Genomic DNA, 576,716 nt, shown 5'->3' with positions numbered 1-576,716 from the left:
ATAGTAGATTAACACTGATAAGGCCTCATGGGCTGACTTAGGGAATACCTTACATCCTCTAACGAAAAGTGTTATGAGTGACTGAGCTTTCATTGCTTAGAGACTTCTGGTTTCATCTAATTAATTGCACAAGAAAAGACATGTGCACTGAAGGCATGTATTAAACCAGCAATGGGATTAAAACAACAACAACAACAACAACAAGACCTCTTTCACTATAGGTAATGTAATATGGGAAGTCTATGTAGTACTAATTTTATGAACTCGACATAAATCTTATTGGAACGGGCTGCCCAGGGAAGTGGTGGAGTCACTATCCCTGGAAGTCTTTAAAAGACGTTTAGATGTAGAGCTTAGGGATATGGTTTAGTGGGGACTGTTAGCGTTAGGTCAGAGGTTGGACTCGATGATCTTGAGGTCTCTTCCAACCTAGAAATTCTGTGATTCTGTAAATGTAGAAAAAGTGATACCAATTCATCCTTGAAAAGATCCAATACAGTTTTCCCTCAATATTTTTAATATTATATCCCCTCTTTAACTATCTCAGATGGGCTATGCAGTCCAGTATTAGATGAATTATTAGTGGAAAGGAAGTAAAAGTTTTAAAATCCAATATTAAACTCTCCTTGTTCTCCAACATATCTTCAGCTCCTATTGATTTCAGTGGGACTTACAGACAGTCAGAATATCTGAAAATTAGGGCATTTACTTAATTTACTTAGGTACTTAAGTATATGCTTAGAAGCCTACTATGCTCCCATTCATAACTTTTTTGACCAATCTAATTAGGAAGAATAGATACCTTAAGATACTTGTATCCCTATGTACAGTCTCGAAGAAGCAGAATATGAAACCTTACACCTCTCCTCATTATCTTAAAGCTTGTTTTAAGGACATGTGCCACATGAATACATATATCTGCATTAAATACATCAAGTCACAGAATCATGGAATATCCTGAGTTCGATGGGACTCACAAGGATCAAGTTCAACTCTTGGCTCTGCACAGGACCACACAAAGATCAAACCATATGTCTGAGAGCATTGTTAGACTTGTTCCCATGATTGCTTCTCTAGAGAACCTGTTCCAGTGCCTGACCATCTTCTCAGTGAAGAACCTATTTTATAATATCCAGCCTGAACCTCCCCTGATACAACTTAATGGCATTATACATGCATATATGTGTGACATTATATGCATATACATATATGTATATAATGTATATTTATGAAGTGAAATAGAAATATGGGGCTATTACTGTATATTAGCCCTTCAATCCAGACAAGAAAAAATGTTGGTAGTATATACATTATAGTCAAATGCTGTAATTGGTGGGATCTCTACTGGGACTACAGAATAACTAAGAAATGCCTATGTACTTTTAATTATAATCTCTCTATTTTCTTTATATACATTCCATAAAGTTTTCTACAGTTAGCTTGTATCAATTATAGGATGATTAATAAAATGGTGGAACATAACATACATCAACAGAAATATAATTTTTAATCTTACAATAAGGTAACCAATAATTAGCCTGAGAACAAGTTCCTTTTCTATGTAACTTCAGCCTAAAATTGAAGGTTATATGACTGACCAGAATTTTTTGTTGAGAAGAAATAAAAGTTACTTACATGTAAGGAGCAGGGATGGAATAGACTTTAAGGTAATAAAGACAAGAGGTTAAATGTTTAATTTCCTGTTTTCTTGATGTACCTATTTGGAAGTAATACAAAAGAAGAGAACAGTTGACTTTCAGGCAAGTTTGAGGCATAGGAAATAGCCTTAAGCATGAATAAATAAATAAATAAATAAATAAATAAATAGAGGAAAAAATGCTACTCATCTTTAAATTTGTTTCAGGAAAGCACTTTTATGAATTATTCTGTATAGTGCAGAAATATGTGTATATGGCTACCTCAAAAATTTTGGAGTTATTCAATCTAAACTTACTTTGATTCAAGAATTATTAAAGCAGTGTGTAAGCAAAAAATAACAGAAATCAGATTATTAAAACTCTCGTCTTCATTTTATAACTTAAACCAATGACATCATATCACATCTCGATTCAGTAGTATAAGAGTATTTTAATTTTTGTAGTACTATGAAAAATACCACTCGAGATTTGTATTCATCAGTATCTCTAGAGTAATATGTCAGTGTCAATTTTTTTTTATTTTTATTTTTTTTTAATTTAGAACCACAAAAGTGACAAGAAAAAACTGGTTCTGTGTCATGGCATGAATAAGCACAGTGATACGTACAACAATGTTGAATAGATTTCTCCCCTTTTCTATGCTTCTTCTCTTTTATGCACTGTGGATTATACATTGAAACCAAATAATGATGTCATGGTGTTATATACTCAGAGCTAGTTTAGAATATAATTATTAAAGCCTGGCACCTTTTTATTTGTATTGAGTATATAGTCATAGTGATAATTAATGTCTGAGAATTAAACATTATTCTGACCTGTGTTGAACGAAATAAATTATTAAAGTTTTATTCTAAAGTTCTTCTGTCCTATCAGTATTCTAACCACAGCCATCACAGTGATCTCTAATTCCCTGATATGGATATAGATATAGGCATAAATTTTGTTGCAACAGGTTTACTTGTGACCCTCAAGCTGCTGAAATAGACCATCAAAAAATTCATCCACATATCTAAATATTGAACCATCAAGTTTAAAGGACAATGTTTTTCCTTTAAAGTTATATTATTGCTACATAGTTTTCTGATAAAGGTTTATGACTCTTGGCAAATATAGAAATATGTCATAAATTTTATATCTAAATAAAGCTTGTCAATCTCAGCCTTATTAGGCAGCCAGCTTTGCCGCACCATTTTCCAAACAAGTAATCAGAAGAATTGTCCCAAAGCCAATCAAAAATATACATTCCCCATACACACTCATATATGTACATTCATGCAAGGACAATGATCAGATGAATATCTATTAAATATATTGCATGAATTGAAAAGGTTGCAACATCTATTTTCATCAAGTTTGCAAATGACACTGAATTAGGGAGAAGAGTTGACTCTCCGTGGCAGGGATGCCGTACAGAGGGAGTTGGACAAGATGGAAGAATGTGCCACCAGGAACCTCATAAAGTTCAGTAAGGACAAATGCCAAGTCCTGCTTCTGGGAAGGAAGACCTCCCCTGCATTGATAAAGGCTGGGGCCCGACTGGCTGTGGAACAGCTTTGTTGTTAAGGACTGGGGAATGCTTGTAGCTGGGCATGAGCCAGCAGTATGCCCTGCCAGCAAAGGCCAGCTGTAACCAGGGCTGCACTAACAGGAGGTTCTTGGGAGTGATTATCCCCACTCTCCTCAGCTTGTTAGGCTGTTGTTTTGGGGACCCTCAATATAGGAAAGATATTGATTAACTAGAACAAGATATGGAGGTGCCCGCAAGCTGGCAGCACTTCTGTTTGTTCATCCTGGAGAAGACACGGCTTTGAGGGAGGCTAACAGCAACCTCATTGAAAAGAACATGCAGTCAGATTCATCATAATGATGTGTGGCAAGAGCATGAGAGACAGTGAGCCCACGTGGCAGTGTAGGCTCAGGGAAGAATGGCTGGAAGAATGGCCCATCAGAAAAGGACCCAGGGATGCTGGCCTATAGCAAACTGAACATGAGACAGCAATGTGCCCAGGTGGCAAAGAAGGCCAATGGCATCCTGACCTACATCATGTGGACAGCAGAAGTAAGGAAGTACTTGTTCCCTTGTATGCAGCACTGGTGAGACCGTGCCTTGAATACTGTGTTCAGTTTTGGGTCCCTTGCTATAAGAAGGATATTGAGTTGCTCAAGCTTGTGCAGAGAAGAGCAATGAAGCTGACAAAGGGACTGAAAACCAAGACTTACCAGGAGCAACTGAGGGAATTGGTATTGTTTGGTCTGCAGAAGAGGAGGCCAAGGCGAGACCTCATCTCTATGAGTATCTAAAAGGGGGTTCTATCAAAGAGGGAGAGTCAAGTGCCAAGTGATAGGATGTGAGGAAACAGTCTAATGTTACATCAGGGTACTTTCAGATTGGATTCCTTCATGGAGACTGTGGTCAAGCAATGGAACAGGCTTTTCTCCAGGGAAGTGATAGAATTCCTATCCCTGGAGGTATTTCAGAGACATGTGAACATGGTACAAAGGGACATGGTTTAGTGATGGGGGCTCAGTAAGTTAGGTTGATGATTGGACTTGATGATCTTGAAGGTCTTTTCCAACCTAGAAGATCTTTTCCAACCTAGATGATTCTATGATTCAAATTTTAGCAAGGTACTCTTTGAGAGAACATTTTTCCTTTTGAGGACAGTCAGGCACTAGAACTGGTTTCTTCTGAGAGACTGTGCAGTGTCCATCCCTGGAGGTTTTCAAGACCTGATTGAATCAAACTCTGAGCAACCTGGTTTGATCTTACAGATGAATCTGCTTAAGCAGGAAGTAGGACTAGAGTCCTCCTGAAGTGCCTTCTAAGAATTATTCAAGGATTTCCCTGTTTTAGTGAATGACATCAGATAACTGACATCAGATAACTACAAAAATGATGCAGACAGATTCCATTTAAAAATAAAGAAATAAAAAACAGAGAAACTGAAAACAAATGACATATCACACTTCGTGAAATGTATTTTAATTCCACTTTACTAGAATTGAGATTAGATCAATGTTAATTACTGTGGAAATAATGAGATCTCATATCCTCTTCCAAAAAAAAAAAATCATTATGTTATTTATAATAGGAACAGTTCCTTCTATTTAATATACAACTCTGTTTAGAAAAAATATGTAAACAAATGTTTTATTAATTTTGAGTCCTTTATGTTGTAAATTGCTAGAGTGTCTTTTAGTGACTTCTCTCAACAGCATATGAAATACCTTATACGTACGTATAAGGTACGTTATACGTACGGAACGTTATATTATCATTTATTTTTCTATAGACTTTTATTTTGGAATACAGAAGCTGCAGTTACAATGTGGGTGCACAAATAAATTTTTATATATAATTATGTATATAAGGATGTATAAATGCAAATATGTTTGTGAAAATACACATATATGCACACATAAGCAGTATCTCATCCCTCCATTTTTTTGATGATGCTATTGAAAGTAATAGTGCCACATAAACATAAATTAATACCAGCAGTATTTGACACTATCTTTAACATCTTGTATTTAACTGTTGTAATTAGAACATTAGTTGGTTTACCATCTCATAAAGGAAATTTATTTCATTAACTCACATGCCTATAATGCAATGATTAAGGAAAATTATGATTCTTTTTTTATAAATAGGATGAGTCATTGTTAGTTTTCATTCATGATTCTGATCACTAACATGGGTATGAGTTTGAATTAATTATACAAGACTTTCAGAAGAACCTAATATTAACTGTATTTTGTTTTGATCAAAGTCGATCATTCTGGCACCTGGATTAAAGCTTAGTAGAAACACATAGGGGTGTTTTTTTGTTGTTATTGTTTGTTTGTTTTATGATTTTCCTGTTTATATTAATTATATAACATTCTGTGGTGCAATTACTGATAATCATTACAGCTGAATAGCAATATCTCTTTTATTATGTTAATTAAATGCTTTTTAAGGTACTTCATCTGAAGTCTTGTAAATATTTATTAAACCCCCTTTATCAAAACCTTATTTAAAACTCATGAGAGCAACCTAAGTGTTTATCTCTCAAAGGTAATTGGAGAGCTGGAATAATATTTTCATTATGAATGTCAAGCAAGTGAGAGAAATCAAAAAGGTAATTAAGATGTTGTATAACATAAATGTAACGGTATTAAAAAAAAGAATACCTCTTCTACATGTTGATAAATAAATTAAGCATAAAATTAATTTAAAAATATAAAAATATGCAACAAAAAATTGTAACTGAAATCCTAGCAAATCTATGCATTGTTTTGAAAATCTGATATTTATATATTTGTCAAGTAATTACATTTGCTGGTGACAATTTCAAGTCAACAGCAGAAATCAGCACAGGTGTAAAAAAAGCAGTTATCCCATTCCATGTACTGATTCCTTGCGCTTCATGAGCCATCTGCTAGTAATTTCCTTTAATTCTGATAACTGCTGAGTCTGGTGTTTCTCTGAAGGCTAAGACACTGTTCATAGCAAAGAAACATCTCAGAGACGTTTAAACCTACATGACTAAGTTTATCCACATTTGTAGCTAATACAAATCAACATTTAATCTTAAGCTGTGCTTCTCTGACACTCTGATGTTATTAATATTAAAGAGAGATGAGGATTAATAGGATGATTTACAGTGGATTAAACTATTATATTGAACTATAAATATATTATATTGAATTATTTGAACTATTATTATTTGAATTATTGAAATATTATTATTGAACTACTATAGATAGTTTTCAAGTAATTATCACATTGAAAAGAGCAAACAAAATATATCTATAAATATGTTTGAGTTTATATTAAACTAAATCTTTTAATTCATAATGTGGATTGTGTCATATAATACTGTGGATTTTTTTAGTCATGTGCTGAACATTTATACTGACAGTAAGAAATGCAATTGGTATTTGCACTGTATCTTTAAGAACAGGTATAAGTAGATTCCAGAGAATTTTGCCAAGCATAATCTATGCGTTTAGAAATGTGTGAGTTTGTAATGGTTATGAATGTCAAAGGGATGATAACTGTCAATGAGCTTCCAGACCATATAAGTACAATAGGCCCTAATCAGGTTTGAAAGCCCAGTGTAAGCAGTGAGGTAGTAGAATATTGTCAATGCCAGGTGGAGTATAATTTCCTTTAAACAGCTTGTCAGAATTGCTGTTAATGCAATTGGGCTGAAACTCAGGTCAATTAAATCAATTAAAAACTTTCCTAACCTCTGTTTCCAAACTTTATGATGACAAAACATTTCAAACTTATGAATATTTGGAAAAAATATAATTAGCTAGGCAGTTGTCACTGTGTTAAGCAATCATTGTCTTAGAGTTCCAGGTAAAAAATTCTTGGAATATGGCAAAAGTATTTAATGTTGCCATCTTTCACTCTAAAAAAAAATAAATAACTCTAGGATAAACTTTTTGAAAAGTCAACTGTTCTGCAGAGTTCATAAGTTCTGAACAATTTGGATAAAATAAGGAGTTTCATTCTACAAATCAAAGAAAAAAAAAAAAAAAACACACACAAAAAACTCCATCACCACCACCAAACCTGCCATACTGCCATTTCGAATAATTTCAGTTCAAATAATTACACTTGTTCACCAGAACCCAAAAAGATATTTTCTTGTGGTAATTGTCTCTAAAAGTGGTCATATGATGATGAAGTGGGCATCCTTATGCCAATCCACAAAGATATATATCACCTTGGAAACAAATACTGTAAAGACATTTGTAATTATATTGTCTTGATCAAGGTCATATAATAAACTCTAAGAAAGAACTAGGAATTCCCATCCCAATGTTTTAATCACAGCATAAATAAAAGCATAAATAAGAGGCAGTCAAAGCACAGTATAAATGTGGTAGTCAAATGTTACAAAAACAATATATTAGTGCACTGAGAACATGTCTCTTTAATCTATATTGAAAACTTAAAGAAGAAATATGTAATAAAGCATAGGTATTTCACACTCTTCTTACATTCAGACCTTAGAATTGCTACAACCATTGTGCCTTCTAAAACTTTCTTTTGACTACCCTCAGGGTCAATGTAATTAAATATTTTAAAGGATATTGAAATGTTATTTTCTCTAAAAAGTGTACAATGACTTTTCAAGCAAGATACTTCAAGAAAGATATTTCTAGAGATGATTTTTGAGGGCCAAACAAACCAACTTTTTGTTTTGTTTGTTTTGTCAAATTTGTTTTAAAAAAAAAAAAAAAGTTAAAAATCAGAGTTCAAATAACTTTAACTGACATAGTTACATCTAATGAATGTATCTTTTCCCTCGAGCACTAAAATGGGTTAAAAAAGTGATAAGTTTTATACTGCAAAGTATAAAGATAAGTTATATACTGCAAAGTATTTTACTGAAAAGTAGACAGAATAAAGTCAAAACCAATGTACTACAGGCTTAACAGAAAATATATTTGTTAGCCAATATTGGACTTCTGATATATTTAAAGGAGGAGGTGAGTTTTAATGAAAAATTAATTGGTTGCTGATGTACCTATGTATTGAAATTTAAGTTTTCAATGTTTTTTGTTGTTTTTACATTTGATTGGTTAGTATACAGTGTACAACAGGCTCAAGTGTCATTTAATCTCTGTTAGAGTGGTATGCACAGCATTTCAGACACATGCACACACACAAATGCAATGTACTATGTGCTTTCAGAGAACTGCCTTTGATTTCAGAAATGCTGTAAACATTTCACACTGTGATACAGAATTGGTAGTCTTCTGAAAAGCTCAACAGATATACAGACTAAAATATTAGAGCATCACAAGGCTTCTGTGTTTTGCACCTGATTCATTAAAATTACTTTTTTCCATATATCATAATTTTTCCTATCAATACCACTTCTGTAGGGCATCTTGGAAGTTGAATACATTCTGTATATCATGCACTAGTTTCAAGAATTGCAGTTGGGTCCTTCCTTATTTCCATTCTCAGCCAATATCACCAAAGTTAATAAATTTGATTTGGTATCATGTTCTACAGAAAGTGCATTCCTACTGAAATGTCTGGTATTTTCTGTCATGAGTTAGTGCTGCCCTTTCTGCCTTCCATCCTTCAGCAAGATTTCAAAAACAATAGCCCACTTCTAATCCAACAAACCGTGGATTTGTTGGATCACTGATTAATCCTCACTTTGGTTTGTCTACATAATGAGTGTTTTGATTACAAAGGTGGCTGATTGGTCTATGCTGTGACAGGCAACAGAAGGTATAGCCTCCATCAGATTCTCTTATTGCTGGTGCTTCATCCATTTCTGGAAATTTAGATTAAAACTCCTCTAATAAAAAAGTCAAAATCATACTTGTCTACAGCAAGTCATTTGGCAAAGCTTTCAAAACCAGATGATTATAGTCCCTTTCACTCAGATTAAAATATATATTTTTCCAAAGTCTACTGAAGAATTTCCATTCAGAAAACAAAAAGATGAAATCCCAGAAGAGCACATAGATGGTGACTAAAGAATTCAGCTCCAAGATTAATAGTCTCCTAATTCAGAGCAGGAATATGATTCAGATTCTCTCATATCATGATTACCAGGAACACTTGGTTTTAGTCTTTCCCAAAATCATATACATGATATTAACTGTTACTTAACTAGAATACATGAGCAAATAAGAATGGCAGATGGAGACAGACAGACAGTGTCTATCTTTCCTCTCTGCTTTGTTGAATCTTGGGTCTTTCCCATTCTTAGTTTATTGCCTTCCTACAAAAGGAAATGCAAAAGGTTTTATTAAAGCACAGAAATATCAGTATCAGAATAATAAATAATCAATCTATCAATCAAAATAAAGCAGAAATTAAGAAAATTACAAAAAAAAAAAAAAAAGTTAAAAAAAAAAAAAAGTATTGAATTTAAAATAGCTTAAGTTATTCTTTTGTCTGTCCAGGTTTCTAACCTGTTCAAGGATGTGTTGTTGACATAAAGTAAAAATAATTTTCTTATTTAACTCTTCATCTCAGTTACCCAGCTTATTCTCAATGTGGCTGTAAAGCAATGCTATTGAAGAAATTCTTAAAAGAACACTAATGCAAACAAAGCTGTTACCATTCTTCAGCAAACAAAAAGGAAGAAAATTATTTAAAAGATGAAGACAAATTGTTCTTTTTTTCACCAGATTGTCTAGGGCTATCAATACTAAGCAAGTCCTCTTGTGGCGATTCAATAGGCAGCAACATATCAGGACAGAGCCATTAAGACAGACGTTTGACTTGTGAGTTGCAGTAACACTACAGAAGCAACTGTTACTATCTAACTGCACTGTCTGGGTAGTAGTGGCTGTTCCATAGTAAACTTATAAAATAATATGAAAAAAATTAATCTACCATATTTAAAATGATTGTGTACACACTCACATCAATCACCTGAATGATTCTGAATTGGGTAATATTCACTTTTGGAAAAATAAATAAAATAAAATATAATAAAAAAATAAACTAAGCTTTAACAGCTTTCCAAAAACATTATTTTTATGATCACCTAATTAGTCAAATGTAAACACAAAATGTATTGTTATTGGCAACAATATGTTTTATGCAGCAGTAAATGAAGCAGAATACACTTCAAGCATTTATAGATTTAAAGAAGAAAACCCACATATTTTGTTTAGACAGAAACAAAAGCATTAAAATCACTGAAGAATTTGATGGAATATTCTACTTGCGTACTGTACACAAAGCATCCTTGGTGTATAGTGGGTACACCACAGTACCAGTCATGGTCTTGCTTTCTAAAAGATCTGATCAAAAGTTACTAGGTAAAAAATAAGGGACAGCCCTTCTCAGATGCACAAATAGAACTTAATAGTAATGTCTTGTTTTATAACTCTTAGCGACTTCTTTTAAGCGTGTTGCTCTAGTTGAAGGCCAGAACAGACACCACATCCATGTGATTTAATATATCATTACAAATTAGCATACACAAATAAATAAATAAGTAAATATGCATTAGAGAAAACAAAGGAAAGTGTCTGAATCACTCTTGCATGTAGAAAGAGCAGAGTATCAGGTCACATGCATAATTTTATATTAAATTTAAGGAAGAAGCAGTAGGTTAGATCTCCCATGAAGCATCCTTTCTGTGACTTGTGAACCCAGAAATAAGGAAATTGTACGGGTTTGTGCCTGGCAGGAAGTCTTCAAATTTTGCATCATTATGCTACTTCAAAATAATGAAATCACACAGAAAACTATGATAAACTCGAATAGCATGTAGGATTCATGAGTAGTTTCACACCAACTACAAGCTCTTTTGACTAAACTGTGTGCTCTTTATACCTAAAGTGTACCTGATATGGAAGTACTTGAAGGTAATTCTATTTCAAAGGAAACCATGAACCAGATGGTAAATTATTTTCAAGATACTCTTCAAAATGTTCCTATTATTTTTTAATAATAAAGGAAAAATGCATGTTTAAATTGTTATCTTTCAAATGTAATTTAATAAATTCTGCTTCCAGGATTGAATTATATCTACTCATAATAGTATATTATCCAAATAAAAAACATTCCTAGAAGAGGAACAAAAGAGCAATGCAATGAAGATGTCATTATAATCATTCACATTAAAATGTCCTTGTTTCTAAGAAGTAGGGTTACAACACCATACAGTGCTCTTTCTCGGCAGCTACATTCTAGGATATCAATTTTCAGTTAACATATATAGTGTTGTAAATAATGAGGGCTTTTTCTGTTCTATAATTTCAAATTTTACTTAGAAAACCCCATACACTCTCAAAGAAATTAACACTTCAGAAACAATGCAGTTCATCTTCTGTGTTTTTTTTTTTTCTTTAGATTCAAATGTCCACATCTGAATCTGATATCCATTTACATTTCAAAGTATTATTTTAAAAAGACTACCTTTCTGTTGACAGTGTGCCTCAAATTAATTGAACATATACAATATTGTTCAAGTCATATACAATATGTACAATAACAATATTTCTGTAGCAAAATGAATCTTCTGAAATAAACATTGTTCATTATCACTAATATTAACTATTAATGGCCACTTAGATCTGCTTGTCAATATATATAAGGCTCATTTCTGAACTATCACAGAAGGTTATGCAGTCATCAACCCATGAATTCCATAGAAAAAGGTGTCAAAAAAAGTCAGCCCTCAAAGCCAGAAAACTCACTTCAGTAAAACAGTCTTCTCTGTCTGGTATAGTTTATCTAGTGGTCCTTTAGGTCACAGTAGTTCAGATGGCTTCTTGTACTCACCCCTGATATTGTGGTGAGACTTTTTTTTTTTTTTTTTTTTTAATTTGCCTTCTTAGCCAAATGTCTTAGTAGCAGTTTAGAAATGAGCAGGTATCTGTGCTATGAACCAATCAAGTGATTTGATCCTGGGCTTTTTTCTTTCTGGCCCAATGAAAACTTGTTTAATTATGCAAAGTGGAACCAAAGAAGATGCTGGGAGGACTGTCCTACAACACAGTCAATGGCTCCCTATTGACAGGCAGACAAGACACTAAAACTCATAAACTGAATCAGCAATAACAGGGATTTGAATTTCTGGATAGTGTAGAAGGAGAGAGTCTATATTTTGCTTTAGCCAGGTACTCCACCTGAAAACTGAGAACAAAACTTTTCTTAAGCCTGTCACAAAAAAAGCCATTGCTTCAGAAACTTACTTTTTTGAACTATTTTCTTCTAAAAACTTAAATCTTCATCTTTAACCTGCCACATGGCAGTATTTTTAGCTCAAAACCAGCACTCCAGATTTGCTGACTGTCTAAGAAAGTTTTAAACTCACTGCAGATAGGATAAAACACATTTCTTTAAGAATGTCAAACCAATCATTCAGACATAAAAGCAATACTTTATGTTGCATACTTTAGGTTGCATAACTTATCTTAACCCTATTTTCTCCCACTTGTTTTCTTGTATTCACAAATGTAATAATGCAATTATTTGTCACAGAGAACAAAAATAATCATCTCAAAAGATACCTAGGAACCTAGCATACTGAGAACAATGTATAATTAACAAAGTGTTATATCAATTCATTTTTTTTTTTCCAGCAAACAGTTTAAAACAAATTAATGACTTTGAGTTGAAAAGACAATAACATTTCAAATTTGGAAATCTTGATTCTGTCTATTTGATATTCAAACTGTCTATTTGATTTCAAACTCCTTTCAGCCCAAGACCTAGACCAGAATCAATGTTAGGAGTTACATCTGGACAGAGAGTGCTCTAATACCAGAAGAGATGATTGCAACAGCTGGGGCAGAAGAGCTCATATTGTGTTTTTGTTATTGTGATTTGTGATTACAAACAGCATTTCCAGACTTTCAGTACGCAGTTTGGAAACCATCACATGCTTTGCTCCTGTTTTACATCCTATTTTGAAAGCTCCTCATGCTCCCCAGATTCCAGATAAATTAGGAAGCCAAATACAAGTCTGGTCCCCACCTTCACATTAGTCAGAACTGTTCAGGGAACTCACAGTACCTGTTAGATTCTGGTCATGACTCGCTTAACCTTTATTCATACCAAATTCTCATTGCTGAAAAATATTTTTTTTAAGTTTAAGAATTATTTATTTTAATAATTAACATGTTAACACATTAACTGGCATATTTTACATAATCGATTTATAATGAATTTATAACATGAGTACAAATGACAGTAGCTAGAAAATAAATTAATACATGTATAGTGCTGAAAGTCTGCAAGTTCAATGTTACTCCTTAGACCAGAGATTTTTTCCACAAATTCCCCAGAAAAGGGAATTCTAGATAAAAAGCATGTTCTTTGTTCAGTAATATATTCTGTCATTTGGAAATTATTGATTAATCATATGCTAGCTAGTAGAATAAGGTGTGTCACCTCCTTCTGAAGCTTGTCTATAACTGTGATATGGACAGAAATATTTCCTTAAATGAAATAAAAGATAATCATAAAAATAACAATAATCATCATCAACAACTTCATGAAATAGCAATTCTGTCTAGCTTCAATTATTTCCAAGAGTAACATCGCTTCTAGATTTAAAACACTCCAGTTTTAAAACATGTTGGCACAGAATTCTTTATTTATGTAGCTAGCATACACTTTTTTTTTTTTTTCTGAATTACATATTGGATGTGCATATACAGTTTTTGAGAGTCAGTCCACAGTTATTTTTCCTGTTTCTGTATCTTTCTTCTCTGTTCATTTTTAAAACTGTGTCGTGGTTCTGCTTGAGTGGGCAGCCAAGCTCCACCACAGCCGCTCTCTCACTCCCCCTCCTCAAAGAGGAACGAGGAGAAAATACGATGAAAAGGGCTCAAAGGTTGAGATAAGGACAAGAAGATCACGCAATAATTATTGTAACGGGCAAAACAGACTCGGCATATGGAGATAGTAGGATTTATTGCTTATTACTAACAAGCTAGAGAAATGAGAAAGAAAGGAAAGAAACCAAAAGCACCTTCCCTCACATCCACCCTCTTCTACCTCCTCCCCACGAGTGGTGCAGGGGAACGGGAGAATGGGGGTTATGGTCAGTCTACAGCTCTTCTTCTCTGCCGCTCCTTCTCGGTCACTCTCGTCCCCTGTGCCGTGGGGTCCCTCCCACGGGATGCAGTCCTTGATGAACTGATCCAGCATGGGCTTCCCACAGGCAGCATCTCTTCCAGAACTGCTCCAGATATGGGTCCGTACCATGGGGTCCATCCCTCAGGAGAAAACTGCTCCAACCTGGGTTCCCCACGGGCAGCAGCTCCTGCCAGGTCACCCGCTCCTGCATGGTCTCCTCTCCACGGGCTACAGGTCCTGCCTGGAATCTGCTCTGGCAGGGGTCTTCCACAGGCGGCAGCCTCCAGCGGTGCAGGGCCACCTGCTCCACCGTGGTCTCCTCCACGGGCTGCAGCATGGAACCCTGCTCCACTGTGGTACTCCATGGGCTGCAGGGGGACATCCTGCTTCACCATGGTCCTCACCACAGGATGCAGGGGACTTCTGCTCCGGTGCCTGGAGCACCTCTCCCCCTCCTTCTTCACTGACCTTGGCGCCTGCAAGGCTGTTCCTCACTCCTTGCACTCTCCCAGCTGCTGTGTGGCGCAGCGTTTTTTTCCCTGTCTTAAATATGCTTTCACAGAGGCGCAAAACATCACTTATTGGCTCAGCTTCAGTCAACAGTGGGGCCCTTAGCAAACATGGGGCAGCTTCTAGATCCTTCTCACAGAAACCACCCCTGTGGCCCCCTGCTACCAAAACCTTGCCACGTAAACCCACTACAAACTGAAACCTCCTTTTCATCTTTCTGTTTTGATGGACTGAGCACTTTTCTGGTCTCTAATTTTGTCTCCCTTATCTTCCTTGTTTTTCACTTAAGACTTTCAAGTGACCTATCAGCATCTGTTAGAGTACATTTAAAGCAATCTGTTTTAAATAATATTCCCACACAAATTTTTTTTTTCCAAGTTATTTTAGCTCTATGGCTGGTGATGTTTTGTTTGTTTCTTTCTTTCTTTTTAATGTTATAAACACTCTAATATGTTCTCTCAGGCCATTTTCACTAGTTCAGTCAGTGCAGCAATCTAGGTACTGCAGTCATCTGTTCTTTGCCAAGAATTCTTTATCTGCTCTCTGGAATTGTTAGAAAGATATATCAGTTACCTGGAACTGAATATATCTTAGAAATATATTCAGATGAAAGAACAATTAAAAAAAAACTTTTAGCTACCAATTCAATTGAAATTGTATACACTTTAACCTGTTTCAATAGTATTATCTTCTGAACTGATATCTTATTAAGACTATATCAATATTAGGGAAGTTATAATTATGGAAAAATGTACATCGGGAAAAAAATCAAGTTGTGATTTGGCCCAGAAGGCAGCTATGTACCATACAACCATTCAGGACTCAAGTGTTGAGAGAAAGATGGTTTAATAAATGATGGAAGAAAACAAACAAACAAAAAAATGATGCTCAGTTGCTCACCACACACTGGCAGTTCCAGCCAGCCCCCGAGCAATGGCAGCCCCCCCCGCCCCCACCCCCAACTCCCCCTGGTTTTATTGTTTAGCATTGTTTAGTCATATATTATGGAGTATTTCTTTGGTCATTTTGGGTCAGCTGTCCTGGATGGGTTGCTTTCAGCTTCTTCTGTACACCCAGCTTACTCATTGTCAAGGAAGCATCAGAAGATACTCAACAGCTAAAACATCAGTATTATCAACATTGTTTTCATTCTAAGTCCAAACACAACATCATACAAGCTACAGGGAGGAAAACTAACTCTATTCCAGCCAAAACCAGGACACAAGTGAGTGTTAGTGTATGGCTACATGCATATAAATATAAAATATAAAACTTGCCTTTCTGATTCAAGTAGGATTTTTGTGCATGTGTGTGTGTTTTAACCTTATTAATTCAAGGTTTCTCTCTCCTAGGTAAACATAGTAAGAATTGGAAGCTTACTACTTTGGAACACTACTTTTAGAACATTAAAATGAAAAGGGCTTTAAGAATTGTATGGTCTCAGATTGTATTTAGAGTTGTTTCTTAGTGTAATTTTTTACTGAAAAACTAACAAAGTAAAAAAAAAAAATGACGTATATAATACCTGTTTTATTTTAAGAAAATCAGCTCTCACACTTCTTAATTCTCCACAGGAAGCAAATAGATACAAAAATTGAAAAACAAAATAAACAAAAATTCTATTAGGGGTTAACTTCAAATTTCAGTCTGATTTTAAAGTTGATCTAGATAAAGTTATTACACTGGCTTTTAGATAGAATTACTCTATTTTGAAGCAAAGAGGTGTAAAACTTTTTTTTTTTTTTTTTTTTTTTTTTCGGGTGGAAAACAAAAGAAGTTGTCACCAAAATTCTTCATAAGCAGTCATAAGTAATATAGATGACCACAATCTCTTTCAGTGACAAAGAACATCTCTTCAATATGCTGAAAATAAAGTCTTCTGGTTGTTCAATATGGATTTTGCCAAATATTTGTGTGCATATGTTCAATAAGCATGAAATGTTAAAGCATGTCTGTACCGGTTTTATCATTCAAGGACAACAGACAATATTTCACTGCCTAAGTAAAACAGATTTAATTGCTAAACAAGATTTCAAGGAACTGAACTTCATTTTAATCACAAAGAAGCTGTAAGGCAATTTTCAATTACATCAAGCTTTTTATTTTTATCCAGCTGTGTATCCCTGCTGATTCCAGAAATTACATGTAAATTATCCCAGATTTTGAAGTGTTACACCTACTGAGTTTTTTCTGTTGTCAGCTGATGAAGTATCTGTGATTAGAAACTCACTAAATTGGCATTTTTTAAGATTCATTACTCCACCCTGTATATTTTTGGACTAGATGACTGAATATGAAGAAGGTTTTGTCGTCCCAAAGGACATTATTCTTCCTAATTAGGTTGTTGGTAGAACAAACTGCTCACCTATCCTGCAACAACTTCAAAAGGTAATATAGAAACTAAGCTTTTGAGAAGAGTCTACAGGGTATTGGAGAATCAGGTCAATAACACTCTTGTTCTTAAAAAAGTTTCAGTTCAATGAACACTAGAATGATTTGCATAATAATGCTGTCTTTAAACTTGTACTATTACTCTAATAAGTGTTCATACCTTAAATTTAGGGATACACACCTCTCTATATTTTTAACTCAGCAGATCATATTTATGATGTTTGTGTTTTAATATGAGTAGAGCCTTTGTTTGAGTTCACAAAATTTTCTCTTTGCATATTACCGTTATATATCATGTTATCGGAAAGAGAAGGTCCACTTTTATTCACAGTTAATTCATATGTATATTCTAACACAACATAAATAATTTTGAAATCACATACCTACTGAATATATTATAGGGTAATAGTTCTGCATAGTATGAGTATTCAAATGGGCTTGTAGATTGCATCCATTCAGCAGGCTTTCAGCATCTTATGTACAGCTGTCCTGGTTTCAGTTAGAACAGAGTTAATTTTCTTCCTAGTAGCTGGTAGAATGCTATGTTTTGGCTTAGGATGAGAAGAGTGCTGATAACACCCCGATGTTTTACTTGTTGCAGAGCAGTGCTTACACTAAGCCAAGGACGTCTCAGCTTCTTGCTCTGTCCTGCCAACAGGCAGGCTGGGGGTGCAGTAAGAGCTGGGAGGGGACAGACCCAGGACAGGTGACCCAAACTAGCCAAAGGGGTATTCCATACCACCTGACGTCATGCTAAACATATATAGGGGTGGCTAGCGAGGGGAGGGGGGCTGGACTGCTCGGGGTTAGGCTGGGCATCGGTCAGCGGGTGGTGAGCAATTGCAACAGCATAACAGTCTTGGACACTGACAGTCTGTAGCCTTGCTAACTGGAAATAGGATTTTTCTCCATATTTGATAAATACTATGGAAAGATTGGCAAAGTACTGAGTTAGAGATAGTTATATTTGCCCCTTCAGATATATAACATATTCCTCCTTCTGTTCCATATATGCAGTCTCAGTGCTTAAATGTGACCAAAAAAATAAAAATAAAATTAAAAAATTAAAAGAATGTTTAGAGAGAAAAAAAAAAAAAATGTTTAAACAAAGAGGAGCTCTTTCCAAGGTAGACAAAAACTGAATAACTCAAACTATGGCCTCTCAGGGGCTATTAAAATGACTCAGACATGCTATTATTTCTTAACTGGGAGGTCACTATAAAGCACTTTTTGTTCTGGAGTAAATATACAGGCAGTTGTCTTGGTTATGCCTGGAATAGAGTTGGAAGGAAGCCACAAGGATCGTTGAGCCTAAATCTTAGATGATGCTGTGTTTTGGATTTTTGATTAAAATTGTGGTGATAACACATCTGTGCTTTTAGATGTTGCAGAACAATGCTTACACAGAGCCAAGGAATTTTCTGCTTCTCATGCTGCCCCACCAGAGAGGTGGCTAGAGGTGCACAAGAAGCTGGGAGAAGATACAGCTAGGACCAAATTGACCAAAGACATATTCCATATCATGCTCATCAATAAAATCCGAGGAAAGAAGGAAGAGCAGGGTGTATTTGGAGTGATGTCTTTTGTCTTCTCAAGAAACTGTTATGCATGGTGAGCCTTATTTTAATGAAAATGTCTGAACCTCTGCAAGCTGATAAGAAGCTGTGAATGAATTCCTCGTTTTGCTTTGCTTGCACATGCAGCTTTTGCTTTACCTGTTATCTGCCTTTACCTCAACCCATGAGTTCTCATACTTTTAACTTTCTCATTCACTCCCCCATCCCACCTGGGGGAATGAGCAAGTGACTTGGAGATGCTTAGCTCTGTATTGGAGTTACACCACAAGAAAAATAAATTATTTATTTTTTTGATATCTTCAAATCCAGAAGTGTATGTCTACAGGAGCTAGATGCTACTAAGATTAGCTGCCTTTCAACTGAAGCTTCAATTAAATTAGTAATTAAAGGTATATTAATATTAATTTCAGTTATGAAGTAAAAATACTAATCTAGATGTTATACTCGGTAGGAGTAAGCTACATTTATTTGTAATAATTTCAGGTTTTAAAACAGAATCACAGAATCACAGAATTTTCTAGGTTGGAAGAGACCTCAAGATCATCGAGTCCAACCTCTGACATAATGCTAACAGTCCCCACTAAACCATTTCCCTAAGCTCTACATCTAAATGTCTTTTGAAGACTTCCAGGGGTGGTGACTCCACCACTTCCCTGGGCAGCCTGTTCCAGTGCCTCACAACCCTTTCAGTGAAGAAGTTCTTCCTAACACCTAACCTGAAACTCCCCTGGCTCAACTTAAGCCCATTCCCCCTCGTCCTGTCACCAGGCACGTGGGAGAACAGGCCAACCCCCACCTCGGTACAGCCTCCCTTGAGGTACCCATAGAGAGCGATAAGGTCGCCCCTGAGCCTCCTCTTCTCCAGGCTGAACAAGCCCAGCTCCCTCAGCCGCTCCTCGTAGGACTTGTTCTCCAGGCCCCTCACCAGCTTCGTTGCCCTTCTCTGGACCCGCTCAAGCACCTCGATGTCCTTCTTGTAGCGAGGGGCCCAAAACTGAACACAGTACTCGAGGTGCGGCCTCACCAGAGCTGAGTACAGGGGGACGATCACCTCCCTAGCCCTGCTGGTCACACTGTTCCTGATACAAGCCAGGATGCCGTTGGCCTTCTTGGCCACCTGAGCGCACTGCTGGCTCATATTCAGCTGACTATCCACCATCACTCCCAGGTCCTTCTCTGCCTGGCAGCTCTCCAACCATTCCTCTCCCAGCCTGTAGCTCTGGGAAACATCTACAAAAACTCTGAAATTTCTCCTTTCATAAGGAAAGGAGAATTTATTACTCTAAATTTTCAAAAGGGTGTCACAAAGAATTGATTACTTTAGTCATCTTAATTTGTCTATTAATTGAATTCATCCCAGGAACAAATTTTGAGTACCATAAGAAGAATTCATTTCATAGAACTTAGTATCAGATGATCTTTTAAAATAAAACAACTTACTATCTGACAGGCACCATTTATACCCTTGATGACCAAACATATCATTACAACAGCAATTTTCAGGTTTCTTTTGGAATAGCCATTCTGTGGAGTCATGTCCTGAATGGGCATTAAAATCAGTGTGCAAAACTATACGGTTATATGCTAATATTTAAGTTTGTTTTTTTATTTCCTTATGGTGTTGTAGCATATGCATAGCTAACACAGCTGAAAAAAATATATACTTGTTAGATGTTAGATTTTATTAAAAAAAATAATTATATTTTCAAATTATTTTGTCACAATTTTAAATTTTTATAATTTTATAATTTTTCTTATTATATTGTCTTCTCCTGTCAATATCCATCCACTACTGAACTTGAACACAGAGATTTCTTGTGTTTTTTTTTTTTTTTTCTTTATTGAAGTCCTCTTGAAATGTAATTTAAAAAGGTAGTGTTTTATTCTTCAGCATATGATTCAAAACATATTTTACTACAACAAACCAAACCTCTTGACTATTTTGAAACAAGGTAACTACACTGAAATTGTACATTAAGGAACAAGAACATAATGAAGATGAGTTTATTCACTTTCCACTTGCAAAATACATTTTCCTCCCTCTCACTTTCTTTTTTTTTTCTTTCTTTTTGACTGTATCAAGGCGAAGTTGCTGCCCAGAGAACACTGCAAATGGGAATCAGGAATTCTTTTACAGAAATTCTCTTCAATATTATGATTAAATATAACACAAAAAAAAAAATAATCAATGTTGAGTTCTGTATTCCTTTCTGAACTTAGCTATGTATGACCTACATGTCTCACATTATTCACTAGTGTATTATTTTAACTTTTCTTTGTGTTTGTCAACAGTCACTTCCATTTCAAGGTAACATAAAAAGAGATTAATTTATGCAGGGCAGCAGGCTAATAGTTAATATTAATGTTACATTTGTCATTCTACAATGTGAATTTAAATTATATATGCTAGTTTCTTTTAGTTTCTTTCCAGCCACATCATTTTAGAATGTTGTCAACTAAATCTAATAAGCACTTTAAAATAAATAAATAAATAAATTGAAATATTAGGAAGCTAGAAGTGCACTTCTGGCTTCACAAGAAGCTTGGTTGAATGGAGAAATACATTGAAACAGAACACTAGCAATAAAACATTCACAATCATAGAGTAAAATCTGCACTGAACATTCTATCTGATGACAGTGAAATCTAGAAGATCACTAGTAAACTCTGGAGTTTCCTTTAGAATTGAAAAAAAAAAAAAAAAAAAAAAAAAAGGAATATGTGAAGTGGATTCCCTGTTAAAACAACAACCATAAAAATTTCATAGGACACATCCATTTTGAAAGCTGAAAAGTGTAAGAATGTACACAAATTTATTTTACAGCCGGGGGGTGAGGATGGGGGGGTAGGGGGGAAATTCACCCCCCCCCCCCCCAAAAAAAAAAAAGTAATTAATTAATGACATTGCTTTAAAAATATATATTTTTTATTTAGTCTTTTTCTTTGTAGTGATATTTAAAAATACTGTGATTTGAAGTGTTTTGTTTTGTTTGTTTGTTTGTAAAGGATATTGAATTCTAAATCCTTAAAAAGGAGAGAAGGGAAAAATATTGCTAAGTATTGTTCAGTCATGTTATTTTCACTGGTCCGATTGATAGATTTACATTCTGTTCCAAAACATGATTGACATCCAACATTTCACTGCATGGAAAACATTGGAATTCTGTATTATTTTAATAAGTTCTGAAAAAAATCTATGGGAGTATTTAATGGAATAATATTTAAAATACACAATTTCCCCCACCTAATGAACTAATGATAACTCTATTTGGTTTATTCCCACTAAACACTACTAGGCCCTGGTAATTACAAGCCTGTCAGTCTCACTTCAGTGCCTGGTAAAATTATGGAGAAGATTATTCTGGCTGTTATTAAAAAGCTCTTGAAAGGCAGCACAGTCATTGGTCACAGCCAATACAGATTCACAAGTGGAAAGTCCTGTCAAATGAACTTAATTTCCTTTTATGAGAAGGTTACCCACATAGATGACCAAGGGAAGCCAGTTGATGAAATCTTTTTGGATTTCAGCAAAGAGTTTGATGATGTTTCTCACAGTGTGAGAACACATTCTCAAAATGTCCATCAAAAAACTAGATAAATGCATAATAAAATGGGCAAACAATTGGCTGATGTGTCTAGTTCAAAGGGTTATAGCAAATGAGGTTACATCAGGCTGAAGGCCTAGGGTTCCGAAGGGCTCTCATTTTAGTGCCAGTTCTCTTTAATACTTTCATAAAAAACTTGTATGAAGGACTCGAATATATACTAATGAAGTTTGTAGATGACACTAAATTGAGTTGAGCTGTTGGCTCCCTTGAGTGTGGAAAGGCTTTACGGAGAGATCTTGACAAATTAGAGAGCTGGGCAATCATCAACTGTATCAACTTTAGCTAGAGCAAGTGCCAAATTCTGCACCTGGGATGGGGCAACCCTGGATACAAGCTGGAGAGCTTCTTGCAGAAAGAGAACTGGGAATTCTGGGTGACAGCAAATTGAATATGAGACAACGGTGTGCCCTGGCAGGTAAAAAGGGCCAGATGTACCCTGGGATGTATTAAGCACAGCATGCTAGCTGTCTTGAACAGAGAAAATGAAAAGAGTCTGTTTGTCTCAGTTTTACAATTTGCTATTTGCTTTGGGGACCCAGAAGTTGGACTCAGTGATCCTTGTGAGTCCACTCCAACTCAGGATATTCTATGATCCTGTGACCGTTCTCTATGCATAGTAATACATCTTGAGTCTCCAAAGTCTGTGCCCATTCAGACTGATATACTCCTCTAACCCTTTGTTTCTCATTGATTTTTAGTTTAAAAGTATCTTATTTCACCTTGGAAATACTTTCTTGAAACTCCCAAACTACCCGTAGCACAGTAAACAGCATCTAACCAGGAATCAAATACAGTACAACCTTTCTCGTCTTGATAAATACCAAAAGATGTTCAAAACTGCAGGTGAGTTATTAATGGACATTTAATTAGGATGATATACCTTGTTTTACTTTTCACTGTTTCTGAAATCTAATATAATATTCAAGATAACTATGACATTATGGCCCTAAAACATGTCAGAGACTGGAGCAGAAAGACGTGGACAGGTTACAAATACCTGCTACAGTTTTCTAGTGGAAATAGTAGTAACACCTGAAGGTACCAGGTCTGCTGAACTCTCTTCATAAAATGGTATTGGTACTACATACAGGGTAAGCAGAAGAACTAAGTATAACACCAGAATTGTGAACTATTGGCTGATACATATATATATTTTCCAGCATGTAAATCGCAAATGAAAATTATTATAAGATCCTTCTGATTTGCTTAGAGCTTCAGACATTATTTTTCTTGAAAAAGATTAGTTATTTAAATTACCCAAAATTTACTAATTGCAATCGTAGTCAGCCTCCTGATTAAAATGTTAGAGAACACTTTATATATATCCTCTGTGATTAATCACATTCCACAAATTCTGCATAAAATTCACAAGAATTCTTGTCTATCATAGCTATTTCCACCAGAGTTATTCCCAAAGCTCATCACAACTGCTTGGATAAACCAGTCACAAGCTAGGTCCTTGTGAGAGAGGTGAGAGTGTGGGTATATGCCTCCTAGGCAAACATGAAGGAAAGAAATGTAGACATGAAGTCTGAAAATACAACAAGTGAGTTGACAAAGACTTTAGACAGCAAGAGACAGAATGCTCAAGTGTTTTCAAAAACATAGAGATTTTTTCTGTATGTGTGAATGACCCTGCTGGAAAGAACACAGCTTTAAGCAAGGATTTTTTGTTGTTGCTCTTTATTCCATGGTGTAGTTAGATAAAATGTAAGACTACACAAAAGCCTGAAAGCAATTTAGAGCTCAACTCACAGCTGTCTTTCTGTATCTGTAAGAGTAGCAGTTTAGATTTCCCATTACACTTTGTTTAAAAATGTGACTTCTGCATTTTCTTATAGCATTCTCTAATATTGGGTTATACTGACTGAAGTGTGGAGATTGAAATTAACCAAAGGATCATTAAATAAGTTTGTACTGGTTTAGAAAAGTAGAATGTTGCTAATGTACTCTTGAATGCATAAGGTCGTAGAGGAAACCTCTATTAATTTTCAAGAAATGAAGGGGGTTTTTGACTGACCCAGAAACATTTATTTTGATATCAATAAAGTTACAAAGTTACTCTAAGCTGAGATTAGAAAAGAGTTGTACTAATAAATAAATAAATAAATTAATTAATTAATAAGAACTTTGCCTGGCTTCTACCAATAAATAAATAAATAAATAAATAAAGATTTTAAGAACCTAAAGGGCAAACTTCTAAAGTGGGATATGCAAATGCTATACTTTGCTTTCCTTTGCTTCATACCCTGAAATGGAAAACCTGGGGACTGGCCTTTTGTTACTTAATTTTTCTTCCTGCTTTGTCATGATGGATTAAATGTTTTTGTTCCCCAAAGCTCATCCCTTAGATAGTTCAACACATCTAGTAAAAGCTCAATTTAAGATGTAAATTGTTGGCATAGTAAATCCTGTACTAATTTAGGCCTATTCCAGGTTTCCTTATTTTTGTGAGTAAGTCTTTGTCTTAACAGGAAATAAGTTACATATTCATTTATAGTCATTGTAATAGGTTTTATGTTATCTGTTTACTAGTATAACTTACTCCTCAGGCATGGGCCAGAGCTGTGAGAAATGCCGTCATCAAACAGTGTAAATGCTGGAAGCTCAGGCAGTAGTTTTTCAGCGTTTACAAATTGTGGCTGCTAAAACAATAACAGCTCAGATGAATAATACTATCTGAACCAAATTAATGTTGAGGAGGTAGATGTTAGACTTTATGAACAACATCTGCAAAATAGAGTAAAATTTAGTAACATATAATCAATCTGCAGCAAAAGTTGAGTCCATTATCCAAACATAATGAAATTCTCAGCAGCATATTTGCATCAACAAATAGAAACAACATATTAGAACTGTCTCAAGGAAATGGTTTTGGAAACTTGCAAAAAGAATATTTTTGTTTGTTTGTTTTAGGGCTGGTAATTAAATGCAATTCAGAGATTGCAATGTAGAATAAACCTTAGTAAAACCTTCATTGTCACACAATCTAATTATTTTTTAAAATATTTAAATGAAAGTTATTATGGAAGGTAATGAAGGAAAAACATTTAGATACTTTGATTAGTTGATTAAAAATAGCTTTTGCACAACGTGGTCTGCCGTAAATGTCAAAAACATTGTATTTCTGTTGTTTTCATTAACATTATTTGAGTTGCATTAATTTCAATGCAACTCAAATAGCATCTGTAATAGCTACTTATAACAGTTGGCCTTTTACAAACAGGAGAAAAAAGAGTAAAGGGAATTCATACTCAGTATGCTACCCTAGAGTCAAAACAGCAACAACAACAGCAACAAACTAGCACAAATAACAGAAATACATTAACCATTTTCCAAAATGGAAAGTAAAAGAGTATACAAGGTCTTTTCCACTGCCAAGGCTCTTTGCTAAATGCCCTCTGGAAAAACATTTTCTTCTGAACTGTATTAGGTCAAAAATGAATGTCAGAGAAAATTGAATAGATTTCAAAGTCCTTCTGTTTTGTGTTTGTTTGTTTGTTTGTTTCTTAGATTTTAGCTGGTGAAAGTGTATAGCTGTATCTGCTTGCCTCAGGCTTCGTGATCTGACAGGAAAGTGCTGGGTCTGCCTGGCTTTTACCAAGCTTTTGGGACACATAAGCTGTTAAAAAGATTGATAAAAAATGTGTATGGTTTAAATTCCAAAATTCCCAGCTCGGTTAACAGTTTTTATATGTGTGCATAAAAAGATTAAAATGATTAAAATGGAGATAAAACATCTTACTCTGCTACCTACTGTTTTCTAATGTATTATCAGTTTGCTCAATCTTTTCCCATGCTTGAGATTTTTATTAAGCAATTAAGTTATTTTATTGAGCTACTCACAGGCTTCAATCAGACTATACTTGCTTTAGATATCTCCTTTTCATATTTCAGTCCTAGTTTCCCTGCTACACTTGAAAATGTGTTCTCTTGTTCTTTTTCTCTGAAGAATTTTCTGAAGAATTTCTTCCTTGATAACAATCAGGAACATCCTTGGTTCAAAACAAGAGGCAAACAAATTTCCCACAATATTCATAGGGATTTACTGTCATTTTGGACGCTTTTTGCAAAAATATCCAAAATTATTTTAAACCATTTCTAAAAGAGATACCACAAGTATACTTTAAAACCTGTAGTTTTTTATTTTTTTCTCACTTCAGGGTATAACAGAGCAAATGAGTGCTCAGCTTAATGACAATATGAAATGACAATAAATCTTAAATATCAGAAAAAGGCTTGAAAACATTTCTAACTTATTCATGCCTAAAAGCTAGCAACTTCATTTCTCACTTAACTTCTAGCAACCAATCTTCTATTCATTCAGACGCCTAACATTAAAAAACAAACATATATTTCTTCCATTCCTCTCCATTCTTCTATATTAAAAAAAAAAAAAAAAAAACAAAACAAAACAAAACAAAAAAAACCTTGAAATACAGACAATCCTATAGCCTTTTGAGGCCAGTAAATAAATTGTCTATCATGAAATATCATGAAATGTGAAAATAATCAGAGATTAACCAATATTAAACAATTCACTCCTGTTTACTTTTCAACGTTTTCTGGGACACCAACAGCTAATAAAAATTTTAATGGTAGAGTTCTTTAAAATATAGAATATGACTTTGAGGTTTTCACTGACAACATATGACAGTACCGCTACTGAATTTATGTGTAAAGATTCCTTTAACTTCGAATGATGGTGGAGAACACAATACATTTCATTATTTTATACAATATGGGAATATAGATTCTATTTAGCATTTTTTCTGAATTGCAGAAGAACTTATTGACCAACTGATCTCTCAGCAACTGCCTTGTCCAGAAAATTAAGCTGAAGAAACTTCTCAAATGGGGGTATCAGAAATAGGCAGATATAAAGCAACACTGGATTTTGTGTTGTTTTGAATGAAGACAATAGAAGTTTGCATATATATACTTTACTTGGACCTTATCATTTGTGGTTTTGTTTCTCATCTGGTGTAGTATGTTTTACTTTACTCTTTATTCCAAATGGATTTGTTCTGTACTTACTTTGAAGCTGGGAGCTCACAGATAAATAATCCTTTAAATTCTAATCCTGTCTTCTGGCAAAGTTAAGCTAAAAAAAAAAAAAAAAAAAAAAAAAAAAAAAAAAAAAGACTAGTGATAGCTGACAAAAAAAAAAAATAAATAAAATTTTAAGATTTTTAGGATTATTTTTTTTTTCCAGCTAGTTCAGGCCATTTTCTTTCTGCATTCTGCAGTAACCACTTAGGCTCAATGAGATAATAGCTTGAGTAACTGAGCACCACATATGGTGTGTTTCTTGCTGACAGCATGAATTCTTGGCTTGGAGGCACTGATACATTAAACCACATGTTCTGATCAAAATAGTAGTTTCTTGCAATAATTTTGGAATCTATGTGTACAGTTCCAGCTCTATGCACACATCCAAAATAATTACAGGACTTCAATATCTACAAAAGGTTATCTACAATAGATATTTGATACACTCATAGCTCATTTTGATCTTCAGTAATGGTCTGTCTTTGAGTCACAGACAGGAAGGAGACAGATATATCTTCAGTAACATAGTAGGCTTTTTGAGGCTAGCATTGGAAAACTGCAAAACAGTGATCATTCAGTCTGGATGAGAATCCAAGTTTATGGTTACCATAAGTTTATTTGAATTGTGCTCTCTAGGAATTTGAGAAGTTCAGGGTTATTGTATTCGATTAATCATAATTTTAATTTCCTTATCTGTGAATTTTAGATACACACTTTAGATAATTTCTATCACAGTGAAGTAGTGTCATGAAACCTACAGTGGAAGCTGAGGACTATGTTATTTGATACAGTTTAAAAACACTATTATTTATTATTTGAATATATTTATATTTATTATTTATTATTTAAAAACACTCAATGGGGTTGGTCTTGTCAGCAGGCACCATGTGCCTGGTGTCAAGATGAGGGGGTGGACTAAAGTTGCATGGGGGAAGTTTAGGTTGGATGTTAGGAAGAACTTCTTTATGGAAAGGGTTGTTAGGCATTGGAATAGGCTGCCCAGGGAAATGGTTGAGTCACCATCCCTGGAGGTCTTTAAAAGACGTTTAAATGTAGAGCTTAGTGATATGGTTTAGTGGAGGACTTGTTAGTGTTAGGTCAGAGGTTGGACTTGGATCTTGGAGGTCTCTTCCAACCTAGATGATTCTGTGATTCTGAGAATGCTGTCTTGTAAAAGGAACATAAAATAAGTATCAGAGATTAACAAATGTAGATTGTCAGCTGTTACATCTATTCACCATTTTTGAATTAGTAGAATTATATCAATATAAAGCAAGTGCTGGGGCCGGTCCTCTTTAATATCTTCATCGATGATCAGGACGAGGGCATCGAGTGCACCCTCAGTAAGTTCGCAGATGACACCAAGTTAGGTGCGTGTGTCGATCTGCTTGAGGGTAGGAAAGCTCTGCAGGAGGATCTGGATAGGCTGCACCGATGGGCTGAGGTCAACTGCATGAAGCTCAACAAGGCCAAGTGCCGGGTCCTGCACCTGGGGCGCAATAACCCCAAGCAGAGCTACAGGCTGGGAGAGGAATGGTTGGAGAGCTGCCAGGCAGAGAAGGACCTGGGAGTGATGGTGGATAGTCAGCTGAATATGAGCCAGCAGTGCGCTCAGGTGGCCAAGAAGGCCAATGGCATCCTGGCTTGTATCAGGAACAGTGTGACCAGCAGGGCTAGGGAGGTGATCGTCCCCCTGTACTCAGCTCTGGTGAGGCCGCACCTCGAGTACTGTGTTCAGTTTTGGGCCCCTCGCTACAAGAAGGACATCGAGGTGCTTGAGCGGGTCCAGAGAAGGGCAACGAAGCTGGTGAGGGGCCTGGAGAACAAGTCCTACGAGGAGCGACTGAGGGAGCTGGGCTTGTTCAGCCTGGAGAAGAGGAGGCTCAGGGGCAACCTTATCGCTCTCTATGGGTACCTCAAGGGAGGCTGTACCGAGGTGGGGGTTGGCCTGTTCTCCCACGTGCCTGGTGACAGGATGAGGGGGAATGGGCTTAAGTTGCGCCAGGGGAGTTTTAGGTTAGATGTTAGGAAGAACTTCTTCACTGAAAGGGTTGTGAGGCACTGGAACAGGCTGCCCAGGGAAGTGGTGGAGTCACCATCCCTGGAAGTCTTCAAAAGACGTTTAGATGTAGAGCTTAGGGAAATGGTTTAGTGGGGACTGTTAGCATTATGTCAGAGGTTGGACTCGATGATCTTGAGGTCTCTTCCAACCTAGAAAATTCTGTGATTCTGTGATTCTGTGTGAAGTGGATTTGCAATATATATTTTATCTATGAAAATGAAATGAAAACTTTTTAAATTTACTTCCATGAAGATTGGGCATGAAATACAATCTTTAATATGATGCATACTTTATGACATATAAGGAAGCCACCAACTGTACTGTTGGTGACAATGGTAGTCCAAAACTGAAAAAGACTAAGACCCGTTTTACATATTCTGAGAAACTACTGAAAAATCACATTCATGTCTGACACATTTATCACTTGTATGATTTAATTTCTTTTTGATTGTTTGTTTCTTTTTGTTTCATAAGAAAAAGAATGTACAAGATCAAGTATGTTAAATCTCAAAACTGAGTGCACAACTACAAAGATGTTTGTGACACACATAAATAACAAGACACATTAATTATGTGGTACAAGACAGAATAAGAATTACATCTGTCATCTGTTATCTGTTCATTATAAATGATGTAATTCTACTACATATATGAAAATAATGCTGATTTGCAAGAGAATCCAAAATGTACTTCTTTTTTGCCTTAGGTAAGTTTGAAAATAGCATCAATTATAGTGTAGTGTTGGGAACACACCACTGTCTCTCTGACTCCCTGCAGAATATCTTTTATTTAGAAAATGACAACAATAAAAACATAAAAGTATGCAATGTTAGCACATACATACATACATACATGCATGAAGTGAAGCAAAATTAAAAGGGTTAATTAATATTTCTTATTTGTTTAATCTGACTTTTTATTATTATTATTATTATAATTATTATTAGATGTTGAGGACAGATATTGTTGTGGACCAGAAAAAATGGTTGTGTATGGAGAATATTGTATTGAATAATTGTATTGAATAAAAATAACTTGTGTGCACCTTTTACAGATCAAATGAACAAAACTTTTGGCTTTGATTGCTATGATTTGATAGGGTTATTACAGATTTAATGTGATATGCATTGAGAATCTGAACCAGAACCATTTTCTGTAAGGATAAATAAATACATCAAGGCAGAACCTATTGTTCTCTGCAATAGAGTGAATTAAGTACTTGTAAAGAGCAACCAAAATCTTTACCTAACACCTTTAACTCTCTACATTACATAAAGAATATCCTATTCTTTAGGATAATCCTAAAAAAAATGAATAAATAAAATACTTGTTTTAACCTTCTGCTTTTAAAATTTTATTCACTGATCTCTTTCATAGCACTATGATAACTATTATATAGAATATGACAGAAAAATAGTGTATGAAATATGAAATTATTTTCCTTTAAATTGATATGTCTTTTATCATAAACTTCTACATGTGTCTCTTTCTCAAACTGAAGACTCCTAACCTATTATATTTTTCTTACATATCTCCCTACCTGCTGTGATTCATCTCTAAAGTGTGCTGTTTAATTCTGGTTTTATATAACAAGATTATATCTCCTGATTCCTTCAGCACTGTTTACCTGCTGATTTCCTATATACTCCATGGACTGGATAGGGATGTTAAAGTGAAGTTTTGAATGATCTGTGATGATTTCATGAAAGATGGCTTCTTGAGAAAAAATATCTGATTTCTTGCCAGCAGCTCTACACCTATAGGAAGGAATATTTTCCTGTTTTGTGCTTTACTTTACAATATTGAATTTAATCTTCTGTTTCGCTGAGCAATCAGCAAGACTCTGATGTAAATCTTTGTTTGTTTTACTTTTGTAGAAAAGTAAAAAAAGCAAACACATCAATAATGGCAACTAAGTTTACTATTCACATCTAATATATTTTATGAATTTCAAAAGCAATACTAAGTCCATGGCTGATTTGTGAGAGATTTCACTGGTGACCATCAGCCTCTGTGAAAACTGATCCTGATTGTTACCCTTCACTTACTATATTTAACTGATATTAGTAAACTGCAAATGTATCTTTCCTTCTGCTTCCTGTAACAGGTTAAAGAAATTTACTTACTTCCATTAAAGAGGAACCCACTAACTTGTCTATAACACCTGTATTGCCTAGATCATTGTCTCGCTGACTCCTCTGAAGAGGAGTTAAGAGATCTGTGAGGCACAATATAATTATTTTTTACTTGCTTAAGTGTCCCTTTTTTATTTTGTTGTTACAATTGGGACAGTTCTTTCTGTTACAAAGGTTGATTCTGACACTGTAATACACAGAGCAACTAGTTCAGGAGTTTCATAACAGAATTCTAGCAGCTTATCATTAAACTAGTTATTATTAGTTATATAATAAGTAGTAACATATTAAATCAAGCAATTCTAAAGCTATACTCCTGATAGTTTTTCAGACTGATTTCTTGCAAAGGTTTTGGTGCAGGAATCTCCCTTAGCTTCTCCACAACATCCATCAGTACAAAGAAATAAATTATTTTCTCTGCTATCATTTTTTCCTTTCCAAGAACTACATTGACATGCAAAGAATCTCCATTTATCTTTCTTTCCATTCCTGGTTCTGTAGAAGGCACTTGTTTCATGATGTCTTTGAAATTCTTCTTATAATTTACTGTTATTTATCATTACTTAATGTAACTTTTAGCAATCGATTCCTCCATACTTACATATTCTTGCCTTATTAGGGATATGCATATCATTTTTGAGTGTAAACATAAACAAACAGCTGCATTTTTAACATGTTTACTTTCCCTATATTGCTAAACTAATGTTACATTGGAATATATCATGTACACTGCAGAGGAGAGTTTTCAGATTACTATACCACAGTCAGCCAGAATCACTAGATACTCATTGTTCTTTCACTTATTCCCTATCAACACATTGACATTAAAAAATAAATAAATAAATAAATACAAAAACATACAAAAAATGTCTGATATGCTAAACCAATGCAAGCACTCATAGTAATTAAGAAGTTTAAAGTGATAAAAATTAAGAACTCTACTCACACAAGGGTAGGAAGAAAGTTTCCTTTGACCCCCTGTTGAGTGTTCATTTAACAACAAAATAAGCTATAATATGGAATTAAAATAAAGAAAGTGCATCCCACTGATACGGGTACATTCCTACTGATAATTACTAACCCTTCTGAACTGGGCCAAATTTTAGTTGCCTGTTTATTGCAGCTCTAAGTGCACTTCTTGAGACAAAAGTACATAAGAAACAATCCTCAATGTTATAGCTCTATTAAAGTTAATGGAGTAAAAAGTTAAGGCTATATTTTTTTAAATTCCAGAATAGCTGCACAATTAAAGAAACACTTCAAGACAAAAGATGATGTTAAAACATATACAAAAATATCTGACAAAAATAAATTATTTCCATTAATCTGAAGTGTATAATTGCCTGAGGTTATTCTTTTTTTATGAATGAACTACCATTAGTATAAAAATTCCTTGTGATATTTAGCATAATTACTTAGTTACATGAGTTTCTCTGCTTATTAGCTAGAGATGTAAGCTAGAGATTTGCTTAGGAAAAATATTGCTTTGTAGTAGACCAGTATAAATAATCAGTATAAATAAAATTTAGCTTTTGGCTAAAAATATTGAAGGAAGAAATGAATTGAATAACACATTTGAAAATGTTTATGGTCAAAAAACACTGGCCTGTTTACTGACATATGTTTGCAAATAATAATGATCTTATGACTGCAGAAAGATAATGGGCTTACAAATTAGAATTCCTGTATGTTTTTTCATTACATTTCTGTTTGTTAGCTAATTGTGTGTGAAAAATCAGAGGTCACTGTGGAACAAACCTTTTAAGGCCAACTTACTGAACTCTGAGTCATTACCATATATTTTTTCTTTTCATTTTTGTTCAACAACAATCAATTTGAAGTGCCTGTCTGAAGTGAAGGTTCAGAATTGTGAAACCAGAAATATAAAACATTTTCAAAGGGAAACAATATTTGTTGCCAAGTTTTAACTGAAGTAAATATTATCACACAGTATTTTTATGCCATTACTTGAAATTCATTGCTATCAACAAAGAGACCCACCTTTGATGAAGGAATTTATTTATACGAATAGCTAAAAATATTAAATTATAAATAAATTATTAAATTATAAATAAATAATTATTAAATTTATTTATATGAATAGCTTTCACACCGAGGTAGTATAACCAATGAAGAGCCGTGAGGAAAAAAAAAAAAAAAGAGAGGTAGAAGAGAGAGAGAGAAAGAATACTTTGAAGAAGACAAAATGTTTAGAGTAGTGTAAGTGTCTGGGCAGGTACGCAGGAAAAGGAACATCAGATAAAGGTAAACAAAAGTAAAAAAAGTAATCAACTGCAAGAGACAAGACAACAAACATACTGATTAAAGTAGTAGCTATACTTTTACTAGCAAGTCAATAATGTTGACATTTTAGTAAGTAAAAATATTTGCATATTTAAATATGTTATATGTCCAAATGTATACATATGATACCATAGGATCAGAGAATGGAATGGTTTGGGTTGGAAGGGACCTTACAGATCATCTCATTCTAATCCCCTCGCAATGGACAGGGACACCTTCCATTAGATCAGGTTGCTCAAAGTCCCATCCAGCATGAACTTAAACACTTCCAGGGATGAGGCTTCTCTGGGCAACCATCTCAGTGCCTCACCACCCTCTGAGTGAAGAATTTCTTCCTCATAACAAATCTAAGTCTACCGTTTTTAGATTTAAATCTTGTCCTAATACTACTGAAGTAAAAGTAAAAGTAAAAGTCTCTCTCTTTCTTATGGGCTCCCTTTAAGTATTGAAAGGCTGCAATAAGTTCTCCCTGGAACCTTGTATTCTCCAGTCTAACAAACTCCATTACTCTCAGCCTTTCTTTGTAGGAGAGGTGCTCCAACCCTCTGATCATCTTCATGGCCCTCTAATGGGTCCACAATATTCTTGTGTTGAGGGCCCAAGAGCTGTATGCGGTGCTCCAGAGCTGGATGCAGTACTCCAGATGGAGTTGCATGAGAGTGGAGTAGAGGGGCAGAATCACCTTCCTCAAATTGCTGTCAACAAATGTAGATATGTCAACACATGTATAAATGTATACACACATGCCTGACAAGAAGAATTGGCTTTTATGGGTACTTACAGGTAACAAAAGCATGCTAGAAAAGAAATTCAGACTAAAAATAGTTGCATTAGTTTTGGCTGGAATAAGGTTAATTTTCTTTATAGTAGCTGATTAGGTGCTATGCTTCGGATTGGTGACCAAAACAGTGTTGATAACACAAAAATAAAAAAAATAATAAAAAAAAAATAATTAAAAAAAATAGCTACTGCTGAACAGTTCTGACACAGTTTCATGACCTTCTCTGTTTCTCAAGCTGCCCCATCAGTGAGTGGGTTCCAGGTGCACAATAATTTGGGAGTGCACAGAGACAGAAAAACTGACCCCAAATGACCAGTCTCACTTTCACCTTTTCCAATTCTCTTCCCTATCCTGCTGTGAGGGAGTGAACAAAAAGCTATGTGGAGCTTATCTGCATGCCTGGATTAAACCACAACAATAGACAATGTAGATATAATTATTTAGGCAAGATAGAAATGAGGTAAATGTAGCAATATAAAAATGGCTACTAAGATAATATATTAAAGAAATAATAATATATATCATGGAAATAATTAATCTGCTTTAGAAGATGTCAGATCAAAGTGATATTTCATGATGCCTCTTTATACATACTTTGTCATGCTGTTCAATCTAAATTCCATCCAGTGTTCACAACATATAGATTTGGCTGCTCTTAAATACTCTGAAGAGAAGCAGAGGAATATTTTCTCCATTAAAGTAAATGGCTATGAGTGTAGAAATTCTATTTGCAGAACCAGTATAGAGTTTCTACAACTTCACCTTATTACTTCTTCAGAAGGAACTTTGTAATGGTCAAAGGAAAACGTCTTTAAAAAACCTTACTGTTCTGTCTTAGTCAGCAGCTCCACAGAGCTATAGGACAAGCTGTAATGGAGCTGAACTCTCTCTCCTACAGACAGGGGCCAACACATAAAGGTAAAGGATTTATGTGTCCAAACTGAGACTGAGCTTCCCAAGTTGTGAAACTTATAAGGGCTCACTCCAAAATGGAATGTGTGTGTGACGTTGTGTTCCATTTCTCTCTTGCAAGGAAACCTAGGGAAGGAATTATGAATCTGTTTCCCCTTCCAGTTCCTCCCATTTTTGCTATTTCAGACAGAGAAAATAATACACCCGCTTTTCCAAATGAAACCAAACCATGAAAGGGAATATCACGTACTTTTTTATGTCAAAAATACTGTCAATACACAGACATAACAGATATTTTCAGATGCTCAGAACAGGTGGCTTTTTCTTCCACAGAATGTACCTACACCAAAATTTAGCTACAGTTACTGTGCATACAGAGTTACTGTGCATGAAATGTGTTGTTAGTCTTGCATATTTGGAATCAAACTTATGTAGAATCTCTACATTCATAGAAATCTCGCTGTAGTTCACTGACTTAGTATGAATTACTTCCAATAATGGCTCATCTAAATTCATAGTTCTGTGGCTGCAGGGTATAGAAACATTTTGCTCATTTGCATTAACCTATAAAACAAACAAACAAACAAACAAACAAAAATGAAATTCCAACACTTTATATATTTAAGCCTTTGCTTAGAACAGAAGAAATTTCAGCCTATTTTCACAGATTATTCACAAATCTAATTCCATTATTAATTTATTTTTTCTTGACACTTTTGTCCCCGACAAAAAAACCTGATTTTCCACATCAATTGATAATGCTAATAACATAGCAAAGATTTCTCTTAATGCATTGATTTTTATTTGGAAATTATATTTAGTCAAAGGTTTTAACTTTGTCATTTTAGCAATCCTGGTCTTTTTTCTTGTGTGGGCTTTTCTCTGCATAGGCAATATTTGATGCTGTAAAATTGAGATAGCCCACAGAGTGGGACAGAGAAAAAGCTTTGTTCCTTGAATTAAGTTTCAGTGAGGCATTTCTCCTGATCATCCTGCTGCTTCACTGCAGTTAGCATACCTAAATTCAGATATCTCTGAACTTTTCTAGCCAGCTGTGACAGCACAACTTTTATTCTAGCATAGATATAGGGATAAGTTCAGAGCACTATTAGGGTTAATATATCCACTTATACTAGACCAATTCGGGTCAAAATAGAGAAGGTTATTAACACAAGATTAAATAGAGGCATGCACCTGGAAGCCTGCTGAACAACAGTTAGGGAAGTTACATAATAGCTCCAGGCCATGGCACCTAACATTTGGATCATCTTTATTTTCACTCCTTTTTTTTTTCTTTCTTCCTTTTTTTTTTTTTTTTTAACTCAGCTAAAATGAAAAAAAAAAAAAAAAAAAAAAAAAAAAAAGATGTCTGTTTCATTAAAATGAAATTATTGTATTTACTTTTGTATAAATTTTGTGATTCAAGCATAAATTTACTGTGCTTCACAATCTGCCCGCATCATTTATGACATAATAATTACTCTTTGGTTACATTACAAGCAAAGATTCCAAGGTCCCTTGCTACACGGATGGCTGCAGGGTGCACTGATGACCTCTTTGAAGACACATTTTAAAGGAATACAAAAATTCATGAAATAGAAAAAAATGCCAAGTATCACTGGTCATTACGGGTAAAAATGCTTTGTAAAGTAGATGACCAAAAGGTTTTGCTTCTCTCAGCTGAATACAGAAAAACTATCATTTGTTTGTATCTGGTGCAAATTGACTTCAGAAGTTTAATCCGTATCAGTGCATGCTCTAGAGATAAAAAATTAAACTCTTTTAATGGAAGAAAATACTGATGAACTGCTGAAATCCTCCTGACCACATAGAGGACCCTGCCCTGCATCATGATAATCAGACAAAGAAAAAACAAAACAAAAAAAAAAAAGATATGAAAAAGGGAGGCAGCACATTGTTTTCTTTTGCCAGTGTAAGTTGCCATTTATGGACTTACACTTTTTATCTCATCTCTGCAATCAAACAGAGCTATAGATTCCAATGAGAGCAAATTGGAAAGCCTTTAATAAAACATTTAATAAAAGCCTGTACAGCTACTGCTCCAAGAAGAATCTCTTTGGGTCTTCTCACTTATCTTCACAATGCTAAAGGATCAGTCAGTACTGTATATTTTATGACTTAAATACTGTTTTCTCCTATTATGTGGTCAAATAAGTTTGTTGATATTTCCTTGAGTTATATAGCTGACCAAGCTTTTGTTTCTCTCATTCCTGAGAGAAATTGGGAAACACAATCAGTATGAAAGAAAGTACAGAAATTTTTGTATATCTTGGAAAAAAAATCAAGAATAGAATGCAAATAAAGCAATTTCTTCAAGTTTTAAAGTAAGCATAATGTTTCCAGCTTCCAATACTGATCATAATATGCGGTTTCAAACTAAACTCTTTATTAATATAGATCCAACAGAATAATGAGATCACATTCTACACAGATCATATACAGAAGAATATCTGGTCAAATAAAATTGTAGAACACATTTTTAATTGTAAACTTATTTGATTCTCCTGTATCCTTATTTTTCTTATTATTACATATGACTCATTAGTTTTCATAGCTACCATCTCAAACACATAAAATTCAACCACATATTAATTCACTTAATTTGCATAATTAAGTCAGTGTTAACCTAGCATAGACAATTTTCTTCGCATTTACCTCTTACTAAAAGCTGACATCTTTTCAACAGCAAATTAAAATATATTCAATTACAAGTCTTAATGGGAATCTTATGCATCTTTATTTATAAAACGCTAGGAAAATTTATTGAAAATCATTATTAAGTTGGTAAAGCTGAATAATCAAAATAAAGAATATAATAGGATTAATCATATTGTTATTCATGTGCATTGAAACAGTCTTCTGCATTATATTAGAATCACATTAGAAATAGTTTCCTATTGCATGGAATACATAGAGCACAGAGAGCAGAAAACTTAGTTTATGTTGTTTTCTACTATCAGCATATTTCTACAGTACTCTAGACTTTCTCTGAGTACAAAACGATTATTCACTATCTTCCATAAGGTACACATTACAACATTTACTGATATGTAATGCAGCAACGTGACTGCATTATGACGTCAAATTTTAAGAGAGTGATTAGATGCATCTGTTACCCTTGTATAGATTGCTAATTTAATGAAATTTTATGACAGCATAGAAATGGTCAGTATAGTTTGGTCTGGGCTTTCTCCAGTTTCCTGCTTTCCATTCTTTCTAGCCACTTCCCATTGCTGTTTGCACCTGGCATTAGGTGAAAAGTGTACTCAATAAATAAATAAATAAATAAATCATATGTATCCATCTTCTTAACAGAAAGCCTTGGTAGAAGTAAACTGGCAGATACATGTGACAGGTCATATACCCAAAAACCTGCAGGAGCAGGTGAGAATATTGTGGTGAGAAACCCAATTTTATTTTATTTAGAAGGGAATCCCTCAAATGCAGCTTAAGGGTAGGATAATTAGTATCTGTTGTATTAAAAAATAAAGAGTAAAGAAAGATATGTGAAGAATGCTCTTATACACCTATAATATTTAATTGTATCACAAAATGCATTGCTTTGATATCAGTGATATATGAGATATCAAACAGTATCATCAATAATAGTAGTGACTGGCTGCTTCCTCAAACAAACTGATTCCTGTAACACCATTATATAATGAAGGACATCATCACTATTTATGTCCTATTATCATTTATAAAATGCAGGTTAGGAACAAAGATGCAGAGATAATAAGGTTGAAAAGAGTTACTAAGTTTATGTGCCCAACTTCACATAACCTGAACCTGGTTTTTAGAGAACATAACAATATATTACACTTCATATATTCAAAGCACAACTCTAACTAGCTTATGATGTGGTTACAAGCACCAAGTTGTTCCGAAAATCAAACAATAGAGAATAAATTCAGTCACCCAGACAATAAAGAATACACAATTACTGTGCACCTGTGAAAATGTGCTTTAAGTGACTTACCCAGAATTACATGGGAATGTTGAAGCAGAGACCTGGATCCACATCATTTCCCTGGACATTTCTCAGTTACCTTCTCCCTGACTCTATCCTTTTTCTTACTGCAGGTCTCTGCCTCATTTACTTAATGTCTTCCAATCTTTGCAACGATTGAAGCAGGAGTACTACAGACATCACTCTCCTTTTATTTCTGTTTTTATGTGATAAAACCTTATCTGCCAATCCACAAGAGAGACAATCCCAGAGAGACAATGGCAGGGCAAGGGAGGAGGGCAAATAACCCTGTCTGGTGGCTCTATTGTGCATCCCAGGCATTAGCCCCGCCAAGGCCAGAAGAGCACAAGGGCACAATGACAGGCAAGAACCCACATTGAAGATGCAGGGGAAAGAGAGTCTAATTTTCTTAAAGATATGTTTATGTATTTTTTTTAGTGGTGTGATTTGGTCACATCATCAGATGATTACAATAAAATAATGATATTAGTAAACAAATAAGGGAACCTTTCACATATGTCAGAGTGTATGATCACTTCTTAGCAAAGGATACAGTCTTTAAAGTGATAGAAGTATTATTTGTATGGATAATTTTTGATTACCATACAAACTGTACCACAGTTTCAGATTTTAAGGTATGGAATTTGAAGCACACAGTCCAGCTACGTTAAGGACAATAAAATGGAGACTTTTTTTTTTTTTTTTAGTCTATTAACACAGGAGGAAAAACAAGAAACAGCAGTCTCAGTCTTATTTCGGGAATTGTCTGTTTCTCCAGGCATCTACATACCTAGGAATCTCTTGTATCTTTCAGCAAGATAAGCAATCATGATCATAAGAAACAACCAGCCTGATAGTTCTGGGAGCCATGTAGACAGAAGCACATCAGATCTGTGAGCCAAAAGCAAAGACATTCAGTGCAAGTCTCAATTGCAGTATCAGTTTCAAACAAAATTAACTCCATATTAAGGAAAATGATCATTCATTCACTAAGCATATAACTATATAACATATTAATAGCCAGTATTTTTCATCAACATTTGTATATCCCTCCTATGAACTGTATGCTTGTTTTAAGTTAGCTCATTTCTACTAATTTATCATAACCATGTGTTACATGTGTTACTGAGCCAAAGGATCTGTGAGATAATGACTGACAGTAAATTTATCTATTATTTATTTAGTTTGATTAGTAAGCCAGAGAATAAGATGGAATTTTTCTGAAAGTATTATAGTGACATTTCTTTCAACTGCGTTTGTCATTTTGTTTATTTGATTCATATTTTTTTTATATAGTTTATGATGTAGAAAATGGGAGTTACTCTCCATTTAAGAAAGCCAGCAGCTCTGTATAGTTTATTTTCTCAGCAGAAAATAATGAACTAAGTAGTAGTAAGAGCCAAAAGGATATGAAAAGCTGTAAAGAATGCATCTGCACTGGAAGAGAAAGATTTAAAGAAAACACAAAAACAACTAAAGAAAAAACTTTCTAGGTGTAAATTGCCAGTTTGTCCTGGATATTTCTAGCTCTTTATTGAATGTAAACATAGGATGCTCAATAAAAATAAATAAATAAATAAATAAATAAATAAATAAATATTTTTATAAAACATCTGGAAAAAATCAACTTCTTTTACTTAATAATTTTAAAATACATTGTCAAATATTAAAAGTGTTCTAGAACTTTTTTAACTAGAACTAGAACTGTTCTAGAACTTTTTTAAAAGTGTTCTAGAACACTTTTAAAACATGTTGCTGAGGTAGTTTGCTTTTTATGTGTTCTTCCTCATTACGGAAAGTTTCAGATCTATCTCCACTTCTAAATAATGAACTGTTACGGTGTTTTTTTAGACATAAAAAGTTTTAAATAGATTTGTTATTTCTTCTCATTTTATTTTTCTATATTCAGGTAAAATTTTCTATTGTATATGCAAAACAAACTGTTAAAGGTAATATCTTCTACCAAAAAAACCTGATATAATTGGTGAAAAAGTAAAAATAAATAAGTAGACAAATAAATAAATTGAGACTGATTTATGAATTCTTCAGGGTTGAAATAAAACAGTAATAATTGATTTTGGTTTAAATATATTATGAGATGGTATCTGAGTAGAGGCAGAAAAATCATATACAGCAAATAGAAAAAGCAGCTTGTCATCTTCCTGAATAAACCAGGATGACATAAGCAAATGCTTCATACTTTCAAAGGTATTCTCTTATTGTATTAACTAAAAATCTGTGGGGAAAATGTGTTAGAATCTGCTGTTACAGAAACAACAGTATCTACTTGGTGATTTCTTTTTTTATGACACTTGAAAATGCAGTGAACTGCTATTAACTTTCTTATGCTTGTCTGTTGTAGATTTAGAGAGTTCTGTTCTTATTTTTCTTCCATTTTTTCACTGAGGTTATTTTCTACAAGCTTTCTACTGATATTTTTGATGTGAGAAATTCTTGCTAGTAGTGATACTTTTCACATGTAACAAGAAACCTTTTTTAAGATACTAAAATACCGAAAAATAGACGGTTAACTCAAGTCTCCTGGCCAAATTCATGTCAGAACAGTTATATTTGTTAAATATAACTTAAAATAACTTAAATATAACTTAAAATAACTTAAAATAACTTAAATCCTTCTTCCAGTTTCAGTGGGAGATGGTATTTATCTTTATTTAATGGCCTTTGGTAGCACTGATGTGAATTGTTGAACAATTGTTATATTTCAGCAGTGTAAACTGACTGGACTTCCTCAGAACCCTTAGAAATTCATTCTGAAATATGAGAAAAACTGAGTTCAAAGAACAAACCTGGTTTTCACATAGAGAAATTTGTTTGCAGATAGGGATAATTCTGGTTCAACGGGCTCAGATCCAAGTTCATTGGTTTGCCAACGACAAAAATGGAGCAAGGTCTTGATACAACATGCCTCTATTATCTATGAAAGGCAGAAATAACATATTATAGCCATCAGGCAAGCACAAAGATTAGGAAAGAAAAATACTTTAAAAATTATTAACAAACAAAATTAATTTCTTGACATTACATCAACTATTAGATACACAAGTGAATTCACCAGATCTGGTTTGAATCATGTTATGTTTGGATACAACTAAATCAGCCAGTCAGACCAGAGAAATTCCTTGTGATTAACATATTAGCTGTCCTTGTGCATATTCTTTCAAAAAAAAAAACATGCCTGAACTCAAACTCTTGATAAGTGTTACTGTTACACAAGAAGAGTTACATGACAATTGAAAGCTTATGTTTATGAAAAGTTTGTGATCAGAGAAAAAAAACATTTGAATAACTTGTTTTTTGCTCACAGGTGTGGTTTTATATTTGAGTCATGATTACTGCAAATTGCTTTTATCATCATTGAAAAGGTTTTGTTAGATTCCAGACATGACTTACTTCTTCAAGACCAGATTTAACAGTTACTTCAGTCTAATGCTAACAAAACTACATTAAAAATTATATACAAATTTGGCCTACAGATGCGTATCATTTCACTCTCATCAAATATTTAAAGATTTTCTAAAAAGCAAGATTCTTCTCTATATTCAGAATTAGAAATTTGGATGTCATAGATGCCTTGTCTTAATGACATGATTCCAGAAGCTAGATGCTATGATTCTTGTGGGTCCCTTCCAACTCAGGATATTCTATAATTCTATGGATCAAAAAAAAAAAAAAAAAAAAAAAAAAAAAAAAAAATTTTGGGAAAAAAATAAAAATAAAAAGATGAAGTGAGATGTCATATACAAATAGGTACCACAGGTTTATCCTTTTATGTAAATTTAGCTTTTCCTACCATATTTTTCAGATATTCCTGCCAGCAGCAGCAGTCTGACGTTCATAGATTACTGCTATATGTTTCTATTTACTTGTGTAAGAGAAGTACTCTAGAGTACTAACTATATAGTAGTAACTATAGACATAAATTCCATAGTTATAAGGGCATAATAGATTTTCGCTTCAACAACAATCTAACTAGTGGTGCAGACATAAATATAGCACAAGCTATGATTATTTGTGATGTTAGAATACCACAAGCTATGATTATTTGTGATGTTAGAGAGACCCAACATGGGGGACCACCATATAGAATGACTGACCTACCTATAGCTTTGTATATACAACTCCTGACTGTAAAATTCCTTCTTGCATTATTTCAGTCTTTACCTATTCATTCCTCTACATGAATAAGTGCCTCAGCTAGACTCTAAAGAGACCACACATCCAAAATACAGAGCTGAGGATAAAGAAATGGAATTGAATGTCTTTTGTAGAGTGATAACACTGTAATCTGAAACACCTCCAAATCTCTCCCAGTGGAATAGCACAGCAAAATGACAAGACTGATACACACATTTAAAAACTCTGTAACATAAAGGTGTAAGGGAGACAGAAGAATATATCAAAGAATTTTGCTCAGTGTTTGTCAACAGAATCACTCCTACTTTAAATACCTGTTACCTGATAGCATTACCTGTTGACATCTCATTTACATTGAATAAAAAAATCTTATTCTCCTATATTATCAACTCTTTCATGGTGTAAACTGAATGAGACTTCTAATTTATTTGTAGTAAAATATTTAAAGATGTCTCTCTCTCTTTTCAAGGTTTGTATATTTAGTTCATATTATAAACTTTGCATGATTTGCTTTTGCTATTCTATTTCTAAATGCGATTATTATTTACCCTTTTTGGGGTGGAATGTTTTGGTCATTTAGAATTACATTGACAAAGAATGTAGAATGTAGAAATAATACAAGTTTTTAGCTTCCTGTGACTTACTGAATTTAAAGAGCACTCTTAGTAGCCCACAAAATAAAGTATCCAAAAACTCTGATGACAAAGTAGTGAGGTTTTTTTCTTTCTAATTGTTTGCTTATGTAATCTCTATAGTTCCAAGAACATTAAAGAAACAAGGGAATTATACAAACACACACTGTATGTATGTTAAAGACATCTCATTAGAAACTCAAATTACTGCAAAAGGTAAATAAAACAATAGTAATAGAGTGCACAACGGATCTTAATTCATAACAGCAATGAATTCTATCAGTTCCAAATATCTGAATGTCTTCCAACTGGATATATTCATAATATACCAAGTTAAAAAAAAAAAAAGCAGTCTCATAAGTCTCATGGAAAACATTGTCCACTAATTCAGCAGATGTCTTGCTCTTTAGAAAAACGAATGTCTAAAAGTTCTTTTTAGCCATAGTAGCTTCATTTTTTTTTTAGGTGGGCAAACAACACTTAATATCACACCCTAGCAAAAATTCTGACAGCAATAATGTTGGCAATGCAAAAGGCACTTTTAAGTTGAAGCTCATATAGACAGATATCAAGATAACTTAAGAGATCTAAATTCAAGTTATAATTTGATATTTCCAAACTGTTTCCTCTCAAACCATAAATACTAATTAAAAAAAAATAATAATAACAAATTGGAATAATATATCTATTGAACTTTGTTAAAGCTTGTTCTCATCTAACATTCTGAGGATAAATTATCAGCTACTTCAAATCTCATCATTTTTTACTTCAAGTACAAATAACATTTCTTTTACCTCACCCTCTTAATAAAAAATTCATTTCCTGACCTAAGTATTTTCAGAAGGTAGATGAACATAATGTGTTCATACGAACGTAATGAAAAAATATGTAACTTAAAATTTTGCTTGAAAAGTCTTAACATGATTAACATTGTGGCCTGATAACCTCAAGCAGGCTTAGTATTCCTTGTCAGTCTTTGCTTTCCAGATACCTTTTTATTGGACCAAAGAATTATTTTTTGTAGCTTTTATTTTTGAAATTCTATAAATGAAAAAGGTATTTAATATAAATGTCTGAAATTTTAAAATTACGTATATGACTATTTCTATGTATTGTTAGCAAAATTAAGATAATAAAATACTATTTAAAACAAAATATACAGATACTAATACACGTGGAGTCATATTCTCAGCTTTTATAAATGCTTGGATTTACCTAAAGCCAGTGATGTTATGGTAACTTACAAAAGATTCATATCTTGTCTACAGAAAACAGTTACTTTTATATTTCCTCAACATCATAGCAGAATGAAACTGTCATGTCTAGACTGTGTTTTTGAAACTATGAAATGAGTGATAAGACATAGCAAAGTTAGTTAGTTTTTTTGTTTGTTTAATACAGCATGTAATATGCATATTATTTTTTTTTCATTAAGTTTTCAAATTTTCTCAGAACATTTGGAGACACAGTAATGTTGTTCATCTTCCTCCTTGAAAGCTACTAAGCTATTTTACCTGTGTTTTCTAAAGATTAGACATAAATAGAAAAATTTACATGAAAGTGCAAACAGCAGGTCAATTCAGCTTAATGTTATTGATGTTTACTACAAACGTATACAACATTTACTTCTCTTTCTCCCACTTTATTTTTCTCCTACTTTATTTGTAAAACTATAAAATTAAACATTACTGTTTCAATTACTTTCATCTACATCTTATATTCTTATTTTTGTGAAATGTCAGTGTTTTAGACAATGCTTTTAATCAGTTTAAACAAAAAGAGATCAAACTTGCTGATCTGTTTTCTATTGTACTGTAGAGAACATGCCACATCCTATCAGCATAAAAAAATTCCCAGCATGGTGATGAATAACATTATTCATACTGAATGCTCTAAACTATAAATGTAGGCTGCCTCTTTGGCCTTTAGTAGATTCACTTTGGCCTGAGAACAGAATATGATGTTGAATTCCCAGAGAGTTTTCCATGCCCCTTGATTCCTTGGAACATTTGTGGTATTCCTGCCTATGTCAGGAGGGTTGGAGTTGGAAGGTCTTTAAGGTCCCTTTGAACCCAAGCCATTCTATGATTCTGCGATCTGGTACTCATGTTTCAGTCTTTTCCTTCTGTAAATCTATATCAGTTCCACTCCTGCCTTATGTCCAACAAAACAAGACAATGCAAATGTAGAAAGCAACATATGTAGATCTATGGCATATGAGCAGCTGTGGTCATTTGCCAGCAACATATTAACCTGTAGAGAACTTATGTGTTTGGCTAGGTTTTCTTTTTCCTTCCAAGCTGTTAACCAGCAGTCAGTTGTCTAACAAAGGTCTAAATGAAGGTCTTTCGTCCAGTTAAGTTCTTTCATCCAAAAGCATAAATACTGGCAATTTTTTTTAACCCTTCCTCAGTGAATTAGCTTATTGATCACTGTATCACCACTGTTCCTTGAACAGCTTTTTCCTCTCATCCTTCTGTTCCTTTTGTGTTTATCTTTTCAAATGTTTTCTCTTTATCTTTCACTTTATCTTCAGTCTCCTTCTTTCTAGCTACCAAACGCATTCATTATATTTGAAATGTCAAGAAAAATGCTGAATTGCTTTCACAAGAGCCTCTGTATTATATTTAGTGTTATTCCCAATTATTTTTATTTGAAATTTTGATAAAGTCCATTTTTTCTTAAAGCAAAAAAGCAAGGAAAAAATATTTTTGTTAAAACTGAACAGTCAGATTGTCTCTCATAACAATCCTTTACACATGATTTCTATACCTAATCATCAAAGACAAGATTTTGAAATCTGTGTGCTTAAATTAGGAACATAAATTTATATATAGTTAGTAACATAATGTACTTTAATTTTAAAATTGCTCTGAAATTAATCTCTAAAATAGCTTACTACATATTGATGTCCTCAGATACAAACTTGCTAACTTTTGGCCACAAAATTCTTTCTTGAAAATCCATTCACGTTAATTTCTACTTCTTCGTGAGTCTTACTGTTTTTCCCATTTTTGTCAAATTGGACTAGTTTTCACAGAGCAATTGACTATACCAATACTATCCTTTACAGGCTGTACAATCTGTTGGCTTGCTGGAGGTTTTGTTAGCTACATATGTATTTATCTGCAGGCAAATGCAAAAGACTTATTTCCATCCCAACCTGAATAAACCGCAGTTATATGCTGTAAAAATTACTATACATTCAGTTGAAACTAATAGAGATTTTTCCTTCAAAATTTGTGAATATATGCTGTAAATGCAGTCCTACATTCAGAAATCACTCATAAATTCTTGAATTTAGTCATAAGAAATAGAAGACAGTTGCCACTCTGTATTTTGACACAGCCCTTGAAATATGTCACTTCACATTCTTTTAACACTTGTAAATATTGTTGCTTTCCCTGTCACCTTAACTCTATAATTTTATTTTCAGAAAGATTAATGTTGTTGTAAACAACACAATAATAGTAATTACATATTATGAATTTTTTCATCCATATGGTTACAAAAAAAAAATTTATAGTATATCAGTGAAATGCAGTTTGTACTCCTACTTGGTGAATACTATTTTTGTCTGAATGGGAAAGATGGTCTTTTAGATTATTTTTCCCCTCATATTCTGTCACAAAAGCAGAAGTTACTGCCTTTCTTGCCCAGTTATTGCATTTGTTGAAAATAATAAAGATGTTATTTTCATGCATATTACATGGAAATACAATACCACTGTCAAGTCTTCCATTCTGATTTTTCTAAATTTTATTTTTTAAATTAAAAGTATTACTTTAAACAGGAATTTAACAGATATTAAAGAATAATATAACAGATGTTAAGGAATATCAAAATTCTCAAACCCACTTTTCAACACTTTCATAAGTTTATTTATTAGCTTGTTTATGAATGGTTATGCAGAGTATGATCCAGACTCATGGATTTTCACTCAAGCCAAAAGTCTCTACTGTCTGCTTCTCAGCAAAACCATCTAAATTAGTCTTTTATCTTCTTTCTTTGTCCTGCAGTAAAGATACATAAAGTACAGTACTGACTAGTACTGAGTGTTAAGTTTTGCATAGAGTTTGGAGGTGTCAGGCTTGCTCTGTCTGATGTTTTCTCAACCTTTTTGTACCTCGGCTTAGCTCTAATAGTAATTTCTCAAAGGCACCAGGTAAATTATTCTTGTGTGTGTGTGTGTGTGTTTGTCTGTTTGTCTGTGTGTGGTACAACACAAGTTTTATATAGACAAAAGTAACAAGAAAATATTCTATGCAGAATGAGATATTTACAACTCTAATATGACAATGTAATGTAGGAAAATACAGGTCTCATACAATAGCAGAAGCCTTCAGAAGTGGAGACATAGGATGCAGTGTAGAAGAGTACAGGCAGGGGGTACAGGATGGGACACAGGTCTGGGCACAAGACCCCAGGGTTATAAACTCTGGTTAAACAAACAGGAATCTTGACAATTGCATATAGTAAATGTGAAATGGAGAAAGACAAAAGGTATAAAAAAGTATAGGCAATATCTCAAGTGGATCACAGAGGAAGAAAGAAGAAATCAGCAACAAGAGCATCGTATTCCTCCCAGAATTCCTCTCAGATGCTGATAACTTATTAAAACACCTATTCCCCACCACACCCAGCCAACAACCTTAGGACACAGAAGAGCACAGAAGCACAGAAACATGAGAAATAGCACCAGAAAATAGAAACAAAGGCATTTTTTAACAATTTATACTACATTCTTGTATTTTCCTTTTCTATATAGGTGGGTTGGCCCTGGAGGGCAGGTAAATCCCCACACAGCTGATAACTAACTCTTCGCCATCAGAATAGCAGAGAGAATTAGAAGGCCAAAAGTGAGAAAAAGAGTTATGAATTGAGATAAAGACAGTGTGGTAAGTAAAAGAAAAAAAAGAAAAACAAACAAACAAACAAACAAAAAAAATGCAACTACACAAATAAAAAAAAAATAAAACAAACAAGTGGTACTAAAGCAGTCACTCACCACCAGCAGAATGATGCTCAGCCATTCCTCGAGTACCAGCTACTTTGGAAAATCTGCCCCTCTGTTTTATTGCTTAACATGGCAATATATGGTATGGAATGTCTCTTTGGTCAGCTCAGATCAGCTCTCCTGGTTGTGTCTCCACATTTGCCCACATCCAGCCTATTTTCTGATGGGGCAGAGTGAGAAACAAAGAAGGTCTCGATTCTGGGCAAGCACTATTCTGCAGTAGCTAAAATATCAAGGTGTTATCAACACTGGTTTTGTCGCAAAACACAGGTGATATGGGCATCTGTAATGAAAACTAACCCCACTCCAGCCAAACCTAGCACATTTTCCACCCTCTACTCCATACCATTTACATTATTCTTAGGTCTTACAGTATTCAATACATTTACAACAGCCACTGCCCTATTTTCCCTGTCCTTTGACATATGCATACATAATATTCCCTTAGTCTACAGGACATCCCCATTCAAACATCCATTCAAATTTCCATTCAGTTCATTTAGCCCATTACTTGGTCTCCATCTGTTGCAAAGGCCATTCAGGGCAGTTAATGAAATAAGCTTCATCATATTTGAATATGGCAGCAGAGTACACCAACCTCATATTGCAGTACTCTAGCCTTCCTCCAGGAAGAATACATCAATCAGTTCATTTCAGAAACTGCACCAAAAATATTCTTTATATTGTACTGTGGAGTTAAAGAAGACATATACATTCTAAAAATTATAAATAGACCTTAAGCATATTCCTTACAAAAAATTTAGGAGAAAGCATTGGATTGTCTTTTTGAAAAGTTAAACCACAGTGGAGGCATAATGGATCTCTGCAACTGTAAATATTGGAGAAAGACTGCCACAATTCTAAAGAGTGAAACAGAGTGTAATTTCCTTACTTAATATAACCTCAATTGAAAATTAGATGTGCCACTCACAGTGATATGATTCAGGTTGCTCCTATGGAGAGAAAAAAATTAGAAGCTTAAGTATCGCTCTGGTAAAAGTTTCATTTTGAACTATGTATAATTTTACATCCCATAGTCCCTGAGACCAATAATCCTAGGTAGGTATTTGTTACTTAAAATGAGTGAAGAGAACCCACACCTTGATCACAACATATAATACTGGAGTACACAATATTACAGTCAGGCGTTTTACCTAATTCATTTTTCTAATCTTAATAAACTTTTTTTTTTTTTTTTTTTTCCTAAAATGGATAAGAACCAAAAGAAATGACAAGTTTATTTGTGACTAGTTTTGGTAACGCATTGATATGGGTGATAATTTACCAGAGTATTTCTGCTAAAATAAATTGGAAATTAAGTCATCTTATATGTGTATTTTCCAAATAAGCTGTACCTTAAGCCAGGATCTCTTATCTAGCTTTATTTTACTGTACTTTCTTAGCTGCAGCATGACACTGCTTAGTTTACTCAATTATTTTTGTATGTGGTTTCCTCAGAGTCCATGATAATAAGAATGGCATTCTTCCATAAACGTCTCTGATAGCTTCACTATCTTTTCTTTTGATTGTAGGGCTATTTGAAAATTAGAATTAAATGTTCCATTTTATTGCTCAAAATAAGCATAAACTTACATTAACCACTAGACATTATTCATACACACATACAATCACATACACATGCACATGTGAGATTAAGAAAGAGCGTCTAGAAGCTGTTTATTACAGATTAAGTCCTGGTATCCTTATTCACCTGTTATAATGGTAGGGATTTAGGGATTTCACCCATGTGAGGTCTGCCAAATGGAGACTACATGAAATTAGAAAAATGGTGCTATTTTACATACAACTAAAAAAAAAATATCTTTCTGTCATCTTTCTGTATCTGTCATCCTAGATACAGATTTAGAACAGAAGAAAATCAAATGAAATTTTGCCATTTCTGTGACTTAATAGGGGAATCAAAGAATTATCATCCATAATATTATCCTTTTACAATATAGAATTGATGAAGCATCCTAAACTGGGTACTAATACTGCATTATGGTAACGCAGTATTATGTCAACCACATTGACTATATAGAACACATACATTGTGGTATCTTAAAACTCAGTGTAACTTTTTCTCTTTTTGTATTTACTTGCAGTACCAGGAGTGTGCCCCCTGTTTCTTGCATAATCTTATAATTATTGTTAGGAATAATGACGATGTTTTATATCATTCCAGTTCTTCATGCTTCAGTCGTTTTCAGTGAAGAATTTTTTTTTTTGGAAGACATCTTCCTGGAGGAAAGTGGCATAAATAGCCATACTTTCTTTCTTTCTGAGGAATTCTGCAAAAGCACAGCTAGTGTGCTTTCAAAAATGTATTAATTAACTATATAGGTAGTGGAAGCCAAATTTTGTCAGGAAAACTTTCCTTGTTGCTATAGCATTTTATATAGACAGAGGTTTTGCTTGGTTTGTTGTTTTGTTATTGATTGGTTGGTTGTTATATTTTTTTTTGGTCATTTTGTTTTGTTTTGTTTTAGAGAATCAGTATATACATATAAGGACATCTCATACCACAGGCTGTTTTTCTAAACTTTCATCACCTTGCTCCTCCAGTAAACCCAGCTTATATTTTGAACTAAACATTTCACAACGTATTTTAGCATTTGCTAAGAATTTCACAAGGTTGACATTACTATTAATTTTCGTAATATCTTATTTTGAAACATGTCCTCTTCTGGTCAGCTCTAGATGTCAGTTCATGACTGACATACTACCATCTCCTGACTCAAACAAACAAAAACAGAACCTCTGATAACTGGAAAGGCTGACAGCCTGAGTACTAACAGGAAAATGTCTTTCTATGTCTTATCTTTCTGTAGGGGTGAATTCCAAATTTAGTTGTGATTTCTATGTGTCTATGTGCTATGTGTATATATAGCCATATAGCTATAGTTTCATTAAGGCCATACCACATCCATGATAGAATATTCAGCAGAAGCTCTTCAGCCTTCAAATTTCTGTTTTTCACTAAGAAAACACTGGAGAAGCAAAGAAAGAATCAGACTTGCTGCTGGGGAAGATGCAGAATGACATCTGTAGTCTCTCCAGTAACCTATTTATAATCAAAACCAAATAATTTATCAAGGATGTGGGTTATATGAGGACTTATATTCATGTACCAGTACTTTTACAAAACTGCAAGTTATATATGTGAAACAATTATAATGGTGGAATATACATTTCCTGACCAATATGTGGTCACAGATGACTAAGTAGGAACTAATGACTGGAAGCAGGACTGAGACAAAATGTGCTGTGATAAAATGTATTGCTTCAGGAGATATGGAGCTAGCAAAAGGATTAGATAACATTGGATTAGATAAAGGAAATAAAAACTTAAGAGATCAAAATATTATTATAATTATTAATTTCCAAATTTCCTTTATGTTTCTTGATTTGGGTGCTTGGCTGACTGACTTCTTTTAATGTAAACAAATTAATGAATAAAATATTACTCAATCTTGTCTTTGTATTTGGATACATTGAAACTAAAAAAAATGGATACCAGGGAACTAGCAGTTCACTTTCACAACATATGAATTAGACCGGAGAGAATGTCTCTGTTTTGATCCATGTAAACCATTTAACAACTGAAAAAATAAGATAAAGGAAACTCATACATCATCACCGCATTTTGCAATAGTTCTGTTATTGCAGTCACAGCTTAATTTTGAGTATCATTTTGGCCTTTTTACACTGATGGAGAGTTAGGGCTGTTATTTCAAGACCAGGCTAGATGAGTCCCAGAGCAACCTGATCAGGCGGCATCCAGTGGCCAGGTGTTTGGGACTAGATGATCTTTGAGGTCTCTTCCAACCCAGACCAGCGACGTTATGATTCTGTGATTAATGCAACAGTATCCTGAGGTCCTGGATTATTCACCTCAAAGTGTCAGAGGACTTCTTTTATTTATGCGTTTGCATTCTAGAGCTTAAAATTTAGTTAAAATATTATTTAATATTAAATTGTTCAGTAACATCTGACTTACTGGAAACAAGTGTTTGTACTTAATTATAGAGCATTTATTAAATTGTATTTTGTGCCTTTCTATCACATGCAAAAGTAAAAAGAGAACATGCAAAAGCATGCAAGAAAGAATGCTTTTGATCATGTTATGAACATTTATACTGACAAACAATTATTTAAGATTATTCCTCCACTGCATTATGACCTACTTTCCCTTTCTAAAAGCCCCTGAAGTATTTACAAAAACACTTGAAGTACCACCAAAATATGCATACATAGCTTGTCAGACACACATGAATTAAACCTGACCAGAAGACTTCTATCTAAATCAAATTTCTCTGAAGTGTGCTAGTGCTTCTAAATAAAAATTGTTCATGGTGCTGTACCAGCGTCTGTCGCCAGACACTACTGTAAGTGCAGCTTGAAAGGAAAGATCCCAGTGAGTTCAGTACTTTCCCAGAACATTTTTCTATTCATGGCAGTTGTTACCATAAGGAATGGAACTGAACTAGAAAACTCCAGTGATAAGAAACTGAATGTTCTCTTCTTTTTGTTAATACATAAGTATGACTGTAGTTCTTTCAATTCCAAGTCCCTTTCTGAGAGAGATGGTTTTTTTCTGAGTTGCATTTTAGGAAATTCTGGAATCCAGCATGTATCTGAAGAAAATTTTTTTTTTCTTTCTTTTATCTAGCTTGCTCAAAAAAAGCTAGGCCAACTATAGTTTTTGTGACTCAGTCCTGTAGAACTGCATGATGTCCTCAGTGAACATTAAATTCAATGTGACCAGTTAATGCACTGCAATTTTCCTTGTGTAATGAATGGCATTCGTTGTACTTCCCTAACAGCAGAGCAATGAACAAATTGTCATTTAGAAAGATAGACTTCTTTCAAGCCTTTAGCTTACTAGGAAATGTTCAAATACATGCTACAGTGTGTTCTTCCTGCTTCTTGTTCTTTCCTGCTCAGGTAGCATTAAACAAACATTTTCTGCACTAACCACACAAATGGAAATCACAGCCTGAAACTGCTTAAGCATTTCATTTTGGAGCTATAGAAAAATAATATAAATAAATAATAATTAAAAAATTAAACTATATAGAAATAAAGGAATAAAACAAATGCTGGAAAAATATTTCATGCTATTTGGCCACAGACATTTTTGTCTTGGTATTTTCTAGTTTATTATTCTTGTTACAATATGTTAGTTCTTTAAGTTTGACCTCCATTCTCATCACCCCGACTGTCTATTTAAACAGAGATGTTAAAGTGCTTATATTACATTTGGGTATACGCTTTGAAAGCATTTTATAAGGAAATTCAGAGTATAGCAGTGATGTTTCAATATACTACATCCTTCAGTTTTCATCAATTAAAGGATAAGGCTAACAAACAAACCATGAATTCAGAATCAAGATAAAGTATTGTAATGAACATAGCAATACTAGAAATAAGTGCTTAGAAATAAATTGTAGTAAGAGATATATGTCCTTCTCAGGCTAAAATAAATAAATAAATAAATAAATAAAAATGAATTTGAATTCCATTAAACCTGAGTAAATTTAATAAAACCTAACCTCTAGGTTCTTTCACTGTTATATTGCTAAACATACAAGGAATTAGAAATTACGTTATCTCAGCTCAGTTTTTCAGCAATCCTTCAACTATTGTATATAAATGCAGAAAACAAACAAACAGACAAATAGAAACTGTAGAGTAAAGGCATGTATAATTCAGTTTTAAATCTCAGGTTTCACATTTACACTGTCAGATGAAATATATGTAACTGCTGACACTCAAAAAATAACTGAAGTGTTGCAAAGTCTTACCTCATAATGCATTTCCATCCCTGCGTATACGTATATAAAAGGGTTTCTTTCCTAGCCATCCTATTATTGACATTTTTATGTGATTTAACTCTACAAATAATATCAGAAATAAAGCACAGACTTTCTATTTGAATGTCATAAATGGAGAAAAACTCATAAAACTAATGAATCTTTCTGAAAATAGATTTTAAAATACATTGCAAATAACTTTGTGGATTGTGCAGACATAAAAATGTATGATAAGTAGTTTTTATAACAAATGTTGGTTTATAACAATAAGTTGTTCTACTTCACAGAATATCTGGAAATGTAAGAGGTACTCTCAGTCAGTCACCTAGTGAAAAGGAAAATGGAAAAAGAATAAATTAGTTGAAAACATATGAATATAGGCTTTGATTCAAAGCCTATGAAGGATGAAAGTTTTCTACTCCTTTTTTGTCACTTGACTGTATATTAAGTGAGACATTATTGTTTGTTAATTAAGAAACAGAAATATGGAACAAATACCTTAGATAGTATTTGGAGACATGGATGTCTCTCTGAGATAGGTAAGACTGGGTTTTATTTATGTATTCTTTCAAAATGAAAGGTCTTCTCTTCATAGTCAAAAATTCCATTTACTATCCATAACTTTTTTTCTGTTGTCTTTCAGTGATGAAAAATTCTAAATACAGAGTTGAATTAGTATGAAAAAAATACAAAACACTATGCATTTACTGTTTATTAAATAAAAAATAACTATACACTTTCAATTTCTCACTTTTTGCTGCAACTTTAGAAATATGATATTCTGGGGAAATCTTAATCGTATAGAGATGAACAGTATGTTCTTTTCAATAGCTGAATGTGGAATCTATACTCAAATAAAATTAAAGGCAGACTGCAATATAAGTAACCCAAACAATTTAATTTAAAGTAGTAACATCCACAAGAAGTTATTTCACCATGCAGCTTGTCTCTGTGTATACTGGAATTCAGTATAAGACAAGTTTGACAGTCACATTTTAATAGGCTTCATGGCATTATGAACAGTATGTCCAATGACAAAATTAATTCTTGGATCTTTTATATTTCATATGTAAAACATAAAAAATAGTAACAATAATTTTAAAAAATCATATTACTTTAGACTCAATTGCAGCATGACACGAAATGCACATCTTAAGTATATTACTGTAGTCTCATTAACTGTGGCAAAATATTTTATAGTTCATGAGGGACTTATTGAACTATCAATAAGATATATAATTGGTAAATAATATTTAACTATCAATAAGATAAATAAATTGATAAATAATAGATAAATCACTATCTATTACGGCATCATAATTTTTGGGAAAAAAATAAATCAATCAATCTCCGATCTATAGGATGATTATGTTTTAACAGCAGTTTTGGCCACATAAGCTCTCGTAATAATATGTTAGACCCGAGTTTCTGCTCCCTCAGCCTCAAATTCAAATTTCAACATGTGGTAGGGAAGCATACCCGCAACCTTTTCAAACAATGATACGTGCCTTCATTTGGTCATACGACAAAATGCATTCCTGTCACAAGTTGGAATCATCTGGTCACTCTTTTCTACCTGTGAGACCTAAGACTTTTGATCATGTAAGAGATCATCCTACACAAATGGGAAAACCAGAAGAGATTTGGTAAAATAAATGTAAAAATAAACATAATGCCTGTCAGAACAAATGTGATCTGTCTTTGATCTGACACCTTCTTGGGCTTTGCTTTGGAGGTTCAGCTCTCCTCCATAAGTACCTCATCTTGTTATAGGTAAACCGAAATAAATACAAAGTCTGAGAAAAAGAATTAAACACTTTCTTGGTCTAAAGGTGTGGGAAAAAAAATGTATTTCACATTAAGAAAAAAAAAAAAAAAAAAAAAAAAAAAAAAAAAAAAGTTAAGAATGAAAAATGAAAATATAAAAAATAAAATATTCTTCAGTGAGGAATTACTGTTTCATTATGTTTCTCTACCTTCTGTAAAGTTGTTTTTAGTAGGGCTTTGAGGACACCCATAGGCGTGTCCTGGTATCCTTAAGGCTGCCCTCTACCCTGCCCACACTCCAGGACCCCATTTCAGCCCCTGGAGCCAGCAGCCCCTGCCCCAGCAATGCCACAGCAGGGCCAGGCTCTAGGTCCCCACAGCCCTGCAAGCCCCATGGGCCTTTTCAGGATGCTTTTCACATAAGCATCCTGGGCTGAGGCCTGGTCTTGGCCTGGCCTCAGCCAGGCATCAGCCGGGCCTCAGCCAGCCTCAGCCCCACGGACATGCCCAGTTCCCCAGGCTGGGGCTGTCCTGGCCACTCCCCAGCTGCCTTTTGGTTGAGGGGACAGCTGCCTGGCTGTCCCTGCAGCTTCTAAGCCCTGGCCACAAGCAACCTGGACAAGGAGAGAGGGCAGTCAAATGAGATCAATATCATTGGATTTGTGATATCTAACTTATGAATATGGGAACAACCTCTCACCGTTAGTTTGTAGTTTGTAGGTTCCTCACAACATGGTCTTTGTTGTTTTTTTTGTTTGTTTTGTTCAAATGCTACATGTGAAATAACTATGAAAAGTATTTATTCTCTTAAAAGTACGACTTATTTTCCCAATAATACCTATAGCCATAGCACACATCTAGAAAACAAAACCTACTGTCAACTCAGAAGACTACCCTCATTTCTCTCTTGTCACCTTAATACTTTGAGTAAGCCAAGGACTTATACTAAGCCAAGGACTTTTCAGCTTCTCACACTGTCCTGCAAGTGGGCAGGCTGGGGGTGCAGCAGGAGTTAGCACGGGACAGACCCTGGACAGCTGTCCATAGGAGTTTCCATACCATCCATATTCCATTCCATACCATCTGATATCATGCTGAACAATTAATATGGGTGGGCTAGCCAGGGTGGGGGGCCAGACTGCTTAGGGATAGGCTTGGCATCGGTCCATGGGTGGTGGGCAATTGCATTGTGCATCACTTGTTTGTACATATTATTATTAGTCATTATCATTACTATTATTATTTTCCTTTATTTTCTGTCCTAATAAACTGTCTTTATCTCAACCCAGAAGCTTTCATTTCTTTCTGATTCTGTCCCCCATCCCAGAGAGGGAGGGAGGAGGGTGAGCGAACGGCTGTGTAGTGCTTAGCTGCAGGCCGGGTTAAACCCCAACAGTAGTACATTAAAAAAGATGAGTAGCTCTACCAGATCTGTCACTGTAATGAGAAACATCAAACATTGTACAAGCTAATTTTGTAAATTGCTCTTAAAGAAACAGAATTGAAGTTTTTAACCTTTTTAATACTAATTTTCAAATTCTGCCAATGTGGGAGGTAAGGAAGATTGATCAGTAATTATCAGTCATTTCAACCTGATACTTGCTGATTTAATTTGATCTTTTAAAATCCAGAGTAATTTTTTAATTATTAGTTTCGTAGGTTTTCACAGAAAATATTGGCTGAGAAACAAACAAATAAACATACAAATCTGTTTAAGACCACTTCAAAAATCTACGCAGAAGTTTAGAAACATAGAAGAAAACTAAGTCTAACTTGCTTTCAGCTGATTTGAGTTAATAAAAACCATATTTCTGCTGTTACACAATAAATAGATTAATTTTCAACTACATCTTGAGTGTTTCAAAATTGATTTACAGCAGACTACCAGGCAACCACTACTTCATATAATTGGACTTGATCTTTTGTATTTTGATAGATAACTGCCTCTGGCAGCAGACTGCAGGATCATTAATATTTCTATTATTTCAACAGCCAATAAATCAATGTTTCTCTTTGCACTTAGAACACCTATTACGTTATTGTGTAAACCACATTGTATAATTCAACTTCATAGTATTTGCGTGGTAGAGAATATTATGATACAATTTGAGAAATATGCGTTTGAAAAGAATACAGTTAAATACGACTTAACCACACAAGTGCAAGACCTTAAAGGCAACTTTTCAGATGATACTTAAACATGGAAAAGCATGAATATTTCAAGTTCCTCATATTTTTATCTTAAAGTAGTATAGGTGCCTAAATTCCAACCGCAATTCTTGCAGGTCTCATTCTTAATGAGGTTTAACAGGTTATCTCATTCTGACTAGCCTTTTTCCCTCTGAAGTCTGCCTGATACGTACCAATCAGCATGTGCAGGTGTGTTGCTCAATTGGCACACTGGAATCAATGGACAGAAGACTCAGCATCTCCCTATGCTGAGTCTGTTTAACCTGAGACAATAACTGATGAGTGGCCTCCCTGTACTTATCTTAAATCTTGACCCCTTTCCATCATATTTTCTCCCCCTTTTTGTTTGAGGAGAGGGAGTAAGAGAGCAGTTGTGGTGGAGTTCAGCTGTCCAGCTGGGTAAAATCAATATAGCATGTCCCTCAGGGCTCTGTCGCCCATTCTTAAACTTAATGTTTATCAATGGCACTTACAATGGGATCCAGTGCACCCTCAGCAAGTTTGCAGATGACACCAAGCTGAGTGGTACAGTGGATACAACACTGCCATCCAAAGGGACCTGGACAAGTTTGAGAGGTGGGCCCATGTGAACTGAATGAGATGTTGCACCTGGGTTGGGGCAATCCCAGACATGAGTACAGACTGGGTGAAGAACCTATTGAGTGCAGCCCCGCAGGAAGGACTTGGGGGACAAAAAAAGCTTCACACGTGCCAGCATTGTGTGCATTCAGCCCAGAAGATCAAATGTATCCTGGGCTGCATCACCAGAAGAGTAGCCAGCAGGTCAAGGGAGGTGATTGTCCACCTCTGCTCTGCCCTTGTGAGGTCTCACCTGGAGTACTGCACCCAGCTCTGGGGCCCCCAGCACAAGAATGATGTTGATCTGTTAGAGTGGGTCCAGAGGAGGGATGAAGCACCTCTCCTGTGAAGACAGGCTGAGAGAGCTGGGGATGTTCAGCCTGAAGAAGAGAAGGCTCCGTGAAACCTTCAGTATTTGCAGCTTTTCAGTACTTAAAGAGGGCTTATAAAAAAGATGGAGAACAACTTCTTGTTTGGGCAAACAGTGACAGGACAAGTGGGAATGATTTTAAACTAAAAGAGTGGAGATTTGGATTTGAAGTTAGGAGGTTGAGAGGTTGGTGAGGCACTGGAACATGTTGCCTAGAGATGTTATGGATGCCCTATCCTTGCAGATGTTCAAGACAAGGTTGGACAGGCACCCTGATCTAGTGGGTGGCATACCTGTCCATGGCAGGATGGTTGGAAACAGATGATTTTTAAGGTCCCCTTGCAGCCCACGACATTCTATGATCTAAACTCTGGAGGTTTATTTATGTTATTTAAAAAATCTCATTTATTTCAAAAATGAACTAATTGCAATACTGCAATACCAGGCCACTTCTTAACATTTCTGTAATATCTGTTGCAGCGATTAAATTTAGAATAAATTTAGAATTTAATCTAAATTTTAAATTTAGAATACATTCTTAACAAGTATATAAGAAGTCAAGTTACTGCTGAATACCACTTATAATCTAAGGATATAATAGAGCACATTTTATTTGTTCAAGTGATTCTGTAAATCACTTGATGTACTTGCAGTACTAAGAAATAAATTAGGATTTTCCTAGCAGTAAGGAAAAACAAAGACTACCTCTGATCACAATTAACTATGTATATTTTCATCTCATTCAGCTTTTCTACAGTGTCCCTCGATATACATGTTATGATTCAATTTTTATTTCTGTTATTTTATCTCTTTAGGACATCTGGCTTATGCTCTGAATACACTCTGGGAGTTTCTATTACTATTCTTGTTTCTTCAGTGAGTGATCTTCAGCTTTACTGATTGCACACCATCAAAATCTTGTTTTGAGAACTATTCTTCTCATTTTGGCTTTTCTGTGGTATTCTTCCAGTACCTTAGTGTTTTGTAAACATTACTTGATTTATCTTTATAAGACTTCTGTGAAGTAAGGTATTATCTACCTGCAGAGGAAATGGCAAGTACTCAACAATTCTACAAATTGTTGCATGTGGGTTTTCAAGTTCAGAGTTCAGGGAAAGGAAGACAAATTGACTAGAAATCTTTGTCATACATGATTTGTCATACAAGATTTGTATCATACAAGAACTTTGTCATAAGTGCTAGTACAGCATCCAGTTCTCAGGCTATTTACATCTATGAGGTCAGCCCACAGCTTTATTCATCTTTATTCTTTAACTTCGTCTTTCAAAATCCTGGTATAAATTTGGCTCTGTTCATAAACAAAGAAATGTTTTAGATCACGTGATTAAAAACTGTATTATAGTGCTAATTTAAAGAGGACGTAATTAAAACTTGCCAAGAAACTTAGATGCTGGCATTTCCAAGCCTTTGATTATATGTCTCTATAATCTCCATTTCTTTTGCATATAATCCTCAATTTCATAACCTTTATGCTCATGTCCAAATACTACTTAATTAATTATAAAGTAATATTTCAAAATAAGATGAACCGTTTCTCTTATGACAGAAATAGTCAAAATGTAACATAAATGAAGAGAAATTTTATAGATGTTAACAAACTTCATCAAAGCACAAATAATATGTTTTATTAGAATAAATGAAAAAGATGCAGGCATTGATACTGTGAGGATTGGCATTGTAAGAAGTCATTAGTATTGTAAATATTTTTGATCTATTCCCTCAGCTGATTAAAAAGCAGCACGTTTATAATACTCATCATTGTTGAAACATGTCTCATCTATTTAGGCTGGTATAACTGCTCTATTCAGTTAAACCACCCCTCAGTTTGTACGTATTTATGATTATTATTCAAAGTGAAAAATAGTCACCTCTGCTCCCCAAAGGTCTCTTCTGAAGCAGTGAAATAGGCAAGGTAGGGGAAGGGATGGATGGAGAGTTATGACAGAGATGGCAGCACTGAAGAGAAATAGTATGTGCCACCAATTGCTCATCTTTCTCCTTTATGTATGGCACTATGTATACTGAGGTCTTCTATTTATAAGCTCTAACAAACATAGTTTCAAGTGGTACAAAACTTTACTCAACAAACTGATGGACCATTATTTTAGAAGGAAAAACAAGGTGTATGAGAAACTCTCATCCTTTTATGTACACAGAGGAATGAACTGGAAATTTAAAGTCACTATATATTTTTCATAATTGTTGGTGATTTGCCTGCACTAAAAATTGTGCCAGGCCAGTTCTAAGTTCATGTTCAATGGAATATTTAAAAATTATTTGACCTAACACTTCTCCTTTTTAGGGTCAATGAAGCTTTCACTATTAACTTTAACAGGAACAGGTTTAGGGCTTTAGAAATTCCTGCATGAGAAGTTGCACAGGAAAACTGCCTGAAGAGTTTAAGAACCTACTGTTACAAATGATGCAACACCTGGGACAAAACAATAGGATGAATTTAATGATGTTCATGAAAGTAGAAAGAGGAATGACATAACTTTTTAACTAAGCAAGGCTTTTCCTGAAATATGACTTGATTATGTATTTATTTATGTATACATTTTTAATGTTGTATGTTGCATATAAATCAAATGTAGAATGATGAGTGAAGCAAAGTACTTTTGTTACTCATCTCTTAAAAATGCTGGAGGACACTGCTGGAGACTGCTTGTTTTGACATTTTAATTCAAGAAGTTTTGGAATTGTCAACCATATAGCCAATGAGGTACAAAGACACTTCTTAAAGAAATTGGCATACTCTCGAAAGCTAAGCCATTTCTTTATAAAATGGAACATTTAGGTCTGAACAGTAAGTAAAAACATTTTTCTGGTGAAAAATGTCAGTGTTACATGCATTATATACACGGAAGTATACATGTTAAAAATCATACAATGATTAGATTTTTTTTTTTTGTAGAGTGCTATAAAATCACAAAATGCATTTTGTATGGTTAGAGCACTTGCTAATAATTATATTAAAATATTTTTTGTTCATTAACAAACTGAATCCTTAATAAAACACTGACAAAACAAAACCTAGCTTTGAAACTTGGCCTATATTCAGCGAACAGAATACCCTTTGGCATCTACATGAGATATGTCATGATTAAAGATAAAAATAATTCAAGGCATTGATTTCATTGGTTAAAACTATTGAGTGGAACAGTTTTATTACTGATGGATCACAAGAATATACATTTACAGATGGATTTTTCTGCTGGGTTCAGTCTTTCTTCTTTCTCCCCTAGGGCTCCAGAGGCACCAGCATCCATGCGTAAAGAGATGGACAAGAGTCCATCTCTTTCATGCAAAGATAACAATACACAGTAAAATGCACAGTGTATGTGAACAGATGGTGAAAGACATTAAGTATCCTTGAGTGCTTAATTACTAGGAAGTTCTAAATACCATACTATCTTTGCTTTCTTCAGTTAATCACAAGTTCCCCTGTTTTTTTTTTTCACTGTATCAATTATTTCCTAACAAGGATTTTTATTTTCATCCAATTTTCCTCTTCTGCTTTGTTACCCTGTTTTCCTAGATAATTACCTTAATGATTGATGCTTAATTTATAACTGTTTCTAGTGTTTCTGTAAAAGGATTTGGCAATTAATTTTCCAATTATTAATGACTCCAGATGCACATAACCTTTATAAAAATATATACAATGGCACAGGGAAAGATGCTATCAAAGAATAACAAATCAGAAAATTTAAATGAAGCTGAATAAACTAGGGATGCTTTTTGAGAGGATAACTTCTGTTTAAAGCTCTGGACTTGAAGTCATTCTATAAATTGCTATAAATTATCTTATCCTATTTAAGTTACAGAAGCAACAGAAAAAAATATATTACCATATGCATAAACCAAATTTTCATAAGTAGTAAGTGTATCCCCATAGCTTACTATTCTGTTTTACAGTGATAGAAAGTGAAACAAGTCATTTGAACGTAACTCATACTTGTTTATTAGCCTTTTGGTTTACAAAAGAATTAATATTATATTTAATACACTAATTAATACATTAAAGATATTTTTGTTACCAGAAAAAATGTCTCGATAATGAGGAATATATCAACTGAACACAATAATCTTTACTGTGTTCTTCAAAGTTCATATGTAATAGTTGTTTTTGCTAATAGTTTTGCTTGTTTTTTGTTGGTGGTGTTTTGTTTGTTTGTTTGTTTTTGACATTTCCATGAATGGATTTATGTCATTTACATGTATAAACCATCCAGCAATCACTTATAAAATTTACACTTGTTTCCCAAACAACTTTTTCAGAGTAAAAATTGACATCATAGAGTTAATGCCCACCTCAGGTTTAATTAATGCATCATGCTCCAAGTTTGTATAAAAATATTTTCAGTAATCTACAGAAAGGAGACACCATAACATAAGAACCAACATTGAAACAAATTATTTTGTATCCTATTTGACAACTTGCTGCTGCATAACATTATCTCACATGACCTGTTAGGGCCTCTCAACAGCATAAAACCTACTGATAGAAGTTTTAGTTTTCAGTTATTTTATATTCCTCTATATTCTGAAAATTATACCAGCACAGGAGCATGACAATAAGTAAAGGACAAAATAAATAAATAAATGGATAAATAGATAGAGCATTCATTTTATAAAACAAAACCAACAAACAAAGCATATCTTAAAAGTATTAAAAATATATTAAAAAAAAAAAAAAAGTTTTTTACAAAAAAAAAAAAAAAAGAAAAAGAAAAGAAAACAAAACAACAACAACAACAACATAGTTCAGGAGCCTTAACATTATTCTTCTGAAAGATTAAAAGATTAGCATGTTTAGAAGCAAACATATCAAATTCTTCAAGGTAGAGTCTATGCTTTTATTGGTATCTTCAGTAGTGTTTCAACTATAGCACAAATATGGCAGCAGCATTACAATTGCAATATATATTGCAATATATATTGTATATATATAATTTTACAGGAAATTTAATTCACAATGGTAATAACATGTATAATGCCATTAATATATAAATAAATCTCAAATTGTCAGTTCACTTTCTTTTCAAACAGTTGATATAGAGTTTGGAAACCTAAAAATAAATCCCCAAAATTTTAACTCAAAGTTTGCATATATTTGTATATAATTTGAAGTGTCTGCAGAAAGAAATGATTTTACACTATTTGCAAACACTTCTACTTTTAAGAATACAGTAAGTTTTCGGTTCAACATTTTAAACAAAATTAAAAAGAAAAAAAATTTGCTCCCAAGGAATAGGAAAAATATGTGCAATGAAGTTGCAATTCCAGCATCTGAATTGGAAACACTAGCTTTGCTCATTTTTTTCCACTTTCCAAGCACATAAGCTTTTGTGCAATAGCCATTTATTCCTGGCATTCTAGTTTCGTATATTGTCAGAGAGAGACAGAGGATAGATAGTGGAAGTGGAAGTAACTATAATTGCCCTTATTCATAAAAAGAAATTAAATATCTGCTTTGTTCTAAAGAGGGTCTTATTTCTTCATTAAATATACATGTGAAGATCTTTATACATTTTAGAACAGTCTGAAATGAATTATTATAGTCCTTAAAAAAATTGATGATGATTATTAAAAGATTTGATTTGATGATTGATGTTTATTAAAAGATTTGTGAACAGTTTGGTATGTGAAATGATATGTGCCATGATGAAACTTTATTGTGTTATGTGTCTTTCATAGATTTGAAATACATGATTTGTATTTCTATCAGTATAAGATTTTTCTTTTGTATCCTTTTAATCAATGGATATAAACATTGGGGATGTAATTCCAAAGAGAGGCACTTTTCTGCCAAGGCAAGACCTCAAGGGTGTATCTCATTGTTTTTATGAACACTTGTAGTTTTTAATCAGTAACTTTAACACTAACAGAGTTATGATACAGCTTGTATTTTCTCAGATAAAATTTCACATGCTGTCTTTTTTATTATCTTTTTTATTAAACTACAGCGAAGGGTAAATCTAGTTGTGTTCTCCAAAAAGTATATTAGTCAACAATCAAAGAAGTCCATATACCCTTTGCAACTCTCTACACAGCCATTCATATGCAATAGTAATGGATAAATAAGTAGAACTCCAGATGTAGAGATGTGTCCTGCAAAATGCTCTGTCCTAGGCATCATTCTGATAGACTGAAAGGAAGAATGAAACTGTTCCATTCACAGGACAAAATTGTTAAATAAAGAACTCTGGGATAAATTAATGGTAATAAACATAAAACAGACAAACTTAGAGATTTAATTTGTAGATGTACAGGTGTGAATCATAACCACTACAACTTTTACTAAGAGACATATGTTGTGCTATTTCATACATGAAGGTTTTATTTAATTGAAAGAGAAAACTCTTCATAGCTGTATTTCAGAGAAAGTGCTAGAGGAAAAAAAATAAAATCCTTAGAGAGACTCATATCAACTCTTAAAAGTCTTATCACTTACACAGAAGGTTGACAGGAGATTTCTGTTATACAAAGAAGCCTTTCTACTCAGAGAAATGCATAATATAATCAGGATAGAATTCAGTGTTATTTGATGTTGAATATGTTGAGATAATGAATTTTTAAGAATCTGTGCAAAAAGTCTTGGGTAAATACAATAAGTAAATTCCTTTTATAACTATATTACTTCTTCTGGTCAGGTAGCATCACTTTCAAGGTTAGACACAAGGAAACTCAATTGGTTGAAACAGTTCATCTACAGTTCATCTACATCAGTTCATCATCAGTTACTCAGTTCATCTACATCAACATCATTAAGTAACACAGCATAATACAAGTAGACCATATTGTTTCTCAGGATCTGATGTGCATACTTTGTCTTTTTAATGCGGATTCTTTTGAATTCTTTGAAGAGAAACACACCTTTAATTACATTTAATCTAAAAAGAATCCAGATCCTGTTCTGTGATAGCTCCATGTGGCTAACTAAAGAAGAGTCTATGAAGATAATTGGGAGATTTTCTTTAAAGGCACGTTTCAGATCATTCTGTTCATGTGGGCATAACTGAGTACTTGCACTGTGGAGGCTGATACTGTCCTAACTGATCAGGGTATGGGTGAAGACAGGGAAACTATATAACTATGATCATGCCTAGTAATGCTTTTAAGATACAGTGTATAGTGGTTTGGTCAAATTAACTGTTTTTTTGCAGCTGTTTCCTATAACACTCAGCGACTGCACATCTAGAGCCTTTTCTTTCATGATGAAAAAAAAAAAAAAAAAAAAAAAAAAGAAGAGAAAAAGAAGAGAAGGAGAATTAACTAAAGTACTGAGAGGCAGTAACATCTATTTCTGTGGAGGAAAAGATGAACAAATATGTATATGCAATAGCATACAAAGTGGTTTATCAAGAGTATTGTAATAATTAACAAACTCTTACCACTAAATATAAGGCAATTAAATAGAGACTTAAATACTCTGAAGGTAATGTCATATAACATAAAAGTAACAGGATAATATCAGTCACCACTGATATTGAGTGAGTAATTTTGTTCTATCTAATATTTGTAAACAAATGTGGAGCATGCAATAAGTAAATATGTGATTTGTTACTATGAAAGCATGAAAAGTGCAACATGAAACATCTTTTTTTACCTTCTTGTTCAAGAGTGTTATTTTACAATAGTTCATCTATATTCTTTAATTATAATCTCATAATAATGCATAACCAGAAAGTACAAGTGCTTTATATATAGCAGCAAAACATGCATCTATTTGAAAAACTCACTTTCTTGAGATTCTGAATATCAATACATTATATGTAATGAATGTATGAATGAATAAATGACAGTATAAAAGAATAATGAATTAAAAGAAAACAGCAAGAATATGTCATAGATTGCTATGGGGACTTAATGGGCTATCTCTGCTGTAGGAAAAAAAAAAAAAAAAAAAAAAAAAAAAAAAAAAAAGCATTACCTATTGGATATGCATAAATATAAATATAAATTCTTGAAGAAATGTGAGTAAAATAAATTAAATCTGTCACACAATGATGTTGTTCCCTATTTGTATTTCTCTGGGGCTACAGATTATTACTAGGAGTTCTGTTGTATGGATACTATTCAAGCACAAAAGAAAAACAACTTCTGCCCCTAGGAGTATGAAGTCCAATAAAACAAACAAACAAACAACACCAAAAACAACAATTTATGTGGTTGTAAATGAACAACAAAAGAAAAGAAGAAACAATACTTTTCTTCTGACAGAAGTCACAGAGCATCAATATGAACAGCTGTAAAGCTTGTGAAGACAGCATGTCCAAGAAAAATCTTGAGGAGGATGTTGTAAGAAATGGAGAGGAATTTCTTTTTGATTGTTCCTAGAAAAAGAGGTAGCTTGGGAGAAAAAAAAAAATTAAAAAAAAAAATCTTGTTTGAAATATGTTCAGCTCATCAGTGGCACATGGAAACATAAGCCAAAGATTTACTTAATTCAATTGCTTGGTTTAATCACTTAATCATATTTTGCAAGTGTTTGGCTCTATATCAAAGGCCAGATTTTAATGTCTGAATTTACACAACACCAATATTCCTCAGGAAGAAAATAAATGTCAAAACTCTGGAGACAGTTGTAAAACAACTTGAGAAGAAAAAATATTTAAGATGAATTGGCTCCAGAGAAATTCTAAAAACAACTATGCTTCTGATATGAAAGGGATGCTGAGAAATGTTTCCACTTCAAAAAATCTTTCTTTTCTACAGAACACACATTTTCTACTCTAGAAGAGTTTCTCACTCATAAAAATAAAGGAGAAAAAAAAAAAAAAAAAAAGGTTCAGCCTAAATTTATGTTTCAACTAAAATAAATTAGACATATGGAGCATAAGTAATATTCTATCATGATGGAGATAACTATTAAAAAGTTATGCAAAAAGTTATGACAGATAACATGTTTTGTAGGTTTTCTAGAGAGTTGTTCTTATAGATTTTTGTATATGTATGTGTTTTGTATATGTACAAAACTTAAAAAATTCTTAAACTATTGTCTGCTGTAGGAAAATGGTAAGAATTGTAAGCTTTATTTTCTATTTGCTTATTTGCCTGTTTCATAAGGCTTGTAGAGAGATGAGAGATTCATGTAACTCAAGCAGCAACAGTGTAGTTACAGCATTCACTCAAATATCACAGTAAGACAGGGATATTAACACTATTAATCTTGATAAATTACCTAGGCTAAATATTCAAGACCCATCTTGAATATATTTAATTTTTTACCTACTAAACAAATTATATTACATGTACCATTTTTCACTTCTGTGACATAGTCTCATCCAACAGCAATGAGTGAATTTCTCTTGGAGTGTATATAACACTCATTATATAGTATTGATATATTAGATATATCAATACTATTCACCATCTATTTATAAATATTACTTAAATAAAATTAAAATTAAAAATAAAATGCAAAGGAAAAAAAATACTGAGCCTCTTTCAGAGAGGATTTAAAACAAAACAAAACAAACAAACAAACAAACAAACAAAAAACACACATTCCTGTCAGCCAGAGTATTACTGAGTGATTTTTGTATGGCTCTTTTCCAAATGAGTTTGATCATAGCCATGATCAATTTTGCAGAACAAGCAAAACCACTAAAATATTCATTTACTAGTTTTACTCAAGGCAATCTTTTACCCTGCATATTACAAATGTGAATTCACATGGTTTTCTCCAAGTGAAAAGTTGCTTTTTCCTTCTGGCAAAAACTATTTGCTTAGCAAAATGATTAGCTTTGATGTCCACTTGCTAGCAACTACCAATATTGACTAGGCCATTGGAATACAAAATAAATAATCAGTTAGCTTTTAAGGAAAATTTGGTATTATGGCTGGTAATACTTCCTCTCCTTATTTCCTCCCCAAAAGCAAATAAGCCAAGCATTACAATTGCCCCTGGTCTTTCCTTAAGTAAACTGCACAGTTTGTGACCTATATTTTAATCAAGCCATTTGTCAAAATCTTATTGAATTATGCTTAATGTGCCTTTCTTTTTCTTCATTAAACACAGAACTTATTAAGATCTTGGTCAAAAGACTAAGTTTCATGCTTCCATCTGGAATTTCCAAGAACTCCTCTTTTCTTCAGGTATGGACCTGATTGCACATGTATTTAGCTCTGAAATCAAGACTGTTTAAAATTTTAGAGATAGGCACATCTGCTGAATCACGGCCCCAAATAATTTAATTTATTACAATTTTAATTGTTTCACTTCACTGTCTTAAATCTACTACAAAAATCTTGTTGCCACGCGCTTCAGCACCATAGTTTCTCCTCAAAACTAAGAAAATATGAGTATGTAAAGTGATTTTCAGAATTTTAACTCTAGAATCCTATTGTGTTTGAAAATTTTTATTGTAGTATAAGCTACCTATTGTGTTATACACTATACATGTATAAATCATCCCCAATTGAAAAAGCAAGTGCAGTCAATTTTGCATAACTGCTTTTCAAAGCCAATTCTATTCTATTGATATCCTGGTCCTCCAGGTAGCTGAATACTCAAGGCAGTCTCTATCTTGTTAGGCTTAGCTATACAGTTTTCTATCCTTTGTGCCTTCAAAACTTCTAATCATATTTCAAATACTGTATAAAAACTTCAGAAACTCCATCATTTCATAGAATGTTTAATTTTAGCAAGAACTTCCACTGGCTATGTCCTTGTAAATTTTTCAGGCTATTTTCAATCCCAAACTAGGAAAAAGATTACTGAATCACACAAATATTCAAATGAAGGCACAACTGAAGGACAGAAGACTACATTTAAGAAACAGGATGGAGAAGTAAGGTATAAGAAATTAGGGTACCATGATAGGCAAGGAAGCAATGAGTAATCTGCAATTCATAGATAGGCAGAAGATGATACAAGGGCAAACAATAACATAATATGACAGGTAGGGAATGAACAGAGTGTTACCACATTCAGGAGAAAGAGGAATCAAAAGGATGAAATTGCATGAGTATCTGCTAAGTCATGAATGTGTCAGCACTCTGAAGGCAATAAGCATACCTGAACAAGTTGGGATGTGAAACACAGATGTAAGAAGTTTTTTGTTTGTTCGCTTGCTTGCTTTTATTTGGATTTGATTGTTTGTCTTGATTGAATGACAAAGATGGTGAAAACTAAGAAAGATTCATTTTCTCATTCTAGTGCTGGATTTTTTTCACTTGAGTGAAACTCAGATTTAACTTTTTCTTTCTTTCTTAAGTTTATTATGATTTATGTACTATTTAATTAATAAACCTCCATATTCTTGATCAATGATACATAACTGACACATTCTGGTAATCTTCTTTTCCAATACTACTGTTAAATAGTGCACTAGAAGAATTTAGTTTTATTCAGTACTTTATGCAAGCCTCCTGTGCCTTTTTGATAGATGTAGCTGCAAGGTGTAAGTAGGTCTAAAATTATTTAGATCCAATTACCTGTGCATTGGGAGCCACTTATTTTAAATTAGGAGATTCTGTTTCATCACATCCCTAATATATTGCAAGAATATTACACTAGCAAGATCAAAGACTGTTAGGAAGTTAGGTAAGAAATAACCCAAATAATGAGCAAAGCTTGGAGCTTCTATGTTCCATCCTTCAGTCTTGACTGAAATAAAATTGAGCTTCTCTTTTGATGGTAGGAACAGATTCTCAGCCACCGAGGGAAAAAATAAAAAAATTAAAAAAATAATATTTTTTGAAGGCATGTAAAAGAAATGAGATAATTCAGAAAATAAAGCAAAAACAATAGACTTCTTTCAGGTTAAAGAATATATTTACAGATAACAATATCAGAAGCATAGGTAAGCTCAAACTGTATTACTTTAACAGACACTATACAAAGAAAAATGGAACAGTCTTTGCCCCAGAAATACAACATTTTACAATGTAATGTACTTCGAAATTAGATATATAAAATTATATGGCAGTGACAAGATCATGCAGCAGGCCAAAATTAAGGCCTACTGAATTGAAAAAATAGAAGCACACTAAAAAGAAAAATAAATATTAGCATGTGTTTGACTTAAATCAAAACATTAGTACTTAATAATGTAATAATCACTATATAAGCATTCTGTAACATGATAACCGCTAACCAGTGATAACTCAGTGTTAAGTAATAATAAACTATTATTATATAATACATTGTTTTTGTAGACAATAAAAACTAGAAGTAAACTATAAGTTTATATTATTAAATTTGGAATGTTCTATATGTTAATCTAATGAAAATGAAACAAACAAGAAAAAAAAAAAAAAAAAAAAAAAAATAAAGAAAGAAAAAGAAAAAAGAAACGAGGAGGACCAAGGATAATTAGAGTTAGTTAAAGACTTAGCTCTGCCACTGACTTTTACTTAGGGAACTATGCATCTAGCTCAGAGCTCTCCAAAATCTTCAACAGTACTGCAGAACAACATACAGATAGCACTAATGATGATTACATTGGTTATCTTTCCCACATCATATAACTCAAAGTGTCAGTACTGTTACTGTATGTAACAAATTACTTTAGGAAGTAGTAGTAAAGACAGTAGATTAAATTTCAGTATGATATAGCAACTGGTGGCCCTGTTCACAGAGAGCATGTTATTAGAAGCTAACAAAACAAAACCCAAATCATAGTGACTCATGCTTTTTATTAGCCCAGGTTACATTAAGGTGGCATACTGGTGCAGTCTATCTGCTGTTTTCACCTACAGATTTTGTCTTAACACACTTTGTTAAAGACTTATTGGTGTTATTAGTGTAATAGCTTCATAGATAACTGAATTGAATTCACTATTTACCTATAGGAATTTCAAAAACTGTAGTAGCAGTTCCATCAGTCACCATCTTACATACTCCTTTATTTGTTTGCTCTGTAACAGAATGAAAATTCCCATAGTGAAAGTAGATTCACATAGGATTAAATTTCTACTTGCTCCATGTTAAATTTCTACTTGTTCCTTGATGTTTTCATGTGCATTGCTAATTTTACCTCAGAGATTTCTCTTTCACTTTCAAGTGTTTCTGAAGTCACTGACACCTAAGGCCAGCTAATGAACATGTTCTTTACATTACTGTAGATACTATTACCAACTATATCTGTGAGATTTACATACAATTCAGTCCTGGCATACAAAAGAGTTTCAAAATGACAAACAAACGCATTCAACATTCATTCTTATGTTTAAATTAGATTAGTATTACATACTAATATACACACAGATGTTGATATGATTACATGGATGTACGTATGTAAATACATACGATGCATATGTACACGTCTATTCATGTATTAAAATGCATTTATGTATTAAAATACATGAATAGAGACGTGTTTCTATAATACATTTCAGAAATCTATTAAAAGTCATTATATTGTTACTAGCATATGTTACTAGTGGGCAAATATATATATACATACATGTAAGGAATGTAGGAGAAGATTATACAAGATACATATTTTGTGAAAAATAAAATTGATAAACCAGTATAGCTTAGAGTGATCTATATCAGTCTTCTCTGATGGAGTAGCTGTTTATTATTTGTATGCTTAAATAATGCTTAAATAATGAGATATAAATGTATTTTGTATCTTTTCTTTGACTTCAAGCTATTAATGCTGATACTGCTTCAGTCTTGCTGTGATAGTTTTTTTAATTGCCTTATAAACTATTTAAAAAATAACAAAACAAACAAAACAAGTGGTGTCTTTCTATAGTAGTAGTCATGTTATTTTCTGCTGGCTTGAACTGAAGAAAAAAACATGACTGAAGATGCCTAGAATGAATTTTAAGTATTTGTGCTTCAGAATAAGATAAAAACCGACTTCATGTCCTGCTTTCTCATCAAAAGTCAGAACTAATATTCAGAAGTCAGTGTGAACTTTGTCATGCTTTTTCTGTTTCTTTAATATCTCTTTCTTGTGTACAAAATTAAAAAAAAAAAAAATAAAAATATTACTGGAGTATCGACATGGAGGAAAGACTATATTTTGAAATTAATTAAACTGTCTTTGTAAGATTTTTGTTCCCCAAACTCCAAGGTCCAATAACTTGGGAACCTGTAAGTTTATTCCTTTGTCCTGGGTCTCTGATCAACTACATTATATATATTTCAGTTCATATTTGGGCTGTCCTTCAGAGTGAACCCAACTATCACAAAGATAAAGTTTGCTGAGGTTGAGGGAAGGTTATCGAGGAACGTATTAAATCTGAACAGATTTGTGAATGAGTTTTCATCACTTTTTATGCTTTTTCCCTCAGTTCTGTCCTTCAACCCAAACCAAAAGGCTTTGTAAGCTCAGATATCTCCATATTCACTTGTGATAAACCAGGCTATCTTTTCCTCAATCCTAATACTACATCTCTACATAGTTGTATGGGAAGTGAGCATGAAGCAACAAAAAGTAATAATAACCAGAAATACAATGAATCTGTGGGAACATCAGTTTTGACAGTGATGAGTATCTAAAAACACTATTCTTCAGAAACAGCTTCTGAAAATGTTTACTTGTTATGAAATAGCTAACATTTTGAGCTAAACACAGATATTCACATTTCATAGTTCTGGACACTCTCGTTTGGGTTTTCCAAAATCTTCTAACAAAATTTCAAAAGAGTGATGACAGAGGCAATTACAATGTTAGCTAAGCTGTGAATTCTGCAGGGGAGAGAATATATATATATATGTATTTATATAAATATATATATAATAACATTTCTGGCAATAATTATATGCATCTTATATATATGTTAGATTAAAAAAAATATGAAATCACATTTTGTAATACTTTTATTAATGTTTTAGAAAAAGCTACAATGCTTTTTGAACTTTATGAACATCATGAATTTTACAAGGTATGCTAAAAGTATTATGATTTGGGAGTCTGAAACTGTAATCTTATTGCATCACAGAATACTTTCAAATGGTATATATGAAACTTGATGTGTAAAGTTCATAACTTTGGGCAGAAATATTCCTCAGAAATGACTAAACTTAATAAAATAGAATAATATTATCTAAAAATATGAAAAGGCTCATTATCTCCAAAAAGTCCAGCATTGAAATTCTTAATATAGTATGAAGTAATGAAATCAATTGTATATTATAATATAGATCTCAGAAATGGTTATATAAGCTTGGTTCCCCTATCAAATGATATTATAAACACAGAAATAATTACACTAGTATTCAAAGATTCTAGAGATGACCTAGATACTGATGAATTCGTTTTAGGCCTGTGACAAGGGATTCACATTAACTTTAAAGCATTTCAACACAAAATTGCCTAGCTACAACTGTGCTTTAGCATGTGCTATTCTGTAGCAGGTAACTCAGACTGGGAATATGGACAACATATATCATTTAGGTGAAAAGTTTCTTTTTAAAATTATGCATTATTTTATTCACAACATAGAAATGTATTCTCTAAATAGTTTCAAATGTATTATCCATTGCAAATATTTTATATTTGGGGATATGAATGAACCAGAATTGGAAAGCACTGTGCAGCCAAATAACTTCCTTTTCATTACACTGAAAATTTCAGAAGCACAAATTCTTTCTTTCAAGATGTACTAGCCCAAACTAGCGCAATCTTTTATGCTATGTATCTATATTTGTCTATATATAAATATCTTGTACCAAAAACTTTAAAATATAAGAATTCTGCCTTTTTGTATGCATGAAAGGATGACATTTTGTTGGAGAGAAACATTCAAAATATAAAAACACCATTCTCCATGAGTTGTGGAAGTGGTACATTTCTGTCTGTGCAGGGTGACCCTATGGCAAACAGAATTTGAGAAGGTCTCAGGAATGACACAGAATGCAGACGGAAAACAAACAAACAAGTAAACAAACTAACCAAATACAAACAAACAAAAAACTAATAAGAAAATTCAGACTTGTAATCATATTATATACAGTTCTGGTCATCACGAGAATGATAAGTTAAAACAGGAAGTTAGAAATGATAAAAAATGGATTATGAAATAGGAAGCAGGATGTTGATAGCTATCTAGGAGTTTTCATCTGAAAAGAAAATGGAAAGAGATGAATAAGAAGTAAGTATACACAAACAGAATTAATGAATCTTACAAAATTAGAAAAATAATCCTTCAGAGAAATTTTCAATTACCAGGCTAAAAGAAACAAAATTTATTTCTTTAATATACAATTGTAGAATTCGTTGCTGCTGGATATGAAAGGCCTAGCATATCAATGAATTCCACAGGAATTAGACAGTTTTTACAATGAAAGTCCATTAATAGCTATTCAAACAGAAAGCTATAATCCCTATAGATAAAATTATCACAGAATCACAGAATCACAGAATTTCTAGGTTGGAAGAGACCTCAAGATCATCGAGTCCAACCTCTGACCTAATGCTAACAGTCCCCACTAAACCATATCCCTAAGCTCTACATCTAAACGTCTTTTAAAGATTTCCAGGGATGGTGACTCCACCACTTCCCTGGGCAGCCTGTTCCAATGTCTAACAACCCTTTCGGTAAAGAAGTTCTTCCTAAGATCCAACCTAAAACTACCCTGGCGCAACTTAAGCCCATTCCCCCTCATCCTGTCACCAGGCACATGGGAGAATAGACCAACCCCCACCTCACTACAGCCTCCTTTAAGGTATCTGTAAAGAGCGATAAGGTCACCCCTGAGCCTCCTTTTCTCCAGGCTGAACAAGCCCAGCTTCCTCAGCCGCTCCTCATAGGACTTGTTCTCCAGGCCCCTCACCAGCTTCATCGCCCTTCTCTGGACCCGCTCAAGCACCTCGATGTCCTTCTTGTAGTGAGGAGCCCAAAACTGAACACAGTACTCAAGGTACGGCCTCACCAGAGCTGAGTACAGGGGGACAATCACCTCCCTAGCCCTGCTGGTCACACTGTTTCTTATGCAAGACAGGATGCTGTTGGCCTTCTTGGCCACCCGAGCACACTGCTGGCTCATATTCAGCCAACTATTAACCAATGCTCGCAGGTCTTTCTCCGCCAGGCAGCTCTCCAACCACTCATCTCCCAGCCTGTAGCTCTGCTTGGGTTTATTGTGCCCCAGGTGCAGGACCCGGCACTTGGCCTTGTTAAACTTCATGCAGTTGACCTCAGCCCATCGGTGCAGCCTATCCAGATCCTTCTGCAGAGCCTTCCTACCCTCAAGCAGATTGACACACGCGCATAGCTTGGTGTCATCTGCAAACTTACTGAGGGTGCAGTCAATGCCCTCGTCCAGATCATTGATGAAGATATTAAAGAGGACCGGCCCCAGCACCAAGCCCTGGGGAACGCCACTAGTGACTGGCCTCCAACTGGACTTGACTCCATTTACCACGACTCTTTGGGCCCCATTATTAATATGTAGATTGCAAGAACATAGAAAGATACATTATGGAGAATATGTTTGCCATGAACTTCTACTCTTTTTGTTAAGTGGCAATATTCTCAGGGAAGTAAGATTCTCTAAGTGAGACTCTCTAGCTGAGCTTTCCCTTTCAGCTGAACTATAAGGACACTTACCATTTTAGAATGGCTCTGAAACAATGTTATTTAGTTTTATATTCATGATATATGACACCCAAGGATGACATTATGAGTTTTACTAATATTGTTTTTGGTATGTGACGATGACCATTTTTGGTTTATGAGTTAATATTAAAGAAACATCACACAGACATAACAAAAATAAAAATCTTAAGGTTATTTTAGGACTTAGAAGGACTTACCAGTAAAACCATGATTTAAAAAATACTGGGTTTTGACTCTTAAGCTTCAAAATATCTGTTCTGGTTATCTTTTAATGATCTACAATGACATCCTGTATTGTCTGTTTTACCTAGTTAAGGATGGGCTGCCAATAGCTCTTACAGACACAAATTTGTTTCAGACATTCATTAAGTCATTTAACTTACATTTTCTTTGTTTGTCTTCCTGTCTGGTACCTAGCAACTTTCACAAAGGAGTTCTGAAGTTTAAAGTGACTGTGAAAATTTAATGTTTTTCAATATTACATTGCATACTACTATCACAAATTTGAAGAATGTAAATTAAGATAGAACTTCAGAAAGATATGTCCCCTTTTTTCTTTTTTTTTTCTTTTTTTTTTTCCTTTTTTTTTTTTTCTGTGATGTAGATTGCAAGGCAAAATTTATCTACTTTTGACATATTGCTTTTTATCTGCTTACTGGCATTATATTATTTACTTATATAATGGGTTGAGTTATTCTGTGTTTTTTTATTCCTCTTCCTGATCTGAGTTATGTGATAAATAAGTGTAAGTAATAAATCTTGTAGCTTGTAATGAAATAAGTAGTTTTCTTTCATAAAATTTAGCTGTGGTTTTGCTACATTTTCTGTTGTTTTATTTTTTAAAGTTAGATTTTCCCATTTTGACCTTTTATTTTCCCATTATCTTTTTTAAGGGTATGTGGAAAGTGAGAGCATCTGGCTCATTAAGTTACCTCTTAAAAGACTATTCTGTACAAAAGAAACAACAAAACCAAGGAAATTGATAAATTAAACACATGGACACACAGAAATTAATGATGAGGTGATAATAGAAACAATAAGAACTGAACACTTCAGCCACTGACTGATAGGTTATTAAAGGAACTACTAGACAAAGCCTTGAACAGGACCACTCTGATGTTTTATCTGATAAAAAGTGGGAATTATTATTGAAATATAATGGAATAGATGAGAGTGCTCAGGGAATTGTGAGATTACTGAATATCAGAAAGGGTACACAGGATTAGGTATGGGATGCTTAGGGAAAGGATCTAAGGTGGGGTAGGTCAGGGTGGATTGGGGAGGATAAAGGATAAAGGAAAATGGAGAGAGGACATAAAGCAGCCCTTTGCATGTAAGCAGATGTTGGTCAATACACTTGCTTGACTGAGCCTTGTGTTTGATACCTAGAGACTACCCAATCTTTTTCTTAACTATGTTTTATTTGTTTGTTTGTTTGCTTGTTTGTTTTTCTTTTCATTGCAATCCCTGTGCTGTGCATGAGTCCTGCAAGGTCTAAGTTCGAGCAACTGGAGAAGAGTTTGTGGGTCACAGGGCCTGTGACTCTGAGTCAGGTAGGGTATATTTGGTATATGTATACATTTTAGAGATCTGAATGCCAAAAACTGGAAAGACTTGGACATGTTTATATTTCCTCAGTGACAGTATTTTGTGCATGTATGTGCATCTTTAGCTCACTAGTAAAATTCAGGCTGACCTAACCAGCAAATAGGAGGAAACCTACATACCAGGGAGGGGAGCCCAGGCATCCCTAGTCAAAGTCAAGGGATATGTGAATGCAAGTGTGTTTGAGAAATGAGAATAAGGGTGTATGTTTATAGTAGTCTACTTTGGTCTTGATCCAGGTGGACAGGAACCAGGCTCACATGTTTCATGTGAGTTCTGGTGTTGTGTGGCACCATGTGTGTGTTTTATACTAGACATAAAACACTTGCTAAGTTAATATATCTTACTAAGTTACTGGCCTAAAAAAATACATTTTAGCAAGCTCCATAAACTAAAAATTGTGGGAAGTACAATTTAATGTTTTTTAATGTATTTTCCTTATATTGTCATGCAGAAAACAGAATCCTCTGATATACTGATTATTTTAGCATTCAGTAATTACACTTGTAAAAATAATGTCTTTATTATTTTTTTTTCTACAGGAAATAATCAAAATCTTCTTGTACTTTTCCCCCTAAACATACAGGCATATAAACATATTTACTTCACATTATTTAATCAGTCTTATCACACCTGTCTCTAAGTACGGACATGTATCTGTCTTGAATGACAAAGTTGCATTTCTATGGCCCACCAATTTTCTACAGAACTGCCTGGTCCTTAGAATAAGCAAAGAAAAACAACTTAAAAACAAAAACAAAACAAACAAACAAAAAAAAAACCTGACTGAGCCACTTTCTCAGTATAAATTATTTCAGCACCATTTAAAGTCATTGGCAATAAAATAATTCATCCTAATTGATCTTTTTTTTTCTTTTTTTTTTTTTTACAGACTCTTATTTTATATTAATATAATAAATACATATATATAATGATCCATTGCAACATTTTTTTTCTCCTATTGAACAGTAAAAGGTTGCTAGAGATCACCTCCAAAAGTTTATATATGCATTTCCTCTTAAAAAAATGTGTTTTCATATTATCAGATGAGCTGGAAATGCATTTGTTTTCAAGCAAAATTAGATAAGCTTCCAGCTCTCCAGGCCAGAAATGGAAATTTGGGACAGACCAGATTTTGTCTTTCTTAAAAATTTCATAGCTGGAAAAAAGGGGACAAAAGAGGACGAGAAGGGAAAAAAAAGTCCTGTATAATAAGACAGTTTTGTTCTTTGCAAGTTTTATTATTGTCATTTTATAATGTATTTAGGAGGTTTTTACTAAGTTAGGCAGAAGAGAGGGGGATAGGGGACCTCATCACTGTCTACAGCTTCCTCACAAGGGGGAGTGGAGAGGCAGGTGACCCGTTCTCTGTAAACACCAGTGATAGGACCCGTGGAAATGGTGTTAAGCTGAGGCAGGGGAAGTTTAGGCTGGACATCAGGAAGAGGTTCTTCACTGAGAGGGCTGTTGCACACAGGCTCCCCAGGGATTTAGTCACTGCACCAAGCCTGTCTGAATTTAAAAAGCTATTGGACTGTGCACTTAGTCACATGGTCTAAACTTTTGGGCAGACCTATGTGGTGCCAGGAGTTGGACTTAATGATCCTTATGGGTCCCTTCCAACTCAGGATATTCTATGATTCTATGTAAAGATATTGAAACACTCTCAAGACCGAAGATAGTGAGTCAAAAGTATTATGACAGAAAACACATTTATGGAGGTGAAAAGCAACACACTCTGAAAGAGTGTTTGTTCATGATCTTAGTGCAATCAGATATATGCAACAAAAGCTATCCTAAGTTTTCAATTCTCCTTCTCAGACTTAATTACTTTTAATGACTGACAATTGTTTTCAAATTAGCCTTCAAGAAACTGTGTTAAATGAAATCTTTTTGCCCAAGTAGATACCTTGCATAAATACTATATAATTGAGCTGTTAATTATACTTGTAGTGATTATTATTGAAGAAATTGTAATAATGTGCATGATGGAGTCAAATAAGGATCATTATATTTAAATAAGTCTATTTGACAATAATTAATAATTACAATAAAATAATTGTCTTAAAATTGGCATAATTTCAAACTGATGCTCTTTAATTTAAATGAAAAAAAAAAAGTACTCCTTTTATCCCAAGATATAACCGAATATGCAATTTTTATTGTTATTTAATTAATTACAGGTGTAAAACTGCCAAACACTAAAAACGAAATAAAACAAAACAAAGAAAAAGTAATTTAATTATAATTTTAGAAAGTAAATTCACATTGTGTTACTTACAGCTTCTGCAACCTAATTTAATTGAGGATAGCTTCAGGTCCACAAGCAGGAATGTACTGAGTTCAAAATTATGGTATACAAATCTCAACCAGGAAAAAATACAGGCATTCTTTTCAAACTATTGATGAGAAATTTTATTCAGCTACTCTTAAACTCAGCATCCATATAGGGAAGAATATCCACAAGAAGTTAAAGTAAAAGAACCTTTTTGCCTCTTTGCCTCGTTGTTTCATCATACTATGTATAGCTTCAGTCCTCAAGTGTTCAAATATGACAAAAATTCCAAAAGTTTGCCCTACACTACCCTATGCACACAGAATTTCTGAAGTTTTTTTTCAGTTCCTCAACTCTAGCACATTAATCTGAATTTTGACCCTTCTGTAAACCTTGGAAAAGATTACAGGAAGCTGTGTCAGATTTAATCTCCACACCTTTGCTACAGAAATCTATCTTATATATAATCATGAAAACTAAAACATGAAAAGCTACACATATCAAAATTATTCTAAATCAATCTGCTATGTAATATTTAGCATAGAAGCAAAAAAAAAAAGTGCTATTTCTACACTTTATAAAACATTTTATCCTTTCTTTTCATATAAATTGAAGATAATTTAAAAAATAGAAAAGAAAAAGAAAGAGAGAAGAGAGAAGAAGGTGGTTTGAAATTAAGGAATTATCAGTGAAAATATTCAAACATTTTATTGTGAAAACTTATGTACTTGTAAAATATTTCATCATTCCCCAAAATAAAATAATGAATTTAAATTTGTTGAAATGTTTAAAAATTAAATTATTTTCAATATTTCCCTAATTTTTCTTGAAAGTGTACAGAATAAATACTGATGTTTGCAGTATAAAATCTTGATCCCTTTTTTATTTTCACATTCCTGGCTCAAATATGTATATATGTCTATACATCTGTGTATACATATATATATATGTATACAGAGAGATACACACATAGATTTATACCTACATATATAACTCATATTTATCAACACGAAAACACATGTCATTATGAGTCTCTTTTTCACTAGAAAAACATAGCAGTAGAGAATGGAAAATCAAACCGGAATTATTTGAAGGCACATACTAAAACATAAATGCAATCTAATACCTTACTGACCAGATTCTTTTCATTTATTTATTTATTGAGAGAAATTAGAGAATTTGCATTTGAAACAAAGAAAAAATATTTTCCTATTTATTTTTTTCAGCAACTCTTTGATCTTTGATATGAATTTACAACTTGAGGTTTGCAGAAATTGTTAAACAAGTATACTATCCAGTTTATTTTGGATATCAAAAATACTTACATGTCAGCAGATTTATTTTTTTTTTCCCATGTTAAATGTTAAATGAATAAGGCTGGCAACAATTTATTTTAGCAACAGTGGTTCCAAACACTAATAAATTTTGGATTTTCTATTTAAAAAAAAAAAAAAAAAAAAAAAAAAAAAAAAAAAAAGATTCTTTCACCTTACAGAAAGCTAAATTGTTCTATAGTTTAATTAAATAGGAACAAAGATCAAACCTGATTTTATACCTGTGTATGCTCTGTTTTGCATGTCAGTTTTCTCATAAAAGAAATTGCAGTTGAGGAATGCCACTAAATGATGTGCTTTTCAACTTGCTTGTGAATTGGAATATCTAGACAATTCCACATTTTATTCTCTGCTTTAATATACTGACCTATAGCAAGAAGCATAACTGACTGAGCAGTGTTAGAAGGCAATGTTTCGTATATTACATGCAGTCACATTGCTTCTTATTTCATTATTACCAGTGGAAAAAAAAAATAATAACATATATATATATAGGCAGTTCTAACTTAAAGTCTTTCAACACATAACAGCTTCATTTCTTGAACGAGTTCATAGATTATTCAAAAGTATATCTTGTATTATAGACTTTTATAGGATTACCAAAGGAATAAGCAATATGTTTTTTGAATGTATGTGAATCTAAATTCCTAAATTCCTAATTACCCTAAATTCTACCATTTTTTCATCATCATTATCACTCCCATCTGTCTCATTCTTTGTGTTCTCTTCCCCCACTCTGTGCACACTTAAAGGAAATTCTCTTCAGAATTCTCTCTAAGAGGTACAGCTCTACCTCTTATTAGATTTCCTGGCACTCTTGTAGTAAAGGACATGAACATATTACAAAAAGCATCAACAGACCCCAGTTAGAACATAAGAAATTCTCATGTTCTAACTCTTATGAGTACATATTCAGAGAAACCTTTTCTCCCTGATGGAGATCTAACACTGGAACAAGTTGCTCAAAGAAACTGTGGGAAGTTTGGGGATCTCCTTTTTTGAAGGTGCTCATATCTCACCTATATCTCACCCTGAGCAACCTGTTCCATCTATACCTAGTCTTAGAAGGAGGTTAGGTTATATGATTTCCACATCTCCCTTTTAAACACAAAACATTCTGTGATTCTATGACTAATAATAATAATAATAAATCCTCCTTGGTTTTTGTTCTTGCTATTTCAAGCTTTTGTCTAGATGTTTTCTGCATTCAGTAAAATCAGGGAGTTTGTCACTACTACAAAACAACATTATTTTTTGCTTCTCAGTTATTAGATTATCTTGATTCCAAGTGACTACTGTTTTCTCAGTGTATTTATCCCACACTGTCATATAACAGTATGACTACACAATATACAATAACTTCTCACTGATACATCTCTAGATGTAAACAAAAACTATCCTGTCTGAGCTTATCCTTCAATATTACATTCATTCTTCACTTTCAAACATCTCTTGAAAATCTAGCTCTGTTCCTATTAGATTCCTACCAGCATCGGCAAGCGCAAGGAACAAAGGATTTCAAATTCAGGAACAAAATGAAGGCAAACTGTTTAAAGCAATTTTAAAAAGAGAATGAAAGAAAAAAAAAAGGATATAGTTATACCTTTTAAACAGGATAATGTTGTTGTCAGAGATTTTTCACCCAACTTTTTGGTTATTTAAAAAAATTGGATATTTGAATTCCTGAAGGCTGATCACACCAGAAAAGACTGACTCAAAGAAGGTGTTGAGTTCCTCTCCTATTTCCATGTCCTTTATAGCAGGACAATGTTTTCCTTAGTCTTCCTTTTGCCATTGATGTACTTGTCAAATCCTGTTTGCTTTCTTTCATTTTCCTCACCAAATTCAACACCAGGTGAGATATATCTTTCCTAACACCAACTCTGCAAGATCATACAGCAACTCTATACTCCTTCTATACTCCTTCTGGGTCATCTGACCCTGCTTCCACCCCTTGTATGCTTTGTATGTCTTATTTAAGTCAGAAGCTCCATGCTCATCCCTGCAGGCCTCCTGACGTCTTTGCTTGAATTCAAGTCATATTCTTCAAATGCCTGACAAATTTCATTCACAGCACAAGCTCTAGGAAAACTGAACTATACACTCACACAAAATGATAAACAAACAAACCAAGAAAAAACAAGTGACTGGAAAGTATTACAATCAAAGATTTATCAGATTCAGTTAGCTGTCCATGTAACAAGTAGAACAGTCAGTAATTATAGCTTAGAAATAATGCCTCATTAATTTTCAGGAAACTGGTGAAAAACAAAACAAAACAAAACAAAACAAAAATACTATTCTTAAAATACTAAAATAATAATAATAATAATAATAATAATAATAATAATAATAATAATAATAATAATAATAATAAAGACATAAGCTGACTAGGTAATTCTTTTGATTGCTTTTGTTAAACTAATGTTAGAAGGGTTTCTTTAGCCTTTTTTTTTTTTAATTTTTCATGACATGGAAACATGGACTTGTATATAAAAACTCATTGTCATTGTTCACAAATTTTCTATCACTGCTATATTTTTTTCTCAGCTGTTGATTTCAGACTTGCTTATTTTTATTTTCTACTATGAATTGGCAGTACAAACTCCTTGGCACAAAAGCAGAAGAGCACTTAATGAAATTTATGCTAACAAGGTTTAGATTCGTGTGCAAAATGTTTAACATGTATATGAGGCGGATTCCGTTATTAAAGTAAATATGGTCTCTCAGTTAATTGAGTTAATTGTTCTTTTTTTTCTTTTTCTTTTTTCCAATCTAAGAGTTAGGGACATAGTCAGACTACATAAGGTCAATATTATTGTAGTAAACAGACAGTAGTAATTTAGATTATTAGCCACTTAACTGTAATAGAACTGTTTGTTCTTATTTGGTTACACATTCCACTGGATAAAACACATTGATTTATTATTCTCTCATGAGACTCTTGAATTAGGCATACAGGTACAGAATATGTAAAATTCTTTTAAACTCAGTCATAACATCAAAAAGGCTAGCAAGGCCACATACTAAACAGATGAAACAAGCTCCTGTAATTAATCCACAAAAAAATTTAACTACACACACACATACACACACGTTCACATGCATATACACACCCCCACTCTCGGAGCATTTGATGGTAATTTTCAACTCTCATTCATATCTGTTTTAGCCAACTGTTCTCTCAGTTTTGGATTTCCTTTTCACACAAACTGCACACTCACAATAGTCTCTTATATGCTCTTTTTAGTAAGGTCAGTTTTCCAATCATCAAATGAAGATCATGATTAAAAATGATCTGATTCTTATATCTACTAGCAGTGAAATGGTTATTTTGGATTTAATTAGCTCTTATGTCTTCCATATCATGGCATAACATTTTATGTGAACAATTACTTTACAGGTAGACAAGTGCAGGAGGACTATTCCCTTTTCCTTCTTTTTTCCCCCATGGTTAGACTTCTCTGCATTTTCCCCATATATAAACTTATAGGCCTACCACTGCAGCAATAGCACCGTACATATAGTGCTATGTACATATGGTGCAGCCAAGCCAGTAAAAGGAATGACGGCTGACCTCAGATTTTGGCACTAACAGCCACGATGTGTGACTGTGGGTTTTTGCTCATCTAGACATTCTACCAATAGTCCTTTCACTGCTGTACAATGTAGAAGAAAAAGGAGAAATAGGACAAGCACCAGGTAGAAGGAAGAAACTGGGAAAAGCAAGGAATTCATATTAATATTTACCTTTATTAATAAGAGTTGAGAAAACCTACAAATTATGTTGTAAGATAAGTCAAAAAAAAAAAACAACCAACCAACCACCACCTCCAACAACAACTAAATTGCATTCAGTTATTGATTTCCCTTTCATGAAAAGTCATGTCAGGATGATATTATGCCACTCTGATATAAAGTGATATGACACGAATATGTTATATTTCAGTTTTTTAATTGGCAGAATAAAGACAGAATAAAGTGAAGAAAATTGTCTCAGTGCATTTATTTTGGTAAAATTTTCTAACAATTTATCTTTGAAAAATGTTGGCTTATTATTTTAAAGCAGACAGCTTCAGAATAGTAAGTTTTCTAATAAAATTGATTCACTTTTTCCAGAACAAAATCTCATTATCTTGTTCCCTGATTTGAAAGTATCTTTTTGCAATTGCAGGAAAATAGAAGTTATTGGGGGAATAGAAGTATATTAGGGGAATTGATTGGTAATATTGGTAATAAAATATTGATAATAGTGGGATTGATTGGTAAATAAGATGTTTATACTATTAAATGACATTTGAACGTTTAATTTGTAACCTACACCTCCAAGGGTGGAACAAGTTTTCAGCCATGTTTTCAGAAATGCAAAAAAAATACATTAACTTTGGCTGGAACTAGGTGTCCCTTCTCCTCTGGGAACAAGTACAATGGAATTTTTCCAGAGTTTGTTTCTAAATAAAGCCGACACAATAAATATAAACCTCCTCCTCACATCCAACTCCCATCCCAAATATTTTCCCTTCTGCTTTCAAAAACAGGTTTCTTATGCTAGTACTTACAAACACGTAACTATCCAAGAAGTGGCAAAAAGAATGTTACCGAACATAAACAATATAAACATTTATTAATTTCAAACACTTTTACTCAAGAGTAGCTTCTGAATGACTTCAAACAGAGATTTAAGTACAGAAAAAATCTAGAGGACTAGTAACAATCACTTTTCAAGTATTAGGGAGACAAAGAACATTGGACAAAGGTCAGCATTTCAAAATAGGCTACATTTTTTGTCCTGTAATTCAAAAACCATTTCATAAATTGTCTTCAGACTTTCACCTTCCACTTTCCCTGCTTATAAAATGTTAGGAAAAAGAAAATCAGACTGTGTATTTGGAGGGAGTAGGCTTATAATAACACTGGCTGTATGCAAGCAATTCAAAATTTAAACTGCAGATAATATATCTTTTTAAAACACCTAAGGAATTATACATTGTGTGTTCAGGCTTATGCTTGTACATGTTGAAGAGATTTGTTGTTTTTTTATTTTTTTCACTGCAGTCTTTCTTTATGGGTTGTTAACTGGCATGTAGTTGGTGAATGTTGTTAACAATTCCCACTTTAATGTAAGACTTTACATGCATAGAAGAACGTTAAGTTCCACTCAACCTAGTACAGCAAAAAGCTTTATGATATCTAAATCTTTTTTTTTTTTTTCTATATTAAGCTGATCACTGACTAGTGCAAAGCTGTGTATACGATCAAACTTTAACTTTCCAGAAATTAATTTAAGTTGATATCATTTCTTAAATATTTTTCGTTTCATGGTCTGTCATTGCCATATTAGTATACTGGCAGAAATACTGGTGTGAAGGTGGCACAAGCTGGAAAATGCAAACTAAACAGTTGTCTGTGAATACCCCAAATACAAAACAGTGTGAAGGAATCAGAAACCCACAAAACAAAACAAAACAAAACAAAACAAAACAAAACAAAACAAAACTATCATCTAGTGAAATTAGATCTTAAGGAATATGATTTTCACGTTCTGAAGAGTATGTGGGTATTTATTTCACTCAGGTGAGAAACATCTAAACTTGTCATTCATTGTTCATCATTCTATTTGGAAAAGTCTTTTTCAAATATTGTTCTAATGCATCTTTGCAAACTATAAACATGAAGCTATTTAGAAATTGACAAAATGTTTAAGACATAAAAATTTTCTGAATAAAATAATTCCTGTTTCTGAAGTTTCATAATCCATTTTCTATGAACACAAAACAGTTACAGGGGGGAAAAAATGAAATAAAAAAAAATTGTTCCAAATTCTTATTAGTATATATTTGTTTGTTATTTCTTTTCAGAAAACTGCCTCACAGAATCACAGAAGTCTTTAGGTTGGAAGGGATCTCTGGAGATAATCTATTCCAACCCCCTGCTTAAGCAGGGTCACCTAGAGCATGTTGCACAGGATTACATCCAAGTGGATTTTGAATATCTCTAGATAAGGAGACTTCATAACCTCTCTGGGCAACCTGTTGCAGTGCTCTGTCACCCTCACAGTTGAGTTTTTCCTCACATTCACATGCAACTTGCTGTGTTTCAGTTTGTGACTGTTGCCTCTTGTCCTGTGCCATGCACTGGCCCCATGCTGTTGACACCCTTCTTTAAGATATTTCTGTACATTGATAAGACCCCCTTGCAGCCTTCTCTTCTCCAGCTAAAGAAGCCTCATATGAGCCTGAGTCTTTCCTCATATGAGACACTCCAGTCCCCTAATCATCTTCAAAGCTCTCCACTGGACTTGCTGAAGTATCTCCATGTCCCTCTTACACTGGAAAGCCCAGAACTGGACATAATACTCCAGGTGAGGCCTCACCAGGGCTGAGTAGAGGGGGGCCATCACCTCTCTTGACCTGCTGACAATGCTCTTCCTAATGCACCCCAGGATACCATTGGCCTTCTTGGCCACAAGGGCACATTGCTGACTTGTGGTTAACTTGATCTCCACCAGGACTCTCAGGTCCTTCTCTGCAGAGCTACTTTCCCAGTACCCAACCAGATCAGTACCCAAGCTGTACTGGTGCATGGGGTCCTCCCTAGCTGCAGGATCCTGCACTTGCTTTTGCTGAACTTCATTAGCTTCCTTTCCACCCATATCTCCATCCTGTCTAGGACTTTGAATAACAGCACAGCTTTCTGGAGTATCAGCCACTCCTCCCTGTTTTGTGTCATCAGCAAACTTGCTGAGGGTGCACTCTGTTTCATTAGTCAGGCCATTGATGAATAAGTTGAACAAGACTGGAGTTAGTACTGACCCCTGTAGGACACCGCTAGCTATGGGCCTCAAAGTAGACTGCATTGCTGAGCACAACCCACTGAGCTCTGCCATCTAGCCAGTTCTCAATCCACCTCACTGTCCACTCATCCATCCCATACTTCCTGAGCTTACCTGTGAGGATATTGTGGAAGACAATGTGAAAAGGTTTGCTAAAGGCAAGGTAGACAATATCCAGTGCTCTCCCGTCATCTATCTAACCAATCATTACATCATAAAGGCCATCAGATTGGTTAAGCATAACTTCCCTGTGGTGAATACATGCTGACTACTCCTGATTATCTGCTTTCCATCCACATCCACCTCCAGAATGAGCTGTTCCATCACCTTTCCAGGAATGGAGATGAGGCTAACTGGCCTATAGTTCCCTGGGACCTCCTTCTTGTCCTTTTTGAGGTCTGGAACCTCTCAGTTTCTCCATGACCTTTCAAAGATGTTGGAGAGTGGCTTAACATCTGTTAGTTCCCTCAGAACATGTAGGTGCATCCCATCAGGGCCCATGGATTTGTGGGATCAAGTTTGCCCAAATAATCTCAAACTCAATCCTCCTCAACGAAGGGAAAGTCTTCATTTCTCAATTTGTGTCTCCAGGGTCTGGGATTCATGAGAGCTGGCCTTAGCAGCAATGACTGAAGCAAAGAAGGCATTCAGTAAATCTGTCTTCCCTGCAACCTTCATTAGAAGGGCACCCACCCCATCTAGCAACAGGCCCACATTTTGCCTGGTCTTCTTGCTACTGATATATTTGAAGAAACTCTTCTTGTTGTCCTCAATCACCTCACTACCAGAAGTAGCTGCACTAGTTTAGCATAAGAGTAAGTGGCTGGCTTTCCTGTTTAGGAAAGTCATCTTTGGACACCACAGGGAAATTAATGTACAAATTACTAAAAGAGAATTTAGGAAATTAAAAAAAAAAAAAAAAAGTTACATTTCAAATTTTCAAACTTCAACAACAGATGGAGACTCCACAACCTCTCTGCGTAATGTGTTCTGGTGTTTGACCACCCTCACTGTACAAAAACAACAGCGTTTTCTTATGCTGAGATAGAATTTACTGTTCTAAAGTTGTATCCATTGTCTCATTTCTTGTGTGTGCACAAGTGAGAAGAGTCTAGCTTCTCACTTGTGCATTCTATTCATGCAGTCTACTCTTCATTCCCTCCCATCAAATAGGATCCTCCTGGAGCCTCTTCTCCAAGTTGAACAGTTTTAGCTCTCTTAGCTTCTTACTCAAAAGATACACCAGTCTCCTAATCACCATTGTAGACTGGCACTCACTTTAGTAAATCCATGTCTTTCTTATACCGGGGATTCCAGAAGTAGACACAGAACTCCAGCTGTGCAGAGAAAAGCATTGGGGAATGAACAGAAGTACACTTACATTCAATATTCTGCCCAGCGACTAAAAAACATACATATGAGACTGAGTGAATTGTATTTGCATGTCTCACAGCACTATCCTTTGTGCACTAAATCTTTTTGAGAATCTGTCCTAACAATAAAATCACTGCAATAATTCAGTTTTAAAATAACTCTCCATTAAGAGAGGGGTGATGCAGTACTCACATACTATAGAATATTACTGTGTGGCTTTGCATGTAAGTTGTGCAGAGAGTGCAAAGAGGGAGTGAGACAAACCTCCATGCTAGGTTAGGAATATGTTTTTAGAGGCTGACAACAACTGCATCATTGAAGCTCATTGTGCCTTGGAACAATGCTCTAAGGAAATATTCCTGCCTGGGAAGACTATGCCTGGAGATATAACTTATCTATGTGAGTCCCAATTCTAAAACCATCACAAATAAAATTTTCTTTCAATTGCTTGCCTTGATCAGGCTATATTATCCTATTTGCCTGTATTTCTATTTTCAAATCTGGTAAACAGTTTCTTAACAGTGCTTAAGAGACTAGGTAAAAACTGTTCTCCACTTTTCCGTGATATTATGCCTAGTAGTAAAGACCTTTTAAGGTAAATTTATATGTATTTATGAGGAATGTTAAATAAGGCTACTGAAATAAGGTCTCTAAGGATAGCTCAAACTGAGGAGACTCAAAAGCCGCTCTGCCACTAAGCTGGCAGCTGTAAGAACCATTTTGGCCCTTGACAGATGTTAAAAAGAATTTGTCTGTGACAGAGCATGAGAGGCATCCTAAGCTCACAATTTCAGCTAACTTGAAGGGTGTACCCTAGCAGAGGATATACGAATGCTGAAAAGGATCAATAGGAACCAGGTTCCAATGGAAACTCTACTTCTCTCAATGGAAAGCAGAGGCCTAAACTAGTGTTTTCCAGAACCACTGAAGCAAAATCAGGATTCAGTTACAGTTATCTAGACTGCAGTAGTGTTTATTGCTTTACAGTTACTAAACCAGGAGAATAATTGTTTGCTTATGCAAGGGGAGTCAGAGTTGGGGATAGGAAAAAAAAGGTAGATTTTCCATCAGCTCTTGAATTAATCTTGTTTTGAAAAGAAATGGGATCAGGCTTTAAATAAACAAATGCAAAACAAACAAACAAAAATCCTCCCAGATAAACAAATAAATAAAATAACCTCAGGATATACCTTTTAAGTGTAGCTCTTTCACATATAATGGGACTTTCAACTAAAGACACTAAGGCAAATAAGTAATTCTCCACTGTAGAAACAGATAGTAGGAATGATGGAATTTGTTATAAGATCCATCAAACTCAATTTTTTCAGTTTTACAATTTTTTTAATGTTTTCATTTTCCAAATAGTTCATGATGCAGAAATGTATAACCTTCTTCTCTCCGCCACTCCATTGTGTATAACACAATCAGGCTCTGATGAAAACAAATATATATATTTGTTTTCAAATATATATACCTTTTAATATGCTGGTGTAATTATTACATGAATATGCCATGGAAATTAAAAGGACTGTATAAGAGTAGCATTTCAAACTGTTTCCCTGACCTTTACAGTACATTTCAGAAAGAACCATGGGTCAGCCTAGCAACACAGCTCCTGAGAAGCTATATTCCTCTTTAAATTCCTTGCTTTTTATTGAATTCACACAGTCACATTCAGTTTCTTTTTCATAACTAAAATGTTTGTCAACATTTTGATAGTCCTTAGCTGCCTTTGTGAAGGATGGTCAGAGCATTACTGTGGCTCAATGTATCTTGTATGTTTAAGTTTAAATGTGTCAGGTTGGGCATCTAACCATGACTGAAAGATTATTTTAGATTTTTGCAGTTTGCTATATAGCAAAATGTCAAAACGTCAGTCTCCTCCATGCATTCCTTCTGAAATAGAATCACATACATAAGGTTAATGCTGAATGAAGTCAATGGAAATTTAAGATAAATTAATGAAATATTTAAGATGTCATCAGGTGTGGGAATTTACTATCAAGAATGTTCAATCTTTTGATTTTTGAAAATGTGTTTAAATCAACAAACCAGAGTAATGAAAGTTCTTTATTAAGTTGATGAATAACACTTGCTACCACTCCAATTTAGAAGCACATTTCCTATCATCAGTAGATAAAGAGAAGGTAAAGTATCTAATCTACAACAAAATCTATTTGAATCGAGTTATTACCTGGAAACTTGTTATTGTTATACTATTATTACTATTATTATTATTTTATATTTTCTACATTTCCACAAGAAAAATCAAACAAACAAAAAACATGAAGAACACAATTAGTCAAAACAAACAACCTTGGTCTAACAGAATATACTCATCACAGCTTCATGGAGGACAAGTTTAATCCTGTGATAAGTCATTACTGCAGAGTACCTAGTAAAATCTTTATCAATTGAAGTATCGTATCACTAGTGAGATAGTGCATCATCATGCAAATATATCCCAGATTATTTTATTGTATCAAACTAATATTTGTTAACTAGGGCAACCTCCCTTACCCAAGGCGATTACCACTGAACTGATGGTTATATTATATATATATATTGTAACATTTTGAATTGGGACTGACAGAAAGATTATCATCTGGTACAAATCCACATGGGTCTAATCACATTTGTGGAATATAGATTTTAAATTTGTAACAAAATTTCAGATAATTCACATACATTTTTATGTCATAATCCACTCCACAGTATCAGCCAGAAAATAGTAGCAGTTAAATTAATAGGTAACTTCAGTAGTTACCAGATATCAATGCAAATATCATTGTGTATTTTCATATGCACAAGTATGTGATTTTCTTGCAATAGGCAGTTAGCCAGTTTTTTCTTTGATGAAAAAACATGTGTCTACTGAAACCTACACTATGGTTTACAGCGACTACAAATGAAGCTCTTTTTTTTTTTTTTTTTGGATGACTGAAATTCAAAATTATTATACTTCAAATAATTTTGCATAATTAATACTCAACAGTGTTAATTATTAGTGCTATTTCATTATCTGCATGCTAGATACAGACCCAAATAATGGAAACTCTTCATTAAATGTTTTAATTAGTACCTTGATGTCAATAATAATTACTAGGCTGTTACAGATCCAATGCTTGATAGATAGTCATGGTTTTTTTCTTTTTTTTTTTTTCTTTTTTTTTTTTTCTGATTTAGGTCAGAAGTTACCATCATGAGCTTAATGCAGATGATCTGAAAATGAACCAGTTCAGCATGTTTATGAAAGACTAATTCTATGTACATAAAATGATCTAACATAATTTTCTTTCCTTTGTGTGAAAATAAGCATCACAACCCTTCATATAGCCTTTGCTTCAGACTTGAAAGCAAAGTATTTTTGTAATTCATAGGTACAATTTTATACCAGATGGAAAAATCTACATCTGATTGGCTACTTATTTCAATCACCTACACACTACATCGTATCTAGGAGGTTTTCTTAGCTCTTTGTCATCTCTCATATTTTAAGCTAGACTTTTTTTAAAGTGCTTGGACTATTTCTATTTAGTCACTTGGCTGCTTTTCTGAGTTTCCTACACTTTTTTCTTCTCTTTTTCATGGACTTTGTAAACAACTCTGGCTGCTTCATTTATGATGAATAACAGCTATGTCCCTCCCCCATTCCAAATCTTGTTTCCAAACTCTGTCTTTTCCTGACAGTATTTCTAATCTTCTCTCGTTTGTCAGCTTACTCCAGGTTGTCTTAGAGCTCCCCTTGCTGTTGGATGCTGTTATGAGGCAGTGAAGCTTACAGTAAAATTAATGTATGCTACATGCAGCTTTCACATAACTGTTTACAGTGCTGTGATGTAACGGTGTTACATAAGCCAGAATGATATAGTTAATTGTTTTTAATATGCGGTAACAACTATAATAATGCAAGGCTTGGTTATGCAATCTGCTAATCTTTTGAGAAAACAATTGTTTATAATAAAAATTTTCTTTATCAAAAGATCATGTGTGTGAAAAATATTGCTTTTACTTTCAAAATAACTATTTTTCCTACTAAGGGAAAATATTCTTATTAAAAATATGGAATTAAGATACTGGAATAATAAAAAATATATTTATTGATAAATTGGAAAAATGATAATTGAAAGTACAAATTTATCTGCAGACATAATGAATCAAAAATTAAAAGTCTAGATTATAACTATAATAAGTTCTCTTTAGTTCTTAAAGACTGAAATACTATTTTTCAAACAAAGAAGTGCAATTTTTCAATCATTCAGGCACCATTTTTAATCAAAAAGTTACTAAAATTATAACATTTTAAGCTTTTATAGTACTTTATAGAACTGGAAAACAATTTTATTACACAAAGCCTATTCTTTAGCTTTATAAAGGTATTATAAAAGGCCATTCTTAAATCTTTTTTATTTAAACAATAGGTGTCTAAAAATACCATTAGCAACTGAGTGACTGGATTCAATTTAATATTGCTGTTGGAAGTATGTTGTAAATATGAAGTTAAAAATGTTTTGTATTAAAAGATACAGCTGTTCAAATGCATTACTTTTGAAAGCGTTAGTAATATCTAAAATTATTAAAACATTTTTTTTGATATTTTGATCTGGTTATTTGTTTTGTAACTATTATCATATGCCATTTTTTAAACTATCGAAAGATGTTTTGGTTACTGCTATAATTGCTGCTCTAATACTAATGATTACAGTAGATATGTGAGGAATTTAAATTTGTGTTTCCTTATAAACAATAGTTTACATTCACATTTAGAATATGAAATACTGAGTTTTATTTTTTTAATGGAAACTGTAAGAAGGTCATTGTGATTTGGCAGAGAGAACTGCAATGAACAAAAGCTTTAAGCCTTTCTTTTTTTTTTTTAAAAAAAAAGGTATTTTTTTAAAAAAAGCTTTTAAAAAAGCTTTTTTTTTTTTAACTTAAAGCTTTTTTACCTATCTTTCAGTGTCGAACCATTCAAAATTGTGGATTTTCACATAAAAGAGAAAATGGAATTTTTTCTATCAGAGATGGGAGGGAAAGAAACACAAACCCTAAAACACTGCTAATTCTGTCCATAGAAAATAAAAATCATCTCCATCTGAAGATCTGGGGCATACAGAGACAGAACACAGTACATAGTACAGATCATATAGTATATAGCCAGTAAATTGTTTTATGGTTATGGTTATATTTAAGGAATTTAACTTAATGGATGTTTTAAGCAGTGCTTTCAACCTGCTTGAGCTTTTCTCCTCCACTACTGCATTGGCACTGAACAAAAAGCAATGCAAAGAAGACCTACTCTTTCTATCCATACAAAAAATATATATATATATCCAGTTCTAAAAAGAACCACCAATACAAAACACATGGTAACAGCACTTGTCATATTTCATTCAGATGTCATGGATATAAAAATTTTTATATCCTATTTAATTTTTCTGATCTGCAGTCACATTCAAAAGATGTTTTATTCTTTGTTGTTTTCTGGCAGGACGCTAAAGAATCATAAGTAGAGAGGCCCTGAGGTATGAAATGTCCTGACCTTTCTAGAATGGTGATAAAAGGAGTATCTTCATTAAAGGCTGAAGAACAATGCTATCTCACTGGCACCACCAAGAATTTTGAAATGAATTGTTCTGTATTACTCAGACAAGACCCAAGTTTCATTGTACTTGGAAAACAAAAGTCTTACAACTGTAATGACAACCTCTGCCTGAGTAAATTTATGCAGCTGTATAGTTGTATACAACTATTAAAAAAGTATAAAGTATAAACATAAGTATACATAAATATACTTATGACATTTGTTTCAACATTAAACAGTTTACTTTCCTTTGTAAAGGCCTTTTCTGCACCTCACTGCAAGATGTTTGGCTTTTCTTGCTTGCTTTCTTCTGTATTTTCTTGCCTTTTTTTTTTCTTCTTTTTTTCTTTTCTTTTCTTTATTATTTTGGGCTGTCTTCATAGTCTGAAGATTAACATTTTGAAATATAAAATATTGGTAGATCTTTTGATCTTTTTAGGGAACATGAATTTCACATAGATTCCTAGGACATTGTTATCATCATCCTTATCACTATTCTTAATTTGCTTTCTTGTTGTTGTTAAATTATTTGCATTATCTCACTAGCTGTCTATCATTCTTTCTTTGTTCAAGAAAATTTTCAGTGGTTCAGGCCTATGTAACAATGAAGATTTCCTCAACACTACTTTTTTATGTTCTGGAAAATTTAACAATTAAGCAAATAAAGTTCTACTATTTTGCACAGAAGACTAACTTATGTACAGTAAATTAACAATTCGAGATTCATTCTTGAAATTTCTTCTTGAAAAGTTGCTTTATCTTTTTTGCCTAGTTTGTCTTCTACAGCTGTTTCAACATATGCACCCTAGTTAATCTATAAATCTTCTGGAAAGTTAGACATCGATGTTTATTGCTAAAATACTTAGTTTAAAAAGATGTAGTTTATGCAGTCTTATAAAGGCATATCATGCTATTTTAGTGTAGTATAACCTCATTCCTTCTGTAGGTAATTTCATTTGTCTGGTAACTTCTTCCCACTGGTAAAAAATAAGTAAAATAAAATATGTAGATTGTAGTGTGTAGGATGGACCCATTCCTTATGTTGTGTCTGAACGCTGTCAGAATTCATTGTTCAGCATATGCTGATTCAAAATACAAAGTTAGTCAGGAGGAAGATTCTAGTGTGGGCTTTGGAGATCAGATCAGAGTGCTGAGGTGTACAGGAAACACAGCAATGCCCACACATCTAGTCTTAGTATTGCCTGTTTTAATACACAGGATCTATATCAATGGTACCATGCTAAAAGAACTTTTAGTAGCAGCCACTCCCTTGAATGTGCAGTGTAGGCATATACAGGGTGAAATGAGCAGTGCTTTAAAACTGGGCCTTCAGAAATCTTAATTCTCAGATAAAAATTATTCCAGAGTTACAAAGCTGACTTCATTATCCTAATGAAGGATAATAAGATAAGGAGCAATATTAATCTACTTTAAAGATTAGTGGAACCTAAAAAGATTTTTAGAAAATCTCATGAAAGAATCTTAACCAGCACAATCTCTATATTCAGAACTCCATTAAGACTCTTTCTTTGTCTCTCTGCAAGTCTCATTAATTTATTAGAAAACATGCATCTGTTGTAGTCCAAAACAATTTTGTTGTCTATACAGAATAGTACACCAGTCCTTCTAGGAAAAAAAAATAATTTGTTGTTTGGAGACAAACTCTGAATGTTCATATGAAAAACAAATGCAAAACATTTAAATGATCAGAAATACAATGCAAACAGTCTTCATTCATTGCCAAATGCATGCTATTGAGATTATAACTGTTTTGACCTGAAAATCTAAATTCATTAAGAACTGGAACAGGGGGAAAAAAAAATACCATTTTGTCATTTGTGTGTTAGAAACTTCTCATGCTGATTTATGTTATGTTACAAGGATACATGGGATCCATGAAAGGCATTTTCCAAAATACGTTTTTTTGTTGTTGTTGTTTTTGTTTTTAAGAAAAAAAAAAATAAAAAAGACAACAGTGCTCAGTAAATTAACCCTCCAACTAGAAACAACATTATTAATTGCAGACACTCTTACATTAAACTGTTTCCACCTCCCTGCTGATGAAACCTTTTCAAATGTTTTGTTCTAGGCAGAAAATTCTACATTTGCCCTTTGGTTCAGAGGATATTCAGTTATATTTAAATGTTAGAGATTAATCTGGTTCTGTTTAGTAACTGCACTAGTTTAAAACACACACACAAAATATTAAGCTGAATAGATTAATATATTCAATAGTTAAACAAACATCATATTACTTTTGAATCTCCCTCAGCATATTATTCACTTATCTTGAATGTAATATTTTCAATATAACTCTGAGGAATACAGAAACATCAGACAGAATTTAGCCTGATGTTAGCCCAAAATTATGTTAGTAAAACAAACAAACAAAAATACATAGAATTCTTTAAAAGCCACTGTCAACTCTTTAGAAGTGATTAACAACCACAATTTAATTGAGAAATAGCAAACTGTTCCATTCTTTTAAGCAATAATATTTAAAATAGAACCTAGACAGAGTATCTATGATATTCAGAATACATCACTAAAAACAAAACAAAAACACAAAACCAAATTAGACCTTATACTACAGCAGTATCTCTAGTGACAATATAGTGATACAACACCATTAATGACTCTATGTCTTTAAAACGATTTGATGTTTAAGAAACTCTTTCAAATATATGCAGGCAATTTCACATAGGAGAGGCCACAATTAATAAGTCACACATTCTGTGTAGTATGTCTATTGAGACCATTAACAATTTGGAAGTATGTAAGCAGAGAGTGAGAGCAGGTTTCTTTCCAGTGTTGTCTTTCAAGTCCCCTGGGCATCAGACATGCATGCCAGACATTGAAACTGATGAACCTTTTGCTCCTCTAACACCTACACAAAGTAATAGTCTAAGATACCACGTGAAAAACATGATTTCATCTGCCAAAGATGATCTAAGTTGAGGTATTAATTATTCCTTTGGGAACTGGTTAGAGTAATGCCATTTAAATATATATAGCTCTCTAAATGCTAACATGAATACAACTATGTGAATTTTTCATATTCAAAACTAGCACAATCCACCGTCCTAGTATAAGCAATCTTGAAGCTATGGGCAAAATTATTACTTTCAAGATACATTTTTTATTTTTGTATTTTTTAAACATAACAAAACATGAAATAAAAACTTAAATTGTTTATCATGTTTAGCATACTGTTTAGCATCTTGTGATAGACATCTTTCTTTTTTTTTTTCTGGTGTCTTGTAAAAGTTGAGTTCCTTCTATGCTTTCATAAAGGTATTGTGAACTTCTTTTCTTCCAGTCAAGTATTTATTTTGATGTCAGTTTTTAAATGTTTTTATTTATTTATTTATTTATTTATTTAGGCTTGGGCATCCATATTGAATTTCAGCACAAGTATGTATATTAGGGTTTATGGCAATATGGTGTATAGAGTTATAGAGTTATTTTCTTAGGGGACATGCTAAAAAAGAGAAGACTTTGCCTGAAAAAAAAAAAAAATAAATAAATAAAAATAAAAGTACAACATAGGGAAATAACTGCTGAGTAGGTAGTGGTTTCCTAAGTGCAACTTGAATGAGAAAAATAAAAAGCATTAAATTGAGCAATAAACGTTGCAAATTTATACATATATATAAATCATTTAAATATACTTGCCATTATGGATCAAGCTGGCAACTAGAAGGTTGTTCAAGGTCATGAAGAGAAGTATAACCTGAAGTCTCTATTGATGGTCAAAGATGAAGCTTAGAGCCAAGAAACTACATACTTGTGCTTTATCTAGTACAATTGTCTCCTTTGAGATAAAGTAAACTGATCTGAGAAATATGCAGCGTTCTGATATTAAAATCCTCCACAGAAAATAATTAAACATCACAGAGCATCTTAAAATATTATAAAATACTAAAACAAGGGAACAATTTGTTTACATCTCTGCCTTGTGCTTGGTATTTTGTCATGTTTGATAATACATCACAGAATCACAGAATTGTCTAGGTTGGAAGAGACCTCAAGATCATCAAGGCCAATCTCTGACCTAACACTAACAAGTCTTCCACTTAAACCATATCACTAAGTTCAACATCTAAACATCTTTTATTGACCTCCAGGGATGGTGACTCCACCACTTCCCTGGGCAGCCTGTTCCAATGCCTCACAACCCTCTCAGTAAAGAAGTTCTTCCTAATATCCAACCTAAAACTACCCTGGCGCAACTTTAGCCTATTCCCCCTTGTCCTGTCACCAGCCACATGGGAGAATAGACCAACCGCCACCTCACTACAGCCTCCTTTAAGGTACTTATAAAGAGCGATAAGGTCGCCCCTGAGCCTCCTTTTCTCCAGGCTGAACAAACCCAGCTCCCCAAGCCGCTCCTCACAGGACTTGTTCTCCAGGCCCCTCACCAGCTTCGTCGCCCTTCTCTGGACCCACTCAAACACCTCGATGTCCTTCTTGTAGCGAGGGGCCCAAAACTGAACACAGTACTCAAGGTGTGGCCTCACCAGAGCCGAGTACAGGGGGACGATCACTTCCCTAGCCCTGCTGGTCACACTGTTTCTTATGCAAGACAGGATGCTGTTGGCCTTCTTGGCCACCTGAGCACACTGCTAGCTCATATTCAGCCAACTATTAACCAATGCTCGCAGGTCTTTCTCTGCCAGGCAGCTCTCCAACCACTCATCTCCCAGCCTGTAGCTCTGCTTGGGTTTATTGTGCCCCAGGTGCAGGACCCAGCACTTGGCCTTGTTAAACTTCATGCAGTTGACCTCAGCCTATCGGTGCAGCCTATCCAGATCCTTCTGCAAAGCCTTCCTACCCTCAAGCAGATCAACACACGCACCTAACTTGGTGTTTTCTGCGAACTTACTGAGGGTGCAGTCAATGCCCTCGTCCAGATCATCGATGAAGATATTAAAGAGGACTGGCCCCAGTACCGAGCCCTGGAGGATGCCACTAGTGACCAGCCTCTAACTGGATTTGACTCTGTTCACCACAACTCTTTGGGCCCGGCTATCAAGCCTGTTTTTAACCCAATGAAGCGTACACCAGTCCGAGCCATGAGCAGACAGTTTCTTGAGGAGAATACTGTGGGAAACAGTGTCAAAAGCCTTGCTGAAGACAAGGTAGACCACATCCACAGCCTTTCCCTCATCCACCAAGCGTGTCACTTTGTCATAGAAGGAGATCAGGTTCGTCAAGCAGGACCTGCCTTTCATAAACCCATGCTGACTGGGCCTGATCACCTGGTTGCCCTGTAAGTGCTGCGTGATGACAGTCAAGATAATCTGCTCCATGAATTTCCCTGGCACTGAGGTCAAACTGACAGGCCTATAGTTTCCCAGGTCTACCCTCTGGCCCTTCTTGTAGATGGGTGTCACGTTTGCTAGCCGCCAGTCAACTGGGAAATCCCCCGATAGCCAGGACTGTTGATAAATGATGGCAAGCGGCTTGGCCAGCTCCTCTGCCAGTTCTCTCACTATCCTCGGGTGGATCCCATCTGGCCCCATCAACTTGCTTATATATGTTCTAATATATGCAGAATCAATAAGATATAAACCTACAAAGGAAATAACTGTTGGTAATGCTTCTTCTAAAAGGAAAGCCTCATATTTACATATTAAAATTAATATTGCAAATGTTAGGAGAAAGGTTGTGAAAAAAATATCTACAAACAGCATGGAACTTTGATACAAATTACCATAAAAACAAATATATTTCTTTATAACAACTTAAATAACTTTTAAGACTTTTTTTAAACATTAAACAGTGCTTTGAAAACACCTGAAGAGTGTGTCCATCTTTTTTGACTATATGTCTATATCTATATCTATATACATGTATATATATCTGACCATGCAAACATCATGGTTATTTTAAATATATTAACACCATGTTGAGAGGGTCGAGGGGGTGCATGTATATTGAAAGGGTGTCTTCAATTCACACTGAGAAATGATTGTCAGTACTGTAAAGCTGTAATAGGGACAAGGGAAACACTGATATAGTATTTTAATGTGTGAAATCAAAAGCAACAATGCAAATTGAAAATGATCTGCCCATTCTCAGAAGAAGGGACTGTGTACAAAAGGAAATTAGTGTGAATGAAAACAAAGATATTGGCATAACTTAACCTGATGAATGATCATGTTCATTCTCAACAGACATAGAGGGAAAAAGCAGAGGGTCTATTGTACATAGGGAAAATGTACTTATAACTACATAATTACATATAACTGAAGTCAATCCTTCTGGAATCATGAAATAACAGTATACAAAACAGAATACTGTGTGGTCTTTTTTTTTTTTTTTTTCTCTTTGTGGGGAAGGAGAAAAAGAAGATATAATATTGTTCATCCTCTAGTGCAATGAACTGTATTGAGGTAAATTATATATCTGAAGTTATGATCTACAAGAATACAGAAAGGTAACTTTCTGTATGGGGAACAACACAGAAAAGTGTCATGAAAGTCTCATAACTAGGGAAATTATATGAATGAAAGGGGACTTGTACAGGAAAAGAGAATCTCTTCTAGGGGTTCATGGAGTGAATAAACTATATCAGCACTTTGACATAGTGATTATCTATGTATTTACACTAATGTGCATATTACGGATGTACAAAAATGGCAGATACAATTTTTAAAGCATGTCAAATATAAAAATATTTCCTTTCTGCAAAAAAGAAAATTAAGAGGAAAGTCAGAATAAAAAACTTTGGCACTTAAAAAGGTTATCTATAGAAAGTTGCATCCACTGTTTCCGAGTGTCAAACTCATAAATATTTTCTGAAGTTAGGGAAGGGAAGGGAAGGGAAGGGAAGGGAAGGGAAGGGAAGGGAAGGGAAGGGAAGGGAAGGGAAGGGAAGGGAAGGGAAGGGAAGGGAAGGGAAGGGAAGGGAAGGGAAGGGAAGGGAAGGGAAGGGAAGGGAAGGGAAGGGAAGGGAAGGGAAGGGAAGGGAAGGGAAGGGAAGGGAAGGGAAGGGAAGGGAAGGGAAGGGAAGGGAAGGGAAGGGAAGGGAAGGGAAGGGAAGGGAAGGGACGTACGCAATGAGTATCTGTGATAACAACTTTATGAAAACAGTAAGTCATCAGAGTTTCTGTCTGAAATAAAACTCATGATTGAATTAATTTGGTTAATTTTTACTTGGCAAATTGAAACTTCCTAAGTAGAACATAAATATTAATAGATTTTGGAATAGATTTTGATATAGACTTTGGTTGGTTGGTTTTTTAGTATGAAAAATAATTTAAAGATTAAAGGTGCTCTTGATAGCTGCACATCAGCCAGGTATCAATATAGCCCAAATTGGAAATAAACTGTGACTTTACTGAGAGAGAAATTCTTACAACAAAAACAGACTTTGTAGAGCAATTATCCTAGTCTCCAATCAGCATAAGTTCAAATTTTAAAAGCATATAGATATCATTTTTTAATACTGATGTACATAGCACTCCTGAATACTGCTTTTCTGAATAGTGCATTTTGCATGCAGAACTTAAGCATGTGGATCTTAACAATGAAACTGATAATATGGACTAAGCAATTTAATATTCCCATTTCAGTCAGATTTGAAGTAGATAAATAGTATGTGTGCTAGATACTGTTGTAGACAAAAATACTCAGTTCATGTAGGTTACACCAAATCAGAATTCAAGCAGCTTATTGACTTTTTAATGACATAAAATTAACTGGAAGTCAATGAACATATTGAATACAATGAATGTATTTGCAACCAACATCTGCAATACAGGAAGTAAGCCACAATAATAGATGCTTATGAATTGTTAATAAACACTTACAACCTTCTAAACACTTTTCTATAACTAATCCCTTAAACGTTCTGAAGAAACAAAGAGTTATGTGTGCACAACCATAGTTTTCAAGGATGTCTATGGCTTTAAAAAGAAAGCAGTTCAGCTATCAGCAAGAAGAAGATATTAGCTGAGTAGAACATTTGATACTTGTACTATTTTACAAACATTTTATGGCTTAAAAGTTAGGTGTCAGCAGAATAAGAATTTTCAAGGATATAAATGATTGAGTTCATAAAGGCAGTCAGTCAGTTCTTAAGTCCTTAGTTATGAGGGAGATCTTACTTTGAATAAGGGATGTGTTGGTATCCTTCAGTTGGGAATCTAAATGAACAATGTTAATATGAATGTCATTTGCTAATATGCTTTCTTCTTTCCAGGAGAATAATCTCCTGTTCAGAGCTCAAATTCAGACAACTGTCAACACTGGAACAACTTGGGGAGTGATTCAATTGCCTAACCTAAGCACTTTAGATTTCTTATGTTGTCTGAAACATCTGCATGGGGCAGATCACAGATCACAGAATCACAGAATAGTTGAGGTTGGCAGGGACCTCTGGAGTCCATCTGGTCTAACCCCTTCCTTAAGCAGGGACAGCAAGAGCAGGTTGCGCAGTACCATATTCAGATGGCTTTTGATGATCTTCACAACCTCTCTGGGCAGTGCTCTGTCACTCACACAGTAAAGAAGTGCTTCCCGATGCTTAGACTCGTGTTCCAGCTTGTGTCCACTGCCTCTTCTCTTGGGACTTGGCACCACTGGGCCTTGCTAGTCTTCTTTGCACCCTCCCTTTGGGTATATACATTGATAAGATCCACCTGAGATTCTTTCTTCAGCAGTGGTCAGGAGTCATTTAAAATGGCACTATACACTTCCAATAGCTGCACAAAAAATATTTTAAAAATTATTTTGTTAGGAACAGAAGATCAAAATTATAAGAATCATTACTGAGGAAGCAGTGCAGGTACAACAATCTTTTAGGTGTCAGCCATGTAAATATACACCTGTGGACCTTTGGAAAAATTTTCAAGGGACATAAATCATCAGTTCGTGGATAAAACTGCTGAATGTTTCAAATAAAGGAAAGATAAGAATAAGAGTAATTTCATGTTTGCTTGCCTATTCAGAACATTATCTGTTGCCATATTTCTAATCCCATATCTTGCCAAAACTTTAGATTTTACTAAAAATAATGCACACTTTTCTTAATATTCAGTGTCTTCCTATATAAACAATGTCCCCCTCACCCTACAGTACATGAAGTTAATAGGAGAGTTTTAAATAAATTATTTCACTTGTATGAGAGTATAATTGGATTGCTGTCTACTGAATGATTATGAAGAACAGAAAATTTGGTTTTTTAAATGGAGACTGCATTTTTTTTTATTCTATCACACCAGAATTTCACAACAATTTTCAACTTTTATCTGAGTCCTAAAAATGTACCCCATTGCAAAAGATACCAACATGAAAGATACCCTTTTACTTCATTGTCCTTATGAGAATCAAAATTTTGACTGATTTGTAGTTTCTTTTCTGAAGAAGGGCCACTAGAGAATCCCTGTATTATCTCTTAGCAATTTTTAAGTCCTCCCCCTCATTTTGTTTCACTTTCAGGGACTATATTCCCATTTTTTATATTATATTATGACTAAATCTGCTGTTTACTATTGATTTTATTCATACCTTCTGCATGTAACAGCAATCTAACTTCAAAAAGAATATACATTTTTAATGTCTTCAAAAAAAATAAAAATCAGATCCAATGTTTAAGTATATTTCAAGATATTTTTGCTCATCTTTTAATATTTAAAGGTCAAGTAAGAAATATATTTTGGTACAGCCTCTATATATGGAGAATACTTTTCATTTCTTTAAAGTCTCAGAAAAAGAAAAAGTAATTAAATTAAAGTGAGAAGAGTCAATAGAAAATATTGAAGAGCCTGAGGAGATGTAACTTCAAAGAATAACAAGCAGCTGCAAAGAAAAGAAATGGGCTTAATAAAGGATTCCTAAGAATGAAGTGATATGAGGAATATTCAACACTTCTTAGTTATAGTAAGTACTATAGCTAAACAACAGAAAACAAAACCAGAATCAGAAACATAAAAACAAATGATTGTTCTAGAGTTTCTATTGTATGACAGCTTACTATAAAGAAAGGCCCTTTAAAGATATGTTACTGCTTATTCCCATCAGCTGTTAAATAATTTATTTTTAATCATTTATTATAGCAATGATGAGTACAAAGTTCAGTCTAGTCTCAGCTTCACAAGTAATGTAGATTGTTTTATTTTGTTTTGTTTTGTTTTCTTAAATCTGATGAAAAACACATGCTAGCTAACAGTCATGAACTTGCATCCTGAGGTGATTTTTCCTTACATGACCTTATATATTGCCTGAAGTGGGTGCTACCACTGTTTACACACTTTAGTGATTAAGACACTATAATGCAAGGGGATTAATGCCAATAGCTCACAGATTGCCAAAAAGCCTTTTACAAATTTCTTTGCCTTAGGTTCACACACATATTAACTACTTTCTAATACTCATTGTTTACTGGAAAGTACTTCTGCTGCTTTCAAGTGGCCCTCACAGTTCTGTTGAAACACACCCCGTGGAGAATGTGCTGGGAAATCAGGGCTCTAGGTAACGCACAGCAGTACTCACATTTTATATCTTTTACACTGTTACATTATAATGCCTTGAGATTTGCCAATTATTAAAAATTACCATTGACTTGAACCAAAAGAAGGTAAAATGCATGTTAAAATTTGCTACTTGTGAAACAAACAGCATTATCAGAAGTGGTTTTGAAAGAAAAATGAAAAATGAAAGGAAATCACATACAGCCAAATTTCCTTCCCAATAATTTGATGATTTGCTGTGGATTCTTTCCTTACTTACTTCATCAGACATTCTGTCTTGGTGCAGATCCTGTTTTAGATTACACTATTCAAAGATAACATGCTCGTTAAACACACAATCTTACCATCAGCTTCTTTCAGGGATGATCCAGATCTTATTTTCTAATCCAAATCTTCTCATCCTTCCTCCCAGGCAAGGATTATTTATCTTTAATCTATCTAGGATAGTTTTGATTGTCATCAAACTAAAGTAGATCATTTTAATTCAGTGAGGACTGCTTTGTCAGATCAGATACCATCTTCTGTGTTTGAGTATCAAGTTAATTATATCATTAATGAATAAAGGATAAAATGCCCCAAAACTGTCTTCAGGATTCACTGCAAATCTTCTGTGAATCCTCAAAAAAGGACGAATTGTGTCCAACTAAGGGTCTTTTATTTTTTATCAGGTGGTCTACTGGCACACATACACGTACCAAAATGTGTAAAATGAGTGTTATTTATTACAGCCTCTTAAACCTTTTACAGTAATCAAACTGGTGAGGTACAAAGTCTTTGTCATTTATGAAATGAGGACGTCTGAACTACATGCATTAAAATTCAGTAGTCAGCTGAGTTATAAAACTGTAATACTGTTACAGTGCAGTAATAATCCCCTAGCCTCAGAATCTCTCTCTCAAAAAAAAAAAAAAAAAATTGTAACTGAATCCCTTAAAAAATTATTGTTTCTGTCCCTTCCATCTTCCACAGGCTCAAAAACTCAGTAAATCAAATATTTTGATGTCTGGGAAAAGATAATATGAGAGGAAATACTTGGACAGAATGAGTTCTTAAGAAGCAGATGTGCTGGTGAAATAACTTAGTAGACTTATAGTAACCTAACTTCTTAAGTATTTGTACTATGGGTCCTCATGATGTGCATCAATCTGTAAGTGGTCACATGCAAGCTAATCAGTTTTGAAAAGTCTACAGAATTCTTAACAGAAAAATTTTTTAAAAATGTATTTTTTCTCTTCTTTAACATTATTTTTTGGTATTCATCATATATATTATGCTTTGTATATTACTGAATGAGTGACAAATAAGCAGCAGTAACAAAACAGCAGATGTAAGCAGATTTAAATAGTCAAAATCATGTTTCCTACACATAACTTACTTTCTAAATATGTAAGAATGAAGTTCTTCTACTGACTTAGCCAAAGTTCAAAGGCTAATTCTGAGGACCAAACCAGATAATTTTTAGAACATTTGTATTGACCCTATCTTTACGACATTTAGCCTTATCATTAAAAATACAAAGCTGTATACGAGAAGAGCGAGTGAGAAATCATTAGTTTAAGAAAGGTAAAGCATTCTACAGGCAAGTTCTACAGTTAAAAAAAAAAAAAAAAAAAAAAAAAAAAAAAAGACTTGAACCGCAAGTACAGTCCTTCTTGCCCATAACCTGAGATACATAGGTGTTTCAAGTTTCTGACAAATCTCTGCTTGTCTGTCACTCCTAATTCTATTTAATCGAGGGATGCTTTTTCTTTTTCCCCATTTAATCTTTTTCCCCATTTCAGTAACGTACTTTTGCAATAGTGATTTTAATGTATTGTCTCAGAAGTTAATCCTAAATTATCATTAAAGTGTTCCATCTGCCTAATTTCACACCACTTTCATTAAACTCACAGAAATGATTTGTGTTACTGTGGAGGAGGGATGAAGAACACAGCAATGAGATATTGGTAGAAATCTGGACATTACACTCATAGAGAAAAGTTTTCTTAATCCAAGCTAAAATGTAATTGTTGCCAGCTTGACTAATTTCATTTTGCTTTTTCAATCTTATTCATTGAAATATTAATCTCTCTTAAGATACTTCAATGATGTTGCCCTCTGATGACAAAACTTCTTAAGCTGATCTATATTATTTATTTGAACCTCAAAGTTAATGGTCTAATTTTAACTTTGATCTTAGTTTGATTACTGCCATGTTCCACCTGTAATATATATAAAGCAAGGTTTAACATTGCCTTAAGAATGTATCTGCTAAAGGGAATATTTGCTTGGTTACAATTTGTAATTATATTTTATGTGTTACCTACTCTGTCATTTTGCAATATGGGTCATTAATTCTGATAGAGCTGATAATTTGGAAGTACTTATCAGTGTTTAACAAATAAGCCTTTCATAAACCAAATTGCTTTAGATTCCTCATATACTGTTTTGGATAATCAGTGGCAAAAGTAAGCAATATGTACTTACTTTTATTATAATATTATTTTCAAGCCACTGACACTTCAGTATTTTTTGAGCTGTAAATTTATAACACATTACATCTGCATCTCATCCATATTGCTCATTTGAACAACTGAGTTGTCAATAATTATGGTAAATATGACCTTCTTTCTTTTTAACACATGTGAAATTATAAAGTTGTTTTTTTGTTGTTGTTTTGTTGGGTTTTGTTGTTGTTGTTTTTGTTTGTTTGTTTGTTTTTCCCTTTAAAAAGCATTAGTCTACTTGTAGTTTGGAAAAAAAAAGACTGTATTAACATCACTAGAGGAAGGTCATTGGATCACCTACTTCTACAATGACCAGAGTTGTGGAAAGTATGTTCTTATTTCAGTCAATGCTACAGATAAACTTGCTGAATATTTTGAATATATTCTTTTTTCCCCATCCTTTTCCTCAAGAAAACAGCAAGATAATTTACAAGGCACTTGTAAATCTAAGTCTCCAGTTGCCTACAATGTGGCCACTTCCTGTTCTGTTGTATTTTTCTTTCTTCAAAAATTAAAATGTTTTTCTGCAAACTTTTTGTGTCCTCATGGACAAATTATGAAGTTAAACTTTGATATTGACAATGAGATAGAACAGCTGTGTATGTATTTGAAGGATACATATAGTGTGCTGCAATCTGTAGCATTGACTTTATAGCTGTGTTCTGAACACTGGTATTATCACTGCGCTAGCTTGCATAGCATGTGCTTAATAAGGAAATTTATTTTGAGAAACCAGTTCCTTCACTTTGTATCTGTTTATAGATGGATGAACTCAAATGTACACACATACAATAAGGAACTGCACTTTAAAATCCCAACTGAAATCCAAAACCAAGCAGAAAAATTACTCTTGCATTTATTGTTAAATTAAAAAAGGATGAAAATCTTCCAGTTTATGATGCAAAAATAAAATTCTATTGTAGTTCTACAGTTAATGCAAGTAACTTCATTATGCAAAAATATCTTAACTAATAGGAAAATATTACTTTCTGTAAAATTCTCAAAGATTTCTTTCTTTTGTGAGAATTTTTGATTTCACCCTTTCCCAAGCAAACACCACCGGAGTCTGTTCAGTAAAGGCTAAGGGGAACTTTGGAACAAGGTCCATAGAAAAAATAACCTGGGTGCTTGATTCCTGTGTTGGATTTACGTGACGAGGTTTTGGTAGCAGAGGTGGCCTATGTGAGAAGAGGCTGCCCCTTGTCAGATCAGAGCGAGTTCCAGACAGCTCCAAAGGCCACTGACCAGAGCTGAGCCAGTGAGTGACACTGGTTGGTCCTCTGGGAAAGTGGATTTAAGAAAGGAAAAAAACTGCTGTGCAACAGCAGCTGGGAGACAGATGAGTGAGAAACTGTGAGAGATCCAGCCCTGCAGACCCTAAGAACAGAAGGAGGGCAGGAGGTGCTCCAGGCGCTGGAGCTGAAGTTCCCCTGTGGCCAATGGAGAGGCCCCTGGTGGAGCAGGCTGACCGCCTGCAGCCCATGGGTCCCACATGGAGCAGATCTCCATGCTGCAGCCTGTGGGGGAGCCCCTGGTGGAGCAGGTGGATGTGGCCTGGAGAAGGCTGTGGCCCATGGAGCGCCCCCGCAGGAGCAGGCCCTAGGCTGGAGCTGCAGCCCGTGGAGAGGAACCCACGCAGGAGCAGGGGACTGAGGGGAGCTGCTGCGTGTGGGGGACCGAGGTTGGAGCAGTCTGCCCCAGTGCTTGAAGAGCTGCTGCCTGTGGGAACCCCACACAGGATCAGTTCAGGAAGGATGGAATCCCATGGGAGGGACCCCATGTGGAGCAGAGTCAGAGTGATCATGAAGGAGCAGTGGAGACAAAGTGTTAGGGACAGGCTGCAGCCCTCTTTTCCCCGCTCCCCTGCACCGCTTGGGTGGAGAGCGTAGAAGAGAGTGCTTGGGGGGAAAGTGTTTTTAGTTTGTTTTTAGTTTTAGTTTCTCATTGCTCTAGCTTGTTAGTAATAGGCAATAAATTACATTAAATCTCCCTACACTGAGTCTGTTTTGCCCATGATGATGATTGTAGAGTGATCTCCCTGTCCTTATCTCAAACTTTGAGCCCTTTTCATCGTGTTTTCTCCCTCTTTTCCTTTGAGGAGGGGGAGTGAAACAGAGGTTGTGGTGGCGCTTAGCTGCCCAGCTGAGTAAAACCACCACAGTTCCCAAATGCAAAAGCAAAATGTTGAAGACAATAGTCTTATATTAGTTCTTAATAATGGATAAAGCAGAGAGAGAGAGATTGAAGCAGGGTCGAATCCAATCCTTTCTGTGGAAGTTGTCTAACTATTGACCTACAGAGAGTATTACACTCTCATACTTTTTCTATAACCAAAAAAATCCCCTAATTCTTGTGGGAAATACAGAAGGAATTCAATAATAGCATTTCTCTAATGCCAAAATAATCTTTAATATACTAATTGCTTCAGTGCAGGTGATTTGTAGCAAAGCCCACTTGAAAACAAAATATCATATTTGTTATATTCTTGATCATTTTATATTTGTATTATTTTTATTTATTTAGATATTTCAAAAGAGTAAAAGGAAATTAGAAACATAAGTATAATGACCTTTTTTTTTTAAAAAAAAGTGGATATTTTCTTATGTTTATTATATATATGTATATGTTGTTTGTTTTTTTTTCCTTGAACGTACAGAAACTTAAACCCTCAGAGACTGTAATGGATCTTTTCCTTTCCTCCAGATGACCCTCTAATTTACATAACTGAGAAAGCAGTATACACTTTATTTGCATCACTTTCTTTCTCTCACTTTGATGCTGCTTCCACTTTCCTCCTTAACTGTATTCACACTCACAGGATGAGTGCAGCACTACAGAAGTCTGCTGCTCTTACCTTGTATCAACATTTTGCCATTGGTCACCCCTGAAATAAGGAATTTATCAGAATTCTATTTCTGCATTTTAAAAACTTTTTGTTGTGCTTTGTATCATCCTCCAAAAACCTGTTTAATGACCACATGTGAACTATTATGAATATCCTGACACTATCATGATAAATAATGATTGAAAATGAGAATATTTCTAAAGTAATCAATATCTGCATTCCAAACTAGTAATATTTAATTTTCCCTGTATAATGACTTTAACGTAGTGCTGTCAGAGAAGCTTCCCTGTCAGGATCCTGACAGAATTCAGGATTCCCCGGAGAACCGCAGTTCTAAACATTACATAAGAAAGCTCCTAAATCAATTTAGAACTGATAATATTGGAAAACAACCAACTTACTTACAAAAATCAAAGCTATTTTAAAATGATTGTTTTAAGCAGGCATGGAAAAGAGATTAATATAAAATTGTAATGTGTGGAAGTCAGACTAGACTTCACTTAGGCTGTCTTATACATGCCTGCATAATTATGCACTAGGCCATTAGTTCACTCAAACATAGAGTAAGTTTAGATTCAATAGACTGAAACATTCTGATTCAGGTTATATTTGAGCAAGTAGTTTTCCTATTAGAGCACAATAATTATGTTTTTCAGTTCAGAAAGAACAGTGGAGCAATTCTTACTGTACTGGTGTTTGTTCAATTCTCCGGATTCTAGTTCATAATTTAATTTCAGGCAAAAAATGTCAGATAAACTGTACTGAAGAGCGGATTCAATTACATGATAATTATAGATATGCAGTTAGCCAGGGTAGGAACTAACTTGTAACAGTTCCCACTCTATAGAGTGGGAACTACAGAAATCATAAAAAAAAAAAAATAAAAAAAAAAAAAAAAAAAAAAAGCATATGGAATAGTTTAATAAAATAAAGAACACTAGATGTATTAGGATGAAAATGCATGGAATGATATAAAAGCATTTTTCCTCAAATACATTTCAACATTTTAGACTTTGGCTGCTAATACCATGAAGCAGGTCACGTAGGACTATCTCCAAACTGTTACAGACCTCTGTTGACTTCAGATTGCCACTGTGCAAGCAGAAGTTTCTGCTAACATGCATTACAGTGTCAAGATCGGGACTGTAATTTAGAGACTTGCACTTCTGGAAAGGCCTCAAGAAGACGCAAACCAAAATAATGAAGACGCAAACCAAACTAATGAACACTAGTAGAAAATGATGGCTGTGTTCTGTCCCAGCAGATCAAGTTTATAATCAAGTTCATGTTATACTAGGAAGTTAGAGAAATCATACTTCAGGTCTGCCTCAGACACTCCAAATAATAGTGTTGCCTGAACCTTGTCAGGCTATTTCTGCATCAATTAACTACTTTCATTAAATTAAAACACCAAGGGGGACAACTTAGCTGATATAAAATCTAAGAACCAGAGTAGCTTTTTCCCACAGTGATTTATCTAGTACAACTAAAGTAAGCTGTGTTTGCTATAGCAAGCTCAAGCAAACAGCCATTATAAAAATTACAGCTTTGAAGCTTTCTTCCATTTGCCTAGCAGGCTTGCTGTTCAAAAAAAAGAAAGAAACAAACAATCCTACCCACCCGCTCCTTCCCCACAAAAAAGTGCAAGCAAAGAAAAAACAACAACAAAATAAAAAATATATATATATTTACTGAGCATGCTAAGAAGAACAGGTCAAATAGTTCAAGTGGCTCAAGTGACAAGTAGGTTGATAACAAGTGTTTTGCAATGATAATAATTAAAAATGTATCTGAAAAATGTATCTAAATGTATCTAAAGTTCTGCACTGATTTTACAACCTCATTTAAAGCTTTACATTTTTATTTATAATATGAAATCAGGTCTATTTTTTTTAATATTGAAAAGAACTCATTAAATTAATTAAAATGGCAAAACCTTTGACTTTGGCATGCCTAGATTTTAAAACTACTGAATATTAAATCCATTAATATAAAAACTGCTAAAAATCCATGGGATAACCACAGTACAACAGATAAATGTTCTAAACATAGAGAGAAAATGTTTATGATTCTAATGCTTGTGTTCCTTTTTGTTCATCCTTCCCATTCTCTTCATTTCCTACCAGTTCTTATCCTCCAGTAAATACAAGTCTGAACCTACCATTGCATTTTGGGTTTGATTTGATTGCCCAAATATGAGCATTTTCTACTAGTTTGTATTTACTAATAATTACTACTAGTAATTACTAATTTTTACGAACTAATTATTTACTAATTATTATACTATTGAGAGGGGATCTTATCAACCTTTACAAATACTTGAGAGGACAAAGTAAAGATGATGGGGATAAACTCTTGTCAGTGGTGGCCAAGGTGGTAAGACAAGGGGTAATGGGTATAAATTGAACCACAGGAGGTTTCGCCTCCGTGTGAGGAAAAACTTCTTTACAGTTTAGGTAACAGAGCAACGGAACAGGCTGTCCAGAGAGGCTGTTGAGTCTCCTTCTTTGGAGATATTCAAAACACAGTTATACATACTGACTTAATCAGCTGTTCTGGACAATAAATTGGCTTTTTATTTTATTGCTAAGCATTATTATTTTTATCATATATATTTTATTTATTTATTTATTTATTTATTTATTTATTTATTTATTTTGTACAAACAGATACACAAAATCCACTACTAGATTTTGAAGAACATTTCTGAGTATCTGATATGGCTTAAGTTTTTTTGTGTCATTAAAAAGCTCCTCATTTACGCATGAATATTGAGATGAGAAAGAACCAAAAAGCAATATACTAAAGAGAAGTAATAACTTTTCTCTATATATTAGGAATGAAAATGAGATTATTCCTTTTTATTTTTTTACAATAAAGATCTACATATTCCTGTGCTTACCAAGTATAAAACTTTTTTTTTTTTTTTTTTTTTTTTTGGCCTAGAATGTTGTTCTCACTTATAAGACTGCTTTTGTTACACAAATGAATTACTAAGGAATATTATTTTTTGTTGTGAAATATACCCTAAGAAATATCTATATTATAGATTAAGGGAAAAGACACAGCACTCAAAATCACATATATTTTCCTTTGAAATGATTTCAAGATTGCCAAAAAGTATCAAAAGGTACTTTTTGAAATCCCTGTCTAGAGATTTACTTTAAGTTATACTTGAAATAATGGAAACGGGAAAGGGTAAGTCTTCTATATGCTAGAAGACTAAATTTGAGCAGCTAAAGTGTTACATTTTTAAATTTATTCTTACTCATTCAAATGTTCTAATAGGTAATTCTAATAGAATTGTTCTAATAGACAGGATTCTACAGTGAGAAGATAGTTAACACAGAAAATTAATTGTATAAATACACATTTTCCTGAAAGTCACTTTGCAATTGGCAAGAATCAGCATTTTCTTGTCAGTGTTTCAAATGATTCTACATTTGCTTCGTATTCTTAATACAGGGGAAAAACAGGAATCTTTTTCCAAATGTTGGGAATATGTTAAGGGAAAACGTGGCAATAGGTAAAAATGCTTGCTAGTTTGAGGAAATAGTATTTTTGCAAATTACTGTTGTCAAGTGTCAAATGCTGGAGCTGTCCCTGTGCAAAATTAAGCCTATCCACCAAAACACAGCTTCCAGAAAGGCAGACAGGCAGACTGAAAAATTCTCCTTGGTAGTTCATTAATGGCTGCTACATATCAAGAAAAAAAAAAAAAAAAAAAGTAATTCTGTATTGTGCACTCCATCATTCTAGAGCACATATAGCGACAGTGGCTAACAATGACTGATATTTTTTACTAGTCTTGTCATCTTATGTTGGTAGTTATTCTGATAAATATTAAGGTCATGCAAAAATATATATTTCACTGCAATACCAAGAAAATATGGATTTTAGGAGCAAGTTGACTATTATTTTAAATTAGATAACCAACTAAATTAATTATTATTTTGTTTTGTTTTGTTTTGTTTCTTTGTTTGTTTTCCAGAGGAAAATTTGAAAGGAGCTCACGGAACTTATGTTTTAGAATTAATGTCTTTTTAAAGAAGCAATAGTTATGCAGGTTGTTGCTAAGGAAATAAGTAATGTGCCAGTGTCAAAAAGGGCCTTTTTATTCTATCTTCATAATGCCCATTTTTAAGATGTCAATTTATTTTGATAATAGATTTTCAAGTTATCCAAAGAAGCTGAAGTTCTAATTCTAGATTAACTAAAACACAGTGAACAGAAAATTAAACCAAAAGTCTACTTTACTGACTTAAAAGTAATATACTCAAAAGGAATCCTGGCAGAAAGGGTTATTTTAAAACTCCATCTTCATCAAGTCAGCCTGAAATCAGATGACCTGTAATAGGCTTTAAGACCATATAGGCTTTCAGCTAAGACACTTTTCCATGTTACAGACAGTAAGGACTTCTGTAGATTTAAGTAGAAGGAATAAATTAATTTCATTGCTTTTCAGTGTTGTACCAGTGTTTCTTATGTGTGAATGCTATCTATAAGGAAATTTCATCACTTTTTTCCAGTATCACCTGTAATAGTTAATGATATAACTGTCCTCTGAGATTGCTTATTGAATCACACATTGGGTTGAAGCATAAACATTTTGAGCATTTAATTGTAATACAAAACAGTGTATTGAGAATATGTTCCAGGGTGCTGACAGCAGAGAGGGCTGAAGGGGTGGCCTCAGTGAGAAGAGGCCAGGGGCTACCACATTTCAGACACAGCCAATTCCAGACAGTTCTGGGTGGCTACACAACAGTCATTGCAGAACCAAGGCCATCAACCTACCTGTATGAAAACATGTTTTTAAAAGTTCAGAAAACACCAGATAGAGAGAGGAATTTGGGAACAAAAAGAGTGAGAAACAGCAGACAGAACACCAAGGTGAGAGGTGAGGGAGGTGCCTGGCACCACAGCAGATGTCCACATTGCAGGCTGTGAAGGACCCCACAATGGAGCAGATGGGTATTGGCAAAGGAGCTACAGCCTATAGAGAACCTACGCCTGAGCAGAACAAATGTGTGAGGAAGAAGGAGTGGCAATTGAAACTGGTGTATGCTGACCAAAACCCTCCCAATCCTACATACCTTGCACTGCTTGTGACTGGGAGTAAGGAGTCAAGAGTGAAGTTGAGCTTGGGAAGGGGGGAAGAATGCATTGTTTTGCTGTTTGCCCTTGTGTTTCCTGCTACTTGACTCAGTTATTAAATATCTATTTTAATTGCCAAAAAATTAATATTCCCCATGTCAAGTCTGTTTTAGCCACAGTGGTAATTTGGAATTGATCTTCCAGTCTTTACCACAACCCATGAACTTTTTGTTCCTGTTGTTTCTATCCCCCATTCTACTGAAGAAGTCCGCAAGTGGCTGGGTGGAAGTTTGGCTGTTAGACAAAAAAACACTACAAATGGGAATTAGTAAGCATAAGACATATCCAGATTATGGATATGTAGCTAACCATACACTGAAAAATGGAGGAAAGTAGATGGTATTCATGAAAACTCAAACCTTATATGCTCTATGGCACAATATAATGCCATTTGGAAAAAAAAGAAAAAAAAAAAAAGAAAAAAAAAGTTGTAATTTTTATGAAATGTATGTAAATGTGAATTATCCAGATGGAAATTCTATGAGCATTTTCAACAAAAAATGTAAAAATATGTATTACAACATAAGATGAGCATTTGTACATAAACACATGTATGTCCAGTGAGTAGATGGAGGAAGAAGATCATTAGAACACAATCAACATAGTCTAGATTTTACAGAATTTGACAATATGAATCACCACCAAGATAGATTTGTTAATATATAAGAAAATAAATGTAAGTTTTTGTGTTTATCGACAATTTTTGCTTTCACAGTAATAGGGTAGAAAATATAAATGAGTTTGGTATTTTGTGTCTTCTAATAAACTTCCATCCAGAGACAAAATTTCTGGTTTTAATTGAACCTATAATGATATAGACTCAGAACAATGTCAAGGTCATCAGGCCATTGAAACTTTCAGTTGATTTTGTCCCACTGTAAATTATATCCAACTTTCAGTAGTGCTGTTTTGCTGACTGCATGTTTACACTTTGAGCTGCCATAACAGTCAGGGTCAAGAGTATATTATACAATACCATAAGGTAGTTTACTCTTGAGAAACTGTACAAGCTACAGCTGAGGAAAATGAGCAAAATGTCACATCATTCATTCTCCTACACCATCAAAATTAGTTATCTGCATCAATGCCAAATGTATCATATATTTCAATTACACTTATAGCTGTTTTGTCACATGTCAAGGATACAAATATCCTTCTGGATTGTGCATTGCTGTTCCTTAAGTTGTTCACCTATATGTGTAATTGGAAGGTCAGAACTACAGTGGCAGATAAACTTTATGTACTACATTAATTAAACATTTCAGCTGAATTGGCATTAGTTCTGTATGACATCATAGCCAAATCATCAATATTCTTTTGCCTTTTACACTGCTGGCAAGACAAGCAATCCTAAATTAAAAGCTAACAGCAATGACATGAACTAAATCTATTTCTTAGATTGCTTAAAATCACATGGAAAAAAAGAATCTGCCTAAGCTTTATAGGAAATAGCACTGTTATAATGTAAAAGATTTTGGTTTTATTTCTTTCAAGAATGCATGTATTGAATGGAGATATTTGTACTAAGAAACTTAAGAAAAACTTCAGATCTTTAAAACAAACAGGAATAACAAAGTTTAAGGGATTCGTTTATATAGCTTCTAAATTATCTATATTATGAGATAGCCTTGGGTTTCATTATATATATTTACATTTATAAGTGACTATGAGGAAGCTATTGGAATTGAAAGCTATTGGATATTGGAAGCTATTGTCCTGACCAGAGAACTATTCTGAAAAAAAAATTAATAATAAAAAAAATGGTTCTTTGTCTACTTTGAAAAGTTATTTTATAAAGATCACCAAGAATATATAGGCTTCACTTCAGAAGAGATAGAAATATTTAAGGCCCCCTAAAGCTGGATATTCTAGAGATGATTCCTTTCTAAAGCTCCTCAGTGTCATTGGAAAATATAGAATAGCAATGCCAAGAAGGTTTTAGCTTTGAACTGTGGAAGTGGTTAAACCTTATATTCCTCCAATGTTTTACATATTCCATTGCCCTCTAAGCTGCTATAAATTTGGGGACTGCAAATTTATATAACAAGAAAATAGTTAGGCTTAAGTATTAACAAACAAGACCAAAACCAAACAAAAAGCCGACTTTGATTATTCAAAAATTTATATTATATTTTGTTGCCTGTCAGCAACAAAATGTTTTTTAAGTCTTATATCATTCTGTCTAACAAGGAGTTAATCACCTCTGGCATTAATGGCTAAGTGACATAGTGTGTAAAAGATCTTGATCTGTGGTATAATCACTTGATATTTCATACCCTGCTTTACAGGAATACATGTTAATGCTTGAAGCCCTTCCTTTAATTGAAAATCTTTATTTGAGTCAACAACAGCTATTCTTCATCTTTGCACCTTCACAGAAATGGAAAGCTATTTACTTCTTTGCCAGTAATACTGCTATTCACATAGCAATACTGCTATTCACATGCGGGAAGATTTCATTTTCTACACTTGCTTTTGGCAACTGAAACTTCTGTTCCTCTTTTGTTCTCATGCTCCATGATACTGAATATCTTGCATCATAACCCTTTTAAAATAATTTAGTGACCCAGAAATGGTATGACTTTGACTTGTTGTTAAATGCTGAATGTAATTTTCTAAAGTCACCAACACATACTATATCTAGACAGGTTTCCAGAATCTTAGCTGGAGCACCACATTTGCACCTGTATTAATAAAACGTTCATATTCATATACGCATGGAAGCGTACTTGTTGATGACATTCCATCAGTCTGGTCTAGAGAAGAATATAAAAAAAATATATTACTTTCCATCATTTACATTTTGTTCTCACCTGAAATAATATTTTATTTAGGTCTATAAAAATAATAAACACAAATCCTCTTGCCATGTGTTTGTTGCTCTTGACTTTACTTAAAAAATAAAACATTGGTGAAAATACATCAGTAAAAACAAGTTGTCTTGTTTAGCCAAAAGGCTGCCAAATTCTGTACTAGCCTCAATTTACACATTTTTTTACAGCATTTTAATGTTGAGGTAGTAATAGACAAAAGCAGTAGACTCATATTTCAAGACCATATCATTTGTGAGAGGTAGCCCAAAAAGTCTATTTGTGAACTTTGCTTTTGTGGGTATGACCTTTACATAAGTCTCTGTGTTCAAGAACAAAAAATATTTCTAAACATAAAAACATATTATCAGTTCTTCATTTTAGTAGCGATATCTCCACGCTAGTTCCACAAACTGAGTACTTAACATCAAACCTTTTAAAATGAAACTCATTTTTACTAGGTGTGTTTAAATATTCTTTTTGATTCAGGCAATATTGCCTTCAGAAGGAACTAAATCATTCATGTTCTCACCGTTTCTAATTTGCAAGCCCTAACAACTCTCACTGTGAGAGAGGAATTTTCAGATTTTATGCCCTATTTAGTAACATGTGGAAAATCAGATGCAGGGAGGAAATGGACAGGATTGTTTCCAAACATTTGATACAAATCCAAAACCCCTCAAGCCTGTATTTATTTGGCAGGAGAGACAATAGAAAAATAACATTGCCAAAACCCTGCTGTCTATTCCCTTGTGTGCTGAATTATTTTTGGTTGTTGATTGTTATTGGGATTTTATTTTTATTTTTTTTTAGAGACAATTCACTTAAATTGTCAGTTCATTTTATGGAAAGGTAAGGATTTCTAAGGGTGAAGTTATGCTGGGCAAAAAGACCACCAATGTGTCATTTAGCAATTTCAAGTGTTAGTTTCCTAATCCATGTAAAAATGTCTTACAAAAATACATATATAATTTTTCTCCTTCAGTATTTCAGTGTGGAAAAACTGAGACCTAGATTCTCAGACATCTATTCTCTTCAACTAGGCAGCAGTTGTGGAATACCTTCAGAAACTGTCGTCAGGTGGACTAATAGAAATGGCAATGGAAGATCTTTTATTATTAAGTGACCAGAATTTAGGAAAAGCAATTGAGATTATACTATAATCTCAATGACACACACCTAGAGTTATTGTGAGTCCTTGTAGTAGAAATGCTAGACCCTGAAACAACTCTGTAAAAAACGTGGATTATTAATTGTACTGGACCCTCCGTTCTTTGTGAATGCAAAACCATTTTCAACTATATTCTGAACAATCTAAACAAGAACTGATCGTTGCTAATGTAGTTGCCTTTTGGTATTTTGACCTCTTATAACTGCTAACTTTACATGGAAGAAAAAAAAATCTAGTGCTCAAGTTGGCTCTATTAGCATAGGATTTACTTCGGGTTTGGAGTTTAGGAGGTCTGCATATAAACACTGTGGGCTTTTGCTTTGTTTTGTTTTTTGTTTTTCCTTCTGTGATGGTTGTTATGATGTGGTATCTACACTGAGAGAAGCTGAAGAGATAAGAAAGTACAAAGGCAATGCAGTTTCATCTGAAGAGTGATATAAGAGCAATACTATTAACGAAGAGGCCAACCAACTTTATTGACAAACATGAAGCTAGATGTTCTACGCTATAACATTCTAAAACTTTTCTGGCTGTATTTTAATATTTGTGAAACGGTAAGATTTAGTTATTTCAAATAGTTTTCAGAATAAGATTTATTAGTGAGATGTGTAAATCTCTTAATGTTCATTATTTTCCTTTAGGAAAAAAAAATACACATTTACACATTTTATGAAGAACATCATAGAACATTTCTCCTTAAATCTTACAATTCTTATACTTTCTGGAAATTTAAGATTTCCTGCTGCTTAAAAAATTAGAATGTAGTAATCAGCTAAATTCAATACTCTAGTCATATCTCTTAGACTTTTCTTTATGCTGTGTACAACATTCTAATTTTATCATCAGAAACATAAGTGTGTTGGCAGTGTGTTCTGAAGTAAACAGTTATGAATATGCATTTAACATTTTAGCTTGTGAAACCCAAATTTCATTGTTCCACAAATAGGAGATTGCAATTTCTACAACAAAGATACATTATTCTGATTTAAGTAATTTACCTTGCTAAATAAGATTAGTAGATGACATTGCAATACTGCATTTTTAGAACTATTTAGAAATGGCATAACTTTGACATAAAATGATTTTATCTAATACAAATTTTTACTTCTAAGCTTATAAATTCTTTCTCAGATTTTTTTTACGTACTGTTCTTTTTAGAGATTATCTGTGGCAGCTTTGTATGTGTACGTATAGAAAAATAGGATCCGTTTGTGGAGTTCTTTAATCTTCTGAGAGAAAATAATGACAGAAATATTGAAAATTATTATATAAAAGTTGTATTTCTGTTAATCTTTGAAGTGGTGCAAATAGGAAGCAGTTAAAAAGTAGCTGAAAAAATAAGCTGCCTTATTTAAATGATTATGTTTTCATGGTGATTTTTGACATTTTAATTTCTAGATTGCATAAACTGGTATGTTCAAAGCATTTCATAATACAGCCATAGAAACAAAAAATATACTCAAACAGAAGTTGTGTAAGCCAAACCAGTACTTTTGTAGCTTTTACAAATATACTAATTTATAAAATATTAGATCCACAAATGTAAAAAGACACAGAAACAACCCGAATAAACCATTTATATGAAAGTAATTCATGTTGTGAATAAAAATATGTCTTTTATTTTTTATATCATTTTTTTTCTCTTTTCATATGTAAACAGCCCACAGAATGCTTGCTTCCTTTTGATGGGGGATTGTCTCACACGCTTCTTCTTGAAAAACACAGAGGTATTTCAGAGAAGTAAATGTGAATGAACAGAAGAACAGGGATGTAATCTACAGTTATGTAGAAATTCCTTGTAGAAGACCAGATTCATAATCCCTTGGGCTGCTTTATATAGCTTCAATAGACTGCCCTAAGTGACTGAAATCTGGAAGCCATCTGCACTTAATGCTGGCTGTGATCTTCCCTCCTCTGTGTTACAAGATATGCTACACATTTCGGTGACAGCAGTTTTATCTTATTTCAGTTTTCTTTGGGTGGAACTGGAGTGGGTAAGGCAAATGCTTGCAACCTAAACCAAGAGAAGAAAGGCTGAACACTCTCAGCAGATGCCAATCTATTGCAAGGGCCAGTGAATAATAGGTTATAATTTGTACCTATAACATGACTATATTTTATTCCTTCCAGTTTTATGAAGTGATTTGTACTTAAAATGTACTTAAAATTTTGTACTTAAAAACTGGTTGTTAAAAAACAATTTCAATTCATAAAATGTGTCATACAAAGTTAACCCTAGTAAGTAATTCCACTGTAAAGCAACGGTACCAACACAAAGAAATAAAAGTTATAAATCAAGAAGTTTAAAATGACCGATTTGACATTTATATGTCTAAATGGATGCTAAGACAAAGTTGTTAGTTGACTCCCTGCTTTTTAAGCCATGAGGCACCTACAGACTTCTTTAAATGGCACAACTCTTTTTCAAGCTGAGGTGAATACAGTTGCTGAAAATAATTCACTTTATTGACACGTTTTCAGAATGCATGTTACAACCAACCAGCACTAAACAGATTAAGAAAGCAATAAACTAGGACCATAAAACATTCACTTTATCATGGGTTTACCCACAATTTTCTAGCTCATTAAACTCACTGAAACTAAGATAAAATGTTAGATACAAGGTCCTGCACCTGGGTCAGGCAGTCTGAAGTACAAATATAGGCTGGGTGGAGAACGGATTGAAAGCAGCTCTGAAGAGAAGGATTTGAGGGTGTTGTTGCTTCACAAGAAAATCAGTTAGCCAGCAGTGTGCAGTCCAGAAAGCCAACCTAATCTTGGGCAGCATCCAAAGAAGTATGGCTAGCAGATCGAGGGAGGTGATTCTCCCTCTCTTCTCTGCTTTTGTGAGACCCCACCTGGAGTACTGCATTCAGCTCTAGGGCTGAAAAAGTCTAGAGGATGGCCACAAAGATGATCAAAGTGCTGGAGCACCAATCCTATGAAGAGAGGCTGAGGGAGTTAGGGTTGTTCAGCTTGGAGAAGAGAAGGCTCCTGGAGGAACTTATAGCAGCCTTCCAGTACCTAAACAGGGCCTACAAGAAATACGGAAAGGGATTCTCTCAGGGATTGTAGTGATAGGACAAGGGGGGATGGCTTTAAACTAAAAGATGGTGTATTTAGATTAGATCTAACGAGGAAATTTTTCACTCTGGGGTGGTGGGGCCCTCGCACAGGCTGCCCGGAGAAGCTGTGGATGTCCCATTCTTGGAAGTGTTAAAGACCAGGCTGGATGGGGCTTTGAGCAATCTGGTGTAGTGGAAGGTCTGTGCCCATGGCATGGGCAGGGGGTGGAATTAAATGACCTTTAAGGTCCCTTCCAACCCAAACCATTCTATGATTCTATACCATATGGAGTTGAGAGGCTTTACAAACCACTGAAGAAAAAATATATATAGATAATTAATTGAGAAGGATGGTCAGATAAGCAAATCCCTCTGCCCTCCCCACCCCCCAAAAAACAGCACAAATAGGTTATGTTTGTTTTTCAAAGTAGCTACCTGTATCTTGCTTCTGTCATTTCAGACCCTGGCTCCCACTGATCTAAATCTGCAAGACTTACTGAATTTTTCAAGCTCCTTTTGAACTAACAAACTCACATACTTTTTTTATTTTTTTTTTTTAATTTTAATCTCTCCTTGCAATTGACTGCCCCGGAGATACCTAGTTAGCTGGAGATTACAGTTATAGGCCAAAACACTAATTAATAGTTTAAAAGTGGGTTTCTAATAGTTTTTTTAAGTGATCATTAACTATTACAGTTAATGTAATTCCACAGTAATTCCACAACTGTATAAAACAAAATATTTATTTCCTTTCTCTTTCCCTAGAAATTTCATTTATAAGTACCAAAATTTCATTTTGAAATTTACAGGAATGATTCCATCTACATTAAAAAAAGAACTGTCTTCTAAAGCATGGTTCAAAATAAGTTCCTGCTTACTGAAACTTAAGTTGGACATGCTTTTGAAAAAATGTATACCCAGTATTCCACCATTCTTGTCAATTTTACTTCAGAAAGGTCAGTGTAAATACCTAGAAAACCAAAATTTTAATATGTTACACTATTAGAGGAGACTCATTATACAAATCACAAGGCAGTAGTATATTTTGGAGCAAATTTTTAACATTATTTTTTCATTACAGTTGTTCAATAAACTGTATATACATATATATTGGTAGTGTTTCTGTTTTCACCATTTATATTTTGACTGATTTGCCTGAAACAAAACAAAACAAAACAACAACAACAAAAAAACAACAACAACAATAACAAACAACCTTCAATTTTTTTACAGTATTCGCAGAAGTTGCAGGAAGATTTAAGTGGTAAAATGGTTATGATATTTTAGCCTTTCACATGTATTTCGTTAAGATTGCAGTGCTTTATATTGCATTTTTCATTGCCAGAGGCAATCTAAAATACTTGTCCTTCCTTATCACTGATCATTTACAGACAAATGGAATAGTTTCCTCTAAAGACTCCCTTAAATTATGAATCAGATGGCACTTTTACTTGCAGTAGATTTTTAGATGCATAGGTCAGGTGGCAGGTATATTTAAATTTGAGGTACAGAAACAGCTTCTTGAAAAGATACAGAATTTAACTGGGAAGAAAGGCTGAAAGATGTCTATTATCAAACCCAGTGAAAATTATGAGAAATGATGATTCATCTTGAAACTCCTGTTTGAGTTTTATTTTTAAAGGCTACAGAGATTGTAGAAAGTAAATAAAATAGTCCACTATTAATATGTTGCTCTAATAGCTCTAAAAACCTAGAAGACAAAGTCATTAAAAAGCAAGATGTAAATTTTGTTGTCTCTTTACAAATTTCTAGGCAAAATTAAAAAAAAAAAAAAAAAAGAAGAAGAAGAAATCAAGGCAGTCAGCACAACCTATTTTTAGTAAAATTAATTACTTTCATATAGGCCCTATATGTGGATTTTTTACAAAAAGAAATCTTATGAATTTGCATGGTATACACAAATTTTCTTAATATTGCTCTTTTCAGACCATCAAAAATATTTCTGCACATCATATATGAGAGCAAAATGTCAGCATCCACCATTTGAAGAAAGAATATTCAAGCTTTGTATTTATGGACTTACAGATTGTCGAGCTTAATGATGAATCTTTAACTAATGAGAAGAAGGAAGAAAATACATGAGTATTTTTCATATATATAGAATATTTCACACAACCTTCTAAATATAATTTATGAGCATGTGCCTGCCAAGAACTAAATGAAAAATACACATGAAATAATTAATTTAGTTTATATCTGTGAATTCATCAGAATGAGTTAGAAACTCAAAAAATGTGAGACAAACCACAGTATTCTATGAGATTATTGACAAATAATACTTCTTTCCCCTATGTTTGTTGGCTTATACTCTCAGTTTTCTAATACACCTAGTATGATTTCATTGGCTCTGAGTTTTGCAATAAAAATATGTTTCTGTCATATAACTAGTTAACTAACAGTATCAGAGACTTATAATAGAATCAATTGTGAAAGAAATGTAAAAAATCTGTATACACAAAATATTCCTTTCAGTAGTCCTTTTTGTCTGACCTAAACTATTTTTTCAAAAGACAATACTTGCCAAATGTAATATAAGAATTCAAATATTTACAGTCACTGAAGATACTGTCATGGCTTTTCATTGCATTTATCAGATGTCACTATTGAGTGAAGCCCTCAAAAAATAATTGAACATTACCTAAAGATGCTTGCCCTTCACCCCTTCACCCCCCCCAAAAAAAACACAAACAACAAAACAAACAAACAAACAAACAAACAAACAAACAAAACAACAACAACAACAAACCCTCAGGCTATATGAAAACTGAACTTTTTTACTCATTCTCACACTCCTGTCAGACAGCTGATAGAATTTTAACCAGATGCTTCTGCCAGCACCTTCCACCTTGGTAGGGTGAAGAAGTCATTTGACCAGCAGGCTTTGTGAACTTATATTATTAAATATCTTCAATGAATATGCTATGCTATTTCCTCCAGGATGATTCAGAATATAACTTTTTAGGTTGTTACTGAATATTTAGTAAGTAATAAAAACAAAAAAATGATTTTTAAGTGACATGAAAATATGCAGTATTAATCTTTGCAAAGTACTTTCAGAGAATGGTTATGAAAGGCTTTATGGAAATAGAAGTACTAATTGATCTTAATGGATTCTCACAGAACAGAAAGACAGCATGTACTGTAATTCAACAAATTACCTGCTGTTTTGAAGTCTGTATTGTGCTGGAGTGGATAAGCCTTTAGTGAAAACTGAGTTAAATATCATTCCTTGATTAACTATTGGAAGACAGTATGATGTTTTTTCTTGTTTGTTTGTTTGTTTGTTTGTTTCAGAGGAATATTCTGTGATGGCAAGGATACAGGCTTTCTGAACTTCATAACAATTATTGTCAGAGTATGGCAGGAATACCTATATAATCAATTTATGAATATCACTGATAAACTATAGCTACTGAAGAGACATTTTGAAATAATTTTATTTGGGGAGGACATGTGTCCAATAAACATGCTAAAAATCATTAAACTGAAAAACTTTTCTGAATCTTGTCTGATACATAATTTCTCAGACTTTGTGCTTTTCTCCTTGGAAGAAGTGACTATAGACATTATGGACAAGCTTTTCAGTCTTCTATATGCTGCTACAGTATTCCAAATTCCCATTTCAGGTACTTTATCCAAATGTTCTTCCACATAGTTCACACAGGTTTTAAAGAACAGGAGAGGTATAGATTTTGTAATTTTCAGTCCCACAGGGCAGCAGAAAAGTATAAGCACTTTTCCCAGTTGTAGCCATCTAGAAGCTGCTGCATCCTCTGATTTCTAAGATTTTAGATGTAAGATATGTAGGCCTAGCTTTAAATGGCAGGAACCTTAAAACATTCAGTTATCTTCAGCAAGATAATTTGGATTTAGAAAAGTCGTTCTGCACCTGGGTCCTGCACCTGAGTCAGGCAATCCCAGCACAAATATAGGCTGGGTAGAATATGGATTGAAAGCAGCTCTGAGGAGACTTGTGGGTGTTGCTTCACAAGAAGCTCAACATGAGCCAGCAATGTGCAGCCCAGAAAGCCAACCATATCGTGGGCTGAATCCAAAGAAACATGGTCGAGGGAGGTGATTCTCCCTCTCTTCTCTGCTTTTGTGAGACCCCGCCTGGAGTACTGCTTTCAGCTCTGGAGCTGAACAAGATCTATGATGCTATGATTCAGTAGAAAAAGACAGCTCTGGATAGGACAGGACGAGTTCTAAAATGCCTGACAAGTCTTGTGGCCTCTGTTAGCTTACTGCAGTAGTACATTTACTGGGTTGCTAGGCTACATGTGACCATGGACATATGAGCTATTATATTTTTACTGTTTTTTAAAGTAATATTTTCATACTGAACAAGCTGACATTAAAAGACAAAGGAAAAAGAACTAAGAGCGCTGATGGTCTAACCAGGTGTCAAGATAATTTTTTCTCAAGGACTAAACACTTAACCTGAAAGAACAGAATCATTTCTGAGTGGCAGTAAAGACCACTGCGCTGCTGTTTCACAAAATGTTTTATTTTGATGACTTATTTTTTTTTCTCTGTTTCAGTTTATCTCTGAATTTATCATTCTAAGATCGTCACTTGTGTAAAAAAGTAGCATAGTTTTTTGTTTCCTCTGTAAACAAAGTTTTAGAAACGGTCTTGGATTTACTGAAAAGTCTGATCTACTACAAGAGGAAATGAAATCCCTACTTCAGGAAGCCTGATGTTTGTAATGCTCTTAGCTTTTGTGTGGAATTCATACTTAGCATCTTTGATATATTTGGGAGTTAGATGTCTTTCCTCCATATACAAGTTCTTTTGTTGCAATTAAGCAAAAAGGATATTATTCCAGGCTAGTCTATGGGAACAGGCTCCCCAGGGATGTAGTCATGGCACCAAGCCTGTTGGAATTTAAGAAGCATTTGGACTGTGCTCTCAGTCATATGGTCTGAATTTTTGGGTATACCTGTGTGAAGTCAGGAGCTGGACTTGACCCCTTGTAGGGTCCCTTCTAATTTGGGATATTGTATGATTCTATGATTTTATTAAATTTCAAGGTAGTTACACCTGTGTTTAGCTCATGACAGAAAGTCTTAGATTTGATCTGATTTTTGTTTGACTAATGAGAGAAAGTATTTTCCAGTTTCAATTACCCTTCAAAACCACAAAGATGCAAAGATACTTTAACTCTTCTGATAACATATTTGCTAACAAAATGCCCTGATGGATCTTCTCACTGCTCATCACTGGGAATTTTCTATTGAGTCTTATGGGGAGCAAACAAACTAACAAGAACCCCACCTATGTTTTGCTGAAACTATGGCAAAATCTCAAATGAAAATGAAGAGGTTTGTTTGAAAAAGTAATGACAGATAACATTTTTAAGCAATTTGAGTAACTGGTCAGTATCATAAAACAGAAAAATAATCCTACCATGACACAACACTAAAAAGTTATCAATAATTTGCACATTACCATTATTGTTGCTGTTACTATAACAAATATGACTGGTTTAATGGAACTGTAGTTTATTAAAATTTATAATTTCCAATTCTTTTATTAAAAAATAAGCACATCTGCCTCAAGGGCTACATAGATCTTCTCATTAGTCTTTGTAAGTTCTTCATATGTACAAAGGACTTCCCAAAGGAGCAGAAGTATAGTGTTATAGTTAAATGATCCCATCTGGAGAGAAGGAACATTTTTATTTTTTTTAATTCATAACAAAGAATAATAACACGCAAAAGCAGCTTTTAAGAGCAGTATTATTGCTAAAGAATATGCATTACAGAAGAGGGAATGGGTGAAGTGGTCAGAAGTAGATTGATAATTACAGTGTACTTAAATACAGTGTCCTATACTTAATACCCCAAACCAAAAGAGAACAAATGGAAATATTTCCAAAGAACTGCTTTATGTACAAAAAATAACAGATTTTCAAGTAAAATGTTGATAAGAATCATGCTGATTGTGAAAGAACACGTGTATTGTGGAAAGAATTCAAGGTAGTTTAAAAAAAAAAAAAAAAAGCAAGTGCTCAATACTGTAATTTAAAAAATATATTTTATTTTCCTAGAAATGCCTTCATTCTGAAGTCTACTGTCTCATCTAGAATATTTTAAAACGTGAAAAGAAAAATATTGGCATATATCTATTTTTTATTGATTTTGGAATCAGATATCCCCGAGCAACACAGGGGAATGTGGAATGGGAATTGCAGTCAGTCCTTTCCTTAATGCTTCATCTCTGCTGCTCCTTCACAGTCACTCTCTGCCCCTGCTCCAACACTGGGTCCCACCCATGGGATGCCATCCTTCCTGAACTGATCCTGCGTGGGTTTCCCACAGGCAGAACTGCCCCAATATGTGTCCCTCTCACAGGATCCATCCATCAGGAGCAAACTGCTCCAACACAGGTCTCCCATGGGCAGCAGCTCCTAGATCACCTGCTCCTGTATGAGCTCCTTTCCATGGCCTGGAGCTCCAAACTGTTTCTGCAGGGTCTCTCCATGGGCTCAGCCTCCTCCAGGCCCTGTTCACCTGCTACCCTGTGGGTTCCTGCACAGGCTGCAGCATGGAAATCTGCTCAGCTGTGGGACCCATGGGCTGCGCGTGGACAACCTGCTCCACCAGGGGCCTCTCCACAGGCTGAGGGGGAACTCTCACTCCTCTCTCTCCCAGCTGCTGTTGCACAGCAGTTTTTTCCCTTTCTCAGATATGCTTTCACAGAGGCACAAAGAGCATTTCCAATTGGCGCATCAATGGTGGGTCCCATTTGAAGATGGCTGAAACAGATTGTTATCTAATATAGTGCAACTTCTGGACACTACTCACAGGGCCTACCCCTGCAGTCCCCCTGTTACCAAACCCTTGCCATGTGAACCCAATACAAGAGGATAATAAGAAATCAGGGAAGCCATAAGCAAGAACATAATCAGACACAAACCTGAACAAATGATAAGGAGAAGTAAACCTGGTCAGTCATACTAATTTATGAGGGTATGTAGAATGTAGCAATGCTTATCTCTGTAAGATTATCTGAATAATGAATAAGAACCTTATCAAAATAAGGAGAAGGGGAAAGCAACATACACAGAGTTAACAGACAAATACAGCAGAGACAATAACCAGAAACAAACCTGGTCAGTCTCACTAATTGGTGGTCTATCAGAAAACTGCAGACAAACTGGGACTTTACAACTGATAAGTTTGCAGACTTGAAGGTATATGATGTCTCTCTGAATAATTTATTTCTATTCCACGTGTTTTTGAAGCCCTCTCATTTAAATTTTAGAAAATGTTCCAGCATAACATACAAGTAATGTAAGACATTAAAGGACTTCTCAAAAACTAGAATTTGAACCACAGATGGTTAACCTTTTAAACAGAATTTTTGTTAGGTCAGATATATATTAATCAATTCTTGTCATTTATAATTAGCAATTATATTTAGCTTTTGTGAAATTAAATATATTCCTGCTGTTTATATGAAAATTGTAGGTGGGAAAAAAGCTCACTTGGCATCAGTGAGGAAAATTCATTCCACAACTTATGAAGACAGTTTTGCTGTTTCCTTATTATGTTCTGTTTGAGCTCGGTAAGACACACAATGCAAAGCACAAAATCCTATATTATTTATGACATATATTCTTTCAACACTTACAGTCAATAAATTTATACCTGAAACTCCATTTCCCAGATTTTTCTCGTGTTTATGAATTTTATTTTCTTTTTCTGACTGAGTATATTATTTCAGTTTATAGTACAGCTAAACACCCCAAAAGCACTGCCCCTTTCCCTTACAAACAGAAGCAGGTCTATTTGCATTGTGCATGACCAACTGAAATATGAAATACTTCATCCATGTTCCTAATATCCAAAGTATAGCTTTCTTTCTTAGGTCTTAAACAATGGCACAGGAGTTTCATTAAAATTTTGTGCTTTCAAAGTGACAAAGACTTTTTCCAGTACAAAAAAAAAAAAAAAAAAAAAAAAAAAAGACAGGGATCTCCTGGAAAGAGTCCAGCAGAGGGCCACAAAGATGATACAGGACCTGGAGCACCTTCCCTATGAGGAAAGGCTTGAGAGACCTGGGTCTGTTCAGCTTGGAGAAAAGAAGACTGAGGAGGGATCTTATCAATGTCTACAAATATATTAAGTGTGGGAGACAGAGGGATGTGGCCAACCTCTCTTCAGTGGTTTGTGGGGACAGGACAAGGGGCAATGGCCACAAAATGGAGCACAGGAAGTTCCGCACCAATGTGCAAAAGAACTTCTTCACAATAAGGGTGATGGACCACTGGAGCAGGCTGCCCAGGGAGGTTGTGGAGTCTTCTTCTCTGGAGATATTCAAGATCCGTCTGGACGCCTACCTGGGCAACCTGCTATAGTGAACCTGCTTTGGCAGGGTGCTTGGACCCAATGATCTCTTGAGGTCCCTTCCAACCCCTATAATTCTGTGATACAATTCTGTGATACAAATCCCTCAAGAATACAAAAAGAATAGTTGAACCTAAACTAATGGAGTTTCACTGAAACTATAAGGGATGTTGTTTTAGAAACAATAAAAAATAATATGTATGAAAGTTATATTAAAATACACAGTTTCATCGATAACGAGCAGAACAGTTTTGAACATTTCTTACCAACTGTCCCCTTTTGTGCTGTATTTTTTTCTTCTTTTCAGTTGGCAATTGCATAGATTCCATTTCCCTTTTCCATTGCAATTGATAACTTATGACAGCTGCAAAGACTGCATAATCAGTAAAAATAAAATAGAAATCATTGTAGGAAAGTACTTCAATGTTTGCATTTCTCTACTGAGATATGTACTTTTGTCTTCTGCACAATATATTTATCATTATTCCTACTTTTCTACTGCATTTTTTCTCCATTTCTTCCTTCCCCATACAACTAGGAAAGGAATAATAATAATTAAGAAGAAGAAGAAGAAGAAGAAGAAGAAGAAGAAGAAGAAGAAGAAGAAGAAGAAGAAGAAGAAGAAGAAGAAGAAGAAGAAGAAGAAGAAGAAGAAGAAGAAGAAGAAGAAGAAGATGGGCAGCTGTGTGCAACCACACACCTCACAGGCTATATCTCAGCTTGTGAAATCTGGAGTATTTCCAAGCTTTGGAGCTCCAGTACAGATGCTCCTTCATGGCTTTACATCAACACTGGAACAAAGCCTGCATGCACAGAAGTTGGGAAATAGCCATCTTATGTTTCACAGGTGAACCAAAATCCTGTGACTGTAAGAAGTATTGTCCTCCTAGATTACATCAATTTCAGTGAACTTTCAGCAAAGACATTAAGATTAAGATTAAGACCACAGTTTCAGAAACTCTAACTTAAAATGCTGTGGAGCCTATGAAAGATGAAAAGTTGGAAACATGAGTGAAAAATATAGCTGTACAAGTCTCAAAGTAGAGGAAATATCAAACTTTATGTAGAGGAAGTATCAGACTTTATCCACTAAGAATTTGCTGATTCTGTTTCCTTTGTTGCTGAAAATCTAGTATGCAGTACATTTTATTTGTTTGTTTGTTTGACATCAGTTCTGCTACTCCAGTTCATTTGCTGGCAAGGGCACAGGAATGGGCTTCCATACACATACTGCCAGCTAACTCACTCATGAAAGGGTAAGACCACCAAAGATACTTCAACTTAGCAAGTAAAGGATTGACAAAGTATTTACCGGTGCTAAGGCATGCTAAAGCTGAAAGGTAGTTTGCTTGCTTTTTAGGAGAAGGGTTTTTAAGAAAGAAAGAAAAGAATCTTCGGTGGAACTATTCTAACAGATGTACTTTATCCCCAGAAGTGTTACATTCAGAGCTCCAAATGACTAACATAGTCATAGGGAATTTATAAGAATAATTTTTACTATTAGTAATTTCTGAATTTTGAAAAATTTCAGAGACAAGCAGAATAGCTTTTTTTTCCTTTTTTTTTTTTTTTTTTTTTTTTTTTTTTATTGTACAATTGCTCTTCCCTTCCTTCCAGTTACATATCCAATTACTGCCACTACCCTCTAAAATTCACTGTATCTCACCTATACATTTAGCATTCTGTGTATCCCAGCACAAACTAAGAAAGTTGTGCCAAAGGAAACCTTTCTTTTTTGTTTGTTTTTTGTTTGTTTGTTTGTTTTCTCCACAAAATATGGTTAAACATTTTGTCCAAACTATTTTTTAAATGAAATACTATCACATGAAACTTTCCTTCCAAAATTTTGGGATATTTCTGTCACAAAAATGCACGGATGCAGTAAATTTGGGCAGCATTTCCAAGTTCCACAGATTCAAGAATGATTCAGTCTTTGTAAGATCTGAACAATGATCTGGAAGTGTGCATTTTTGTACTTTTCATCCATTGACAACAGACAGAGTCCAGTGTTTCCTGGTTTAGGTATTGCATCTGAATGTTTTAACTTGAATCTCTGACCTTGCCATCTATGTGTTTTGTGAGAGAAGAAAATGACATATCAAGAAAACCTAGTCTAATATCAAAACTTGATCTACTAAAAAAAAATGCAAACATTAAATAACAGTTTCATTTCTTGTAAGTCTTAAAATAGACTCATGTTAAATGCCTGTATATTTGATGTTCTACTGAAGATTTTTCCATTGTTTCACTTGTCAAATCAGTTTGAAGTTCCTGCAAAACTGATACTCAGCACACATTATAGGATTCCAGAATTAACTTTATTTGTTGTTCTTGTTGTTGTTGTTGTTTTTATGTCTGACGATTAATTAGTTTCCATCTAAATTAAAATTCTCTAACAGTTTTAAAAATACATCCCTTTATTATACAATTTTTGCTTATTCTTATCATTATTACATTTTCATTACCTCAGAGATATGCTAAGATTTCACCAGCTATTTATGAATGTACAGGTATTTTAGTAATGAAATTTCACTTGATAGAATAGGAAAAATAAATAAGCAGTTCTAAGTACAGTATTTTTATTAAAAAGGTAATAAATGCATCACAACTTACAGAAAAAAAAATAAAAGGAACAAAATCTCTATGTCTATATAATAAGCTATTCTGCATAACTGTTACAGTGAATAGATTAATGAAGTGAAAGAAAAACATTTTCCTGTATAGCATTGTAGACTGAACATTGCTGGGAAGGTGTACATGTCACATAAGACAATGCAAAGAAGGAATAATTCATAGCACAAGGCAAAGTGTGTGAAATCAGTGTAAACTGTAAACTGACCTTGGGGAATAATGACTGAGCCACTCTGCATCACTTTGTGAATAAAAGAAAATACTACTTGAAGTTAAATAACTGCAAGGATATTTAACAGAACAGATCCATGAAAGGATGTTAGCAGAGACAAAAAAAGTTTCTTGACCTGGAAAACCGTTGCAGTTCTCTGCATAGAAAAACAAAAACAAATGAAAACAACAATAACAACGGAAGAAGAAAAAACAAACAAACAAACAAACAAAAACCTTATGCTTAGATTTCTGACAGATAGGACAGTATAGTACAGCTCCCTGATTTTTTAGAATCCATTACAGTAACAGTAATAACGTTTTTTTGTGCATTTAATCTTTTATTCTATATGTACTAAGATCTCATCTGTCTTCTGTCAACCTTCCTAGACAGAGACAAAGAAACGTGTAAGGAAAGAGCCTGTCAATCTATGGCATTAACCTTTCTCATCATTTAATCCTCTTCTTAATGTTTCATTTTCTGCCCTCTTTTGCTTTGCTTTCTACCCTCTTCCACACCAGCCTATGAAAAAAAAAAAAAAAAAAAAAAAAAAAAAAAAATCTGACATATTTGGAGGTCAGTAAATAAGCAGACTTTTTTTAAGTCTGTACTTTCCATCACTAAATAAAACTTAAAACTATTTTGGTATATTTCATTTTTCCCTGCATGCTACAGGAAATAAAGACAGAAGATTTAGCTTTCTCTGTAGTTATTAAGAAGGAAGATCATGAAAAGAACAATGACAATTTATCACTAGACCTTAAATTACCTAAATAATCTGTACTCAACCAATAAATCACATCAGTCTTTTCTTGATACAAGTACCTTAAAGTGAGTGTAAAATGTTGATTTCAAAATGTGCTTCAAAATTTCATTGTATATCACACAGATTGACAAGGTTCATCAAAATGCAAAGTTTTTAAGTAATTCTTTTACAGTTTATTTCCACTTTTCTTTCAAGAAATCTGAATTTTAGGATTCAGCTGCTCAAAATAGAAACAGAAGGGCACTATGGACTTACATTATATAGTGTAATTGTAATGTAAGTGTAAGAAGAAAGCTCACCAATTTACTTGATTTATCTCAGGTAAAGGCTTGCCAGAATCAAAACAGAAGTCAGAAGTGGATAACAACTTAATGTTTAAAATACTGTCTGTTCCTAACCATAGTTAAAATGACATGGATTATTACTTTACAGCAAGCTGAAGGCTGAGTTACTGTTACTATGCTACTAAGCATTATGTGGTTCTGAATATAGTGAATTTCTTAGTAAAGAAGTGGTGTTATTTTAGTTGACATTTTTACATAAGAAGAAGAAAGTATACATATCTTAATGTAAATATTATGTAATTTTTTGTTTTCTAAGATTAGCATGGGTCTTGAACTAAAATTCGGATATCCCATATACACAACATAGAGTCAGCTGTAGTAATTGTTCTTAAAGCATGGAACAGAAGAAAACAATGATAGCTCTACGCATGAGAAATCTTTTAGCAATCTTTACAATAGTAAGTTTTATAAAAGAAGGTTCACATGTGGCTTTGTTAAAACTAGATGATGCACCAGCATTTCCATGCCACCATGTCCAAATGCAGTCTATGATTGTTCCTCACCCCACATGCTTTGTTCGTCTTGCTTTCCGCTAACAACAGCTTCCATTCACAAGAATCTAAGGACTAGGTTAGATGAGACCCATATTGCACACTGACCAGGACCTTGGGATACACTAAAGTATGCATTGCAAAATAAGGTTAGAGGAGGTTATGAATATGAAGATTAGAAGACTTTTGTGAATTTCCCAAGTTGTGGAACTATGTGGAACTATGAAACTATGTTTTATGTTTACAATATTTACTCCATACTGAAGAGTGACAAGATGCTTGGTCTCCAGTGTTAATCTTGTTTTACCATAACTTTAACACCTTTGTATGTTTGGCTTCTCTCCAGCTATCCTCATGGAGAAAGAATAATACAGAAAGTCTCTTCTCAGTAAATCACTAGCAAGTTGAGTCCCAGAACACATCTGAATAAAAATACAGTCCATGGGCACTGCAAGCAAGCTTGGAAATCAGAGAAAAATTAGTTGAAAAGAATTGGCTATCTGACAGGACTACCAGGAGTGCTCTTCCGAAGCGCAGGTTATGCTTCATCTTATGTGGAAAGAACTCTTGGAGTACAGGACAACTTGCCATTTCTGACAGAATTGCCCTTCTACTTAGGATGAACATTTCAAAGCCAAAATTAAGATGTTGATTAGTGAATACCCACATAAGCTGCAAAGTCTTTTCAACACATTTTAGTGTAAATATCAATTCATAAAATCCAGATTTACTGAAGTAATGAAGCAATTTATATCACCTTTCTCTAAGAGGTAGAGTTTATTAAATGTAATAGGCCAATGTAAAATTAATATGTTGGGTTTGAGTGATTGTGTAGTCTAGTGCGTAGCATGCAGAATAAGGAAGCATCTGCAGTTGTCCTTGAATTTAGCAATTCATCTTTTTAAATCTCTATTTTGAATAATACTCCCTCTCATCAATATCCTGACTGTTTGTGGCCCCTCTTTGGTGCAAGAAGTTCAATGTTAAGTACATCCTCAAGCCCAGGGATTGCCATGGTCCGGTTTTTATGTTTTGAAATTATAGTCTGCTTCCTTCTCTTTGATGCCCAGCTGAAGTATGAAAGTTTCACAGGATCCTCCCCCAGCCTCAGCTGAAAAAAGGGTGATTGTTTCTTTTGCCATGACTCTTGTTCAGATACTGATTACAGATGGCATTCACAGATCTTCAGCTAAATAAAACAGGGGAGTCAGTGATCACTTGGCCAATCATAAAAGCAAACTAAACTCAGTTCATTTGAAGGTAAGATTAGGCAAGTGCTGAGGTTGTGATTTCATGTCAATCTAATAGTTATGACCATGAAATAGAAATGGCAAAAAAATTAATTCACTGGAATGCCTTAGAAAAGAGAGCGAGTGTATTTTCAATATGTTCAAGTTCTGTATTTCAGAAATCTGGATCTCCAATGAAGAAGAACTATTGGCTAGGAAAAGGCTTGCGGAGTATATATATTATTTATAAATGATCAAATCCAAGCAAATCTAAATGTGGTTCTTGGGAATTATGCTTCTAATATTAGGATATTAGCTTCTAATATTAAGATAGAGTATTAGTACACATATGGTCATGTTCTAAAGGTAGTCACAATGCAATGCCCTGGGTAAAAACATCCTACATAGTTTGTTTAGTAATGGATCTATTTTATGACTACTTCTGCTAGTGTGGCAAATGAACGATCAAACAAATAAACAATCAAATAATTACATAATTGAGATTTGCCAGTTAAGGCAAAAGTATCTCAACTAAAAGTATAAAGAAAAAAACCCATGTCCATTAGCTTAGCAGATGAAACACTAGCTTTTCATTCTTGTGGCTTTTGCTTATTGAATCACCATTGTATTTCTGCTAGATATTTACTTAATTACTTGTATTTCTGCAGGCATCATTGTAAGAGAAAACTAATGCCTCTTTTTCTTTTTATGTCAGAGTAGACTTTTGCATCTTTGAACTCATTGGTTTATATTTCAAATACAATATGGGTATTATCTCCCTATTAAAAAAATAATAATCCATAATTACAGCTAATTAATAATTATATTAATAACATATACTTTCATTTTTCATGAGAACTACACACTCTAAAAATTGAGTATGAATTGAATATATTATACTCAGTCCTACAGGTGCTTTGGAATCAATACGATACCGCATACTTTTTGCATAAATACTCCTAGTCTCTTTCTTCATGTGTCTCCACTTACAGAATCTTCAACTGCCAAAAGATATGGCAAAAGAGAGAAGAAACACTTTATATTCTATGTTCTTCTCTAATATGTGCATTATACCCAATCTACTCTCACTGTCAAAAGAAGTAGATATATGTAAACCGTCTCTGGCACAATTTTGAATAAGAACTGGGAGCTTCAGGCCATGGAGACAAGAGTTTATCCCCAATGCCTAATTATTAGCTTGATGAGATAGCTTCTGGTACACCCAAAAGCATATGAATGTTTAATGCTGTTATGAATAATATGGATAACTGAATACTGTAATAAGCATATACATATATCTTCACATCATAGCATGAGTAACAAATTATATATGAATCATAAATTTGTGTGTGGATTTGTGTAAATTATACAAATTGTGATGTACACATTATGGCACTGAAGATTAAAATTCCTAAAGCTATTTTTAACAACTGAGAGAGCCAGCCTCAAATGTAAAATCTGGGTAAAGTTAATAAAGCACAAAAATGTGGACAATGGATGATAAGAGAATCCATTCAGCACTGGAGCAGGTTCCTTGAAGTTTTGCTACTTTGCTGTAGAGCAACTAAGAGGAAGGAAACTATTAAAAGGTCAAGGCTATTTTTTCCCTACGTAATATGATTACAGGTATATACAGGCCTATAGAATAAACCATGTTAAATTACCATGAATGTATCTAAAAGTAAGATTTTGTAAACATTCATTCAAAATCAGTAACATAACATTTAAAATATTGCAGTGTGTGAATGTTTATCTACACTGTAGAACCAGTCCTTAATAGCTGTAACTTATTTTAAACCATATATAATTTGAAAACATAATAATTTTCTTCTTTGTTCCTCCTGGTAAAGACAATTCAGTTCCTCCACTCAGATATTCCACCTTGACCTCAAAAGTACTAAAGCATATTTCCTTTTCATGTGATGGGAGATATTTTCCATACCTGAAGGATAACCAAAATCCAGCTGGTCCAGGATAAAAGCATCCTGCTGTAAGCTGAACTATGTACTATGAACTACCAGTAAGTAGTTGGACAACATGACTTCAGAGGCCCCTTCTAACTTGTACCATTCTATGGATATCCGTTTTTGTAGGGAATGCCTACAAGAATGTCCATCTATTCTGATGGAGAAAGTCCTAAGGGCATTCTGCTTGCTATGGGAAAAACAAACAAACAAACAGACAAACAAAACTCTGCCAGCACAAAGAAAGCTATATTACTGGACACTAGCAGAAGAACCAAACGTGGTCACTGCTAGAAGTACTAGTGTCCAAAGGACTTTGATATGACACAGTACTGCAATCTTCTATTGGACTGTGTCATTCATGGAACATCATATATATAGTATAATAATATTATATTTCAGTAGGCACTCTTCATTGTCTTTGATGTGGTATCACTTCCTGGAAATACAAATAACTTTCAGAGACCAGATTCATGTCCTGCATTTGACTGATGGTTTGCCTCATCAAAAAGAGAATATTTTGTTACTTACTTTTGCTGACGATGTTTCTTCCATAGAAAACAAACACTCCTTTTCTGAATCTACAGTTATAATAAATTATATATTCTTTATCTTCCTAAATTTACTTAGTATGAACATCTAGTGCAGGGAGCTGATCACTGGCTCTTTACTGAATTCAGTAGTTAGAACACCATTTAACCATGTGGATCATGAATATTTCATAATCAGAAATCAAACTGACAAAATAGTCTGATTTTGAGAAACATCATGTGTAAATTCAGTCCAGCTCAATAATTCGCCTTTAAGATTCCTTAGCATCTTCCTTGCAGGAAGTCAAAACTGTCAAAGTAATTTGAAAAAATTCTGTTTATGATTTATTAGCATAAATATGTATGTAAAGCATCAAAAAAATTCACTCTGTAATGCAAAAGTCTCACCTAGAATACCATGCTTAACTTTGAGCACTGTGTTTCAGAAAAGGTGAGCACTAATTACAGAAATTCAGAATAGAACAGCAAAAGTGATAAGCAAACTATTTACATGTATATTGTATATAATATAATATATATATATTTATTATACATATATTTATATATATATATATATGCTGAAGGTTGTCACAAAATAATAGGTCTCCGTATCTATTGGAAACAGAACAACAACAAACTAACTAAAAAGTAACAAGAAAATATAAATGACCTATAAAGCACTGGAATATACTTTAATGGACTGGAGTATGTTAAGGCAAATACCTACCATAAAATCATACAATCATAGAATCATTAGGGTTGGAAAAGACCTCCAAGATCTTTTGGTCCAACCATCACCGTGCTACCAATGTCACCCGCTAAACCATGTCCCTAAACACCACATCCCACTTTTCCTTAAGCAGCCCCAGGGATGGTGACGCCACCACTTCCCTGGGCAACCTGTTCCAATGCCTTACTACTCTTTCTGAGAAGAAATGTCTCCTAATTTCCAACCTAAACCTCCCCTGGCACAACTTGATGCCATTCCCTCTAGTCCTATCACTAGTTACATGTGAGAAGAGGCTGACCCCCAGTTCCCCACACCTTCCTTTCAGGTAGTTGTAGAGAGCAATAAGGCTGAAGAGGATGCCGTGAGCCTCCTCTTCTCCAGACTAAACTATCCCAGTTCCCTCAGCCACTCCTCATGAGACTTGTGTTCCAGGCCCTTCACCAGCTTCATAGCCCTTCTCCAGACACATTCCAGGGCCTTGATGACCTTCTGGTACTGAGGAGCCCAAAGCTGAACTAGTACTCAAGGTTCGGCCTCACCAGAGCCGAGTACAAGGGGACAATCACCTCCCTGGTCCTGCTGGCTACGCTATTCCTGATACAATCCAGGATGCAGTTGGCCTTCTTGGCCACCTGGTCACACTGCCGGCTCATGTTCAGGTGAGCATCAACCAGCACCACCAGATCCTTTTCCTCTGCACAGCTCTCTAGTCACTCTCCCCCAAGCCTGTAGTGCTTCATGGGATTGTTGTAGCTAAAGTGCAGGACCTGGCACTTAGCCATGTTGAACCTCATCCCATTGGCCTCCGCCCATTAATCCAACCTGTCCAAGTCCCTCTGCAGGGCCTTCCTACCCTCTGGCAGATCAACACTTCCCCCCAGCTTGGTGTTGTCTGCAAACTTACTGAGGGTGCACTCAATTCCCTCATCCAAATCATCAATAAAGATATTCAATGGGATGGGCCCCAGGTCTGACCCCTGGGGAACACCACTGGTGACTGGTCGCCAGCTGTATTTCACTTTGTTCACCACCACTGCCTGGACCCAGCCATCCAGTCAGTTTTTTAACCCAACAAAGAGTGTACCTGTCCAAGCCATAGAGAATACTATGGGAGACCATGTCAAAGGCCTTGCTCAAGTCTAGGTAGATATCAATAGGCTTTCCCTTCTCCACTAAGTGGGTCACCAGGTCAAGGAAGGAGGTTGATCAGGCAGGACTTGCCTTTCATGAAGCCATGCGGACTCGGCCTGATCCCCTGGCTGCCCCGCATAATGCGTGATTGCATTCAAGAGGACCTGTTCCATCACCTTTCCTGGCACCGAGGTCAGACTGACATGCCTGTAGTTTCCCTGGTCCTCCTTGCAATCCTTCTTCTAGATGGGTGTCACATTAGCAAGTCTTGAGTCATCTGTGACCTCTCCAGATGACCATGACTACTGATAGATGATGGAAAGCGGCCCAGCAATCACATCCACCAACTTCCTCAGCACCCTGGGGTGGATCCCATCTGGCCCCATGGATTTGTGAAAATAAAACTACCAGTTTTGGTTTCTATGTTTAGGAGAAGCAAGCTGAGCTAGATAAACCTATGGGGTGTTCCCATTAATTATTTTCTATTTGTTTATGACTTTGGAGGCAATTGTGCCTTCTGCTTTACTAAGATTTAATGCATAAGACTTATAAATATATTAATGTATAAGTATTCAAAAGTACTTAGCAGAAGATTCCAAAGTATGTAAGACAAATTAAATCAATTAATAAATAACATAATGAAATTAAAGATTTAAATGGGTTGAATATTATTTAAAAATCCTTAATAATTTTTAGAAAATGTGGATAATTACTATGCAAGATAAGAAAGCAACTGGTTTATCATCTGGACCTAGTCCATTTATTTCCCTTCAAGTAAAGCTTCCCAGAGAACAGGAATGGTCCACATCAGTGGACAGAATGCCAAGCAAGAACAGAAGGCAAAAACAGATGAACATGGAGCTCCTGACTGAACTCAGACAGAAAAAGGATGTACACAGATGATGGAAACAGGGACATGGGAGGAATGCAAAGATATTGCCCGCTCGTATAGGAATGGAGCGAGGAAAGCAAATGCTCAGCTGCAGCTAATGCTAGTAAAGGAGCTAAATAGCTCCTCTGGCTGTGTGTATCTCTGCAAAGTAGCACCTGAGTGTCCTGCTGAAGGACAAGTTGAATATGAACCAGCAGTGTGCCCTTGCAGCAAAGGCAACCAACTGCATCCTGGGGTGTGTTAACATGAGTGTAGCCATCAGGGACAGTGATTCTTCCCTCCATTTGGCACTTGTGACACCATATATGGAGTACTACAACCAATTTTGGACTCCCCAGTGCAAGAAAAATATTTATCTGCTGCAGTGAGTTCAGGAGAGTCCACCAAGATAGCTGAGGACTGAAGCACAGGGTGAGTGGGGAGAAGCTGGGGAATTCGGTTTGTTCAGCCACAAGGAGTGAAGGCTAAGAGGAGACCTGATTGCTGCCTACAGCCTCTCTATATGATACTTGTTTCAGAGCTTAGTCATTTCCAAGATAAAGATTTTTTTTTTTTCATTTATATCTATTTAGTATTTTCTTTGCTGCAAATCATGACCATTGTCTTTTGTTGTGTGCTTCTGGAAACAGTCCTTTTCATGTCCTTTCTTTAGAGTGGAAGACTGCAGTTAGGTGCCTCTTCTCTCTTTAGTTCTGTAGTCTAAATCTAAGCTCCCTCAGCCTCTTGTACATTGATCCTCCCCCCTCACTGGCTTTAACCCTCTCCTCAGCTTGTTTCAGTGTGTTACTATACCTTTCATAATAGAAGGACCCAAAACTGAGCGTGGTATTCTACATGCAGTTTCACAGGTGTTGAATAGAGAATTAAATCTTTCCTTAACCAGTTGCCTGCATTCCTACATTACAGCCCAAAAACTGGTGAGCTTTCATTACCACAATGGTGCACAGTTATCTCACGTTCATCTTGTTCTCCACCAGAACACCTAGACCCCTTCTTTTTTTTTTTTTGCAGATTTGCTCTATAACTAGTGGTCATCAATACGTGTGAATGCAGGATAAGTTTTTCTTTGCTGAATTTGGAAATGAATTATACATCCTTCCTTGAGTAATTTCAAAATGCCTGGATGTCAACCAACATCTTGGAAGCCAAGAAGAGAGGAAACAACCTCTTACAAAATACTGTCAAATGCATAGTTAAATAAGTAACACTTCCTGAATGTTTATCACTAAATGCCTAAACTTTGCTTACATAAAAGTATATAAAAAAATAGAAATCAGAATTTAGGTTCAAGTACCTAGCACTGTCAGTTCAAATATGGTTCAAATAGATGTTCCCTTTTCTACAGGATTGTTAAGATGCAGTAGCATATGCAAGCTGGGTAAATTGTACCAGCATTTTCCTCAATTAGCAAATTAAATCATATTAAAGTCACTGGCAAACTGCCTTTATAATATTTTTGTTATCTTGTCTTTTTCCCTTTTCTTTGTAAATGTTTTTAGTGTGAAGCTATATTGTTTTGTGCCAGCACAGTAGTTCCCTCAGTCCTCAAAAATCAGACATATGTTGGCATTTATCCATCTCTAATTTTGTCAGAGTACTACACTTTCTCTCACAGTGTTTTTCCTGGCACAGCTCTTCGCCAGAAACTGACAAAAAATATACAAACAACTGGAAATGAAAAAAAAAAAAAAAAAAAAAGACTTTACTTTCAGGGGCAATCCCTGAATCCCTGTCAGCAGCTTTACTATGATCTTTGCCAGAGATTGCTTCTGCTGCCTGACGACAACTACATGGCAAACCTGTTGTTTCTCTTTGATGCTGCTTTTAATATCAAGGCCCCAGTCACCCTTTAAAGTATATCATTTGGAGCCAATTGTCTGTATTAAGTTAAGTTACAAAAAGCAACACTGCTGCAATCAAAATGGTTCTGACTTAATTTTCAAGGTTTTGAGCAGGTATGTGTGCTATTTCAGATGTAGTATAAAGGTTTGTAAAAGATACCATAATTGCAGTAAAAAAAAATACCATGTAAAGTGTCCATGTATACAGCACAAGAGAAATGTTATTCACAAATTATAGCAAAGAAAAAACAACTAAATATCCAATGACTCACCATAATGATGTTCTGCTATAACAATATTAAAGTTATTATCTTCAGAAGAAGATTTTTCCTGCTTTTATTTGAAATAGCTTTGCTTTAAATATTCAGATGGCATTTATGTCAATTTTCTGTTTAACCATTCTTCTGAGTTTGGAGGTGGCTTATGTTGTTACACTAATATTTTAAGAAACAGAAATTAAAGTACATCAAATGGTTCTATTTTCAGTCAGCAGCATACAGTGATACAACAATTTGTTCTGGTCTCTTGATTGAGGTATAGTTGAATAACTATGTGAATAACATCCTTTGGAGTGCAATGAAATGGTCCTGAACTTGGTGAAAGAGATTTCTATATTCAACAAACTGAAGCACTCTAAAAACCACGGGTTTGTTTACACATGTTTGATAATTAAAAATGTATGTGTCTACACTGGCTTTAGTCATTTCTACCTATGTTTTTTCCTAATTTAAAATGAAAATGATGCAAAAGATAAAATACAGATGAAACAGTACATGTATCTGTATTTCAGCCTAAATATGCTGCCTAAATACAAAGTATTATCTATAATTCTAAATAAATATATCTCATAATGACTTTAATTGAAAAAAAAAAAAAAAAAAAAAAAAAAAAAAAATTAAATAGCACCAAATAAATCTTATGAAAAAAGTAATAATGTAAACATTTTTTGGCATGTGGAATGTTTCATCTGTCATGATCTTGCATTAACACATATACTGTTTATATGAGGAGGTAGTATATATATCTACATATATATACGAGTGATGTGTTGTGTTTTATATACAAATTCATTGTAAATTTTCTTTTTCTAAGCTGTTTTTCCCCATTTGTATCTAGGCAATCAGAGAAAACCATAAGTATGTCTTACATGCATAAACAGCAATAACTATATAAGTGTACTTGAAATGTCAATCCAAAAACACCATTGAAAAATAAGATCAATTTGGTCTGGTTCTAAGCCACTGTCTGGAAATAGAATTTCCAGAATTTCCTTTCATAGAATCACAGAATGGCAAGGTTGGAAGGACCTTCTGGAGGTCATCTGGTCAAATCCTCCTGATCAACCCAGAGCATGTCGCCGAGGACCACATCCAGGTAGCTTCTGAAGATCTCCGAGGAGAGATGCTAAAACTTTTCTAGGCAACTTTTACCAGTGCTCCATCACCTGCACAGTGAAAAAGTTTCCTGATGTTCAGATGGAACATCCTATGTTTCAGTTTGTGCTCACTGCTCCTTGACCTGGCACTGAGTACCACTGAGTCTGGCTCTGTCTTCCTTACTCCCTCTTATTATATGTTATCATATATCTTATCATACTTATGTTAAGATCACACATCCCAAGCCATCTCTCTTTGTATGACAAACACTTCAACTCTTTCATCTGCTTTTGGACCCCTCGCTGAACTCACTCCAGTTTGTCTGTGTCTTTCTTGTGTTGGGGAGCCCATGCTTGGACACAGCACTGCATGAGTGTCACTCCAATGCTGCTGGCAATGCTCTGCCTAATGCAGCCCAGATGCCATTGGCCTTCCTTGCCATATGGGCACACTGCTAGCTCATTTTCAGCTTGTCTGTTAGGGTACCCAGGAGCTTCCCTGAAAAGTTGCTTTCCACCCAATTTTCCCCTGTGCTGTAATCTAGTTATTACTCTTGTTAAAGCTGAGTTGTTTACATTTTCTTTAGCATCACTGAGAAGTGACAAATCTTTCTTTATAGCAGGAATGGTATATATACATATACTCTACAACCATTTCTGTTAGACATCTTTAGAATGTCTGATAACTTGAAAACTTCAGCTAAAGGATGAGGCACTGACATTTACTTGAACTACAGCTCTTGTATATGCCAAGTGGTTTTCAAAATAGTGATAAATTATTTTGGGGTATAGATGTTTGGGTATATATGACATCCAAGGCATATTTTATGCTAATATAAACAGCCTACACAGAATCTGGAGGGATAAAAACAAACAAAACAAAACAAAACAAAAAATCAGCTAACCCAATTTGGAGTGTAAAAGGGGATTAATGTGTCATGTTTTGCAAAATCTCCAATTTCTTATTGCAAAAAGACATTTTTACTGACCTATGCTTATCAAAATTAAATTGTATTTTCACCATTAAGAGAGTCTCATGGCACTGAAAGAGCATGCAATTAGCTAGTGTGTTCTTGAATACTTACGAATTTGATTTTATATGTTGTAGGGATTTTTTAATGCAAATTTCAGTACCTGAAAAGTTTGCTTTAGAGAGTATCACTTGCAGTCAGCTGCCTACTTGTTACTTACTATGCAGCTGCCTATCTACTTGTATTAAAAATCTTGTGAGCATACATGTATTTCAGTGCTCACAAAGAAGCAGATGTCAGAGTTCCCCCGAACTATTATTACACTTTCCAAACACACTGAGGAAAAGGAGGAAGGGAGGGAGGCTGATGAAAAATTTAGATATCTGAATGAAAGTATCTGGCACCAAGGAATTAAGAAGTTTAAAAAGCATGTATTTTAGCAAATATTTCAAATCACTACTTACACTATCAGAGAGATTTTCAAATACTTAATTTTGCATTACAGTTGAAGGAAAAAGTCAATATTCTTAAAACTATGATGCACAGATTAGTTAAATAACCTGTTAAATGACCTACTAGAGATCTCTTTCTTTACTCTTGTTTTTCAATAAAGGCTTTGAGTAAATCATACATGTGTTTACATTCAAATTAGAATGAGTGTTATAATTTGCATAATGGTGTTACATAAAATAATATTCTGTGTTTTTTTTCAGTTGCATTTCAGTCAAGGATAAAAACAAAACAACAAAAATACACAAGTATGACAGCTCTATGAGACGTTATACTCCAACTCTCATCAAAAATATCAATGTTGCATGCTGGTATCCTTACTCATAAATAGTCCTTATTTATATGTTGCTGATGCAGGCTTGATCATTTTGCAAACTTTAAAAAGACTTCAGCTCTCTCTTTGTATTCAGAGGTAGTCAGAATGTAGTATATATTATGCAATTGTACAAACACTTTCAATTTCTTCTTTGATAACAGTGCTTTTGAGTTAGACATTTTGGACAATAAGTTCTCAGCAGATATGAAAAACTCTGGTAGACATTGAATTCAGAAATGCTGAAGATATCATCTGTAGCAAATGTCTCCAGAAGCATGTAATTTGTAATGTTCCCAGACAGTTCCTCCCTGTGGGTGTTTTATTACTTTCACGTTTATTTTATCTAAACCTTGTTGATTATAGATCAATGAGACTCCTGAAGCATTTCAAGAAACAGGTACTTTAAGTGTCTCTTTTCCCTCAAGAATATTATTATATTATAATAAACACATCTCTTGCAGTCCTCTTCTTACTAATAGAAAAGGGTCTTTACAAATAAAAGCAAATTACTGTATTCATTGAAAACTGCCAGATAAAGTTAGAATATTTCATGAGACATCAGCAAAGACTAATTTAAAACATTCATGCATCAGTCTAGTGTACTCAGAATGTCTTTTGAGTCTGAGCAGCTTTATTTTATATTTTAAGTATTCAGTCTAGAGACAAAAAACACTACTTTTGATTTTGTATCTGCACAATACATCAGTATGCCCTCAAAAGTCTTTTTACTGTCTTTTTCTAAAAACAGTACATAATTTTTAGAATGTATGTCTTCTTAGAAAATTATTTAACTAATGTAATCAATTTTATAACACAAAATGTAGGGTAAACTTCCATAGCTATAAATATGCATTTGAAAAAATTGTCTTGAAACATGGATAATGTAAGTTAAAAGTACAATCTCCATTTTGCATCAAGTAAGTAATGCAAGAAAATTTAATATGTTACTCTGTTTTGGTTTGTATTGTTTTGGTTTTTGTATCTTTTTATTTTAAATACTGAGTCAAGTCCTCAAAGTCAATGGAATGATTTTACTATCTGAAAATTTGTCTTAAAGTACTATCAGCCCTGTGCCAGCTAGATTTTTGTTTATTTGTTTGATTTTGTAATAATAGATGAAAAGAGAAGCATCCTTAATAGTTAAAGTTTATTTTAAACACTACAACATAAGGCTCCTTCCCTGCAATCAGATAAAGTAAGCAATCCAAGTAAGTAGAACACACAATTAAGTCACTATATTGCATTGTAGGTGCCAAAGGTTACTTTTGTAAAACACTGGACTTTCAAACAAAATATTTAAGGATCAGGGAGGATGAAATACAGCAGAAGGTTTTTTTGTCTATGTTTAAGAAAACCTCCAAGATATAAAATAAACTCCACATTACAGAGTATGGAAGCAGCATTTTAAAAGACTTTTATTTAGAATAAAAGAATTTTAAAAGAAATAAAGAAATCAAAAGCTGGATTATCTAAAACTTTTAAGAGATTAATAACATTTTAGGCATTAATAGGCAATAGGCAATAAATACTTCCTATTAATAGGAAGTCATACATCCAATTTTTAAACTTCTGGACAGATCTCTGTCTAAAATGTTGTATTAGCAGATATAAATATTTTCTGATATTTGTCCTAAAAGCCTTCAGATTTTCAGGACATTCATCATCAGAAGGAATTGCCAACACATCTGAAAAGATGTGTAAGATCCAGTTCTACTGCTAACCTTATGTTAGGGTAATTTAATGCAATAGTCAAGAGAATTATGACAATATTATACTGGAAATGTGAATATCCAGATATGGGAGGAAGAAAACCCCTAAGAACTGCTGAGACCACCACCACTGAGTTACCATGGGAAACCCAAACAGCTCAGCCCCACCACCATTTCCAGCCTATGAACTTTCCTCAGATCCTCTGCCCATAGTGTCAGAAAAAAGCAGCTAGGGTTTTATGGCTCTTGGTTATGTAGATATTTTATTATATTGTTCACTGGGTCCAGAAGTAAAGGCATCTTCGTATTCCAAGACAGATGAATGTGCATGTACTACATCATGAGTTGCCCTCTACCAATTCTAGAGGAATATTTATATTTTTTAAGTACTCAAATATACAAACTTCTAAAAATATAATGTTTACTTTTATACTTTTAGATACTTTTAGGTACTGTCAGTTTGGATAGTCTAGCAATTTCTTGGCAATAGCATTCACAGAAGAAATATAACTACAGATGTTTATTAACTATACTTTTCACAGTATTCTAAACTTGTTATTTTGCTAATACAAAGTAAAAAACAGATTTTGGATTTTCTTTCAATATTCAGTTATGTATCTGCAGTATATACATTAATTGAAAAAAAAAGTATGTTAAGTTTCTGTGATCTTAAATCACTGTAATTCTAACATACTTATCAAAGCGCTATTTCAATGTAATCTTACTTTGCATATGGTACTTTGAGATTGGTAATCCTTTAGCTTTCTTCAAAAAATAATTCTTAAAAGATCTCTCTCATTTTCTGGTATATATAAAATTGGATTATTTTTTTCCCATTTGATATTTGCCATAGATTTCCCTTTTAAATAATTGAACTTTCTCAGATGAACACCAGCTTGTGTCCAAATGTAGTAAGTTATTTTAGAGCCATCTGTGTTCTTTTAATTTAATTTAAAATATCTGAAAGAGCATTCCAAAGTAATCAGACTTAACACCCCAGCTAAGTCACCAACCAACCCCCAAAAGCAGAATTAGCTAATCACATTTTTGCAAAAAGATTAGCTTAAATGCACATTGCACAGTCTTTTTTTTTTTTTTTTTTTTTTTTTCTCTGGAAACTTTTGAGCATATTTTTTTCTTCTTTCATGAACAAAATACCATACATAATGCACCATCTCTCCTTGTCTAAACAGTGAAATGAACCATTTAAAAACTTTTTATCTTATGAAAATTCTAGTTTTCTATTCCTAATAGATTATAAAGTTCACTTTATCTCTTCTGTTACTGTTGATACCTAATGAATAAAGTATGATCTCTCAAGAGAGTATATTATAAAAGCACAAAATATCATTTTTTTTCTGTCTCCAGAGTATAAAAAATACTAACTTCTGGTGATGGCATTATATCTGTTTGTACAGCTCAACCAAAGTAGCAGCAGCTACAGGAGTAAAATAAGCTTCCTCCTAATGTATTTAATTTCCAATAGCTAAAACAAACCCTAAGGACAATCCAGACTGAAAAATAACTCTCTTCTGAGTGGATGGAATTCTATTGTAACAGTGAGAAAGTAGGCAGAATTCATAGTACAAAATATTACAATGAGCTGAACCAAGATCTCTTACAGATGGACCAGACCAGATCACATTCCCCATCTCTTCAAATAAGGTAAGATAACTGTGTAGAAGATTAAATAGTTTAGGTTTAATGCCTTATAAAGGAGTAATAGAATTAAATGGCAGGACTCATAATTTATTTAAAACACTTTGTATCCTAGAACATCTTTTGCCTTATACCTAGATGCAGGTTTCATGCCATTAACCCACAGTCAAAAAGCAATAATTTTCATAAATGCCAGTTAGAGATCATGTTATGGTAAAAGAAAAAAAAAAAAAAAAAGAAAAAAATCACTGTGAAACTTTAGACCAATCTTCCCTATCTAATATTTACTAAACAAAACTACTTTGGGATATGTTTGCAATAGTAGTTTTATCACTTTACAAGATATTATTAGACCCTTGTGAATGTAGAAAATTATGGATGTACCATCCACTGTCTGTACAGAAATATCTGTTACATTTGATAGCAGCATGTTTCTCATTCTTCTAACTGAAACTACATCTGTAGTGTATACAATGATTATCAATCTGTTTGGCATCTAAGAGACATGGAGGTTTAGTAATTTATACTGATGACTATGTGTCCCAAAATCTTTTTAGTAAATGTTATGTAAAGGAAACATGATTATTTGCCTTTGCATGGGATTTTTTTAATTTATTTTTTTGTATTTTGGGGTGATTTGGTCTGTTTTAATTGCAGTTTTAGTTACCCCTGAGCACTGCAGTAGTGTTTGTTTTTATTTTTATTCACTACAGGAATGTAGAAAAATTTTCCTCTCTTTAAAAACATTTTACATTATTTCTGCATGAATCCTATTTGTTTCATTTGAATCTTTCACTGTCAAAAGATTTATTTCAATTTGTTAAATAACAGATGATCATAACATTTGCATATGCAGCAAAAAATGTATCCTTGGAAACTGTAATGAGCATAAATTAAACATAGCTGAAAGCAAAAGACAGCTACTTTGTATAATTCTGGTAGCACTATAAAATGATGGTTTGGTTAATCAATGCTGAGTTACAGTGCAAATCTTATTTTAATACTTGTGACAAATATTAATAACTAATCGGAAACTTGTGATGAATGTTATAACAATAAATACCATGAATTAACAAACAAGACTTTTTTTTTTCCCATTTCTGACCAAATGATTGATTTTATTGATTAAACAATCTGATAATCCTTCAATGTCATGGACTATCAAGCTGAAAGCTGCACTTTGGCCACAACAATCCCATGAAGCACTACAGGCTTGGGGGAGAGTGGCCTGAAAGCTTTGCAGAGGAAAAAGATCTGGGGGTGCTGGTTGATGCTTGCCTGAACGTTAGCCGGCTGTGTGACCAGGTGGCCAAGAAGGCCAACTGCATCCTGGATTGTATCAGGAATAGCGTCAGGTCCCAGCAGGACCAGGGAGGTGACTGTTCCCCCTGTACTATGCTCTGGTGAGGCCGAACTTCGAGTACTGTGTTCAGCTTTGGGCCCCTCAGTACCAGAAGGTCATCAAGGCCCTGGAATGTGTCCGGAGAAGGGCTATGAAGCTGGTGAAGGGCCTGGAACACAAGTCTCATGAGGAGTGGCTGAGGGAACTGGGATAGTTTAGTCTGGAGAAGAGGAGGCTCACGGCCTCCTCTTCAGCCTTATTGCTCTCTACAACTACCTGAAAGGAAGGTGTGGGGTACTGGGGGTCAGCCTCTTCTCACATGTAACTAGTGATAGGACTAGAGGGAATGGCATCAAGTTGTGCCAGGGGAGGTTTAGGTTGGAAATTAGGAGACATTTCTTCTCAGAAAGAGTAGTAAGGCATTGGAACAGGTTGCCCAGGGAAGTGGTGGCGTTACCATCCCTGGGGCTGCTTAAGGAAAAGTTGGATGTGATGTTTAGGGACATGGTTTAGCGGGTGACATTGGTAGTAGAGTGATGGTTGGACCAATTGAACCTGAAGGTCTCTTCCAGCTTTAATGATTCTAATCTATGAATATTTCCAACGTGTAATGTTGGTCTTGACGGAACTGAAACTGAGTTAGCTCCTAAGCATGGACTCTCCAAACTAGAAATTTGGGATAAGTGGATGTTAATCACAATGCCACAGCACAAAGATACAATTCCTGTACAATGAAGTGTGGTAAAAGAATGGCAAGGTTTGTACTGAGCAAGACTTATTTCAAGGAAGTAAGTGTAGTCAGTAACCACACTTTAATTTTATTTTAATCTGATTTAATTGTTTTTAAGCAATTAAATATTGGGCAGTGTTAATCCTTCAGCTAGTTCTTTCTCCCATAGGAAAGGAAAAGAGGAAGGGGAAGAGAAAAGGGCAGGGGGAGGGGAAGAGGAATCACCTTATTTTTCACCTTATTTTTTTCAAAACAACTTCAAAGGAACTTTATTAAAGAACACCGTGGATTTTATTTCCTAAAAAAAATAAGTATAAACTTCTACCAAAATTCTTTTTTTTTTTTTTCTGATATGAATATATTATAAATACACTTCACTCTCTGATTTACACATTCATCTGAGAATGACAGATTGAAATCTTATAAGCAGTACAGTCTGAAACTATTTATATGTAGCAAGGTGGAGAGAGCATCCTAAGAATAAAAGATGGTAACAATAAGGCATGGTCATGAATGATGTGTCCTCAGAATCTCCTCAAAGGACATGTCTGCCAACCCTTTTTTAGTACAGCTGAACATAACATCAGATTACAAAGTTAGGTCTTCCTGCCCCCCTCTACAACTGCCTGAACTGCAGTTCTCACTTTGGTTCAGTTCTGGAGAAAACAACTCAGGCAGGAAAACTCAGGCAATGGAAGGAGAAAATTGGAAAAGACTGGCTCAAACAGAGAGGATGTACAGATCCAACCTCTTCAACCAGATGTTGCACTGGAAATTTATTGTTGTCTGGCATGACTAATAAAAATTAACTAGACATAACTCTATGGATCTCTTTTGTTGTTGCTGTTCAATGAAAAGTTAAAAAAGAAAAGAGCTGTTGTTATTTACACATGTATTTTGTGCATTTTTTTTCCTTTTTGTATATGACAAGATGCTTTAATATAAACCTTCCTGGGAAAATATCCCATCGTCTCTCATAAACCTAATCAAATACCCATAAAAGATTGATAAACAAGATGCTGTCATGTTCCAGCTGTCAGCTCCAGCACATTATTGCTGTGCGACTTGTTAAAGGGTAAAAGAGTTAAATTAACTGAATCACTAGATAGCCAAGAAAAGTGGTGGTGTTTTTGTTTGGATGTTTGTTTTTCCTAGATATTACAAGTAAAGACTTTAAGGACTTCCTCAATCAAACAAAAATTCTTATTGCAACCTGCTAAAGGTCTGAGACTCAATCTTTCCCAAATTCGGAAAATTACAGCCATGCAAGTTTCTATTTTAAAACCAATCAAAAGAAGCAAGTTTCTAGAAAGAATTTCAAAAAGCTGTCAGAAAGCAACACCACTGCAATTGGATATTTTCTCATTTCTTATTCATACTGGATAATTCTCAAAAGAATCACAGGGTGCTGTGCAGCACCCCTATGTTTCTGCTGTTTGCCAAGCTTGTCTTCTTACAAGCTTTTGGCACAATGTAGAATGCAAATAAATCTCTAGAAAATAATAAGAAAAGTTATATATAAATTCAACTTTCTCTAGAAAATAAAGGGAAAAAGTATATAAAAGCTCATGCTTCAAAGACTAAGTCCACATAGACCAATTAATATGTGGGCTATCTTAAATATGTACAAGAGCAACTTGTCTAAAAAGGCTGGGCTAATGATCTCTCCACACTAAACATTAACCTTTTGGAGTGCCTCTCAAAGGGACTTCTTAGTAACAGCCATTAGAGAATTATATACTGAGTCCTTGAAATGCCGTCTAATGATGAGTTATACATATTAATTAGTTAATGCTTGTAAAGTGCTTTGAAAAGGAAAAGAATAATGTATCAGTCAGTGCTAAGTACATTATACTATATTTTTTGCACTATGTGTTCTTAAATAGATCTCTGATGCAATGTAGTTATGGCTTGCTTGTGATCACTGGTATTTTGAATTCCAATGCTGTACTATTCAGCTTTTGCAAATGAATGAACAAATGGAGTCAGGAATAGACCAAGAACCATTCTTTCTGATGTAACACATTTATGTACTTGGCTATCTATAGAAATGCATGGGTCTATTCTTACACTAAGCACATGACACGAACAATAATGACTTCCTAAAAATTGAAATGCCTGTGTATTTGAGGGCATGGCTTTTGAGATTAATTCATTTTGGTACCTAGGCCAAAGATGCCCGAGACATTGGAACTGTTGAAGTCACGGAGAAGTAAGAAATTGAACCTCCACAAAACGATGCTTTTCCCTGACTTGTTTATGGAAACCAAGTTTTTTGCTAGGTCTCTGTCGTGGTTTAACCCGACCGGCAGCTAAACACCACGCAGCCGTTCGCTCACCCTCCCCCCTCCCTCTCTGGGACGGGGGAGAGAAATGGAAAGTGAAGCCCGTGAGTTGAGATAAAGGCAGTTTAATAAGACAGGAAAAAAAAAAAAAAAAAATAACAAAATAATAATAACAATAATAATAATGATGATACAATGGTGATAATACGAAAGTAATAATAGTATGTACAAACAAGTGATGCACAATGCAATTGCTCACCACCCGCTGACCGATGCCCAGCCTAACCCCGAGCAGTCCGGCCCCCTCCCCCCGGCTAGCCACCCCTATATATTGTTTAGCATGACGTCAGATGGTATGGAATACCCCTTTGGCTAGTTTGGGTCACCTGTCCTGGGTCTGTCCCCTCCCAGCTCTTACTGCACCCCCCAGCCTGCCCGTTGGCAGGACAGAGCAAAGGCTGAGATGTCCTTGGCTTAGTATAAGCACTGCTCTGCAACAATTAAAGCATCGGGGTGTTATCAGCACTCTTCTCATTCTAAGCCAAAACACAGCATTCCACCAGCTACTAGGAAGAAAATTAATTCTGTGCTAACTGAAACCAGGACATCTATCCACCCCTTGTTCCATACCATTTATGTCATGCTCAGGTTACACTCTTTTCCATACATTCTAATTAGTCACCTATAGTAATCATGGTAGTGATAACATACAGTATAATATACTATTTAACATGGTGCAATTCAGTTCATGGGCTATTCTCACCCAGTATTAAATCTCCTTGAGGTACACACCGGACCTCTCCGTTCTTTTGCATCACCCACCAAGTATATCCAGGTCCCTGAGCGAAAACAATTCCACGAATAGGTTTGCCTTTTCCTGAGGCAGGAGTAGCCCAGACTGTTTTACCCAGCATATTTTTTACATGCACTACAGGAACTTTATCCCCATCTACAGTACGTAACAGGTTTGATTGGGCAGGTCCAGCTCGGTTGGTAGATCCCCTAGTATTGACTAACCAAGTGGCCTTTGCCAAATGCGTATCCCAGTTTTTGAACGTCCCAGCGCCCATTGCTTTCAAGGTAGTCTTTAACAGGCCATTGTATCGTTCAACTTTCCCGGAGGCTGGTGCATGATAGGGGATGTGATACATCCATTCAATACCATGTTCTTTGGCCCAAGTGTCTATAAGGTTGTTTCGGAAGTGAGTCCCATTGTCTGATTCTATTCTTTCTGGGGTGCCATGTCGCCATAGGACTTGCTTTTCAAGGCCCAGGATGGTGTTCCGGGCGGTAGCATGAGGCACAGGATATGTTTCCAGCCATCCGGTGGTTGCTTCCACCATTGTAAGTACGTGGCGCTTGCCATTGCGAGTTTGAGGGAGTGTGATGTAATCAATCTGCCAGGCCTCTCCATATTTATATTTCAGCCATCGTCCTCCATACCAAAGAGGCTTTGACCGTTTGGCTTGCTTGATTGCAGCACATGTTTCACAGTCATGAATAACCTGTGCTATAGTGTCCATGGTCAAGTCCACCCCTCGATCACGAGCCCATCTGTATGTTGCATCTCTACCTTGATGGCCTGAGGTGTCATGGGCCCATCGGGCTATAAATAATTCACCTTTATGCTGCCAATCCAGGTCCACCTGAGCTACTTCAATCTTAGCAGCCTGATCCACCTGCTGGTTGTTTTGATGTTCTTCAGTAGCCCGATTCTTGGGCACATGAGCATCTACGTGGCGTACTTTCACAGCCAGGTTCTCTACCCGAGCAGCAATATCTTGCCACAATGCAGCAGCCCAGATAGGTTTGCCCCTACGCTGCCAGTTGTTTTGCTTCCATTGCTGTAACCATCCCCACAGGGCATTTGCTACCATCCATGAATCGGTGTAGAGATAGAGAACTGGCCATTTTTCTCGTTCAGCAATGTCTAAAGCCAGCTGAATGGCTTTCACTTCTGCAAACTGACTCGATTCACCTTCTCCCTCAGCAGCTTCTGCAACTCGTCGCGTAGGACTCCATACAGCAGCCTTCCATCTCCGATGCTTCCCCACAATACGACAGGACCCATCAGTGAACAGGGCATATTTCTTTTCATTCTCTGGCAACTGGTTGTACAGTGGGGCTTCTTCAGCACGACCCACCTCCTCCTCTGATGATATCCCAAAGTATTTGCCTTCTGGCCAGTCCATGATCACTTCCAATATTCCTGGGCGACTGGGGTTTCCTATTCGAGCCCGCTGAGTAATCAGTGCAACCCACTTGCTCCATGTAGCATCAGTTGCATGATGCGTAGAGGGGACCCTTCCCTTGAACATCCAGCCTAGTACCGGTAATCGGGGTGCTAGGAGGAGCTGCGCTTCAGTACCGACCACCTCCGAAGCAGATCGAACTCCTTCATATGCTGCCAATATCTCCTTTTCAGTTGGAGTATAGCGGGCCTCAGATCCTCTGTATCCCCGACTCCAAAACCCCAGAGGCCGACCTCGAGTTTCCCCAGGTTCTTTCTGCCAGAGGCTCCAGGTGGGGCCGTTCTCCCCGGCTGCAGTATAGAGCACATTCTTTACATCTGGTCCTGTTCGAACTGGCCCAAGGGCTACTGCATGGACTATTTCCTGCTTGATTTGTTCAAAGGCTTGTCGTTGTTCAGGGCCCCATTCAAACTCATTCTTCTTACGAGTTACTTGGTAGAGTGGGTTTACAATCAGACTGTAATTTGGGATGTGCATTCTCCAAAACCCCACAACACCTAGGAAAGTCTGTGTTTCTTTTTTGTTAGTTGGTGGAGACATAGCTGTTATTTTGTTGATCACATCCATTGGGATTTGACGACGTCCATCTTGCCATTTTATTCCTAAAAACTGGATCTCCCGTGCAGGTCCTTTGACTTTATTTTGTTTTATGGCAAAACCGGCTTTCAGAAGGATTTGGACTATTTTCTTCCCTTTCTCGAAAACTTCCTCTGCTGTGTCACCCCACACAATAATGTCATCGATGTACTGCAGGTGTTCAGGAGCTTCCCCCTGCTCTAGTGCAGACTGGATCAGCCCATGGCAAATGGTAGGGCTGTGTTTCCACCCCTGGGGCAGCCTATTCCAAGTATATTGGACTCCCCTCCAAGTGAAGGCAAATTGTGGCCTGCACTCTGCTGCTAGAGGGATGGAGAAAAATGCATTAGCGATATCAATTGTGGCGTACCACTTGGCTGCCTTCGATTCAAGTTCATACTGAAGTTCCAGCATGTCCGGCACTGCAGCACTCAGTGGTGGCGTGACTTCGTTCAGGCCGCGATAGTCCACTGTTAGTCTCCACTCGCCATTAGACTTTCGCACTGGCCATATGGGACTATTGAAAGGTGAATGAGTCTTGCTGATCACTCCTTGGCTCTCCAATTGACGAATTAGCTTATGGATGGGAATCAGGGAGTCTCGGTTGGTGCGATATTGCCGCCGGTGCACAGTTGTGGTAGCAATTGGCACTTGCTGTTCTTCGACCCTCAGCAACCCCACAACAGAGGGGTCCTCTGAGAGACCAGGCAAGGTAGATAATTGTTTAATGCCCTCTGTCTCTAAGGCAGCAATACCAAAAGCCCACCGGAACCCTTTTGGGTCCTTGCAGTATCCTCTTCTAAGATAGTCTATGCCAAGGATACATGGAGCATCCGGACCAGTCACAATGCGGTGCTTTTCCCACTCATTCCCAGTCAGACTCACTTCAGCCTCCAATACAGTCAACTGCTGAGATCCCCCTGTCACTCCACAAATATAGATGGGCTCTGGTCCTTTATAGCTCGATGGCATTATAGTACATTGTGCACCGGTGTCTACTAAAGCCTTATACTTCTGTGCGCGTGATGTGCCAGGCCATCGAATCCACACAGTCCAATAAACTCGATTGTCCCTTTCCTCCCCCTGGCTGGAGGCAGGGCCCCCCTAATCCTGGTCAGAATCTTCCTCGTTTCTGTGTTTGAAGGACTGTCTGCTGGAAGTTGGAGCAGCAAACTTTTCGGAGAATCCCTTTTTCCTGATTGTTTTCTTTTGCAACTCACGTACCCGTGCCTCTAGGGTCGCGGTAGATTTTCCATCCCACTTTCTCATGTCCTCTCCATGGTCTCGTAAGTAAAACCACAGGGTGGCACGGGGTGAGTACCCACCATATCGTCTTCCTTGTGTGGGTGAACGCCTACCCCTGACAGCTGAGACACTGCTTTGTACAGGTGCGAAGGAGAATAATCTCTCTTCAAGTTGGTGAACCTTTTCAGAAAGTTTCTCCCAAGTGTTCTCCTTTGGTCGGTGGGCACTGGTTGGTTCAGGTGGGGAGGACAATAGATTCTCTTCAAGTTGGTGAACCTTTTCAGAAAGTTTCTCCACAGCTGAGACGCAGGCCTGTAAGGAAGAGGAGAGACTTTCTTCGTACTGCCGGAGTTGTTTAGCCGCTTCACCCACTGTGGGTTCCTCATCCTCTTTCCAGGCCATTATTGCCAATGAGCTGGCATATGATGATGGTGCACTCCGTACAAACTTCCGCCACATGGGTCGTGTACACTTGACTTCATCTGGATCTGTGGATGTTTGTTTGAGGTCTGGATCCTCATAAATCACTTCCCGTACGGCTAATTCCCTCAGGTACTGGATTCCCTTCTCCATAGTGGTCCACTTGCCTGGTAGACATAAAATATCTTCCTTGAAGGGATACCTTTCCCTCACAGCTGAGAGGAGACGCCTCCAGAGGCTGGTGGGTCGTGCTCCATCTGCAATTGCTTTGTCAATGCCGGCGTCTCGAGCAAGGGATCCCAGCCGCTTGGCTTCCCTGCCGTCTAATTCCACACAATTGGCTCCAGAGTCCCAGCACCGGAGCAGCCAGGTGACAAGCTGCTCACCTATACAGCGACCAAAATCTTTTCGCACATCTCGTAGCTCGCGCTCGTTTAGGCTTCGGGTAGTTACTGTTGCTCTTTCGGCATCCTCATCTTCCTCCTCCTGAATCCTTGACGGCCCAGCGTCGTCATCATCTTCGTCATCTCTATACTTAGTTTTGGCAGAAGCCTTACCTGGATTGGCAGAAGACTCTCTGCGTTCTAAACGACTTGAATTTCTATACCATATTTTCACCTTCTCTACAGGGGCAGCTTGCACTGCTACTGCTCGTTTCTCTGACTTTGTTACAGGGTCTGCCACAGGGGTTGGAATGCCCTCTGCAGGGTCAACTTGCACTGCTACAGCTCGTTTCTCTGACACGGCCACAGGAGCTGGAGCGGCTACAGGAGCTGGAGCAGTTGCAGGAACCGGAGCTGTAGCGGCTACAGAAGCTGGAGTTGGAGCTGGAGCAGTTGCAGGAGCTGGGACTGGAGCAGCAGTAGGAGCTGGAGCTGGAGCAGTTGCAGGAGCTGGGACTGGAGCAGCAGTAGGAGCTGGAGCTGGAGCGGCTTCAGGAGCTGGAGCTGGAGCGGCTTCAGGAGCTGGAACTGGAGCGACTGCAGGAACTGGGACTGGAGCAGCTGCAGGAGCTGGAGCTGGAGCAGCTTCAGGAGCTGGGACTGGAGCAGTTGCAGGAGCTGGAGCTGGAGCGGCTGCAGGAGCTGGGACTGGAGCGGCTGCAGGAGCTGGGACTGGAGCGGCTGCAGGAGCTGGGACTGGAGCGGCTGCAGGAGCTGGGACTGGAGCGGCTGCAGGAGCTGGGACTGGAGCAGCTTCAGGAGCTGGGACTGGAGCAGTTGCAGGAGCTGGAGCTGGAGCGGCTGCAGGAGCTGGGACTGGAGCGGCTGCAGGAGCTGGGACTGGAGCGGCTGCAGGAGCTGGGACTGGAGCGGCTGCAGAATCCACCGTAGGGGTCACAGTGGCCGTTGGATCTGTCACAGGGTTTGGAGTGGCCGCAGGGTCTGTCACTAAGTTGACAGCAGTATCAATGGCAGCTCGATAGGCATGAGCCAGGCCCCAGCACGTTACAATGATTTGTGTTACTTTGGAACTGCCAGAATCATTACACCTTTTTTTCAAGCATTCTGCCAGTTTTTGAGGATTTTGCCATTGTTCAGGGGTGAATTTCCAACACACTGGGGGTGCCAACTGCTCTAGATGCCTGCCCATATCCACCCATACTCCCTGCCACCCACAACTATACTGCCTCCGGGCAGATCTCCGGATGAGCTTCATAAGTAGTTGTTTAACTTTAAGCAGAATCTGAAGTGCATTCATGAGGCAGAACAACAAGACTATGGTATTCTGAGTATTCCAGAAATATTCAATATCTTGGAGAGCTATTGTGACAAGCTCAGGGGATAAGAGGGTGGTGAAGGAGGAAGGCAGAGTGACCCAGGAGGATACAGGGGTGGTGAAGGAGAAAGGGAGAGTAAGCAAGTAAGGAAAAATATCCTCCCCTTTCCCCTCCACAGATTGACTCTCTAATGGAGAAAAACAATAGGTATAATTGCTAATAGTTCCCAAGATGCTGTTTCCAAAGTACAGAGTCCACGATGTTACTGAGTATAAATACCAAGTTAGAGTCATGACCAGATATCTTATCGTCTCATAAGCCATTGCTATAACACTTAGTACCATAATGGTCTGAAACCAGGGCCCGGAGAGGAGAAACAACACTACAGAGAGCAAATACGGAAAATAATGTACTATAATACTCAATTTGGAAAACAGGCGCAGCAGAGTTGTGATTAAAGCAATCAGCATCATGACAAGTGACTATTAAGCAGGTCTAATCCTTACACCAATTTTAGTTTAACACACTCTGATCAGATCTGCCGTTATCTCAACCTTTCGGGCCCCACGTTGGGCGCCAAAAAGACTGTCGTGGTTTAACCCGACCGGCAGCTAAACACCACGCAGCCGTTCGCTCACCCTCCCCCCTCCCTCTCTGGGACGGGGGAGAGAAATGGAAAGTGAAGCCCGTGAGTTGAGATAAAGACAGTTTAATAAGACAGGAAAAAAAAAAAAAAATAACAAAATAATAATAACAATAATAATAATGATGATACAATGGTGATAATACGAAAGTAATAATAGTATGTACAAACAAGTGATGCACAATGCAATTGCTCACCACCCGCTGACCGATGCCCAGCCTAACCCCGAGCAGTCCGGCCCCCTCCCCCCGGCTAGCCACCCCTATATATTGTTTAGCATGACGTCAGATGGTATGGAATACCCCTTTGGCTAGTTTGGGTCACCTGTCCTGGGTCTGTCCCCTCCCAGCTCTTACTGCACCCCCCAGCCTGCCCGTTGGCAGGACAGAGCAAAGGCTGAGATGTCCTTGGCTTAGTATAAGCACTGCTCTGCAACAATTAAAGCATCGGGGTGTTATCAGCACTCTTCTCATTCTAAGCCAAAACACAGCATTCCACCAGCTACTAGGAAGAAAATTAATTCTGTGCTAACTGAAACCAGGACAGTCTCCCAAGTCATAGCAAGCAATAGTGGGCAATAATGAGTGTTGGCCAGACATTGTTGAGAATAGCTACAGAAGATTTTTCTGCATTGAACAGCTGATTTTACTAGCATGGTTTTGGTGTTATCTGTGTATGACGCAAAAATGGTCATGTAATCTTCAAACACATGCTAAATACTCCAAACTTTGAAAACATTTAAAAGTTTTGTTTTGTTTTTCCATTTTTGTAACAGAACTCCATACACAAAAAATTGTATTAACATTCTGAGAAGACTGATTTTACTCTTGTAAGATCTCACTTTCTCTGATTTGCTTACAGTTTATTACTTGGCCATTATTATCCAGTTTTTTCAGTCTGGGTTCAATTTTTCCATCTCAGAGATGGAGAAAGAGACTTTAACTCTAGACTTTAACATAGTCTAAATCCTTTGACTCTAATATTCTCTTAGAAACAGTTTTTCACAACTATTCTTTTCCCAATATACTTCTATTCTCCTCAACTCTTTTTTCCTCTTTGTTTCCCTGGACTGCTAACCCATGACCTAATTAAATAGATTTTACACTAATAAAAAAATATGTGTAAGTATCATATATCTGAGTGCATATTACTTTTATGGAAAATTCTAGGGAAGCAGAAACTTGTAGTAAACAGAAGAGAAATGGAAAAAACAAAACAAAACAAAACAAAACAAAAAAAAGCTTATGGTTAATTTATTGCAAATAGTTGCTATTCAAAACCTGCTTACCTTAATAAAAGAGCAAACATAAAATGTACCAGTAGAAAAATATGACTGCAATTAACCATTGTAAAGTACTAAGTACATCTGTCAGTTTTTTACTGAACTATTACAGAATTCCAAGGGGATATTGGCAGTAACTAAGTATATATATATATATATATATATGTATATATATATTTTTTTTTTCCTAAGATTTTATGAAACTAAACACTATGTTCTTCAAAATTATGCAGCTTTTAGAACAATGATTTACAAAAAATATTACAGAAATAATTAAATTTCACAAAAGCTTTAGATTTCAATATCACGTCGTTACTTCTGTAACTTCCTTTTAATTTTTACCTTTCATTTTCTACTCTGGTATAAAAACTACATGCTGAGCTATCATAATAAGTATATTCATGTAACACCATAAGATGCAAATTGCTTTAGAAATAGAGGGTAATAATGGAACTGGACATGGTGAAAATATATTGCAAATTTTGAAAAAATTGGAAAAATTTACAGTCTCCTTTTTCTGGAAGTCCTTGTTCATTATTACTTTTGATTTAGGGTGGATCTCTTTCAGTATTCACATGGAAATTTATCTAAAACTATTTACTGGACTTATGACCAAACAAAAGATGATTCCTACAGGTAAAGGTTTGTGAAATACTTGTACTTTGCACTGGTAACAGTTTCAGTGGCCAAAATCAACGTGAAAATGAAGTTAAACAAACTGTGTTAAAAAGAAAAGAATATCAAATCTAAGGAGAAAAAAAAAAAATGTTGAAAAGATTTATCTTACAGATAAGAACAATATAACACAATAAAGTTTACCAAGAACTTCAGGGACACCAAGACATATGTAACCTGAAAAGGAATCTAATCTTAAACATCATTGTAAGTTTTTAAGCAAATAAGATTTCAGTAAAAGGCAGACTTGCCTGCATGCAGGTATTCAAACAGCCTAAGGACTCATTTACATATCACAGAATCACAGAATATCCTGAGTTGGGAGGGACCCATAAGGATCATTAAGTCGCACTCCTGACTCCACACAAGACCACCTAAAAAGCAAACCCAATGTCTGACAGTGCTGTCTAAATGCTTCTAGAGCTCCAATAGGCTCAGCGCTGTGACCACTGCCCTGGGCAGCCTGTCCCAGTGCCCGACCACCCTCTGGGTGCAGAACCTTTCCCTAACCCCCAGCCTGACCCTCCCCTGTCCAAGCCCCATGCCATTCCCTTGGGTCCTGTCACTGTCCCTAGAGAGCAGAGCTCAGCGCCTGTCCCTCTGCTCCCCTTGTGAGGGAGCTGCAGGCTGCTATGAGGTCTCCTCTTGGCCTGCTCTTCTCTGGGCTGGACAAACTAACGGACTTCAGCTGCTCCTCATACATCTTCCCCTCCAGACCCTTTACCTTCTTTGTAGGCCTCCTTTGAACACTCTCTAATAGTTTTATATTATTCTTACATCATGGCAACCATCACTGCGCACAGTGCTCAAGGTGAGGCAGCAGCAGAGCAGAGCGGGACAATGCCTTCCCTTAGCCCGCTGGCAGTACCATGCCCGATGCACCCCAGGACACGGCGGGCCCTCCTGGCTGCCAGCACAGCTGGAATGGAGTTGGAAGGGGGAGAAATATAGATGCAGCAGAAGCTAGAAGGAGGTAATAACTGAAGTCAATAACGTGCACTAACAGTGTGTAAATCATATACGCATACTTGCTGGCTACCAAGTAGTTACGCAGATCCAAAAGCTTAATGGAAAGATCAGTAACAGAAACCAAAATGGTTTCATACATATGCCAAAGGGAGAAGAAAACAAATATGCCTTTCTATTTCCTGGTCTTAATAAATTCTTCTCTTGAACTCTTGTAGGTTAGATATGTACTTCTTATATGCCAGAAAAAAGGCGGAATTTAGAGCCAGCGCTTCTTCCTTTAAGCCACATTTTTTTCCTTCATCAGTTTCAGTGATAATTGGTTTACTGTTATTTTCTGATGTTTCTTCAAATGATATTTTCAGGAAGCGTCAAAATAAAGAGACTAATTGACACTATCCTACTTACATCTAAATGTTTCTTCTTACCTTTAGTCTGTCTGGATTATTTGCGTAGACATTACCACTCATGTCAGCAAATAATCTAATGCAGTACATAGAGCAAAAGTATTATTTTGCTGTGGCTTGATTTCTGCCAATTAAGAGCTCTGTGGTTTCAGTAGCATTACAAGCTAATGGTGGAAAAATAGGTAGTAAGACATGATTTAGAAAATCTCATCAACCACAGCTCTGTTGAGTGTGACTAGTGAGGTCTCATAAAATGTTATTTTAGTGGTGAACATTTGCTTTAATATGAAACTTGTCAGAAGAAATACATCATACTTATTGTTGTATTTTCTTTATTAGAATTTATTCTTAAGTTTAAAGTTCCATTTATCAGTGTGTGAATCACTGTACACACAGGTATGAGCAGGCCAGCAAGAACAAAAAGTTTGACTAAAACATCATTCCATTAAAAAAGGATTTCAAGACAAATATTCTTCATTTTGGATTTTTCCAAAGGGGGAAAAAAAAAAAAAAAGAAAAAGAAACAAACAAACAAACAAACAAAAACATTTGAAAAGCATTTCAAGAAGAAGTGAGATATGTAAAAAGCTTCTGCTGTTGTATTGGCTGTTCAGATACTCGATGAGAAGATGTGAAATCCCCAAAGTACTTAAAAATGTTAACCAAATGGCCCCACATAGAGCAGAAACAAAGTAGCTGTCTGTCAAAAGACTCCTTAGTCTGGAAATGCAGATATACATAGAAGTTTAGATATTTTCTGCCACTACGATAAACAGAAACCTTTGAGCAAAAAGTCTTGTCTTTACTTTAATACCCATAGGTTTGCACTCAATTGAGTATCACCTTTCAGGAAATAAAGCCCATTTTAAGATTCACTGAAACAGATTTCTTAATAGAGAAAGCAGCATTACAGATGACAGCTGGTTGCTTTAATACTGTTACTAAATCTGGCTCTAATGTCTGTCTTATGTTCTTCCAGAGAACATTATGATAAGCCCTATTGCAAACAGTTACCTGTTCACCTACACTATAATTCATGGCTTTGCATAGACAGGATAGATTTCAATGATGGGTCATATCTGGTAGGATTAATTTAAACTTGTCCTGAAATGTTGGTTTTTCTCTCTGCACAGTTAAAAAAGAATGCAAAAGTGAAGAGAATACTCTTGTTAGATTACTGTTACATTTCTTCCCTTAGCTTTAGATTCCATTTAAAAAAAAAAAAATAATAATACTGAAAGACAAATGCTATAATAAGTTAGGGTGATCTGTATGCAAGACTATTTTTAATTTCATATTGTATTATCCCTTGCCAAAGCAACACTATTTTTTCACGGTCCTTGTAAGCATGATTCAATCTCTTGGGAAGAGAGACTCATTTATTGTAATTCATTCCTTACAGGACTTTTGAATTGCTTGTGGCTTGCTCAGAATGCACTAGCATAGTTGTCAGTGGTTGGAAGAGGCATTGTGCTTGCTGTGCATTCTTTACATTGCTACCTACAGACTGATGGATTGATCTGAAAACGCCGCAGGCAGCTTTAAAATCCCTTACTGGGATTGGCGTGGGACTGGCCTTAGCGAAATGTGAGGCTTACTGACTGAAACTTGTGCTGATGCCTATCAGTGCTCAAACACAACTACTATTTAGTGTTTCCAGTCGCATGCCCAAAGTCAGCAGGCAATCACACTTTTGCTGCATTGGACCATATGGTACAGAAGACTGTGTCCTCTAAAAATCCATTTAATTTGTCCCTCATCCTTTTCTATGGGAATCCAAAATCTTTTCCTCTATTCAAATTGCCATCAGTCCCCTGTTTCCCACTCCCTCCAGCATGGATCAGACTCTTAAAACCATCCTGGTAAGTCCCCTGCTGTCTCCAGTTTCAGATTCTTTCAGTGAGCCCATTTCTGCCAGTATTGCTTTTGTGAACCTTGTTACAGTGTGCAGAAATATCTTCTGTTGCTCCTTCTCTTTGTGTGTTTTTCTCATGTTTTTGAACCAATTGGAATTTCAGATTTCACTGTGTGTAAAAAGAAAAAAAAAAAAAACAAGTACAGCTGCCGACAAGGAAATCTGGTTTAGCATGATTTGGTGGCCACATTTTTCTTATCCTTATTTACTTTTAGTAGTTGATGCTTAAGCATGTCATATGTTGTTAGTGTTTTATTATGGGTATACATATGCACTTGTAATAATGGGCAAGTGCCATTGCTAAGCAAAATGAACAAACAAACAAAAACCACCAAGAATAGAATTATTAACCACAGTTAGTTACTATAACATCTTACATTATCATTCCTCTATTAACAGGAATTTTTACTATGCAGTCTGTATTGATGGGAATCTTACATTCAGGAGAAGAACTTTTTTAGAGCATCTGTATACTTGTTTTTTGATATGAAGATAAGTTTCTGCAAGGATATGTGACTGGTAGGATCTGAGTTTACCTCTAAGTATTAACCTGTCAAGGACCTACTTTTCTGAAGCACTTGCACTAGACCTCAGACCAGATAGGGGTTCCCAAGCAGAAGCGACACTTGTATCAGAAGAGTGGAAGCCAGCAGGGATATCCTGAAGAATAACTCCCACCTCCACTTCATCAGCTGCCACCACCATATGCCACAAGGTCTTTCTCTCTTTCTCTCAGTGTGAGCTACTGGAAGGACTCTGCCAGATGAAGTTATTCATATAGTTTTCTCTTTCAGAGTGCTGTATGCTGTTATTACCAGGGAAAAAAAGAATTTATATTCTAGAAAGTATAATCTGCTTAGAATAGCTAGATCTGATTGAAGACATAACCAGATCAAACAAACAAGGAATTTTTGTTCTTTTTAGTCAATGTCTTGGTTTTAATAACATGGACACTGAGATCAGTTTTATAAACACAACACGCTAAAATATTAACTTACCCACTCTACATTACAACAGGCTTAATAAATCTGAATTCCTGGCAGCTTCATTTCATGGTGCTGCAACGTTTGAGTCCTCAGAGGATGCTGAAGGTAAAACTTTGTAATTTCAACGTGTTCTAAGGTCCAAACACCTAGCTAATTCCAGAAGGCAACAAAATAGCAATCACAACCACCAGTTCTAATATTATACAAATAGTACCAAGAGAAAGAAATGTGTTAAACAAACAGAGAATATGCATAAAACTGTGTTGTATTCTTTTCACACACAGAACAGCTGATAAAGTGTTTACATTCTATTTTATGCTGCAACATGCACATTTCTCACAGGTAATGAAGAATACATGCTTCAGTTTACGTTCTTTATTTTTTTACCCATTTTGAAGTTTCGTCATAGTCACATTGAAATCAGTTGTTAGTCTCTTAACAGTATTTTAGTGTTTGTTTAACTTTGACTATGCAGCAGAGTGACACCAGATAAACAGAGCAAAAGCTTCCTCTAATTTGTTTTGCTGGCTGTTTTTTCCTGATGATTATCCAGTGCCTCACAAAAAAAAAAAAAAAAAAAAAAAAAAAAAAAAAAAAAAAAAAAGCATAAGCTGATTTAAATAGGAAGGCATCTAAAATCATCTTGAAATATATTCAAGGAACAGAAAAGCAGTGGGGTCTGGTATATGTTATTTATCTAGATGCCTTTGTAGATAATAAAATAGACTACTCCAGAGAACAATTCCTCCCATCCTATAGGGGTGAGTGAGTCAGTCCACAGACTGCACTAGTTTCTCTTGTGACTGTAGATTGACTGTAGATTAAAGTGTCTTCCTAATAAAGAAAGTATTTCAGCCTTTACAGTGAAATCTCGATAGTTTAGTGAAATGAAAGTGTTAGCTTGACATTAAATTGTTTACAAATTAAGACACCAAGGTGCATAATGAAGCCACTATAGTTCAGTGATAATGTAAATAGCAAGTAAGTCTCACAAAATTATACTGTTCCATACTGACAATTTGAATACCAAGGAGAAAAATACTAGGAAATGTAAAATAATGTACAATCTCCTGTCCCTGAACTAAAACAACTGCAAAAATGACATTATTCATTATAACAAAGAGAAAAATAATCTTACTAACCAAATAGTAGAAAAGATGCTTGAACTTAAATGATTCCATGATTCTTATACAAATCAGAAAAAAAAAAAAAAAAAAAAAAAAAAAGTATTTAACCAAAGCCAGGAAAGGTTGTTCTGTACTAATCATCAACAAGCTCAATTCATACAATTTCTAAGTCTACTTGTTATGATTTTATTTAAACCTGGCTAAAACATGGAAATAATCAGAGACAGCTGTCCAGAATTTTAGGAAAAAAATATTTAAAAAAATAAATAAAAATAAAAATAAAAATAAAAATAAAAATAAAAATAAAAATAAACCTCTGTAAAAGACTTGCAAAAGCTTTTATTATTATTTTCCCTAGGTACATTTTTTCCCTCTATGTATTCATATAGAGTATTAATATTAAAAGTCTTAAGTATTAAAAGTATTAATATTAAAAGGTAGTAACAATTTATAAGAAAAATTCTATAAATAATTCAGAACCACGACAACCACATACACATCTTAAATGCTATGTTAGTTTTTATCTTTATAATATTTACTTTCTTAGAAGCTGTCACCACTCTCAAGGGTATGCTATGAAATAAAATTAAATTTGCAAAATATTTTGAGGTTCTGTGATGAAAGTTCCACAGTACACACCAAATATGAAGTCTATTATTAAAGATTTAATCTGTACTAAAGGTGAAATTTTCTATTTCTATTTTTGATACCTTCTTCAATAGTGAATACATATGAACAAACAGACTAAAGGTCACAGCTGTAAAGTTTTTAATTTATATGTTTGTCACTGTGTCACTAAAATCAAGAGGTCCATATTTTATTAATGCAGCTTATTTTTGAGTATTCATGTTAGAGGTAAGATTTTGAAGAATGGCATTGTCAGCTAACATGCTGAATATAGGAGCAACTGAAATTCCTCCACTGGGCCCTGACTCAGACATATACTGTAGCTACAGCTATTGTAATATATTGTTGTATAACATTTGAAACAGGACAGAAAACTACTTCACAGGGCATCAAAGCCAATCCTTTGAATAAATTTCACAATCTTTTTTGAAGATATGATGTTTCTTGTCTCACATTGGGTCTAAAATGTTGTTTCTGCTCACATTGATATTCCCCTATGTCTACTACAGGTAGACTAGGTATATTATAGGACAACATCTGTTCTTGTCATGGCTTTATAGCTTTGGTGGGTTATAGTCTGGGTTATAGTCACTTTAATAACTGAATGTCAACTAGATGTTGTTCCCTTTACGCAGCTCTGAAGATTGTGAGGGTGCTGGAAATCATACAGACACCAATTTGTCAGCACTTGCACACTGCCATATGTTTTCACAAGATCTTTCAGTATTCTCTTTTACTTTTCCACTAGCTTTCCTGTAGTTTTTTTTTCATGATGCCATTTCTGTCTAACACCACTACTTAAAAATAAATAAATAAATAAATAATATTTTCTTAATAGGTGTCATCCCTGTCTATGGCAGAGGCACTGGAGTTAGATGACCTTTAAGTTCCCTTCCAAACCAAGCCATTCTATGATTCTATGAAAGGACCATAAAGAACATAAAGGAAGATCAGAAAATGAAAAATTAATCTGCAGGGAATAAAAGTTCTAAGTTCAAACTAAGGAACTAAAAATGTCCTGATAATGCTGAATCAGTAATTTAAGACAGCACCTTCAGCACCTTTTGTTCTTCACACCAGTTTGTTGTTCTCGTTTGTTCGTATTCCTCAACAAAGCTCTACATCTGCTAATAGTCACATTTACATAAACACATTATTCTCTCTGATCTATAGTGATTTTAGAAGAATTATGTTAAAAGGCATTTTCCCATTAAGTTTTTGCATTGATCTTTACCAGGATTTTCATTGGAAAGCACCAGCCCTGCATTCAAAGATTCCGCTTTACTCTTACATTTATGAGTCTACAAAGATTCATACAGTGAAAGTAAACAAAAGCATCTCTTTTGTACATAATCATTATTAATGGTGAATTGTTAATCAGTGTTTGAGTTATAAAAAGTAATATATAATATTTTTGGCACTTTCTGGTTGCAAACGCAAACATTATCTGACCAGCCTAGAATTTTAGTATGTCATCATGAAATCTTGCCGTAAGTCCTTAAGCTTACAAATTTATAAACTAAATTCCAGTGTTCTGATTAGAGATAACCTTCTTCTTGCATGAGATTGGTCCATGGAATTGTCTTATCTGTGTGTAAATTTGTTTGGGATAAGCAGGAAATCTATATTATTTCTGAGTTCTAAGGTCATATGCTTCAATATTTTCTTCACAAATGAGACAACTGCAAGTAGATCAAAAGTAAACTCAAGTTCTATGTAGTCAAATACTGGAAAATCAAGCCAGCATTTCTGGTGATGCTACAAGTCATTAAAGATGTAAATTAAAAATACTAACCAACATAGAGACTTGCTCAACCTTTTACCAGTATGCAAATTCTTAATATGATCCTTATACATGTACAAGGTTGGTTGATTTATTACAAAGTTCAGTAAAGAAGACTCTTGAGGCTTTAAAACTGGAAGTTCACTGTCAGAGGCATTACTTCAGTACCATAGCTTAGGACTAGTTTCAGAGTTGGTTGTAGGAGCATTATCTATTTTACTTCCAAATAGAGATATTGAATATGTTCATAGATGGTTGTGCACAATATTCATAGGTGTTTAATTGTAGAATTTAACTTTGAGGAAAAATCTCTTATAGATACTTCTACTGGTCAAAAACTATGTTCTCTCACTTTTTGGATGCACCTGGTTCTTTCTTGTCTTATAAGATTTAAGAATACACCAAATTTCCAACAGAAATTTCCGAAGAAAACTACTGAGTTTCTTGGTCTGCTAATTCTACCCCAAATCTTATAGTATTTAGATCAATGTTTAAATTTCCATTTTGTTTTCTTCATAGTGATGTCACTTGTAACTGAAAGTATGAATAAAATGTTTAGATTATGTTCATTCTCATATACTCATTTTTTCTGCAATCCATCCTTTAAACAAAAAAATCTATCCTTCATGGTTACAGAAAAAAAAAAAAAAAAAAAAAAAAAAAAAAAAAAAAAAAAATTGAATGTACTAACAAGGAAAACGTCATAGTATATATCTTCCTCGAGTACTGATTAAAAGAATAAGCCAGGGTTGTACAACACAAAATTAGGTATATGATCAGTCTGAGCTATTGTGCATTGGGTGAAAGACTTTACTAATGTAATTAAACACAAAAGCTGAGGGTTAGTATTTAGTGTGTAGAAACTTTTTCAATATTTGTTTATTAGCATAATGCAAAAAGCTGAGCATATGGCTGGCAATAGAAAATATCTCTCTCATATCTTACACTAACATTCTGTTCCAATCTCAGTTTCAAAAGCTGTGAGTAGCAACTGTTGGTCCTAGATTTTCCTTCCAATTTTTACCAGAAATTGTCTAAGTTATAACATTTTCCTGATAGCCTGTGCTTCAGCAGAAGTTGAAAAGATATGTAAAATCCTGTGTTCCAAAGTAAATACTGAATATTAATAAAAAAAAAAAAAAAAAAAAAAAGTTAAAGCTTTATATTCAATTTATCAATTGCTTTACAGATACACTAGTCAGTATGGCAGCAGCATCATATACACAGCAGAACAAAGAGCCCTCTGCACTTCTCTGGGTTTATCTTTACAGCTTCCATTGAAATTCCACTAACACAACACTGTAATTACTCCAGCCTTGCCGCAGTTGAAGTAACTCAGAGAGTACAGTTTGGAATCACTTTGTCACATGCCAAACAGCAGGCAGTAAATCTCTGACAATGTAAATTAGTCACTTACTGAAATAAGGAGTAACAATTAATCGCCTCAGAGAATACCTAGCAGAATTCCGTGCCCCTGGGACTACTATTACTTACTGGCAAACACTACCATAGATCCAGCATATGCTGCATCACCTCACATAGCTGAAGATATAATCCTTATGAACTGAAAGAAAGTAAAGTATCCCTAATGTTCACCCTGTTTGTAACAAGAGAAGAAAAATCCCCTGCCATTGTAGGCCTGTGAAAAGAAAATTTTATTCATGATATACAGTACATATGAGTTGCTTGATCAAGCAATACTAGCTTTTATTTATAAAAATTATTTTATTTTAAATTAATAAAATCATTTGCAAAGTCAAAATTCTCAGCTTTTTTTTTTGCTTTTTTTTTTTTTTACATTTTTCCCCCCAGATACTATATTGTTGTGTTTTACGGTAACAATATTCTTTAATTAAATTTCTATTCCTTACACATAAAAAATTACAGTTTTTTATACCTATGTATTTGCAGAACACTTTATAGTACACAATCAAGATATCCTGCTGTGAAGAATATGACACGTGCTGATGCATCTCGGAATGCCAGGAAGCTGAAATAACCTCAGCTCTAAAAGCTGTTCTGTTAGGAAAAGCACAACTTTGTAAGCATCCATTCAACATAAACAACATTTTTGACCTCCATATTTTACAGGAAAAAAAAGGGATGTAAACCTACTATTATGTGCATTTTAACTGTGCTACTCCCACCAAGCCTGAAACTGCATGTCCAGAAGTTAAAGTGATAGAAGAAAATAATTTAAAATAATGATTTAGCTCAGATCTTGGAATAAGAATAGTGTGTGGATGTGTCCAATCCTGCCTTGATCCTGTATGCAGAATGTGCACAGAATTATAATCTCAGACTCAGTTCCACTCTCTCCAGTTTGTCCTAGAAAACTGTTCCCCTTCATTGATCCACATCCATGAAATGCATGATTTTCCTTAGGTATAAATGCCATAGTTTCTTCACTCTCAACATACTCTTAACTGATAATTAGCATGTTTTGTTCAAATTTCAGCCTGCATTGCATACAATTTCATCATACTTTTTTTTTTTTTTTTTTTAATACAACTTTAACAGAGTATTACCAAGAAATGAGAACATTAATTCTTTGCAATTAAAAATAGCTATGACAATTACAGTGGTGACAAAGTTTCAGATTTGCTTGTTGTGGGGAAAAGTGCTCACTCATCTACCTTACACACATTTTAATGTAAAACATCTCAGTTTTAATTTTATAGAATCCAGTTAGTCATACAATTGGACAAACCACTTAGAGTCTCTAGATGTTATGTGAACAAAATACAGTGTGCAGAAAACAGGCATCTTTCTCATTTGTATTTATTGTGCTGGAGCTAAATCAACAAATAAAGGTACTGAACTTCAGATTTTGCCTCTACCCATCAGGATGGCACCTTCTGATGGTAATGGATTTTTTTTTCTTTGGCCTGCCCAGAAAGAACGTAAAAGAGTTACTTACCATAAGATCTTTCAGTAGTAAAACTGCTTGTAAAACTCAATAATCTATTCTTCTAGGATGTTTAGGTTAGAAATTATATGGTATGTCAAAAGTCTCATCCTATTTTTATCATCTGTGACAACAGAGCACTGGTCCTGTAGGACAGAAATAAATAGGATTTTGATGTCACTTTCCTATAATCCTTATCTTAACAGAGAAAATTATGTATGCAAAAAATGCAAGTACGAGCATATTTGTTTCACCATCACAGACTCTTTACCACCATTAGCAAAAAGACTTGACTAGGGATCATATTTGTTCTTTGACTAGGGATGCATATTTGTTCAATAATTTGAAACTCTGTGTGCTCTGCTGAGTAATGTTACAAAGTCGTTGCTCCAAGACAGGTGCCACTGCCTTTGATGTTAAGTAGTGACCCGTCACTGCTTTCAGCAACTGATCCACATCAGAGTATAATCCAGGTAGAACCGGATTATTTACCTGGAACCATTTGTAGAAAGCTGTGAATGGAAGCAAGTGATTTGCAAGAATATGAAACATTTTGGTTAGGTAACAGACAACTAAAATGCTAAGCATCACCATTCAAATTCACTGGGTTACTGAAAAGCTGGTAATGTGTCATGGTGAGTTAATATTTAATTTATCAAGTAATTTCAATCAGTTGGTAATTCCTGAAATATTTAGAACTTCAGAACTAGTTATTTAATTATAAATTTTGGAATAAAGTGGGTAATTTTTTTCATGTTGTCTTTAGAAGTCTAGTAAATATAAATGCCTTTGAAATAGGTATCAGTATTGTATCAAGAACCCAGAAAGAAAAATATTTGTTTTTTTCTATCATAAATTTAAAAGAAGTAAGAGCTTGTAACTTTTGCCATAGTACTACTTTAATTTCTTTGTAGTTCTATTAACCTCATTAGCTTTTCATCTGTTCAGCAGCTACATCTGGAAGGACATTTCCTTTTTTGTATTTTTTTAAAACCATTTATGTTCAAACATAAATGTTTTTTTCACATTTTTTCCTTATTTTTGTCACTTCACTTGGATGTATAGTCCAATCACTGTTTTGATTTTTAAATCTGAAAACCAATCAGGAAATTAGCATAACTGCAACATATAGGATGTGACAGGGATACATTTTAGAGGTCTCTTGAAAAATCAGTACAAGTAAATGCTTTGTCGAAACACTCACATAATGCAGATCAGTTTGATCAGTTTCTCACACTGTTGTTTGTTAATACTAATCGTTTCCCTGTTCTGTTTACACCTGAAATAAATCTACACCTCTAGCTAATGACTAAGTAAAAATGAAATTTCTCACTATTTTAGCTGTCATAGACATCTCCATCTTACATAACATTGATAGCTTAATTTGTGCTGCAATTTTATCTTCATATATGTCTTCCATGACACTTCTTAACAGGATGACTGACTCTTCACAGGATATGAATTAGACATGTATGGATACTTCAAAAAACATTAAAATGATATAGAATGGAAAGTCTAGTTTAAAGCCACTATATTTTTACACATACTAGAGATATCCACCTATTAAAAATTTTGATTCCCTTAGCAAGCAGCTAATAAAAAATACAAACACAAAAAATATAGAGGCCTTTGTCATTTTCAATAAGGCAAAAGACAATGAGTGATGAATGGACTACACCTTTTTATTTCATGTCGTTGGAGATTCTTTCCTTGCTGCTGCAAAATATTGAGTCTCTCTCTCCATTCCAATGCATTAAATACAAAGCCAAATTTTCATCTAATTTTCAAAAAGGTAAGGACCTTAGTAGGTCCTTTAATTTTACCTGAAATATACCAAAATAAGTACTGGGCATATACACTAAATAAGGACAAAAATTTATGGTCTCATCAGTACAGAATATCCATACTAGTTTTACTTTGAAAACAGAAGCCAATCGAGGCCACTTCGGTGAATGGAACACTGGGTGTTGTGGTTCAATGGTTTCTGAGAAGAGAGTAAATACACTGTTGAAATGCATAATTGGTAGCTGTTCTCAGAATTGTTCTTTTTTTCCACAGTGATACAAGTGATTGTAAATAATGAATGTTTATTTCAATGCATATAGAATTAATAAACCTATTGTGTTTCTATTGATGTATACACTGTTGTAGAAATTCAGTTATCAGGTTACCAGAAAGAAAATTTGAAAAACATGTTGTCTAAGACTAGTTTATACTAAAGAAGAGCACTTCACAATGTACTACATACCCCCATTAACAATTAACACCAGAGGAAGTGAAAATATTTAGCACTTCGCAGATTTAACGTTTTGCTCTGTCAGTTGATGAAATAGCTTTATCTGTTTTGTTTCATGTTACTGCAATTACAATAACGAAAATGTTTTGCATTGGAATTCAGCATAAATAACCTGCACTATCGTATTAATTTTACTTGTTTTCCATCTCATTGGTGATAATCCAGTAGCCAGAACTAGTAGGTAAATATTTGGTAAGCATGGTAAGCAATACTTTTACATTACTGAAATTTATAATTATAGTTCTTTTCCTCTGCAATAATTGAATATATCTAATTGCTCTTCCCTTTAACTTTAATGTTTGGTTTCCAACTGGTGAATGGACAGGAAAGCAACATTAGAGACATTATTCTAGTGTTGCTTTCCCTCCTCTACAATGATTTGAACTCAAGCAATAAAGTTAAATGGAAAAGGCACTATACTAGATTTTCAATTACAGCAGAGGCAGGGAGCCACAATTATCCCTTTCATTACTGAAATACTTCTCATAGCTATACAGGCAGAATCCCTGCTGCTGCTACTTCTGCTATTCCTGTTGCTGTTACTGCTGCTCTTAAATTGAAGTGCCCTTGAAAAGAGATGAGGTTACAGGTCACCAAGTAGAATTTAAAATTGTGAAAAATGTATATTTAAAGGATAATGAAAAAAAATAGAGCAGGAACACAGAGGCATTCAGAGACCTTATCTCTGCTGCAAAGATACGATATTTCTACAGATCTGTAATAAATTACAGTAATAGGAACTGTGCCATCATGTTGTCAATGTGTGAGAAATACGAGCATGAGCCCTGTCTGTCTTAAGAGTGTTTAAATCCAGAGATACTTTGCACCAAGTATTCACTGGCTGTTAACAACCAGGTGCATTCCATCTCCAGTGCACCTTTTTAATGTATTACAAATTACCATAAAAAATATTATTTTTTAAAAATCATTTTGAACATCTTTACATGAAGGATATCATATCTCAGGAGCAGTTCTTTATTTCCCCTGTCTACTTCACTTCACTTTGGAAGTTGATACCTTTTCTCCCAAGGACATAAAACTAACCAAGCACTTTTAAGACTGGAACTGCTAATCACAAATATCTGCATAGCCTTGAAAGCGGTTTACCTTAGCCTTTTGTGAGGTGGACCAGCAATTCACACCTTGCCTATTAGCCTCCTATGTCAGAATGGACTCGTCACCAGATTGTAAGATCTAAGGAGGCAAAAAATAGCAAGATAGGCTCCTATGTCATCTTTTCTTCAGTACAGGATAAAATCATAACCTATGCTACTAATATTGATGAGGATGGCAAACAGTCAAGCTTCTGTTTCATGTTAATGAGCACTGGAGAAGATGCTGCATACAGGAAGCATCTGCCCACCTGAGAAGGCCATTACAACTTTTTTTTTTAAGGAAAAAAAATATCTCCGTATGTTATTGCACTATACTTTTCAAAGTACTTTAAAAATGTTACAGTTTTGTTAGGGGAAAAAAAAAAAAAAAAAAAGAAGAAAGCCTTCTGAAATACCCAAACTCCCTTTTTCTCTTCCTTCTTCTAATATTTGACAAGGAAAGTCGAAGGCTTGTTTTGTTTTGTTTTATTTTGGTGGTGGTTGTGGTGGTTTTTTTATGGACACAATTAAGGCACTCTTAATTATGAGTGAAATAATTTATGTCTTGTCTCACACTGACTGCACAAATAAAATCACATGCAGTTACATGAACAGGCCATATCTTACTCATGCCAGAAATTAACTGCCAGATTTTCATTTTAAAATATCAGAAGGGGGTGGGGTAGGTGGAGGGCTAGCATGTCAAAGACTTTCTTATGATGGTGTCATAATGCCAAACACCACTTTCAGCAGTGTATAAGCCTTTTCTGACTTTTATCATTTAGAGATATTAGAGCCTCAGAATCACTGGCCTCTGTCTCCGTGGAGAATGGTCTTTCTTAGCTCTAAAAATCTTTCTTGATATCCTGGCAATTTACACTCTTTCTGAACTATTACTCTGCAGTGGAGTGCAAGGCACTCTTTCTGTCACTGTGTGATAGTTCCAGTCAGATCTGGAAGAGCAATTGTTATGTTCTTACACTATTTTAACATGCGAAGTATAAGGCTTATTCTTAATCACACCAAAGGGATTAATTTCAGTATCTGCTTAAATACTTTCCTGCCCTCTTATTCTTAAAACAAGCATCAGTAGCCAAAACTAGAGGACACTGACAATCATTTGGGAATCAGAAATGTTTCTAACTCATACAATGGCTTGCTAACTGAGTTCATAATGAATATTCAGAGAAAAAATATTCTAATCCAGGCATTTGATAGTCAAGTTTTCCCATGAAAGGAAAAAGACATTAAAAACATGAAAAAATATGTATTTTATTCATTATTGAAATATTTGCTTCTGGAATTGATGCTGTTTAGCAGATTCTATGCATTTCAGAGCTGAAATAACATCCCTGAAATTATTTCTCTAAAGTATACTAAAGGGACAAGCCATAAATCCAAAAGATAGAAAAAGCATTAATGAAAAAAAAAAAAAACAACAACAAAAAAACAAATAAATAAATAAATAAAAATGGACAAATACTAGACTGCAGTTTAAAAAATACTGCAAATTGCTAGACATGTTAAAATATTTCTTTTTCCTCCCTCAGTATGCATATCTTTAGTGGATTTGCTGTGTAGATGTTAAATATGAATATAAGCTGAAAAATGAGAGCATCAACTTATTGCTTTCATGAATACTAATTAAGGAAGATAACAAATATAAGAAAACACCACCTAAGAATCCTTTCCAAATAAATCCCTTTTCCTTTACCATTTTTGATCTCCCTGTCTTTGGAAGACCTTTGCAGAGAGTAATTGTCCTCCTCTGCAGTTACGAAGAGTCTTTGCACCCCCGAGATTTTCAGAAACATCCTTCTCTTTCGCACCCTCTGTCTTTGATTTCCACCTAGTTACTATTTGCTCTCTCCTTCTTTGCCTTTTCTCCAGGATCTTAACTTATCCTGAGTTTTCTATACATACATTTCCAACATCCATGGCAGTTGCCTACTACATTGAGTCACTGCAGAGCTAGAGAAAGATGCAAAGGAGTCTTTGAGCCAGCTGCCTCTTATCAGCGCAGCCAAAGTACGGCTGAACGCCAGGAAAACAAGAAGCAGGAGGTAGGCAGGATAAAATACTGAAAGTATGGGCAGAATGCTAAATATCTGCAGTCAGGAATGAAAAGCTACTAGAACTACTACTTTCCATGCTACCTTCACTTTTCACATTTCTGCTACTTTCACATTTTCCCATAACAACTTGGCTTTTTTTCCCTAATTTTTATTCCTATCCAATGTAAGGTGATAAGCCAAGAATTGATGTTGTTCTGTAGGACTGCAATTGTAAGACTGAAATTTCCAAAAGAATCACTGCTTTTCTTTCTTTTCCCTTTCCCTTTCCCTTTCCCTTTCCTTTCTTCTACTACCAGAAAAGAAAGTATTACAATTTGTAGCAAAGGGTAAAAAGAAATCTAGCTATGTTACTTGGGAGCAAAATCAACAGTCCACAGTTTAAGAACAGTAATTCAAGAACCTTTGTTTCAAAGCAATGACATAGATATACTTCCATCTTTTTGATGGCTCTTCAGTGTTACACTGCATAATTTGAAAAGCCTGTAAACAGAATCTGATCTTAATTTGAACAAACTGAATTCAGGTTGAATTAAAGCTTGAATGAAACTCAGTATCCCTAGCTTCTGACCTCAGATGCCTGTAATTCATAGAAACAGAGCTCTTAAAACTTTAGATTCTTTATGTTGTTAGTAGGAGCAATGATCCATAACATATGATCACATTGCAAGGATGATGACATTGCAAAGATTCATTCTAACAATTCCATTTTGTCAGAAAATTTATTTTATGGGTTTTCTCCAAGTCTCTTCTCTTTGTCTGCATGGAACTCCTACCTCTGTTATAATAGATCACATCACACACTGCATTCAGGTGTTGAAACAAAATTAAAAAAAAATACTTCAGGTTTATTCCTAAGCCTGTTATAAACTACATAGGGAATATACATCTCCGTAAACAGGACCAGAAGTTATTAAAACTGTTTCTGTATTTTTGAAAGCATATTTAAAAACATAACTCATATGTGTTTTTAGCATTACTTTACAAAGTACAATACAGTGTCCTTCAGTGTCTGCTAAAACATCAGGATTGTCCTGTCATGCATACACACACAAACTTTTCCTCATGGTTTGCTGTGGGGATGCTCTGAAAAAATACTAAGCAAACATATGTGACCAGGTGTACGCTACAGGAAAGAGTTGCAGAGTCAGAATGATAACAATCATGCTTTCATCAACCCTTGTTATTTTAAGGTGTGCTGCCTCCCCTCCCGGTAAGATGTATTTCAACAGAAAATCAGAAACATCTTGGAGGTTTCCCAAAGCAGATAAAAGATTGACTGCAATTCTGTCTAGCTGATATGCAGAAATACAGAGCACTGCTGACTGGACTGAATGGCCTGCCTGGAGAATGCAGAGCTGTATTTGTCATTAAAATTATCCAATAAATCACTTATTAAATGTGAAGTGTGCCTAGGCACTTATAAATATCATCCATACATTTGATCCAAAATGGAAATGTAGTGTCTGTTTTTCCCTGAGCATTTCCTTTCTATACAGAGATTATAGTAAACAACACTCTAAAGACAAGTAAACACATCCTTTTTCACTGTCAGAAATTTAATTTTCATTTAAGTACAGCACATGTAAATCTAGAAAACTGGAGAAAAATGATTAATGTCATATTAGTTGTAGAACTATTTTCTGAAAGAGTAGCTTTCATTCTCTTCCAAAACTATGAACATACATTTTATATGTCCTTAACCAGTTGTTTATCAAATTAAAAGCATGTGTGTGAAAATCTAATTCAGTGACTACCATTTTTTTTTTCCAGCTTAGAAATGATTCATCATCAGGATCTATCAGAGCACAACTTTCAAGTCCCCCAGGGGAGCCCCACTCTTTCCACTGGCAGAATCCAGTTATCATTGTACTGAACTTCTCATTTACAAAAATGTGCAGGATGTGCTTTTTAGGAATAAAAGGATTCGTACCAAGTGTAAATTTGGGGCATAAGGAGTTAACACGTCACTTTCATAAGATGTAATAAAAACTTTAAAGAATAAAATTAGCGCAAAGAAAAGTGTGTAAGGGATGCACAATTGTCATAAAACCTCTGCTTTCACTTTTCCAAAAAGTAAAATACTAAAGAGTGAAATTTTATGACACACCACTGAGAGATACAGAACAGAATCTTTCCATCAATGGCTTTAAATTATTTCTGAAGTTTTCTGAAGATGAAAAGTTACGGATATGGGACCCCAACCTAACTTAATAGACAGTCTGTTTTGATGGAAGATTGGAATGTTTGGAATCAACTGCACTTTTATACAAAGATTGAAATTTTAAAAGGCCCCCTTATCCCCAGCAGCAGTCCCGATATTATCTTTCTGTTCCTAATGCATACCTGACACCTACCTGCATCAGTCATCAACAACTCCTGTAAAGGAAAAATATTCAGTGAAGTAGATAACTAAGCATTTTAGAAATTTCACACCTGTGTGTCTCTCTTATCCAATGTAAGCATAACAGAATAGCACAAGAATTTCACCCGTAAACCTTAGCTTCAATGAATAGCTTAAAAGTATCACTTGAGTGTAGCCTGCCCATCTGCAGACAGCCTACAATAATATTTCTAAAAGGAGAGATTGTTCCAGGACCTCAGTGGAGTACTGGGACGTAGGAATATTCTGGTGGTTCCAGAATTGTAAGGACACAAGTAACAATCTGACAGTAACTAAAAGTTTGGCCCAGGCAACCAAACAGAGCATTTGATTCTTACTGTCTCTGACAGAAATATCGCTATGGGAAGAAAAATGAGCATGTGTCCTGGTTTCAGTTAGAACAGAGTTAATTTTCTTCCTAGTAGCTGGTAGAATGCTATGTTTTGGCTTAGGATGAGAAGAGTGCTGATAACACCCTGATGTTTTACTTGTTGCAGAGTAGTGCTTATACTAAGCCAAGGACGTCTCAGCTTCTTGCTCTGTCCTGCCAATGGGCAGGCTGGGGGTGCAGTAAGAGCTGGGAGGGGACAGACCCAGGACAGGTGACCCAAACTAGCCAAAGGGGTATTCCATACCATCTGACATCATGCTAAACTATATATAGGGGTGGCTAGCCGGGGGAGGGGAACAGACTGCTTGGGGTTAGGCTGGACATTGGTCAGCGGGTGGTGAGCAATTGCATTGTGCATCACTTGTTTGTACATATTATTAGTAGTAGCACTATTATCATCATTGTATTATTATTATTGTTATTGTTATTGTTATTATTATTTTCCTGTCTTATTAAACTGTCTTTATCTCAACTCACGGGCTTCACTTTGCATTTCTCTCCCCCGTCCCAGAGAGGGAGGGGGGAGGTTGAGCAAACGGCTGTGTGGTGTTTAGCTGCTGGCCGGGTTAAACCACGACAATAATAGCTGCTGGCCGGGTTAAACCACGACAATAATTTAAGAGAAACGTGAAACATGAATTTCCTACCTAATGGTGAATGCCATTACCATTTTGCATAATATGTATTTGTTCTTTTTTTTTTTATTTTTTTTTTTTTTTTTTTTTTTTGAAAAGAAACAATTCCATCCTGGCATAAGTATTCCTCTAGTTATACATTGCTGTAAGATGGTCATTTCAATAATTATCCTTTAGCCCAAGGAATCAACATATTGCTTCAGGAATTTATTTCTATAAAACACCTGCAAAGAAAATATTCCCAAAAGATGTCTAACTGTACAGGCTGAATTCTTCTCCCCAACTCAAGATAAAAGAGCATTTTTTTCCCCAAACTCTTTTTTTCTGTTCCTAATCAAGCTGAGTCCTTCAAAGTATTCCTCACTTGATCTCTTAAAATAATTTCTAAGCTTTTCCTCACAACTGATGTTCAAGGTAACATAAATAGCCTACCGCCCATGTAAGACTTATCTGCAGTTAATTCTTTACGCTGGTTTTGTTTGAATCTATAGCACATGTTCCTACCAGTGAATACCTGCAAGAACTCTTTTTAAAACTTTTCCAATATTTCCTTTCATGTATTTCTGTTCAAAATTAGTTTTAAGGAATAAAAAACGTTTTTCACTACACGGTCAATTAGCACTTTTCCTAGCATATAATAAGTAACACAGGGACTTTGAGCCCACACTATGGGTAACCACCCTCACCCTTTCAATACTTTATGGTGTACTCTCTGTCTCCCTCTTCATTTACCTTCATTTTTTTATTCTTCTTCATGACAAAATATCAGTATTTTACAGGTAGAGAAGAAAAATGTCAAAATATTCCAAATATTACTGGCAAAAGAAAACTATTCCTTCCCAGCTCAAACTAAAATACTTGAAAAGCTGTTAATATTTTCTCCTTTGCTACAACCAATCCAATATAGCTTTGAAAGAGTCATTTAGATCCAGAATAAAAACAAGCTACAAGTTAAGTAGGTTCAAGTAAATATTCACACTCTATATACTTGCCTAAATCAAACTTCCAAAGCCTTTCAAGTTTGTTCAACATAGACTTCATTCCAGTTTGTAAACTGTTTCCTAAATAGGTCTGTAAGATTGCCTCAGATCATTTTGGTCATTCAAGACACTTTGTGCTGTGAAACAAAATAATATATATATATATATATATATATATATATATATATATACATATATATATAATACATATATATCATTAAATCTAAGACTGACAGACACAGAAGCTGATTTATTTATTCTGTAATTCTTATTCCAGTCAGCGATTGTCACCATAACTCACATCTGCCAAAAACTATACTTTTGGGCATAGTTTATCAACTTAAATATTTTCATTTCATTTCTCATCTTATATACATTTATGCACTATTCCAGTCTTCCACAAAGTGACTTCAGAGTAATAGCTGTCTTTATAGAACATGCCATTTTCTGACTTCTAACTAAGATAAAAAAAGTCACTTTTTCATCTATATTCACTACCAGTTACAAAAGCCATCCTTAATTTCAGCTCTTTATATTTAAGGATGTTGGAGAGTGGGATTTGGAGCACTAATGATACTTTTCCTCAGTTCTCTCACTTGTGACACCGACACCCATTAACACCACATGAAATATTTATTTTGTTATCATAAGTTTAATAGAAGCCCATGGTGAAGAATATTTACATACCTCAATCTCTACAGAATTAATGCTACTGATTCTGTCTAGGGAGCAAAGAACTCTGGAATAGAAGTTAAAGATTATCTCTTACAGATGAAATTTTACTTGCACTAAAGGTTTGGCAGGGACCAAAGCTGGAAAGCAGCTTTGCAGAAAAGGCCTTGTAGGTCCCAATGGAAACCATGCAGAACATGAGTCAGCAATGTGCCCTTGTGACAATGAATGGTAGTGGTATCCTGGGCTGCATTAGGAAAAGCACTGCCAGCAGCTCAAAAGAAGTGATCCTTAACCTCTACTCAGAATTGGTAAAATACATCTGGAATACTGGGTCCAGTTCTGAGCTCCCCAGTACAAGAGAGGTATGGACATACTGAAGAGAGTCCAATGAAGGGCCACATATATGGTGAAGAGTCTGGAACATTCTTCCTATCAGGAAAAGCTGAGAGAGCTGGGACTATTCAGCCTGGAATTTTGTCAATGTACATAGATACTTGAAGGGAAGGTACACAGAAGATAGAGACAGGCTCCTTTCAGAAAAAAAGGACATGACAAGAGGCAATGGGCACAAACTGAAACAAAGGAGGAAACTTTACTACATGAGCACTGACATAGGCTCCCCAGGGATGTTGTCAAGTCTTCCTCCTTGCAGTTATTCAAAAGCCATCTGGACATGGTCTTGGGCAACCGTCCTGCTTGGTGGTCTTGCTTAAACAGGGGACTCAAAATGAGCTGTCAGTGTGTGTTTGCAGCCCAGAAAGTCAACCGCATCCTGAACTGCATTAAAAGAAGTGTGACCAGCAAATTGTAGGATGTGATTCTCCCCATGTACTCCGCTCTTGTGAGACCCCTTACTTACTTGCTTACTATTTTAGGCAACTTAACATTAATGAGGGAATTGTTTATTGTGAATTCCATCATTAAAGTCCTGACTGTCTCCTGTGTCATGTATTAAGGCTGTTGATTCCACCAGGGGATATACACCAGATCTTTTTGAGGTCTACTCTTCATTTGACGACATTGTTTGCTTTCATTTCTCGCCCCTCTTCCAGTTTTAATCCATTTTAATAATGCAGCCCTTCACCTTGAAATAAAGTGATAATGTCTTTGCAGTAAGTCTCTTTTCTTACACAAGTAACACAGGAACTGAATGATTCACTTTTGTGTTAAACTTGAGAAGTAATGATGAGTACAAGTTGACATATCTATATGCTACTCACAGTATTAATCTGAATATGTATATTAAAGGATTGACTCTGACTATATAGTTACTGTTTCTGAAACCTACATTTGTACATTTTCCATGAAGAACAACCATCATGATACAAATTCTCTCACATCATTTGGAGCTATTATAGTTTTAATAAGATGCATTAATAATTTATGCATTAATATTTTCAAGCATCAGCTCATTTAATAAGTACTGCTGCTCTTTTAAACTCTCAATTTACAATTTGTCACTGAACATCTTGTTCTTTTGACAATATTTCAGACAGTATTTCTTTTTTTTTTTTTTTTTTTGTAAAAGCTTTGAGAAAATATTTGGTAGCATGTACAATAGCCAATTTCTACTATTTATAGTTAGGCTATGAGGAAACCTTATTTTGTGGCATTATAATTTACTGCCTTTTTTTGTTGTAGTTACTGAACAATATTATATTGTTGTATTTCTGTATTTTGTGACAAAATATTTTAAAATATATTTGGCAACATTATTGTCATATCACTAAATTTTTACTTGCATGCATTTTAGAGCAAGACATTCTATTCTTTTGTATCTTAACAAATGTTGCTAAAAGGGGGAGACATAAGGTGAAAAACAGTTGCTGAACTGTGCTTATGCAATACATCTAATTTTATTTATGTAAAAATATTTTCTATTAGAAATAATAAATTTCCATTACTCATGAAAATGAAAAATCTATTTTAAAATAGATTTTACATAAGTTACAGATGGTTTGGCAGATTTTTCCTCTATTGTGTGTTTAAAATCAAAAGGTTGAGTTATCTCAAAATATTTGTTTTAATTGTGCAGCAAAGGATGTTGATAAAAAGGAAAATAAAAGAAACTACTGGCATTTCTGGATACAGAAGGACAACTCTGAGTCGGTGATTCAAGCCATTAATCTGACTAAAGAGAACTCTACCATCAATTTCTGCAGTAAGTCACCTTCCTTGTCACCTCCTCAAGCTTCACCTTTATCCAGATGCTCAATGGGGTAACACTTGAAGTGAAAATATAACCTTAGGAGTGAAAGATGAGCTTTTCACCTTGGTGGTTCTATAACTGTTCCAAAGTAAATGGCCCAAGGCCATTTTCCAAAGAGGCAGTTAATTATATTGAGTTTAAGGTAACTTAATTATCTTATATTTCTTTGTTCAACTGTTCCATTATTTCCTTATGAAAGGACACAATGATTTAAATATAGAAAGATAACTCCTCATTCCTCTTCATAATAATAAAACTCATAGTAAAATAACAAAAGATATTCATATAGGTGGAGGGAAAAGTGCAAAATATTTGTTGTTTTGATTTGGGATTTGGAGTGTAAGACCTATTTTCTCCCGCCACCCCTTCCAATTATAATAATATTTTCACTCTCAGTTTTGATGCCTATCATTATCAATATCACATTAACAGTAACAATGAAACTTATCTGGTAAAAACAGAATAAGGCTACAGAAGAATATTATTATGATCATAAACTTTGTTTCACTATCAACAATAGTAGCTAGAAATATGAGGGGGTATATTCAAAACATTTCTAAGAAAAAAAATAAATAGCAGAGAGTAGCACGAATATTTTCACAAACTGGTCATATGCATTATTTCAATTAATGTTTCAAAATTAAGCATTTTTATTTTCTGTGTGAAACAGCTTCTTAGAACCTCTTTATTTTTATTTTCTTTTAAATGGTTCACTCACTCAGTCATTCCCAGCAAAACATCACATGCAATGGTTTCTTGAGAAGACAAATACCACCATTCCAAACGTCCCCTTCCTCCTCCTTTTCTCCAGCTGCTATTGCTGAGAATGATTTAGTGTGGGTCAGCTGTCCTGGCTGTGTCCCCTCCCAGCTCCTGGTGCACCCCCAGCCTCCTTGCTTTTTCAGCACCAGGAGCTGAAAAGTCATTGTCTCTGTGTGAGCACTGTAAAAACATTGGTGTGTTATCACCATATTTTTGTCAAAAATCCAAAACACAGCTTCTATGAAAAAATTAACTCTGTCCCAGCCAAATGGTCATAACAAATGGAATCAGATTGGAACAAATAATTTATTTGTTTCCTAAATGATTTAAGAGCTACTCAGCAGGTAAGAGAGGAGCTTTTACAAAACTTCATTAACTGTATAGTGACAGTCCTAGATATAGAAAAGATTAATAGAAGGGGTACTACAAAAAATGAAATGAAATGAAATGAAAAAAATAAAATAAAATAAAATAAAATAAAATAAAATAAAATAAAATAAAATAAAATAAAATAAAATAAAATAAAATAAAATAAAATAAAATAAAATAAAATAAAATAAAATAAAATAAAAAACTTAAAGGTTTATAAGCTCTGATTGTTGTTAATGGAGGCCCATTCCTGATCTTTATATTTGCAGAAACACCGTAGAACAATCAATGGGGAAAATATAGAAGATAAGTAGTAGGGGCAGCCTAACATGATCCTTTCGTAACCTACTGGAAGTCAGTGGCATATATGACACACAAGCAAATACAGACATAAAGACATTTTGTTCACCTCCTCTTATCAGTACTGTTGTCACAGAATAACCACTTGCCTGTTCAACTCTGCAGCAGGAATTCATGTGTATCTGAGAACGTAATGCGGTTGTCAAAATGACAACAATCTTGTGTTTGGCGCTTCAACATCTGAACAAAGAGCTAGCGGAAAATGTGTGAAATATGTTTAAAAAAAAGCTCTTTGGATGTTAAAGTAAAATTCCCTCTGGACTTTAAAGAACAGCAGGGGGTCAGTAAAGAAAAAATATTGGTGTTGCAAGGCTTTTGAATAAATATCAGTAACATCAGACGTGATCGGTTGACTTGAATTTGATATTACAGCCTACATGCCAGCCAAATCAGTTCTACTTTGAACTAAAATTAAACGAGGCACCTGCTGCAATGTATCAGTGCATACTGCAAAGAGTTTTCTTATCAAAGATACTGGTCCAAATCCTCAGCAGGCATAAATTGAAAAAGCTAAATTGAAATTGAGACAGTGGAAATATGCCAATAACACCAATATTGCTTGACCACCATCTCTGTTTTGACCTACACTACCTTTTAAAGTAAGCAAAGTACTTAAAAAAAGTTTTTATTTTCTTTTCAATCTTTTTATAGAAAGATTTATAGAAGATTTCTCTGTATCTCCCCCATCAATCCTGTAATTCTGAGAGTTGGGATATATTCCCAGGACAACTCTAAATTGCTTAAACAAATGTCAACTGCAAAAATACCTAACTTAGACACAAGGCATCCAAGTGAAGAAAATCTGTGAAGTAGGGAATATGTGACAGCAGTTTTCTTATTGACACAACATGACTACACTGATGATAGCTTGTTCAAAAGAAGTCTCAATCCACCTGCTGTAGGTCTTCTGCCAAATATGAACTGTAATGGCAGGAAGAGTCATTATAACCTTATTAGCTAAAATGATGATTGCTCTTTTGGGCCAATACAATACCAGCTAACATCAGTTTTTGGCAAGTAGCACTTTGTCAACTGCTAAGCCTGTGTATGATAAAGAGAACTGGAAGGAAATGGGTTTAGAATAATTCTGGCTCTGTGTCTTTTGAAATTTCTTGGTAAGATATGAAAACAGTAGGTGATTACAGCTTCCATATTATTCGTTCAATTCATTAATAACTTCCAGCCCTATGATAAGGGGAAGTCTGTTGTTAAATAACGACTTCCGTTTTCCCTCTTTTGAAATGCCCATGTCTAAGTAGTTAGGGAAGTGTTCTCCAGTCCTGGGCCAAATGTTTCTCTCGTGTAACTTCAGTGATATGGTATAAAATCTCCTTCTCATTGCAGGAGGAATGTCATCCAAGTAATTAAATGCAGCAGTGTACTGGGTCTGGCTGGAATGTTAACTTTCCCGGCAGCAGCCCATACAGTGCCGTACTCTGTACTTGTAGCTGGAACAGCAGTGTTATCACACCAGTGTTGTGTCTACTGCTGAGCAGCAGTGGCACAGCATTGGGCCTTTCTCTAACCCTCCTAGGGGGTGGGCAAAAAAGTGAGGAGAGAAACATCACTAGGGCAGCTGACCTAAACCAATCAAAGGGATATTCCATACCATGTGGTGTCACACTCAGCAATAAAAGGTGGAAACAGGAAGAAGAGGGGAGGGGTGGGCTCTCGTTGAGAAGACGTCGGTCCTCCTCTCGAACACCGGCTGCGTGCGTTGAGGCCTTGCTTCAAGGACGTGGTCAATCATCGCTCATTTGTGGGAAGTAGAGAGTAATTTCTTTCCTCTGCACTTCCATATAGCTTTCATTTATTTTGTTTGTTTGTTTTCCTCCCTTTTTCCCCTTTCCCTTTTATTTCCCCTTAGTTAAATTGTTTAGTTCATGGTAGTCTTTATTTAATTATTATAATTATTTCCCTTTAATTAAATTATCCTTATCTCAACCCGTGAGTTGTTCTTTGCTTTACTTCTCCCCCTCCTTATCTAAAGGAGGGGGAGTGAGAGAGCGGTTGTGGGGTTTAGCTGCCCAGCACGGTAAAACCACCACAAGCAGTTACAAAAGGATAGTAAAATGCAATCTACAACAGTTCCCTTAGTATTGCAGCAGGCTGTATTACTTCTGTCCATTACCATAATGCAGTCATTTTTATATATCTGTTTCTGTGGTCAAAGTGAACCATAACACAAGAGACTTGCTGTTAAAGGTTTTCTGTCCTGCCATAAGATTAGGCTATACCACTTTGATTATACAACACTATGAAGGAAGGGAAGAGAAATAAATTACTTCTTAAGCATAAGGTGAAAAGCACTGAAGGTACTGATATGATATTTTCCAATGGTTAGTTTTTCTTCTATTTCTTTGCTTAGATTGCATTTAGAAACAGATAACATTAGCATACTTTGCTTCAGACATTACCATATGCATTACTAGCACTTTCACTATATCCATGTATTTTTATTTATTTATTTTTGTGTGCCATGCTGCCTATAGAGAACCAAGCTAACCAATTTCTTTCTTTAGTTCTCTTAATAATTTTACTATAAAGAACACTTTAGCTTTTGAATCTGCTAGAAATGTAGCTGCTCTCGTTGTTATTTGAAAGTTCTCATCCTATAAAGAGCACTATCATAAATACGCGGAAAATAGAAAGAAGAATAGAAATAGAGAAATTTATAGAAATAAAAGCAGATGCTGAAGGTGTTATTAGAAGACAAAGTGTTGCTAGCCATTCTTTGGTGAGTTTTGTCAATGAAAACAAATACATTTTCTACATAACAAAGTTTTTGTCTTATCTGTTCCTTTCAGCTTACATTTTTATAGCCTGTATAATATTCTAATGAATTTGAAATTGAGTGATCTACCTTACTGCTAAAATGAAAACTACTCAGTTGTTAGCATAAGCCAACTAGCAGATACGGAGAAATCCAGAAGCACTTGCTAGATCATAAATTCAAGTTTGCCATTTTCTTCCATTTCATTTGGACTAAGAGCTGGGATGAGAGCCACATGTACTACTTAAGTCAGAAGCACAGTGTCTAAACCTGGCCTCTGTACTCTTATTAGAATTGCCTGAATAAAGTTAGACAACTGAGTTCAATGTCAGGCTCTTTTTGCAGCTCCTTTTTTTTTCTATCAGAGCTTGCTGTACATGTGTTTTCTATATTGTAAGAAATATACATTCACCCCAACAGATCCACTTAGCTTTTCCAACTTTAGACATATTTTCTTTCTGGTTCTTCTGAGGCACTCATCCATCCTTTCTCTCACATTATGGTAGAAATAGAGGACAGCTACTATGCTGTTACTTCCCCTGTACCTTTTATTTGGATGAATAGATATGACTCTGTTCTCCAGGGCTGTCAAACCAGAACATTTCAGAAGCTATACGTTCATTCAGGGATTATGTTTGTTTTTAATAAATTCTACCTTCTGAAGAATTTTTCTAGGCTTTGATCTGCTCAGTGTTAGCTCACCAGGACTTAAGAGAACTCTGTTCATTACACAGAACTTCAATGAACTCTGGTGGGTTGATAGTCTAATTCTAAATTTCTTCTCATCCCCAAAAGAGTCTGTCTTTTTCTAGTACATCCGAAAGGTATCACAAAGAAACGAGATGATATTTTGAGTATTGAATTGATTAAAATGTACATTTTTCCCCTTAATGGAAGCTGCAGCTGTTTCCCTGTCCTAGAATTGCACAAAATCTGTTCAACATAGAAAAGCTTCTGAGTTTCTTTTTCATTTGATCCACATACAACAATTAAATAATTGGCCTTCAGGTAAGAAGTCAATTCCCCTTAGAATGCTACTGCACCTCAGATGTTACAGCATTTCTGCACACCAGCAGATCATTAAGATATAGAGAAAAAGAAATGGGAAGTGAGGGTAAATATTTATTTCTGGTTTCACTTAGAAGATCACTGGACAGCTGTTGCATAAATGCATTTTGAAATTGTTTGGTTGCTGGACGCTACCAAAGTTGGAAGCTAGGGACAGTTTGGGATGTTGAAGAATTTGATCTTTCAAGCATCTTATCAAAAGAATTTTAAAGCAAATTAAGAGAGAACTTAAATATTGGCTGTAAACTTTTCCTAAATTCTTTGATAGATAATACTGACTAGGAAGTGGAAAGCTGGTTTTACCCAGCTGGGCAGCTGAACTCCTCTGCAACCACTCTCGCACTACCCGTCCTCAAAGGGAAAGGGCGAGAAAATGTGATAGAAAGGGCTCAAGGGTTGAGATAAGGACATGGAGATCACTTAACAATTATCATCATAAGCAAAACAGACTCAGTGTAGGGACATTATATATAATTTATTGCCTACCACTGACAGACTAGAGCAGTGAGAAACTAAAAGCAAACTAAATACACCTTCCCCTCATCCACTCTCTTCTACGCCCTCTCCCTGAGCAGTGCAGGGGAATGGGGAAGAGGTCCGTAGTACTTTGTCTCCACCACTCCTTCCCAGTCACTCTCCGCCCCTGCCCCAGCGTGGAGTCCCTCCCACAGGATGCCGCCCTTCCCAAACTGATCCTATGTGGGCTTCCCACAGGCAGCAGCTCTTCAAGAACTGCTCCAAATATGGATCTGTACCACAGAGTACATCCATCAGGTGCAAACTCCTCCAACACAGAATCACAGAATCATAGAATATCTGAGTTGAAAGGAACCCACAAAGATTGAATCCAACTCCTGGGTGCCCAGGAAGAACACTGACAATTACTACACAGTCAGTCCTTTGTGCTCTGGAAAACTCTATGAATAAAATGAAGAACAAGCTTCATGAAATTTACCTGCCACAACTTTCAATACTGTAGCATCTGAGGTATCTGCAGACCTAACTGGAAATCCTAGACTCTGCTGATACATTGTCTGTATTCTTGGCCATGTGAGCAAAATCCTGCATAACATACAGCATGTCCCACATTCAGCCATGTAAGCCCACAGAATATATAAAAAGCCTATGAAAATGGTTACTATGGGTCCTCGACAGGCAGCAGCTCCCCCCAGACCCCCTGCTCCTGCGTGGGCTCCTCTCACGGGCTCCAGCTCCAGCCTGAGGCCTGCTCCTGCAGGGGCTCTCCATGGGCTGCAGCCTCCTCCAGGCCACATCCACCTGCTCCACCAGTGGCTCCTCCATGGGTTGCAGTGTGGAGATGTGCTCCATGTGGGACCCATGGGCTGCAGGGGGACAGCAGAATACTAGAATACCATGTATAAAAATAGGATTCTAGCTCCTGATTCCCCACCAAGGGCCTCTCCACAGTCAGCAGGGGAACTTCTGCACTGTGCCTGGAGCACCTCCTGCCCTCCTTCTCCACTGACCTTGGGGGCTGCAGGGCTGTTTCTCACTCCTCACTGTCCCAGCTGCTCTTGTGCATATTTTTTTTTCCCTTTCTTAAATCTGCTCTCACAGAGCCGCAAACAACATCACCTCAGCTCTGGCCAGCAGAGGGTCTCTTTGAAGCCAGCTAGAACTGGCTACTATCTAACATGGGGCAGCTGCTGGGCTCTTCTCACAGAGGCCACCCCTGCAGCCCCCACTACCAAAACCTTGCCATGTAAGCCCAACACAAAAGCCTGTGTATGTTATGTAATGTTAATCAGTCAACATATGTCCAGGAAATATATGAATTATGAACCAGAAGGATTCTTTTAAAAATGAAAATTTTAATTTTGATTAATCAGATGAGGTCTAAATCTGATTAATTTCTGATTAAATTGAATTAATAACATGTTTAAATTCAATGTTAAATAAGTAGCTATTAGCTTTCTCAGAAATAATAAGGATATGAATTTTGTATTCTCCACCAGTTAGGCTGTCTATTAAGAGTTGTTATTTCCATGGGGCATGTAGTCACCTAGTACTCTGAAAAACTGGAGTGAAAACTTGACTTAAAATGAAGCACCCTCAGAATCAACTTGGGAGTGAATCTGTAATCCCTTGCTGTCTGATATGGGGAAACAAACAAACAAACAAGAACCTTCAGGAAAAAAAAAAAAAAAGAGGAAAATTAGCAGTAACCCACATAAAAGCTGAGTATTCTCCATTAAGAGGCATAGAGCCTTCCATCAAGTAGGAATTACTAAAAAAGGGATTATGAACTGCACTAAATAGTAAATTATTGCAAGGGGTTCCCAAAAGAATTACCTTAATGAAACTGCTACCTAATTAAATAGCATCTCTCCCTCTTTGCTTTTTTTCCATGTGACTGCAATAAACATTAATTTTGTACAAGATACTTTTTTTTTTTTTCATAACTTACTAATTCTAATATATCTACAAGCTGGTTTTGTTGTTGTTGTTGTTGTTTTTGTTGTTTTGTTGTTTTGTTTTTTTTTTGCACCTGGTATTTATTTGCATTGAATGCACACATGCAAAGCTGTTACTTCAACTAATCTTTAGAAGTTTTACATTCCCCTGTGATAGGTTATGCTGAATCTCTTTATCCCCTGATAAGGTGAAGGTGTACTTTTGCTCTTGGAGGACAGTATGGTTGTTATGTTTTACATATTGTTTGGTTTTGCTTGTTGCTTAAGAAGATGTGTTTTTTACTAGAATACCATGTATAAAAATAGGATTCTAGCTCCTGATTCCTTTGTGGAATCAGCAAAGTTTAAATATTTCACTATTATGTTCTTTTCCGCAGAATATAAAGCAAGAGAAGTATCTTAATTATACATATATATACATTCTATGAACCAGTCAGAAAGAAAACAGGAAAAATGATAATTCAATTTTGTTTTTAAATGGACTGTTAAGGTCAGAACTAATGTAATGTGATCTATATTTTGTGACCACAGAAGTTCTACCCAAGGAAACTTATTCAAAATTAAGTTTGTATTTTCATAATATTTTTCATGTTTCAGATAAACTACTATAATACCATACTTCTGTGATACTGGGAGTGATTATTATATTCTTCAGTCATTAACATAACTTAAATATCTAGGGGTAAAATTTAGAGTAAATTTTCGTTCATTTGTGTACTGCTCTGCTGTAATAAATGTTTGTATTGTTTTTTTGGCAAGAGGAAATTCTAAAACTCAGCAACCTGGATGTTTAGGGAAGTGTCTTTGTATGAGTTTGTTGTTACTACATTATTCTTTCTAAAATGATTTATGGCCACTATTTTGTAGATAAAATATTGTATTTGTTGGTTCTTCAATACAATACAGCTATTCTTATTTTATGATGTCTCATGGACACATCTATAGTTCAAAGATAAACTGTATCTTTACAAACTATAAAACTTAATGTTGTTCTTCTTAACAGCTTAATAACTCTCTCCTATTTATTTTTTAAAATGGGATTAAAATTTATTTGAAGAATATTTTATTTATGCCGGACAAACCTTACGCTAGTGGACTAATATGTAAAACAACTATGCTATTTTGAAAGCTCTTTGAAGAACCTGAGTTTACAAATAACTTAGCAGAAGACAATTCAAAAATTAAACAATTCATGTCAGGTATGATTTTTAAACATACATTTTCTAAGGATATTTCACCTACTTAAGGCTCTGGATCTTTTCAAACAAAAGCTGCAACTATTTCTTTTACACATTGCATATCTTATCTAACTTTCCAGAGATCCTGAGTAATTATCCAGCACAAGTTAATAGCAATGGCATTTTGCTAAAGCAAAGGAGAACAGTCAGCATTATTTAAAAAAAAAAAAAAAAAGCAACCAACAAAAAATTCAATAACGACCAACAACTCATACTTTATACAATTAAGTCCTTAAAATATAGCTGTGCTAATAGCTGGAGAAAAATGTGTTGTAGGATACTGCTGTCCACCAAAATGTTATATAGTATCTGTGAATATGCAATTAAGGACAAGATTAGCTTGCACACTGTGCATCTACTCAGTGATCGTAACTATCTAATCCTCTAGTATCATGGTAACAAGCAGTTCGTTTTTTAACAGTCTGTGCTTCTTGCTCTTCTTACCATTGCCATGTCTATGCCTAAAGTTGACTCCTCTAGTTATGATCATAAAATAAAAGCAGTATCTTAAGTGTAAATGCTTATAATTGAAATATGGTCTAATGTCTCCACCTACAGACCTGCCTCCCTGGAAAAATAAATTTCTACATAGTTGTTTTTTAATCTTCCCTGGAAAAACAACCAACCAACCAACCAACCAACAACAAAAAACACACACACCAAAACAAAAACAAAAACACACATATTTCTAAATCTATCACAAACTGAGAATAAATCATTGAACATTCACACTTAGACTTACCTGACAGCACCTTTTACATTTGGATTTTCATTATGAACAGAAGAAGCAATACAGGCCACTGCCTCTCTTATATTGCACCTTCCAAGGAAAGAGATCAGAAAGTGCCACAAGAATTACTGTCTCCTGACAGACCTCACAGCAAATAGGTAAGTACTGTCCATATTTCATATATGATAAATTGAAGTGTTTTAAAGATGAGTGACATGAAAAACAAACAAACAAACAAAAAATAGGGAAGTGGAATGTAATGTTTCAGTTCTGGTAATATTTCTTGTGCTTACCTTCATACTTGAATTACAAGTGTAAACTGAATAGCAGTCATCTGAGATGAGGTTATTGTTCCAATTCTTTTTGGAAATAAAGAAAGCAAAGACAATCCTGCTTATTTCTTAGCATTTTTACGTTCCTATTTCATATCTTGTTGTGGTTTTGATTTCTAGCTGAATCAAATACAATCACAGTCAATGAAGAAGGTGACCTCTGTACCACAAAAAGTCAGGGCCAGAATTGCAAGTTATTAAGTAAAGATTTATTGCTTTCTTTAATAAACACCTTTCACCTTCTGTATCATGAAAAAGACTCCTAACAACAATACCTCACTTGGGTGCCAACATAACATGCTGTGTAAGAAATAGGAAAATGCACTCAAGGAAGTGATAACAAAGTGAGTTATAATTACAGTTTAATTTTGTATCTACAGCTACCATAGAATCATAGAACAGCTTGTGTTGGAGGGGACCCTAAAATCACCTAGTTCCAACATCCCTGCCGTGGGCAGGGACACCTCCCACTAGACCAGGTTGCTCAAAGCCCCGTCCAGCCTGGCTTTGGCACTTCCAGGGATGGGGCATTCACAAATTCTCTTGGAAGTGGTTCCAGTGCTTCACCACTCTCTGAGTCAGGGATTTCTTCTGAGTATCTCATCTAAATCTATGCTTTTTGCAGTTTAAAACCATTCCTCCTTGTCCTATCACTGTCTGCCTGAGCAAAAAGTTGCTCTTCATCTTTTTTTATAAGTCCCCTTTAAGTACTGAAAAGCTGCAATTAGGTCTCCCTGGAGCCTCTTCTTCTCCAGGCTGAACATCCCCATCTCTCTCAGCCTTTCTTCACAGCAGAGGTGCTCCAGCCCTCTGAGCATCTTTGCAGCCCACCTCTGGACCTGCTCTAACAGGTCCTCATCCTTCTTGTGCTGGGGACCCCAGACGTGGATGCAGAACTCCAGGTGAGGCCTCACAAGGGCCGAGTAGAGGGGGACAATCACCTCCCTTGACCTGCTGGCCACTCCTCTTTTGATGCAGCCCAGGATGCAGTTGGCCTTCTGGCCTGCAAGCATGCACTGCTGGCTCATGCCAAGCCTTTCATCCACCAGATGAAAGTCCTTCTCTGCAAGGCTGCTGTCAATGAGTCCCACTCTTTACACATGTCTGGGATTGCCTTGACCCAGGTGCAGCACCTTGCACTTGGATTTGTTGAACCTCATTACGTTCATACAGGCCCACTTCTCAAGCTTGTCCAGGTCCCTTTGGATGACATCCCTTCCTTTGTTGTATCAACTGTATTGACTGTAATACAGTTTGTCACCAAAAGGGTAAACTAATGTAAAATTACACTTAAATTTTATTCTATTTTTTTTCTCTTTCATCAGAATTTTTCCAGATATGACATATAAATTGATGAATGAGGACATTAACATATATGTTCTCCTAATGGTAGAACATTGTAGATTAATTATGCTATACAATAATAAAATTAATAAGACTAGAATATATTGTCAAATTAATTTCTTGCTGAACTAACTTCACTTATTTTCTGTTTGTGGAACATTCACCAGACACTTACTGTAAGTAAAAATGATTTGATGCCAGGCTTCCATGCTTCCATTTTTCCCTTCTAGATTTTTAAGGTGTAAAAAAAAAAAAAACAAAAAAAAACAAAAAAAAAAAACACCTAGCTTCCAGGATTATTTAGGTAGTCAGGTGATTCTGTACCCAGATCAAACTGTAAACATTTTTTTTAAAAACAGTAAACAGGTAAAGATACAAAATCACAGTCTAAAGAAAGAATATAGTAAAGCTGTATACCTTTAGCTAGATTTCTGCATGGTGTTTTAAAGATTTGATATTAAAAAGGGCAGTGTGTTCTCTTTTTTTGATTTATTAGGGGATGAAACTAGAGGAGAAGCAGCAGAAAGCCCTCTGTAAACAGTGACTTTAGAAAATGCATGTAGAACCAAGCTTACACATGTGCATGCATGCATACATATACATAAAATAAAGCTATTGTACCTTTGGGAACAGAAATAATTATCTGTAACATACCGAGAATGTTTGTAAAGAGAAAGATTTCTTAAAGTAGTCTCACTCTGGAGAATTAATGAAGATACTACTCAACATCCCAGCTTTCTAAAAGAAAACGTAATAGAAGCTGGGTCTGTGAAACAGCTAGATACTAATGGTATTCTGGGTTAATTGGCATGGGAGTCATATAATCATTGTGGAAGTGTTTATCTTCTGACCGAAGTTGTGGTTGGCTGAAGTCTTTGATTCCTTTCTTCTAATCTGACTCTGTATCAGTAAATTGTTTGGCATCATGAGGTTTTCTTGTATTTTGTTAACCTAATAAAAACAAGTCTTAAAACTCTACCGTGATCTTCTTCACAGTGATATGAGCTTTGACAATGTAAGATACTGAAATATGAACTAACATTTACTATGAAGATTGCATTCACAAAAGCTACCAGAAGACAGCTCTGAAGCTGGTATTCCAAAAAATGAGGTGAAGCACACATCAGTGCTGTAAATGAAAAGCATGTTCCTCCCCCATGTCTCACCGGAGATGAGTCAAAAGCCTTCAGCATTAGATACACTCAGTTTTTGATCACTTAGCCAAGAAAGGAATCAGTCATGTTCATTTTCCCTCCTTATATTTGCCTTACTGCTCCTCAGGATTGGGGGGTAAGGGGAGGTTACCTGCTTTCTATTTTTTTCCTATAAGCTCCATAATCTTTGAAAGTTCTTGTCTCAAACTTTTGCTAAATTTATTTCAATCAAATCTGGATTGACATAAAAACTATAGCATAAAAATTAGAGCTTTAAGTCACATGACCCATGGATGAAAAACCCTGGAAATAAACTGTAGTGAGTAGCGCTAATGTAGTTTTAGGTTATCTGTTAAATGTCCCATTTTTTCCAGACAAATAAAATCATAAAAAATAATATCACTTTTACCATGTTACTATATTTACCAGTCAGTAACAGGCACAGTTTCCAGTGTTATATGTTAATTGGATAATAACTTCAAAATAGGAAAGAAACTTATTGGCAAAATGACATTTCCTCAAACCCAATCATGATATTAAAACAAGCATTGAATACTCTTTCAATCCCCATTTAGATGAGCAGCCAAACTCTCTTTGGTCAAACCAACATTAAGCCAATAATTTAAGAGAAGAATTAGAAAAAACAACATTCGGAATTTTCACTGTCTTACTACTTTTGGCCAGTACTTGAGGCATCTGAAGCTTTCCTTCAATAATTCTCTTTAGTTCTTTCATTTTATTGCTTGGAAGCTAGGAATAATGTCAGTTTTGAAAAAATGTATTCTTATGAACAGTCAGATTTATTCCATAATGTCACAGACCTATTTAGGGTTAACAGGAATCAGGCAAGTTACTTTGTGCACATCTCAATAGCTTTAATTGAAACATTTATCATTCAAAAGCTGAAGCTGGCAGGAAGGAACTGACATTAAGAGAATATGCAGCTTCCCATTGGGATTTTATTATCAAACATCATGGTACACCTGCCACACAGTGGTCACTGTCACCACAAGCATCTCTGAGCAACATAATAACATGTTTGCTAGAGGCAAAGAGTGAAATTTCCTTGTATTATGTGCAGATTTGTTGTTGAGCACAAGTGCTGCACTAAACTTTTTATGAAAGCTTGCCAGAAGAAAAGCTATTGTGAATCATAAAGGTTTTAGACGATACTGAGGCCTCAAATCATAGTTATTACTTTAAGTAAGCATGCTTTTAAGGGAATATATTAAAGAGAATAAGAAAAATAGGGGGAAAAAAAGCTACAGTGGTATTCCATGTACACTGTAAATAAGCTGAAGCTTATTCAGTAGTATTCCATCAAGTGGTAATATAGTATTGTGCTGTTGCTTTACTAGTTTTTATGACCTCAGATAAGGGGAGGCAAGGGGAGTCAGTGAGGTATGTGGGTCACACGCAATTTGTGCAGAAGTTTAAAAAACCTAGAATGAAGCTCAATCCTATAAGTATTGTATTGGTGGGATGAATGGCTTTGCTGGAGCAAGAGAATTATACCTTAGAGATACCAGATCAAAAAAAAAAAAATCTTTATAGCCCTAGGGAATCTGGAACTAATGTCCATACCAAGTGAAAACAGTATGTCTCAACTGAAATTTGTCCATATTATTCTATCTTGATAACAGTCTTTCAATTTTTTGTTGTTGTAGGTTTTTTTGTTTGTTTTTGATTTTTTTGATTTTTTTTTCAGGTTGGTTGGTTGGTTGGTTGGTTGGTTCAGTTCGGTTCAGTTTGGTTTGGTTTGGTTGGTTGGTTGTTTTGAGCATATTTTGTATTCCATCTCTACAGCAAGGCTGTCCACCAAGCCCCAGAGGAAGCACTGCTTTTCCACCAAGACACCAGTTCTGACTTTTGACATACCAGATATTGGTCTGACTAATTAAACACACAGTTTTTCAATAAAAATATTTAGAATAGAAGTGCCAGATTAATCTTGACATGACCATTAAAGAAGTACAAAGGCATATAAAAATATTTCCATTTTGTTGTGTCTGCCTGGCCTACTGATTTTCCTTCTTAGGCTTTTTTTTTTTAATAATGATAACATTATTATTATTTTTAAAGAACCATGGCTTAAAGCATGTGCAGTTTAAATAGGCATTGACTAATTTTTTAAGCTTTAGTTTATGGATAGAATGGGTCACAAAAATTCTGATTTAGGAATATGGAGATCTTTAAATTTTTTCATTGTCCATCAACTATCTTTCAAATTATTACCAAATTGTGGAGTTAGTGGTTTTAATGTTATTTAAAACTAACTCATGGGAGCTCTTAGGAGATAAAAAGAGCAAAACCAAAACAAAAGCTTGATTGTTGAGATCCTTCCTTTCTCTCTTTTTTCCTTTTCAGAGCTCTTTCCCCTGCCTGCATAGAGATTGAGTTAGAAAAATGGAAAACAGAAGAAGTAACAAAAGAAATGAAAATGTTTAAAGTCAAGCATTATGTTAGATCTAGAAAGCTTTAGATTTGATTTATACATTTTTTTTTAATATAAATCTAAATAAAACAAGAGCCATGAGATATTGTCACTATTAAAATCATTCTCATAAATTATAAGTTATCTTTTCCTTATCTTATTTTTGGAAGAATCCATTTTTTCTGAATTTCAGAACACTGATCAAACTGTAATAATCAGGATTTGACATAGATAAGTGAATAAAATCTATGGGGTATGCAATAAAGGCATTTCTTTTGTCTGTTACCAGGTAAAGAGTAGGGTGCAGTGAGCTTTGGTACTGTTTGTGAAGATGATCAGCTTACAGCAGAAAAATATAAACCTTATTTCTCTGCATGCTTCTGATAATACCATCTAAACCTGAAAATAAACAAATAAATAAAAGACTGGATCATCTGACTCTAGGAAATATTTGCATATGGCACAATTATTTCCAGACTAAGTATTCCAAGTATATTGTTCACCAGTTTCCATGCAGCTACTAATTATGCACCATGAACATTTAGCTGCCTAGATGTTTTGTAAATACTTTTTCTGTACAGTACTTGAAAATGTGCAGCACAGAAATGGAAATTGAAAACACTTGCAAGTCTACACTTAATACTTGCATGGTTCTTCAAAGCATGACATTTTTAAAATGCTAAGAGTTACTAAAAAAAAGAGGTGTTTAATCCAATTATTGTTACTGAGATTATAGCATGTGCCTCTCTGCCTTCCACATGATTTAGCACACAGAGAAAAGAATTGCATAGCGAATGAAAAAATGACAGCACAGTGGTTCTGAAGATTATTTGATCAATTCATTTCCAGTGTTTGTAAAAGTCACTGAGCTCAAGACTCTCAAAAGCATTCTGCAGAAAGGAGATGGAATAACTTTTTTTTAATTATGCAGCTAGTGACAGAGTCACACATTACTCAGTAAGCCTACAAATCCTTATGACAGTGTATAATGCATACCCTTAAAACTCTTTATCCAGAACTAGATGTACTTTTTTTCCCCCCAAGAAAATCTGAATTTATGCTAATTTTATTCTATTCAGGTTTTCCAGTATACAGATTATATTTTACAGAATAAAATATAGGCTCCTCCAGCTGCATAGAATTACCAGATTTTTCAAGTATTTTATTGTTTTTGTACGGCATTTTTATTGCTGAAAATGCAGCTCCAATATATTCACAAATGAATGTTGATTATCTTAGACTGCCTTCCAGTGATTTTTAAACATCCAAATTTGCAAATCTGTAGTTAAACATACACAAAATAATTTAGCAAGTTTGCTAAAAAAATTTTTGTATGCTATCAATCTGTACAGACATCACTATGTAATATGCTAAAGGGACAGAATTGTTTTATACTACTTCTAATTATGTGTCTTTACATAACCGATGAACTAGTTTCTTACCCCTATACAAAGAATGACACTTCAGTTCTTTTCAATAACCCTTTTTATCATTTCTAGGTCTCCCACAGTTCTTTACATGGACTCAACCTCATCAGGCTTTCCTATGAAAAATACTGAAGGAATAACAACACTTCCATAGGATGGGTCAAGAACTCTCTATTCTTGCAGCAGAGAGAGAAAAACTGCATCATCCTACTAGAACACTCCAAGAAGAATCATACCTTGCTTTTCTGCACAATACTGACCAATCTTGTGTGGATGCACCAGCTTTCTGACAGCCTGCTAAGGTAGCCCTCCAGCAGTTTTATCCTGCTTTGTATATAATTAGAGTAATTTTGCATTGCTGATAGAACTAAAAGCAAAAGGCATAAAGGTCTGTAAATTAGAGGTATGTCTAGTCTCACAAAATTCAGGGACTATTTTCATCCAGAAGCTTTTAATAATAGGCGAACATTTCAACTTTTCTTATAAAAGAACGAATAGAAGTAGATAGTGAAGATGTATTCTCTTCTACTACCTTTTCCATTCATAGATATATGGGGATTTTCCAGTAAATTTCCCAAACAAAACATATTGTGAAAGTATGATCTAGTCTTTTAGTTTTGGCTGCACATGTCTTTCTTGATATAAATTTTTGTTAAATCAGAAGTTACAGCATTTGAGTAATAGGCAAAATTTCGCTTGAAAGTAACAGTAAGATTTCTTTTTCATTTCTTGTTTTTAAATGGAATACCCTAGGTATTCCAATGACTCAAGCAATTTTTGCTTTCTACCACTCATTTCAATGATAAATAAAATTAAACTTCATTAAAATATGTAATAAAAAATCTTTAAAAACAAAATACCAAGAAGGTGTAGACTATGTAACCCTATGGTTGCATATCCTGTGTACTTGATTTATTTTTGATGCTTACTATTGATTAAAGGCATCATTTATCTTTCTGTTTAAAAAAGTAAGTGGTCTACCACTAATTTTAGAGCACCTTTGATATAAAAATATTGCTTTGAAGAGGAGTAGTTTGGCTTTTTATTCATGATTAAAAAGCACCCATCTTACAGGTCATTTCTATACTAATCCACTTCCTGAAGCTCATTTTAAGGGAAAATTGCCTTCTTAACAAAAATCTCAAGTTATAAACACTGAGGCTGATATCCCTTAGTAGTACTGCTTAATAGAGCAAAAGAAAAATAGTTATTTCTGAAATGGGCAAGCAGTATTATAAAAACATTTATATCATATCCTTAATAGAAGGAGAGAAGGAAAGCAAGCAAGAAAGAAAACTCCAGTCAGTGGTGCTCGTTCAACAGCCACTCTTAGACGACTATATTTACAATACATATATTTTACTTAACTCAAATTAAATGAATACATCTTGTAATCTTGTGAACAAATCTGCAAAGAATTTGGGCTGGCTGGTGTAGTCGCACATGAAATAATACAGTCAATAATGTAGTCAACTGAAATAATACATCATTTATTTTCTCATTTATTTCTTTATTCAAATATCTAGAGAATCTCTTAAATCTCTTTTTTTTTTTTAAAGACAAAAATATAGTCTGTTTTCAGGAACAAAATACAGGCAATCACAACTTCTTTGAAGCTGACTCTTGTATAAATTCCATTGCTCTGAGCACAAAATCATGCATCTTGAAAAAAAACCTTCATCTTCTCTTTTAGAAAGTAGGCTAACAATATATTTTGATATAAATAAAAATACATAAATAAGCATGCACTTTGTTGGACTGAAAAGATGAAATGTATATTCTGCTGTAAATGCTCTTGTGAATGATTAAAATAACTAAATCAGTCTTCATTTTGAGTCTTCTTGATAAGGTAAACAAATTCTTTCTAAGCTAGAGAAACAAACAGCCAATTAGTGATCAAACACTTGTTTTCAGATTTAATGCAAACCTCTTTTGAATAGAATGTTTTTTTTCTCACCATACTTCGATAAAAACATGTCTCATAAGACACATCCCATTTTAGAGACCATGAAGCAAAATATAAAATGATACTTGTGTGCAAAGTATCATATTTTTTCTGGTTCATTTTCAAGATCTGTGGTATTTACATATGACCTTTCCATTTTTATTAACAGTTTATTGGATTTTTGCATTCCAGCCAGCAGAAGAGAAAGGTAATTTACACAGAGATTTGACAGTTATACACACAGCTATAAACTTCAGTCCATTAACTTATTTCTCATGTAACCTTTACCTGATTCTACCCAAATGCCCAAAGGAGCAGTATATCTTGTTTTTCTTTATGTTAAAAAGCTCTTATTGTAAGTCCCTATTTAGAGAACATCAAGTAGAAGAAAAAGCTCTGTATAAGGTTTTATCACAGCTTTCCTTGGCTCTTAGTATGTATAGATCTCAATTTAAATGTTACAATTCAACAACAGAGTTGTTTATATACTGCTAGGATTTGTGTCTCACCTTACAACATGTTAACAACATGGTAACATTTTCTTTTTCTTTTTTTATTTTTTATTTTTAACACCAGACATCAACAGAGCTACCTATTGTACAGATATCTTATCACATGTAATCTAATAGGTATATATTTTGCATGTGAACTTTGTCAGATACTACATAAACATATGTATACATAACATGCAGACAGGAAAGGAAATAGGTTCCCTAGAAAATTCTAGATCGTGCATATAAAAAGGCTTTCTTCTAGATTTTCTGATTTCATCTCCACAACATGGATGTCCCTCAGCAAAGCCATCATATAGCTTAATTACTTCAGATAAAGGATGAGACCTTGTGAGCAAATCTATCAAGAATTTGGGGCGGCTGATCACATAGTGACAGGTAGTCACACAGTGATTTAAGTAAAATAATTCATCATTTATTTTCTCATTTATTTCTTACATTTTTCCTATTTGTATGAAGCTTCCTCACAATGTACTTAAAAATTTCAAGATGGCACCTTCACAAAAGTGCCTCTATTATAAAAGCGTTCTTAGCATTTTACAGCTCCAAATATAAGTATATATACAAAAATCAATGGTAAAATTCTTATTAGACTTCAGTAGGTAGGATTTATCTCTAATTTCTAACATTAAAGTTTTTCTCTTAGCAATTGTAAATTCATAGTATATAAAGTGGCATTGGACCATTACAATCATTTTCTCTGATTCCTGGATAGCAACCCCTGGATATGTATCCAATCATTTGGCACAGCTATACCTAGCAGTTTAAGCTGTGGTTGGCATTTTCTGTAAATAAAAAAATATATATACAAAAAAAAATAGATTAATACTTGAGAATAGTCAAGAATACTTGATTTCCCAAGAAAAATGTATTTTTTTATTTACCTTTTACATAATTAGCATCAATTTATAACCAACATAGGCACTTTATCTTGGTCTCCTCAGTCAAAAATCGAAATATCTCTTCTTGTGGAAATAATTTTAAAATATAACTAACTTACTTTTCTCGGAGTAAGCTAAAAAGGCAAAGCTTTGAAACAAATAGGGCAGAAAAACATACTGGAATTACTAGATCAAAGATCACTCATTTCTGTATCCTTTCAATTTTTTCAGTCTATTGTTCTGTAGAAAAAGAGAGAAGGCTGCATGAGTGCTGATTCTGCAGACTGAATAAAAAGATGCAGCAGAGCAGGATTCAGTTCCTGCATTTGTTATCATGTTCACTTGTTCACTTATTTTTGTTAGTAATTCATTCAGAGTTAGTTTTTCACTGATAATATGAAGCCAGTGGTTTTCTCCTCACCTCTAAGCCTGATTTAGTCTTACCAGTCAGTTTTAAATTTTACAGCACTTAGTGAAGGCACTCCAATCATGATCAAGTACAAATAATGTTATAATATTTTTTAAAAGAATAACTGTGGACATGCTGAGCACCTCTTTTTCTGGCTGCTTAGCTCCTAAATCCAAGAAATTTAAGTTCCTCATAGATTCCTACATAGAGTTGTTTAAAATGTATTGTATTTAATAAAAATGTTTATATAATAAATAATAGCATCTAATTATATACTGTAATATACTATAATTAGTATATAATAGTTGCATATAGTAATTAGTATATAATAATTAGTATATAATAATTAGAATATAATAGTTGTTTTAGTCTATTTGATACTCATTCAGTGAGGAAACACAGATGTTAGTTTCATCATCAGCAAAAACAAAAAAAAATGAATTTTAGGATATATCTAAAACACAGCAATAAGTTTGAATACAAAGTAATATATTTTTGCTTTTGCTTACTCCATCAGTAAAAGATTCATCCTTTTTAACAACATGGAGTCTTCGAAAAAAGACTAAGATTCAAATCTTTTAATGATCAAATGAAACAGTGCATGTACTACCTTCTTGATTTGGCAGATGAAGGTGACAAGTAACAGTTCTTTAATCCTTAGAGAGTATGCTGGGTACAAGAGGGACAGGATGGAGGCAGAACACGTCCTCATTCAGTTTGAAACTCTAAGGGAAATTCACTCTTCTGGAAGTGTCCATCATCCATAAAGTGTAAAATGAAAAGACAGATACCTATAGAGATTACACCACTCTAAATTTTCAGTTTGTCCTTTATGGTAACGTACACTGGATTCACTATCCTCATTAAGTTAAAGTAGCAAAGTCGAAGAGTATTTTACTTGTGTGTATGCATGGCATGGGCATGATTCATTAAGATAAAATTTAGTAGCAGTGACTGTTTCTAGCAGAACAGCAAATGTAAGCAGTAATAAAAGGCCGCCTTTCAAGTGATATAATCTATCATTATATAGAAAAGAGAATTACAGTCAGGACTAAAAATTGTGAGTAATCATTTTTAGATGCTGGCCTTATATTTTATTTTTAATATTAAAGAAAATATGTACACAGTTTGGTCTATCTTGCTATTATTGCTATGATTCTATGAAGGCACAAACCAAACAAAATGGCTCCTATGCTGTGCTTTATCAAAGCCTCAATAAATATGCTTTGTCTTTGGAATAATTATGCCAAATCATCCTTGATAAAGAAAAATGAAGAATAAAAAAATGTAAATTTCTTTTAGACAGAAGGTCCTAGAAAAGATACTTGATTTGTGGGCAGTTCTAGGGCTAGGAAGTGAGATAAATATTCAAAGATGTGAATTAAATTGCTGTCAAGGAGAAATCAGGATTCAGAATACAGTATACTTTAAAACATGAGTCCCTAAATTAGGTGGACAGGTAGACTATCTCATCACTACAACCACTGGAAAATTAAGCTTCTGGTTTACACTACTTAGATAACACCTGTCAACAGTTGAGCATTAACACCTGACAAAGATACACAAGAATGCCTCTAAAACATAACAAATGAATCATACGACTAGCAAAATACATTTTAATCAGAAACCCTCCAGATCAAAAATAAATGAAACTAATGTTTTTGATCCACAAGGTAATATCAATTGTTACCATAAACCTAACAAAAATGTAAGTTATTGGGAATGAGAATAAGAATTAAAATATATATATAAAAAATAAAAGAAAGCATAGTAGTTGAATTTAAGTCTTTCAAGGAAGTGGATACTCATGCTAGTCTCAAATAACCTCATCTAACACCACAGCAAAACGCGTTGCCAGCAGGGATACTAACCCAAGCCCCAGAAACACTTTAGCCATGGCAGCTATTCTATTTCTCCTGACAGCTTATTAAGAGCATTGCACTGGACATTTCTGTAAAGCACCAAATTGAACAAAGGAGACATATGAAAGTTCACACATGAAGTGCTGAATTACAGTTGTAAGCGCATTGCTGGAGTTCTCATGCTCTCCTGTTACATTAACTACTGCTCAGCCACTATGGCATACTGCTCTCACAGAATATTGTCAGATTAGTAAGAAATGGGAAGGATCTCTCATTGTTGCTCTTGAAGGACCATGTCAATTTTGTATCTTTTTTTTCTCCAGTACACTTCTGCTTATTTCTGAAATTATTCCTATTCACGTGTTATTTCCAGTGACAAAAAAAAAAATAAAACAAAATAAAAAAATCAGAATGAGCATGAACTCTGATTTATACTCTCCTATAAATTACCAGTTCCTGGAAATGCAGACACATTTATGTTTATCTATGATAAAGCAAAATTTATATTTATCTATGATAAGGGAACATTTATGTTTATCTATGATAAAGTGCACTAGAGAGCTCCACAATTAACCTTTTACTCAGTGTTAGCTATTGTATTGCTAGAAAAGTCAGGTGGATCAGATATACCAGCATATATGCCTAATGCACTGCAAAACCAGTGTGTCTGGAGAGAAGCATGGTAGATTCACAATGGGAATGCAGGTTCTGAAAAGTAAGCTAAGGCAGCTCAGGTTTGTCCCTCAACTAGGGTGAGACTAAGTTGTATTCTTAAAAGGCAAATACCAGAAAAATGGCTAAGATATGGAGTCTGTCTTGTCACATCTCAAAAGTACAGGAAAACTCTTTTACTCTTTAACTTTGTTATTAGTAGCTAGTAGATAGTTTCTTCATCAACATTCTGACTGTTCAAAATATCATAGAAACACAGAATCATAGGATATCCCAAGCTGGAAGGAACCCACAGGGATCACAGACTACAACTTCTGGCTCCACACAGGACTACTTAAAAATTAAGCCACATGTCTGAGAACACTGTCCAAATGCTTCTTGAGTTTGGACAGGCTCAGTGCTGTGAAACTCTATCCTGGGCACCCTGACCACCCTCTGGGTGCAGAACCTTTCCCCGACACCCAGCCTGACCCTCCCCTGTCCCAGCTCCATGCCGTTCCCTCAGGTCCTGTCGCTGTCCCCAGAGAGCAGAGCTCAGCACCTGCCCCTCCGCTCCCCTCGTGAGGGAGCTGCAGGCCGCCATGAGGCCTCCTCTCAGCCTGCTCTGCTCTGGGCTGAGCAAACCAAGGGGCCTCAGCTGGTACATCTTCCCCTCTAGACCCTTCACCAGATTTGTTGTGTAATATATCTGGTTATTAGTTTCATATGAATTTCATAAAGGCCTTTACACAGCACAACCTAAAAGTTTAGAAGTTTCCATTAGGAAACCCTTCTCAGCAATGATTACTTTTAAGTTTTTTTCCTCACCTTTCTCTGTAGGGAGTGACAACCATGGGAGGGACTTAAATGAGCTCCTGAGCTGTGGTGGCACTTGAGACTCTGACAACTACATTTAACAAATGAGCTCTGATGTCTATAAATTTTTACTATTTTCAAAACAAACAAACAAAAAATAAATGATAGCTATCCAGAATGAGCTACCATTTGCAATTCTAAAATGCCTGGACAATCCAAACTTGGAGTTGTAAATGACAAAGCTTAAAAAGACCAAGCCAGAAGAAATAAGCTAAAATTACTATGTCAAGATGCTAGCTTTTCTGTTAGAGCATAGATTGTTAGACATTTGAATTGCTTGTACAAAAGCAAAATAAATTTGGGAAAACGTCCAAGCTTTGCTAAATTATTACCAGTTACATAGAACTGCTTTGCTGTCAACAGTTAAACAAAAGACCTCCCATCTCGTGACATATGTCACATTTACTGGGGAAAATAATACCATTTCACCTATACAGCCCATGGTCATCTTCCAAACATGTTAATTTCTTAGTTTTCTTAATTCATTATTCTTATTTACAAAAAGTCAGGTGTTCAACTACAACCTTTCTGTATGTATTTCTCTACTTACATGTCACTTCTTGCCTAACATTTCACTTTTAAACCACACTTTTAGTTTTCAAAGGAATGTTTTTTGGAAATGTGACAGCAAATGGCTTTTTCTCTTTAACTGTCTGCCATCACTTGGAGTTATAGGACAGTCCCAAACTTAATGCATGTATAGGGCTAGGCTTTCATGGCTATTCCAAGTCACTAATCAAAGTTGGCTACTCAGAGTAGTAGTAGAATTTCCATTCTTTTGCAGCATTCCTTAAAACTTGAAGAAGCTTCTTGATCTTCACTGTATAACCTGGGCCTCTTGGCAAGAAAAAATTACAGAATCACAGAATCACAGAATCACAGAATTTCTAGGTTGGAAAAGACCTCAAGATCATCAAGTCCAACCTCTACCTAACGCTAACAATCCCCACTAAACCATAATTATTTAATTAATAAATAAATAAATAATAAATAAATAAAAATAAAAAATTTGAGCTAAGGAAAAACTTATGTAGAAATTACGAGTTTTAGAAATCATTGTAAAATGTTAAAAGGACTTCCACCTCCAAAAAATAAAATTAAAAACTTCTGTTGTCTAGTAAGTGTACTGTTACTTACATGACTGTACTGATCTCCATGGAAAGTGTTAGAAGGAAAAGAAATTCTGTCTACAACTGTACTGGGTCTGGCTGGGATGGAGTTAATTTTTCTCTTCAGTGCCCCGTACACTGCTGTGCTCTGCACTTTTAGCTAGACCAGCACTGGTATCACACCAGTGTTGTGACTATTGCTGAGCAGTGCTGGCACAGCACCAAGACTCCTTCCAAACGCCCCCAGAGACAGCAGGCTGGGGATGGGCAACAGGTGGGGAAGCTGACCTAAACTAATGAGAGGGATATTCCATGCCATGTGGTGTCACACTCAGAGATTAAAGGTGGGGAAGGGGAGGGGAGAGACAGGCTTTCGTTATGAAGACATCTGTCCTTCCAAATAACTGCTACATGTATTGACACCCTGCTTCCTCAATATGTGTGATATGGCCTAACATTGCTCATTGATGGGAAGTAGAGAATTTTTTTTTTTCTCTGTGCTTCCACGCAGCCTATGCTTGTTTTTTCCCTCTTCCTTTTTCCTTTAATTAAATTATCCGTATCTCAACCTGTGAGGGTTCGTGGTGGAGTTCAACAGTTCAGCAAGGTAAAACCACCACCACAACAAAATCTAAAGAAAATCTGTGGAGGTGGAGAACGTGGAATAAAACAAAACCAAAAAAAAAAAAGGTTTATGATGTGATAGATACATGTGTGTCTCCATATGCAGAAACTGACCATCATTCCCAATCTTGGGAAAATAAAAACGTAGTTGGTTCCCTTCTGTTTTCAGGTAGACTTCAAAAACAAAACAGGAACAGAAGATCTGAACATTCTTTACCACAGTCTTTAGGGATGCCCTTGGGTAGCAAGGCATCACAAGCACACACAGACATGTATAAATATACTCTGTATACACACACTCAAAAATTGAAGGAAAATTCCAGAAAATCTATATTCAGTCAAATGCATAGGAAACACATTTTGGGGGGATACTTCTTACACACATAGTAGAATAAGAAGAACTATTTCATCTTGAGAATCCAAATATAAAGTTGTTCCCTAAACAAACAAGGGTGTAAAAAGAAAACAATGACATCCTCTTAATGTTCATTCTTATAATAATGAACGAAGAGCCTGCTTTTGGAATTTAAGGTGTAGGCAAGGTAGGCAAAGTAAAACACAACTGGAAGCACCATAATGATGCATTACAGCCCTTGATGTTTGCATAGGAGCCATTTTTCCATCCTTAGAAGCAATTAAGTATTATCAATAATTTCTAAGAAGAATTCTATCTATTAGTTTCTTTAATAAGGGATCTAAAGAGAATCACAAAACAGAGCATTCCTATAATAATAGAAGGCACAGTGAGAAGTAGGAAAGGAGGCGGATAATGGAGAAGTCTGAGGGAGTTAAACCATACACATCAGAATGACTAGAATAGGGCCTTATGAAATTTCAATTAAAAATAAACAAGAAGTGAGATTCTTGCAGAAATGAAAATTAACTTTTGCAGTAATGAATGAATATTAATTCAGGTTTTGCAACCTTTAGGGAAGTTTCAGACTGATCTTCAGCTGAATTGCAGCTTATACTAAAATTTTGAACATTGGATTGTTTTGCATTTTTGTATTTTTTGAGAAATTTGATGTTAATAAATACATCTCTGCTACCTACAATGAGCTTAAAAATTGAGTCCATTTAACTAACTGTCATTTTATTAACTTGGAAAGAGACTGAGAAAAAATATAATTTTCAGAAGCATTTTGTTGTCTATGAACAACTGGACAGGGTTTTTAAGGGAGCAGACAAATTCTGTAAGTTTGAGTCACGTAATAAAACTTTGTATAGTACTGTAGTATCACCTGAAGTTAAGCCAACTAGTAAAGCCTGTCTCAGGTGGAAGTCATTGAGTAAACAAAAAAAAAAGAGGGAAGCGAACACATTGTATGTGAGTTCAAAGGCACTGCACATAAATTCATGGCAAGATACTGTTTCACAGAGCAAATTACACAACACCCCTAGAATGACTGACTGCCTTGGGAAAGCACAAAACAGCACACAATAAAAAGGGGAAAATAACATTGACAACAGCAATGAAAATTAATGTAGGAAAGATAATACAGAACAAGAAACAAAAAAGTAGACTCTGTCCCAATATCATATGCTGATACTCTGAGAAGAAAAAATATTGACTTTGGAAAGGTAGAGGCTTGCTAGTACATGTTTAAAACTAATCATCCTTAAAAAAATAAAGTTGAAAAAATAAGCAGTTAAGAGCATAAAAGACCTCCTGAACTAAAAAAAAGCTACTCACTGCAAGACAACTGCTGAGCAATATTTATCAAATCCCAGGTAGTTCCCGACAAGGACCAGTAAATGGAGATGATTCCATTAAAGCTTTTCAAAATGGAAAATAGTCTTGCGACTGATATTACTTCAAAGCCTCATTTCATTTTATGTTTATTCAAGATCTGTTTCTGCACTGTATGAATGAGCCCAATTGCCAAAATAAACAGCTGTCTTAAAGGTACTAAGCAAAATAGATGTAGCTACTTCTGAAGTCTAGTATGGATAATGAAGAAAATTAAAAATGTAGATAACCAAAGATTAAGCATTACTGAAATAAATTTAATACATACAGCTTGTTAAGCAGCATATGGAAAAGGACTCTGGGATTAATGATTAAGTAATATAAGTTTATCTGTTTTATGATGAATTAGTTATGTCCAACCTGTGCCAACCCAGAGAGAATGGGGAATTCAGGACTAATAAGCAATGAGCAAATAAGTCAGGAAAAGATTTAGGCTGTATAACTTCTCTGGTGAAGCTGAAATCTAGAAAGAGTTATAGCATTTACTCTGAAAAGGCAGAGCATGCAAAAAGAAGCAGATACTATTTTGTAGGTTTCCTACTGTAGTCCAGGTATGTAAAAAAATTGCTGTTATTAGTGAAAGAACACGGATATTGGACTGACATGACATCACAAGACCTTGGGCTGGCCTTGGCCTGTGTTGGCTTTAGTTTGTTTGAGCAACAGGCTAGTGGGCAAGTGACCACTGCCTCACCTGCTTCTGCTGAAGCTCTGTGAACCCATCCATAATGTCAGGATGGAATAAAAAGCCTGAGCAGTGGAGGACATCATGGCACAACAAACAGCCACCCTTTCTGTCAGGATGACTTTATTTTCCTGGAGCTGTGGGAGGCCTTAGTGGAAGGAAGAGCTGTCAGTAATGGGCAGTTTGATAAAAAACTTTTATAAAGCATGGTAATATAAAATAAGAAATTAGCTGATGAGCTGAAACTAAATAAGGGAAACTTTAGGCTAAACTTCAAGACATAGTATTAGTGCAACACAGAAGTTAGTATTTAGTTAGTATTTGCTGAATAATAATCTAATTATCTGTTTTCTTTTCTTGCTATATTCTGCTTCTTTAATCTTGACTCTTTGATCTTCTATTCAAGTCAATATTTTTTGTCAATATGCCTTTTTTCTTGATACCTAAGATAACTACCTAACACTGCAGCGATAATAATAATAATTAATAATAATAATAATAATAATAAGCTCTATTCTTAAACACTTTATAGTCCTTCAGAAGAGATTGTGTTAGAACTGCTAACCCCCTCATAAAAGTAACATCCATTTGTGTAACATCAGCAAATGCTTTTTACTGAATTTGTTTTCCACAGCTTCCATTTCATTTTATTGAGGACAAACTTTGGTGATTTTACATCATTGAGTATATCCTAAAGAATTTGGAACTAGGTCTTTAAAATTCACTTCTCGGATATTTGGGTTTTATACTACAAAACAAGGCTAGTTAACAGTGAAAATAATGTTCAAAGGATTTCTTTCAGTCTGTGTTCCTAGTTTTTTCATTCCTAATAGAATAAACAGCAGTTAATTAATTCATGCTGCAGATGAGAACAATGTATTTTGATGAGGCCATTCCTTGAAACACAGAAGCCAGTTTTCCATCTCAGCATAATACACATTGGTATTGTCTGCTGGACAGTAAATATGTATGGTAAACCTCAAATGCTAGAAACTAGATCTTTCATTTCTTCCAGGTTCATGCACACCTCTAAATTTATGATGGTCTCCAGTCAGGGAAGTTTGGTTGAGGGAGTCACTTCTTCTGCCATAAATTCTCTATAATTGATTCTTTCAGCATGACTTCGCCAGCCTTTCTCCATTACAGTACCTCCATATTAAATGACATGACCCAAACTAATTAACTATAATAAACTGATACTATCCTTAGCCATAATCAATCTCATTTTCTATTAAATATTTTAATTAGTTCTTTCCAGTTTGCTCTAAAGATTATTTTTTTTTAATAATTTCTTTTTCATACATATCTTTTGAATCTCTGTGTCACAAAATATCATCTTTTACAGAAGATCTATGAACTGCTCTGTGACTATTTATTCTCCCTTTCTGGAGGTTCCATTCTTGCTCCAAGTTAAGTTTAAAAATCAGTTCTTCAGCTTCTGAAACATTCTCCAAATACACTGAAAATTATACTGCCTTTTTTTTTTTTTGATAAGTTAAGGGAAGTTATCTGACAGTTCCCTTATATTTCATGTACTTTTACATATTTTTACTGTAGTCTGAATTACGGATAGAGGCATTCATCTTGTTACCTTGAGACAACCGTCTAATAAAGTCAGGAAAATACAGATAATCATTTTTTAAATAGCTTTATCCTGCAATTTGGGATCATAGAACATTGACTTCTGAAGATCATCACAGACTATCAAAAATGCTCTGTGCATCATATGGTCCATTACAGACTTATACTTGTATTCCCAAAGGATAAATCTGTCACAGTGATTCTTATCAGGTATAAAGGTATGGGGACAAAAATACTATCTGCTCAACAAAAAATGAAACATGAAATTAGGAATGAAGAATTGCTTCTACACTACTGCTATTTCTTCTGAAGTAATGTCTCCTAGTATGCAGAACCTTTTCATAATCACATCTATCTCAATAACATTGTGATTTTTGATTTTAGTACCAAGAATCTGTAAGGGGAAAAAATTAAAGTATTAGGAAATATATTTTTTCATATTTTTCCCCACTGAGAACAGCTTAAACTACTGAAGCATACACTAATTCCCTTAGGGAAAAGCAAGGGTCTGTTAATAAACCTACGAAAATGTAGAGAACTGCTTATTTTGCATGCTCCAGTCAATCTTTCCTATTAATTTTTACATCTGCTTAAATTAAATGTGACTAAAGAATGTAACCATTTCTCTCTGTGAAGTTGTCAGCTATATCATAAACAAGCCTAGCTCATTTGAGATATGATGAAGTACAAACGACCAGGAAGGCATCCAACTACATGATAGGAATGGGTCCAGAAAAACTCCAGCTGTTTATGCAAATGCTGATCCTGAGTGGCTGGCACCTTATCAAGGACCAGATGATCAGTGGCACATTTGTGTACTTTTTTAATGTATAATGGATGTTTACCTCATCAAACAGGAAACACCAACACAATTTCCCAGCAACATTTAAAGGATTTGTTGAACTGGGACATGCAATAGTGCCTCATCTACTCTTATTCAATTAAACATGCCCAGAGGTTATATCTCACTATTGCTGTCCTGTATCTCTTCAGAATTTAAGTATTTTATTTCTCTCAAAGCAACTGTTGAAAAATAGCCACTTATGGGATACATACTGCCAACAGATCTCCCACTTTGTTCTCTTTTTTCTTCAGTTTTGCATGTGAATATTTTTCTGTGCATGTACTTTAAGATTTTATTTTGTTACCTCTGAAGAGTATTAGATAAAAGAAAACAAAACAACAACAACAAAAGAAACAAACAAACAAAAAAAAAACAAGGATGAGTTCTCAGTTTAATTCTGTATTTATATAAGTTCAATCACTTCACTGAGTTGCAGAAGTGAATAATAAATGCACCTTAGAATATAAAGATACTGAATATGTAAGCATTAACTGTAATATTACTAATTCAAAGTCTACAGACACAAACATCTACCTGTCTTGAAGCACAAAGGACATGGTCCACAAGAAAGCAATATTGCTGTGCATATACTGGACATTAAAATGTAAGAATAGCTTCACACTGTTGTGAAACCAAAGTTTCCTTACATCTTTGGAAAAATGGAATTTTTATACTGTAAGCTATTTCAGCTTACAGTGAATTTTTGTCTCAGCAGTTTTTGCTGTAGTCTTCCAGATTTTATAAATGTATACCATCAACTTTATCAAAGTGGTCTTTAGCAAGCTGCTACCAGTCCCATATGATACAGCATATATAAATATATTCTTTTACTAACATTGCTTAACAAGTAGTGAAATATCTAGAAGCTGAAAATCTCTGCTCCCTAAAAGAAAAAAAAGTCTGACCTGATCCTGCTGATAATGACCTGTTTTTAATGCAAAACTTAGTTCAGTGCAGAACAGCTATGTTTTGTTGGCTTAGTTTTACAGTGGGAATCATTGCTAAGGCATAAGAAAGTACACAAAGTAAAACCAGGCAATATAGGAAAAGTAAAAATTTTTAATTCTTTAAAGAATGATAGGAGTGTGAGAGAGGGATGGAGAATGCTCAGAAGAACAGATGTATTATAAAACAAATACAAGCATTCTGCAAATGTACAGGGGATTCAGAGCAATGGAAGCCAAACAACACTCCAGCCTGACCTTTCAGCAGCTGACTATTGAATACCTGGCCCGCAAATACTCATCTGGTGGCTCCTTGGGTGTGATGAGTACATTGATGCATAGACTAGTTGCTTGTTAGCGTTAGCTATCTGCTGGATGTATTAGTCAATACATAACTCATCTGTATTTACAAAATCTGTGTATCCTTGCTCATCTCTTTTATGCCTGGCTAAAGATACCTAAACAAAAATCTCCCAGATAAGGATAGTTACAGGGGTGTTTGAGAGGGGGATATGTAAAATCTCTACTGAAAACTTTTAGTGATGAGTCAACATGCATTCTAAAAATGATAAAATCATTATATTTAATCAACTTAAAATTACTTTACTTTGTTTCTGTAATATTATCCATCTTAATTGTAATAACAGAGAAGAACCTCTAAAATAAGCACATGAAAAAAACATCACCTAGCCCTGAAATATTTCTGGCACGAAAGGTATCTCATAAAATACTCAATCATTGGGAAAGTATTTAATGTTTTCCCAAAGGCACCAAAAATAAGACAGCAACACCTGTAGAATGAAAAAGGAAATGTTTTCCAGGTGTCTCAGATGTGCATTGTATAGATATTCCCCAGCAGCAAACAATACTAACTGACTTTATAATAAGAAACGACAAAGAATGCTGCTTTCATTTTGAGACATAGTGGGAAATGAGAAGTGTACAAGCAGATATCATCCTTTTCTGTAGAGATAAAGATGTATGAGGGATTTTATTTGCTGTAGAAATGAGGATCTGATTTCCTTCCAAATGTCTTCTCCCTGTTCATGCCTGGGATATATACCAAGATACACATTCAGATAACTTACTCAACATGAATTTTCAGAACAGCCTTTTGGGCATATATTTAAACTAAACATATCAATGATAGGTATCTAAAAATTCATGAATCTGTAAAGGCCTTAGTATTTTATAAAAAAAAAAAAAAAAAAAAAAAAAAAAAAAAAAAAAGAGCACTAAAATACTAATCTAGCTTTTGAAATAAAATTGAAAATAAAATAAAAAATGATTGAAACTCCTCATCAGCTGTTGCTTGCTCATTTAGACCTCTGTTCTTCACCAAGATTAACGTGCATTCTTTCATCTGGTAGAAAAACAAGGAAGAGAACAGAAGCATTTCTTTTTCATGTCAGTTTAAGACATTCTTGAGTTGGCCTTGTACATGATCAAAATCAAACTTGTAATGTGTTTTTCATCTTCCAGAAGAACCTGACAGCATTTGCTTTCAAAGTTTAATTTTCCAAGAGAAAAATATATTGTAAACATAGTTCTCATGTTCAGTGTTGTTGTTGTTTTGTTTGGTTTTATTTTTCAAAGTTTTTTTAATCCAGTTTTCAGTATGTATTCCTGGCACATTAGATGGGTCAGGAAGTGGCCAACAGGCATGGAAACTGTCATTAGTTGCTAGTCAGTGTTCTTACAAATTGCCACGGAGGCTTCTGGCTTTCTCACAATACCACATCTTAGTGACTGCATCTTGGGCATAAGTAGGCAGTAATGGAAAGGACCGAGTCTGGGTGACAAAAGAGAATGGTTACAAGATTTCACTCATAGCACACCACTCACCTAAGTTCCAAGGGACAAAACTATGTTGTGTGCTTAGCACAACAAAGGCTTTGATTTTTGACTGAGGTATGTATAAATATTGATATGAGGGAATAAAAATAAGTATTTGCCTTGAGACATTCCTATAACACAAAGAAAAAAAATCATTAGTTGCTATAATAATTACTATAATAATATTCTCAGGAAGGGAAAAACACTTTAATATGTGAAAAAAATGAAAGAAATAATTTGTATGCTTCTAAAGCATTTTTCCTTTTTATTCCTACTCACAACTGTATAATCACTGTGTGGGGGACAAACTTGTATAGAACTCGTATTCACATAATACTTACTTGTACACTTTTAGCTACATACAGTTATGTAAAAATATGTATATGGAGGAGTTCTAAGTTATTCCTGACTCCCCCTCAAGAAATAAGTATATATTTTTTTTCAGTCTTAGTAAATTACCTTTGGTCTTTCAAGGCCTTCAGCAAAATCTTGGCTTATCTTTCTGACTTTTTGATTTCATGGGTGACTACCTATGAATTCAAGTTTAATATGAAAAAAAAATAAAAATCTTAATAACCCCCCAACCCCTCTCTGCTCCCTCATTCTCTGATTATTGTGTAGAGCAGTAATCTCTCAGACCCATAATCAGGCTATCATCTTCTGCTAAGACTTTTCAGTCATGTCAAATACCCAAGCTATGCCAATTTCATGATATCCCTATAATACAGCCTTTCCTATCCATTCCGTGGCAAAACCTGTAGCATAAGTTTTTATTCTCTTAGATCTCAATTATGCAGTCAATCTTGTTGACATCATTAACAAATACATTTTTCTGTACATGTCTTTTCAAATTCAGCTGCAGATATCTCCCTAACTGATTTTTACACAAATTACTTCCCTCAGTGACGACCACCAATAGTTCCATAGTTTTCTATTAAATGACATATAAGCTGCTTATCTACAGTTTCAAAGTTTCTCCCCATCTTAATTATCATGCGATATTTATTATCTTGAGGTCAGGTCTTTCTGCAGTTTGGCACAGGAAGCCTGCCTGCTTCTAAATAAATTAATAAATAAATGGAAATCCTTTCATCTTTCCAGGCACAGAAAGAACTTGATAAACATCTGCAAAGCTGCATCATTACCCTTCTTCCAATCCATTGTTAATACCCTATTAAAACTCTCCTGGTTGCCTGTGGAAAAAATCACAATAGCTACACTGCTTATATGCTATGACTACTGTCTATGAAGCATCCATATCTCAAAGTTTTGTTATGTTTCGTATCTATCCACTCTGTTTTCCCTTCATGATAGATTATTTTGTAGCAGGAAGCCATCTTTTTGCTCTGTATTTGTATAGCATTTAGCACCTGCAATTCACCTATTCCTAAAAGAGAATAGAAACTATAAAACTATTAAATCTTCAGATTAATACATATTATAAAAAGCTTTTGTTTACATGTTTACTTTAAATAACTGCCATGAATATCCTTTAAAAATATGTCTCCTTCAGAGGCTTGGGTTCTTAAAAATTGTCAATTGTCATCAAAATATTAAAAACCTGGACCAACACATATATGCTACATTGCAGGACAGTGCTACCTACACAGTGAGGTTGAATAGTCATTTTAGATATATCTTCAGTTGTCAAATTACTTGAGAGTTGAAAACAAGCATGGAGAAATAATAGAGACATGAAAATAAGTAATTATTTACATAAAAAACTTAGCTGTGAGTTCACATAATTTAGGACTACAAATCCCATTTTGAAGTCTATTGCATAAGATCAAATCTTTGAGAGCTGAATAGATAAAAATCAATGAAAACAAAAGCAATAAGAGCCAAGTCTTGTGCTAAGAAGGAGCTTCTCTATTCCTTCTCCTAGTGTAACAGTTGGATTTCATGCCAGTGCAGCTGCCCACCAGACAGTTTACCACTCAGCTGCCTCTAGCCTTTAAATTCCTGAACTGGGTGAAAAGCCCCAGCACCATCTGAAGGTAGGTGACTGTTCCCCTTAGAGGTGTATACCCATGGAGCAACTTCACAGTGGGGGCTCACTTTTGCATAACTCACTGAAGGCACCAGACAGCTGACATCCCATCATCCAAAGGACTTATCTTAGGATTCCACTAGTATAAGATGCCTGGAAAAAGTGTGAGAAAACTGTTTCAGAGAATCACAAACTGTGTTTACACTTGTTTACATTGCCCGTGGGTAAAGAAGAGGCAAGATACATTTTTGTTTAGTTTTAACTCACATTTCTTCTTTCATTTGTGTAGTTGGTTCAGAGGAACCCAGGCATCTAACTTTGGATAAGACTGTGTATTAACAACTTTAGACCACTGCAATGTGTAAAACAAAAGGCTGAATGCTTAATGTCTTAATGCTTTTAGATAATTGGCACGTTTCTGTCTTAATTTTCTACTCTTGAAAACCTGTACCTATAAGAAGATCTGTTCAAACTGTATTTCCAAGGTTTAAACTTTGTTGCAGGTATCATATTTTAGCATTAGAAACTGAAATCCATTACTGACTCAAATAAATATTTAAAGGTTAGCCATGGCTAAGAATTTCAAATCATGATTAGATTAAGCCTGTTAAACTTCTGGCACACTGTTGAATGACACAATCCTATTTAGTAGTTTGTATTAAAGCAACAGAATGGCTTGACCTTTCAGTAGGTAAGATATCGACCTGTGACTGAGCTCCACATGAGTCTTGTGAACTGCCTAAGTTCTATTTAAGTCTTCGACTAAGATTTCTGTCCCTGTCCCAAGAGATAAATTGCATTCTTATTGAATACATAGAAAGCTTTTCCTTAGTTCACTGGAACTGAACAACATGACAAAAGAAAACTTTCTTTACAGAGATTAGAGTCCCTAACATCATTCTCTGATTGTTTGATTTCTTTAGAATAGGATGCTCTTTCTTCTGTGGGTTTAAATGAGAGCAATTAAAGCAAATAATATTTCTTTCTCTCCCTTTCTGTCTTAGTATCTTAATTATTCTGTGATGCTTTGTTTGTATTCCTATGAGGAAACAGCTCAATAAAGGTGATGGAGATCCTGAGCTTTGAAACCTACAGGATGGAAAATAAGAGCATGCAAGAACAGACTTGTAGTGTTTCCCTGGCTACGACACTAAAAAATAAAATAAAAAACAACTGGAGAAGCATTGTTTTCATGTGCCAACCTTTTTGGTTCAGCGGAAATGTAGGTTTAAAAGTGTAGCCTGCAAAAGGATGAGGAAATTTCCAACCAAATTAAACACATGAATGTGTTCCTATTAAACACACAAGTTCCAAATTCCATTAAGAATCAAGCAAACACTTAAGAATTTGTAAGAGGGATATTCATAAATCCACTCACCTACTCTTTCACAAAGATACAACCCATTTCCATCGCCTATGCTTTGTGTTTATTTGCTTGATATGGCTTCCTTTTTTTTAAGGGGCTATTTTAAAGAAAAATGCATGCGTGTACATGTAAGAGTGTTAAAAGCCAGGCATGTATATGTTGCAGTCATAGACATTTAGGAACATCTTTCTGCAAGTGTTGCAGAAAGGCTATTGGGTTTACAGAATCACAGAATCACAGAATTTTCTAGGTTGGAAGAGACCTCAAGGTCATCGAGTCCAACCTCTGACCTAACGCTAACAGTCCCCACTAAACCATTTCCCTAAGCTCTACATCTAAACGTCTTTTAAAGACCTCCAGGGATGGTGACTCCACCACTTCCCTGGGCAGCCTGTTCCAGTGCCTATTTACCAAATACACATCAGGACACAGAATGCATTCCAGAAATTAACATACTGTAGTAAAGAAGGAAAGAAGGGAACTAAGTGCTTCAGCAATACCTACAGCAGCAGGCGACAACAACATCAGTATCAACATCAAAAAATGCTTTTTTTTCTTTTTTCCACTGTTTATAAATGAGTTCAAGCATATGGATAGCTAATTAAGGCTATTTCACTAGATCAGACTAGGACTCTCCAAGCAACCATAAAAACGTTTTCCATGCATAATGGTTTATGTAGGAATCTTAAAACAGACATTAATACATCACAAAGCACATATTCACCCTGAAAGAAAACAGTTTTATACCTGCATATTTTGCACAGGCACCTAGTTGGGGTGATTCCCATTAAACTTTTTCAGTCAAGGGACTCCAAGAAGCCAATTTTAGTCCCTACATGCATTGTAGCCTGTACTATTTTTCTTTTCCTACTTATCTTGCAGGCGATGTCCTCTTTCTCACCCAACCCTTTTCATCGTTCCTTCTATTAACTTCAGTCAGTTTCCCAGGTCCCCAATTCAACCAGTTCCAGTATTCTTTCCCTTTGTTTACACACACTATCCTTCCAAAAAAAAATTTTTCTTCTCCTTACTTTTTGTAATTTTTCTGTTCTAGATTCTCTTTGCAGCTATCTCAGGAGATTCTGAAGTCTACATGTTTCCAAGACCAAGGTGGTAGATTAATAAAAAGAAGTTTAATTGGTTTCCATGTGTAAAGACCACTTCACCTTTCATGTAGGTGCCTAACTTATATCACATGTAGCCTCATATTTTAAATGCTAAGCTGAATTGTATGTCACTACATACAGTCATGTTTCAAAATCAAAATCCCAGATTGAGTGAAATGGAATTCTTCTGAAGACATTTTCTCCCACGTAATTACAACTTCAGAGTACAGACCAAGATTTCTTTCTAAAAGGAGTTCTTTCAAGTTATAAAGAGTGTTTTAATAACTTATATCTTTCTACTGAAATATGGAGAGAAATATTAATTATGGAAGAATATGAGATGCCATGTGTGGAATTATTTGCTTTCATTAATCTCATTATACTTAATGTCATCCAGGAAAAGTGGTGTGTTCTATGTTACAGGTTCCAGATTCATGGTTATTTAATTTCTAAAAGAGATAATGTACATGGAACATGATAAGTAAGTGCAATATTTTTAAAGGGAACTCAGAAATGTGAGCTTTATTTAAAGTACCCATATCTCTAAAATGTGGACATCCTGAAATTGCACACAATAAATTCATCATATCAATTAACCATAAAGACTGAATAAGCAATGAGATGAATATCATTAATACCACAAGATACCAATACAATTGAAAATACAGTTGAGAGAAAGACTAGAGGCACAAGCAGTTAAATTTGTTTTAATAGTAGTTAATTATTTGATAAAAATATAGATAAAACTATGTATTTATAGTATTCCCTAAAAACTCAGGCAAATTATAGAGAAGTATTGAGTTATTAAATCAATCCTTGTATCAATTCCCCCTAAGTACACAGTGTACTTTTTATTCTGACAGCTTGCCATTCAGCTCACTGCAGGAACTAGGGGAAAAAATGTAATGATAAAGGAAAAGTTTGAAATGATGTACAGGCCTCCACTTAAAATAGGGTTTTGCACTTTAATTAGGAATCCTACTAAGATTTGTTCTTTGAATGGCCATGTTTTTTTTTTAAGCACGCTCATTCTCCAAGAGTATCTAGATTTCTGTTCTGAAGAAACATTTATGAATTGACTGATTTCCTCAGATCATGCACAGTGGTACTTTGGAAGGGCAGAACATGGGCTTTGTTGTTACTGTGGCCTACACATCTATATAGCTTATATTCTATACATTCTCTTCTGCAAGATAAGCTATTCTAAAACAATGGCTGTTAATAAAATAAGTGGTATTTGTGTGGATATGGATATATCTGAACTATGGATGCACCTACATGATATATTGTCCACACTGACAAACTGGCTTAAGAAATTTGTGCTTCATTGGCATGTATTTTGTTTCACACATCATTTACCAGCTATGTCAACACATTTGTGTGTATGGTCAATTCTGTAAATTAAATCACTGAAGAGATTTAGGTAGAAAAATAAAAGCAAATTATTTAATTATTATTTTTAATTAAAAATAAAAATTAAAAATATTGTTAAACCACTAATTGTTTTATAAAGTAATTTCTACCTTAGAGTCACTCCCGTATTTGAAGCTATTTTGTGACATCAAAAATAGTTGTCAGTGTACAGCACATGGGAAGAAAGACAAAATGCAGTTTAGATACAGGTTAAGACCTTAAGCTGTCTGGGAAAAAAAAAAAAAAAAAAAAAAAAAAAAAAATTTTAATGTTACTCTTGAAAAAAATGAAATGCAATTGTGGTAAAGGAATAGAGAATCAGAAGTGTCAAAAACACCTGCCTGAAAAAGAATCATCAACAATAAGAATCAAATGTTTACTTTAAGGATTATTTATTAGCTCAAAAAATACAGCTTAAAATAAAAATAGATATTACAGGAGAAAAGCGCATGAAATTCCAACTGAATTTTCTGGATTTTTTTTTACCATTCCAGTCACATTTGGTATTTTTTTTGTCATTGCCTTTAAAAGGATGGGTTACTTACTGACCTTCAGAATTTGTGCAGTTTTGGAGACCAGCTGATTTGTAGCTTTAGTTCAATTAAAAACATTCTGATTTTGTGAAACTACTAACTTTCACCAATTTCTTACCAGAAAAACAAAACAAAACAAAACAACAACAAAAACTTATATGTTCACAAAGAAAGAAAATTTTGAAATGTATTTGAAGTCAAACTTGAGAAGGATTGAAGAGAAAACAAACAAACAAACAAAACCCAACTAATAAATTTCCCTCAAAACACATAAAGAAATTTTGGCTTTGTATCCCTGTAAGAGTTTTTAAAAATCCTGATATCTCAAAGACAGAAAGATGTCCTTGGCCTGGTTTATTCAAGGTAATCAGATACTGAAATTACTCAATCTGATACTAGAAGTGTCCTGTTTTACCAGATCAAGGAATTGTATTTTGTATTGGCACATTTTGTTCTTTTTTGGTCTGGAAAAAAAAAAAAAAAAAAAAAAAGATGTTCAGCAAAAGGGGGTTCTCTCCAAACTCCATAGGGAGCTACAGTAATACAACTAATATACTTCTTGTTATTTTGCTCTTTTCCAGCTATAGTTCTTCTAGCATGCATCACTGAAGAAAGCAAGAACCTTTAAGCTTGCTCTCTCCATCTGCTGCTGAATTATGAAGGCAGGACTAGCAGCTGCCACTAAAAAAGGGAAGACATTTGGAGTCAGGTGAAATCTTGATTTTCCCACTTTCTGCCCTCTGTTCTGTTCTCATTCTGTCATTTCTGAATGGACTGCTGGTCTGGAAAATACGATCATTCATTTCACCACCCAAGATTACGTATTTGCTACATAGATTCTAGACAATGTGAAGGTTTTGCTTTAATAACTTCTTCCTTTAGTGGCTGTTTCCTTTTCATAGATAAGGAAATATGTATAAAAAGATTCTTCGCAACAGCACCAGATGACATGTCAGAGTCTCACAAGAATTAGTCAGAGAACATCTCTGCCTCCGAGGTTGCAGACATTTAATCATTTCTTCACTATTCTGGGCAGCTGCACACTGACCTCCTCACCATCACCTGCTTCTGGGCTGTCAGCCCCAGTACTCTGTGATATAAGGGCTGCTTTGCATGCAGCTTTACCAAGAAGAAATGCCACTAACTGTGACAACAATCCTAATTAGATGCTGAAATACTATTGTAAAGATCTGTCACCAGTGATTACTCATCTCTTTAATGGTTCCTTCACACAGAGCTCTGTTTCAGCTATTTAGAAAATGGCCAATATTACTATCATTCCCTCAGGGGCTTATCTAAGCACTCTGAAGGATTACTGTCCAATTTTACTTATAAGCAAGGTTGCAAAAGTCATGAAATAGACACTTTTCAGTGGGAAAATAAAGCGTCTTTACAGCCAGAATTTCAGCCTCAGGAGGCTGGGAGCGTTTACATACCTCTAGGCAATCTCTAACACAACAATTATAAGGCAAACATCCTCTAAAGGATAGAGAGGGAACAAGATTTTAAGAGAATGAGACCAGTAACGGATAAGGAGTAAGAAAAGGATTAAATTCAAGACTGGTAATAACACTTCTGAATTCCCAATTTTCCTACTTGTATCACAAGATAAAGTTTCAGCACCAGGCAAAAGCGTCATGACCCAATTTCTGCCAACAGGGTAACTGTGTCCTATAACAAACAAACCAACAGACAGCTATTAGTATTCATTAATAATTGCTACCAAATGCAACATTAACGATTTGGTTAAAATTAGAGTAGTCAGGATTAGTTTTACAACATATTTTTATTTGCAATATATCTTCAGTGCTTGAAAAATCTGTTCCAAACTGCTTACAGAAATGATTACTTACCTAAGACAGCTACTCCAGAACTCCTAAACCCATGCAAACCTCAATTCCAGCCAGTACTGTAATGCTTAGGGGACAAAAAAAGTACTAATTTATCATCCATCCTCCTTTACCAACCATTTAACTAGAACACCTGCAGAGCTTTTATTCAGTCATAAGAAGACTTGTTGAATCGTATCAGCCACGTAACAAGCCAAATTTTATTTCGCAGTTGCTGTCTGGGAGCCAATTTTTCTGTGCCATCAACAAATGAATCTAGGAGTACCACCCATTAAAAACATTTTTTTTTTCCCTCTGGGATCCCTGTCTTCAGTTTGTTCTTGAACTGTGAGCTATGGATTTTTGCTTTTAGTCTAGTTGTGTATTTCATCCTGCAGAAGTTGTCAGATAAGCACTGCCTGATGGTGATTTAGAATTCAGCTTTGTAATCTAACAGTGACTATCATCTGACTGAACAAGCACCTCTTTTGAAATAAGTTACAGAAGAAATTATTCAATGTGATCAGTTGATGAGACAAATATATGAAATCTTATTCCCTGTGGATAATGGAATAACTTAGGAATTATTTTTCTAAGTAATGGTGCTAGAAATAACAAGTAACAAATTGCTATACTATATCATCAGAAATTATTACTAGGAAGGAAGGTTGGACAGAAGGAAATTTAGATGATTAAAAAAAAGCTCAAGGTTTGTTGCAGAAATGTCACTTTTTTTTGTTTCTGTGACTGATAAACACATCAGCATGGATACTAACAGTGACCTGCACTGATCAGTAGCAGTTGTTCTAGAGGATGTCATTAACAAATACAGATTAATAAATAAATAAAATCCTGACCAAATTATGGTTAAATCTAACCACACACTAGTGCTTGCTTAACTATAATAATTAATTTATTGACATAAGATAATATTTTTCATACTTCCCAGTTCCTTGAACCTTAAAATTGAAGTTCTGTGTTCAAGGTGTGCAATGAACACACTGATCTTTGGATTCTACTACAAAATACTTTGCTACAGTAATGTAATTTTTATGAAGAGGAATATATAAACTTTGCTGTGCTTCTGAAACATTTGGAGTTATATTCATTCCTCTTGTAATTACTGATGATGAATGGAGCATATGTGAAGCTGTGAAGAATGTGAAGCCAAGCTAGCAAGAGTAGAATCAGATCTATTCCATTGAAAATAACAGCTATATTCAAAAAAGTTCAAATATTTGTTTATTTAGAAGTCAAAGATAATAGTAGATATCTGACAACAAGAGTTGTAATAGCTTTTAAAATTGTATTTAATATCTTAGAATTCTTTCCATCATTTTGAATTATAAAAACAAGTGTAAATTAGCTTCCATGATAAATATTGTTGAATTTTGACATAGTTGGTTTTCTGTATCTATTATTTGTAGTTTAAAATTTCTGCTATTTTAAAGTTGTCTTATCAACTATACAGATTAGGTAGGTAATTTTCTGCTAAATTGTAACTAAAATTACCTCAAAATTAGACTAATAATTGCATTTTTCTGTAAAAGTTATTTTGGAATAAAAAAATCATGAAAAACAGAAAGATAGAAGACTAGAAATTGTAGAAATAAATGCACATGCAACACATGTGCATTCCCCCTTAGCATCCGAGTTATACAGCAAAATGGGAAAACTGACTCCTAAAGCTATGTAATTTTTATGAGCTCAGAATGCGGTTTCTTGTGAAGATGCACAGCATATCTGCTGTAGCTCTGAGCTGAATTCAGACCTCAGGATTCCTTTTGCAAAAACAATTTTGTGTGTAGTTTGCAATATTATATATTTGAAATGTATACTAAATAGATCATCTTATTCTCTTCAGCAATTAATTTCCATGCTTAACCTCATTTGCCCTGTTGTTTATTTTGTCAGACATCACATTACGGCCCTATTCTTCATGCCTCCTGACTCATTTTTGTAACTCGCAAATCCTTCCTACACGTTTCCAGCTCCTGCCTTTACCTACGTGATCTCTCATCTAGTTTTCCATTTGCCCATCTCATTCTCTCTCCTAGTCCACACCACACCAAGTAACCTTCCTGACCTCTCCCAGTCAGCCTCTCTCCTGCTGTCTTTAATTGGCCAACATCAGTTCTTCACACCTTATACTTTCCTCTTCACCTCCATGCTGGGTCTCAGTCCTCTTCCCTAACTAGTCTTTGCTGCTTCAGCTTCCTTATCTTGAAGACTTGCTCTTTTGGTCTTCATCCTCAAACATTCTTCCTCAAGGTACCTCTTTGGACACCCTCCAGTTCTTATTCCTTCTAAAATCACTACTAGAGTTTTCTACATCACAATATATAGGTACCAGCAAAAAGATCATAGAAGACACAGGGTTTCTTGTGTGGTATGCATGGCCTGGGGCACAGAGAAGTTGGAATTGCAGGGCAAGTCCTTCCTGCTTCACCATCAGTATTTAAACCTGCACTAGTGAATGTGTAATGTCACTGAATGGTGTAGTGCAGGTAAGCAACATGGAGGAACTATCAATTTCACCAGATCTAGTCTGATCTTCCTCTCTCAAACCAGGGAAGCTGTACAGTTTTGTAAATGATAACTTGCCCAGTTCATTTAAATTAGGAAAAAAATATGTATTTTCACCATAGCTCCATTTTTACAAGGCACTGCACTATTGTGATTTTATTATTTTTTTTTTTGCCTGAATTTTCTTCACTCATTAGGGAGTATTTGAACATATCTTAATGTATTATCTGAGATAAGAGAACACAGGAAGAGGCTGCCTCACATTGCCATATTATTGCTTACCTTCTTTTTCTGAAAGCTGACAGGCAAAATAATAAGAATCTAAATCATTACTGTAGTTAATCAGGAAAAAAAATAAACAAGCAGACCTAGTAAAATAAACCAGCAGGTTAATTGTAGCTGCTTTCCCAGATTCATTTGAAGAGCTAAGAGATCAAAGATAATCTATCCAGCCATCTGATATCAGCAAAGAACTCTCCAGTTCCAGGCATGCAGTAAGAAAAATAGATAGTGACATGTCAGAAGGCAGCAACTGAGGAATCGAAGACTGTTATCACGTAAGTCTAGCAGTAGGGCAGATTAAGGTATTCTTTTCCAACTATCTAGTATATGAGTGGTATCAACCCCTGCAAATTTATTATATGTGGTAGTAGTTCATGTTATGTGAAAGCATCAGTTTCTGCAATAGTATCATATATGGCAAGGTTGAAATTACTCTTGGAAGAACATTCCAGTGTTACTTGTTTAAAAACAAGGATTTGTTTTTGGTTTTGATTTCCAACAATATTATGCTTCAGCAGCGATTGACTCATGGCTCCTTAATACAATGACACAGCAGTATCATGCCTACTATACAATATTCAGAAAATACCAATAAATGGGAGGTTCTAAGGGAATGCTAGTGCTGAGTTTGATGAGAACATACATTTTTGCACAGTACTCTAACCCAAATAATATAACACCACTTCAGGTAAATCAAATGCAAGCAAAAGCATGAACAAACAAACAAAGTAAAACAAAAAAGAACTAAACACCAGATTTTGTTTCTCAAAACTCAGGCCATAGAGTTTGACCAGAAGTGAAACAATTCCACTTAATTTTGTATTACATAAACAGCTCACCTTACTATTTAAAAAACAAAACAATCATATTTTCAGAACTCCTGCTACCCATAAACTTTCTTCTTTCTCATATTTGTCATATTTGATCTGTATTTATTCATGATTCTCACAGTTCCAAATCCATGCATTTACATAGTCAAAACAGAACATTTTGGTTAACTTGCTAAAATATCTTTCTGTTTTCTCCTTTTTCATTAATTACAAACTGCTCATATAGTGTTCCTTTAGGGAACTTTGCATACTATTAATTTAGTCATAACAAAATACCACTCATTCTAAAGGGGAAAAAAAATCTGAGAGTAAATCCAGGAGAGGTATCTGTAGGGTTGGGATAACATACAGGAGGTGGTCTGATCAGAGTGGCATGGAGTGAAATATCTAAGGATCAGAGGCTTAAATCTAAATGAAAAGAGTCAGGCAGCAGGTTAGAAGTTGTTGGTTTTTTTTTGTTGTTTTTTTTTTTTTTTTAATAGCTGCTTGCCTCATTTCAAGATATCCCAGTCACACAATTTGTAAATCCAGTTGTCAGGGCATGGAAATGTTGAGACTTCTGAAGCAGAAGTTACTCGGCCATCTGGCAGGCAGGAATGAGTGTTGCAGAATCACACTTCTCCATTTCATTTCACTATCATGTTTTATAAAACAAGTAAGCAGGGACGGCTTGGCATGTAAAGCAAAGAGGGTTTTTTTTATTTATTTAAAAAAAGAAAAAGTCATATAATTTAGCAAGCAAATGAAGAACAGCTCACCCAATGACAGCTACAACAAAAGAATAATCCCGTAATGGTTCTTTGACAGTTTATTTTCCGTGCATATGCTTAGACAGTACATACTGTTTATTTTCTAAGCAGCTTAGCAGATGGGAGGTAAGTAGGATGATGATTATAATTCAATATAAAATACATTTAAATAAATTTGGGGGTCTGACTTAAGCCCTTAAAAGTCAAAATATGTAAGTTCAGCAACATCCTTAGTTCAGCTGCTATTCTTATTTTCTGAACGTGGAATAGTCTCTTATCACAGGCTGCCACACCGCTGGACAATGTAGAATTGGTATAAGGGAAGAATTAGTTCCAGCAGCTCCAGAAGAACAAGATTCAACACTGCAGGCAATTTGACAAAACTTTTACCAGGCTGTTTTCCACATACTTTTTTTTTTTTTTTTTTTTTTTTTTGTAGTTGAAACATGTGTTTATACTTTCACTTATTTTTCTAATATTTTTTCTTTCATACCTACCTGATCCAACTTACTACCATGTCTCAATGGGTTGGTATCTCAGAAAAATACTATTATCTCTAATTTAGACAGGTGAGAAACAGAAGGATTACATAGTTTACTCAAGTTTACCCTAAAAAAAGTCAGTGTGACAATATGGAATTTTACAAGTCTCCTGAATCTGAGCTAAATTCTTCCAACAACTTTACGCTTTTCAGTGTTATCAGAAAAATATTGTTTCAGAGAATACACGAAGGAATAAGCCACTGGAGAACTTAAAGGTAAGGTGAAAAGAAACTGGATTGTTAAGATAAAATTGTATTCCAGTTTATTATTCCATTTCCTTTAAATTGTAAGCTAAAAAGGCAAGAAATTGTCAAGGCAAGTGCAGTGTTATATTGGAGTTACAGCAGCTGGAAAGTGGTCCTCAGTGGCAGTGATAAATTATTATACTGGATTGAGTATCTGCCAATGCAAATATTAATTTAGGGAAGAAATGTCTCAGTCAGACATCTAAGGCTTCCACCTGCAGACTACTGTTTATTGCCCACTGCTACAATAGAAAAAAAAGTCGTCAAGTCTAAGGCACCTCATTAATGTTTGGTTTTATTTTTTTGTAGATTTTGAATTGTTTATTTAATTAAGGGTCAGAATGCCTCTAAGTATGGGCCTCAAAGATAAAAGGATTTGGGAAGGCTTAACAATGGGATACAAAATATAGGCATGGGAGAAGACTGAATTTTGTTGGGTATACGTATAGTGTGTAGAATAAATAAGTATTTCCAAGACCGTGGACTACAAATAAAAGTGCTTGAAAAATCAATATCACATCCTCTGCGTGTCCATAGGATGAACATTCATGGAACATTCATTTAGATAAGTTAATGGGAGATTTGATAAATGCATGGAAGAATAATCCATCTTAAACTCAAGAAACTATCTCAGGCTCAGGAAACGTTTGAGCCGTGTGTTCTTAGCACTGAGAATGTATACTGGTGAAATACCTGTGTGCTTGTTCTGCTCTTATCCTGCAGGATACCGGTGCGCACCTATAGGATACTGGTGTGATGTTGGGCATTTGATTTCCAATACACTGCTTTTCACCATAACTTGAGGTATCAGAAAAAGATTAGAAAAAACATGAAATTACAAAACTAAAATTGTGATTAAAAACACAGCCCTTTCAGCTCTCTTCCAAGGACCTTATGTTCAATAAGCTTGTATGATTTGGAATTCTCATATTTTTCCAGACAATACTGATTTTTGAACAGCTTCCATTTTTGTCTCCCTGCCATCTTTTATGGCAATATCTTGACTTGTAAAGATCTGCTTTTTTTCCAAGCTCAAGATTCAGATTGTCATATCACAATGACATTCAGATATGAAACTGAGATATGAACTGTTAATAAAAGACAACGAATGCTATTGAACATGAATAAGTAAGGAATAAATAAAGGAAGTATAGGATATTCTGTACCAGATGTACCTCACTAGTATCTTAATGTCCTTGTAAAATCCACTCACATTACAGAAGTACTACAGAGTATATTGCTCAAATAATATAATGGATAGCATTAAAACAACTTCTTAAGACCAACCACGCTGTTGCCAAAGACTTAACTTACCTTCTTAAACCCAACAACTGGCATTGTTGCTGTTTACTTTATTTTTAATGTTGTTCTGCTAAGTTCTAAGAGTACATGAGCTTACTGTTGCAAAAGGGCACTATAGCATGGAATTCTGCCTTCTCTGCTGGAGACAATTCAATCTGTAAAAAGACAAGTCCTTTATTTCATATTTGATATTCCTAAACACAAAGTAAGTCTCAGGTCTGATATCCCCGATACATAACACGAGGAATTCTTTGAAGAGGTAAGTGGAAAGAAGTTTCTACAGAGAGGCTCCCATCTGACCTCACTGCATTGTTTGGAAATTACATATTTGCAGACATTCTTAATATCTAGTAGTATTTAATCTTTAAAATCAATTATTACTCTTCAATATTTTTACAGTTCTCTCATTCACAAGAGCAAATTCCAATTCCTGGTCGTGGAAAAGCAGGTCTTCCGTTATACCATTAAGTACCGTTACGATTATGATTAACTGCATAATCAAGGTAAAATACATGATCAGGGAGGTATGTTCACTAATGAATCTGCTTTCAGAAGCATATCCTTAGACAAACGTATACTTGCTAAAGAGGGAATACCAGATTCTGTAACAAAACCATCACGAAGCATAACAACACTCTCTTTTTTTAGGCTGTTGAAGGCTTTTTTTCCCCTCTAACTTGTAGTACTAATAAAAGAGTCCAACCAACAGTAGTTACTGAATTGCCTGCGTGCTTCACTATTTTGAACGGTTACTGGAAGTCACACTGAGAAGTGAAAAAGGTAAAAAAAAGAAAACGAAAATACAGATAAAAAATGCTGTAACAACATAGCTACTGATTATGCTTTAATGATAAAGACATTGTTACTGAATGGGTCATCTGAGGTCATTAAGCAACAAGTGAGATTTTTAGCATTCATTAATCAAGAAGTTTTTTTATATCCTGACTCTAAAAAGTCTAATTTTTATTACTTAATATTAGACCATAAGCATGTACTCAGGCTAGTACACCACTCCACTCTGATCTTAATAATTTGGGTTTAGCACCAAAACTTTCCTATATGGCTGGACTGCATTCAGCAAGTGACTCAAAGTATATACCTGGTGGATGCACAGCTTCCTGCTTCTGTCTAAGACATATGCAGTTTCTTGAAACATCAATGTATTGGTTTATTTTCATGATAAAACTCAACTTTGAAATACCCCTATCTTATTGTTATCCTAATATGGGCTGAAAAGATCAAATTAAAGAAGATCAATGAATGAGTTGATTAAAGTATACGTTAATCAACAGGACTGAGCCATAGGTTATCAATACAAAACAAAGATTATGCTAATTCAACCTAACTGATGTTTTGACACATTTATACTCCATTATTTGTTTTAAACAATGGACCAATGTTATATTCATGTCATTAACTGCCTTACAGTTTCTGACATGTTCATATCTCTCTTGGAGCAAAACTTTCCAGAAGTTCATTAAGGCTACTTAATTAAGAAGTTAATTAAGTTTCAGTAGCCAAACCTTTAAGCAGATAGTATTCTTGTGGAGCATCAACAAGATCTTTGTCTCTTATGAAGAGAAAGTAGAATGGTTCCTATTAGTATATCTAACACATACTCCCTCCAAAAATACACAAAAATGCTTACTTGAAGATATTCAACACTATGTGAAAGAGATTATCTAACTAACTTGGCTAAATACTTTCTGATGGACTCTTTGGCCTACACTTTCTGGTAACAACTAGACTGGGTTGACAGCAAACTCCCACGGGGCGGGTGTTGACAGTAACAACACATACAGATATGTGACACAGCCTCTTCCAGAATAAAGTTTAATTTCTTTTGTCAGAAAGCTCAGAGAACTTACAAAATTAACTTAAAATATCAATACACTTCCACTTGACTTCCCTGAGCAGGCATGCTGTGGATGTTGGGAATGCCTGTAATCAGGCTTCCCTGTCACAGTTCAGGACTCTCTGACCATGTTCTTTAACATATTCCACATGAAAAAAGTTTAATATTTAATACCAAATTTGCTCATCCGTAGAAAGCTGATGTTACACAAGACTTTGATTTAGCAGAGCAATACAGCGGGGTACTGAAATTGTAGTACAATTGCTCTTAACAGAAAAGAGAAATTGCAATATATACATATATTATATATTTGCATCACCACATAAACATGACTCATTCCTGGTCTCTGCAACATGCTCACCATCATGATGCTAGGCACCTCTGGCCTCTAAGAAGGAATATACAGGTTGACACCAGCTCAAGCCCATTCCTCTCCTCGCAGCTCTTTTTGGTGGTTACTCAGTTTTTATACTCTACATTGGGCTGAGTCCTGCACAAACCCCACATTCCCACTGCTGGTGTGGCTAACTCAGGAAGACATTCACATACTTCTTTATAAACTCAGGGAAAAAAAAATAAATTAAAAAAAGGAAGAAAGAAAAGAGAAAGAAAAAACATTTACGCAAAGTTGATTCACTCAACTAATATATCCATTCGATCCGCTCAGCTGATACAACCCCTTATCTAAAGCAAAGGTCAGCCTTCAGTCCCTTCTGTTCTGAGATAAATTCAGCTTTCTTTGCAGCTGGAGGGATCAGCCACCTATAACCTCCCCTGAGCTTCCTGAGCTCATGGCCACTGCCTGTCTCCTCGGGGTCATCTTCTACTGGAGAAGTGCATTGATCAGTCACATTCTCCCAGCCCAATTTAAACCTTGCTGATTCAGCCTCTCATATTCCACATTACACTATAATGGCAGCTACTTCTCTAACCCACTCTCCTTTTCACAGCATGCGAACACATATATAGATAAGTGAACATATATATACACACACCTCCCCCCTATATGTGCCATGCATTTATATACATAAATTTGTATATATATATTATATATATATATTTGTATATATTTTTTATATATATATATGTATTTATATACATACATTTTTTGTATTTGCAGCTCTCTATGTCTTTCCAAACAGCTACGTCACCTTAGCAGGTTAGATTTCAATGACCTCTTCTTGTTTACCAGCTTCCCGGTAAAGGTTTCCTGGGCTGTTTCATTCTGCCTGCTTTAGAGCTCATCTTTGGCATTCAGGCAGCATAATGCACTGCAGACACAGGAAGGTTAGGGCTGTGCAGCATAATGAATGAGCTTAAACACAGGTTCAAGCTAAATGGGTTTGCAGGCCAGCCACTACAGTACAGCACTCCAATATGGCCAAACTTGAGCTGTATCTTGTGTGTTCCTGTTTGACACTGCATATTAGAGGTACATAAATTTTCTAGGGATCTACAGGGTTAAATCATTAGATCATAATAATAATGCAGCACAAAAACATGTGCATATGCATTTAATGTTATCTGTTGCTAGATCAAATTCTATCTAGACAACCCTTTAAAGGAGAGATAGATAGCTAATCAACACTTTTGCTGTGCATTTATTCTGAAAGTATGTACATATGTGCCATATGAACTTTTGACTATTTGGAGTGATATGGGCTCATCAGAAATTAGATGGCCTAAAGTTCTACATGGAATTGAAAACAGCTATAGAACTGTGCAGGTACCTATGATGTCCTATTTTAGACCTCTTTTTTCTCCATGATGACTTTTGATGACTTCCTAAGGTTGAGATTCTTCTCCCTCTCTCAGGTAGAGCTACTCTGGAGTCAAGATGATATTTAAGAAGGAACTTAGTTTAAAAGTTGGTATGATTATTGTTGTGATAAGGGACAGTCTTTAACACATGACTACATGTTTTTTTGCTTTGATGTCATAAACTAGCACTACAGTAATATAGACTGCAGTGCAGTTCACAGCCTTGGTTCCAGACTGTGCCCTGCCTCATCACAAGAGGTGGCTGTGCTGCAAGCCTGACTCTCACTCACCCAGATCTCCCCTTGAAGAAACACTGCATATCTCACGATTAAGGCAAAGGCCCTATTTTATACCACAAAACACAAGTACATTAAAGACTGTATCTTTCCCCCAGCCAGGACTCAGCTGCTCACTGCAGAGAAGCAATTGCAAGGAGCAGAGAGGAATGCCCCTTATCTCAAAGGCTGAACCTATAGCACAGAGGAGGGATATACTTTGGCCAAAGAATGCATTACTTTAAAAAAACACACACACATACACAAATGGAGAGCAAGAGGAATTATGAAATCCCACCAACAGTTCAATAGTAAAATAATTAAAGTTTCGGGTACATACTGCAAAAAAAGTTAGTGAATGTACATTACTGGGACAAGTTATGAGGAAGTTCCGTGAGAGGTAGATAGTAGCTTACAGTTTCTTTCACTCTTTCCAATTATTCTATATCTTTTACCCCAGCAACTATGCCTCAGAATAACATGAGCTAGATTTTTCAATTACAGAAATGTTAAGTGAAGCTATCTCGAAGTGTAGGAACTCGAATAGTCATAACTTATGTCAGAAAACATGGCTAAAACCCCTGACAATTTAAGACACTTGAAATTAAATTTGGAATAGGTCAGGTGTACTCTTAGAGTGAAATGATTAGTCTCAGGTAACTCAGACTAGAGAGGCTCACCAACACTCATTCAGCACCCCTTTTGCGTCTCTCCTTGTAGAATCATAGACATATGCAATGCAGATATACCAAAGCGTGTTTATTTCCTGGAACCAGGGTGTAACAAAACATACTGCAGAGACAGTCGAATTGACTGAACATCTGCTAATTGAGCTCTTAAAATGAAGAGTAGCCTTTGAGTAGAAAAATAGAGAAAAAATACAGCCCTGTTGTAGTTTGCCCTTGATCTGATGCTTCGCAACTTCATATTTTTGGTGTAGATGGCACAAGCAGAATTTCTGGAGAAATGTAAGTCTCTGAAATAATAATCTTTTAGGTTGGTCTATTCTAAGTAACTCCATTGTATTAATTTAGCTATGATTCAGACTGAAAGATGTTCTCTGTGAAGAAAACTGATTGAAAGATGCCCTGAATCCCCTATCTTGCATTTCAGCATGAAAGTGGAATAACGGCTGTTCCCTTTGACCCCATCTTTCTTGTTGCACCTGATGCGACCTGACAGCACTGTAATCTGTACTAGACTGCTTTTGGCACATGCTCTTTACTTCCCTTTCACAGAAGTGTACCAGTGTCACTATTTCCTTCACTAGACAATATTCAACCAGAGCCGTGCTCAACTTCAGTTTGTATCTAATACTGTTCTAGGAAAGACTGGAAAGGACTTCCCTCAGAAGTGATTTTTTTTTTCACTATCCTTAAGCACAAAAGGAATATAAAATCGGGGATTGGATTAGATGATCTTTCAAGGTCCCTTCCAATCCCTAGCATTCTGTGATTCTGTGAAAATGTGTAATATATTTTGGAAGGTGTGAAAACTATTTTTTTGGGTATGATTTTTCAGGTAATTATCATTTTTCACATCCATGGCAATGTCTGTTTTCTTTTTCTTCCTGAAATCCTGTCACACTTTTTGAAGTGATTTTCATCCTCACAGTCATAAGATCAAAACAGTATAAAATCCCCAGTATTCATGCAATTTCTTTTGTCTCTAAGGGCTTGTAGCAGGTGCACAAGTGCCTAAGAAAGAAAATCCTCCTTCAGGATTTGTTTATTCATAATAAAAAAATATATTAGTTATACCAGAACACTGTTGGAAACAATTGAATTTTCATTATTATGTTGTCCCCATATGTTCTAGCTTAGTTGTCAAAAAGTTTTTTTTATTAACTAAATAAATAACATACTTTTTATGTTAAAAAATATCACCCTAGAAAGCATAACAGAGAAGTTTTCTAAGATTAGAAGATTTTGCTTAAAAAGTTAAAAGTTTAGTAACACTGTCCTTGTGAATGAATTTTACCTCCCCAGAATAAAAAATTTCCCTCTATGCAAGAGTAACCAGCCACAGAAGTTATTGAACATCATAGGCATTGGTTTAAAAAACACTGCTAATTCAAATAATACCTCAATGTTGAATGAAAATGTCTTACTGAAAACAAAACACCAATGCATGGCTAAATTTCACTTATGAGCTGACCCAATGACCTTACTTCATCTTTCACCTTCAGCAACTTCTGACCAGCACTCCTCAAGGAATGGCACTGTCTGTGAAAGGCACTACCCTGTACTAGAATTGATAACTTCCCTGTTCACAGCCACAGAACCCCCGTGATCACAACTTCTACTAATTAGGAGGCATACTGAATCCAACCAATTAATCTGAAGAAGAAAGACTCTAAAATAAGCCTGTCAGCCCAGAATTTACAACTAGAAGGTGGAGAAATACTGACAAAATAATAATCTGTTCCAGGAAAATAAAACAAGATACTCCCCCAAATCAGAGCAATTATTCTACCAACACATTTGTGAGGGGGTGAGGGAGGAGGGTGGGGGGAGTCTTGGAAAAAAATCTTTTTATTTTTAAAGGAATTATTTTGTATCTTGTAATTGTTGCCCTTACATTAATTTACACACACAAAAATTGGAAGATAAGAAGAGGTGCCTCTAAAGAAAACATTATTTCATGGAACTGTCATTATTTTTCATTTGTTCCCAATCTGAATAAAATTGGACTGCAACATTTCAAGCCTAGACAGACACATGGATCTCTTCACTTCAAGCTTCACTTAACTTTCCCCTAACTTCACCTTAGTTGAAGAGTCTGAAAATATGTTATCAAAACATTACTATCCAGTTACTGGAAAGCTTTATAAAGCCTAGAATATACGAGGTAGAGATATTCAGAGATTTGAAGAAATGTGGCTTGACAGAGTCAGAAGCTATTCAGGAGTATATCTAGCAAGACCAAGGCAGAAGTATAATATTTAGTGGTGAAAAACGTTAACAGTGAGTTCTCAGTTGCCTGTAGTTAAACTACTGGATTATATACTCAATACTGCTGAAAATACAAGCAATTAATTCTCAGCAAACAAATCAGAAGCCTTGATTTTTAAAATCAAGAAACCTTGATTTTTAAAACACCTGCTATGTAAAATCTACAAAGGATAGGACTGCTGTTCTGAAGTGACAGCTGAAGCTTGGAGCTGGTCACAAAACTCAGAATAACCTTACTGGTATTTTATCCCCTCCTATGTTATGTACAATTCGGTATCTTGTTGTTTTTTATTGCATTTAATGATTGGCTCCCATTTAAGAAATTAAATAGGTAGATTGCAGAAGTATTTAGAATTTAACACAAATTATTTTCAAGGGAGTCTATTTTTTTTGGTAAATGTTTTATCGGGAGCAGTAAATTGGAAATTCTGAGTATGCTGTCTATCCCCTTTTTCCCATGAGAGATTTAGTGTGGTGAAACACTCTGCTCAAGTGGTTTGGACAGTGAAATGTCACCAAAAATGTTCAAAATTGATTTCTTTAGCAGGTGAAATAATCTGAATAATACTTACAGTAAAAGTACCCAGTATCATTCACTGTCCCATGCCTCAGTGCTTAAAAATATTAAATTTTCATAAACCACTTTTGAAGAAGAATAAAAACTAATTAGAATAAAGTAAATAAGTTATATATGAACACAGAAATAATGTTTTGGTATCAGTTCTTAGAATCATAGTATGGTTTAGGTTGAAAGTGACCTTAAAGATCACCTCCATGGGCAGGGACACCTCCCGTTAGATCAGGTTGCTCAAAGCCCCATCCAACCTGGCCTTGAACACTGCCAGGGATGAGGCATCCACACCTTCTCTAGGCAACCTGTGCCAGTGCCTCACCACCCTCAGGTGGTGAGGAAGAATTTCTTCCTCACATCTAATCTAAATCTTTCCTCTTTTACTTTAAAGCCATTATTACTTGTTCTATCACTACACTCCCTGACAAAGAGTCCCTCCCCAGATTTCCTGTTGCCCCCATTTAGGTTCTAGAAAGCCACTACAAGGTCTTCCCAGAGCTCCCTCAACATTTCTTCATAGGAGAGGTGTTCCAGCCTCTTATCATCTTGATGGCACTTCTCTGGACTCATTCCAATATGTCCCTGTCCTTCTGGCAGCGGAGACTCAATATATACTAGGGCCCCCAGCACAGTAACCTGGCAATACTCTCACAGCTCAGTACAGTTGTTTGGTCTTATTTCAAAATCATGACAATACTTATTTCTGCACTGCACGTTACCTTCTACATAAAATAATAACAGGAAAGGAAAAATATGTATTTTATTCTTCTCTCAAGACATAAGAACAATTATTTAACAGAAGACTAAATAAACAAAGTTTGAAAAGGAGAAAAACAATGCTTTCAAATTTCTCTTCAGATGACATTCTGTGATAATGTGTACAAGAGTTGCTTCAAATTGAGCAAAAGGATTTATGTAGAAAGAATAAAAAATACCTTCAAATCCTTCTAGATCACAGGATTACATAGCAAAGAGTGGAAATGTTATGACTAACATTGTTGTTCAACAAGCTCCTCAAGCAAGAATGAGACAGAATTTTTAACAGCAGGAGAGGTCTTACCCTTTGCTCCCCCTGCACTGAGCTGTTTTCTCCTACCACTGTGAAGCACCTTCTTCTGAATGCCGTTGCCCAGTGTTTGTGAAGCTGCACAATGAGCTGTAATAGCAAAACAACATATATTGAAAAATAACCTTTTCAAAACAGTTTTAACCCAAATCTGTTCCCAGAGTATTGCACAGCTGTATGAATGCCCGTATCAGCACAAAGGAGATGTTACCTGTGAAATACATGGGTGGAACAGCAAGACCCACAGTAGAACCAACTAACGTCAATTTAGGCTACAGAACTATGGTGTCATCACTCAGCAAACTACTTGAACCCTGAAAGCCTTACTTGATTTTCCACTAGCATCTACGAGAAGTTCTACTTATCTGACCCTGAGATTAAAAAAAAATAAAAATGTATATTCTATAAATCTGATGAAGAATTAAGATTTTATCTAAGGATACTCTTATGAAAAGGCTGTTAAAAAAATTGTATTAAGTGTAATTTAAAAATCCCCTTCACAGTTTTGAAAGCCTGTCCCTAATAATTTGTAGAACTTTATGCAGGGGACAGCTTGTAGTTTCAATGTAATTTCCTTACATTCTCTGTTCCTAGGCTTTACTGTATTTCAGGAATTATGCCAAATTCAACTTGATGTAAGTGAATGCAGCTCCATACTCTGACAGATTTCACCATAGGTGATTATGACCCTTGGGATTTTACTAAACTGACTGCTTTAGATTTCTTTAAAAAAAAAAAAAAAAGAAAAAAAAAGAAAAAAAGATATAACTTCTTTCAACAGCTAAAGAACAGCTATGAGGTAGGTAGAGAAATTCTTAAATGCCTTCACAGCAGGAAGAATTCTCTAGGGAAAGAGAGTCCATTTCAACTACTTGTAATGCATTCAAAACACAAAACAGCTGTCCAGATGAAAGGATTGTACAATAAAGCTACTGACAATAAAGCACAATTCATGCACTTTTGGTAGTGTCACAATAAACTGCAGGTGCAAGGAAAAATTAAAACTAGTTAACTGGAAGCACTGGTCTTTCTGCTGTCTAAAAAAAACCACTTTTCATACTGTTCTTGATTGGCTTCTGTTGGACTATATACACTTAGCATATGGTCATTTTAAATGTAAATATTAGGGAGATGAAAAAGGCACTGTCACATGCTGAATTCTGGATGCCTCCCAGAACTAAAGTGGTTCGATAATAAGACAAAATCATGTTAGTTACCCAAGCATAAATTTGCCTTGTCCATCCAAATATCAATATGCATTTGGCAAAATAACCTGAAACATAAAGAGAGACTTAAGAGTGAAACTGTTGCCATTGTCCCAAGAGGAGGAAAGAGAATGAAGCACAATGGACAAGGTATAATTGATGAACTGAGATTGATATAAGAAAACTACTAATAGTATGTGCCACTGATTATTTCTGAAATCAAAAAAGTATTAGTAATTATCCAGAAAGTTTATCTGGTTATGAATAATGCACACTGACTTGGCTCAATAAAGCATATTACATTTCAACAGAACTGAAAGAAAGGGAAGAAAGTATATACGCCAGAGTTTTTCTGTGGTATTTGATACACAATATTGTCACTGAAATGTGACTTTTAAAAAAGAGAGCTAAAGACTAAAAACGCTAAAATTTAAGTTATGGAAAAACACATTCTTGTGTGCTTTTTCTTTTTGTGGGGGAGGGGAGAGGGGAGCAAAGAGAACGTAAAATGTATGCACTTTGGACAAGATTGTTACAGCTAATTGTGTCAGAACTGAAAACAAAGACATCATACCGTGAATCTCTCAAATAGCCAACCCCCTTGTCCATCTCAGGTTGCCCTCAGGCTGACAGAATTATGCAGCAATACCTGAATTGCTCCCAAGCTCCTGAACCTGTAACTGTTCCTTGTCTGCACCCAGAATAGGTAGTCCTGAAGTCCTTGGGAATGCATGACGCCTCTTTCATCTCGAGCCCTATTTTTGTACAGTAGTTTCCAGAAGAAGAACAGTCTTTTCAGCCTGACAGCAGCAAGACACCTAGGGCACACACATGCCGGGTGGCCTTGGCACAACTACATGACACTGTGCTATCTTTATCACTTCTCTCCATGTTTTTAATTTTGTTTTGGTTGTGGGTTGGTTGTTGGTGGGTTTTGTGTGTGTTTTTTTTTGGAGGGGGAAGAAGTTGTTTTTTTTAATATGCAGTTTTGTTCAAAATGTCCTTTTAGACTGTAACATTTATAAACATATCTCTGTGTCACATGGCTCCCATACTTGGTTTAGAGTTGGTATTTCTTTCCCCCCCCCCTTTTTTTCCTCTTTAGAAAAATCTTCTATATTCCCATTAAGTTTTAATAATTTTGCAATGCTGGAATTATACATAGATGCTAAAAAATGCTACTTTGTATCTTTCATTCTGCATTGCTTTGCTCAATTTTTTCTCTATTTCTTAATGGCTTTATCCTTAAAAAAGGTCTTTTCCAATGAGAATTGCAATTATTTTAATATAACATAGTATTTTCATAAATTATAATGACTGTTAGTTATAAAAAACTAGAAGATTAATCCAAATTTTAAAACACTTATGAGATTTTCTAAATTCTATCTTAATTTAGGCTTTGTTGAAAAAGTAATGTTACACAATGGAGCACCAGGACTTTTACTCTGCTTTTCACAAGACTTGACTCCAATATGCTACGTGTTACATTTCAAAGTAACATGCTACAATTCAAAATAGGATTTTTATTTTTAGCATTTTTGTAGAGTCTGTGACTTTAAATTATTTAAAATCAATTTATAAGCACAAATGTATTGCCCACAGAAAATCACTCATTGATGGTAAGAAGGCTGTTGTAATCCAAAATATTCTAAAATCAAATGAGTACTTTATATATGCATGCACATGCATATATATACACTAACAAAAATAAATGAGATTTCCCTTGGACTTTACACTGTCCATGTTTATAACAGCATGACTTCCATGTGTTTTCAGTTTTTTGAGCTTTTATGATATATTCAAATCATATTATCATGGTTTTCTACATTCATAAACAGAAATTTTCTATCCTTTATCAACTGAAGAGTTTTCAGTTTCAGGAGCTTGAGACCTGTGAAAAGCTGTAATAATGCCAAAATTATTCTAGGATCTCATGAACTATAGTGTTTTCACAGAGACAGAAATAGATGAGAGCAAATTTGTACAGGGGAAGAAGTTATATCTAATTATAAAAACCTTCAAGAGCTCTTACCTACTCTGTATTAAAGAACTTAGGGATTGGGTGTAGGTGATGACCTGGTTATGTTCTAGCATCTGCAATTTTTCTGCAACTCTCAAGTTTTCTTATGATTTCTGATGTTCAGTTCATTCTGACCCCCGCCAATGCCTGTCAGGCTGGCTTCACTTTCTCTCTTTGGTTGTCTTTGATGTAACAGCACAATATGATGTAGACTAATTCTATATATTTGCTTTGAACGGAAATAGTCTGCCATTGATCTGCCCTAAAAAGGAGGGCCACAAGGATGATCAAAGGGCTGGAGCACCTCTCCTATGAAACCAGGCTGAGGAAGATAGGGTTGCTCAGCCTGGGGAAGAGAAGGCTCCAGGGAGACCGTATAGTGGGGGCCTGCAGGAAAACTGAGGAGGGATTCTTTGTCAGGGACTGTAGAGATAGGACAAGTAGTAATGGCTTTAAAGTAAAAGAGGAAATATTTAGATTAGATGTGAGGAAGAAATTCTTTACCCTGAGGGTGGTGAGGCACTGGCACAGGTTGCCCAGAGAAACTGTGGTTACCTCATCCCTGGCAGTGTTCAAGGCCAGGTTGGATGGGGCTTGGGCAACAGGTCTACCTATTCTGATACTTCTAAAATTATTATTTACTTAGGATATGCTTTTTATTACTATGTACTAATTATAATTAGTATGTAACTACTACTATGTCGTATTTACTATGTAAACATATATATATGTGCTGTTTTGTTGGATATGCCTTATTTGCTAACAGAAGTACTATTCAAAGCCACAGAAGTGCTTTTCCCACCAGCAAATCACTAAAACTATGTGTTGTTTTTTGTTTTTTTTTTTTTAGAGTGAGCAATTTGGAAAGGACAAAGGAATGAACATTGAATTTTAGGAGGAACTCAGAAGAGCAGAGGTAAAAGGCCACAGCGAACAGAAAGTAAAACAGGGGAAAGCTAAGGATTCAGGTGCTGCTGGCAGCAGTAATCAGTACTTGACTGAGCTTAGCAGTCTCTCAGACTTCTGTAGCAAAGACATCAGCATTTACTGTTGCTAGAGCTAGCTGTACAAGAGGATTGAGAAAAGCTATAATCTTTGATCAGCTGATTCTTATACCTCACTGTTTACAGCAAGCTTGTCTGAATGAAAGTCCAAAAGAATGCCACAGGAATTCACCCTTCTGTGTCCATTTCATCATCATTCCCACTACAGCTGAAGTCGAAATAGGAAGAGTTTCTCCTCTTATTTCCCTAAGTTTTAAAGGCAGAGATATGTGAAGTATTTATTGCTTTAACTAAAAAATGAATTAACTCATATATTTGCATATTTCAGATAACAATCGAGTCCAAAATATTCAATGCTGGAAGACAATTAAGGTTTTAATTAAGAATAAAACAGGAGAGGAATATAGGATTCACACATTACTGGTATTTTCAAAGCTCAGTTACATTTGCAGGGAGGTCTTTGTTCTACATTAGAAAAAAAAAAAAAAAAAAAAAAAAGAACTATGCTGAAACATTTCTCTCACAGTATGAGCCTTTTGTCAATTTGCTGAAGAAATTGTGCTAAAAAAATACACAAAGGCAAGTTTTTCTTACTCTTCCACTTGTCTGAAAACCAGAACTAGACAGAATTAGATAAAATGAAAGGAAACTTTCACCTGAGAAAATCACTGCCTTCCATTAAGGGCCTCCTCAATGCACATTTTAGCAGATTAAAAAAAATATATATTCTGCTAGCCAGGGGGACAAAGAGACTACATACTAATTATTCCTTTTGATCTTCACTTGCAGGAAGACATCTGACAACTGTCAAAGATAAAGCTTACAATTAGGCAGCTTTTTTAAATAATTAAGTACAGGAACTGAGCTTTCCCTAGACTTGCCTTTTTTTTTTTCTACCTCCGGCTGTACTATTGCGAAGCCAGCTGAGAAGTCACATCCAGTCATTTCTCCCCATTGCCAACAAATGGCAAATTAAAAGTCTGTGAATGGAACAGTACTCCACCTGAATCACTAAGGTGACAAAGTTACCTCCATGCTATGCAGTCATTTAGTGAAAATTAATAATCAGTGACTCTTCTCATGATGCATTAAATGAAAGTCACTTAATTTTTATTTTTAATTCATAAAAATACATGATCCAGCTGTTCAACCATTAAAGTCTCTCCTGAAGATATTTACAGCTAAAAAAAAAAATAAAACCATCATGAGCAAAGGTTGAATGGAAAAAAGCAAAGATGAAAATGCCAAAGGACAACAATGGCCTTGAGAAGGTGTTTTATTGCTCAGTGAACCCCAGCCAGCACATAGAAGCATACTTCTGCCTGCGTTCATTCTGTTTTGCATACACTCCACAATTAATAAAACATTTAGCTTTTATCTTGATAAGAGAAAAAAAAATTAATAAGCACTAGAAGTTAAGTAACACCTATTTCAAGAGCTGTCTAAATGACATAAAGAGGACTTACAGAGGAAAGCCTGGAGAATTTTATTGCAGTGACTTGCAACACTGAAGAGCACTTCCAGCACTGACCTTGGTTTCTGCTCCTCAGACTTACTGATGTCAACAGAAATCAAGAATGATTGGATACAAAAAAATGGTACTAGCTAATACAATATTCCTGTTTTAAATATTTAAAATAAAGTTTAGTTTCCAAAAGAAAGATATACCAGTATACCTGCTTTAAAATATACCTTATTTTTCAAAATATTCACTGTGGTTTTTTTCTACAGAAGCCCACCTTAATGAGATATTTAGATACATCCACTTATGTTAATCATAAAATCAAACAAAAGGTAAACCTCTTGAAAGCTGCTTATTGTGTACTCCTGAAAGTAAAAATGGGGTAGGATATACTGAACAGGAAATTCCTTTGTGAATTATTGAAAGATTGTCAATACAAAGAATGTCAAAAAGCACCAGTGGTATGCAGCTCTTCGCTGAAAAGGCTCATCACTGGTTTTAGTCCTTAACCAGTTTTAAAGTTGTGGCCCAACTTTGTAAACCCATGATTCTAATCAACCCCAATCTTCCATTAAAAAATAGTGAAAAAATGGGTTTGATCCAAAACTAATTGAAATTACTGAACATTCTTGCCTATTTCAATAATTTTGGATCAAGTTCCGTGTTATCTTAGTTTGGTGATGCTGAAATATAACATAAGAAATAACTTTAAAAAGGTTTAAAATTGAGCAGTATGCTTAGAGAGGAACCAACCTATACAAAATAATCCACCCATCCTTTTTTTTCCTTTTTTTTTTTTTTTAGTGAGTACAGATGGATATCCATTAAAGCAAACTGACTGTAAGGAATATTAGTAAACCTGATTTTAATTGTATGCACAATATATTCCTGTGTTATGGTAATGTGCTTTTTTTCCTTTGCAGGGAAGGTGCTGTTTGCTTGTCTACCATTTTGAGAAGCCTCTCAAAATCTTGACTTTTTTTAAAGTTGCTTTAGCTCAAGAGATTTATAAACCATGCCATTTAGCTGTGCTTCCTTACCAAGTTCCATTGTAATACCAACAGGAAACAGAATAAGTTGTATCCAAGTAACAAAACTATATTCTGCTGTCATAATGAATGCTGAATGTGGTACAAGTTCTTCATTTACATACTGAGGGAAGGGTCTTCTGCAGATCTGAGAAATAACATTAAAATTGTCTAGTGAATTCCAAGGTAGCAGACCTAACTTTCCACTTCAGAGAGCCCTGCTTTTCACTTGCAAATGTTAGTCCTGTTTGAATACTTAGGGTAACAAAACAACACGAACTATTATACAAGAAGAAACCCCATCTGATTGCCTTCTTGAGGCTTGATATCTCATAGAACACCCTAAAGCAGTGCTAATGTTCTACATTTCTAAAGGTAAATAAAATGTTTTATGATGATTTCTCTGCAACTGGCACAATGGACACCAACCTCCTTATGCCTCAGCTTTCTACTCAAAATAGGGCAGCCTTATCTATACCAACAGTTAGGGACAATCATTTGCTCACAACCCTTCATGTATCACTTGAGAAAATATTGATAGGCACAGGCTGAAACCTTGCCAGAAACAGTTGCATGCCACTTTTCAAGCCCATGCCATGGTCTTCTTTTAGATCATTAGTACAGACATAAGCAAAACGGTATGTTTCAAGAGCTGCATTTTACGAATGAATTATAATACATTACCCAAACGAATGCTCCAGACCTAGGTTTCCCTGTTTTTTGTTTTGTTTTGTTTTGTTTTTACTTGCCATGGTGATTTATAATTTTCAGGGTGTTTAAAAAATCCCAGGCATCTTTTAAGAGTTACTTTCTCCCTAGAAGAACCCCCAAGGGAAACGGATCATGTGAACTGTGGTGTCTTCCCCACTGTGCCCTGTGCACTCTCCCTTGATATATTTTAAAGTCAAAAAAAATTCAGCACTTCTGTGGTACATATTGTTCCTTGATTTATGCAAAAAAAATACCAACCATATTATCACCACCGCTATTTGTCTTCATGTTCCTGGGAGGTGAGAAGGAAAGAAAAGAAGTTAATCAGTGGCTTCTGTGCTTAAGCTGCTCACAGGCTTTAGTTCAATGACTTGAATCATTCAATGCTTTTGAAGAAATTCCTCAGCTTTTTGTCACTGACTTTAAAGAGAAGACATGTAGTCTCCTTGCAGCTTGAACAAAAAATAAATATAAAAAATAAATATAAAAAAATAAAATTTTCTCTGACAGGTTTATCTTTAATATTTTCATCATCCTTCGAAACAGACGAATTCTGTGTTCCAGAAAAAATATCATTCCACAGTAGAAGTAAAAATGATTGGGTATTATGCTACTTGCAGTGAGTTTGTTCTTTCTCCCAAGCAAATCTTTAATTGCTAAAGAAGGATTATTAATTGCTATTACAAACTGTTCAGTGATCCTAACAGCTTATTGATGAAATGTTATCTTCTTGAGGCTCTAGACCTTTTTTTTTTTTTTCATTTATTGTGTTATCACTATGGTTCATTCATTATATCATTATATCAATAATATGCCAACCTAACCAAGTAATTATTGCTTTTTTCAAATTATTCTCTTTCCCTATACAAACAAAATATAGTACACCCATCCTCTTACATATTTTAAAACATTAGAGCATCAATTTTTTGCATTTTCTCCTATCCCAGGTTAAGATTCATTAACACGCCACATTACTTCTTTCAAGCTTTATTTGTTTTGCTTTGTACCTTCTGTTAGGAAAGGTTCAGGCTGTCCAATCCACTCTCCACTTGCCTGAATACCTTAACACCTTCATAGACCTTGGGCCTCGAGTGCTGGCTGTGTATAGCCTTTTTCATGGCTGACAGCACTACTAAGAAGTACTACTGGTGGTAAAACTAGAATGGGTCCAAACAAGATGTTGTTCTAAAGGTAAACCTATGCCTTAATTCCTAAGGACAGGCACAGTACAAGGAGTCCTTGCTGACTGCTTATTTCAGACCTTGTTCTTTTCCTCACTCTTCACTGTATGTCTTCTCAAACATTTTACAAATAACAACTTTGATTCAGTAAAATACACATACTGTAGTGAAGTATACATCCAACAGATTCCATCCAAAACCTATAAAGTACTTAGTAAAACTTTCACCATCTTCAGCACTCTGCCTTTAAAATACATGTATTTTAATTTCAGCCAGAGTGTGTGAAGTTTAGACTTAACTATGAAAAACGTCATGAAAGAAGAACGTGACAAAAAAAAATCAAAACCAAAATAATTTAAGTGGAAGAAAAGATTTGTCCTTCACACTCAGAAAGCTAGAATATGCAGATATCCACGGTATGAAAAGAAAATCTGTGACCAATTAGCATATTCACATCTCAGTGGAAAAGTGTGAGATGTTTATGATATACATAATATGCATATTTTATTAGTAAAAAGATGAAAAAAAAAAACATTACGGTTAACAGAGGAAGTAAAAATCCAATAGATTAGATATTTAAGACAATTAGAGTAGAATTTTGTCTGACTGTTTACAATGCATACATTAGCAGCAACATTGCTCTTGTTCAGCTCTGAGATAAGCCTCCTGGAGCACTGTAATCCAGCGACTAAGGAGAAAACGGGGCTGACAGCAAGGAATGAATCTACTGAACTGGAAAAAGAATGGCATCAGAATTGTCACGCAAACTATTAGTTTTTCAAACTGAATCTGAACATTCAAAAGTTTAGACTGGGGATAAGAAGCAGCATTTAAGCCATAATAATGATTTCTGAATATCTAATGTCTTTCAATGGCACTTTTGAAGACAAAAAGTGGCTACAAAAATATAAAGGTCAAGCCTGAACTAATGGGACTAACTTATTTACATGAGAAAATACATAGGCACTGCTACCAGTTCCTCATTTATCACCAATCCAGTTCCTTTAGGGATAAGTTTTTTTAAAAATTAAGAGAACAAAAATAGCCAAAGTACCTTTAAATCTATTAAAAATAATCATATCTTGGTATAGGTATGTTCAGCTTCCAAAGAAAGTACTTGGCCAAAAACATGCAAGCCAAATTAAAACTTGAACAACAAAGGAAGTAAATTTGCTGTGCTATAATGGAACAGTTAAACTGTGGGGCCACTTAACCTTTCCATCCTACCTTCTTTCACTGTTAATGCAATCATCGGTGGGAGTGACAACGAAAGATAAAATGCAATGAAGGATACCTGTTTTACCTTGAAAGCTGCCAAACATCATGGAGATTGAGAAATAACATATCTAGAAAAGATTTATTAAAAAAAAAAAAAAAAGAATGTTTTTGCATCTGAGAGGTATTCATCCCTCATGTATTAAAAAGATAAGCATTTATAATCTGGTTAATAAAACACAAAGCCAACAACATCAGGAGCTTTCAAAATAATTGTACGTGAATTTGATCGGCAGAATGTTATTAACATTGCAAGATGAAAAACAAACAGGATGGAAATTTGCTGCATGTTGAGATATCATTATATTCTGTTTTTAAGGAAAAGAAGCAAACAAACCTTTGCTCAGATTCTGGACATGCTTAGCCTACCAATATTATGCTAGAATATTTTTAATTCTCTGCAAATTTTCAAGATAACAGATGTCTCCTACAGGAATACGGGGTTATAGAACTTGCCACACTCAAATCATCTACTTCATTTGGATTCGCTAGAATTTCATATATGGGAGTCTCCTCCAACACAGGGAATTTCACTAACTGTCAGAGACTATAGACAAAAGATTTCATACATGTGTGTTTCAGTTAGTGTCTGACTCCTCACAAAGGATCTGCAGCAAATTTATGATTCCTTCAGGTATTCCTTATTTGAAACTATTCAAAGATTTCTCTCCTTTGAAAGCTAATTCTGAACATTTACAGTTGCTAGGTGATATCCAAGTGGTGGTCAGTAATTGTGATTGAAAATCTATGGCTTTTATGGCAATTTTCCATTTCCTCATCAGTGATCAAGAAAAATGAAAGATAGGTATGAACAATTTGAGATTTAGTCACCATTAATATATGACAAATGCTTGCATCGTTATAATTCAGTTTCAATCAGGAACAGAATTCAATCAGGACCAGGAATCAAAAAGCACAAAAAAGGAACGCTGCTGAAATAGATTTCATTTCAGTAAATATTTGCAATAGCTCTCTTGCTGTATTTCCCCATTTCATGCATTAATAATGCTCTGATCCATTTGTCCATAGATTATGACACAGATAATAATGTTCTAAACCTAGTCTACACTCCATAAATTTTGCACACGCACACAAACGTATTCTTAATCTCCTCTCGTCCTGAGCATGCACACCCATTCCCACTTGCAGCTAGGTTACATAGTGACCTGTTACACTGTGACTCCTACCAAAGACAGAAGAAAGGCTATACAAAAATATGCTTTTGTTGAAATTTTCGAAAACTGAATTTTGAGTGTGTGCGCAACAAAAAATGCTTGATTTCTTTCATACTTACCTTCCTGTTTCATAGCTACCAGTGTCTTTTTCAAGATTTCTGTTAAGCAGACTGTTTCCATGCCCAAAGCTGTAAGACTGCCCTGGGGCCAGGAACACAACCATTTCTGAAACCTTTTCCTCTTCTGCAGTGGAACAGTACTGCAGAAATAAAAGAGCATTTAAGTTTTGAGACAAGAGATGCAAATTGTCTGAAAGCTTTAATACAAATTCTTCAACTGATATGGGAGATTGTTTTTCTGAACCCAATGATTTTTCTGTAAGTGGGATTCAGAAAATGAACAACTGACAAAAAAACACTTCAGGACTGATACCCAATTATGTACAGTGTTTGAAATAGATTAGAAGAAAAAAATATATATATAATCTTTCAGTGTTTGGCTAGTCAACTTTAAAAGGAAGAATAATATGATGTGGTCTAGAAATGTGAAAATATACACATATATTTGGATATCATAAAATGAACAGCAAGTGGTCCAAAGCAGTAGAATTTCTCCATTCTGCTGGAGAAGCAATAGCAAGCTTTGTCTAAAAGTATCACATTTAAATCATAATCTGCAAAAATATTTAAGGTAATAAATATTCCAGCATCAGACTAAACATATAAGAAAGTTCAAATAATTTTCTTATATAATCACAAGCAAACATCTTCTTACTTTTAATATATGAAGTGGTTGATACCATCTCTTAGGATGTTTATCCACAGAACTTCACAATCTGTGCCAAAGGGACACTGTAGACTTGCCAGAGTCTACCATTCAGATATGGAAAATTGTCACATGCATTTGTATTTCTTCCTTTTGCATCTGTGTGTTCATCATTTAGAATCAACGTATATTGTAAGGGTATGTATAAGGAGAGAGCAATTTTTCCTTTTATGGCATATGGCCACATGGCAGGTAAATATTAAACAACATTAAGAATGGAATATACCACTGTGCCACTGATCCATTTCAAAGTGCATTCACCTTCAATGCTCTTCTGTGTGAAGAGATACCAAATGGACTTCAAACTCATATGAGATTCAAATACCTCAAAAATAGAATAAAGACCTACTTCAAATACCCAAATTATCTGATGCATGCATGAGGCTGTCAGGTATGGAGACGACTACGGGACTCCTAGAGAGCTGACTGGCAGATGACTACCCTGGCATCTAGAGTGGTATCAGGTGCATATACTCATTCTAAAACCCATCCATCACATCTACAAAGCTGTGAAACAGTGGGTAGAGAATGATTATTGACACCATCTCAGATATGAGATATGTACATTAGCAGGTAGCAGATTTAAAAGCAAATAGTAACCAATACGCTTTCACACCTTGTGTGTACGTGTGTGTATAGATCATACACCTACAAATGTGAGTGGCATCATTAAGGAGCTGTGGCATTGCTATTGTGGGTTATATAGTAAAAAACTGAAGACTACTTTTCAAGGAAAAGAAAGGCAGAAATTTGCACTTAGAATACTGATTGCACTAATGTCTGCAACTGGTGACAATTGGATAGAAAAATTGAAGTGAGAACTTACAGAATTGTTGACTTTTTTAAAGTTAACAAGTGGGGTTTTTTTTGTTACTCTTCCTGTGTGGTGGTTTTACTCAGGTGGGCAGCTGAGCTCCACCACAACCACTCTCTCACTCCCCCTCTCCTCAAAGAGGAAGGGGGAGAAAATACAACACAGAGAACTCAAGGTTTGAGATGAGAAAGGTTTAATTAAAGGGAAAGGGGAGAAAAAAGAGACAAAAGAAACAATAAGTCCGTGTGGAAGCACCGAGAGAGGGAAAAAAATTATTCTCTACTTCCCATCAATGAGTGATGTTCAGCCACATCCTGGGAAGCAGGGCCTCAAAACGCATAGTGGTTGTTCAGGAGGAACAGCCCCCTCCCCCACAAGAGCCCCCCTTTTTATAGCTGAGTGACATCAGGTGTTATGGAATATCCCTTTGGTTGGTTTAGGTCAGCTGCCCTGGCAATGTCCCCTCCCCATCACTTGCCCACCAGCCTGCTGGCTCTTGGGGGCTTGGAAGGAGTCCTGATGCTGTGCCAGCACTATGCAGCAATAGACACAACACTTGAGTGATATCAGTGCTGTTCCAGCTACGAGTGCAGAGCACAGCACTGTGTAGGCTGCTGCAGGGAAAAGGTGACTCCAACTCAAACAGACGCAACACATCCTGTCAACCAGAAATATAAATAATCAACTTTCACCATCTTAAATCAGTGTATTAATGAACGAATGAAAACCAACTGCAACTGTTCAGGCACAGGCAGCATAATTCCCAAGGTCACTAGATGATTTAGATGTGAAGTCTCATTTTTCATATGCAATTCAGGAACCTGACTGAACAAATCAATAGGAAGCTGACTTTCAAGTCAGTCTTCTACTATCTTTAAAAATGGGACTCAGGATATTTTTGAAGCACTTTGTGAATTTAGAATCCTGAAATTGAAAATACTGGTCCACTAAAAAGTCTGGTACCTAACTAACACTACATCACTGATAAGGAAGGAAAAGTAATCAAATCTATCTGATCTACATTATTATAAAGCATTTCCTGGAAGCCTTAAACTGAATAGGAATCCTGATGATGTCATTCTCTGCAGTGAGTCTAATTCTTTATCCAGTATCCTAGAAAATATTTTGCTGATGGGTGTTTTCAATATGAAAAATGGGTCATCGTATAAAATTTTAACCATATGGGAAAGTTCTTGGTCTCCAGCAGTAAAACAGGTCAGAAGAACTGCAATAATAGCTTTTCAAATCAATCCATTTCTAGGTAGAATGTTTTGTACGATGTGAAGCATGAACTATATTTTTCTTACCTATTAGAAATTTTGGAATCTCATTCAGGTTACATGTATGTTACTGTACAGAAAGTAACTATGACACTAAATTATTAGCCCTCAGATTCTAAACAAATGATGTATGGCAACATGTACTTTTGACAGCTGGTTAGATTTCACTTTGTGAAAATTCCCCAAAAGCTTACTTATCTTTATTTATGGAACCTGTTTCTTTTAGTCTAATAAAACAAGCTTGCTCTATCCTTACACTATAAAGCATGTGAAGAGCAACATTGCAATATTATTGTAATAAGTAACTTTACAATATAATTATAAAATGTAATATAATTGTAAAACTAACTGTAGACCTGTTGCACATGCTTTAAAAGGAAATCCTGTCCTTGAATACTGATGACTTTTCTTTTTTTCTCCAGAACTTCTGATTTGCGAGTTATAATCTTTCATTCTTTTTTGAACTATACTCAGCCATAGAAGTCAATGGCATTTACAAACCAATTTTTCTCAAATGCTTTAGGTATGTTTGATTTCAGCTAGTTCTGTATTATTAGCAAGATAATAGCAGACAGAATGGAAGACAAACGGACCTGAGTTTTCCTTGTTGTACAATTCAGGGTGCTCTTCATTCCAGATAATTTATTTGACTATTTTGAAATGTTACAAACTTAGAACCTGAATGTTCCAATAGACAGCAAGTTGAACATGAGCCAACAATGTGTCCTTGCCACTAAGAAGACTAACAGTATTCTTGGTTGCATTAGGTAAAGTATTGCCAGCAGGTCAAGAGAGGTGATCCTCCCGTCTGCTCATCATTTGTGAGGTCACAAATGTGATGTACTGTGTCCAGTTCTGGGAACCCCAGTACAAGACACACCGGAGAGAGTTCAGTATAGAGCCACCATGATAATCAATTCAGTAAAATGTAACATTAGGTATTTTCAAATTAAAGTACTTATTTGTGGACGATGTACTTGCTACTTCTGAATTACACTTTTATACTTCAATTATTAAACAATGTTGCTTTTGTTTCTCCCCTTGGTCTTTTACCACTGGAAGAAGCATAATATGAAGATTAATAAATCATGTTTTTATTTTCTCTACCTTACTATCAAGTTATGCAGTAGCATAGATGTTTGAATTCATTATCACAGAAATACAAATTCATTATATCAACCTATCATTTTAGTTCACATAATGTGAAGGAGTATAATTTGTAAAGAAGTAAACATTGCAGCACTGTGACACAACAAACATTTGGCATTAGCGAAAAAATGCTGAGAATCTTTTAAACTGCTACATGATTTAACTTAATTGTATTTTGCATTCATTTTTTAAAATTATTGGATCAATTCTCATTTATACCAAGCACTAGTTTAAATAAGAAGTAGCCTAACAGATATTCTTCTTTTCAATTAACCTGAAAAGGATTGTTAATTAATAATGATGGATGGACATATCAGTTTGGTGTAATAAGGGTGCATTAGCTTACACGAAAAGTACCGCATTTGTCTTTCTATTGAACTAGGTATCAAGGGAGAAAAAGTCAAAATTAAAATTCACCATTGATACTTAATGAAGTGCAAAGCTTGAGGAAGTTAATGTGTGAAGTTACTATTGTGCTTCAACAATGTTTCTAGGACTGCGAGTACTGGTGGCAACCCCTCACTAGAGCTGTTTAAGAGATGTGGCCGTAAGAAAATGGTTTAGTGACAGGGCTCAGTGACAGAGCTTTCATTAATTTGGCAGCACTGGACAGACACAAATTATTTCCATGTTTAGAGTATTTCTTTATTCTCAGCCTATAGCAGCAATCACTCACATCTCAGATATGAATAACTGGAACAAGCTTTCAGAATGACAAAATCAATGGGCCATCACTGACTCGATACATGGGTATTTATAGGAAACATTTGAAAATGACTTCTAAGTTTCTGACATTGATCAGACACATCATAAACATAGTGAATTTCCAAAGAACCAGCACTGTTTCTGATTGGCCCCTCCTCTAAGCAACATTTTCATAAATACTGAAGTTGTAGCCTATTCTAAGAAATGAACCAACAAGTAACAAGCTGAATGGTAACAGATACCTGACAATACTATAGTCCATCTCTTCAGGCAGTGGAAAACAAGTTTTTAAACCTGAGGTAACCTACAAAAAAAATGATTAGCCAGTTTATTAGAAGTAGATTATTCTATTGGTAGCAACAGATGAATATGGAGTTCCAAGTAACCTAAAAACATTTCTCTCAGTTTCCTCTCACACAATTAATTTACTTTTGCACAGAGTTGTCATAAGCAAGTGGTCAGTTTAAGAGAAGAACTGATGGTGAGATACGTGTAATGTATATTAAAATAAACTCACCATGGTAATTTCCAAACAACATTTTAAGGGAAAGATAAATTTTCAAAATGTAGGGAACCTTTGGAACTGGTTGACAGTAACTGTATTATATTTATCAAGCTTCATCTTACAAATCTCAGATTTTCTACTTACTTTATTTTGCATAGGTGGGGCAGGGAGAAGCGCAGGGTGGATCCTCTCCCTTTTTACACCTCCCTTACTCTTCCTCTCCTCTCCTCTGAAACTAGAATGATCTTTAACTAGGTGATCTTTAAGGGCCTTTTCATCCCAGACTATTCTATGATTTTAACAACTTAGTCCCAAGCAGTATTCAGTTTAAATCATCATGACCGCATCTTATAGTTCAACCTGTTTCAGGACATTCCACACTGAGATGATCCTTTATCCATGCAAAAATAATATCCCCCAGCCACACAGTCATCATAATTTAATTTCTTACTTGATTTATTGGCTTTTAAAATTATTTTCTCTAAAATTCTTGGAAGTAATGTATCTAAAGCAGTGTAAAACAAGAACCACGTGTAAGAATTCAGCAAGGATCTTTTCCAAGATTATTTAGTTTAAGATAGAGAGTGTTATTTTCTATAAAGAAAGATGTGAGCAGGAGGACATGTGCAGGCTCAGGGGAAGAGCCTACAAGGAAAAATCATTTCTGGACTAGCCAAATATAGCAGAAGATTCATAAGGAAACTGTGGGCAACAGGTATACTGATTGAGGAAAGAAAAAAGAAGCAGGATGTAATTTTGAGAAGGAATAGAGAAAGATTTGATTTTAAAATTGAATCAGCATTAGTTATCTGAACAAATTGTCAGAGTACTCTACCCACTGGGAAGTGCCACTGGCAGAAACTAAGGCAACAGATACACGGGTAGTGAGGGAGAAAAGAATTTCCTGGCAAGATTAAACATACCTGCACCTTATTTCACCTGGTCACTGGAAATTTTCAGAGACAGATATTTGGTTATGCTCCTGGCAGAATTCAATAATCCAAGTGAGTAGTAATAAATAGTAAGAATACAATTCAATGTATAAATACAATACATATGAATACAAATAAAACAAACTCCAACCAGTGTAAAATAAACTGTGACTTCCTTATCTTTAATTTCCACCTCTCTTAAGTATGGTTTAACAAAGTGAGGGATTAAACTCTGAAGACAAAAAAGTCCCTAACTCCCCACCTTTAAATTTGAGAAGTGCTAGATGAGCAATTTAAGTTTGTAATGACTCAACAGCTTTCATAAAAATGAGCCAACAGCAAGACAAACTCGCAAATATTATCTTGTCTATAAACCACAAAAGTATATAAGAAGGATACTTATGACTGAAATATATACAGAAGCATATCCATGGAACGGTCAAAGAGGGAGAAGAAAAATGTATCAGAAAAAAACAATAGGAGAGGGGTTAACTGAAAGGTCCACATTAATAAGCAAGAATGCTATGGAAATGAAATATCAGAGAATCTATTTCTTGCATGAAGACCAGGAAGTCATTGTGTTAATAAGACTATGAGGATACATGATTCATCAGCAGAAGATCATACTGTTTGTTAACAGATGATAACATTACAGAACATGGTATTTATTCCTTTCCCTTTTAGTCCTGAGATACCTAAAACGAGGAAATGCAAACAATAAGCACAGACTTCCTAAAGTTTATGGATACCGAAGCAGACAAAATCCTTACACAATGGGGTAGGACCATAAGAATCATTAAGCTTTAGATATTTTCCCCTTCCATAAGATTTCACACAGAGTTTTGTTACACTGACTTACTACAAATAAAAATTGATGTTCTGCTTCTTCGTTCATTTTAGAAGACTGAGAAAGATGCTCACTTTTCTTTTTCTGTTAATCTGGAATAGGCCTGAATAGATGCAGAATAAATTAAACCAACAGAATTTTCCAGTTGAGCAATTTCTATGGATAATAGTCACCACATAGCCTTATGGAGAAACAAAAAATAAAGGCAAAAACAATAATAATAATCTTCCGTTCCTTTGGGCTATAAACTAATAGACTAAGTGAATAATTACTTATGAGATTATACTTTTTATAGAATCATAGAATATCACTGAGTTGGAAGAGATCCACAAGGATCATTGAGTCCAGGTCCACACAGGACCACCCAAAAATCAGACCATGTGTCCGAGTGTTATCCAAACACTTCTTGAACAGCTGGTTGCTGTGACTGCTTCCCTGGGGAGCCTGTTCCTGTTCACCTTCTTCACCAAGAAGGTGAACATTCCCTCAGGTGCTAAATATGTAATTATGTAATTATGTAATACGGTGCAAGGAAACTTTCAGACAGAAACAATTGTAAAGTTACTGCAGGGAAACAGAATTCTAGTTAACATATTAAGAAAAAAAATATATTATGTTCTGGAGAGGTAACAGCATGATTAAAACCAAAATAATGCTACACTGTGAAACCAATACAGGTCTATGGTATCTTCCTGTATGCATATTAGCTTAACAAACATCTTCATTCCACCAGGGAAGTGGTGGAGTCACCATGCCTGGAAGTCTTCAAAAGACGTTTAGATGTAGAGCGTAGGGATATGGTTTAGTGGGGACTGCTAGCGTTAGGTCAGAGGTTGGACTCGATGATCTTGAGGTCTCTTCCAACCTAGAAATTCTGTGTGATTCTGTGATTCATTCATACTTCAACTTCTTCTTAATAGGATTAATCTAACTGTAGTGTACTTGGTGTTGCAGTGCAATACTTCTAACTCAAAATCACTCCGCAATACAATCTCTTTTTACTGGAATTATATCATTTATTGCATCAACCAAATAGAACAGAACTGTTTTATTAATTTTTGGTACTAAAGGTTCAGAAGTTCATTTCTAATTTTAACATGATTGAATTTCTGTGTTCCGCTTATTAAGGGATTGAGGGCCACAGAGAGGACAGGAAAAGAATAATGGAAATGTATCTCTTATTTATGATAGTTGTATGTAATACCAATTGTTTTCTGTTTATTTTTCCTATAGTCCAAAAGATACCATTAGCTAGAAAAATATTTCAAGTTTATTTTAAATATAATCTGCCTAGGAAGCGTTGTGCATTGCAGAATGCAATGGAATAAATTTCAGATTAAGGGGAAAGAATCTATACTCTTTTTCTTACAACCTCAAAATATAGTGCAGAAGATTAATAAAATCTAGAAATTTTAAAGCCTTGATAAGTTCAACACACAACAAATTGTCTATCAGATCGTTACTTGGTTTATGTTAGTTGATTGTCATGATAAAAACATAATCCTGAGCTGTACATACAAGCTGCTGCACAGGCTGACTCCTTTACCCAGTAACTACACTAAGTGTGATTTTTGCAGATGCAGTCATGGAAGATAAGGAGGGGATGAGGCACTGAACTTTCTGCCTCGGCATATCATAAGGTTTTGTAGACAAAGGCATAACAAAAATGGAACAGAATGGAGAGAAACTAGGTGCTGGCTCCACACGTTGAAAACCACTAAACCATTAACCGTTTCGGTGAGGCATTCTTCCAAACTACTCCAGTATTTGCTGAGGGCTACATACAGACCAGTTAGAGAAAACAGAAGAAAAGACTTGCCTACCATATTTACTTTTACATGCTATTGCCATATGAGACTATATATCCATACTTTCATTCTGAAGATGTCCTTCTGTCATGGGTGCATCACCTAAAATGGCTGGCCACCGCAGCAGGCACCTGCTACCTCTTCTCTTGGTGTATATTCACTTTTCCCTCTCCCTTTGAGTCCTCAGACCCACTGATGATAACTGTTACTTCCGCTATCCTAAATTAGCTCAGTCCACCCTCTGAGTGGGTGGGAATTCCTAGCATGTGCTTGGGAATAAGTAAGCTATAGAGATGAAAATTCTCACACAAGTGATAAAAATACATCTGGGAACTTTCCCTATATTGCCATACTTAGACACTGTCACACTGATAGCGTGACAAAAATGTTAAAAAACAAACAAAAACAAACAAACAGAAACAGGGAAGGAGGTATACTGGCTTACTTCATTTATTTTCAGAAGTTTCAAATTCTATTAAAAACGAGATAAAAGGAGTTGGGGTAGAGAAGAGTAACAATAAGCATGGTAAATTGTGCCCTGTTCTCATCTATGCTCAGTGGGTTTCTTGCAGAGGCCTTTCTGATTTTTTCTATTCTCTGTGCAGGTATGTTTTTTTCTAAACAGACAAATTGTAGAATTCTTTTAACCATCACCTGCCATTCAGGATAGGAACAGCACCTTTAGCTGCTCATTCAGCCTCATGATTATTTTCTAATTGTTTTCCCCCTTGCTGCTCCACTGTCAAAATATTCTAGCAGCTCTTATACTGCTGTTTAATAACTAACAGCAGCTTCACATAATTTAAAGAATATTGTTTTGCTTCCTTAAAGATTTAGCACAGTGAGTAATCATTACCTAAGGTAATGAATATCATCAGAAGTACTTGGCTGCATTACTCCAGTTCGACCCCACACCTGAGACTCTCAGATAATCTGGAATTGCACTGATAAATAAGAGCATAGACCTGTCATAACATAAATGAATATTTATAACATTTATAACATTTATGTCTTTCATAACATAAACTAATATTCTTGCTATGAAAAGTCACACCGCAACAGCATGTTAACATGTCAACACAGCCTCAAAACTATTTCAAAGAAAAAAAAATCATCACAAGAGTCCCAGTTATTTTCGAAATCACTTTAATAGTGCCTGATGCCTTTTTAATTCGGATTCTCACAAAAGTGTAGTTACAGAATGTCATAACAGGTTTTCTTGTAGAACTAAAGCAACAACTCTATTCATGTGTGGAAAAAAGGAAGCTATTTAAGAGTGAGAGAAAAAAGGTCTTTGTCTTACACACTTCAAAAATAATGGCAGCATGGAGCCTCTTATAATTCTTTATGTAACATTTTCTCTAAGTAGATGCATTCCTTCAGCTGCAACTTCCCAACTAAAAGCCTTAGTCCTATTGCCTTCCAGCATTATTATACTATGTGGTGACCTTCCAGCATTATTCCAGCATCCAGAATTACTTTACATTTCAATTAGAAGGCAAAAAACTTTCAAGAACTATCTTTCCTTTCCCTTTAAGAAAGGTGATAAGAGTCAGGCTAGCGAGACACCATACAGCTCTGGGAACCCTGCAAGGTACAACTACGTTACCAAAGCCAAATGGAGATTATAACTAAGCAAAACATGCAACATGCTTACTATTTTGTCCTTAGTGTTAGCAATAGAACACATTAATAGAATCACAGTTAATTTTGAATGCGCTTAAAAAAAAAAAAAAAAAAAAAAAAAAAAAAAAGACATTATAGAATATCCGAAGAGAAGTCACATATGTTGTATGTTGGGAGAAATATGCTATCTCATCCCATTGCTATGCAATTATGAACAATTACTTCTGATGTTCTATCTATGTTTCTTTGTAGTTTTATTTTAATTTGTTTTTTCATTGCCAACAGAAATTGAAAAAAAAAACACATAATTTCTACAAATCAATGGAGTCATGAACTTTGCAGACACTGTTGCAACCTAAGAAAACTATTCTGAATCTTTGTGATGCAACAGTGGTTCTTGTGTGTTTCATGATTGAATGCTATTTATTGACAAGGTAGTAGAGGTAATAGTTTTTATGCTGTACATGTATGTATTTAGGAGTTGGACTCAATGATCCTTATGGGACCCTTCCAACTCAGGATATTCTATTAATCTATTAATTTATTTTTTAAGGTCGATCTCAAAAAATATATTTTTTTTAAGGAGTAGGAGCCATTGAGAGACATCTGGCTGACGAACTGCACCCCAACCTTTCAATTACTTTGTTACGGTAACGAGTCATTCCTTATCTTTTTTCTTTTTATAACATTTCTGATTCATAATTTCTTTGCTTCTTGCTCTTGAGCGATGCAAAATAAAGTGATAAACAGCTCTCCCAAGCTTTGCAGAAGCCTTTTAAAATACAGAAAGAAAAATTAGAAACACTTCTGTTTATATGTGATTGTGTTTTTCAAAAGACTGAATATGACTGGTAGAGTATATCCATTTTCAATTAATCACAGGCTCTTTGTAGATTAAATAGAAAAGGTCATTTTATGCAATTGTGGAACATACAGCAATTAAATTAATACATATGTGCTTTAAGGATTAATCTTTGCATGATATATTGATATTTTGGTGACCACTTTTTAGGAGTGTTCCATACTCCAAAGACACCATACACACACAAAAAGAATATGGGAAATAAGACATTATCTGAATATGTTCCTTATTATACCTAACTTATGTATATATAATTACTATATGTTTTTTTTAAAATGACTGATGTAAGAGAAACAGCAGTGTATTTCAATGTGTGACATTCAGGCAGGAACAGAAGACTGAGCTTTCTGTGTTTGTTTTACACAGCAAACACTTATAAAGAGGCTGTATTTAAAAGATACTACAATACCTAAAAATAAGGTTAAAATATAAGAGTTGGAAGGGCTTTGAGAGCAGGGGTGGGTAGGAAAGTTTTCACACCTATTAAGGTTGCTTACTCTAGTAGAGACTACAGTGCATACCTCTTTACTTTGTTTCTTCGCTATCTGCTTGTAGTCAGGAAACTCAAATTTTTGTTTAGCAAGGCAGTTCAGACTGAGACACTCACATAATCTAAATCATCACCATCAACTTTATGGGGTTGTATGTAGTCTTCAGATGGTAGGCCTACTCCACTGACATTTTCAGGATGTTTTGGGCTGGAAGCCCAAGATCATCCATCACTAGCAATCTCACTGAACCACAGAAGATTTTTGTGGCTGCAGGATCATTGCCATGAAGCAATATTCCTCGGAAAACTCAGTTAATAAATCACTGGTTTCTTTCCCCCCTTGCTCCTTTAAAAAATAACTGCACTAGCAAAGCTTCTTCAGCCCAGAGAATACAGGAACCTGTTGGTAACTTTGATTACAGCATCTTTACTGAGCTAGTAAAGGTGCACTTTCCTCAGCTAGTCCTGACACTTGCTACAGAGCACCTAATGAGGATGGATAGAATTTACAACATATTCTATTTCATGATGGATCATCATGAAAAATGTTGACAGCTACTCTTCTCACCCATGTCTGAGTAGAAAACATGTAGTAACATTTCCACAAAGATTTCTGTAGGACCCAACTGAAGTAATGCAAAACTCCACCTTCATAACTTCACTGTGCAGGTGATCCTGTTTTAATGATCAACAGGAATTCGCTATGTTTGCAGATCAGCTGTACAAAGTTGCATTAGAATTGTAGCATAACTGTATAATTAGCTAGGAAACTCCTAATAACTGTTAGAAAATTTCAGGAATGTTGCCCATTCCTGAAATGTGTTAAGACAGGACTTATACAGATTGTATTTGTAACTGTCTTTTCAGAAAATGAGAATGCTGAAATACATGTATAAGCCAGTATGTGATTTTTCACCATTACTTGTAAAAGGCAAAAGCCTTTGAACTGGCTTGACTGTTCATGGTCTCAGGATTTTATGTTCTTGGTTGAGATAGTAATTTTCAAGAAATCAGGTAAGCATTGGCTCACTATTTATTTTTTTCCTTAGGTTCAGTTTTCAGCGAGAACAAGTAGTTACTCAGTGTAGTTTGTATTGCTGTGACTCTAGAATAATACAATGTGGGAAGCAGCACACATACAATGGCACCAGAGGTCCTAGACTGTGAACAAAAATTACAATGCTCAATCACTATAGGAATGTAACCTTCAATTAAAACCAATTTTAGGGATAACAGAACAGAAAAACTGAACAATTGGACTAGCAATAAATTATTGGCTGCACTGTAAGCTATGTTCCTCTTTTGGCCCACAAGAAGATTCTGAGTGTACCTGGAGTCCTTTCCAGCCAGCACCTCTAGGACCAAGCCTTCTCCAAATTCACAAACCTCTCTGTAAATGTAGGCTTTCAGAAGGCATAAAGCATATTCATGCATGCATCATCAGAGGGGTAGAATTTTCCCATTTTCTTAAAATAAAGGGTATTCAGGTGAAAGCCTTAGTCAATCACAGTTTCTTCAAGCAGTTGTCTTCCTTCCAACACAAACACAGGACACGATATCTATGCCCACAGTGTACATCAAAGGAGAAGTGGGATTACTTCTCTCATATCCTTGTAAATACACACATGTAGAATAGAAGGGAAGGTATGTAAATAATATACAACAGTAAAGAGCAAAATAACACAACAGTGATAACACTATTTATGAGACATAAAAAATAACAATGTATACCAGCACTATTAGAATAAAATAACTACTTTGTTTTTGCTTAGTATTTGGTGACAGGGATAATAGCCTTGCCATTTTAATTCTCTTTTCTGTTTATTATTTCATAACACACACCAGACTATGTATAAAGGTCATCCCACATCACATTATGTGGATGATACGTTGTTCTCAGAGTCTCCTAAGTGTATTTGTTTATGTGAAGGCTGCTTAATGGTTTTGTTATTCTTTTTTTGCATGTGATTGAAATAACAGGATTATTTTTTCCCTACCATTTAATGTTTGAGCTAAAGCAAGCTAAAGAACCTCTCGGGAACTGACGCATAGTCTACCACTCATTTTATTTGTGTCATTTTACTCAAACCTATTTATTTAGTATGTCTGATATCGTAACCAGAGTGTGCTGGCAAATCATAATGGAAGCAGATATTATTCACCAAAATATAGAATTCAGACTACAGAATAATCAAAATAAAATTATTAACTCACTTCAGTTTTATGAGCTTCATTGGGACTTACAACATTCATGTTACTGAAAACACTCGTGAACCAGTACCTTAATGAAAATAATTCCCTATAGGGATAACAATTGAAATTGTCTGGAAACTAACAGTTCTTCCTTACAGCATATTCCTCCAAATACCATAGAAAACACACTTTCCAACACCACTGGAAGTAACTCAAGACATAGAGATACTAAATTCAAGAACAAAAGCTAAATTGTAATGGTTGAACTGCAACAGGGAACATACTGAAGTAGCTTTATTCTGTATCAAAACTTTTTACTCCCTAACAAATCTTTTAAACAGCTCTTTAACAACCTACACTGAAGAAGCACAGTAGGCAAACTGTAAAAGTTAAGATTAAATGCAAAAATAAATACTATATAATCTTCTCACTGTGACCTTGAATATATTGAGCTAATCCAAATCTTTAATCTGATCTAAAATTCACCTAGATGAGATGTCTTTTCCTCAAAACTAAAAATTGCATGTGAACAACCCATGAAAATAATAGATGCCATGTTGTGACATGGTGGCACAACAAACTGCAACAGAAAGCCTTCTTAGAAGTGCAAGTAAATCTATTCTGCAAGTTCACAAACTGTTGTATTTATAGGTAAATATTTCCAGATTGTCTTGAATTTCCCATGTGAATACACAGTGAAAAAACAGCATGACTTACATTTAATAAAGTTGTTCAAATCACTGTATTATATCATATTGGCTTGCCCTATAATAAAAATAAGGGGGAAAAAAAAGTAATAACTTACCTATTGCTTTAAAAAATGATAAGTATGCTTAGAATTAAGCTTGCAGACTGTATTAACAACAGTTTGTTGTACAGACTGTATTTTACATAATAGAGCTATGAAAATGCAGTAACTCCTATAGAATTTTCAGCTTAAATTTAAAAATTTGTAACTTTCATTAAAAGGGTCTCAGCTGAACACGACATAGACAAGTCTACCATGTTAAAAGTAGGCTCATAGAAATAGTATACATACACATATCCAAAGGGAAGGGCAGTATAAGCAAAGGAGTTTTGGGCTTTTGCAGCAGTATTGTAGCCTTGCCAACCTGTGCCCAGAATAGCGATGCCTTTTTGACCTGTAACACCACTGCTATGAAGGAAGTCATATGGTCTCAGCCACTCTAGAGACATCTAACTTCATTCAGTTATCTGAGCCAGGAGTGGCCAGTGAGGCAGTGGTCAATGCCACCCCAAGACCTTAAGTGTAAATGTTTCACATAGCATAAGCAGTTACTGTAACACAGGTCAAACCCAAATTGCTAATCACAGAACATCAGGCTCATCCAGTCCCATTCCAAATAACTTCAAGCCACAGAGGTGCACGGTTACTCAAAAACAAATTTCTTCAGTCATCATTTATTGTCTATGTACCATCATAGTTATTACACCAGTTACTGGCAACTTTTCACTTGTAACATAAACCATCCAAGTAGTCCATTTCAGAACTGTCTTTGGGGACTTACACAGGTAATTTACAACTCATCCTCTTACTAATGTAGTATTACTTATGATGGCAGAACTGTGTGCTTTGGTCCTCCAAACAACAAAATAAATGACGTCTGGGTTGTATTTTAGAATTCGTAAAAGAAAAGTCTTGAAAATTTATTCCCTTAGTAGCTCTGAGGAAATTGTCATCAAGGCATCTCTCCCCCAAGACTCGCATGGCAATAGGAATTAGTGGTCTGATACAATTATCATTATAATCAAAGAGAAGACTTCTCTTATTTACTCTCGCCTTATTCTTGTCACAGTATCATCCTGAAATGGGTTTATTTTTAAAATAAAATTAAAAAAAAAAAAAAATGCACTCTTTCTGATACCTTAAGAGAACAAGAAAACAAGTAAGAACAGTTAATTCATCTATTTATTCCCACTACATGAGTCATGGTCCAAGGATTTATTCACAGACTTGAGCATATGTTTCACAAGAGTATTGCTAATAAAGTCTGATAACACACTTAAATACCTGAAAAATAAATACAGCTCTTTAAATATTAAGATTTACCTGCAGCATGAATCACATTTTGCCTAAAATAGGGATTAGTGTTTTTTGAAACTAAGGGCATATAAAACAAGGAAAAGATGTTACCGAACATTCTTTGCCTAAGGTCTCAAAAAAGTTCTATACACTAACTAGTAGAAGACAAAAGAGAATCATAGAATCATTAATCATAGATAGTAATACTGTCTGCACAGGCAGTAATTTTATATTTCAAATATAATTCCCAGTAAGAGAATGCAGTACCAGCTTCCTAATCCTCAAGAAGTCTGTTTGCTTCTATGCCTACTCTTCACCATCAAAGTGTTGCTGAAACATGCCAGGTACCAGAGTTAAGTCCCCAGTGCAAATGTCTATAGAGCTTCAAGTGAATCCAAGAATTCCCTGTGGCATAAAGCCCAAACCACTGGTTGTCATCTCTTTCAGTCAGACGCAGCACTGAATACAGAGCTTCAGGGGCCCAAGGCAGAAAACAAAAATTATGTCAGTGAGGCTGAAAGCAAGATTTGGGCTGAAAAATGCCACAAGCCATACAAGATAGCTCTTTTTGTATGGAAGAAGTTTATCATCCTCATTACTACTAAGTTTATTTTCTGATGAAAACTGCAAAAAATATTACATAATTAAATTGCTTTTGGATCCTTTTCTGCAATAGGTACCAACAGAAGGAAAATTATTTCCTTTGAATTTTTATCTTGGTACTTTTTCATTCTTTCCTCTTTGCCTGGACTCAGCGCAGAAATTTTGGAAATAAACCCATTTCAGAATGATACTGTGACAAGAATCAGGTGAGACAGTAGATAAACTGTCAAGAGAAGCCTACTTCATGTGGAAAATCTTTTATTTTAGTCAGACATGCACTGCATGCACAAGAATGACACATGCCTTTAAAAAATTGTGTGTACTATGGGCATGTAAAGGAAAAGAGGTGCTATAACTCATTGTGCTTTTCCTCCATTTCATCTTCTTTATAAAGTTAATGAGACTGCTCAGGAGAATACAGGCTGCAGAAACAGGTTCCAAAATGAAAAAGATGACCTTTTTGTCACAGGGGATGGGCAAGGCAAGATTTTTGTTAATAATCACAATTGAACAACAAATGGGGAAAAATACCAAAGTAGGAAATGTAAAATTTTGTAATAAAAAGCTGACATATAGTAATATAAGGGATTTACTGATTCATTGACTTAGTCCACTAATTACCCAAAATGTAAGGTTTTTGAATCAATAGGTTTATTAAAAAACAAACAAACAAAAAAAAACTTTTAAGTGACTAAAACTGTTAAAGTGTGACTTTTCGTCACATTTCTTAAGTAAAAATGGAACTCAATTGTTCCTGCACATTTTATTTTCTGACCTTGTTTTCCATATTTTTTATATTTTGCAATGTATTACAAATCTTTCTGCTTTTTTTTTTTTTTTTTTTTCCAGCAGCCCTCACTTCCTGTTAGTTTTTCAGTTCTAGTTCTCTCCTGATATGTTCCCTCTCATTTTTCATTTCATTGTTCTTTTGTACTTTGGTTATCTCCTGGCTAAATCTACTTCTGCATTTCCCCTTTGATTCCCATTAAAGGCATAGTTGTAAAAGTTGCATAAAACGAGCTTACATTACATTAACTTAGTGAAACTGTATTGCTCCTTGGCAGCACAAAACAGTGCAGTTTTGGTCCCAGCTTTTTGGAACAATTCTATGAGAAGGACCACAGGCCTTTTAATTCACCTAATGTTAAAATATTTACCAGTTACAATCAAATTCAAATCACAATATTACTTCCTGGTGGACGTCCTGGCTACAAGGAAAAACTAAAATAAGGCATACTTGCCACCTCTGTTGAAATGTAACCTCTGTTTGGAGGAAGGAAATTTGTTTTTATCAGAGGGAAAGCTTTACTAGGCAGTAAAGTACCTAAGTACCCTGTGAGTTTAGCCATATATCTTCTTGTAAGCCTATTATTTAGCATAGTGAGACCAGATATTTCTGTGCTGCCAAAAACAATATAAGGAAAAATATCAAACAAAATAGCACTGTCACTCAATGTTTAATAATTTATAAGGGTTACGTACTTTGCTAGATTAGTTACATATATAGTTGATCTCTGTTCAGGCCTCACGATACCTTTGTAATAAAAATAGTAAGAACACTGTTCTTCATAAATGGTATGTCTCTGTTCTTACTCTTTTCCTAATATATTTTTCTACAATGCATGCGCAAAAGATTTTTTTCTTAATTATTTATCACTCTTAAGACCTACTCTACTTTTAGAAAAAAGATCAATTCTATATTACACTATTACCAATACTAATAAAAGTCATAATAAAATTAATGTAATACTTCTATATGAGAGATTCATTTGGAAATGAATAATCAAACATTGCCTTGCAGAGGTACATTTAGCTTTGTCTTTTGTTAATGCAGATTTCTTTAACTGCTGTTCTGTTATATTTGGTGTCAAATAGGCTTGTTTTAAAAGTCTTGAACAAGCAGTGGTATTCAAGGTGGTCTGTTCCTGTCCACATGCCTGAATAGATGTTAGTATATTTGACTGAATTCAGTGTGTGATATGATGGGTAAATCCAATGTGCCTGTGTATATCTGTTTATATCTTCAGTATATTTTTTTTCTCAGAAATCATTCAAGGCTTCAGATCATTACATCTATAAATTAGCAAATTAATAACCATGCAAGAAAATATGCAAATCAGCAGACGCATTTGCCTGATGTCTTACTCAGTCTCCCTGTTTATAAAACCTGGACATGTACACAATTTCTGTATCTTACCTATATGCTATACCCAGCAAGGTAATAATCAGATCAGATATATATATATATATATATATATATGAAAGAAAGATACAGACAAGAGGCAAAAGACAGGAACTGAACTGTCTTTTATATCATGTTTTCAGCCCAATGGATTAGCAGCTGCTATTTAATTCCTCTTTGTAAGCCATATGGTACAAAACACTTCTGGAATTGTAGCTGTTAAGCTTAATAAAACTCACTCCACTTTTTTTTTTTTTTTTTTCCCAGCCTCTATTATGCAGACATTCTGTTTCTAGGTGCAATTTCTAAAATCCTGTTTTATAATTCAATAATTAAATTTCAATCAGTATAAATTTTTAGAAATGGAGTTTCAGTCACAATTCCAACTACTGAGACAGTATTAGTTGAGAAAGCTTGCTATAATTTTGCTCTAAAATATGCAGACAACCACCAGGAAACACTAAACCGAATTATGCATATGACTGACTTACTAAAGAGTTTAATGTAGTATTGTAATAATGTATTAATGAAAACTGGGAAAAAAAATAAATTGAAAAACATATGATTTAATATGAAGTAAGAACCTGGATGTCAGTAACTGGATAAGAGATTTAGACTAAAAAATGTATTTAGCATTCAAGGGGGCCCAAATTCCTTCAGGCAGTTAGAAATGAACTTAGGATTCGAACAGGAACAAGTTAGTGAGGACTGCACTTTCAGTGGTTATCAAATGCATATACACATACACGCACAGATACTTCTATTTGTCTTTTTTTTTTTTTTTTTTTAATCTAAAACTATTGCCCAAGAAACCTGCAAAATCAAATACAGAACTAAATAACTGTTGGGTAAGGGGCATCATTTAACTTTAATCTTCTGTCAAGTGCCTACCCATCTATCACACATAGGTGGAATGCAAATTTAATTAAAAAAACTGCAGCTGTGGGAATTATTATAATTTCTCCTATCTCATAAGTGTGCTTCAGATCAGAATAAGATCCCACTACAGACAGAATATGTATGTAAAAATTCATTGTTTTCAAAATCATATAAAGGACCTTTGCTATATGGCATGTATTTGCATTTTTATTCTTATATTTATTATTGAATTATTTTTTCTTGAAACAAAGAGCTCTGTAAACACATAGCTTGACTCAATAAATTTTAGGCAGATTGAGTTTTAAGCTTAGAGGCATATTTTGATATAATTTTATCTCCAGAAACTTTTATTATTTTTATTTTAGTTACCAGGACAACGTTTTCAGTGAAGTGTTCCTAAAGGGAATTTTTTCATTTAGTCAGTGTGTCTACATTCCATGCATTAATCACTTTTAAAGACAGATAAATCAAGTTAAAATAAATGGATGAAAATGTAAATGGCATATTAAAATGTTGACAATGTCTTTAACAATGCATTGGATAATGCAGTCATATCCAATACTTTTAACAAATAAAAATAATTTACTTAATCTAGAGTTTGTTCATCTTGTTTTAATCCCAATCTCCAAATTAAAGGAAGCTGATGACACAATACTCTTTTCAAATCTGATTGTCATCTTCCCTTAAACTTGTGCATCCATTATTAATTTTTTTTTATTATTTTTTTTTAAGGGTCTCAGAGGTCCTATGTGCTAAAATAACCTTGCACAACCCATGGCTAAGGGTAGATTTGTTTTTGCTGTTATTATAATACATTTTCTTATTTGTGCTCTAAGAAGACATGATCATGGCTATGATCATGGCTACTTGAATGTCAAAAAAGAAAGTCTTCAGTGTTGTCAAGTTGCATAAATTTGTTATATATATATATGATGAAGTTTAAACTAATTCTGTTCATCTTAAAATAGATTTTCTTTGTTTTTACAGTAAGTTAAATGAATCTTTATTTCAGCATTTCCTGTCTTTGCAAAAAGAGCAAATAGATTTCTTTAGTCTTTAAAAAAGAAAAAACTTTTTTTTTTTTTTTTGTAAATATTACTGACACAAAAGACTGAAGTAATTTGATACCAGCTAACTGAAAACAAATCTATGCAATCTCCCTTTCCATGGTACTAGCTCTTACTGCTTGTGTAACCTTTACTTAGCTGTTGTTGCAATTGCCACTTAGCACTAAATAGAGCAGAAACTTTCATGATCCTCTTTTGACATGTCCAAGCTACCCTTTAACTTCACTCCTCTGTCTTCCCTAGCGTTTCCTCTTGGCTTACTCTCCTCTCTCTCTCCTTTCTATTGCTGCCACAATACTAATATGATATAGAAAGATGATAAAATGATTCATCTCACTTCTTGGTTTATACTGCTAAATGTTTACAGTACATAAACCAGAAGATTGGATTTGAGCTTGTTCCTTCTTTCTTGACTGGAAGGAAGACATACGTGCACCTACATATTAGTGCCAGATAGTAGTTTATCTAGGGAGTGTTACTGTAAGCTTTATGTGAAGTTAGGCATGGTTGGATATTAAAACCTCCAGACCAAAATTGCTACTGGAGATCAAATCTTCTGTCACATTTCCGTGACTTTTCTTTCTTTTTTTTTTTTTTTTTTTAAATGCATGCATAAAGTGAAAGCCTGTGCTATGAATAGGGTAGGCATTATGTTCAGATGTACTCAAATTTATTACATCTGGCAAGGGTAGTCAAGTAATTCAAGTATTAATGTTGCTTAAAAAAAAAAAAATCATATTAAGTTTTTTTTGTGTGTGTTTTGTTTGTTTGTTTTTTCATTGTTCTGGTGTTGTTGTTTGAGGGACAGATGGGAAATGAAGTGTGTTTTTTAAGGATGACTTGTATTCTCCCAAGGCAGTAGTAAAAAGAGGCCTTAATAGCATGATTCTAGACTACTTCTGGAAAAGTTTATACTAAATGTAAGAATAGTGTTTGAAAGGAAGAAGAACTGATCATCTTAAAATCCTTGAGAATGATTGATACATATTACCCAGAAGACAGCACCTGCATAGCATACAGAAGTCAGGAAAAAATAAATAAATAAATAATGCAAGTTATCTAGAGAATAGTGAGAAAGAATATCAAAGGATGCAATTTAGAGAAGAACAAGAATAAAAATTAATTCCAGTAAAATTAAAAATGACATTGAAGTTTAAAAAAAAAAAAAAGTGGTAGAAGGAAAGTCTTTCTTTTAGTTATCCTCCCCTCATTCTTCTATTGCCTTAGTTTAGTTCAATACTTCCTCTGCCTGAGAATCTTTTCCTTCAAAGTAAGAGCACCTATATAAAAAATTAAAGACTTTCTAGAAAAAGCAAAGCCCTTCAGTATCTGATAATGGAGCCTTTTTATTTTGGTATTATTATCATTAAGTTAGTGTTGTTTTAAAATACGTTTTAACATACCTGACTTACATTGGTGTGAATGGGACATAGCCATGTGGAGTCAGTACATTCTAAATAGCGTAAAACAAGAGAAGAGTGAGGAAAATCTAATTTGGCAATCCAAAAATGAAAGTGCCAACAGTGGCACTTTTGTATTCTATAGTGGCCAAAATTTTGCTTGACACAGCGTTAACTTTCATTATTGAACTGGTGTCAATTTATTATACTATTTAAGAAATTCAATTTTTTCTGCCCTGGGCATGTTATCTGAAAGGCCTCTAGAAATGTTCTTTCCAAAACTTTTGATAGTGGCGGCTAATCTTTCCAAATCAACTGGTGGTCCCCATTCTTGTGAGATGGATTATTCATAGTATTGAAACACAAAAAGAAAACCTCAAAAAATTCAAAGTTGCATCTAATTTGATTTGATTTTTGATTTATTTTTTTTTATAAGAAACACATAAACTCAAAGGAATTCTGCCTTCAAAGACTGTTTTTCAACAATAAGTCGCTGGAAACAACGCCTCTTTTACAGAAAGAATCTGTAGCTCCTAACAAACCCCAAAAGCATTGGACTTAAAGAACCATTACCTTCATTCCAAGTTAGTATTGTGAATTGTTTCAGACGTTAGGATCCTCATTTTTAGCATGACCCTTATTGGTTGGAGGCTTCATTTAAGTGTGTCAAATGGGTAAGTGCATCTGGGCTATCTGGTTCAAACAACATATCTACAAAGAGTTATTTTTCTGAAAGAGTTTTTCAGAGAGGTTTTCCCAGATCTATTAGATATCTTTGTTCACCATAATCCTCTAGAGAGACATAAAATAAAAGAATTGTGGCCTTTAAGTAATTACATCTGGTACATTTGGTATGAATGATATCAAGTCTATATTTCCTCATTACATAGACAAATAGGAAATTTTATTTTGAACTTTCAGAAGAAACAAAAGCAGAAATCTATGCTATTTACTGCTATTGACTTCATTTTTTCTTAAATTAAATTCAGAAGTGTTTCACTTTTTACCCAAACATTTGTAAAAATATTCAAAGGCGTATCAATACGTAAACATCATACATGAAGGAGTTACATACCTAGAGAAGGCATTCATTCAAATTAGTGCAAAAGCACGTGAAATCACTGCCAATTCTAATGGGCCCCAGTTTGGCAAGATACTAAATTTAAGCACTATTAAGCTACATGAAATGATCCAAGACAGACGAATTTCATGATTACTCAGCGAGAGCAATTCAGTAGTTTTTAATTGCTATCAGGGGACATAAAGACCATGCCTCTCTGATGGGCATGCTCTCCTGGGGAGAAATACTGCTAGCATAAGGCCTTTTCTGCACACACTGATTAAATGAACCAATTAATTAAGTGCTCACATGTGAATTACCATGTGCCCAGAGTTAGGGGTAGCATTCAACTAGAATAGCAAACTAAGGAGACAGTTGCAAGTCAGGGAAATAACCACAGCAGGTGTTAGAGCCCTCCACCAAGAGAAGAGCTAATTTCCTCCTTCAGATGCTTTTGCTCTGCTGACCAAAGGCAAAGAGTATAGCAAAGCTGCTACATTCTACATTACATAAAAGTAAATAGCAAACAAGTACTCCTCTGAGTGGGTTCATGGCAATAATCACAATGTAATTGATATTTTTCCACTTACAAATTCACAAATAAAATGCTGAAATAGTCTTTGAACATCTTTCAATTTCCCCCCCAAAAAAATATTATTTCACCCTACCTATTTGCTTATGTTGATCAATACATTCAATACATTTAGCTCTAAAATAGGTGGGTTTTTGTTTTGTTTTGTTTTCCCATTGTGTCCTCACTCACAAGAGCTTAAAAACTTAGCTTCAATCTGTCCCCAGCCTATCTACCTGCCAAAACTATCCTCTGAATCATTTTAATTGCTGTTTATGAACATATCATTTTCCACACATAAATTAGAAATAATAATAATAAAGCCGCAAACCTAGCTTAAAAAAAAAAAAAAGATTTTTCCAGTACTGTAATACTACCGACAGTCAGATCCCAAAACATCTAACATGGATAAAGCTTCTCTTTATCTAGGTTGTCTATCTTTTTCTTTGCTTATTTCAGAGGGTTCAACCAGAATATCACAACTGTGATAGCTATTGGCCTTTCTTGTAAGTTACAACCTAATTTGATCCACAGACAGATGATATGTACTTGTTCATATTCCGGCAACACTCGTTGGCTTAATCTCCAGTATTGGTATTTACCTCCTGGAAGTACTTTTATAGAACAAATCACTTCTCTCAATTTTTGTTTTACTGGTTAAAAAGTCAAGAAACTTTAGTACTACGTTTGTGCACCTATTAATGATTAAAATCCACTCTGAAAACATGATGACCAAAAATATACAAAATATTACAAGTAAGGTCTCTGTATTGCTTGTGGTTTTCCTTATTTCTCCTGGAGATACATTAGCTAACATATCCTTGGATTGTATCATACTGGGAACTTATATCCACCCTGTGATTGACTACTGCACCTCAGCTGATCTGCTCCTAGCTCACTGAAGAAAGTCTTGTTATTAGTCCCCCAGTGTATGACCTTCCGTGGTGTGCTATTGAATTTCATCCCATTTCTATTACTTGAGTCCTCAGGGTCATCCAATATACCTCTGGGCTATTTCACTCAACTAATGATTCCAGCCAAATACCTCCTTCAAGTTTTTCTCTTATTCCTATTTCTGTGACTTCCTCCTTCCTGCCCAGCTTTTCCTCACCCAAAGACTTACTTTTGCATGTCAGTTCTTATGCTAGACAATCCCCAGAAGATAAACTGGTATTTCATAAGCATTTTGGTCTCAATACTCTCGTCCATTTTTCCTCACAGAAAAAAAAAAAAATAAATAATTAAAAAAATCCTTTAAAGATATTCAGATGTTTCTAATAAATTACATGTGAATGAGCTTATTTCCTTTTTTCAAAGAAACTGAATTTGAGAAATAGAAGACAAGCTATTAGAAAGTGGCAATCCATATGTCAATATTAGTTTAAATATACTCACTGATTATAGCTAACACTAGCTTTGAATGTAACACTTTTTAAGAGCTAAACCATTTCATAGTATTTTTTGCATTGTGAAATCAAGAGTGTAAATAGAAGATATGCACAGATAAACAATCTAATGTTTATTTATCTGGCAGGAAACTGACAGTAAAAAGTTATGATTATTGCCTTTCTTTGCCCAACTAGATCTAAGGTATGTAAACATTTATGCATAGAATCTTCCCAATTCCAAAACCATTGTGTTTTCTTATTTATTTATTTTAATTAGAGCATACCTATGCAATTAACTACATTGTAATAGTCTATGTAATTCCACTCAGTACAGCTCCACAATCTGTGACAAGCAGCTTCTCCTCCAACTAAGGACATCATTTTAGTTATTATTTTTTTTCCTTCTGAAAAGACAGTCTTGTGAAATTTTGAAAACATGACAAAACAGTTGATCTTTACTAGGAGATACAGTTAATGCTCAAAAAACTGTCATTGGCCCATGATAAAGCAGTGAATTGAGCAGAGGAACCTCTATCAGCCTTCTAAATTATTGAATTTCTTACCTATTATTAGCAACAATTCTGCACAAATCCAAACATTCCAGCTAATATAAGAAAAAGACAAATGTCTAGCATACAAATATTAATTTCCTGAAGTGCTTAGTACAACATTACAATACTTAATGGGCAATCAGCCTAAGTGAAGTTAATGACATAGACTGCAGCAAAACTGTAATGATTAAAGCCCAGTTAAAGACAAATAAGACACAGAGGCATCAATTCAGCCCCGTGTCAAAGCACTCCCTATTTAACATGAATCTCTTCCCAGTATTAAATAAATTAGAATAGCAATAGCACCTAGAGGTTCTGACCTTATGTCAAATCTTATTGTTCCATGAATAACTATAATGAGAAATGAGAAATATAATGAGAAAGCAGTTGTTCATCCAAAGAGCTTAAAGTCCTTACTCTTGGGAGTAGAGATGGCTTGTTGTTTTTGCACTCCTCCATTCTGAATTTATACTGTCCTAACACGGCAATTTTTGAAACAATGGAGGAAGAAGGAAATAGAAAGAGTCCATGTAGTAAGACCATGTAAAGGCATAACAATCCCATAAGTACTTTAAGCTTTTGTCTGTTTCAGTTCAGATTGTTTCTTTCTCAAAACCAAACTTTTCCTCACCTAAGTCTAGCTTCATGCTATATTTTAAAGTCATAAGCATATTGTAACCCTGTAAAATCATCCTAAATTTGAAAGTAGGTCACAATAATTTATGAGCTCCTTCCATACCTAGAAGAGGATACACTGTTATGTCTGTATTTCTTATGTATTATCTTGAAGACTACTAACCTGAAATTCCATCCTCCGAACAAATGGGGGCATACAAACCTGATTCAGTGGGATCTAGCATATAAATTCCCTCTCTCTCCCCCACTCTAAAAGAAATAACAATCTGTATGACACCTTTCTTCTCTTATTGAAGTAATATCTATTTCCCAGGATTCGATATTTGGCATCAAGTATGAATACTACAATATCTATCCAAAATCTAATCTAGGAAAACATCTTCTGTACATTACATCTTAGGAAAAAAAAAGAAAAAAAGAAAGAAAAAAACAAACAAACAAACCAAACCAAAACAAACAAACAAACAAACAAACAAACAAAACAAAACAAAACAAAACAAAACAAAACAAAACAAAACAAAAAAAAAAAAAAAAAAAAAAAAAAAAAAAAACAGACCAATTGCCTAGCTGGGCTAAGATCATATACTGCAGTAAATACCAGAAAAAGGTATAGTTTAATATATGACATAATGTTAAAAACTAGGAATTCTTTAGAAATAAGACAAAATAAGAAATTGTACCTTATAATTGAGTATAGTACATGAATGAAAAAGTACACAAAGAATGTACTGTGCTTATGTAGGAAGGGTTTGGTAGCAGGGGTGCTGCAGTAGTGGCCTCTGTGAGAAGAGCCCAGAAGCTGCCCCATGCAGAGCCAGCTCCAGCCAGCTCTAAAAGGGACCTGCCACTGGCCAGAGCCAAGCCAGTGAGTGACATTGGTTGTGCCTCTGTAAGAGCAGATTTAAGAAAGGGAAAAGAAAAATACTGTGCAACAGCAGCTGAGAGAGAAGGGTGAGAACCAGCCCTGCAGACTGCAAGCTGAGTGCAGAAAGAGGGCAGGAGGTGCTCCAGACATGCAGCAGCAGTTCCTCTGTGGCCTGTGCAGAGGCCCCTGGTGGAGCAGGCTGTCCCCCTGCAGCCCATGGGTCCTATGGCAGACCACATCTCCATGCTGCAGCCCATGGAGGAGCCCCCAGTGGAGAAGGTGGATGTGGCCTGGAGGAGGCTGAGGCCCAGGAGAGCCCCCACAGGAGCAGGCTCTGGGCCAGAGCTGCAGCCCATAGAGAGGAGCCCACGCAGGAGCAGTGGGTCTGGGGGGGAGCTGCCGCCCATGGGGGACCCATGCTGGAGCAGTTTGCTCCTGACGGATGGACCCATGTGGGAATGGAGCCATGTGGGAACAGTTCTTGAGGAGCTGCTGCCTGTGGGAAGCCCACACAGGACCAGTTCAGGAAGAGCGGCATCCCGTGGGAAGGACCCCACGTGGAGCAGGGGCAGGGAGTGACCATGAAGGAGAGGAGGAGACAAAGCGTTAGGAGACCGCAGCCCCCATTCCCCATTCCCCTGCACTCCCTCAGGGGGAGAATATAGAAGAGGGTAGATAGGGGAGAGGTGGTTTTAGTTTGCTTTTAGTTTCTCAGTGCTCTAGTTTGCCAGTGATAGGCAATAAATTATATTACTGTCCCCACACTGAGTCTGTTTTGCCCATTATGGTAATTGGTAAGTGATCTCCCTTGTCCTTATCTCGAACAATGAGTTTTTTCATTTTGTTTTCTGCCCTGTTAATTTGAAGAGGAGGAGTGAGAAAGTGCCTGTGTGGTGCTTGACTACCTACTAAGGTTAAACCACAACAATGAAAAAAATCTAATATCTAACGAGTTTACATACAAAATGAATTCGGGGAATCCGTTATCTCAAAGAAAATGAATATCCTGACTGTAACAGAAACGACTCAAAATTCTACATATCCTTAAAATGCAGCTTTTTCTCAAGCAGGTAAAATACAGGAAAGTCACTAATTTAACAAAAGGACTTCACTTATTATATATGTCCTTTTTGACACAACCAAAACAGTGGATAGTTTTGAGTTTAATGAGGAAACATAAGCTGCCACTATTGCTACAGTGTATTTATTATGGGACACAGTTGTCTATTCCGAAATATCCTGCCATGAATCAGATGTTCACTGTGTTAAGACAGAAGGTCATTTTTTTTAAGATTAGTAACTAACAAAGCAGAATTTGAGTATGCCACAGGTCAAAAGCTGCAAAAAAAAATGTATATTGGAATGTCCATTCTAATTTTCATAAACTCTTCCCACAGTTCTCCTTCATAAATTGCATTTAAACAATATAGTAATTCATTTCCTGCATGCTCTTGCTTTTCATCCTAGCTGTTTATTTTTTTCTCCCAATAAGTAGTTAAAATACTAGTGTATTAGTGTAAAGGAATAAAAAGGACTAAAACCTTAAACATATTATAATTATTCAAGCATAAAAAGACTAGCCACAGCTGGGTGATATTGCTGTCCCAGAGAACAGCTTAGTCAATGAACTGAAATGAAATGCTTCCCCCCAGGTGCTTTAGAAGATGTCACAATCTCTTCAACATGATGAAGCTAACAGGCTTACAGAGATCAGGGTAAAAGCCAGTTAACGGGGTTAAAAGGTACAGTCATCACAGTTTGAACTTTTATTCTTGAAGAAGTTACGATTTTCTCTCCTAATGGCTGCCACAGGGACATTTGAATGCAGGTTTCACATTATTCAAGTTAAGCTAGTGAAGAAAACCTTAAGGTCACTTAATAACAACTGGAGCCATTTTGCAAGCTGAGCAATTCAGGCATTCAATGCCTTCTGATGCTAGTATCTGAGACCTGAAGTTTTAGAGATCTAAGTGTTCAGGAGAAAGCTTTCCATCACAAAGAGAAGGGTGATTCTTGCTCATTCTTTTGGATCACTACAGAGTATAAAACATAACAATGCTACCACACCCAACGTCAGATACATACCAAGCATTTATCTAAGATATCAGTGTGAAACTCCACCTGCTCATCACGGCACTGACAAAACTGCAAGTGAAACTCACTCTCATTTAACATACACTTTCTGTCCCTTCCTGGCCAGTTTTTCCTCCAGGCAGGGAAACTCTATTGTGAATAGATCTAACCTCTGAACCCCACCAGCTGCTGATTCAGGAGTCTGTGAGACCAGTAACTGTTTTTAACTCATGCCAATTTCCTGTCAAGAGTTATTCCTGGGACAGAGAGCATCACTTTACTCATAAAGCCTTCCTGCCCTGCCCTACTTTAAAGTAGCTTAAAAATAAATAAATAGATAAATAAATAAATAAGAAAAACATCTGCAGAAATCATGAACTACAAATTGTAACAACATATTGCTACTTTTGCAGCTAGCACTTGCTACTAGTTCTTGAAAAACTGTTTAAAGAAACAGTTCCTGACATCATTCTTCCTATAAACATACATCAGCTTCACAGTCAATGGATCTTCCAGACCATTCAAAGTTACCACAGCTGCCGAGTAGCAACAGCCTCTTGCTATTTAACATCCCAGTGCTCACTTCTCTAGCAGACTGTGCCCACTGTCTGGCTAAGATCTTCCCAGACCAGGTGAGAAAAGAACACCTCCTCTTCTCCTTCTCCCATTTAAATTATAATAAAGAGACACTTATATCAATTTAATTCCATGTCCACGTGGACACAGTTGATGACCTATGTCTTGCAGAATAGTAGTGTATAAGGTCAGGCTTTCTCTGAAAGAAACACATGTCAAAGTGGCAACAGCTCTGGGAAGCCAAGTCTTAATGAAGCTTTTTTGTTGCCTAAAATGTTAATTCAAATATCAGAAAGCTATCAGTTGTCACTGACATTGTTCTGTAAATGAACAATAGTAATCACGATCACATTCTGACAAAGCAGCATATTTTCCAGGTCAACTGTTTTGACAGTTGCTTAACATATTACATGCAGCAAGCCAGTACATAAAATGAACAAAAAGATAGAACCTTACTCGATACATACGTGTTCATTCACCACACCTTTAACCTACAATATTAAGCTAAAGGGCAACTCATAATTACCTTTAGATAAGGTCCTCATACTGGCTTGCATTATGAAAGGTTCAACTAAAGGTTTATCTTCATGCAATATACAGTGACATAACGTTTACGTAAAACACGGTAGGAGCCTATCTTTGTTGTGTCTTGGAAAAGATGAATATACCTGGTATAAGTCACTCTGGTGATAAGTCAGCTGGTAGAAAGACAAAAGTAGTCACAAGCAAGTGAAAGAGTAGCAGTGAGTGAATTTAGCTGTTGGAAGAGTAATAAACTAGAAGAGAACTCAAGAAAAAACATATATAAGGTCAGACAATGGTGTGGACATTTAATATGATACTTGTAAGCGAAGATAGGCATCAAAGTTGACATTCTGAAGTTGTCACTAGTTTACCAGAGTATAGCCTTGTTAAAATGTGTTAAACGCTGTTATTTCTCCCAAAGAGGGGAGAACATGTGTCAGGCAACAGTCCAGAATAGCATGCTGCCTTGACTATGACTCTGCTTTTCAAAGTCAGAGGCTTTGAGAGACCAGGGGCTCACCACCACTAAAGGTCACAAAATAACTTTTCATTCTTCAAGTTCTATGCACTCTTTATGAGGATCTGTCCACTGAGACCCACATGTTAATCATTTCCAGACTGAATTACATTATCCCTTATTCTTGAATCTTAAGCATATAACTGTATCTTGGTTCTTTCATGTATTGGTGATATTGCTCTGGTCTCCTCTGCCAGCTTACAGCAAACTTGCCAGCTGTAGGGGCAAGGGTAAGCATCACTTTTCCTTCCCAGGTCTACAGGGTAGAGATTTCCTCAGAATTTTACTGACAAACCCAAAAATAGGCTTTCAAGATCAAGAAATAAACATGTTTATTAAAAGTGTTTCATGCAAGACCACATTAAAGACTTGATAAAGATACAGGATGCATTAGCTTCCTCCTCTACCTAATGGGGTCAGCAATGATTTCATGAAATACTTAGAAAACCCCACTTTTCAAAAGTCCTGGAGTCACTGGATTTTTCTGGTTTCATTTAAAACACTAAAGGATCTAACAACAAGATTTATACTGGTCGAGCTTACCGGTTCTACATTAAATGTGTTCTCATCATCTCAAAGGAGAGTCTTCATCTTTTATCTACACTCTGTCCTCTGGCATATTTTTTGGAAAACAAATCTGCAGTGCACACATGAATATTTCAGTTATCTGTAATGTTACAGATCCTTTCTTTTAAAATGTATGATTTATAAGACTGGTCTAATTTAAAGCCCACAAAGAAGAGATGAATTCAGGAAAAACACAAAATTAGATTCCATAAAAGACAAGGAAGCCCTAGAACAATTATATTGAAACAGTAGACATGAAAGTAATCTGTTCTCATGCCAATCTGCCCAGACTTTTCCTCTGTCATTCCTATAGTCTGTTTTTGAATTCTCTTTCTTATCTTTGTTTGTTTGTTTTGTTTTTCTGTTGTTCTTGCTCCTTCCTCCTAATTTGTATCAGACTTGATTTACCTTCTCCTGAAATGATATTCCAGGATTATATGCACCAAAACAAATATAAATACTTTATTCTAAAATCCTCCCTCTACTTTTCATGATTTTTCCTGTAGGAGTTATATTTTTGGCTTTCCTATAACTTCTGGAAATCTGTGGAAAAATCAAGTGAAAACATTTTCAGGTCTATATTTTCCACTCTCCTTATATTTCCTAAACATGCTTGTCTTCCCTTGCTGTATGACCACTGAGAACAATATTTGCAGGATTTCAAGTATGCTTCCAGCATTGTCAGTAGTCATTTGGACACGAGACAGATATCTGTATCTGTAGACAGGTACTATTTGTATATATGTATCTACTCATTCTTATATTCTAAGCATTACAACACATGATTAGTTGTTAAAATGATTACAAAACTCCCTACTTGAAGAAAGAAATATTTATTTCAGGCATAAACTATTGTACATGAAAAAATTACAATGTAGTCATGATAACCTGGAAAGAAAAAGAAAACATTGCACTAACTGGGACAACCTTGCTGAATTTTAATACATAATAATGGTACAGCACAGTAGAAACTGATCCCATATTATGGAGAATACTTCAACCTTGAAGACTTGGTTATAAAAACAGCAGATATTTACTTTCAACCTACTTTTCTTTTTCCCTTTTGCCTTAAAAAAAAAAAAAAATGTTACACACATATAGAGTAGTTTTGCAGTCAAGTCTCTACTGATCCAACCTTCCCAAGGGAAATATATCTAAAATATATCCTTTGTGAGCTTTCTCCTATTGGCTGCTAAAAACAGCATATTTTTCAGAAGTGACCTTCCAAGTATTATCAGTCCTCATGTGGCTGCCAATATCTGTAGGTTTACTTTGATGTAAGCTTAATATGCCATGAATTTTACTACCCCTCATGAAAAACAACTGAATTATTTTATGTAGCACTTGAATCATTTTATATGCATAGGGATTTGCTAACAAAAATCTTAAGTTTATAAGAAAGTTTTCTTCTAGAAAGCTCATCTTCCAAGCTGATTTGTTAAATAAACTAAAAAAAAAAATAAGGAAGAACGCTTAACTTAAAGTTACTTGACACAAAAGTGCGTGAGGCCTGATCATTGCAGTTCATTTCTGAAGCCTGCATTCAATACAGGGTACTGCTCTGTAATATATAACACATGCAAATTAAAGTACTTGTAAAATAAAAGCACATCTGTTAAGGAAACCTTTATATACCTATGCGATTATAATTTGCTTAATAATGGATTTTTTAAAGTGAATTACATTTTTTTCTTCCTTTTCAGTAGAAGTCTGTCATCATGTATATGTGTCACTGATACCATACCTTAATTTCTTGTGTATATTTTCTATTACTTTTTGGCAATTTCTACTACATAAACATCCCTACTTATTTGTTCTGTGATGTGAATTAACATGAACTAAAAGTCCACTGTTACGACAATGTACAATATATTCATACTGGTACAGTATAGACATAACTGGTTAGAATGATTAAGTCTTTCACAAGTTTTTACAGTGAATGTTAGGAACAGCCATTATTCAGTTACATCCTGAATGTGTCACGCATATGTCTTTAACTGATTTCAAATCTGAAAAATGTATTATTTCCCTATATTTGTAAGTACAGTAAGGAAGACGGCACTTTGTTTTTGTCTTTGTCTTTCTTTGAGATTTAAAGGAAGGTCAGCATCTAGACATTTATGTTAATAAATCAGAAATAATTATGCTTTGAAGAAAAACAGGCCTTCCTTTTTATGGTATGATTATAAACCTTAATATCAGAGAAATGTATGAATTTTGAGAAAAAGATCATAAGGTTCAGCCCATTACTGCTTCCAGCAATATGAATACATTTTATGAAATCAGTTTGAGGAAAGGAAGATAAATGGTAGTGATAGCATCCTAGCGTAACTGTGACAGAATAAAACCATGTGCACTACATCTCGATCTAAAGCCTTCAGTGACAATCAAGATGTTTATATAACCTTTGTCTCCCACCTATACACATAATATGAAGGCTAATGCAGATAAAAGAATCAGCTTCTTAGCAGATACCTGATCCATTTTATCATGTGAACTGTTTAAATCAAACACAGGTATTATCTCTTCTATAGAGAGGCTGAGAGAGCTTTCTGTTTATCCCAGAAAGAGAAGTCACTGTGGAGACCTTATTGCTGCCTCCCAACGCATACAGGGGGCCTACAAAACAGGTGAGGAGGGACTCTTTGTCAGGGAGTGTAGTGACTGGACAATGGGGCTGGCAGGGAGATGGATTAGGTGATCTTAACGTCCCTTCCAATCCAAACCACTCCATAACTCTGAGAAATGTATGTTCCCCCTAGGTCTAACTGATCCTGAGTGAGAAGAAGGAATGCTAAAAAATAGTCAAAAATAGGCCTGAAATTGCTATATGTAAATATAATTTGAGTAGAACAAGGACAGTTGTCACTGAAACCACCTGTTTCAATGCTTCCTGCAGGTTCAGAAGGCAGATGCCATATCCTCAGCAGTTTCTTTACAGCCACACAACCCATTTCTTCAGGATGAATAGCTGAACTCTCACCATGAACAAGCAGCAAAGACTTTTCCCATGTATCTCTCAGTTTCTTCTGGTATTTGGCACCACTGAAAAACAGGTAAAGCCCTGAAGGTCTTTCTGGTCCCCAGCTTCGTGCTCATACATCTCAAATTCCTGGTTGAAACCCAGCGCTGACCTCAATGCTCAGAAGTACTCTTTTGACATCTGCTGATTTCAAGAAGAAAAACTCCTCAATGACAGATGACACAGTGTAAGAAAGTAATTCAATTAGTAGGCAACAGACCTACGTTACAAATGCAATTCAAACTGAAATAAAAAATGTGTTTAAGTGGTTTGCTGGGTTGAGGCCTAAATGCATTCCAACTGAATTCAATAACCATGAGAGGTTAGATTAAGACTAAAGAAGAGAAAAAAAAAAAAAAAAAAACATTAAATTTGATTTATTTGACTTTTATACTTTCCCAATACCTTTTGTATATTACTTCTTAGGTAGCTCAACTTATATGAAAGATGTTTTGTGCCATTTTAAAGTAGCACTGAAGTCAATTCATTTTAGGGTAACTTCTTTTAATGATTTGAATTCAGACATAGTTTGACCAATTTTCCTCAAACTTGGAAGGGCAATTTTGCCTGTAGTTTCAGGATATATCTGGCAAATTGGAAGCCAACATTAATTAAACATAAATAATTTGCCCACCCGAAAGCAAGAAAGAAACTAAAAATAAGGTTTGTAATTGGATTTATTTTTCTCTGCCTTAACATAATGATTTTGCACATCCCAAATCAAATAGGAATATGAAGTCATATACCTTGTTGTTTATTATTATTTGTATTTTGTCTGCATATATACGCACACATTCACACCCACATAAAAAGTAGTTTGAATGAGTTGTTTGGCTGTTGTTGTTGTTGGATTTAAAAGATACTTAAAAATATATGGTTTCTTCCTCTATCTAATCCAAGCCATATTATAAAATTAAAAAAAAATAACAAAATAAAAATAATAATAAAAAAACACTGATGTAGGACGTATATTAAGGTCTATGCATTTAATTTAAAAAATAGAGAGAGAGAGAACAGACCATGATTTTTTTTTTTTAGGGTTGTGGCTGTCCATGCTTAAACATATTTAATATCAAAGAAAAACATAAATGAAAAAAAAAGAAAGCAGAAATTTCTTAATTGGTAGATGTAAATGTGCATTTTCCTTTCATTTCAACATAATACAGAAAAAGACTGTATGAACAAACACATTCGCAGTAAGTAGTAGCTATGAAAGAACACACTGGAAGAGGAACACCAGTCCTCCCCCAGATGCTTCTCCCCTGTGCTCTCCCACCAGTCGCTGCCCCTTTCCCTGTGCTGAGCCAGCAGACTTTGTATTTATGCCCTAAACTCTACATACAGAAGACCACCATTTTCCAGAACTGCACATCCTCAGTGTCACTGTGTGTGAAGCGGGAAAATTGCTTCCCTGAATAAAGTCTGCAGATGCCTCTTTTCTCAAAGCAGTGTTTCACAAATTAACAGGTTCCTGGAGTAAGAGAGAATATGAAACTGTCCATGTGGACAACTGCTTCCCTAAGACACTTCCAGGAGGCTGAGACAAAAGGGGAAGCAAGGACTGTGAAAGCATTCTTAGGTCAGAATATCAGCACCTCTGCTGAGAAGAACTGGATCAGCTTCAGATCCTTTCCATGTATTCTTTAATTCAAAACAGAGTTTCAGATACAGCTTTTTAAGACATTATTTTATGTTGAATGTGACCCAGGTATTTCTAAGCTTAAGTACAGGCTGAAGTTTAGTTAGCTGAACCAAAGACACAATTATCTTGTCTATTTTTAAGAGAGTATAGGCACACACAAAAACAACAAACAACATAAACTCCAACTAAGTAATAAACATGGTTATCTAAGAAGTGGTTAAAATTAAATATTTCATGCAGAAAAATGCAGCAGTCATGCTGGAAAGAAATCAGAGAAATGGAAATAGGATGATTCTGACCTCAGGTTTTCTTAATTTTATTTCATTTTAGTTGCTATTATATTTAAGTACTTTAAGTAAGTATGTCTTCAGGGCCTTTCTAGAACTATCATAATGATTTAGTGTGTCAAATTACAGCAGGACTGTTCCTGAAATGATCTCTCAGTTTTATAATTGGTTATAAAAGACTGCAATAATTCACTTTTTCTATAGGCAATTTTTCTCTCCATCAAATATTTCTTTTCCATTTGATAGAGTATCATAACAACAAAGGAATTTTGGCAAGTCTATTCTTTATGGTCTGTGTAGGAAAAAAGTGAACATGAAAGAAAGTTGCTATGTATTTCTATAAATTCAGAAGCTGAGACACAGCAGTCATGCTTTAAGGAACCCTTAATGCATCAATAGAGCTGCAGAGCCTAGAATTAAGTATGGCTAATTACAAAGAAAGTTTTACATAACCAGATCTTTCCTTCCTTCCTTCCTTCCTTCCTTCCTTCCTTCCTTCCTTCCTTCCTTCCTTCCTTCCTTCCTTCCTTCCTTCCTTCCTTCCCTTCTTTCTTTCTTTCTTTTCTTTCTTTTACCCTCAAACAATTTCATTCACATTTAATTCTGTTAATACTTTTTTTCAAGGTTGATTTCTCCCATTAAATATTTTAGAAAATCTAAAAAGTTTAAAAATGAACATGCAGAGAATTTTTGTTCCTCCATGGATGCTGAAACAAATCCCAGTAATGACATCCAGTGAAAACAGCAGATTGCTGCCACTAGCTCTCATGACAACTGGGATTTTGTGATCTTAACTCCCTTCCTTACTTTGTCATTACCAGAAGGTGATAGAAGATTGGCAAAAAATGCAATCTCCAGACCACTGTACTGACAGATGGAATAAAGGCAGGGGCAAGGAAGAAGAAGGAGACTCGCTACTGGTAATAGGTGGAATTTCTCTGTTGCAGGAGGCAGAATTCATTAAATGATTGCATACTGAAAGATGGATAAAAAAGTAATGCATAAAATGAAGAAAAAGAAAAAAAAAAAAAAAAAAGAAAGAAAAAAAAAGTCTTTATTTATGAACCTAAGCTATGCAATAGCTCTACTTCAGCAAAAGATTAAGTTGGGACTTCCAAGTCTGTGACACTGTTCTAGAACATATTGAAAGAAGCCTAATGCTTTTATTGCACTCCCTGTGCAATTCCCTAGCCAGCTGAACACTTTATATAAAAAGTGCATTTAAGAAAATGGAGTGTTGTTCACAGTTATCTGCAGAAGTGGGTTCTTTAAATCAAATGGAAAGAAACTTCTGCCGAGAGTCCTAAGTCAGATGAAAGACTTCAGAGAACGCTTCAGAACTAACCTAGTATTGACTCTAACTATGTGGCTCACTCATACAGAGCAGGGTTGTTCTAATCTCATTTGAAGGCACCTAACTCTCCCTATTTCACCATATGGGGGATTTTTTGTACCTGCATCCAGGTTCTGTTTAGAAAACTAGATGGAGAAAGCTAAATCCAGCTGCAGTGATATTTTTTATACATGTAATTTGAACCCACTGTCCTTCCATTACTACCCCAACCTCTGGAAGTCTTGCTTATTTATTTGGTCTTAAAATAAAGGTCTGTGTTGTATGAAATGTTTACATAGTATCTACTATGCAAAACAAGAAAAAGAGTAATCGTATAAAAAAAAAAAAAAAATGGAAAGGAAAAATAGTTCTAACTCTGAAAAGGAAAAAACTGCAAGTGTTATCCATGGCAACAGAGTATGTTTTTTTGGAGACCTTGTTTTCCTTTCTGAGTGAAAGGAAAATACATGTCCACCTTTTCGTTCTGTCAAAGGGAATCATTTTTTCTTCCTGGACAAAAACAGCAAAGACTGACTAGAGTCTGTTCCACCATTTGTAACTGTTCAAGCTCAGAGTTTGTTCAATGTGCTGTACAAATGAATTCCTAAGTGAAACTGCACTGCTAACACTGAAGCATAGTTTAAATTATCCTGTTAATTATTCTAAACAAAAAAGCTAGTTATTCAGCCTTTCCTTCCTGGTCCTTGTACATGTATATCACATTGTATATGAGAATAGAGATGATATTAAAATTCCTGTACACTGACGAATACACTGGGACACGTTTGCTGAAATACACAAAGCTGTGATTCCTGCTACTGCAAGAACAGAAATGTGGTTCATAATATTTGCAGTGATAATGTTTCTCTCCAGTTTTTGTGACATTTCATTCTCACACACGAAGAAAAGATTTTATTAGTTTTTCACCTGCATGACTGCACACTTCATTTCAATAAACCATTATATACTTTGCCTAATCATGAATTTAATGAATAGCCAAGCTTTGCCTCTTTCTGTTTTGGGGAACTTTTTTAATAGCTCAGTTCTGAAGATCCTAAGTGTCTGAAGGATTGATTTTTATATCCAGTAAAGATTATGCTTACAATTCAACCTAAATTCCTTCTTTAATTAATACATTCCATTTGCAAATGATGCTTCCAATTCATGATTGCATTTGCTTCCCTCTGATCTTGCACACATGGGGTTTACATTTGCCCTGAGGAAAAGATCTATCAGACAAGTGATCTAAGAAAAAAGTTGACAAATACTACATGAATCACATATGATTCCTTGCTTTTTGCAATCAGTGAGAGTTGCTGTTGCAAACAAAAGATGGCAGTGAGCTGGAAATGGACCAATGGATTACAAACTTGAAGTATTTTCCCAAATGGAGATGAATTTAAGAGCAGGCAATGACAACAGCTGCCTGGAAAGTAGTCAAAAGGCAATGAGAAAGACTGGAAGGATGGAATAGAATGATAGACACTAAGCGATCGCCCAGATCTGCAGAATGATGTTTTCAGGAGAAGCCTGAGGCAGCATGTGTCAGAAAAAATGTATCTCTGAAATACCTCACAGAAATTATTAGGCTGTTACGCAGTGTGGCTCATATGTGGCTGCACAGATGGAAGACAAGAAAGTTGACAGAAGACCTACAAGAGGGACAACCTGAGTGAATTAACTTCTAGGCAACAAACTGATTTTGGCCTTTTTTTTCTTCTTAATTTAGTCTCTTGCATTTTTATCTTACAGTGTACAGTCTGGGAATATGAACTGTGAGATAATTGGTTATGTATTTTTATCTTTCTTCTCTGTGGCAAAAAAAAAAAAGAAAAAAGTAATCTGAAAAGAAGAAAAAGCAGATCAGTAGTAATGAAATAATTCATCTGATGTTGTTCTTTTTGTTCTCATAAATTAAACAACAGAAACCACTTGTCAATTGACTGCCTTACTACAGGAATTCAAAAAGACCAGTTAGATACATGAAATCTAGTTTTTCATAGATATATTCTAACAGTGCATTTCTGGAAGAGTTTATGGTTTAATAAACTTATGTGAATAAACTTTATAAATGAGAAAGGATAAGAAAATGCAAAGTTTTTACTGAGGAAGAAATGTCTGTAGACAAGAAATTTTACTTAGCAAGTAGCTTCTAGTAAAATGAACTTCAACTGATTTCTTCTCTCTGGCACCTCTTCCCTATTTTTCCTTCTCTTTTTGGTCAGCGTTTTTAGGCTCCACATTCTGCAAACTAAATACAAAAAGCTCTCTCTCTCTTCCACACTACTAATTGCTAATCATTCATCCCTTTTACATATTTTGCATTCATTTCTCTATTGTAATTCTAACTAACGTTAGTGAACATATACATGGCCCAGTTCTCAGTCAGTCTAAATCAGTACAGCTACATGGCCTCCAGGGGAATTACACTAGCCAAGGGTCTGTGTCTAACAGGCTGTAGAGCAAGCCCAGAACACTCAGCTGGAATCTGTACATCCACTAAATGGCACGTGCTGCAGTGGGCAAAAAGATCTTTGCATGGAAGAGAAGCCCGTTTAGCCATCCCCTGGCCGAAACACTTCTCCATGGGTTTTTAAGCTTTTTTATGTTCCCATATTGAATGATACTGCACATACATTGTGTTACAGAAAATCTTCAGAAGGCTTGATAATGTATTTGTGTGGCCCTGTGCTGCAGAAGAGTTGCATTTGGCATGTGATTATACAGGCAAAGCAGATCTACACTTACCCTGGGGGGGGAAAAAAAAAAAAAAAACAAAAAAAAAACAAAGTTTGAAACAGAATGAAACAGAAATCCAGGCAAATGACAAGCCTTTCACCATAACCCTATTTCCTTTTTAGTTTCTTATTAGCAGAATTATTAAATAATAAAGAACTGAAAATACACATACAGTGCCCTAGTAATAAACCCAAGTTACCTCTTTTTTGGACAGATGTTAGAATCTGGAATCTGCCTCAGAATGCTTCAGGCAGATCTTTGGTTGGACTACATGCTGTCGTTCCAGAACTTTATTTTGTGTGTGATATGCCTAGCTAATATTCAGCATATGTCAAAATAAAGTTATAAACTCCACTTCAAATTAATACCCTTATACCATATCAGTCTTCATGAGTGTTCTTTTTATTAACTGAAGTAATCCTAATTGCTTGAGACTGTGTCCAAACTCAATTTGACATATGATATGTTGCTCTATTTTTATCTTTATTTTATTTCCCCACAGTTATTTAAATGTAAGTCATGAGTAGCCTCTGGATATCATGAACACTTTGGACGACTGGCTGTCTTGTTATATAGTGTATGTTGTTTCAGTAATGGCAAAACTACCCCACAATTCAAAATATAGTGACACAACTTGTATTTCCACTAAAGGTAGCACAAGAGTCAAGGTATTTTAGGAGATAGATAAGCTTTCAGACACAAATAGTAGCGATTCCTAAAGGCAGGTGACATGAAAAATAAATCTAACTTATTTCCTGATTTGAAACTGCATATTTAGAATGAACTTTTTAAGTAAGTGCCCACAAAAAAATCTGCAATGTTTACTAGATTTTCCTCTGTGTAGATAGAGTTTCAGATGTCACTTAGTCATTTCATCGGAAACTTCCAAATTTCACACATGCCTCATGCAAGCAATTGGCATTAACTTAATATCCTTGTAGTCAAAGGAGTTTTGTAACTAGAAATGTATAATGGAACCAGAATTTCCATTTCCATTTCCATTATGATAGCTTTAGCTATCATAAGCATACATTCTGTGACATCAAAATTAAAACACAAATCAGATTCTGTATTATTAAGATGCAGCCACAAGAAACCATTATAACAGCTTGACAATAAAGAAGTCCATTCAGCAATATTTGTTTAAGACCCCTTTATCTCAGTACCTTCCATGTGTGAGAGGTAAAGGAGCAGATTAAAAAGAACATATTTAAGTATTTTCCTGAACTTAGAGGCAAGGAAACAAGTATTATTTTTGTATCATATCAAAAAAAAAAAAAGGATAACAGTTCATAGAACAGATCTGAAAGGAACAGATACTGCCCAAAGGAACTATTATTGCATAATTAAATTCCCACATGAAATTCAAAGGACTTGCATATAGAGTTCAAATTTGCCACTTCCTCAGCCAGGAGATAAAATTAAAATCTGAATAGACACCTATGTAGCAGAGTTCCTAAGAGGAGGCACTGTAGTATTTTAACTCAAGAAGATAAAGACAAGGTGCAGGAAATTTAATGAGAAAATTCTTCGCTATCATAAGATATAGGGCTTATGTAACTCTAGCCTGTATTTGAACACCTGTCCAAAACTATAATGTGAAATATAAAGTTCCTTTTATGTTTACTCATCATTAATGCAAACCTAATTTAGTGTGTGCACTATTGCTTACACATCATGATTTGCAAATGCTGTCAGAGGACTGGCTGGATGTGAAAATAATTCTTTGTATTTAGAACAGGATCTCAGAGCATACCACCATGTAAAAGAAATGACACCTTCCCTGGATCCCTCTCCCCAGTCTCCAGTGCCTTACCGCAACTTCCTTCCTTCTCTCGTTAAAAAACAGACTAACCTGTGAAGCAGGTAGCATCAAACAGCTCAAACAGCTGTGACTCTGTTAGAGTAAAGCCAGCTTTCTGGCATGTAAGAGACTTCATTCAAATGTAGTTCTCTCTGCAAGGAGAAATCTGCATCTACATTCCAGCTTTGTTTACTTAAAGACCTGCAGATATTTAGTTGAATAACTGCCTCACATTCTGTTTATGCAAGCAAAGGGATTTAAACGTGCCTGTTTAGCATCTTCACATCAAACCTGCAAAAACACCAGGGGTGAGGTAAGGCTAGGAAAGTGGAGGGAGAAGAAAATAATATTTGCTAAGGGTGGAATATAATATTTAATGGATTTTAATCAGGTATTTAACATCCAAGTCATAAACCTCATAATTGTCACTAATATTATTATATCCAAGCACAAAAATTTTACAACTTGCTACTAGAAATCTATTGAAATTTGATAACTTTTTAAAACCCTAAATGAACCCTCTTGCCTTTCAAATTACAATGGTTCGTATCAGTATGCTAGACATAGAGGGAAATTGAAAATGAATCTGTGAAACCTACTGTGCCCATATGGCCTCACCATCATCTACATGAACAACGTCAGACTAAAAGCTCTTGGGACATATAAGGGCCTTCAGTGTTTTTTCAGTTGCCAGATAAAATAAAAAGATGTGTTTTGTTTTTCAAACTCAAAACAGAAAGCTTTGTTATACAACTAGTTTTAAAGATCTAAAAAAAGAACAGTCAATATGAAAGTATTGCTATTTATATAGGTCAAGAAAAAATATTTTCCAATATTTAAAAAAAAAAATCTCATGTGGAAAAAAAAAAAATAAATAGAGAGAGAGAGAGAGAGAGAGAGAACCTGCTCCAACAAACATTATCCCCTAATAGTTCTCGAATTTTTTCTCCTGTTGTAATTCTGTTCCATACAAGCCTATGCCTATTATTTGCACCAGTAAGAACATTGAATCAAAAAGAGCAAACACATACCGATTGCTTCAAGAGACTTAATGGTGCAGTTTTATAACTGATTAGTCAGAACAAAATATTTAAGCTCTGTTATAATATTACTTTTGGGAAAAGGTGACCCTAAGCATTTATACTTTCCGTGTCAGCAACTGGATCCATTCTAGCAGATTTAGGAAGACAAATATGGAGAAAGTTATAATTATGCTGACAGGGGAAAGCCAATTGGTATTTTGCTATTTATCAAGAGGGGGCTAAGCTGTGATTGCATTTCATATGGTGGTATTTCCATTGCTGTCAATTTTATCTACTTAAATGAGTAAAGCAATCAGATTTAAACCACATATAAAGAAACAGTTTTAAAAGCTTCATTTTCTGAAGCAGCATTAAAAATATCTAGCCTTTGTTGCAACAGTATGCCTATACAATTAGCAGAAGACTTTTGGTGAAATACAAGTTAATTTTATGAAATTCCACAAGTCATTCACTTATTATTTTGCAATACTAATTAAACAAAAAAAAAAAAAAAATCTATCACTGATTTAACAATAACATATGTCCTCCATATTTTGTTCAATTTACATCTATTCTTGCAAAGAAAGAAGCTCTCTTTCTTTCCTCTTGACTCAGATAAGCTACTCACTCATTCCATTTTATGCGTTATGAGCTGTTCTATCATTTTCAATGGTATGCTTTTGCCATAGTCAAAATAGTTCAGTAGGTATGATGAGGCTAAAGAACCAGGTCAAAATACAAAATAATGAAAAAACAATGAATCATTATAAGTAATTGCTGTTTCACTTTGAAATCTTCCTTTAAAACATATCCAGAAGACCAAAGGGAAGGGGAAAAAAATCTATTGTCATTTAAAAGTCTCCTTAAAAGTAATTTTCAGCACTTTTAGAAGCAACTAAAACTATTCTTCTAAGACAGAGAAAAAAACAGAGAGGAAATGGAAGCTGCAAATAAACCTTGAAAATATTTAAATACTCACTTTAAAGAGGCCTTTTAAGCTGTTTTTAAAGTTGCATTTTGGGACCCCTGTTGATTTCTTCTGTGAAAGCATTGACATACAACAGAAAACAGCATCCCCCCCTTCTTTAAAAAAAAAATTAAAATTAAAATTAAAAAATAAAAAAAGAAAGAAAGAAAGAAAGAAAGAAGAAGAAGAAACACCTCTTTCTTTCTGCCTTTGTTCAGAACACCTGGCCTATGAAATTCAGTGACAGAACCTTCCCTGCGGTGCCGCTTTTGTAGGAAGCTAACAAAACTTTAAAAAGTATGTATTTTTTGCCTCATTGGAGCTTACACAGCTTTATTTTAAACTTTTTCCATCTGTTTGCCTGGCTCAACTGTGGGTACCAGTGTGTTTAAAGCAAGCTATATTATTTGTCCAACAGAAGCCTGCAGTCAGCAGGCTCCATCCTATTTCTGGCTAAGAGAGGAGCCAAGAAGTTCCTTTGGGAGGAAGATGGGAGGGGAGGAAAGGACGGGAAAGGAAGAGAACATTTCTCTTTTCTTCTACAAAGAACTGCACTTGTAAAAACTGGATCAAAGCTTCTTCGTGGATTAATGAAAGGATGGGAGTCATTCATTTCTTTAAAGGGGGTGGAGAGGGCCTGAATTAATGAAAATCATGCTCAGGAATACTTGTAAAGGCTTTTTAGTCAGGATGACAGCTGGGCTGAGATCTTGCTGTGCTTTCTATCTATACCAAGCTCAGCCTCTGTTTTCTCCCCACCACTGCCACCCCCATCCCTTGCTTGTCCTTCAGAAAGCAAAGAGGCAAAAAAAAAAAAAAAAAAAAAAAAAAAAAAAAGGCCACCAGATCCACCAGTTCCTTAAAGGAGTGACAAAAAAAAAAAAAAATCTTTAAACAGATTTGCAACACCCATGTTTAAAGTTAGCCATGCTTCTTAATGTTTCGTTATTAAAAATGAAAAGTAATTCCAATGTTACAGATAGTTGATTTGAATATATTCACCTTCTCAATTCATTAACTTGCACACAGTGCATGTTGAAGGAAGAAGAGAAGGGAAGGGTGCATCTGAATATTATCTTTGGACTTCCAGCCATTACATGGCACTTTGTGCCCCCTAAGAAAATAGCAGCTGTGGATGCTAACTCCTATCTACAGAAAAAACACAGCCGCCGCAATGTGAATTTCCACACATGTGCCTGATATAGGTGATAGGCTTCATTGGGATTTTGATACTACCCTTTCCAGTAGCTGCCTGCACTGCATTAAGCAAAACAAAACCCCACCAGCTGTCATGTGCAATTCATTCTTCCTCTCATTCTGTCCCGGAGGGGAGAATTGTGTGCACTGGAGTGTTTTCTTTTGATAGGCGTCTGCTTCTTTTTACAATGTACATGCTTTTCTCCATTTATATTAGAGAAAATAAAGTCAAATGAGTGTACATTTTTAAAGAGAAGGAGGGAGGAAAAGCTGTGAGGGTTCTTGTTTCCTGCAAGCCTGTAGCTAAGGGGTTTTTGATGTGAAGAGAGCTAGGGAAGGTAACCAGGGCTGGTCATATAGACCTGCTAGTCCATACTAAACAACCAGTTTTAGTAAATCTGCTCCATGCATTAATCCAAAAATATCTGTAGGGGTTGGTATCTGTGGAATTGTTAGCATCATAATTCAAGGAAATCTTTTTAGAAGGTAGTTGATGAAAACAGTTCCATGCTCTTTTCAGCTGAATTGAAAGAACAGTGTGAGAGTGAGGATGTTTTCTCTAGGTCACTTAGCAGTATTGGGTTGATGTAATGCCTATCGCATTGTTTCAGAGGCATGTCAAGAGCTTGTTTTTACATTGGTCAAAAGACTAAAGAAAAAGGAACGTGCTTTCAGGGTTTTTTATCTTTAGTGCATGTTCAGTGAAGGGAAAAATAACGAAGTGAGGACAGTCCGGTGTTTTAACCTTGGCCTGCTCCCTGGAGTACACATGATTGCACAGTGAACTCAATGTATAATCGTTACACAAATTTGTCACAAACATGTGACAAGCATACAGGGAAGTTTGATTCCAGGTGGATTTCCAACATTCTGAAACATTCTAAGCTTGCATGTTGATATACCTGAACACATGTTTTTGAAAGTTTATTTGTAGAAGTCAGAATACACAGCTCCCACTGAGTCAGTTTAAGCTGAAGATTCCTTTTACCTTAAAATCAAATTCTTTAATTATGAAAATATTAATTCAAATGCTTTGAGAATTGAGTTCAGCAATTTCCTCTGTTTCTCAAATCTCCAATTGTAAAAGAGAAGTGCCTTCATTTTCCCCCTGTATCTGCACTTTGTACAAGTATTACATACATCAGCTGAATGGCAAGTTTTTTTAAAAAAAATATAGCCTTGTGATCTTCTTTCTGCATCATCATTCATGAGACACATCAGAGTTATTGATATGTGATATCAACTTTGCATGTAGACATGCTTTCTGTCTTTTGAACCTAGTGCTTTATGTGATTGATGTTTAAAGAACTGATGTATTCTCGTACAACTTCCCAGACTGTAGAAACTTCTTAACGGAAATGCATTCAGCATTAAAAATATCAACAATAAGAATAAAGTAGTTTAACTAAGAAAGCATACATTCAGGAAAACCTACAGTAAAAAAGCATATTTTCAGACCATACCAAGCGATATAAACTATGTATAGAAGTAAACACTAATATTGTGCTAAACACTAATATAGTTGCTGCTGTTGTTAGCTTAGTCCAGTTTTAAGTTGCTCTTCATTGACATTACATTCGCATTTCTTAGAAATGAAAGGCATGTAATCATTTTATGTTACATTTCAGATTATTCTGTGTAAGGAAATCAACCAGAATGAAAAGATATTCTGTAGAAATTACAGGCTTTTCACTATCTTCTTCAGAAACAGACCTCAGAAAACTGATGAAATGGAATAAGACAGTCTTAATTCTGCTAAGAACTTTATATTTTACAAAATCAGAAGTTCAAAAACATTTTAACTGAAGTATATTCAAGTCTATTTAAATGCTAGTCAAAACATAAAGGAAGCAATGACAACAACATAGTAAAAAAAATAAGCACAAGACGAATGATGAGGTTATCCATATTTAATATAAGGTATCCTCTTTTAACTTCCTTCTTTGGAATTTTTGTAACTCTATGCTACTTTTAATTATTTATTTATTTATTCTACTGATTTAGATCCATAAACAAATACTTCTAGAAAAAGTGCTCACTTCTCAATATTATGCTAGTGCAAAACAAAACCAGCTTTCCTCTTGCATCCGTCAGAATGATTCTGCTGTTTTTCAGATAGTCTGACTAATAGATACAGGTCAATGCTTCACAATCTGCTTCACTGAAAAAGCAAAACAGTGCAGCTTCTCCGCTGCATAACATAGGACACCTCATTCTCTTAAATATGACTTTCAAAACAAGGTATTACTGAGCTCTGCAGCTAGGCACAAACTTCTTCCATCTCCATTTCTTTATATGCCATTCCACATACTACTTTTCAAAGAACAGGAACAATAAGGCTTCTGACAGTTCAGTGCACATTTTTACCTTTACTTTTATCTCATGACCTGCACGATGGATCTACAGCTTTTAAGAAAGGATAGCATCTCCCACATGTAGTACTTCTATCTCCTGCAAGACTAATATTTGCCACATCTGTCTGAGACTCTCAGCATATGATTTATTTGAATCACTCAAAGAGCAGAAGGTCAAATGCATACAGGAGCATTAATATTATTTCCTAAACCCAAGCCACAGATCTCAACAAGATGATATGTGGTAGTGACAGACATAAGAAGACAGCATCCCTGAAAGGGCTACCTTTTATGTTGTCTGTACTCACTGCCCTTTACCAATGACCACCAGCCCAGAAGAAAATATAGCTTGTACCAGTCACTGTGAGGTAAAGCTTTTTGTGAGACCCCTAAAGCACCTCAGCAGTGTTAGCATAAGGAGTATGATATTATACTTAAGGAGGTGCTTTTCTTAACTCCTGGCCCCAGTTTTACATAGCTGAGTTTGTGTACTTCATTTTTACCCTTTGCAGATCCTTTTTTTCTCAGTAAAATAAGAATTTTTATTTTTATATTTTACAGCATTCTCAAAACTCACATTATCTAAATTTTTAAGTGTATCTCCATGTAAAAACAGCTAATTCTTACATACTACATTTTTAATCCTTTAACCTGGAAAATAACTCACAAAGTAAGTGAAAAATACTCTATTTTTCACTACAGGAAAAAAAGAAAACACCCTTCATTTTTGTAATTCAAACCAGGTATAGGAAAATGTCCTCCAGAGACTGATTAAGCATGAATTGTCAGAGTTTCCTGCCCCCGTTTACCTTGCTGTTACCACCAGTGATTCCTGAATCAATATATCAATATATCATAATAATATAATTATTTCTAAGCATTGATACACGTCATTTATTTCATTTCCTACAAAGCTTGTCAGTATTCTTCAGGGAAGGAGAGTGGCTGTGGGGAGATGAAGCTAGTTCAAAACAGAAATAATAAACAATTTGCTGAGACTCTAATAGTGTATCATAGGCCAATATACTGGCATAACATTTGTCGTATGACATATGTTAGTGTTTCATATGCTAGTGATGTTAAAGTTTTATTACACATCTCAAATGTTAAGATTCATCACATTATTGAAAGGGGGAAAAAGGGAAAAGGAAAAATGAAGGAAGGGAAGGGAAGGGAAGGGAAGGGAAGGGAAGGGAAGGGAAGGGAAGGGAAGGGAAGGGAAGGGAAGGGAAGGGAAGGGAAGGGAAGGGAAGGGAAGGGAAGGGAAGGGAAGGGAAGGGAAGGGAAGGGAAGGGAAGGGAAGGGAAGGGAAGGGAAGGGAAGGGAAGGGAAAGAGACTAAGTAAGAAAGAGAGAGAGAAAAGTCATGTCTTTTATGTGCTTAGACTTAGGGGTGCTTTTGTAATATTTCAGCTTCCCTATTGAAGTTGTTGTCAACATACATAATCAAATAAAACTTCACCCAGCAGCAAAGCAGGGCATCCTGAGCACACTCAAAAGATGTTCAAATACCACATTCTGAAATGTGCAAAGTACAGTCCCACATGAATTTAACTAGACATTACAAATTTCACGTGAACTCTTTCTGTAAGCCCAAGGGAGTGTAGCAGAACATTTTTCCCCTTAAACTGACTTCAAATCACAGAAGAAATGTGCTTTAATGAATAATAGTTAAAAAAAAAAATAAATAAAAGCAACACCACAAAGCACACAAACAAACAAACAAACAAAAACAGTGTAACCCTAGCCTGTTGAGCTAACAAGAAAAACAGGCTGAGCCCATGCATCTGCTAAACCAACAGGCACCATCTTCAAATTCCTTTTATTACGACTGGACTGTTTTAGGTAGTAAGCACATTTGGCAAAATCCAAATATATACCAGGAGTTTAAAGTACAAATCAACACATAACCTACTCTGCTCCTTTACAAGGAGTACAGTGGGATATTACTAAAATATGAATGACATCTGAGTATGAGGAAACAACAGAAGCAATATAAAATTACAAGTATTTAGCCAACCTAGTTCTCTCATTTGCCAATTTCTAATAAAATGAAGCCATGTTTGGGGGACATGAAAACCAGCAACTCCTGCAGGATCTGTATAACCCCCCCCCATAGCTACAGAGAGCTGTCCATACTGTTGCCTCAACAGGCTACATAAATGTCTCCCATAGATCTCCCATCAAATGGCAGATGAAAATCAAAAACTTTCAATCACACTTAAGCAGTGTCTAGAAATACACTTCCTGTCACAGTCAGGTGAGAAGTAAACAACTTCATTAACTGTTATACTTCAAGGACATATGTCTTGCACATGTCATGGTCTATTTTTTACAACTGTATCAGTTTAATATATTTCATCAAATGATATTGTATCTAGACCTGTGTATAGGATGATCCCATGATGTATAAAGAATACAAGAATTAACACTGGAGAGTTGTATTAGGATTTAGGATATCGCTGCAACTAATAATACTTCTAGAAGCTGGATGTTTGAGGACTGAACAACTGTCAAGAGCTAACCTAATAAATAGCACGTACAGAATCACATTATGGCAGGGTGACCTGCAACAGTTCACCCAGGACCATGTTCAGACAGCTTTTGAAGATCTCCAAGGAGGAGACCCCACAGCTTCCCTATGCAACCTGTGCCAGTGCTCCCTCACCCACACAGCACAGAGGTGCTGCCTGGTGCTCAGAGTGAGCCTCTTGTGTTCCAGTTTATGCTCACTGCCTTTTGTCCTGGCACTGAGCACCTATGAGAAGAGCCTTTCTGGTCTTCTTTGCGCCCTCTCTTCAGGTGCTTAGAGACACTGATGAGACCCCCCTGAGTTTCCTCTTCCCCAGGCTGAACAGTCCCAGCTGTCAGCCTCCCCTCACAGGAGAGGTGCCCCAATCCCTTCATCAGTATGCCCAGGTCATCAGTATGGCCCCAGTATGCCCAGATCTCTCCTGTACTAGCAAGCCCAGAACTAGACACAGTACTTCAGATATTTATGATAGGCAACCACAGATACTTATGATGTCTATGATAGGTCTATATATTTATTTACAGTTACACATGAGTTTGTTTTGTCTGATACTTCAGCATGGTTAAAACTAAAGAAACTCAGAACTGAAAGTTTGATAGCATGGGGCTCTGCTCAAGCTAATCAGAGCCCATTTTTCAAGCGGGCTTAATAAGTCAAGAACACAAGTCATGCTAACACGATGTCATCTTTTGCATTTTAATGGTCTTCTGCCCAGTCTTCTGGAGACCAAACAGATCAAATGAGATCTTAGATGTCCATCTGTTTTCATATGGTTTCTTTCACACTTCACATAGCAGATTAATTTAATATCCAGGAAAGTTATAAAACCTACACATTGTGCCAGTAAAAGTATCTCCTCGATACACGCTATATTTAAGATAAGAAATTCCAATGACAACTTGGAATGGAATAAATAATTTTAATCTGCTATTTTTTTCCCAATTCTTACAAAGAATAAAGGCAAACTCTCGTAAACTGATACAAAAAAAATAACCTATTCTCAACCTATTCTCACACAAGCAGTGTATAGCTCCCAGCAGGAGGCATACATCTTTTATAGGAACTCATGGAGTTTTGGTGCACAAAATATGGACCAAGTTATCTTCCCAATAGAAAACAGTATCCAACATCACTGTGTACAGATGTGATTTCACACTCATCGTAACTTACAAATTAATTTATTTAAATTAAAAAAAAAAGCTGCATACACCTGGGGAATCAGTAGAGTGCTCAAAATGACCACAAAAAGAATTAGCCATATGCTCTCCCCCTTACTATGTAGCAGTGAGGAAACCTTTTCAGCAATCTTTTTTTTTTTTTTTTTTTTGATTTGGCACTGTATTTTTACCACTCCTGTATTCCCTGCATGGTAGTATGTCAGACAATTAAATTTATGAACCAAACAAGAATGTTTGTTTTTCAAATGTTTGTACATTCCCCCCACACATACCAAGGCACAGTTAAGAAGTAGAGATTTCAGCTAAAGAAACAAGATATTTTAACCTTTTCATGGAGATTTATCAAGAACTAGAGAGTTTCTGACTTGGATTGTGATCAGCTATCTAAATAAACATGGATGCAATCTACATAGCAGAAATATTCGAGATTAGCTTGGAATTTATTATCCATTTATATATTTGATTCTTTGATAATTGCAACTTGTACCAGAGGGAAAAAAAAATAAAATAAAAAGAGAGAGAGAGACTTTTGCAAGAGAAAATTACCTCTTGAAATGTGTAACTACCCCTGTGTTAGAGCAACATAGTATTTTACCTCATATAACCTCCCACTGGGGGTTTGGACACCAGAGCCTTACTTTTGTTTGTGGCGATTTCTCAGGTTCCCTATTCTGGTCCATCAAGTATTCTATATATAAAACTGAAATGATCTGAATGTTTATCATTTGCCTCTTATAAGCAAAATTATCTGTGAGAAGAATAAAGATCAATTCAGAACAAACATTCTAAAACATGCATTGTGTATTTACTTAAATGTAACATCTTAGTCATAAGTGTGAAAATGCAGTTTTAAACTTATGAATATTCTACTTAGCTTGTGCTTTTTTAAGATCTACATTTGGAAATTAAACATACACTTGTTTGCAAAAAGCAACTGATTAAGGCTGAAACTGCATGTAATTTTTATATGATTTTATCTCCTTTTATTTTTTTCCAAATTCTTATTTAACTTGATGAAAAATTAATAGGCCCAAATATATATCATAACAACAACAAACTTTAAAAAAAAAATGTGGATCAGCCAAAGTTATCTAACTAAGCACTCAATATTAGAAAGAATTTAAAAAAAAAAAAAAAAAAAAAAAGAACATGAATGCTGACCTATATTTTGAAGAACTATGTAAATCAACTAAAGAAGTAAAGAAAAATCATTCTGTAAACATAGCTCACAAGTTATTACAAAGCAATTAAATTGCTATATAATCCTCAGTAAAAACGGGACATTAGATAATTAGAAATGGTAATGTTAAGAAAGTTTAGACTTCACTCATATTTTTAACTGCTAATTGCTGCAATTAAAAATAAGGAATTCATTTTCATGTTCTTAACAAAGACTTCAGAATTGCAATATACTTTGAAACTGTTACTGTTTGGAAAATGAATGCTGAATCATAATTCTGGGTGTGTGACTACTTCATCAGAATACTGTCTTAGATTCATTAGTATCAATTTGTTTTTTAAGAAGGACAGAAAATTCCTCTACCTTCTTCATCTGGAGAAATCAAATTTCAAGTGACTAAGTCATTAATCAAAATTTACAATTACAATACAATACAATTTAGCGTTATTTGCATGAACAAATGCAAAATGAAATTTAATAGGGGATGAGATGGAGAAACAGGCATGTTGCATCTTTGGGGGTCTGATTTTTAGCAAAAAAAGGTAACGTTTAACATTTTATAGATCTATAATATCCTCCAAGTAGTACACATTACTTCTGGATATCTATATAAAAATAAAAAAAAAGTCACAAATTATCAGAACTCATCCATAGTTAGCATGCTGTTTCTTATGAACTCATGTAAAAAGACTTTCCGAAGTTGGTACTACCAAAGCAAGTTCCATATTTAACTTAATACCACATTATATATATAACTTTATATATATATATATAACTATAGACAACATTAGGTTTAACATTAACCCAATTTTCTACAGCTGCTGATAAAGAGATTACAAATATTTAGTTAAAATGTATTATTCAAAACAAAAGTACGCATCAAGTTTTTTTCTTTCAACAGAGCTTGACACAAGGCATCATGTCACTTTACAAAAATTATCTGGCACTATTTCAAGAAATAAAGTTAAATCATATAGCTCCTTATGGAAATGCAAGTAAAAAGAGGTATGATTTTGTAGGGCAGCTAGTTTGAAAAACAATTTTGAGAAGTTACTTGGAATTTTTTTTTGTCAAAATGTAGAACAAAAATAGGAAAAAAGCCAGATTGAGTCAGTCTGAATTGCTTTATTTCACTCAAAATGCAAGTTTTCTAATTTTTTTTTTAATTTTACATTACTGAAATATCTACATAAGTCTCAGAAAAACTAATTGAAAATGAAAATGCTCAAGATAAAAACATAAAAATAAAAAAGTATTTTCAAAGCCAATAAAGACTTTTAGGATAAGAATCAATAGCAGCAAAAAAACTGGTTTTGAAAATGATTGAAAGTGATTGAAAAATGGCTTTTTTTCCTGTAAGTTTAAATCCTCCTGCAAATGTATTAACTTTGTTAATGAATGATCATAGCATCCAAATTTAATTTTGGAACCTGGACTGAAAAAAATCACAATAGCTATATTAATTACAGTATTGTAAAGCAAATTTTAAGGTTAAAAGTGCTACTCTAAGCAACAAATATCTAGGTTTCCAAATTATTTCAAAGTTTTTTATACTAATAGCAGATGAACCTCACAAAATGTTTTAAAATAGTATTGATTTCATTTATGTAGAACATTTTCAGATCAGATAATAGTATGCTACAGTTTACACTTATTTTTGAATCTGAATTTAATTTTTCCCTCCTGCCCTTCAAGCTTATCTGTCCAAAAGAAAAGATTGACATCAAAGGATTGTTTTTCCACTCACCAGATCTAAGCTGTTTTTTATTGTTCGAAGGAATTATTTAAGAGACCCAACATCAAACTTCAATCAGATTTACAGTTTCTGGTTCATTGATTGGCTGATTCTGCTCCTTATAGCAAATAAAGGCAACAAAAGTCCTTCTTAAATCTCTTCTCCTTGGAGACAGATTGCAACTGTGCCTTCATTAAGCCACTCTTCATAATTACACAGTGCCAATGAGTCTCTATCCACCCAGAAACTCTGCTATTCTATATTGCAAAACAGTTTCTCTCAACTGTTCTTGAAAATCCTGAAACGTACAGTATTCCTGCAAGTAAAGTTTAGCAGAGATGGAGTGTTGCAAACTTATCAGTATCCCTAACTACAGATGTAAGTCTCAAAATCTGATTAACTCTGAAATGATCACTGTATTACAAAGTCTGGCTTTGCAAATGATAGCTCTTTTGATTTCAGTAATTTTTGTTCCTGCAGTTCTTACATGTATTTAACTTCTGAGCTACTTTTTTGGTTCCTGTTAGGTATATATGCCAAGGGATAAAGATTTTATAAATCTATAGTCTTAGCTTGAAACCACAAGAATCCATATGGAAGCACTCACTGAAAGGATTAACAATAAGGTATTGAGTTGACTCATATATATGCAGCTGCAGTGAGATGACCTTAGATGTCTGCTAGTAACTTAAATTTACTTCCCATATATATATTGAATGTTTCATTAAATGAACGTTTCTGCTTATTAATTAATTAATTAATTAATTAATTTAATTAATTATTATTATCTGCTAGGCAAAGCAGAGACGCTTAACGCCTTCTTTGCCTCTGTCTTCAATGCCGATGATGGGCTTCGGGACCCAGGGTGCCCTGAGTTGGAGGACCGGGATGGTGGGGATGACAAACTCCCAACCGACCGTGAACGTGTGCGGGATTTGCTACTCCACCTGGATCCCTACAAGTCCATGGGTCCGGATGGGATTCATCCCCGGGTGCTGAAAGAGCTGGCGGACATCATCACGGAACCTCTCTCAATTATTTTTCAACGATCCTGGGAATTTGGAGAGGTCCCGGTAGACTGGAAGCTGGCAAATGTGCCAATTTTCAAGAAGGGTCAGAAAGAAGACCCTAGCAATTACAGGCCTGTCAGTCTCATGTCAGTGCCTGGTAAAATCATGGAGAAGATAGTTCTCGAACTTATTGAGGCGCACCTGGGGGACAAAGCGGTCATTGGTCCCAGCCAGCATGGGTTTGTGAAGGGTAGGTCCTGCCTAACTAACCTGATTTCCTTTTATGATAAGATCACCCGTATGGTGGACCAAGGGAAACCAGCTGATGTGATTTTTTTGGACTTCAGCAAGGCTTTTGACACGGTTTCCCATAGGATCCTACTGGACAAAATGTCCACCATACAGCTAAATAAAAACATCATACGATGGGTGAGCAATTGGCTAACGGGCAGGGCCCAAAGGGTTATGGTAAATGGGGCTGCGTCAGGCTGGCGGGCGGTCACCAGTGGGGTCCCTCAAGGCTCCATTTTAGGGCCGGTACTTTTCAATATTTTTATAAACGATCTGGATGTAGGAATAGAGGGTATTTTGAGCAAGTTTGCTGATGACACCAAACTTGGAGGAGCTGTGGACTCGAATGAGGGTGTAAAGGCCTTGCAGAGGGATCTGGATAGGTCGGAGAGCTGGGCGATCACCAACCGCATGAAGTTCAATAAGAGCAAGTGCCGGGTCCTGCACCTGGGACGGGGAAACCCTGGCTGCACATACAGACTGGGCGATGAGATGCTGGAGAGCAGCCTAGAAGAGAGGGATCTGGGGGGTCGTGGTAGACAGCAAGTTGAATATGAGCCAGCAGTGTGCCCTGGCAGCCAGGAGGGCCAACCGTGTCCTGGGGTGCATCAAGCACGGCATCGCTAGTAGGTCAAGGGAGGTGATTGTCCCGCTCTACTCTGCGCTGGTGCGGCCTCACCTCAAGTACTGTGTGCAGTTCTGGGCACCACAGTATAAAAAGGACACGAAACTGTTGGAGAGTGTCCAGAGGACGGCTACGAAGATGGTGAAAGGCCTGGAGGGGAAGACGTACGAAGAACGGCTGAGGTCACTGGGCCTGTTCAGCCTGGAGAAGAGGAGGCTGAGGGGAGACCTCATCTCAGTCTACAACTTCCTTGTAAGGGGGTGTCGAGAGGCAGGAGACCTTTTCTCCATTAACACCAGTGACAGGACCCACGGGAACGGGGTTAAGCTGAGGCAGGGGAAATTTAGGCTTGACATCAGGAGGGGGTTCTTCACAGAGAGGGTGGTTGCACACTGGAACAGGCTCCCCAGGGAAGTGGTCACTGCACCGAGCCTGTCTGAATTTAAGAAGAGATTGGACTGTGCACTTAGTCACATGGTCTGAACTTTTGGGTAGACCTGTGCGGTGTCAAGAGTTGGACTTGATGATCCTTAAGGGTCCCTTCCAACTCAGGATATTCTGTGATTCTATGATTCTATTATTTACTATCCCAATGTTTTGCATTTAATGTAAACTTCAAATAACTGTGTAAAATGTAGTATGACATTTAATTCTGTAGTGTTAAGATTGTTACAACAAATCACACTTGTGAATGTGTGAAAAATAGGACAACTCAGCAGTTTCCAGAGTCAGTCATAATCAAAACAAGGTATACTCATACTGTTTTCCATCCTCATTAAAATGATTAATAAAAGTACATCCACAGGATCTTTTATTATGAAAGTTTCTCCTTTAAAGTATGTATGAAGTTTCACATTTGCAAATCATCAAAGGTTTTGATAAAAGCTTTTGTTTCCTAAAACTCATTTAAAGAAGACCTTTAGACAGACACAGAACAATCTCTTCCATAAATTTTCTGGCAAAAGCAGAGATAGCACAACCAGAAGATATAGAGCATGTTGAGAACACTCCTGAGGGCACAGGACACCTAGAAGACCCATCGGGAAGGAGTCTCAGCAACAAGAAAGTTTCCAGTCCAATCTCTATGAAATTTGACAGATCCCTAGCCCTTAATGATGGTGGCCTAACTAATAACTCCACGTACTGCCAGTTCCTGCAATAGATGGTGTAGCTCACAGCCTTGAAGAAGAAAAAGAGCAATGAAGGTTTCTTTAACATAAAAACAAAGTTTTGACATTATTGTTTCAGGTACAAGACAGGCATTTCACAGTCCTTAAGATTTACATGAATCTTACTCTCCTACTAAGAATCTTAATTCTCTCTCTCTCACTTTTACTCCATATGATGTATCATATTTTTAGGATGAAAACTGAACTTTAACCATACAATTCAGGTGTCTCTTCCCTTTAGGACCTGGAAGCCTCACCTTTTATGGTTTTCTGTCATTTACTCTTCTCAGCATTCTCAGCATATCCTATATGCATTTTCTTATTCGTTTTTTCTGAACAACTGCTGTGCAGGGTCTGGGGCAAAGCACTTTTATTTATTTATTTATTTATTTATTTATTTATTTATTTATGTAAGGTTGGTGCTGAGATAAATGCATGTCTTTGTTTCCTACTTTCCTGCTCTGTTGCATTTTGCTTCTTCTCTTGCCCAGAGAATTTGTGGATGCCCCATCCCTGGAAGTGTTTAAGGTGAGGCTGGATGGGACTTTGAGCCTCTAGTGAGAGGTGTCCCTGCCCATGACAGGGGGTCTGGAATTAGGTGGTCTTTAAGGTCCTTTCTGACCCAAACCATTCTATGATTCTATGATTCTAGGTTGTGTGAATAGTTGTACAGCCATGAAGTCTGATGGCTCAAGTCAGTTCACAAGAGTTACAATGCTCAAGTCAGTTCACAAGAACTATGTTCTCTTGCATAAAGGTTTGGGAAATAAGAAGCTGAAACTAATTTTCAAATCAAAGATTTATGCTGTATAAGAACTTTCTTGGCATAAATTTCAAAAAAAAATGGGCACAAAGATGAGTTGTTTATGCCCTTCAATGTCATGAGCAGGACTGAGTCTGTAACAAGCAGTGCAGTTACTATATGTATCATCATCTGAGCAGGGCTATACATGGACAGGTCCTCACAGCTTTCTGCCGTACCAAGGAGTAATAGGAAAAGGATCTTAAGACTTTGGTTTCCTTTAGTTTTAGTTCCTTTAATGGCATGTTTAAAGTTATAGGTTTCGTCCTTGACAAAACTCATGCCAGACATCCGAGTAGAAGTAATTACTGAAAGTCTACAATAACTAGAAAATAGACAGGTTCGTTAATGCTGGCTTGATTTTTTTTTCTTCTTCTTTTTTTCTTTCCTTTTTTTTTTTTTTTTTTTTTAATTCCATCTCTAAAAGCAATGTCAGTCAGTAAATTAAATAAAGGCACAGGATCCTCATCCAGTTTTCTCAAGATATTTTATATCCTTTATACATGAAAACTGGTCTTACACTTTAATGTTACCATTCTGAGGTAAATTAAGTACCCTTCTTAAAGCAATTTTCCTCTGACATCTTTATATGAAAACTAATAGAAGTTTTCAGACATGCATGCAGGAAATAGTACTCTGTGTAATTTACAGACCTACGCTTCTCTGTCATGCAATTATATGACTTTACTAATTTGCTTGCCCATATGCCAAATCTGGGTCAAAGTATTTAGTTTTTTTTAAGAGATTTGTCTTCTTTCAATTATCAAGTTGAAACAGACATTTTCAACTGCAAGCTTCATAGCTCTGCTGGAATACTGATCTGGTGGTAACTTAAAAACAGCAATGAATGTGTAAGCCCAACAGGTCACAGTTCCCAAGGGTACTAGATACGTGGAAACCTAAATGGAAGGAAGATCAAGAAACAGGTACCTTGTTAGCTGAAAATGGTGACTGTATCTCTTTCAGTTAACTGCAGGCCAAACTTGTCATAACTACAGGATTGGATCCAGATCTGTAGACAGATTCTCCATGTACATGTATAAACATAAGCTTATTTTTAATGAATAGTTTGTTACTACAACATTCACTCAAGACAGACTAAAGCCAAATAATTACTGTAAGTATAAAGTGTAGAATTCATGGGAGTATTTTAGCTTGAAAATTTGCACTTACAAGTAAGACCTTCTGCAAATATAAATGATCAAAGAAAAACTTGCTAAATATTATGTAGGACAATAGTATCCAGTGAGAATTCAGGATAACATAATCATTTATTAAACTTTACATCTCAGTGAGATCTTTTACCTTTAAGTAACTTCTTTAAGTAACTTCAAAGTAAAATCCTAACAATTTAAAAGAAAATGTAGACCTGGGCCTCTGCCTGACATGTTTTTATCCTAGAGATAAGAAAAGCAAGGGTGAAAACTATGACTGCAGACCTTGATTTGTTTCCCTCTTTGCACTATATGCAACTTTCATTTTCTTGCACAAAATCTCATTTAATTACTAAAATATTTCAAATGTGACATACTTGGCATTTTCTGTACTTGATTCACTCCTCCTCTAAGTATTCATTGCATCCTTCTTCCTTCCAACATGAAAATTCAAGTTCTCATTAACCAAGACTAATTAAAAATGGTTTAATTATGTGTTTACACCAAGACTAAAAAGAACTCTCTGTATCTTTCTTAAGTCTTTCAGATGCAAATCATCACTGTTTTGTTATGTCTCTGACAAATATTTTGTAAGTAATATGTCTAGGAGGCTCTAGGGATTCTCAGGATGGCCCTAGATGCCTTAAAGCAACTGCGCACTACTACATGCACACATCCTAAATAGTTCGTAAGAACCAGTTGATAATGCTCCTCTGTATTAGTCCCCACTACCCTTCACCATGAGAGCTAGCTTTATATTTAAAATATCATTTCAGAAGAAATTAAAGGTTTTAAATCATTTAAAACTAGAAAGAATGTTTCTCTCTCTTTTTTTTTTTTTTACATACTTATGTATTTGCATTTGCAAATCCAAATTTTCCTAGGAAATTTTCATCCTGAATCACTTACCATGGGTACTTTCTTTTGACAAATATCATTTGTCTTCTCAAGAACCAGAGCTAGGTGCTACTAAGTATCCTTACTTTTTGGTCCCATTTCCAGATCATTAAAAATCATCACTGTCTGTTTTGTGTGTTTGAAGAGAAATCAGTGGTTGTGCTCTTTTTGAGTTACTTTTGGTTTTCTGGAAACATAAAGAAGCCTCACGAAGTACCACTAATCCTGTACTTTTCTTACTGCAACGGAGGATCATTCTCCTTCCTTCAAGTTTCCCCTGCCTGCCCTTGGCTGATCCCTTTTATCTGGTAGTCTAAGCTATAAACCACAACAGAATCACACATTGCTAATGCTGATCTTCCACTTCTTCCATGCTCGGGATTACTTAGGAGCTCCTAATACAGAATTTTCCACATTCTTCCTGGTTGTCTTTGAAATAAAATATAAAGCCTGAGCATTCACATGCTAAATTGTATATTTTGGTGCTGACAGATTTCTCACAAGTCCGGGAAAGCATTCACTAAGGCTTAACACTTAGGATAACCAGGCTATTCTTGCTTCCACATGTTCTTTACACTGGAAAGTTCTGGGAGACCTCCTTCAAGACTGAATTGGCATGTCCAGGCCTTGGACCCTGGACATGCCAGAGTTGGAATTACAATTTGGAGCAATTTCCATACCTGTAAATGTGAGAGAGGGTACACTAAGCTAATGGGAAATGGTTTTGTTTACAAGGGAGAGAGAGAGTGAGCAGGAGTTGTGTTCATGAGTCACAAAAGGGCAGACAGGAAAAAAGAAAATGAATAAAGGAGGTAAGTCTGTATCATCTGTCAGATGTTCACTAGCACCACTACCAAGGACATCACAGAAATTGTCTGAGAAACTAGTATATGTTGAACAGGTCTCTGATCCACCAAACCCTTACCAAATCTTAAAATACTGAGGAGGTTCTTAGAGACAGAAAGAGTAATCCAATTTTTCCAGCATTTGGAGGAAATGAAAGAAAACCTTCAAGCTAGCTCAACCTTCATTTTATATTTGTTTTATTCTGTCTCAGATTGATCCAATTGAGTATCACAAGCTAAGCATTAATGCCATTGAACGAGATAATACGAATAGCAAAGGTTCTCCAAGAAATGTAATTTTAGACTTAGGACATAGGACATAGGGATATAACAGACATGAAAGAAACTTCAAATTTTCATTGATCATCTAGAAGTAAATACAAAACAGCTGTAAAATTATTGCTGATGACAATTGCAGAGGCACAGAATTTAAAGAACCATACGGCTGTTTAACAAGGGCTTTTGAAACAAAGATGTGTTTTATTACTTCATACAGAGTGTAGGTGTACCAATAATGAAAAGAAAATTTGGGTATCATATAAAAAAAAAAGTGGAGCAATAGGAAGGTTTGTTTTCTGTTTTGTTTTCGATCTGTGTAGAGGAGACATATCCTTTCAAATACCTGTTTATGCACTTCACAAAAGGCTAAACCAAGGCAAGAGGATGTGTCAAATTCTTCATCCCTCTTCAGACTGTGCAGAAGGGACATACCTGTGTTTTGCTATCAAGTGGTGGCTGGAGTTCTCAAAGAGCTTCTGACAAACAATAACTATGCCTAAAAATACTTAGAAGTTGCTTTTAACACATTCATTTTGCCAACTGCATTTTATTATTCTGCATCATTTATGGTTTATGAAATCATTTATGGTTTATCCACAAAAGTATCCCTTTAGTTTAAACAAAATAATCACCTAAAGTCTTGGGAAAGTTCAAGTATAGTCAATTAACATCACTGACACTAGAGGTAGCATTACTTTTCTGTCAAGAAAATTGTCCTACTTTTCCTTTCAAGTCTCATGTGCTTTCATACTTTCAAATAATCTAAGTTTACAATCATATGTCAGTTTTTCGCTGCTAAAGGAATACACAAAAACAGACTTCAAAGCCATCTTTGTTCTGCACATACATATCAAAGAAAACATCTATTTTATTTTGCTGCATCAAAGGCTATTAAGTGCTATTTTAACATTAGGAAAATAATACAATTTGACATTCCATGAACGTAATGTTCATCAACGTGCCTTCATTAATTCCTTTCCTAGATTTTAACTTTTTGAAGTTACATCAAAAGTTCAGAAATTATATACACAAAGATATATATATGTGCATGCACATATATATATAAATACATACATACATACATAAATACACAAAGACTTGCCTAACACAGCATTTTATTCAGAAAGGATTAAAAGCATCTAATTATGATTGTCAGTCCATAAGAATTCTTTAACAGATGATAGTTCTATTAATTATGGGTTTATAGTTCTTTTAACTTACACAATCGCCCTACAGCTTCTACAGTTCTCTGATTTTTTTTTCTCCCTTGATACATTTATGGAAATCTTAAGCCTTCGTGTAAAATTCTGACGTTGAAGTATTTTTAAGCTCTTGTTGAGGTTAATCAAAGTCACTTAAAAGCAATCCCTAAAAGCTCCTTCACTACATAGCAAATGAATCTTTCTTCACAAACACATTTTAGAATAATGACATGGATTTAGAATCTCAAGTAAAGTGTGACCCTGATACTCATTAGTGGAGAGATAATTTATACTTGTGAAGCTGCCTGTGGTGTTTAGGACAGAAAGTGTTATGTTCCTAAAATAAACTTCTTTGCTTAACTGGTCTCTTCCCACAGTAGTACCATGTAGCATTAAGAACTCTTATTTCTTTAGTGTTATTTTCTCTATTCCATGGAATGATTAAACATTCTTTTTGCATAACTCTGATTGATTATATATGGTCTATGATGATGTAGGATATAGAGTTCAATGTTTTCACATGGACACCCAAAATACCACTTGATAATTACCTTATGACCTATTCAAATTATAACCTAATCAACTCACAATCTATTACCGAGACAATCTATGTTGCTAAAAAAAGTAATGTTAGGCACAAATAATCAATGATACTGTAAGTACTCTTGATTCTTTTCTACAGTTGTCCATAAGTTTTTATATATAAAGACAACTACCATTTTGGTGTATTTTACAGGAAAAATAAATAAATAAATAAATGAAGAAAACAAGTTGGAAATTACAGAAGTTAAGATTATACGGTCAATTAAAGTCAACAGAAAATAAAGAAATTTGCAAAGCAATGATAAATTTAAATTCATCTAATTTATCTAAGACAAAAATATTTCAAAATTATTCTGTGCAATAAACTTTACGAAAATTTTACTATTGAAAGACAAAAAAATCATTCTACACTTTCATGTACTGTTTATTTAGTTGCATTATTTATGTTGCCAGTCATGTCTTTCTTTACCCACCCAGCACACCAGTTTCAAGGAATCATGAAACAATTCAGATTGCAAGTTGATCTGGCGGTCACCTCTGCCAATCCACTGCTCAGAGCAGGTCTAGAACAGATCACTTTGCTCCCAGCTATGGCCAGTCAGGTGTTGAACATCAACCTTTTACAGTATTTGATCGTCATCACTATAAGGGAAAATATTCCAAATACCTAAGTAGAATTTCCCCTGTTCCAGTTTATGTTCATTGTTTTTTCTTCTATCAGTGTGTACCTCTGTGAAGAGTCTGGCTCTATCCTATGTGCATCCTTCAGTAAGAAGGTTGTAAGCAACAATAAGGTCTCTTCTAGGCCTTTGATCCTCAAGCCTGAAAAATCGAGTTCCCTCAGCCTCTCCCACTATATCCTGTACTTTATCCCTCTTGGGGCTGAAGTGGCCATCTTGGTGGCCTCTCCTGTGGCTTTGCTCTGGAAATAAACATTTCCACCCAATTACATTCCTATCACTCATATATGTTTAGAAGTGGCTTCTAAGAGGATTTTCTCCCTTGCATAGGGACTGGGATGAGGCTGGTCACCTTGGTGTTAACCGGATCTCCCTTCCCACCCTTCTGGAAGATGGTATGACATCTGCCTTCTCTACCCACCAGGAAGCTCCCTGCTTGTCACTACCTTTTGCAGGTGAGCAGCCTCACAATGACATCACAAAGACAGATCCTTCCTTCAAGTGCTGAAACAGCTTCTCCACAGCTGAAATGCAAGACCAAAGGCAGGAAGACAGACTGTCTTTGTATTGCCAGAGCTGGCCAGCCAGTGCATCCACCATTTGTCCCTCTCCGTCTTTCTAGGTTATTATTACTACTGATTTGGCATATGACAATGGTGCACTCTGAACAAACTTACACCACATGGGTCATGTGCACTGGACTTCATCTGGATCTCTGTACATCTGGTCACTTTCCAGGTCACCTTCTGTGGTGGTTCCACTTGAGTGGCCAGCCAAGCTCCACCACAGCCGTTCTCTCACTCCCCCTCCTCAAAGAGGAATGGGGAGAAAATACGATGAAAAGGGCTCAAAGGTTGAGATAAGGACAAGGAGATCACGCAGTAATTATTGTAACGGGCAAAACAGACTCGGCATAGGGAGATAGTAAGATTTATTACTTATTACTAACAAGCTAGAGAAGTGAGAAACAAAGGAAAGAAATCAAAAGCACCTTCCTCTTCCATCCACCCTCTTCTACCTCCTCCCCCCAAGGAGAGGAGGGGGGCAGGGGAATGGGGGTTATGGTCAGTCTACAGTGCTTCTCTGCCACTCCTTCTCAGTCACTTTTGTCCCCTGTGTTGTGGGGTCCCTCCCACGGGATGCAGTCCTTGATGAACTGATCCAGCGTGGGCTTCCCACAGGCAGCAGCTCTTCCAGAACTGCTCCGGATATGGGTCCGTACCACAGGGTCCATCCCTCAGAAGCAAACTTCTCCAACCTGGATCCCCCACAGACAGCAGCTCCTGCGAGGTCACCTGCTCCTGCATGGTTTCCTCCACGAGCTGCAGCATGGAACCCTGCTCCACCGTGGTCCTATATGGGCTGCAGGGGGACATTCTGCTTTGCCATGGTCCTCACCACAGGACGCAGGGGACTTCTGCTCCGGTGCCTGGAGCACCTCTCCCCCTCTTTCTTCACTGACATTGGTGCCTGCAAGGCTGTTCCTCACTCCTCTCACTCTCCCAGCTGCTGTGTATCGCAGCGTTTTTTTCCCTGTCTCAAATACGCTCTCACAGAGGCGCAAAACAACATTGCTTATTGGCTCCTCTCTGGTCAGCAGTGGGGCCCTTCCCAAACATGGGACAGCTTCTAGATCCTTCTCACAGAAGCCACTCCTATAGCCCCCTGCTACCAAAACCTTGACACATAAACCCACTACACCTTCAGAAGCCTTGTATGCTACCAACCTACTCCCACTGACTTGCCGGCATCCAAGAGGTTTAAGCTATCCCTAACTCTTTTTCTTTATGTGCTGTGGGCACTCTTTCAGTCCCACAGACTCTTCTTGGGGGCTCAGGACCTAAAGAGACAGAGGGCAAGCCTTACTAGTGAAAACGGACTAAAAAGGTATTGAGTACTTCACCCTTTTTCTTGACCCTTGTTACTAAGTTCCTTACCCCACTAGGCAATGGGCCCACTCAATCCTTATCCTTCCTTCTCCTGACAATGTGCTTAGAAAAACCCTTTGTGTTGTGCTTACTCCCTCTGCTAGCATCAGCTCCAGGTGAGAATTTGCTTTCCTCACTCTGTTCCTATGTGGGTGCTCAATATCTTTGCATTCCCACGTAGCCTGTCCCTGCTTCTGTCATCTGAGTGCTTCCTTTTCGTGCCTGAGCTCAGTCAGGAACACACCATTATTGTGCATTCTTGCACCTTCTGAAGAGGTTGTACTTAAGAATAGCCATCTCTCCTGGGTGCCTTTGCCCTCCAGGGCAGTTTCCCATGGGATTAGCCTAAGCAGGTCCCTAAGCAGGCTGAAATACACTCTTCTGAACTGCAGAGTTGTAATTCCAGTACTGTCTCGCTCACTCCTCTTGGGATCTTAAATTCCACAGCCTCTGCCATGCAAACTGCATAGTAGTTTGTTTGCAGACACTATCCACTGTGCTCCCTAAGGAGCAATGAAACACAAATGGCAACTGCATGCCGATGCCTGCCACTCGGGCAAGGCACACCCCATCAGGTCCCCTGAGCCTGCAAACCCATCAGAACAGAACATCACCTGACAACAGTCACTCAGCTTGTGGCTGCTGTCACCACCGCATGCTCCTGCCACCTTCTCTGCCCTCAGAGCAAATGAAAGCTGCACACAGGTGTCTGCACAGACAGCAAAGCACAGTTTGCTACCTGTCACATGAAAATTTTCTCAACACCTGTGTTTTTAATCAAATCAGGATTGAAGCAGTTTATTACAGAATTATTGACAAGCACTCAGTTAATGACACATTCAGGATCGGTATCAGCAATACAACAAATAAAACACAATCATGGACAATTACAAATAGTTGTAACTCCCTTTAATTTCTACAGATTCCTATATTGATAATTCCCAAATGATGTAATCCCCCATTTATTCACAGTTACATGCACATGCAACCCCTCTCACAGGACATGTGGATTGTAAGCACATCCTCACTCTTACCACTGCAGGGTCCCCTACTTGCTCAGGCCTGTGTTGGAGATGCGGGGGCTCCAGCTTTATACATACCATTGCTGCAATCTGATGATGCACACAACAGTGAGAAAGCCCTTGTAAGACCACACATGCCTTCCTGAGGTGTAGATCTCTACTTGCTGTGCCCCATACTCCAGGTTCTGGTGTAAGCTCCTCATGGTGCCTGGGCAGAAGCTGTTAAGTCCTGTTCGACTCTGTCTCTGTTCCCACTTCTGTCTTCCTCCATTTGAAATCTTCATGTTTATTTTGTACCTCTTTTCAAGCTTTCTGATTTCTAGTTACTGTCCCATTTGGTTGATAATACTGTCCATAACATTATTAGATTTGGAGCAAATGCCCAGCAGACGCTTTCAGGTGTTAGATTCACCAGCATTCCTCAAACTCTCATGCTTATGTTAGCAGCTATTGCTATCCAGGTCAATTTACCAAGGGATGGGGGGCTGTGCAAGCATTTCTAGCTACTAAATTAAAGGAAAACCCTCTAAAATGCAAAATTTAATAACACTTGAAAAATATTGTGTACAGGAATATTCTTCCTTTAAATTCACATATTTCCCTTTCCTTACAAACTTCCCGCAGTGTCCAAGTGCAAAGGGGAATCACTGAACTACTACTAAGTTAATTTTATAGATAAAATAACATAAAGGCCATGAGCAACCTGCTATAACTGCTTTCTGGCCCAACTCCTTTGGACTACATGACTCTGAAATTCTAAATATATATTTAGATATGAGAGAAATACATAGTTTACAACAACAAAGATATAGAAATTTGACCATTTCTCATTATTGGCAGGTGTAATAAAATTATGTTTAAAAGGATTACCAGCCCCTTGTACTGTCAATTACATAATTATCATTATTATTTTCATAGCATTTATACTCCATATACCTAGTTTATAGTTATTATATGTGATTACATTATCAATGCCTGTCACTATCAAATGAAGCTGAATGTAGTCTGTAGGACTGAGGTCCAAAGGATGTATTTGTATTGACTAACTTGGGAAATAAAGACATGATGCAAAATCACTGGGGCAAGAAAACTCCCTATTTTGTAACTTCATACTGCCAAGACTGCTCAATAGCAGTTCAGAATACTTGGGAAAAAAGAACTCCTCACATAATCTTTACTTAGGTATGAATTCATAGGAAAAGAGAATCATAAGTAGAAGATTTAGAAATGATATATTTACTTGAATCTGTTTGTCCTCTCTCAGCACTATGCACTGCTTCACACCTCTTAATAATCTGGTTAGCAATGTGCATGGGATTGTTTAACCCCCTGCCTGCAATGTACAGTAAATATTATTACAAGAGTATGACTGCTTCATGAGATGCTAATAAACTGATTTATATGAAAACCACTGGAATTCCATAGGTTTCTGAAACTGTATCATGCTTTTAATCAGCAGCTTCAGTTCAGCCTAAGCTACATGACACCAATCCAGTGAAGCCCTTCAAGGAGCTGTATAGACTGTAGTAACTACTCTGAAGTAATAACACAAATCCAATGAGAAAAAAAAAATCTCAATTATTTTTTTCCCTTGAAGCAGAACTTAGCATTAATTGTTTAACTACTGTCAATATATACAGCAAAACTTATCTCTTTGCCAGTACATTTAGACATAAAGACAAGACGTTCAATAGGCTTAGTTATTCTATTTAATTCCTTTTAACAGTAGGTTTTTGAAAGACTAGCATAGCAGTCATTCCATAATTAGTTGAACATGACATATTTTCTTTTGGGAAATATTTTGCATGATGTCTTGAGCCTGAAGTGCTTAGCTCTACCTTTATGGCAATGGCATTTTAACTTTTATCATAGAGTTTCTCTCTCTGATCTGTTAAAACTTTGCTTGGATTAACAACAAATTCTTAGCTCCATATATATAGATACCTATATATATCACTTTTGTCCACAGTTATTCTGAGTGGAGGAGTTTTATGAAATTGTGAATTTGAACATAGGTCCCTTCATTCACACAGTTCATATCTTTGATGAAGATGCCCTACTTGAAGTTAGGCCTTAGTATTCAACCGAACTTTCAGAGAGACCACTGCTGAAAAGTAATTACAAATATATTTGTAAATTATATGAGATCAACCTTAACATTACATAAATATTGAATATTTAATAAAATCACTGATCGTTAATTTAATAAAATCATTAGTTGTAACTGTGGAATGTCAAGTGTAGCTATACACAGCATGTAGCTGAACACAGCGTGTTCTTGGGAGTTTTTTCTTTACAAATTATTCCACCAGTTTTATTCATTATCTTCTCTATCCATAATGATCTTTTATCAATTTAATATGTCTTTAGCCAACTTTTGGACTGCAAAGCAGAAAAGCCTACATACCTAAACTATTCCACTGATTACTTGCAGCATATTCATCATATGCAAAACTCTTGAAGGATTATAGCTCAAAACTTCTTGAGAAGGACAAGTTTGGTAACTTTGAATCTCATGGAAGAAGGTTGTTCAAACTATAGAAAGAAGCTACAAAACAACCATGTCCCTCTCTGATAAATTACTGGTCATACAGAGTGCCCTTCATCCAAAGCAACCAAATCTGAAGATTTTCCAGAGTAATTTAAGGGCACCCCAATGAAAAAGGAAGCCTTAGGGGATATGTTATACCTCTTATTGTCCATAGCAACATCGGTATGTGAAGGAGACATGTTTACGAAGGCACCATTTATGACTTCTGTCAATGGAGTTCAAAAAATCTTCCACCATCAAGGACTTAATTATGTTTTGGTGCACATTCAGGTGCGCATGTTAACTTTGGGGTGAAATGATTCTTTGGTATTTGTCTTTAGATGAAATACCATTTATTCTTACAGTTTCAGGACTGCGAACAATTCCCTGTACTTCTAAATATGTACAGAACCTAGAGTTCTCACTTGACCAAAATCTGACACATTTTAATAACATTATTTAAATAAATGACTTTTTTTTTTTTTTTAATCACACTATTTCTAATATCTTCTAGATAGTATCTATCTTATCTATCTTAGAAGGTATTATCTTTGGTTAAAACAACTAATGCCGTAGTCTTTAGACACTCAACCATATTGTATGCATTTTCAATCCTGAACTCAGGACACAATTTGATAACATGATCTGTTAAGTAATTTTGTGTTTTATGTTCTTCTGAGCCTCTCAGAAAACACTTTTAATTATTTACAATAATGAATAATGTCAGGTGGATGTAATATGTGTTGCATATGAAAAGATTGAATTACAAAATGACTTAATTCAAATTCAAATTCTTTAGATTATAGCTTCTTCTAAAAAGAAATCAGTATAACTGGCAAACAATAAGCAGCTCCTATCTAATAAAAACTGAATTTCTTTAGACAAATGCATCAGCCATGTGAAGAATATGTGGAAGAAACAAATCTTAAACCAGTTTTAACTCTTGTGCAATTACTACAGTTCAAGCAAAAGGTAATATTCTATGCAAATAGTACAGGATTAAATGCCTTCATAAGCTTATTTTATATACATCATAATAGTTTATTATTCTTAGTAAATCACATTCATTCAAGAAGACACTATAAATAGGAAGGCTGAAATAAAGTACCTGAAAGCTCAGAAAAACAACTTTGATGAGACTGTCTTTGCATATTACAGCTATATATTTATAAATATTTCACCAATTAAAAATAAAATCATAATTATAAGCAGTAAGAATAGATAAGAAGAATGCTGCAGATTAGAGAGTGACTGAATAGGTTATATATTTCCAAGTCTGTTTAGGCTGACGCAGACCTAAGATCCTTAGAATGATTGGTGTAAAGTGAGAGCCTTTAGCAGTTGTCTTGGAAATGTTTTAAAGGACACCTGAAATTTCAATAAATAAGTGTCATCATACTTCTCATCCTTAAAAGGTAAGAATCAAGTGTTTATATTTATAGACCTCTTGCTTGAAATAAATTCCTAAAAAGGAGAAAAAAAAAAGAGAGAGAGAGAGAGAGAGAGAAAGAGAGAGAACAAACTGCTTTAAGCACTGGGAGAAACAGAAAGAAATGAGAAGTCAGTAAGGATTTATCATGAACATATGAACAAATACTGTCAACCAATCTAATCTGATTGTGACATGATAGGAGACCCTAAGAAGAAAGGAAAAGCAGCAGATGTCATAACTTGACTTTCCTAATGCTTTTGATGTGACATTCTGATAAACAAGTTAGAAAAGCATGGTGTGGATGAAAGGGGTGTAAACCAGCTGGAAAGTGTAGATAGAAAGCAGTTTTGGTAGTTCCCTGTCAAAATGGAGGCCCTCATCAAGAGTGGTTCTGCAAGGCATCGATCTTTTTTATTATTATTTTTGTGAATGGTAGAATAAAGGGAATACTTACAGAAGGGGCACATAGAGTGAAGCCTTGTGGGAGCATTAGAAGATAGGACTTGAATGGAGAGTCCCACATAGACCAACCAGAGTAGCAGCATGTGAGGAAGAAGCAAGACAGAACTCAGTATGGACAACATTCTACACCTGATAAAGAGAACTCAACCACCTACATACAGTAGGGAATAACCAGCTAGGCAGCAGTAGTTCACAGGCAACCTGGGAAATTAGTAAATGTAAACTGAACAGAAGTTGAAATGTCATCTTGCGCAGGAGGGAGATCTCATGCTACATTTATGACATAGAAAGTAAGCTTCTCTCTCACATTACAAGCCTCATTTAGAGTGTTGCATTTAGTTTTAGGCACCAGCTGGAAGTAGCCAGGAGAAACAAGAATGATCAGAGACAAGAATGATCTCTGAAGAAAGACTGAATGAATAATGCTTGCTAAACTTAGGGAAAAGAATGAGGAAAGAACACAGTAAACTTCTAAGAGTGACTGGAAAACTGCTTCCAAGCCCATGGAGGGTGAAACAGGGTTAGCACCAACAAGCAAAGGAACTCAGAACTATCTTTTACAGATCCTATGGAAGCTATGATTTGCCTGAGCCATATAAATTGCCCTTAAAAAAGTCTAGATGTGTCTTACTTGTATTGAGGAAGACATAGATCCTGCCTTAGGGTAAGCAAATGGCTTGAATGAGCTCTATTCTCCCTTTTGTATGCTTGGACACCAGAACAAACATTTGAAGTTTTAATAACCGCATAATGGAGGAAGTAAAAACATTTTGCACGTAGTCCTTGCAAGGACTTTAGGAATTCATTCCTTGCCAGTGACTTGAAGTATTCAGTTTACACTGATTAATTGCTTTTATTCTGTGGAAGAAAAACTTGTGGAACTAATGATAATGCTAATTTTTGCATTTCAGAGCTTTGAAATGACAATAGCATTATAAAGATGGGTCTCATTACTTCCTGCATATTATACAAGCCACAGAACACTCACATAGCAGATTTCCAAGTCAGAAAATAAACTTACCCCCTACACAAAATATTTGTTTTGGTCCATTTATGTCGGAGTCTGTTTTTAAGGTAGTTGTGTCAATTGCAGAGAGAGATAACTTGATATAGTTAGAAATGTAAATCCATGTTTAACTTGGCACAAACTGTGTTTGAAAAAATACCAGACATATTTCACACACAAATATTATCGAATCATATTTCTTTAATGATAATGGAAATATCTGGAAATTGACTCATAAATGTACTCATTGTGGTTGGAGTACAATTTTCTTTGTTAGTGCCAGGAGTAGTTTCCAAATACTATCTTTTAAGTGTAATAAATCTGTACTGAAACAGAAAAAAATACTAAGTATCTAAACTGAGTTTTTAAAAAAATGCCTGGGAGAGCTGAATGCCTCCTTCCTTTTCAGTAAATTTGTGACTACATTCTTTTATACATACTTTTATGTAGTCCTGGAAAGTATTAGATATGAACCAATTCAGAAATGATTAAAGATGTCTGGACAAAACATTGTTTATGTAGACAGATACTGTTTTATGCTTTGAATATGAGAAATAAACTTGTATTTCAAGATATATTAAATAGTAAGCAGAATAATAAGTAAGCAGAGATCTCCTCTGCCTCCTCTTTCGATACTCCTGAAGCTCGATATTTTAATATCTCTATACACAAAATATGTATATTCTCTACACTTCATGCTGTTCATGTGTGACAACCTTTTATTGTCTTTGTAAGGTAGTACACAGTCACATTTCTTCTGAACTCTTCCAGATTAAAACCCTGAATGGTCCCACAATGTAGATTAAATATATCAAGCCAGTTCAATATTTGTTTACCACTCAGTTCTGTACCGGTCTGCTTCTTTAACCACTCTGGGTTTCTACCTGCAGTATTTGCTTGCTTGTGGTGGGTTAGCCCTGGCTAACAGCAGAACCCAGCTGCTCACTCACTCCCTGCCGTCAGCTGGAAAGGCAGATGAAACAGGAGATTGAGATAAAGACAGGGACAACACATACCAGTTACCACTGCAGGCAAAACAGACTCCACATGGGGATAATTACCTTAATTCATTGCCAATGAACATAGATTTGGGTAGTGAGAAAACAAAAAGGCAAGTACTAAAACCCCTTTTCTCCCCCTTTCCCTAGGCTCAGAGCCACTCCTTCACGCCCAGCTCTTCTATCTGTGTCCAAGCTGCCGTGGCCAGGTGGGGGTAACAGTACACAGCGGTTTCTCTCTGCCACTCCTTCTTTCTCACACCTCTTACCGCTTCAGCATGGGCTCTTAACAGGCTGCAGTTCTACCAGGAGGATCTGCCTGCTCCGTGGGCTGCTGAGCAATACCTGCTCCATGCCTGCAGCACCTTAATTTTCCCCATGAGTCTTTTTTGCCTGCTATAGTTTTTGGTCCTAAACATCTGCAGCCACAGTAGAACAGGCACTAGTAAGTAAATTTAAGATTCAGAATCTGAGTTTTGAAGTTGATTCCTCAGTGCTACAATATCTGATCTGGCCAAAGGATGTCACAGATGCAGTCATCAAGACAGAAGTGTTCTGAGATTAACCAAGTTCTTGGCATCTTCCAACAATGTGCCTTCCAGAGTAATGACACTACTGGAGTTTCACAGATTTTGAAGTCTGGACTTCAAAGTAACAAGTAAAGTATCTTTTTTTTTTTTTTTTTTTTTTTTATGCTCACAGTTTCTGCACATATTTTATACAATCATTAAAAATGTGCCATACGGCTTCCTGGGTTTTGTATAACAAGATTCACTGGTGAGATGTTGAATTGTGTCATCAAATGATGCATATCACTTCAAATAGAATCACAGAATGGCTCAGGTTGGGAAGGTCACCCAGTTCCAACCCCCCTGCCGTGGGTAGGGATGCCACCCATTAGATCAGGTTGCCCCGGGCCTCATCCAATCTGGCCTTGAACACCTCCAAGAATGGGACATCCACAACCTCTCTGGGCAACCTGTACCCTTACCACTCTCCGAGTGAAGAATTTCCTCCTAACATCCAATCTAAATCTCCTCTATTTTAGTTTAACTCAATTCCCCCTTGCCCTGTCATTATCTGACAGAGCAAAAAGTTGCTCTCCATCTTTTTTTTTATAAGACCCCTTTTAAGTATTGAAAAGCTGTAATAAAGAAAAAAAAAAATTCTTTTTATGGAAGATACCCATAACAGTATCAGAAAGGCATTAAGACTGACAAGATGATAAGAATGTAAAAGTTTTCAAGAGAAAATTTCTACACCAGGAAAGTACATAGGCAAGGCTTTCACTGGCTGTTTTTATTGAGCTTCTGAGCCATAAAATACATGGACAATAGCAACTGTAAATGGTGGATCACAAGCCTAATCAGCAAAATAACCTCCCAGAAACTGAAGACATCAGTGTATACAAGTCTTTCAATTTCAGCAGAAAGAAGAAAAGAGTTTGGAAAAGTAAGTAAAGAGAGAAAGGAAACAAACAACACATAAGCAGGGGAAAAAAAAAAAAAAAAAAGAACAACCGTGATAAAGCCTAACAAATCTTCAGTAAAGGTCATATTAGGAAGTTCAAGGATAAGTCTACTGAAAGTGAAACAGCAAAAACTTTAAAAGCCACAAACAGCTATAAGTGCAAGAATTACCAAAAACTTGATCAAGACGAACAAAATAATGAAGCACAAAACAGCAAGTACTGAGAATATTGTCCTTATCAGAAATAAAACTACTTAAATAGGAAATTAGTCTATTTATTCAAACACACGTAGAATAAATACAAGAACAGATGTAGCAAGCTGATCATGTGTATTTAATGCCCATGTACTCCTTAAAGGAGGAACATGCTGATCTTTGTTTTGATTGTCTAATTAAAATTTATTTTGCCTTTAGCTCTTCTTGAAGCTCTTTTTTTTTTTTTTAAACTCATGACTCTGCTTTCTCACAACTTCTCAAGGAGAAAGGTTAAAGATGAGAAACAGCTCCCTTGCCGTTAGTGTATTTGCTCTGTTGTATCTGACACCTCTGTTATTGAGAGCTGATTCTCTCAGTGATTCAACTCCCAGTTCTACCCAAGAGTAATAGATAACAATACCCAACTATCTTTAAAATATAATCTTTACAGTTATTACAGTCCACCTGTGTAAGGAGCAGCTAATTTTTAACATTATAACATTACGTAGTATATACTGTGACTCTAAATACATTCATTGTAGTAATAAAATGTCTGTTTATCAAATGTCTTTGCTGACAATACTTTGCTTCATTACTGGATGGTAAATTTTCTTATGGAATATTTATTTAAATTAACTAACACACAATTTCACATTTAAAAGTAGCATTTTTCCATTAATTGTGAGACCACAGATGTGGTCCCAAATGCCAGATGTATTTTTGATTGACTTCCACAGACTTAATTGTTTCTTACTGCTGCATTCTAGCTCAACTATTATTTATTGAGTTTTATGAAACTGACTATGTGAAAGTTCAAAGTCTACACTGTACAGGAAATAAGAATATATTAGCAGAATGGCCCTTCTTATTATTAGAAAATCTGTGAATCTATGATCCGATATTTTAATAAAAATTAGCAGGAGCCAACTTAACATTTGAGACATATAGTAGCCTTCATTCTCTCAGTGAAAATGTTTACAGTTGGAGTATCTTTCAAAACACCTTGATACAAGTGAAATAACTACAGTTAAATAAATAAATAAATAAAAATCATTAAAGTCACTAATGTGAGTCTCATAAGACCATGAGCAGATTTATTCAAGTGTATGCATTATGCAAAGAGCACAAGAACCTACCTCTCACTCTCATTGGTGTAAATCAGATTCAACGTTTTCCATAAAGGAAGGAAGCTGTCTCTCTTCAGATAGAGAAGAGATAGAAAGTTCAGAAAATAACTCAGGAAAATGACAGCCTGTTTGTCCACTGCTGTCAATCAATATAATGTATGAAATACTGGACAGCTTTTGTCAAGTTTTCCCCATTTTCTGGCTAGCTCTTATTTTAACCTACAACTCTACCCAATGTAAGGAGAGGGCTAATTAAGAGACAGACAAGCTTCTCATTTACTACTGTCAGTCCTACACTGAGTAGAAACAGTAGGCATCTACATTTTCAGACAAAGAAAAGACATTGTCAGCAAGTTATCTTCTGTGATGGATCTTTAATTCTGTCTTTCCCTTCCTGCAGTCTGCTTGCTGAACAGTCTGAAGAAATCTTTAACGTTATCCTTCTATAGCTCCTGATAAGTAGCACAGTAACTTGAGATGGGGCAAGGTAGAAATTATATTGCTGTGAGATAGTGACTGTGTTTGTGTGTCTATTAACTGACATTTTGCTATGAACAGTGGTATGTATCTAGAGATCCCGGTAAGTTTTAGTTTCATTTGTACTGAGATTCAGGGAACTTTGGCAGCAGTAAGCAAGTACTAAAAAGATGCATAAGAAGTATGTTGGATTTTTTTTCTCTTTGAGTATTTGGGAAATGTCATGGCATGTACTGAACGTGGGCTGGTATTAAAATTCTGAACCAGACCAAAAAGATTATCCACAACACAATTAATGAGTACATATGAAAACCCTTCAGTGTGCTCCTTTCCTTACTGCTGACTGTAGATCTACCCTATGCCTTAATTACATAAATTACAGTAATATTGCAGTAATATAATCAAAGTGAACACCTTACTGGTATGTGTCTGGATAAATTAGTTCAGATAAGTGTTTATCACAAAATACATGTGGGAAGAGTAACACAAAGGAGTGCATTGAGAATCTGATGTTTCACTTAGTTATTACCCATAGAAATGTGTTAATTTTGTGGCAGTTTTTGATGATAAAAGTACTTTACAAATTGCAGACATGGGTCACACCTTTTAGGAGACAAACTGTTCTACAAAATATCACTCCAGTTCTGGAGAAAGGCTCATAACCAGGGGAGTTTTAAATTGAAGCAAAAAACTTAACATGTACACCTTGGAGACAAGTGTCATAATTTCTGGATTATGCAGATGCCACTAAGATTTAGTACAGTCCAGTCAGTGTACCATCAGAGAGTTCTATTTTATTGCATTGGATAGTTTCCATAGATAATATGAACACATTCATTTCAGACAACCTTTTTGACTTAGGTTTTTCACTCACTTACTTACAGCATATAAGAAACAGTGTAGCTGCGATATCACCTCCTCCTCTTGGATTCTTTGAAATGTGAATGAAAGAAATCACCAAAGGGGATATCATGCCTCCTTTCTGCCCAAACTGATGACCTTTTTTGAAGAGGTGAATTAGTTGGCACAAAGAATGTGACTCTACGATTCATGACATTTTTTCCCCCTGAACAGACTATTTGCTATCAATGCAGAAGTAACATGGACTGTACAAGGGGTTCTGCAAATCAAATAGCTTATGTTTGTCTGCAGAATGTGTTCCTCATTTATGAGAGCAAATCCACAGTACAGTGTAACACAGAATCTCAAAATACTTGAAGCTGGAAGGCACCTCTGGAGATCACGTAGTCCAGATCCCCTGGTTAAAGAAGGATTGCCAAGACCAGGTTGCTCAGGGCTGCCTCCAGTTAGGTCCAGAGAATCTCCAAGGACAGAAACTCCAAAACTCCTCTGGCAACCTGTTCCAGCATTTTACCACTCCCAGAGTAAAAATGCATTTTCTATGTTTAACTGGAATTTCCAGTATTTCAGTTTGTACCCACTGCCTCTCATTTTTTTGAGTACCACTGGCACATCACTAGCATCTGAATAAAAAAATTCTGATGAGAAGAGACATTTCTAGGTTGATTTGGCAGCTGTATAATAGCACAAATTAGTGCCCCAGAAAAATGGATGGAAGACGGACGTAAGACTTGCTAGAATTGCTGAAGTAATTTCAGATGGCTGTAATTTTTATCTCTATGCTAGACTTTGAAAACATGAACAACTTATTTCTTTCAAAAATGGTATCAGATTATTATTAGATCAGAACCACTACATTCTGTCATTTAAAAAGGCAAAACCAAAGCAACCATGTTTCTTAACATCAAAAGAACAGCTCCATCTACTGGCACAACTCAGAGCTCCCAGATTCCACCAGAGGTCTAATCCACAATTGCTTCCATGCCAATTCTTGCTTAGCTTAGCAGGTTACTAACATCTAGAGGTAGTCTACCAGAATGCCTATAAACTTTTTTATTCAGTCTCTGATTACTTAGGATCCAAGTAACATTTTAAGCATAAAAGAAAGAATGTTTTCCATTTTCTCTCTTATTTCATCCTGAAATAGACAGACATTTAACCTCACTTCACACAATGAAGTAGGGACAAATGAGTAGGTAAACCTGGATACTACAGTAAAGGACTTTAATTTTAATAAAAAAAATAAAAAATAAAAAAAAAAGCTCGAGTTACTTGAGGCTGAAAAAACTCAATCTGCTATACAATAAACAATCCTACGATTTTACAGCAGTCACTGTATATGGCATCTAAAATGCCTTAAAGTATCACTTGAATCTATATTATCTGAAGAACACAAAAGAAACTTTGTAAGAAATTTATCACCATGTCAACAGGGATTATATTTGTATATTTATATATCGATTAAAAAAAAAAAAAAAAAAAAAAAAAAGGATTTCTATTGAAACTGCAAGCTTAAACTATCAAAAGCATTTGCGAATCAGTTGTACACAACACCTGGCATGTATGCCTTCGAATACTGTTATCGTTATATTGACACTGTAAGAATTATGCTTTTACAAGCTACTAATAAATACTAAGGATCTATGCCTTTTCAGAAAACTGTTTAATGACCTCATTTTTAAATGATATATCTGACAAATGGCATAAGACTGACCATATCGATTAACAGTATTTTGCTGGATGTCTTCATACAGATTATAAAAATTTATCTAAGATAGGTACAGGAAAGAGCCATGCACGCTCTATTTCTTCCCAATTCTAAGAAACACATATAAAAACTAAGAAAAAATTGAGGAGGTTGTAGTTTTGTTTTTTCACAGTGACCTAAAGTAGTTTATGAAGCTTCACAAGTTTTAAGGCGTAACAGGAAAGGTGAATTAAAATTGAATTTGTTGCATAGGTCGTAAAATACACTGCAGGCTCTGGTCTTAAAAGGGACTGGAGAATAGTCCTTGATATATTGTATTCAGCATTTTTTAAAAAGATACATATCACAAGATGGTAAGGCATGATGGCTGACACTGATCAAAAGCAACCTTTCATCTGATACACTCCAGAAAACATAGCAAAACAGTTCCTATTTTTAAGGTCTTAAAAGAGATGTGTTTGCTTTTAACCTGGCTTTGACAGTTTTTCAACAGTATTTTTAAAATTGATACTTTAAATGTGTTAGCATTTTGAGGGTGATTTTTTTCATTTTTGTTTCTCCTTGCCTTCCCTACTAAGGTAGAGTAATTTGAAGGCTCTGCATGAGGGTAAGTATCTTTTTTTTTTTTTTTTTTTTTTTTTTTTTTTTATGGCTATCTTTACCTTCCTCCCTGGAAAGATTCCTACCCTCTCTCACTTGGTTAAATGGAAAGTGATTTTAGCAGGAATGGGGAGAGCAATTTTTGAGATTATTACTGCTGGAAAGTCATGCATACTCTGTGGCCTTCCTTAGTGACCATTCTGATCTGTACAGGCACAAGGTAAGAAGAGAGGCTGCTCAAGCTTGATAGATTGTCATGGTATGCACTAGAAAAACAGAACTTGCTCTTCTCTAAAGGCTGTCATTCTAATCAGCTATTTATTTTGTGAGTGCTCTGAGGTTGATTTGCTTGCAGAAAAGTTTCTAAAGGCAATTATGCCTGTCATCACCACACTGTGTAGAACTTATCTGAGCAAAATTAGAAAAATAAGAAATTACAAAAGTATGTCTATAGCAAAATGATTTCATTTAGAGTATAAATACCCTTATAATTTCAGGGAGGTTATTAACCTTAGAACAATATTCAAATCTAAAGTACAGGGTGTATTTACCTCCCTATTAAATATATTCTCTTGAAATTAGATTTTGCTTCTTAGACCTTGTATTGGAAGTAATTAATTTCTATGGCAGGTAGATTTGATTTCAGGATATGTGTGTTTTGTTCTACTACCATAGTAATTGTGAGACTTTATCAGTCAATGCTTGCAAAATCCATTGAGATACTTAGCTGAAAGATGATGTTGCTATAGAAATTTGTACTGTTTGTCCTTATTCTCATATAATGAAGGTAAAAGAATAAAGACATTAAGCAATTAAACAAAAAGTTCCTGATAATGCCATTAATGTAAAGCTTTTATAGCATTTTGGTGGCTTGATTCCTTCTTGCTTACTATTTTTCCACATTAATTGGAATTTAAGTGTGCAGTGAACTAATTCTCCTGAGTTTACTTAGCAGGATTTCTGTTCACATCCATATACTGTAGTTTTCATTAAAAGGATAATGACAAAAGTCGTATGTTATCTTGAGTTTAAAATTTTGCATATAATAGAGTGGTGCAAATCCCATTACTCAACCAACATCTGCCCTTGGTCCCTGAATCAAAATCTCCCATATCAGTCTCTTCCAGTAAATCTTCAAAGCACAACAGCTTGTGACTGTTCTGGGGAGAAAGAGTATTTCCCTTAGGCAGCCATATAATTTGAGGCCCCTTCATAATCAATTAATTGCCACATGTCTTCTGTGTTGCCGTATCTATCCCTCCTGAATAAAAATTCACATCAGGGTTCTCAAGCAGTAAGAGGTCATAAAAAAGGAAAGACAGAAAGGACAGAAAATCCAAAATGAAACAAAAACCTGGCTGATCTAAATGGGATTTACTTGTGAAATGATAAAACAAAGAATTTTCTAGGGGAATTAGATGGTGCTGAATAACACATAATCAAAATGTTTGCTAGCAGCAGACAAGTACCTGGAGGAAGGAGTACTTTCAGCACTCCAATAGCTGGCAGATTCATAGGAACAACTGCCAACAGCACAGAAGATAACCAGAAGTTCAAAGAAACAAACAAAACCCCATCTTGTATATAGAATGCCTACAAAAGAGTTAAGCAGTCTTTTATGGGGGATAGATGATACTCTATTTATGAACTAAAAATACCGTCATATTTTTTTTTCTGTTTCAGTAAAATATCAATATTGGGCTCTGATAAGAATTAAAAAAAAAAAAAAAATCAGTGGGAAACAATTCAACAATGTATTTAGCATTTTTTGTACGAAGTCAGTTCCATCTGGAATATAATCATACAATCATAGAATAAGATTACAATCGAACTATTTAGTTAAGAATCTCACTTCATAAGCTATCTCATCTGCCTTATCATGCAGTGTCAAAAATATGTGTAATATTAATACATGCATTTCCTCAAATAGTTGTGCAATCTAACTGGCTTGAGTATTAATAGAAATTAATGTGTGGTTTTCAAATGTGCTAAGGATCAGAATTAAACAAACAAACAAAAACAGAGACTATGAGACATACATGTATACAGCTGACTAATACATAATAAAGACCAACTCTGTATCCACATCTCTTGCAATTCAAATAATCACAGATTCACTTTGCTGGGAAGACCCACTCCGCATTCTACTAGCTGACTAACTGATCAATTTTATAGTCTAGTTTTGGCATTCCTTTTAGTGCTGCACAGTAAATAAGTTTCCCTCTGATTAACTTTGAATGTAATACTACAATCCAGCTTTAATAAATTACATGAAAGCATCAATGTATGTATATGTATGTATGAACTATGTTATAGGTGATTTTTTTCCAACTGGGGAGAAGAACAAAAAAAAAACTATGAGGGTGGTCAAACTCTGGGTAGGTGCTGTGGAATCTCCATTCTTGTAAGTATTCAAAATTTGACTGAATATGACCCCCGAGAAAGCCATCAATCTTGACTTGGCTTTTAGCAGGATATTGGACCAGATATCCCCCAGATGTCTCTTCCAACTTAAATGATTCCATCATTCTCTAAGAAGTTTGGGAGTATATTCAAATTCCTTTTCTGCATTTGATGTCTACTGTGTTAATATTGATCTCTGATATAAATAAGGAAGGTGAAAATCAATACCTGCTACTAAATGCCCAAGAAAATTCAGCCTTTTTCCACTGTATCCTGAGTCACTAAAATAGACAAACTGCTAAATTTATGACCACTCCCACTGCATACAAAAACTTGGTGAGAACAGAGAAAATAAACTGTACAGAGATCTGTAAGATGAGTCATTTAAAATTTACCAGAGGTGACCTGGACTTCAGGAAAACAGATTCATCCTGAAGCTTGCAGTTTCACAAGAGTAGAAAATCAAGGTCACTGCATCCAAAACAGATTTTCAGAAGTATGCTGAGAGCAACTTTCTTAAGCACTGCACACACAGAGAACTATATGATTTTCTCTTATGCAGAGCCCAACAGTATGCTTCTAATATATATCACTGATCATGAAAATTATCTATAAAAATACATGACTGTCCTCATTCAAACACTTCCACAAGGACATTTTAGAAAAGTCATCTGCTACTGTTACTGTTACGCTATACAATTAAAACAATATGAGCAGCCTTGAGTCTGAGAAGAGTTTGAACAGCTGTTTTCAGCATTATGCTAAATTTCCTTCTAGGACATCTTGATGAAACTGTGACAATGATGTCAAACTTGATCACTCATTTGTGTCAATATATTAACAATATTAATAACAATATGTAATAACATCATTAATTATCATTGTTTAGCCTAATCTGCTACTAAATTGATCTTACATTAGTTTCTCTCTCACCCTTTGTATGAGGAATATCAACAGCATGCAGTACAAAGTACTGCAAAAACACAGAAGCACATTCCAGAGAGTCTGATGTAGTCTCTTTTAAGAATGTAGTATTTGGAAATACTGACCAAGAAACTGGCCAGAGGTGGGACACTGAGTAACACTGGTTGCATAGCTTTGACAGCATTTTTAAGAAAGGAAAGAACCACCGCAACACAGCAGCTGGGAGAGAGGAGCAAGAAAATGTGGAGAGAAAGAGCCTCGTGGACACCAAGGTCAGTTCAGAAGGAGGGCAGGAGGTGCTCCAGGCACCAGAGATGAAGTTCCCCCATGGCCTGTGGAGAAGCCCCACAGGAGCAGGCCCTGTGCCAGAGCTGCAGGCTATGGAGAGGATCCCACAGTGAAGAAGGAGGTGGCAGGAGCTGCCACCCATGGGGGAGCTATGTTGGAGCAGTTCTTGAGCAACTGCTGCCAGTGGGAATCCCACACAGGATCAGTTCAGGAAGGACAGCATCCTATGGGAGGGACCCCACATGGAGCAGGGGCAGAGAGTGACCGTGAAGGAGTGGCAGAGATGAAGCATTAGGGACTGACTGCAGCTTCCATTCCCTGTTCCCCTGTGCTGCTCGGGGGGAGAACATGGAAGAAGGTGGATGTGGGGAGAAGGTGTTTTTAGTTTGCTGTTAGTTTCTCACTGCTCTAATCTGTCAGTGATAGGCAGTAAATTATATTAATGTCCCCACATGGAGTCTGTTTTGCCCATGATGGTAATTGGTGAGTGATCTCCCTGTCCTTATCTCAACCATTGAGCCCTTTCCATCATATTTTCTCCCCATTTCTTTGTGGATGGGGTTTCTTTGTGCAAGAGTGGTTGTGGTAAGAGTTTAGATAGCCATCAATGGGAAAAAACATCATGAGGACAAGAAGCAATGGGCACAAACTAAAACACAGGAGGTTCTGTCTGAACGTTAGAAAACACCTTTTCACTCTAAGGGTAAGTGAGCACTGGCACAGGTTCCCCAAGGATGTTGTGGAGTCCTTGTGGAGAACCTTGGAGATGTTCAAAAGCCATCTTGACATAGTTCTGGGCAACCAGTTCTAGATAACTGCTTAAGCAGAGGGGTTGAATAAGCTGACTTCCTGGGGTACTTCAAATCTCAACCATTCTGCAACTTTGTGAACCTCAAAACAGTATGTGAATACAAGGCTATACAGAACTAATAAACTTTGCTTCTCAGTAAAGTTTATTACCTGACATGCCTGTCAAAGCCATTAGTATATTGAACAGAATTTTTTACTACCTTCCCTCTTAGCAACATTAAGTCTGCCCCCATCTGCATTCTTATTCATTCAGAGAGAAATGGCCTCTTAATATTCTTGTCAAACTTCCATAGATAGAGATGTTTGGTCTTTCTGTTGTCAAACTCTGATGTCAACCTGTAATTACACTCAAATGCTGAAGAAAGACAGGAATTTAAAAACTAAATCTTAACCTTCTCTCCATTTTATTTTATTTATTTATTTATTTTGTAATTTTGGAACAGTCATAGAGTGCATATGGCCATAAATTTCAGGAAAGTGTTTATTTAAAATTACAATCTATTGTTTGGCATATTCAAGCAAGATGTGACTTGTGGACCCAAACTTCCTTGAACCTCTTGGAACTTTGTGAAGTTGCAACAGTTTAATAATTTCTGTATTCCACTGAAGTAAAGTGATCACCACTGTCATCAGCTTTTCTTGTTATAATACTTGCATTATTTAGTTTGAGAACTTGCCTGTAATCTAAAACTTAAATGCTAAAATTGTGAAATCTACATTCTGTTTTGCCTGGCTTTATTTCAATATGTAATGTCAGAGCTGATAGAGTAGCCCAGTACTTAAAATTAGAATCAGAAATCAGAACTCTGTCTGCATAAGGTCTTCCAAGACAATGTAGTTCTCTACACACTTCTTGCACCTTTCTACTCTAGTCATATTCTACTGCTGGTGTCGCCAGTTTTCATATACTCTAGTTTCAAACAGTTTTGGAATTACGCCAGTAGCCATCAATTCTGAGTGCCACTTTTTCAAGAAATCACAACACATGTTTTGATGAAATGTCAGATTAAATTAGATTGGATCCTGTAATTTTTGCAACTGAATTTCTGTTTTGACCTTGCCCCCTACTAATTCCTCTAACAGAATACATTACTTATTTCTGAATGAGTATGTGGATAAACATGCAAATGTATGTATAACTATTCCATTTTAAATGGCTTTATCTCCATCATTTATCTTTAATTGTTTGGGTTTCTACTCTGAATCTGAAGTGCTCTACATACACTGTTTCTTATGACAGTATCCCTCTCTGTGTTCTCATATTCATCACTGTCTTAGTTGTTTCTAGACGTACTCTATCATCATAGCATAATGTGATCCAACAGCTCAAATACTAATCTGTTCCTCTATTCTTCTTTACAAAACACGTTTTACCAATTTGAGCTGGCTCTAATTTCCAACAGCATTTAATAACCCCTGGTGTTCAAACTGAATTATGTGTAATACCATAGTCCTTTTGCTGCACAGCACACAAGTATTATTTCTTGCTTTTTATGCAAATTTTAATTAAAAAAAAATAATAAATCATGACAAGGATGGCTATGTTGAACATATATTGCAAAATATATTTGACTTATATTTAATAAAGCTAAAAATAGCCTGCTCTGCAGGACGTCTTCATTCTAAAAATAGTGGAGGTATAGACCCTACAGATGTAGACCCTAAAAATAAAAGAAGGTCTCATGATTTGTAATATTTAAAGCAAAAAGAATTTAGGGAGGATGGACTTTCATATCATACTATGGATGAGGCAGAAAAGAAATTGAAGTATTGGAACTATCAGCAAAGTTTATCAAGATATATGACGTGTGTATTTATTTTTAATATCAGTCTTTCATGGCCATCAACTTGAATAGTAGCTATTTCAAAATAAACACTTAGGAACACTGTTCTTTAAGTGATGGCATCATCATAAAATGCACCCACACACTAAAAAGTGGATCGATTGTTCCTATTCCATTTTCTGATATATCTTTTCCTTCCCTCCAGTCCCTGACAATGGAAAGAATGAACAGGATAGGAGAAAACAAAGCCCTACGCTTTATAGCCTCACTGCTATGAAAATAAGCACTTGCAAAGGAAACTTCTTTCAGGTAGGTAAACTAAGCTCTTATAATGCTGCAGTTGCTTTTCATTACTTTACTTAATAAGGCTACAATATCCAGAATAATATATATATATTTATATATATTCTGGTGCTTATATTAAATATCCTGACCACCGTTTAGTTCAGCTGAGTTAGAACTGAATCATCAGTGATGAGATGATTCATACCAAGTTATGACCCTCTGCAGAAGACAATATTCCTCAACCACACACTCCCTCAGCAGCAGGTTGTCTTGAGTTCAAATGGACCTCAGATTCCATTTCTTGATGTTTTTGCTGTATTTTAGGGTCCTGTTATAGGCAATTAGACATATTCAAGGCCCTGATGTAGTTTCTTTGACAGATCTACCTCTCTGGGTGGCAGCTGTGCACAGTCTTAAGCTTCAGCTTTTTTTCTTCTGAAAGGCAGAGAAGAACCATGTCGAGTCTTTTTTTTTTTTTTTTTTTTTTACATTAGTATTTGTATTTATTTTCCATACGTAAAACTTGAAGACCCTGGGAAATAAACTTTTTTTTTTTTCCGTTAATGTTCACTGGCTGTGAGTAATGAGAATCATAAGCGTGACTCACATGAATGCATGAGTTTTAAGCACAAGAATATTCATCAACATTGTTTTCAAATCTATTATAACTACTTAGAACTATAGGCGACTTCAGTGTACTGCTACTACAGCTGAAGTACCTAGACTTCAAAAGTACTGTGCAATAAAACTTTATCATGATATATAGATTAAAAAGAACAATTCAATCTTTAATGTGTGAACTAAGTAATGCAACAATGAATCCATGGTGACCATTCAAAATGAATTTCAAGAAAAAGAACAGTTTATTTGCTTCATAAAAACCTGTGAAGCATTCAGACTGAATAACGTAAGCAGAATGCTGCAATATAAATCTTCTTAATTTACATCCAGGGCTTCATTATGCATATTTTATAGCACTCCACAGAACTTTAATTTACAGATTTTTGGAACTTTACCAACCACAAAAGAAGTGCTAAACATGCCTGTTGGAACATTTAACCAAAGTAAGTCACTGGAGATTTCCCTAATGAGTGCAGAATTATCATTTATTTGCATTCTTAGTAGATTTAAAGCAGTAAGGCCTATTAACAAGATAATGGTAAGTGCTATTTGAATGTTCGTCTTCAGCAAACTATTCACTAAAATGAATAACTCAATGTACAAATTTCATAGTATGTAACTAAATTGAGCAAGCATTTGCTCAGCTCATTTAGATAGGTAATTTGACTCAAAATGGCCAGTTACTGAACAATGTGCTGTTGAACAGACTCAAGCAAATATCTTCAATAAAAACTACAGTCTTTGTCGACCTTCCATGATAATTTTCCTAAATATTGAGTAGTATATACAAAATGAAATAAAAACTTGCCACTACAACCCCTATATAAAACACAGAATATTTTTGCTGGTGAAGGCATAATCAGTGTATTGTTTTTATTTTATTTTATTCTTTATAAATGCCCATTAAAGAAAAAAATGCATTCTAACTGTGCTTTACACTATAGACTAGAAATGCTTCATTTCAGTTCTGGAAGCTACAGTAATTTTTAAGGGCCCTGGATAAGGACAAATTTGATTTAAGAACATAAAGCTGACATCTGTTGATGGGACAAGAGTTACTTCTATGACAGTATGCAATTCTGGTATCAATCTTAGTGAAATAAACACCCTCCCCAATCATGTACGCACTGCACTGACTAGTCTGTCTTATGCCACACATGGCTGCACAACTGATTTCCATTATGAGCTGTAGAATACATTTATCATAGCAAAAGAGCAGTTGCTTAATAAACTACTAAAATTAGAATGAATTGGACAGCATCACATTATATGCAGAACTATCCAGATCCTTGGACATCACCAAAAAGTTTACTTTATCAGAGCAAGCTTCTCTCTTCCAAACATAACTCCTTATTATTTAACCATTTACTCAATGCATTAACTTTTTTTTTTTTTTTTCTTTATCAGAAGAGTAAGTTTTAAGTTAGTCTGAAATTGAAGACACAGATCATATAGTGGTCAGGTCCCAGCATTCTCCACAACAGCCCTGAGACAAAGATGCAGATAGGTTGGTCTGGATCTTTTTTGCTGTTGTTGTATTTTGTTTGGTTTTGTTATTGTTTTCAGACATAAATTTTTGCAGCACTGAAACATTTAGTTCTCAAACTCTCTGCAGTGTAAATCCAGAGGACAAGCTCAAGAAACAAGGAAAATACAGGAATTTGGTCCTAATTTTTCTACATGGCTATGAAGCAGGCAACACAGACATCACACTCTCCCTCGTTAATAGTGATGAGCTAATTTAGGAAGAATTTTTTGTCTTAAGTTATCCCCTACACTGCAGCTTTGTATGTGGAGTGGCACAAATTAATTTTATACTCCACAGTAGGTGCAGTCCCCAGGATTTCAGTCCAAATTGGGTAGCTGACTAGAAGACACCACAATTCCTTTCCTATTTATACACCTAAGATACCTTTAAAGCAAAGAAGGGAATTGTAGACATCTATGTCCCAGTCTTACAGACAGCTGGGACAAAGCAAGCATCTGGTAATCTGATCAGTAAAGGTAATACAAAGTATACTTTGTACATTCAGTATACCCAAACACTGTGTCAAACATTCAGGCCCCATGCTAACAATCCAATTATGAAATTCCCAAACAGGACACTATTTTGGAAAATTATAAATCTGACTACATCATTTGTATATCCAACCATGAATACCCAAATACCACAAATGATGATGCATGATATACTTGCTAATTTAAGAATATTTGGTATTTTACATATTTTAAGTTAAACATAACTCTTTTCAGCAGTACAGATTAATTTGAATGCAGTGATGCTTGGAGGTCCTATTATGACACACTCTGCTGGACCATGCTGTGAAAATATGTCATGTAGAGGTTATGATTTGCATAAACATATAGATAGCTTTAAGAAAAAAAAGCATTAACAACTAGATCAGCTGCATTAGATAATGAACATTTGCAAATTCTTTTTAGACTATTGCTATCTGTAAACAGTGGGGAATTTATGAAATATTTATACAGTGTATAATGAATGACCTCTAAAACTGCTGATTATCATTTTGTTGCTCAATAACCCTATTAACGTCTCCAAAGACAAATGCTGAAACATGATCACATGCTTAAAGCTTTAGGATACATTTAGTTACAAGGTTTGCATATTAATATGAAGGTTAAGTCAATGCACAGAGTATGAAAGTTGGTCAAATGTACAAAACTTCCACTACTATAGACTAGAACTGGCATATACAATTTAGAAGTCAGCAATTACACGGAATTAAAAAAAAAAAAAAAAAAGTGTGCTTTTTTTGTTCCAAGTCTGAGACTATAATGGCTGTAAGATGTTTAAAATATGTCCAAAAGAAATGAGAGAAAAGATGAATATTCAGGCAGCCCTGTGAGGTCTAAATTATGTTGATGCCAATCTGTTAGACATCGGTATATATTTTTCATTTCAAAAAACTGACAAACATGACACATTCCTGACTAACAAGTCAACATAGATACAACATAGGTTATATCTTTGTACCTTTTACTTTTTCAGGATTCTGGCCCAAGAAATCTGAGTATGTAACCTAGCTGACCTTACATATAGGAGATGCACAGTGTTAGGCTGATGTAAAAACTGGAATTATAAAAAAATAATAGTAATAATACTGCTGGTGGTATCATGATTGCTTCTAACACAGAAGATAAGAAAATAAAATTTCTGTCTAAAAATAGGTAGGTAGAAATGGGAGGACTGATTGTAAAGCATGTAATATTAGCAGTGTATCTGCCAATATGGATGGGGAATATCATTCTCCTGACACTTGTTACATACATGTGTATATGAACGTATATCCAAGTGTATGTATTGCCTGTCTACTTTATGAAATTTCCAGTGCTTTGTCAGCTATGACTGCAGGTAGCAAACACTTCTGCACTGTATGAGTGGATCGGACATTTTCCAGCTTCATACTAAATCCATGATATTAGCTCAGTGGTTCATGTTCCTCTACAAAGCAATTACTTATTTTCCTTCCTGCTAGGTATGTTTTTGGAAGCTGAGGCATTACAGTATAATCAGGGGTTTAGGTGACAAGCACCTTTGTATAAGGAGTTTGATTCTTTGTAACATGTACCTTTAGGCTTATCTTATACTGTCAGAGGTGGCAGCAGGCAGTAAGTTTTACTCGCCATTAAAAATAAGAATGCTGCTGTTTTCTTTTAATATGTCATTTTATTAATAACAAAAATGCTGTCAATACAGGACTCTCAGGCCCTGCATAGCTGTCAAATAAATCCATGCTATCAATAATTATTACACTATGGCAGCTATAGGCAGCTTCAAACACATACACTGGTAGGTCCTTGAAAAAATATTAATACATTCTGCTGCTTACCATACTTGGTTTCCAGAGAGATAAGGTTTTAATTACCATACATGAATCACATACTATAGCAGTGCTACTGTACTTAGGTGCTCTATTAAGATTACTCAAGAGAGGTGCAATATGAGATTCCTAGGAATGCAGATAGGTGCTTAGACTTTTTGAGATAATATTTAGCCAAATGAAATATTTGCCATTAATTTCAGAAGGATTCATCTACATGGTATATTTATTGACATAATGGCCAATATGTCCTTCAGGTGAAATCCTCCTATGCAGGAGGCAAGTAGAAAACATAAATTACTAACTTACTATTCTGAAGCTTTAAGTGGAACGTGTAGCGAGAGTATCATTCTTCAAACAAGGATGTATTACACAACACAGAGTTTATTGGGCTCAATATTTTGCTGACAAACTATAGGTCTAATGATCCTGAAAAAGACTTTCTTTTCTTTTAGTATTGAAAAACATAGTTTAACTTAAAATTAATTTCCAAAAAAATATATGTTTTTTGAATTCCCAATTTTACATCAGTAGTGGTGCCATATTGATGCCTTTCTAATTCTACCTATAGCTGTAACTCAAGATTCCTAAGTACTGGCTGCTAGTAGCAATTGTCTCTCATGCACAAGCTATTACAGAAACACATTTAGGAAATTTCTAGTAGAATATGTCTTTCCTTTCCAGAAGGCAATAAGGATTTAAACAATGAAATAATGTTTTTAGTGCAGAGGAAAAGTATTAAATATATATAAACATATAGGTATAAATATATATAAATAAACAATATATCTCCAAAATGTATCAACATATACATATAATAAATATGTGACATTAGGTAGATAGATAGATAGATAGATAGATAGATAGATAGATAGATAGATAATTTTCCACTAGTTTGAAGTAGCTTTACCTTTTTGAATTACCATAAAAAATAACTAAAGTTGCTATCCATAAAAATATTATCTTAAATCTGTTTTGTTGTTCAAATAACACACTCCACTCTGTGATAAATTTCCAAAGAACAGTATCTGACATTATATAATACACATAAACAGTTCTCTTATTGATCTAATCAACACATCCAGGTCTTCCAGGTTATATGAAAAAAGACTTTTGTTCTGAATGTTCTTGGAAGCAAATTCCCATTTTAAATAATTTTAATTCATTTTTTTCCCCTAGAATTCTTTTTGTACCCTGACTGTGGGACAACAATCAGGCAAAGAACGCAAGTTAAATAAACACACACAGTTTGACAAGCTACCAACACATATCACTGCAGCACTCTGCATCCTTACTGCAGAGCTTATTAGCTTGTACTGAGTGCAGCTTTCATATCTCTACAGAGTTTTCACACTGGCTATTTCATAGTACAGAACTGGAGCAGCCTGCACCTACACACAAAAATGTGGCCAATAAGGGATACGGACAAAAAAGGTGTGATAGAAAGCTGAAATAGACAGAAGGCCCATCAGCATGGGAAGACAACACTCAATTGAATCCATTATTTTTGTGCTTCAGAATGTATTCCTTCAAGTTTTATTTGGCTATGTGTATTGTATGTAGGACAAAAAAAAAAGAAGACAGAAAAATAAAATTGGATCTTACAATAAAAACTGCTAAAATATTCTTGATCTTGTAACATAATTTTGAAATTGGTAGGACACAAGGTCCATGATATTCTTGTAAAGATGCCTATGCTCTGACAGAATCAGACTCTGACAGAGTGGTCATGAGGTATGAATTTAAGAAGCCAGATTAAACCTGGGAACCCTACTAAAGGGTTCAGGGGTTGCAACATGTTCAGCTACAGCCTTTTCTATACATTGTCAATTAAAATAAATGTATGCATATCCTCAGATGTTGCAGATATTTTGTTGAAGGACAAATACTTACGGCATTATTCAGCTGTTATTTCTGATAATTACAGAAGCCTACAGTATTATGGACTGCATGAGCAGATCTCATTTCCCTCTCCAATACACAAGGTTTGTATGGGAACTAACAGCCATAAAGAAGACTATAAATTTCAAGACCTGTAAAGATCTCAAATCTATTGTTTCTTCATTCTAAAATGGTATTTAAAAATCCCATACCGATGGGTAAAAAAAGTTTCTTGAACATAATAACATAATTTCTTAGCATTGAACTGCATTTTAAGATGAACTGATATGAAGAGCAGTGGGAAATTACATGGACAAGTACATATAACAATAATGGAAATAAAGTTTCTTGCCATAGTCACAAAATTCTTAATTTTTTTGAGGTCCTGCATTTCATATTTGTCTATTTAAAGAGATGTACCCAGACCTCTGCCCACACTGATCATGGAATCAGAATTACAGCAGCAGGCTTTAAAGAGTGTCTGACTAGTCAGCTACAGGCTAATTTGCTGTTAAATTAGCCAGCTCAGGTTAGGATTCAGAACTTCCATATGGTGCCACACTCCATGTCACAGGCTTCTGCAGCAAACCATATCAATTTACTGTGGTTCCACACAAACATAGTTACCATTCTCCTGAACCAGAATCAGTTTGATGCTTTTAAATCTGTCCATGTTTTACTGGGGATACTGGTACTACAATTCACAAGTTAGAATTGTGAGTTCTCCTGGATGTTTTTCTGAGGGATTAGAGTTATATTCATTTTTACAATGGTGAAAGAGTGAAGACCTGATTCCATTATCCCGGTAAAAATAAATAGATAGATAGATAGATAGATAGATAGATAGATAGATAGATAGACAGACAGACAAATAAAAGACAATTTTATTACCAGGTTTGATTTTAACCAATGTGTGGTGGGCAAAAGAAACCCGTACTGTTTGAAGTTATATATGGTAACATTAAGATTTATTTATTGTTAACATAGTCTTTAAAAAAAATAACTCTGAACCTTTGTTCTGATAAAAACTAAACACGGGGCATTTGCATTTTTTTATATTTTGCGAGTGTTCTACTTTTGAAGCAGTACTCATCCTGCTTCTCCATGACAGTCACAGAGAAATTAATTTCCTTGTAGCAGCATCTAGCCAGCTTTACTTATTTGTTAGAACAATGCAAATTTACTATCCATGCTTTTTCAATTATACTATCTGAAAAAAAAAAGAAAAGGGATAAAGTATTTCTGAGTTCTGAAGTTACAGATACTAGGATATTAAATTGTCGCTCATGCACTCTACTGGTATGACAATAACATCTTTTCTAATTTTTCCCTGTTGTGTTTTAATATATAAGCTTGTGGGTGGTAGAAGCATTACGATAAGAATTTAAAGAATCTTTCGGGATTCAGAGGATGCAGACTTTGCTTTTTTAAATGTTTATCTTTACCAAAAATATTCTCATTCAGTTTTCCATATCTGACAATATCCCTATTTTCCTATTAAAAATATAATTAATTTAAATATTTTTAAAGATGCTAATATTATAATATGCATATGTTATACTGGTAACCTGAATAAACAATTGCTGTTCACCAAATCCCTCATTAAAATACCCCAGGGGCACTCAATGTTAGTGGAAGATCTGTTAAAAACAAATAAAGGGAGTATTTAACACATTGTCAACAGCAAAATTGTAGACTGTGCTGCTGTAGCAGCAGAGGATATTAGCTGGTTCAGAAAGAATATTCCTGCACAAAAAGTCCATAAATGTATACTGAAAGGAGTAGCTATGCATGTGCTCTCTAAAATCCTAACATGAGAGCTAAGACAGGAAATAAGAATAGACTACAGAAAGTGTCTAGGCTCCCTTGCTCATCCAAAACAATACTTCTTGGCACTGTTGGAATCATGAGCTAGATGGATCACTGGCCTGACTTAGTAGGGTGTATCATTTTGTTTGCTATTCTCATGCTCTCATCTCTCACTCCTGTAAACACTTTTCCTTCTGCATCTACATATTATTACCATTTCTGTGCCCCATTTGAAGGTTGGAATCACTGCCTTTTGTTCCCTTCTAAATACAGTTGAATTCATTCCCAGAAGTGGCCCTAATTTCAGGTGATACAGGGGGCAGTTTTTCATTGTGGGTGACATTACAGAAGGCCTTCCTACTACATTAGATTACTCAGTCTGATGCAGTTATCAGTGAAAAAAACAATTTCCTAAGACTGCGTAGCCTGCAAAAGTCACATCACAGCTCAGAAGCTGGGTTTCTCTGCACTTCTCTACACTATGCTAATTTCCCAGGACCCTACTTGCTGTATATGAAAGGGTACTGTCAGTCCTAGGTAAAAAATTGCAGATATGACCTAAAGATTTTATGGAAAGTTACTTAAACTGGATCATATCACTATAAAATAATTCAGATTAGAAGAGTCCAGCCTTCTGCTCAAAGTATGGTCATTTATGAAACCAAACCAGGTTGCTCAAGGCTTGATCCAGTCCTGTCCTGAAAGCCTCCAAGGACAAAGACTGAAGAAACTGCTCTGAGCAGCCTGTTTCACTGCATGACTGTCCTCATGAGGAAAACAGTTTTCTTTATATCAAAATTGACCCTCTCTTGTTTCCATGTATGTCTGTTAACTCTTATCCTCCCACCATTGACCACTGTGATGGGCCTGATTCTGACTTCTTGGTGACCTCCTGGTAAGTACAGGGGGCTGCTGAGTAGTGTCCCTCTCTTCTCCAGACTGAACAAGCCCATCTCCCTCAACTTCTCTCAGAAGGTAAGTGCTCCAACCCTCAATCAACTTGAGAGCTCTCTACTGCCATCACCCCGGTTCATCAGCACATTTCCTCTATTGGGAGGCTCAAACTGGATGCAGGACTCTAGCTGTGGTCTGAGGACAGCAGGAAAATAGCTACCCTCAAGCTATAGGCCATGATTCTCTTAGTACAGTGCAAGGAGCTCTCAACCTGCTTTGTTGCCAGGGCACACTGCTGGCTCTTGCCCAGCTTACCATCTACTAGCACGTCCGAGGCCTCCTCAGCAGCACTCCTGCCTGCACCACTACACGGGGCTCTTCTTTCCCACAAGGAGGACCTGGCATTTGTCATGGTCATCCTTGATGAATTTCATAAAGTTCCTGGTGGCCCATTCCTTCAACATGTCTAGGTCCTTCTGGATGGTGGCACTGACTTAGAGAATATCAACAGGTCACCCTCCCCTTCATATACACACACACATAGTTTGGTGTCATCCGTAAACTTGATAATAGTGCAGTCCATTCATGTCCTTGAGGTCACTGATAAAGATGATAAATAGGACAAGTCCCAGGATAGCCCCTGCAGTACTCTATTTGTTACATGCCTCCAGATAGACTATGACCTATTAACCACTACCCTCTGAGGATGATCATTCAGCCAGATTTTTAATGTAGCTGTATACCCATCCATATCATAAAGTTCTATCTATGAAATAAAAATATTGTGGAAGATGCTGTTGAAATCCTTGTTAAAGTTGAGGTGAATGACATCCACTGCTCTCTTGTCATACACAAATTCATCATTTCATTACAGAAAGCAATTGTGCTGGTCAGGCATGATTTGCCCTTGGTAAATCCATGCTGACTGTTCCAAATCACTTTCTTCTCCTTCATGTGCCCAGAAACACGTTCCAGGAGGACTCACTCCATGATTTTCCCAGCTGTGTCAGCTAAATCAGGACATCTGGTCATTTCAGCCTAATTCCACTTTCAAATTAAGCTCATGGTGCAGGTCATAATAAAGTGAAGCCAAACACTCACCTTCAGACAATAGCATCTGTCTCACTGATGAAAGCAGGATGATTTCACAAAGTTGGAGTGTGTATACCCAAGCATGTAAGTGCTAATTAAAGTTACCTTTAATAACAAAGAGTCATTCTTTGTAACCAATTTCAATGACTGAGAAGGGAGAGTGAACACTGGGGAGAAGGTGCAGACATTTATCAGGAGCAGCATATTGCACTTCTAATCTTTTAAAGTGTGGAAGATGCCATATGTAGCTTTTTTATATCTACAGCATTTCTTAAGTTTCATTACTATCTGTAATCATTTGCTGGAAGTGTACAGCTATCATAAATGACCAAAATAGGCAGATTACACACTGTTAGGGCACAACTGGGGGCAGACCCAGCCTCAGGTATCAGGTGCCAGCCTGGGGCCAAGCCAAGGCTGCTCTGGGACATCAGCCAGCTGGTAGGGGTCAGCATCAGGCCTGGTGAGGGGAACCAGGGACAGAAACAGCCCTGGGGACAGCCTGAGCACGGCCGTGCTTAATAGGGCCGAGGCCAGGCCAAGATGTCAGTCCCTGTGGGCCTGGGCCGCAGCACTGCAAGTGCGGGGGCCTTGCCTAAAAGCAGCACCATAGGCCCTGGCAACAGCCTCCCCACAGCCACTGGTGGGATGGGGCTGCCATGCTGGCCCCCCGCCCTAGCAGCCAAAACTCGAGGGAATGTACCTTTATGCATGCAAACTATCCTGACAGCTGCTGCCTGACTGCTAAGAATTTGTGGTTTTTACATGACCCGGTAGCTGTTCACATCCTCTGAACTGCTATGCATTTGCAACACTCATAATCAGCAGTCTCAAGCACCTTTGACAGAACTCCACAAACATTAAGAAATGTATATACACTTACACGCTTATATGCTCCCCAATGTTTACACATTTTGCAGGCAGAAATTCAAGTTGTTTTGTATACCTACAAAGTCAAGTATCATCTAGGTGTTTTAGAATTAGTCATGTATCATTTGAAATGTCTCAAAAATTATTAAAGCAACTGTATCAACTTAGAGTGTTTTCCCATACCCATATTCTCATTCTACTACGATCATCACAAAAAGGAAAATGAGTTTCAGTCATCTCTCCAGAATAATTTTTGCAAGTTTATCTGTTACAGCTCAATTTCCTCACGGTACTTCAAGACTGAGGTAAATTGTTTGTCTTTTGTAAGACTTTTCTATTCTCATTTATACATTACTGTAGTCACTAAATCATTGGCAAGTCACGAATACAATGGCACCCAGTGTTGCTCTTCATTCATTTGGAACAGTAGGATGATGAGTGACAGTATAGGTTTAAAACTTTTATCTGTGATTATCACACTCATTTTTATTTTTGATGATTTTTACCTCTAAGTTATTTCTCTGTTTTCTGTTAATGAAAACACACATAAAGGAACCCCCCAGGAAACACCTACTGAAGCATTCAGAAGCCCTCATGTTGATAAGAGAAAATAATAGTTGATGTTCATTTGTGTTCCTTTGCACTGCTCTTTTTTTGGTGGTGGTGGTGGTGGTGGTGATGGTGGGGTTTTTTTGGTAGCAAGGCATTGGTTAATCAGTCTACATTGTCAGATGCACAACATCCGAAGTGTCAACCTGTCAATTTTTAATGGATGAACCTAGAACAGAGCAGGAAAGCCTTAGGGAAGAAAAGGGACAGAAAGTTTTAAAGATGTTTGAAATGGAAAATTAATCCTATTTGTGCAGGCTATTATTTTAACTTAGCAGTTTATAAAAGTATTTATAAAAAAGACTTCAAATCATATTTTTTTAGTGGCCACTGCATATTCTAGATTCCAAAGGTCTCCCCTGAACTTGTTCTTGCCTATAATTTAGAAAGAGGCTTTTTGAAACCAGAGAGTTATGAATATAACTACTCTCTTGCTACTGCATTGTTGCTTAGGATTAAAGATGCTACTGGTCTCAGCTTTGTTGTGAGAATGTATTTATGTATGTTTACTGCTCTGAAAAGCAGACTCTGCCTATTATGTGTCTGAGCCTGTTTTGACTAATAATTTCTATTAAATAGAAATAGAATAGACACCATAGCATAAGGTCCTGATTACTTCTTAATTCTAATATCTGAAACATGCATTACAGGCTGTAGCCAGCCCCAAACTTACATGAAGGAAGTGATGATTTTAAAGAAAAGGTATATTACATTGCAATATTGCAAAGTGCTGAAATTACTCACAGTATAGCAGTAAACTGAATCCAGCTTAGAAAAATGACTACACTGGAGACACCATCCCATATATTAGCCTGTCTTGCCTACAATATGTCACACAGTCACACTAAAATACTTATCTGATGTACATTTAACAACTCATCTCGTGTTTGAAGGGTATTTAAATGAGAAAGACCATACATTTACTTCTGTTGCTTTCTCTTTATTACAACCCTCAAATGAAGTCAATAACTATGATAGTCTATTGATCTATTTTAATAGCTGACATTTATAAAAGGAGACTGTGGAGTAAAATGTTTTCACTGGTTCATGATGGATGAGAGGGACCATAATTCACCAAGATGTGAATTATATAGGTTTTCTGCTCCCAAGGACTTCTTGGGAAGCAACAGGACTTCCTCTGATTTCAACCAAAATGATTATGTCCCAATAATTTGTTCTCAGAATTACAACACAAATAGTTTTGTTCCTGCTGATTACACATTACATGTTTTTTGTTTTGTTTTGTTTTGTTTTTCATGCAGCTACTCAGCTATAACTGGAAACAGAATTTGTCCCATCACAGAGAATCTGAGTCTTTCAAATTCTGTTTTTTTTTATTAGTTTGTGCTGCTTTTTTAACAACCCAGCAGGGCTTTAATGACTTGGTTTAAAGATCACAATCAATGCGAACACTAGTATTCTTGGGAGCTAAAGCCACTATGTTTCTCTGAAAAGCACAAATATAGCATTGTATTTGTCTCCTTTCCAAAGTACATACAAAGCTGAACAGCTCCAGTTGTAAGGATGTAGTTCTCTACTTCTACCCACCATGTTTCAGTGCAGGAAATGATGACGCAAATGAGATTTCAATTACATTTTCTTAGCAAGTGTGTTTTCCCAGTATCAAATACTTTCTTAGTTATGTTGCACACAAGTTTTACATGAGAGTTTTACATGGAGTAATAAAGTAGTATGATCCTCCTCACAGGAAAAAAAAAAAAATCAAATATGTCCTCAGTGAAGAGTTCTCATAATCACAACTTCATTTTGGAGAATTTGTTTGTGAAGTTGATGAAAAAGGGCGTACAGGTTTCCTACTGTGTGATGAAAAATGTATCCTTTTTAGAAGTGTTCACCTATCATTAAACTCTGTCCATAATGCTGTGACAGAGCTTAGCAAACTTGAGTATGGATTCCAGAACTACAGAGGTTTTGGTGAGATACCTTTAATCTTTTTTTTTCTAGAATTGCAATTACTATATCTGCTATAGGAGCATAAGGGCTTGGTTTCAAAGCAGTTTACATAGCCAACAGTTCTAGTCAATGATTTGAAATCCCAAATTTGGCAGTGGTTTTGAAAAGAGAGAGACATCCACATGTAGTAATTCATATTTCTTCCCTGTATGCATAACCAGAGAAGGAGATGAGGATAACTGAAATGGGATTTTTGATGTCTCAGTAACTTTAGAGATAAATAATACAGTCCCTTTCATCCAAAGGCATAACTTTAAATCACTTCAAAGCACTTCATAAACACAGCAAAATAAGAAGACTGAGAATTGAGAATGTAATGGATTAGATAAAAAAAATAATTGAAGTTGTTGCTAATAGCTTAACAAATCTTCATGAATAATAGCCAAGGATTTCAAATGTGTCTAATGATTTTGGATGTCTCTATTCTGTATGGCTAACATTAAACATGTTAATGAATTTGATTGTTAGAGGAAGCATAACTGAATGTTTTGGGAAATTGTTCTTCTTTTTTTTTTTTTCTTTTTTTTTTTTTCTGACAGCAGACATCTAAAAAGAAGGATTTATTCACTTTTGGAAAAATCCTGTCAGTTAACTGGACACTGCTAGCTGTCATTAATGCAAGGATTTAATCCTACTCATACTTAAGAGCAATTTCATAGAGGACTATTTTAATTCTTCATATGAAAACATGCAAAATTTCTGTCTTTAAAAACTTGAAAACCTGTTAAACTGTACATTTTTGTGTATTCACACATATGAATAACATTTCTATTTATATTTAAATGAAAATACTTATATTTTTGATTTGCTATTACATATTGAGATTTATATTAGCTTAATGAAAAACAATTATTTGTATATTTCACATTTTCAAATGTGTACCTGCATTTTTACTATAGCGCCCAAATTTTTGAAAGTAATGTTTTAACAAAGGAAAACTTTGAAAATAAATGAAATACTTTAAAAATAAATATCATCACAATAATTTTTTTTTAAATAGAAAGGATAACATAATTCTGCAGTTATTTTACTAGTGCAAAAGAAGAGACTACAACTAAAATGTTTGCTGTGTTCACTACATGCAGATTTCTAAAATTGATATTGAAGATTATTATATAACTTCAATTTTATTTAGAACATACGTTCCCAAAGTAGCAGAAGTTAAACTGTTTAACTAAATTTTACTCATTTACCTTCTTTTGAATGCAGTACTGTGTCTTCCAAAGTCAGTGACATGAATCCTAAACTTAAGTACCATTTCCACCAGCCGTTTGCAATTGCAAGTGATAAATGCTGCCATTAATTTTCTTAAGTTTACCTAACTCTGCTTATTGTGAGGTCTCAGTTTCACCTTTGCTAATTTTAATTAGGCTTTAATCATCTGGATTCAAATATTTCATGCTGACTGTATCATTTGGCTACAAATTTATCTTATGTTACAGCAAAATCATGCCTATTTACAAGAGCAGAGCAAGAAGGACTATGTTGTGGTCCAGAATGAAACATTGTGCTGCTTTTCCTTCTGAAAGTGTCTGATAAAAATCATACATGAAAGCCAGCATGCTGGTGCTGAACCACCTTCAGCTGTCAAATGCCCAGCAGAGAATGGCACTATGTTCCCCCAGTCAGACTTGCCACACACTGACTCGTAAGGTTACTTTCAAACTACTCATATGTGCTCAGTACAGAGTTAAATCCCAAAGATTCTGAACTGCCTGACGTTGATTGTACCTTCCCACAGTTTCTAGATGGCCAGATTTAATGACAGTAGTTGGAGAGAACCTTTCAGGGCTCAACGCAAGAACACAACAGGAAAAATACTAACTTTCCTCCTAATTAGTGCTGAAAGCTTTTCTCATCCTGGATGGGATCTTAATTTAATTTCAATTGACTCATGCAGCAGTAGCCTGTTAAATGAAGGTATTTGATCCAGATGCAGAAAGAAGGTTGAGCAAAATAAATAGACTGGGAGCAGGGAAACATACCAGAAAGACTAGAGAGGTATAGGTAAAGACATTGGAACTAGCTGGACAAGATTGCCAAACAAAATGATCATGTGTGGGAAGGGAGTTTGAGAATAGAAGGACCAGAGACCTAAACTATTGAGACAGGAAAGAAAACTAGTTCAGGGATCTGTGTGAGAGAAGACTGTGGTATTACTTCATTATCAAATTATATATACAGGGTGGATAATGCTCTGGGAAATTTCTGGGGTGTGAAACAGAAGTGTAAATTACTTGCAGGGTCCCTTCCACTCTTTGTTTTAGTAGGTAGAAATTACATAGCATCTGGAACAGAAAATTATGAGAAGAGAAAAAATATGCAGACAGATTAAGGGACTGAATGTTGCCCTGAAAAATGTGCATGCCTGAAATTGTGGCATTTGTTTTTCTTTTCTTTTTTTTCCCAATGTTTTTAATGAAATATACGATAAATAACACATTTATTTTTTTGCATAGTTGATTACAAACTTGATACTTCTTTATCCTTGAATGGTCATCTAGGCAGCCAACAGTGTTCAGCACAGTGCAAATCACAGCTCAGGAGAATTAATATCTTTTTTCTAAAAGACTAACTCATTCTTAAAAGTTTAGAAGTATCAAAAAGGATATTGTAATCTATTGAGTAGCATTTCCCTGCATCTTTCTGTGTCCCTGAGCCGTATCGGTAAAAACGTGTAAGGTAAAAGCACTGTGAATATATACAAATGTATAAATTAATATATGGAATTGAATAAAATGAATATGGAAGTAGTATAAATGAATGTTCCTGGAGCACTCCCACATTACAGAGATGAGCATCCCAAAAAATCTCTTAAAACAATTATTCTCGAGTAGAATTTGAATTGTGTACAGTAAATGAGGTCTGTGGCACAGATTTAATAGTGAGAGAAAGCAAAATAATGTTTAGCTGCTTCTAAAAACCCATGATGAATAAGAAAAGGTGTTGTGTAATAACCAGCAGTTAATAAATAGTTAATATTGTTTATACAAGGGAACCAACTTTAAATTAAAATCCTAATTTGATTGTGTCTTAATGGTGGACTGTTTGACTACGCCATTTTAACAATATTTGAGCCTTATGGAAAATAGGACCAAGCCAGAAATTTTTTAATAGGTGTTGCAAAAAATAGGAGTTGACTGAAAAAGAAAATAGAAACTCTCATAAACTGGTAAGAGAAGCTCTTATACACTTATGCACAACAGACCACTGAGATTATGGACTGTACAGACCTTTACGAATACAATATAGTTCTTACTTTGCATACTTCTCTCCAAGTTAGTCACAAACATAAACAATTACATTCACATTGTTGGTCCTAGAAGTTAACAGAATAGTATGCATAGCATTTTCCCTGATGTAAAAGACAGTGAAAATATATATATTTTTTTTTTATTATTTATTTATTTATTTATTTTATTAAGGTTTCTCTTAAATACATAGAGAAAGCTTGAGCTGGAGGTTTGGAACCTAATGCTATCTATTTCTCCGGTAACCATTATGATTATACTGAGTATTCCTGAGTGGTTCATAATATTACTAGAAGACTGCATTGGACAGTCTTTTAACTGTTAAACAGACAGATGTCCATAAACCTGAACCCAAAAACTGCCAATTGTTACAAGGTTTTCCTTATTAAAATTACAGTATGTTTACAAAAAGAATAAGGTAAATATATTTTCACCCTGTCTTGGATGATGGTAGGAACTTGTGGCAGTTTCAATTTTCTGGCTACCCACTTTCCCTTGGCTTTTAATAATTTCCCTTATCAAAGCTGAAAGTATTTGCACACCTTGCAGAATTCTTCAACACAAAATCTATCCCAGAGGTATTTCTGAATTAATTTTAATAGATTTTTTGTGCTGGAGAAATCATTCTACATTTCAGCGCTCACCATCAAATGACAATGCTGCATACAGATATTTTTAATATTCTCTCCAGGTATACCCCTGTGGTTACTACTGCTAAGACGCCTTGCTCTACAACTGTTCCTGCTGGGGAAAAGGTGTTGCTATAGCTGCAGGCTAACAGTAACTGCCATGGCTGATTTGATGCCATTTAGTCTATATCTATGCAAATTCAAGAAAAAAACTGTCTGCATCTCCCCTTTACATCTTTGGAGCTAATCACTTTTGCTCATCAATAATTCTTTTTTCTTGATGGAACTGAAATATGGCAATTCAATGCTTAAAATGGCAATTTAATGCCTTTAAATCAGATATTTACAACTAAACATGTGAAATTCAGATTGTACCTCATATTTAAGGAAAAGGAAAGCACAACAGTATGAAGAGTTTCAAACTATCTAATTAATCCCTAAACCAAATATGAAATCATGAATGCTTTCTGTTCATTAACAACTGTGCAGTTGTTAATGCTGAGAGAGATCAAATTAATGTATGTTACTTTCAAACATAATTAAATATTTCATCTTATTCATTCTTAATTTTTTAAATAATTTGACTATTGACCGAAGAAAGCAGGATCAGATTCTCCTGTACTAAGCAATGTCACAATCAACGTGCCTAATCCCTGCACATCATACCATGCTACGTATTTCCCTTCCTCTTGATCATCACCTAAGGTCTGTCTCTTGTGCTGAAACTAGGAAGTAGAATCATATGTTGGCTTTTTTCTGTCAGGTCTACATCATAGCTCAATGCAAATTACCTATATGTATATTTTCAACCTCTGACTGTTGCAAAGGCTGCCCACAAGTCCTTCCTTATCAATTTTCATTCTTTCTGCAATGTTTACTGCACTTTCACCATTCTTCTTCCCGCTGTTAAGAAAGCTCTTCTTCTGACCTCAGGATAACAAGTATCAATTATCATGAAGTGCAAAATAGCCAAGAGGAAATAATCCAGTTTACCAGGAGGCAAGATCACTAAGGTAAACTCTGTACTGCTACTGGGGATTCAATTCACAAAGTTCACTTCGGCTTAAGAACCACATGCTTCAGTGAGGGCAAGTTGCTGTTGATTTGTGGTTTTTTTTTTTTTTTTTGTTTGTTTGTTTGTTTCTTCTGTGTATCTTGTTTGCTTGCAGTTTTACACCTGTGAGTTGTCAATGTACCTGATTTATGTTTAGATTAAAACCACAGCTCTTCTAGGAATGAAATCCTGAAAAGTTATAAAACTGTGACTCTGGCCATCTGCAGCTCAGTCCAACAGCACAGCTGCTACTAGCACTCATAAACTATGCCAATGGAACAAGGTAGTTTCTGTGCATATATAGATTTGCTTAATCCTACATTAATTTTTGTTTATATTTAATTTGTATTAAGTAACTCTTTTCAACATGCTGTCTTAATTTTGAAGGTCTTGTGAAAACATGTCAGTATATCCATTAAATGAAATCACCATAGGCCAAGGAGATGAAAATTAATTTGATATTGAAGATGTTTGTATAACTTCCATTCCTCTCCTACCTCATATTTAATACAGGATATTGTACAGCCAGAATTAGATCACTATTTCATAACACTGTGTAATCATTCAGTTCATAAAAGAAAATAATTTTTAGATTTAAGAAATTTCAGTTATGATGACTGCATATCTGAATCAGGATATGGACCACAGTGCAGTGGTCTCCAAACTGTTACTTTTGCACAGGTCAGCACAGAATCATGCAGAAATACTTCTTTAACTCTGCAGGCAGTCTATTAGTCACGATGCAGCAATCCTGCTTCTGGTGTTAGCCCTAGGTCATAAACAGCCAGTCTTAAAATCTTTGAAACAGGCTCTACTTGCCACTTCAGTTTCAGAAGTAGCTTATACAGAAGTGGCTTAGGACTTGGAATAGTATCATTGGAAGTCTAGGATTACATACTGTAAATTTAATTCCCAGATTTCAAAGAACCACATTCTTTGAAACACTCAGAACAACCCAGAGGTTTAATGCAGGCCTTTTGTTTGGGTGGTTGGTTGTTTTGTTGCTGTTGTTGTTGTTTTATATATTCTCTTTATAAAAGCCAAAAATGTGACCTTTAAACTACTCGGTTGATCCACTGCATAGTATTTATTTAACAGAGAGAAAAAAAAAAATAGTTTGCTCTTAAACAATGTTTGTATCAAGGCTATATAAAAAGAAATTGGAATCAAATAAATGTAGAAAAGTATACAGAAGTTTGATGTGTCACAGATGTGAAAGTGTGGAGGAGACACTGCATGCACTTTGAAAGTAGCTGCAGTTGCAGTATAGCACTACAAAAACATTTCTTCACTGGTATAAATCCCTCCTTGTTATTCACTGTTATATGATGCACTTTCAGTACTTAAAGAATGAAAGTTTTATTTAAATATTGCCAGTGAAAATATGAATTAATCTTCAAAAAGGGATTTAATTTCAGAGATGGTAAAATCTTGACCAAATAACTGAAAAAGCAAGAAATAAGGGAACAAGCAAAGAAGTTCATGTATTAGAAAGTTATAAATGCTGTCTTCTTAGAAGTGACTTGGGGAAACCTACAGTCAGTATATATTCCTAGGTACAAGTGTGAGAGGTAACTCACACTCAAAGACAAAAGCATTCTCAAGGCAGAACATCTTCCACCTAAGTTCTAAAGCAAAGATGCTAATGGTATAGCCACAATAGGGAATCCAAGAGATAGGAATCCTCATATTCAGTTGGACCCTCTCAATTCCATTTACAGCTGTTGAATCTTATCCTCCCACCATGGACCACTGTGAAGATTCTTTTTGGTGAGCTCCCAGGAGATACAAGAGGCTGCTGTTAAGTCCCCTAAATCCATTTCTTCTCCAAAGTGAACAAGAAAAGCTCCCTCAGCCTCTCAAAGGTCAAGCATCTAGGCCCGGATAAACCTGTGAGCCCTCTCTTAAATTCATTCCACATTATGTATCTTTCCTCTACTGAGAGGCCCAAAACTGCATGCAAGACTCTAGCTGTGGTCTCACAAGAACTGAAGACAGGGGATTATCGCTCTCCTGGACCTGCTGGCCATGCTCCTGTATGACAGGCCTGGTTGCTCTTGGCCTTCTTTCCTGACAGAGCACACTGCTGGCTCATGCCCAGCTTGCTACCCACTGCAGGGGGCTCTCCCTTCACAGGAGCAGGGCCTGGCATTTGTCCTGCTAGAATTCCAGGTCCCAGTAGCCCATTCCTTCAACCTGTCTAGGTCCTCTCGATGGTGGCCCTGCCCTACTATTCCTCTCCTCCACCCTCACCCCCAACCCACTTCGATGTTACCTACAAACAACTATTAAATGTTATTTAATTATATGAAGTTGATTATAATCTAGGTCTTTTTTTTTTTTTTCTGTAAAATATTAGAAACATCTCAGAATTAGTAGTGATGCAAGGTCATGAAGTCCTTGTTAAAAAAAAAAAAAAAAAAGGAATATCATGGATAAGACAAGAAAAGTTTTGTGAAATGTGACTATAAGTAAATACCATTTCTTTTCCATCACAGTTCAGTTTTAAACCTTACTGTTCTGTACCAGTGTCTCTACCAAAAATACACAGTAGACCACAAACTGTACCATCTAAATAATGATTAATAGTAACATAGATTGGCCTGATGACCTCACACGTGACTGTCAACACACCTGAATACTTTAAGGAACAAAGATAGAAGGATCAGTATTGCTTAATTCTACATTACTGTTTAGTCTTCAACATACATTATCAGAATGAAAAGAAGCCCTCTGACAATATTATAAAGCTGCAACTAGACTGAATTTTTCAATTAAATGATTGCAGTAAAGACAACTGAGGAGGTAACATAACATCTCATCAGGGAACTAAGAAGGTTATTCAGCCTGTCCAAGTTGATCCGTTCTTAGTACTCCACTCCCCGGCGGAAGGCATCTCATTTTTCTCATGACCCCTGTGTTTTTGCCTGAGCAACTATGCCTGACAGCCCGTTTCACACATTTATCATTCTAGGTAAGAAAAAAAGTGGTGCTGACACCTACTTTGAATGTGATTATTTTTCTTAAATCATCCCAGTATTTTTGTGTATTTTTTTGTTATTCTGAAAATAATATGCCAAATTTCATCAAAGTTATTTAAATTGTATGTCCTTTACATTTAAACTTTTCTTAGCTATTCTGTTTTCAACCTAACACTCAGATGCCTGATTTTATTTTATTTTTATTTTTTGTCTTTTTTTTTTTTTCTGGATTTAATCATCAGGTTTATATATTTGATATTATATTTCCTTAGTATGGATTTTCTCCAACATAAAATTGAAAAAAAAAATCTTAATATTCTTATTTCATATATGAATATAAGAAAACCATATAGAGCTATTATATATATAAACTTTCACTGGGTGTGATGCAAAGTGACAATTTCATATCTAATGTGAACTCAGGACTTTATAAATTTCAGTTATGATAATGTACTTTAGTTTTGTCCCAAATGTAACAAACCCTTCTTCTGATTTATATTCTTGCATACTTTTAGTACATATAGCACATACAGAAATATTTCTGAAAAAAAATACTACTGACTGCATAGGTCTTTTTGGTTTCAATCTGTAGTGGTTGCCCTAATAAACCTTCCTGCTCCAGGACGTTTCAGCTCTGTATTCCTGAGCCTTTTTAAAAACCCTGTCCTGCTGGAACTGTCTACCTATTTTAGTTAAGAGTTTCTTTATGCATGAGTATGCTTTTCCAAATGGCTAATCGGCATGTAAATTTACTGTAGACTGGGAAGCACTGTAAACTTTTTCCTTATTATATACATGTAGCAAAGAGATCAAAAAGAGAACAAAGCTCCTCGGAGACCTATTTTCCTACCAGAACTGCTTTCAAGATGGTATCCTACGTACAAGAATGAGAGAACAAGTGTAATTTTACTTTTGATAAAACATATGCAGGGATTTTCAACTTTCAGATAACAAACATTCCCAGACATCTGAATGTTATCCTCTATTGATCACTGTCTACTACTAGAATTATATTTCCCAATAATCACAAAATAGTAGTACTCATGTTTTGATTTTTATTTCTTTCTGCTGCATGCAGAATAATATGTGCTGTGATATCTGTTTGCTTGAGAAATTTTCTGAGAGCTGACACTTGACAAATTTGCTTTATCTTAGCAGTTCAACCTTTAATTGCTTTGTGATGCACTGTTTGTATACGTTATGCATTCAGAGATGAGCTAGTAATTTTAAAGTGCAAATATAGCACTTCCTGTTTTCATAACTCACCTATATGATTACTCCAGTTACCCTAGTACTACCAATTAATTAAGAAGTTTGACCCTCTTCAGTTGTTGGTACACATTTATATCAGAGAAGTAAGACACAGTGCCTTTAGTCTGTTGGGTTAAATTTCAAGTTCTAGAACAAGGGACATATATTCAGTCTTTCCAATTTTAAAATTCTCCTCAAGCACTCAGAAGAACCACTTTTAAGTGTTAACTTGGGAAAACATTAGAAAAACTTTTGAAGCAGAGAAAATCCTCTTCCCTCTATTTTTCCAAGGACTGACTCTTGTTGAAAAAGAACTCCAAATTTACCCCCATGGACTTACAGGGGAAAGAATAAAACTTTTTTTTTTTTTTCTTTTTTAAACCCTCCACTGTTTACTGTTTTTTATCCTCTGCTTCAGTAATTCCCAAGGATGCTTGCATACGTTCTTTAATATTTCAGAAATATTTTCAAGGGCAACTATCCAAAACTAAAAGACACTGCACTGTAGCCACTTTTCTGACAGATTGGCTAGTTAGGTCAAAGGTTCTCTTATTTACATTTGCTCTTGAGCTTTAGTACCTCAGATATTCTTCCACAGATAGAGTCACTAGATCTACTGCACAGGACATTCCAGCAATCTTTAAACTCAAATTCTCAGTTAGCTCACAAAATTCCCATTTTCAATGATCTTTTTTTTGGAATATGAACTGAACAATAAAAGCATAATAACCACAAAATTGTATTCAAATCTTAACTATAAAACTGAAGTCACAACAGAGTTCAATCTTCCATGACTAATCACACTTCACCTAACTTTCTCACTTACTTTCTCAATTATTAAAATTAAAGGGATTATAATATGTTTTTAAGGGAAAGGGGAAAAAAGATTAAAATGCAAGATGGAAAAAAAAAAAAAAAAAAAAAACTCTAAGATGTATAAGTAGTTTTGGTCCAGTACCACTAGCTAAAATCAATTCTCAAAGATCAGTCATTCCTAAATTGAAAATATTCATGTTCACGTAGCATAATCAATTGCTAGTAAGCTATTAAAGGTTGAATCTACCACAAAGCACAGAACTATGAAAGCTGCTTTTATTTTTTTAACAAAAAAATAAATAGCAGGGTGACCAATCCATTAAAAAATTTTCCTAGAATTAAGGAAGACAGTTCTCTCTCAATTCCTTCTACCACCAGTTTGTGCAATGCCTTTCTTTGCAGACTGAGGGGGAATTAAAAAAAGTATTGTTGATCACTTCAAGAAATTGCAAGAAGACAAATGACTCTGGTTCATTAATTCTAGGGAATGGTAACAAGCAAAAGAGACAGAAATGATCATACTCAAAGACTTTATAAAGTTTTAAAGCCGCCCTACCCCCAACCCCAAAGCCTCAGTCCAGGAATATGCTCATTATATAAAATGGGGTGAATGAAATCTAATGTCACCAATGGATTTACAGTGCAACAGTTTGACCCAGCGTCTAATCTTCAAAAAGGTATTTCCATAGAGGATTATTTGAAAATATTTATGTCTGACTTTGTCTTCAAAAGTCTTCTAAGATTGGCTCTTGTCCCTTTAAATCATTTGTTATTTCTCTCACTAGCTGCACTGGAAAAATGATGTTTCACAAGACCAATGCAAATAAATATTGGACCCGACAAATTTCTTGATGTAGTACTTGAAAAGGAGATTCTGGACAACACCTCATTAACATGAGTAATCACCTAGTCAAAGTCCCTGTGAAGTTGACCTGTCATCTGCAAATGTGAAAATAATTTTTGATACAAAATATGCCACTTTTCTAATCTCTCTCAAAGAGCCACATAGATGTTTCCTGTCAAAATCAGAGTTCATCATTTTACTGGATCTGCTGGTAGAAGGACACAGCCTTTCAATCAACCCTGATTGCCTGTAAAGTAATGATCAACATTGCAATTTTCTAAACTGGAAGAACTTTGCCCGGATTCAGTAGACTTTTTCTAATTTTTACGTGCACCCTTTGTTTTATTATTTTTTAGCAACACTTTGCTAGATTCTTGAGTATACAAAAAAAAAAAAAAAAAAAAAAAAAAAAAAGTGCAAAACAGAAGATTTAGAAACACAGAAGAATTTGGGATTTGTTTGAATCTTTCAGTTCTCTTTTTCAAGCTTTTAGGAACAAGCTGTTACCAAACACAAGATCTTATGTATTTTTTCAATCCTGGGAAGAAGATGAAAAATGCAATATATAATTCACCTGTTCCTGCACCTCTGAAGCAGCATTTTTGACCTCTTAGCAGGTTCTTTTTGATCGAAATACATTTTACAGAAGAGCTTGCATTCTCTTCACTACTATGATTACAGTATGATTGGCATGCAATTTTTCTGTGATTTAGCATTCAGTTCAAGGTTTCACAGCTTCTTGGGTGTGAAAGACTGAACTATGGCCTATTGCCGACTTTTGTCAGTTTACACACCTGTAAGTGATACAATCCACCTACTATGAATCGTTAAGGAGAACCGAGAGCATCAGCAGATACTTCTGCCCTTTAAGTTCAAAAAGTCTCTTACAAACTGTGAAAGCTCAAATCATGGCCTGAGACGGTATGAATTTTTGGATCTCTCCAATTTAACTCATGTCAGCATCTGTCTTGTTTCTTGCCTCAGAGTTATCTCTGCTTTCTTGTTTACTGATTTCTGAAAATACACCACAGAACAAAAGTCTGTTTTGTTTTGTTTGTCTTTCCCCATGTTCAGTAAATAAAATACGATATACAAAATATGATATTTTAGATTTCTATAAAACAGTATAGATAGGTGTATATATAGATACATAAATAGGTTTGATTTGTAAAAGATAGTCTTCTAGGGAGAAAAAAAAAAAGGCAGTTACAGAAAAAAAATAAAAAGGACAATGTAGATCTGAACAACAGCAGAGAAGTGTGGAAACCACATAATACAAAAGGCACAGAATAATAAAGCCCATTTACACAAGTCAGCTTTATTTTCAGCTTAAGCATTGGCCTTATTGATCCTATCTTTCCAATGCACACTGAAGCAGACCTTAACTGTGTTCCCTGCTCCCAGTTTAGCTCTATCATCCCTGATTTTTAGTCTTTTCCTGCTTCTCTTCTGCTTTCTATTGATCTTTGCAGTGCTCACACATACATCTTCACTGATTCATTGCTATTCACTGCCTTCAGATGTGTAACATTTGTATCTTTGTGCCTTTATACAGAGGAAAATATAATAAAGAATTAAAGAAGTACAGCACAGTGTATCTGATATCAAGGATTATGCATTTCAGGAACATTCAGTACACTTAAAGATTTCATTGTTGTAATATATAAATAATAAAGAAATATGTAATATAGAAAATATAACCTCATTAAGGTATAAAAATTTGCATTTGCTAAAAAAATATATCTCCTTTGCGTATGAGTTAATTGCAACACTTGGTAGAAATTGAGTCATTTAAACATAGAATTAGTGCAAAGCTACATACAAAAAATAACAATTAAGGAAAATACATGTTGAGATCTTTCTCGTTGACACTGTGTAGGTTCTTTTAAACAGTATTCTGTGGACTTAGATGGCTAATCTGCTGCTGTTATTCCACATTTATCAAGGTCAAGTTGCAAACAAACATTCATTTATAGGCTTTGTATTGTCTTATGTAAGAGCTATTGGATTTTGAGGCTAGAACTACTTTATCGTTCATAGAGTGTATTGTTCCTTCAACTAAAACTTTGCAAGAACATGCAGATTTGTGTGTATGCGTGTCTCTATGTTAATTTTATAGGAGATTAAGTAGTATATCATAATCAGACTAAACTTCAATAGAGGTTTTATTTTTCACAGCTGCATTGTTTTGTTTCTGTTTTGTGGTAAAGAGATAAACATTTTTTAAACTCTATACTGCTTCCCTTATGTAAAGTCTAGAAAGACTTCATATTGGAAATATTTAAGCCTTCTTCTTCTGCAGAGATGGCCAGTGAGAAGTGTTAAGATCTGAGTCAGAACAGGCCAAAATTGAAATGAACTCCCCTAAACCATTCTTTCATTTAATTTGGGGAAAAATAAACTTTCCTTTTGCGGGGAAATGTGCATACATACACATGTAATTCTAATTAAGCTGATGAAATATGTAGCTGTAGATTCAAAAAAGAAAAAAAAAAAAAAAAAAAAAAAGGAAGATCAGAAGAACCATTGTGATTTTGTATTCGTATAATAACGGACAGCATAAATTACCTCCTGACTGAGTTTCAACAGATATGGATTAGAGTGCACCTCCATCATTAATACGGTACCTTTCCCTGTCTAGAATTGTAGGATTCTTTAAGTGCAAAAAGTTGAGAACTTCTCCTAAGAAACACATATTTCAGGAGACAGAGTTAAGTGCATAAAATAAATACTTTTCTAACATGACAGAAGGAAACATTTAAGATTTTTATATACTTGTAAACACTTCATTAGCCCTTTGCTTTTAAAATTTGTTCTGTTTTAAAAAGGAAAAGAAAAAGCTACTGATAGCAATGAGCTTGTATGCCAAAACGCCTACTTCTTTCTGCTTTATCAAACAACCAGTTGTAATATGAGGTGTACTAATGGTTTGATTCATATGCATGCATATCCAAATGTATGCTACCATGTTTCCTATTAGGAAGCAACATATGTAGAAAAAGGCTGCTTGGTTTAACAGTGTAATTGCTGTTACAGGAGACCCTTTTCCAATACCCATTTCTCTTCTATTCATGACATTACATTGCAAATTTGGAAACAAGAAATTCCAAGTCTATGAACTAACCATCAATGTGTTTATATAAACAGTGAATCTGTCTCCAGTAGAGCGATCCATCCAAGAATGGTTACCTCTTGTTGATTAAAACATTTACACATATTTGTAACAGATCAAGGTACAGAAACATCAGGTAAACCATGTTTACACCAGAATATTCAGGATTTGTAACCACTCTGCTTTTCTGAGCTTTACTAGCTTATATTCTGAATATGTTTTGAAAAGTTTGGTTCTGCTTCAGTGCAAAATAAAAAAAAAAAAGAAAGAAAGAAAGAATTTGAAAATTCTAAAATTCAGATAGCACAAGAAAGTAATTCTTCCCAGGGCTCTTCTACAGACTGCCATTCAACAGTGACATGAATTGCTGACGTTCCTGTCAGCAGAAACATGTTTTTTTAAATAAAAGCACTAGCAGCTACTTCTTTCTAAATCTGGCCCAGTCTCCAACTTGTCAGTGAACAGGGCTGCTAGTACACAAGTAAAAGACTGCATCATTTATGGAATAGCATGTTAATTTGTCACTTGTAATTGTAGCAGCAATTCACAGAAGTCTATGATTTAAATATTTTCCTTTACAATGAAATATTCTTAACTTATAGCCTTAACAAATAGCCTTAGATGAATAGTCTAATTGAAATGGATATTGTAACTTTCATTAAGCAGTTTGCATTGGATCAAGACTATAACTGTCATTCTCACACCCTGTAAACATCATTTACTTCTAAAAATTCACCTCTACTTAAAGATATTGATTTGACTATATTAATTCAAAAAGTCAATAGAAATAACAAGCATTAGGCATTTAATGATTAATATAAAGGACATTCTCTCTAAATTCACAGTGTATAAATATAAATCACAGCATCTCAGAGAGACAATGTCTTTATCTTAGTTTTCTCTAACAAGAATACTTCTCCTTTTGCTGTCAGGTTCTGAAATTTTCTTTAAATTCCACTTACAACAATGTAAACAATAATAGGAGCTCATTATAATGACACACTCTTCTCTCACAGTGGTTGTTCTCAATGTGAATTTAATTGGCTGAATGACAGAAGCAACGAATACTAGAATTACAAGATATGTGAAAAGTGAAGGCAGAAAATTTCAACTGATATGACAGTCAAACAATGAAGCTAAAAGTTGTTTTTAATCCACTCACTGTAAAATAGATGTTTTTGTCATTCACAGCCCCTTTGAAAAGGCTTCTAAAATACTAAGGTACTTCACTTAAGCAGAAGTAAATACACCTGCAAGAAAAAAAATGTGTGGAAAATACACAGAAATATGTTAATTCCTCTGCAAAACAGAAAATCTCGGTTTTCAAGAAACGATGTAACATATCTATTAGGAGATATTTTTCTTTTCATCTTATGGACTCCATACATTGTGGTATATGAATACATGTAGCTGTGAGGAAAGATGGGATCCATACAATGGCATGATAAATTGAACTGTAGTGCTGTCAGTGAAGGACAAAGCATTACGTTAGCCTCCGATAATATGTATTCCTCTCTTTTCCCCATAGACAATGAGAATCATTAAGCATTTGCCTCATGGACTTGAAATACCAGATACTACCCAAAAATCAGCCAGCCTACTGTAGCTTACATTACTGGATCTCTGCCCCACATATCGTTTTCCTACAGCTGCTGGCATATATGCATGAGCTAGGAAGCAAAGAACAGGAGACCCCATTAGATCTTTAATTATTTGTCAATACTAGCAGGTAGCAGAGATGTGTAATGTCACAGAATAAAGTCTCAGGTATGTCAGACTTTGATATTTGCGTAGCTCTGACTTGACAAAACGAATCCAGTCCAAACTGGAAAACAACTTGATCTGCAGATGAATGGTTATGCAACTATTGCTAACTCCATGCTTTTATGACACATTTAGGGGTGGGAGACCAGAAAGTGTCATAAACCCCTATAAAAAAAAAAAAAAAATTTGACCTTAGATGTGGAGAATATCAGAGATTGGCCAGGTGCTACACGCCTAGCCAAACTGTTTTCCATTTATGCAGTTTAGAAAGTAACAAATAGCTAAAACAAAAAATAAAAAATAAAAAACACACTCAACAGTCTTCTCACCGTAAGACTGCAGAAAGCTGAGCCAGAGGTACGAGTGCTGTGCAGAGCCAAGCCACCAGCAAGCTGAGCAGTTCATGTCCTGTTTCCTGGGTGCGTGGTGCTGGGTGAAACTGGACCAGAGGGGCTAGTGTCTTGGTTTGATTAAAACTTCAGTGTGTGACTGCCATTGAATTTCTATCTTGGAACAGAAATCAAAATCTTCCCTGGTTATCAGATTTTAAATTACATACCACTGAGTAATGTGGTTCTATTGTTGCTTGTGCCCTACCTAGAAGTTCCCTTTGACACGTAACTATTCTCAATTTATTTGAGCTTTTGGAACTTCATATCTGCAAAATGAGAAACCACTAAAAAAATGGAGGAAATGATCACAGTAGAAGACTAACAGTGCTTGAGTTTTCTCTGACTAGACAGAAGGTATGAACAGCAAAGATGGTAAAGATGGTATAAAGCTTGTGAGTCAAGAAATTTGCTTCAGGAGTTCATTCAGCCAAGCACCGAAGGAAGTTACACATTCACATCAGATTGTTATTTCTTCTCTGTCACTAATTCATAGTTCATTATTGTCACAACATGTAATGAGTTTATTACTTTGTAAACATGTTTTTAACAAGTTTGTGCAACTACGGGTTCATTTATGAGGTACACATTTGAACAGTTTTACAAAAATCAATATAAATTTAACTAATCCAATTCAGATAAGACATCACTCCTTGAAAAATCAAAGAATATCCTAAGGCTGAGATTAGCCACATTACCTTCTGTCTCTAATTAATTGCACTTTAGTATTAAGAACTGTTCCTTAGGAAATAGCCAACTAACATGTGATTCAAGAACATGTAGAGAAGACACCACATAAGAAAGCTGCAAATAGTAATTATTCCAGTCAATTAATTGGTAAAAAATCAAATGCTTTAATTATCTATTTTAACTTTCTTTATTCTGTCACTGATTAGATACTTTAAACCAGAAAGTTAGCAAAATGCAATGTTCTGTATCTCCCTTTCATTGGAAATCAAGCGTGTCAACACTAAGGTCACAAAGTTAATCTCCTATCAAGTACTTAAAGCAGGTTATTCTGTTTTACAAATTACTGCTGTACTATCATAAAGTTATTTGGTCAAGGTTACAGGATAAAAGCATATCTTAAAATGAGGAAAACAGTTTTGTTCTTTCTCCATTTCATGCTACAGCTGATTTCATTCTGACTATGAATTTGCTTTACACCCACATAAATGCTCAGTTTCTGAAGTTTTTTGTTAACCATTTCTGGAAAATTCTTTCTACCTTTCATCTACATTTACTGCCCATTATGTCCCCACCCCAGTAATTCTAACCATTATAAGAACGTTAATGTGAAAACATTAAAATTTTAAGAATTGTTCTTGTTTAGTTTTGACAAGAACGTATCCAACATAGGTATCATTGATTTTTCATAGACACATTGCTCAGGGATCAGCCCAGAACAAACATCCCGTTTGTTAAGCACTACTGAAAATTCATAGTCCTTAAAGAACTTATATCACTTTTATATTTTTAAATGGTGTTCATTCTGGCTCCTCAGACTCTATCATTTTACATTAACAGAATTTCAACTTATCTCTTTTTTTTTTTTAGTTACATTCAGTTACAGTGTTTTCCGATATTTTGTTTAATGTGAGCAGTTGTCCACTTTTCTCAGTTTTGATTTTAATTGTATTTCCATATTTCAGAGTATATGTCTAGGCTATTGAGTATTTACTATAGGTAAAATACATTTGTAATAAAATGTGTTTGTGTATGTTTATTATATATATTTCACTGTGAGACACATACAGGATAAATTAAATAGTAATTATACTTCTATCTATTATTTATTGCAAAGCAGTTCATAATGTATCTGGAAAAGATTTCTTGTGACCTTGCAAGTATTTTGTCCTTGTTTTTCACTTGTTCTTGCTCCTTAATTCTGACTAGATTTTTTTTTTTTTCATCTGCATGTAGTTTAACCTTTAAAATTAGCTATTTTTAACTCTTAAAAAAAGTGTTTATTTCAAACACTTTGTCATCACCAAAATAATACTGCACATAGCTATAGTCTGAACTTACTCCTTGTACATTAAAGAAAACTTAATTTTTAACAAGGATTAATCTATATCACTAATCATAATGGCTTTTATTTTTGTACCAGATTTTTGTTTTGTAAGTTTCTCATTTCTCCTTCAGTGCTTGCTTCTTGATCCTTTTAAACATGTTAGTAATAATTCTCAGTAGATGAAATTCCAGCAGAGTTTGGTGTTGTGTGTTTGAGGTACCAGATCAAAACTAGTTATTGTTCTGACTACATAGATAAATGTGAAGAGAGCATCAAATTAAATGTGCATAAGCTATTAAACTGTATACAGGCATAAAATAGTTAAGTATGACAAATTCTAGTTGTTATGGTTACTAGTTCTTCCTCTGAAGAGCATTTATAGTAAAGCTAAAACAAAAATAAAATGTAAATATAAATTTACATGGAAAAAGGCCTCCACGCTTTAAAGTGCCTGTGAATGACCTCAGTACCTATTAACTTCAATGAACAATAAATGTATGTGACACTAATGCAAGACAGGGTCTTAAACTATTTCTATGATAGCTGTGATTTATTTCTGCATACTCACTAGCCTCCATTTACTTATATAAAGGCAGAATTGATTAGCAAAAAATAGAAGCACTGGAGAAAACTGACCTTGTATAGCCGCTAGGTTCCATAATTACCATTGTTTTTTTTACAAAAAGGTGCATCGTATGATCTTTGCTTCTCTGGCCTGGTAGTTTAAGTTGTCTATATGCTGAATTATATTTCCCCTTCTATTATTGAGTTCTCATCAAGTGAGAATTTATTTGATGGACTAGCAGTTTAAGGATTTCTGGTCAAAAAATTTATTTTAGCATATTTGTTCCATTTTGAACTACTAGAAATTCAGGTTCAGATGCAACTATTTATTTGGACCTCATTATTTTGGGTACTATAAAAATCATTCTATACATTAGGTTATCACTAAGCACCAAATTTCAGCTATACAGCAAAAGGCATTGCTTATAGGAATTACGTATCAGTAGAAGCAAGACATGGATATAAATTCAGTAAAGAGCAATGAAGAGTAGAGGTTTGCAATGTTGACATAAGAGATGCTGAGAGAGCTGGGGCTGTTTTGCCTGGAGAAAAGAAGGCTCAGCAGAGATGTGCATAAATAACCAAAGTGGAGGAATAAAGAAAATGGAGCCAGGTTCTGCTCAGTGGTATCCAGTGAAAAGAGATGAGGCATAATCTGAAATACAGGAAATTACACTTAAATATAAGAAAAAGCTCCTCTAATGTAAGGGTGATAAAACACTGAAATGCTTCCCAGAGAATCTGTGGAGTCTCCATCCTTAGAGATATTCAAAACCTGGCTGGAAATGTCACTGAGCAACCTGCTCAGGTGACCCTGCTTGAGGGGCATTGGACCAGACAGTCTCCAGAGATCCCTTCAACCCTCAGCTATTATGTGATTCACTTATCTCAGGGTTCAGAGGAAATATGATATCCACAGAAAATGCCTGACTACAGAATCACAAACGGCAATAAGAGCACCGAATAAAGCAATTCTGTGATTCTATAATATGAAAGGAAAGTTAAACCTCTTGGACAATTGCAAAAGCTAAAGAACAGTATATCAAGGATGAAAACTAATGCAAATAAATATTTCTATATTTCTATATTTCACTTTCTATAATATAAATTTCCTAATTTCATAACATCTGCCCAACATCATGTCTAGTATCTAATATAATGTGAATTAGCTTCTCCTACTGTGGGTAGTTAGGGTCTGGCGGCCGGAAGATATCGCGCTGTACGGAAAGGTGGAGCCCGTCCCTTGATGGACAGCAGCGTGTGGTCTGTGATGTAAGCAAGCGGAAGTGACGCTATGGGCCTCGGGTATATAATGCCATGTGACTCGACAATAAACGCCATTTGCCATCCACCACATTGGTGTCTGTGAGCCGATGGACCGAGCGGCCTGGGGTTGGTCGCTGTGCCGTTCCTGAACCAGGTCGCCACTGCCCCCTGAAGGCAACATCCTACAAAAAATTCTTTTTCGCACAGTATACACATACACACACGCACACATCTGAACACCAAAATAAGCATGAAGACCTTTAAAATAAGCAGCATAAATAAAAGAACATTTGGAAATTGTCATTGATTATTGAATAAGGTAGATTCCCCTGCTATAATTACAACAGAATTCCATATGAGCTCTGAATATTGCACAAACAGTGCACTAATTGTATAATTTTCCATTTGGATAACTAGACCAAGATTTTTCTATATATATATAATAGGAACAGGCAGTGATATCTTTATGTTACAAAAAGTATTACAAGATTATTTTAGCTTGTGGAAATTTTATCTTTAATTAATATTCATTCTGTTTGCTGCAAGATAAACTTGACCTTGATTCTTATTCACAGCAATATTAAGTTTTGTGGTGTTTTTTTTTTGTTTGTTTGTTTGTTTTTCTATTTTGTTCTCTAGTTACTTTTTTGTGTTTTTATCAAAGACACTTTCTTTTTAACGGATCTTTAGGGATTTTGCTTATATTTATGGCTACATTATAGTACAAAATTGTAAAGATTAACAGTCTTTGGGGATTAATGTGCATTTTCATCAGTGTAATTGCTTTTTGTGGGAAAAAAAATGCTGAGGAAAACTCTGAGGCTGATTATAAATATTCAGATTGCATTTTGTTAAGGGATTTTACAGGTGGCCACCACCTCTAGCATCTCTTGGGCCCAGTAATTCCTTCTGTGGGGCCCTGTAGCCCACCCCAGAGACCCAGGGATCTCCATCCCAGGACAATGGACATGGTTGCAGCTGTCTCATTTGCATGTTCAACCAGCGGCAAGGCTGACAAACACACACAAGGACACTGACATGGCCAGCTACACAGAAGGACACTGCTTTTGACAGCACCTACATATAGGACCGACATAAAGCTAAGTGTAGATAAGCAAGTTCCCTTCCGCCTCTCCATCTGGTAGAGACAGAAGGCCACTAGTGAAAGCACACACTTGACACTCTCTAGATTCAACACCATACCTGAGGTACCTGCACAGCTCCTCTCTCCAATTCCTCTGCCTTGATCCTGGGCCCCCATACTGCTTCACGGGTCCTCACTTGCTGGCAGGTCCAGCCCGGTGCTCTCTAGCAGCCAGATGCACACACTCACAACATACGAAACAGCTATTCACCTAGTTTAACACTAGAGTGGAGGAAAAGTTACTCAACTAAAAGAGCGAGATTAGAGAGCCAAATATAGTATAAAGTGCATATTTTTCTGATCCCTTAAAAGACTGTTCTAACTAGGCAGCTGTTTCCAGGGTGGTCCACTGTATTATAGCAGCATTTGAATGCTTCTGAACACCTCAGAAGAGAAAGTACTGATGATGATGTGGCAATGATTGACAGCTGTTTAGCTGTCAATACCTGCATTTCACTCATGTCTAAATTTTGAAGGTTTTTTTCAAAAAAATAGCTAGATCAATAGCAGCAACTTCACAATTTATTAAGATCTATCCCTGAGCTGAAAGCATGCTGTTAGAGGCCCTTTAGCAAAACAGGAAAGGAAAAAAAAATGACGCAGCAGTGGTTTCATTATTTACAACCCCTGTATAAAAAGAAAGGTAATAAAGTTGACTAGTGGTTCCAGTATGCCTTATTTTTTTCTAGACATACTTGACAAGTGTTTACATTTGTATTTTGCTTTTTATATTTTCTAGGTGTTATACAAAAATTGCCTATTAAATCCTCACAATACAAACATTAGAAAGTAAGGCTGATGGTAAAACAACTTCTAGACTGGTGAATTAAAGATTTAATCATAATAAAAAATTGTTTGGTTGGTTGGTTGGTTGGTTTTTGTTTGTTTGTTTTTCCTAGCTTCTAGTTAAACATACCTTGAGTCCTATGCCAACCAACTCAAAGTGTATTAGGACAATTTCGGTTTGCTGAGTCTTTTATTCCTACAGTCTTTGGAAAGAACACTTCAGATCTAAGAATTTATTTTGCACATTATAAACTTCTCTTCTGAAGAAAATATCATATTTGAATTCTTTTTACTAGCCCAGATGTATTTGGCTCACAGGTGCTATAATATGAATTCAGACATACAACCTATATTGTAATTTACTACAGGAAGCATCCTTAAAGATACACTATGGGTATGTGAAAGATTATCAAGGAAGTTTAAATCACTTCCAATCAGTTTTTCAAGTTTGAAACTCAGAGAGTTCTCTTCTTTTTTCCCAACTCAGGCTTCCACTGCTTCAGGAAACAAACAGAAAACACTTAAATAATTCAAAATGACATCCTGAAATTTTGTATGGAGAGTAAACAGGCCAACTTCCCTAAGCTTTCCACAGGTATTAGATTCTTTCTTGATGTTCTAGTGACTGGTGACACTAGTGACTAGTGATGTTCTAGTGACACACTTTACAGTGTTCAAAGTGATTGCTCTTTCATTCCTATCACAGAAAGACAAAACAAAAAACACAACCAACAAACCCCTTATCTTTACCAAGTTCTACCTAAACAAAATATGGCCTGTGGACAGACATCAGGTTAGCATTGCTCATGTTCACTATATTATTGTTATCTCATTGCCTAATTCTGCAATCAGGGTGCTGATTTTAAACAGAAAATTTGTTAATGCAACAAATCTGAATGCTCAGATATGTACAGTGCTACCATAAATGTTGTATGGCCAGAACCCTAAATTCTGTAACGTTTTAAGCTGTCTTGCTGTCCAATACATGACTTTCTACAAGACAAATAAATAGACAGAAAATTTGCAAAATAATGTGTTGTTAGCATGCTGTAATACAATAATCAAACCAGAAGAAAGATCAGAAAGGATGCGCTATTCACATCCCATAAGGTATATGTAGTTGTACCTTACGAGTTAATTGGACTGTTATATTGTGCATGCTTTGTATATCTGAGAAACTAGTACACAAAGAAAGGATTCTGCTGTTTACCATGCAGAGCATATTGCAGCCCATTTTAAGAAGCCAGGCTAGCATACAATTATTTTGTTTCGATTGTAATGTCTTATTCGTAGAAAAAATACAGAAATATTATCCCAGAAGGCATACGTTACATATAAAATTGATAAATGTGACCAAATTAAAATATCATACAGGCAAATTACAGAGAAAATGAAATTCTTTTCCAAAATGCCTTCAGGGAGCAACAGATTTTTTGATTCCTATAAATCAAGGCTGGATTGCCTTCTGGAAGGCATTTTTCTTCAAACTATTGGGTTCAATGATGAAATCCTGTGGCCTCTGCTATCTCAGCAGTCAGATTAGATGATCTACCAGTTTATAGTTATCTGCAAACCTGTCAGCTATATTTAAATGAGTGCTTTCTTCATATGATCTTTCTATAATTGGATGGGGTTGAGGATTGCCTTAGACTACCCCAAAAGCAAGACTAGGTTATATTTACATTAATACTTTCTTTATATGATCCCTCTATAATTAAATTTGGTTGAGGGTTGTTTTAGACAACCCCAAGAGAAAGAGTAGGATATGTAACAGCAAATTTTAAAACCTTCAAGGAGATAATAAATATGCCTCAAACTGTCTTTCTGGCCTTCAGTTTAAGAAAAAATAAAATAAACAGAACTAAGTGTATACTGCTCCCACTTTACGGGAGAAACTTCTAATAATCATGGCAGATGTCAGAAGGGTGGTCATAATGGCCAAGTTACCAAGGATTTGTTATCTTTGTAATCTGAAATAGATTGCTGATCTTTGAATGGCTCATAAAAATAATGGCATGTTTATTTCTTTCATTAAAGAAAGGACGAGGTGGCTGCACAAACAGGCATGAATAGTTAAAATGACAAGAGAGTTGGATCCTCCGGTGTGTCACAACTTACAGTCATAAATCAAGTAGACCTCTAAGACATTTCAGAATCTTACAGGAATTACTTAAAAGAAGCCATTTGTCGATCAGAAAATTGCACAAAAATGCTAATTGTTAGCAGTCATGACTCGTAAACACACTAAACTTTATCTTTTTCTTTGAGCAGTCCTATTAAAGTCATTAGCTATCCCCTTCAGATGTGTGGCCTTTGGTTTCCTATTCCAAAACAAAGGCAGTTTATCATTTTACTTTAAATTAAACTTTTATTTCTGAAGAAAGTTCAGTTGGTCATGTGCCTCAGGATAAAGGTTATAGTTCCATTTCTCAGTCTCCAGCTCCATCTATATAAATATCAAATGAAATGCTGACCATAAAAAATAAGTTTATTAGAAAGAATACCAATTTCGCTTTAAAATGTTTGGTCATAAGGAATAATTTGCTGAAAGTTTCTTTTTCCCATACCTTTCAAATATTTTAAGAAAAAACAGCTTAAGTGACAAAGCTTCTACTGCTTTAATCATATCATAGATATCTATTAAATAATATGTATCTACATAACTGTATACAAATATATTAAAATAGTCTGTCTAGATTAGTAAAGAATGAATTCTTCTAAAAAACACTTGACAGTTTTGCCAGCAGCTTCATCCTCTTCTTTGTCTAGACCCCAAAAATATTGTAGTTTGACAACTGTTTGACACTGTTAGTTTCACAAAATGCAGTGCAAAGCCTAACAAAATAATACTGCCTACAGACAGAGATTTCACGTGAGATTAGTAAGATGTCAAAGATCTGTGAAAAATTAAAAATTAATCAGCAATTTGGAAGTAAAAATCATTAATAACAGTTTTAATGTCAGAACTCAGTATATATCATGCAATGGTATATATCACACAATGGAACTTTCTAGTTCTATAACTAAAGATCACAACTAATTTAGGTTCCTTTTGTTGGAAATGGACAGCTTGACAAAGTATTTCACCCCTTACTGTGTATTTTAAAACACCACTGAAGGAAGAACTGAACTTTGATAATTTTATTTTGCAGATATCTAGTCAGCGATGTATGTGAAGTAACAACAGCAACATGTAAGAAGACTTCCATCATATAAAAAGGTCTAATATGCTCTTGACTATGGCATGGATTTGCTGTGGGACACTTCAGAAATTATATGTGTAGTCCACGTTATCAATTTTATAGATCTCTTTCAGTGACTCCATCTTCCTACATGAAAATGTATCTTCTTACAGGATCTGTAAATTTTTATACCTGTATGTTCTACCTTTCCATCTCTACTAATGCAGACAGAGCATGACTTCAACATTTGAAGCTAAGGATCTAACTCTATTAATTAGCTGACTTCAATTTACACATAAAATGGATTCATTTCACGTAACTTAATCCATTTTAAAAGCAGGTCTGTAGTATAAGCCAGTCCTCCAGCCTCACTCTGCAGTTAATGAAGACAGATAAATATCTATAGCAGCTTGTACACCCACACACATAAAAGAAGATAAATAAGATAAATCTTCCCTTCTAAGTCCTCCGTTAGTTTTAAAGATAGCCTAGGTAAATACCTTAACATGCAGGCCTGATATTTACATAGCTGAAGGCAGGTGGGGTGGATTCACGTGGACTTCATTCCTCACGTGGAAGATCCAAACACTGTCATACACAAAACATTAACTATATAAAAAAGATAGCAAACTATGCATTGGTGATAATCTACAAAGGTACAGATGTACAAAGTAAACTGTTTGAATGGAGTTTCTAAGACCATAGTTTTAATAAAAACTGTCAGGTATCCACTCTGTACAATGATATTTGCCTAGTAAAAGAGAGGGGGAATGCCTCTCTTTACACCTAGTGGTCTTCACCAACACCTTTACTTGGTGTTTGATTTAATTTATGCATGTTTATAAAGAGATGGGACAATTCTTAAATAGAATTAATATAAATTCAGAACTAAGCAGCAGTGCCAGACAGTGCACATTTGCAGATATATTCAATATTTATGGATTGTGTGGGTTATGCTTGTAGCCCTGAAGTTCCTCTTAAAGTTCATTTAATCTAATTCACTCAGTAATCTCAAGAGATAAAGTTCCTCATTTAGTGTCATGTCAAGGCTTAGTCAAGCCTCTGCAGTGTCATTGGTTTTGACACATTGCTGAGATGGAACCTTTGATTCCTGAGGCTGCCAAGTGGAAACATGTAACTGAAATGATTAATCAAATTATTTGGAAAAAAGAAAAGTTCATGATCTTCCCTGAATTAGATGCAGAGTAAGAAAACGAAGGATTTTCTCATTTCTTCAGCTGAATGGCTAAAGTCACAATGTAATTTCTTGTCAAATGTATGCAAAAATACTATTAGCAATGTACTTTACCATTTTATTAGCCATGCTAACTGGTTGATTTATACAGGAAATAATTTATGAATCTAAACAATATAAGAAATTGTGATTTTTTGCAGCCTTTTGAAATGTATAGTTCAGAGAGAGAGATTTGTTTTTGTTTTTGTTTTTTAGTTGGTGCAGATCCTAACACTACAAATCGTGGTTTATGACTAGAAGTCTTTTGCATTGCTAGAAATAAAAAGGTATCAGTATGATTGTGGAAGAAATACTTAGATATCTGTGCTCTACTTCAAAAATCAGAAGGTGAAGGGGTTGAAATTGTTCTCACTGGCAACAGAGTACATTATCATAATCAATATGTAAAAAGAAACTGATAGATCAGCATAGAGATCAATGCATATTGGATCAATAATCAACTTGTGACTATACTAGATGTATAATTGCATATTACTACATTGCATGTCAAATTCTAATAAACCAATTTTTTTTGTTATTGTTAAATTACTGTATCATGTTGCAGGTTGTACTAGGATATGGCATATAGAACATTTTGGTACATTTACATATTGAAAGAAAGCCAACTAGCTGCACTGATTTTGCAGGCATTACTCAGTGAAATAATCTGGTGTGGAAAATTTTACAAAGAAAATAAAAAAAAATCTGTGAATAGAGGAAGCAAAGCACTGGCATAGAATTATCAGCTTTTATTTTCACCTGTAGTTAAGAGTAGGTTTTAGATAGACTTCTGAGTGTACTTTAAAACTGATGTATATCTGTGTGGTGTTCCGATGAAATGATGAAATGTGTCACAATGAAAATAATTCTAATGAAAAGTAACTATAAAGCTTATTTTCTTGTTGCGCAGGAGGAAGGGGAAGAGGCTATTGTCTGAGAAAAGCATACTATAAAACCTTGTACAAATGTTTGACATATTTAGACTACCAAATCAACCAACATTTCTTTCAATAATTACGACAAACAGCCTAATGAGAACATTTCTACACCTTTCATTAAGAAGTAGTAATAAAAATTAACTGACCTTCGACTACTCTATTAAGCATCCTATTCCAGTTATGCAATCATTTATAACTCTTTATAGATTATCATTTGGGCATAAGATCGGCTTACAAAATCTTCATTAATTTGTTCTAAATGCAATGTTCTAAGTGTACTTCTGATCCTAAAGTTTAAATACTATGTCTATTTATTAAAGCCTCCTTTTGGAGTTCGGAGTCTTTATACTCACATTTTCATGAAGTCTGGACTTTTTCATTTGTATTTTAATGTTCCAGAAATGTTCATCCTTTTTCTTTCTCTCTCTCTCTCTCTCCCTCTCCCTTTTATTTATTTATTTATGTATTTTTACAGACACTAGGAAAAATTGTTAGACTAAACAAGATCTGATCCTTGTGGGTCCCCTCCAACTCAGGATATTCTATGATCTGACATCACACATGTCATGTATTCCTGTTTCTGTTAATTATACCTCCAGAATAGAACTACTAAACATATACGTCATATCTGTGTTTGTTTTTTTTTTTCTTTGCATGTTTTGCTAAATAAAATCATACTTTCAACAGCTAAAAACACAATTCTTTTCCTACGGTCTCAGTCTGATAGGCAGAGGATAGACAGGAAACTAAGATGCCTAACTGTGTGCATATGAGCATTTATGAGCATATGAGCACATGTATACTATGTACATATGTATATTCTTCTCTATTCACAGAAATGTCTTTTCTCACATGTAAACTATTTTGGCAAAGATGTAATATACTTGTTCCACTGGACTTGAGGCAAAGCTCTGTCCAAAATATTCAATGTTAAGGCCTTGCCATTTCTTCCTGGGAACTAGGTTTTGGCCACAATTTTGTTAACCACGTATTTTGCCTTTGAAGACAGTTCTTATGCATCCAACTATGCAGAACCTGAACCCATCCCTGGAGATGTTAAAGATCAGGTTGATTGAGCCCTGAGCAACCTGATCAAGTGGGTGGCATCTCTCCCCATGGTAGAGGGGTTGGTTGGAACCAGGTGATCGTCAAGGCCCCTTCAAACCCAAGCCATTCTATGATTCTATTTAATTTGACAAGCATCATTTGATAAGGTGATTCAACATCTCACCAAAACTTCATTCTTCCTGCCCTTCAAACCAATACTGTCAACTTGATGATTTCTCCCTGCGTGTTGTTCATGTATAATAAAATATTGTCCGTGTCACATGGACAACCTACAATGATGTTAAGATTCTGATTCCTCTTGTGGCATGGTAACATCCACAATTGCTTTCCAGTACAAGTGGCTTAGTACCATACCCACCTTAGCAGTAGTTCTGACACGTCAAAGCTGGTAACACACGAGGGCAGCTTAAAATCATCGTTTAATTTTACTAGTTTATTTTCATAGGTTTTTCTCACCAAGCAGACTAAAATTATCTTAAATGGCTGCTCTCTGATGTTTGGTTTATCTGCATGAACTTGTGCAGTACCATGAGATTCCTGTCCCACCACTTCTGATCGTGTGCCTTCCGTGAACTAATATGTGTTTCCTCAGATACACTAAAAGACAACATGTGTTTCTACCACAAAACTGCATGGTTTCAGATCCTCAGACTAAGCTACTCTTATAAGAAAAGACTCAATAGAAGATGTCTTGACAATTATTGAAATCTTATCACTCAGGAAGGACTTGAAGAACTTAAATCTTCATCAACCCATTGACAGCTGTTGATCCACCTGACAAAGCTAATCTCTCTAGAAGGACTGGGCCAAAAAACACTGAAGGTTTAATTTCTCACAAACTAAAGATCATTAATTATATGAACAGAAATATGACATGCAGAGAATTTAAATAAATAAATAAATAAATAAATAATACCTGAGATCATTTCTCCTGAGACATTACAAAAAATGAGAAGTGTTTGAACTTATCTAGGCTCTAGACTTCTTGAGCCATCAGCTTTTACATATATGATTAATTTTGTCTGCCTGAGCAAGCTCGATGGAAGCTGATAGCAAAAAGACATCAATGAATCTTCTGGTTCTGATGTATCTTCTACTGAAAGCTGAACCAGCATATCTCCTAACAATCCAACAAATGCTGTTAAAATTACTGTTAAAGGACTGCATTCTTTGCAAAACTACTATTATCAGTAATACCCTGAACTTCAAAAAGTAAAGATGTCCACCACCCTAGGCTCAATCTTTCAGAGTCCTTCTACTAGTACTTTCGTATCAAACAAACCTGTAATTTATGTCAAAAACTGGCAGCTTGTCACGGTGAATGCTGCTGGGCCTCTTTGAATAAGGTGTAAAAGCTCCTCCACATACTATTAACAGTAGTTCTGAACTTCAGACATATACATGCTGAGTTTTTTTCAAACACGGGTGTTACCCTTAGATCACTGTTACTCTGGGAGTTTTCCCCATGTCTGTCATCCTGAAGGAACAACAGAGCAGCTGCTATGCCATTACCTATTCCCAGTACGTATTCTACCCAGAACAGGATATTATACCATAAAAAATGAAGTACAAAAGCCCTTATCAACCTAAGGACTCATGGGAAATTTGCCATCTGCTTTTTAGTCATGTGGGCCATAAACTGACTGTCACATACACAGAAATGAATCTAGCTATCAGCAAACTTCTGCTACATCATCACTGCCATTAGAAAAGGAAGAAAAGTGATGGCCCTCATGACAAATGCTTGCTTGTACCTCTGAGCCCTACACAGAACATATGAGTCCAAGTGTGCTTTTAATTCTTGCTTTCTCTTGATCTCTAACTGCCATAAGGAAATCATGTCCTATCACATAAACAGGGAATTTCATACTCTTAAACACTCCTCAGATCACATAGGTAAGTACTTTTCAGTTTATGTAGTGCTGCTGCAGCACAAAACATCTTGCACAGCACTACCAACCTGTACTCAAAATTTAAGTGCCAAAGAACCTCTATGGTTCATTTCCTTACCTGGAAATTACCATACTACTTTCTGCACAAAGTTTCTCTTTTTTCAAAATCCCCATTACTACCTTGAATGCAGTTAGAAGATTAACACTCACTTCCATTCAAAGTCTTCATGAAAAAACAGAGGATGAGCTATCTAAGGAATCCTGATTTCTTACATAACATTCAGATTTCAGTAATAAGCAGAAGTTTTTCTCCTACTGTTTGGTTTATAAAACTCTAAAAGCATAAGGAATTATTAGTAGAGCACAAAAAATGCACTGCCTAGGAGGAGCACTACTTCCAGGACTTAAAACCATACAGAACAGCATCATGAGTCTGCGTGAACAAAATGCAGTTTAGCAAGCCACACATTAATGCCAGAAATTCTGATTGCTGTCATGGCTAAGTACTCCACTGACACAGGCTGTAATTTTACCAGATATCCCTCGAGATAAAACAGGCAATAAATTACTTCATAACCACCTGCCACCTTTTGGACACCAGACTCAAAATAAAGATATGTAGAACCCTATCTGTTAATTTATTGAACAAATTAGCAACTCTCCTTACAGTTACTTCATCCATTTTTTTAATCATCACCCAAACAACTCCTAATTAAATTTCAGATATAACAAAATGGTTCATAGCTGTATCACATCACATTTTAAAACAAACATTGGCTGTGGCCTAACAGTTGAGGAGAAAACTCGTGTATGTTTTGTTGATGGATTACCTGCATGGAGGCAGTGTTTTTTTTAGTATTTTTTTCAGTGATTTGTCATAGTAAGGTTTCTGTCGAGGAATGCAACCACACTGCTTGATTTTATATAGCTGTGTTATTTGACTATCTTTGGTCAAATAAAATGTCTTTTCCAGTGCTCCAATGAACATAGGAAGAGGCAGAAGAAGAACTATTAACAGGGACAAGATTTTGATCCGAGTTTTTCTTATTGTTTAATGAAAGAACAGCTGAGCTCATGGAAGAAGAGATTTGTAAAGGCAAATGAGAACTAAAAAGTGAGTCTTCTATCATAAAACCATACCATTCATTGAAGATTTCCCATGTTAAAAAAAAAAAAAAAAAGACAACCTAAACCACAGAGGTAGTAAATCCAGTACTTGTTTTTATAAGACTTTTGCCTTTACTGCAGTAACTGTTAGAAATGTCATATTTTGCTTGTAATTCCCTCTCTCTGATTATACATTTATCCATTAAAAAGGGAGTAGGAAAGACATAAACATGAGGAATGGGTTAATCAACATCAGACTGGTTGCAGCAAATTAACAGTGATATTGCAATACATCTTTTTTTGTCAATTTCTTTATCAAAAGTAAAAGCAGCAATAGCTTTACTAAAATTCCATTGACAAAATATCACAGAAGTCACATTCAGTTTTGTAATTGCTAACTCTTCCCCGCCCACCACAGAAACTGTAAAAAGGCAATGCAAACCCATGCAACCCCAGGTCAAAGGATTTTCTTTTAAATTAAAATGAACATTCAGGGAGACCTCATACTCCATGAGCTGGGTCCTATCTGCTCTATGCAGAAACTCCCAGTTGGAATTGTGCAGCACTCTGCTGGCCAGCAAACCAGCTGGCCATCTGCCTGCATCTGTCTCTTCTATGCTAATTTCCAGTTCCCAGAAGTACATGCTGCAGTTTCAATTCACTTTACTTTGCTGTTGGCTGTACCATGTTTAAGAGTTATTTGGCTGGTATGGATACATTTGGTTTTTCGGGATATTGGAGCTTACAATTGTCTCTTCTTCAAACAAGTATAAATCATTGAAAGTAGGCAAAGAAGAAGACTTGATTACATGCAAATCTAAAAAATTAGTACTAGAGTTCTAAAAATGAGAATGTACCTGATTTAGCCAACATAGATCAGGCTACTGGCCCAGCAAGTTGCTTATTCTGTTGGTAATGATTCAAAAGAGAAATAGCAAGCGTACAGAGACAACCATCATGCTACATTACAAAAGAGAGCTATTTTGCTATGTTGGTTAAAATTCAGGGGGACAAAAGGTTCTCTTCCCCCCTGCAAATAGATCATTCTACCTTCACTTGAGTGATCGGATGATGAGCTATCAGGGAAATATTTCCCATAATATTTTCCCATGCTTTTTTTTTTTTTTTTTTTTTTTTTTTGGCAGACCAGTGTAGCCAATTTATATAATTACTGTGCTGCTACTGACTGAAGTAAATTCTAAAATACCTATTAGCACTAGAAACAAAAATACACATGGTTCAGGTAAAACCCACAGTTCTCCGCACTCCAACATTATGATGAACCAGACCTTAATGAGAAAAGTATTAGATCTAATAGGTTTGTAGATATGTAATTAATAAGAATTTGTTTGGGTTGCCCAAGTTAATCACAGGATGGTTTGGATTGGAAGGGACCTTAAACACCCATGCCATAGTCAGGAACACTTTCCACTAGACCAGGTTGCTCATAGCCCCATTCAACCTGGCCATGGACATGGCATCCACAATTAATCCTAAACCCTGCCTTCTTATTAGTTCCTGTGTTTGCTGTGATTCAAATTCAGTGAATGTTGAAGTACACTCTATCATAATCCTGAAACTTGAAAACAGAAACTAAATGGCATCGGTCACGTTAAGAGTTAACAGAAATTCAAATAAATCCCATCAGAAGAGGTACTTCACAGTATGCATGAATATAAGAAGTATGATGATAGTATCTCTTATGAATACAACACTGGAGAGACTATTAGTCTGCCTCAGTCTTCAAAAGTTTGCAAAAAAATTGGAAGAGGTTCAGACGAGCCTCAGAATACTGATTCAAGGTCTGGACTTAGAGATTTAAAAGCTCTATTTACTTAACTTTTCAAAGGCAAGGTTCTTTAATCTACTAAACAAAGGCATAACAATATCCAGTGACTGCAAGCTAAAATTAGATAAATTTGCAGCTATAAATAAGGCATAATTTAAGATAATTGTCCATAATAAACCACTTGGTAAGTAATGTGTTGGATTTTCCATCACTCAAAAGCCTTCAGCTTAGGAGCAAATATTTTTCTGAAAGACACTGAGTAGCTGAAGCAGAAATTAGAAGCTTGCTGACTGAAACTGTAGACAAAATCCAGTCCTGTGTTATTCAGAAAGCCATGGTGCTGAAATACACTGGCATCTTCTTGAAAATCTGTAAATTTTTTAATAGGAAGAAAAAAATGTTCATTTCCATTTCTTGGAATGGGCTAAAGCGTTACTGAAAATGAACTTATATTCCAAAGATCTAAATGACCACCAGAAAGTCAAAGAGCAAAAAAGTTACCTACCATGAGACACAAGCCATATGTGTTACACATCAACTGAAAAGTAAATCCTGTAAAATCAGTTATTTTCTTCCTCATGTCTTCCATTCATTTCAGCTTCCCTTAAAGAAATTCTAAATGTAAGAGAAGAATTTCTAGCATCATTGTTTTTGTAAGTGGTTGATTACTGGTACAGATATCCTAAGAGTAAGTAATTTCTTCAAGCAAAAGACAAGACCCTGAGGCAGGTTTGCCTATTGGCAACCTGAAGTTCCTGGGCAGATTCTGAGCTCCTGATTCCCAAATCTCTAATCTGAACTAGAGCTGAAAGCCAGCAGTTGTTGCCTCTCAGAGTCAGGCTTTTGTTTTTATAAGAGACAAAGACATTCAGTCCCTACTGAGGTTTGAATTTAGCAGAAGGCTAGAAATGCATTACTGCTATGTCTGACTAATTTAGGAAATAAAATTTTTTAGGTTTCCTAAACCCACTTAAAAATTGCTAGCAGCTAATTCAATTCTCATAAAGTTCACACAATTATAAACTTTTCTTACCATTTGTAAACTGTGAAATATATCTAAAAATAAGCTTTGTTCTTGTATTTGGCATTTTTAGCTTACTGTGGTTGACAGACAACTGGTTCAAAACTATTAAAGATCTTTCTGCAGAAGCTTTTAAAACACTTTGCAGCCCGATTTAGTACAGAATTAATTAAAATACAGACTTGAACTCTATAAAACATATGTTTTTTCTCTGATTAAAAGAAAGTTCTATTTAGGACATAATTGATATGGAAAAGATGGAATGTACCTTCTTCCTAAAAATACAGTAAAATCTTTCAAGCTTGGTATTCTTCCTTGTCTGAGCCTGCATAGTCGCTGATAGTTATCATCATCCTCTAGAAAGGAAATGAAGAACCAGTGGAAGGATGAATATTAAAAATTATATTTCTGTAGGAGCCATTTTCAAGAGGTGCTAATGCCAGGGCAGCCTGTTTTTGTTTGTTTGTTTTTGTTTTTGTTTTTAATGACAATCAGGCAATTCCAATCTGCATTGGAAGTTGGATGCTTCTGTCCAAGTTAGAGCATGCATTGTAAATATCATCAGTCTTCATTAATTTATATAATATATAAATATAACATATATAATATATATGTTATATATGTTATATATATATATATATATATATATTATATGTGTTATATATTATATAACATACTTGATGTTATAGAGCTGTGCTGACAACAGATTTCTAATACAGCTTGCTTTGCACTCCAGATCCCTGAAAATCAGAACATTGCAGCTTCTCCTGAAAGCAAGGCAGAAAGAAAAATCTCTTCTTGCCTCCCAGTACAGCAGATAGTAAGACAGGATTGTTGCATTTTTGATAATTAAGAACTATTTCTTAGCACTTCAGATAGAAATGCGTGTGTGCAAATCAATCACTACAGACTTTCACTGAGCTCTCTTTTACATTTGTGTTCCCTTCTTAAGTGGTAAGAAAGCATTTGGTTATTTTAATGTGTCATTCTCATTTTGCCATCACCAGCACGACAAGAATCAGAAGACAAAACAAAGCTTAGGCCTTCCTTTCTCATTTTCTGTTTCACAGTCCAATGCACTAAAGGTAAACTGCACTGATGTTTGAATATATCAGGTTTCAGTTAAAACACACATAACATTTTTGTTCATAAGACTAGGCATTGTTAGGAGGCAAAGACCTATAAAAAATCACACATTTCTTCCAGTGATTTCTTAGGCGTCCAGCAGAAGATTCCACTTGGAGAAAGATTTAACTTTCTTGAAAATTCCATTTTACTACACGATCCCATTAACTCCTGCTAGTCATAAACAAGTTAAATAACAGCCAATGACATTTTGACAGTGCAGAAGAATTTGTGGGCAATTTTAATGATGGAAAACCTACCTCATCACACTTCTCGGAGTTCCGAATTGATTTTTCGCAGTGAGGCTGATAATTTGATTGTTCTGTAACGTAAAAATGCATAATTTCAAAACCAGAAATCATTTTACAGAGAAGCTAATTAAATGCAAATGAAGTCCTTGTACAAGATGTTAATGCAATAAAGTGATATATACAGCTATAATTTAATAATAATAATAAAGAATATAGCTCATCTAAATATCCAATTAAAAGATGATTCCTTAAATGCCGACCTTCACATCAAAGCATCCCTAGTGGTATGGTATAGTCCTCTGCATCATTAATCAGAAATATTAGATATTAAGTATTAAGAACTTTCTTTCTTGCCATCTTTCTATTCCCTTTTAATCTTAGGTTCAAGCAATCTCTTAAATTTGTTGTGTTCAGTGTTGGTCCTATTAAAACAGAATTAATACACAGTCTATCATATAGGTAGACTGAAATGAAATACTAGATGGTAGGTTATAAACCCATTTTAATGTCTCATTTCAAATTACCAGTGGACTAACTAATATTCATTTTACCCTGTCTCTTACAGACATATAAACTCTATATTTTCCCTGAAAAAATGATGCATTCTTTCATGCATGTAAATATTTCTGAATAGGCCAGTACTATTAAGCCAACTTAACAAAGTGTACTGCTAGAGACAAATGGATAAATATATTGCCCCCAAGATGAATACAACATGCACTGCACAAAATAATGACTTACAAGGCAAATCTTTCATATGTATCAGCTATATGGCCTTTACAATGCTCCCCTGTTTAAACAGCAGTATTCATGAAATATGCCAAATTATCACAGAATCACAGAATCATCTAGGTTGGAAGAGACCTCCAAGATCACCTAGTCCAACCTCTGACCTAACATTAACAAGTCCTCCACTAAACCATATCACTAAGCTTTTCATCTAAACATCTTTTAAATACCTCCAGGGATGGTGACTCGACTTCCCAGGGCAGCCCATTCCAATGCCTAACAACCCTTTTGGTAAAGAAGTTCCTCCTAACATCCAACCTAAAACTCCCCTGGTGCAACTTTAGCCTATTCCCCCTCATCCTGTCACCAGGCATGCGGGAGAACAGACCAACCCCCACCTCACTACAGCCTCTTTTAAGGTACCTGTAGAGAGCGATAAGGTCGCCCCTGAGCCTCCTCTTCTCCAGGCTGAACAAGCCCAGCTCCCTCAGCCGCTCCTCGTAGGACTTGTTCTCCAGGCCCCTCACCAGCTTCGTCGCCCTTCTCTGGATACACTGGAGCACCTCAATGTCCTTCCTGTCATGAGGGGCCCAAAACTGAATCCAGTACTCGAGGTGCAGCCTCACCAGAAACAACATAGGGTACAAAATAGTAGAGGCCCTAAATACTTTGAGGAGTGGAACTTGATATCATTCCCTATGGTCTTTCCCAAAAGTCAGACAGGTACTTACCTTCCTGCTTCTGTCATGTCCCATGAGGGGCCTCCAGCTTGCACAGGATCTGGAGCTACATGGGCTCCATGTGGACGTGGGCAGGGTCAGGGCCTTCCCCGCCAGGCAGTCCCCATCCTGGCAGTCCACCCTCCGCAGGGGGCACATGCATGACCCAGGCCCTGGAGGGTTCCTGGTGTTGCTTCAGGTTGGAGATGACACATGGGACTAAGCAGCCCAGCATCACCTAGACCTTTGTTGGTTTAGTCCAAAGGTTAGTTTAGTCCCCCAAAGCTATTCTGCCTAGGGTGGCTATAGAGTAATCCATGGTAAGTCTAGTGTTGCCAAGGGTTTGAACAGTAAATCTTCTGGTATATCATTTTGGAGCTGTGCCTGATACTATGTGGAATTTTATTTTCTGTGTTTTGTTATCTCAGCATTTTGACTGTTGCTGGAACTTCTTTTTCTTTTTTCTTTTTTTTTTTTTTCTCCCAAATTTTATTAGAGATCTGACATCTAATTTAAGGCATTAAATACATGTAATTAATTTCCCGATATATTTATTTATTTATTTATTTATTTCCACTACGAAGGGTAAAGGAAATTCATCCTGACATGAATGATTCATAACATTCTTAGAACTCATCTAATCAAACCAGGCAAAAGTCAAATAAAAGCAGTATGATTACCCTCAAGTGTAATCTGTAATCAAGTATAATCCTGATCTAACTGATCAGGAGAAAAAGAAAAGTGAATCAAGAAACAGTAAACATACCAGGCCAGACACAAAAGCAAGCAATTTATTGACACATTATTTTGACTGATACAAACTACAAAATATAGCTGAGCTTCTCCTGGATGAGTTTAGACAGGATCAACCAAAATATATTTCCTTCTTAAGTATATATTTTTCTGATTAATTGCAATAAAAGTGATGCTTATTTAAGCAGAACTATGTGTGTATACTTAATGTTTTATTGATTACTACAAATCAATTGGTTAGATGAATCTCATTTGATAAAACATGCTGATCTCATATTCAGAAATATTCTATAAAGAGAAGGACTTTATGTTTTCCATGCTTTTTTTTTTTTTTAATGGTAACTTTCACGTTTTCTAAGGATTTCTTTATTGACCTAGTTGTTATAGACTGAAAAATCATTTATTAACATAGAAATCACATTAGTACCTGTCGTAAAGTGTGTATTGTTACAACTTAACTTTACACATAGTACAAAAGTAATTTTTAATAAACCACTGAATTTGGCAAAGATGTAACATATTTTAATAACAATTATTCAACAGTTAATTTTACTACTACAAAGTATTTGTATGTATATTTCAATCTACTCACTATTCAACTTAATTGTTGAAGTTTTTCTATAAAAAGATTTAGGCCTAAATTTTCCTTGCTTGGAATTCTACAAAGCTAAAAATATAATAAGGTCAATTTAATCCAAGAAAAAAAAAAAGTACTGACTTTACTCAAGCATAGGAAATAAAACAGAAAGAAGTAAGTGCAAGTTTTCACAGACTTTGCATATACCTGTAATAATAATACCAGTTATGAAAACATTATTTATGTACATAAGTAATCCTGCTGAATATATTGAGAAGGGCTTTCAAATGACATAATATTACTTGAAGTAAGAAAGGGAATTTGCTAAGAAATGATGAGAATCCACCAGTGTATTCTGACAACTGGAAAAATGACATGTATATTACAAGTTTTAATGAATTAACATATATATTTATCAAGAAATAGTAGCTGTATAAGTAAGCAGTAATGGGTGCTGTTCTGATATGGTACAAGAGAATGTGCTTAAAGCTGCTGTTGCAAGAATATGTGAAACCCCAACCAGAGACAATGGGAATCATCACAAAATCTCACAAGCATGTAAAAAACAGGAGATGATAAAATGTGGCACCTTCGCAACGAATGAACTTTAAAAATCAAAGGTATGACAGATATAGGAAAAATATAGATGTTTAAAAGCAAGACTTCATTCTTTGTGACTGATTCATTCAAGTCATAACAGTACCTTCAGTCATATCAAATACTGAATGATGTTAGCAAAATGTGTTTTAAAACATGAAAAGCGAATGTCTCTAAATCCTGGAAATAAATGAGCTACAGGGCAGTTTAAGATATTTTTTTTTCCTGGTTATTGATAATTCTATTTATTTCACAGGTCTTTTGTTAATATTCTAACTTACTAGGTAATCATCTTGTTTAGATTGGTTTATGTAGCTAACCATCTCTGTGCAGGTCTTGAATAGGAAATTATACTGGTATTTTAATAGCCAGGATTCTTCCTTAACCCTGTTGATGTATGCCCAATATTTAACAATTTGTGAGTAGCTGCACTGTTGGGTACCCAAGCAGACTGCACCAAAAATGATCATTTCTATGTTACGGGCTTAGTGGACAAAATAATAAAGGACTTTTTATCAATAGTTACACTTTTTGTACATCTTATGCGTTAATAGGGTTCAATTAACATTGCCAAGTTGTGTGCTTCTTGCACATGTCTCCGGGGTTTTCCAAAGTTGAGAAGCATAATGAACAGTTAAACGGTTATACTGGTACCCTAGTAATTAGAGAATGGGTAATTAATGTGCATCTGTGGCATACTCTGGGGTTCTGTCAACGACCCTGCAGTGTGGTAGAAAAAGGAAATTATGGGCTTGGCAAGGGAATACAGCTTCTCCTAGTTTCTTAAATTTTAGATCTACATCTGTGTTTAATTAGAAGAAGAAATGAATTACCATTAACACCATTAGGCAACAATCTATGATTGGTTAAGGTCCACATGGACTGAGAGACTGATAAAAACTCAAGAGACTAGATGAGATTTTTTTTTATTATTTTAATGTCTGAAGGTCTTTTCATAGAATATACCAGACATTTAAAAATAAAAAGCTCACACGCTGAAAATTTTTCTGCATCTTCTATTGTTACCAGTAGTTTGTTAAAGTAGGGCACGGGTGCCCTGGTGCTGGCAGTGTGGGCTACGTATGGGCCTCTGTGAGGAGAGGCCAGGGCTGCCCCGTGCTCTGGTTCCAGCAGCCTCTCCACCCAACATGCTGAGTCTGTCTGGGCATCTCTGTGAAAGCATATTTAAGAAAGGGCAGAAAATGAGCAAGAGCAGAGGACTCTCACCAAAATGTGAAGGTCTTCCCTGCAACCTGTACAGGGGACACATGAAGGGACAGAGGAGCAGTGTGGGAAGGAGGAGTACCAGAGATGAACCGTTATGGGCTGGCTACAGTCTCTTCCCCTCCGTTGCCTGACTGCGGGGGTGGAGGTAGAGGAGTACAGAGAGAAGTTGAGTCTGGGAAAGGGAAGAGCAAAGGTGTTGCTTTAATGTTTATCCTTTTCTACTACCCAAATTGATAATTAAAATTTTATTTCAATTATCAATCAATTAAGCTAAATTTCCCCCAGTCAAGGCTGTCAACGCCTATGATGGTAATTATTAAGTGATCTCCCTGTCTTCATCTCAACCTGCGAGCTTTTTTGTTCCTCTTTTTCATGTTTTCTTCCATGTCACTCTGAAGGAGGGAGAGAATGACTGAGCACTGAGACTGAGTTTGGCTGATAGCCAGCTCTAACCCACCCCAAGATGTTAAAATTTTAAAGCCAGTGAGGTTAGATCTGTTCAAAATGTCTACAATTTCTTCTTTAATTTTAGAAGAAATATAAAAAGCATCTTCCTCATGAAACATTTAGTTGGTAAAAGCTTCACACAAAATAATAATACTGAAGAATGCTTATTGAAAGATAGCCCTCACAGATGTTACAGACGACTAGGTAAGTTGATGCACTAGTTTCTAAAGGGATTCAGATGAAATTGCTTTTAGCTCCTGAAGGAAAATAACATTCCATATATCACATGACAATAAAATGTATCCTGAGGGTAAATAAGTTGAATGTACTTCTAAAACAAAACACAATTCAATTAGTATGCAGAAGGGAAGGACTGTGTTTTAAGGGAACAAGTAACCCTCCTGAGCTTACTGTTTCATCAGACTATAATATAGTTTCTAAAAGTATGCTAGTTGCAAATTAATTCTTGTTGTCCATAACCAACCAGATTTATGAGATTCATCAAAACTGTAAGCACTAACTTATAGTTAAATCACAAGGTGTTCAAAGACGTGCATTTTTCCAGTGTAAAAATTAATCTACGAATGCCCTTTAATACAGCTAACTTTTGGGGGTATCTGAAATTTTCAGTTTTCTTGAAAACCGTGTAGGTATATACACTGAACAGGTCATTTAACTGGGCATGTAATTGAATCACAGAATCACAGGATTTCTTGGTTGGAAGAGACCTCAAGATCATCAAGTCCAACCTCTGACCTAACACTAACAAGTCCTCCACTAAACCATATCCCTAAGCTCTACATCTAAACGTCTTTTAAAGACCTCCAGGGATGGTGACTCCACCACTTCCCTGGGCAGCCCGTTCCAATTGAAAGGTACACAACAGCAAATACTATTTGAACTCAGAAATTCAAGTTTTAAGAGTCTAAATATAAAGTTAGTTACACTTACTACAGAAGCACTTTGAAAGATCAGTCAATAATAATTAAGGAAAGCTGCCATTAGGTGAATTTAAAGTCAGTTTTGCCTTACAAGAACAATCCAGATGGAGACATTAAACTAAATTTGTGTATTCCTTATTTTATCTTTCGCTTTTATTTTTTGGTCAACTAAAGATAAAATTGTCAGTTCAGGTATACCTCCAGTAAATGTGAAACAAGCTATACCTACAGGCTGCATAACTATAATCCAAATTGCCTAAATGTAAATTAATTTTGTTCCAGAAGACATGTTTTTTTCCCCTACAGTACTGCTGATCCCAAGCTAAATCAAAATATTGTAATTATTATGTGAATATGGTGTATATACTATATAAATAGGTTATGTAAATATCCTGTACCCAAAGCTGAAGGAATTCTATGGTTAGCTTTTTAGCCAAAATGTGGGATGCATCCAAGGCTGGGGCAACCTATACTCTGAAAATTAATATTTGTCCAGATAGGCTATGTAACAGCTTAGGGGCAGAGGAAGATCTATAACAAAGTTAGCAATGAATTACACAAAGTACTGTGGATCTTTGTGAAGCAGGTTGAAGTTTTTCACTTGTTTGTTCTATTGTTCCAGAAGTTTTGCAATTTCCCTTTCATTCCAGCTTATAAAAACAGTCACAGATAAGAGAAGAGATTCCCAGTTCATTTTCTTTCCTAAAATAAGTGCAAACAGTCTGTGGTATCACGTAGAGCCCCAGTATCTTCAACAGCAATGGAAATGAACACCTCTAAAATATTTATCCTTATTAAAATAAATTTTAAAGCAGGGATCTGTGGGCAGAAATAGATCCTTGTCTGTCTACATTAAACATTCTGTTAATAGGAATGGGAACTATCCTTTTCTCTCAGTTCTAATGCTTCAGATTTACTAAAGACTTCAAAAGAGTTAAGAAAGAAAAGAGAAAATCCATTCTAAATCTGAATGGATTTAGAGGGAGGTAGCAGCACACAACTTTTTATTTTCAACAAATTTGTTTGGATTTAAGTTGCCATTGTGGGGATGGGAAAAGAATTCTTAAAGCCGTAAGCAAAATGAACTAAACTAAACACATGAAACCACAGCACCCCAAAATGAAAACATGATCTTTGGCTTCATAAACAAAAGTTAGATCTATTAATGGATGGGGAAGCCTCTAAAACAACATTTAGAAGATGCTAAAATTAGCATTTAGACCTGACATTGCAATCATAGACCTAAAGTTGTCTAAAACTTCTTGAAAACCACAAAGAAAATTAGGTATGTCAGAAAGCAGCAACAAAATGTATACCTTATAAGCAGGAAAACCCACATAATTTTGAGAATATACTGAGAATAAACACTACCTGACCTTGAAATTTAGGAGCCAAAACAACACAGGTTGTCCTACTAACTTGAAGTTCTTCTAAAATGTTCTCCTGAGTTCATATACACCAGTGTATAGCTTTTATTTTACATTTTTGTGTAATTCTGTCACTGGTGATCATTTGCATACGATATACAAAACACTGTTTTTCCAGCAATATTTCTACTGCAAATTTGCAACTACATTTTCTGAAGGATTTATGCCATACATGGAAGACTAAGCATTTCTACAAAACTAAGTGACTGTGTACCTTTACCAGTCTGGTGTAAGAGAGAGACCCACAAAGACAAGTCACAGAAACCAATCAAAGTGAGTGAATCTGGCCACTGCTCAGACAATAGTATGTGCTAAAGTATTTTCTAGTCAGACAGAGGGGTACCAAAGGATACGATGATGATCCACCAGCCCTAAATGATAACTGATCCAGGGTTTGGTTACACTGTATGCACAGAAACCTAAACTCACGAGCTTTTTTTTTTTTTTTTTTAATTCTTTTCATTTATCTACCTAACTTTTTACTCACAATGTAGATAGCAATATGGGCTTCAAAAGGTGCTGCTTAAGGTGCTACCTTGGTCACATTTAATTTTGGCCTGCTTAGGTGAGTCACTATGTAAGAGAATCTGCAAGGCTAAACACCCTATTTAGGCAAAACGGTAGCAACTTTAATTTGGATTATTAGTGCTACTGTTCTTTCCCTTTTCTTTATTTTTTTTTCCTGGTATTCCTTTAAAGTATTTAATTAACTTGTGGTTTGGGATTCAAGCCTAAAGAGTATAAGATTTTTTTTTTAGCTTATCACAACTTCATTTGGAAGATGAATCTAAACAATACTTCATTTTACAATAAATGTCATCTTTCTTTTGTTAATCTGTTCTTCAATTTACAGCCACTGCTTTTTAAAAATATTTATTTTGCTTTTTAAAAATTATGTATTTTGATCTTTCCACAATCAAAAATAATTTAAAAAATAAATTTATGTTCTTATAAGCTGGATCAAGTTAGGACAGAATTCTCAGTGTAGGTTCTCCAGGTAGAAGGCTGATTTGGAAATCAAATAATTCAGACCCTTTGTAAATATCAGAAAACTTAAATATTCACATGGAAAAGCCAACAAAGAAACAAACAGTTCAACTTCAGAATTTACAGAAGATACTAGTTTGGAAAAAATATAAATCAGAATTCCATAAAATGATTTTTATTTTTTTTGTTTGTTTGTTTGTTTTAATAGTACTTTAGGAAGTATTCGGATGTTGTAAGAGTGGACTCTCTACAGGTATTATTTAGTTGATCTTACATTTCTAACAAAATACAAGGTAAGTGTTTGACAGGTCTTAAATGCACTGGATAACACAGTAAACTTTATTCATATCTTATGCACCTAGTTAAATTCATTTGACACATTACATTTACAGGTCTAGATTAAACTTCATATAATAAAATAGCATCAAGCAAATGCAGATTTACATTAAATCCACGTTAAACTTTTCAAATTCTTCAAGGTCAAGCATACTGAAATTGTGACTTGTTTGGCAAAAATTACTTCAAAAATTGTTCTGTTACATGGTGGTTGAAAGCATAAAATGGAAGAAAGTGAAGTTGATATTTTATTTCTTGTTTAAGAAGAAAAAAAGGGAACAGCATCGTATTTAGTATAATATAAAACAGAAATATTAAAGCTTATTTTAATATTTTTGAGTGAGGCATCTGCTTGGAACACTTGACTTTTCCGTATGAATGAACAGCAGCAAAAGTCAATTTTTCTGGGCCTTCAAATTCACCAAATAAGGTGGGAAAATATCCAAGATGTATCTTCCTAAATTATCTCAAGGTTTCTTTTTCTTCACCCAAGAGAATCGCTTCACAAGAAACAGATCATAAAAAGAGTGAACAAGGTATTATCCAGACTTCTTTTAAAACCTAAATCAGAGAACTCTCCTGATTTATGAAAGCAGTCAGGAGCACTCTTAATTCTGAACTGTTGTTTGTGAAAAGGCGTCCAGATGAATTCAAAAATAAAAATAAAAAAAAAAAATTCACATCCATCTGGAGCATGAGGAAATGCAAATGTGGTGTTGCATCTGTGGGTTAGAACCAAAGAGTGAGAGCAAAAATGTTTGTCTTGCTAAGAAACTTGGTGGAGATTGAAGAATTAAATCTGTAATTTAAGTAGTCCAAAACTGATAATACCTTCAGCTTGTGCCTGTACTGATTTCACACAGAATCACACAGAATCATTCTGTCTGGCTTGAGCATGTTTATGTTGTAGTTCATCCACAATACCAATCTTGGCTTTTGCTGGTTCAATCCTGCAAAAATAGTTTCAAGTAAAATAGTTTCAGGTAAAATAACTCCCTCACATACATTTCCTTTCAACATAAGCAGTGCTTCCCTGATTTCACACTGCACTTTGTCTGCTCTACACAGATTCTTTCCTGGTATTAGCCTAATAATTGTATTGACCACCTATGCAGTGAACTGCTGTTCACGAGGATAAAAAGGAGCAGAAAGCCAAGCTAAGGGCTTGTGTATCTTCAGCACAGCACATGGAAGAGCATCTGTGTGGAGCAGGGAGGATCTTCACCTAATGGCTGTTGTTTGAGCAAGCAGCCTGCAGCTGCCCAGAGATGACTAGTAATCTGTGATGTTCCGGGGGGTTCTGTCATGGGGTATATAACTATTCCTCTCCTGGCAGACTAAAAGTGTATACATTTGCTAGAGTAGCTGGCAAGAACAGTTCAAAGCCCAAAGATGTTTTAGCATGGTGACCACACAGACAGATTTAGTCACGATGGTCAACTTGAAACGTGATTCAGGAGCATCTCAGAAACACTCTGTCCATCTTTCACCACTGTATCTCTGATAGACTGGAATCATTTAATGTATAGGAAATGAGGATTGAGTATTATAGTTAAAAGCTCCAACGGAAATGTTTCAGTTAAGTGTAGTTTTAGGTACAAGTGCTGTTAAATGTTGCTATTATCAAACCAGTAATTCAGTCACCACTGCCAACATGACTGATGTGCAAGATGGAAGAGATCTGAGTACATGATAGAAAATTGGGTACAATAGAAGAGAATGCGTGATTTTATGGAAAGTAGGATTGCTGGAAAACAAAAGACTGTGGTAGGAGCAGATGGGTCCAGGTACAGAATCTGCTTATAATTTTATCACAAAATTACACAAAGAAGAATGAAGGTTGTGCCTGTTCGTTTGTTGCTGTTGTTAATTTTCAGTTTGTAAATTAGCAAGTTTTATTTGCAATAAAATTCAGCCAGTGAATTTCTCAAAAGGTGTTATTTCATGTTGTAAAAATGTTTTCTTTCTGGTTTACTTTCTTACAACTTTACAAAAGGCTTACCTGCATTTGTGATGTTAAATTATCAAATAGCATCTTTCTCCTTTCACAGTGGTCTGTAGAGCTGGCCTAAAGAGAGGACACACTGAAAACGGTTGAAGATTAGAGGATTTGTCTCTAGTTTCCACAGCTTCCTGACACTTTCTTCCACTTCTTCAGTTAGAGGTAACTTCATTTCCATTACTATTATGGCTAACAACTCCCTTCTTTTTCTACTAGCTTCCTCATTCATCCTATTGGATCAGGTAAAAGGGAAGCTACAAGTAATGAAGTTGCAGAGGTACGAAATAGGTTGATAATACTCCATGCACAGGACTGGCTGCCACAGAAAACAGTAGCTGCATATTGGCATCAAGCCTCTATGTTGCCATGCCACTGGAAGGAAATGTGTGGGAAGCACATGAGGGGCAGAGACCAGATACAAGTGAGGAGTCATCCTCAAACAGTTCTGCCATGCATCTTCTGTGCAGGGTCCTGTACCAGTTCACAAGATTGAAGTGGTTACTATAAAGCATTGTTTGACTTAAAACACATTTACGGTTGATGCCATGTTAATAGCTAGTGCTATGCAGAAAAACAAGTTGTTGTTAACTGAAACTTACAGGATTATTAACTTCTATATTATGTTGACAAGAGAGATTAGTTTAAATATATATGAGCACACACTTACTTACAAATGCAGAAGAATTCAGTTCATAAAAAAATATGGAAAGAAAATATGCAAATAATATTGTATAGAAGCCCAATGTCATATAGTCCTGGCTCTACTTTAAGATTCTTAAAAATCTTTGTTCAGCAGTGCATTTCACATTTTAAAAAGGTTCATAAATAATAGACCTACAAACAGGCTGAATGTATTTCAGTAGGCAATGTTCCTGACAAAATATCTGACACAGTGAATGCTTATCAATATATACATTTTGCAATAAATTACTTTTCATATAATAAGTTTTTTTTCTCGCATGTTCCCTATGTACATTCTGTATGTAGCTTTGTTGTGTATTTTTCCTATAATTTTATTTTCTTCAAAAAGAAAAATTAAGAAACTGTCAATAGATTTACCAACAAATTTACTGTAGATAAGTCTTTCTTAGGAAAAGATGTCTATTAAAAAAATGAAAACATACTTGAGAAATTTCAGAGGAACTTCACTGCACTGCCACAGTAAATTTGTTCTCATTGCCTACAAACTTATTTCATCTGTGCAGAGGTGTTGTGCACATTTTAAGTAATAAGTGTCATCTTTGGAGACCTTTGAGTGTGGTGAAGAGTGAAATAATAATAATTAGCCGGTTCTGCAGAGTGAATCTTCAGTACCGCAAGAAGAAAAAGAATGGTAGTGTGGAAAAAAAAGCACTTTATTTTCATACTGGAATGCAGAAATATATCCCTAAAGATATTACATACTGATTTCAAAAAAAAAAAAAACACAGACAATTTCCTTTGGTAAATTAAATTAAAATAAATGTAATCTCTTAAAGAATCTTTTAAAGAATAAGATAAAGCTGATACATGTAAAGAAGAAGGTAAACAGTAAAGAAAACAAAGAGGGAGAAAGAATGAGGAAAAAAAGAAATAGAGACAACGTTATTAATGAAATAACCATTTTGTTAATTAAATGTTGTCATGGGTTTGCTTCAGTCTCTGAAATCATAGCTTTCAAACTAGGCATTTTACCACCATGCTCTCTGTCATCTCATACGCTCACTTACCTGGACGTTTTACATCACATGATGTTTTTCCTATGAGATCAGCATGTAACAGATTTTCTGCATATGTAACATTTAATTGTGTACGCAATCAGGAATATTATTGTAGTATTAAATCAAAAGATGTAGACAGCATTCAAATATGTTTACAACTGCAATTATTGCTGTTATTATACCCAGGCATAAGTGTCCCTGGTTACAAACAGTTTTGCCACAGAGTATGAGGTCAGTGAGATCTTGTGAGGGCAGAGTTGTGATATGCTTTATTGGCAATATCATCCTTTACAAACAGCAGCAGCAGATTTAAGATAAATGCAAAAACTTAATATCTGAACCTTTCAAGCCTTATCAGTACAGTTAGATCCAGTACAGAAAACTGCATCTTCTTCTTTGGGTTTTGGATAGAGGAAAGAATAAACTGGTTTTGTTCTGTCATTTATGAAAATGTTTCATCCTTGTGGAAGACACTAGCTCGTATCAGATTCTACAGTGAAGACCGGAGTATAAAAAGAAACATTTTGATGCCTCAGATGGAATATTAATGAAATTAATTTTGACAGTAAATCGAAGCAGATGCAAACATATAAAGTATTATGAAACAAAGTTTCATAATGAGCAATTCTAATTGTTCTCATGCTACTAAAAGCCTGGCTTATAAAGTAGCTTCACTGATTTCAGCATTATTTTCCCAGAATGATACGAATATAAATGTATTTGACCTACCTTTATGAAGACCATACTAACTAAGATGTGGAAGGTAATGGAAGTCTTGAGGTTATGATGACATGCAGCACAGATATGAGTATAAAGAGAAAATAGAGCAGAACGCAGAACGACTTCTGAAGAAATAGTATAACCTTTAACATAACCTTTTATAAAAGAGAAATCTGTTTTCTAATCCTTTGTTACTTGTATGAAATAAGATTTCTTTTAATCACTTGTAGATATTGTGCTTTTATTATGTCAATCAAGATACCTAGTTGGATTTTTTATCTCTTTTCCTGCCAAACAGAAGTAAATCAGATGCCAAGAAAAATAAGTGAGAGAAAATAAATATCCTTAAATAACTAATCCAACCAGTGATAGATTTTCCCATTCATTGCTTCTGTTTATTTAATTTTTTGTAGTTAATACAGGAGTACATGGTGTGTAGTGAAGATGAAGAGGAACAGAAATTCCTTTGATTATGGATAGTATCGATAATTCTTTGGTTTGTAACAGAGTTGTTAAACATTCAAGTCCTCCACTGCACTGTTTTGATTTCTCTTTGTCCTTTGTGAATGCTTTCAATTTCAGCTAACATTTTCAGATTTCAGTTAAGAGCAGTCCAGTCACACAAGACTGTGTGCACAATTTGTTATCCTTCCAGTCAAAATTGGAAAGGGTCACAAGAAATCTCTGGCTCAGTTCCCCTAGATTGTGCTGTATTTCCTAATAACAAATTGATGACTATATATACTCACCTGAACAGCGTTCCCTGCATAAAACATTATATGCTACCAGTCATTTCTCTCTACTTCACTCTATCTCTATAGTGAAGTATTATGCAATTAGACAAAAATAAGTCAATAAATTGATCAAGACTGAATTATTTTCCTACTTAGAAAAAAAAACGTGGGACATATGCCAGCTTTTGTAAGCTACTAAACAATAATGAAGCAAATTTGAAAACAAATTTTAAATGGGTCAACTTTTCTATGAGTCAAGTCATTACTGGTCAAAATGCTCTATAAGCATCTTGTCTCCAGCAATGTACAACAGCATGTATTTAAAAATAACTATAAAATCTCTGAAATTGTTTACGTTTTATGCCAACAAGTACAGTTGGCATATATGCAAACAAGAGTTTTACTCTTAAATCCAGGCAGTTCTTATTTGGTTATTATTCTAATTTTCTTATCATGGATGTTAAAAATCCTCCCTTACCTATCCTTAGCCAATTATTTTAATATTCTCAAACTGGAATGGAAAATGGATTTCAAACATAGCTCTATAAGTTACACCAAATATTATGGCTCCTAAATTCTTCCATATAGCCAATGCTTGTAGCCATTACACTTCTCTTTATAAGGACACGGATTATCCCCAGTGAAGTAAGTAGACAGACCTTGGAGATCTAGAAGATATATTCTGTTTCACACAAGTAAAAAAGTAATGAAAGTAAAAGTAAAAGTAAAAGAAAAGTAATGAAAACTAAAATCTTATTATTCTAGATTGTGCTGTAATGTACAGTATTGATAATTGAATATTCAATGTTTAAAAGATGACCAACTGATTTATTTATTTCATATTTCTTTATTTCTTTCATATTTCACATTCTGCATGCTCAGAAGAGTTATTTCTTTCTACAGGTGATTGTTCAATGTCTTACAGACTCTTCTTTATTTACTTATTATTTCATACTTTTTGAAAAATATGGTTTTTGTTTTTTTGTTTTTTTTTATTAAGGGTCTGAATTTTTCTTCAGTTGTTTTGTTCTTTGTTTTTGAAAAAAAAAAAGGAACAAAACAAAATCTTAATAAAATGTTCTCACTACAGTGTATAACAACATAAATACAACTGCTCTTAAAATTATTGTCAACGTCATCTGTGGTAGGTGCATTCTTATGACTTGCCCTTTACTGCACAGCCACAAAGACAGAAGTCTGTATTTTTTCCTGTCTGGGTGATTAAGTTATAATTAGCATATAATCTATCTGAAGAAGTAACCTTTCCTGTCTAGGACATCAAGTTATTGGCTCATTAGTTAGGCATTTTCATAAAGAAGCTGGATTCTGCCCAACCACTTTTTAAGGAGAACAAAGTCTTTGGCCACAGTAAAACCTATTTATGTTTAGTATGCAATCGGTGGCATTTTAATTTAAAATACTGTTCAGTCATCATTAAACATGGCTGTTGGAGAGAAGTTCACAGTTTGATGGAAGGCAGCCTGTGATGTTAGAATAAGTAATAACAATAATGGGTAAAGTAGGTTTTGTGTGTCTGTCCTTTTTAAGAAGTTTTGCTTTAGGTGCTGCTAGAACAATTTAATTTCTTAATTGAGAAACAGGTTATCTGTTCAGTAATTATACTTAGTTATATTACTTAATCCCAGCAGATGTTATGCAAGCATAAATAATATGTCTGTCGAAATTAAAGATTATCAATAAAATATAAAAAAATTTGAAATTCCCCAAATATAATCTAATGTAAACAAAGGAAAATTTATAGTAATGTAATGTTGATAGCACAAACAAAATGGGGTTTTATTTTTTTAAAAGATGATAAGTTATTATTTAGTATCACTTATCAATCTCTTGTTTTACAGCTATATAAAGTACATAAAATAAAATAATCTAAAAGAGGACAAAGGAAAAACAGGGTTGGAAAAATCTGCTTAAACTTAGCATTTGAATACATTTCCTGACATATTCCTTTTTTTTTTTCTCCCCCACCATTATTTAATTTGTACATCCATAAATGCCAACTTGAGGGAACATGCAATTTTACTGATGCACCTGCTTTCTGACCTTTTAATGCCAGTGCTGAATTTAGCACAGGAATACTCTAAAGACTTTTAAATAGTGAAAGTCCTTCAGACAAAATGAGGTTCCTGAAAACATGTATTACTTATTTGAGTCCAGATCCTCATACCATGTAAATAAGGATAATTGAGGATGAATGTTTATAACTTTCAGCTGGTATCAGAAAGATGAAATAATTAATTGATAACTATAACCTTGTAACTCTGAGTGTACATAGTAACTACAATGTTGTATATCTTGGAGTCATTTAATGAATATTTATGTTAAAAGGCAGAGTTCATAGTAGAATAATTACACACTAGTTAACTTGAAACACCGGGTACTCGTTGAGTATTTTTCAAAATTAACAGCAATTACCATAAAGTTCAATATGACTAAATGATAAAGCAATATTTTATTTATCATATAAAACGTTATACTGAAGCACATGTATGCATTTGTCTCATAAAGTTATATTAAAGTATTAATTAAAGTATTAACATACGTACAAACAGAAAGTAAGTAAGAGCAATTGATTTAATATCCTTCCAAGCTATTTCAGGCTCCCTAAGTCCCACTGTAAAATCCTGAAATTGAAAATGACTCCATTCCAGTAATTTAAGCAATTAAAGCAGAAGCATATATTACTTTTTTTCCCTTTTTTTTTTTTTTAACATTATTATTATTATTATTATATATTTTTTTATTTAATAGCATACATGATATTTTAGTAGATATAAAATTGTAAAGGTTTCAGAAAATTTACTGCAATATGGAAAGCCTAAAGAAAGTACCTTGGCCCCCAAACCTGCATGATATTCAATTATCTATCCATCTACTGATCATACCCTTACATTTACTTAATAGAATATGTCAAGCCATAACAGTTAAATAAGAATTACTTGTTCCCAGAGTGAATTTTGGTATGTTAAGAACACAGAACAGATTTTTGTTGGTCTGCATTCTTGCAGTTACTTATACTTTCATGCCACCCATGCTATGCTGTATTAAGCAGGGGTGAATGCATAGCACTGCGATAACAACATTGATGGAAGAAAGTGGACCCCAATTTTTATGGCCGTTCAGAAAAATAGCTGGCCTTCCTAATACAGAAGTTTTCAATTTTTACCATCAGGTTTAGCAGAGGTAGACCTGAAAACTCCTTTCTTGGTTCAGGTTTAGCAAAAGTAGACCTGAAAACTCATTTCTTGGTTCAAGAAATCGTACACAAAAGCTTTCTTAAACCTGTTTTTCCTAGGTAGAAAAGGAGATTAAAGATTTTTTTCCCCTTTAGTGCGTGAATTGAATCTTCTTTGAGTTGTTTCCTTTTCCTCCACCGTTTTACCAATAAATGTTGTCACTAGTACTTCAGAGGGGGTGTTTAGGCCTCAGCTAAGTAAAGGTCATGTTCTTTGCCCCACTGGCAGAACTGACAAAATAAGAGGATCTGCAGGGAGTGAAAATTCATTCTGGCAGCTGCAGTAAAATGCTTATTGACACTAAACCAGAAATCATGGTGATCTGAGCACTGTATGTGGCTTCATACATGTGGCTTAGCTTGATTTTTGGAAGGCTGTAGTTATTCTACATGTGGAAGGCATGATTAAAGAAATCTGTCCCCAGTATAAATTAAAACTTCATATCACAGCATAATATCTTAAAACCTGCATGAATCATGTTACTGGAAAGAAGTTCAGGAATGGTTACTTTACTTTAACTGTAATTTATAGCAGTGCGTTTTTGTGTTTGTTTGTTTGTTTATGGTAAAAAAAAAAAAAAAAAAAAAAAAAAAAAAAAAAAAGGGTCCTTCTCTTTGAGTCCCATTCTCAAAAAAAAAAATAAAAATAAAAATTAAAATTAAAATTAAAAAAGTCTTAATTCATGAACACCTGTATCAGGTTTACGTGGCAAGGTTTTGGTAGCATGGAGGCTGCAGGGCTGGCCTCTGTGAGCAGAGCCCAAAAGCCACCCCATGTTAGATAAGGGCCAGTTGCTGCTGGCTCGAAAGGGACCCGCTGCTGCCTGGAGCCATGCCAACAAATGAGAGCAAATTTAAGAAAGGACAAAAAAAAAAGAAAAAATGCTGCACAACAGCTGGGAGAAGTGAGAAAATGTAGGGAGATAGAGCCTTGTGGACACCAAGGTCAGTTCAGAAGGAGGGTGGGCGGTGCTTCAGGCAGCAGAGGGTAACTTCCCTCAAGGCCTGTGGAGAGGCCCCTGGTGGAGCAGGCTGACCCCCTGCAGCCCATGGGTCCCACATGGAGCAGATCTCCATGCTGCAGCCCGTGGAGGAGCCCCCGGTGGAACAGGTAGATGTGGCCTGGAGGAGGCTGCAGCCCATGGAGAGCCCTCGAAGGAGCAGGCCCCGGGCTGGAGCTGCAGCCCGTGGAGAGGAGCCCATGCAGAAGCAGAGAGTCTGGGGGGAGCTGCCATCTGTGGGGTACCCATGCTGGAGCAGTTTGTTCGGGGGTGGACCCCATGGTACGGACCCATATTGGAGCACTTTGCTTTTAGTTCTCACTACTAGAGACTGTTCTCGGTAGGCAATAAACTGTATGAGTCTCCCCTATGCTGTTTTGCCCGTGACAGTAATTGGTGAGTTATCTCCTTGTCTTTAGATCAACCTATGAGGTATATGTCATCATATATGCCCTTTTGAGGAGGCAGAATGAGAGAGTGGCATGGTGGTACTATTTGCCAATGTTAAACCAGCACAAGAGTTTAAAATAGATTTAAAACTTTCCAGTGTTGAACCATAAATCCTATAAAACATGACACTCAAATAGGATATCAACATTGAGTGTATTCCTTGGCTTCAGTTGGAAGGAATATATACACCACGTTTTTTTCTCACGTCTGTCTAGTTTATATAGTACCATCCCATGAACAAGGTTTATCTCTGTTTCAAGACATAAGGAGATGGTAGTGGTCCTGACGTTTCTGTGAGATAAAACCTAGACAATTGTTAATTTCCATCCTCAGCCATGACCTGAAAATAAGATGTGAAAATGTCAAATTATCAAAACCCAATGATAATAATTAATAAACATGATTTTGATCCATCAAAACATTTTTGCTTTGAAATTTTAAGGGGTTTATTTTTTTTCCTTTAATCTCACTAAGGTTCCTAATAGTTTATAATAAAATTGTTTGGAAAATAAAAGGTTACAATTGTTTTCAAAGTATGCAAATATTCATTTTCACATGCATAATAACTTTTAAAAAACTAGGAACTCTCTCTTGAATTCATCAATTTCCCAATTATAAAAATGAAGTTCATCAGTAGATCTTCAGACAGTTAATTTTTTGTTCTTTCATGCTTTATGCATAAAGCATTCCCTTCATATTTTCTGTAGCATCTATATATGAGTATATATTTTTCCAATGACTATTATTTATAATGAACAATATTTATAATAAGGAAGCATGTTCAGTTGTAGATGCTCTTGTAGATGCTCTTGAATCTCTTTTCTCCCTCTGTCACTATTCTATCCAAATAAATATGACATGCTGCAGCAATACTGTATGCAATGTAGTGCCTGAACATCTTACAGTATTTTTATTATCTAGGAAAAAAATAAGAAACATTTGAGACTTTAAAGAAAGCAGCATTTTACTTCATAATTTACTCAACACACCTTCAAAATTGAACTCACTTTACACTCTTAGGTTAGCACTGCTAAATGCATTATTTTAATTCAATATACTCCAGTTTCCCTCTTCATAATTCCTGTTCTATTATGATCTAATATTGTTGTGTCTGATCTGAGTATTAGTTGCACATTAAATTCTTTTAAACGTAAACAAACTTTTCAAGATACTTTTCAAGTTAGAGCTAGTCAGAAAGATGGCTAATACTGGTTATATTATAAAATGCATCAATTTCAGTTCTCTAACAAAGAAATCTTGCCACTCTTTCTTGTTGGATACCTTGAGCTACAAGGATCTGAAAGTACAGATTTTGTTCTCATTTTTGTGTTTTTGGTTTTTATTTGAAAACATTGTTTACAAGTTTTCATACTGAGGGCATGAGAAATGAGCTCTATGTAATTCCCCCCCTCCCCCTTTTTTTTATCCAAAATATAACTAAATCTTTTAACTTCCCATACTTGACATGAAATAAAGTTCATGTCAAGTTCAGAACCTTGCTGTATGTAGTCTTAGCATTTTTTAACCTTAAATATCCATTCCTGAACTTTATTGATATTGCATATGGAGAAGTAAAAGATAATATTGCAAAATTATTTTGCTTAGATATCAGGTGATAAAATATTGTCTTGTTTCATATTTTACTTTATCTCAAATTATTAATTTATTTTTATGACAGACAAATCTCAATTTAATTATTTATTTATTTTTATTACAGGCATTCTGCATTGCTTTGATAATCAAGTTTAATAAAGTTATGTGTCTTTATCCATTTTGGAAGAACTATGTAGTGGAAGGTAGATGACCTTCCTCATTTTTTTCCTTTTAAATTTCACTCTAAGACAGATTTTTCCTTGCCTTTGAGGAAATGAGGATTTTAGGTCAATGCCTGTAATAAACAACGTTTCAGTGTTTATCTCCTAGACCAGACTTTTTTCTATCAACTTTTACAGATTGCTAATATGGTCCCTTGCCAGTGTACTAATAAAAATTCTAAATAATGATTTGAGTGGAAAGTGGCTTATTGACCGCTGCCAAGTAATACACAAAAGTGTCAGGATAAAATAAAAGTGTGATTTATGTATGTTAATCTAGCATAATTTTAATTAATTCTTTGGTCAATCTGATTTTCAGGGATTCTGAGAGCCACATCTCCCAGTGACTTCAAATGAAGTTCTCAGTACTTACAAAAATAAGTCCATGCTTCCTACTTCATAACTTGTTTCAGATGCATAGCTCCTTAGGGGCAAGTTCTGCTACTTTCCCAGTTCTCTTCACACCTAGTGTCAGAAATTGATTCTGGCTGCAAACAGATGGTGTTTTTCGTCTTATGCAATGTCCATAGCTAAAAGGCCTAGAGTAAATGTGCTGCAGTTAACCCTTACTTCAGATGTCACTTTTCTCTATAGCCTACACTCATTTTACCCAATTTCTCCTTCCAGAGAAAATTACATTCAGTTGCTCTAACCTTTAAGTAAAAAGAATTTGGCAGTATGTTTAGTTTCATTGTGGTGTGCAGATTATTTCTCATTGTTAATGGCTAAAGGAAATTAATGTCAGAATTTTGGCCCATAAAATATTCTGTTGCTTTTCCAGTATCTATCCAGGTATGATTGTTTTTTCTTTCTGCCAAGGAAATGGTAATCCACTTTGAATAAAAAGTGTTGTGTTAATTCAAAAAAGCTAGCAAAATACTGATTTTTGCTCCCAAGTCTAAGATTAGTAATTGGAGCATATACAATTTCAATACCAGTTTGCCAGTTTTCTCCATTTTATATACGAGGCAGAAATGTCACAGAAGCTAAACTAAGTAAGGAATCAGAAGTAAATAACTGTAATATAAATGGTTCTGAGATAATTCTGCAGTACTTCATCATAGAAAGATGAAAGGGCACATTTGTCAGTTTGTGGGAAATTTGCTGAAAGGTCATGAAGTATGACTTTTTCTTAAGTTAAGGACTGATACTGCAGTTCTTAATCACAGATATGCTCAGTGCTCCAAGACAATGGTTTTTAAGTTTCAAAAAACCTAAAAGAGTTTATATGCAACTTTGTATTGCTAACAGAAAATTCCATGTACATGTATCTGTGCAGTTTAAGTGTTCTTCACTCATCTTTAGTAAGTGGACAGTACGATGGTTACTTCACAGAGAAAGATCTCTATCATCAGTGCTGCTTTTAAAAAGCATCCTTGCCCTTCTCTTTTTACCCCACTTGAAAAGAAGAAGGTGTTGTTTTATTAACAAATAATTTCATTTTCAGAGGCTTATTATGAAAGAAAAGCCATTATTATGAACCCAATTAAATATCACTGGAAAAAAAAATGAATATGTTCTGGACAAAGAAGTCCTCTGGATTTAGATCAGGAGAAAAAAACTTTGAACTTATTACAGGCTGCAAACTACTTTTTCTTAACATTTCAATGTTAACAATAACAAAGATATGTAATTACATAGATAAAGTAAAGGGAGTTTGGGTTTTGTGTCCTGTAGTACCATATTACCATATAAATAGCTGAGTATTGTATAAATTGACTTTTACATGTGAGAAGGTTAGGGCGAAAAGGTTTATGATTACAACTGCATGAATCGTTAGTCTGGGTTGCAATGAGGTTTGAAATCCCAGATTATGCTGAGAAAAGCTGATTATTTCTGTGAAAAGAGAATCTTAGTTTATTATTCCATATTGACTTTTAAGAACTTTATCAGTGTGATATTTACACCAAAGCAGAGTACTAAACAGATTGTACAATCTACAGAAGAAATTAAACTGGTTCAAAGAAGTTTTTCTGATGACTGCTCATTTGTTAAGAAATTGCATATCCAAGAAAAAAATAAATAAATAAATAAATAAATAAACAGCAGAAAGGGCCTGCTTTTTGAAACACAATTCAATGGTAAAAAAAATAAACAGCAGAAAGGGCCTGCTTTTTGAAACACAATTCAATGGTAAAAAAAATAAACAGCAGAAAGGGCCTGCTTTGAAACACAATTCAATGGTTATGGAAAAAATAAAATAAAATAAATAAAATAAAATAAAATAAAATAAAATAAAATAAAATAAAATAAAATAAACAGGAGAAAAAAGTTAGTATAAACTGAAACTCTTATTTTTTAATTAACCATTTATTTTAAAAGTCTGCCAAGTTTTACTTTGATCACTGTTTCTAATATCCCAAGTATTTCATAGATATATTAGTAAGCAGGCTTTGAAGACTGCAGGATTACATGTCAACACAGAACTAGCACACTTAAAAGTGTGCTTGGATGCCTCAAGATTTGCATAATCCATAGCAGCTTCCCTTTCAAAGGAAGAAATTGAAATTTTTAGATTTCATTGCAAGATGTTATAAAACTAAAATCTTCCACAACATGGAATTAGTTTCATTTTGCAGTATTATTTGTAAATAATTACACCTGAATTCACTATATATATATATATAAATACATACAGAAATATTTGTTTTTTTTTTTTCTTGTCACAGAAACATGAATATACTTGCACAGAGATTTCCATGAGCTATATTACTGTTTGATTTCCATCATTATTTATTTAGAGCGTTAGTCTTTGGTGTTCCCATTTCTTCTGAAGTCATTCTCAGAGGGAGATTAAATTCTGTACTTCGCTTTGGTGAGGCCACACCTCGAGTACTGTGTTCAGTTTGAGGCCCCTTACCACAAGACATCAAGGTGCTAGAGCATGTCCAAAAAAGGGCAACAAAGGTGGTGAAGGGTCTAGAGAATAAGTCTAATGAGGAACAGGTGAGGGAGCTGGGGTTGTTTAGCTTGGAGAAGAGGAGGTTTAGGAGAGACCTTATTGTATTACAATAACCTTAATTACAATTACTTTAAAGGAGGTTGTAGAGAGGTGGGGATCAGGCTCTTCTCCCAAGAAGCAAATGATAAGATATGGGGAAATGGCATCAAGTTGTACCCGTGGATGTTTAGTTTGGATATTAGGAGAAATTTCTCTACTGAAAGGGTTCTGCAGCATTGGAACAGGCTGCCCAGGGAAGTGGTTAAGTCATCATCCCTGGAGGTCTTCAAGAAATATGTAGATAGAGAATTTAGTAGCACAGTTTAGTGGTGGACTTGTCAGTACTGGGTTAAAGGTTGGACTAGATGATCTTAGAGGCCTTTCCCACCTGAATGATTCTGTGATTTAATTTAGGAAACTACTATGCTTTCAGAAGTACACAAAGTTCATTTCCAATATAACATATACCCAAGTGGAAGAGTCTTTAATGCAAGAATTTGTCTTTACTTGGTAACACAGCAGGCATCTGTCCCACTTACGATCTAGAACTAAATTAACTGTGAGAACTAACAAAACAACTGGATCCATGTAATTACAGAATCATCTCCTGTGCTCACTCCTATTTTAATAACAACCAGAAAAGATCAGCCTAGGAGTTGAATGAGCACTTCTGCATGACTGATTACCTATATTTAACAGTTTAAACCTTATAAGTATCAGTGGTACAGAGGTTATGTGTCAACCCTGACAGCTGATCAGTTTTATTTTGTGCCTTTTCCAGCAATATTGAACAAAATAGATACATTCAGCAGACTGGAAAAGAAATTTCATAAAGGAATAAAGGAAGTAACAAAACTTTTTTTTAGGATTTTCTGAATCAGTTTCATATCCTCTGAAGTTAATGAGAGCTTTCTCCACTGACTTTAATGATTCCTTTCATTCAGCTCAGGGTATACGTATTTTCCTGCTAGACTACTAAAGGACTCCTTAATTGAATACTTAAAAAGCAAAAAGAACTAAAGACTGAAAGCCAAGGTTTTTACAGATTCTGAGTGTGAAAAGAAGCACCATTTTTTATTATATTAAAAGGATGATTAACCTTTAGTGTAAATAAAGATGATTCTTTTTCTACCTGGATGACATAGTCTGGAAGAAAGATTTTAACTACATGTTATTTTGGGACATTCTACATGTGGAAGTTAATGAGGAGAAGCAATTTAATTATTTTACTGCTGACAGTCTTACAGTGGCTTCATGTATAACCTCCTGTTTGACAAATAAAACAATCTGCTAGAGAAAACTTCAACACATTGTATCTTAATACAGTTCCATGTTATATTAAAATCCATTTCACAGCAGCATTATTGCAATCAAGTAGGAGTGCTATTCTGGAGAGTTAATGAGAGGAGTTAGTGGCCTATCATTTCACATCCTAATTCATTCCACATTTATTTCCCCACATAGACAAGTCCTTAATCAAACATTTTTTTTAAATTTATTTGTGGGCAACTGTTAGATTATTTCAGCCTGTGATTTATGGAAAATGAGACAAATAGTAGCTTCTAACCTTGGGCACCATGAACATGCCACAGCAATTATCTCTTGGCTGAGTCTCAGGAGGACTCCAGATCCCCGAGTCTTTGAATGCTGCTCAGCCTTGGCTCCTGGGTGGCTCCTGGGTGCTCCAGACCTGTGCGTGTGTCCCTGGGGACACTGTGGGGTGGGCTGGGTTTTGACTGGGGGTCCTATTGCCACAAGTGCCCAGGGAGATGAGAGCTGACAGCGCTGTTTCTTTTCGGTCCCTCTCAATGCTGCTGGGACTTTTTCCAATGGACCTTGTTCCCACAGCTCACTGACGACACCAAAGAGCACAGCCAGGACCATAAGGCAGAGCTGAGCCAGTGCATCCTGCTGCAAGGTAAGGAGAGGAGCTGTGGCGATGCCCCGTGGTGTCCCAGCAGCTCTCTCCCAAAGCTCAGAAATGGGGGTAAGCTGCTTGCTAATGCAGGATGGGATTTCCTCCCCACAGCTCGGATCTGCCCAGAGGAGACGATCCTGTTCCTGGAGTCCCAGCTGGGCCACGAGAGGGAGGCCGTGCGCGTGGCAGCCCTGGGTCTGCTCGGTGCTCTGGCACGCTGTGACGGTCAGTACTGCGGGGTCAGGGCTTGGAGGGCTCTCTTCCGCCCTCTGGGCTGTGCCTCCACGCATGCCTCACTGGATCTCTTGCAGAGCCCGCGATGGCAGAGAAGCTGCCCCAGGTCGTGGAGGCTGTCAAGTGTGTGTGCAGGGACCCCAGCATCCAGGTGAGCTGCTTTGGGAAGGGACTGTGCTGTCAGGGTCGGGGTGGTAGAGAAACCTTTTCCCTCAGGGCAGAGGCAGAGCCTGGCAAGGCTAGAATAGAAGGGCTCTGACCTAGCCAGCCATTTCCCCGCTCCTTCGTGTTTACTGGAGGCATCTTTTTGGACCCCCGTGAACTTGTGCCTTCCTGTCTTGCCCTAGGCCAGAAACGCCCCCACCATGTTGGAGAAGCTCCGTACCGTAGCCAGGAGAGGCTGTCTAGAGAATGGTCAGAGGCTGCACACATCGACCTTCGAAATCCTTGGTGAGAGCCCACACTGGAACTTACCACTCCCTTTCCTGACCAGAGAGCTGTAGGGGCCTCTGCTCTCTCTTTCCTCTTTCCTCCGGGCCCTGCCTTTGCAGAACAGGGCAGACACCGTGCTGTGTCCCATGGGCTGAAGATGGGGTAGACAGGGACACAGGGCTTTGCCTTGCAACCTGCCTCCAAGTTCCTTCAAAAGCTTGAGCAACCATCAAGGAGTGATCTGGAGAGCCTTGCACAGTGGCTCCCCAAGCATGTGTCCCAGCTGGAGGGCAGGGCTGGAAGCCAGGGCTGTGGAGCGGTGCTCTGATGGTTGCCTCTTTGCTCTGTACTTTAGCTGCCATCCTGGCAAGGAGAAGGAAATGAGGCTCCGTCACATAGCAGGTTGCTTCACATGGGGCTGAGCTCCGGATCCGTGGGGCTGGGCAGAGGTCAGAGCCCAGAAGCAGCCCGGCAAATGCCCAGCACCAGGGGCCGGCCAGCCAGGGGGGAGGAGCTCCAAGGTGGCAGGGGGCACAGCTGCCTGGGCTGGCTGCTCACAGCTCTGTCTGTCTTGTTGCAGCTTTCCGGGGCCTGAGCAGCACTGAGGACACCCGAGTACGGAGAAGGCAGACAAGGCCCTCTGTGACTGTGGCACCCTGTGGGCAATAAAACTCTGTATGTGGTCTCACCGCTTGCTATGTACTTGGGGAAATCCAACTCAACGTGGCCTCACCTCTGCGGACAAAGGGTCTTTTTCATAGGGCCAGGGGGGCACGCTGGGGCCTGCGGGGAAAAGCCTGGCAGGATGCACAAATGGATTCTGAAGGAGTTGGTGGACCTAACTGTGAGGCCTCCCAGGGTTATCCATCAAACGTCACCACGATCAGGAGAGGCTGCTGACAAACGTGAGAAAGCAAACGTTGCCCCTCCAAATTTGTTTCTCTAAAACTTCCCTTAAAAAGAAACTGCTTGCCACTCCTGTTCCCAACGTGCCCATTTCGTGAGAAGTGCAGAGAACGTATACTACTCTAACCTGGATCTTAACTTTTACCCCCAGGTTTCACTAAAGAGCCCTTTTCACCCTTTGCACATTCCAGGAACTCATCTTGGGCATCTTTGGAAAACTGCTCTCCAAAGCAGTTCTCAACATACGCTTCTGGGATGGTTTTACTCGGGTGGGCAGCTGAGCTCCACCACAACCGCTCTCTCACTCCCCCTCCTCAAAGAGGAACAGGGAGAAAAGAGGATGCAAAGGGCTTGAGGGTTGAGATAAGGATGGGGAGATTGCTCAACAATTATCGTGACAGGCAAAACAGAATCGGGAGACAGTCACATTTATTGCCTATTTCCAACAAGCTAGAGAAGCAAGAAACAAAGGAAAGAAACCAAAAATGCCATCCACCCTCTTCCACCTCCTCCCCCCAAGTGGCGCAGGGGGCTGTGGTCAGTCTATGGCACTTCATTCACTGCTCCTTCTTGGTCACTCTTGCCCTCTGTGCTGTGGAGTCGCTCCCACGGGATGCCATCCTTCCCAAACTGAAATGAAATTCATGGCAAAGAAATTCTTGGCAAAGAAACCAAGTCAGAGGATTAGTATTTCTCAGTAGCACCAATATTTTTCTGTCTTACTGAATTCCAACATTATGCCTTGTTAACACAGTTCCTGGAAATACTGATTTAGCTTTGGAAGGCATTGTAAGAAAAATGCTGCTTTGGTATCAACCCTTACACATTTATTAATAAGTGATTCATTGGGTTGTGACAGCACATTGTGGCCACTCTCTTCATTACAGTACTCACATGGCTTGTACTGTCTACTGACACTGCAGAGCAAGTCTTGTTGTTTTGGGACTTTGATTGTTTGTTTGTTTTGATACCTCCTCAGGTAGAGATGATTCTACTACTCTGGCATCTCTAATCTGTGGTTTTGCATGATGTAGCTCAGTTTTTCAGCTATTTTTGTTTTGTCTGATGTTACCAGGAATACTATCACTTTTAACTCAATACTCAGGAACTTCCATTTGGTTGGGAATGTTCATCTACTGTGAATCCCTTAAAAGCATACAGATATTATATTGTAACTACAAAATATCTTCATGCCAAACTAGCAACTAATTTAACCCTCGTAATTGATCTGATGACTTCTGTGTTTCATAAAACTCAGCTGCCTGAAGCCTCTCTTTGTACAAAAATCTTGGGTTCCCAGTCTTTTTTCCTTGAAAATCTAATTAACAGTATTCTTTTAAATAAGATTACTTTCTGTAAGCAATTAACTGAAATTCAGTCTGCTCTAAACTTTTCAATATACCAATGAATATTTATAAATTTAATAGAACTTCACCCTGGTAGGCAATCCCTTTAATCTTATTTGAAGCAGTGTGGGGCCCAAGTCTCACTGGATTAACATCATATTTTCTTTTGGCGCACACACACACAAAATAATTTCCTTGAAATGAAATATTTGACCAACTGATATCCAAACCCATGACAGTTCAAAGTCTGTTTCAGTAAAGCTAGAGTGTACATATCCATATTATCTGTGGCTTCATGCAATGATTCAACAATGATCTCTCAAGCTCTTATGCACTTTTCTGCACCATTAGCATCTGCTAGTTTGCAAATATCAGTCATAGAATAAAAGATATGGTAACTTTGATATTAAATGTGAGCCAAATATGGTAAAGATCTGCTACAAAGCACCAATAAAAAAGATTTAAGAAAAGAAAAGCAGACATTCAGGAAACAGAGAAACATGCTGAAAAAGAACAAAAGAAATATTTTCAGTATTGAATTTCCTGTCTAATTTTGCTTCACCTCCTCGATGTGAAAAGTCATTATTATGAAATTGCTTTTGAAGTGAAATCTGGTTTACATTCTCAAAACAAATGGATACTGCAAACAATTTTCTAGTAATTTCTATATTATTGCCACATGTGCAAACTACTGGAAAAAAATGAGAGCTATTTTTAGTGTTTTCTTTTTTTTTTTTATTTTTCCTCTCATTAACTTTGCCATCTCATTTGTGTTTGAAAAACTGTCTTGACTAATTTTACTATCTGTTTTTGATATGTTTACTAGATGAACTCCTTTTGTTATACTTCTCCTCTGTGTTTCTCACTTGTCTGAGCCTATTCCTCAAGATTTTCTTTTCATATGTCCTTTTATTCTGCAGTCTTTGCTTTGTGCTTTCACTGGGTGTAAAGACATCCTTGTGAAAAATGTGTTCTTTTTAATGAACTTCCTTGTTTTTGCAGGTGATTTGACAGCAGCCGTCTGTCAAAAAAATAGGTGGGCTGCAGCTTTATCTAGTGTAAAAAGAGAAAAAAAAGTAGGATACAGATGTTTAGGATCATATTGTTGCACCTTTTGTGTAAGAGGTGATTTTGATATAAAGTACTTTTCAAGAGTCACACAGAGCAAAAGTACAGCACTCATTCGCATGTAAGAAGGGGTTGCTATAGATGATGCATATTCCCAATGGAGCTGCACATATTATGCATGTCTGATGAATACAGAATATGTCAGACTTGGCACACAATCTGACCCTGTTTCAGAGCTACAGCAGAATCAGTCATCTCACTAGCAACCAGTTTGAAACTGAAGAAATTTCGAATGGTTGATAGGCTAACACAGCCTTGCCCCAAACCTTGTAAACTCAAACTATGCAGGGATGAGTATTGCCCAAAAAAAATAGTTGATGAAAACAGGTTAACCAGGCTAGAAATGAGTGGATACAAAACCGAATTTCTATTTTAGGTAGAAAGAGCATGTAGAACTTACACTCTGTAGGTTCTTACGAAACATTCATTATCAAAAATAGACACCACTTGACATCAGTTAGGGACATATATGTATATGTGTAATACAGTAGTACACAACTGTTTTCACTATATTGGCAGTCACCAAAGATACCTGCTTTTATTCTTCTTTAAATTGCAACCATCAAAAGGTTAGACAAGCTGTTATTTTGTTTTGGACTTCTAGGAGATTCTGTGATGAGCTCCTGTCAAGGGTATATATACTTTTTGGGGTAGTACTGTGCCACTTTAAAGGTCACAGTTCCCCCAGGAGAAGAACTTAACTGAAAACTCAGACTTCAGACCTGTTTTATTGAAAAGTTAAGTTCTCTACTGAGAAGCTCAAATTCAGTAGTGTTTCAGTAATCTCTTAACAAAGAAGTCCTAGAATTGGAATCACACTACCTTTGCAGCTGTTAAATAATAGTCAGTACTAAAACCATAATACACAAATTCTCAGTTATGCAATCAATATTCAATTTTAATTTGCAAAACTACTTTGTGAAATACCATCTCAGAGAAGAATTTTTGCTTGCAGAAATAGTCAGCATATGGAATACAAAATGCCTACCTCCTCTCTGGATGCAGCTGAGTAGAGATATTCAAGAAAACATGCAAGGACAGAAAAGCTGATGTTAACTGTGTACAGCTTCTGTCATAGTGCTTGTGACCTCATTCCTTCTAGTATTTCTACAAATTGTGTAGAGATTGTTTTTTCCTCTGTCCTTTCTATTTCACCCTTTCTGCTTGCTGCAGGTCACAAGGATGCAGAAAAGAAATACCATATGGGAACATATCACATGTTACATGAGATATCATTTGTGGCCTCTGGGTTACAAACCAATAATGAATCTTTCCAACATGCAGTCCTTGATTGCTAATTATATGTATCAGGAATGCAGGGTTTCCAATTTGGTGATGAAGATAGTGGAAAGTGGAGAAAGAAATGGATTAGATTATAAATGTAAATGGATTTGTGACATCCTGTGGGAGGGAATATATCATTTGTAATGATTTGTATTGTTATTTGCATGGCAACACCAAACATTTATGCTAGAACCTACCTTTTAGTTAACTCACAGTTAAATTTCAAAACTTTGTTTTTTCCTGACAAAAAAAAAAAATGAACTAATCAAAGTAAAATACAATAGCTATCAGAATTTGTTCTCAAATGCACAATTAAAAACCTTGTCAGCTAACTTTGTTATACCAACAGAACAGGGATTTCTGTAATGTAGAAAGTATTTCTGTTATTGTTAGTAGGAAGAGTTACTGGTTGTCAGCTTTTGGCACGTAAATTCTTTGAAGAACTTTCTGTCACATCAGACTTTTATTCCTACACATATTTTTTTTTTCTTGGAAGATCTTTCTTCTTTAAAATGAGAAGTAGCTTTTGAAAATATTTACCTTCCAAACATGGGAGCCGATACATGTTATTTTATACAAATCTTTTTAATGTATTATTTTTCCATCCTTGTTGCAGAGTAGGACCAATAGCTCTCACACAGAGTACTTGAACAGGCTTTTGGCACAAAGCATCAGTGCTCTGGTTTAACCCAGCAGCAGCTGAGCACTGTGCAGCTGCTCGCTCACGCTCCTCAGGTGCGTGGGGGATAGAATCAGAAAGGTAAAAGTGCAAGAACTCATGGTTTGAGATAAAGACAGTTTAATAGGGAAAGCAAAAGCTACATGTGCAAGCAAAGCAGCACAAGGAATATATTCACTGCTTCACTGTTTGAGGACTATGCCTTAGCACATACTGGTTTTGGTATATTATCTTACATGATGATATTAATGACATTAATTCCTTACCATATGTCCTGAACTAAATTGCATGAGAGAAAGGTTGTCAGTTCTCTTATTCGTTTTTCTGTTTTTGTTGTTGCTGTTTTTGTTTGTGGTGGTGGTGATGCTGTTTTTTTTTGTCTTGTGGCTATCTCCAGGCCAAATTTCAAAGGCTTGCTCTAAATAGTGGAGGCATAAACCTTTTCATAATTTAAAAAGTGCTAGGCAGATAACTAAGACGTGTTATTCCCACAAGCCAGTGTAAACTTCCTCTGCAGTCCTGTAGGTCTAAGGTAATTACATTTGATGCTGCACTGAAATGGTGAAAAAGCATTATCCTTCAATATTCATAACGTCCATAAAGTTCAGAGCTTCACTCTTGATAATCAAATGACACGAACTGGTTAGAGTAGTCTCAAATGCTTTCTCAGAAATGTTGAGAAAAGGCTTCCTTTAAGAAAGTTTAACTTCTTGCCATTTTGTAACTAAACCTTAGTTTTTATAGATTAACAAGGGATAATTTGTGGCTAGGGTGAGAATGTATACAAATGTTCTTCTTTCAGATAAAAAAAAAAAAAAAAAAAAAAGGCAAATCTATTAAATCAGATCACTGGTTATCTTTCATGATAAATCAAATCTGGATATTGTGTTTGCTTTCTTTCCTTTATCCTGTACTTTCATACTTTCATGTATGCTATTTACCAATGAAAAAGTAGGTAATTGCTTAGCTAAACTGATAATACCATAACTTCTAGCACCTTTCCCAATGTTTTGTATATGCACACTTTATTTATATGTCATAGTTGATTCATTTTTGTTGCTTTCAAGGACAAAGAGGATAAATGTTGTTGGTTTTTTTTTTTTAGTATCCTTTAATGTAGTACTTCCATTACTGAATTGCTTTAAATTGATTGCATAGACAAAGTCCCCTGAGATCTGCATTTTTTCCCCTTTGATCCAAGTCTGCTGTTATCTTCAGTAGTCCTTGTCCAATTCCAGTCATAATGCTGACAAGACTGTTATTTTGACTGATGTTTGATTTTGATAGCAACCCGTCATGTCATTTTATTACCAAAAATCTGCACATTTTATTTCCTATAATTTCTCTAGTGATGTTCACAAACTTATTTCAGATGCCACAGTGTTTTAGCCCAAAGGGATGACTGTCCTTATTTTCAATTGTCTTTTAAAAGGAAAATGAATTTAATATGGGATCACTCTGCTAGCTGAATGTATTTCTTTTTTTATTTTTTCTGTATGTAGCAGAACAAACAAATTTATCTTTTTAAGATAATTCCAATAATCATACAATTGCACCACATAGATTGTAGAGACTTAATTCATCATTGTTCTGTTTGCAGTTGCCAAGGTATTTCTTCTTTTTCTAATTCTATTTCTACAGGTTATTTTAATTTTCATTGTTGGCCTGTGAATAAGATACAGTACAGAACTTCAGCTTTTTTTCTCTTTTTTTTTTTTTCTTTTAGTATTTATTATTTTAAAGTTTTTATTTTTTTAGCATTTTTTTAGTATTTATTATTTTAAAAAATATTGGATTTTCAAGTTTTAGCTAGCTACAGTACAGTATTAAGAATGCATTTCATATTTCCTTAATATATAACAGTTCTCTGAAATTTTGCTTACTACTGTTTTTGTGATTCTCTGTCAGAAAACTGTCACAAAGATCTTGTTTTATATATTAAAATATTTCTTTTTCATCTATTTTATTTTACTATAACTATTAATTGGTCCACTAGGTGTCCTAAGAAAAAGTTCAGAGAAAAAACAGAATGTGTCAAGAACAGAACAGAGATTCAGAAAATCTGAGTCCAATTTGTGCATAATCAAAAATTCCTACATTAGCAAGCCACTGAATTCCTCTTTAAAGTAGAAACAAAACCTCTCTCTTGTCTGACTGTAAAGTGTAGGATTAAAAAAAAAAAAAAAAAAAAAAAAAGTCTGTTTCTTGTCCATGCATAACTTGGGATTAGCATATAAAATAAGAGATCATCTTTACAGTCTTTACAGGAAAAAATAAGCAAAACTGTTATTCCAGAATAAAACTTCTGTGTGTCTTCTGATTTGTATTTTTAAGCATTTTTAGAATCCACTGACATTTAAATACTGGCTTACCAAGTTTGTTTGTGTGTGTGTGTGTTCTTGTTTTTGTTTGTTTGTTTGTTAGGGACAGCTAAAGGTATATTTAGGCATTTATGGGTATGTTTTGCAGTGGCATCAAGGGACTTGTACTGGAAAACACTGGTTTAAGATTTCTGTTAAAGGTAATTTACATAAACAATTTGACCATTCTACTCAGCTACAAGCCCTCTAGTACTGTATAGCCCTCCCTTGCTAAAAAGGACAAAACAGGATATATATGAAAGATATACATGACCTACCAGTTGTCAATTACTTTTTCCATTATTGTTAAATTCAGTGTATATATGAGCAGGAAAGCTTTAAGACTCAGATGGGCCACCTGAGGTGTTTAATAAGGAATGTATGCATCATTTGCATTCCTCTAGCTATTTAGATTTCTGTCTACTTCAAACTTTTTAGGAGTCAAGTGCTTATACCTTGCATTTTATTTCAGGCTATCTCTTCTATCTTTCTACAGAACTATACATATTATCATGAGATTATTTTGAGATGAGTGAAAAGTTATTGTTTAGTACAACCTTGCTTTTCTCCCATTCAAGTCCAACGAGAACATGGAAATAATGACTTTGGTGTGACATCATTACATACCAATTTTAAAATGATATTTCTGTATTTTACAAACTGTTTTCTCCTTGCTAATGCCATTGATATCCTAGGAGATAAATTTCTGCCTGAGAAGCGCATTTAGGGGTGCAGGTTAGACTTCTGTCACTCCTGGGCATAGATCCAAAAGGTAGCATAAGCTTTTCTTTCTTTTGTGCACTTATTACCATTTGCAATTCTGTAGTCCAGCATTTTTTGTGAACATCATAATTCTTCTGACCCTTGAGTAAGTGTATCACAGAGTCACAAATTTGCTGAGGTTGGAAGGCACCTCTGGAGGTCATCTGGTAAAAACCTACTGTTTAAAACAGATTCATCTTGAGCCTGTTTTATCCATATCCAGTTAGGTTTTGAATATCTTCAGGAAAGGCAATTCCACAGCTTCTCTGCACAGTCTGTTCTTGTATTCAACCACCATCACAGTAAAGGAGTATTTTCTTATGTACAGACAAAATTTCCTATGTTCCATTTTGTGCCCACTGCTTCTTGTTGTGCCACCAGGTACCACAGAGAAGAGTCAGGCTTCATCTTCTTCACTCCCCTTTTTTTTATACATTTATTTATATATAGGTATTTATACACATTGACAAGACTACCCATGAGCCTTCTCTTGAACAGCTGAACAGTCCCTAATGTCTGGAATAGAAGGATCATCGGGATTATCATATGACCTCATGGATATTACCACCACCACCACACACACACACACCCCATTGGTTTACCATTTTCTGCAGCAGGCTAATGTGAACAGAAGAGTTTGTCTGGAACCAGTAATTATGAAAGGATAGCATGAGTAGATGGTGAAACACTTTCTGACTACAGAAGAGAAGCAGAAATTGAGAGAAAGGACCGAAAAAGAATAAAATCCAGAATGAATATATATATATATATATATATATATATATATCAGACTTCTGAAGTCACTGTATTAAAAATTAAGTTCTAAGTACCTTTCTTACTTATCCCCTAGTATTTGCAAGTAAGACAGTGTTGTTATAATTGAAAGTCCTAACGGAAAGGATATAAAACAGTAAGTATAAAGTGTTGGTAAACAAGAGTTAAGATATATAACTCTATATTTTTACAAATGCTATTATAAAGGCTCTTCCTTATAAATGCTTGATAAAAGCTTGAAGTAAAATGGCTGGTTTCTTGTTATGCAGTACACAGTGACCAAGTTTACTATCTTCATAATATTTCTGAAAGTGTCCATTGATATTGTAGTCAGATATTCCTAGAGAGATAAGGGTATATTCTGGGATTAGTATTTTCATATTGAATAAAACATGTCCATCTAAGTAATTTAATGTTGTTTATAAACTCTGTCCATTATTTCAGCATTTGATTTGAATAGCATGATGGCTTTATTTGCTGTATTCAATATTTTCAGTAGTAGTGAGCATGAAGGCAAAGGTGGTTAAGTTGAAAAAAAAGTAATCGTAAAATTTTGTCTGAACCTGTCAAGTTTATGGCAATATTCCAGAAATGTCATGGATACAGGTTTTCTTTCAAGAAACATATTCAGAGGAAGGGGAAAAAATGTGAATCTGTCAAATTTATCTTCTAGAATATATTTTATCCTGACTAGTGTAATGATATAGGGAAGCAGAAAGAAGTAACAGTGTCTAAATATGAATTAATTATAAACCAAACATCAAAACTGGTTTTGTCAAAGATCAGATGGAGGATTAGGTGAAGATTTAAATGTAGATACATATTTGACTGTGCATTACTCTGATTTATTTTGCTGAATGTAATCCAACAACCAGTAAAATTACTTCAATATAATTTTCTAGGCAGGGATTTTTTTCCCAATTGAACTATCAATTGTAAGTCTTTTCTTTTCTTATTTAGCTACATGTCCAGAAAAGAAAATGCTTTTTTTGGCCCTTCTTATAAATTGGTGCATTATGTTTGAATTTCAGCAAGCTATTAAAAGATTGTTTCTAGTCTTTGTTTCAGTGTCATTTTTACAATCAGGTTTTCTGACTCATTGCATAATTTTTATTTTTTTTTCCAAGTAAGAGCTTTATAATTATCCTCTGACTTTAGCCAGCATTCTGGCAAATCCACTTGTATCTTTCAATTGCAAAACTGTAGCCTGTAATTTAGCAAGTATTTTAGATGTAATTTCTTGTGTCCAGTATTAGTTGCCCTCAAAAGATCATTCTATCCATTAAATGCTTCTTCCAGGCAACATTATACCTTTAGTGAAATGCTGCATATTTGCTATGCTTCCTGTTAGGAAGTTATTTTTTTTTTTTTTAATGTCTAACTAAAGACTGCCTATTGGCCTCTGGTTACAGCTCTTTTTCACCTCAGGCTGTTTCATATTTATGTGATGCTGAGAATATGCCTCTCTTTTGTAACCTGTATAATACATTTAAAGTACTATGTGTCCTTCCTACTTCAAGAGCTAAAATAATCTGGGCAGTTTGCCTTGAAGTACATTGGTCTGCCTTCAAGTTGATAACATGCACATTTACAGTGCAAGTTCCTGAGACATTTAAAGTGGTTGCTGTTATCCAGTGTCCTTGTCCTTCATGATTATATTTTGAAAGTCACATTTGTTTCATCTATTCTGATGAAAAGTGTTATCAGCAAAATAAGATTGGTACACAACTTAAACATTTCTTTCTAGTACCCCTACAGGGATGTGGTGGATGTCATTATGCTGATCCAAAATGTGCATTCTCTGCATTTTTTCCTGATGCTTCCAAAGACTGCTTTTAATAGACAGAAAACTGTGTTTTATACATCCTGCTGGGTTTCCAATTGCTAGGTAATATGTAAGCTGTTTGAATTAATAACTCCACTACTTTTTAATTAAGACATTTAATCCCTCTCTGTCAAAAAAGTTATTTTCTTTTACAAAGTTCCTTTACAGTATATGTTTTGCATACCGCTTTATGTAGCACTCTGGTGTTTTTCCTCCTTGTGCTGTTATTTATGATGTTTATTGGACTGAAGGATATTCCTGTTATGTTAAGGTATTTTTTCTATTTCTGTTTTAGTTGCCCTCAGTAAAATCAGCCATTTCAATTTGTTTTGTCTGTGTATAAAATGGAATTAGTATTAAAGCAACATCTTTGCAGCAAAAGATGGTATACAATTATTGTCATTTTCTTCAGCACAAACGTCAGATTTGTCAGGGTTGATGTGATCTTGTTACCTTCTCAAAATAAGTGAATTATTTTTGAAATGATATGTAGATAAGCAGGTCATTGTGATGACCTTATACATCACTAGAAATACTTTATCTCATGAAGAGTCACCTTGACTTCACTAAGCCTTCATACGGTATAAGCTAAGTAGGTTTAAGTGCATCACAGTTTAGCAGTAATACTGGATTTGGTATTCTGTACTGGAGCCAAAACAGCAGCTGTTTTCTTTGCCTATCCACAAAACAGCACAGGAACAAAATCCTTAAGTTAGACCACCGTTTATAATCATGTTATCTTTATTATTTTACCAAACATCAGCTGATACGTAGAAATAGAAGATGTACATAATTCTAATCAGCCATAACTCCAGGTAATTCTTCAGAATCTACTTAAATAAGCTCATATTATATTTTGACAGATTGATGGTTCTTTATCAGTTTAAGTGCAATTACTAACATGGTACCTTATTGAAACAAGATGAGTTCAACTAATTGTCATTGTGTTTTCCTTCTTCCTAGACCACCTCCTTCCATACTCCAAAATTTCTGAGGACTTGGTATCATTTTATGTTCATATTGTCTATGTCCCTCAGCTAAGTATCAGACTTTTTTGCAATACTGTAAAAATACACAAAAATATTAATAAAATTCTTACAAAAATGTGTAAGTAGCAATCTATAGGCAAATGTTTCAGGCTATGAATGTTACCAGATAACATAGGGCAGGAAGATACATTTCAGAATTTTACAGAAATATATTCTGAACTCATCTGCCATAATTTCTTCAATCTCTATTTATGTGATGTGATGTTTAGCATTAGGTTTATCCTGTTACATTATGTTTATCTTCAGCCTCTCACAGTCAAGAAGTTAATATATTTTTCTGGTAAAATTCCTGTATTCCTTATACGTCTTTCTAGCCGTATGCAAAATGTACATGAAAAGCAATTTACCCCTTCCTTCATCATGCAATTATTAACATTCTGGAAAGATCTAGTCTTCTCTCCATCTTTCCTTCTCTACAACAATTTTGGCATAGATGATTGTTAGGATTTGTATCAATCATATTATCATAGAATGGTTCATGTTGGAAGGGACCTTAAATGTCATCTAATTCCCGTCCCTCTGCCATGGGCAGGGACACCTTCCACTAGACCAGAGTGCCCAAAGCCCTATCCAACCTGGCCTTGAACAGCTTCTCTGGGTAACTTGTTCCAGTGCCACATCACCCCCAGAGTAAAGAATTTCTTCTTTACATCTAATCTAAATCTTTCCTGTTTTAGTATAAAACCCTTACCCCTTGTCCTAACACTGCATGTCCTTGTAAGAAGTCTCCCTCCATCTTTCTTATAAGCTTCCTTTAAGTATTGAAAGGCTGCAGTACGGTCTCCCTGTAGCCTTCTCTTCTCCAGGCTGAACAACCCCAGCACTCTCAGCCTGTCTCCTCACAGGAGAGATGCTCCAGCCCTCTGACCATCTTCATGGCCTCCCTCGAGACCTGCTTCAACAGGTCCATGTCCTTCTTATGTTGGGGGCCCCAAACCTGGATGCAGTACTTGAGGTGGGGCCTCACAAGGGCAGAGTAGAGGGGGAGAATCATCTCCCTCTACCTGTCTGTTACACGTCTTTTGATGTAGCCCAGGATATGAATGGCTTTCTGAGCTGCAAGCCTGCATGGCCAGCTTATGTCCAATTTTTGACTTTTTTGTCCAAGTCCTTTTCCACAGTGCTGCTCTCAATCCATTCATCCCTCACTCTGCACTGGTGTTTGGGATTGGCCCAATGCACGTGCAGCACCTTGCACTTGGCCTTGTTGAACTTTGTGATATTCATGTGGACCCACTTTTCAAACCTGTCCAGGTCCCTTTGGGTAGTATCCCCTCTGTCTGTTGTATCAACCGCAGCACTCAGCATCAAATGTCATTTGCAAACTTGCTAAGCATGCACCTGATCTCACTGTCTATGCTGTTAATAAAGATATTAAACAGTGCCAATCCCAATACAGATCCCTGTGGGACACCGCTCATCACTGGTCTGCACCTAGGCATTGAGCCATTGACTGCAACTCTCTGGATGTGGACATCCAGCCAATTCCTTAATCACCAAATAGTCCATACATCAAGTAGTCCATCCATCAAATGCATCTCTCTCAAATTTAGAGACAAGGATGTTGTGTGGAATCTGTTGTGTGGAAAGGCCTTGCAAAGCAGATGATATCTGTTGCTCTTCTTCTGTCCATTGTTGCAGCCACTGCATCACAGAAAGCCACTAGATTTGTCAGACACAATTTGCCCTTGGTGAAGCTGTGCTGTCCGTCTCGAATCATCTCCCTGTCTTCCATGTATCTTAGCATAACTTCAAGGAGGATCTGTGCCATAATGTTCCCAGGCACAGAGGTGAGGCTGTCCAGCCAGTAGTTTCCTGGTCTTTCTTTCTACCCTTCTTTAAAATGGGACTGATATTTTTTATTTTTTTTTTTTTTTTTCCGGTAACTTGGGACTTCACCTGACTGCCATGACTTTTCAGATACAGTGGAGAGTGATTTGACACCTACATCAGACAGTTCCCTCAGGACACTAGAATGTATCTCATCAGGACCCATAGATGTATGTATGCTATTTTCTTCAGGTGGTCTCCTCCATGTCTGTTGTCACCAACTCTTCTATCTTGTTTATTGGGAGGTTAGGAGGGGAGAGGAGGGGGAATGGACACACGCTGTCTTTTTATGGCTAATGTACCCATAGAATTCCTTCTTATTATTCTATGCATCCCTTATCAAGTTCAGCTACAGCATTGGCTTTGCTGATCCCATCCCTACATACCTTGGTGTCATCGTTGTACTCTTCCCAGGCCACATGTCCCTGCATCCACTGCCTGTGCATTCCCTTCTTATGCCTCATTTTGACCAGCAGGTCCTTGCTCATCCATGCTGGTTTCCTGCCTTCCCTGCTTGATTTCATATGTATGGGTAATTACATTTAAGGTAATTTTTCAGTGCAGGGTAAAACAAAGAAAGATCTTAGATAAAACAGCCTCCTGTCATCATTTACTGAAAGATTATTCATCAGAGGTTTCTCTTTCCAAAAGGAACTAGTTTTTTTAAATAATTATACATTTTTAAGTGTACCTGATTCTCCTCAAACTTTAAACATTTCACACTGGTTAGCAGTAGAGCCTTCACCTTTAGCCATGCTATGAGTATGACAGATGTATGCTGTATCTTTAGCACACACACAAAAAAAAAACTAGAGTCAATAGCTAAATTTTCATTTTGCCTGGCTTCCAGACAGAAGGAAGGATAGACTTGTTCTTGTAGTATTTCAGTTTTGCTGAAGCTGTTTCACAATGGGAACTATGGTACACAATTATGTGAATCACACTTTTAAATAAAAGGTGATTGAATTGGGATTCATGTTCATGAAAAAAAAAGAACAAATTCATAGTTACATATACAATGACAAAGAAACATGCAATGTATCAGGCCCAAGCATTACTAGATTCAGGGATATCCCAACTTCATTATAGTAGCATTGACTATTTTTAATATTATACTTAATGCAGTGTTCCAAGTCATTAACACTGGAGAAACATTATGAAGAAATACAAAATTCATTTTACTAAATCATCTCACTTGTGAAATACGCATTTCTTGTGCAGTGTCCCAACACTGTCTACATTAATCCTATAATGCAAAATCCTATAATGCAAAAATGTCTAATTAGAAAAAAAATGATAAGCAGTGAGTTATCTGTATTAAACACATGTGTCACCATTCTTTGTACAAGTAAACCTATTATTTCTAAATGAAATCAGAGTCATTAGATCAGAAAGGCTTGCTGAAACTGAACTTTCTTCATTACTAAGCAAAACTGAGGATTTCTATTTCAGAAGGGAACACACATATCATTTCAAAGTAAATGACAGTAATAGACATAATTAGCACTATAACGCATTCAAGATTCTTGAGGAAATTAGTATGTGTTGAGTTTGAATGCACTAGATTACTTCTTAGGTATTGCAAATAGGTATTAAGTATATTAGTGTTTTAAACAGGCTTATGGAGAAATAGATACTCCGAGAAGCAACACCCCAGAAAATGAATCTGAATAGATTGTGGAACCCTTTACATGATTAGAGACTACTTAAAATTAAGTTTCTTCAATAGGTCTTTCCTCAATCATGAAACATTTTGTATTTGTCATGGAAAGATCAGTAAAAAGAGCTCAGTGGTATTGTTATTAAATGGATTTTTATATAGCGCTCATTATGTACGACAGATACAGTTTAACAGTCTTTTAAAAGGCTTTTTTCACCACTTTGCTTTCTTCTTTGTGGTTGGTAGGTGTTGGATATCCACATATATTAGTGATTTCAGTGGACAATAAGGAATAATGCTATTTCACCAAAACCTATGCTGTCACAGATCATAATCAGCAATTAAATATTTGTCCAGCCTATTTGGGGGAATATTAACCAGCTTAAATTGATATGTTCCTAATATTAGAGTAATTTTGGAATAATATTCATGAAAGGCTTTATAAAGTCAGATGATAAAGCTTGGAATTCAGTTAAACCTTACTTTACTTTTTTTTTTTCTTTTTTTTTTTTCTTTTTTTTTTATGAGCTATATATAAAGAGGCAAAGTAAGGCGCAAAGTCAAGGTGACTGGGAATTTTCCTGGATGCTAGATTAGCCTTGACCAGGCCCATTCCGTAGAGGAGGAAAAGCTGTCTTTGACTTTAAGTCAGTGAGCATGCTTCCTATTTGGCTGAAGGATAATGCACACATTCTCGCCTGTTAGGATGAGAAGAGAACAAAGATGTATTTACACTTTTTTAACTTCTCTCCTACCCTTTGAGGCTAGGCAGCCCCTTAACAAAGAATAGTGGAATAGCAGGTGAATGGCAGTTATGATAATGTGGACTTGCAAAAACATTATCCTTTTAAGTCAGACTAAGCCAAACATCTATTTCCAGAAATGTGGAATTAATATACAAATGAAATACTGAATATCTGGCAGCAAAACCAAAACAAACAAAAGAAACAGAAAAAATATGTCCTGTGTTTCAGTGACCTCTTTCAAAGACTAAACATGGCTCTAAGTCACATAATCAGGCTTTGTTTAGCTAGGATGTTATCTGCAGACATTCAGCCATTTTCTCACATTGTGTTTTTGTTTGTTTGTTTGTTTGTTTTTCTGACAAGCAGAGTTTTGCTCAGACTGAAACAAGATGATTTTTTGATCCCCACCCCCAAAAATCTCTTTCCTCCTTCACTTTGTTCAGTGAAGTTACTGGTTTCATTTCAGTATTATACTACATTTCTCTGTCAATAATCTGAAAATTTATTGCTTGCTGTAGCTAGAAAAAAAAAAAAAAAGCAGAATGTTTTAAGTGTGTGTGCATTGGTGGAAACAATTAAAAACAACATTTCTGAAGGTATGTTTCAGTAAGCATATATGCAGATCAGACTTTCATTTGAAAAAAGGGTCCTACCCCTGCCATTCATTCTATATACATTTTTTTTTGTGATGCATACCAAACCTGAATTTTTCTCTTACAGTGAAAAGTGTTTGGGAAAGCGTAAGTATTTAATGCTTTTGCATATCTAGTAACAGTTTTTATGGGTTTTTGATATAATTTGTCAGGAGGTATTTTGAAATTATTGCTATGAATATTTACTTCCTCAGGTGTTTTACCCATGCATTTCGATTTCTTTGTTTGCCCCTTATGAAAAATTTACCTCTTTTGTTTCTAGGCTTTTATAAATAAAATCATTTACAACACAGCATGTTTGCTGCTACATGTATTCACGATTGTTTACAGTATTTTAAGCAAGATTTGCTGAGAAATAGCCTTTCATTTTCACACCTATTTTGCCCACATTGAAAGCATTTGCTAGTATGGATTTTCATTACCTCATTTTAAAGATGTAGGTGTGATTATGCCATATTTATAGTGCCTCCTTATTTAGTTATTTTGTTCATTAACTTTGCAGAACAGAATATAGCAATAGGATATATAGGAACTGAGATTAGGTGTTCTGACAAAATAAAGTGTGCACCAATTAAATGCAAGTTATGGTTAGTGTTTAGTCCCCTAAATTTATAGACTTTTTTTTTTTAATTGTTCTTTCAGTTGTTCTAGACACAATGAAAACCAATGTGCTCTTTTATGAATTACAAGCCGTTCTCATTCTAAAGAATTGCCTTACTAATTTCTTATTTTTCAGTAACAGCATTGTTTGCCTGAGCTTATTTATCAGAAGTAACCTAACCACATTGTACCCACACCTCTTATTTTCATGTTTCATAAAAGCATAGGACAATGCTATCTTCTCTTCTATTTACGTAAGTGTATTCTTTCCCAGTACAATAACTAACTAACTAAATAAAATTTACCTAGCCCTCGCTTACCATAATAATATTATAACTGACAGAAAATCAGTTTGTTTATTCAGAAGTCAAAATAATTTTCACATTTATCTTCAACTCGGTAGAGATGAATTGTGAAATATTAATAGAAAGAAAAATAACGTTTTTCTTACAAAGCAAGGAAAGTTTTATTTTGCATTTTCATTCAGAGTAGGAAAAAACAAATTGAAGTGAATTTTATGAATCAAAGGAACTGACCAGAATGTTTTCTGTTGAGATGGCCTTAGAAAAGATTATGCTGTAATTCTTCTTGTAAAAAGCGTAGTTTGGTCATCAGTGGCACTGGTGCCAGGGCACACTTGGGCATCATCCATTCTCACATTTGGTTTGACCTGAAATATCACTTTGCTAACAACAATATGTCTTGCTAGTATTCTCAAGGCTGTGAACAGGCATCTTCTGGGTCTGTCTGTGCCAGGAACAAGTTTCCTGCCCCTCTGTCTCCAGCTACTAGTTACTATCTTTCTCCCATAGGTTACTCCTTTGTAGTGTATTCTAGCAAAACTGTTCTGCTGCAATCCATCTCAATCTACATGAGCTGCTAACAAAGAATTGTTTAAGTTGAATTAGATCATTCTGCCTGTAGGTTAGGAATCATTTATCTGCTCCCCAGGTGCATGATTTGCACTTTATACTAGTAAATTACATCCATCTGTACTACTGCTCACTTTAAGATCATTCATTTCTGTCTGTATGGATATTTTGACCCCTTTATCTACTCCATTCTCCAATTTAGCTAGCCAGAATTTTCAGTAGAACTTTTTATTTCAGTGCCTGTTTAAAAACATTGAATGAAATGGTTCCCCAGACTGATCACTGGAAACTTTGTTACCAAGAGCATAGTAACATTTTTCTGGTTTGTTTAATTTTTCTCCCTTATTTGCTTACTTTTTCTCTGCCAGACTAGTAGCTTTGCACACCTGTGTGTATTGAAGGGATGCACAGAGGCAATTTTGACATATACTTGGATTTTATTAATGAGCACTATGTTTGTTTTGCAATGATTACTCTAATGAATAAATTAACCTGTTAATATGCCAGTTGACATTTGCTTACATTTCATACAGAACTCTTATGACAGACCATCTTTTGCAATTAAACTAAGGTCAAAGACACGACTGGTGCATAGTTGCTAATGTAACAGCAATGCATAAGTCCAAGCCCTCAGAGAATCCTCTGAGGATCTAGGCTGTAGTTCCTAATTCAATCTTTAGCCAACAATTGAAAACTGTAGGATTAGAAAATGAATTTCAGAGCAATTACCTTGGAGAAACTGTTATAACCAAGAGATTGGAGAATAGAAATGTCTTAGAAGTGTCAGTGAGTTTTGCTCTTTGCACAATTTGACTGAAATGTATTAAATAATCTCTGCGTATTGAGAGATGAACAATTGGAATAATACTCTTCTAAAATACAGTCATGTTAGAAATGAGCAGTCTTTAGAAACCCCCAGACCATGACAATTTTGGTGAACTAACATAAATGCAATAAAGCTCTACTGTTAATTTAAAAATTATTTCTTTCTATTCAGTGCTAACTAAAGACCAAGAAATGTATATAAGTATAGTGACTGCTATTAAGACATCATCACTAGAAGAACCAACATGCAGTTAGTACTACAATCAAATAATAGCTATGAGCCAAAAATCTTGCTGTGTGTTAGCTGTATAATATCCATGAACATATTCTTATTTTAGCCACTCAGTGGCTGCCTAACCTTATACTGACTAATGCCCAGTCTAACCCTGTATCTAATGAAAAGTGTTCACCACGCCTTTACTCAGAACTTCCAGTAATCCATTAGTCTTTCAAGAGGGAAGTATTCCCTAACTGCATGTAATTTGTATTTCTTTTGATTTTATTAATTGATTCCAAAAATCATGAAAAAGTGAATTGCAGATTTGATCCATCCTCTAATTAGGCTGTCCCATTTTTTAACAGCAATTCATTAAGATAAAACAAAATGTCCAGAATACATGATGTTTAGCGTATTATCCTGTATTGTAAGAGGAAAGACTCAAGCTCTTCGAGCAAACAAGAATTTGAACTCCCATGTCTTATTGATTTATCTCCTTAGGTATGGAATAAAATACTACTGCTTTACCTACATTTTTCCTGAGGTCCAATCCAGCACTGTTCTATTGTCGTAGAATACAAATACATGGAATAATGTACAGGAAAGGAATTTTAAGAAAATATTTCTAACCCATCTTACTGCCCAAGGTAGGATCAACATAACTGTGTTTCTTCTAATATATTATGTCAAGTCTGCTTTTCTATTAAATCCAGCATACAAATGAGATGGATTCATTCATGGATCAAAATGGGCTAGAGACAGTAGTGGCATAGCATACAGTAGTGGAAGTCCATGTCATGACACTAGGAAAACTGCCCACCTTCAGTTGTACAAAACTGTTATCTGTAGCTTTTAAAACACACTGCACAAAAGACACTATCTAGACAATTTTCATGATTTGGAAACCTAATTGAGTTGTGAGTTCTCCTTAAATCTAAAGAAATGCCCTGCTTGTTATTGTTCACTGGAGTTATAGTAGCAAATAATACAGAATATTTTTATATGCAGCTTTCTGACTGCAAACAAGCTTTATGGAAAGCTTTAACTGTAGCTTTACGCTTTAGTGCAGCTGCTGTAGATAAAACCGATTCAGCTTGTGCACATGACCTCCTTCCTAGCCATCCTGGCATCACCCTGTCAATGGGTCACAATAATGAAAGCAATAAATGAGAAAACTTTTGTTAGAAGTTGTTTCTTGTGTCTAAAACTGAAGCAGTGTAAAAATATTTACAGATATCAGCAACAACTGTGGGTAACTACTGTTGCAGAACCTGACTGTTATGCACAGTGAATGCCGGAGCAGTTCTAGAGATGCCCAGGGACAGACACTTTTAGTTTACAAGGAAGTTTTTAAAATATTTGCCAATGTTTTGTGGGTGACTGTAGAATTAAAAGACAGATGGACAAATGTTTAAAGGACCTACATTTTAATTCAATGTGCCTAACTCTGCTGGTCGAGGCCTAACATCTTTTGTAGATTTAGGCATTACTTGAAGCACAGAGCTAAATTCAACTCTGAGGTAAACAACAGCAACTCTGTTGGAATAACAGAAGAGGAATGAATTTTCTAGGTGTATTTGACATATAATCTTTACTGTTTAGAGCTATATAGAGTACAAGACCTTACTATTTAACTGAGAACAGTTATCCCTCTCAAAACCTATTTAAATAGACCAATGCAATAGTAAATTGCAGTTCTCTTTCATGAAACATATCAAAGCTTTATTTAGAAAAACTGTTGAAGTAAATCTAAATTGCCTAACCTGAAATTGTGATACAGTTGATAGCTTTCTTTCAATTTTATTCAGCCTTTTATTTTCCCCTGAATGTATCCACTGAAGATAAACTATTAAATATTCAGGCTCATGATTGTATGAAAAGACTTTTTAACTGAAGACAGTATTTCTCCACTGAAATCAGTTGTTACTTGTGCTCAGATTGCTATTATTGGACCTTCCCACAGGCGGTCTGTGCTTTCAAGATGGTTTCATCCTGTTAATTAAATCATAAATATTCTGTTATCTGTATTTCAGTTGACATATTTACATTTTAATGAAATGATCGCTTTTTTTTTTTTTTTGACCTCATGTAAGAAAAATGAAAATACCCTATGTAATTCTTTTAATTGATACTAATTATGTTAATCTGGACTTTTTCATTAAAAATAAAACAAAACAAAACAAAAAAAGGGGGGGGGGGAGGGTGGGCTCAGCTGAAAAATGATGGAACAACAGACAAAGTATAAAAGTTAGTCTCTGAGTATTCGTATTTTTCTGTTACATGATGTAACTTACAAGTTCCAAGCCATGACTGTAAATTCTAAACTTCTTATGTTTGGAATTACTGACTAAACTAGCAGATATAAAAGTTCATCATCCTATGAAGTGCTGATTAAAGGTTGGGAATAGAAAAATATACAGATAAAAAAACTTATTTTGATGCTTGAAAAGAATCTATGACCAGACTTCCTTCTGGATCTAAACCTATAAAGCAAGGTCTGACAATCAAAGCATTTAGCTTGTAAGAAAAAGAGGAAAGATCATGCAACAAACTTTAAAAAGAAGTTTCTTCTACCTCTGTATACTTCTCTTTTACACAAATATTAGAGTAATTTGAAGATTTCTGTAGATCTTAACACCTCCTTACTTCCTGTTAAATTCTTATGAATGTATCCTGTAATTCTGAGAGACTTTCAGTCCTTAGTTTCACTTTGCTGAGCATATGTTGAACAAATGGAAAGAGAAGTCAGAGATACAGCCTGTCTAATATACAAAATGCAGGATTTAACATTATCCATTTTAGTTCCAGAAAACTGTTCATATCCCGTGATTAGCATGGCTATAATGTAATATTGCTGTTATTGCTCAGGGAAAAAAAAAAAAAAAATCCGTGCAAATACATATATCCGCTAGTAGAACTATCTGGTAGTAGTCAGTAGTTAGAATGTGTTGAACTGCTATGAACAGTTGATGGAACTGAAATTCAATCATACCTTTTCTTCCTGTTTTAATAACTTTGCTAAACCATTAGAATTAATTTCACATGATTTTGGTAACTGGTCACTAAAACTAGTGTTTTTACAACACTGCAAACAACAAAAACATCATCAAAATGAATAGACATAATTCAAAATAGTTTGTGTAAATTTGTACGAGTATGTTCCACATTTAGTGACATTACAAGAACCAGCCTTTGCTCACAAATGAGCAAATCACAGAGATTTAACAACTACCTAGAGCCATCTTGCTATCCAAAGTAGACTGAAAAGGATATATTGACTTTTCCATGATCTTTAAAACAGTATCATTGGGTCATAGGCTAATAGAACAAATTGAAAATGGAGTTGTATAACACGTTGATCTCTCCAAAATGGACCCAGAGTTACAAATAAATTTGACTTTTGTCATTATGCTGTGATAAATATAACTGAGCAACCTCCATTGCAAGTAAGGAAGGAGCTTTGTATATATATATATATATATTTTTTTTTTTAGGTGGGTAACATATCTCACATAGACATTTATTCATATTCTCACCTTTTTAATTGCATATGTATGAATTTAAATATTACTCATTAGGGGAAGAGTTCTAATATTATTGCTGAAAGAATAAAAAAGTTTTACATAAACATATTGAATAGACAAGGGAATATGCCATAATTAATCACACAGTTTTACTTTCCTATGGCAATGGTTGTCCCTGTATGCTACTTATCTTTTAAGCTCTCCAATTAACAGCAACAGTATTCAGGATATGGTGTTTTGGTCAGAGGTTAAAAATGCAAAATAATTCATTGGATCTTTGATCTGTTTCGGAGCACTTGTTCTAAGTTTATTGTGCCCTTGAGGTTGAACCACAGTATAGCACACCCAGCAATCATTGTCAAATCCTTTTCATCTTTCTGGGCTTATTTCATGAGCAAAAAACATAACAGATGTCAGAGGTTTTTATTTTTTCCCCATATTCCCCTAGACATTGTATTCCCTTTGCTGACAAAACACTTAAAAATTAGAAAGTATATTGTTTTGGTAAACAGGGATTGTTGTTAACTTTTTAATTCCCCTACTCCCCCAGTGGAATGTGTGATACATATTCACTGTGGCATTTACATGGCCTTATGTTTTAGTCTTCTTTCTTCACAACTCTTATTCTACAGCTTTTGCCATGTCAGACAAGACAGCCCTGAGTAGTTGTCACTCATAAAATTACTCTTCCTTTCAGACATAAAAATTGTATTGCATGAAACCAGCTGTATCAGATCAAAATCTCTTCCCAACTCCTCTCATTTTGGATTCTATACTAAAGGATATTTGAAACATTCCTTCTTCCTCCACCAAGATTCTAAATATCAATGAATAACTGAAGGAAATTGAGTTGAAAGATGCAGTGGGATAATAATATTTAATTTAAAATATAGTTACTATTTTTGGTGATAAATGCCTAGAATTTCTAAGGGTTTTCTCTCTGTCTTTCTATAAAATTTAATTTTGTGATAAGCACCAGCTAAACTCAACAAAAGCTGAAAAAAAGTGACAGTTCTGAAAATCAGCTTTACAACTCATGTATTAAATGTTTCATAATGATTATTATTACTGAAGATACAAGGGGTTCTACTGATCTCCAGAATCTAAAGCTTCATTCAAAATCAAGTTATTCATATAATTTTATTTACCTTCATCATTATTTACTGATGTATCTGCTGCATTATTCATGGATCAACATGAGAACTTTTATAGTGATATTGATGAAAAAAAATGTACATCATCATCAACAACCAGAGAAAATGTTTGCAGAAAGAATTACAAACTGAAAGTGAGCAAATGTTTTATTTCTCCCTATGAATGTGCTTGAACATCTTGCCTTTTTTGTTTGTTTGTTGTTGGTTTTTGTTTTGCTTTGTTTTGTTTTGTTTTAAGCAGTTGTGTATCCATACATCATTTTCCCTTATCCTCAGAAATAAACATGCTCTCTCTTCACCCTTTATGTACTTGCTGTTTTACATATTTTTTCCATTTACAATTTCTCCGTTCAGATATCCTTTGCTTACTGATTGTTTGCAGGGAAACATACCTCTTCCATCGACCTTCTCTCTCACACAAAACTACACATGTAGCATTTTCTGTGTGCACAGCTGGGTAACATCTCGGATATGTGCCAGCCTTTTGAGACCTCCAAATGACAACACTCTAAATGAAATCCTACATCAGCATAATTTCCTAAACTCTTGAATATTCAAGGGATTTCCAATAAAGGACAAGGGTAAAAAGAAAAAAAAAATCAATGTTCCTTAGAATTTTAATAGCTTAGTATATAGCATCTAGTAAATACTATGTCTAAATGATAAAGAGAAAAAAATCAATCTTTAAAAAGTTCTAAAACTTTAGTTAAAATGTCATTGTATGTGACATTTAAAATAGTGTTTCATAGAAATGCTATTTTTCAACTTTTTAAAAAATATTTTTTTCTCCTTGGTTCCTAATTTACTATGCAAATATATACATATTTTATACATATATACATTCTGTTCAAGTTCTAAGCAATAAAAGATTTAATTTTTCCCATTTAGTAGAATTTAAAATTTATTTTTATCATCTCCTTGACTGTTTAATATATGTATATACATATATCCAACCCCGTTTCCTCAAGTTCCCTTTTTACAAAATATTCCTTCATTGCAGATAAAGTTTGTATTCACATAAGTCTATACAGAGAGATTAATGGGGTCTCAGTTTCTCCATCCTTCCCTCCCACATACTGAACATTTGCTGATATTATGGAGAGCAGGACAAACTTCACCCTCCTACATGTTATGCTAGATAACATAGAAGTCCTCAGCACAAGGTCCTTCAGCAGACAACCAGTGTTAGTGTTGACTGCCTGTGTCTGTCACACTGTTAAGGAGCAGGAAACCACAGCAATGGAGTCATAGTAGTTTTGCAGGACCTGGAGAACCAGAGGGAAAGAGAGAAGGACTGCATCTCCTCCATCATTCCCACAAGACATGTATTTTTTGTTTATATTTCTGTTTCTTGAGGATTTTTTTCAACAAGGTGGTGGAAAAAAGTCTTTGGCAAGTTTTCTTAGCTGAGAAATTATTAGGAATTCTTTTTATATTTAATATGCTTGCATAGTGAAGGGAGAAGGGAGACAGAAAAGTAGATATGCTCTTCACCTTCGTGGACATTGCCCTTTCCAGTTTAATAGTGTAAATTGATCCTGAGTTAAAAGAAATATATAAGTTTTTAGTATCACTCCCATCCTCAAGTGAAGCTTAAGTTGCAGGTGGGGTTTGTATGTTCATAATTACATAAGAATATGTAATATAATGAATGTTAGTAATTTGACCAAGTTAAAAGTATAACATCCTTTGTCCTTGCATGATTAACTGCTCATAACAACTAGGTACGCAGATATGAGCAGCTTTTTATGAAAAGTAGTTTCAACGTGAAGCTGGTTCTTATCAATCAGTTCCAGGTTTTCCAGATTTTTCTTGGCTCCTTTTAGTGTGCCTTTGTGCAAGGGGAGGTGGTAATGCATGACTTTCTTCATCTTTAAGTATGCAATGGCATAAAAAAGGCAGAAACCAGAATATTCATGATCTTTTGAAAAGCATAACACAAAAACAGAAGAAGAAGTGTCTCTGTAAGTTTTAACCCTGAGTGTTCCAAGGTGGCATCTGTTTAGTAGGACTCCTTGATGGACGGATGTGTGTGTGGGGGGATGTTTTAATTCCCAATACAAGGTTCCAATCCAGTATCAGAAATGAAAGAATGTTACTTCTGGTAGGGTACTTAGACTATATAAGTATTTAGTATGGCTAGAATTCACTTCCAGCTAGTAAATATCCACAGTTTGGATTAGATTTTCAGAAATGCAAGAATACATCTTAATGCTTTCATTAAACAATTTTTACAACTCTGGTATCTGTGACAGAAGAAACAATGAATTTGGTGATCTTTTGTTCTTTTGGGTTTTGTTTCTACTTCTAATGCTGCAAATAGCTCTATTTATTTTAGATACCTTATTAGTTTTCCAGAAATCTTGATAGAAAGCTGAAATTTATTTGGAAAGTCTGATGCCATATGGTAAAAAGGCAACAAAACTCCTAACAAACACAGTTCTTAAACTTCTCTTCTTTTTTGGTAGTTTATTCTTAGACCTCTCTTCCTTTTTACAGAACATAAGGATGTAGTTGCTCAGTCTTTTGGGTGGTTTTTGTAAGCATATATGCCTGTATATGCATAAGGCAGCAGGCAAGGTTTTTCAAATCAAAATGCCTTAAGAACCATTTGTATTGCACTGATATTTAAAATATTTTTGCCTTAAGGTCATACTGTGTTGTTAAAGACCACCTACACTGACTTGCATTTCATAACTGTTTTAGCACATTAGATTTTCTTTACAAATTGTTAAAACCTAAAAGCCTTCATATCCTGCCAAAAACTTCACATTAATCACCTCACTGGTGTGTTAAGATATTCTCTCAAAATAAGACAGCCTTTACTTTGAACGTAGTTTGCTTACTGAATAGCAGTTACGTTTTTAGACTTTTTAATACTGCAAAGTTCTTATAACCTTCCAAACATTCTTTTTCTTTTGTATTCTGGCAAATAGATTTTCATGAACTCCTCATACAGCTGACGGACCTGATCCATCATCTTCCCATTCTGATCCCAATCTACTTCCATTTGTACATGCTGTGACACTAGTTCATCCTCTTCTTTCTCTGTGGAGAGGTAGCAGGGCTCTTCCTCTTTGCCCAGGTCCCTGGGACTTGTGGCACACTGAGTAGACTTCGATGGTCTGATGCAGTCAGTGATGCTCCGTGTCTGGGGAGGTGCTCCCGAATTCAGACAGCAGGGTCTATATGCAGACAGCCTATATGCAGACCTGCTTCACTATAACAATACACTGTGCATAAGGTTGTAAACAGAACTGAGACTGGATATATACTGCGCACAAATTTGGACTTGTCTCACCAGCTACAGTCTTCAGACTATAATGTCTCCTTTTGAAGAATTTAATTTTGAAGAATTTAATGAATCCTTTTGAAGAATTCCAGTGACATTCATGTGGATTTGCTCTACCAGTTTTACATTATAACCAGTTACTTTACTAACCAATCACCATATCTCCATTTTACCAAGCTAATTTATACGTTTTCTTAATCTGAGTGAGTATTCCAAAACAGCAGGTGCTGATTTCAGTATTTATGAGCCTATTCATGATCAGTGACACCTTGCCATTTTTCAGTCTGACAAAATCTGAAAGTCAGTCAAAGTGCTGTTTGTTTGTTTGTTTGTTTGTTGTTGTTGTTGTTTGTTTGTTTTTGTTTTGTTTTGTTTTTGTGTTTTTTTTTTTTTTGTCTTGTTTTTACCGGCACCTGTTGCTGTAAATATAAAATAAATTCACAATCTGTAACTCTTCCTGCTGTTAATGCTATGGCATAGTAGGACTTTTCCACTTAAAGTATTTTCCTATTGGGCTTTAGTATTGTTACTTTGTTGGGTTCAAATTTGCCTAGAACTGTGACGGAGGTTTCATTGATTCGGTACGTGAGTTCAAAGAAAGTAGTGTGACTGTCTGAATAGTCTAAGAGTTCTAGCTCATTCAAGCAAGAAATGCTTAAAAGTGCAGTTTCTTCTCAGGCAAAGTAAAGTTTCTATCAGTAAATACTGTGCACACATTCAATTAAAAGATAACCTTTGCATCAAAGAACTTTAACATTTTTAAAAAGCCTAAATATGAACTGTATGGTGTACTAACAAATTTTACAGAATGAACATTTTTTATAAAATCCTTAACATTTTTAGGAAATTCGGGGAAAAACACTTGAGCCTCCCCCACCCCCCAAATTATCCTTGTTTCAGAAATTGGTTCTGCAGCTACGCATGAAGAGAATACAGTAGCTGCATTTTCAAAGATGTCCCGGGAATGTGCTGTCAATAATATTACAGAAAGCTTTTTAACAATTCACACCAAAAATTCACATGGGTCCCCTTGCAGCTGCAAAGGAGTCCTTTGAAGGACCTTCCCTTTTCTAAAGTTAGAAGGATTAAGGACCTGTCTGCAGGTTAGCACTGAGTAGATGGGCTGAGACAGGATAGCAGTGTGGATGAGCTCCACTGCACCGTGGTTCTGCCTGCCCTGTCCAGCTGCTCCGGGAATATCATTGCTATACCAGCTGCATAGGGAGGTGGCCATAATGACCACGAGTTACCAACCCAGCAGATCTTCTTCATTGCTTCAGGAGCTGGTTTCTCAGCATCCTGGCATCACTCAGCTGTCCATCAAAACTCAGGTTCAGGCTGCTTCACACACTTAGCAGCAGCAGGGGCAGAATCTAATAGGCATGTTAAGGGTACAGGAAGCTTAATTTCTGCAAATGCTTTCTGTGGTCTGACTTAAAAGACTTCTTGTTGGAAATATCTGCCTTGAAAATTTTCAATACACTACAAGAATACAAATATTTTATCAAGGCGAAAATGCCTCAGTCTGGGTGAATTAAGCTGTGAGGCTGATGGCAGTGAGACTGCACAGAACTTTAGCATTTTCTTAGTTACATGCACTACACTTAGCAATGCTAAAATGCTCTATAATCTTCTTAGTTCCTCCCTGCCTTGTAATTTTGTGTCCAGTAACAATAGAAATATTGAGACATCTGGAAAACGACAACAAAATTCACTTGTGAATGCTTTATGGCATCTTCAGGAATGCTATTCCACACATCTCAAAATAGGGTTCTAAGAAATATAATACAAATTTCTACCAGGAAATGCTTGTATATCTCTACTGTTTACGTAACTGAAAGTGCTTACAAGACTGGCTTGCACTGTTGGCTTGATTCTTAGACTAAGTTTACCTTGCTAAAGCACAGTTGTCTACAGGAAAAAGCATTGCTAAGAAGAAATCAAACTAAGATTTTGGTTCAATTAACAGACGGTATTAAATGGTAGTAAAATTGTTTAGCATGAGCTTTCCAGAGATTTTATGTGTTCATGAACTTTCACAAAGAGGGCTAAAAGGCTTTAGTTTATTAAACAGCCAACTCTTTACCAATAATCTGACAAACATCAGATTTGCAGAAATGAATACATTCAATACAAATACAATGAATAGAAAACAAACATGCGAATATTAATGTAAAATTGATAAAGAATATAAAGAAAACAAACAAACAAAAAACTACAAGTCCCAGTAAAACTAGTGGAATATGGAATGCCTTCTGATAAAAACAAGGTGAGCCTGACCTTAAATACAGAAGGCAAACAAATGCAATCAAAGACAAAGTAGGGATAAGAGGAACGTGTACTGCTTTAGCAATACACTGGCTTTTAAAAATTCTTTATATAACTGTGTAGATGGACAGACTGGAGACAGACAGGCCAAAACTGAACTCATAGTACAATCAAAATTTCATTCTGTGAGGAGTAACCTGTAATTCTGAAATCCACTTATTAAAAAGCTACAGTGAAAGCATTCAAATAAAGCTACTACTGCCTTCATAAATTAATTAGAACTGTTTTTTCATTGTTCCACTAAAATAAATAAATAAATAAATGGAGAATGTTTTTAAAACAAGTTTTAGTGTATTTCAAAAATTATTTGACAACTGCAAAGAAGATGATTAGCCTCCTTTCAGCTGTTACTCAGATTTTAGTCCCAAATATTTTTGATAAGTAGTGGAAGAAATCATTGTCTCCACTGCATGTGGAATCATGCATTTTTATAGCATCTTATTCAACTATGATAGAGAAAATTTATCTTCATTCCTTGATATTATGTTTCATGGAGGAATTGACACCACTTACCACAAGACTTATATGTATCTTAAAAAGATGTTTTATTTTCCCTCTGTTCAATTCGAGCCCACTGTTACTAAGGAAACCTTAGACAACTGAGATGTAAAACAAAATTGAATCCCTTTCATTGGATTCTAGCCATGAGTAAATATAAAAGATATTACGACACTCTTATAAAAGAAAATCTCAAGAAGATGAATCTGCACAGAAATATAAAATCTAGAGATTCATTTGTCCATGCCACAATAAAGCTAATATATATGATGTTTCAGTGCCCCAGAAAGTCCCATAACAGTCAGTTACTGTTTGAGATTTCCTGGCTAAAATGAAGACTCCTGAGATACGGTTTTCGGAGGGAATCTAAATGTCAATAAAGGAATGGTCTGGGAGAACAGACTGACCTTGAGTTAGAGCAGTGTTTACTAAAATACAGATATTGGTCAGAAGGCCAACTGCATCACCAGAGGGGTGGCCAGCAGGCCAAGGGAGGTGATTGTCCCCCTCTGCTCTACCCTCATGAGGCCCCACCTGGAGTTATTGCATCCAGGTCTGGGGCCCCCAGCACAAGAAGGATGTGGATTTGTTAGAGTGGGTCCAGTGGGTTGCAGCTTTTCAGTATTTAAAGGGGTCTTAAAAAAAGATGGAGAGCAACTTTTTGCTTGGACAGGAGAAGGAGGAATGGTTTTAAACTAAAAGAGAGGAGATTTGGATAGGAGGAAATTCTTCACTCAGAGGGTGGTGAGGCACTGGAGCAGAGAAGCTGTGGATGCCACATCCCTTGATGTGTTCAATGCAGGGTTGGATGGGACTTTGGGCAATGTGATCTAGTGGGTGGTGTCACTTCCCATGGAAGGGATGTTAGGATTAGATGGTCTTTTAAGGTCCCTTCCAGCCCAAACCATTCTATGATTCCATGATGATTCTATGCTTTTTTTGTTTGTTTGTTTTTCTTACTGACATTTCCAAATGACATTGCCAGACCTATCATCTCACAGTGCTTTTGCAGAGTAACTTTCTTCAGATTTATGTTTTTCAAGAGAAGAATTAATGTGAAGTCTTTCTCATGACATTTCATGGTATGCTAGAATTTATAGCAATCCTAATAGATGTTATGTTTTAATTATTTATGTTGAAAATTTCAGAAGTGCGGTGGCATGAGATTTATTGCTACAAATGCAGAAGTACACGTAAGAATAGAGGAGTCTCAGGGTTCAAAAGAACCTATGTTTTCTTATTTTTATCTTATATCTACTTAGTAAACATTCTAGTTATGATAGAAGTAATGCAGCATAGCAATAATAGATGTAGCATGCTCTTCAAATCTTTCTTTGTCTTGCTTTCCAGGCAAACACAGATTTCCTCGCAGAACATTTTTTTTAAGAATAAAGTGTTTTATGTAGTCCAGTGAAGTGACTTCTAGAGAACACCAAAGCACAGTAAATATTAAGAAAAACAAATTAACATTATTAACATTCACACCTTGAATCCTGTGTTTCTATAGCTCCAAGAAGCCACATTTTTTTTGGCCAACAAACTAATTAACAAACAAAACAAAAGAGAACACAGCTGAAAGGCAGAAATATGTGATAATTTTCATACACTTTAAAAATAAAATTCTTAAAATTTTTCCACACTGTTGGTAATTCACATTTCAGCAGCATACACATTGAGAAACTGCTATGCTGAAAATAAGTTAGAAGTAATATGCACATAAAAAGATCAAAACTGAGCCTTCAGATCTTTCACAGAGTATTTTTTCTTGAAACTGAGGTGCTTTTAAAGTTCAGAGTTTCATGAAAGGCAATCTTTGGCTAAAATCAATGTACCAGCAAGATAAAAGGTGCAACAATATGACTGCAGTGATCAAAGCCTTTCAAGAGAATGATCCACTCTTTTTTAAACCACATCCCAGGCAACAAGTCCTTTAAATGCAATATGGCTTGTACCAAAGGTAGAACTGATGACACTCTGTAAGTCCACAAGAAATATAGCAGTTCTGTTTTACTACATTGTATGCTTTAGAAGTGACAATGACTTGATAAAAAAAAAAAAAAAAAAGCTTTATTTACACTGTAAAAAACAGGCAGTAATGAGTATAGCTAGCAGTTAAAATAGCTTTAGAAGCTATTGCAGTCTCTTGCAGTCCTCTGCATAAATTCCACAGCCTAGTAGAAAAAAAAAAGCTTTAGGTAAGTAGTTTGATAAGCACACTTCTGGGAAAGAAACATATTTTGCCCCTTCCTCAAGTACAAGTTATCATGCAACTGCAGGTAAAGTGAGATGGTGAAAAACCTTTTTAAAAGTCATTTGCCATAAACAGTAGAAAAGAGGACAGAGGATGACTGGTCATACACCACATTTTATGTGTGAATATTCTTCGTACATTTGTGTTTGCCTCACAGGTCAGTAGCTACTTGGGCTTCATCCATCTGCTAGGTTATTCTATGAGCTACATTGGTGATATGGTGGTATTAATCCTTTCTTTGTGGACAGGGATCCGTATCTAAGAAAGCTCAACAGAATTAATAGCAATTGGCCCCTTTTTTTGTGAGGCTTGGCAATTACAAAAATTAAATTACACATATTTAAAAAAAGGAAGCACTGATTCCTAGAATTGGTCATCAATGAAGAGGATCAAGTCATATTTGCATGGAAATGTTGGAAAACTTCATCACTTCTACTTAAGACTGTTGCTGTTTTAGAGAACTAAATCATTTTTAAATTGAGAGATCTATTTTTCACTCTAAGGTGGAGCAGGCCCATGCTAACATGCTGCAATTGGTCACACTGGAGGAGAGGTGTACAGAGCAAGCCAACTTTCTCCCATTTCTCCATTTCTCCTGACTGAATGGGCAGGGTGTCTATGTTCATTGGTTAGTAGTTATGGAGGCAGTAAGCCAAAGGATTTTCATTGGTAATAGAAGGTATGGGGGAAGAGGAGGCTATCATATTTACAGCACAAAGTTTATTTACTAACAACCTTGTGAAAGCATATGATATACCAAAATCAAAACCAAAACAAGATTGACTAAAGTTCATGTAGCTGACAAGAGACCAAATAGCTGACGCTGGAAGAGGTACTTCAAAAACACTGTTACAGAATAGAGCGTCTCCTTAGTGAATAAAGCAAAAAAAGATCTGGACTGTGCTAGGAAGTATTGCAGAATGGTTTTGTCTACAGAACTTGCCTCTTCTGAAGGCTTCTAACCCATCCAGCAGTGCCAGGAACTGTAGGAGACAAAATTCAGAAACCAGTCTTCGGCATTTAAAAAGCATTCCAGACTGCAGGGAAAGGTGAATTCTTAGGAAACTCCACAGCTCTTAGATTATTTCACTGATACATTAATTGGCTGCAATGTCATAATATATGTATTTAAATACTGGGAATACCATATTATGGCTAGAGAAATGGTACAACTTCCCCTCAGCATGTCATCTTAATATTAATGCCTGTTAAAAGCTCAAGGTTTAGATGAAAGTTCTGATTCATTTCAAGAGCACTGACATTGCATCAAACATTCCTGGATTAACTTACTACTTCCCTAGAGGGTATTAGTACAGGACAAGAGCATGATGAATGTGTGAATAGTTCCTGAGACCCACTTAAAAGCTCATATTCAATCCTTCTCATGGATTTTAAAAGGAAAAAAAAAAAGAAAAGAAAAGAACAGTGATTTCACTTAAGATTATTGGCATTGCCTGTTCAAGGTGAATGAATGACAGCTTTCTGAGAGCAATACCCTTGCATTTTTCTTTTCACTTTTTATTTATTTATTTATTTATTTCCCAGCGATATGATAAAACATAACCTTGAGACAAATCAATGGGAATTTACATTTCTATTCGCAGGGTAGTTATAGGAAATAGAGAAATCTCACATTGAAATGAAGTCACTGAAGTCTCAGATTACACATATTCACTCTTCAGTATAAAAACACCCAACAGCGATTACAGAATGCAACCAATTAATCAAGAAGGTTAGAAAAGGACTCAATAAGAAATCTTTAAAAGATCTTCTGTTCATAGAGCTTTACCTTGTGTAACACAATGACTTCCATCAGATAATGGACTTCACAAACATAAATGTGCTCCCTATAGTTTATTAAGGTGTAATAATTGCTTAAAATTACTAGTTCTCATTCATTTTGTGTAGTTCATTTGTCTTGTACATACTTAAAAATAATAATAACAAGAAGAAAGAATAAAAGTTTGAAAATTTACAGATTTAATCATGGAATCAGTGAGTGAATCAATTGAGGGCATTTGAGCCAGCATCTCCTGGCTCAGGAATGAAACCTTACAACCTTACATCCTTACAACCTAATATACATTTCAATGTATATTAACAGAACAATCAGCCTGAAGAAAAGAAAAAAGAAAAAAAAAAAAAAAGTCAGGTTAATTACTAACAAATGTCTTATAAAGATAAAATATATTGAAGAACAAAAGCTCACAAAATCCAGGTCTGTTTGAGACAGAAATTTACTACAAAATTGATACTGCTCTCAGTTCTTTCTTAATTAATTACAATTTAAAAGCTTTTTAATTTGCTATTTTGGCCCAGATAAACATAATTCTGATTGATTGATTGATTGATTAAGATGTCTTTTTTTTAAGACAAAAAAAGACATCTTTTTTAAGCATATTCTGTGAGCACATATTTTTGTTTCTTTCTTTCTCCTTGAGATGAACTACTTTACTTTCTTCATTCATACCACCTTTGAGAAGGCCTAATTTCTTCAGCCTACAGGGATTTTCACCTAACCCCCTTTGAGATAGTCAGAAAACCCCCATTCCTGCACTGTGAGTGTTGTATGAGAATTTATTCTTCAGAAGCACTTAATATATATTTTTCCTATGCCAAAAATAAAGACTGACAATCCTATTTTAAGCAGAGAAGAGCTTAGTTTATTTTATTGCATTTTTTCCCGGAGGCTCTGTTGCATTCCTGTAGTTTCCTCATATCTGTAGAAAGGCTTCTCTTTATAGCTGCCAGCCCAGATAAAAGCTTTTTCAAACATATTACTTCAATTACTTCAGCTTAATAAATTTACTTCTATGCTGAGAAATTTAGAGGACTTTTACTATTTGCATTGTATTATACTGCATATTTTTCAAATCTGAAAAAAAAAAAAAAAAAAAAGTAAAGTACTTAAAGTATTTAATCTATGGAAGATATCTAGATACTTTTCCATAAGGACTTGCCTATGATATGTTACTTATTTCTAATCCCCAGCCAAGACATGTGGACTGTAACCTGATTTGGTTTTACTTTTGTTTGAATATAAATTATTAACTCATTAAATTATTAAATTATTATTTTAGTTACACTGAAATGTGAATCTATGTGTTTATAAAGTTTTGTGTGTTCAAAGAATGAGTCTCGAGATTTCTGTAGAGCTGTGTTTTGTCTTTGTATTTCTGCCTCTGAGACTTTAATGTGTATATATTAAAGTTCATTGTTAGGCAACTTGGCCTTGGAGGACTGGATGCTGTGGTTCAGATTTTGCTTTCCTTCTACCTCATTAAATTATTTTTTATTGTCATTCTTAAAATACACACTTTTTGTTATCAAAAAAATCCATCAAAATTTAACTAGAACACTTCCTACGCGTGTGGGTGAAAAGGGAAACTCCACTGATGACTATTTTAAACTAAGAATTCTTTCGGAAAAAAAAAAAAAAAAAGAAAAAGAAGTTCTTCAGTGTTAGCTCTGAAAATAGTCCAAAAATAATGCTGATAACAAAATCCAGTACAACATCTTCTAAACATTTCATAAGTGCAACAGTGGGAAAAATAGCATCCTGTAGAGAAGTTTCCAGGTAATACAAAATTATTTGGTTGAACATGTAATGCTTTTATGCACATAGCTTATTTGGAGCCATGATTCAGCATTTCTGATATTACAAATCTTTATCAAACTGATAGTACTTTTTATTTCTCGTAAACACTTTTTAAGGGCAGCATGATAGTGAAAGAGAGTTAAGCATATGCAGAGTGATAGAGTTCTCTCATCGCATTACTTCAAGCTGCTATGGTTTATCACTTTGCCTCAGAGAGCTTGCAAAATACAGCAAATCAAATCTGTTTTTAAATGCCTGTCTACTTCTGATTTGTTCCACAATTCAGGGGAAAAAAAATTCTGCTTGACATTTTATATTGCAGGCAAGGTGCCAAAAATAAAAACAATATGTATGGCAGGCAACACTTTGTGGTAGATTGTCAGGATATTTGAGATGAAATCAAAAATGAGCAGCTATTATGTTATTGATCTGAACTCTCCAAATTTAGAATATGCATCACACAGAAGACATGTATTTAAATAGTGGTATTCTTGAGATGCCTGTCTGTCTGCTATGATTTTATTATACAATAAAAGTGAACCACGGATTTCTATTTATCTTGACAAAAAGTACGAATGACCCATAAAGGGTAAAACTTTATTTTTTATCATGCAGGCAAATTGCATAGCTACCCAAAAACAAAGTTTATTCTCAGTTGGAAAGAAAAAAAAAAAAAAAAAAAAGGATAATCAGATCTGTCTTTATACTGTTAAATTTTATATTGAAATTGCTTTAAGATTTTTTTCTCTTCTAATATGGGTGTACAAACCTCTTAAACCACGTAACAGCAATATTCAAATACCTAAAAGGAGTATCAAGAAGACAGAGCCAGGCTCCTTGCTAAGGTGCATCCTAAGACATTAAGAAATATTAAATATAAATCATAAATCAAAGCAAAAGGGATTGTGACTATATACAGGGAAAAACCTTTGACCATGAGGACAATTTAGCAGTGGAGCAGCCTGCCTAGAAGGGTTGTGGAGTTTCCAGCACTGGAGGCTTTCAAGACGCAACTGGATTTGCCCTAAGGAACCTAGTCTGAGCTCATAGCTAACCCTGCTCTGAGCAGGACTACAGCCCTATTGAGATCCCTTCCTATGAATTTTTCTAAGATCCCATGAAGATGGGATCTTCTTCCATTGGAAGAACTCAACATCATGGTCTCATCATAGACTATTCACACATTCTAAACCATACTTGCGTTTATGTCCACTGAATGTCTGCTGAAAATGCCCATTACTTTCAAGTGAACCAAGAGATTAAAATGCACCATAAATCATGTTTGAGCTGAGGTACTTCCGTGGTCCCTGAAAAGTGCACTATTTTTCAGAGCTATCATTCAAGTTCATGTTAGCTACCTCCCTCACCAAAGTGAGGGAGGATTAAATACCCCACTGAGTGCTAGTCCCAGAGGCTTCCCAAATTGCTAGGCATTCTCCATAACAGAGAGCTCTGGTGCAAGACTATAGTAGAAATATGCTGGACAAATGAAATCATACCAAGAGGCAGACAAACCTTGTAGACCAGAAGCTGCTGAATGCACTGCAAGTCACAGTTACAGAGTATTTAAAAGTTTGGTGAATGAACTAAATAATATATATATATATAGTTGCCTGGTTGCTTAGATTTAGAATCATAAAATTGGGAATGGATCCACAAGGATCATTGAGTCCAATGCCTGGCTCCACGCAGGATCACCCAAAAATCAGACCATGTCTCTGAGAGGGTGGTCCAAACTCTTGAACTCTGGAAGGCTCGGTGCCATGACCACAGCCCTGGGGAGCCTGTTCCAGTGCTCGACCACCCTCTGGGTGAAGAGCCTTTTCCTAACATCCAGCCTGACCCTCCCCTGTCCCAGTGCCATGCTGTTAACACATATGTAATACTGTTTTAAAATAATCATAATGCTTTACAGGTTCTTGTGTCTATAATATGCTCATATATATATTTAATCCAGAAGTACAAGGATGTATAAGTGGAATGGAAAAGTAACGCACAATAAGAAACAAAGGAAAATCTAGATTAGGAGTTCACATGGATAAATAGAATACTAACCATATTACCTTTAATGAACCTACTTTTCATCAGTCTTCCACAATTGTCTTTCAATTTTGAGAAATTAGAAAATATATGTTGAGTTTGTAATCCTGTAACCTCGTAGCACAACATTGCCATTGATAAGCACAGGCCACAGGCTACCAAGTCTACAAGGCCTTAAGACTGAATCTTGTCAAGCTTGCTCAGTCAAAAATTGTCTTAACCTGTCTGAAGCTTTACTTTTACTTGGTTTAGCTCTACCAGACATTTAGACTTTTTTTTTTTTTTAAAGGTGTCTATATCTGTTGCTATATTTGTTTAAATTTCAGTGGTACAACCATGGGTTCCATACAGACAATAACAAATTGCTATTCTGTGTAGAATGAGATATTTTATGATTGTGATGTAATAATGCAGTGCACAGAAATACTGGCTTGGTAGAGTGGACAGTAGAGCAAGGAAGAAGCTATCATCACTACATTCCTCCCAGCAAAGGCCCCACTGCTAATGACTGTGTACTTCCCTTCCACCTGACTGAAACCTTTGGATCCAGGTACTCATAACACCAGGACCAGGAGTGCATGCTACCAAGGATATGTGTGTATAACAGTTTTAACTGGATTACTAAGACTTTTTCTTTCCATTAGCATTTTTTCTTTTTTCCTTCTTCCTTTTTTTTTTTTTAATTAAATATGGACTAATGATGATTTTTGATTAAACTGTTAAGATTTCAATTATACTACTAATAATTTTGTGGCTTTATATATGTGTTCTCTTTTTTCCTGTAACAGGATTTTGAGCATAACGAGTTACATAAGTATCTATTGAATTCTTAGTAGTAGTTAAACCAGAAGCAGCTTAGTTATTCTGTATGCAAAGCAAATTCAGTGCAATGATTAGTACAGCTTTCATCTTATTCCAATAACTATGAATTAGAGATAAAAAAAGCATATCCCAGTTGAAGGAATGTTTTGTTCCTCCAGTTTCTCTGCAGATAAATGTGATTTTATTCAGTTGACCTCCAATGTTTTTGCAATGAAACTGTGATTAATATGCTGTGCATATCATTTTAACTTGCTGTGAAAAGGAACCAGTGTATAGTTAAACAGTCTTTCATCTATGCCTTCATCACTGTGCTAGTGAAACTTTAGTCAGTTACTAGAAATAACCTGGGACCCATAATTGTATTTTATAAATATGAACAGAGATTAGTCTATTTTTTACTGTACTACCAATGAAAATGAACCATAATAAATAATAAATACTGTACACATTTTCTACTTTGGATTATGAATTCAATTTGATTAAAGTATAACTTATATAGTCATTTATCAACAGTGAAATAATAATCAATGTGATTAATATATAGTTCCTAACTACAAGGATTTTTTTTTTTTTTTAATTTAAGATAGACCCATGAGTAAAATCATAAAACAAGAAAGTGTTAAGCTGATTTCCTGAACCTATGATTTTTATTTGCTGCATTGAAGCTGTTCTACTTTACATTCAGTTTTTGTGATAGGTGAGAAAGCATACAACTTTTTCCACCAAGTTTTAAGATAGAATTTAAAGCACAGAATTTTCTGGGAAGAAAACAGCTTAGGAGTTCTCTCTTTCAATGATAGGGATGTCTCACTACTCAGGTCTTTCTCAAAGATCTTCTCGTAGAACTGCTCTGATCTTTGCTACATATGGTTTCTGAATGAAGAAAGCAGCATAGACAGTGTGCAAGAAAACAAGAAAACATTTCCTTCATGCTGTTATAAACACCAGAGCGGGCATCCTGAAGCTGTTCCACAGTTACTTCTTTGCCAGTTTTACTTTCCAGATAGTATTCCAGTTGGGCTTTTATCTTGGAGATCTCTTTGTGGATTTTCTACCACCATCACAAGTCTATTGAAGAGCAGTTTCAAAAAGTGTTTATTTATATGTAATGTCTTCCAATATAATGAAGTAGAACATCCAAAACTCCATTAACTTCTCCATCCTCCATAAAAGTGGTGGGACAGGGGTAGGAGGAGAGTTAATTATTAGTACTGTGTTCTATTAGGAATGTATGAATTGAAAGAAGTTTACACAGATATCATGTATATATTTTTTCAAGCACATTCTCATTTTATATTGACAGTACAGAAATACAGAATTGAAAGCTTTTTTTTTTTTTCACTTCCATATTTGAAGTTATACTAATTAAATGCTAGAACAAGTTATTGAGATTACATACGGTATACTACCAAAACAATTTGAAATCTGAAATAAGATAGTACACAAGTTTTTAAAAGATACATGTCAATGTAAATTCTCTACTCAGCAGTATGTAAATGTAAAAACAATAATAACCATCTTTGTTAGCCATGAAATTTCTGATGCTCATCATGTTCTAACTTAAACATCCTTCACAAACCTCCCAAAGACTAACCTCTTAATTCACTGACCATATCTTCCAAGAACACAGGAAAACAAAAGATGTAATTCAATGTTTTTTATCCTGCCTCTGACAGCAGCAATAGGACACTCCTAACACAGGAGCCTGATCTCTCTCATTTCCTTCATATCCTCTAGCAGCCATAATCATTTGGGATGTTAGAGGGTACATTCCTACATATTCAGTTTAGTAACTTTTGTTTATGGATCTGTTGTCTGTGAAAGTGCAATCCCATTTCATACATCTTGATGATAACCCTTGGTATCCAAATGCAAATAATTTCCCCCTATCTGAGGTGCTAAATATTAATCCTCTTTCTGACACCTCTGGATTTTTTTCTAACTTCATTCTTCTGCTAATTTTCAAACTTTTCGTTTTTCAAAAGGCTCCTTGAATGTAGTCCTACATTTCTACTCTGTATTCTGTAGCAAATAAGACAAGTATGAAACCCACAGTCAACAACAAAGTAGGAGATGATGACTGTATAATTACTTAAAAAAACTTCTGGCAAAATTGTCTTCAGAGATGTCTCACACAAAAATCCCCAAATTATGACTGCATAGATATTCTTAAACTCCACAAAAACTTCTCCCTGGTCTCAATAATAATAATAATAATAAAAATAAAAAAGCACCACCCTATTTTATTTTCACTTCCATCCTAAACATTTTTTGTGTTTTGTTTTGTTTTGTTGTTGTTGTTGTTTTTTAAACACCCATGTTTCTTTCTTTTCTCTCTCTCTCTCTTTTTTTTTTTTTTTTTTTTTATTTAAAGAAAGGAATTTGAAGTGTTAGATTGCCTTTGAGGATGCCATTCTCAGCAAAGGGAAATTCATAATGAATGTTCATTAATATTCTTTATCAGTTCATTAAGGCTGCTTGTGCACTATGTTTATGAACATCTCTGATAAACATTTTGATTTGTTGTGCATGAACTGCTGATGAATAGTCATTAAACTGTCCCTAAGTTTATTCATTATGAGTGCTTATTAATTTCTCATGAATTATTATAAAATTCAAACTGCTCTAGGAGTCATCCATAAAAAAGAACAATCTTTCACAGTATGTATTATTTCTTAGAAATAAATGAAATAGATAAAACTATTTCTAATGATTAATGAACTTCTAATGATTAATTTCTAATGATTAATGTACTTATTTCTAATGAAAATGTATTTTGTTCTTCAACTTAAATCTAAGGATATTTCAGAGTACTACTGAAAGCTACATTATAGTTTGGAAATACATCTAACAGCTAAATTTGATCCATATTGCTGCAGAGTAACAGTAAACTACTTGAGTATGTGTGTAAGGATATCCAGATTTATCTTGCATATTGAATATCTCTTCTCCATATTAGGGGAATTCTTTCTTCTCTGAGTAGAAGTAACACACATTCTTTGCACTTTTATATTACCTAAGAGTAAGTAAAGCAAAACATTGTGCTCAAGACTAAAAATAAAAATTCAAACACATCAGAATTACAGCAGCCTACACAATTTTAATTTCCTTGTCCTGTGCACAGTCACTGTTCAATCACATTAGTTTCTTTTCCTATTTCTATAGCCTCCAGCATCTAGCGGTGTTATATTACTTTGACTGTAAGGCAGATCAGAAATTTCTGAATTAGATTTATATTATTTAATTTATAAAGTGGTAATAATTTAGTCCTTGCAAAGCCTTATGTTGTCACAGATACATCAATGGCTAGAACCTGGATAGCTCAGTTATAGATAAATTAAGGTTAGCACCTGGATAGTTCAGATATAGATAACATAAGGCTAGTTCAGTTAAGTCTATACTATAGGGTATGTGTAGTCATCTCCACTGCACTGCCAGCACAACCAAAGGTGTTTTGATTAAAAATTTAGTAATTAATAAACTGTCTTTCACCCTGATTCTAATTTTTGGTTTTGTCTGGTTATTGTAACAGAATAATTTTTCACAAATGTTATGAACAGACCTTCTGTACTGTTTCTATTCAAGGAAAGAAAGAAGTAATGAAAAGACTGCAAGTAAAAGAGTGTAGTATCTCACTGTATCAGTCTCACAGCAACCGCTGCAACTGGAAAGAAGTCAGGTAGGCTACTCATGATAAATGCTGTAAAAAGGCCAAAAAGGTCAAAAAGATGTGCTAGTGAATACTAAATAAATGTTCACACATAGTAGTTTCTGAATATCTGGGCAGTAGCAAGAGATAAGACTTTCAGAACAAAGAATACAATCAACATAAAGAGATCACAAACAGATAATTTTTATTATTTTTTTTAAAAAAAGGTCAAGTTTGATGAAATTCACTGTAACAAAACACTAACTGAGATTAAATCCGTTAGGTTTCATTGTTGTTATATTAGTTTTAGAATCCAGTATTTCTTCTGACTTCAGTAATAACTTCTCATCTCCAGCAATATATTTGTGTAAGTAAATACTGTCTACACTAATAAATATTCAGCTATTCAGAAATGTCATTGTTTTCTATTCCTCAATAGACTATTCTGAAGTCATACAAAAAAGTCATTATAAAACTAGCAGTTAGTATTCCCTTTTCTTCCTTTAAGGAACCTACTCATTCACATAGAAAGTATGTATAGCATGTGAGAGAGGCTCTTTTGTGACCCATACAGGGCCACACCCATCTCAAATCTGATACACAGAATGTGCATTACTCACAAAGACATTCAAAATCACTTGTAAAGCTGTACTTCCACTGGAATTTCACTAGATTAATGTAAATGAAAAGGAACTCAAAGGTAGTGTGTTGAGGATTTCCTTCTCTTTCTTTTATATGCTATTCTGTAGCCTTTTTCTTTTTGGAGAAATTATATTTTTTATCGTGAGTCCGAATTTTATTTTTATTTTTTCCCAACACAGTGACTTCACCTCTTTCCTCCTCTTTTATTTTTCCAAAACCTAAAGCAAAAACTCAATGCTTCAGTGCTCGCTCAATGTTCACTCCTTCAAATCCAACAAAATTAATAACCTTAATAAAAAAATTGCAATCAGTATATTCGTTAATACTCTGTAGCTGAGACCATGGTAGGAAATTGAGTTGGGCATATGAAAACTAATAAGTTTATCAGCAATAACGTTTCTGTAAAGAGAGAGCTGACTTCTCAGTTTCTATTGAGTTGCAAAAGAAGATAGCCGATTTGCTTAGTTTCTATTTAGTTGCAAAAGTTCTGAATGGGGAAAGAAAGACAAGGACCTGCCAAGCAACAGGACAGTTGACAAAGGAGCACACATCCTACTTCAGTATTTAAGACATGAGGTTTTAGTAATCTTCCCATCTAACAGGATCTTGCAAACAATTCAGTAAGGGGACAGTCCCTGCTCACATCGTCTCCCCAGAAATGTAACAAAGTAAAAAGAAAATTATAATGATTTTACTGAAAAGTTCAGTTCTAACACCTGAATACTTATGTCACTATATGTTTAACTTCAAAAACTAAAAATACGCTGTTTGCAAAGTCTCCTTTAATAATCTAAAAGCTTCACAGCAGTTCAACATCTACTCCATAATACAGAAAAAAGGGGTACTTTCTCTCAATATTTGAAGTGAAAGTTCCCCTAATGTTAACAGGAGTTAAGCTTCTACATTAAAAGGCAGGATGAGCTAAAGCTACTTAATTTAATAAATTAAGCACTTTTGTCATTATTTAATTATCTAAGAGTAATTGCATAATAATTGCATTTTCATAGACTAAGGAAGTAATTCAAGAAATAACGCTCATTGAGCAAGACTACGTCACAGATTTTTTTTCTGGAATAAGCTAATTTGATAAGTAACATTTTCAAGAGCAAATCATTAAAATGTACACACATGGAAGTGGTAACTGTAAATTAAAGTTGTGAAAAAAAGACTTAACCAATCAGTTAAAATACTCGAAAAGAAAAAGACTAGTACAACTTTTTAACCCTTGAAGAGTTACTTAGAAAGATGCAAGTTATTTTACATGTGTAGATGCTATTTTCCCTGTATTATAAATTAACTTTCACATTGGCTGCTGCTTACATTATTAAGGGCAGAACAGATAATAGCTGTTCCATATTTATATGACACTTTTTATATGAACTGTTTTTTTCTGGTGCTGGGAGTTTTTGCAAAGGTTGTTTTTTAGTATTATTGTAAGCACAGGGAGGATTTGTCTGACACAGGCTGGAATTTGAAGTGTTTCCAACACCTTCCACATTGGTTTAGGGAAAATAAAATACTGGGATTTAGAGACACATTAGAGCTTGAATGCATGGTTTATCTGTATTAATAGTGTTTAGTCCAGAACTTTAGTGAAAAAAAATATATATGTATTATGTATATATATATAATACATGTATATATCTGCCATATATCTTCTATGTATCTATGCATATATCTAGGCAGAACTTGAGATAACAGACTTTCTCGTCTGTGTTTTTAGGCCTTTCCTGTTTTTAAGGCCTTTCCTGCTTTACCAAGTAGGAGAAAACAAAATGTGGATGCCGTCTTTCTGGATCACAAGCTGGCCACGGGGTATGGAAATGGAAATGGGGGCAGGGGAAGATGGAGCTGGCATGTGGAATTTAGAAGAGACTGTCAGCAGGGCAAGGAAAGGATTAAGGAGACAAAAGCAAAAGTGTTTCTACTTTAAATAAGTTAAAAAGTGGTGTATTTGCATTTGTAAGAGCACCTTCTTGTACAGGCAAGGGTGACACAATGCATTGCTTTCATTTGCTTGTGTCAAAAGTATGCATTGTCTACCAGGAATCTAAACCTTATGAAGTCAACACACTCCCATGAAATGGTCTTTTTATCCTCTTGGTATAATTTGTAAAAAAAAGTACACTTAGCAAAAATTGCTGAGACACGTACTCTGAGACATCTGAAAATACCAGAAATACCTTCTGTAGAGTAAAAACTGATTTTCCCTTAACTGAATTAGCGACTATTCAGTTTGCCCATGCCTGTTTGTTATGCATTTTACTCTTCAGCTACAGGCACTAAACATTCTCCAAATACTGATGGAATTTAGAATTATCTCCTTTTCCATTATATTTGTAATCCTCCATCCTAAGAGATGTTGAGCCCCACACATTCACTCTGTAACACATAAGGTTAAATTAAACAAAATAAACCTTTAGGAGAGATAGACTGCCCAACTGGGAGGATTCTAGGAGTAATGAAACTATGGAAGTTCAGAAGTAGGCCTTTTGGTGGAAAGGGCTGGGTGTAATAATCTTGACTGCTCAGAGATATCTTCTTGGCATCACAGTAGAGAGGCATTGCTAAAGAAGTGTCTCTTTATCCTCCCTGGAAGCACTTAGAAAAGTCCAGTGCTACACCCCAACTCACACTTTTCACCCTCAGTTCTGGAGGGACAGCCCTAACAGAGTCCACTGTAAAGCATGATTTCACTATGTAGGACTTTGTACAAACACATAAAGAAAAAAACATTCCTGGCATCAAAGAACAATAGTAGCTCTGTTGTTAATAGCATCATCTTTAGTTATTTTCCAATCTGAAATTAATTTTTCTCTCCATTAATGTGTGCCTCCAAGTTGTAAGAGTTCACTCCTCAGAAACCACAATTCTGGCCCTATCTGACAGCACAGTATAAGGCAAACATCTAGAAAATTATCTGGATGGTAGAAAGGACAATTCCTTTTGTCCTTTTTATTTTTGAATGGGAGATTATCTGTGTGACCAAACACAGATAACATCATCTGCACTGGCAGGAGTACAAGTTCAGACACTGCCTTGATTTACTTGGAAAAAAAACCTGTTGACTCACTTCAGATAGCAGGTCATCCAGCTGAGATGAGAACAGATAGCTAGTCATCATCTGTTATCTCAAGGATGAATGGACTCATGCAGAATGAGTGGTGTCCATCTGTCAGTCTGTGCCCCCGTCCTCAGCATTGTTCAGATTTATGAAAAAAACAAAACTCTGAAGTCAGATTACATTAGATCTTGAACACCAAATAAATTTGTATGGAAACCTGTCAAATAAACAGCTTGCTTACATAAAATTGATATTTTTTCTAAGATTTTACATCTCCTATCAGTAGCAAATTTATTGTCCTAATTACTCTTTATAATGAAATATTAAGCCCTCTTCAAACTCTCTACATAATCTGAGTCAATTGACAATATGTCAACCATCTATATCAGAACTGAACTAAATTAGTAATAAAATAACCGTTCCACAATTCATCTCTATTGTTTAGAGTAAGAGAAAGCATTAATATTCCCCAGCAATTTGAAGAAAACTGTTACTCCTGCTTCCAGATCTGAAGTGTGTCTAGTTCTAGAAAAGATTAGTTCTGGTTCAGGACACAGAGCAAGTTCATATCCAGTGCAATATGCTCAAACTTTCAGTCCTCTAGGTGTTCAGACTTTTCAGATGGACCACTCTTCAAGATGCCCAACCCACTACTGGTCCAAACTAATCGGGATTTCTCTCCGTCACTGTGCTGCTAGTTAAGCTTAACCGAACAGTTAAGAATCAAAGATAACTGCTTCAGGAACTAAAAAGGAGCCCTGGAATACATGGAACTTACCATCCCACAACAGGAAAGACAGGATAGCTTAACTTCCCACAAATGTTATCAGCTTAACTACCTACTTTCTAAATCAGCCACAACAACCTGTATTCACTTGTCTACTCCAACAATGTTCTGTTACCTGCTACATGATTTCATATCTGATACTGTCAGTTAAGCATGAGGAAGATGTGGGAAAAACAAAGAAAGATTTTTAGAGTGGAAAAGAAACAACAGGATGTAACTTACTGGGTTCTGTTACAAAAAGTAGGGACATGGAGACTGATAGGTACTAGAAGATTAGGTGAATTTAGGCTTCTAAAACTATGTACAAAGTGACCGGTGAGTCAGAGATATCACGTATTGTTGTCGACGGAAGGAAGACACAGACGCTCAATATGAGTGAACAGTGAACTTCAACTTTAATGGATAGCTCAGTCGCCTTTTATCTAGTTCGAACATAATCAACTTATACATATTGCAAAAACTAAGCTCAGGATTGGCTAACATTTCCCGCTCTTTTCAGGTAGTTCCTCCTTCGTTTAGCCACCGTCCCGCCTTAGGGACTTTCCCCATCGCTCAAGGGCATCGTGTCCTTGAGCCTGATTGGCTCTCAGCCAGCTGCGTATGTGCCAGACTCATGTGAGTTGAGTACGGTACTTCACTAGCCCATTGCCTCCTAACTGCCCAACATCCACATGTCCTATTTCACTTAACCATTCCTCCACAACGTATCAGAAAACATTTTTTTTTAATGGTACGATTTCCTGATTCAGATCCTTGTTCCAGATACTTTGGATGGCAAGTTCTGTGAAAGGAGGATAAAACCAAGCACAATTCTAAGATATTTTCTGTTTATTAATATACAAAAATAGTCTTCGGGTACTACTCTACTAATTACAACCACAACAAAGCCAACACAGCCATAAAGCATGGTGGACTGACATCAAGAATGTAGGCTGTAATGACAGATACTTCTCCAGCCTGCTTTGGTACCCCAGGGTGTCTGTCTCTCTTCATCCTTTCATCTCAATGAAAAATGGTGAAATTTCTTTAGGGTAGGAATTGCCACAAACATCAATTCCCTGATCTCTGTGGACCCATAAGATGGGTTCTAATTTCTACTGAAGAAACTATTCAGTTGGTGAAAGTCAAGAGGGGACAGTCATCTCAATTCTCAGTAACTGCTCCATTTTCCATTAAAAGTGTAATTGTAGAATAAAATGAAAATCCTCTTCTTATTTCCGGTCTGACTATCCCTATGATTTCCATGACAGTAGAGACACTGTTCTCACATATTTAAGTACAGTTCTCAAGTCATTCCTTTCTCCTCAAGCAGATATTTAGGCAAGCTGGGAATTAAAGATTTCTAGTAGAAGACTCTTAACTTCAGTATCAAACTTTTTCTGCTGATGCTAAGGACTTACAGAGATCTATGAGCACTGAGCAGGAAAGAATGGTTCATTTTGATGTTTGATCTAGCAATGATCCCTTCAGAAACCTTGGATAATTACAAAAGGCTAATATCAGAAGTGTCTTTGCAAGTTAGCAACCCAAATTCCATTAGAAGATGAAAGAACTTCTAAAGCCCAAAGTTTTAGAAAAATATTCCTTTTAAAAGCAAAGGAAAGAGACATATACGTTTCAGAACATGTTGCTCTTTATACTACTAAACACATCTGTCTCCAATGACTTTAGGATCTGGGCACACATTAGTCCATGATCTACATTGAGAAAGTTAAGTTAAAGACTAATTCCTTTTTTAAACTATGAGTCATAAAGACATAGACAGACAAAGTAATTAGCACAAGGTCATCCTGTAGCTGAACTTGGAACAAAAACTGTATCATTAAAGTACCTAGTTCACATCTTGCCTGGGAATCTATCTTATTTCTCTCTCCAATACTGTCTTTTAAATAAATTCAAACTCCTAATTCCATCTCAACAGAAGCTTACGTGAAGAAGGCATTCTTCAGCCACTGGACTCTCCTAGTAATTAGTTGATCTTTCAACCAGGCTCTTTACATTAGGGAATACCCCTTTTTTTGCTTTGCCAATCTTAGACACCTCCTTAGACACCACATATCTTTAAATTAGACCAAATGAAGAAAAAAAATGTAGGGAGGTTGGTCCTAGAGAGGTATTGTTTCATCCTTATTCCTGTGGTTCCAGTTTACACCTTGAGGCCCAAAGAACCACATTCATGTGTGGACCACAAGTCATGAGTGTAAGCCCTGGTGGGCCACCAGCTCAGAAGCACTGTGGAAACGCTGACCACATTGTGTGCACAGGTGGGGCTTCTCCCCTTTGTGAGTCTTCTGATGGAGGGTGAGGCTGGAGCTGCGTGTAAAATGATCACCACACTCTGAACACTCAAAGATGCGCTCCCCCCGGTGTACCTCCTGGTGCTGAGTCAGAGTTGAGTTGCGGCTGAAGCTCTTCCAGCATTGCGTGCACTTGTAAGGCTTCTCTGCTGTGTGGCTATGCTGGTGCTGGAGAAGGTTTGAGCTAGAGTTGAAACTTTTCCTGCACACAGTACACTGATGAGGACTCTGCCCTGTTAAAGTTCTCCCTGAGACCACAGTGTCCTGGAATTCTTTCACGATACAGCATCTCTCCTTGGATGTGCCTGTCTGTTTGTCCTCAAAGGCTATTTTGAAACTGGTGTTTTGAGACTTCTGATGAGCTACGTCATTACTTTGGAAGATGTTTTTTCTTTGACCTCCTGATGACACCTTGCGCTCTTGTGCATGCCTAGGCCCTACCTGTTCATGACTCACCACTTCTTCCCCAAATCTATCAACAACTGCAAATAATAATAAAAAAAAAAGGATTAAAAAACATGATAATAAACAATTAAGTCTAATCAAAAAATAAGTTTTGCCACCTCAGTGGCAAAAGTGAAACTTTTATCCTCAGATTTCAGAATTTAACTCACAGTTGCAGAGAACAAAACAGTTCTGGGGAGCATATCTATTTTGTGTGGAAAGGAACATGGGTAGGAGGACTAGGAGAGAGAAGAGTTTCTGGAGAGGCAAAAACTAACTGACCATTGGCTTAACTATTTCTCCTTAAGTAGAAGGATATTTAAGTATTTTTTATATTTAATATATATATTTTATATATATATATATAAATATATATTTATATTATATATATATTATATATTATTATATTATAATATAATATTATAATATTATATTATATTATATTATATTATATTATTATATTATATTATATTATATTATATTATATTATATTATATTATATTATATATTATTATATTATATAATATTATTATATAATATTATTATATAATATTATATTATAATATTATAATATTATAATATAATATAATATAATATTATAATATTATAATATAATTATATTATATTATTATATATATTTATATAAATATATATTTATATAAATATATATATATTATATTTTATATATTTAATATATATATTTTTTAATATATATTTTTTATATTTAATATATTTAATATTTAAGTATTTTAAATATAGAATCATAGAGTATCTGCTCACATATATCAAAATCTGAACTGAATCCAACAACTAAGACCATGACATTCATTGTGCTCAATACTACGAAGGGGGTAGAAAACCATTGTGCCTGATGTTTTCAAGGCACACTATTTTCTATTACTGATGAAAGAACATCAGTCTCACCAAGTTCTAAGAACAAAAACGGACATTATGACCATTAATTTGATCTCTTGCAATCAACATACTTAGAAAGTTTAATCCAACTCAAATAAACATGCTGTTTCAATTAATAGTTAAAAATTCAGCACAAGGTTAACTAATTATGCTTATACCTGAGGCACACACCAATCCAGAGGGCTTTCTGTTTTCTATTTTATAATAATATGTTACAACCATCAGGTCCATCCCCTGAAAAATCTTGAAAATCTTGCCTTAAGGCAAACACAACTGGCTAAAACCCACTTTTTTTCCCTATGTATGCAAATCCCCAGATTAATGCAATTTTTTTTTTTTTTTTTTTAATCAAAAGCCCCTTGTTTTAAAGACAAAGATGGAAATTTGACTCCATGATTTCTGTTTTCATGTTCTTTACTGAGCTGCCATATGCAATAGTGGATCTGTTGGTATGGACACCTGAACTAATATTAGAACAGCCAGATCCAGACATGTTAAAGATGAGCCAACTGATTAGGCTAAATCCTGCACCTGAAGCAGGATTTCTGGCCAGTTCTCAGCATTTTTCTCATGGTTCTCCTGTACAAAACCTATGTGTTCCCATCTCTTATAGCTTATTACCCAGCTCTGGAAGGACCTGATGGTCTTCTTTAACAACAAAGAGCAGATTGCATTTGAGTTCTGATTCTTTGCTTTCTCCTTCCCCATTCTGGGATGGTTGTTCAGGCTGTGGCCTGTTAAGCTGAGAGCTGGAAGACTCCCATAATTTCACAGGATCTGCCATCTTCGTACAAGTCACTCTTCAACCTTGAAACGTTCTGTAATGTGGAAATAAATCAAACACATCACTGTAAAGATAAGGCCTTAAATCACCTTTAGGTGAATCACTTTGGGATTTTATTTCCAAATACTTCTAAGTCCCAGTTAAGTTACTTTTTAAAATGTCCTTTTACTTTTTGTGCTTCCAACTTCTGCTTGTACAAGGAAGATGACAATCTTTTTACTTTTATAATGTCATTGAGTTTAAATGCATGAATATTCACAAAGTGCAAAGTATGACAGAAATAAATGCACAAATGAGGGCTTAGTTATGTATTTTATAAATTTTAGGAAAAGGAGTTTCATTTCTATTTTTCCCTCAACTTCTGGTTCTTCAATGAAAGAAGTAGAACAGCTCATCTTATATTTAAGTTTTCATCAAAGTGCACTTGGTAGATTCAAGTTACCTAGCTTGGTTCTTTGTGACAACTGGTATGCCAAAGCCCTAAACCTTTCTCTTTATTGCACAGGGCTTTTTCAATGTTTCAGCATAATTCATGCCATGCTCAGAACTCCAGTTCCCATCTGGCAAGTAAGATGAAAGAAGTCCTCCTGTAAGTATTAAGCTGTCCTACTTCACTTTGTGTAATGGTCATCTGGATCTCATGGGATCCTGCTACTTTCATAGCTCATTGAATTTTCAGTCCCTAAAGCTCTGAGCTGTCCACATGAAAAACTACAGATGATTGCACTTTGGGAAAAACTAAGATGGCAAAACTTTAAAGGCCTACTATAGGCAAATCATTATCATGGCAAGAGGGAGTCGCAAAAGCCTGACATTTTTATAGTCCTCCTCCTGCCGTAGGGATAAATACTCTCACCTCAGGCTTCTGGCTGGTCCTAGATGGGAACCTTAAGCCACAACAGTTGTCTGTATGCAGTTACCTAGACCACATTCCCAAACCCAGCTCTTCTAGAAAGATATGCAGGAAATGTTAGAAAATCCATACATTCATGATCTGCTCTTTTGCATGTCTCTGACTTCAGGTTATGACTCCTTCTAGTTGCTATAAGGCCCTCAGCCTACAGGCAGCACAACTATATGAACAGATGGCACTGCTTCCCCAGGCTGACATTTTCCTCTTGCAGGATGGCTGTCTTGACTCTGCCATGATCTCCCCTGTGTTCAGTGTTCAGGTTACTACAGATCTATCAGCCATGTCTAGGTGACCAGCAAGCTTGACCCATTTGAAGTTGGCCAAATAATCATCACTTAGCTTAAGCTGTGGCAGCTACAAATTCACCCAAGCTGAGACAATAGAAGAATGCAAGGTCTGAAATACTTGATGGCACTGAGTATCAAGACATTTTGCCATGCCAACAAAGCCTGACTAATTACTTCATTCACGTAGACCCTACTTTTCTCATAAATTAATGACTGTGTCTTATTGATCTGCAAGATTTTCAGTTTATGTCAGTCTCCTCCTACATTTCAATCCTGCCTCTGTTCTTCATTATTATATTGTATTAAATCATAATCTATCTTCCCTGCAATGACATCTAGTTCTAGCACTCAGTCTGTGTGTCTGGTAGACAGTCTTTTCTTCATCACACCAAACTATACCCACTACTCTCGTATCTTCAGTCAGCAACAGCAGGAATGAGTACTGAGGAACTGGACGGGGCAGCAAAACATATGCACATCAAGAAATGTTACCTGATTTTTTCACACACAAAAAATAAGAGTTATAACAAAAACAATTATGTGAGACCTTACTGTCACCTTCCACAAGATTAAAAAATTAGAAAAAAACAATTCCTCCATACAATAAGCACCACATGCTCTGAAGTAGTGATCATGAGCTTTCAATAAAAAAAAATGTTATCTAAAATTTTTGGCTTCTTTGGATGTAATTCAAACATATAGTAGGTGATAATTTACACGTCTACAATTTATGAAGCACTATTTAAAAGTTGCACCACATGAATTTTCATACAAAATCTGAATGACATACAGACTTTACAACTCATCCAATATTTAGTGCATTTCTAAAAGCAATTCTCCATGGGATACCACAAACATATTTTTAATTTATAGAATTAAAATTTAGCCCTGATTATTTCAGACAAAAGCTTTAAAATGGAATTTAAATACATTTTGATAGAAAAGGACCATGCATAAAATAAATACAAATAACATCTTTTTCATCATCTCATTAATCCAGCTTTCCAGTATTGGAACACTTCTTTCACAATCCCTAGAAGTTGTAATGTTATTTACATAATTCATACTATACAAATATAACTTTAAATGAAATCTCTAAGAGTAATAATGTTAAAAACATATATTCTTCTCTTGCTGTTATTTAGAATTTGCATTTGCAAAAAGCTGAGTGCTCTTCCACCTGTGACAGCTGGAAATCTATTAATACCAAACTGTCAGAGAAACTGAGACAGTGGATCTTCAGTCTCAGCTAGTGTGGTAGTTTTCATGAGCTTAACTTTGGAAGACATATAAAAACTGTCAGCAAACACTGTCACATGTACTAGCTATAGACTCCTCTATTACCAGCTGCAAGCTGTGTTTAAAAATACAGCATGTTATGCTGTCTCAATCTTTAAAAGGAAGGTACACTTAGTAAACTACTGCAAGAGCTAACATAAGGCTGATGCATGCAAGTCCTAGAGTGGACAAGCATGTACAGATACAATGGCAGAACAGAGACAGAAAAGTTTGAAAAATTCAAAATCATTTCTACCACAATAAGGAGAAACTTTTAATCTGATATAACCATTAATTTATTCTCCTTTTCTAGATAGTAATACTTACATAAACATCCTCGTAACAACTTCTATCACATTTTAGGTACCATAGCATTAGAATTCACTTAAAAACAAAGTAGAGATCAGTACAATCTAGTATGCAAATACCTTGCTGAATTGTCTTCCAAAACTGTCATGAAACTTGTGCTGGAGGAGAGCTTTTGACACGAAGGCCTGTGACTTGAGTACTTGCTGGGTCCTGTGTCGACACTTACATGAGAGCCAGGATTCCCAGACTTCAGTTCTGATCTGGTAAAAGGAGACCAAGATGGAGTGCGTGGGACATGTCCCTGAGCAGGCACGTGAAACACAGCCTAGCAAGGGTGCATGGGGCCATGGCCTGGGCTCAGTGTTTCTCTCTTGTGTGAGTTGCAGGGTCCCAGGCCCCACAGGTTAGTGCCAGGTGTGACTGAAGGGATAGTGCTGGGTTCCCTCTCCACGTTTAGGAGACCTGGGGTGGCTGGGTGAGGACAACCAGGGTGCAGCACCTGCCACCTCAGGAGGGGGTTTGCGGTGCCACTGGGAGAAGCTGCATCCACCTCAGGTATCAGCTAGACTTGGGTTCCTACATCTGGAAACATGCCTGGTATTCTTCAGATATTCATATTAAATGCCATGGGGTGGCTATGACAGGAAAACAGGAGGTGCCAAATCCCCCTTCCTATTAATAGACCTAGGAATAATTTTTCAAACTGCTCAGCTGCTTAACACTTCAGTCAGTCACATTTTCATTTTTGCAGAGATTGCCTCTTTGAAAAAACTGTTCTGTGTCCCAGGGAGAAAACATATGACCATGACAGGCCTTTCAGAAACTTAGGAGTGCTAATTATAAGTCCAACATGAGCTCTGAGTTCAGGATATCTCTAGAAATTTTTCTCCTTTTTGCAGCATGTTGCTGCATCCCCTCTCCAATTCAGACACTTTGGGAAAGCAGATTTGAAACTTTGAAAAAATAAGCTTGACTCAAGCTGTGAGTCAAGCTAATCTTGATGTCCCAGCCTAGCACAACTCTTCCAGCTGCTGAAGTGCCCACTGAGGTGCCTCATCTCTAGCTTCAGCTCCCCAGGGTGCAGGGGGATGAGCTCTGCCACGGGCCTAAACTCCTCAGTTCCTCCTGGGCACACTGCACAGCACAGAACTGCTTTTCATCTGCCTGCAGCATTCTGCCAACTAGCAGGAAAATCGCTGTAAGACAGTCTTATCTGAAGGCCAAGGTTACTTCCTTCGTATAGCATGAAGCACTTAATACTTGAGGGTATGATGAGGATTGGTGATAGATGAGTCTCTACGGCTAGAAAGCAGAATCCTGTTTCTAAGCCTAGTCAAGCTCCACAGGCCCTGTGCTCCCCCATCATGTTCAGCTACTTCCTAGGCAAATCTTTAACACTTCACTACAAGATTTTACTGAGTATGAGTGAAATCCAAGCCTTGATGACAAACACACACACACACCCTCCCCCTCAGGTAAAGCAGTGAAGGGCTACCCAACCTATGAAAATATCATTGTTGTTCATCATTAGTCCAGCTGGACATTCAAGGCCCTGTGTTGCAGGTTTTCTCTTTAAAATGGACAATATTTAGGCCATAACATAAAGATTGTAGGATATGGCAATCTACACACAAGAGCTTTCCAAAGAGATTGCTTAACTCTTATGTAAAAATTATAAATATAAAAGTAAAAAAAAAAAAAAAAAAAAAAAAAAGAGCTGATTATCACTGACAGAGTACACTCAAATAAACATATGCAGCACTTATGAAAAACATCAACATCGCAAAATCTGCAACACCATCACTTGGAGCTCTGTTCACACATCCTTAAATCATTACGAATCCTCCACATCTCGTGCTCCATTTGGCAAAGCTTTTTTGCAGCCCTTCTTCTATCTGTCTTACACACATTGCAGTTCACATAGGGAACTAGGCATGGGACCATAGTACATCAATTCCCTGTTAGTATGAAAAGCATAGTGTTTTTCTAATGGTGTGAAGTACATTAGGAGCAAGACAAACAGATACAGCTGTCTACAAACCATATAAATGTTAGAACACATAAAAAGTTGTTGCAAATGAATATAACCACTTAGATATATATCAGTTAAAGATATAGAGATTTATGAGATTGGCACGTTGAGCAGACTGACAAATGAGGTCACTTTTAAACATTAAAGCCAAGCCTTACTGAATTAATTCACACTTACTGCCAGTGGTCAGCTCTCACACAGCATTAAGCACCATCACCATGAACACTAACCTTATGATCCCCAGTGCCTCGGTGCCGAAGGGGGTTTGAAGCCTGGAGGAGACTGCAGGGCTGCAGAGAGGCGAACAGGGAGCCCAGCCTCGTGGGCTGGCGAGCTTCCTTCTCTGCTGTTCCTGCCTCAGGCCTGCTGCTTTTAGGCTCTGGGCCCCGTGCCCTGCCCCCGGTGCTCCTTGTCTCCAGCTCTTTTGTCTGGCCAGTCTCCTTCCTGTGTATTGGAGGTGCCGTCTGCCTGGTGGCCCGGGCCCCCTCAATGCCTCCCGCCTGCGGTGCGCCCATCGTTGCCTGTTGCCCATTTCACTCCTGCCTTGCTTGTGCAAAGCTGCGCTAAGTGGCTGTGCCACTGCAGCCTTACACAATACTTGCACACTGCCGCTGGTCACAGAGGCTGCATGCATATTCAAGGTAAGGTAGTATTTGCACGCTGCTTAACACATTTTTATAAGGAGATATTACTGGCTATGTTTTGGCTACCATGCACGTATTCCTCCAGTGAGTAAAGCAAATAGACTATACATTGTTATTTTTTCACTTCTCTAAATTAGTTTCTGTAACTGTTAATGTATTTAATGTTAATGAACATGAAACACTGAATTTATGTATTTGTTAATGCTTCCTATTCATATAAGCAGTTGTCTCATATGTATAGGAAAAAGCAAATCAGTATGCTACTGCAAATTGTAAAATAAATAGTTCCAGGGTCAATATATTACACCTCATATTCTGAAACATTAAGAGCAATCTTGGATTCTTTTCTTGCATGAAGAAAGTATACAAAATTTAAAATATTTATTATGGGTTTATAGTGGTTATGTTGCTTCTAAATTAGCAGCAGGTCGCAGTGATCGATTCCCGTTAATGGAGAAAGTCTTCTGAGTCAAATATGTATATGGAATTCCATCACGCTTCAGTTTGACATGCTTTTTAAGGAGCACCAGTGCAGTTCTGTGATGGCAAATTTATGGAGTGGTGTTTTCTACAGACCTATAGAAACTGAAAATATCACTGGAACCAAAAATAACACACCTACTCTATGGGGGGGGGGGGGTATTCAGGGTTTAGACCTAAACTTGTTAATCAGTGAAACTAAACAATTAATTAAACAGTGTGTTTCTTTGAACAGGCAAATAGTGACCTATATTTGTCAAAAACTGCAAAGGCAAGAAATATCTACTTATTATTCCTTTAAGATCTGGTCTTCTTATTTATTTTTTTTTTTGTTTTTTTTTTTTTTTTTGGTTGTTTTTTATTTGGTTGTTGGTGTGTTTTGTTTTGTTTTTGTTTTTTGCTTCCTGTATGGAATTGTGGAATGGAAACATGTATCATTATGTTTCATACACATTCAAACCATCTATCCTCTGTTCAGTGTTGCATGTGTGTATGTGTTTTCTTTCAGTTCATAAAGACTGTTCCTTCTCTGTTGATTGTTGCTACTTCCCTTGTATTACCTAAAAAGGTTGAAATGGCAATTACATTCTTTCCACAAGTGTTCATTGAATTCTTAATCTACAGTCTTCACAAAATTTTTGAAGGTCTGAGAGTCTATGGGAATATTGACTTTATGAATATATTCATGAGTTTTTTGTGTCAAAGTTACTTTAAAAATAATTTCTCTTCTTACTGTATACTACAGTAGAATATCTGAGAAAATGTGCCTTCAGTGCGCCCACAAAATGCGAACTATACCTAAAGTGCAAAGGCAAGAAAATTGCATATGAATATAGCTTATGACAATAGCACTGGAAAATATAGCATAGGAATTAGCCATCCCATCCCACTGGAATTTCTATTGCTCAGAAATTCTGGTATCTTCTAGACAAGTGAAGACATCTAATCTGTGATTCACTGGAACACCAACTTTTTTTTTTTTTAAGGCATGAAATTCATCATTTATTTTTATTCCTGTTAAGCACAGAGCTCTGCTAGTTTGGAAAGCAAGACAGATGCAACTTTGTTTTCTTTCTTTCTTTTTTTTTTTTCTTTTTTTTTTTTTTTTAGAAAGAATAGCTCCCCTGCTGTCATTTCCAACTTAAAGGCTAATTAGACTTACAGAAATATAGCCAGGAAGATGAACATAAAATGTAGGGGACCTGATCCTGAAAAAAGCTGAAAACTTGCAATGCCAGTGAAACCAATGCCAATTACAGGGGATCTGCTTATTTATTTTTTTCCCTCTGGGCCCAATTTCATCTTCCCTATAATGGGGCCCATGCTGAGACAAAAAGTGAAAGTCCAGATAGAACCTGTTAAATATTGGCAATTTCCAGGCAGGTAGCAGTCCTTCTTTACCTTGCAAGCATATGGACTTTTTTTTTTTTTTCCTCCAAACAGGGAGATTTGTTACTTACCCTACAAACAGTTTTTTTATGCCCTATGAATTGAGATATTCCATCATTACAAAATAGAACCTATCAGACTGTACTATATTTCTGGCTAAAGGATTGTAATACTTGTTGTTGTTGTTGTTTTTCTAAAAGAAACATAGCAATTGAAGTTGTTTATATTGCTGTAGTTCTAAAAGACTCTTCAGAAAACTGAGAACAAAACTTTTAATACACCAAGAAGTTTCAGAGAAGGAAAAGTATTTTATAGGTTGGTTAACATGTAAAGTTAGAAGGCACCACTTGGTAATCAAATCAGAAATCAAAATGTATGTATCCCCTGTACTTACACATTTTATCTTTGTTGAAGTAAAACTTCCCCATACCACATCTTTCAGAAAGGTCTCTGCCTCAAATTCTGGTTTGGGATTGCCTCATTGGCTGACATCTCATTAACAACTTGGCATTGTTTCCAGTATAAACTTGTCTAGGTTCTAGTCAGTGTTATTTTATTATTAATATTTATTTACTTATTATATTTCTCTACCTACCTAGAGATGGTACCAGAATTATCATTCTCTCTATGAGTATTTTTCATCTTCAATGCAATTACTTTTCAACTTCGGAAAAGTAGCTTAAGTTCTTTTAAATGTCTTACTAAAATACGACTTTTTTAACATCAATTTTTTATTTTTTCTGTACTTTCTGCGATAATTCAATATCCAGAATTATCCAGAATACCAGAGCTGTATGTTTTATTCACATAATTGTAAAATTCATAGCATTCATACAAAATAGGTCTGGACAGGTACTAGGCAAGGTTATCCAGTTCATCCACCGCTCCAGGGCAGGATCAGCTATACCCATTTTTGATCCAGGTTTGTCTAACCTGTTCTTAAAAGGCTTCCACCACTGGAGAGTCTATAACCTCTCTAGGAAATGCTTAACTATCCTTACCACCAGAAACTAAATCTCCTAACAAAAATGGGGCACAATACTCCAGATAAGACCTTCCTAATGCTGAACAGAGCATAAGGATTACTTCACATTCTTGTTATCCTTTACAGTAACGTTTGATTTTTGCAACAGCACAGCAATTCACTCAGTCTTAGCTTAAAATTCACAGTAGGTTCTAAAGCTCTATTCTGTAAAATTAATATCCAGCCAGTAGTTTTCTTTCTTGTATTTGTTCAGATGACTATCCTAATACTGTTCTTCCAGCTTTGTATAAAGACATAAAATTACTCCATTTGTGTTCAATCTCTTTTATACATTTCTGGGCCTCAGCAGCTCCTTTACGTTGCAATGTTGCACTAAAATTGAGTCAGTTTCTTTGCCTTATGAATCCTCAACTCTCCCCAATGGTTCAGGTTTTCAGGATTGTATGTTATCTTTCAATAAGGCATTTATTATTCCTACGGATGCAAGTCAGTGTTCTATGGTGAGGAGCTGTTGAAACTAGTCAATAATAATGAGTTTTAAATTCTGTCCCTCTGAAGCATTTAGGTGCATTTTTCAGAATTATCACATATATGCCTTGCTTAGAATTATCACATACTCAAATTTCTCACATTTGTGTGCCTCACATTGTATGTTGAGAGCTTAAAATCTTTGCCTGATGGTAGGTGCCTACAGTCTTTCTTTGAAAAATCAAAGAGAGAGATTGCAGTCAGCAAGACATTTATGTACATGCTGTGGATTTTTTTACACTGGCAGAGCAATGTAATTGAGAACTGAGTTATCACTTAGCATTCTTGGAACATAAAAAAAGTTGAGGTCTGATGCTACAAATAAATTGACATGGAGAATCTACTCTTCACAGAGCAATTTGCGATGTCAGGTGGCAAGTTAACTACTGGAAAGAATCATGTCTGGTTCCTGTACAGCATGACTAGTTGAAGTATCAGATAAGTGTGTCATCCACCCACACCCTGGCAATTTACTGCAAAACTATTTTAAATCAGATGAATTAATCTGAAAATATATTGAAAAATCTATGTTGATAAAGTAGTTAAATTGCCATTTATCACATACTTTGCAAATTTAGTGCACATTTTATTTACTATACAAGAATTAGAAATAAAGTTCCTGGCATGCACCTAGATGTCCCAAGACATGATGGACATGGTTCATTTAAAAAAAGTTAACAACCTGTCAGATAGAAGCAGCTCATCTATCAAGTAGAGAGAATATGGCAAAAGTGCAGGTAGTAGAAGATAGTTTTGGAACCTGTAGTCATGAACAAATTCAGATACTGTTAATTGCAGGAATAACAAAATACTGATAAGTAACAAAATCCTAGCATTTTGGAAAGGCTAAATTTTAGAAACTAAAAAATTGATGAGGCCAGCAACACTTCAATTAAAGACAGAACATAGATAAGGCAGGGATTAAATTTATTCAGAAGTACAAATGCTGTCTATGGGGTTTCACTCCTATTAAGTGTGGGAAAAATGCTCAGGAAGGATTTTGTTGGATCTGTAAGCTCCTTCTATAAACAGATTATTTAAAGTGAGAAGAGAAACCAAAAATAATGGAAATAATATTGGTTAACAGATATGTTCTGCGTTTTAAAGATTAAGGACAATAGAATAATTAGAAGATGTAAGAGATTCCATTACTCAGAAAATTGAAAAGAATAGCAATTTTTTTTTTACTCATAAAGACAAATTCAGTGTTACAGACTTGGTGTTACAGATTGAAGGCAAGTCTTTTGCTTCAGTTTTGCTTAAAGACTAGTAAGTGCATGTCACAGTGCATGATAGAAATGATAGAAAAAAAAAAAAAAACAACAAAACTTTTAAGATTCCAGGGTGCAAGCAAAACTTTGATTGCTTACTATGAAAGTGCAAGGGACCCTGGATAATTTTAAACCTTTGATACTGAAGAATAGAACTTTGGGTTGAATTGAAAATACCATTAAAAATATAAATGTAAGGTTTTGTAAATTTTTTTTTTACATTAATCTAAATGCTTGTTTACAGTCTTACAATTATTACAATGTAAATCCTTCACATTTCCAAGTGATGATGATGATTAATAAAATAACAATAATACAAAAGCACTGTGAGTTTTTTTTTTTTTTTTTTGGTAGCTGGAACTACCTTTTGGTGAGATTATCTTGTCTATCATCTCACTGTTGGACCATGTGAGAACAATGCTTATGTACTTGTTGCAAGAGAATTTTTGGGAGCACCTCATATAAATTCTAAATATTTACACAGATTATAAATGTCCATAAAGAAGGGACCAAATGAGATTTTCTGAATTCAAGGTATGCTTGAATCTCAGGTGTTTCCTGAACCTCAAACAATTGGCAGCTATAGAAGAACCCTAGTGGTGTGTCTTATAAAATATATTTCTTTCTATATTCCCTTCTCTGAACATCCACTTTTGGTCATATCAGGGACAGGTTCAGACTATCTGAACCTGTGAATTGATGCAGCATTGCTGTGGTGCTCATATATATGGTAACATCTTGTCTAGAGGGCCAGGTTTTTGTTGGTATGTGTTAACAGTTTTATCAAGTAGACAAATTTTGGAATGCCTACCTACCTTTCGTACTGTCATCTGTATTCAAACTGTATTAGATCTGAATAATGTGACTCTTTCTAAAAAAAATCTGTAGCATTTTTTTTTTTAAATTCAGTTTCCTTTCTGTCTTTTCTCTTTTCATTTTTCTTTCCTTTTTTTCCTCTTAAAGCTAAAGTTTCTTCAAAAAACAGCTTGTGAAGAATCACTGTTGAAACTCTTTTCCCATGAGAAACTAGCAGAGATTACACAACCTTTTGTTCAGATAGTGTCTGTGTCAGAAATCTTTGTTTCACTATAAGAGGAAACTTTGTTCAACATGTAGGTTTTGGCCAGTTTTTGAGTTTGGAAGAATATTTCTGGAAGTGTAGAATTCTTTTCTTTAGCTCTTTAAAAGATCCCAAAAAATGATCTTTTCATTACTTGGGTTGTAACTTCAGAAACCTTTTCTATTAAAAAGACCTCTCATATACTCATACATATAGATTTTATAATACTTTTTTTTTTCTTTGTATCAAAAAAAAATCTTTGAATGCCTTTGTAATACTTTTAAGTGGTACTGTCATGAGTGTTATTCACTTCAATGTCATGCATTTTCAATAGTGAAACCTGAGGTTGGTTCTTCAGCATATATTGTCAGGTCAACATTAACAATTTCAGGCTTCTGGCACATGCTAAATTGCAGTTTATATCCCAATGACAGCCACAACAAACTTTCATTTATAGCTGTGAACAAATATTTCAAGGAAATGAATATGCATTATTATTCTCCATTCTAGTTCACCATGCTGCAACTTGTTCACATAGCTGTAACCCTAGCTCCAAATGTAGACACTGAAATTCATACATCATTTATTACTGACTGAATTCAGAAAGACTACTTACAGTAAAATAGCTGAAGTCTCCAATCCTGCAACTATTTCTCCACCTGGTTATAAATCCACCACCAACTATAAATACTTTATGACAAATGGAACTAATGAAAAATGAGAATTCACTCCCTCATACAAAATTAAAAGTCAGACAAATAAAAAATAAAATAAAATAAAATAAAATAAAATAAAATAAAATAAAATAAAATAAAATAAAATAAAATAAAACAAAACATTAGTTTCTTATCACCTACTAAAAAGTCCACTATATGACCAATATTAATCTCGGGGGTAGCAGAGATCTGTCTTAGACAAAAAAGAGTACTTTTGTATTGTCTTATAGGAGCATATCTAATAGAAGAATAAACATAACACTGGTTAGAGAAAATGTTGTCTGAGGGAAAGACAAACTGAAGTAAAATCCTACCAGAAAAAAAAAAAAAAAAAAAAGTATCTGGGGTTTTTGGCAAAAAAAAAAAAAAAAAAAAAAGATAAAAATCTATTTTGTGCATAGGCATGTATTTTAGGGCAGCAGATTCAGATTTCAAAAGTTGATAGTATTTTTTTTCTTTCAGTCTACTTCACAGTCTATTTAGGCTCTTAAAATTGAGTTTCAAAGAATTGCTACAAGAAAGAGTGAAGAACTATCTAGTAATTTCTATCAGCAGTGGAACAGGAAAGTCTGGAATTGCATCAGTCAGAGAAGTGGTAATGGAATGCAAATGCATTTTAGCAAGAGAGAAGTATTTTTCTATTGCTTTTACTACTTAAAAACTTAAGAAAATAAATTCTGTATAAATTTAAAAAGTCATATAGGTTTAAGATGGAATGCTTCAAGTCATCTGTGTCTCTGACTTTTTAACCCTTCTTGCTTTGCTGCTGCTAAACAGCCCACTTACTGTGAGCTCCAGATTTCATATTCTGGGCTGGTACATGATAGTGCAAGTATTGGAAATGTAGGGACAGTACCGGTTTGATTTAATGCAATGAAACCGAGGCATCCAGGGTTGCATTCTTCTCCTTGTCAGTAAGAATTCAATCAGAAGACAGTCAAAGAGTAGTTTTAAAAATATATATATGTAAAAAATGCTTCAGGTGAAGTCAATAAAAACGATAATATGGATCTTATATTAACTAGCTTTTGAATTCACAAACAGATTTGAAATAACTAAGAAAAGCATTATACATCTACGTTACATCTCTATTTCTTATATAAATATTTATTATTGTTAACAAAAACAATTTTAGTAGAGAACAAGTAATCTAATTTACATTTAGATCCAGTCCTGGAGAAAAATATTTTTAAATCAACTGTATTTATGATAGAGCAATGCAATAATACTATATCCAAGTCATGTCTCACTAATGGTCTCATTAAATTAGTTGCATTCAGAATGTCCAATTTACAGCATTTATAATTTTTTATTTCATATCTTGTTCAGCAGATATTTGTGAATTTTCTTCTAGTTAAAAGTTATTTTTGTAAACACACACAAAAAAAAATCCCTCTTGTGCTTATTTTAGTCTCATTCTACTTAAAGATTAATTTATTGCAGAATCATTAAATTGGATAGTTTCTTTTCTCTTTTCATATATGATCATTATTGATATGAACAAGTGCATAAGCAACACAACTCAATATACAGTGATCACTACCGCAATCTTTACCATTGCCATTTTTTAATTAACACCATTTTGTGGTTGTTCCAACACAGAAAAGGAATTTATTTATAGATCTTAAGAAGCTTAAAAGACTTTTCATTCTGATTTGTATAGATTTGAAAACCAATGGAAATGTTTCTTAGAGAATGGCTTTTCTTGTCAGAAGCCATTCTGACAATGGCTTTTCTTGTCAGAAGCATCTGTTAAAGGAGCAGCCTTCTAATTCAAACATCACAAAGAAATTGGAAAACCACGAGGTGGTAAAATTCCAGAACGCTGACCCTTTCAGTAGTATAAATCAGACATGCAAGTTACAGAAATCTTTGTATTTCTTTAATTTGTTCATAGGCTAGAGCAAATTCTGCTCTTGTGGCTGGACTCCACACAGTAGAAAATCTCCAAATTCTGAGATTGTCTAGCCAAATACATGTCCACAATCCACTAGTTTCCTTACCTAAAGATTTGATACCCCAAGGAAGGATCTTCTGAAGAAGATTCTGAAGGATCTTCTGACATCTACTAATTCTCTCTGGAACCATGGGATGACAAATGAATAAAGTTTGGGACTCATGATCTATGCACACTGTGATAACTCTACCATAACAATGTCTAATAAGCTTCATTAGTTTGAAATGCCAAAACTGGTTGTCAGAGGACATTTTTATTAGAAGATTGTCATCTGGCCATGAGTCAGGTAACTTAAGCAACAGAACCAAACAACAGTTCTCAATCATCAGATGCACTGTAATTCCTCCTGTTTTCTGTACTTGGCCCTTACTCAAGTTTTCCACCATGACTGCAGGAGTGTAGATCCCAGTCCTCTGCCTCTATACTCAGTAACACAGTAACTTTCTACTAATTATTTTGCTCTGTTTTACTGAGCACTTCTGTCAGCAATGTTCCAAGCTGTATAAGAATGAGCCAGCATGAGGAGAAGTATCAGGTTCAAAACACAGAAAGGGAAACTTTTCTATCCACTTGTTAAATTGCAGAACTTGTTGCATCAAGATGCATGCCTCAAAGCCTGGATGCCAGTTTGTTAAAGAATAGTGCAGGTGACCCTTCATGACTGAAAACTGTGTACATGCTGCTGATGGACAACAGTGGAATTCCACTTGCAAATTGTGTACCTCCAGAAGTGGTTCTCTAGAGGTTCAGAGGAAGAAAGATCAGCTGCATTTCTGCCTACAATATATAAGCACATGTGTAAGCATTCTTCTAAAGAGTACAGCAGCAGCATGAAGAAACACTCAGTTCTTTGGGTACTGGAGTACCTTTATCCATCACTGAAGAGCTTGCCAAAGGCAACAGGACTTAACCAGTGAATCCTGAAACTAGTGTTTTGTGTAATGAAAATGGAAGATCCTTTCTTAGCACTAATTTTTCAGATTTTTTACAAACACAGGGGGATGTTGCTGCATTAGTTGCATACAGGCACAGATTTAAGTTGAAAAGTGTTTGGTGGATCAAAGGTGAGAGGAGATGGGATTTGTTATCATGACGTCTAGAATTTTGGGATTCTGATATAGTTACATAATTCCAAGAGGCAGACTGTAGAGCTAGGAACATAGATGGTAAATCCAGTATTGTCATGTCAAATTTGTCTTTCATCCAAATTGCAACTTTTCAGTTACATGCTAGGCTTCCATTTTTGAATTGATCTCAAACGCAGTTTTGTTACAAAACTTCCGGTTCATAGAACATAGAACAAGTATGTCTTTACATTTTTCCAAAGCCTAAACAAGATTTTATTTGATTAAATATAATGCCAGGTATATCTGCACAGGTAAAGATACAGAGAAAATAGAGCCAGACTCTTCTCAGAGGTTCATGGTTCATGAGACACACCAGATGCAAGCTGGAACATGCAGATTTCCAATTAGATTGAATGGCATCCTATAACAAGTGTAAGTAGAACTATATGGAGCAAGTTGCATATGCACAGTCTTCAAGATACATTTAAACTGAAATTTACAAAAACACCTCTTGTTCATTTTTCTGTCAAAGTCACGCTTGGTGTTATTTTAAAGAAAGGATGTGTTCTCGTGAAGAACGTTTAATAAAAGAGTCTCTTCTATGTTCTGTTTGAGGCTGTTCATTACTTTCAATTCAATCAAGTGGCTCATCAAATGAGATAGTTTCTTATTTATTACTGACTCAGCAAGTGGCAAGGGTGGGAATCCAGCTTACTTGCTTCATTGTTCCAGGGATTTACAGAATGGAGGAGTTACTAAAAAAAAAAAAAAAAAAAAAAAAGGAAATAGAGCAGGAAGTGTGAAAAGGATTAAAAAAAAAAAAAAAAGCTGTCATTATATGATATACATAATGAAAACTTCTTGTCAATTCACTTAGTGTTATAGATAGTAGAAACAATTATTCTGGTTTTTATGTAGTCTTTTAGAGACAGGCTTTCAAAGACCATATGTAGACAGCTGTAAAAAAAAATCTTGGAGTCTATCACAGTATCCTCTGAGCTTGCCAACAAAGCTAAGTACATATGTTGATGATGGCAGTACCAAAAACAACAGCTAGTCCTGTGTTGTGTAACACATTGTGGAGTGATCATGCCTTTGCCATTAAGTATATGATGGATATTTGTGGTAGCTGGATAGTTTAAAGCTGTAAACTGAAATTTGAAATCTCGTGTTAGGTAAATTCAGGAAGTTCGTAGTTCTTGATTTAGTACAGTAGTTCCAGTTTGTATTAAAAAAGAAAAAAAACAAGTAAATAAAAATAATAACAACAACAAACAACCACCGCTTTGGACTAAAAATGCACAAGTAATCATAAAAGATAACTCCAGAACTCTTAGGTGAAGAGAATCAGGCTCCCTGATGGCCATCTGCAAACAGTATTATGTATTGGTTGTGCCACAACTTTATCGAGATGGGAGGATAATCACTAGATCAGATAATCAGGTAATTGATTTGCTGTGACTTAGAGGATGTGGATTTGATCTCATGGGGCTGAGGAGAAAAGTAAATTGGAAATGTTTCAAGTCATCATTTGAGTGTATTCATGGCAAAGCAGTTTCTGAAACTTCGAATCTGTCCCATATTTTTATAGAAGGGCTTTATGTATTAGTGCTCAGAACACAAATTCTAAAAATTGGCATCCAAGTAAGAGAAGGTATTTCCCAAAACAGGTGTCTAAATAACAAACAGTAATTTTTATGTATGCAGTGTTTGTTTTTGGCTAAGTCCCTGTTCACCTATTACCTGTTTTGAAAACCCATCTGAGATGTGTATTTCTGCTCATTCACTGAAAAAGGGCTTTGCTCTCCAGGCTTCTGGCTTTTACTACAGGACCTCGTTACCTGAAATAAAAAGATGTTTTATCACCTCTTTTAAGGAATGCAAGCCATTTACAACATAAACATTTTGTATTACAATCCAATAACACACAATTAAGAACCCTCAGTGACCTACCTTATGAATGTAGGTGCATAGTTTTTATCAGAATTTATCCCACAGTCCTCTCTGAAATAAATAAATAAATAAAATAAAGAAGAACTATAGTGTTTGCGAATATAGCTTTTCCCAAGGGTGGGCAGAAAAATTGACAATGTAAACATAATTATTTTTCACGCAGTATAGGGATACAGTGGTCATCAATGAAAATTACCATAATTCAGCAAGTATTCATTTCTAGGCTAGTGAATGTCTTTCATCTCTTGAACATTTTTGGTAGCTTAATAAATAATGATTTTCTAATGGTTCACATTGTGCTACTCTTCCAGCGTTCAAGAGAGATCCTTAGTATTCAATCACGTTAATTCCTGCTCCCTCACTATTTTTTTATGTTAAGCTGATATAAAGTTGATATCCTCCCTGTATGCTAATACAGTTCCTTCTCCTTGAAATCTTTTAACTTGTGTAATGCCTTTCCCCCCACTGTTTGAAGATAATTCATTACTTTCTGACTTTAAAACTCTAAGAACTGAAACAAGCTTATAGACTTTACCTTTGAGGTCTGATTCATTTCCCCTTTTATCCTTTATTTTTTAACAGCCTTTTCAGCAATATGGTAATCTTTCCTGAAGGATTTTTTGGCTTTATAATCCTTTTTATACTCACATTCTTTTTGTAACTGGTGAACTAGTTCAGGTAAAAGATTTTTTTTTTTTTTTGTACTATTAAAAAGTAGAATTAAAAAAAAAAATCCCTACTATCTAAGTTTAGCTTCATTTCATTTATTTTATTTTATTTTTTTATTATTTACAAATGGCATAACTTAATGTGTTTGGAAATTTGGTACACCCTCCCTCTGCCCATTCTCATTAAAAAGGTAAGTATGAGTTCAAACATATAGGGGCATGACATCACACTTGACTAATTTACTATGTAATTTGCATGTATTTCTCTTTTTTACTGTTTCAACCACTATTCACCCTGCATTCAGAACACAAATAGGATGTATAAAATGGGTTGAGGAACACGCATAACACAGGTCTGTTAGACAAACATGTATTTTCCCTAACACAGATGTGAAAGGAATGCTTCTATGACTTTCTGGAAATAGGAGGCTATAATTTTAGAACTGTTGCCTGTGACCATGCTCTTCATAAAATTCAGATAAAATGAAAATATACCAGTACTTCTTACTGTTCAGTTTGTTTCTCTTGAGTCTCAATAAAATTATTAGGAAGAGTCTCAATATTATTTAATCATTAATCCAAAAGTAAAGATAAACTCTATTTTTAAAATCATAGTATGCCCAACAGTTCTTCGGAAGCACAGCAGAAGAGAAACATAATTTTGGGAGCACTTCTAAGAATTGTTCCCTAAAATGAACTTATATTTTGTCTATTTACATATTTATTTTCTAAATATCTTAATCTTGTATGTTAGTACATGAAAACCTCATTCTTCTTTGTTACTAGACCACTTAAAAAAATTGACTTCAATACATACTGTCATATTATTTTACATTTCATCACTATTTAAAATTATTGACAAAAATTCTAACTAGCCACAAATATCATGTCTTTGTCACAGATAAAAAAAGACAGTTACAAATTTCTGGATAATAATTCCATGTAAACATGCAACGTGCTTATGTTGCATAACTGCAGTTGCATAATATTCAGCTACTGTATTTTACCTTGCATTTCTGCAAAAATAAGCATTTTACATTACTAATATCAGTAACTACATTTGTTATACCATATGTGTGTGTAACATATAATATTTATTACTGAATTTGTATACCAGTGATGACATTTGTAACATGAGCTGCATATCTGGCAGTTGGAAGCCACCATATTTTAATATGCCAATTTAAATGATAATTCTAGGCTTCTATAGAATATTTTTAAATGATCTGTAATTATATATTTATATGTTTGTTTTCTTTTAATTTCTGTTTTGGTAATAACAGTGTAGCCTACCACAATATTTTCTCATATGGTCATCAAAAATAGTCTCCAAATATATACATATCTGTATATCTGTAAATCATATTCTGTACTGTTTCATGTATAAGAGCAGAGTTACACATTTTGACCTATATATTACATGAAAGGAAAGCTTCACCTAAGATAAAGATGAGACTAAAATGCAGAACACACAAAAAAAGCTTTGCAATGCATGTTTTATGTCTTGATTCATGACATTTAGTTTGAGTCTACAGACCTTTCACGAAGCTGTATTCATGATCTTATTACAGTACTTTTTAATATGAACAGTAAGAGTGGACATTTCTGAATAATGCTACGTGTTTTCATTTAATTACAGCACTTAACTAGGTTTACATGTTGCTGGCAGGGTGGAATTTTTTAACCTTTTATAACTCACTCTAGAAAATTGAATAGGAACTCAATACAAAACCAATTTTCCAAGTTCCTTGGGCACTTCAAAGATACACATAGATTGGGATAACTTAAGAAAGAAACTGATTTTTATCAGTTTCCTAGATGCAGCTCCCCATGCTCATATGGGAGGTATGTTTCACCAAGAAAACAACATCAGGGGAATGTGTATACAGAATCCTAAGATGAGATAACATGTTCTGACTCATACAGATTGCAGAATTGTCTTTATTTTTCTATTCTGTCTTGCACATTTCTCTCTATCTACTCTATAGATGACTGGAATACTTCCCCTCAAAATAGTTATTTTACTTGGCAAGGGTCACCACAGAAAGTAGCTCCCAAAGGCATGATCAAGGCTTTATGGATAGGAAATCTCCTCTGAGCTCATTAGTTCATTACACAAATGAGAAAGATAATGAGCTAGTCTCTCAGCTTTGCTGAAAGAAAGTAGAACACGCTGTCACTTTTTTTGCTAGCCAGTGTCATCAAGTAGCTTCACATGGCCTCTACATTAGAAGTATAATTCAGCACATTAATTTTATCTCAACATTTAAAATTAGCTTACAACCAGAATGCCTTATACACCCAGAGTTCATATTATAATATATTGCCTTTTTTATACTGTACTGCTCTTTTCTGTAACATGAATTAATGTGCCATGAGTCAACAGTCTCGTGCAATATTCAAGGGAACAAAATGTGTTTATATCCATTCTGTCTTTCTCTCCAACCCATTTATTACATATCCTACCCTGAAGATGTTTTTAATTAGTTGATAAGAATGGCAACTAATAAACTTCATGAACATTTTATTACAGTGTATGTGAGTATTAATTGTTGCCAATTCATCAACCCTAAAGCACACTAGTCCTGGAAAAAGATTTATCTGTTCTATGTTTATGAATACAATCTCATTTTCAAAATATTAGTCAACAAAAAATATTTTTCAATATAGATTTTAGCACCGTTATCCTTCTATCTACACCTGGCCTTAAATGCTATCCTAAGAAATATTTTGTTCATTAGTAATAGAGTTAAGATGATATCCATGTGATTTATCTTGTTCTTGGCCTTTTCAATTGCTGTACTGGTAATTCCTTGGACTCTCAACTATATTCCACCTGAGATTCTGTTAGTTATACCAACATTTCCTCCTTAGCTGATTCATTTTCCAGTGTCATAGATGTGTTTGTACCCAGTTTGTGATGCCCCTTCTAAGTACGTTCTATCAGCTCTGTGTACATTATATAACTATAGGGGCAAATGAATGAATTCTTCATAATCATGTAACCACTGAAGGAATGCTTGCAACCTGGAAAGCGCATGCTATGCAGTAGGGTGGCAAACTGTATATACAACCCTCATACTCCAGTTCTTCATTTAATGCAATCTGCACCAGCCTGAAAAGCAAGAGTCAAAGACATTTACAGAATGAATTAGAAATAAATGTACAGCACGATTTAAACACTAGCCAGAACTGGTTAATAAATATGTTAATTCAAGGGTACCATATCATTACAGTAAGGGGCAATGCTGAAGGATGTTTTTTCTTTTAGCCTGAATCTTTCAGTAAGCAATGTTTTTTTGTGTACAGTGAAAATCTTTTATAAAGTATACACCACTTCATGTTGTCTAATGCCCCAAGCTGCAGATATTGGTATTATATCCCTTAAGATGCCCCAGTGGGGGACCAGTTCTATGCACTTTTCAACATGAACAATAAAGTGCCCCAGCAATAGTTCATGTCATGCAAAAAGAAAGGAGAGACTGTTAACAGTTTTCATATACACATGGATGTTACAATAGAGTTACTAATCCTTCTATAGTATGTCTTGTTATGCAGCATTTACTTATGTGCTTAGGTCAATAATGAGTTCTACCAACTTTCCTTAGATAATAATGAAAAATCACCCAGTTACATGAGTTGCAGATATTATACATTTCATAATAATATTACTAAGTACAACAACAACAACGAAAAAGTTAAAAATAGTCTGTTAGAATAAGCAGCCTGAACTGATTTCCTGGATGCATCAGCCCTTTAACTAGTTACCTCCTTAGTGAACCCAGTAAGTACTGTACAGAACTTCTTTGTGGTTTGTTTTAGATTTCCTGGAAATAAACATTTAGGAGCCTATTGGCTGTCACAGGCTACTGATAGGAAATCTGCTGTCAGAAAGGAACACAATACTTTTCAATGGTCGTTTAGAAGCATGTGAACTAACATGTAAAACAGCATTTCATCTCTTTCTAAAAAACTGCCTGAAGATCACTAACCCTGGGAGTGCAATAAGATTGAAATAGCAAGACGATAGAGGTAATCAGCACTCTAAGGCAGACTAAAGAAAACTTTTTTGTCTGAACAAAGGTGTTTTTTAATTTGTTTGTTTTTGTTTAAAGATAAGTGGTTGTCTGCTTTAAGAATTAAGATGATATTCTAAAATTTGGAAAAATTAAGTGGAAAATGTTACACTCATCCAAAATAGTCTACTTTTGATCATATTTTAATTTACATTTGTTTTCCCTAAAAGGTCCAAATAAGTTGTCACTTGTACAATTACTCGTGTTTTTTGGACACTGGGGCTTTACAGAAAAGAACATGGAAACCAACTCACAACATGATTTTCTTTCTCTCCAGAGGATGTTGAATAACAACCTCTAAAAAAAAACAGACCAACTTTTTTTCTTTCTGCATGAATGTTTAGTGCACTTATACAAAACTCAGCTGTAAAGTATCATTTTATTTTTCCTTGTAGTGTTTTCAAACCCTCCACACTGTGCACAGGCAGAACTCCAGAACAGATGCTTAGTCATCCCAGCCTAGATTATGCTGTGTTTCTCCCAGATGGTTTCTCAACTCAGATTTTATAATGACAAAAACTTTTTTGACTTCTAACCAGATCTTTACAACACTTCTTCAAGCAGCAGGAAAAGTTAGCAACACAAATATTTACTGTCCTTTTATATGAAGAACACTGCAGAGTTTTTCCATAATGCAATAATCATTCCACAGTAAGGTAGTGTGGAAGTTTATCCACTTCAAGAACTTTATCCACCAAAGAGGTGTATTATGCCTGACAAAGCAATATTGTTTTCTTCAATGAGCATGGACTTTCCAAAATAACTTTTAGTCATTCCCTGAAATAGCTTCATTAGAAATATAACTTATCCCTTACTGATAGTTTTACTATGTTAACTGCTTATACATCTGCTGTTAATGCAATATTTACCCTTGAAATGCCTTCTAATGTAAAGTTGTTTTTACATGTTTGTAGTCCTATGGTCTCCCTTGGGTGGATATTCTTGCAAACCAGTTCCGTGCCTCAGTCTTCCTCCTTGTCTTTCAAAGAAAGCCATGTATTTTTCAATTACATCAGTGCAAGAGGCTGGGAACAGAAAAGTGTGATAACTCCTTGATCCTGTTTACTTCAGCAGTGCAAGCAGAAACTCTGTGTGAGCTATTTTCCCTCTTGCACTGTGACATGATTAACCCACACATTGTCATGGGTCCTTGCTTCTCTAATCTCATTCATACACAACTGTAAGGACAGGCCACAGTCTTTCCATTTCCACCTTATACAAAGTTCTGGAGAAGACTTGGGCATAATTTGTCACATATGAAAATACTGTGTGATTCTTTGACCACTGAGACTGCTCATAGGCTTCTCTAGCTATCACTACTTGTTTTACTAGTAGTTACTAGTTCTAGCATTGGTTTACACTCCAGTTAGCAATTCCCCTGATCAGCTAATACTAATGCTCTAAAGTATTCTTCTGAGATAATACTTTCTTCTGAGTAATTCTAAGTGATATGCAAAATGTCTAGTAACTAATGTTACAAATTCATAATAAGTATCTTTGCTCACAGCTGTTTGGATTAAAAGGTATTTCAAAGTCACCAGCATCAGTGCACAGTAAATTCTCTTTTAATATTGAATTAAAAAATAGATTAGAACAATGAACAGATTTCTTAAGACAGCCATGATCCTTCTAATTTGTGCACAGACCGTTTAATGACTCTCACGTATCTTCCTTTGTGTTAACAGCACATAAGTTCAATTATGCCAACATATTAATATGTATTTCACTAAATCTTATAAACAGTTCTCATAATGGAATTCCATCACAGATCACACAGGAGTGAACAGGAATGTCTCAAAGTGCAGTACCTCATCTGAATAACTGTAGATAAGTTACATATTAACAAGCTTATTGAAGACTGGAATAACAATTTTGCATACTAAACAGCAATGCCTTGTGTACATTGCTATCCCATTATTGTTAGTTATGTCATGAACTATATAAGTGTACTCTAATGTAGGTGAAGTCTCTGTAGCTTAAAAGGCTTACTACTGAGAAAATAAAACAATTAGAATCTGTAGTCTGACTAATTCTTTTGCATAAAGGTGCATATTGAATGCAGAAGGAAGCTCACAAAGTGCCTTAACCTCAGTTACAGTAAAAAGTACAAGGAAGATATGAGTTCCTCCATGCAAAGTGACTAGCAATCACTTACAAATCTGTTCAGTTAATAAGCAGTTGCACTTCTGTTTCTTTTCAGGGAGAAGTGGTATCATTTATTGGACCAGCTGGTACATCTGGGAAAAAAAAAAAAAAAAGGAATGAACTTTTAGCAGAGGTCTGAAATAGATGCAAAGAGTTCCAACCAAAGTACATTGGAATAATCACTTTCAATTGCATTTAGTTAAATAACAAGACAATTTTAGAAAATAGGATAGTTATTGGAGAAGATAGTTAACAAGAGAAGAGGTGGTAAAATCCTTGGCCTTGTGAGGAAGAAGCAGAAACAGGCAGCTAGTCACTCTGAGACCAAAACATTATATGGATTTTTTTTCCCTAAAAAATCTATTTCCCTATCATTCTATTAAAGATACTATCTCCCTCTGGAAACTTACCTCACTTATATCCCTTGACTATTACAGCTTCACAGCACTACACTTCTGATTGATTGTTAGTCCACAGAAGAAACATCTGTCATTTGCTCCTTGGCAGATATTAAAAACAAGTAAAGCTATAGAAATATCTTTCTGAAGCTGCATACTGCATAAAATCTAATATACATCAGAGCTCAGAACCCAAGATATTCCCAAGCATTATAATCTACCAGAATAATTCTATACTTTCAGTTTCAGGGAAATACAGAGCATGCCCAGATGTAATACAGGGAGTTAGTATTATTTCAGAACAGAAGATGTTAACTAATGGATTTGGCATACATTGTATGAATATACATGTATAAGATTAGGCCCTAAAGAAAAGATTCAGTGAAGGACTTCATTATCTAAATCAGTACTGACATAGAGAATAGGTGCATAAATCCAAAACTAAAATCCCAAATCCCTTTGCTTATGTTGCTTAACTCTGGAAGTCCTCCTTTTCAAATCACTTTTTTTTAGTCATGGTTCTTTCGACATAGAAAGCAGGAGTTTGATTTCAAAATCTCTGATGTTTGGGATTCCAGCAGAATGCCCTTCTGCTGAACCTGGGAACTGAACCTGGATTTTCCATTTCTAGGTGGGTGTTCCAGTCACTGGGGTGTTGTATAAAATAGTGTAACACTATTGTAGTCTTTATATCTCTAACTTCAGCATAAGTTTCCTAACCATAGATCTCTGTCAGACAATGTTATCATAGAATCATATGAATCATAGAATGGCTTGGGTTGGAAAGGACCTTAAGGATTATCTAATTCCAACCTCCCTGCCATGGGCAGAGATGCCACCCAGACTGTCCAGAGCCTTGTCCAACCTCCACCAACACCTCCAGGGATGCGACATCCACAGCTTCTCTGGATAACCTGTTCCAGTGCCTCACCACCCTCTGAGTGAAGAATTTCCTCCTAACATCTTATCTAAATCTCCCTTCTTTTAGTTTAAAACCATTCCCTCATTCCCTTTATCTCTGACTAAAACCTTGGAAGAAGACAGCATTTTAGACACATTCCTGTACTTGATATTTCTTTATCCTTTGATCTAAATCACTGATAGTTAATGCTACAAAAACTTGCCCACTTACTCTGCCTTTATAAATTGCCTTTCACTGGTACAATTTTCTGTTCATTTGAAGACCTACAGATTAGCAGTCTGTAAAATATGGGATGCTTTTTTCTCCTAGTACATATTTTAGAACAGACCTTCTCTAATATAGGTTACATTTTTTTAAGGCTTTATAGGTATTCATTGCTGTCCTGATGCTTTGCTCATTCAAGTCAGCCAGTTCCTACTGATTTTGAGGTACAGTCCAAGAATAATATGCCAATTCACTATCTACATCTCCAGTGGATTGGTGTGGATTTTGAATATGATGTTAACATCAGGAAAAAAAAAAAATCATTAAAGCAAGAGGTTTAGGTTACATTCTTATTTCTAATCAGAAAAAAATGGCTTAATTAGGCTTCAGTACATCAGGTTGAAGGTCACACCAAAAATCTATGTGCTTTAGGGACTTAAATATTGATGGCCACTTTTATTCATGGTTGAAAAGTGTGCTGTCCAATTCAAGAACTCAGAGATAGAACTGTTTGAAGGAAAGAAGGATTTAGGTAAATAACACAATGAAATAAATAGAAATAGACCAACTATGAAAACAAATTCCAGGACCAGATGGAATATTACTTTATTTTGCTAGGTGCAATATTACAAGCAAAATTACAATATTACATAGAATTCCCTCCATTTTACCTCTGTATTGTGCCAACAGCACATTGCTCAAAAGGTATCCAGCTTTGACTTCCTGAGAATCTGCTGATCTCTTCATGCGTGGTTCTACAGGCAATTCATGTTTCCCCAAAGCAAGCAAGCAAACGGGAACAACAGCAACAACAAAAGCATAGTGAATGTTTAGCTTTTTCATTTGTCTTAATGCATCTACATTCCTCATTGCGAATATCACCCTCTCTGTTTAAACTTTCAAAAGCTTCAGATTCTTGATCCAGAAGCAGCTGAGCTCTACAGAAACCAGATGAATATTGGAATTCCTTTCAGCTGGTGTTGATTCTGTAGATCATTCCAGATTAGTGATATCTGATACAGTCAATCAGTCAAGCTGCTTGAGCAATCTGCTCCACTCCATCAGTGCCATATTTTGTCTATTCCACTGTCATCATAAAAGACATTTGTCTTCTTCTCAGTGCAGCCCAAAATTATAATGACTATCATGATTCATTTTAAAAATCCTTACCATATTTTGCACAGTTTGGGTACATATGTCAGTACTGAATATTTAATAACGTGATGTGTAATTCATGTAATTTAAGGCCTTACGATAAGCTATAAGAGACTTTTACTTCTGCTGTTTTCTGTGCATATTGGTACAACAAGTTTCAAACACTACACAAGCAAGTATAGGGATTTGTAAATAGAAAAGATTCAGTAAACAGAAAAAATGTCCGTTTGCTGAGTGCCTGATGCTCTTATACATTTTGGTACCGTGGTCAAATTCAGAATGAGAGATGTAGTTAAGGTATTGTCTTTGTCTATCCAACATACACTGCGGAAAGGTTTATCATCGTCCTTACTTCCTGTAACTATGATGGTACTCAACTTTTCGTTATAAAGTTGGTAAAGAAGTAGTTAGGAAATTAAGATTAGAAATATGATGAGTAACCTAGTTTAATAAGAGGATTTTGTACCGTGAAAAAATGAGTGGTTTAATCAGACTTTTCATCTCAGAACATTGTGTCCCCCGAATACTTTCACTTATGTGTCATAAAAAATGACACTTAAATAACACAGGCAATCTGATAACTTGGAAGAACAGCTAACAGTGTATAGTTTTGTTTATAGCTTTATGTTTATAAACTGATTTCCTGTACTTTATTTTAGCAATAAAATCTGTGAGAATGCAGAAACCTTGTCTTGTGATTTCAAAAAATGATTTCTATCTATACAACCATCATGGAAAAGCTGTGTAGTGTGAATAGCTATTTATTTATTTGGTTTGGTCACTGGTATGATTAAAATAGATCAAAATAATAAAAAAAATCAAACTAATAATAATAGTAATACAGAGATTTGTCGTTTCCAATTAATCCATATAAATTTTACTAATTTAAGTAGGATCCTACTTAGTTCATATGCTAAAAATTAAAATATAAGAATATAATGCAAAACATTCAATTACTCAATGTCTTGTTTTTCAAGAATTATTAGACATGCCTTTATTAATAATAATAAAAAAACTAATCTTTTTAATGTTCTACTGAATAGACTGCATGCTTTTCTAAACCAGTCTTATAGCTGTTGATAGCAGAAAATTTACTTGTCAATTCCATTTTTCAGAAATATGACATCAATCCCATATGATACTTTCCAGCATTATTAGCTGCAGCTTTGCTGATTAGGTATTGCTATCTACTATTTCCATAAATTACACATCATTAATAGTGACAGGGAGGTACAAGGAGCCACTCTGTTAAAGCACAGGTCTCTCACAGGTCTTGTGCTATAAACCAGTAAAGAACTTACTTTGTAAGAAGCTGTATGGCCTTCGATACCTCTGACATCAGGAGTCTAAATAAATGATAATTCATAATTGCCACATACAATTGTCAGAAAAAGTGCTAAGGTGAGGGTAATTTAGAGATGCACCTCACTATTTACAAAAAAAAGAAAAGAGAGAGAGAGAGAGAGAGAGAGAGAGTTGTTGTAATATGTTGTGCCTAAAAACCTAAAAAACTCTCATTTTACCCATGGAAATCTTATTAATGACCTTGGATCCAATAAGACAATGAGTATAACTGAACCAAGTTCTATATTTTACATAAAGTAAACGATTTGTATTTTTTTAATGAAATAGCAAATGATGGATCATAACATATATTTATAGAACTATCCTAGCTGCGCAGCATAGTTCATCATCTATGACATTTTATAGACTTATAGTCCAAACTATCCAGTTACAGTTTTTAACATTCTGAGTAAGGGTAACTAAAACTAATATGTACAAACCATCTCATATCTACCACTTTCCATATTGTTATGTTGAGCTTTCCAATGTGAAATGATGAATTATGAGTACCAAGTTCTCCACCAATGTATAATGTTGATGGTGATTAAGGAGGTATTGGGGAGGCATTGGGGAGGCAAGGACAATCCCCAGACATGGACTGTATATCTCGAAACAAGACACTGGAACTCATGATAAGGAAGCGGCAGACGGACAGAGAAACAAACGTAAGGACTATAAATCTCAAAACTGGACATTGGAATTCATTATAAAGATACAACAAATGGAAGAATTAGCAACAACCAGCTCTTGCAATTAAGAAACCTGCCAATTCAGCAGATTCCTGACCAAAGGTGAAAAGTACACTGTGAGGAAGACTCGGGGTCTTCCTCCCAAAGACCCCTGCCCACGTCCCAAAGACCCCTGCCCACAATTCTTGGGAGGCTCTACGCAGGCGCAAGGTGCCAAAAGGCTAATTAGCATAAGAAGCGAGGGAAGGCGGGGATAGGTAATGCATATGTATAGGTGCTTGTAGAATATTGATAGATTGATTGTATAAATTCAAGACTGCTTTCCGCTTTAGGTATGCACGATAGGTGGAGAGATCCCCCGTGCATCCAGCGCTGCAATAAAGAATATACCACTTAAAGGAATTTTGGCTTCGATCTTTGAATCAATCTGGCGACCCAGATGGGACGACCTCTCTGCCGGACCGCAGGACCCGCTGGGGACAGGACTCCCTAGGGTACCCCCGGGATTTCCCGGAGGGACTCCTCGACTCACTGGATCACTGCGGAGGCAGACAAGGACCCCATCATTGTAAGTGAGTATATTCTTTATTCTGGTTTGGTTTTCTGGTAGACCGGTCATCTGGGACTGTCCAGTAAGTCGGAAGGTGACTTCTGCAGGACAGTATTTGGTATATACTTTGTGGTTAGTACCACAAGTATATCTGGGGACCTTGGGGTCCATCTGTATCTGGAACTGTCTGTAAGTCAGAAGGTGATCTTCTGCGAGGCAGTGTTTGGTATATACTTTGTGGTAAGCACCATAAGTATATTTGGGGACCTTAAGGAAAGAGCTCGCTTTAAGGTCCATCTGGAATTGTGTTGTCTCTTTCGGTTTTCTGACTCATGGAGTATGGTATTTAACTTTGGTTATTGTTACTGTGATTTTGGCTATTTTTCTGGTGGTAATAGTAGGTTCGTGGCATTGTTATAAGAGAGATATCGTTACGGTGTTACACAGTTCAGTTTTCTGACTTATCACATGTGGAATTTGACTCTGACTATTGTTATTGTGATTTTGGCAATATTGCTGGTAATAGTAGTTTTGTGACATCGCTACTGAAAGATATTGCGTGCCCGTATTTTTGTGAATGATACGTTTTGTGATACGCTTTTGCAAGTAACATGTGTATTCTGAAACTGTAAACTGGAAAATGGGGGGGCAAACAAGCAGTGAAATTTTAAAGAAAAGTGTGTTAGGATGTGTTTTAAGTCACTGGAAGGATATTGGAGGATCTGCTGGTGGAAGTGTGAACAGGAAAACATTGATAAAATATCGTAATCAGTGGTGGCCACTTTATAAGCTGGAATGTGGAGAAAAGTGGCCCCTAAATGGAACTTTAAACTATAATATTTTGCTACAGTTAATGTTGTTTTTTGAGAAGCAGAACAGGATGAAATGTTGTATACTGATGTTTCAGCATCTTGGTGGGAAAAGGTACGGAATTAAGTTGGCCCCTGACTGAGCCTTTGATGTTGGCATTAGAGAAGTACAGGCTGGAGAAAGATAAAGGAAGTGTTAAAAGGGTTGTTGAAAGTGTTAAAGGTGTTTGAAGTTGAATGAGCAGGGAAAGAGGATGTAGGAATGATAATAGTTCTGCCACTGCCCGAGGCAGAGATCTTAAAATCATGGGTGTTAGCCCTTTGGGGCAAAGGGACCATGATGGGTCCGAGAGAGTTGTCACAGAAACAGAAAACCAGTTAACTCTTAAAACAACCTGAGTTCATGTGCGAGCTCAGATTGCCGATGGGACCGCTCAGGGAACTGTGGACAATTGCATTCCCCTGACCGACCCCCGCTAAGACCCAAATCATCCTGAAAATTATGAACGGTTAAATAAATACTAAAACCTGGATGAATTGGGAATTGAGAATATGCTTCCAACAAGGTCTAAAAGAAACCCCTATGGAATTTTTAGACCAACTCTGAAATGTAATGAAAATAAATAAATAAATAAATAAAACAAAACGGTTTGGACCTGGCTTCAGAGGACAAATTGACTAGCCTTTTCCTAGGGTAATTGACCCCTGATTTCAACAGGAATAATGGGGACCTGGGGAATCTACCCTAGCGGATCCTCCACTGGTTATAATGAAGCTAGGGGAGGAATGGAAGTGAAATTTCTTATTGATATGGGGCAACGTATTCAGTTCTAAATCAAGCATTAATGCCTTCACAGAATTATTATGTTAGGGTAAAAGGTGTGTTGTGGTTTAACCCGGCCGGCAGCTAAACACCACGCAGCTGTTCGCTCACCCTCCCCCTCCCTCTCTGGGACGGGGGAGAGAAATGGAAAGTGAAGCCTGTGAGTTGAGATAAAGACAGTTTAATAAGACAAAATAATAATGATAATAATAATAATAATAATAATAATAATAATAATAATAATAATAATAATACAATGATGATAATAGTACCACTACTAATAATATGTACAAACAAGTGATGCACAATGCAATTGCTCACCACCCGCTGACCGATGCCCAGCCTAACCCCGAGCAGTCCGGCCCCCTCCCCGTGGCTAGCCACCCCTATGTATTGTTTAGCCTGACGTCAGATGGTATGGAATACCCCTTTGGCTAGTTTGGGTCACCTGTCCTGGGTCTGTCCCTTGCCAGCTCTTACTGCACCCCCAGCCTGCCTGTTGGCAGGACAGAGCAAGAAGCTGAGATGTCCTTGGCTTGGTATAAGCACTGCTCTGCAACAATTAAAACATCGGGGTGTTATCAGCACTCTTCTCATCCTAAGCCAAAACATAGCATTCTACCAGCTACTAGGAAGAAAATTAACTCTGTTCTAACTGAAACCAGGACAAGGTGTAACCGAAAAGGCTTATTTTTGTGAACCTTTGAAGTACAAGTTAGGGAAACAATGGGGCATACACAGATTTTTATCTATGCCTAGCTCCTCATGGGCACTCTTAGGTAGAGATTTATTAGAGCAAGTAGGAGCAGAAATTGTCTTTGAAAAAGGGAAAATGGAATTAAGAATAGGAGAAGAACAACTAACAAATGTGTTAAGCTTGGCACTAATACAAACTGACCCTAAAAGTGAAATACCTTTAGAGATCACAGATCAAGTATGTCCAGGAGTGTGGGCTACTGAAGTCCCTGGAAGAGCTAAAAATGTGACCTTAATAATTATTAAATTAAAGCCAGGACAGAAACCCGTTAAGGTTAAGTAATATCCTTTGAGGATAGAAGATAGAAAAGGAATTAAAGAGATAATTAATAAATTTTTACAGTATGGATTATTGATTGAATGCGAATCAGAATACAATACACCCATATTGCCAATTAAAAAGGCAGATGAAAAAGCTATAGGCTAGTTCAGGATTTGAGGGCCATAAATAAAATCACTGGGGATCTACATCCAGTACTGGCAAACCCTTATACTTTGCTGACTAAATTAAAGAATAGTCAAGTCTGGTTTACCGTACTGGATTTAAAAGATGCCGTCTTCTGCCTAGGCTTAGCCACAGAAAGCCAAAACGTATTCGCCTTTGAATGGGAAAATCCCGATTCAGGCAGAAAGACGCAGCTTACGTGGACATTACTACCTCAAGGATTCAAGAATAGCCCCACTATTTTTGGAAACCAATTAGCAAGGGAACTCAAAACATGGATGCCTCCGGACACTGAAGGTGCTTTGTTACAATATGTAGATGATCTCTTAATAGCTACCGAGACTAAAGGGAGTTGTATTCAATGGACTATAAGTCATCCTAATTTTCTGGGTTTAAATGGATATCAAGTCTCTTGACAGAAAGTCCAGCTGGCTCAACAAAGTGTGACCTATCTGGGATTTGAAATTTCGGAAGGACAACGAGAACTAGGAACTGAACATAAGGAAGTCATTTGCCAGACTCTAGAACCTCAAATGGTAAAGGAGCTACAAACCTTTTTAGGAATGACAGGTTGGTGTCGCCTTTGGATTTATAATTATGGACTATTGGTAAAGCCTCTATGTGAATTGATAAAGATTAACCAGTCAAAGTTAGTCTGGACTGGAGAAGCACAAAAAGTCTTTAAACAACTTAAACAAGAATTGATGATTTTGAAATATCAAGCAATATTGGTAGAACAGGACAACTTGGAAATTGTGATAACTAATATTGTGAATCTAGCCTCTTTTCTTAGTGATGCTCCGGCACAGCCTGTGATTCACGATTGTTTAGAAACTATAGAGACTGTGTATTCCAGCCGACCAGACCTTAAGGAGGAGCCCATGGAAGATGTGGAAGAAACTTGGTTCACGGATGGGAGCAGTTTTGTTATGCAAAGACAACGTAAAGCTGGATATGCTATAACAACTACTCAGCAGGTAATCGAGTCTAAGCCTTTACCCCCTGGAACATCAGCTCAAAAGGCGGAGATAGTTGCTCTCACGAGAGCATTGGAACTGGCAGCGGGAAAAAGGGTAAATATTTGGACAGATTCTAAATATACATTCGGCGTGGTACATGCTCATGGAGCAATTTGGAAAGAACATGGATTGCTGACCGCTCAGTGAAAACACATAAAGTATGCTGAAGAAATTTTAAAATTGTTAGAGGCTGTAAAACAACCAGAAAAAGTAGCTATCATGCATTGTCAGGGACACCAAAAGGGGAACACCGATTTTGAAATTGGAAATCGATTGGCAGAGGCTAAGCAGGCAGCTGAAATAACTGAGGTGAAGGCATTGTCTTTGATACCAGACGGTAAAATCCAAACTATATCCAAATTATACAAAAGAAGACTTAAAATTAATTGAAGATTTGAAAGGTAAAATGAAACCAGATGGATGAGTATATTTAAAAGATAACCACATAGTAATACCCTCTAGTTTGACATGGCCCATAGTTCTTACAGAACACAATAAAACGTATTGGGGAGCTGGCACACTGCATAAGAGCCTGAGTCAGACATTAGTGGGACTCAACAATGTAGCATTTGCTTACACAGTAACCCCAATACCAAGAATAGAATAAAATTTGGAATAATTGGTAAAGGAAATTATTTGGGGCAACAGTGGCAAATTGATTTTTCAGAACTCCCTAGAAAAGGGGGGTATCATTATTACTGGTTCTGACTGACATGTTTTCAGGAAGGCCTGAAGCCTTTCCCTGTCGAACAAACAAAGCAAGAGAAGTGGTTAAAGTCTTGTTAAATGAAATAATACCATGCTTTGGGATTCTAGTAGCAATGTCTTCTGATAGAGTTTCACATTTTTGTGCACAAGTGGTAGGACAGATAAGTAAGATTCTAAAGATAGATTGGCAACTGCATACTCCTTATAGACCACAGGCAAGTGGACAGGTAGAAAAAATGAACCATTTAATTAAACAATAAATAGCTAAAATTGGATAAGAAGCTAATTTGTCATGGCCTCAATCCCTCCCTTTAGCATTACTTGGAATTAGAGTTAAACCTAGAATAAAAGGGAATTTGAGTCCCTTCAAAATCTTATATGGAAGGCCATAGCAATTTCTATTTAGTGGAGAGGACCTAACGCAGTTAGGATCAGAATATTTATATGCTTATATAACTGAACTTCAGAAACAATTAAATAAAGTACATAAATTTGTTTTAGGGACCAGGGCTAGAGGGTTGGATCAACCAATCCACCCCTTTAAGCTCGGGGATTATATATATATAAAGACTTTTTCAGGACAACCCCTACAGGAAAAATGGAAGGAAAGTGGACGGAACCATACCAAGTATTACTGACAACACACACCGCCATTAAGATTAAGAAGCAAGCAGCTTGGATCCACAATTCAAGGGTGAAGAAGGTCCCGGCGAGGATATAGACCACCACTCCAATTGGACCAACAAAATTACGGTTTTCCAGATCCTAATGATTGCAGGGGTGCGGTTCTCGGATTCGGGGTGGGCAACTTGGGATGAGAACTTACACCTGACCTTAATATAAACAATTTCTCAAGTAACTAATAAGACGAACTGTTGGGTACGCACCCATCTGCCACAGCATGGGAATAAGGGTGTATCGTTAATCGGGATTCCCTTGCCTGCAAACTTATCTTGGACTAATTTGTGGGAAAACACATCTTGGGGTTGAAAATATTAAGAAGTTTTGGAACTAGAAGTGAATAGCTTTGTGCTGTTGGAATCTTACTATGTATGTGTACAAAGGTGTAACCCACCTAGGGGTATGGGGAAATAGGATTGTATAAATACGGATACTACTTATGTGGGAAATCAGACATCTTGTAATCGAACAATTGATATTAGTACGACTAGCGGCTGGGCAAATTCAACCAGCTGGATGGTTCCAGAAGGAAAAGGGTGGTATTGGCTATGCAACGATACAGCCTGTAAGGTCTTGCCTGAGAATTGGAAGGGAACTTGCACTCTTGGAGCGGTAGTCCCCAATATGACAGTACATGATGTAGTGCCTCGAGGTTACTTGAGAAATCATATCTGGAGAATCAGATGAAAAATTAACAATACAATGGTAGAGAGACACACCCCTTTTCATAGTTTTGTGTGATGGTTTATCACATGGTTAGGAGTGAGTGAATTGGAAAAGGCAATAGTTAATATTTCTGCAATTATAGAGAAGTTAGAAAACAAAATTCTGGATGCTATAAAGGCTCAACAAGAAGAGATATCTAGTTTATCACAGGTAGTATTACAAAAGCGGATGACCCTAGACTTGTTACTGGCCACTCAAGGGGGAGTCTGTACAGTAATAAACACAAGTTGTTGTATGTATGTAGATCAGAGTGGAAGGATCTCTACCGACCTGGAAGAAATATGGAAGCAGACAAGGATCCTACATGATATCAGTAAAGATGATCTTTCGTGGAGTTTTAGTGAAATATGGAATAAGTTAACCTCCTGGTTGCCCAATTTTCAATGGTTGAAACAAGTGTTCATTGCTCTAATCGCATTAGTAGTATTAGGAATATTTGTGTGCATGTTGTTTAGATGCCTGCTTTGTTGTGTTACTGTAAATAATGAAAGTATCTGATGCAAAAGAATTTGCATGGGAAAAGAAAAGGGGGGATTGATTAAGGAGGTATTGGGGAGGCATTGGGGAGGCAAGGACAATCCCCAGACATGGACTGTATATCTCGAAACAAGACACTGGAACTCATGATAAGGAAGTGGCAGACGGACAGAGAAACAAACGTAAGGACTATAAATCTCAAAACTGGACATTGGAATTCATTATAAAGATACAACAAATGGAAGAATTAGCAACAACCAGCTCTTGCAATTAAGAAACCTGCCAATTCAGCAGATTCCTGACCAAAGGTGAAAAGTACACTGTGAGGAAGACTCGGGGTCTTCCTCCCAAAGACCCCTGCCCACGTCCCAAAGACCCCTGCCCACAATTCTTGGGAGGCTCTACGCAGGCGCAAGGTGCCAAAAGGCTAATTAGCATAAGAAGCGAGGGAAGGCGGGGATAGGTAATGCATATGTATAGGTGCTTGTAGAATATTGATAGATTGATTGTATAAATTCAAGACTGCTTTCCGCTTTAGGTATGCACGATAGGTGGAGAGATCCCCCGTGCATCCAGCGCTGCAATAAAGAATATACCACTTAAAGGAATTTTGGCTTCGATCTTTGAATCAATGGAGAATTCTTTCACCTTTTCCCTGGGTCCGTGTTTATTTACATAAATATTTTATTTTCATACAGTTTTTAAACTCTGTTTACCAACTGTTCATTCAGTGTTCTGGAATTGCATGCTACATTTCTGTTTTACTACGTATATTTATGTATTACATACAGATATTGCTCTTTGATCTCTTCGCTACCCTAAGACCAGTTCTACCCAATTCCCACAGTTGCATTCCTTCACTGACCAATAATTGACCATTTCAGATTTTTATGTACACCTTCATGTATACAGGCCTATACAGAGTCTGCCTGTGCTTTCAAGGTCTTTGTTAGCCTGCCTGTCTTGCATTCAACTACATTTTTATTCTAAGGGCCTAGCTGGTTCACTCTACACAGGGCAACAAATGATGCTTACTGTCTATTAGTAACAGATAGTTATTATAACTATAGGCATTACACCACACAAATGCACAAAACTGAGTTAGAATGAAAGCAAATAAAAGAATAGTCTCCTTGTCATGAGAAGGCTACTGCTCATAAGCTAATTCCAGAAGACCACATTCCAGAAGATCAAGACAAGTCCTAAGGCCTTCAGTGCTAAGTTAATATACAGCCTTTGCCCTGTTAATAGCAAAGGCAAGAGCATACTTCCTGAGACCCAGGGCTGCACTTTCTCAATGGTAGAAATGTGAGATGTTAATTCAAGTTAAGTTGTCTTTTTTTTTTTTTTTTTTTTTGGGGGGGGGGGGGAGGGGCAGGGGGGGAGGTGGGAACCAAGTAAGTGGTCTTACTTTTTTTTTTTTTTTTTTTTTTTTTTTTCTTGGAGGGAACCTAGAGATTCAAATATCTTCAGTTATAGTAAGGATTGTAAAGAACTGTTTCAAAGAGAACTGATCCTTGGTTTCTTGGTTTGAGAGGCTTGACTGTCTCAGGCACATACTTTACACATACAGTAAATCAAAGTGTCTTGGATGAGTCATAAATGCATACCATACATTCAGCACCTGTTCTACTTTGGTTGGAAATTTCTCTGAAGGAAATGCAGTGTTATCCTACAGCTCTTTTTTTTTTTTTTTTTTTTTTTTTTTTCTGAAATAAGGTGAGTATGTTGGTTTGTATTTTCTGTAAAACCCAGTTCTGCTATTGATAGTGTGCTTTGTTCACCCTTACCAAAGAATCTTGCTAGAGAATTCATATCAAAAGCACTTAATTTAATGCAACTTGCAATATATACAAGGTAAATTGAGCTGAAACAAATCTTTTGTTTCTCAAAGACTCATGAATTTAAAACTAAGTTTTAAGTTGCTTAGGAGATCTTAAAAATTATGAGAATTGCCTTCTTGTATATTGCTGCCTAAATGAAAACTAAGTGAAACTTTGAGAATTCATATTTCTGTTTTGATTTCATTAAATATTAGTTTTATATCTACTTTTTACTCATTGCTGTAAAGATGCAACAAGCACTTCTGCTTCCCTTTGACCATTTCAACAGTGTAATTTACTGCTTTTGTATCTTAATCAAAAATAAAATATAATTTCTTTCTATTTCTAACTAATTTTGCATGAATATGTCTACAATGGCAAAATTAAGATATGAAAGTCATGTTCTTTCTTATGGGTCTGAGTTCTTATGATTTATTTTTAGAATTTGCTTTTGAACTTTATGTTTGAATAAACAACTCTTGAACCTGAAAAGACACTTTAGCATCATAGCATTAAAGTTATGAGCTTTATAAATTATTTGCAGAGATAAAAAAGCCAGTATGAACATAGCTCTCATTTATAGATTTTTCATATCCTGTTTTTTTGGTATATTGCTGCTTCCAATTTGGAATGGGATGCATAGTCTTCTACTTTAATTTCTGAATTTCTCTCTATATTTAAACCCATAAATATTTACTTGTGTTTCTTATGTTGCATTTTCCAAAATGAAAATATAAAAAGTATATATAAAAAAAGAAAACCTGTGATCTTTATTATTTGTGAGAATTTAATAGAATAATAGTAATTTATTGTCCTTAAAATAAATCATATAAATAAATGGCAGTTGAATGGAAATTTACCTTACTGCTATACATATTTAATAATGTGTTCCATTTTTACATAAAACTAAGAAATAGAGTAGAAGATTTAAGGAATTTTATGTTGAAGGAACTAAAACTGTTTTGACTATCAAAATCCATTCAACACCTTTATACCTCAGAGAAAAATGTAGTTAATAAACAAATATCTTTCCCTATGGACTTCATACCTGGTATGAAGAAATACACAGAACTGTCCAAAAAATATATTTTATGGCATTTCTAAGCTCCATGCTCTTTCTTGACCCTTGATTGAAGAATGAACAAAATCGTATAGCATTCTGCCCCATCAACCAATTTTCTGCATTACAGGTATTGTTTTATTGAGTTACGGATTTTGAGGATTAAAGTACACTGAAAGTTGCTTCTTGTCAGGAGAATAACATTTAAGGTCATTGGTCTCTATGGACATTACCTCACAGTAAGAAAAGCAATTTAATTAAATTACTTTTCACACCACTTTTGTTCATATTGTAAAATTAAAAGCAAGTAAAGGAGATGCATTGCAGGAAGTAGTATTAAATTTATTCATTTGGAATCTAGAACAACTGGTTAACCAGTGTTAACCAATACCAACTGTAACAGAAAGGACAGCTGTCCAATTACTGTTCTGCATGTTCTTCAAAGATCTCATCTAAAATTTAATGTGATAATGCATCATTACAATACCATGGCAAATTAGATACAGTCTAATGTTTACCATTTCCACACAGGCATTCCTTCAGGAAAAAAATCCCCCAAAGATAACACAATCAATTTAAATATAATGCTCAATTCTTAAAGAACAGTCAAATAATTCTGTGGAATTATATGCAGGATTTTATCAGTGACTAAACATCGTTACAAAGAGGGGAATGGGCTTAAGTTGAGCCAGGGGAGTTTTAGGTTAGATGTTAGGAAGAACTTCTTTACTGAAAGGGTTGTGAGGCATTGGAACAGGCTGCCCAGGGAAGTGGTGGAGTCACCATCCCTGGAAGTCTTCAAAAGACGTTTAGATGTAGAGCTTAGGGAAATGGTTTAGTGGGGACTGTTAGCGTTAGGTCAGAGGTTGGACTCGATGACCTTGAGGTCTCTTCCAACCTAGAAAATTCTGTGATTCTGTGATTCTTTGAATCAGTGATAATTCAAAGATAATCAGAATAACGGGCTGATATTTTTCATGTAAAAATCTTTTATTTTGTTCTTTTCAAAACAAAACATCCAGTTTTAATTTAAAGACAACTTTTCATTTGAAGATTTAAGCTTATTATTTTTAACAATCAAATGTAAATAACTAAACCTGAAACAATTTTTTTAAACAAAACACCTCAATGACTTTTTTACTCTTAATTGACTTGTCATATAGACTCCAAATGAGAAAAGATTTACATATCTTGAAAATTTTGCTAGTTAGAAATAGTGTTTCTGCCAAAACTACCTACTCATTACTCTATGCAATGAGTGGATAGTTTTCTATGCCAAGATGACTTTCACAACCAGGAATAAGCTCTGAGTATTTTGCATCCACTATAAGATTAACTTTCTTCTAGAAAAGTGTGATAGCACAGTAAATTAGCAAGACTAGGTTTCACAGGGTATTATTTTAAAACAGCACGATAATGAGAGATTACATGCATGTTTATTACAAAATTCTGTATATATACTCCCTGCAAAGAGTTAGAATGAAAACAGGTCTTCTCCTTCTAAAGTCAGTCACAAGATGCTCTACAGCTGGATATGGGAAAAACAGCTATGCTGTTAAAATATTTTTTCTTACAGTTTACTGTGTCTAAATATATTGTTATTGAAAGTATTCTGACTAGAAATCTTCTGCTATGCAAAATATTTCCCATTTTGCTAAGAGCTTGGTACATAAGAAAAAGAAAAAACAAAAAAACTCAGAAAGTTAAGAGCACGAGGCAGCTGGATTTCTCTGAAGATACCACAGAAACATTTCATTTGCTAATTGTGAAGGATTTAATGGTTTCCCATGACATGGTCAAATGATGGGACATCATTATCCAGAAAAGGTCACAGACAATTTTTCTGAATTGTAAAACATGAAAATACTCTGATGATGGGGGATGTAATTTTCTTCCTATAATTTTTGAACGCCAGATGCTAAGAGCTATTTATTTTGCAAGCCACAATAGCTGCTTTCAGTGCAGTACCACAAAACTGATCTTAACTATACAAACTAACATGAACACTGAAAATGTAGGTGTTTACTTAACTCTAAAGTGTGATAAACTATCAATTAAATGTTAATTATCTTGTACAGCTACATGTGACTCAAAAAATGATATAGTGTACTAAATACCTGCTGAACTATTCTGTCTAGATCTAACCTTAGCTTGTAATGAAATTCTGATTAACATACAGGATAACAAGTATACCTGTGCGACAGAATATTCATCCATATTCTATTTAAATAACCTTTGAATTCCTTGATAGATCTTCTCAATGTTGAATCATTCTAAGTAATAGATCTATAAACTTACAGAGCTGAAACAAGCACTGTTAAAATAAGAATTTGAACAGCAATACAGCAATGATTGGCCAGAAAATGCATGTCAGAAGAGTTATATTAATTAAACAATTACAGCCATTTCTGTAACAAGTCTAAACCTCTGGATGAGTCAGAGATACAGCTTACTTTTCAATTATCTTGACTATTTATGCCTGGCATTGAAGACGCTTTTTGTCCCTTTAGACAGCTTGAAAAGGTGCAAGCTAACTTTTATATGGTTACACATGTTTTAGACCTCTGAGCACTCTAGGTGTAATTGCATTATGTTAACCTCAGTGGTGAGGAATCATCTCATACAAGGTGCAAAGAAACACATTCTGTAACACTGATGATGAAACTCGCTGAAATTAGGAAGAATTTTCCACCATCAATAATGAGCTTGCTTATTTTCTAGGTCCTTGATTCTCTAAAACCATGCACTTCCATTTGCTTTTGTTTTGTAATTGTCCAAAAGTTGTACAAATAAGGATTTTAGGGTTTTCTGTTTAATTAGATTGTTTAGGATCTAAGGAAATGTAGATTATTGTTGCTCTGATGCATCTGATATGTTATTATATTTCTTGTAGTAACAGGTCTGTTGAGTTTTATCAAATTTCTTCCCTTGACACTACTCCATGCCATTTCCCCAGGTCCTGTTGCTGTCACCAGAGAGAGGGGATCAGTGCCTGACCCCCCACTCTCCTTGTGAGGAAGATGCAGGGCACCATGAGGCCTCCCCTCAGTCTCCTCTTCTTTAGGCTGAACAAACCACATGAATTCAGCCACTCCTGCTACATGTTGCCAGACCCATACATCTCCAGACCCTTCACCATCTTTGTCTACCTTTTAGTACTCCCTGTAGTACTCCCCATAGTTTTGTGTCCTTCATATATTGTAGCATCCCAAATCGCACACAGTACTTGAGGTGAGGCCATACCAGAGTAGAATAGAGTGTGACAATCACTTCCCTTAGTTGGCTAGCAATGCTCTGCTTGATGCACCCCAAGGTACTGTTGGCCCTCCTGGCTGCCAGGGCACACTGTTGACTCATGTCCAACTTGCGAGATCTACCACTACCAACCCCCCAGATCCCTTTCTATGCAGCTGGTCTCCAGCCTCTTGTCCCCCAGTCTGTGCATATATCCGAGGCTACCCTGTCCCAGGTGTGGAATTGACTACTTGCTCCTCTTAAACTTGATGTGGTTGGTTATTGTCTAGACTTCTAATTTGTCGAGATCTTTCTGAAAACTTTGCAAATACTCTTGTATGTGACTGGAGTAATGTAAAACATTCAGAGCAATCCAGGAAGTTTTCAGATGGATTTCTGGTTTTCATCTATAATTTACCAGCTGTCAGCTGATTGTGGATAATGTGTGCATCTACTGTTTTCTTTTAATGTGAATCAGAATAAGTTCTTTAAAGTTGTTATGACTAAGGGAAGATATTTCATCCATTATAAGGAACACTCATTTATTAAGACAATACACTTTATCAGAGAATGTTGAAATTTCCCATTAAACAAGATGACATAAACAAATCAAATACAATGAAAAATCACCATTTGAACCTATCTCTCTTCAACTTGATACATTACAGCACAGGTGTATTCCTTATACATGTTTATGACAATAAACGTTCTCAAACTATATTTCTCATCTTTTTTTTTTTTTATATTTCTCATTTTTTTTCTTTTTTTTTTCTTTTTCTCTTTTTCTTTCCTTTTTTTTTCTTTTTCCCCGTTAATGATTTTTTTTTCTACAGCTATTGTCTAGACAAAAGTTAGACCATGTAGATACCAAATGCAAGTATTCTCTGCTGTCAAGACATACTATATTTCATGTAGTCTAAATAATTCTGGCTAAAAAGTATAATGCAGCATAAGTATAATGCATTTCTTATTACCCAAATCTATAAATAAAGATTGTTTTAGAAAGTAGAAATTCCAGTTTCTACTTGGCTCTACCAATTAACTTCATTCCAGATGACTGAAATGTATTTTTCTTGTAGGTGCTTCATTCAGTAGAAGAGGCTTGGATGAACTGCTTTAAATATAACCGTTTATTCTGGGTTTAGGAAAAGAGCTAACAAGTGAGCTTCAAAGTAATCATTGCCATTCCTTGGAGAACAAGTGAGTTTCCCCTTTCAAGAAACTTATCTGGTTTCCATACATTTTCTTTGTGAATATAGTGTATTTTCAAAGAGTTGCTTGTGTATTCATCAATACAACTACCACTCAAATGAGGGGAGGATTTATTTAAACCCTGAACAATGCTTTGCCAAATTTAATGTATGAATTTTGAGAATATTCTCTTTAAAATACACTTCCAGGCAGAAATGTTTATTACTTTAGCTGATGGCAAAGAAATTTAGAATTGCAAATGAGGTGAAAACTAACTAAAGGCTGTTTTTTGAAGACAAAATGCAAAAAGAAATTATTTTTATTCAAGGAAAATAGAGATAATCTGAAAAGAAGTTATGCTTTACATAAATATTAGGTGCATAGAAAATGTATACTTTTTCTATTGTACTCAGGGTCATTGCTGACACTTATTTTTCCAGTTTGGAACATCAGTATTGCTGATTCCTTTGAAACTGATGAAGCCTGCTGTTTTTCCCATTTCTGTGTACCAATCTATGCAATAATCACTGTGTTTCAGAGAGGGAATAAGCTAATATGAAATTAGAGAACTCTCTTAGGAACTTATTTTGGTACAGTGAGAGGATCCTTCATGCTGCTTCATTGGGCATACGTAAAGGTTAAAAAAAAGTGAAATAAAAACACATTGTTTCCCATAATTTCTCAATATATGCCTTTTTCTATGCATTCTGCATTCATGAACTCTAAGGGCAGGTGTTTAAGTAGAGAAAGCATTTTTGAAGGAGTTTTCTTCCACGAATTAGAAATATGCCAGTTCTATTGTTAATTTCATGTAGATTATTAAATACATGAATGGTAAGCATGACCACTCACAAGCAAATGTTTTCTGAAGGAACCTTACTAATAAAAGACGTGAAGTTGTCAGTAACCATCTTGCAGAGGCAGGGTGATTTTGATTCTCAGCATTACTAGGACAAAGATCCCAGGAGAATGTTCCATTTCAAAGTCTGTTTGTGTATTTTGCTTTGCACCATTGTTGTCTAACCACATAAATATTTTGCTGGTTGGACATCCTAGCTCTAGCAGTCAGATTGCTGATTTGACACTGCTGGGACCTTGCAGGTAACATACTTTGAGCCACTTGCCGAGGTGATCGGCTCCGGGGCAGACGCGTTCTGCAGCGGAGCGGGGCATTGGACAGGCAGGACTAATTTTTCCGGCACCGAGCCCACTCGAGGGAGCCGCCAAGTCCCGGCAGCCCTCGCGAGGGAGGTGAACGAGGCGAGAACGAGGCGTAGGCGGAGCCAGCAGCGGCCCCTCCCCGGCCATTCAAAAGCTGCCCCTAGGGAGTGCGAGCGACCAGGAGTACAGCGAGCAGGACGGGCAAACAGGGCGTGGCGCGTCAGAAGGGAGTGGCGCGGCAGTTCGCGCAGGCAGGGCAGAGCGCTCCCCCCCGCCCATACAAACACCTCCTCTAACGGCGGTCTACCGCTAGCTCAGCTGCAATGGTGTACACCAGGCACAGTGCCCTCTCCAGGAAGTCTGTACATACCCAGACTGACTGCCCGCTCAAAACTGCGGCAGTTCAGGTCTCCAGGTGCAGGGAGTGCCTGAGCCTGTTGCTACTACCTGCGGGGGGCAAAGAGACTGTGTGTGAGGTGCGAGCAGGTGGACAACCTGGTCTGCCTTGTGGCAGAACTCAAGGAGGAGGTCGAGCGGTTGAGGGATATCAGGGAGTGTGAGCGGGAGATAGACTTGTGGAGCAACTCCCTGCGTGGCTGAAGGACAGGTACCGGGGAGAGACCCCCAAATGGGGGTAGACCCTGCTGCTGTTGGGCAGAGGCAGGGGACCTAGGAGTTGAGGAGGAATGGAGACAGGTCCCTGCTTGACATCACAGGTGATGTCCCCCCCCACCGGCCCCACTTTCCCAGGTGCCCTTACACAACAGGTTTGAGGCCCTGGAGCTTGAGACACTGGTAGCTGAGGAAGAGGTGGAAAGCCTACCCAGGAGGATGTGTAGGACGAGGAAGTCGACTCCACCCCTCAGGACTGCCTCCACTAGGACAGAAAGAAGGGTGATTGTTGTAGGCGACTCCCTTCTCAGGGGAACAGAGAAACCTATTTGTCAGCCTGACCCTACCCGAAGGGAAGTCTGCTGCCTCCCTGGGGCCAGGGTCAGGGACGTTGCCAGAAAGCTTCCCAACCTGGTTCGCCCCTCTGACTATTATCCTCTTTTAATAGTCCAGGCTGGCAGTGATGACATTGAAGAGAAGCCTGAAGACCATCAAACGGGACTTTAGGGGACTGGGACGGTTAGTGGATGGAGCAGGAGTACAGGTGGTGTTTTCATCCATCCCTACAGTGGCAGGGAGGGGTACAGATTGGACACAGAATGCCAGAATGCCCACCTGATAAACATGTGGCTCAGAGGCTGGTGCCAACACAGAAATTTTGTTTGTTTTTGTTTTGACCATGGGGTGCTTTACTTGGCACCCAGCCTGATGGCCACAGATGGGTCCCTATCTCTAAGGGGAAAACGGATCCTAGGCCAGGAGCTGGCAGGACTCTTTGAGAGGGCTTTAAACTAGGTGAGAAGGGGAACGGGGCTGAAACAAGGCTTGTTAGAGCTGTGCCAGGGGGAACAATGGCAAGGCTGGGAGAGAAGGGAATGGCCCAACTGAAGTGCATCTACACTAATGCACACAGCATGGGTAACAAACAGGAGGAGCTGGAAGCCATCGTGCGGCAGGCAGGCTATGACTTGGTTGCCATCACGGAAACCTGGTGGGACCACTCTCATGACTGGAGTGCTGCAATGACTGGCTATAGGCTCTTCAGAAGGGACAGGCAGCATGGAAGGGGTGGTGGTGTGGCTCTCTGTATCAGAGAGAGTTTTGATGTTGTGGAACTTGAGGCTGGGAATGATAAGGTTGAGTCCCCATGGGTTAGGATCAGCGGGAAGGCCAACAAGGGAAGCGTCCTGGTGGGGGTCTGTTATAGACCACCAAACCAGGATGAGGAGACTGATGAGGAGTTCTACAGGCAGCTGACAAAAGTTGCGAAATCATCAGCACTTGTTCTTGTGGGGGACTTCAACTTCCCAGATATATCCTGGAAGCACAACACAGCCCAGAGAAAGCAGTCTAGGAGGTTTCTGGAGAGCGTGAAAAATAGCTTCCTGATGCAGCTGGTGTCCTGGTTTCAGTTAGAACAGAATTTTCTTCCTAGTAGCTGGTGGAATGCTGTGTTTTGGCTCGGGATGAGAAGAGTGCTGATAACACCCCGATGTTTTAATTGTTGCAGAGCAGTGCTTATACCAAGCCAAGGACATCTCAGCCTTTTGCTCTGTCCTGCCAACAGGCAGGCTGGGGGTGCAGTAAGAGCTGGGAGGGGACAGACCCAGGACAGGTGACCCAAACTAGCCAAAGGGGTATTCCATACCATCTGACGTCATGCTAAACAATATATAGGGGTGGCTAGCCGGGGGAGGGGGCCGAACTGCTCGGGGTTAGGCTGGGCATCGGTCAGTGGGTGGTGAGCAATTGCATTGTGCATCACTTGTTTGTAAGTATTATTATTAGTAGTACTATTATCACCATTGTATTATTATTATTATTGTTGTTGTTGTTGTTGTTATTTTCCTGTCTTATTAAACTGTCTTTATCTCAACTCATGGGCTTTACTTTCCATTTCTCTCCCCCGTTCCAGAGAGGGAGGGGGAGGGTGAGCGAACAGCTGCGTGGTGTTTGGCTGCCAGACGGGTTAAACCGCGACAGCTGGTTAGTGAGCCTACCAGGGGAGGTGCCCCGCTAGACCTTCTCTTCACAAACAGAGCAGGACTGGTGGGAGATGTGGTGGTTGGAAACTGTCTTGGGCAGAGTGACCATGAAATGGTAGAGTTCTCCATTCTTGGAGAAGCCAGGAAGGGGACCACTAAAACCGCTGTATTGGACTTCCAGAGGGTTGACTTTGAACTGTTGACTTTGAACTTACACTGGTTGGTAGAGTCCCTTGGGAGGTGGTTCTGAAGGGCAGAGGAGTCCAGGAAGGCTGGGCGCTCTTCAAGAAGGAAATCTTAATGGTGCAGGAGCGGTCTGTCCCCACGTGCCCAAAGACGAGCTGGCGGGGAAGAAGACCGGCCTGGCTGAACAGAGAAGTGTGGCTTGAGCTTAGGGGGAAAAAGAGGGTCTGCAATCTTTGGAAAAGAGGGAAGGCCACTCGGGAGGACTGTAAGGATGTTGTGAGGCAGTGTAGGGACAAAATTAGAAAGGCCAAAGCTAATCTGGAGCTCAATCTGGCGACTGCCGTCAAAGACAACAAAAAATGTTTTTACATCGATGCAAAACGGAGGACTAAGGAGAATCTCCAGCCTTTACTGGATGAATGGGGGAACTTAGTTACAAAAGATGAGGAAAAGGCGGAAGTGCTTAATGCCTTCTTTGCCTCAGTCTTTAGCAGCAAAACCAGTTGCTCTCTGGATACCCAGTACCGTGAACTGGTGGAAGGGAATGGGGAGCAGAATGTGGCCCTCACTATCCATGAGGAAATGTTTGGCGACCTGCTATGGCACTTGGATGTACGCAGATGGCCAGATGGGATCCACCCAAGGATACTGAGAGAACTGGCGGAGGAGCTGGCCAAGCCATTTACCATCATTTATCAACAGTTCTGGCTATTGGGATAGGTCCCAGTTGACTGGTGGCTAGCAATCGTGATGCCCATCTACAAGAAGGGCCAGAGGGCAGACCCGGGAAACTATAGGCCTGTCAGTTTGGCCTCAGTGCAAGGAAACTCATGGAGCAGATTATCTTGAGTGTCATCATGCGGCACTTACAGGGCAACCAGGTGATCAGGCCCAGTCAGCATGGGTTTATGAAAGGCAGGTCCTGCTTGACGAACCTGATCTCCTTCTATGACAAAGTGACACACTTGGTGGATGAGGGAAAGGCTGTGGATGTGGTCTACCTTGACTTCAGCAAGGCTTTTGACACCGTTTCCCACAGCATTCTCCTCAAGAAACTGTCTGCTCATGGCTTGGACTGGCGTACGCTTCGTTGGGTTAGAAACTGGCTAGTTAGCTGGGCCCAAAGAGTCGTGGTAAATGGAGTCAAGTCCAGTTGGAGGCCAGTCACTAGTGGCGTCCCCCAGGGGTCAGTACTGGGGCCAGTCCTCTTTAATATCTTTATGGATGATCTGGATGAGGGGATTGAGTGCACCCTCAGTAAGTTCGCAGATGACACCAAGTTAGGTGCCTGTGTCGATCTGCTCGAGGGTAGGAAGGCTCTGCAGGAGGATCTGGATAGGCTGGACCAATGGGCTGAGGTCAACTGCATGAAGTTCAACAAGGCCAAGTGCTGGGTCCTGCACCTGAGGTGCAATAACCCCAAGCTGAGCTACAGGCTGGGAGATGAGTGGTTGGAAAGCTGCCTGGTGGAGAAGCACCTGGGAGTATTGGTTGATACTTGGCTGAATATGAGCCAGCAGTGTGCTCAGGTGGCCAAGAAGGCCAATAACATCCTGGCTTGCATAAGAAGCAGTGTGGCCAGCAGGGCTAGGGAAATGATTGTCCCCTTGTACTCAGCTCTGGTGAGGCCGCACCTTGAGTACTGTGTTCAGTTTTGGGCCCCTCACTACAAGAAGGACATCGAGGTGCTTGAAAGAGTCCAGAGAAGGGCGACAAAGCTGGTGAGGGGTCTGGAGAACAAGTCCTACGAGGAGCAGCTGAGGGAGTTGGGTATGTTCAGCTTGGAGAAAAGGAGGCTCAGGGGCGACCTTATCGCTTTTTGTAAGTACATTAAAGGAGGCTGTAGAGAGGTGGGGGTTGGTCTATTCTCCCACATGCTTGGTGACAGGATGAGGGGGAACGGGCTAAAGTTGCGCCAGGGGTGGTTTTGGTTGGATATTAGGAAGAACTTCTTTACTGAGAGGCATTGGAATGGGCTGTCCAGGGAAGTGGTAGAGTCACCATTCCTGGAGGTCATTAAAAGACGTTTAGATGTTGAACTTAGTGATATGGTTTAGTGGAGGACTTGTTAGTGTTAGGTCAGAGGTTGGACTCAATGATCTTGAGGTCTCTTCCAACCTAGACAATTCTGTGTGATTCTGTGTGTGATACTTCATTTGGAAATACCACATCTCCCACGATTAGGACAAAGTGCTCTATGTATAAGCTCTTTTCTATATACTGTGTGTATAGTTCAGAAGGAGCACAAAGGATTTGAGAACCAGGCAAAATTCAAGAGACTTCCTGGCTACTCCTTTTCTCTGTGAGTTATTGCAATCGGCTTCTTGCTTGCAGTGGGTGTCCTCAACTCTCTAAGACATTTAACATTCCTTAAGCAATACACTGTCAAGGAATTCAGGGACTATAGATTCTGTTTTATTCAGCCTTTATTGATTGGTACTGAAACACTTTACTGTTGATTGCAGCGTGAATTACAATGCTTAATTTATCCAAAGAATGGTCTTGTGAGCTAAGCAGAAAAGTGTTTTTTGTCCATTTTACAGATGGGAACTGAGTTGGAGTAAATATGAAGCACAGGTCTTCAGATATGTTTGGGGGAAGGGAATCCATCCACCATGTTGAAGATCAATCCTAGGCTGCCACCTTAGGCCAACAGCATCTTGGTCTCATACAATGTCAAAATTTTTGCTAGATGATACTTGCAGAAATCATTGAATATGAAATGGCACAGAAGTCTGTCAGGATATCTTTTGTTTGTTATAGAAACGGACAAATAAATAGTGAATGTTCCTTCTCCAAATCAAGAATAACTTGTCTTTGAAGATGAATCTCATATATCATAGCCATTATAGCTGTTTAGGGAATAGCACACCTGCTCCAGCTTCACACATGGTTAAAACAAGTTCAGACTTAGAAAACCAGAATGTTACACAGATGGAAGCTCTTGGCTGGCCGTAAGCAGATGTGTTCCTCTCTCCAGTCAGTCTCTTACATCTGCCCAGCTCTTTTTATAATGAAAACTTCCCTAACACAGTTTCCTATCAGCCTGAAGGGTATACTTCCCTTTGGTAGAGCATTATCTATGAATTATGGGGAACCTGGTCACTCAATTCAGGACAGAGGGTTCCAGTAGAGCTTTTTCCTTCTGCCTGCCCTCTCCCTGATCAGTTGGCAGCAACAGAAACAACAATAAATGCTTTCTCAATCTGAAACTTTTATACATTAGATACAAATGATGTATTTATTTTTACCACACAATATGTTGGGAAATAAGAAAGAGGTGGTAACAAACAGACAAACAGAAGAGTTGTGCATTTATATTTTCCTCAGAGGTTTGAAAAATTTGAATTACCCTATGCTTTTTCAGAAATACAGAGATTTCTGTGTACATTTATAATGATTTCTGCCAAAACATGTACAAGCAGAATCTTTTAATAAACACTCCTTATTTTCATCAAAAAAAGTCCTTTTTTATTCATGACACTCTCACTAATTTCAGAATTAAAATCAGATAGTCTTTCTGAGATATATCCTGAGGCATATAATACAGGTTAGTGAGTTATAGAAAATTTTAGTTCTCCATATTTTTAATGTCTGTGTTTGCAGAGAACCCTGAAAGAAAGCTGCCAAGGCCCTTGTAAGACCATTAGACCTTCTAAATAGCCAAAATTCTGTGAAGCATACAAGACAAATTGGTGTTAGACCAGAACAAACTATAGGGTTAATTTAAGGTAAATTCTTTAGAATTCACTAATTGTATTTGGAAATTAGCCAAATACCAGTTCACAAAACAATATATTTAGTCTTTTTCAATTGTAGATACTGTTGCAATGGCTACATTCACTGAAATAAGCTTCAGCTTCTCTGATCAGTTTTCAGCTGCTAACATTTTAAGAACATAAAATTCATCTTGATTTGTTAAATTAAATATTATGTCACTTGGGAAGAAAGCAATATGGTAACAAACTTTTCTGAAGAACTGTGTATTCAGAAATATTTATTATTTTAAGTGTTATGATTTAAAAGCAAAATAAACAGTTTGCATAAGAGTAAATAGACCTTATTTGCTCTAAGCAACATATTGACATCTTAAAATCTGTTGTTCAGTTCTAAATGTAATGTTGTTTCTAACACTTTCTCCAACAGATTATTATTTCCTCAGTGATAACAATTTTCATCATTTATTGTACTTCTCAGATATCCACCATTAGCTTATTTGATCTAGAAGAAGCTTCATTAATTCACGTCTTGCAGTCAGCACTCTAAAGCACTGACTTTGAATGACATTTTCTTCAGATCCTTTCAGAGATGACAAACACTGGCACTATTAGATGAAGCCTTAGTACGTTGCCTAAGAGTAAGCCTTGGGACCATAGGTCATTCAGCAATTCTGCTGTTACAAATTATGATATCTCTTGTATTAGACAATTTCCTTGCTTGTCAGAAATTATTCTTGTCACTGGCTAAGATGCAGTTTGGAATGAAAGTGATAGTGTAACATATGGCCTTTGCTGTAGGATGGCAGACACATATTCACTCATTCAGAGGTTATTAATCAGCTCTTGATGCAGTGCCCTTAACTCAGTAACCTCACTTTTGTATTTTGCAGTAGAGAAACCACTCAACCAAAGTATTTAAAGAAACCTCTGCCTTGTATTTCAAATTTCAGGAGTGCAAACTATCGTACAATTTCTAATTTCAACTTCTTATTGGGGCTAAACATCACCTGGTGACCACAAAAATAATTTTCTACAGCAAAAAGTTATGATATCATGGTTGACATGATTTGCAATAATAACTGATTTGTTATTAACAAAACTTGTAAAACCTGTTTTGATTGATTTTGCTCTATTCTGCATAAGGAAAAGGAATCAACAGTACACAGTAATTTCATCTGGTTATTTCTCTTTTTAGTTATTTGGTCAGTATAATTTATTAAAGGTCTTAGAAAGGCATTTCTGTAGACAAAACTGTTCCTTGGACAGAGATATTAAATTTGGGCATGTCAAATAAATACATATTACAAGTGTATTTAAAAGATATAAATTATCCTAAACTAATATTTTTACTTCATTTGTCTAAAAAATAAATTCATAGGCATTTGAGTTTTCAGGAAGAAAAAGATCTAAAGCTAATGATGAGATTTACTGTGCCTATAATCAAAGAATGAAAACACATTTTCCAATTAAGATATAAATATTTTTGCATGACATTCTGCAGTTTAATTAAAAGTTTAATCAAATCAAACCGAATGCTATGGAAGGATATATACTCAGACAATCACAGTATGATAGCCAGATTTCTTTCACTACTTTATAAAACAAGCCCCACTAACAACAATCATCTGATAGTCCCGCTATCATCTTACAGAATGGGCCTGCTTTAAGGGATGTGAAAAACAGTTTATTCTCATTTAAAGATATATTTTTTGAACTTTTATAATGTCTTCGGCCTCTGTTTTTAATTTGGCACAGCACCAGACTTTATCTACAAGATGCGAAGGATGTAAAGGAACAGAAAAACGTGCTCATATTTGGTTTCATTTTGGGCATGCAGTCAACCTATGTATATGATGATGCCTGGATAACTGGCTGATAAATAGAATTATATTTTTGTTTTCTATTGGATTAGGTACTTCAAGAATAAGAGGTATTCATCTTTTCTAGATTATTTGTCTAAGGAGATATTTTGTTTTCCATTTTCATTAAAAAAAAAAAAAGCCAGTAGCTTAATTTTTATGCCTCGAGCAAGAATACTCTTCCCTGAAGATAATCATGCACATATTTCTTTACAAGACTGACACACCTGTATAAGAACAAATTAATTTAGGATTGGATATGAGGAAACATAAATATATTTTTCGCTATTCTATGGAAAATGCTTGTCATAACCTTGAAGACTGTCCTGAGTAACACAGCACTCATTTTTAAATGACTTTCCAGAAGCCAGCCTCAGCTAGAAACATAATTTGGTCTATGAAGTTACTTACCTTCAATTGTTTCTGTTATCAATTACATAGAGTAATATAGTCTCTATATCACACATTTATTATCATCAGTGCTGAGAGCTGATGGTCTGATAAAAAAGAAAATCTACCATAAGTGGTATAGAGGAAAATAATGGGGATTTTTGGACCTGGAACTTGACTCAGGAAACCCCTGTTAAACTGTCTCTTATTTAGGTAACACTGTTGGCAGTCCCTGAGGTTTAACAAGGACTGGTATCAGAGAAGGCTGTAAAATTTTTTATGTCTTATGATAGGTTGTGGTCCATGAAGGCAGGGCAGGAAAGCTCCTGTTCTGGCCGTTTCACTGGGGATGGACAGATATAAAAAGTGAACTGACTGCTAGAATGAAACATAGGGAAGATTTAGATGTACAAAAGTGGAATGGAGATAGTACACTGATCAGGAGCAGTGTATAACAGATGTGAGCGAGTCCATTCAGTTATTTTTTATTGGAGATCCTAGGTCCTATGATGGACTCAACACCTTCCAGCAACCATGAGCTCCTCCTGGTTTGATTGTTCAGAAAATGGGTATTCACTTTGGTTGCAAGCAGCTAATGTTTGCTTGAAGTCCTGTTAGTAGGATCCATAAGCCCATGCCAGGTGTCTGGATTCTTGGTACATGGAACAAAGTCATCACTGAATGAAATGTCCAAAAGCCAGAGACAGGAGAGAAGGAAGGGTATACCAGATGCTGCATCTATGCATAGCTGGGAGTTATGCAGCAGGACATACTGAGGAGAGGATACCATTTAACACTCATCTCACAGAAATATGCTTAATTGTTAGGAAGTAGCTGATAGCTGTTGATGCCATCAGGTCTGGAACAGGCAACAGCATAACAATACCAGGATGCTAGCTCCTTCTGTCTGAGGGTTAATTAGCTAGTCCTTGCACCATTTCTTTATTGGCAGCATTCTCCTCCCAAATCTATCCCAAGCACCAAAGCATCTCTAATTACTTTTTCTCTATTGGTCCCATTTTTATGACATCTATACCCAGATATGGCATCAATGTGTAGTATCAGCCATATATAAGTGGTATAACTGCTACGGCTACATAGGTGTTATTGGCCTTAGAATATTGTGCTACTCCAAAGGTTCCCAATATTCCTGTCCAATAGCCTGTGGAGTTGGTAGTTTTTAATTCCTTCTGAGAAATTAAAACATCTGAGGTCCATCCATGTTTTCTGGAGTTAGCCAACTCTGTCAACCTCTCACATCAATATTTGTTTTATTTCTCTATATTTCTTATATATAGTACTTTTATACAGTTAGCTTAACCTCAAGCTAGTCAATGGCCCACACATTTGTCTGTGGCACTAATGTCAACCCCAGAGGCACCTTTTCCAGTGAAAATCCACTACCAAAATCTTTTCTCAAATGACATGGAATAGCTACAATTTTTGAATTGTAGAATAGAAAAAGAAGTACATCAGCAGCTCAATAACATAGTGATTGCTCTATCCTCTCAATACACAGAAGTTTTGCCTGAAGACAGGCAAATGTGCAAGATCCATCTTCTTTGATCATGCTTTCACTAAAAAACTATGATATTCTGCTGTCCTCTGTCTTTTCTGTTGGTGTAGTGTTAAGGGGTGTAGCTGATTAACCGTTACAGGCCCGGTCGGATTCAGGGTACTGAACCAGTCGGACATCCACCAACAACGTGTTAACTGTCTGGGGGTCCAGTCAGACATTCACCAACAATGCATTAACGATCTGGGGGTCCATTCAGGCATTCACCAACAACGCATTAACCGTCTGGGGGTCTGTTCAGACATTCACCAACGCATTAACCGTCTGGGGGTCTGATTGGATTCAGAACACTGAACTATCACGGATAACCACCCTTACCCTAGTTGCACTTGATGAGAGCTATCACAATGCAATCAAGTACGGTTTATTACAGCAACAGATAATCAGGTTCTTTTGGATTGCCGGCGATAGTAACTGTCTGCAAAAGCAAGCTATCATGCATGAAATATTCAGGTGTTACAGGTGTTACAGGTGCGCAGCCTAGGAATAAACGTGTTAAAAGGATCAAAGACTCTATAGAGATTTATAAGCAAGTATTCAGATCTCACCCAAAGGCGTCCCCATGGGGGGGGAAGAGAGGCTCAGCCCGTCGACTGATCCCAGGAGTCAGGAGGTCCTAAGGATGTTGTATTTCCTTGGGATGGTATCTCCCCTGATGGTGGTATCTTCCCTGACATCCCCTTTCTCTTGGGCCAATTGATATTATTTTCTATCTTACAGGTGGAGCTTGAGTGGTTCTAGTCAAGTATATCTTAGTTATGATTGGTGAAAAGTTTTCCCGTCTCCGTTTAAAATAATAGGCTCCGAGAAATTCAGAGCGCATGCTCAGTGAGGGGTGGTTGCACCTTGGAGGTAGGTAGCTTTTGGGATGGAGGTGTGTTTTGGTATTATAACGATATTATAATGAGCTTAAAGTACACTAGGGTACAGCATTTGTCAAAACATGACAGGTCCTTGGCTCAGGGTGGCAAAAAGTGCAGCTTTGTGCACAAGAACAGTCGAGTCCCCACCTGGTTACAGAGCCTAGCCGTGGTATCTCCACTCCACTCTGTACTGTTCCTTAGGGCTAGCACACCAAGTTTCCCCAGCGCGATAGCATCTAAGGCTGGGAGCCTAGGGAACGCTCAGGTAATGCAGTTATGCCCTACCCTGAAAACCTCTTCAATGCTGTACCTTTTCCTTAAAAATGCGAATATTAGTTTTATTTTCCTAGTTACTTCAGGCAATTACACCACAGTTGGATAACTTGACTTTTTATAAACTGTATTTAAATTTTCATTGGAGCGATTACTGGAGACCCAGTCTCCCTAATCTGTAGATGTCCTAGTAGGTAGGGGAGTATAGTATTTTTTGCCTTTTCAGGGTAAAATATAACTTGTGACTCTCCATGGAGTGTGCTGTGATTAAAACAACTACTCAGACAGGTTTTTTTTGTTTTTGTTTTTTTTTTTTAATGGGCTAATAGGGCCAGTGATGCAACAATGTAAATACATTCAGCAAGCATGACATGGCTGATACAGGATTTTAGCAGTAAAGATATTTTGCAGTAAGAGCAAGTTATATTTCTCATTATTGGGGGTTTATATAGTCAAAAGCTACAGCACAGAAAGAGCTTACACTGGATTAAAGATGAAAAGACATGTTTTTGAAGATACTTAGAATATTTATAGAACTTTAAACATTTTCAAACTCAACCTCTTTTATTCTTCTTCCTCTTAAATGTTTCACTTTAAGACCCTCAGATGACACTAATTATACTTCTCAGGTTAATTAATCTCAGAGACTTCAGTAGCATAAGCCAAATGACCATAGGATTTGACCTAAGCTTAATCAACTCCATTGTCAAGTTGCCACAGCTTAATACACAATGAACTGTAAACACTATGTACTTTCATTTGTTATGACTTGATACATAATTTACATGTTTTAATATGTATACGTATCATACGTATAAACAGTATTTTATCTTTTTAGTGATATTGTGTTATGGAAGGAAGGTTTAGAATGCAGCAATTCTTTACATAACTTTTTGAAGAAAAGAACTACTAATGAGGCCTTACAGAAAGCTTTAAAAAATCTATTACATATTTCTTTTTTTTTTCCCTTATTCTTTATTTCTGAGCTATTTTTTTTCCTACACTGTTCACAGCTTTCTGAGTTTCATTTTTCAATTCTTTACTATTATATTCTACTCAGAAGATATCATTTATGATGAAATAAAGGGAAGAACAGTATCTCTTAAATTTAAATTAAATCTTGACATGAAATCACATTACAGGACTGACTTAAATCCAATGTATTGGGGATATAGGACTAGAAAATATTCCTTAAACAACTTCATTGTTTCCTGCTTCACCTCTGCCACTTCATTTATGACTTTATCTATTTGCATATATTTTATTATATAAACATTATTTTTTATATATTTCCAGGATGCATCACAAGATGAGAATGCTGTTCTCGTCCTGACAATAAAACATGAACATTGTTCTAGAGAAGGTGAAAATTAATTGCATTAACTCATTAGAATTGTAGGGAAAAGCAATGGCAGGTACAGAATTAAGAACAAAATGTAGCAATACGTGAAAAATATCCTGATTTCAAATATGAAAAGCATTTGAAATGATTGAATGTGTGAATCTATATATAAAGACCAGAAGAGAAATACAGATATGATGCATATCAACTAACGTACTATTTGCTCAAACTTCTGTAGAAAAAGATGTCTGAAAACTGTTGACTAGTTTTCCCTTTGTTTTTTACCTTTAACAAATTGCATGAAAAATATTTCTGAAAGGAAGTAATTTTGTATAAAAACTGTGGTGCCTCTAGGTTCATGTAATAAGTAAATAAAAATAAAAAATACAAAATCACATTAAAGCCTGAGTTACTGTAAAGACCAAAAAAAAAAAAAAAGTTTTTTAAATATTGTAAGGAGTTGGAGCTTATATTTCAGGTGCTCAAAACCGCAGTTCTTTTGCATCTACTGTGCTTTTGTTATAAAGTTGACATACATTTATCTGATAAACTTGTTCCATATTTTTGATGCCTGTTATGCCTCACCTTTTCTTGTACGAATTTTAGAGTAAATCTGTAATCTCTGTGACAAAAACACAACACTAATCAAATACATATATAAACAATGCTCACTTATTTGCTATATTTCATTTATAAATACAAAATAAGAAAATAATTCGTCTCCCTTTTTATTATATTACAGTTTTGTGTTTTTGTGTTTTTTATTTTTATTTTTTATTTTTTTTTACTTTTGGTCCCATAAAAATCATATACTGTCTCTTTGCTGGATAAAGTGTGCTTGACTTTGACTCTTCAAGGTATGTAATGGTGAATATGTGTATCTGAAGAAAGAACTAAACTATAATTGTTTTTTTGTCTGTCTTATTTGTTTAGCTGTGTTTAACTCTCGACTAACCTATCAGAAAAAAAAAAATAAAAAAGAACAAAAAACCCCCAAACCTTCACAGTAACAATAGAGATAAAAAGACATGATTTATTTTCCTACTGATATTTATACAGTGAAGGTATTTTTACAGAAGATTGTATGAGAAAGATGACACTTCAAGAAAATCAATCACTTACTATAAGAAATATGATCTCTCAAATTCTTGCAATAAAATCTCATTGGGAGACTTTGCTTTCATACTACAAATTTTCAGGTATAGATAATGATTGTTACTAAAGTAAGTAATTACAGTTGAGAAGATGGTATCTTTTATAGATTGAAATTAGAATAACTGAAATTACTTCATTGTTATGCATGCTTATTTTGTAAAAAAGATAAATGCATTCCCCTGTAATGCCTAGTATTAGTAAACTCTGGGCTTTTAATTAAAAATGTGAAGGTAATTTCACCTTTTAGAATATAGATGTACTAAACTGAAAAATGAAATTCTAGTTATATTTGTTGTCATTCCTGTACATGTGTGTATTTTTTAAATGCACATGAAAGTATGCATGAACATAATGCAGAGTTAACATAGCAGACTGGAATATAGCTGAATTTGAATGGCATTCACAGAACAGGCATGAAGTTCAGAAAAGCTGCATTACATTGTCATGGTTTTACACAGAAATGAAATACTTTCTATATAACACCTCAGCAAGATCAAGAAAAAACAAACAGAAGCAAAGTTAGAAAAGACAAGATAAAAATGAAATTCAGAAAGGCACCAATAGTAACAAGAGGTGACTTCATAAGCATTTTAAAAGTCAGCTAAAGAACAATCATAGTGTTTTATTAGGCACTGAACAAGGATATCCATCCATGATGATGCCAAAAGATTGACCTCTTTTTTTATAGAAATCTTCCTTAGAAAGAGCAACTACAAATATCTGGATGCTACTGTGATACATGAGTAGCATGAGTAAAAAGTGTGAGTAAAAGCTCATCCAAAACTTCAGAAATTATAAGTTAGAGTACTTCCTTGTAACATAGACTTATCAAATTGGTTAGCCATCTTGAAAACCTCTCTGAAATGATCTCATAGAATCATAGAAATGGCCTGGGTTGGAAGGGACCTCTAGGTTAATCTAGTTCCAACCCCAATGCCATAGGCAGGCGTGACACCCACTGGATCAGGTTGCTCAGGGCCTCACCTAACCTGGTCTTGAACACTTCCAGGGATGGGGCATCCACAATCATCATTATTAATTTTTTATATTATATCTCAGAACCATTCTTTTCTAAAGTTATGCCTAACTATGCCTACCTCTCCATGACCATGTCTCATTATTTTGCTGCCAAAAGTAAGGAATATTTTGAGATGTATCTTTTATTATTATTATTATTACTATTATCATTAGTATTACTATTATTACTATTATATTTTATTTTTCCCCCAGGGTCTACAGCATCAGTATTTTCAATAATGACCTGTGTGATAAAATAGACTTCTTGTATTTATGCAGAACAAGAAGAGAAGCAGACATCCTAGAATATGACAGAAAAAGTATTCAAAATTACTATTTTTTTCTTTGTCAGCATGACAAAATGTTCAGAAAAAAAACACTAAGATGAATTGCAAAACAGAGCACTGGTTGCAACAAATAAGATGGAATAATCAATTTTGTAATCAGAGGACAAAAAAAAAACCAAAAGTGAGTTGTTCAGTTTTTAGAAAAACATAAAGACATTAGAAAGTTCTAGTGTTTGACAGTCCTCATAGTACATAAGCTTTTCATATGTTCATATGGTATTTCTTGTTGTTTCAATTTGTGCCTATTGGCTCTATCTTCTTTAATCCCTCTCCTTAAGCGTCTGTGCACATTGAAAAGAGCCCACCTGAGCCTTTTCTTCTCCAGGCTTATGCATCTTTTCCAGGCTCCAGAACATGAAGTTCTAGGAGACAGCATGAAAAGTAGGATAAATACTGCTTTCCTCTCATCCACTAGCCAGTCATCTCAACAGATGACTGCACATTTCAGTAATATTAATGCACATATACCTGCACATTTCAGTAATATTAATTACTTTATGACTATCTAGGCGATAAAAACAGTAAGAAATCTGATAAGGCTAAATCTGAAATAAGTCTGCAAAATCATTCAGCTTCTGGCATCTTTCTCTTCTCCTCCACCAATCTCATATTATGTCTTCAGTTTTTAGAGACAAATCATAACATCATGAGTCAAATGAAATCAAAACAGGTAATGCTGACTCACTATATTGAATACATGGATATGACAACAAGATGGCTTCATCATTTGAACAGGAGACTCTTTTTGTATTTCTTAGTGCTTAACAGACCATGAAATAGAGAAATCTATATTGTTAAAAATATATTTTCTAAGATATAATGTGAAGATGCAGAGTTTTACACAGTTTGATAAATGCAGGTTATAAAACAGATATGCAAATTATTATTTTCTTTCATTCTGGGAAGAAGAATGTCAGGTGGAAATGTTATTTCATAGTTATTTATTTTTTAGAAAAAGAGACGCATTTTGAAAATGAATGACTAAACCTGGAATAGGACTTAACTACCATTGATAAAAAAAGAAATCATTCTGTATAACTTAATAGTTTGATGATTAGACACTTGCTGGGCTGGAGGAGCCTCAGATTCAAATTTTAGTATTATCTTGTTGAGAAATGTGACTGACCTGCAGACTCTCAGCTTCACAGAGTAACCAAATCAGTAGCTGTTATGGCTGTAATAATCTAGGGTTTTCCTTCCCTGCAAGGCCTACCCCCTAGGTGTGTTTCTCAAACACAGGCAATACCACCAACCTACGGAAGGTTATTGTTACATACTATCTAAGCCAATAAGTAGTCATTTGTAAAAAAAAAAAAAAAATTAAAAAAAAAAATATATATATATACACACACACACACATCAGGAGAGACAGAATATTTTCCCTTAAATTTAGAAACCACAGCCTGACGGCAGAGCTGAATTCATTCTGCTGATGAGAGGTATTTTCATGTAACCTGGTGGAATGGAGATGCGAAGAAAACAGACACATTTTATGATAATCACCCTTTCTGCTGTTATCTCTTCCACTTGGCATTCAGCTGCAGGATGCTAATCTATTTTATATTATGCCAGTACTTAGCTGGTACTTAGCTGAAAGTGGCTTGTATGATCTGAAGTTTCCTTTAAGATAAACTGTTATGTAGCAAAAACAGAGGCCCGTGACACTTGTATAATTAATACTAGCTTGCCTTGAACGTGCATGCAGCCTGTGTAACCAGCGGCAGCGTGCAGGTATTGTGTAAGGCTGCAGTGGCACAGCCACTTAGCGCAGCTTTGCACAAGCAAGGCAGCAGTGAGACGGCCAACAGGCAACGATGGGCGCACCGCAGGCGGGAGGCATTGAGGGGGTCCGGGCCACCAGGCAGACGGCACCTCCAATACACAGGAAGGAGACTGGCCAGACAAAAGAGCTGGAGACAAGGAGCACCGGGGGCAGGGCACGGGGCCCAGAGCCTAAAAGCAGCAGGCCTGAGGCAGGAACAGCAGAGAAGGAAGCTCGCCAGCCTGCCTGGGCGCCCTGCTCACCTCTCCGCAGCCCTGCAGTCTCCCATCTCATCAGCCCTTACCTACCCGTTACGCACAGGTGTGTCTGTACATGTGTATGTATGTTATAAATGAAGTCTCAACTGAATCTGAATTTACTAATATTTATAAAAGGAAAATTTATAAAAGGTATAAAAGGCAAGTAAACAGTGCTGAGTGTGCGAGGAGTCTACGCTCCACCAACACGCACACACGAACATCAAACATTAACATTGCTTTTACATACTAAACCCGAGTACACCTATACATATGTACAATCAGAAAAGGTAACAAACAATCCTTTAAGTTCCATGACTTAATAGTCTCCATTTTCCATTCCTTTTGAACAATATGTCTTGCTTTAAGTTGTCAAGCAACTCGGCCTTCAGGCCTTATGTATCCTGTTCTTCCCAGATCGAAGAAAAGCATATCCATCTCCCTTTCAAGGCCAATAGGCCTGGGTCAAAAGGCACGTCCAGGCCACCAGGAGGCGTAACAGCAAAGGCCTTCGATGGCTGTAGCAGCAGAGGGGCCCATGGCGTTTCAGAAGGATCAGTAAAGGAGCCCACAGCTCCCTCACTGTCTGGCAAACCACATGTTTCTGACTGTGGTCCCACAGGGCTCTTTAAGGCCTCAGTGATTGCTCGCCAGGTGCTGAGCAATCCCGCCACTACCTTGTCGTTTTTAGTTGCAGAGTCCCACACCTTGACCTCAATTTGGTCCCATGTTTCAGGATCATGAACTGTCTGATTGTTAATAAGGAGAATAAGCTGTAAGGTTACCAGGACAGTCTTCGTTTCCAAGGACGTATGATTCCCCATAATGCGCAACTGCTTACCAGCAAGAGGCAGTTGTGTGCGCGGGTCCGTTTCTCTCAGCTTGAGCTTCTCTCCAGCTCCGGTGCGGCTATTTCCAGTGACTTTCTGTATGAACTTCTTTGAGCAGTTTGCTGAGTTTGGCTGAACCTATCTTCATGAGGCAATCAAAGTGCCTGTTCCCGTCCTGGTCTCCATTCTGCCAGCTGGTCCCTATTTATTCCTTCACCCTGTAAACACCCAGAAACTTCCATGCCTTGATGGCTGGAGAACAAGAAACCCGAGACTGCATGGAGTCTCCTGAATCACCCTTCTTTGTGCTCTCTAAACTCTTTTACATTCCTGATGGCCTCATCGTTAAGAGTCTAACGTTATCATCAACCACGGGGCTTTTCGACCCCCATGGCCACACTCCCACATCTCCCTCTTCTTTATTAATATCAACCATTTTCTCGACACGAATTACCACTCCATATATAACATGTACATATATATTCACCCTTTGCAATTTTAAGAGGTTTCATTCACCCTGTTGTGTTTGGGTTTATTCCTGCTATTCGGAAAGTTTCGGATCCCCTCCCTTTCCTCTGTCTAATAACATGCACGGTGCTACGTGTACACATCTGGCAGATTATGTGTATGATTATATCTTGAATGAAGAAGGTAATTTTCTGCTGAAATAGTGGAGTTACACTGGGCAAACACCCAGAATGAATATGGACCTTAATGTTGTTTAACATTTTCCTTCTATTATATTTGATCTCCTTTGAAGAGTCACGGTAAAATCAATACAATTGAAGAATGTGAACTGAGTAGCTTGCATACTATTACGAAAATTGTTCATGCTGATCTATCTGTTAAAAATAAAACTACAGACATCATCAAAACAGTAAACTTTAGTATTTCAAAATGTAATTGTCAGCTTGGAGTAATTGCACTTTTATACTGTGCAGCTATATAATGAATTTGTTCCCTTTAGGTACAATATACCCACGAGCATTTTCCAATGCAATAACTGAAGAACATCCCTTCTATTTTGGTGTAAAGAAAACTGGGAATATTGAATGACTAGCTAATGAAAAATTACAGATCCATGCCAGCAACATAATGTATCAGTGGTTAGAAAGCTATGCTGTGTATTGTGCCAACAGAAGCTTTATAGAAGAAAATTGAGTTCACAGAATCCATATGAGGAATTTTAAAGTTGCAAATATTGATTGATATGCTTTAGATTGTCTCCAAGGTCCTGATTTTTCCCACAGTGTGCACTAGGAGAACACAAATTCAGTTACAGTGAATTAAATCTGAGTGCTAGGGCATGATATTTAGGAGCAGAATATCTGCAGAATTGCTGTCAGAGTATTTTTTCCACTATATTGTTCATTTTCATTTCATTTTTTTCCTTTACCATCTGTATAGACCTAATTTCAAATGAAAAATCAAACAAAAAAGTGTTCACAGTTCTATCAGGAAAAAAAGCAAATAAAAAATAATTGAATGGCTGTGACACAGAGTATAGGCAGTGCAGCACAAACTCTTTGACTGCAGTTCTGTGGAGGAGCTATTCAAAGTGCAAATTACATGGTTACAATGGTGTCAGTGAGTGTGGGTGTTAGCTTGTGTAACTCCCTATCTAGGGTGCACAAGGACAAGCCAGTAACAAGAAAAGCAATCTAGAAAAAGGTTGCATTGTCTACACCATGCCTTTATGCCAGGGCTGAACTCAACCATTAATACCAGATATTGCTGTGTAATCCACCTTCTACAGCCTTCTGTGTTTAGTTTATAGAGTTCATCTGGTAGTTTAAGGAATAAATCTGGATGAAAGGAATCTGCTTTTCCTTAGATTTCAAAGTCTTTTCAGTTCTTTTGAGTTTTAAATGCATGGATAGCAAGTGCTCAGTTTCTAAGGATGTATTTTCTCAATAGTAACTGGTACAATGCCAATGTGCAGCAGGCAGAACCAGGCTGTGAAAATTCCTCTTTTTTTATAAACACACACACACATATATATGTTATTTATTCAAGCAGTACAGTGTCACAAGACACCAGGAAGTTAATGAAAGGTAAAAGCAAGAACTTCAGTGACACTGAATATAAAATATATAAAAAATATTGTAAAAGAAATGTTTTTAAAAAACTGTATTCTAGCATGTCTTTCCTGTTTATTCTTGGAGTGTTTAGTTATTCCAAACAGATATCAGTGGTTCAGTGCTGAATTTATCTACTGCCTGATACAAAATTTATTTGCTGGACCTAATAATAATCATATTAATAATAATAATAACAATCATCATTATTATTAACATATTTGTTCTTTTATGTTGTTGTTGCATGAACATGAACCTAGTTGAATTTATCTTCATGCAATCCATTGTATCCTTTTTTCATTTTTTAAACAGCACCTCCCACCACCCCAGTATTTTGCTACTTGCTAAAAAGTTGGCATTAGTGTTATGTAATGGTTAGACCCATATTCCTCTGTGAATTATAGCCTGCAATGGATGTTACTACCACAAGACTCACAGCTGTGAAATTCTTATGGAGAGCCTAAATTGTTGAAAAATTCTTCAGTATGTTTTATTTTTATTTTTTTCTAAAAATGTATAAATGTCCTTAGTGAGATCTTTCAGAATCTGTTAATTTAGGAGAGAATTTCTTTTATAGCAGGATGGCTAAATATACCAAGCTAGGTGTTCTATTTACTCTCACAAAATTGCTAAATATTGAGATTTTATGACAAAACTTTTCCACCTCATATTCTGTGTTTTTCTTTCTAAGGAAAGTTCCATAAATGTCTTATTTTTTCCCTGCCCAGTCTCATGGTTTGTAGAAACTCAATCTGCCTTTCAAGCTAGTCAAGAAATGAGAGGTTTGGGGCTGAAAACAATTAGAAATTAGAAAACAATTCCGTGTATTTTCCTTTCTTTATTTCTTCCTTCATACCTTTAGTTAGTTAACTGGCTTTAAATACAGTATGTAGGTTCATTGAACTGGTTGATCCCATTCAAATGTACTATGTACAGATGGGGCACCATGATATTCAGTTACCTATAACCCTGTAAAACATTGGTAAACCCCAACTGGCGGTGTGAGTCACTGAAACATCTGTCAGACCCAGCTGGGAGTTTGTGCCTTTAAAAATGCAACTTGTTTTCTGCAAAGCAACACAGTCACACCTCCTCTTTTAGCTGGTCAGAGGGTCAGAGTGCTGTGGGTATGGAGCATCATCGACCTCCAAAGGACTCACACAGCAGGCGCCTTCACCTGCCTACTCTTGTGATTTAGCAAACCAGGCACAGATTTCCACCTCCCCATGCTGTTACAGGTAGCTTGTGCTCACTGAACCAGTTCCTTCCATCTGTGCTTGAAACAGTTCAAAGCCCGAAGAGCGATCTGTGTCACACACTCAGGGCTTATGAAAATACCAGGCAATCATGGTGCCATTTGCACAGTGAGAGGAATGATCCCCTGGCCTTTGAAGGGACAGTGCAATTCTATGGTGGTGCAGCATGCAGATGCTATGTGTTGCTCTTATGTCTAATGAAAAGAATAATTCTCTGTCATTAAAGGTAAAACCAAACACTGCTGTACCTAGAAAATGCAGGATGTAAAAATTACTATCTAACAAAAATATCAATGACATGGTAAAATGCAAGAAAAGGTTATATTTCTGCTTACACCTTTGTTGCTTCCTCTGGGAATTTACAAGAAATGCATTTCTGGCAAACCTGGTGCTACTCAGATGCTGGATAAATTCTCTGTTGCATCCTTTTGGTTGGTCTCCATAGTAGGTGTCAGGTATGTAGAGGACATAATAAACCTGTCCCTTCAGGGTCAAAAAATCAGCGTCTGTATATTCAGGGGCACCAAGGAATACTAAGGAATTGCAAAGTATGAAAGTATATTTTCTGGCATCTATATTTTCTTTCAAGGTATTTCTAATGTGGCCTTCAACAGATACATTACCCCAAACCATAGAAAACCACCAATAAATCCTACAAGTGCATGCATATAGGAATTGCTATTTCTTGAATCCACCTTAACTGAACTTTGATTATTTTAGTCAAAATCTCATTTTATTTATTTTAATCACTGTTTTAGCTTTACAAAATGTATGTGTTTGTTGTCTGTTGATTTCTGTACTTCCTTGGAAATCTTTCTGAAATTTTTGTTGCAAATGTCCATTCTTATAGCTCACTCTTGAATGGTACGCTACCATCTTTTTCACATAAATGGAATGACAGAATGTGTACTGAATCAGCATGTTATGGAGCAATTATGTTTGATGGTGCAGATGTGTTCAAATTAACTTTCTTCCCTGACTTCAGAAAATCTACATCAGAGACTTAAGGGAGCATTTCTTGTATTATTAAAAATAAATTACTAGCAAAACAGGGCAGAGATTGATCCCACTCTAACAGTTTAGAGCAGTGAAAGGGAAAACAAGCCTCCTTTTCACAGTGAGCAATTTATTACACTCTAGTTTTGGCCCTGGATTGCATTTCATAAGCAAAAGTATTTTAAAGTAATACATGTCAGTCCTTTAAAGGCTTGCTATTTTGAGAATTAATTAGATCATATTTTATTCTCCTCCTAAATTTCTGTAATGATTAGTTTGAAAAGCTTGAACTAGGTACAATAAAGCATCATATGCTGAAGCGATGATCTTAGAATGAGATGTTGTCTGAGAAGTACTGGCAAAAAATATGTCATGACTGCTTTTTGAGCAGAAAACTAATATTAAAATCTGTGAAGATACTTGTCTGTAAAGAGAAGAAGCATTAAAGATGGCTTTCCTCTTAAAAGAGGCCCTTTTAAGAATCCAAAAATCCTTTAACAGGACCACTAGTCCTGTCAGATCTGTTTATTTTTGTGTGACACGAATCAGAGTAACTTTAGCTCTTCAGTATATTTTCATTCAAACAGAATATGTGGTATAAAGACTGTTTGCATAGTATGTTCAAGTAGACTCAAAGCAACCTGTGTAAAGGCATAAGCAAAATTGCCATGATCCAAGTGGCCTAATCTTAAATATCTTTATGGAAATATAAATTCCCAGTTTGAATATGGAGTATATTCCCTTTGAGATGTAGTGATAACAAAGTACCTAAGCTTCTGCTGAAATCAATGAAAAATCTTCTGAACTCTCTACAATCAGAAGTAGAGCTACATTTTCTTCAGGTAATTATTTTTCAAAAGGTTGAGTTAGCTGTTACGTCACTTGACTTTAGTGCCTAAAGCAAAACCTTTTTTAAGTGACTGGAGATTTATTTTGCAAGCAAGATCCTTAAGAAAGGATAACTTCAATATATTAAATTCACTGCTTACCTGAAAGTAAGTACCTTACATTAACCTCCTGAGGGATATATACATGCATGCCATCAAAGACAGGCTGTCAAAACAAGATCAAGTACTGCTTAAGTTTACTTAAAAGTCAACTTTCATTCCAAGGTGATGTACTTCTTCAAGGTGAAGCATGTGGAATCACATACAACTCTGTTACAGCTCAGATTTTGCCTGTTAGGAAATGTCATGAAGGCTCATGTAATTTACTAAGACTAGTTAGACTTCAGTGATTGAATGCATATCTTCTAGTAAACTTTGGGGATCATATATTCTTCAAGGGTTAATTAGGTATGGTCAAAATAAAGCAGACAAACAAGTGTACGCAATAAATCATTAATTCTTTTGTCAGTGCTCTAAGTGAAAAATCATTATTATCACCTTAGTGCTTGCAGCTTTTTCATCTTTATATCAATTATTCTATCAAATATATTTATATAAAAAGAAAATACTGAACCTGTAGACAAAACTGTTACTAGGTAAAAGTCAAGATAATCAGATGCATAAACAAAATTAGAGGATAGCTTTTCTCACAGAATCACAGAATTTCTAGGTTGGAAGAGACCTCAAGATCATCGACTCCAACCTCTGACCTAACACTAACAGTCCTCCACTAAACCATATCCCTAAGCTCTACATCTAAACGTCTTTTAAAGACCTCCAGGGATGGTGACTCTGTCAGTTTGGATACAGTATATTGTATGCATAGTCCCAATGAAATTAACGGAACATTTACGTTCAATTAATGTAAATTCTTGTTTTTCAGAATGTGTTATAAAGAAAATGTGTGTTTGATGTGAGAAACTTATCCTTTTTTATTCAAAAAAAATATAGTTTTAACAAGAATTTTACTTTATGTTTAAGTTGCAGAACTGAGAAACAAGAGAGCTTTTTTGTATTCCTTCATATGCTGGCAGATGTTATTCCAGAGAGCATTTATTATGAATATAGGTTTATGTCTGGGTAATTAATACTTTTTATTCCCTTGCTATTCCTTTTCTTGTTACCTATGATTATCCCCTGATTACCTGTAACTAGTTTTGTCAGCAAATTGTGCATCTGTGTCAATGCACACATGTTGTTTGTGCATATTGTGGTTTTCATATAATCACTGGGAAATACTGGTTCCAAAACAGTCAAGATGAGTTTTGCTCTTGACTTCAAAGGGACAGAATTTTACCTTCTGTGCTCTTTTATCTATGGCACTTTAAAAACACAGAATAGCTTCTAATTCTGATGGGATGCATGATATTTCTTCTTTGAGAATCAATACTTGAGATTTTTAATCTTCAAACTTCTACAATTAATTTTCAGGTATTTGGTTCAGATTTTTGTGGAATCATGCATGTTTACGCAGATATCTGTCACCTTTAAGGATATTTATGAAGAATGAGCTATGTAATTCTTTACAAACTATTAAGTTCACAAAGTGGAGTCATGCATTTATCACAATTTTGGACAGTGGCTGGTTTTCCAGCTATGTAAACTGGGCTGATGTCCTCCTCTAGGTGTTTCAGCCCAGCATCTACTTCAGCTATATAAATTTAAGCAAATTGTTAATCCGTTGTTATACAGACATCAGGTTCGTTATAGTCCCTTTTCTCCTCTTCACCTACAGATTTAATTCATCTCAGTTGTATTCTGCACGTTTATCTTGATGAGGACATTTTAAATACTCTCTAAATTCAGTGGCCAAAATGTAGTTTCATGGCATTTTATTATTTTTTTTTTCCAGATATTGAAACTTATCTATGCTTCCTAGTACCTTTAGATCTGTATTCCTAATTCTTTTAAGGACTGTAAAACAACAATATGAGTTTAAACTTTCTGAAGCTTTATCTTCCCTTCTAATAGGGATACATCAGACATTTGTTCAATGTCTGACTTGAAACCCAGTGCTATCCATATTACAGAAAAACAATTATGCAATGGTATTATTATCTTCTCTCTTCAGCACCTCATGTATAATCATGCTAATAAGTCTGACACCAGCTAGTACATTTTCTAAGTGATAATTGGGGATTTAGCCATGTGGATGCAATGATGTTACCAGAGGTAGCCAAATCCTAGGACTTTGTTTTGAAAACCCTTGCCCTGCAGTGTATTTAATGAATTTGATTTGGTTACTTACCTAGTTACGATGAATGGGAAGACAAAGACAGATTTAATTTTTAGAAAACAGCAGTGTAACAATAGTGTCATCTGTGAAAACAGTAATCTGTACCTAATACAATTGCAGCTAGTCAGGCACTTTTACTAAAATAACATCTCAGGCTTATTAACAGCTGCAGTATTTTAAACTCTAAATAAAAGAGGTACCTGTGCCTAATCCATATTCTCCTGAAAATAGTATCCATTTTTTACCTTGTATGCTTTTAGCTGAAGCTAAGACTAGAAAAATTGTTCTGAAGTTCCCTTTTTTGACTGCAGGGGACAAAGTATGCTGGAAAAGTACATTATAGATTTTTTGTTTGTTTGTTTTACTTTTCACTATTGCTTCTCTTGCTGGCCTGTATAGTTAGTGTTAAGCTGCTCCTTCTCTACCACAGAGAATGTTTACTATGAAGAAGCTTCAAACTGATTCACAAAAAAAAAAAAAAAAATCACAACAAAATAAAACCCATAGAGGAAAAAGAAACTGGTAGGTATGAACACAAGAAAGAAAATGTAGAGAAAATGCTATATGAAAGGAAAGCAGAAAAAGAAGGAAAATGGAAGCGAATTTACTGAAAAAAAAATGATGGTCAAAGGTGATAGAGTGCCAGTCACAACACTTCAATTCTCAAGTTGATGAGGCAAAGGCAGAGTAATGTAAATGCTGCAGTTAAAGTGAGCGTCAGTCAAAAGTAGGGTGTAATGTAGTCACCTCCCATTGCATCTCTCACCATCTGCTAAATCTTGACATATAATATATCACAGAACGAAGTGTAAAGTGCAAGGTCAAGAGCCAAGATATTTCTCTCATCAGGGAACTCCAGACAGAAAGTCTTTATTGATCACTCACAGCTACCTAACGGCACCTTTGCAACTCTGTAATTGGTGCTGAAAGATTTTATGTTTTTATAACATACAGCTTGTGATGCTATCCAGCATGGCAAGGACATGCAAATGGTGTAGTGGCTTGCAGGCAGATTTAATATCAAAAGGAAAGGTATAGATCAAGGAAAGGAGTTTGGTAATGCCTCAGCATGATTTAATCTCAAAGCTGAGAGATGAGATGGCTGAGCGGGTAGAAAATGGTGTTAGTTATGAGATTGATAAGAAGGAATTGAATGTGTTAAAAAAAATAATTTCCTTCACAAAAGTCTCTTTTCAAATGATGGCAATTATACCAAACACAAATTGCTTCCTTGGGTGTCATACTTTCAGACAGAATTAATGAGTGACTTAATAACTCCTGTATTAACATAATAGGCTAGTTAGACTAATTCACTGGAAAAGTTGAAGTATCATTGTATGTTTTAACATAGCATTGTTATTGGTAAGGGTATTTTATTAAGTGACAGGGAAATGAGTTAAATCACAGGTAAAAAGGATTAATCATGCAATCCACCTCTAGAGATCTGCATTTAGCCAGCATCAATCCGAAGGGATATGAACACCTAATTTCTAAACATGTCTGCCTTCACAAAGTCATATAATCTGGGAAATATAAGGACACTTTTTGCCTTAGGTATATACACCAATCTGCAAAGAAGCATAAAGTTTTATAACACCAGCATAATTCACTCCACCACTCCACCATCATTAAGCTTTTCTCTCTCTCTCTCTCTCTCTCTTTTTTTTTTTTTTTTTTTTTAACTCAGTGTTATTACTTGGCCATTTCGTGTTAAGGTAAGATTTGTCATATGTGTTCCTAGTAACTAATCCAAATTGGTGCTGAGCACTTGCAACCTCTGTTGAATTCTTCAACAAAAGTCACAGATGCTATCACCAGTCCCAAAGTTAAGTTTATTGTCTCTCACTGAGTCTTTGAAATCATATCCACTGCTTTTTTTGGAACATAGCAGATCAAAGCTAGGCAAACAAATAAACATAGAAGTAAAATGCTCCCTAAGCCCCAAATAAATTAATATTAATTTCTTAATTTCATTTTTTCCCTGTCCTCTGAAGATAAGGTGTTTTTGAAAAGAAATGAGACACAGTTCCAAGATGTACAAAGGGTCCAAAATGTATAGATTAGATAAACAATAGGTCAGGGAAATTTCAGTGCCAAAATACACTCATTTTTCATCTCTCTGTAGGCACTGGGTCTGAATGAAGTGTGTTATTGGTTGCGTCTTCTACAGATGCTTTTAGGCCTAACTGAGGCTGAAATCCAATTCCTACAGACAATTATTGTTAAGAAAAGTTTACAGTCTAAATAAGAAAAAATGGCTACACATGTGTAAAGATGAGTCAATAGCATTACTTTTGAACAGACTGTATCCCATTTGGAAATGGGAGCAAGTTGCATCCCATTTGGGAATAGGACCTGGATGACTTGTTTACTTGGCTAAGAATTGTGCATACAAGATCTATTCATTTCTACAGTTGAGGAACAGAGCAGGTGTGTGCCAAAGTCTACCTTAGGTTAAACTGTTGCTCTGCTTAAGTATTTCCAATGCTTAATAACCTGAAGTTGATATTAAATGTATATCCTGTGTCAAATGAAATAAGATTTTTTTTTCCTGTACTGCAATCCTGTTTATTTAACTGCATTAAAAACAAACAAAACAAACAAACAAACAAACAAAAACAACAACAAAAAAATGGGGGTTGTGGTTGACAGCAAGTTGAATATGAGCCAGCAGTGTGCCCTGGCAGCCAGGAAGGCCAACCGTATCCTGGGATGCATCAAGCACAGCATTGCTAGTTGGTTGACAGAGGTGATTGTCCCACTCTGTGCTGGTGCAGCCTCACCTTGAGTACTGTGTGCAGTTCTGGGCACCACAGTACAAAAAGGACATTAAACTGTTGGAGAGTGTCCAGAGGAGGGTGACGAAGATGGTGAAGGGCCTAAAGGGGAAGACATATGAGGAGCGGCTGAGGTCACAAGGCCTGTTCAGCCTGGAGAAGAGGAGGCTGAGGGGAGACCTCATTGCAGTCTACAACTTCCTCATGAGGGGGAGCGGAGAGGCAGGTGACCTATTCTCTGTAAACGCCAGTGATAGGACCCGCAGGAATGGTGTTAAGCTGAAACAGGGGAAGTTTAGGCTGGACATCAGGAAGAGGTTCTTCACCAAGAGGGTGATTGCACACTGGAACAGGCTCCCCAGTGAAGTAGTCTCTTCATCAAGCCTGTCTGAATTTAAAAAGTGATTGGACTGTGCACTTAGTCACATGGTCTAACCTTCTGGGTAGACCTGTACGGTGCTGGGAGTTGGACTTGATGATCCTTATGGGTCCCTTCCAGCTCGGGATATTCTATGATTCTATAAATCCTGCCTCATATCAACATGATTCATTCTAATGATCTAGGTAGGCCCAAGACATTGGATTGTTCAAAGTTATGATGGACTTCAGGGGATGCAAAAAGAATTTCCCCCTTACTATGTCAACATGAAAAAAAAACAAACAACGTAAAATATCTGGTTCAGTCTTAAGTTATATCACAGAATCACAGAATCACAGAATTTTCTAGGTTGGAATAAGGCTGTGACCTGTGAAAAGTCCATCTGAAGTCTAATCTGGAGCACATGCTGTAGGACTGCACATGAATGTGTCAATTCTTCCCCACAGACAGATACAAATTCATAGATACATGAATAACTGAAAACTTTGCTTCTGATGATAGATTTTCATTGTGACTGAGGATTGTGATGTTCTAGTATGGTAAGGTGATCTATCCTCTTCCCACAATAAAAGCAAGCCAATCTGATTTCTCTTGCCAAAAATGCAATTACGTATTTTGTGTTTCTATGAGAACAAAAATCTTACATAATATTAAAATGCAAACCAAAGACAATGCAGATCAGTGTTTCAATAAAGCTGCAACAGTGCATCATATGCATCAAATCATATTGTAAGAAAGAGTACCTGTAAATATCAAATAGCCTCAAAAATCACTGGTCTGTAAAATCTTGGAAACAGGACCACTGCAGTATGCTACTGTTTGCTCTCGAGTCCAGCAATCTCTGTTTATCTGAGGCAGCTGCTGACCCATATTACTTTTTGTACTTTTCCAAATGGTTTTTGTGTAGGTCCAAACTGCCTAGAGAATAAAAATATGTGGTATTGAACATTGTGTTTTGTCCTTATCACCAGAAAAGATCTGGACCAATTCTTGATGACATTTCCCTCTAACATGGATACTAGCAGAAATTACACAAATCCAGTATGAATATTCAAAGCAATCAACTATGGAAACAGTAACTGTATCATCAGAGACAAACTAAGAAACAGTCAAATTAATAATCACAACTGGCATGAAAAATAAGGTGAGTCTTCCTGATCCTTATTGCATGCTTCCTACACTTCAAATGGGTTCCTCTTGCCTTCCCTGCAAAAAAAAAGATTTTCACAACGATTCAAATTAAATGAAATATGGCATAACGAGTAATAGGTAATGTTACATGTCTGAAATAACGCTTGGCACCATTTCTTCCAAACGTCTCAATGCTGCATGCTGATATGATGGTAGACAAGGTATCTTAAAGTCTTTGTCTAGTCATAAAGAGAATCAGTCTGAATTCTTTTCGGAAGAACTTATTTCCTCATATCTAATGTTCTATTGCACATTTATACTGGATGCTTTATACTGGAAGAAGTTATTTGTCCCCATGACATGGTATTTTGAGATACATCTGCTCTTAGGTTATGCAAACTACCTCTGTCTGGCCTCCCTTGTGTAAGAAGACATTAAGAAGAATATCACAAAAGTTTTCACATAAAAACACATCTTTTGGAGTGAAGACATAGCCAGACATACAGTTCCACACTTTTAAACTGTTTAATAAACTTAATTAATAATTAAAATAAAAAAAATATATCCAGGAAACCCATTTTATTTTTTCCTTTTAGAACTCCTGAACAACAGTTTGTCAGTTTCTGTAACAACTATATGAAATAATATTTCATGGACTTTTCATGCTCATTGAGCTTCCATATCTAATCAAATGCATTAAAAATAAAATATACCTTACAGGAAATTTGCAAGTCCCCTGACTTCATTTTGCATGCAGATGCTGAGTTGCATCAAGATTAGATTAATTTACAATCCTGTGTTCAACTGACAGTTATGGTCAAGACAAATGTTCCCAACGAAATGGTCACATTTCCTTAAAATTTCAGCCAATGATGTCAGTGTGTTTTGCATTATTTTTTTAGTATAACTTATGAGTTTGTATCACTGGAATCTAGTCCTGTTAATTTCACTGGAGCCTATATCAGCAACTTTACAAATAATTTCAGTTTCTTAGTTGGTACCCAAACTTGAACTAATTTAGATAGTTTGTCAGTGCAGCTATATAATTTACCTTAAAATCACAACACATGACTCAAGTTAATATACTCAGAATTACATTGCCAACATTTTTCTTGGCTAGCCCTCTCAGCATCCTGCAGTAAGATATCCATTCACAATCAGAAATTACATAAAAGAAAGTGGTTGAGATTAATTTCCCATGGAACATTAATAAAGCTTATAGAAATACACATGGGGCAATTTAGCACAACAGCACAAACATAACTGCAATTCAAATATTACTCCAGATTATGGTCCAGTATGGAGTAATCTGCAAAGATTTTTTTTTTCTTTTGTAACTATTACTGAAATCAACAATAAAACTGTAGACACAGCAGATTTTTCTGTCCAGAAATAGAGATATTTAGTATAAGAATACTCATGCTGCTAGCAATCTAAATTGACCAGAAGAGCTTTTAAATCTTTACTGTGATTTCCCTAAAAAACAAAAAACAAACAAACAAACAAACAAACAAAAAAAACAAAACAGCCAAACAAGAATTTTTCATAGTAAAGATTCCTTTACTGCTTCTATGGAAATGTAATGTATTCTGGACTTCCTTAAAAATTTCTATACTCTAAGAGGATTTTAACACACCTGAGGGTATGTCTTTAAAACCATGTATGTTAGGAACAACAGTCCATATACTGAATGAAGTTCATGGCTTAGGTACATGAAGAATTTATCACATAGCAGTTTCTGAATGGTAAATTTTAACATATGGAATCTCAGTCCATCATGGAAAACAAAGTAATTGCAATTACCTCAACCAACTATGAAATATTTAAAGAATCTTGAATTGTTTGCTCTTACCATGACACTCTAGCACGTAGACATAACCATAGTCCTGCTGCTGTGTACCAATATTTTATACACAGCAACTTAATCGTTTTTCTAACTTTTTGAAAACTTAGAAACATCAGAAAACATGCCTATTTATTCAGCTGACAAAGTATGAAAAAGCTTTTTCATACTTCTAGACATTCCACATAATTTATTAGGTACTGAGTAGGGTATTTCCTATAACTTCATAGTGTTTCAGAAGAAACAAACCAATGACTTTATTTGTCAGCAAGAAATCAGGTGTCACATTAACATATTTAAAATCTTTTTATTAGAAATATGCTAATACCATACTTTGATTTGTCTTTTGTTTTGTTTTGTTTTTAAATGAATATAGACTGTTTGCAGTGCCAGTACAACTAATTTTACTGCATCCATTCCTACAAAGAAATATTTAAAAATAGATACTTCTGAAGAATTTCTGAGTATTTGATTAATGAAATGAACCTGAGTGAAGTATTCATCATCTGGGAATTCCTGATTGGAGATTCTAGTTTCCATTGCATATAGAATCAACTTGCCACAAGATCTAGGTATAAAGGTTTTAAATCAGTCTCAAACCTTGAGATACAATTCTTCCTCAGCTACAATTTCTTGTTTTCTATCAAACTATTTTAACATAATCTCTGTAGATTATCTCCGTAGAGCATGTACAGATTTTACATAATCTCTGTAGAGCAAATTTATACTTTTTTGTGAAGGTCCTCTTGGACGTTGTTACCTACTTATGCCTAAGACAAATCAGTGATAAAAACATGAGGGAACCCTGGAGAAATTTGTTAGAAGTTAATAAATGAATGAAAATCCCAGCTATGATGCCAGGTATGGGACCAATAATAACATGTATTTGGTGATTTTTAACTCACTTAAACAATGAAGTATGTATTTATTTTTTTTTTCTTTTTTCTTTTCTTCCAGAATCAGTTGTGTGTGATAGCATAATTATTATACATTTAGAGCCATTTTAGCAGACCATTGACAGACTAAGAAGAGCTAAAAACTTATTTTGCTCTTTTAGGCTTAAATGTAAAGAGTTGTTAGTATTATGACTCTCCAAACTGGAAGACAAAGCACAGCGCAATCTTTTCCCCTGTTTGCAAATGATTTTCCATGTAGATAACAAAGTTACAAATAGCATTCAGATAATTGTACTACAAATTCAGAAACACCACAACATCTTAACAGCTCAAGATTTGTTCTTTGCTTTGAATGCCCTGCTTTCAATATAAGGAGGCATACCTTTTCCTCTCTACTTCCCGTTCCCTCCCATCTTTAAAATGTATATACAGTATAAATAAAATATTCAGATACAACAAATTCAATTTATTCAAATAATACAGTATATACCTTGCATATATATTGCAAAAGTAGTAAGGATTAATGAAGACAAATAATATAATCATTAACCTAATTTACAAGCACTTGAGAAAAGAGAAAAGAGAAAGCTGTTACTTAAAAAGTTCACAATTACTCAATCAAACAATCAATAATAATCGTGCCTCCATGACGTAAGACACGTGCCTCCGTGATGTAAGATGTCATGGATCAGTTAATTTCAATGGAGAAGAAATTTTGTATAAAAAAGATTGATCTTATATTTCTTACTCCTTAAATCACATAATTTCCCCAAAGGCTAATGCCTTCCATCACATACACAATGGACGTTGTGCCTAACACGGGTTAATTTCCTCAGTGATTTGTTCCCACTTGTGGGGATAATTAAACATCGTAACGAATGACTTTGGGATACAATGTTTGTCCTTTAGATTAAGTCTTAAAAAAAATAAGTCTTTTAAAAAAATATGGCTTATTACAATGTGTCAAGTAATGAATTTCCATAAAATGTCATAACCCACGATATGCAGAAAGGAATCAGGCTGGATCAGTAATACTTTCTGAAGCAATGACAGGCATCAATTAGAGCTCCCAAATTTCTTGAAGACTAGCATGCACAGAATAAATACAGACCATTTATTACAGCCTCACAGACTGCTCATCAGCACACAGACAACATTTTCAGAATCATCAATAAAGGTGACTTTAGCCCTCTGCATCATAAAAATCTGTCTGTGCCAATGGCAGCAGAGAGATCAAGGTGAATGCCCTGCCTATTTGCCAAATTAAATTGTATACATCTGTGAAAAAAAAAAAAAAAAAAAAAAAAACTATGTCTACAGTATGTATCAGCACGTCTCCTTTGGAATTGGTTATTTTATGCTGATCTACATTGGCTCAGCACCTGGTCTTTTTAATTTAATTTACTTAAGATTTTTCCCCCTTATCTGGACAAAAACTATAAAGACTAAAGCATATATAAAGACTAAGATTTTTCATCTATGCATAGATTTTTTTTCTTAAAAAATATACATTTATTATTATTTTTTTAATATTTCCTCTTATTCATATCTCCTGATTGTTCTGTTTATTACTAAGATAACTTTTCTTATATTAATGAAGATGTAATTGACATTAGATCTACTACAGTGATTTTGTCTCATATAAAAATGAAACGACGGGAAAGGGAGTAAGATATGCTATGAGAACAAAGAAAAAGAAAGGCAGCCCACAATCCAGGTCAAACAATAGCTCCTCTAGGGCTAGTGTGTGACAATGACAGAACATGAATCACTATAATTTAAATCATATTAATAATTAATTAGCTAGTCACAGTGTGCTCTCCCACCATTTCCCCCCCAACATCACTCTTTTGATTCTGAAGAGTTTCTGCTGATTTCAACTGACATAAAATACAGAAGACTAAGACCACTATTATTTTACTTTGAATTTGCTTGCTGTTTTGCTACATTTATTGTGGGAAGGGGAAGGTGGGGAGTGGAAGGGGGGGTGGGCTTTTTGGATGTGATTCTCTACGGACTAGAAAAGCTGAGAACCACATCTAAGAACTACATCTTTTCCTGACAGTCATGGATGTTGCCAGTTTTATTCAACACTGAACAGTACGGTGAATTTACCTTGGTTGCGAGGTTCTTGTGAATGTATGCATGTCAGAAACAAAGAATGCAAGGGAACAGCACAAAGCTGCACCAGGGGAGGCTCAGGTTGTACATGCCTGTTGGTGTTCAAGGCACATTTGGACAATGCCTAATATGCTTTAGCTTTTTTTTTTTTTTTTTTTTTTTTTTTTTTGGACTTGATGATCTCTGAAGGTTCCTTTCAACCAAACTATTTCATTCTAACACACAAAAGAAAAGCTTACATCATTTGATGCCTCACTAGGGTAAATCTGTACAACCAGCTGATATTCTAATTTGAGGCTTTTTCTATAGTTTAACTTTAAATATATGCTCAGAAGGATGCATCCTTGGAACAAGTTTTCATGCATACTGCTTATCAATGGCTTGCAGTGCTCCGTATGGCAAAAGATATTGCCGAGGCATTATACCACACAAACAGTTGTGAAGTATAGGAAACAACACCTAGCATAGGCTATATTTAGGAGTATGAGCCTGTGAAAGCAACCATCAAATGAGTATAATAGCTGCAAGAGAACCAGGATACCTTTTGGAACTGTCATATTCAAAGGAGGTGGAGCATTAACAGAAGAATACCAGTACTTTGCGAACTGAAGCCACATTGGGAGAAAGAATCACAGAATTTCTAGGTTGGAAGAGACCCCAAGATCATCGAGTCCAACCTCTGACCTAACACTAACAGTCCCCTCTAAACCATATCCCTAAGCTCTACATCTAAACTTCTTTTAAAGACTTCCAGGGATGGTGACTCCACCACTTCCCTGGGCAGCCTGTTCCAATGTCTAACAACCCTTTCGGTAAAGAAGTTCTTCCTAACATCTAACCTAAAACTCCCCTGGCACAACTTTAGCCCATTCCCCCTCGTCCTGTCACCAGGCACGTGGGAGAACAGGCCAACCCCCACCTCACTACAGCTTCCTTTAAGGTATCTGTAAAGAGCAATAAGGTCACCCCTGAGCCTCCTTTTCTCCAGGCTGAACAAGCCCAGCTCCCTCAGCCGCTCCTCGTAGGACTTGTTCTCCAGGCCCCTCACCAGCTTCGTCGCCCTTCTCTGGACCCACTCAAACACCTCGATGTCCTTCTTGTAGTGAGGGGCCCAAAACTGAACACAGTACTCGAGGTGCAGCCTCACCAGAGCCGAGTACAGGGGGACGATCACCTCCTTAGCCCAGCTGGTCACACTGTTGTTATGACTGAAGTTATGTTGTTATGTTGTTATGTTTGAAGTTATGAGCAGCAACAATATGGAAGTGAAAAGTCTAGTCAGCTGAAGCAGGTACACACTATTGGTACAAGTGTCAACTATGGTGAAAGAAAGAAGCATAGAAATGGAGATCACTGTCAAATTAATATTTTTTAAAGCTTTTTTTTATTTTTTTTTCCTATAGATAAGGAAGATTAAAAAACAACAACACCTATGTTTTATTAAAATAATGGCAGAAGCCTTCCCTTCTGCTTTTAAAATATTTTGGAATACTGCCCTTACATGTTCCCGGCTTTCTTCATCGCCATATGAAGAGGCACAAAACCACTTTTCATCAGAAGTGCTAACGGAGGCTTACCCTGTACATAAATAAAAGTCACCAAATCTAAAAGCAGCAGCATCATGGAAAAACTTTGCAGATCCTGTTACAAAGTATAGTCAGTTTGAAGTTCTTAATGGTGCAAGACAGATTAAGTTGAGGGATCTTGATCCACAGCCAGAACCAGTTAATGTCAGGAATTATCACTACACTGTAGTTTTCATTCATCTACAAACTGCAACTATGGCATCTCTTCTGAGATGGGAAGTCACCTTTGTCTAGCAGAAAAATCCTGAAATCTTCTGGCAGAATAAAGGTGAAGATGAAGTTTCACAGAGTAATTTTACTGTTTTTGACCAGAGTACTCAGGGCATTTTGATCAGAGTACTCAGTCAAAGCTCAGGGCATTGTGTATTGATTCCATTAGGAGGAAGGTGGTGATGGAGTCAGATGTCTTTGATGTAATCTATTTACTTAGAAAGAATGAGCAAGCTTCTGAACTGCTGCAGAAAGCAAACAACAGTTTCCTTCATCATTTCTACACAAACCTTTCAAGCTGGCACCCAGGGCAAATTTTCCCTATCTTAAATTTTGGACAAACATTTATCAGGTGAAAAAGGGTAAACAACTTCTTGAGGTCCTTCTGGCCCAAATTTTTGTTATTTTTACAACTCTCAGAGCCATTCTCCTATGTTCCAGCATCTTACTGGCTATGTATGCTATTTTCTCTCTTAGGCACATGTTTTCCCCAGGCATACATTTCTACATTTAAGGCTTCATATAATACTGGCACATGAATGTCCAGTCGAACACAGGAGATGGAAGCTATTACTGTTTCTTCTATATAGTTTGAAAAAGAAGCTTGGATAATTTCTCATAACTAGTGTAAATGAAGGATTGTAGGTGTATCTCACAGTTCCTGAAAGTCTACGTTATACTCCTGTTACTAGTGCTAGCGCACAGTAAATTACTATGTATAAATGCTAAGGGAATACATGCATAAATCAATAGCAGTCTTTTGTTATGATCTTAAATCAAAAAGTTAGAATATCACAATTAGTTTGGGATCAGAGGTGGTACTCATCTCCATTTGTTACTTTCTCGCATCCAGTAAGCACTCCCGCTCTCTGCTGTAAGTGTAGGTGACCACCAGCAGATGCTCTGAGATCAAACTTTTTGATTTGTGCATTGTGAGACTGTGACTATGGACCCTGGGTGATGTATGTTCCTGGCTCTACCTCAGCTGGGGACAGTGTTTCACAAAGAAGATTAGCCTTCACCAGGCAGTGAGGCTGCAAAATTAAATCAGACGATCCAAAAGCTAACATAGTACCAGTGCATTTGGGTGGCAGGAGACATAAAAGGAAGGCAGTTTGGGTGAAATTTAGACTTTGATTTTAATCTGTGTTGTTACAGATCAACACTCTTCTATGTTTTGTGTCCATTTTACTTTATTGATCTGAATACAGGAGTTTGTACAGAGCTACTTAAGAGCCATGGGTGTTGAACATCCATTCCTTGCAACACAGTGTATTTGAACAAACCATGAAAATACCTGTATCAGAACCAGAATACACTGGAATATGCCGTGTTATAAATCCATTGTATATGTTGAAATCTACATCTGTGAGGCAAATTTAGAAGAACATGAAGATAGCTGGCATTAGAAAAAAATGGAAGAAACTAGCATCCCCCCAAAATCTGTATCCTTATAGTCTCCTACTGTTTGTTATGGTTCCCAGGAAATATTCAACAGTACTTGTCAAATGTATAAACATATTATGTTATTTAGAAGGATAGAATATTTGAAACAGAAATTTATTTTCAGGGGTGCAATCAGAAGTGGTTTGCAAGTACACCACTTATTTATATGGATGAAATTCAAGTAAAGTGTTTTTTTTTTTTTTTAAAAAAAAAAAACAACAACAAAAAACAAAAAACACCTCATGCTAATACATCAGTCATGCTAATTCAGCTGCTGTGGTATTTTCTTTTCATTTTAACAACATTTTAAGACAGAACCACAAATGATAAATTCATTCAAGCAGTGTTATGTAAAGAAGGATTATTTTGTGCTTTCTTCCAAAAAAAAAACACCTGCATTCCATGACACAGAGAGAAACAACAAATAATTAAAAACAAGCAAACAAAAATATACCACCAAGATATAAATAAATCAGCAGACAAAGCCAGTTTTAGTCTTTGTCCTATGACTCCAGAAAGGTTATCATCATTTTAATGCAAGCCATGGAATTAGCTGCGCAAAGTGTCTCAAATTTAATTCTAGCTTTTAAATTAGAGAAAGGGTGGGAGATGTGAGGACAGGAAAGCTATAATATATCTGAAAGACGATTTGCAGAAAACAAGGGTTTTAGAGCGCCTCTTTTCAAACTCCTGGCATTATAAAGTAAGGAATGAAATGGGTCGGGGGTCAGAATGCTTTAACAAACAGAAAGCCTGTAACCCCGACAGATGAGATACAGGGAGTTAAGTGTGGCAGAGCAACCGATGATACTCCAGCGGCAAGAACCGCTGCCGGGCACCCATCCGCGGTGCTGCAGCGCCGCCTGGAGCCCGCCCGCGGCTGGAGCCGGCTGCTCGGCTCCTCCTAGGGGTAAAATGGTGGTGATTTGGGGGACCACGTTATTTTTTCTCTTCCCTCCACCCCCAGCCTCAAGCAGAGTTTAAAGCTTTTTGAAAAGGATAAAGTTAAACCGATCAGATAATTTTAATTACTGTGCTTTCTTTTTTTTTTAAAAAAAAATATATATTTATTTATTTATTTTAGTATATATATATATATATATATATATATATATATATATATATATAAAGGGAGCTGGGTTTTTAAATGTATGCTTTTCAGCCGTGAACCTGTCTCCCTGATCTTCATCTGCACAGATTTTTGTGATAGCTGATTAGCTTCTGTGGATGGTCCAATTATAAGCTTTAGAAAGTCAGCCAAAGCAGCAAATTAGTGCTTTAGGGGAGACTGAGGAAGAGAAAAAGTTTTAATCTTTTAGGAGTTGTGAATGAACAAAATGCTGCCAATTTTGCAGGCTGGATATGAAGAAAAATATTTCCCAACCCTTTTTTGGAGCTTTCCAAAACTGTAAATGTATTAAGTACATACTCTTAGAGTAGACTGACATTTTTTTCATTATTGTCCTTGGCATAACTCTCAGGAAACAATTTTTTTGAAATTTCAAATGCTAAGCTGTTACACACTGTTTACTCATTATGTGTAAAGCACCCTGTTTCTGCAACAAAATGATTTGCTCTAGTTCTTATTTTAAATCTAAAATGACACTTCAGACACTTCACTTTAAGATACAACTTTTGAAAAGTCAAAGAAACATTTTAGCTGTCTTGGAAAGTACTGTCCTGAGACTCAAAAATCTTTTTCTCTTAAACATAGAATCAAAAAATACAGTCTTTTTCTCTGCACCTGGGATTTTGAACACATACTTTCTTTGTTTTTCATTTGATCTCTTTCCTGCCCACTCTGTGGCCCTGTGTTAGGTTAATAGAAATGCTCAGTCCAACCTTGGTGGGTTTTGTTGAAAATGAGATATTGCACTGATCGTTACATCAATTTCATTGATTTATATGAGCCATATTATTATGAACAATACATTATGAAACATATTATTGCCTGCTATAATAATAATATTATTGCTTCGTTATATGAAAAGTGAAGTGTGACCAATGCAGCACTCAGGGTGAAGGGGCCCTCAGGAGGTCTCCAGTCCAATCTCCTGTCCACAGGAGGGCCAGCTCCGAGCTCAGACCAGATTGCTCAGGGCAATCTCAAAAACTGCTGAGGAGGGAGAGCACACAGCCTCTGTGGACAGGCTGTTCCACTGTTTGTCTGTCCATGTGGGGATCAAGGTTTTCCTTACATCTGACCCAAATCTCTCTAGTTTCATTTCTGTGTCTGTTGTCTTTCAGCCTTCCAATAGGCATGTCTATGAAGAGCTTTGCCCCGTCACCTTGATAACTGCCTGTAGATACTGGATGGCTGTTGGGTCCCTCTGAAACCATCTTTCTTCCAGGCTGAAGAAGCCCAGTCCCCTAACCACTGTTCTCAGGGCGACTGTTCCTAGCCAGCTTGGGGGCCATTTGCTGAACTCAGTGCAGTGAGCATTAACCCTGCATTGGGGGTCCCAAGACCTCCAAAGGATGCAGTATTCCCAGAACCCCTAATAGTTCAGGCACACGTGGCCACTGCCTCCTCAGCTACCTCCACTTATATATATAGAGACAGGGATCTCCTGGAAAGAGTCCAGCAGAGGGCCACAAAGATGGTATGGGGCCTGGAGCATCTCCTCTGTGAGCAGAGGCTGAGAGACCTGGGTCTGTTCAGCCTTGAGAAAAGAAAATCGAGGAGTGATCTTATCAATGTTTATAAATACATGAAGTGTGGGAGACAAAGAGATATGGTATGGCCAACCTCTCTTCAGTGGTTTGTGGGGACAGGACAAGGGGCAATGGCCACAAAATGGATCACAGGCAGTTCTGCACCAACATGCAAAAGAACTTCTTCATGGTGAGGGTTACGGAGCACTGGAACAGGCTGCCCAGGGAGGTTGTAGAGTCTCTTTCTCTGGAGATATTCAAGGTATATTTTATATTTTATGAGATATTATATGATTCCTGAAGATTCTCAGAAGATTTTACATGCATTGCTAAATAATGCGTATAATCCTACTGTAAAATTGGCATCTTTTCTTTAAAATTCACGATTCAGAAACTGGATTTTTTCATTTTGTATAAATTTGGACATAAGCGATTCAATTCAAAATGAACTTCATCTCTTAAAAATGCTGTCTCACAAAATCTATGTAATTGTGTAAATTACTTCTGTGTTTATTTACAAGTAGTACAAAAGGCACTGAAACATGGGAATATAGCAGATATTTTGTCTCCTCTGACATTAAAAGTACAATATATTTAACTTGCACTGAAGAAAAAATAATTCAATACTATAGCACAGCATAGCATCAGCCTATTGCTTTCCAAACAGCTCTTTGCCATGCCTAAAATTTTGTCAGGACACAGCAGTAATGGAGATGCTCCATAAGGGACTCTGTGGTGGGAGATGAGGGTGGCATGGACAGGGGTATTGCTCCCCCCAGCCAGAGCACAGTCCCAGCATATCAGAGCACGGAGGGTAGAGCAGGGTGCCAACAGCGGGTCTGTTGGTTGTCCTAGAGGAGACAAGACCAAGCGACAGGTCCAGGGTTATTCCAGGGAGCCCTGTTCATGAACAGCAGGAGACAGAACTAAAACAGAGGTCTGAGGACAGGATGGAGACTGAGGCAGGGCTGGAGACTGAGCTATGGTAGAGCTCAGGCAGGGAGCTCCTCTTCCCAGGGATGTGGAGGGGGCCCCTCTATTTTGTAACTATACTTGTGTATGTTAATTGCTGTTGTTGTTTTGTTTTTGAATGGAGACAGATTAGAAAAGGTGATCAAGGGGAATATGATGCAGTTGATGAAACAAGAATGGTACAACATTTTATGGAAAATGCTGAGTTAGAATGGACCCATATTGATTCCAGCTCCTGCCTCCACACAGAACTACCCCAAAATTAAGCTGTTATCTCTGAGCACATTGTCCAAACACTTCTTGAACTCTGGCAGGCTTGGTGCCATGACCACTTCCCTGGGGAGCCTGTTCCACTGCATGACCACCCTCTTGGTGGAGAGCAGGTAGAATAATCCATGGATTTTTTTGCTTGTTTGCTTTTCTATTTATGTATGGGAATAAAAGTGACTTAACACATTTTGAAAAATGTATTGAAAGGGTAGAAATATTTTTATTAGGACAACTTTGATGTGTTATGTCAGGAACCTGGAAAACTTAAATAAAAACTTATCTTTCTCTAGACTGCAGGAAAAATTCCCAGTGTTCATTAAAGATTGATGCTTCAAATAAGTTCTTCAACTACCTCCAGAGTCATACTCAGAGATGTATCAAAAACCACATACCTGTCAAGTCACTGAGATACTGAGAGTGATGCAAGCTCTGGGACTCCTTTACATAGACCTGTGGCCATTGTCATCATCACTGATCAACCTGACAGGTATCAGTTTCTGCCACAAAGAACTAGAATTCACCACCATAATTCCTTCTTTACTGCCTATATTTCATCACTGCATCTTTCTGTTGAGTTAACCATTTTCATAGAGAGCCTTCTACCCTCCCGAAGGATATGTACTTCTTCCTAATAGTACAAAAGAAAGTCAGGTTTTTGACAGGACTGTAAATATCTTAGTCATAAAGTCAAATCCTATTCTTCCAGCTAATGCATTCAGAGATACAGGGATGTCTGCAGTAAGTGTACTGAATCACAGAGAGCAGTGGCTGGGGAGAGGTGCAACCGTACAGCTAGGCTGATCTCTGTACGACCAGCTGCAAGTGGCTGCAGACAAAGCTGCTGTATGTGTTGGTGACTTCCCTTTGTTTAGCTGCTGGCTGCAGCCAAAACGTTAGTTTCTCCTGCCAGAGCTCCTGTCAGGTTTCCGTCTAACTTGCACTGTTGTAATTTCAGTGACTTCATGTCCTTGTAAATGGTATTGTGATCTATCCCACTCTATAAAAATGACACATTTCTTGTTGTAATCTCCACACTTTATCACTTGATTTCCATACCCGTATAGCTCTTTTAAAGTATTTAGCTGGTTATCAGTTATTAGGCCGTATGTTTGTATATGTACAAAAGTTCTTGCCTTGCTGCAGTGACATATGCACCTTTTGTGTTCAAGTCTGAGTCCCCATTTTAGAATAGACAGATTCCTGACAATATGTTTCTCTCTGCTCTGTCCTGAGGTATTTTTCTACTGCTATCTAGTCTCTTTTTATCTTACGCTATGCTGTTTTGCACAGATTTTCTGTCAAGAAAGAAGGAAAGGTAGATTTATTTTATTTTATTTTTTACATTTTTTTATTTTACCCAGCTTTGCTCTTTATCTCTCCTTGCATTACTTTTTTTTTTTTTTTTTCCTAGGGGCTCCCTCATTAGACAGCCACATGCTGTCCAAGTGTGGGAATGAAAGCTGCCAGTACAGAACCAGGAGGTCAGCAGTTCTGCCAATGAGCTCTTCAGGGTTAGTGTGTTTTTTTTTATACATCCCAGCAGGTGCACATCTTCATGGCCAGACACAAATATTTTAAAAACCTGACTCTAAATGTCATGGAAGTGGAAAGCAGAAACTAGTCCAATTGTGCTATCAGCTTGTAGTCTTCTACATCTGTAGAAGTAGGAAAGTAGACTGTAAGAAAAGGAGGCAAGTTCCTGAGAGAACAATTTGGTAGTTTAACCATGCCTTTTTGAGAATATTTCCAGTGAATCTATTATGATATCCTGTTTCCTCACCTTTTCCACCAGCTGGTCTGCTAATAGGGCATTGGAGCAATGTCTGTAATCAAACCTGGAACAGGCAACTACCAAACTTGAAAAATGCCACAACATTTCATGATTTCTTTTCCATACTCATTGTCCCTAAAATGTCAGAATTTATGCACAGTTAAATCATACTGACTTGACATACCATCCATGCAGAATAAAGAATAAATGAAATATTTCAGATTCAATGATGTTGTAACTATCAAGAAATACTGACTTTTAGGAGTTGACCAGTGTGCCTAGTTACTCAGCTTTCCAAAACTGAGTTAATGCTAGTGTTACCAGAAGAATGATTGCATTTGTTGAATTTTATGGCCTAAGGCTCAAAATCTCTACCAGTTCCTATTATAGTTTATTCTAAATGTAGCCAATACATATTATATTTTTGTACAGAATTTTCTACTTAATGACCTTGGCTTCTTGTAGAAATAGACTTTCAATGAGATGTGGCATCATAGTTATGAATTTTCTGGGTAAAATATATTTAATAAATATGCAAATAGCTCTATCTTCCCCAGTGGAAAATGATATTTAAAAATAACAAAGATTGACTTTAAGCTTCTATTTTCTATGAAAGAAAAGGTGCATGCTTGTATTATGTACATATGTACAAACACAAAATAAAGATGAGTTATGAAATTTCCATATTAATTAAATGAATTTCTATATCACTGGCGTGTTTTTTTTCTTCAAAAGTTCACATGTATAGATCTTCAAAAAGATTTATATATCCCCCCAGAAAGATATATATGCAGATATATTACAAATATAACTATACATATATCTAAAAATATATGTACATATACATACAACTTGCAGTGCAGCCTAGTTAACTTTTTAATCCCTAGTAAAAGGGATTAAAATCTTGCCAATCATATTGTGCTGTAAGACACTCACTGTATCTCAGTGCAGTTATTTTCAGTTCAGACCTTAGTTAAGAATCTCAGACAGGACAGGAATTTCAAATGAAGGGCAAGACATTACCCCTGTCATAGTTCTGAATGTATCAAGTGCAGAGGATCTGTTTCTTCACATAGGGAACAGCCTTCCCTGAGACCTCCCCATATCTTTGCTACTGTTGTGTTTCTGATTACTTCATTTGTGTAACATGAAGCAGAAATAGGTGTTCATGTTTAGTTAATTTTATTAGTCAATTTTATTTAGTTAACTTTATTAGTCAATTTTATTTGACAAGGGTCATTCTACTGTTACCAGTTGGACCATATAACCAAAAGATAGCTCTCAGTTGGTATAGTCTTCCATCCATCTGGCTTTCTTTAGCACAAGTAAAGAGCTAAAGGCCTAACCTCTCTTTAACAAGGATTTGAGTATAAAATCTTATTAAAAGTGTGCTACAGATCTCAATTTAAGGGCTAATTTATTTTTTATTTTATAGATCTTGTTGATGTGAGCCCATGAATTAGATTGAACTTTTGAACATTTATTTGAATTTATAAACTAAATTATAGAATTGTAATAGAATGTGAGATGAGAATATTCACTAATACAATTTAAGATATAATATTTGACTTTGTATTTTGAATAATTTCCTACATTTCTGCATCATGAAAAATGCCAGAGTAGGGTTTTCAGGACTATGTACTACATACGAAGTCCTGATTAACAACTTTACATTTCTGGCATAGCCTGAAGATAGAACACAATACTTCTACTACACCATGAGCTACTCCTAACTAGTAAACTGATGTGTGATGAACATCACACATCATGAAAAACATGTGATGAACATGTTTTTCAAGATCACTGACAGCTTACCCAGAAGAGATCTAATAATTGCTCTTGCCATTAATGCCAAATGAATTCTAAAATGTTTCAGTGACCTATCATTGTGTATTATGGAAGGATTGTTTGATCACATTCAATTCAGATAGTGAAAAGCTTTATTTAAATCAATGGTCTGTTAAAATTACAATCCTCTTAAAACTTTAACATGAATAAATAAAACATATGTTTTTGCAACATTTCTGTGGTGGAACTCACTATCTAAAATAAGTGAGTGAGAGAGAAAGGGAGAGAGAGGGGTGTCCCATTGCCCATTTAGCCTGTAGAGAATTGATTCAGTTGCAGGAGAGTCTAATCTGACTTTGTCAGTTTTAAGGCAGAAATAGTTTCCGAAGATATGGAATGGTGACAGATGTGCTGATGTAGTAGTATAACTGATAACAGAGCACAAAATGACTACAAGGTTGATAAAGTATGAAATGTTTCCTATTATCTGCTTCTGATATTCTCTTGTAGTCTGAGTTTAAAGTTTATGGTGTATGGGAATATCAACAGTAAGCAATATAGTGGCTGAAAGAAATATATAAATCTTGTTCTATAACTCTGTATTTCGATGCTCTATAGCTTTATGGTGCTCCATATCTTTTTCTGCTATTATCAATAGCTTCTGTACCATCTCACACTTCTCTGTTGCTGCATCTCAACTTCAGAAGTCCTTTTTCCCGTTTGGTGACTACACACATTTGACAAACGGGTATCCCCAGTCAAAAGTATAATAATAATAATAGTAATAACTCTCCTAAATAACATGCTAATTAAGAGTCTTTCTCATCATATGTCTTGATTTGAGAGGCCACCAGCAGGCCTATCCCTTACACTTCCCCCTGCTCTCCCTAACTGAATAGTGCATGGAGCATTACATACTGGGACACACTTTTAAAATTTGAAAGTAACAAAATAAAGTTATTTGTACAGAGGCAGACTCTTTCCCAGAGTGACTGATGTGATGTGTCATTGTTATGGCATGTCTAAAGCAAGCTCTTCTGGCAATTTTCCTTGATTTTACAAATTTGTGTGAGCAGATTTCCCACTGAAGCAACTATATTATCCCAGGAAGTTATTTATACTGTTAATTGTACCTATGGACTAGTTGTGCTGCCTGACAAGCACAACTAAGAGAGATGCAGAATTTGTGGCTTTAGTTCCTGTCCATTTTGAAATTCAGGAGGAGGATTTTAAATCCTTGTTTCTTTGTTGATCTGTTATCTTTGCTAAGGAATTATGTTGTCCTGAGCATGAATATCAATCAGCTAGGAAAAGTGTTTTCTAAGCAAAATTGGTTAAGCTAATCAATTTTAACTTTTATTTTATTAAATGATAATTTTGCTTATGACTTTTTTTCTTTTTTTTTTTTTTTTTTTAAATGCTACATTTTTCACACACACACAAAGTCATTGCATCTGCTTTTTTTTTTTTTTTTTTTTTTTTTTTTAACTATTACCCACAGAGGAAACGTGGAAATGTGATAATACTTCAAAACAAGATATAACACAAAATGTTGTGGAATTCATATCATTCATAATCTCATTCCTAGCTGTACATAGGAACATAAGGTAGATTTCATAAGGTAGATTTCTTACAGATTACAGCTGTAAGTAGCTGTAAGGTAGATTCAGGGAAACTTTGTAACTGGGGAAGCATTATCATTGCACTCCTGTCACCACGACAGGTGACATAATCCACACCAGTTTGTTCCGATAAAGACAGGACTAGGCACATCAAACCTCTTCCAATATTGTCAAGGTTTCCCTCCAGCTTTTTCTGTTTCCCCTGTAGAATAATATTAAGATCATACTTGCTGTTGTGGTAACCATTCCTCTTTGAAGGGTCTGAACTGAAAATACCAAAATAGTTTTTTAAAAAAATATTCCAGGGTAATGTATAAGAAATTCTACTTACCTGTAACCCCATTCACATCCATAATACTATTTGAATAAGTAAGGATATTTTTGCAAGTTTAAGTAGCACGTCATGAGGCTCAAATAACAGCATGAAATGGATACATTTTCAGCAGCCTGTCAGGATCTGTGTGCAGGTATTATAAAGCACTCTGTGGTTTGGGTCTCAGAGGAGATATTGGTTTCAAAACTGCAAGATACAAGATAATGACAAAGTGCAAAAACAAGCGAAGGAATTGCATGAGGCTGAGAATGGAAACACTTGTGTTAATTTGGCTTTGGAGGACTTTTACTTTCACTGTATCTAATTAATGCTTATACTGGAGTATAAAAACTTTTATAGCACTGAAAATATTTTGTCTGTTAAAAAAAAAAAAAAAAAAAAGTAAAGAATGTGTTTGTTAACTGAGAATCCTAAATCCAGGAGAAATAGATTGCAAATTGGCGATGGCAGGATATGAATTGGTGACAGCAGATATGCTATCCCAGCAGTATAGATTTAACAGATCACGTTTTATGTTCACTTTTTTTTTTGAAGTTCAACCACCAGCAAAGAAATAAGCGAACCATGATCTTGTCCAGTAGATTTTAAATTGTATATTTAACTTGGAAATAGTCCACTTCCAGTGATTACTTTTTTCTGTTCAGTGGCACTCAATTTACATATCTTGTTTCTTAAAATTCCAACATGAATATTTGAATGTAAGTTTATATGCTATTCACCTTAAAAAAAACTTATTAATATGAGAACATGATTATGTCATTTAGTAGGAAGCAAGCTTTAAACAAAGTTGGCTTTGAAAAATCATCTAAATTAAAAACACAAGTATTACTTGATGCGTATCTTAATTCATAATTATTATAAGGGTTGTTTTAATGCTTGTGAAGATTGATAGGCTAGAATCAATAGAAAATTAAATCTTATCTACAGACTGCATATAGCTCAAGTTGCCTCAGAATTAACTATAGACCTAATAAAACAAAACAAAACAAAACAACAACAAAAACAACAACAAAACACTTTAATAAGGTGACACGTAATTTTGTCTTATTTACATACAAAGGTTTTTGGCTTCAATATGCATTACCACTTGCAAAAATTAATGAACAATACTGCACCTTGTACTAAGTGATTAATCTTTATACACCTAATGAGTTATGCTGTTAATTGTATACTGACTAGTATACTCTTATTGATGAATCTTTCGCTGTTTTTACCCTCAATATATATTATAGGAATAAAAATTTCAATAAGGTTTTTAGCAGGTGGTATCATAAAATACTAAATGCTAGATCACATTTCCTCTCTGGAAGTAGAACAATACATTCAAAACAAACAAACAAAAAAGCTAATGCAGGATTCATCTCGGGATGAAAAAAACCTGTCTGATAAGCCACAGACTGCTCAGCGGCTCAGTCAGTTGTTACTGCTATGCTAGATTATGGGAAAGCTCTTGCTGGAGGTATGTTTTCTCTTGTCATTTTCTTAGGGTAAACACAGACCCTTCCATAGATGGGGGGTCTCTGGGAGGGTTATGCTACCAGGTACAATGTGAGGCAGCATGGCTATGGGATCTCTGGTTCAGTGGTGTATCTTGCTGTGAGAATGGCACTCAAACTGGCATTTGTTTGCAAATGGGAATGTAGACATTCCTGTAAATTGCCAATTATCTGGGGAAAGGAACATTTCTTTTCTCCCCCCACGTTGCATACTTATGCAGAGCACAGCAAGATCTTGGTATAATTTGAGACCACACTGAAGTAGAACTGACAAATATTTGAAGTTGCTCTGATGCATTTACTAAGCATTTCTGTTTCAGATATGTCTTTATATTGGTCTCATAGAGGGTAAAGGACCAAGAAATCACATGTTACTTTTGTCCCCATTACATCATTGTTGCCAGAGCCATCAAATTTTTGTAGATTTCAGGACTTACAAAAGGATACTCTAGCTCAGGAAGAAGCTATAAAGTCAACAGTCCTTTGCAGAGGTGCCTGAGATTCTTCATTATTTAAGCACTTTTCAAGAGAATTACAAGCTGGCTTAACTGTATCTGTTGAATGCAACACATGTAATGAGTTAACCACTGTAGCATTAGTATTGTAAAATGATTTAACTCTAGTGGTCTTAGGAGCAAGAAAATTTCATTTTTATTCTGTGACTGGTCTGATCTCAGTTTCCATAATAATTTAAACTTTGAATCCACCTTTAAATAATATACAAGGTAGTTCTTAAATTATGGCCTAGTTTTTTATTTGTTTGTTTTTAGTGGTTGTTTTATTTTTGTTTGTTTGCTGTTTACCAGTTTTCAATGTATTTGGAAAATGGATTCCAGATGGAAAAGCAATCATTTCTGTGCATTTTATATACCTACTATTCACTATATTTGGCACCTATTTATTTGGCAGGCCAAACAAATTCTATTCTCTAAAATATAGCAAAATATAAATAAAATAAAAAATAAATTGTATTTATATAGCAAAAAGCTATATAAATGCTTTGTAATACTTTTAAAAGCATCATAAAAGTTAATTTAGATCAGTACCCCCCCTACTGTCATATAAATCATGGTAAAAATGGATTTACTCTGCAATTTCATGTTAACATAGGCTAATGTCTATGTAAGATTGGCTGTAAGAAATGTCAAAACTTATAGTAAAAACATTTCTATTTAGAATTGAATTTACCCTCCCATTTGACATTCCTAAGAGTTGTACTCAGAGGCACTACATGGCCATATTTTGCATTATTACTGTATACTAACCTTTAGAATGTTATTATTAAAAAATATACCTTCAAACCACCTTAAGAATTTTTTACTGAAAGACAACTGAAGTTGTCTTTCAGTAAAATTCTGTGCCTGGTTGCTATATGTGTTTACAAACATAATTTGGGCCTCTACTATAGAAGGCTTCTGAATTGTTCAATCACCTGGAGACAGAAGGTGAATGATCACCTAGAGAGCAATCATTTCTTAAAGCACTCTAATTTTATTTGCAAAAGTAAGCCTGACTATATTCTGATGCTTAAAATGATTGTGAAGAGTACATTAGGTAACTAGCAGGGAAACAGAAACAGCAAGATGTTGTCAGTATGTGACCTTTTGGAGTTCATGAATCCAATAACTACATTTCTGAAAGGTTCCTATAATAAGATAAGATGGTGGTAATTTCTATATTTTTTCCTGAAAAAAAAAAAAAAAAAAGGCAAAAAAACACCCTCACACTTTCACAGTTTGCTGTAATTCTCATCAACAAAACAAGAGGGAGCAGAAAATTGTAATGTATGATAAATTCAAAACAGAGCTGCTTACTCTTATTTGCAGAATGTGGTTATCAGTACATCTCACACAGAGGGAAGAGGAAGAGAAGAGTCAGTTTTCAACCTTTCAAAATGATCTAACACTAAAGAAGCACTAAGACAGCAAAATGTGGTATGTCAAAATTGTAAAGTGATACATAATAATTTGTAGTCTTGGCAATGAAGAATTTCAACCAGTGATTATAAAACTAGGTAACTGAAAAGCAAAATGACAGATTTAAGACAATGTAGACAACTGAACTGCAAAACACATTTGAAAGGTTTTGCACTTCAAAATGTGTCTTTCTGAATGAGTTATTCCATTCAGGAGAGAAATTCCATACAGAGATTGCTGACAACAATTTAAAAAATACACTGAGTATACTTTAACTGTCCAAAGAAAGGGAAGTTGGTGAAAATGAAATACTGAAAATATTAAGCTGAATATGAAAAAAGAAGGTGTTCTAATGTTCTTTTGTTTATCTTGTGTTAAACCCACACATACCCATATATTGATGACTATCACCTGAAAAATGAATGAACAAACACAGAAATACGTACATTTCAATGACATGTTTGTAAGAAATTTGTTGTAAGCATGGAAAAATATAATTGTTAGAAGACATAATGGAAACAAAAACAACATTTGTTTATTTTGTATTATTCTTGTATGTTCCTGAACTAATAAATATTATGAAGAATATGAACAGATAAACCTGTCTACTTTTTTGTCCTAATGAATGCAGTTAGCAAAATTGACAAGATACCAATTATAACTGATGAAAGTAAGCATTTTCTTACACACACACACACACACACACACACACAAAAACACATTGGGGACACTGCTGCGATAAGGTATCAGGAAGGTTAGATGCTCAGTAGGTTCCTCAAAAAGAAAGAACAACTGTATGACTAATGGAAAAGACTGTAGAGAGGCCCCAGGAGTTCAGAGTGAAAGCTGAAACTGTGAAGGCATTAGGACACAATTATAACACAGTGAATCAATGGTACTATCTATCTTCTCAAATTGTGTGGTGGGGGGGACAAGCAAAATTGCTGGTGTTCTGCTACTATTGGCCTTGGTAATAACAGCATGCCCACACATTAATAAACCAGTGTTAAACTAATGACTTTGCTCTCTCTCTCCCTCTCAGCCAGAATCTATTTTAGACCTTAACTCAGGAGTTCAGATAGAAAAACTGATGAAGTAACACAAAACATAGCACTAATTCTGAGCAAAATGGGCTGCAGTTGCCAAACTCTTGCCTCTCTGCTGAAGGTTAAAAAAAAAAACAAACAAACAACCAAACCAAACCAAACCAAACCAAACCAACCAACCAACCAACCAACCAAAAAAAAAAACGCTCACTTGACTGTTGCCTGTGAAGTCATATGACAGTCAGGTAATCTTTTCTTTCTGACTACTCATCACTCCCCTCCATCATCTGCTTTCTCTAAAGAAAGATTAGAGACTCACTACACAGCAACTAAAAAAAGCTGTTGTAATATCTAGATTAATATCTAGCACCTGTCAAAATGCTGTCAGAGCCAAAACCAGAAACCATTTCACCTTCTCAAGAATCTACCTGACCTTGATTGGTTTATTGGGAAATAATATGTACTTCAGAATGCTTTTATGTACAAAAAAAATCTGGGGAGAATTATATTAACTGAGTTTGAATGGAAAAAATACAAAGCTTTTTCTAATACCACATGAAAGATAAACTCAGGTGTTTTTAACAGAAGCAGAAATGCCAGTAGATCCTTACTGGATTCCATACAATTTATTGAAATATTCTGCATGTAGAGAGGTTATCTGTGCCAATAAGTCTCCATCAGACAAGAGGCGATTACTTCACCTGGTTCTTATTTTGATACCTATGACATTTTGAGATATTGTCCTACCAAGTCAAGTTGGAGGTAGTAGGGTGCCCTTAAACATTCTGTGATGGTGTCCTTATTTTCCAGCAATCTGTGTCCAAAGAGTAGAAAAAAAAAAAAAAAAAAAAAAAAAAGTAGTGTTAAAAAAGTATGTGTTCAAAATTGTATTTGACAAAAACATACAAGTATATTAAGACTTTCTTTATTCCTTTCTATATTGTCTTTATATAACTCATCTTTTTTTCCTACCATAATGCAGATACATCTTTTTTCCCATTCTCTTATTCCAGTAACACTAACTGTGGTATTGTATTGTCATGCTTGCCAATTTAAAAAAGCTCTTTTTAATCTTTGTTCTAATGGATTATTCTGTTATGCCAATTAAACAATTAATTTATCCATGCTAAAACATCATCTTTATATGGACCTAACTTATTTTTCCTCACTCATCAAGTTCTACTTTTCTTTAAAACACTATTTACTTATCCAGCAGTCAAAACCACTTCCATAATGGACTAACTTGCTGAATACTGGATTTGTTTTTATGTCATACCTCCTTTTGCATGCCTTGCCTCACTAATGACTGGGAACTCCAGTGACATCATAACATTTACACACTACAGCCATGCAACAAATATTTTTCATACATCTTCCAAAATAAATGCTACTTCATGAAACTCTCTAACTGCATTTTAAGACCACCATAACAAATCTTTTAAACTATGGGAAATACAAGACCTCTCACAGAATTTCACCATGTTTTGGACGCGATCACTGATTGACAGTCATATTCAGCTTATTCAACTAACTGGGAAAGAGGCAAAACAGAGTAAAACTTCAGAGGGACTATTGTGATAGCCACCTTACATTATTCTGGTTTTGCTCATTTTAGAGTGAAATAGAGCTAACTGCACCCTTCATAGCCATCACAGCTGCACCTAGGTGTCTCTAGGTGCCTGCCTCCTGCACCATGCCTTGGGGAGGGCAAGGATCAAATGCAATTCAATAAATTTTTCCATTTTGTCAATAGCTCCCTGATAACTAGTCAATGGCTACTGGTATCCAATCAATTTGGCATGCTTGTGACTTAACACTACCATGTTACCCCAGATTGCTATTGAGAATAGCATTATGATAGTGACTAAGCTTTAGTTAAATCATGATATATTCTAGTTCATTCTCCTTCTCTATCATAAAAGAAATAATTAGCCATTATGAATGTGCAAGATATAATTGGGTTACCTACAGTTTGCACAGATCTGCTTGTGCAAATGTAGGACCCAGTGAAGGGTTAGACACATTACTATGCATTCTGTGGAAAGATGTACATATTTACATAGTTGCAATGGCACTTGTGCAAACATCAGAATCCCACTGCCATCTCTACCCAATGCTCTGCATTCTCCAGTTAGCTACCATTCTACTGCTCTTTTAATCTTTCAAAGCAACATTTTTCTGGTTCACACTGCCAGAAAATATGCCCTTTCTTTCATAGATCATACATGTTTAAAGTTTACTGTTTATCACAATTTCACCCTGTATATCAGCATCCTTGTTAGCAACCCCAGGCCCTTTCCTGATAGTAACAGATATTATCATTATCATACTTTCCTCACACATCTTCATCTCCTTGGAGTGCAGCTCCTTAATGGAAGGGCTCATGCTCTGCAGTGCTCACCAAGCTGGTCAGCTCTTCTGGCCAGCACACAACAGGTAAAATCAGGACTCCATGTGGTGCTAACTCTCTTCATCTGACTAGTAACATTTGCCAGACACAGTCACTGTCCTCAACTGAGGTAAAGAGCAAGCATAACCAAGATGAAGAGCAAACAGCTCAGAGGAAGAACAGTAGGTAGATGAACTGTGAGCAGGAAGAGCTATCTCTGGAGGAGGGATTCAGATGAAAGGGCATTTTCTGACTGAATGTAAAAAAAAATGTGAAACAAACCAAAAAAAAAGAAAAAAAAAAAAAAAAAGAAAAAATATGCATGTTTAAAAAAAAGGGTCAGATGAGTAAGAGAAAAGTATAATGGAAAGAAGATAAAGGCATGAAAATGAAGTATTGTTTAACATGGAATAATTGGAGTGACAAAAGTTTTTACAGCATTTTTGTCCACTGTGTGATTACATTCACAGAAATTAAATCTGTAGTTTACTGAGTAATTTCCTTAGCTTGTAGCTTATGTTTTACACTGTGATTTACTGGTTCATGGACATACTAAGTAGCTGTTTAAAATTTTCTTCAATAAGCTCATCAAATAAAACTCTGTTTTCTCATTATTTTTGTGTCTGTATACTCAATACCTGTATAGTAGATTGGTCTTCCCTTTGCTGCACGTTTTCCTTTCTTGTTTAATATTTTTCCTGATGATATTGTTCTATTTTATAAGCTGGCTCTTAACATTTCTTTGCAATCTGACTTCTCAGTTCCTGAGAGCCCCCTTACATATGCAGAGCAGTAGAAGATCTGTCAGGGTGAGTACCATGAGTGGTAAAAGACTTACTGTACAACACTGAAGTATGCAGGAAACTTAGCAGGAACAAAGTAAAGCAAGGAGGCAACAGATGGTACTGGAAAAAGGAAAAAGTGCTGAAGTACAAACACAATGTTATAAAACTGTATTGAAGGGTGAAGAAAGTATCATGTTTGAAATGGGAAAGGAATAGCTACTGTAAAGCTGAGTTAGGCATAAATAAAAAAATGACAGAAAATAGAGCACTGGTTAATTAATTGCCTTCTTTCTAGCCAGTCATTCAGTGGTCTCTCCAGCAAATGTCCTGTGAAGAGGAGATAATAGATAACTTCATTTATCAATTACTATATGTTTGATTGGAATGTAGGTTAAATTATACACTTCATAACACCTTAAACTCTGAAGTACTTCGTGAGTCACTGACCATCCCTTTGATTCCTCTTATGTTCTGTACTTCCTTGGTAACAAAAAAAATAAAAAAATAAAAAATCTAGAGATTACTTCTTTATTAGGTAGTGAGCATTATGAACTTTGCCTTTCTTTTAAAGGATAAGATTTTGTCCCCCATCAGTATATCAAAACAGTATCATTTTTATGTACATTACTGGAATTGGCAATTTAAAAACATATTGCACTGAAAAAGAGATTCACACTTGCTATGAGAATAATAAACAAACACACATTTATATTTGAAAATCCAAAGTCTATGCCATAGAATCATAGAATATCCTGAGTTGGAAGGGACCCACAAGGATCATCAAGACCAACTGTTTAATATAATCTTGATTAAACAGTGAATTGCAAGAAAAACATACAAGCAAAAATACAATTCAGAAATGAAACCCTATGAAATTCAGTGGAAGAAAACTTGGCAGCATGACTAGATCTCTCCATTCCTCTGAAATAATTACTACAAATTTCATTTATTAGAATTTTTTTTTGCTATTTCTACTATTTCTGCCTTCAGTCATCTTTTATTTATATTATCTGGATAAATAAAAATGTTGTAGAAATGCTTCTTTTCTTTCACTTATTGCTTCTTGTCTTCAGTACAACATGAGATTGTCTCTAGATATCATTTTTTCCAATCCTATAAGGTAACTTTGTAATCACATTGACACGCAGAAATAAAAGTTTCTTTTTCATTAATAATAAATATGACTGCAATTGTCAGACATCTGAGTCATTCTTTTTTTCTGCATCTCCAACACAGATAGCTTTCATTGGATGAAGCAGATTGTGAATAGGTTGTGAATAGTCTCTCCCTACCAGAGGATAACAAATTTAAAAATTATCAAATTAAAAAAAACAAAAACAAATATAAAAACAATATAACAAATTTATATATATATAACACATTTTAAAAATAACATATTTAAATAACAAATTAAAAAATAAATTAAAAAAATAAATATTACAAATATATTGCCATGACCATAACAAATATATATATATATATATATATATATATATATATATATATAAGGCTTTGCTTAGATGCAGAGGTCTTATAATGTACTTATCAGAGATAAAGTCACCACCTAAAACTGTTATATGCTTAACTATCACTTCTGTTTTACTTGGAGTGCAACATTGTTAATAAGAAATGTATAGTACATGTAACTTCCAAGATATAAATAGGGCATAAGAAATGTAAAGACTGTGTTGCCTCTAACTCAAGGGATGAGTAAACAAGACAGGAACAAAAGTGATCCTGAAAAGTTCTTGATGACCATAACTGATAAGAGGTATCTGCCAACATCAGTTCAAGTCTCAACAGCAATGTGAGGAAAAAAGTGTTCCCTTGCTTTTTACTCTTGGAACGATGGAAAAATATATTTAAATATATGTATAGATAAAATGTTCTCTAAATCTAGATGTAGACCAGAAAGGTAAAGAGTCATTTTTTCCTGCAATAATAGTAACCACAAAAATGTTTTGTTTTGGGTTTTCCCTTCTGTTTATATCTGTGTTGGCCCTAAGCATCTATCAGGACACCAAGTTATTTCACCATTCCTTAGGGGAAAACGATTCAGGAGGTGATTGATGGACTTAATGGAATCTCACTTCTCCTCAGATGCCTGAAAACAAGTTATCCTCAAAATTGATTTGCTGTTTCTTGTAGCCATAGATCACACACTGAAAGTAACAGTGAAACAGAGTGTTACACAAACTCTTAAACTAGTCAAAAACTGAAATGGTAAATCCACTTAGATGCATGCAGATGTTACTATCACAGTTTACATTCAGTATAACCATTCTAGTGAAAAGAAAGACCCTTCTAAGCTTTCTAAAATCAGTCTAGTAAGGCAAATTATGTCTGGATGTGAGCTGAAAATAACTACATAGTATTTACTTGGGTCTTGGCTAACTCAGTTACCTCTCTGTTATATGCTGTTCCAGACTGGAATTATATCCAGTGGGATCAGTAACCCTAGGTAAAAAAATCATGCTTCATGGGGACAAAATTCTCTGGATGCATGCAGTACGAGGGAGGAAGAAAGAGAGACTGCAGCGTGTAACTGCTTACACAAGATGAAGGGCTATAAATATACATATATATATATATATATGTAGTATGTGTTGATCCAATAATATTTTTTATGATCCAAGCTCATAAAACAGCTGGAGATCCTTAAGTGTTTTAAGTCAGTCAAAAACATTGTACAAATATTCCCTGGTAAGCTACTCTTCTGGGTTTCTAGAGTTACAGGAGTTTACAGCATAACAGTCATACTTAGTTTGAGGTTGATACATTTTTTTTTTAAGATCACAGAATCACAGAATCACAGAATTTCTAGGTTGGAAGAGACCTCAAGATCATCAAGTCCAACCTCTGACCTAACGCTAACATGGATCAGTCACTCCTGTATCACTTGTGTTGATTATTTTCTATTTATCACTGTTTTATGGAGGAAAAGATGGAAATAGAATTACCTTGGGACTAGCTTTCAAACTCTGGAAACCTCTTCCAAAGCTGCTGCATTCTAGTTGATTTAGGATTTCTGCCTCTAAACTGTTCTACATGCTGTTGCTCCTCTTCAAATACAAAGTTAACTTAAAAAAAAAAAAAAAAAAAAAAAAAAAAAAAAAAAAAAAGGAAGCCATGATACTTGTCCATTCTGAAGTGGTCTAATCTTACCTTTACCTAATCTTTACCTTGATGCACTCAAAAACTTCTGTTAAAAATTATCATATATATCATATATATTAAAAAACAAAAAACAAAAAACACACAAACAAACAAAAAAATTAGAGATAATATCTACAACTATATCTGACAGTTATATTTTGTAATTAAGAAATACATTGAAGATTTTGTGAAACAATGTTATCAGTTTACATCTCATTTTTAACTTATATTTTTTTCTGTATTTCTTTTTCTTCTTTAAGATGCAAGATACTCATAGGGCCTTGTATTTATTCCATCTAGTTCATAAATGAAGCACTGAAGTTAGAATATTCATCAAAATTTAATACCAACTGATCCAGAATGACATGGTTCCTATTACTTCCAGAGAGTATCTATCATTCCCTGTTGACCAGTGAGTTATCACACACACACACACGTCCCCATTTAGGCTTCTGCAGTTATTAAAATGAATCAGAGTCTTTCTGACACACAAGTAAGGAAACATATGTAAAATAAACTGACTTGTTAATTAACTGATTAGGAATGAGTTCTGTGTATGCCTTGACAGTTCTTCCTTTCTCCTTTCCACTTTCTGTACTTTGCTAGCCATTTTCACAAATACCTCTTTTGCATTCATTCTGACTTTGAGTTCTCCATTAACAGAGTCACCACCAAGACTTCTGCCTCTAAGACTCAGCTGAGCATGTTCTATGGTGGTGTGTGTGTGCACTTCACATAGAAGCTTTTTAACCATACCCCATGCCTGATCTTTCAGTAATAAATGTAAAGTTGTTCTATTTTGCACCTGTATCATAGTTTTGCCCAGTAGTGATACTGTTGCACTGTATTTCATATTGTTGCAGATATTGTTGCAGTGTGTTGCACTGTATTTCAAAAACAGCTAAGAAAAGATATTGTGAATGCTTGGTGTTATCAGTCTGAAAGAGAAATTAAAACAAATGGAAGAACTGACAACTAATCTATATAGGAAAAAGTACTAAACAACAAGAGGAAGCTAAAACTAAGATTTATTGGTTGAGGTAACCAAGAAAAAAAAAAAAGGCAATTTTGGCATGGTTGGGTCTCTTTGAAATGTTTCTGTCTGTCAAAGAGATGGTGAAAAATTACTCAGCAATCTGGAAGTATTTTTATAAAAATGTGATATGTATCTGCATAAATGCAATTAGTTACCACTTACATGACTCTAGTAAGGAAGAATGTTGTTCAGAATTTAACACTCTGACTAGGTCAATAATCTTGTGAATGATAAAGGACTGGCTTCAAGATATTTATACAGCAGACTTGAATTCCCAAATCTTCAAACTGAAGAAATCTTAAATATTAGATGCAGTTAATAGAAAACTCTAAATAGCCATCTCATAATGCTCATGTTGGAATCATGCTCAAAATTAAGAATGCTTTCCACATCTTCTCCCCTGGACTTATTTATTTATTTTATCAGGAAAAAATAAATTCCTTTGATCTACTAGCAGCCACTTACAGCAGCACAGCTTTAAATGAAATCAACATCCAGAGGACGTCAGCATTGGAGCAATAGGTATCACTGAAGTTTTGATGCTTTCAGATATAAAACAAAGCAAAAGAAAACTAAACTAATTTACGTTTGCAGGTGAGAGGGTTCATATTTTTCTTTCATTTTCAAGAAGGGATTTAGGAAAGCAACACAGGATGAGCCACTTTCCTCAGCTTTCTTATTCAAAATTTTGTGTGAAAAGTGGCATTTTTTTGTAGTAAAAAGATGCCTGAAGTTTAATGTTTTCCATTCATTAGACTGAAGTACTGTATCCTGTACCCTACAGGGAAACCAATTCATTAGGAAAGCTTTAAGAAACATGTATTCATAACACAAGTTTGCCCTCTTTAACTGCACCTCCAGGCACCTTGCAAATAATTTACGAAGTAGTGAGATGTTTGACAATCAGAAAGAATGAAAATTCAGTAGGCAGACTCCTATAAAAAGAAATATTAATGTGTTTTAAATTCTATTAATCTTCAAAAACATTATCCAAATTTCTCACTCAAAGAAGTGAATCAGTGTGTTTTCAATGATCTGCAGTAGTTTTCTGGTAACATGAACATTTTTAGCTTCACTAAACCAAGTTAATCTCACTCTTACTGCTTGGTGTTACAGCTAGGCAAGTGTGATGGTCAACAGATTACCTTGGGAGTATTCATTTTATTTTTTGTTATGCTGTATTAGAACTCCACAAACATTTCTTCATGCTTGGATCAACAGAAATTTTAAATCTTTACCTGAGAGAACCACAACACTCAATTCAAAAAAAACCTCTGAAATAACAAAAACACTCAGTATACTGTATGAAAGTCATAGAAAATTAAAATAGGATGTCCAGCATGCAAACGGCATCTTTAGTTTTTGGCAAAGCACGTTTACAGCTTTCAGAGATATTCAAGTCAGCTCTGATAAGCTAATTAGAGAACTGAAAATCTTGTCATCATGGAGCTGAAACTGAATGAATCAACAGTGAGTTTATTATCACTGTTCTGCAGAGAGGACTATTTATTACCACATGGAAGAAGCTCTGCTCAGTGAATGTACTGGCAAGGTAAGCAGGAGAACCTGGCACAAGGTTATTTGGTCTAATCTTGAACAGAAGCAGTTCTGAATCCAGTTTTGATTTGGGTTATTAGTTAGTCTAATGCACTGCAGAGCACGCACAAAAAGATGAAGCCTCTCTTCTTATGCTCTACATTTTTGGGAAATCACTTGCTGTAGTCTCTTGGGAAGAGGATTTTATGAAGGTGGGTGACGCAGGTTTTCTGTAAATCCCTTCCAACAAATCTAGGTAGACGAGTTATGTCTTCAGAAAGAGGAATAATTTCCATCTTCATAGCTGCAGAACAGTTATTTTTTTCATAGATCTTTCTCTACATTATACTTCCAAAAAAATTAGCTCCTTCTAAGATACAATTTTAATAACCTTCCCCTTTTGGAAAAGACACTCACATGCTGTCCTCTTCAGAGGGCAGTGGCAAAATTGTCACAGAGTATCTCCAAATGAGATAAAACCATGGGTGACAATGGAAAGAGAGGAAATGACTCCTGCTGTTCAGGTTTTTCTTCACGTTCTCAGAAATTATTAGAAAATTAAACTTTGGAACAAACATGAACTCAGGTTATCAAGCAAACAATATTATCTTGTATGAATTTAATAAAGCATCAGAAGGAGATAGCAGAACTTTCACCTTCAAATAATTCTTATCACAGTTTGAAAGAATATTAAATTCTCTTTTGGGAGTTGTATATGTGTCATTGCAAAGAGCAAAACACATTGCTTATAATCAGGAAGCTTTTCTTACATGGTAAAAGCCACCCTGTTATGCATTAAAATTATAACCTCAGTGTTTCGAAAGTACAGTTGTATGACTAATCTTAACAAAGAACTTGCAGATGCTATACCTGGGTATGAATACAAGAGATTCTTCATTCTGAATGCTCTTATGTTGGAAGAGAGAAATCTCATGCTAAATTCTTCAGAGGAAAAGAACTATAGCCTGCTGCTTCTCAGTCACTATTCAAACCTAAGCAACCAGAAAAAGGTTCTGAATTGGCTAATTATGAGCCAAATAACCACTGAGATGTCCATAAGTAATTGTCACTTGAAGTAAAAATTTTGGACATTTGTTGAGGGGAATAACATAGCTGAACCAACCTACTGACTTTCCTTCTTTCTCTTTTCTGATGTCTACTTTTGCAGCATTTCTTCTGATTTAAACAAAGATCAAATATAACAATTTTCCTATATCAAATCACCAGGATAGGAATGTGTTTTCCTGGTCATGAAACACACTCATAGAAGATAACAGCAAATTGTTTAAATGAGTGCAGGTTTGCTTGCCAGATGGAACGGATCAGTAGATTTCCTTCTGTACTTAATTCAGATGTGTCTGATTAGGATGAGGAACATCTACTCTCTAATCTTCAGTTAGAGAAACTATATTTTTCTTTTTATTTTGTGATTAGTCACAAATATAAGTAAGCATCAATTAATGTCAAAATATGCATGTGTGTCAATAACTGTAACTAGTGAAAGGTTCTTATTACATCTCTGTGTTTTGTTCCCTTTTTATTTTTTTCTTATTAATTTTCCATTCTGCTATACTCAATACTCATTAATTTTTTAAAACAATGCAGTATTTACAACCTATCAGCTCTAGGTCAGCTGAGGGGTTCCTGCTGATACTGGTAGATGAAAAGCAGCAGAATATATTTTTTTGTTTTATACTACCCACTTAAAAACAAACAAACAAACATACAAATATATTTCTTGAGCATAATGACTGCAATGATTTGCAAGCAAATAATTTCACTGAGCAATTTTGTGCTGGTGGTATCATATAACATTAGAAAAAAGTCTGATTGGTTTATGATTTCACTGGGAACCTGAGAGGAAATTAATTTTACTTAACTCACCACTTGTCAGCTCCTTTGTTGCTGTTGTTGTTTGTAATATATGGACCCAACACTGGATTTTAAGTCTGGAGATATTTCAAGCTACTAAAACATTTATTAGTTTAATAATAATGTTAGAAATGATTGAAATGCTAGAAATGTTTAAACTGGAATACACAAACTCTTGAACTCAGTCTTCAAACTAAAGCTATTTTGACTGCAGTTCCTAGGCCATGCAGGTAACCTCAGTGTTAAGCATCTTAGCCAGGAAAAGTTGTCATGCTGAGGTTTTGTTGACAGGTTTGGACTTTCTGAAATCAGAAAGATGAATTAAAATATGATATTAAGCAAAGGTTGTTGTAAAATTAGTGTGTTATCTCTGTCCAGATAATACACGTCTGCACATTTGCACAAAACACAAACCCAGCAACAGAAGGGAAAGAGCATCAGGAAGCTTCAGATGAGAAAACATTTAAAGCTCTCTGGCTACAACAAGTAATTGCCTACTGTACCTATATATCACATAACTGTGGTGGGTCATGTATTTCTGATTACTTCTTAACCTAATGCCCTCCAGATATGAGAAGGAATAAGATGTAATGACTTATATAGCGCACCTTGCTCCCTAAGCAGTTTTGCAGTTTCCAGGTGAGGAGCTACTGCTTCTTTTGCCTGCCCTTCTGCTGAAAACTGACATCCTCTCTGGGTAGCTTAGATTAACACTTGCACTTTCCGTAAAGACACTTACATGTTCTTTAGCTCACAGCGTTTAGTTAATAACCAGATTTTAGTGCCTTTGTTGACACAAGGGGAAAATGAGGAGTTGACTGCTGTGCCCACTGCTGCTGCAGTTGAAATCTTTCATTTAAGCAAGCACATGTGTCCCAGAAGCTTAACTGGAGCCTTTGAGAAGGGTATTAACCAAAGTATGTGCAAACATCCTGCAGTTGATAAGCCACCAAGTTATAGGTAAATTTATGAATGATTGACACACTTGTGTAATAGTAGCTTTCTGTGCTCTCAGAAACCCTCCTTCAGACCAGTGTCACCTT

Source organism: Aythya fuligula, chromosome 4 (assembly GCF_009819795.1).
Source record: "Aythya fuligula isolate bAytFul2 chromosome 4, bAytFul2.pri, whole genome shotgun sequence".
In the NCBI taxonomy this organism is placed as follows: Eukaryota; Metazoa; Chordata; class Aves; order Anseriformes; family Anatidae; genus Aythya; species Aythya fuligula.
The sequence above is the reverse complement of the archived record's forward strand: the minus strand, read 5'-3'. Positions refer to the sequence as shown.